Source organism: Tenrec ecaudatus, chromosome 5 (assembly GCF_050624435.1).
Source record: "Tenrec ecaudatus isolate mTenEca1 chromosome 5, mTenEca1.hap1, whole genome shotgun sequence".
Classification (NCBI taxonomy): Eukaryota; Metazoa; Chordata; class Mammalia; order Afrosoricida; family Tenrecidae; genus Tenrec; species Tenrec ecaudatus.
Window position 1 is genome coordinate 18,322,045 of NC_134534.1, and position 484,413 is coordinate 18,806,457.

The 484,413-nt window shown below is 45.4% G+C and overlaps 3 protein-coding genes and 1 non-coding gene across 6 annotated transcripts; 3 read left to right on the forward strand and 1 right to left on the reverse strand.

Moving 5' to 3' along the window:
- The first annotated feature begins 101,530 nt into the window (after positions 1-101,530).
- On the forward strand, positions 101,531-375,154 carry SNTB1 (syntrophin beta 1). Its single transcript, XM_075549317.1, has 7 exons — positions 101,531-102,101; positions 230,659-230,875; positions 285,634-285,841; positions 339,227-339,366; positions 357,607-357,803; positions 364,719-364,909; positions 371,926-375,154. Exons 1-7 carry the CDS (start codon positions 101,531-101,533, stop codon positions 372,016-372,018), a joined length of 1,617 nt encoding a protein of 538 aa, XP_075405432.1. The 3' UTR covers positions 372,019-375,154.
- Positions 361,895-361,999, forward strand: LOC142449534 (U6 spliceosomal RNA). Its single transcript, XR_012784686.1, has one exon. It is a non-coding gene; the product is annotated as a U6 spliceosomal RNA (small nuclear RNA).
- Positions 375,155-378,727: 3,573 nt separating the features above from the next.
- On the reverse strand, positions 378,728-443,669 carry MTBP (MDM2 binding protein). 3 transcript variants are annotated; one of them, XM_075549320.1, is made up of 22 exons: positions 443,503-443,669; positions 442,607-442,690; positions 437,943-438,016; positions 437,697-437,848; positions 435,268-435,326; positions 433,214-433,358; positions 432,114-432,231; positions 430,630-430,764; positions 428,953-429,047; positions 422,623-422,695; positions 417,576-417,693; positions 412,835-413,008; positions 410,781-410,888; positions 407,241-407,387; positions 405,594-405,711; positions 400,334-400,489; positions 398,414-398,509; positions 387,624-387,890; positions 382,499-382,730; positions 381,834-381,947; positions 380,099-380,164; positions 378,728-379,071 (listed from the first exon to the last, which is right to left on the reverse strand). In XM_075549320.1, the coding sequence occupies exons 1-22, from the start codon at positions 443,618-443,620 to the stop codon at positions 379,033-379,035; spliced, it is 2,688 nt and encodes an 895-aa protein (XP_075405435.1). In that variant the 5' UTR covers positions 443,621-443,669; the 3' UTR covers positions 378,728-379,032. The 3 variants fall into 3 exon arrangements, with proteins under 3 accessions (XP_075405435.1, XP_075405434.1, XP_075405433.1); XM_075549319.1 differs by having other exon boundaries at positions 407,229-407,387; XM_075549318.1 differs by lacking the exon at positions 378,728-379,071 and having other exon boundaries at positions 380,018-380,164; positions 407,229-407,387.
- A 106-nt stretch (positions 443,670-443,775) lies between these two features.
- On the forward strand, positions 443,776-474,894 carry MRPL13 (mitochondrial ribosomal protein L13). Its single transcript, XM_075549321.1, has 7 exons — positions 443,776-444,022; positions 446,979-447,102; positions 456,397-456,490; positions 459,074-459,134; positions 465,397-465,483; positions 466,850-466,971; positions 474,613-474,894. Exons 1-7 carry the CDS (start codon positions 443,996-443,998, stop codon positions 474,632-474,634), a joined length of 537 nt encoding a protein of 178 aa, XP_075405436.1. The 5' UTR covers positions 443,776-443,995; the 3' UTR covers positions 474,635-474,894.
- The last annotated feature ends 9,519 nt before the right edge of the window (positions 474,895-484,413 follow it).

Genomic DNA, 484,413 nt, shown 5'->3' on the forward strand with positions numbered 1-484,413 from the left:
CTTCCTGACTCGAAGAAAGGCATCGACCCAAACTGAGAAGGAACCCATTTGAAATGTCCTGCTCAAAACCCACACGAAACTCACGGCCGTCGAGGGGATTCCGACTCACACCAACCCTAGGGGACAGGGGAGAACTGCCCCTGTGGTTTGTAAGACTGTGACTCTTTATGAGAGTAGAATGTCTACTCTTTCCCCTGGGAGCACCTGGTGGTTCTGAACTACTGACCTTATGATTAGCCATCCATTGCCACCCTGTAAAGTGGAAAACAGCAGGAGGTAAAGGACAAGCATGTGTTAAATCCCTGTGATGCATGAGATATCACTGAGTAAGCTAACAACTTTCCCCATTTTGCAACAAGGAAAGGTGCAGAAGCTAGGCTATGATGCATGGATGCATATTGGATGGCCCATCTACCTTCCATCTCTTTCTACCTGCACTGTCAATGGGGGCAAGTTGCTGGCCAGTCAGTTGGTGGGTCCTCACAGCATAGCATAGGAGACCCATAGAAATATGCTGAATTAAAGAATTAGCAAATAAACTTTTTTCTGATTTCAAAGTCCAGGATTATTCCATTCTGCCTTGCTGAGGCCAGGAAAACAAAATCCAAACAGAAGATGTTCTCAGATTTTGTGATGTCTATTCTGCAGTTTACCAGCAGCAGGAAAAAATTTCTTATGTCTTAAACCCATTGTCCTTTACCATCGGAAAGTGCCATGCCATCCAATTAGATGTGACACCACAATTCCTCTCCGCAATAAACCATTGCCCTTGATGATCATGTGACTCACAACTTCTCTTCTTGGCCCACAGTTCACTTTTGGAGCAAATTGGGAAACCGAAAGAGAGCCCCTTCTTATTCCTTTATAATGAACCTGCCACGAAGGCCTCATGCTCTCTCGAGTTTCCTTTGGTGGTCTGTGCAGGCCAAACCCAGTCATGCAACCAATTGTTGGTGCTACGCTACACCAGCATGAGTGGTTTGTCTGAGTCTTTCCTTTGGAAGAAATGCTCTGGCATTTCAACTGGGAGAGCCACTCCGCTGTGTGGTACTGTTTAGCACCAGCACAGCATAAGTGGTACCATTCGCAAGTTGATAAAAGGCTCTGAGAGGCCCAGAGGTCCGCAAGCATAAGTCTGATCTGTAAACACAATCAAATCACACCATTAACCAGGGGACTAGATCGCGCTTGCTCAGCCTTCTTTGTCGTTTCAGCTCCTTGGGGAAAAATCCTCCTTCCTTCATCAGCCCGGGGAAATTGAGCGGGCATTCTTCTGTCTTGGGTGGCACCGGAAGGAGTGTCAAATAGTTCCCTCAGTTATGAAGGGAAGTTTTCACCTGGAGTAAACCACATCAAGGCCAACAATTTCATAAGAAATTGGAGCACCTTCAAAAGAGGCCCATTTCAAAATGCTAGAGAGTACCTGAGGAATGGAGTACCTGAGGAATGGAGTACCTGAGGAATAGAGCACCTGAGGAATAGAGTACCTGAGGAATAGAGTACCTGAGGACTGGAGTACCTGAGGAATAAAGTACCCGAGGAATAAAGTACCTGAGGAATGGAGGACCTGAGGAATGGAGTACCTGAGGAATGGAGTACCCGAGGAATAAAGTACCCGAGGAATGGAGTACCTGAGGAATGGAGTACCTGAGGAATAAAGTACTTGAGGAATAGAGTACCTGAGGAATAAAGTACCTGAGGAATAAAGTACCCGAGGAATGGAGTACCTGAGGAATAGAGTACCTGAGGAATAGAGTACCTGAGGAATAAAGTACCCGAGGAATAAAGTACCCGAGGAATGGAGTATCTGAGGAACAAAGTACCTGAGGAATAGAGTACCTGAGGAATAAAGTACCCGAGGAATAAAGTACCCGAGGAATGGAGTACCTGAGGAATGGAGTACCTGAGGAATAAAGTACCCGAGGAATGGAGTACCTGAGGAATGGAGTACCTGAGGAATAGAGTACCTGAGGAATAAAGTGCCTGAGGAATAAAGTACCTGAGGAATGGAGTACCTGAGGAATGGAGTACCTGAGGAATGGAGTACCTGAGGAATAAAGTACCCGAGGAATGGAGTACCTGAGGAATGGAGTACCTGAGGAATAAAGTGCCTGAGGAATAAAGTACCTGAGGAATGGAGTACCTGAGGAATGGAGTACCTGAGGAATGGAGTACCTGAGGAATAAAGTGCCTGAGGAATAAAGTACCTGAGGAATGGAGTACCTGAGGAATGGAATACCTGAGAAATGGAGAGGAAGAGATCACTTCCTGCCACCTTACTCCACACCAAAGCTTGGGAAACCTGTAAATTCCAGGGAGTACACACTGGGGCTGGAAATCTCAAGGTCTCTCACACACACACACACACACACACACACACGACAACTAAAGGGTAAAGTGATTTAATTTAGTCCTTGCCAAGAACTCCACAATAGATAATAACATCCTCTCTGTTTTAAACATTATGCAACTGAAGGTGAAAGATTAGACAACTCACTGTGGGTCACATATTTGCGAAGTGCCAGAGACAACATTACAAGGCAACTGCACCGTTGGCCAAGTCTTAACTGTGACACTGCGCTGCCTCATCTTGCTAGTATTCCTGAAACCTGTCCTTCACTCCCTTACCTCAACCGAGCCCAGTCATGGCCACCTTCCTTGCAATTTTCTCCTCTATGACAGCAATTGAAAGTTGTTTCCCTACTCTTGATCTTATGTTTGGCCTGGAGACTTACTGGTAAGTGCCATCGAGTTGGTTCTGATCCACGGAGAACCTGCTCACAATAGAACCAAAGATTGAGTGGTCCTGTGTCATCCTAGCAACGGTCCCCTGCCCGAGCCCATGGTGGCAGCCACTGCGGCCATCCACCTTGTTGGGGCCTTCCTCTGCATTGCTGTTACTCCATGCCAGCAAGCATGATGTCCTTCTCCACAGACTGCCTCTCCTGACAACACATCCAAAGCATATAAGGTGAAGGTGAACTGCCTTCCAGGATTCTGAGGCTGTAAATCTCTCTACAGGAAAATAAATCCTCATTTCCTCCCATTGAGAGGCCGGTGATTCAAACTGCTGACCTTGTGGTTAGCAGCCCGATGCATAACCCACTAGGCCACACGGGCTCCTGGGGGTTTACTAAACAAGCGTAATTCCTCTTCCCTTGGCAATAGTCCTGAATATTGAAAGATAATCATACCATTTGAAATTTTCTTTGTGAGGAAATATTCCTAGGTTCCCCCGTGACTTTTCACTTAACACCATTCCACTCTAATGAGTGTTTTCTGTGTACCTCTTAAAATGTGGCACAGAACAAACGAAAGTATTTCCCCTATCATCCAACTTGATAGAGTAGGCCAGATAGTCCATTATCATCCATATAATAAAGGAGAAAAGAACACATTTCAATGCCTGCATTCACCCATTCAGTTCAAAACTCACTGCCACCGATGCCGACTCTTAACAACCCGACGGGACAGGGCAGAACTGCCCCCTCGAGTGTCTGAGACTGTAACTCTTTACGGGAGAGAAAGGCTCATCTGAAACAACAAAGAAGTACTGGTACTCTCCGTTCCTCCGGGAAACCCTCCTGACTCCCATCCATCCTCTGGCTGGGCACTCGTCTTTGACGCACACACCATGCCAGATCGCTGTAAAAGTTCTTCTAAAATGCGAAGCAGACAGTATATGCAACTGTTGTCCTCAGCTTGGTTCTGACCCACAGTGGCCCTGTGCACACAGAGTGAAACCCTGCACAGCCCGGCACCACCATCATAGTTGCTCCTGGTTGAGCCCATTGCTGCAGCCACTAGGTCAACCCGTATCATTGAGGGCCTTCCTCTCTCACCGCCCCTCCTCGTTACCGAGAAGGATGTCCTTCTCCGGACCAGGGACTGGTCTTCCCTGACAACACTTCTTCCAAGACAGATTTGTTTGTCCTTCTAGCAGTCCGTGGTACTGTCAGTATCCTTCACCAGCGCCGCAATTCAAATGCAGAGCACGCAGTTGGAGTCTGTCTTTAGAAATGGAACGCACTTAAATGGCCTCTCTTCCCAAAGTCACACAGCCCTCTATCTGTGTGGGATCAAGTTGAAAAGAGCCCTCAGAAAGTTACACAAGAAGCCAGTGGGGGCAGTAGCTTTGTATCCATGGTAGCAGAATAATTTGGGAAAGCGTAGCCAATTTGAAGAATATCATAGAGTTGAACACACTGAGTTTGTTGAAACAGTTTGTTGTACATATTTTCTTCATTGTATAATATTTTCACCAAAAAATATATTAAAAAACAAACAACATGGCTCAAGGGTCTCCTGTCCTTAAGAAGCCCAGACATCCTTCCCTGACTGCTACATACACAGAGACGTGCTCACAGCCACCCAGCAAATCTCAGCTCCTTGGTTTGTACTGTATCAGTGTTCTCTCTCTCTCTCTCTCTCTCTCTCTCTCTCTCTCTCTCTCTCTCTCTCTCTCTCTCTCTCTCACACACACACACACACACACACACACATACACTATATATATATATAATTTACATATGAATTATGTATAAAATTATTTTTAAAATATATTTTATTTCATGTGAAAAAATGAGACCATCAGAGTGGCTGATGTGTTTGAACTGCCGACCTTGCAGTCAGCAACCCGATCCATAAGCCACCACACCACCATCACTCCTTTACTTACTACTTTCCCACGCTTGTCCTTGGAAACACTACGGTAAGGAACAAAGCTCAGACATATTTGTCAAAGGGACACACTGCTTCAAGAGCCAAGGACTGCAGGGCTGCTTAGCCCTGGAGGTAGACTCTAGGAGGACCATTGCATCGTGGCTGGTAACCACTGGGACAGCTTTGAGGCAGCCTCTGAGCACTGCTTAGCTAGCGTCCCGGCAAGCCGCTGGTTAAATGACACGTGATCTTTTAATATATCCTGATAGCCTAACCCAGACTTGACCTGGTCATTTAATAAAATGATGGGGGTGGGGAGATGGCTCCTAGCACATCAGACTAATGCCATTCCACATCTTAAGCCATTCTTCTCTGCCCTAATGAACGCCTGTTACAAAACACAGTAATAAGAGGATCTCCTTGCCAATCTGCATGTTCCTTCGGGTTATCTGATGGCCCAGAGGGGGTGGATGCCTCATGCTGGTAAAATTGGGCACTCGCCGTCTTTGCACTGGCACGTTCATGGTCTGGGTTTGAGAGGAGATACTGCAGCCTGTGCTAGACACACATTTCACAGGTCCACAAATTGTATAAAATAATAAGTGCCTTGGTCAATGAGACACGACAGGTATAGGCTAAGCCCAGGTACTTTAACACCTCCAGTAAATTAACCTCACCTGTGCCAGCTCATCTTGTTATCCTAAGGAGTTTATTCTGGCCTCTCCCAGACTCTGTCTCACTTGAGAGCACTCTCCAATGCAAACACGTAATCTTGGTTGTCCAGAGAGAAAAGCTAATGAATTCTAGCAGAGGCCACATTTTTTGGTCAGTGCTCTTGCAGCTGTGCCAGCCTCGGGGTGAAAGTCATCTGGCCACTTTGGTGTAATCACTACCAAAGCATCCTTCTCTGCCATCCTGAGCCCCCAAACTGCCAAATCTATGAGGCCACTGAATCGGAAGGAAGGGCCCATGTCAGCACAGCTGGTCAGCTTGGAAGCTATCTCTTCAGTATTCTAAAAGACACTCTGTGGACACAAGACATCTCCCTCCCCTGGAGATTACTCTGCTATGAAAATTGCATCTCCTTCTTTTGTGGGCTCCGTTATGAATAGTATGGGTTTTCAAGTTTCCCAGTTCCATTGACTGATACACACACACACACACACACACAGCCATCTCCCCCCACCCCCCAACACACCGTGGGTTTCCCAGGGCTGAGCTGAACCATTCTCTCTGAAGGGCCTTAAATGCCCACAGTCTACTGATGGGGCAACAGGGTCCCTCCTTCCCTCTCACATGCCCAAGGAAGAAAAGAACACTTTTTTTCCCTGAAAATGAAAAAAGATATAGAAAGAACCCATATCCATATTTATGGCACCTGGGCAAAGTTCCAACATGTAATAGTTTCCTCGAGCTCTCTGAACTTCTGTTTTCTTGATTGCAAGAGGGAGAATATTACTTATTTCAATGGACTGGTTTCAAGAATGACCGAGTGAGTGTCTATAAGGTGTCTGGCATACATGCAAGAAGCCCTCAATATGTGTTAGTTAGAGGGACAGGTAAGGTATGCTGGTTAAATGATCTATGTCCTGCCAATTGTCGTGTTAATGGAAGGATTCACTGGACTCCAGCCCAGGCTGGGGAACCCTGAAAGGAACTCAGAAGCATGAATTAGGTCCATAGCACTGCCTCCGGACGGTAGAATTTCATCTGGGGATACTATATCGAATCTACATGTGTGGGATCGGTCTGATCTATCTTCCTGTGGGCAGGGCAGCACCTGGGCACCCACGCACTCACGGTTACACTGCAGCGTCCATTGTGTCGTGCAGCGGCATTGTTGTCCATGGTCTGTTATGATCCACACAGCTGAATGCCTTTGCCTCGCCCATTAAAGCCAGGTAAACATCTTTCAGGTATTCTCTATTTCTGGCCACAAACCATCAAACATCAGTAAAGATGTTCCTTGGTCCATGTCCTCTTCTGAATTTGGCTCGATTTTTCTGGCCTTCCCTGTTGATGTACTGATGCTACTATTTTTTTAATTTATCTTCAGCAAATGTGATGAAGCTGTAGTATTGACAATAACTTCCACCTTCTGTTGGATCATCTGACCTTGGGAGAAACATAAACGCAGAGCTCTTAGTGTCACTTGGCCAGTTAGCTGTCTTCCAAAATTCTTGGCCTAGATAGTAAGTGGTTCCCCTGTCACCTTTGTGTCTAGAAACATCTTGATTGAGATTCTGTCAATTCTTGGAGCCTCGTTTTTTACCAATGACGTTTTCCACAGCTTGGACTTCTTCCTTGCATACCATCAGCGTGGGCTCATATGACAGCTCCCGACGTGGTTTAACACTGGCCAATCCTTTGGGTACAGGGACTCTGCGTCTTCATCCCTTCCATCTTTTTTGTTGTTGTTGTTCTTTCTGCATCATTCAATAGTTTGTCCACAGAATCCTTCTAGATACAAACTCACAGCTTGGATTTTTGTCTTCAGTCCTCTCGGCTTGAGAGATGCTTATAGCGCTCTTTGCTTTGGCTTTTCCAGCTCCAGGTCCTTTCCGGTTTCACGATCCTACTTCATTTGTCGTCCTCAAGTCTCCCTTGGGAATCTTCCTTTCAGCTCTTTTGCAGCATCATTTCCTCCCTTTACTTTCATCACTCTACATTTAAGAACAGGGTTTAGAGTCTTTTCTTTCATCCGTATTCCATGTGTCAAATCTGCCATGGGGTGGTTTCTAAATCCTGGTGGGATAGACTCAAGGACATTGGCTTTCATGTCTTAATTTTCCTCAGCTTCAACTTGAACTTGCATACGAGTAATTGATAGTCTGTGTCACAGTTGCCTTGACCTTGCTCTGACCCATGAGATGAGAGAGGAAAAGGTACGATTGTGAAATAGGCACCTACATTTTTATGTTTGTTTCCCTCTGGAAACTGGCTTGATTGGAAGCCAAAGCGCCTCAATACTCTGTGTTACCTTCAAGGCGTCCAGGGATGTGACTCCCAGCAATCTTTTCAAGAAGGAAGTTGTGTATAACCTCCTGCAGGAAAGCAATTATTTTGCTGTCCTTGAATTCTGACCAGGCATAACTCTGACACATAGCAGGTAGACATTATCTGATAAAAGAGGGTATATATAGTGTTATAAATATATGTATGCTATTGCTAAGGCACATAGTGTCTCACTAAACCTATAATCCACGTGGCAAACTGTCTGAAGCAGAACTAGTTTAATCCCATTTGGACTCAATGTCCAGTATATTTTTAGCCCTCGACCTGGGCTGGAAGACATTGACTGTGACCCATTTCTGAGTCACCACAGCCTATTGGCTAATGTCAGACAGCAACTGTTCTGTTCTTAAAAAGTGGATTAACCTGGAATTTGCTGTCTCTGCTATGATCCCTTAAAGGGGTTGCAATTACGGAGCCAAGGAGGCAGGTGCTCCATGCCACTCCATCCGCACGTGGCAGTTTTCTCCGAGCAGTTCCTCAGCACTGCGTCTCTAAGGGTATCCCCCTGGGGCCCAGCCAAGAAATGTCAGTCTGTGCCAGTCATCGGTGCATCCACGGCCAATGCCACACAAAACTCTTCAGCTGTCCCTTGGGTCAGTTCTCAATCCCACAGAGAGAAGAGTCAGCTAAGAGAAGCTTCAGGTTCCATTGTCAGTGTGAATTTGTGTTGAAAGAGATTTTCTTTTTTTTTTTGTCTTAATTTTAATAAATCATTTTATTGGGGGCTCCTAAAGCTCATTACCATCCATGCATCAATTGTATCAAGCATATTTGTATATATGTTGCCATCATCATTTCCAAAACGTTTTCTTTCAACTTGAGCCCTTGGTATAAGTTTCTCTTTTCCCCTCCCTCCCACCCACCCACTCTCATGAACCCTTGATAATTTATACATTATTTTTATTTTCATATTTTACATTGTCCGCTTTTTCCCTTCACCTACATTTCTGTTGTTCATCCTGAGAGGTCCATCTGTCGTGGACTCCGTGTGCCAAGAGCTCTTTCCTGTACCTGTGTAATATGCTCTGGTCCAGCCAGATTTGTAAGATATGACTGGGGTCATGGTTGTAGGGGTGAAAGAAGCATTAAAGAACTAGAGGAATATTGTGTGTTTCGTCAGAGCTATGCTACACGTGGGCTGGCTTGTCCCTTCCTTGTGACCTTTCTGCAAGGGGATGTCCAATTGTCTAGAAATGGGCTTTGGATCTCCAATCCAACTGCCCTCATTTGCATAGAAATGGCTGGCTGTTTTGGATCTTCTGATGCCTGATACCTGATCCTGTGGACACCTTTTGATCACCCAGGCTTCTTCCATGTGGGTTTTTTTTTTCCATCTGGGCTTTGGGGTTTTTTTTGTTTTGTTTTTTTCCACGTGGGCTTTGTTGCTTTCCTGCTAGATGGCTGCTTGTTTGACTTCAAGCCTTACGACTCCAGATGCTATATCTTTTAATAGCCAGGCACCATCAGCTTTCTTCACCACATTAATTTATGCACCCATTTTGTCTTCAGTGATCGTGTTGGAAAGGTGAGCATCACAGAATGCCAGATTATTAGAACAAAGTGTTCTTGCTTTGAGGAAGAACTTGAGTAGAGACCCAATGTCCACCTGCTCCCTTAATACTTAACCTATAAATCCGTGTAAATAGACCTATACCCCTATTATTATATATTAATATGTTTACATATGTTTATGCCTCAATAAATGTCCTTTGCCTCCTAGTTCTTTCTTCTATTTCCTTTTACTTTCTTCCTCTCCCACTACCATGTTCAACCTTCACGTGGCTCTCGGTACTTCCTCTCTGCTATATTGCACTTAATCCAGCCCCACCAGGCATTCTATGTCCTCCTTGCCATCAATTTTAGATCTCTTGTTGTTCCCTTGTCCTTGAGTTTGTTGGTTCCTCCTTTCTTTTTCTCCACCTCCTCCTCTCCCCTGCGCCCCTGGAACTGTTGGTCCCCATGTTTTCTCCTCGGGATTGTTTTGCCTTTCTATCTTAAATAGACAGACATAAAAAAGGAGAAAAATAGTCTGAATAGTTCCAGGTTTGTCTGCTGCCCCATATGAATGTTTTCTGGTCAGGTCTGATGTAGTGCCAAGCCCTGCCCCCTGATCTGAAAGTCTATTTTCAGGATTCCTTGGGAAATTTGTTGTCCTTGCTGCTCTGTTGCACTACCTTTATGTTACTCCTTGATGTGTGTTTGTGGTGGGGGGCAGGGGTACAGCCAGAGCACAATTCCCACACTGTGTCTCTGGTGCTGTCTCCAAAGCGCTGCGGGTCAGTAAGGGGATATCATGTCTTGTGGTGAGGCTGACCCTACGGTCCTCTCTGTGCATTGGCTACTCCAAGCGGTCCTCTCTGTGCATTGGCTACTCCAAGTCCTTGAAACTTGGTGGGCAAGGATGCTGTTTCTTTATCTCTAGCTCTCTCTCTTTCCCTCTTAGCTTGTTCCTGTGTGGTCTGGGCAGACCTGCCACTCTCCCCAGGCTTTATCTTCAATGATGTCCTGCATAGTACATTGTTCTGAGGAGGGGGGTTGACATAATGGGATAGGAGCCAGCCCAGCCCGCAGACCTCTCTGTAGTTCATGGTTTCATGCCGGTATGCTGCCTCCAGGCTTGGCCCACCAGGTTGAGGTCTGCTTCAGATTTTCTTTCTCTTAGGTAGAAATGGAGAGAGCCTATTCAGTTCATTAGTCAATCTAGAACTTCTAGTTTTGGCCAAGATGTTTCTGAGTACAGGGCCTTGGAGCCCCTTGGAAGTGCAGTGTGTGGTAACACAGACATCAGAATCAGAACCACGTGGGACCAAGTACTGGCTCTGTCCAATATTTGAGGTCGGACCACACAATAATCCCATCATTTAATGATTCTGACATGTGACTTTAGGCAGTGAAGAGGCATGTTCTCTCCCAGCGTAGCAAAACTAGATGACTAGTTTATATGAAATGGGCTCAATGTTATGTTGTTTTGTTGTTGTTGTTAGCTGCCAACTCTAGCAATCCTATGGACAATACAACAAAACTCACCCCTGCCTGTGCCCTTCTCACAATCGGTCTTAAGTGTTTGAGCCCATGGTTGCAGGCACTGTGTTGATCCATCTTGTCAAGGGTCTTGCTCTGTTTTCCCCTATGAGTGATAAGTAAATTTTGTATGTGTGAAAGTTATACTTAAGATATAGAAGAGTGATATTGTACAGTATTAGTTCTTTTTGCCTGGCCAGTACATTTGAAGTCCTACACACAGATGCTGTCAGGAACCAGGCTCTTTCTATCCTCTTGTACCACCATCCTTAACACGTGGCTTTCATCGTCATGGTGGCAAGAAAGCTGCCACACGACCAGCCATGACACCCTGCTTTCCAAGTAGGAAGAACTCTGGAGAGTTGATGTTCTCAACCTAACGATAATACTACACTCAAACTCATGTATCCCTGGGTCAGACCTGTGTCACATGGTCACCGCTGGCTTGACTAGAAGATTGGACGCCAAGTTCTCTAGCTTCTTTGTTTGGAAGAAAACAAATGAGACAGTATTTGAGAATCAGTGTTCAAGAATCCAATCCTTGACCAGGACAAAGGCAGGAGAAAAGGTAACAGTTATTTAACAGAGTATTTCCACATAATATTTTTATCTCCACATGAAGATGAAGAACTAGGAGTTGAGGAAGTTATAACTGCCCAAGACATAGAAGTAGGATTCATGCCATAGTTAATTTATCTCCAAATTTGAACTCTTAACAAAAACTTTGCTTGTTTGTGACAAGCATCTGGTCTTCCTTTAAGTGTCTGAGACCAGAGCGGTGTTCTCTAATAAGATGTAGGAGGAAAAATTACATCTGCAGTTGGCAAGATGCCTCCTTCACAGGGTTGGGGACCCACTGGGATTAACAATTCAGTTGGTTATTCAAGGTAGAGCAGAACAACCCCTAGCAGGTCACCGCAGTTATAGCTCTCTCAATGCAACAGGTAAAAATACATCTATTCTCGGGCCCATGACAAGGTCTCCAACTGGATTCTAGAAATAGTAATAGTCTCTAGTAATGGTTTGAATCGACAAGTTAATACACCTTTTATAGTCATTTTCTTTTAAGCCCTAATGCTGCATAATGTCTGAACCCCTTTCCTCAAAGAGAGAAAGAAGCCATAAAATAATACAGTTCTCAGAACTTGTACAAACAAGTGATCAGCAAGGCACTTATAAACTAATGGCTAAATGCCTGGGCGGTGGCAGGGGGCAGTGTGAGCTGGCTTCATGAGTCTTTCAACTGAGTAAATTGGAGCGCAAAGACTGAAGAGGAGAAGGTCAACAACAGCCACAGAGCCCATGTGTCATTCAGGAGACCAAATCTTCTGCTGGCTCTTTAGATGGATGGCTTATCTTCACAGGGTGTTGCCTGATGGTTAGGTCTATACTTAGTGGAATATAGAAATGCATCATTTTAAGATAATGTCTGCCTTCAGAAGCCTCTGTGCCACGACACAGTGAGTCATTACAAAAGCCCAGCACTTGTGTGCTTGAAAAATGAAACTCAACTGCCTGGTGTGCAACTGTGGCACTGGTAATAAAGGTAACAGAATGAGGGGCCAATTTTGAAACTGCGTCACAGTGAATTCATTCATTCCATACCTCCTGATTGATCACTTACTGAGCTTATCACTGGGGGTGATGCTTGCTCTACTTATACTTGATTACAGGTTAAAAGAGCCTGCTTCCAAGGGAGGGCCCAGTAAAACCAGGCACATGTCACTTATTCAGAACTTCCTAGAGGTAAGGGATGAGATAAACCCACTATGACTGACAACATGAATAACCAATTCTTATGATTAGTTATTGAGGGGATTGGAAACCTTAACATGCAGGGACCTTTGTTTAATAATCAAGTGATTAAGAGATTTCTAAAACGCCTAGTAAGCTTAGCCCTATGTAAGTAAAAAGCTATAGTCACCTGCTGGGTTATCCAATTGTTTATCCAACAAGGTCTTTGAAACCATCTACAGCATGCAAATTAAACGTTGAGAGATATTAATAATCATGAAGTGTGAACTGAATTAGTTTTCTGAATGAAGCACTTGACCCAGGCCCTACATCTGCTCCTTCTTCATGTGCCTCCACAATCAACTCACTTAAGAGCAAATTCCATGTGCACTGAGATTGGCTCAGACACTAAATAAGTTACCTAAAACCTAAGTCAAGCTTCTGAGTGATGCCAATGGTTAAGCATTTGACCAAATGTAGCAGGTCTGACCACACCCAGAAATGCCTAGAAAGCGAGGCCTAGCTATTGGTTTCCAAAAGGTCACAGCCTTGACCACCTTTTGGGAGAATTCTACTTTGCGCCAAGGGGATTGGCTCAACAGGAACTAATAATAACAACCAAGCTCTGAGAAGGTTGCTCATTTGTTTATGTGTACTCATCAGTTACCGCAGAGCATGGTACGTGATAGAATCTCAATAATTCATCTCTTACTATAGGTATACATAAGCTAAGCAGGCATGGTGGTCCGTGGGTGAGCAGGAGGCTGGTCACTGAAAGGCTGAGCATTTGGACCCATTAATTGTTCCACAGGAGAAAGATGTGGCAGTCCACTTCCTGAAAGATCACTGTTAGTGGTTGTGGATAGTACCATCGAGTCAATTCTGACTTATAACGGCCCTGTGTACTACAGAAGGACACACCGCGTGGTCTGTGCCAACCTCACAATCACCTCTGTGTTTCCGACCATTGCTCCGTTCACTGCGTCAATCCATCTCATAGAAGGCTTCCTTTTATTTTTTTTCAGACCCTCTACAGTATCAAACATGATGTCTCTCTCCAGGAATTGATCACCCTGACAACATGTATGTCCTCAGTATAAGAGAGCATGTCTCACTATGCTCACTTCTAAGGAGCATTCTGGCTGCACTGCTTCCAAGACAGATCGGTCCGTTCTCCTGGCAGTATATCTTGCTGCTGATTTCTCACAGCGCCAGACCATCAAGATTACTTACAGCTTTGGACACCCTAGGGGGGGTGGTGCTCTGCTGTCCTGGAGAGTCACTGTGAGTTGAAATTGATATAAGATCTAATTTCTCTCAAAAGTTTAAAATATATAATTGGTCAGGGGGGGGAAATCACTTAGATCAGAGATATATAATCAAATAATATTGAATTGCTTTAATAAGAAATCTTCGTATTTGCAATACACTGGTTTATTCATATTGAGGAAACCCCTCCCCCTTCCCAATCACTCCAAACGGTCACATGGAAAGGAAAAAGACACCATTCTCCAAGAGGACTTTTGAGAGCTGTTGTTATTTCCCTCCCCTGGGTACCTTAGCCATGATTTACATCTCACCAATACAAAACACTTGGTTTCTTCACTTGATCACTTATTTATTAGAATTTATACAGGCTCTCACCAAGACAGGCAGGCATTCTGAGTAGCTAGTATTTGGTGCAGTTTCAAGCTAATGGTTAATGTTTATTTAGTTGGGCATGGATGAACGATTGTTCTCTAAAGAAAATATATTCTGAAATAGAACCACTTATTAATTCAAATCCATTTCCCAAAGCACAGACATAATTGGGCAAAATCATTTTTGCATCTCTACAATTCATGCGTTTACATTTTTTGCTTTGCTTTTTTGTCTCTGTGTGTGTGTGATACTTAATGAACAAGGCACCTTCTTGGGAGTCATATTGAAGTGTGAAAATTTAAATAATAAGAAAATTCTAGTCATAGCACTACATAATGCATTATTCACTTTTAGAATTTCAACAGACTTTCAGCCAAGGACATAAGAGTCACAATAACTCTCATCAGAGATGGGTGTATGCGAACAAGGAGGGCCTGTACTGCTTTCCCACTTGTGAAATATCTCTATTTTGACAAGGAAGGACTAATTAAACCTCGGACGCTGTTTTTGGTGGAAATCTGAGACACTGTAAGTATGATTTGTTATACAGGATATCTTAACTGTCGCTAGATTCTGGGGTGCTGCTTATCTAGCATGTCCCTGTAGTTTGGGTTGAGCCTCAGAACAAGCTAAAGCGATGTCTCAAAAAATAAACCAACCAAACAAACAACAACAGTCAAACAAAAGAGCTTCTAAAAAGTTTAAGAGTTCCGTGCATCAATACCTAAGCAGAACTCACAAAGAGAAAATATGTTAGCACACAGATATTTATAGGTGTGACTTTTATCTAAAAGAGTGAACCCACGGTTTTTGAGACCAGCTATAGGCTTGGCGGTCATCACTAGAAAGGATCTTGCTGTAGCCATTATGAAGCCTAATCCTGTCTATAATCGGATTATAGCTATCTACCTTCAAGGAAATCCAATCAATACAACTATTATTCAAACTTATACAATAACCACAAAAGCCAGTGATGAAAGACACTGAAGAATTCTACTAGCAACTTCAGTTGGAAATTGATCAAACATGCAAGCAAGAAGCATTGATAGTTTTTGGTGATTGGAAACAAAAGGAAAGAACAGAAGTTAGAACAGATGGACTTGGTGAGAGAAATTCAGCTGGAGACCACATGATAGAATTTTGTAAAACCAACACCTTGTTCATAGCAAGTATTGTTTTCAACATGGACTTCCTCAGATGGCATACACAGAAATCAAACGGACTACATCTATGGAAGACACTCTGGAGAAGCGCAATATCAGCAGCTAAAACCAGACCAGGGGCTGCCTATGGAGCAGGCCATCAATTGTTTAGATGTAAGTTAAGGATAAAGCTGAAAAACATGACAGCAAATCAACAGAAGCTCAGATACAACATTGAGTCTATCTCGCCTGAAGTTTGAGAACATCTCAAGGAGAGATGTGATGTATCAAACACTAATGACAGTTCTGATGAGCTATGAGAAGATATATCAAGATCACCATTCATGAAGAAAGCAAAAGGTCCTTAAAAAGAGAGGGGCGAGGGAGAGAAGGTCAAGGTGGATGTAAGAAGAGACTCTGAAACTTGCTCTTGAACCTAGAGTAGCTAAAGTTAATGGAAGAAAGGACAAAGTCAAGGAGCTAAATAGAAAATTTCAAAGGTCTGCTGGAGAAGACAAAGCCAAATATTACAACAAAATGTGTAAAGGCCAAGAATTAGAATGCCCAAAGGGTAAAACATAGTCACCATAATCTGAAAATGAAAGAACTCAAGAAAATAATCAAACCTGGAAATACAATTCTCAACGATTCTATAAGCAAAATATTGAATGATGCAGAAAGCATCAAGAGAAGATGGAAAGAATGCACAGAGCACTGTACCAGAAAGAACTGGTCGACAGCCCACAATTCCAGGGGGTAGCATAAGAGCAAGAACTAATGGTGTTGAAGGAAGATGTTCAAACTGCACTGACTGCATTAGCCAAAAACAAGGCTCTAGGACCTGATGGAATACCTATTGCAATGTGTCAGAAAGCTGAAGAAGTACTGGCAGCACCCACTCATCTATGCCAGGAGATTTGCGAGGAGATTTTCCAGGGGCTACCTGGGCAAGTGACTGGAAGAGATCGATATTTGTGCCCATTCCAAAGAAAGGTGACCCCACAAGGACATCATTGATATCTCACACAAGTAAATTTTTTCTTAAAATCATTATAAAATGGTAGCAACAGTACATTGACTGGGAACTACCAGAAATTCAGCCCTGATTCATAAGAGGATGTGGAATGAAAAATATCATTGCTGATATTAGGTAGATCTTGGCTCAAAGCAGAGACTACCAGAAAGATGTTTACTTGTGCTTCATCGATTATTCAAAGATATTCGATTGTGGGGGGCATAATAAATTGTAGATAACCTTGAGAAAAATGGAGATTCAAGAACACTTCACAGTGCTCATTTGGAACTTACGCATAGATCAAGTGGCAGTTGCGAACAGAATAAGGGGATACTGCATGGTTTAAACAAAGGAGATGTGTGCATCCAGATTCTATCGTCTCAAAATACTTGTTCAAACTATATGCTGAGAAAATTACTGGATAAGTTGGATTATAAGAAGAAGAGTGCAGGATCAGGATTCGAGGATGATTTATTATTAATCTGTGTTATGCATATGACACAACCTTGATGAAAGTGAGAAAGATTTGAAGCACTGGCTGATGAAGATCAATGATTACAGACTTTCATATGGATTACAACTCAATGTAAGGAAGACCAAAATCCACACAACTGGACTAATAGATACCCTCATGATAAATGGAGAAAAGGTTGAAATTGTCAAGGATTTTTGTCTTGCTTGGATCCACAGTCAATGCTCATGGAAGCAGCAGTCAAGAGATCAAAAGATACATTGCATTGGGTAAATATGCTGCACAAGACCTCTTTAGAGTATTGAAGGGCAAGGATGTTACTTTGAGGACTAAGGTGCGCCTGACGCAAGCCCTGGTATTCTCCATTGCATCATTTCATGTGACAGTTGGAGTTGGACATTGAATAAGGAAGACCATAGAAGAATCGATGCATTTGAATTGTGGTGCTGGAGAACAATATTGAAAGTACCATGGACTGCTAACAAGGACAAAGTGATCTGTATTAGAAGAATCAGGCCAGAGTGCTCCTTAAAGGCAAGGATGGCAATATTTCCTCGTACATACTTTGGAGAGAGACCAGTCCCTGAAGAAGGACATTGTGTTTGGTAAAATGTAGGGATGGCGAAAAAGAGGGAGACCCTCAAGAACATGGACTGCCCAGTGGCTGCATCAATGGGCTCCGGCATAGGAACAATTGTGAAGACGACGCAGAACAGTGCAATGTTTCATTCCGCTGTGCTGGGTCACTATGGGTCAGAGCAGACTTGCTGGCTCCCAACAACAAGAGCACCTTAGGCTTCTTTTTCTAAGTATCCCCTTCAATTGACTCAATCTTTCTGTTCAAACCTTAAAAAAAATAAAATGAAACCCAGTAAGATTCACAAGGGATGCATGACATTGTTAAGAAAAGGAATTGGCAGAAATAATACCTGTTTAAGGTGAAAGAAACAGATACAGACAAAATAAGAGGTCTTAGAGTCTGTGTTCGACTGGGTTGACTAGAATAACAGATCTACAGACACTCATATATGTGTAAGAAAGAGCTCTATATCAAAGAGTAATTGCATATTAAGAAAACATCCCAGCTTAGTCCAGATCAAGTGCATAAGTCTAATATTAGCCCATGTGTATGATACTACTCCATCAATTCTGCTTCAGACTCATGCAACATGTGCAACGATGCCAAATGCAAGAAGATCACAGGCTGGTGGGTGAAAAGTCTTGTGGGTCCGTTGGTGGTGGAAGCATCTAAGCTCTGGCGCAGGTCTCCATCTGGCTCCTCCAGCTCTGTCTCTTCAGCAGGAAGGTGAAGCAGAGAGAGAGGGGACGTTCCCAGAATCCTCATGAGAAGGTCACACCCACAAGGAAGCATCATCAGGCTGTGACCTGATTGACAGGCTAGACTCCACCCCTACACTTATTTATTAGGTTGACATGAAAATTATGCAACTACCCCAGACCCCATGAGAAAATTACAAAACTGGAACCACAGCTACATTTCATGAAAATTGAAGGACAATTCAGAAGGTAGAAACAAAAGGTAGAGCAAAGAGCCCTAAGGAATTATTCCCAAGTCTATTTCTGTTTTGAACAACTGCATTTCTCTGTCCTTCTGGGTTTTAGAACTGCTATGGACTAGTGACTCCCATTCCCCACAGGCTTACCTCCTTTTTAATTGGAGTGTATATAGTAATTATCCTATGGAGTCTAATCATTGAATGTGAATGAGTTCAGGGAATTATAATTTGTCATTTTAGTTCACAGGTTTTCAGCTTGATAAAAAGTGGACTCAATAACCTATTCTTAAGGGACACCTTAAAATCCCGTTTTATACCTGGACCTGATTTAGATGGCAAGTTTCTGGACATTGGGCTGATGCTGAAATAGATGAGACTTTTATGGGCCTTGGAAGGGGTTGGCGATATTTTGTACATAAGAGTATGAATCATTAGAAACCAGAAGGAGGTTGTAGTTATCAGCACAAATGAGTCTCATTTTCTGGTATGTGTGCCTCGATGCAATCCTTCCTCCTATAGAGAGCTAACTTGGCTAACCAACAGAATATTGCAGAAAAGATAGAATGTGATTTATGTGCCTTCTTCTATACTCTTTCTTGAATCAGTCACCCTGGAAGTAACCAGCTACCCTGTTGGGAAGACACAAAAGGAGCCCTGTGGAGAGATCCACATGACAAAATATTGCTAACCAACAGATCCGCTTACCAGCCGTGTGAAAGACAGACATCAGAGAAGTGGGCCGTCTATTTTGTCAAGCTGTTAAATGACTGTATGTCTTGGATGCACCCTCAGCAGAGGCTGCGCGTCAGAATCACCCAGATAATCTGCTCCCACATTGTCAGCCAACAAACACTGTGTGCGATTAGTTTTTAAAAGGCTTTTCTCTGCACCTAAGTTTCAAGGCAGTTGTTGTACAGCAATAATGAGCTACGGCTGATTTTAGTGTGCACAAATAGCGTGTTCTATGTCTATCGCAACGTAGAAAAGCCAACTGGCAATAGTCACCAGACGTGTCGTCTGAATTGCTTCAGGAGGCATTTTCTTCTTTTGAAGAATTAAGAATTTCCCCCAACACGGGATTAGTTTGTGAAGATTATAAACTTGGCATTTATATCTATAATTTACCATGATGAATGATAAAATTAGAAATCGTGAAGTATGCGAACCCTTACAACATAGTTGCTCCTACCTAAATGGTTGGTGAATTTACTAATCAAATTAATTACTGAATGGCTGTCAACTTTAGCATATTTAATTTAAAAATACACTCAACACTTAGAGATGAATAAAAGTTAAGAAACACACCTGACATATATGTAAGTCACCAGGTTTTCAAGGTATTCCAGAAGCACTATTCATTGGTCTTTGTAACAACCTTACAGCACTGAAAGATAGGTACCTTACTTACCTAGATTTTGCTTAAGTTAAAAAAAAAATCCCCAATCACGGTGAAAACAAACAAGTAAGCCTTCGTGCTCTCTTATACAAAGTCAACCATGAGACCCAGCGATTTTCCTCCAGGGAATGGCTCCATATTGTGGGTCTCTTCCTACTCAGTTCACTGACTCAGTTCTCTAGGGCTGCAGTGTCCAGGAGAGAAGGAACACCGGGAATCTGGTGCCTTATCTTACAGACCTTTTCCTAAAGTGAACCATACGGCGTCTGTAGGCATTTATGTGGACAAAGCAAGTCACCTAGGCAGTCTTTTAACACTAGCGCCAACCACTTCCTGTCTCCACCACCGCTTCGTAAACTGGAGCCTCAGCATAGCTGTTATGTACGTAAGGATTTTGCAATGGAGATTTCTATCTCCAAGCTCATATAAAGAGAAAATAAAAATGATTAGAGAGAGAGAAAAAATAAACAAAAGTTGGGCATCTTACAGATGCATTTCACTTTTTAAATGAGTGCCAGATCTAGCCAAGGTCCCTGCGACATCAGCGAAGTAAACTCAACAGAAAGAGTGACGTCAGCAAAAATGGTGGAGCAGGAAGCCCAAAGGCACCGTTACACAAAAGCAATGGATCCGCTGGCAAAAACCGTCAGAATCGACTTGAGCGGTACTCGAGAAAAGCAGTCTCAAGCTGAATTATTAAAAAGGAAATGTTTAATCAAGAACAAACAGCTCAATCTCCCTCAGAGGGCTTTCTGTCATTTTACTTTACCTGGCTGCATACACCAGAACTCAACTCTGCAGCAACCTTGACATCCGCAGCCGGCATTCCTAATGTGGGTACCCAGAGCGGTACCCTCTAAAGAAGTACCCCTGTTTGTTTGGAGCCTTCTAATGGCTCCATGAGGAACGGGCTCAAAGTCCTCACCGGTCTTTCCTCCAGGTCAGAACTTCCCCCAAGCAGCTACTCAGCATATGTTTTTCAGAGCATTTAAAGTCAGATACATTGGTCACTGCCATCTAGGGCAAGGGATAATAATTGAGGCAAACAATAAGCAAAAAACCATGGGAAAAAACAGAGAAGTGAGATGTATTAGGAAATAGCTATGAAAACTTTCCGGCACATTCCTGGGAATCCAGAAGACTGTGTCCCATGGCTGGGACATACTCAGACAAATCTGAGAAAGCCAAAAGTCCTCCACTGTGCCTAGTTAGTCCTCAGACTCTGTGCAAGCAAGAGTGAAGGCCAAGGTAGAGTTGGACATTGCCAAGCCGGGAGTTGAACGGGTCACATGAGAAGCATACAGAACCCATCAGCAATGACTCAACATTTGTTGTTGTTTTGGGCGTGTAAATAAATCTCTGTTAAACCACTATCTAACCACTAAGTCGATCAAACGCCATCTTCATGGGCACATACACAATATTACAACCTTAAACTTACTTCAAACCAGTTACCGAATAAAAACAAGAAAATGATAACTACAATAAGTCGTGATCAATTCAGAAGCAGAGGGAGAATATGATTTTCTAGAGTAACCCCATCATAATATTCAAAAGTCTAGCTTTCCAATGCAATTGTAAGGCAAAAAAGTCTGGTCATCCATGAGACAAGATAAAATTAATAGAAATTTTTCCAGAGAGAGAGTAGACATTGGACTAATACTTTAACTATTTTTAATTATGCAAAGAGAACCATAGGCAATGAATTAAAACAAACAAACAAACATGAGAGTGAGGTTTCACTAAATAGATACTATAAATAGAAATCATAAAAGGAACAAAATAGAAATTCTGGACTTGAAACTAACATAACTGTAATCGGTGGATTGCTACAGGTCCCTGAAAGCACCTGATCTCACCTGGTCTCTGACCCTGATGGGGGCGGACCTGGTTAGCGTCTGGACAGCAGGCCCCTCCCCGCAGTCAGGTCAGCGTGGAACCACTGACTGCCAAGCCGTCAGGCTATGGGAGAAGATGAAGCTGTCTGCTCCTCTGCATACTTACAGCCTCAGAAACCCATGTGGGCGTCCCCTAAGTTGGAATTGACTTCATGACAGTGGGTTCCGGTGTTATGTTGTTGTTTATTGCTTAACCTGAGGTAATTAATTTACCCTCATTGATTTTATTCTTTTCTGGTAAAAGAGGCTTGGTATTATCACATGCTCCACACAATTCTTAGGTCAGGGCCATAGACACAAACTTGAGTGCAGAATTTCTCCAGCTCAGCTTCACTGGCTTCTTGGATCAGATCATTCTCGGTCGTTGTGACTCTTCTGTGCATTGTCAGGTGCTTAGTCATCTCTGACCTCCAGACACTCGACACCATTATCCATTCTTCCCTTCACCAATTGTAACAACCCAAAAAGGAATTCGTTATACCGTGGTGTTGAGTAGTTCATGACTTGATGGAACCATGGTGAACCAGGTCTGCGTTAGACAGCAAGGAACGGTGACCCAAATCACCTCATAGAACCAGCTTGGGGAGGAAGCTACTTCTGCCCCTGGCAAACACTGCCCACTACAGCTTTTACAACCAATACTGCTGGCTCTGGGCAGTTTCCTACCCGCTCACTCCCTGTCTATGTCATTCAGGAACAATTTCGCTTCCGTCACTGATACTTACTAAAAGAATTTCGATCGCCCTCACGTCTTTGGTTTTGGAAACCCATCACAAACCCACAGAGAATACAGATGATCAGAGAAGACTGGGATCAGGTCTACCAACCAGGGGCACAGCAGGCTGGGGAAATCAGTGTCTGTAATCCTCCTGAATCTCGTCACTGATGAATTCCACACATAGGTTTTTTTGGGCTTGTTTTGCTTTATAATCTGAAGAGCCCAGAAGAAGGATAATATCCATTAGACATATCATGCTGATGGACCTGAGGACTGGCTGCGATGAAAGATGTGAAAGAGTTAGCAAGCACCTAGCTGTGACTGTGGGGTGTCTACTGCATGCCTAGCAGGATGTCGACCATTGTTATAGCTTCAAAGAGGTCAGGCGTCCTGATCCCCGAGAGATTACAGTCAAGCCCATCAATCAATGACCAATATTTGACTTTACCATACAGTCAAGGACTTGAACACTGCCCCATGTCATGGGAGAACAATTTCTTCCCCATGGTTCGGGAAGAACTCAGACTCTTGTTGAAAAGAAGATCTGCTGCCAAAGAGAGACAATGGAATATTTCCACTTACTGATTTGCAAGGAGCAAGTGAACGAGCAGGGATGTGATCACCATGTGATGGATGGTAACCCTCTTACCACGTCGCAACAACCCAGACGAGGCAACAAGCACACACGTAATGTTCGTTACTGCTAATCGGAGCTAGGCTCTGGCATACAGAGCAGAAAGTGCCCTTGGAGTTGGGCTTCCCAATGGACAAATTGACATTGTGGGAAACTTCGCCATAAATAAACCCTGTCTTTTAAGAGAACATTAGCACATTGCTGTAGAAGGAAGACAAAAGAGTCAATGAAGTTTTCAGAAGCAACTCACAGACTCTGAGAGCTCCACTTAGGAAGACGAGCAAAGGCAGGACAGCTGGAGCCAAGGCAAAGAGGGATGAAGGAAGAGGATGGTGCAGGGGCGCTGAGGCATCTGATCAGGTGATGCTTGTGGTATGTGCACAATGACAACTATCCAGGCACCAAAAGGAAAAGTCTGTGACTAGGCCCAAAATAAGTCGAATATTTCATGTGGCTTAAAGGGGAAAAAAAAACACAACAACAAAAAAATACAGACTCAAGATCATAGCGAGGTCAACTGAGGAGCCTGTCTATGACAGAGCGCTTAAAGGGCTTTTTCAAGGTTGGCCCATGTTATAAATATATACACAACAGTCTCCATGAGTCTCTTTGATCCTCACCCACCCACAAGAATCTTTGGATTCAAAACAAATCCCCAAACCTCCTACCACTGGGTAACTTCTGACTCAGAGTGTCCCTACAGGACAGAGTCGGACTGCCTGTGAGTTTCTGAGACTCCAACTATCTTTATGGGAGTATAGAATCTCATCTTTCTCTCAAGTCACTGCTGGTAGTTTCAAACCACAGACCTTGTGGTTAGCGGTCCAATTCATAATTCACTACTTCACCAAGGCTCCCTAAAAATTTTCCAGGAAGTTCATTTTAGGGTCTTCTACAAAAGAGCCGAGGTGGCATAATGGGTTACATGTTGAATATCCTCCAAAGAAGTCAATACGCCCTCCTAGTTCATAGAGAAAATAAAAACCATCCCATTTCCTTTACGTGATTATTCACCAAACATTCCAAGTCACCTGCATTGAGTGTCAATCTTGCCTTTCCTCCATTTGGTTACACTGAATGAGTGATTTCACTCGTCTTGTCTAAGACTAATTTCCTCCCCTGTGTGGTCAATGCTCCCCTCCAGGGTCCTCTCGCACCTGTGGGATTATAAATGTTTCCTGTCATTCTCCTCATCTTCAATCTCTTCTTCCCAGGGGCGTTCAGACACGCCCAGGTCTAAGGATTTAAGAGTAATCTAAAGTACTTATGCCTCCCTGCATCCTATTCCAACCCTACTCATTGCCTCCCTTTAGAGAAAACATTCTTCATTTTTCACTGGTTTTGTTTATTTATTGATTTATTGTTATAGAGATTCTTTATTCTCTCATGCCATTCCCGATCCCTAAGACGTCTATCCAACCCCTTTTGATTTGGTGAACCTTTTTTTCTCTTTCCATTTGTTGTTGAGCACATATACAGAGCGTGTACAAGCACACACGGCGCGCACAAAGGCACCAGTTCAGTCATTGCTGCATAAACAATTCAGGGACACGGAGGCCATTCTTCTGGGTGTGTCATTCTCACCCTCCTCCTGAGGAGGTCCCACACTTCCTCAATTCCACTCTCAGCAGTTCTGTAATCTAACTTCCTTCTTCTCCACTTGAAAACAATAACAAAACAAACAATTCTACTTCTAGCTGGGTGCCATGGATTGAATATTATCCCTTCAAAATGTATCTCAACTTGGCTGGGCCATGATCCTCGGTGGACTGGCAGTTATGTAATAATGTCATTGGGCAGCTATAAAGTCAGTCACTCATCCCCCACAATGTGATCTCCTGGGACCAATCAATCAGTTGTAAGGGGACTTAGGTAGGATGCAGCACCCATGCCCAGGCCATATCCCTGGTCCAATAGAAGGGGAGTGACGCTGAACTGGGACTTGTATCACCTTTTATCACACACAAAAAAGCTGAGTGAAGCTTGCACTCTAAACCCAAGACTTGCATGGTGAGAGCCTTCTAAACTCCACAGAAGATCGATAACAAGACACAAGGAGATCTTCAAGGGACAGCAGGCCCACAGATGTTGAAAGAAAACAAGGAATATCTCCCAGAGCCACCAAAGGGACAAGACCTTCTCCTAGAGCTGACTCCCCGAAATTCAGATTTCCAGCTTTTAAACCGTGAGAGACAGGAGCTCTGACACCACAATGGACTGTGGGTTGGGCTGCTAACTTCGAGGTCTGCAGTTTGACATCACCAGCCACTCTTGAGGGGACGATGGGGCAAAGAGCCCACTTTGGAAACCCACAGAAGGGCTTTTACTCTGTTCTCTAAGGTCGCTATGAGGTGAAATTGACTTGATGGCAGTGAGTTTGGTTTTTGGGTTTTGAAACTGTAAGAAACTTATTTCTGATTGCTAATGTTACTCATTTGGGATACTTGTTATAATCCAAAACCCAACCACAATGACCCAAAAATAGCACGAGATAATGAAGACATCTATTAATGAAGATTAATACACTCAAAATGTTTAAATGAAGCTAATTCAGTGAAAAGAACAATTGTCATGGCATGGGCAAGGTTGAAGGAATCCAGTAAGTTAGGGTGGGGACCCAGGACTAGCAGCACTTTAGGGCAAGTAGTGTACTAAAGGGCAAGTTGCAGGGGCAAAGAGCCTTGTGAAAGACTAACACACTGGTCATATTCTCCCAGTAAATAACTTTAGGGTTGGAAACATCATACGAGAGGGAATCAATTGGTATTTGTTCCAAAAGGAGGCCAAATTTAAAGCAGAATGAGCTGATTGTGCTGGATTTGGGTGGGGACTGAAACACACCCTCTGATTTGCCCAGGGAAGATGGAATCTATGTAAATAAATATGGTCAAAAGAAAAATGATGTGGAAGTACAATCTGCAGTGGCTGGAAAGAATCATTAGGCAGAAACATCTTTGAGACTGGCTTTTCAGAAGATGTCAGGGAAGCACAGGCAGAATGGATGAGAGACTGAACTGAGATCTTCCTGGTGATAAGGTGATTACATGTGGGGCTCTTACCACAAAGTCAGAAGTTTGAAACCACCAGCTGCTCCAGGGTATAAAGAAGAGTCTTTCTACTCCAGTAGAGAGTTAGTTACAGTTTTGAAAACCCACGGGGGCAGCTCTACCTTGCCCCATGCGTCAGAATTGACTTGATGACAGCAAGTTTGGTTTTAATTGAGTTTTGACCACAATTTCTCATTTGACAGAAGGAAAAGCTTAGGCCCAAGGAAACAACACATTCTCCCATGAAACTGCTGCAAAACATCCTGTTAGCCAGCCCACTGGCTTCCTTAGGACATCACACTGTCATGGCTTCCAGGAGTCGTGTGACCATAGTTAAGGAATCGCATGTCCTTTGAACTATTTTCAAACACACATATTGCAATGAGCAAGAAGGGGACCCATACAGACACAATCCTTACGTTTCCCTCACTACCATCTGAAACTTAAATGTCATGTCTTTAACCATGATTGAGTTGCATATCCTGGAAATATTAAACATGAACTTCTAAGCAGCGGTTTTTATTTTAAAGGTTGTGTCCGGGGTTTTTTTTTTTTGTTTTCAATTAATTGAGATTTCTGTTTTTACCTACAGTCATTTTTAAAATGTCATAACCAATAAAATCAGAAACCCTAGCGATTTAGTGAGCTATTTTTCTGTTTTTTGTTTGTAATGTTTTCTTAACCCATAAAATAAGTAATTGCATAAATAAATGGTGGAGACGAGACTATTTTTCCTTATACTCAAAATCCAAATTACAAAGGTGGAGTTGGTAGGGGTTGGGGTTGGGACAGGGTCATTAAAAACTCACCATTAGACCACCAGAGATTTAACTGGTGCAGGCAGGATGCCAAAACTGGCTGAGTGCTTGAAGACGAATGCTATTTGGCCTGGTCTCAAAGTATAGCCCCTACGTTATTGGTTAATGATACAGGGATAAGAGCTGGAAACACAGGAAATCCAGGTCATATAAACCCCTCAGGACCTATAATGAGAGTAGCCATACTGGAGGGGAAGGGGAAGTTGGGGGCAGAAAGGGGAAATCGATCACAATGAGCTACCTATAACTCCCTCCCAGGGGGATGCGCAACAGAAAAATGGGTAAAGGGAAACATTGGTCAGTGTAAGACATGGACAAATAATAATAATTTATAAATTATCAAGGGTTCATGAGGGAGGGAGTTGGGGGGAGGGAGGGGAAAATGAGAAGCTGATACCAAGGGCTCAAGTAGAAAGAAACTGTTTTGAAAATGATGATGGCAGCACATGTACAAACGTGCTTGACAGGATGGATGGATGGATGGATGGATGGATGGATGGATGGATGGATGGATGGATGGATGGACGGACTGTGATAAGAGTTGTACGAGCCCCTACTATTTTTTTTTAATTTTTAAAAAGATAGAGGGAAAGCTAGCCACTTTTCAGGGGATGAGTGCAGCAGACTCCACCTTGATTTACACAGCCAATAGAGGACAGGGCCAGGTGCAGGAGCTCTTGATAGGAGGAAGTGAGGAGGTCATCTCATTTTAGTGATTTTCTTCTGAAGAATGCATACATAGTCCCTCACTATAAGCACATTAGGCAACCCCAATGAGGAGCGTGCTACAAAATAACAAATCAGAATTCTTTAATACTATCCAAATCATCCCAAGAAAAAGCCGCCTGAGACTGAGAAACTCACAGATTGGTGTGGCTCAGAAGACAGGAGAAGCTCCCTGGAGAATGCCGGACCGTGTGCTGGAACAAAGAAAGAACCCACACAGAAACTCACAAAAAAGATGCTATTTCATTCATAGCATTATACCAAGGTTAACATGCTGGGTTTTACTACTGCCCTAAGGTTACTTCCTAAAACACACTGTCAATCTTAGTCCCGTGGTTCTCGACTTTCTTAAGGCCGTGACCCTTTAAAACAGTGCCTCATATGGTGGTGACCCCCAACCATAAAATTATTTTTGTTGCTACTTCATAACTGTAATTTTGCTACTCTTATGAATCGTCATGGAAATATTTGATATGCAGGTGTATTTTCATTGTTACAAATGGAAAATAAAGCATAGTGATGAATCACAAAACAAGATGTAATTATATATTATGAAATATTTATTGCTAATTACAAATAAATGGTATTTTGTCTTGAAGCATGGGGTAGCCTGGATAACAGTCTTCACGCCGTGTATCATATGTGGGTGTATCTGCCTGTGGGCGGACCCACCTGGAGACAGAGGAGCAGTGTTTCGATTCCAAATAGATGTATTCCGATGGTCTTAGGTGACCCCTGTGAAAGGGTTGTTCAACTCCTAAAAGGGTTGTGACCCACAGGTTGAGAACCGCTGTCTAGTCAGACCCTAGAATTTCTGCTCTTCACAGTTGGCTGCACTTAGATTATTGTCCAAAAGAAGCCAAAGCCTAAGGCCCAAGTGCCTCTGATGGGCTGCTTCCTGGACTATTGTTCGATCTGAAGGTGCTCTGGGGAACAGTTCCTTTAAGGTTCAAAAGTCCCCCAGGGATGAATAGCCAGGGTGGGGCACCCCAATTCCATGAACTCAAAATCTGAGTACCAGAAGAATTAAAATGAAGTTGTCACAGCTTTTTTTTAATAGCAGCCAACATGCTGTTCATTTTACAATAATTGTTATAGCTATTATTCATCATTATTACATATTTCTTGGGGAAAGGTGGGCGCTGGCACGGTTTAGCTACTTGTTGATCTGCTCGCATTTCCAAAGTCTTCTTATAAGACTTGGCGAGTTCTGCAGAACCAGTTTAGCCCTTCTCATAGGACACACATCGCTTGTCTCCACGGGCAAGTAGGGGTGGCTCAGAACCTCAGTGAGTGCCCCTCTCTCGGTTTGATCAAAACTCAGACAGCTCCGAGCCCTGGCATGCTGTAGGAATTCTTCAGTTCACAGTTCGTTTGACCAGTGTTCATGGCGTCTCGCTCTTCAGCACTGTGGTTTAGTTTTCAGTGCAATACTCACGAAGAGCTTCATGTAAGGATTAGGGCTCTTTCTCTCGCCTGCTCCCATGTCCCCTCTACTCAGTCCTTCCAACTCCAGGTGCTTTGTCCATCTCTGAATCTACTGCATCCTACTGGGTTCTTGATACCCACTTACTTCCCTGTGCTGCACCCAGGAAGGTGCTTCAGACGGGAAGCCAGAAGGAACACGCAGTTTGCTGTATCTGTTCCTCTTCTCTGGTGAATTATGGCCCTGAACTACCTAGTTTATGCCCCCAAAGCAGTTGTCTCAAACATTGAAAACCATTTTCTAATTGTTCTTTGTGAGAGCTAAATTCCATCCCAGTTACTCTGTCCTAATCAGAGCAGAATAAGTCTATCTGAAACATTCAATGTGTAATACAGCAAGGCTTTATTTTTCTAAAGAACAAGTGAATTCCAAGGGCATTGCATCATGAGAAAGGTCTCCTCTGGTACAAAGAGTTCCAAACTTGGTTGTGCGTTGAAATAACCTTGAGTCACTCTCTCAAAAGTTTCCGATGTACATGGTCTGCAATGTTGCTTGGACATCAATGCCTTGAAGACTCCCTCGTCGTTCTACTCCACAGTCAAGCTCCAGGGTCGCTGGCTTGGATCCTCAATTGCTCGCCATGTCACTCCCCAGGGGTGGAGGTCATGTGTGCCTGCTGCAGTGGTTTGGATGCACACACAATGAGGGACACACATATGCATGAAATCCAGGCAATTTCCTAGAGTAGTTGTTCTCAAGCATGCCTATTGGGAAGGCCTGGCTCAAGATGAAGGCTGAACAAAGGCTGTTTTTCCAGCTCGGTGTGCCTCACCAGCTCTAAGAAAAGAACAGGGAATTCTGTTCAAGTGGCTCAAGGCGGTAGGAGCAGCTGTTTGCAAATAGCCAAGGGCTTACATGCCAGAGACTAACCGTTTGACCATCTGCTTCTTAAATTGAGTTTGAATGACTAAACTGACTCCTATCAGAAATGCGTATGATTGACATCCCAGGGCTTGGAGGAGAGCTCATCCCCTCTATTGTGCCTACCAGTTGCTGCGGGTTTTTAATCAAAACCATGGATCGTTGATTATTCATACGTCTCCATGTCTCTATTAAATCGTAAACTGACCTGAAAGATTTGACAGATCAAACTGAATTTTCTTCTCTGAATGAACTAAAATGGACAATAAAATGAGAAAATCCAGTATATATTCAATACCACTGATAGCAGCAACATGTCTGTGGAAGAAACTAAGTAAAAGAAAAATAAGTAACACAACCCCCCCCCAATAAAAGTGGGTGAAGGGAGACACGTGGGGTATAAGATATGAAAATAATAATAATTTATCATTTATCAAGGAATCACGAGAGTGGGAGGGTGAGGTAGGGAGAGAAAAAAGAGGAGCTGATACAAAAGGCTCAAGTAGAAAGAAAATGTTTTGAAAGGATGATGGCAACATACGTACAATTAACTGTTATAAAAGCTGTGAGAGCCCCCAATAAAATGATTGATCTTTTTAAAAAAGAAAGAAAACTAAGTAAAGAAGAAGAAACTAAGTAAAATCTTAGGACATTTATTCTCATGCTTTTGTTGAATAATCACAGGGGAAAAGGGACAATATGGCTGATTAAAGTAGACATTCTCTCCCCAAACCAGAGAAGGAGGGATAAGGTCACCGAAACTTCCCCTTTGTTTCTTCTCCCTGTGGCGCCCAGAGACTTCTCTGTGAGACTTAAAACTCCACTAAGGACAACTTGAAAAAGAACCGTACCTGCTCTAGTGTCTCAGGACACTATCAACCGAGCATCTTGCCTACCGCAGTTAGGCCCTTTAACTTTTCCTTTGCCCCCCCCTGGAGAGTTCTTCTCAGCTAAAATCATACATCTCCGAAGTTCCCCTGACTACCTTTCAGGCTGGTGCTCTACAAAGGATATGGGTATTGGACAGATCTGAGTTCAAATGTCAGCAACAGCTGTCACCGGCTATGTGAACATGACGGAGTGAAATTGATCTTTAAGACCTCTGAAACTCAAGACCCCATCCGTGATGCAAGGGGCCTTCCAAGAGGTCATGGAAAAATGGATTCAGAAAAAGAAGAATTCAAACTTAATATCGCAACATAAGCTTCAGGAGGATCAAGACCCTTCTTTAAGTAATTCTATAAGCAAAAAAGAACTGAGGATCCTGGGGATTTAACCATTCTGATGCAATGTGGTTTTTTATTATTAACTGAAAACAGAAGTGTCTCTTAAAGGTGTTTTTAAGATTGGGGGTGGGAGGGTAGTAATACTGACCCAAATCAGGACTGTAATATGGATACCTAATGATTTTGTACCAAATCCCTATAAACCTGCCCATCTGGCCATGGCCCGGGGATGTGAACAGCCTTGCTAAGGTGCAGAATGCATTAGAAAGTGGATTGTTGCCAATACAGTTAGGTTAACATATAGCACCTTATCCTTTGATCTGCTTTATGGTCCCTTTACATTTGTTCTAACATTTAATACTTTCTACTTCTTTTCCATTGAGGCTTTTATCAGTTTTACTTTGTTCTTCTTTTCAGTTAGTTTTGTAAATGTTTTTATGTATATGAAACCCAGGAAAGGTCAATCTATAGAAACAGTAACTGGATTAATACTACCTTGGGGGTATTGCAGAGGAGGCTGGGGGGAAATGGAGAGCTAATAACAATGAGTACAAGAATGCAGAAAATCTTCTAAAACTAACTGTGGTGATAATTGTACAACTCCTTGATGTAATTAAACTGTTGAATTGTATGACATGTGAATTACATGCCAATAAAACTGTTGGGGGTGGGGGGATTTGACAGAAGGAAGAGCAGGAGTGTTGTCGTGGTGGAGAAACGTTCTGGAGAAGCTTTTCAGGGATTTTTTTCTACTAAACCTTTTGTTGATTTTTCTCAAAACATTCTCAAAATAAGCAGAAGTTATTCTCTAGCCCACGGGAGGTTAACTAAGCAAAATGCCTTGAGCAGCCTCAAAATCTGTGATTGGACCACTTCCATCTCTTGGCAGCCATTGCTTTGGTTATTATTTCATTATCTTTTCTACATATCTCCTGTTACCCACTGTTACAATTCTTCTAAAAAATACTTCAGGGTCTTAATCCCAACTAGTCAAAAAGTCCACTGAAGCTCCCATCTTGTCTGCAGCTGATGTGCGTACAGCAATTTGGGCAGCTATCCCTGCGCAAACTTTTTTGAACTTCTCGGTCAGAATTGTGTATGCTGAAGCGATTGAGATGCCTGACTAAGGTTTCTCCTATTAATTGTAGGTCCTGTCACACTTCACACACTAGAGTCATTGTTTCCTCACAAATTGATGAGAATGGGCTGCCACTATGGGCTTCATCTTCAGTGTCATTTAGTCCCTTTTGTAAAACCAGTTATCCATTTGCAAACTGATGATTTCTTGAAGCACTGTAACAATAAATGTTTCATAAAGCATAGGTAATTCCACCACTGTGTCACTCGAGCTTCACAGTAAATTTGTCCTTATTTCAGTTTTAGCAGAATTCATGTTTTACTGATAGGGGCTCTTTTCAACCTTTCCATTTTTTTTATTAATCATTTTATTAGGAGCTCATACAAACCTTACCACAATCCATAAACACATCCATTGTCTCAAGCACATTTGTACATAGGTTGCCATCATCATTTTCAAAGCATTTTCTTTCTACTTGAGCCCTTGGTATCAGCTCCTCTTTTTTTCCCTCTCCCTCTCCCTCCCTCCCTCCCTCATGAATTCTTGATAATTTATAAATTATTATTTTTTCATGTTTTGCACTGTCTGATGACTCCCTTTACCCCCTTGAGATAGTTAAGTGCTATGGTGCCAACCTGGCCGATAAACACATGTGTGATTAATTGAAAGGCAGAGAAATAAATGGCTTGGTGAGCCTCGCCTTTCTAGTTCTCGGGTCTCTTGCTTTCTGATGGTCGGACCAGGGTGCAGGTGCCTTAGCCAGTTCCCTTTTTCAGCTGGCAAGGCTCACTTCCTGCAAGACATCCCTGAGGAGAAGCCACATAAACCTACCCTGATGCAGCCTGGATGCTGGAGCAGCCGCATGGAGACCCCTACCAGCGCTGAGATGCTTACAATCTGAGATGCTTACATGCTCACTGATTCGGCTTTCCTCCTGCAGTCTGCATCATTGCATGTGTTTTGTGAGATTGCGGAGGACTTTCTAGATTGGTGTTGGACATATGGGATAATGTTGGACTTATGGGCTTGGAGAGCCCTACCAGACCTTCTATACCCTTTTCACCATAGATTTCTGGTCACTTGTTCTTCCCTTGTCTCTGGGTTTGTTAACACTCACTTCCTTTCCCCACCTCCCCCTCTCCCATGTCCCCAGAACTGTTATCCCATTGTTCTCTCTTCCGGCTTGCTTATCCCATCCAGATAGACATGCAGCAACCATATGCACAAACACAATATTGAGCTCAACAAAGCAACAATAGAAAATAAACCGATAGCTACAACAAAAAGGCAATGACCAAAAAGAAGCCTATAAATATTTCAAGGTCTATTTGTTGTCCTTTATGGGAGTTTACCAGTCAAGTCTAATGGGGCACCACACCCTGGCCCCACAGTATATTTTTGGTGTTCCCTGGGGACTTCATTGCTCTGCTCCCATTGCTGCTCTGTTGCACGTCCCCAGCATCTCGCCTCAGTGTGGTGGGTCAGGGCGGGCACAATTCCAACACAGTGTCTCCAAGGCTTTCCCCCGTGATGCTGTGGGTCAGGAAGGAACATCATGTCTCATGGTGGGGCTGGCCCTATGGTCCTTTCGATGCACTGGCTGCTCTGAGCAGAAATATTATCCTCAGGGCTTGGTGGCCCAGGATGTGTTCCACTCTTTTTATCTCCCCCCTCATTTGCTCCTGTGTGCTCTGTTCGGACGCGACCCTCTCCTTGATCTGCCACTTCAGTGCTTTCCTCTGAAATGAATTCTTCTGTGGGAAGTGGGGATCTGTCCACTTAGTTGGTAATGGGGCTGGCCCCTCAGGACTCTATATTTGTTTTTCCCTTCTTAACGTCTCAAACTAGATCCCATTCATATATAGTGCAACAAGTAATCAAGAATTTACTTCATTCAAAAAAGCTTCAAAACATAGTTGTTTCACAATGCCCATTTCTTCCATGATACTTTGAAAGACCCTCGGTGTAGTTAGTGCCAGTCAATCAATGGAGTAACAAGATATGCATGCCACTCCTACCTTTGAAAATTTAATATGAGGAGTGTTTACAAGGTGTAGTCAGCACGCAGGAGAAACAACAGTGCACGATGATTACTATGCCTAAAGCTGAATGAGCGAGGAAGGCGCCGTTATTGGAACATAGCTGGAGTGAGTGAACGTCTGTCAGGAAGTGAAGATTTCGGGAGGAGGGATACAGGAAACTCATATGGACTCCTAGAAATACATCATCTGCCTGCATTCTGCTCTCACCTCCCTTTCTCCACCCATTGGCCAAACACATCGGTAGCTAGAGCACAAAGCTGAAGACATGAAGCACGTCAGAGAGTCCAAATTCGTTGGGGAGGAGTATAAATAGCCACTTGCCTACATGCAGTTGCTATGAAGATGAAATTAAATAACCGGATTTAGTGCCAGCCTTTCAGGATACTTTAAAAGCCAAAACCGAAGCAATGGCCTTTGCGTCGGTTCTGACTCATGGCATTCCCATGCGTATCAGAATAGAACCGTTTCAGAGGGTTTCCAATGGCTGACATTTTGGAAGCGGATCACCAAAACTTCCTTCCAGAGTCCTCACATTACCAACCTTCTGTTTAGCCTATGAAAACGGAATTGTTTACACAACCCATGGCTTAGGACTCTATGTTGTTGTGAGTTGCCATCAACCCCAACTCAGACTCTGTAGCATACTATAGGCAGTACTCTGTAGTGGATGTGTATGATATAGTAGCTCATTTCCCTTTCTTTTCTAACATCTGAAATTCATTCTTACGAACTAAGTTGCAAATTCACATCCCCGCACATCATTCCATTAAATATATGACGCAAATCAATCTTATCAACAGCTAGCCAATATATGCATCTACTCACCGCTTCCTCAATTACTTTATGCAGCTGCTACTTTCTACCTCACGCTTTTTCCCCCCAGCCAAAACACAAAAGTTCTTGAATTGAAACCTAATGGTCACATATTCTAAATACTTCAGGTGGCCTAAGTAAGATAAACAAACAAACAAAAAACCCACCCCATGGAGTCATCGGTGGCTCGGAACATCCTTCCATACATGTATGTGTAGGTCGTTGTCTTTTGCATTGGGAGTTGTGCCAACTTGCTCTTCTTTCTTTAATGACATATAGAGGGAAGTCATCAACAGTTGTTGCTCTTTTTTCTTTTCTGTTTGGCAATTGGTTTCCTGACTTCCCCCTGACTCCATTATGTTCTCCCGCTTGAGTGTCTCCCCAGCAACTATTTTGAACGAGGCAGGACCACCTGTTGTGGTAAAGAGAATGAAAGCGAATCCGTTGACACTTTAATCTTTGCTTCAGTTTCTCAAAGGAATGTGACACATGTGCGATTTCCTTTTTTAGAAGTTCAGGTTTATTGGCTACTGCGACTCTCCAGTCTTACCATTGTTTCATACTGACAATAATATAGAAAGTTGTTTAAAGCTTTTTCACATCATTTATAAAACGTTGTTTGATGACATAGAGATGTTATTGCTATCCAAACTAGGTCTATATATTTCATTCACTTTATAAACATGTGGCATATTGGGAGCTGAAGCCCTAGGAGCTAAGCTTTTCCTAGTGATAGGCAGGTGGCATTTAGAGAGCACTTGGTTTCTCACAGGCACTGCATGGACTTCTGATACATCTTGTTCTTTATCACAGTGAAAAGGAAGTTCACATCTCCTTTATTTCCGAAGTCTCTGAAAACTGGAGTTAACTAGAAAACTAGTAACTCATGAAAGGGCTGGCTAGGCATAATGTCTTTCAACAACTGACTTTTTTGCTAATGAGAGCAAGCCTTGGAAGGCTTGTTAAATGACACATGAGTCGTCTACGGTAAACAGAGATCTCATCTGCCCATCATGATAAGATGAAGTGGAAATGAAATCTTAAAGATTAAGTAGGCCAGGTACATTGCCAACAACTAGGAACCACTGCAGAGATGTTAGCTGTCTAAATTTTTACTTTGCCAATGAGGCCCTTCAGAAGAAATGCAATGAACTATTACCCAGATCTCATATTCAAAACAACAGTTTAACCCCAATATGAAGGTAATTATCAAAGAATTCTGAAAATTCAGTAATCGAATTGCCTATTTTTTTTAAAAAAACTTCATTAAATAGTCTTATTTTCCTTATCACACTATGGACCCCAAGAAACTTCCTGATGGTTTGGTCCTAAATCGGGAATAAAAGCTGGCAGAAGTCAGGAGTCCTTAATAATGCGCACTTTGAAATCTATATATCACTCCCTTCTAAATGGTGCTTCATATTTACTCTCTTTATTGTCCTATCAGAATATTAACTCCATAAAAGCCTAAAATGGCACCTGCCACTTTTGTCTTCAATCATTAATATCATAGTCATGTTTTAAAGGTTGCATAATTGGCAGGTAAGACACACAAATATACATAGATATACCTTATCTATGCATTATATATACATTTGTGTGTATATGCTATATACCTATATCTATATACACCCATGAGAGCTGCAAAATGTTCCTGGGAAAAGGAATATAAAAGAATGGAATGTAGACACTCGAAATTACCAAGACATCCCGGTGGGGCATTGTGTAAAGTGGAAAGATGGAGCATGGGAAGAAGCAATGGAAAAGGTGTGGTAGAGTGGAGATAATGGGGGCTGAAAGCAAGGTCCCTATCAGTCAGTAGGGGGTGACTCTGCACTGCTTCTTCCCTGGGGCTGTGACTGTCCCCCTCAGGCAAACCTAGAGGAACAACATGAACTCTCCTGATGGATAATACAACCGGGTTTAGCACCCTAACTTAATGCATGAACCAAACTTTCTGCAAAACTAGGGGATACAAGAAAGATTGTGTCTGAGGAACTCAATGGTGAGTGCCAATGCTGGCAGGAGTCAGAGGTCCTCAGTTACTGTGCTACGGGAGACGATCGAAGGAGTAGCCGACACAAAGCGGTTCTATCAAAGGAAGAACTTTGTCATTGTTGCTGACCGGTGGCTCAGTGGATCCCTACCCAAAGACTGAGGCCTGAGGGGCGGACCCCCCACCTACATAGCAACGGGACCCTTAGGCACTCCAGGGGTGGGTAGATGTGCAGGCTTAGGGTTGGCTGATCAAAATGTGTGGCGGGAAGGAGCAAGTGGGTAAGTAAAGTGGGTAAGTTTACGGAAACGGAGGTGTTAAGTATTACCCTGCGGTTTTAGCATTAACCCTATGACTTCGTTGTCTCTTAGACACGAGGTAGCAGCAGGATGTTAGCTGAACCAGTAGCACGGGACTGGGGAGGCCTGGGTGCTCCTTCTCCCAGAATGGTTCCCGTCTAAGTTCAGTAATACACTGACTGGTCTGATCTCTGCGCTGCTGGCAGAAGCCAGAGCTCTCCAGGTACTCTCCGAATTTTCCAAAGGTTAAAAGCATGGGTCACATATGAAATAATCAATTTACTTATCTCTATGTTGGATTAAGGAGTGAATCTGAGAATCATAAACATAGCAAAGCGTTTGAGAAACTGAGGGTGTACAAGAATTAAAGAAAGAGTCTTGGGATCAAACTATTAAGTTAGGTAGGAAACTAGTTAGTTTTCTTCTGCAGTTAAATTTTCTACCAGATAGAAATTATTCACACCTTTCAGGGACAAAGATTTCCATATTCTAACATCACAGAGACAGAGCCATGATGAGTAGTAAAGAGGATATGTAACACGGGCTTATTTCCCTGTTAGTCACTAATCCTAGGGTGGAATCCTTAGCCCAAACTCCAAAATGATTCTGAAAAACGACATGCAGTCCTCCTTGCCTAAATGCAAGCTCTGGTTCCTGAACCGCGCTTGAGTTAAGAACGAGAAGTAGGCCCTATGGATTCATCTGTTGCTTCTCTGGTCCAAGGGAAGGAAGAAAAAAACCAAAGAGAATTAGCACAAACCCTCCGTGTAACATACACCCAGAACGGAACACATGACGCTTCATCCTCATTTGGGTGAACAGATGGCCATTAGTAGCGCACTTCCAAAAATGAAAAAGATGATACTGAATGTAGTTAAGATCACACAATAAGAGAAGGGTCTACGTCTGTGTCCATGATTCTCTACATATGCATTGAGTCAACCTTGTGTATGCGAAGAGTTAGGTAGACAGAACCAGGGCCAGAGGGGAAAGGCTGACAATGGAAGGAATTTTCCAGCACAAAAGAGAGGTGAAAGCACACTTCCTCTTAGCTTCCCAGCACAGAGGCAGGTGGATGGCAGTGAAGACCCAATGGAAGAGAAAGATGGGGGGTCCACACTGATCTCACAATGGTGGAACGGCCCCCTATTCGAGGCTGGTGTTAGGAACACAGCATGAAGTCTGGGCCACAGGTCCCAGGCTAAGGGAGGTAAGCTATGGAAAACCAGCCAATAACCCAAGATCTGTTCAAAAGCCAGCCACTGACAGAAGGTCTGCTAATAGTTGGACAAAAAGTTGACTGTCCATCACATGGCCCTTTGGTGTTTCACAATGAAGTACCTTCTTAATGGACTCGGCCTGATTGAGTCAGAATGCTGTCCTTCATTTGAAAATGGGCTAACAAGCCAGGGAGAGGAGCTTTCTTCTGGTAACAAACCCAAGATTTTATCCGTCTCTAGCATCAAGCAGCGAATTAAACAGTGTCTGCAATCAAACCCTCCAGCTACCCCCGGGAGGAAAGGTCTGGGTGATCTGGTTCTGTTAAGATCACAGCCAAGAAAACACTAAGGAACAGTTCTCTGCAAGACATGGACTTGCCTTGAACCAGAGGCGCTTACAGCACAGCCCTACCAGAGCCCACCGTCTCCAGGGCTCCAGGCCTTCCTTTTAGCCATTCATCTCCCCAACCAAACATTTCTCCCAGACACACGTTTCTGAAAAAGCACAGGAAAGCTCCTTAAAGCGGTTCCCCTTTTTTGTTGTGAAACTGCATGCCTCTTCCTGTCGTCTCAGCCCAGAGCTGCTTGCCCTTTCACTCAGTGGCTTCTGTCACTGCTTGCTTCTTCAAGTTTTTCCCTTCCAAAGCCACATCACCCCCACCCCCACCCCGAGTTCAGAACAGAGAGTGCCCAGTAAGTCACACAGACATCTCGGAGGCTCTAGGCAAAGGTTAACCCCCTGTCTTCTGGTGGATTCCAACAGATGCCTAAATGACTAGCAGCCCGCTGTTGGAAAACTCCAGCCAGGAGCCCTTCCACACAGAGGGTTCTTTGAAGGCCCTCCGCTCTGAGGACCTGGGCCGCCTGGGCTGAGCTCGACGGAGATTTAGTCAGATTGCACTGATATCTCAGACACGTGTTTGAGGAAGCTGCCCTGCAGTACAGAATGTCACTGCTGCGAGCTGTGTGAGCCTGACTTGGGCGGGCCCTCTCGTGTTTATTCCTACTAGATCCCATCGCTGGTCCAACAGAACCCAAAGTCCTCCGCTCCCCTGCTGGGCTCCAGGTGCGGAAGAGGTCCCTTGGGCGTCCAGCAAGAATGCGAAACAGCAAGGGCGCAGCCCCTGACGACTCAGGCAGAGCATTTCCTTACTTGCTGGTAAGTTGTGGTCAAGCTCATTTCCTGCCTTTCCGCTGCTGCGGCGAGGTGTGATTGTGCAATGCTGAAGCAGCAGACCAGAGAACCCTAAACAGTGAGAGCCTTAAAGCTAAACAAAATCATAGACACCAATCTCCTGACCTCAGACTAGACCATACTTGGACCCAAACACTCAAACCAAACTCACAGGCATTGAGTCCATCCTGATTCACAGTGACCCTACAGAGCAGCATAGACCTGCCCCCCGAGACTTTCCAAGATGATCACTGTTTCTGGGAGTAGAAAGCTTCCTCTGTCTCCCTTGGAGCTGCTGGGCATTCCAAAATGCTGACCTTGCAGTTAGCAGCCCAATGAACAACTACGACATCACCATGGCTCCTGCGCACTCGAACCAGTGCAACCAAATCAGGGCTATCTAAGCAAAACCGAAGGGAGGGGGGACGGTGCCTCTGCCACTTCCTTTATCAGTCATTCCAAGGCTGAAGATGACTCCATTTCCAAACACATTCGTTTTTCTTTGGGCATCTGTGAAATTCTTCGAGCCGCAGCTTAATTGTTTCTCCTTCCTCCTGGTCTTTAATCACGGAGGTAGCACAAGAGGGCTCAATTTCCGCTGAAGGATGACCCTCTATGGACACGTAAACATCAGTTTGCCTTCTCTAACAATGTTCTCAGTCCCTGAATGTCGGGGATTATGTGACTAGTTGAGCCAGGAGATGGTTCTTAAATCACACGTATTTGTTTGTCTCCGTGACTCACTGGGAATCAGAAACAGCAACTTCCTCCATCCAGCAGGACAGAAGGGGTCAAGTCCTCTCTTAACATTTGTAGAACCTAAAGGGCAAGGACAAATGGAGTACCACAGACCATGTGAGAATGTATTATAGTTATAAATCAAGCTCATGAACTGCTTGCTAATTCTGTCCTTCCTTGAACAAGTATAACTTCATAAATACTACATTTAAAAGTGTTTCTAATGTTATTTGTTTATTTAAAATAACTGAACATCTGCATAATATCCAAAATAATGGGGTTTAATTCAAGTTGGGTGTATGCTGTTGGTAGGTTGGCAATGTTGGAATCAGTCATAACATATATTAATTAACCAATTATTATATATTTCTTCCAAAAATAGTCATTTTCTTGATTTATTATTAAAGATTTTCACATCATTTATGTTTTTTGACAAAAGGAAATTGGATAAACATTTTTTAAAATTAATCATTTTATTGGGGGTTCTTACATATAACAATCCATACATCTATTATATGAAGTGGACATGGACAAATGTTGCCATCAACAACTTCAAAATATTATCTTTCTTCTTGATCCCTTTGATATCAGCTCCTCTTTATTCCCTCCCTCCCCCACCTTGCCACCCTGGAGAACCCTTATTATGTATTGTCATTATTGTTTTTACATATCTTACACCACTTGTTCTATCCCTATACCTACTATCCTGGTGTTGGTCCCCTCAAGGGGTGTTATTCTGCCATCATTACTATCCGTTCCCCTTCCCCTACCCTCCTGGAATCATTACTCCCATTACTATTTCTGAGGGGTTTGACGATCCTGACATCCTAATATTGAAAGTTCCCATCCGTCTAGCAAGATTTGCAGATAGGCTGAGATCATAATAGTGGGTGGGGGGGGGAGAGAAAGATTAAAGAGCTAGAGGAGTGTTGTTTTGTCAGTGCTAAACTTCTCCCTGGATATATTTTCTATTCCTGTGGCCCCTCTTGAGGGATGTACACAAACTTTTCTGGGTCATAGTCGTTCCTAGCAATTGGAATTCTCAAAGCATCCTTTAAACAATACTTAGGTTTAGAAACTAACCATTAATGCTATATATCATGTTAAAACATTTCAATGTGGTCACATGAAATAAGTGATCATCGGAGAAATGTCATAAAACCTCTAAATGGTATCACATAAATCATAATTACACTGTACTTTTGTCATTTCTTTATAAAATATTCAAGTTTCAGACAGTACATTAAAAACCTGTTTTATTGATCTCAATGCTAACTCACAAGGAAGCTACAGAGCAGAGTTGAACTGTCCGACAGGGTTTCCTAGGCTGCCATCTTCAGGGAGGGAGCCTGGTGGTATTGTCAGGTAAGTGTTGGCTCGCTAACCTCAGGTCTATGACTCAAACCCACCAGCTGCCCAGAGAGAGAAAATGAGGCTACCTGCTCCACTAAAGAGCTACAGCCTCAGGAATCCTCAACTCAATAATGGTGACTTTGGATTTTTAATACTTCAGAATCTTTAGGCAAGCAGAATTGCTTGGTGTTTTCACCTGTGGAGCCACTGACCTGTCAGTCAGCAACAGAGCAATTAGCACTGTGTCTCTGAGACTCTGTAAGCCTTCTTTCCTAGCCCGTTTGAACTTTATCCTTGGTTAAATGCTACCCTTTTACTTCAAATGGTTGACTCTTCTAAGGTATATGGACCTTCCTAGTGCCTACTGAGGGGCCCAATAATTTAACGCATTAATTATAGTCCTGAGCAGCCTTTGGTAAAATACGTCCCCTCCTTGGGATTCAGGGTCAACCACAAAATCAAGAAGTCCACGTTTTAAAATGTTCTATCTTCTTAATAATCTTTACAAAAATATGATGCCCATTGTCTGCACTTCTGCTGCATGAGACGATGATTCAAATAGAACATCTAGACATTGAGGCAAGATTCTTCACAGAAACATCATTTCAGGGATACATTTCAGACTTGTTTTCAAACCCTTCCATGTTTTCCAGAAGGAACATGTATTATTTTCATTTTGTAGATGAAATAAGAGGAGCAAAATATTGCATTCTTAAGTTTGTGTGGCTGTTTTCAGCATTCACTTTCTAATATCCTGGTTTCTAGGCCAGTGATTTTACTCCCAAAATAAGATATTGCCTCTTCTTAATAGATGATTCATTTTATAAAAGCTTCCTTGATTTCCATTGTTTTAACTTCCATTCCAAAGCACGCAATCTTGTCAATTCTTTGCGCACATTCTCATCTGATCATTTGTTGCTGTGTGTGGTCTGAAGAACAAGATGAACTTTCATAGAGCTTGACACTGGGTTTGGGGTTTTCCTGGAGGCTAATCAGCTGGTTCATGACCCTGAATCTCAAGGCAAGCCTGGGATTCTCAAGTCACAATAGTTTCCTGTTAGCTGGCTCATGGAATCACTGCATTTCCGCAAGGACACATGAGAAAAGTGGTCAAGAAATCTGAGTATTAGAAGTCAGACAGAGCACACTTAAGGTTCCACTATGCCCACTTGTATCTGTGTGACCTTGGATGATGATAAAACATCTCAGAATTTAATGGCTTACCCCAAGAGAATGAAACTCATCAAAATGTATATAAAACATATTTGAAATCATATGCAAAAGCTAGCTCTTTGTAGCAGATACATTCTACCACTGTCCCACTATGTACTTGAACTAGTTCTTCTGACCACACGATGGTACGGGATGAGGTTGCATTCTTTCCACCCCCATGCCCAACATTGTAGGCACTCAAACAAGCCATTCTCTCCCTTAGCCTTTTGACTATGAAACTATTTTGTCCACCTGGGTCAGAAGGGGGATAGGAATACATGAGACATTGTGTGCTAGACACTTATTGGAGGGCCATCTTATTAGGAGGGACCAGTTTTAAGGAAGGATATCAAGGGTCAGCAAAAAAGATGGTCAATGAGATGGATTGACATAGTGGCTTCAACGGTGGATTCGAACACAGCAATGATTGTGAGGATGGCATGGGACTTAGTTGTGCTTTAGTCTCTTGTGCATAGTGCCACTGTGCATTGGAACGGACTCAAGAATAGCCAACAACAATAACAACTAGATAACCCAGCATAATTTCTGTGATGGTTAGGGATGATGTCAACTGGACAGTCCTGGGTAAGGGTGTGTGATGGAGCCAAACCTACAAAAACATCACAGCCTTATGATACCTCTTTGTTCTCATAATCGTTTAGGTTTGAGTGAGATACTGAGCCCAGTCAACTCCTTTTGGGCCCTTTTCCTTCTGCTGGAGGTGGATCTTGGGTCTGGTTCTTCAGTTTCCTGTCACAACACCTGCTCATCCCAAGTAATCTACTGGTGTCAGTAGATTACCAATGGTGGATTCATTCAGCCGACTTCAGACCTTGGCATTCACCAGCCTGTGCCTCCTGCTATCTCTGCTTTGTCTTCCTGCTTCCTGTTCATTAGCTTCCACAAGTCAGGTGAAGCATGATTGAACCCAACTGGATTTGCCTATTTCTACAACCACGTAAGCCATTTCTTGATACAAATCTCTTTCAATAGAAAACACATAAACGTGTCATTAGTTTTGCTTCTCTAAAGAACCCAATTTAACACAATCTCCTTGTATCAAGCTCCTTGTATTTAATCATCTTTGAAAAGGCTTTCCTCCCTCTTTTTCTCCCCCGAAATAGGTAACATTTACAGGTTCCAAAGATTAGAACCTGAAAATTTGGGAGGCCATTCTTCAGGCTACTAATGATGTTCAGGGACCAGCTATAGATATCTTAGCTGATTTTAGCAGCACATGTTGATACACCGGTTCCAAGACTGTACTGGAAGCTTCTTCAATGACTTTTATATTCCTTGACCTTCACAGAGTGAGTTTGACCCTGTGATTTTGCCTTATAATGGGACAGAGGAATCTCCAATATGAATAAGGTATTGATCAGCTCACTAGATTATAATAATATTTTAAAGCACTATCAAATATGATTCCTCTAGTCCACTTTGCTTGAGCTTGAGATCAGAGGCCATTCTTGTCAAGCATATGAACATGTTATCTGTTCACTCAGGGAATGTTATTGGAGAGGATCCGAGAAAAAAATATTCCTGACTCTTTAGTTTTGAAAAATTCAAAAAGTAGTGGAAGATGATTTGGTCCAATCTCCTTCTGTAGACCAGGCCGAGGTCCTTGTCTACCTCTGGGGTCATGAAAACGGGAGGACGTTGCATTGTATGTGGGGAGAGAAAGACCCACGGGAGAGTTATGTATGCAAAGTGGAAGAGGGCAAGGGAGAGAGTCACGGACAGCTATCTGGTTTCAGAGCTTTCTATGTAAAGAGAAAAGCAAACACCGATGGTCACTTTTTCAGTACATCTAGCAAATCCTCTCTTTTCAGAACTTGATTAAGTGCTTAAAGAATCGCTGCTTTCTCTTCAGTTTCCCTCTATTTCAGCAGGATTTTGAAATGGAAAAGATGAGCGTCTAACACTATGCAAAGCCCAAGTGGGAGTGGACACTGCTCTGGGACAGGATTGGACTTTATAAATAGCATTCTTCTTTATCCTTTCTAGCAATAAAGAGAACGAAGAGAACCCTTTGCCCCAAAGTGAAAGTGGAGTCATGGCGTGGCTTCAATCTGTCCAAAGGGCAAATTCCTGGACAAGCAGCTCAATGGAGGAGAGTGACCGAGACGGCAGGAGCCGAGTTGGACGCTGAGTCCCGGTGCTGCAAAGGGATTTGCCTTGTATCATTTTTGGACCAGTCCCCTTTCCAATTAGGGACCACAGCTGCTGAGAAGAAAGCGGTATCTGTTTCACTGGCAGAAGGCACAATGGCCCACTCATGCCATCAATGGGAGTCATTGTTCAGGAAATATTGCCATTGAGATTTTTTAAAAAGCTAATGAAATTCATTTCTCTTTCCAAGCTGATTGCCACTCTGTTTCCGTTTTTTGTTTTTTTGTTTTTTAATGGAGGAGGGTTTCTTTTCTCATTGGTTTGTTTTCTGTTGTGTTATTAAAATTGGAGTGGACCAAAAACATTTCTCATGAAAATTTAGACTCAGAATTGTAAAACTGTCAGAGCCCATCGCCACCCCCTAGTTTAACGGACTCGTGTATCGAGGAGACTGTAGCCCAGGAAGACTAAGCGACTTGCCTGAAGTGGCATTGCTAAGTGATGGCAGGATGTGAACGAGAAAACAGTGTCTTCAGTCCGTACCCAGCCTCCTGTTCACTCTCTCAGGTTGGGCCATCCGGAATCTTTCTGGGAGGGAGCTCTGTCACGCACCAGCACATTTCTTGGTTATCAGATCAATTCTCGTTAAGTTGACACTAACTCATGGATCCTCTATGTGAGTCAAAGCAGAACTGGACTCCACAGGATTTCCGATGTAGAATTTGTCAGAATTGATGACAAACTCGTTCTTCTAGATGGATGTCAACCACCAGCCGATTAGGTAGCAGCAGAGCATGGCAAATAAGCATCCGTATCATCCAGAGTCTCCTCTTTGCCATGTACCAAAATGCCAAGGCAAGATTCTTGCCCCAGCCATTTTTCTTAGCACTTAAATTATGAAGTCCAGTAAGTTTTCTCATTGTCTTCTTGCTAGGTCAATGCTGTATTTCCCATTCAAGGGAAAGAAATCCTTGCGCACACTACCAACTTAAGACACCAACGAAATGTCTTCTTTCAGGGAGAGGCGTGGTTCTTCCTGTGGCATGTTCTGTTGCTTCGGATCATCACACTGAAAGAGTGCTTTTGCTCCAGGTCAGCGGTTCTCAAGCCGAGGGTCACAATTTGCAAAGTTAACGCTCAAACTTATAGAGACCCTGTAGGGCAGCAGCTCTCAACCTGTGGGTTGCGACCCCATGGGGGGGGTGTCGAATGACCCTTTCACAGGGGTCGCTTGATTCATAATTACAATTATGAAATAGCAATGAAATAATTTTATGCTTGGGGTCACTACAACATAAGGAACTGTATGAAAAGGTGGCACCATTAGGAAGGCTGAGAACCACTGCTCCAGATGGCCTGATCAGTGGTTTGCTGCAGGTAAATCACTCCTTCCAGATAGCTGAGGGGACTTTAGCCAACTGAATGTCATGTTCATGCCCTGGAGACTGCAGGCCCCATAAGCCACCTAAACAAGAGCAGTGTGATTCAGCTCACACTTGGGTGAAACCGGTTCTGTTACGTATGGCTACCACCCATCTGTCCGTCAGCTCTGGTGTGGTTTGTTTATTGGGAGATGTGCCACCAGCATTTCAAGTACCATCAAGGCCACCGTCTGTAGAAAAATGTCAGCAGAGCTTCCAGACTATGGCACGCTATTTGTTCCTGAAGATTAGCCAATGAAAATCCCATGGGCCAATACAAAGCACTACTGGATACAATGCTGAAAGAGGAGCTTCCTGCACTGAACAATACTCGAAGGACACAGTAGCCGACCCAAGAGACTCGAGCACACCAATGATCATGAAGACGGTGCAGGACTAGCTCCATCTCATTGTTGGCCATGAAACCGCATGAGCCAGAGCCCACTCAATGTCAACCAACCGTAAAGATAATACTCCATAATTTCACTTTGACGATCAGTAAACACTACCCTGGTTTAGATATACGGCATTGTAACAACAGCACTGATAGTACCAGCGTTTCAGTTGTGAACACCTGGTTTGCAGAAGACTACGGATGGCTGCCAAAGCCGCAAATCCATTTGCAAGGTCCCCATGTGGATTAAGGCTCCGGTAAGTTCTCGCTGCCCATAGTCTAGGCATGTGAAGAGCCATGCTGCCAGACAGAAAAAGCGCTCTAAAGTCGATTATGGTGGATGTAGTTAGTTAAAATGTTATACCTTCCCTTTCAGTTCGCAGCCCAGTGCAGAACCACGATACCACAGAGCCCAGTAAAACACGACACCTTATTATCATTTGCTCTCCTTTTGACCCATTTTTAAATTGTTTGAGGGTTTGTTTTTTCCTGTTTTTATTGAGGTTTCTCTGTTTTGTGTAGTCATGATTGTCCTTTTCTTTGGTATTGTTTTGCTTTGTTTGGTTAGCTTTCCTTCCTGCTCGTGTTTTATATGATTTTCTGTATTATGAATCCAGGGCAGGTAGATCTATAGAGACAGATTGGTAATTGAGTAGTCAGTGGAGCGGGGAAAAGGGGAGCTAGCAATGAGTATGAGAAGGGAATGCTGTAAATCAATTGTAGTGACAATTGCATCAATCCTCTCAATATGATTAAATTGTATGACGTGTGAGGTATATGCCAATAAGACTAATGTTTTAAAATAGCAAAGATTTTAGAATTCAGAGAATCTTGGTTCGAGTTGCTTAATTCACTCATTTATTCCTGAAGAGTTCTATGAAGACCTACTAAAAGTCATGCAGTGAGAAAAATGTTGAGCTAAAATGGGTAGCTTGCTCTTCCACAACTTGTTTGTAAAATGGGAATTCTTATACTGAGCTTGAACTCTGTACAAACTGTGTATCATGTACAAACTGTGAATCATGTCTAAATGTCAACAAATATTGAAAATCCAGTCCCTCTGAGGCGTGCTAGTCTGTACTAGTGACCTAGCAGGCACCAGTGGAATTGTTTAAGGCACCGAACACCTCTCCAGGCAGGAAGTAGGACTTCATCCCCACCAGGAGTAAGTGGTTGAGACCAAGAAAGCTGCAGGGTGTGAATACATTAGCAAGGTCACATCTGTTCAGGCCTAAACTCAGAAATGAAGGTCATGCAACAATGTCTTCCACAAAGCACCCTTCATTTCAATTTAGCAAAAGAAAACAATTGGCTATAAACTCACGGAGTAAACTGACCCGACCGGTTTGTAAACTGGCAGGCATTTACAGTGACACACACCATCCCCCGCAAGCAACAGAGATGATGTCCCAGTGCCAAATGCCTTCTCTCCTGATACAAATTCCAAAACGATCAAAAGGAATCATTGGAGTTATATCTTTACATCAGTCAGTCTACAAGTTCAATAGTATAATGAAGGTAGTCTAATGGTCTCTACTGTCAGGTTTGGGGTATTTTTTAATCATTTTATCAGGGCTCGTACAGCTCTTATCACAATCCATACATACATCCATGTGTCAAGCGCATTTGTACATATGCTGCCATCATCATTTTCAAAACATTTGCTTTCTAAGTGAGCCCTTGGTATCCGCTCCTCATTTTTCCCTCTTGTTACCCAACCTCCTTCTCTCATGAACCCTGGCTAATTTTTAAGTTATTAATTTTTCATGTCATACACTGACCAATGTCTCCCTTCACCCACTTCTCTGTCAGGTGTTGTTTTCTTTCTGTTTTGGTGTCTGTGGTCAGGCAATTTCAGTATGATAAACTCAGATGTGGAAAATTTGGGGCAAATCGAAAGAATTTCAGAAACTGGCCTTCTTTACAGGTTGAGATGTGCAGCATTTTTGTTTGTTCCTAAGAAGAAAAAAGACTGAAGACAAAAACCCTGCAGGTAAGAACTGGTCTTTAGCACCTTATATGTCGTATCAGAGTTAGCAGGCAGTTGCTCTAAGCATTACCCGAAGGATTCTCAAGTCTGTCTTATGAATCTGTTCACATCCCTTTAAGAGGTCACTGATGGGCATGTGTGCCAAAGCTGACTGAAGTCAGCCTTTCAGACAAGCAGCCTTGACTTAAATCTGGGAGACAGGCGGTTCACGTTGCCTGGCAAATTTGAGCCTCACACACTACTGTTCCCAAGCACTAAGCCAATTCCTGACACGGCATCCTTGACATGCCAGTTCCTTTCTGTCTTAGATAGAAGATGTCTGCTAGAGGAACTGACCTGATTACCTGCAAGGGGCTTTCTCTAAGGGCCTGGCCTAAGTCAATCAAACACAGAAGAAAGAGAGATACAGGAAGCAAAGGTCAAGGCTGAGGTGCAAGACCACAGAGCAATTAGTGTAGAGTTGCCAATGTTCGGAGTGACCAAGTAGAAACTTCCCACAGGGTTTTCTTGGTGGAATCCCTAGCGGAACGGCAGCTCTTTCTCCTTCGGAGCCCGGCGTGGGTTCGAACCGACAAACTTTCCGTTAGCAGCCAAGTCCTATGCCTGGCTTAACCACCAGGGCTCATTTTAGGGTTTAAGAGGACTGGGTTCCAATGACCATCTAGAGCCAAAATGTTTTCAAATCACTCCAACTCTGAAAATGACTTTTATTTAACTCGTTCAAATAATTCAATCATAGCATTTTTTTTAATCAATTCCTGTTTTTAAGATGATTGTTTTCTGTGCTCTGAGAGGACCATCTTTCTGTCCAACTGGCAGGGAGCTCACACTCGGCTGGGCATCTACCCTCACTTGGGCCTTCTACGCAGCATGTGCCTTAGTCTTATTCTGCCACACCGCCAAAATTGGGATCGAATGGGTTCATAACGAGGTCGGAGGGCTTTAAGCCCAAAGTAGCAAGAACAAAAAATGAAGTTTTCAGTCGATTCTAAAGAATGTCCTGTGGATTACATATTGCTCATCATTTGTTTTTTTAAAAATTGAAGAAATAAAAACCTCAGTTACAGTGTAGGTGACATTCTCACATGCACATAGTAATTTACAGTGCATGAAATACTTAACTGGCATTATCTCGTTACAGGATGATTTTGTTCTCACCGACCTTTGAATTTTATCTACTTCTATTATGGGCTTAGTTGAAATAGCTCATGATTTATGTAAATAACATCAGAACCTTTTTTCTATCACCTTCCTATTTCTCTAATTTTTGTAACTCCCATTTTTCTCTGAAATTTGGCTCCAGAGTCAAAGGAGAAGCTACCAAGACATCAACTCCAACATTGTCCTGTCTTCTAGTAGGCTTCCAGAGAGAAAGGGACTTCTAGGAACTCAGATAGCTATTACTGCAGCCTATAGGCCCGGTGTACACAGTTCTGGGAAATGTTGGGGGAGGGGGATAACAAAGCAGGATAGCCTAGAAATAAAGATAATTTTTAATTAGATCAATATTCTATCTCCACTGCTGCTGTTGACCAAGACAGGAAGACAATATGGGACTTTGTTTTTGTTTTGTTTTTATGCCACTTTATATTGTAGATATTGCTATTCCTTGTGTTCTCCAATGGAGGATAAAGCAGACAAATGTCATTCTCCGGAAACCTCTGTTGTTTTTCCTAAGGTGGCCTCTGAGGAAACAGCAGATACTTTTAAGCCTCTTCGTGGCTAAACGTCATGTCTCACCATGCTCCCTCCAGTTGACAGCCCATGTCATTTGGAAAGCATGGACTCTGTCCCCTGCTCTAGAGGTGGCCAGATGGCTGGAGAAGCCCACCCTCTGGTCAAGGTGTCTCTAAAGGATGAGTCTGTACCAGTAGCCAGGTCACAGAGTGGTAATCCTTAGGACTGTAGCCGAAACTCAGCTCTCAGGACGCCTTTGTCTCCGGGGCTGCGAGCTCTGAGAATGATACAAGCCTGCCACGTCTCTCAACCGTGTCAGCTTCCATGGACGAGTGCTTTCCAGCTTGTGGTGAACACACAGCTGAGGACCGCGGGCAGAGAGAAAGGTAATGCACCAATGACATCATTTGCGCTCCTAGAACCTGTCCTCCAGAAGACGGACGCACTTCAGAAGCTCCAAAATGCACGAGCCAATGGATCCTTTGTTTAGGATGCTCACTGTAGGTCAGTAGTTTGAAACAACCAGCCACCCCCACAAGAGAAAGATGAGGCTTTCCCTCAGAACCTACAGGGGCAGTTCTAACCTGTCCCAGAGGGTTACTCTGGGTTGGGATAAAAAAGTTCAATTTGGGATTGTAATTAAAGGGATTTTGAGCAATAGAGTTTAGAATTTTAAATCTTTCTAAAGAAACCACAGTATGCACCATTTCATCCCCTACTAAACATGATTAATCGAGAAACCTATAGATGAGCGTTCTTTATAAACTTAATAAAGAATAATATTTTTATTGAAATGGTTGCTTTGGAAAAATAATTAGACTGTCATGATAGAAGGTGTTTGTTTCCTTGTGTAGTACAATGTACTGATCTGATAGGAACCTTAGGGGGCAGTGAACTTATGTTATTGGAGAGAAACAACTCAGAAAAAGAGCGTGATGGACGTTACTGAATTGCACCTGTAGAACGTTTGGAATGGTGTCTGCTTCGCAATAGTTCAGCTTAATTAGTCAAGACTATCTCTCTGCCTTGAGTATTTCATTCTTTTCAGATCTGTCTGCATGGGATCAACTTCAAGGTAACAACTCAAAGGATTAAATAGGAACTTTAGTAGGCTCGGCGATCTGCGTAATAGAAGAGGAACCAGTCAGCAAAGGAAGGTGAGCGTAGTTGCACAACTTGAAAAGTGTCATCAATGTCACTTGGTTGTGCTTGCAGAGACCGTGCTGGTGAGTCATTTTGCTGGGCATATTCTCAATAACAAAAAATAAAGAAAATGAGCTTGTTTGAAAAATTACGAATCTAAATATTCATGGCTTGAATGTGCATGAAATCTACTCAGCTTTATGCATACTGTAGGCTCTATTCTTTGACGCAGCCACCGGCTTAGAATGCTTCATGTCCTGGGTCAGTTGCTCTTTTGATCATCGCTTTGTGACACCGTCTCTAAATCCTGCTTCCATTTTTATTGACCAGAGAGTATTCTTTTTCAAAGAAGCATTCTCAGGTACTCCTTTTCTATGTCTATTATATTACCTCTCATGAAAAGAATTCAACTGAAGCATTCAATGCAATCGGAGCCTACTATCAGTTAGCCTTTGATTGTGCCCCACAGACAGTTGGTGTGATGACCGTATGGTTTAGCTTCCTTTCCACCATCTAACTTTGTGCTTTCCATTTGCTTAGCGTTTTTATTTTTCTTATTCTTAAGTTTCCCCCATGTTCTGATCTTAAACTTATCAAATATCCATTAGTTCTCTCTTGTCTCTTTACTGGCCAGCAATATGGATGTGTTTTATTTTCAGTTGTTAGCCTGATGTTTTAAACATGCATTCCTTTCTCATCATAGTCTAAAGCTAGAATCTCTTCCTTCATTCCATAACACAAAAAGCCTTGACCGCATTCTTATTGATCATCCTTCACCTTTTGATATGTTCATTTTTTAACCGATTTTCTCCCCACCTTGTTTTAAACCCACGAACGAGGCATAGTTATTTTTATTGTTTTTACAGCCATCTCCACTTAGATCTAACCATAATTTCATCTTTTGGGGTGGGCAGAGGGGAGCTGCTTAACTTCTTGGCCTCCCCTCCTTTCTTTTGTATCAATTTTGTTTCATCAAAGTGTATTACATCAGCTAAAAATGGTAATAGTGTTTTACTTGGTGAAACTGTACACAGCAAAACAGAATTCCACTCAGCAATTTCTACGCACATTGTTTACTGACATAGGCTACATTCTTCACATTGTGTCAACGTTCTCCTGATTTCCATCCCAGGTGTTCTATAACTCTCAACTTGATTTCACCGCTCGGCTCCCAACATTCTTACCTATGCTTGAGAGTAAGTGTTCACTACGTGGGCTCTTATAGGTGATGGGGTTGGGTCGGGTTGGGTTTGGTTTTTTTTTGTTGTTGTTTTTTTGACGCTTGACATATTGCCTATTTATTCCTAATTATCCACTGCTGTTGGACCGATTCCAACTCTTTTATTTTTATATTCTTTTTTTGTTTTGTTTTAAACGTTTTATTAGGGGCTCATACAACTCTTATCACAGTCCATACATATACATACATCAATTGTATAAAGCACATCTGTACATTCTTTGCCCTAATCATTTTTTTTCTCCTCTTTTCTTTTTTTTTACATTTTATTAGGGACTCATACAACTCTTATCACAATCCATACATATACATACATCAATTGTATAAAGCACATCCATACATTCTCCGCCCCAATCATTCTCAAAGCATTTGCTCTCCACTTAAGCCCCTTGCATCAAGTCTAGAATTTTTGAGCATGTGAAGTTTTGTCCTGCATTTTTTCTCCTTTAGATCAGGGTTCATCTACCGTGGTAGGGTTTCTGACAGTGTAAATCTTCCTGGCAACAGCGTGCCTCTTCCTCTAGAAGTGTGGCTGGAGAATTCCAAACACAGCCCGGCACTTAGCCTGCCACACCACCAGGGTCCTTGTATAAAACACCCAATTGGATTATATTTATGGAAGTAAGTCCTATTGGATTAATTTTCAGATTTGCCTATTTATTTTGAAACTTCATTCTGTTATTAAGTATTTTTATAGTTCTCTAATCATTTTAACCATACTTATTCTATACATCGATGCAACAATTCTATCCTTTGAAGTTTCTGCTCTTCATTGTGTTGGTTGATTTTCATAGTTATTTCCTCAATGATTTTTTTCATTTTAAGTTTGTCCTCAGAGGAGCTCGCCTGTAAAAATCATACAGCTACAGATGTGCTTTATACAATTGATGTATGTATATATATATGGATTGTGATAAGAGTTGTAAGAGCCCCTAATAAAATGTTTTTTTAAAAATCATACAGCAGCTCCTCAGTGGGGAAATAAATAGTGGCACATACACGCAACAGAATGAACGATTACAGAAAATGAGTTCCTGGAACATCTTGGGACATAGATGAACCTGGAGGACATTACGCTGAACAAAATAAATCAATTATACATACAAATTGTATGTTCTCACTTTTATGACATGACAGAAATGAATTAACACAGTGAAACTAATACTCATTCATGGTTACCAAGGAGGGATGGGGGAGGCGAGTCACTCTTGCTATTTTTGGCCTTGGGAAAGGTGACACAGATGCAATGTCACACAGCTGTATACACAGCTGGACAAATGTAAATGATTTCACCAAACTGTACACCCAAAAAAGTACCTATTGGTAACGGCTATAATGGCATATATACGAAGAAGAAAAATGCAATAACAACCAAAAAGGTATGTATAAGTACATATGTATGTGTGCATTTTTGTGTTTAGGTATATGTATAATAAACCTCTTAGAAGGTGCAGTTTCAAATGCTCCTTAGATATAGCCAGACATATCACAGGACTGGTTTTCTGGCTTTTAAGGATTAGGACCATATTCCTGTGGTATCTTGATCAATTGGCATTATATAGTTCATAATGATATATTCTACATTTTAGTTGGTGAATTGTGTCTGGGATCTTAAAAGCTTGTGAGAAACCATTTAAGATACAATGATTAGTCTCTACTCCTCTGGAGAAGAAGAAAAACAGGAAATCAAAGTCTCAAAGAAGAAACTAGTCTATAGGACAAATGGTCTATATGAACCATGACCTCCTCTACTGAAACTTGCAGAACTAAAACCCAGCTACAAATGTGAACCGTTTTAATCAGGGCCACAACAGATGCACTCTAATCAAACAAGAGGCAAGTGTAAAACATTGCCTTAAATTCCTTAAAAACAAAACAGAGCAAAAATCCCCCTGGGCTGGCTGATACTGAAGGACTCTCCAAGCCTATTGCCCTAAGTTACTCTTCAAACCTTGGACTGAAACTAACCCCTACAGTTGCCTGGTAGCTCAATAGAGAGTGGCTCACAAAATAATTAATGTCCCCTATAATATTATCTATAAAGACTAAGTTCTGTGATCCTTTTGAAAATCATCTGAGATTAGCCAAGTGTGTGAGGTTATCTGAGTGAGGTTAGCAAGCACAAAAGGTCAAGTACAACATGAGTCCACTGAGATAAGTTCAAACAGCAGAGCAGGCATGAGGAAAAACGCACACAACACACAGTTCGTGGGCTGAGGACCAGATATTCTGGCATGAGCTAGACCAAACCCAATGAGTCATAAGCTATCAAAATATAGATGCAGGTAGCACCTGTGTCGACAGGCACCCTTGCCCTCCCTCGCATATGCCTTTAAGGCCCCCACAGGGGTGGGGGAAGAAAAACAACAACAATGGGGGTTCAGGGTACAAACCAACCCAAGGTGAGGATATTGTTTATATTCCCACAGGAAAGGGAGAGCAGACCTCATTCCGGTATGCCAATCCTTGAGGGAGATGTTCCTGCTCAGAGCATCTTGTTCCCAGAGAGGACAGCAGGGCCAGTTTCATCTCCAGACTTGTTGTCCTCTCCCAGTGACAGCACGACAGAGGACAGCCCTGAAGGTACAGCTGGGGAGAGCGGCTGCTCTGACCTGCCTACCTGGGGGCAAAGCAAAAGGGGAGCTAACAGACCCGTGATGGGAGTGAGACCATGAAGTCCCTGGAGAATCTCGATCATCGACTTCTGACTTGGGGGCAGTACTTGGCACCCCATCTGAACTGGTTGAGGGCTACTCTCAAGGGGGTCACACTGAAAGTCTAAAGGCATAACTGGGGGGGGGGGTCACTCAACGGCTTCATCCCTGACTGCAGGTATAGCAATGGGGACTTCTAGGGTGCTCTCCTTTGGGACATGAAGACTAAAAGGGTTCATGTGATAACACACACACACCCCGTCTACCTGGGGGACGGACAACAGAAAGAGGGTGAAGGGAAACATCAGATAGTGTAAGACATGACAAAATAATAATTTATAAATTATCAAGAGTTCATGAGTGGGGGGTTGAGAGGGAGGGGAAAAATGAGGAGCTGATACCAAGGGCTCATGTAGAAAGAAAATGTTTTGAGAATGATGGTGGCAACAAATGTACAAATGTGCTTGACACAATGGATGGATGGATGGATGGATGGATGGATGGATGGATGGATGGATGGATGGATTGTGATAAGAGTTGCAAGAGCCCCCAATAAAATGAGTTTTAAAAGGAAAATAGATAGATAGATAGATAGATAGATAGATAGATAGATAGATAGATAGATAGATAAATGGGTACATGTGTTGTTGGGTAAACAGGACCTGGGATATGTAGTCCTGAAAGAAATGGGGAGTGGATTGATGGTTCATACCATGTCCTCTCTATTTAACATAAATATATTCATCTGCTCTATGTCAGGATCCTTGTTAGACTTGTGACTCTGTATGGGTTTTTTGGGGGGGTGGGTGGGAGGGGGGTGTTTATCTATACAAAATAGGGAGGATAGGCAATCTTACAGAGACAGTGATGGGACCAATGGTTCCGGGGGGCATGGGAGGGGAAGGAGGAGAGGAGGGAGCCAAACATGATGGGTAGAGGGGAATAGTACGGTTTCTAAAATTGATGGCCAGGAGGGTGTAGTTTTTCTGGTCATGTTTGATCAATTGAAGTGTATCTGAGAGGAATTACTGAGAGGCGAATGATGGGTAAACATAATAGTGGGGAAGGAGCAGGGAAAAAGAGGAAAGAAGAAAAATAAATATATATATAATATATGTGTATTTGTTTATATATATACATGCAAATACAAAAAGGAAGCATAAACTTTGGGCCTCTACTTAGACCTTACCTAAGTACAACCATTCATTCTAATATTGTGACATTGTATGATACACACCTTCCTGACACAATTGCTGAAGATTAAATGGGTGTGGTGCCCAGCTATTAAAAGATATAGCATCTGGGCTCTTAAAGGCTTATAGTTAAACAAGCAGCCATCTAGCAGGGAAGCAACAAAGCCCACATGGAAGAAGCACACCAGCCTGTGTGATCATGAGGTGTCGATGAGAAGAGGTATCAGAATTTCAAAAACAAGGAAGCAAATCTATGTGCAGGACATGGATATAGTGGAACCCCAAAACCCACCTTTAAAATAGTTGGACAGTCCCTCTCAGAAGGGCCACGTGGAAGGATGATAAATCCAGGACATGGATGGCACTGAGGAAGCACATAACTATCCTTTAGACCTTTAATACTTTCTCCCCTTGTTATGGTTTTCATTTGTTTTACTTCATTAATCATGTTAGATTTGCATATGTTCATGTGTATATTGAAGATTGTTCAGTAAAGCAACATCAGAATAGATAACGCATCAGAAACAGTAACAAGAGTAATGAGTCCCAAGGGAATGGGAAGAGGGGGGACAGTCGGAGAATGGGGAGCTGATAGCACTTATGACGATCTCACCTCACTTGAGAGGATCACACAACAGAATTGGGTGTGAATGGATCTATTAGATTATATAAGATATGGGGGAGGGGAAATTCTATTATAGAAAAATAACCAGAAAAGGGTTCCTGGGGGCTACAGTGGGGGAGGGAGGGGATAAAGAAGAGCTGTTTTCAAGGAGCTCAAGAAGAAAGAACATGCTTTGAAACTGATGGTGGTAGCAACTGTACAACACTGCTTGATGGGACTGAACTCTGGAATGTCATGATCTCTGTAAGAGCTCCCAATAAAATTATTTTTAAAAGGTTCTAAAATTGATTATGGTGATGATTGTTCAACTCTTTAATATATTCAAACCATTGAATTGTATGATATGTGAATTATATGTCGATAAAACTTAAATTAAGCTCTGCCTTCCCTTTCCTGCTGTTGAGACACTCAGAGAGCGGGAGGAAACACAGAGACTCACACCAGCCCTGAGATGCTTCCTCTGTCACTGGATCCATAAGACTTTCTACCGACTGCCCTGTGATCTTCGATTGCATGTGCTGCGTGAGTCTAAAGAGAAATGTATGTACTAGTATTAGACATACGGGCTAATATCAAACTTATGAACTTGATCTGGACTGAGCTGGGATGTTTTCTCAATATACAATTGCTATTTAATGTAAAGCTCTTTCTTAGACACATGAGTGTCTATGAATCTGTTTCTCTAGTCAGTCCAGACTAACACAAAATGGTACCTTGGGATTTGGATACCAGAGAGACAAATAGGGAAAATGGAGTGGATGCTTGTTTGACCTCTGCCTCATGCTGGGTTTTCTACTTTGGCTAGCCAGAGGTCAGATAAGGCCATGCAGTTTCCTGGGTTGTAAAGAAAGAAAAAAAACAATTAAAAGTAAATAAAAATTCACTATCGACACAATAAAATACAAAGTGGTTTCAAACAGTCCATGGGGCAAATGGAACTCAAAGACAAGTGGAATTTGACCACAAATGTTCTGAAGCTCCCTTGTTATTTAAAAACAAACAAATAAACTTCTGTGTTTGGCCTTTGCGTCCATCAGAACAAGTTTGTGTACATTTGTTTTCATGAAATTCTCAGACCACGCAGCTAGTAAAACTTACAACCTCTTATCCAACTGAGACCCTGTCAATGGTTAAACTTCACAGGCACAAGCACCTAAATCCTTTGCTGCTAAAACAATAGGCAACTCAAACTTACTCCGCAGAGCGCTGCTTCCATAAATACAGCCCAGGAAAGGCTCTGGGGCCGACCCACTCTGTCACAGGAGGTTACTGCAAGTAAAAATCCACTCGAAGGCACCTGACGACGATGACAAACTGTTTGGAAAGAACATTTTTCCCACTCAAAGCCCAACAATGCAATCTTCCTTGGTGTCGTAGGCTGCTCATTGGGCATCAGTTTGAAGCCACCAGCTGATCCACCAGAGGAAGATGATGCTCTCTACCCCGGTGTACAGAAATCAGTCTCAGAATCCCACCAGGGTACATCGACTGTCCGCTAGGGTTACTATCAGTCGGGATCAACCTGGTGGCAGTGCATTTCGTTTTGTGTCTGGGTCCTTCCATGAACCATTTAACTCTTGAAGGTAGCAGACTTTATACAATGACCCCAGTTTGCAATCCTTGTCTCGCAGGGGCTCATTTTCCCTTAAACCTATGGAGCCCTGGTAGGCAGTGATTACATGTTGACTGCTAGCCCCAAGGTCAGCAGTTCGAAACCGTCAGTGCTCTGCAGGAAAAAGACATGGCTTTCTACTCTGGTAAATAGTTATTGTCTCACAGAAAGAACCACCGTTTTAATCCATCCTACAGAGTGCTGACGAGTCGGCATCGCCTCAGTGGGAGTTATCGGGTATGATGTGACCCACCTCCATGACATGCAGAGTTCCACACTGTCTGTGTGCTTTCCACAGCTCTTTGGTCGCCACTGTTTTCCTTCCCTTCCTTGTCATCTCAGTGGTTCATGCAGAAGGACCCTGTCCACATTTTCACCTGCATTAGAAGGTGTTTTTGTGAGGAGCGTGTCAAGTTCTCTCTCTCTCCATGTTTCCATGTGTAAAGCATGATTATTATTTTGAAATACACTTTCCACCGTAAAACACAAGTTGCCATCACTCTGCCACTTGGTCTTTTAAAAGCTGTATTGTGACTGGCCCGGCAACTAGCAAAGGAGACGTGTAACTGTCGTACTTCCCGAAGTGTCCCGTTACATGACACGAATCCAAAAGCAGCGAGCATGTTTTTATCAGCGTTTCCTGAGTCATATTAATTGGGCGATGTTTTCAAAGTGCCTTTTGAGATGTAATCGTTATTCATCAGCGCACCCCGGATTTTTGTTACCACGATGGTTCCCCTTAACGATGCTAATTGGCCCACCTGCCATAAAAGAATCGTCTTACCTTCCCTTTATGGACTGGAAACAACATAAAGAGGCATCCTATTTATGAATTCACGAGTTAACACTTAAAAGCACCTACTTTTTCTCTTACAATGGCTATGAAAATGCACTGTGATGAAAGAGAACATTTTGGCAATGATGTGCACCTTCTGAAAATAGAATATTGCTTTTGTGGGAGCCCCAGGAGAAAACCCATTATTCCCATTGTTTCCATAGCATTGTTTCTATATATATGAGAAACGTTCCCATCTTTCTCAGCAGAGTAGACCTTATTGAAGTAGTCCATTCTCAACACCTGTCTTATGAATAATGTTTTATGCTATTTCTATTCTGTTGCTCCATAGAAGGAAGAATGATTCGGTTATATCATCAGCGTTTAATTAAGGATTCAATCTGTGAGACTATAAATCAAAAAGAATGCTAAAAGCTAGCCTTAAAGAACCCGAAAAACGTTTATCCGTCTGAAGAGTAATGAGAAGAAGGCTTTTTCTGACAGGCAGACCAAGAATATTAAGGTCTCTATGCAGATAACCAATTCTTGCTTGGCTTTTTTTCCTAAATTGTATTTTTATCTATACCATATTTCATTAGATATCAACTCTTTATTATTATATTTAATGTGACTTAATTTCCCCCCACACCAAGGGCTACAATGATTTTTAAAAAATAATTCTTCCTTACAGAATGAAAACTGGAAGGCACATGAAGAGGCAACTCAACTGACAAAGTGAGGGGCCTCTAACGAACATGCCCAGCCAAGTAGCCTCCAACTCTTAAATCCAAAAATGTTTCTACCCCCTCCCCTCCGTGGCAGTTGTTCAAAAAGAGAGTAGTTCTAAAAGAGTATTCTAGAAATGTCTCTTTTTAAACAATCACGTTGGAAGGCTTTGCTCCGCAATCACACAGCCTAGTCTGTGAGCGATTCCCTAAGAGACCCTGGTGGTACCTTTGTCGGGACTCCACAGAACCTAAACCAAGGTGAGGAATTCAGTAGTTATGAAGTAGGGATCTAGTGATGCTGGATAACCTTTTTGTGAATCTGGAGTCATCGCTGGGTGCCGAGTAAGGGGTTTGTGAATCTAAGGACGACGCTTCAATGGACTGTTTATTCGAACGGCAGCTTCGGGGCAGAAGAGCCGTGGAGCACTGAAAGAACCCGAACCATGAGCAGCAACCTGATACCATCCGGGAACCATGTATCTGGTTCGCAGATAGAAAGAGTCCAAATGCTTTTTTTTTAAAAAAACCTGGTGTGACTCTAGGCTGAGAATCTGTTGTCTGAAAAGTAATCTCACTTCTTAATTTTGCAAATTTCTCAGGTTGCTTTCTGAGGTCTCCTGCGGGGTGTGGCTGACACACCTGAGCTGAGCGAAGAACTCCCAGCCATCAGGAAAGCCACTCAGGTGCATTTGAGTGGCTGGCCAGGGTGTTTGTAATGAGTCTTGTGTGTATATGTATTGCATTAGGTGATGGTTACACATCAAATGTAATATATAGGTATCTATCTTCACAATTATTCTGAATCTAGAGGGTTGGACCACCATATCAACCCACAGTTATAAGACAGTGTAGTATGCACAATCACAAAACACACTCTTAAGTGCCTTGGTGAAAGGCAGACTAGTAACCTACTCCTCTTTAATGGCTCCAGTGGTGCTGCTTATATCCATGTTGCAAAATGAGTGAGAATTTTTCAGATGGACAAGAGCAACAAAGGGAATCCCAGCAGAAGTATGAAAAATGAGTATCGTGGTATATTTGGGAAACTGTACAAGGACAGTATAAATATAATGTGAAATATCCACCAAAACAGTAAAGATCAAGGTTTCAAAGACATGTCAATAACTAAACCCATTGCCAAGGAGTGACATGGTGATCCCATGGGACAGAGTAGACCTGCAACCCCGGATTTCTGAGATGGTGACTCTTTCCAGGGCTAAACAGCTTCATCTTTCTTCCGTGTAGTTACTGTGAGTTGGAACTGGTAACCTTGCAGTTAGTAGTCCAATGCATAGCACACTCTGCCACCTGGGCTCCCAACAACATACAAAGTATAAATATTCACTTGTGCTTGCTTACACTAGATCTTTTAGACATTTAAAAAAAATTCCTCTATGGTCAGAATGTAAGAGGGCTTCTAAAAGTTCACGAAAATTCCATTAACTTTTCATTTCATTTTTGACACCTACCTCATAATAAGAAGTGTAAGTTTGTTTTTAATGACTGTGTAACAAACTACCACTAAAAGCTGGAAGCTTAAACAACATACAACTGTTCTCAACCCGATTTCACAGGTCAAGAGCCTGATGCAGTTCCCTGGGCCCTCTCCTCGGTGTCTCACGATACAACAAAGTGCAGACAGGGCTGTGTTCTCCCTTGAAGGTTTGCATGGGGAAGGCTTAATTGATGAGCTCATTTAGTTTGTGGGTGGAATTAAGTTCCTTCTGACTGTATGGGCGAGGGTCCCAGCTTGGTGGTTGTCACTAGTGCACACCCTCGTCCTAGAGTCTGCTTAGAGTGTCCGCTGTAGGGCTTTCTTCAGAGTGAGCTCACGAGCTAACAGCTCGATATTGTGGGACTAGAAGAGAGTGGAAGATGGAGTCTTATATAGTGTAGACTAGGTATTTCGGTTAGGCATTAACAGCTAACCTAAATGCTGGGGGTCCTATTCCAGTGGCTCTGCAGGAGAGCAGACCTAACAATATGCTTCTATAAAGATTCAGCCTAGAAAACTGGGCTAGTTCTGCTCTCTCACATGGATCCTGAGTTGGAAATGATTTGATGGCTCCTAACAAAAACAAGGTAGTGACCGCCATGTTCTTCTGGTTATAATAAAGTCATATGTCTGCCTTTACTCAAAGGGTGGGATTATTAAAAAATGCAGCTTATTGCGGGTTCACTTTAGGGTTTGTGCATCTCAAAGGACTTTATGGACGGTTTCAGTGAAATCAGATAAAAATCAAGTATATAAAATATGTATTCTTTTGATTATTATTTTTAAATCCTAGGTTTCCAGTAACTAGGTAGCATAATGGGTTAAGCACTGGGTTCCTAATCACAAGGTCGCGGTTCAAATCTATCAGTTGTTCTGTGAGAGAAATTTGAAGCTGTCTGCTCCCCTACAAATTTGCAGCTCAGACATTCTACTCTGTCCTATTGGGTTGCTGTGAGTTGGCAGTGTGTGAGTGAGTGAGTGAGTGTGTGTGTGTGTTACACAATCAGTGGCATGTTCCTTTGTACAAATGATTGGCCCTAAGATACGATAGCATGCCATGTGGAGACACAGCAAACATTTTTGAGTCAAAATGATAGAGAAAAAAATGATGAACAAATAAAACTCAAAAAAGTCATAACCCCCCATACACAAAAACAGTATTAAGCCTGTGTTTGAGGCAGCAGTGCCATGCTGAAGTCCATGACCCCACACTTCATCCCCCAGTCCACAAGAAAGTCACAAGTGTTGGACACTGTACAGGAATTTCTGGCAACTATGTGGGTTCTGCTGTGGGAAACAGAACTCTGAAGAGAGCGCAGGTGGACAAATTAGCTAGGCTCACTTTTTAAGGCGGCTGGGAGGCTGAGACTCTCGTGGAGAGAAGCCTTCGTGCTTGTGAGTTGGAGATGTATCCCAGTCCCATTCTCCGGAGTAAAAGTTATCCCCCACAGTGCTCCTCCACCCCCACCCCCACCCCCACCCCCACCATAACAATGGCAATCTCACCGATCTGCTTGCAAGTCCCTGGTCGCTACTGTGTGTACTGGAAGGTTAACTGCTTGAGGGCTATCTGCCTGAAGGTTAGGTGGCATAAAAAGCACTCCCTCTAACCCTCAGTACAGCCCCGCCCTTCTGATGAGGATCATATACCGTTAGCCTGGAGAAGAGCTCAGGTACACCGGAGTCAAGCTGGCTCAGAGACAAGCAAGGTTAGAGACCACTGTCTTGACTCTAATACCCGCCCAGTCTGTTACATATGTACCTTCCCGTCACGTGTTCTCCCCTAGCACATGCTCTGTCAGTCTATGCCTCTAAGACAACCCCCTCCTGTTACATATGTGTATGACGTGGCTTGTCTGCCCAAGATTATATAAGCTTGTGAGAGAGAACATTACTCACTCTCTGGCTCCGGTCATCATAGAAAACACAAGCCTTTGCATGCCTTTAATTTAATGTCCCTGTAATTTACCCTTAAATTACTCGACCACCCTTGGACCCACTCAGTTGTGGAGGCTGGCCCCCACATTCTGCTAATTATCAAGATTGAAAGGGGCTTGAAATAAAACGAACGACCATTCCAAGTGCAAGAAAGGATGTGTGGGATGAATTACTTGCTACAATGAAGAGAGAAGAGAAGGCAGACATTTGTGTGCGTTCATCCGGCAAATATTGACACTTCCTTCATGCCAGGAGCTTTCTTAAGCACTGAGGACGTGGTGACAACCAAATCAACTCAGGCTTTGCCCTCAGGGACACTGGCCCTTCAGCTCTGCACTGGCCAGAATGGTGGCCATTCTGCCGCTCAATATTGAAATGTAAGCCATCGCTCAACGTCAAAGATTTACTACATAAAAAGATAACGTAATTTCATTAACAATTTTTAAAAGGATTGCATACTGAAATTATATTTTGAACTATTGCACTAAATTGTATATGCAGACAAGCCCCAGATTATAAACAACTTCTGTTACTAAAATTGTCCTTAAGCCAAATTTGTATGTAAATAGAAACAGGTATGGTTCATATCTAATGAGAGTCACATGTTTGTCTTGCTACTTTTCTATCCATAAAAACATTAAAGAAACATTTTCAGACCATCAGAGTATCTATAACACAATAATACAGTAATAATCGCAATAGCAGTGTTTTGTTGTGTCTCAAACGAACACCTGTTTCTTATTATGAATCACTATGTAAACTTCAAAAACGTAACGCAATAGGTTTTACAGGAGCTGGTTTATAACCATAGGTTGGACGTTAAGCGATGTTTCTAACCTGAGGACTGCCAGAACATAAATAAGCAAAATAGAGTTCAAGTTAATTTCACTAACTGTTTACTATGCCTACTAGAATGTTGAAAGATTCAGGTGACTCACATTGATGCCTGGCATTATATTTGCACTTATCTCTGGAGGGCAGCGTATTCGGCTGGTGCTTCTCATTCTGTCTACTTCCTGTAGAGAAAGAAAGTAGAAGGACCCCCTGGAGCCATGTGATGCCCTAAAAGTTCTAATCAAATCATTTCTCTCTGAACACCAAGTATTCCAGGTGTTCTTGGAAGTGACCTCGTGAAAAACCACTTTGGTTGTTGTTGCTGGGTACCGCTGAGCCCATTCCAACTCCCAGCAACCCTGTGGGACAAAGTATAACCACCCCCAAGGGATTGTATTGGTTAAAATATTTACGGAAAGGAATTGCTAGATCTTTCTCTCACAGATCTCTCACAGAGCACCAACCTTTAGGTTAGCAGCCAAGCCGTTATCCATTACATCATCTGGGTTTCTGATCCACCACACTAAAACAATGGTCTTTCTCAGTTCTCAGAGAAGAAAATGTTGAATGTTTAACAACGATTTTTTTTCTTCATTAGCTGTCATTCCGCCTTTGCCATTAGTTACCACTCTCAAGCTATAAAGTAAATAAGAACTTAGTGTAATAAATGAAAAATTCCCATCTCCCAAACACGGAGAGCTTTCCCTGACAACAGTTTCGTGTGTTTTTCTAACACTTGTTTCCAACTTTCGTCCAATTTAGCCCAGTGACCTCTTGGATTCTGCCCTTTGGTTTCATGACTTGTTTTGCAACTTTATCTGCCCTTTGGCCAAAAGTCAATATTTGATTTTCCTAGCTTGGAATTTTGGGGCTCCGATGAGGTAGAATTTTGGTCTGCCTTCCACCACGGCCCTTGGGAAAAGGCAGAATTGGGATCTCTCACTTAGTCTCTCTAGAAAATTCTATGTAGCATGAAGAACAAATTCAGAAACAAAGTGTCCAACTGTGGAGACATCATTGTTTTGAGATCTCTACCTGGGACAGCAATATGAATCGTTTTTTTTTCTTCTAAAATAACGTATAATTTATTCACGTTATCTATTAATACCTTATGCTTCCACATTTTAAATTGTAGTTTTAAGAGACTAATTTAGCATCACAGTCTATATTGTTTAATTTTTCTGTATTGTCAATTTAATATTATTGACAAACAAGCTCCTTTTGTCCCTTACTTGGAAAACTCTGGCTTTAGCTTTGCAAAATAGCTTTATTTGTTGTTTTTTTTCTGTTTTTTTTTAACGTTTTATTAGGGGCTCATACAACTCTTATCACAATCCATACATATACATACATCAATTGTATAAAGCACATCTGTACCAATTGTATAAAGCGCATCAGCCCAATAGTACATTTGATGTCAGTGACAATATGTTCTGACTTTATACAAGAGAGAAAATAAAGTTCTGCCCAGATATCCAAGGTGAAACACTGGTTAGAAGCTTTGGAGGTCATGAAAACTAACCTGCTTGTCAGATTGCTGTTCAGCAGAATGGGATGCTGAGAATGAGGAACTATACAGTGTGGAATGCAGACGCTAAGACAGTAAGAAATACTGTTCCGTTTATTTTCTTTCCATTATATACTGTGTCCCAACACAACAGACTGGCCAAGTATTTAATCTTGGCCATCAAAGTCCATTTTCTGTCCTACGTTTGCATCAGAGTACGGAATATATTAACAAGATCTCCAATAACAGAGAAGGAGTCTATATAGTGATTCAGATGTCTCAGGGTTCAAGTCTAGTAGTCCTCCTGGCATCTGATGGTTGTTGAATTCTGTGCTATTCTTGGCATCTAGGAACTTTTTTCTAAGACTAAGAATGTTTATAACTTGAGTCGTATCTCCCTAGGCATTCACCACACCAAGAACGTCTACGTTCCTTTCTCTACCCCAGGAACTATGTCATAGCAGTATAGCATATTGTGGGGACACACAAATCTCTCTCCCTTTCCTAGCTCTCAAAGGCCTTTACCCTGTCACCTTTCCTTTTGGAGAATGGTCTTTTTAAATGCCTTTGTCTTATTGTTGCTAGTTGCTATCCCATAGGACCCACTTATAGCAACTCCATTCACAATGGAGTAGAATTTTGCAATTTGTAGTGTTTTCATTGACCACGTGCTGAGAGTAGATCATTGGATTTCCTTCAGAGTTCATTTTAGCTTGGGCGTTCTACTGAAATGTGTTTAGCATCGTAATACCACTGTAAATCTCCACTGAGAGACCATGGAGCTGAGCAGGAGATGTGTGGGCACTGGGTACCACAACACTTCATTCAGTGTGAGAGTTCATGGAAAGTTCAGGCAGCAAGTTCAGTTCTAAATGAGAAGTGACTTTAGCCACCCAAACTATCAATAATTAAAACTACCACGTACTGACTACTTGACCATGTTCCAAGAAGTATGTTAAAGTCCTTTATGCAAATCATCTCATTTAATTTCTCCTCATAAGAGTCTATGAAGTAGATTGGTGTTATCCCCATATGAAGAATGTGGGAATCGAAGCTCCAAGTCACTTAAAAAACTTGGACACGTAGCTTGTCATGACCGTGGAGGTACTCAATTTTGCTCTTTGAGTCATGGGTTGGGACGTGTTGTTTTGTTTTTTCCTGTGCAGAATGAGATAGCAAATACTTTGAGCCTTGTCACCTTGCAGTGTCTGTGGCAACAACCCAGCTACATTGTTGGAAGAGGAAAACATCCATAAAACCAGAGCCCAACTTGTTACCGTGAAGTCAACTCCCACTCAGTGACCGCAGGACCAAGTAGAGCTACTCCGTCAAGGTTCGGAGATTGCGGCTCACTGTGGGAGCGAGCAGCCTCATCCTTCTCTAGCAGAGCAGCTGATGAGTTTGAATCTCCAACCCTGCAGTTAGCAGCCCCACACCTCCCCCACGTTGCCACCAGAGCTCCTTGAAAACATCCGTAGACACACGTACATGAATGAGCAGAGCTGCGTTGCAACAACTTGATTCGTAAACATTGAAAATTAGATTTTCTGCATCATAAAATATTTTCTTATGTGGGTGTGTTCATATATTGATATAAATGCCAATGTTGTGGTGGTTGTTGTTGTTGTTAGCTGCCATCAAGCCAGTTCTGACTCATAGCAACCCTTTGTGAGAACAAAATACTCCCTGGTCCTGCACCATCCTCACAATCCTGATGCTTGAGTCCACTGTTGTAGTCACTCCATCCATCTCTTCCAGGGACTTCCTCTTTTTCGCTGCCCTTCCACTCTAACAAGCATGATGTCCTTCTCCAGGGATGGGTCTCTCTTGATAAATGAGATGATAGCATGTCCAAACTAAGTGAGATCAAGTCTGACCATCCTTACCTCTTTGGAGCATTTGGGCAGCACTTCTTCCAAGACAGATTGTTTGTTCTTTTAGAAGTCCATGGTACTTTCAATATTTTTCACGAACACCATAGTTCAATTGCATCGATTTTTCATGTGTCTTCCTTATTCAATGCTTGACTTTCATTAGGAGGTGGTTCAAAGTAACCATGGCTTGGGTCAGGTGTATCTCATTGTTAGTCCTGCAAAAGCAAACTGAACAAGTGGGGGACCAGATTTGGCCTGCAGGCAATAGATGGCTGAGACCTGCTTTAAAGTATCCCATGCCCTAATTCCTCACAAAATCTTGCTTGCGTATTTCCACTTCCCTTGTGATTGCTGGGATGGGTGTCGACATTATTTCCTTTTTAATAAACATGGCTCTGGTGAACAGGGAGGGGGGGGTTCTCTACCTGAGTCTTCATCTTCGACAGCCAAGGGCAGGTACAGGTCCTTGAAGGGACAGGTCTACATATTAGACTAAAACATATATTGGTGTGCCTAGAGGGCCAGCTGGCCAGATGTGCGTTGACTTTTAGATTCTTGGAATTAGACACTCCAGGAAGTGAGCTGTCCACGTCCCCACCCAAACCAGTAAAATCAGGGTAAGCTGACATCTTCCAAGCTCTGTAGACACTTGAACCCAGACCGCCAGATGAATTTTTCTTCAAACATGGTATGATCTACATTACTGATCTGAGCGATACCATTTGGTGGAGAGCGACCTGCAAAGACAGAACTGGGTAATTCCAAACAGCTACGTGAGTGAGGAGGCAAAAATCGATTGACAACCCAATCAGGCAAGCTGCCAAAAGGGGCACCTTGAGCTCCTTTGAGAGTGCTTGAACAACAGAGTTAGTGTTGCTGGAAGAGACATCCCTTCGAACACTGCCTTTCACTGCCTTGCCAACAGAGCAAGTGGAAGAACACAGCCTTGTCGGCTGCCATCTGGAAGGGTGAGGCACCAACTGCCCGGCTGCTTCCGACCAAAGAATCTACAACAGACTTAAGAAACAGTGAGAGGACTCCAGCCTTGGGCAGGGCTACGGACGCTGTCTGTATGATTCTCCTTAAGAAGCAAGCAGAACCAGATGGGGTTTGGACATGAAACAATACTGAGGAATATCTTGATATTGAAGACTGTGTTAGTCTGGGTAGGCTAGAGAACCAAATTCATAGGCACTCATAGGTTTATAACAAAGAGTTTTATATGCAAGAGCAATTGAATATTGAGAGAACATCCCAGCCCAGTCCAGATCAAGTCCATAAGACCAATATTAGCACATAAGTCTGACACCAAAGTGTAAAGTCCTCTTCAGACTCAAAATACATGCAATGATGCCGAATGCAGGAGGATCACAGGCCAGTGGGTTGGAAGTCTTGTGGATCCAGTGGCATTGTAAGCAATGGCAGGGGTCTCTACATGGCTTCTCTGACTCCAGAGGTCTGGGTGAATGTGTGTAGGTTCATGTGGCTTCTCCAGCAACCAGGGCATAATACCATGTGCCTTGTCAGTAGAGCGTCTCTCAGGGAGTGAGCAGAAAGAGAGAGGTGTCCCCCACCTCCAAGGACAAAATACAAGGATTCCCAGGAGTCTCAGGAGAAGGCCATGCCCACACAGACGCCTCATTGGTTATATATTTATTAACAGGGCAGACTTTACCCCTTCACTCTTAATCCTCAACATTTCTGTCACCCAACCTCTTCACTGGAAGAGTGTTGATGAAGGAGGAGAGGAGAGAGCATGATCAGAAAGGGGCAGTATTGCACTGTGTTTGAGTAGGATGTGGACAAGAGAAATTCTCACCTTTCATATGTTCGTTTGTGCTGGATACTTGGCTGGATAAAGTATTTTTACTTCTATTTACCGGAGGAGACAAGAAGAGATTATTTCCAATTGTCAAGGAATTTTAAACTTTTTAATCTTTTAAATAATCAGCCTTTAAATGTTGTCTTATGAACTTTATCTCACGAATCAGGATATGTTGAATGAATTTTTCAAGGAGGTGAACGGAAATGCTTATGGTGACAATACACCAACATTCTTATAGAAAAATCATCAGCCCTTCTGACAGAAATATATAGATTATAAGATACTTTTTTAAGGGAGTGACTGAATTGTCTTTGATGTTTTCTAAAGTAGAAAATAATTTCTCACCTTCCCTGAGTGCTACTAACTGAAAGTAAAAATGTTACCGTTTATGGGGTGGCAATTGGAACCAATTATGGCCTGTCTGCCCTGCTATGACTCTGAACTATTTGTAAGAACTTGACTTCTCATTCTTTCAGCCAGTTTGGCTTTTCCCTCCCAATTCCCTGGCATCTCCCAATGGGATCCCATCTCTGTGGGTTCAGCAGTTCCTCCCACAAGAAGTCTGAACGGGGACACTGAGGACAAGCAAAAGCAGTGACATTAGAAAATGAACCTCATCCTTCACTACATGAAGATGGTGGCGCCCCAGGATGACCCGCATCTTGAAGACGAGAAACTTCAGGCTCTCGTGGACACGTTGGCATGGACTCCTTCTTTGTAGCAAAGGGCCAAAAAAGGTGATGATGCTGAGGTGCAAGTCTGGTTCTTATACAAATTAGGCAAGAAGTAGAACTTAGATTCTGAGCACTTCCAATATGGTCACTTAGCGTCTCCTTACGAGCGCTTGCTAGCTCCCAGGGTCCTAAAACACCCCCCATTCAGCAACTCAGAGCAAAGTCATAAGCAGAATGAGCTTCAACATTCAGCTGCTGTAGGATGAGAAGAGTACCCCTGATGCCCAAGAAATGGGTAATCTTTGGCAGTGCCGTCTAGTTGCCCACCTTGAAACCCATCTCCTTCCTCTTCCTTAGTAAAAGCACCTTAAATAGCTACCCAGGCAAATGATGATCTAGGTCAATGGTTCTCAAACTTCCTAATGCCACGACCCTTTAATACAGTTCCTCATGTGGTGGTGACCAGCCAACCATAAAAGTATTTTTGTTGCTACTTCATAACTATCATTTTGCTACTGTTATGAATCGGACAGCCCCTGTGAAAGGACTGTTCGACCCCCAAAGGGGTCGTGACTCCAGGTTGAGGATCCCTGATGTAGGATAAAACCGTTTTCCCAGCTTCCTTTCAGGAGCTGTGAACACATGACTAACTTCTGAACAACAACATGCGAGTGGAAATGCTCTCAAGGAGCATTTAAGAGACATCCTTAAGCAGCTGGCATGTACTTCCGGAGTCCTTTCTATTTGCCTCGTTCTCCTTGAAATAAAGATGTATTATGTGATGACTGAGGGTCCCCTACCCAACTTGACCAGGAATACAAAGGCCCCACATTATGGGTAGCAGACAAAGACCTGAGAGGAACTTTTGATGCTTGGAGTCATACACCCACTAAGTTAAATCCTCAATTTCTTTGGATTTCTTTCTACAGACAGAAAAATCAATGAACTTTTATCTTACTTAATCAATTACTTTATAGGGCTCCTCTTATGTCCACCTGCAACTTACTCTAGCTGATCCAACAATGCTGGTAACAAAACTGATAGAGGCAGTTTACTCATCCACCGCCCGCCTACTAATGGTGATCAGTTGTAAGTTGCAGCCATCACCGGGCTCTGACTGGTCAGTTATCGAGCAGCGTTGAGCTCAGGAGTCTACCATCAGACCCAGGCAAGCGCTGTTAGACGGAATGCAAGCACCCAAACTCTCAACTGTCTGGGTTTGGGCCTGCCCACCCACTGACGAGCTGTGAGTCCCTGAGTAAGTTACGTCTCTGCCCCTCCCTTCCTCATCACTACAATAGTGGCACCAAAAGTGACGCCCTCGGGGGTTATGTTACACGTCCAATGAGCTAATTAATGTTTGTGGAGTCCTTAAAATGCTGCCCAGCACCAAGAATCGTGATCTAAGTCTTTCCTATCATTCTTTTATCACTAAAACTATTAATGATTTGGACTTGTTGATTACTTGTTGTGCCTAATCTTGTTTATTTTTGCCCTTCTGGTTGTTTTGAATTATTGTCTTAAGTATAAGAGAAATACAATCCACTAATAAAATGTTCAAATTGGCACCGAAGTAGCAACTCGAAGAGCCCTTGGCCACACAGAAAGCAGCTGCTGCCAATGGTAGAAGCTACTTGCAGGCCTTTTGTTGGCCCTGCTTTTTGAGGGGAAGGACCGATTCCAAGTGTGTGAACTATTTCATGTACTCCGGATCACCGGGTCCAGCCCAGTGTCTTTCTCAGAACCAATGCTCTGCATTTGATAGGTAGAATAAGTGACAGAAGAAACGAATACATGAGACGTGTCCTGGTGATCTCTGACTTCCTGGGGCACCCCTAAGATTCCTTAACAGTAAAACCATGAAGAATTCTCCTGCATCCCTATCTTCAGAACCGAGGGGACCATGGGTTCCGCAGTGGGAGGAGAAGCAAGCAATCTCTGGCCAGTTTTCAAGGGTGCACGGTCAACATAAAGCAAGTTAGCTCAGTTGCAAATTGTCACGAAAAGCAGCGCAGCTCTGGACTCGTGCTTGGACTTCAGGGCCATCGCGGGTTCAAATTCCAGCTCTTTCTCTTCTCTCGAGTGGCATCACCCTCTCCTTGTGAGTCCGTGACTCTATTGGAAGAAATGAGGATAACTACAATTCCCACCTCACCTGCAAACTACCAAGTGTTCCACCATGCGCCCAAATCTATACTATTGGCTAATTCATAATACTATCAAGAGCATTACGTTATGCACCCGGGGGATGACTTATAATGTTCCCTATCATAAAATGATAATGATATCTCAATAGCAGTGGTTCTCAACCTGTGGGTTGCGACCCTTTTGGGGGATGGAATGACCCTTTCACAGGGGTTGCCTGATTCATAACAGTAGCAAAATCACAGTTATGAGGTAGCAACAATCATAATTTTATGGTTGGGCGGTCACCACAACATGAGGAACTGTATGAAAGGGTCGCGGCATCAGGAAGGTTGAGGACCACTGCTCTATAGTGAACCAGATATATATATGAAACTACTTAGGCCTCACACATAATTCCAGCCTCAATCTAAGAACAGTTCATTCTTACCACATGGTCCGACTAGATACTCGTTCTCAAAACGAGATCACTGAAGGCAGAAGTGGGTAGCAAACTGCGGTGAAGAAGCCCAATGAGACCCAGCCATCAGAAAAATTGCCTCTGGGCTCTAAAAGCTTGACTTAAAACAAGCAGCCTTCGAACAGAGTCATCAACTAAATGCATAGAGATGAAGCAAACCAGCCTGTGTGACTCGGGGAGTGTAAATAATATCATCCAACTCTGAAGGAGGGTATGCTATCAGAGCTTAAGCTCTTGAATGCCCAGTTTGCAGGAGACCATGGATAAGAACAGGAGCCCATAATCTATGTGCAGTGTCCCCACATCAATAATGCCTCTCATGAATCTCCTCTAACAGCGTAGAACAGGAACGTGAATACCTTTGCCATCAGACAGAAAACACTGTAAAGTCAGTTATGGCAGATAGATAGAGTTAAATTAAAATGTAGTATCATTGGATTACCGCTTTGACCAATATTAACATTGTTTCAGCTGTTACTATTTTCTGCTTCCTTTTCGATGGAGGTTTTTGACCTCAATCATGGTTTTGACTCATCATTACTGTTGTTTGTATTTATTTGTTTGTTTGTTTGTGTATTATTTTGGCTTCATGTTTGTGTTTTGTAGGATTCTCTGTATGCTAAAGCCAGGAGAGGCAGGGGAAGCCAGAGGGAAATGAGGAGCTAACAACAATGAATATTCTGAATGAAAATTCTGAATGACAATGAAAATTCTAAATGTTCTGAAATTGATTGTGATGACTGGACAACTCTTAATATGAGTGAATGATTAAATTGTATGATATGTGAAGTATATGCTAATAAAACTATTGAAAGGGGACTTTAAGTTTAATATGAGAATTACTTTCTCCTTTATTGTAACAAAGTAAATCATATGTATTTTGAATTTTGATAGTCTCCGTATTGTAAACATCAATGGTTCTCAACCCCGTAACTGAAGAGAAAGCATTTGAGTCTGAATTAGAAAATCCGGGTGATAGGGAAGTTGGTAAGAGGACATGACTTTGCTAAGCATGTGTATCCTCATCAGTACACACCTGACCTGCCTAGCTTTCCTGAATGTTGGACAACCAATTGTCATGGTGTATACAAAAGCATTTAGAAACAGTAACATAATATAAAAATGAATGACCTGAAATGGTTGGATAACTGAGATTTCTTGTAATTACCCAAGAAAGAAGCAGATCAGTTCCCTTGGAGTTTTGTTAGAATCTGAAACTGTGGCTTGTGTGCATAACTTGAAACTCCCCTGGGGTAACTGATGGATGACCAAGGGTCAGGCTGTTGCTCACAACCAGATCCGCTTGCTTCCTAAACTCTAGCCCCGGTCAGGGCTGACCCTGTTGTGACTAAAGCTAATGTCTGTGCTGTTGGAAGCATAACAACATAGTGATGATATAGGACTGGGCAATGCTTCCTTTGGTTATCAATTGGACAGCTAAGAATTGGAACTGAAAAATGACACCTAATCACACTAACAATGATAAAGCAGCAAAGCTCGGGCTCTTATTCAGGAATATTCTCCTCTGGGTTGACTGTATTTACAGAAGACGCAAAGAAAGGAGACTTCTGAAACCGCTATAGAATAATTAACTTGAACTTCACCTCTATACAAGTTCCAATTCTTAGAGAATTTTGGAGAGTTTGTTCGGTTGCTTTAGTTTTGTTTCATGTTGTTTCCATTGATAGTCTCTGGAAGGTTTTGTATCCTCCAGTTGGGCATTTAAAAGGAGGTGGAAAATTACTCTGTTATAATTGTTTCTTTCATTTTTCAAATAAGCTGATATGAAAATTAGTTAGTCTGCTAATGTAGTGGAACACAAAAGGTCTACCCTCTTATTTCTACTAAGAGTATGAGTCCTGGGGCAGGCCAAAAGAGAGCATGCAGAAGAAGAAGGTCAGCTGTCTACTTTCCAATAAAACTCTTCCCTGCTCGTCACCTCCATTGTGAGGTGTGCCACTGGCTTGGAGACTTGATTCTTTCAGAACATTGAGCTTGGACTAGGCCTGAAGATAGATTTCCTATATGCCAACTCTCAAGAGATTGATGCATAAAACCAGATTTGTAATTAAATTGCCTACTTTGGGGTAGTGTATTTTCAAATTTGCTTGCATTTTTATTTTTTATTGTTTGGTTGGGGTTTTTTTAGATTTTATTTAGTCATGGAGGCCAAATAATATTTTACACAATGTTAGACAGGCTTGTTTAATTATGTAAGAATGTGTTTCTTTATGTCTTGGAAAATTGGAAAATCTGTCCCCAACGTTTCCCCAAATAGCAACAATGTGCTGGGCAGAGCTGAGCTGGGCTGTCACTTTGCACAGGTATGCTCTACAGATTTATATATTCTGCACCACTTTTGAATATTGCCCAGTACTAGAGTTATCATATTATTTGCTCTTTATCACATCATTTTCACTTTTTTCTTGCAATAGAGAACTGTTGTTGTTATTGTTCGATGTGTTGAGTCAGCTCTGATGCAGAGTGACTTGTACAACAGGACAAACCGTTGGCCAGTTTGATACCATCTCAAATATCCACCAAAATTTGGAGAACTGAACAGAAAGCTAGAGGGCACAGCAGTTCCGAGTTTGAGAGAGACCAGTTAAATGCAGAATAAACAAACAGGTCAGAGGTAGCAGGCATACAAGATATAAAACCGATACAGTTGTCGTCCTCCAACAACAATCGCAATAACTCTAGCTTTGAAATCGTCTCAGAGCTACCTGATTATGATGGAGTTTCTATCACAGAACTGAAATCCATTCCAAGAAGACCCTATTTGGAAAAGTAAAATGCAATATGTATGTCGAACATTGGGTCATCTGAACACATAAAGCAAATACTAACAGAATTGAAAAGAGAAATTTGTATCAATAAAACAATAGTTTGAGACTTCAACACACCATTTTCAATACTCTAGAAAGATCAGGAAGGAAACACCCAAGTAACACTATAAACTAAGCTTAATAAAAATTTATACAAAACTCCACCTCTGAACAGCAAACTACCAGCTTGATAGATACACAGAGAGCTGATATTTTATCCCCTTCCCATGCACACGGGTTACTCTGCATTTAGGTCACAAGGAAAGTCTGGATAAAGTTTAAATGACTGAAGGTGTTTTCTGTGACTGTTACAGAGTGAAACAAGACAGCGTAAACCCCAGACCAGAGAGAAATCAAACAACTCATGGGTCAATGTTAAAATGCCAAGGCCTCAAAGTAGAACTCACAAATTTCTCAAAACCAAGTGAGAACTACTTCAGAGCCTATTAACATTTATGGGGTGCAGTGCTCCATACACAAGGAGAGCCTATACAGAAAAAGAAGAAGAATCCCAAATCAAAAGCTTGAGTGACTAGAAATAAAAGAATAAACTAAGCCTACATCTATCAGAATAAAGAAAAGAGTAAAAAGCAGAGCAGAAATAAATTAATCAAAACCAGAAAAATGAGAGAACAAATAAAACCAAGTGTTTTTAAAGATAATTAAAAATGACAAACTTTTAACTGGACTGTAAAAGATGCAAATAACTAAAATAAGATATAAACTGACAGAAATAAAAATAATTATGACTGCATATTATGAATAGCTGCATGGAAACACCTGGATAATCTAGATGAGATGGGCAGATCTGTAGAAGCGCACAATCGCTTCAAACTGGCTCAAGAAGAAATAGAAAGTCTCAGCAGGCCCATTGCAAGTAATGAGATCAAAAGCCTCCCCTACCAAACATTTAGAGCTGAAATGGCACCATGACTGTTTACAATCTTCCACAATATAGAGATGGAAGCGACATCCCTAATTGATTCTATAAGGAAAAATAATCCTGATACACAAGCCAGAACTAGACACCACAAGAAAACTACAGGCTAATATCTCATGAATACAGATGAAAGAAATCTCCAACAAAATCCTAGTGAGCATAATTCAACAGCATATTAAAGGAATCATATACCATGACCAACTGGGGTTTAGTCCATCAGTGCAGGGATGGCTTAAAAAGTAGACCATCTAATGATGCACCACATCAATAGAACAAAGGAAAAGAACTATATGGTCCTCTCTATAAATGTGAAAAAATGCATGTGATAAAATCCAACACTTTTTCTTCATGGAAATCCTAAAGAATGGAATAGTGGAAAAATCCTTCTTACTGTGCAGGGTATATATGAAAATCCAATGGACAACATTTTGCTTAATGGAGAATGACTGGAACATTTCACCCTTAGCGCAGCAGGAGAAAGTTGAGCACTTCTACCTTCACTACTTTTAATTAACATTTTATTGGAAGACACAGCCAGAATAAAAGATGAGAAAAAATAGAAAGTATTCAGATTGGACATTAAGAAGTGAACTTATCTCTATTTGTACACAAGATGATACCAAAGAGTTCACAGAAAACGACTCCCAGAATTAAGAGAGAAATGTAGCTAAGTTGCAAGATGCCAGAAATCTATCCAACAGCAATCAGAAATCTGAAAGGGAAATTAGGGAAACAATCCCATTTATAACAGCATCTAAGATAACTAAACACCGAGGGATAGATCTAAACAGGAATGTGAAGGACTTATATAATGACATTTATAAGACATTGCCAAAAGAGATGAAGGAAAAATTAAATAACTAGAACATCATAAAAATTTGAAACTTTTGCTCATCAAAAACTTTACCAATAAAGAAGAAAGCCAGGCCATCAACTGGGAGAAATATCTTGGGGAACTATAGACTCAACAAAAATCTAATAACTAAAACACACATAAAACTTTGACAACTTCACAAAAGGACAAATAACCTAATAATAAAATGGGCTTGAATAGCTATTTCACCAAAAAGGACATTCAAATGGTCACCAAATATAGGAAAAGATGTTTGGCGTCACAAGTCATCAGAGATCCAAATGAAAACTACAGTGAGCTGCCATTTCACTCCCACTAGGAGGATATAGATCAAATAACAGCAACAACAACAACAGAGTATTGTCAGTGTTGGGAGAGTATGGAGAAATTTGAAGCCTCATTAAAAAATAGTTTTATTGATATAAAATTCACATGATATACTTCTGTAGTTGAGTCACTTTTAAAAAGAGGTGGATATAGATCATCACAATCAGTTCTAGTGCACCCTCCCTCATCCTGGATTCAAGATTGCCTCCCCAATTCGCCTCATCCTCCCCATCCCCCACCCCTATGCATCCACTCCTCATCTGTTTCATAAACTGGGAAACCTAACTGAAACAATAAAAAATGAAACAGAAAGAAAATAAGAAGAGAAAGAAAAAACACCAGCATCATTAAAGAAGCCAGAGAATTAATTTCGTCATAGAACAAGCGAGAAATATTTAAGCGCAGAGCAAATTCAGGTTGGGTCAAGCAGGTCAACTGACCAAGTATCATATTGTACCATAGTTCCATCCACCACAATCAAGCTTACAATAACCTCTATCTGATAAAGCTGCCCACATCCCTCACCTGTGGCGAGAGGGGATCTACCTGCACTTAGTCTCACTAGACACTTTCCATATGGTACTCTGCATTTGGGCTCCCACGTTCCTCCTTAGCCTTCTATAAATTAGGTGTTCACAATTTAAGTGCTGATACTTTTCCTTTCATTATATTTGGATTTTGTTATGGTCATCTTTAGATCACACAGGCTGGCATGCTTCTTCCGTATGGACTTAGTTGATACCTCACTCAGATGGCCGCTTGCTTGAATTCAAGCCTTTAAGACCCCAGACACTGTTCCACTTGATAGCCCGTCACCCTCTCCAACATTTGTTGTGTTGTTTTTTGCATTGGGCTAACATTGTGGTTTTAATTCGCATCTCCCAGAAGCCTAGTGATCATGAGCATTGTGTGTGTGTGTGTGTGTGTGTTAGCCATTTGTACTTTATATTTGGTGAATGGTCTGTTCATGTCTTCTTCCCATTTCTTAATTGGGTCATTTGGTATTTTCTTATTGAACTGTTTTAGATTTCTGTAGATTTTGGCAATTAGACCCTTGTCTGATGTGCCATTGGTAAAAACAAAAAAAATTCCCAATCTGTGGGCTCTTATTTTACTCTTTTGATGAAGCCTTTTGTGTGCCCGAGTGATGTGATTTCAGCCTGCCCATTCATCTAGTTTGTCTTCTGTGTGTGCCTCTTGTTATACGTGGTAGTCTATGTATGCCCTCTAATAGGGCCCTTAAGTTTTGAACCCTCAATAATTACTAATGAGAATGAAAAATGATACAGTTATTGTGGAAAACGATGTGATATGTCCTCTAAAGACTAAAAATAAATCTGCCATAGGACCAAGAAATTCTACTCCTAGGTAAATACCAAAAATTTTGGAAATCAGAGACTCAAAAAGAAACAAGTACACTAGTCACCTTGCAGTAGCGCTCACAGTAGCTAACCGGGAAGACCTGAATGCTCATTAGCAGATGAATCAGTAAAAGAAAATGTGTCACATACTGTAAATACTCATGTATAAGCCAACCCGAGTATCCGCCCTTAATTTCACCACAAAAGCTGCATTAAAATGTGCTGGAAAACTTGGCTTCTACACGAGTACACATGGTACATGCAATGGACTCCTACTCAGTCAGTAGGGTACATGCCATCTTAATGCATGCTTCATTGGGAAGCATGAAGGCGTTATTCGGGGTGAAATTGATCAACCAGAAAGGACAAATGTTGCATATTCTTACAGATCATATTTTCATACAAACTCTAGGTGGTTTTTGTTGTTGTTTTTGTAAATCATGCAACCCCTTCATGCTTTAGCTTTCTGTAAGTACTAGCGGGTGAACTCTTGGTTATTAAACCAAAGGTCGGTGGTTTGGCCCCACCCAGTCGCTCCATAGGAGAAAGACCCTGATGACCTACTCCCTTTCCGATTGTTGTTAGGGGCCATCGAGTCAGTTCTGACTAATGTAAACTACTCTCTGCAAACTAGGCTAAAACACCACCAGCCCTGTCCATCCTCACAGTCATTTCTCTGGTGGTGCCACTGTTGCAGCCGGTGCGACAAACCATCCAGTTGAAGGTCTCCCTCTGTTTCACGGCCCTTCTTTAACAAGCAAGATGTCCTACTCCACGGACTGGGCTCTCCTGACAACACGTCAAAGCAAGTGGGATGAAGTCTCTCCTGCATCACAGGATCATTCTAACTGCACTGTTCCAGGACACACTTGGAAGTTCATGGTGCTTTCAAAATTCTTCACTAGCAACAGAATTCAAATGCATAGGCTCCCATTTGGTCTTTGTGGAGGGAGGTTACATAAGCTGGTGTCAATTTGACGAGTAAGAGTGTAGGGGTGGAGTTTAGCCTGCCAATTGGATATAGCCAATAAGGCTCCTGAGGATTCTGAGAACTCCTGTATTCCTCCCTGGAGGCTCTCTCTCTCTCAGCTCACTTCGTGTGAGACATCCCTGTGCAGAAGACACATGGAGAGAGGCTGATAGAACAAGGCCTCTGGAGCTAGAGAAGCCATGTGGAGACCGCTGGCAGCGCTGAGATGCTTACAACACCACTGGATCCATAAGACTTCCCACACACTCACCTGTGATCTTTCTGCTTTTGGTGTCATTGCATTGCCTGTGTTTTGTGAGTCTGAAGAGGACTTTTATAGATTGGTATTGAACCAATGGGCTAATATTGTGGAGTTTATGGACTTGATCTGGACTGGGCTGGAATGTTTTCTCAACATTCAATTGCTTTTGTATATAAAGCTCTTTCATATATGCATGAGTGTCTATGAATTTGTTTCTCTAGACCACCTGGACTAACACAGTATTCCTTATTCAATGTCTATCTTTTATGTGCATACAATGTGTTTGAAAATTTCATGGCTTGGGTCAAGTACACCATAGGCCTCAAAGTAACAACCTTGCTTTCCAACATTTTATAGCAGTGTCATTCAGCAGATTTACCTAAAGCAGTGCATAATTTGATTTCTTGAATGTTTCTTCTATGAGCCTTGATTGTGAATTCAAGCAAGACAAAATCCTTGACAGCAGCAATCTTTTGTTTATCATGATGTTACTTGTTGGTCCAGTTGTGAGGACTTGGGTTTTCTTGAAATTGAGTTGTAATCCATACTGAAGGTTGTAACCCTGCATCTTCATCAGCAAGTGCTTTTAGTCTTCCTCTCGTTCAGCAGGAAAGCCTGTGCCATTTGCAGATCTACAGTTTTTAAAAGCATTCCTCCAATCCTGATGTCACATTCTTCTACAGATTATCCAGCTTCTCTGATGATTTACTCATCATACAGATTGAATAAGTATGGTGAGACTGTTAAATACCGTTCTTAATTTTAAACCATGTAGCATTCCCATGTTCTGTTAGCACTACTGATCCATGTACAAATTCTGCATGAGTTTATTATGGTCCACACAGTCAAATGCCTTTGCGTTGTAAATAAAACATAGGTAAATATATTTATGATATTCTATGATTTCAGCCCAAATCTATCTGAAACCCCACAGAAGCAGTTCTACCCTCTCCTGTAGGGTTGCTGGGTGTCGGTATTGACTCCATGGCAGTGAGTTTGCGTTGATGGTCAGAAAGAACTCAATGGCAACTGAAAGCAAACAATTGTCTCCATTAACTGGTAAAGAAAGTCTGTCTTGAGTAGTAGTCTCTCTGAATATCTGATTTGGTTTTCAACATTTTCTGTATTTTTGTTTTGTTTGTTCATATTAGGGTGTATCTCAGAGGTGTTATATCATTGAAGGTCATCCTCTTGAAGTTGTGTTATATGTTTTCATGTGTTTCATTATATGATGAATCTATAGGGACAACAAATTGAATAAGGGTTTCAGGGGATGGGTACAGTGTTAGGGGGAGGGTGGTAAAGAAGGGATATGTCAAGGAGTCCAGGAAGAAATAGGATGTTTGGAAACTTATTGTGGGTAGCGATTAAACAATTCTGCTTGATGTGATTGAACTATGAAATGATATATGTATTAGCTCCCCATTAATACATTTTTAAAAAAAAAAGTCACGTAAAATTATTTAAAACAAAGAATTAATGTGGACCTGTATTTGCAGTGAGGAAAAACTGTAATAAATATTTGTTTAAAGCTAAACAAAAAACTGGCATATACCACAAATAAAAAGGTTCATGTACACCTCAAATTTTTTTAAAGAGCTATCTGTAAGGGATGAAATGGAAAACAACAACTTAGACCTTACAGTTAGCAGCCTGACATGTAACCCACTACGCCACGGAGGCTCCCACTTAGAATATGAGCTAGAAACCTTAGGGACTCACAAGTTCATGTGAATGAGGAAAAACAACCCGGAAAAGAAGGGTGAGAATGGAGGTGCAACGTGCATGGCACCAGTGTCACGACATTGTACTTGGAGAAATTGAACTGGTGTGTGCTTGGCAGCGTTTGTTCTCAACAGCAGCAACAAAACAAGTGTTAGGAAAGATGGGAGAATGGAAGGAAAGGTCTCCAACAATTGCCGAATTTTTCAGTTACTTGACTTTCTAGAAAGAAAAGAAGAGGCAGCCGAGGGTTGTGCACGCTTCTTGGTTTTTATAGACAAACAAGGCCGCCTTGCTCTGACGGTAATCTAAAACTGCTCTTAGGTGGGGACATCCGTGTGAGTGACACTGAGGAACAGCACACGGTTTAACCTTTTGGAAGGCCTGTGGGACAGAGTTGAAAACAGCAATATTAGGGCTGCCAAAGACTCACTGTCTCCCAAGAAAGGTTGGTCCTCTTGGGAGTTTCCCTTTGAAAAAATGATTTTAAAAGACCTCACTCAAAGGACCATGCGCCTGAGATCTGAGGTTCAATCAGATGAAGGGTAAAGAGTGGTGAGGGTGGCCCAAAGGGAAGGCAGTCTAAATTCCAATCCTTCAACCCACAAGTGATGTGGCTGTGAGGCTGGGTTGCTTGGAGAAGTAAATCCAGGGATGCACCTATATGTAGAAGAAAGAGCCTCATATCAAAGACCAATTTGATATCAAGAAGTCATCCCAGCTCAGTCCAACTCAAGCCCATGGGTCCCCTGTTAGCTGAAGCCTTGTGCAGATTCACATAGCTGCAGGGAGATGGTGCATAGGGGTGAAGCGGGAAGCATGGAGGTCACTGGCCAGAGGGTGCAGTAACGTGAATCTAAGTTTCATGGGAACATGGCAGGGCATGGACAGATCCCAGCATGGCTCCCAGAGTCCATGGCCCACATAGGGCCACCCTGGAGGCAGACACAGAGTCCAAAACAGCAGAAGGATGAAAGGTGAGAGAGGAGAATGTCTTTCTCTCTCTCTTATAACACGGCTGTAACCCCCAAAGGGGCATCATCCAGATGTGACCTGACTGATAGATTGACTTCCTTACACTTTCACATAGGTTCAAGCTGACATAAAACCTAACCACCAAAGTGACCTGAAATGGGTTTCTTTGTTTCTCTATGTTCCCAAAGTTCTTTATTTATGAAACTTGGGGTATTTTCTGCTTCACGGGGTTGATGTGAAGATTGTATGAGAAAAACCCATAAATTGAAGGTGCCATTGAAGGCACTTTCAATGATTGTTGTGTTTCTTTTGTGCTTGATATGATAAGCTGGACTCTGTGAGGGAGAATATGGCATCAAGGTTGGAGGAAGGCTCATTAAGAATCTGTTCTGTGTAGAAAATGCAGTATTGTCTGCTGAAAGTGAAGAGGGCTGGAATCATCTACTTGTGAAGATCAGTCTATAGCCTTCAGTATTGACTACGCTTCAACATAAAGGAAACGAAAATCCTCCAATGATACCCATAGCGATATGTTGATAAACAAAGATACAAGTTGTCCAGCATTTCACTTTCCTTGGACTCACAATTAACTGCTTCCCTTGGAAGAAGAACCAGTGATGCAAAGAACAGTCTGGGTCCCACGCTCCCTTTCAGCCTCTCAGGGCGCTCTTTCGGAACTTCCTCTTCTTGGCTCCTGCAATTCCCTGTGAATACCTGAAACTTCCCTTTTCCTCATTAAAGGTCACATAGATTTACAAAACATGCTTCTGCTGCAAGAATTCTTGCAGCGTTGCGAAGCAAGAACCAAGTTAGGGACCACTCCAGAAACCTAATGAATGCACACTTCCTGCTGGTTTCAAACTCTTTTCCTTTCAGTTTGTTGTAGGAAGGAGGGAGGGAGGGAGAAAGATCGGAAAGAAATACCGAGAGAACTCGAAGGGACATTATATGTTAGCATTACGTGACTGTGCCACCAATTTGATTCTGACTAACAAAACCCAATCCAACAGAGTAGAACTGCCTCACGGGGTGTCCTGGGTGGAATCCACACGGGAACGACTGCCAGGCTGTTTCTACCACGGAGCTGCTGGTGTTGACCTTTTGCCTTGCTCTTAACCACTGCACCAGCACGGCCCCTTCCAGGAGTCCTCAAACTTTATAAACAGGGGCCAGTTCAGTGTCCCTCAGACCACTGGAGGGCCACACTATAGTTATAACAATAAACTATGAACAAATTCCTATGCACACTGCACATATATTATTTTGAAGTAAAAAAAACGGGCAAAAACACCTGGTGTGCTGGATAAATGTCCTTGGCGGGCCGCATGTGGCCCGCGGGCCGTCGTCTGAGGACCCCTGCTTGCAGCTATGCATCGCATACTATTATATTGACCTACATGTCGAGAAGAATCTCTTCACACGTGTCTTAAGCTACTCACCTTAACTAGGATGATTACACGTCTAAGCTCTGCGACCTCAAACATAGTATGCCTAGCTAACATCTTTTGATCACTTACTCTGTGTTGGTTTGTGTTAAGTGCCTTGCCTTTACTATTTTAATCCTTACAACAATTCTGAGAGATGAAAATAATTTGTGAACATATGTTTTGAATTGGTGAGTGAATCGAAACATACAAAGGCCCCGTTTTCCCCCCAGTAGCACACAGCCAGTACGCTGGAGAGCAGAACTTAATTTTCTCAACTTTAGCTTCTGTGTATAAAAAAATGGTCTTGATTCTATACCTGGCTGATTGCTTAGAAATATTAAAACAGCACGTGAAAGTGCCTGCTTAGAATCAGAGGACAGTAGTTCTTTTTCTTTCTTTGCCATACTGAGGGTTTGCAATTATCCAGCAAGTATCAAGCACGTACTGGATACTTCACGAATTCTGGGGTTTGACAGATCTAGAACCAGTAGCTGGTAGGAGGAAGATGTTTTAGGCCTAACTCTACTGCCACTCCACCCCACCATGTGACCTTAGGAAGTCTTAGACCCTGGGTTTCCATGTCTGGGAGATGAGGTGCAGTGGCCCTTTTTAACGGTCCTGACTTATCTGTATCAGATTACTGAATAAAATACATGCTTTCTGACCCCATCAAAAGCCAGCAATATTCAAATAAATCTCTTTGGGTGGGGCTTAGGTATTTGCAGTATTTTCCCTAATTCTGCATTGAGAAAATGACAAGCCTACAAAATAATGTTAAATCCTGAGAGTATCGTACAATGAATATTCATTTATCCTTCACTAGATGTGTCTGTTCCTTCGGAGAAAGCTGAGGCTTTTCATTCCCCTAAGAAGGTATGGTCTCAGAAACCCACAGGAGCGGTTTTACCCTGTTCTGGAGGGTTGCTATAACTTGGAATTGACGTGAATGAGTAAGAGGCATCTGCTGGTAATTTTGCCACATTTGTGGCACCAGTCTCTTTTCCTTTGTCTTATCCTCTTTCGGTTAGGAGCTAGAGGCAGAAACCAAGGGTTGTCCTGATGCATGCCAAGGCCTTCTCTGGTGCCCCCACCCCTGCCCCCCCGCCCCCTGTCTCCAGTCCCTTACAGGAAGTTGGTAGCTGCTCAAGGATAGAGAGCATGCTCACACTCAGGCCTTTGAGACAGGAAACCCGTACATTTGGGAAGACCCCAATCTAGACCAGAGGTAACCTTAATTCAGCCAGGGGGGTCAATCACACCTCCCAGAACCCTGAGAAGCCAGAACTGTGGAGACCTCTGTCCTTTTTCCAGCTGCTCCTGGGCCGCACTGTGGTTTCTCCGGCCTCAGGTTTCCACTGTGTGGGTGTGGAGTGCCCTGAGGGTGCCTGTGTAAACCCTGAACCTCCTTCGATCCTTCATAAAAACCCCTTGGATCACAAACCAGGCTTCAGAGTGGATGCTTTCTCCTGCGAAACCAAGGACTGGGGTATTTCTAAGCTGAGAAACCTAACATTTCTGTCCCTGTATTGTTGAATCCATGTAGATCCTGCCATGCTGCCTTGATAGCTCTTTCTTCGTGGGAAACTCATTTACAGGCATCAATTTACCCTCAAAAACATTAGTCTTCATTTGTACCAAGAAAACAATAAAACATTACTACAGTGGATTAGAACTTTAATTCTGAGCACCGTTTATAGAAAGTTAAGGTTAACTGCAGAGCAATAGCCCAAAATCCATTTTCAGAGTCCCCGCATAAATTAATCCTTCACTGAATTCCTTCTGACTCTTAGTCAGGGATCTAGATAACCTTGCCCTCAGGCATTGTGACTTAGAAAATTTTATTACCTCCACCCCCCTCTAGCAAACCCAGGGAGTGGCAATCTCTCTAAGTGACTTGCCTGGGTGTCTCCTTGATGCAGGTCACTCTGCAGGGGACATTACTAGAGCTCACAAAGTCATGGCTCATGCCCTATCAGTCAAGGCCTGACTGGCTAGGTCTGAAGGCCCTGGATTAATTTTACAAACTCTTCTACCTAACAATATACATGTCTCAATTGTGGTCCTGTTCCCACTTGTGTAGTCCTCCACAGAACTGAGATGTTTGGATCTGCTACCAATCATGAATTTATGACTGTTTCCTCTGTTTTATGCCTTATTTAACTAGGGCCCTGGCTATGAATCCTGGGATGTCATTTGACCTTTTGCTAAGGGCCTCTCTCATCCAGAGGGTATGTCTGAATCTTTGTGTTGTTTTTTATCCCTTTTAAGACTTCATAAATGTTCTCCATGAATTACACGTGAGATTTGAGTCTCTTTTGTGTCCTAAAACATAATGAACTAGGAGACCTCTGTAGATTGAAGAACATTCTATATTCATGGCTGGGAAAACAATACTGTGAAGATGTCCTTCATACTGAAAACAATCTATAAATATAGTCCCAGTCCAGAGCCCAGCATCATTCTTCCCAGAAATGTAAAACCTAATCACCAACTTTATCTGGAAAGGAAAGAAACCCAGGATAAGCAAGCCCCCAACCACAGAAACAAACTCACTGTCAATCAGTCAGTGCTGACTCATATTAAACGCCCCTTGAGTTGCCCAGACAGTAACTGCTTAGAATAGAAACCCAGTCTTTTCCCCACACGAACTGCTGACCATGCATAAGCCCAAAGCATAAGCACCAGAGCTCCTACTCATTAACAAACAAACAGTAACAACAACAATAACAACAAAGTAGGAGGTCTCTCACTCCCTGGAGTCTAACCTGCTCCATAACCATGATACTCAAAGCAGATTGCTATTGATACAAAGACAGATGTGTAGACCAATGGAACCCAACAGAGACCCCAGGGATAATTCCATGCGCCCACAGACAACTGATTTTTGATGAAAGGTCAAAACATATTATATGGGGAAGATAGTCGAACAAATGACACAGACAAGATTGGATTTTCATCTACAAAATAATAAATACAAATGTTAGGTTATTGGGTTGGTTTACCTTAGTTCTTGCTTCTCAATGCTTGAAGAATCCACGTGGCAGAGGCACTTTTGTAAATCCAAGTAACTTTTAGGAGGGAAAGAGAAGTTTCAGGTATGGCAGACTGAGAAAGCACACACTAGCCCAGGAAAGTATGCAAGGCCGCATGCCGGGGGCCGTGGGAAAGTTCACGACTGAAAATGACCAGCCACGTCAGCAGGGCGTGAAAAACACGCGAAAGACATGCAGGAACTGGACCACGAATGTGGAGTGTGGATACAAGGGAGAGAGGCCAAGGAGGCAGCTTGAGGGTGCATGGGAGTCCAACACGGGGCCCCATGGGCGCCCCTACCCTCTGACCTGCCAGAAAGCTCACGAACAAGAGGGCGTCCTGCCCCCAGCCTGTGTTATTTATCCCCTCCAATCCCCACTTGGGGAGGAGTGGTTGAGGGGATGGCCAGTGTGATTGACTGAGCTTAAGTGCACCTGTGTGATGTCATGTGCCTAGGTTTGGCCAGGTTTAGTTTCACCTGTGCTTAGGTGGCCTTAGTCTGCGCATGTTCTGTTCTGGGTTTTCCCATAGGTGTCTAATTAGTGTCCTGATCCCTTTCCAACCCGGTGATCGTGGCAGCACCAGCTGAGTTTCGGTTGGGTAGATATTTGTGGAGTCAACCCCTTTTGTCCCTAATCTAGCGACCTGTCACACTTATGAACTCAAGATGGATTGAGGACTTAAAAACCAACCCTAGACTAGAAAGATTATCCATGAGAAAAATAGAGACAAATGGAAGCGCTTTAAGATGAGGCGTGAACACACTATCAAGCATAATGAGAAATACCCAACAGAAAACAAAATGGAGGACTGGGGCTGCCTACAAAGACATTGACGTGCATCAGAAAGCTTCGTTAAAAAGTAAAAAGAGCTCAGCGCTGCCCTTTCCTTGAAGTTATTCCCTTGTACAACTATTTTGAAGGGCCCCAGAGGTGCCCTGTGTGAGGGCTTCAACTATGTCAGCGTAGAACTGAGGCTTCTTGGAAAGCATGGAAGAGGCTTTGTGCTGACAGATGATGGGGAAAGATCAAGGAACAGGCGACAGTCCCCACTCGCTGTAGTCATGACTAGAACATGGTCCGGCATATTACACTGGGCTTTCCATACAAGATGAGGTCTGTGTATGCCCACTGCCTCGTCAACGTGATTATTCAGGAGAATGGGTCTCTTGTTAAAATGCATCACTTCTTGGGTGAAAAATACATCCGGAGGGACTGCATGAGGACAGGTGTTGCTTGTTCCGTTTCGCAAGCCTCGAAAGAGGAGTGAATGCTGGAAGGAAACGCCATTGAGGTGGATCAAATTCAGCTGTGTAAGTGCAGCTGGCCATGACAGTTAAAAACAAGGCTCTCTAAACATTTCGCGATGGTGTCTCTGTTTCTGAAAAAGGAAGAGTTCATCAGACAGATGAGGATGATGTGAGAGGTGTCCAGCTACCGTCGAGATGATTCTTCAGACTTGTCTGGGAGGCTGTGATGCCAGAAAGTTTATCCAATTGGGGATGGGGATGTGAAAAGACAACTCACAGAGGGGGAAAACAGTTTTGGCACTGATACGTTGGATAAAGGGCTGACCTCCCAAATCTAGAGAAAACAACACGTCAATAAGAAAAAGACAAACCATCCTGCTAAACATGGCCAGAAGACGTGGATAGACAATTCACCAAAGATGCTATCCAGGTGGCAAACAAACATAAAGAAATGTTGGCATTCTCTAGCCAGATGAGAAATGCAAATGAAGAAAACAACAGTGAGCTACAGTCTCATGCAAGCCCAGATAGTGGAGTTAAACAACGCAGAAAACAACCAGTGCTGGAGAGGATGTGCGGAGAATGGAACCCGCAGACCCGGCTGGTGGAATCGCAAAGCTGTGCGACCACCGTGCGAATCGGCCGGTGCTTCCTCAAGCAAACGAGAAGAGCAAAGAGCCACAGGAATGAGCAGCCTCTGCCCTGGTACCTGCCCTAGAGAGATCAGGAACAGCACGCGAGCAGATGCACGCACACCATGCTTTCTACAGCACTGGCCATTAGAGGAAAGGATGGAAACACAAAACATCCTTTGGGGAAGGAACGGTGAATAAACCATGGTACGTACATACAGTGGAATAGTATGCATCCCTAAGAAATAGTGGTGAAACTATCAAACACCTCATGACGGGGTGAATTTGTAAGCTATTGTGCTCAGTACAGTTATCCAATCCCGTAAACACAAACACCAGGAGAGCATGCTCATAAAAGAAGACAATCAAGAACAAAATGGTTTTCACATCCAAACAAGCAGGCTCTGATGGCTACAGAGAAGCTGGGATGAGGGAAGGGGGAAAAAGAGAAAGAGAAGAAAGAAAATAAATAAACAAAATGTATTGTCAAAAATGATATAGATGGTAATGCAGATAATATACACATGGAACATAGCACAGATAAATACACAGAATAATAAAAAAGAAATAATAAATAAAATAAACAATAAAAAATGAAAACTGATTTTACTAAGTGTCAGTATGAGCAGTCAAATTTTCAACAACAAAAAAAGTGTCCTTGGCAAGTTACTGGCTGCAATGTTCACCCAAATGTCTACACAACGCTTGCTTAAACTAATCTTAACAACAATTTGCTCTGATTTGGTGCCTTGTTGTTTTAACATTCATGGCCCATATTATAGCAAGTGGTGATATTTTATAATACATTGTATTTTTAAAAAAAAATCTTCAAGGATATTTTCCCAATCATATAATCACACACAAGAAATTTAATTAATATGATATGATTCCGTGTTCAAAGATAGGGAGGGTCTATAGTGAAAGTATTTTATTTGCCACCCAAAAAGTCCGTACATTTTGCTTTTACCCACGATTTAAATCGCCATCCCTAGGTGGCTCACACAGTTGGACCCAACTGCTGAGCTAAAAGCTGCTGAAGAAAGGCCTGGCAATCTGCTTGTGGCTCACACAGTTGGACCCAACTGCTGAGCTAAAAGCTGCCAAAGAAAGGCCTGGCAATCTGCTTCCACGCAGATGGCAGCCAAGAAAACTCTATGGGCCGTTCCAGTGTGTGACGTGAGATCACCAGGAGTCAAAATTGGCTTGTTAACAATGGGTCCGGCTTTTTTGTTTCTTGAAATTATCTAACCCGAGAGCTTCCATGATAAATTTTTCCTAATAAATTTGGCTTTAATGCATTTTTAATGTTCTTTCTTCTAGGACAATCCAATTAAAAATGGGCGAAGATATAAATTGACAATTCACCCACAGTGATACCCAGACGGCACACAAACGTGAAGAAATGCTCGCAATCACAAGGCATTTGAGAAAAGCAAACAAAGCAAGAATGAGATTCCACCTCACGCCAGCGTGGATAGTAATTTCAAACAATAACAAAGACAGAAAACAACCAAGGCCCGAGAGGCTATGGAGAGACAGGAATCCTCACACACTGGATTTTTGTCTTCTTGACCTTGACATTCTGGAACTGACCAGGCCACTTGCTTTGAAGAATATGGAAGAAGAAAAGATGAGGAGTACTTATGTGTTGGGGTTTCATTCAGAAACATAAGAATGAATTCTACCTGTCCCTCTAGCTATCCCCCTCCCTTCTCAGATACCTACCCTCCTTAGCAATAGGCACTTGGTCTCCACAGATGCTAATTTTAACTACCACTCCGCACTGAACGCAGCCAGAGCTTCTTAAAGGAATGTCTGATGCCAGGGCAGATTAAATACCAGTTGGTCTTTAAAGAGCTGCTTGTGCCAAAAAGCAAACAAAACACAACAGCAACAAAAACAGTGTTCAAAGATAATAGGAACCTGGAAAAGAAAACACAACAAACCACAAGAGGTAATCTGAAGGCATTCTTACTGTGTGAGAATTTGGATCTCTGAAGGCACTGTGGGTTAGGTGTTGTGCAACCCTAAGGTTGGCAGTTCAAGTCCGCCAGCCCCTCTATGGAAGAAAAATGAGTTATTCTTCTCCAGGAAAGATATATAGTCCTGGAAACCCCATATGGAGTCCCCTCTGAGTCAGAATCAACTCACGCAATGTTAGTTTGGTGGGTAAGCAACGCACAGAGTACTCATGATAAGGAGGATAGGACATCAAATGAAAATCTGGAAGTCATCGTGAGATGAAAAACAATAGCTCCCAAAGTAGCTGTGAATGAGACCCCCATTTGAGAAGTATCCCCGTTAGCAAGCACCGAGGGGATCCTTGATTCAGAGCTCTGTGCTTAGAACACGCACTCCAGGGGGGTCTAATTCCCTCCAAAGTTTGAGACCCACTGCTGAATACTCCCATGCACCTGCTAATTCTTTAATAGCTTTAATAGAGTAAGAACACCCCTCACCGTGGAGAAGCTAGTACTTGATTCACCTTCATAATATATAAACATTCTAATTAGCCTTGAGGCAATTTGTCTTCACCTTGGAAACACTTCTGAAAGTGTGGTTTACTAAGGTTTTCTAAACTTGCTGTTCTCTCTGTAACCCGGAGGGAATCCCTCTTCCTTACTTCCAGCCCAGTTCCTCTTCCCTGTAAAGCTTGTAAGGGACAAGGCCGCCGCTGCCTGGGGCTATCACAGCTCAGGTTTTGCTTGTTCCCTTTTCTTCGTTCATCAGGAGACCAGAGCTACGGGGCAATCCCTTTGCCCCCTCAGAGTTCAGTCCAGTGGACATGATATGTAAATGCAGTGTTTGGGGACTTCATGGAGGACCCGGCTTTTCATTTCAGAAGTAGGACAATAGCCGTTGGCCATTAAATGTGTCATCTGCCTTGACGCCTCCAAGTGTCATGGTTATTGACCACTATTTTCATGGAGTTCTCCTTTATTTATGCACTAAATAAATTCAAAAATTAGCCCCCACTGAGAAATGTTCCTCCCCATGGCCTCTCATTTTCTCTGCTACCCAGGACCAGACTCTGTCCTTTCAGCTTTTAACATCTCCCAAGCACCGCCCTTCACTGCTCATTTTCCGTTCAGCGTGACCCGAGTCACTGCTGCTGTCTCCTTAACGTTCCTCCCTTGATCTCTTTAGCCTCTGTTGTGTGCGCACTTGGATAAATTCGGACCCATAGCAACTCTATGGGCCAAAGTGGAGCTGCCCTCTAGAGTTCCTGAGACTGCAGTCTTTGAGGGAACCTCATCGTTTGACCTTGGACTGCTGGTCGGTTTGAATCTCCAACTTTGACAGTTAAGTCAAGTACTTAATGTTTGTGCTAATAAGACAACCACATTAGTCTCCAGTTGATGAAAACGGCTCTATACCTTATCTTGGTTCTCTAATCAGACACTACGTGCTACGCGTTCTACCACTGTGGTAGGCCGGGTTGACTAGAGAAACAAATCCGGAGACGCTCATATGTGTATAAAAAAGAAATATTATACATATATATGTATATATGTATAGATCAAGAAGCAAATGTAAATAAGGAAAACATCCCAGCCCAGTTCAACTCAAGTCCATAAGTCCTTTAGAATCATGAATGATGCAGAATGCCGGAATACCACAGTCCAGTGGGTCCAAAGTCTCATGGATCCAATGGTGGTAGACACATCTCCAGGGCTCTGGCAGGTCCCAGTGTGGCTGACCAGCAGGAAGGTGAACATTTCCAGGACCCTTCCACAAGGATCTGACTGACAGGCTAGACTCCACCCCTACACTTTTATATCTTCAAATTGACATGAAATTATGTACCTACCACAACCACATTCCCTCAACAAATCTAAAATGAATCCATGCCACCCCTTAGCCAGTTCTCCAATCATCCCGGCCACCTAAAGCCCATGCGCAGTATCTATTGTTATTAGGCTCCGAGTCTTAACAACCATCTGTACAACCGAACACACCACTACTCTGCCCTGCATCATCCTCGTGATTGTAATCCTTCCAGTCCACTGACAGACTGACTGCACTGTCGGCTGTCCCACAATCTGGATCCCTTTTTAGAGGGAGTTGGATGGTAGATCTAGATCTGACCTCTCTGAAGCATCAATAAACTGTTATGGAAAGAGATTCTAAGGCTGAAAGCAACTGCCAAGAAACTTTGAATGTGGCACATTTGGTTTTGATATTGTCATTAGATAGCATTCGTGAATCTGTTGAAAAAGGATGAATGAGTATAACCTTAGTCCAGCGGTTCTCAACCTGTGGGTCGTGACCCCTTTGGAAGTCAAACAACCCTTTCAGAGGGGTCGCCTGATTCATAACAATAGAAAAATGACAGTGATAAAGTAGCAACAAAAATTAATTTTATGGTTGGGGGGGTCACCACATGAGGAACTGTGTGAAAGGGTCGTGACATTAGGAAGGTTGAGAACCACTGCTTAGTCTATCTCCTCAAAGCCTTTTCTCTTTTGTGCTGATGCTCTATTTTACCAAGTCTGATGTCCTTCCCCAGGGACGGATCTCGCCTCACATTGTGTCCATAGTACAGTACACGGATTCTTAATCTCCCTTGCTTCTAAGGAGCATTCAGGCTACACTTCTGCCAGAAGAAAGTCCATAGTACTTTCAATATTCTCCTCTGATACTGTAATTCAAATGCATCCATTCTTTTCCTGTCTTCCTCATTTCATTGCTCACCTGCCACAGGCATAGAAAATCCATTTTGGGGTCAGGCACACTTTAATCCGCAAAGTAACCTTTTTGCTTTATTAGTATTTTAAGAAGGCCCTGCGCAGTGGAGTCACCCAGTGCAACGTGTTCTTTGATTTCTTACCCCTGTTGCCGTGAGCATTGATTGTGAATACAAATAAAGCGAAATCCTTCACAATGTCAATCTTTTCTCTATCACAATGCTGTGGTTCAATTGCGTGTGTGTTCTATTGCAGTATAATCCATACTGAAAGTTACCATTTTTAACCTTTACCTATAAACGTCCATTCAAGTCCTCTTGGTTTTCAGCAAGCAAGATTGTGTTGTAAAAGCAAAAAAAACAAACTCACTGCCATTTGATCAATTTCTACTCAGTGACCCAGTAGGACAGGTCAGAACTGCCCGCTTTGGATTACCAAGCCACATTTTTCTCCCGAGGAGGAGCCGTGGATTCACACTGCTGACTTTGTGGTTAGCAACCAGACAGGTAAGGTACTATATGCCGCATGAGCCCTGGCGTGGAACAGACCTAAGTTAGAACTAGGTTTGAATTTCAACTCAAACATTCCTAAGAAGTGGGACCTTGTTGAGCTCCCGATTCTCATTCATTGAAAGTAGGCAGTCAGCTCTGAGTCAGAGTGAACTCATGATAGTCACTGTTTGGAATCAAGATCTAGCGTCGTGTAAAACTTTCATAAAGACAAATTATTATTTCACCGGTATTTGCTCTTCTTTGATCTGTCTCTGGATAAATTACTGGAACCTGTTCAATATTTATTGATATCATTTCTCTTATTTCCACGCAGATCCAAATTCTTATCTGTCCTCTCCTGGGCTATTAGACAACCTTGCCTTCTGTTCTCCAAATATTTTATTTGCATTGTGTGCAAGGAATCATGCTCACACGCCCAGTCTTTCCTAGTTAATTCATTCCTCATTCTGTCACTAAATTAATCTTTCCCAGTGTTTGCTATCATTTCTGCTCTGCCTAAATTCAGTGGAATCAAAGGCTTCCTTGTTACTCTCCAATAAGCGTCACAGTAAGGTCCCAATAGATCTGTAGGGAACAGTCACCATGTGGACCAGCCCAGCCCTGTCATTTGCTGTTTCCTGGTGAACAGCTCTTCAGTCTCACTCCAGCCATTGGCCTCTGGTGGGGGCTGTTATGGTATCTCTCTGTGGCTGCCAGTGTGGACCTGTGACCCAAGTTGAGCTAGCTTAGTTCTCTGTTTTGTTTTGTTTTGTTTCCCTAAGGGAAACAAAAGCATTCTTTCCTTATCTAGTCTGAAAGAATGAGGTGCACCTGTGTCAAGTTCCAGGTGTGCTTGAAGGTAGCTATCCCCTTGCCCTTTAGCATATTGACTATGTGAGCCCATTCGTTTCCCTGTGCTATCTGGTGGCAGCAGGGTTTCTACTATTTGGGTGCTCGGCTAAGCATCCCGGCACTGTCTGTGTTAGTCCAGGTAGACTAGAGAAGCAAATTCATAGATACTCATATGTATATATGAAAGAGTTTTATATAAAAGAGCAACTAGTCTATAAGTTCCTCATCAGACTCACAACACATGCAATGATGCTGACTTCAGAAAGGTCGCAGGCCAGTGGGTTGAAAGCCCTGTGAGTCCAGTGGTGGTGGAAGCATCTCAGTGCTGGCCTGGATCTCCACAGGGCTCCTCCAGCTGCAAGGCTCTGGCGCCATCAGCCTGTTTCCATGTGGCTTGTCAACAGGAAGACTAAGCAGAGAGTGTGTATCTGGTCTCCAGTGAGCTATTTATGTCCTTAGTGCCTCCAAATGAGGTCATCAAGCTGTGACCTGATTGACAGGCTAAACTCCACCCCTTCACTCTTAATGGTCTCAAGTGGACAACAGCCTATGTAACTTCCACACCATCTTTCCCCTGTTCCTTGTATTACGTCTTCCCTAAACTTGCCTCCCTTTAGGAAATCTGCACATCTTCTTTCTTCCTGCCTTTAATTGAGGTTAGCCCTTGCATACCTTGTCTGTTGTTTCTTTAATTTACCTTTCAATCACACAACTGCCCCCAAGGACCCGTTCAGTTGTGGATGCTGGTCCCCACCACAGTTTCATGGGGAAACTGCTGAGGGATGGCAAAGGAGGCAGCAGAACTCAATGAGGGATGACAGCCAAAATCTGTTTCACTGTTTGAGACGACCAAGAGTTGAAATCTACTCAATGCCAATGATCAATAACAACTCGACAATTCTGCATTGGGGTATCCCTGCTCCCATGGAAGTCCCCACTGTACAATTCCAAACACAATGACAGGCTTGTAGATGTCTAGGTCATGGTCTATCTGGTTTATTGGGGACCCACCCAGGGAGTGGCAATGGAGTGTGTTTCCCAACCATTTAAAAATTGATGATAGGCCTGTTGACCATCGGGGCACATCCGAGAAGTACTTAACCGCTGGGTCTTATCTTCTGACACTCTCCTTCAATCTCAGTGCTTCATCTGCACAACAAGAAACAGTAGGACAGCTTCATGACAGAACCTGGAAGGGGCAGGGCTTCTTCCACACACCTTTCACATTCAACCCACTCTTTGCAAACATGCCTGTATTGCTCTCCATCCCTGAGGGCATCTACTGTCCACACCTACCTTAGTTCTTGGCAAGAGGAATTTGTTGCCATCAAGTTGATTCTGACTCATAGAACCCTATAGGGGAGAGTAAAACTGCCCCGTGGGAATTGCAAGCCTGGAAGCAGATCGACCCATCTTCCTGCTATTCTTGCAGTGCGCAGTGCAGTGCTTACCCATGGTGCCAACAGGGCTCCTTGTAAATACTTTTCCAATGGGTATTTACACAGAGCTGATGTTGTGGTTAAGCACTGGGCTGCGATCTGCATGGTCCTCAGTTCAAAACCACCAGCAGCTCTGTGGGACAAAGACTGGGCTATCTTGTCCCTCAACCAGCGACTATCTCAGAAACCCACAGGGGGTCTCTATGAATCTGCATTGACTCGACTCGGTGGCTGGAAGTTTGGATTGACCTTGACTTAGGAGTTGTGCATGTCCAGCACCCCATCTAGTTCTCTCCCGGGCTGTTCTCTGAAGTACACCTGAATGTCCCCGAGCATACCCTCACCTTGTATCCTCTCACTCCCTGTACTTCAGACTTGATGGAGCTCCCCTGAAGGTGCTCAATGGACTATTTGGTTTAAAAAAAAAAACCCTCCAAAAATACACTGATTATATTGTGAAAATTTAAAAACATATGTCCAGACCCATGGAAGCTGACTTAGAGGCAAGAAGGAACAATGTTTGCAACGGAGACTGTCCCTGTAGGTCCAGAGAGTAGTTGCTGATCCCAGAAGGGAACCAGTGGGAAGAGGGGTGTGATTACCCACCTTATCTACGCAATCTTACCCAGCCCATTCCTCTCATCTTCTTCCTCCCTGCATGCCTGGATCCTCCTCTCCAGGTCAGTCCACCCAGCCACCATGACCTCCTTTCCGTCCTCTGGACCAGACGTGCTTGGTTCTGGCTCCCTGGAACCCTGTCCTCAGGAGTTCTCTCCGGCAGCACTCTGCTCGTGGTGCATGTCTCAGTCCACGGTCTCATTCCCGACAGTCACCACCTCTTGTCTCCAGTCATTCTCAATCCTCCTACCCGGCTTCGTCTTCCTAGCAGTTGACTTCTCTCTGAAGGTCTTTTATGTATGCGTTCACGGGCTGCTGCAGCTCTGCTCTCCCGCCCGCTACAGGGTGAGCTTCACATACAGCAGATCATGGCCCCTGTGTTTGTGGCTGGACTCCAGCACCTCCAAGCATGCCGGGGACATGGAGGGTGTCCAATCAGAGTTTCTGCAACGAATGAATGTGCTCCTCTCAGATGCTGCTGCCCTCTCGTGTACCCTTGGCTCCTAGGAAGCCTGTGTGACTGACTCTCGCAAGACCAGCTCAAAAACGCCCAGTTGGATGTCCAATAGGACAGGGTAGAACTGCCCCTTCTAGGAAGGCTTGTCTTTCTCCGGTGGAGGGGCTGATGGTTTCAAACTGCTGACCTTGCCGATCACAGCCCAACTCATAACCCTATGCCGCCAGGGCTCCTCTTGCAAGACTAAGTCCACCTAAAATCTGTAAGAAAAGATTCGTCCAAGAGGAGAGGACCACGATTTGGGCTGGCTAAGAAAAGAAAGTCCAACCTTTAGGACATGCGCATACGCTTTCTCTTCCTCCCATCCCTAATTAGCTGGTGTGTCTGTCTCAGGATTGGTTTGTTGAGCCCCAGTATTGCACAAACTATTAAATATGAAACTCATTATATGCTCGGTGAGCTTTCACCTAACTACCATACAATGCTACACACACATCAGTTTTAGGGTTAGAAGAGACGCAGGATACAGAATAGGAGACTGTAGAGGCTGGAGCTAACAGAGTCTGAGTTTTGCAAGAAACAGTGTAGGCCAATGGAGTCAGAAGAACGGCTCAAGTTATGAAATCTCTCAGTCTCTTCCTCTGTGAAAGGAAGGCTTGGGTGCGCTTCCCAGAGTCACAGAGAGGATCAGGCAAGTTCAGCTGTATAAAGCATGATGTACAGGCACTGTCATGATGATTTGACTGGTAAAAGCATTTCCGGTTATGGTGTGTGCCTTGGGCTTAATCCTATTAAACAATGCATTCCTCTCCTCTCCTCCCCATCCTTCTTTCAACACGCAACCTGCCCCTTACCAGGTAGGTTTGTTTCAGAGGGGGTGGGGGCAGGGACTGGTGAGGGTTAATCACAGAGATGCGGAGAACTTCCCATCCCAGAGCCTGTACTTTTTTACTACACATCGATAAATTACCTCTGGTTTTGCCGGGGCCTCCTACGCTGCATGACCACAGGGACAGGATGTGGGGATGATGCTAACGGAGGATTGTGGGTCCAGGGTAATTTTCTCTTCTGATTTCTAAATCAACACGATGCATTCTGCTGCCTGCCTCCATCTTGGAGGTCTTTGCTTAGAGGACAGATGCTCAGGCACTGATTTCCCTGAACAGGGATGTGCGTGGTTCCTAGGCTTCTGTAGCAGGCCACCAGCCCTAGCTGTCTGTCCCTCCCCACAGGCTCCTGCCTACATGAGCTCCCTGCTGGCCCTGCACACAGAGGGCAGAAGAATTCTCGCACTTGCTATCCCTGCCATACGTGGCTGCTTCTGCATGAAGGGATGGAGGGCTTTGGAGATGAGGAAGTGCACAAGTACAGGAAACTATTGCAGGGAGCTGCAAGCAGACGTAGAAGCAGTCACCCAAGGTTCCCTCCAGGTTAGTGTGCAGTGAGTCTCCCAACACACACACACACACACACACACACACACATTTGCATTTTCTTCCATGAACTTGTCTGGGTTGCCACTCTTCTGAGATCCATCCCAGTTAAGCAGCCTTGGTTAAAAGCACAAGATAAACTTTGATGATGGTGGTGGTGGTGATGGTGATGATACATCTCGGTTGCATGTGTTGGAGATTTCTTTCCTCTGGACACTTTATTACATTGGGTTTAACCTTGACCGGGCCCACAGATTTGTGAGCTTGGTTCTGTGTTCAGAGAGGGAGAACAGTGCAGGAAGAGGAGGCAAATAGGAAGGGTGAGATAGTTTGGAGAGGCCCACAGGCCGACTTTGCACATATAGCGGACTCAAGCCCCCAAACACCAAGCTCATCACCGAGTGGAGGCCCACTCATGGACAGGGGAGAAGAACTGCCCCGGTGAGTTTCTGAGACTAACTGGTAAGTCGATTAGAAAGCCCATTTCACCTGCAGAGTGGCTAGTGGTTTCAAACTTCTAACCTTGTGGATTGCAGGCCAACTGTAACCACGGGGCCATCAGGGACAAAGAGAGACAGTCAAGGTCCTGTGGCTTCCCAGGACTCTGGGAGACTGGCTATGACCCAGCTTTCTCGACTGGCCTGGGAAGGGACCCAGTCATTCCAATAATATCATTGCCCTGGAAAGATGAAGCTGAGCCCCAAACAAGTCACCTGTAAAGGTACAAGCCCCTCCGACTGAGTTCTTCAGTCAGGGGTGGGGGTGGGGTGGGGGTTCTGGTATGGGATCCGGGAACGAAAGAGAACAGCCCAGTAAGCACTCGCAGGGGCCCGGGAAAACGCTGGTCAGCAGAAGACATACAACGTGCGAAGTGCCGGAACTGGAAGAGCAGCTGTCCCTGGAGCGTGGGGCAGGCAGTGACCTGTTGGAGCCCCGGGCCAGCAGGGACGCTCCCCACCACCCACCACCCACCACCCCTAGAGAACCAGCAGGAAAGATGTCCGACGTCTAAGGACACCACCCCTAGGCGCCCGCTTGCTCTCCTGGGGCTCTCTGCACAGTTTCCCTCTAGACTGGCGAGGCCAGAGCGGGTCAGGGTCGGCCTTCCTCCGCAGTCGGGAGAAGCCGGCTCGAACTCAGCGGAGGTAGCTCAGCCTGGGTTTGCGGGAATCCGCGGAGACTTGGGTCTAGAACACACTTGGCAGAAGGACCAGGGGGCAATCACGCCAGGAGATGCGACAGGGGAGGGGAAGCAGGACACACCGGCCCAGCTGGGTGGGGGTTGGGGGGGGGCTACTGAGCAGAGAGAGTTGAGCCGGGGACTGGGCAGACGCCGGGGCTGCGGGTCCCGCGCGCGGGGCGCGCTCCGAGGCGGCCGCGGCCGGGAGCGCGGGGCTGCGACGCGGCAGGAACAGGTGAGCGGCCACCGGCCGTCCCCGCCCTCCGGCGAGCGCGCCTCCCCCTGCCACTCCCCCGGCCGCCGCGCGCGCCCCTCGCCTCCGGGGAGGGTTGGCTCCGGGCAGCGGCCGGCTGGTGCCGCTCGCCTGTCGCCGGCTCGGGCTCGGCTCCCAGGTGGCTGCCCCCGCCCCGGACGCGGCGGCCCCGGAGCGAGCGCCGCGCGCCTGCAGCGCCGCCGGCGGGGCCCGCGCCCCACCCTGCCCACTTTCCGCGGCGCAATCACATGGCGGGCTGAGAATGCCGGAAAGATGGCGCTAGCGGCGGCGGCGGCGGTGGCGGCCGGGCCGGCGGGCGCGGCGGCGGCGGGCCGGGCGCCCCGGAGCGGGCTGCTGGAAGTTTTAGTGCGGGAGCGCTGGCACAAAGTTCTGGTGAACTTGAGCGAGGACGCCCTGGTGCTGAGCTGCGAGGAGGGCGCGGCGGCGTACAACGGCCTGGGGACCGCCACCAATGGCTCGTTCTGCAGGGGCGCCGGGTCCCCGGGCGCGGGCGGCGCGCAGCCCCCGGACTCGCCCCCGAGGGTCCGCACCGCCTTCACCGACCTGCCCGAGCAGGTGCCCGAGACGATCTCGAACCAGAAGCGCGGCGTGAAGGTGCTGAAGCAGGAGCTGGGCGGGCTGGGGATCAGCATCAAGGGGGGCAAGGAGAACAAGATGCCCATCCTCATCAGCAAGATCTTCAAGGGGCTGGCGGCCGACCAGACCCAGGCCCTGTACGTGGGCGACGCCATCCTGTCCGTGAACGGCGCGGACCTGAGGGATGCCACCCACGACGAGGCGGTGCAGGCGCTGAAGCGCGCGGGCAAGGAGGTGCTGCTGGAAGGTAAGGGGTTAACGCGGCGCGGGGCGCGCGGGACACGCACGACACGCACCCGCTCACCCACCCGGCACTCCCGCGCCACCCGCGTGCCAGCCGGGCCTGGGAGCCTGTGGACAAGAGGTGGTGCTGGAGTTTTGATAACTTTTACCCACCCGGGGGCAACTTCTCCCGCGCCTCCAGGGTAACAGCTTGTGTCCCTGGAGGTGTGTGCGAAAGCGGCGAAGCCAGCGCAGGTGACTGCGCCCTGACTGCAGGTCACACACCTTCCTCCCCGAGGGCTGCCTCGCGTTGCCTGGGGCTGATCGAGGTAGCGCAAGGGTTGGGCACTGGAAGGGGACGTAAGGAGGGGACTGGGACCCAGTCACCTGTCCGGAGAGCCCATCAGGCCCAACTTGCCTCTTGGACACAAGCTCCACGCCAAAGGTCTGAGTGACCCAAACGGAAACTGTGGATTCTCAAAGGGGCGCCCTCGGGCACCCTCCCTCGCACCCCCCCCCCCCCCCCCCGTAGCAACACTTGAAGTTGGCAACCGCGACCACCCTGCGCCACCACGTGTCGCCTGTAAATTGGACACTGGGGTTTTGCTGAGGGAGAGAATTGATCCAATGACTGGGGCATATGTTAGTTTTCTGCACCGGTTGACTTGTCCTGCCCAGGCCTGGCCGGTCAGTCAGGTTTCCAGGTGGCTCTGGCTGCAAGGCTGGAGAAGTAGGTTTAAAAATATATATCTATGCCCCCCCCCCCCCCACGGTCTGCATTTTCCCTGGCTGGTTTTGGAGTGGTATGGAAATTACTTGACATTTGTAAGCCATATCCCCTGTCTGTGAAACATCTAAGAATCTTTTTCTCTTTAGAGCTGAGCCTACCCCCACCCCCACCCCCACCCCCTAATGACTCAATATGGGTAGAACAGGTTCAACCAATTTATCTGTTTGTGGACACATAGTGGGGTGGGCAGGAGGGTCCTGAGACCGGTAATTCATTCCCCTTCCCCTTGGAGAGAGTTATTCCCTGGGAGTCAGCTACCCTGTGCTCCCCAGCATTCTCCCTAACTTGACATTGAGCTATCTGGGTCTTTGATCTGCCCTGGGCCTCCCCTGAGCCCACAGGCTGATTGCCATGCTTTCTGGGCTGGTGAATGAATAGATGAATCCCTAACCACAAAGACACGGAGTGTTTCCACACAGACTTGGGGAACTGGTGCTTGGCTGAAGCCGGTGGCATAAATCAATGTCCTGTTCACCTAGTGGCAGTGCTGCTGTGTCACACCGAGAAAGTTCAAAGTTGGAAAACCAACTTTGCTTACGTGCGACTGCTGATGTAACACCCGGGTACACCGCGGCCCACCTCCCGGCCTAGAACACAGGGTTCCTTGGTTTGTGAAGTTTTTTTGGAGTTTTGTTTTCTTATTTATCTAGCGGATTTGTGTTGTCTTCATATTGAATTCCCACCCGGATGCAGAAGGCTGTTTGCTATGGCTTGATGATTAACGGACGTAAACAGAGTCAGGGAAATAGTGTTCAGGGCTCAAATGTGTGTTGGTTGGTGGGGCAAGGGGCAGGTGGGATGTGGGGCTAATGTTGACCGGACTACAAGCTTCCAGGTGCCCTGGCTCAGTTTGAGGTACTCACTATAAGATGTCAGGGAGACAAAGAAACAAACAAAAAACTGGTCATCTTTATCTCAGCCACGGTCCTCAATGCTGTCCCTTCTCTCCTTCCTGTTTGCACTGTTAGAAATAATGACTTAGCAAAGAGGTAACAGAAAAGATCTCCCCTCCCAAAGAGTGGCCCAGGGTGTTTTGGTGGGAGCCCTGGTGGTGTAGTAGTTATGCGTTGGGCTGCTAACTGCAAGGTCAGCAGTTCAAAACCACCAGCCACTCTGAAGGAGCAAGCCAAAGCTTCCTATCCCCTTAAAGAGTTACCCTCTCGGGAACTCAGAGGGCAGTTCTACCCTGTCCTAAAGGGTTGCCGCGAGTCAACATTGCGTTTTTTGGAAGGGAAACAATGAAAAAGTCGAACATGATATTCTTAGACCATGTGCTGCAGGCAGGAGCTCTCCGGAAGACCTGGGCCTCGTCCGACATAACTGCATTGGCTCAGTGTGATCTGCTCGCCAGCCCTTATTTGCGAGAGCCACCGGAGGCCTGGCTCAAAACAAGGTTCCTTATTCTGAGTTAGGTATGGGCCATTCCTGCCGTGGGAGAGATCTTATGCCATCAGTCCCTTGTCCGCTCTTTTGTCGTTTAAAGTAGGGTAGGGAGTCCCAACTAGAGGGACTTCCAGAATCAATGTAAGGTCTCTGCTCTTCACGCTCTTTACAGTGTGGATTCCAGAATTTCCACGCAGGAGGGACTTTGGGGACATAGTTATAGTCCTGTGGCAAATACACTATTTTTACTTAGATTTTTTGGGGGGGGTTATTTTATTTTTTTGGAAGGAGATTGATTAGTCTGGGAACAGCTGCAGAGGTGCATCCATGCGATGATGTGCGCCCCCTTGTGGACAGCTACTGACACTTCTAGTGGAACACCAAACCCAACACCCAGACTCACAGAGAACCCCTGTGGGGTTTCCGAGATGGTAACTATGTACTGGCACAGAAAACCTACCCTTTCTCCTGTGGAGCTGCTGGTGGTTCCCAGCTGCTGACTATGAGGATCACAGCCCAACGCATAACCATTACACCACCATGGCTCCAGATGGAATGGCATCCTGGGGGACACAAGAAGTCCCCTGTCTGCATGGCCGTGGCAGCTTCTATCATAGGACTTATCGTATCTGAACTTTAATGTCTTCCTCAACCAAATGGGAACAAGGAAACATGCTGGACCTGCTTCCTCTACAGGCTGCTGAGAGCAAAGCTCACGCATCCACTTCCTGTGGTGATTCGTTTTTCTTGCACTCAAATGAAATGAAAATTGTGTTGTGCTCTTAAGAGACAGCATGGCCCTCTTCCTCGACAAGAGTTTATATTTTTATTTAGATTCTTTAAAAGCTTTGTATTTTAAAGCTAATATTAGGAGGCTGTTTCTTTGGGAGACTCAGCAGTTACTCAGTTGAATCCGGTAAAAGAGAATCTTAACCCTCGCTAACACTTCTTGGACACTTACTACACACCAGGCTCTACTTGCATGAGTTCAGGCCACACAATGGTAATTCCAAGATTCTAGGACTATTTTTGTTGTTCGTTTTCCTGGGGAGGTGTGGTAGTTACACATCTGTTGCCAGTTTGAGAGAGACTTAGGAGTGAAGGGGTGGAGGTGAGCCTGTCAATCATACCACAGCTTGATGGCCTCATTTGGAGGAACTCAGGAGATAAATAGCTTGCTGGAGGTGGGACACAAGCTCACTCCCTGGGAGACATTCCACCTAAAGAACTAGAAGATAATAAATAGGTGCTCCTTTAAGTCTCCATTTTTTTAAATAAATCATTACAATAGCAATATAAAATGAACACACCAGATAAGAAAGTAGACCTCATCAGATCATTCTACCTCTTGAAGCTTCACCTTCCTAATCAACTAATTGGGGGAAAGCATCCTCAACCTATGCATTCTGGTGGCATAGTGGTTAAGCAGCCAGCTGCTAGACCTGGTGTTCAACTCCCATAAATATCAGAGTTTGGAAAATTATATGGGGCAGCTCTGTGTTGGAAGCAACTCTTGAACAAACCACAACAACTTTACCCTGTTTATAAAACACAATACCATCCTTAACGTGTTTGTAGTATAGGATTGTTTATGTGGCACAAGAGTAATAGGGCAGGTGCTTGAATCTCAGCCTCAAATCCTTGGGTCCCTTTGAGGAATGACTTCAAACCTCTGTGCCTCAGCTTTCTCATCTCTAAGGGTGCTTATGGTATGGAGTGGCCTGCAGGTGAAAGGTAGCCAGTGATTAAGAAAGAGCAGAGGAGAAGATGATGCACTTGGACCATGGTGCCAGCAGAGACTATTGAAAGGGCCATGGACAGCATGAAGAACCACCCGCTCCGTCTCGGAGGGAGGACAAGCCGAATACCCATTAGGGAGGACAACGGGGAGAACTCATTTCATGTACTTTGGAGATGTCATCAGTAGGGACCAGTCCCTAGAGAAGGACATCACACTTGGTAAAAGAAGAGGGTCAAGACATGAGATGGATTGACACAGGCGTTACAGGAAGATGATGAAGAAATGGGCTTGTTGTGTTCTGTTCTGTGCCAGGTTGCCCCAAACTGGAATCTACGCAACATCACCTAGCAGCACCATCAATAACCCAACACTCAACCTCCCCGATAACAAGTCCACGCGGACTCACAGCAGCCCTGCAGGAGAGGGCAGAACCGGCCCTGTGGGTTTCCCAGACTGTAATTCTTGATGGGAGTATAAAGCCTCCTCTGTCTGCCACAGAGCCGCTGGTGTTTCAAACTGCTGACCTTGCAGTTAGCAACCTGATAGCAGTCTCTGGCACGAAGTATTACATAAACAATAGCTATGATTATAAAAGTTTTACAAACACATGAAATATTGGGTACTGCAAAGTGGTTAGGTAGAATTATCATTTTTTAAAATAAAACACCGATCCTCAAAAGAGTAAAAGCTCAAATTCCCATCCCCAGTGGAGGTTCAGAAATGTATGGGGCATTTTAGAGACAAGAAACATAGATGGCACACGACCAGCATTTAGTGACAGGAGCCTGGATCCTAGGCATTCTGCACCCCCTGGGGGTGGTCATTCACGAGACAAGACTTTTCTAGGTCCCAAATGATACCATGCACCCCCACCCCACGCCACAAGTTGATAGAGATTTTACAGACAACAGTGCTACCTTCTGACTCCTTCGTCATGACCACTGCTGCAATTGTGTTCATGCACCTATCAACCTAAACACTTAGAAATATAGAATTTACTGCCATTTTCCTCTGTATTACTGTTGGGGCAGTCTGCTGATTTTAAAATTTAATGTTTAAGAATCCCACTTCCACCGAGCAGTTCTAAGCCAGCAATCCTGTGTAGGCTCATCTGTTCAAACAGCCTCCTCTCTCTCACAGGAGTGGCTAGTGGGTTTGAACTGCAGACCTTTCAGTTAGCAGTCCAATGTCAGGCAGTGTTATTATTTATCACATTTGTTTTCTGATCATAAGAGGGGTGTGTCAAGCTGTGTGTTAGGAAAAGTGAGTGTTACATGGTACTCAGTAGTGTCGGGTCGCCCATGCATACTTACTAGCTTGTAATAAAGCGGTCCCTTTTGTCACCACATCAAAGCTTCTGCTTGTCGTCTCTCTCTCTCTCTCTCTCTCTCTCTCTCTCTCTCTCTCTCTCTCTCTCTCTCTCTCTCTCCTAACCTCACAGCACCTTCCCGCAGAATCAATTGAGGCTTCTTTTCCAATCGACAGTCTCTGGCAAGGACAGAGTACCAAGTGAATATGAAACTGTTCAGTACAGATTAGTAAGGACAAGTATTGTTGGGCTTGCCTTGCTTGCTAGGTGATCTGCCTATGATGCCAGGCTACCAACACTGGATGTGTTGGTCAAATATTCTACAGAAGAATCCTGATTAAAAGGGTGAACGTACAGATGAGAATTTCAAATTCTCATGGAATCCAGACTTTCTGGGGCCATTCAGGGTAGATGAAACCTGGAGCAATTTCCCTGAGAGGGTCTTTAAAGCTGAAACCAAAAATCTCGTAAGGTCTTCCTGAAACTGAACAATACCAAACACCAAACTCACTGCCAGCGAGTCCAGGCTGACTCCTGGTGACCTGAAAGAGCAGGGAGAACTGCCCTGCTGGGTTTCCAAGATTGCAGCTTTCTCCCGAGGAGTAGCTAGTGGTTTCGAACTGCCAACCTCTACATGACTGCATAACCACGACACCACTAGGGCTCCTAAACTGAGCAACAGTTTAGCCTAATAAGTACGGAGTGCCGGCCCTGAGCGTGGACCTCTTTTAAACTCTGTATGGGATCAAATGGGCAACTGCAGCTTGAAAGACTCGACGGGAAATGTAAGTTGCAGTGAGTTTATGTCAACGGAGGAGGAACAACTTAGAAAAAGGAAGCCCGATGCTGCAGCTGGACAATACTGCTTGATGTGATTGAACTGTGGAATGCTATGATACGCTTAAGAGCCCCAATAAAATGATTTAAAAAAAATAAGAAAGGCAGAATGGTTGCGTAACTTAAAGATCAAAGCCAACGCCCCAGAATCATGGATGTCAAAACCATTGAATTGGTGTGTGCTGTGCTGTGTTTATGGCAACAACAATAAAATAATTTTTTTTCAGTTAGTGTTGGAAATGAGCCAAGCACTTGGGTAGAAGTAGTATTATAGAAAACATTTTAATGATGGGAAGCAAACATTTAAGAAAAGACATGCTCTCATTTTTAAAGAATTCAATAAATAGAGCAATCTAGTTTTTAAAACAAAGCAAGGGTTGGATCCCGAATCATAAGACTTTGCGGGGCAATAGGTTTAGTGATGGCTTAATGTAGCTGCCTAGCTTTCCAGGGAAGAAAGCCAAGGGCCAAGGAAGTTAAGTGTGTAGTACCAAGTGAAACTACCAAGTCGTTAAACGGAATCCGGGTTTCAAGGTTTGCATCCCATGATTCTTTGGGATGAATCTGGAATTTGAGATAAACTGAGATTCCGTAAAGTGCAAATCCTCTTCCAGTCCTGAGATTTTAAGCCAGCAAAAGGCTTACCTTGGCCTTGGCCCTCCTTGCTTTGCCTCATCATCCTCCCCTCCACCACAGACATGGATTATGCAAGTAACCTTCGGATGATCTCAACAGCCAAGCATTCTTGGGTACAGCGCTGGGAGAAAGGCTTTGATGAGCAGGGGGAATGTCAACAACTGTCCTTGACATTCTGCTTTCAGTTGTCAACGTTTTCTGGCCCAGTTCCCAGGGAGACGTTGGGATCCTGAACCAGTTCTGTCTGCTGCCTTCACCACCTCACCCCCACATGAGTCTTCCAAAAGGTCTGGAGCTCCTCCGTCCAGATGGTTACAGAGAGATCCATTCTCTTCAAGCGTCAGGTCCAAAAATGTAGACATATTTCAAAGTATGATGATTTGTTTACGACTGATCAGAAGGCGCATACTCCTCCTTCCTAGAGACCTGCCAAGGATATCCAGGCAGGTGTGGCAGACCCAACTCCAGCAATCGGTGCTTCACTTGTACCACCATCTACTTGGATGGTGCTTCTCAGCCTTATAGGGACACTGCTTCTGTTTTCTAAAATGAAAATGTATCCACAATGTAGAGCTGCCAAATCTTTTCTTTGAATGAAAATAAACAATGTATCCACACACCCCTTCCACGGATATACAGATCAAAGCCATTGGTTACATTCATCACATTGGACCATCGTTCTCGTGATCTCTGCCCATATTGTTTCAACACCAACATTTTCTCTCTATTCCCCCGAAAGTTCTCATGCCGGCCTTAGCACGACTGTTGTCAACTTCGCCGCCTATAGACAATCCTTTAAAAGAGTGAAATATTTGTGGCTATCTTCATTATCCATGGCTGCTATACCACAAATACCACATGTGGATGACTCCAACCAACAGGAAGGTATTTTCTTACCGGGTAGAAGGCTCGAAGTCCAAGTGCAGGGCGCTCGTGCAAGGGAAAGGCGTGATTTCCCTCCTAAGAAAGTCCTACGTCTTGGAGTCAATACTCCTGGATGATCTTCATCCGGTTTGGCATCTCCCTTCCCCACCTCGGCTTCTTACTTGATTATTTAATGTCTCTTATATTACTTAAGTGACCTTAAAACACACCCTATACTAATCATCTCTTTAATATAAAGCCGACAACCTATCCCTAATACTCATAACTTTGAGTTTGCAGAATAGGATTCACGACACATATTTTTTTGTAGTCTGTAACACTAGCACGATTCCTCAGTGGAGTTAAACTCTTGTGTTATTTACAGATGACTTCGTAAGACAGTTCTGGCTCCGAGACAAGATTATTGCAGGATTTGGGGCTTATGCCAGCCTCAAAGGTTCCAGTAAATCTGGATTCCATAGGAATTGTGTGTTCTGTACTGCATGTTTTTCTCCTTTTGATCAGAATCCATCTATTGGGTCCTTGATTAACATGTTTAGTATTTGTGCTGGGCACCACCCATGTCATCTCATCTCTGGGCAAAAGAGGTTCATGGGCAATCTCTGATCTCAACTTTCATCAGTGGGTAAACAGGGACTTAGGGGGCACGGTTTATTTATGATTTGTCTTTCATATGAATCACAGGTTAGTCTCCTCCATGGTCATTTGCCCAATGGTAGATGTCCTGTGCTTTTGTAGAGTTGGACCATGGCCCACCAGATCCTTCTCAATAGCTAGTGCTCTACCTATTTATGACTCGAATCTGATCACAGTCCCTGGCCCGCAGCCCCTTCGACCGTTAAAGCCAGCAGGGGCAGGTTATGTCCTCATAGCCTTCTACTGAGATCTTCTAGCGACCCCTTTTACATTGGGCCCGTGCCAAGAACCCAGGACAATCGTCCAATTGTACGACTGAGGTCAACTTGTAAAGGACACAGCTGGAGCTGGAATCGGAGTCTCTGACACACCATCCAGTGCTCCTTCTGCTGCCTGAGACCCCCACACCCGAGACCCTGTGCCGCAGACGAAAGGAGGGCGAAGAAGTCTGCGGGTGGTGGTCTAGGTTCTTGGAAGCACGAAGCATTTGAGAAGGCAGACATTTGAGTCTGTTCAGGAAGGACTCACAGTTAGTGAGACAGATGAGGAGGCTTCTAGTAGGTTGCAGAAAAATTCCCAAAATTCATTTTTTGAGGAACTTTTGGAAGCGTTCTCACACTTCCATCATTCCTGCCCGCCCCCCCCCCCGCCCCCCAGTTCAGTGCGTGACAGAGTGCTTGCCACCCCGGCTCCTCCATGTGCGGCAAAGGAAGGAAGGGATAGGGGGATTTAGCTAACCTCTTTTATGACTCCTGTCATTCACCATTGCCGGTGCTGAGCTGGCATAGTCACCATGTGGCAAAAGGAGTCCTGGTGGCAAAATGCTGAAGAACTTGACCGCTAACCACACGGTCGACAGGCAGATCCACCCTGCGGTTCCTGGGAGAAACGCCTAGTGATTCGTGTCCGAACAGATGCCCACTTCAATAACCTTATAGGACAGGGAAGAACTGCCCTTGTGGGTTCCCCAGCGGTAGCTCTTTATTTTTAATGAGTTTTATTGGCATATAACCCACATATCATGCGATGCAATCGTCCGGTCACATCAAGAAGAGTTGTATAATTATCACCATAATCAGTTTTAGAACATTTTCTTCATTCTTGTATTCATCGTTATACTAGATGCCCATCCCCCAACCCTTCCATGCATACCCCCAAGGAACCATGAATCCAGCTACTGATGTAATAGATTCCCCCATCCTGGATGTCCTTCATACACAGGAAACATTACAGAGCAAACAAAAACAGAAAGCCTCATCTTTCTCCTGCCTGAGGACCGCCTGGTGGTTTCAAACTGCTGACCTTTCAGTGAGCAGTCCCATGCACAGTCACTGTGTGATCAGTTACAGTTGGAAAACCCAAGGGGGCAGCTCTACTCTATCACCTGAGGTCTCTCTGAACCGGAAATCCACACACCACAATCACAATACAAAGTAGACCTTGCTCTATTAGAGAAGAGGATAGATGTGTGTGTGTGTGTGTGTGTACATATATATGAATATTACTTTTCCACCTACAAAACCCTTGCTTAAATTAACATGGGCCAATCTTGAAAGGTGTGAAAGAGAAGCCCACTGCAATTTTACAAGTTACAGGAAGATGGACTGACCCTTTGACTGATGTAGGTATATCCAACATCCTCTTGCCCCCAAGTGGCTCAGAGCCCTACATGCCTCAACCGGCCAGGACTCTTTCCACCAGAGGAGATGAAAATGTTATCCCAGCTGAGATGTTCTAATCGCAGCTTTTCTGAGCATCTGAGCGTGTGCTATAAGGGGTGCTGATCAGCTCCGTCTTCCTGCGGTGGTGGTGGGGTGCTGCTCGCCATGGTCAGTGGTGCATTTCAGCCGTCACCCCGTGGAGCGTGGATTAAAAATAACTCACTGCATAGGGCGCGGTGTTTGTGAAAGGCATCTAGCCGAGGCTACCAGTGGTCTGCTTGTGAGGGAAAATTATGCTCCGGGAGCCAGTGGCCTACTAAGAATTCCATTTCAAATGATGCATTTCAAAGCAGTTTAATGTTCAAGAAAGCCCATATTCAGCCCCCACGTTCATACCAAGTGTTTTAGACATACCACACCTCATTATCCACTTCACTGGCCTTGATCTACAATAATGCTTGCCTCCGGCCCTGGCCTGCAGAGTGAGATTTGAGTGCAAATATGTAAAATGCACCATAGAATAGAAGCCAGGTGAATGAGCCCCATTCCCAAACTCGAATAGACAAAATCAAAAGTTTGTGATGCACGGTGAATTCAAGGGAAACGGAAATGACGAGGGGACCTGATAGAATGTGAGAAACGGGCAACAGAACCTCAAATTAAGAACAAACAAAGGAATCAACCAACAGAAAAACCAACCGGGCCTATCGACCTGGTTGAGACCGGAAGGCTCCCTGAGACCATTGTCCTGAGATGCTCTGCTGACCTTGAACCTAAACCTACCCCAGAGGTCACCCTGTGGCTAGATGACAAATGTGAAAGCAAAAAAAAAAAAAAAAAAATCCCCAAACCAAAACCTCACTGCCATCCAATCGATGTCAACTCCTAGCCACCCTTTAGGATAGGATAGAACCGCCCTGTGCATTTTCAAGATGATAACTCTCTGCAGGAGTAGAAAGCCCTATCTTTCGCCCTAGGACTGGTTGGTGGTTTTGAACTGCTGACCTGGAGTTTCAAAGTCCAACATATAACCACTATGCCACTAGGGCTCCTTTTTAATCGGTTAGCTGGCACTTTAAAACAAAGATGAAGAGGCAGAGGAACAAGATGAATGGAAGCAGAAGCGCACAAACAAATCATGAGGGTGTTCACATGTTGCCATGGGACATCTTGTGTAGAAATTATTGAGCAGGACCTTAACGGCTGTGTCCACCTTCCCTGAAAACACAACCCACAACCGCCTTTTTTTTTTTCTTATGGTGAGCCATTCTTTAGCACAGCGAGTGGGAATTGACTCAGCAGCAACCTCAGCCCCCAGCCTTAAGCTGTTTCTTGCTGTGATTGGGACTGCCGTGCTTTGTGTGTTGAGAAGTAAGTGTGGGGAGATGGATCGAAAGTTTGACTGGCTAAGAGAATTATTGTAGTGGAGACTGCCGGTTCATTCATTCATCCATTCATTCATTCATCCATTCATTCATTCATTTGACATCGTCGGTTTATTTGCACTGCTAGTCAAGTTGTCATTATCGTTCCTTCGACTGTCCACTTCTATTTTGATGTTTCCCCTCAAAGCAGTGTAGCGTACTGGTGTAGAGGGTGGACCCTAGGTTGCTCTGTCAGGGGTTGAATCCCTATTCCACCTCTGTGTGATCTTTGGCAAGTTACTTCCTTTCAAGTCTCCATTTCTTCATCAATAAAGTCACTCAACTTTTTCTTAGTATATGAAAATAATAATCTATAACTTATCAAGGGTTCCTAAAGGAGGGCGGGCAGGGGAGGGAGGAGCTGATATCAAGGGCTCATGTAGGCGAATTTTGAGAATGATGAGGGCAATGAATGTATAGGGTGCTTTTCTCAATTGATGTATGTATGGATTGTGATAAGAGTTGTATGAGCCCCAATAAAATGATTTATAAAAGAAAGAAAATGCTTTGAGAATGATGATGGCAACAAATGTACAAATGTTCTTGACACAATGGATGGATGTATAGATTGTGATAAGAGCTGTAAGAGCCCCCAATAAAAGTATTAAAAAAAAAAACCTTTTCCTTAGTGTTTTTTCTTAGTGTGAGGATGAAAGTGATTCTTTTTGTAAACTAATTTGTTCATGGCTCGCAACTTGCTGTTAGGTACTGTTGAGTCGGGGTCATTCATGGCGAACTTATATGCAATAGAACACAACTCTGCCTGGGCTTTCGGCACCCTCGCAACTGATGCGATGTCGCCGTTGCTGCAGCCATGGCATCATTCCCTCTCATGAGGACCTTCCTCTTTATTGCTGACATTCTTCGGGACGAAGCATGCTGTCTTTCACCAGGGCTCATCTTCCCTGGTACATTGTCTTAGGTATCTCAGATGGAGTCTCGCCACTCTCCCTTCTAAGAAGCATCATGGCAAGCTCCTTCAAGACGAATGTGTAGTTCTTCTGCTGATTCAAGAGAGTTTGAGTATTCTAAGCCAACTCCTTAATTCAAATCTATCGATTCCCCCCAACCCCCCAGTTTCCCGTGTGCATTTTCTAACTTTCACATGTGCATGACTTCATTGAAAATACTGTGGTTTTAGTGCAGATACATCTCCATCCTCAAAGTGGCATCTTGCTTTTAAGAGGTTTTGTGCATCTGCTTTGCCTTTCTCTCTCTTGAGTGCATTGTCCTTAGATCAAAACTAATTACTGTTTGTGCCAGATCCCATGCTGAGCTAAATATAATTTCATGTAGAGGGTCTGATCGGATAAGGCTAATAAAAGTTGGCCTCCTATCCATTTCGTCAAGTCTCTGGGGAGCACAGAGCTACACTTGGAAGTGAATCACGTGGTTAATGTGCTTGGCCACTAACATAAAGGTTGGAGGTTCTAGTCTAGCCCGAGTTCCTTGGGAGAAAGGCCTGGATGAGCACCTGAAAGATTAGCCATGGAAACACTACGGAGCACAGTTCTACTCTGACCCCTAGGGGGCCACCAGGAATCGGCATCCATTCCATGGCAACGGGACCAAAAGGAAGAGTCGTGAGCCATTTGCCATGGCTTAGGAGTGCGCCCGGTGACCCATGTGATGCCGGGGGAGCTCATTTGCTTGCCATAGTTGGGAGCTCCAATCTTACAAAGGTGTGTCCATTGAGGGTTTTTAGACGCTGCAAACGTTTTTAATCAAACAAGGACACAGTGTGGATGGCTGTGGGCCTTGATGGGTAAGTGTGAAATATGTCTTCAAATGCTCATCCTGCAGGGACATGCAGGGAATTGCCTTGTGAAGAGAAAGTGGACAAGTTGAGGATTTCACCCACGCAGCAAAATTCGGAATTCTTTGACACATTTTCAAGTAATTCTAAGCATATGTTGATCCTGTTTGACAAAAACAACTAAACTGTTTCCTTTATGGAAAATGTAACATTTACATAATTGATACCTTACCAAAATTACACTTTAGTCTATTTTTTGCTATATTGTATGACACTGAATTTCATGCAATCCCATAGTTTTATTTCTCCATCATTGTCTTTCTCCCTGTAAGGAAGTTAAGGCAAAAATGTCTAAAGTAGGTAATCCAATAGGCAACTTCTGTAACGTTACAGTGCCTTCCAGACAGCGATAAAGGAAAACCCATCAAGCAGAAAGGTACAATAAAGAAGCTCCGAAGTCTTCAACCTTGAAACTTAGAGGAAGGAAAAAGTATGCCCCTGAAATTTTGAGTCCTCGGATGCTTCTACTTAATACTTATGTCTGGATATGTGATAAGCCAAACCCTCTGCTCTCAAGCCCATTTGTACTCATCACAGCCCTGGCAGGGGTTCTGAGACCACGCCCTCTATGGGAGCAGCGGGCCTCCTCTTTCTCCCTCTCAGTGGCTGATGGGTTTCAACCGCCAAACTTGGGGCTAGCCGCCCGACGCCTGTCCCACAGTGCCGCTAGGGCTTCTGGGATTGATGGTAGCATGGTGATTGAAGCAAAAAAGCTCACATCGAATACTTCGCTTAAAGTACTCTTAGCTCGCTGTGGGCTTCCCTGATGAATGACAAGCCGAGGTATATTTTCTGGGGAAGAACACTTCCATCCAAGCCCCCAGACATTTTAAGTCAGCAGTATTTTAAGGCTCATTCCTAAATTCAGAGATGATGCAATGTGAAGAAAATGAGCAGCATGATTGGAAAAATTAAATAACTCATTTATCTCTTACTGTTTGGAAGGTCATATGCTATTGGGAAATCAAAGCTAAGGTCTCGAGAGAAACAAGATGGAATCCCTGATAGTCTGAGCTAGAACAATCTAGAAAGGAGATACATTTATGCCAACCAATTATTTTGTGTAAATTACGAGTAGATGTGTGATGATGATGCATGTTGAAGGAGGGGATGCTGTACGAGAGTTTGGGGAATGGCTACAGAAGATGCTACCAGGGGACCTTCCAAAAGTTCGTGGAAAAATGCCATTATCTTTTTTTTATATATAAATCATTTTATCGGGGGCGCCGACAGCTCTTATAGCAATCCATGTCATTTATAGCAAGCACATTCGTGCATGTGTTGCCGTCATCATTCTCAAAACATGTTCTTTCTATTTGAGCCCTTGGTTTCAGCTCCTTTTTTCCCCCTCCCTCATCCTCTCACCAACATGAACCCTTGATAAATTATAATTTTTTTCCATATCTTACACAGTCCCTCTCTCCCTTCACCCATGTTTATGTTCTCCCTTCACCCACGTTTTTGTGTTATATTTTGGGTAGTGGTGGTGGTGGTTATATGTCAATCATTGTGATCCGCTCCCCCTACCTCCCCCTACACTCATGGTATCACTACTACCAATGCTGTACTTGAGGGTTTTATGTGTCCTGGATTCTGTGTGTTGAGAGCTATTATCTGTACCAGTGTACATGCTCCGGTCTAGCCACATTTGTCAGGTAGAACTGGGGCCATGATAGTGGGGGAGAAGAAGCATTAAGGAGCTAGAGGAATGTTGTATGTTTCATTGTTGCTATACTGCTTCCTGGCTGGCTCGTCCCATCCTTGTGACCCTTCTGTGAGGGGATGTCCAACTGTCTATAAGATGGGCTTTGGGTCTCCACTCCAACCCCCTGGTTCACATAGAAATGGTTGGTTGTTTAGAGTCTTCTAATGCTTGATACCTGATCCTGTTCACACCTTGTGATCACACAGGCTAGCGTGCTTCTTCCATGTGGGCTTTGTTGCTTCCCTTCTAGATGGCTGCTTATTTAACTTCAAGCCTTAAGACTACAGATGCTGTATCTTTTAATAGCCAGGCACCATCAGCTTGCTTCACCACATTTGTTTATGCACCCATGTTGTCCTCAGTGATCATGTCGGGCAGGTGAGCATCACAGAATGCCAGGTTATTAGAACAAAGTGTTCTTGCATGGAGGGAGGACTTGAGGCCCAATGTCTGTCTGCTACTTTAATACTTACATATAAATATATGTACATAGACCTATATCCCTATCATTATATATTAATATAATTACATATGTTTATACCTCTATAAATGCCTTACCTCCTAGTTCTTTCCTATATTTCCTTTTACTTTTCTCCTGTCCCACTGTCATGTTTGATCTTCATTAGGCTCGCAGTAATCCCTCTCAGCTACATTGCTCTTGATCAAACCTCACTAGACATTCTATGCTTTCCTCTTCATTGATTTTAGATCTCTTGCTGTTTCCCTGTCCCTGGGTTTACTGACTCCCTCCTCCTTTCCCCCCACTTCTTCCCATTACAACCCCCTCCCAGGAACCATTGGTCCCCTTGTATTCTCCTCGGGACTGTAAGCAATCCTACCTATCTTATATAGATAGACTTGGGCAACAACAACAACCCTATAAACAATTACAGGGGCAATTGGACATCCTTTTACAGAAGCGTCATGGGGAGGAAACGAGCCAGTCAGGGTGCAGTGTAGCAATGATGAAACATACAATTTTCCTCTAGTTTCTAAATGCTCCTCCCCCCTCCTCCTCCATCATGATCCCAAACCTACCTTACAAATCTGGGTAGATCAGAGGATGTACACTGGTACAGATAGGAACTGGAAACACAGGTAATCCAGAGCAGATGATCCCTTCAGGACCAGTGGTGTGAGTGGTGATGCCGGGAGGGTGGAAGGAGAGTGGGGTGGAAAGAGGGAACTGATTACAAGGATCTACATATAACCTCCTCCCTGGGGGAATGGACAATGGAAATATGGGTGAAGAGAGACATTGGACAGTGTAAGATATGACAAAATAATAATTTATAAATTATCAAGGGTTCATGAGGGAGGGGGAGGGGGGAAGGAGGGGGAAAATGAGGAGCTGATGCCAGGGGCTTAAGGGGAGAGCAAATGTTTTGAGAATGATGATGGCAACAAATGTTCAAATGTGCTTTACACAACTGATGTATGTATGGATTGTGATAAGAGTTGTATGAGCCCCCAGTAATATGATTTTTTAAATAAATAAATAAACAGTTCCAGGTCTGTCTGCTGGTCCTTATGAATGGTTTCTCTGTTCAGGTCTGATGAGGTGCCAAGCCCTGCTTCCCGAGTCAGAAGTCTATTTTCAGGATTCCTCAGGGACTTCATTGCTTTGCTCCCTTCCTGTTTCACCCCGGTGTGTGTGTTTTGGGGGAGTCAGACCGGGCACAATTCCTGCACTGTGTCTCCAGTGATGACTCTTTATCACTGTGGTCAGTTGGGCGACATGGTGCCTTGTGGTGGGGTCAGCCCTACAGTCCTCTCTGTCCATTGGCTGCTCTTAGCAGGAATGTTGTCCTAGAGGCTTGGTGGGCCAGGATGAGGCTAGTGCTCTCTCTTCTCTCTCTCTCTCTCCCCCTCTCTCCCTCCCCCTGCCCCTCCCTCTTAGTTTGCTTCTGTGTGGTCTGGGCAGAGGCATCATTCTCACCAGGCTATATCTCCAGTGCTGTCCTCTGGGGTGGATTCTTCTGGGGAGGTGGGGGTCACTGTGCTCCATGCCAGTATGTTGTCTCCAAGGTGTGGTGCACCAGGTGAGGTCTGGTCCCTCTTTCCCTTTCCTGGAAGACGTAAACAGTACTCTCCCTGTGGCTTGGGTTACTGCCCAGTTCCCCCCACTACCCTCCTCTTTTTTGTTTCTTTTCCCTCCCATAATCTTTTAATTCCATTTTCATATGAACTCTCAGAAGCCTCTTTGTGTCTAAAGTCACAGGAAAGGTGACTCATGTTAGTAGGATCATATGAAGTGAATTTAAAATCTGGATGATCATGTGCCTATTTGGGGCTAAGTATTTTTACCTGTGACACCATATGCAGGGAAAATCAAGATCATTGGCTTTTCATGTTTGTTTGCAATCCCTATATCTTTCCCTTGCTCCGAATTTCATTTCTAGAATTTCCCCCTAAATCAAACTAATAGATGCTCATCGTTCATTGCCCATCCTTCTCTGAGCTCCTGTCCCCAGGGAGAAACCACTTTGAATACTGGTGGTCTTACCATTTTTGATGTGGTAAGATTATCCTGCCGTGTCTTGCTGTGTACATTTTCGGCACTGTCGGTTAAAGCTGCCTCTGCTTAGAGAAAGAGCCCTGGTGGCACTCTGGTTTAGCTGCTGACAGAAAGTTTCGCGGTCGAAACACACTGTAAGAGCCAGACCGGGCGATCTCGTGTGAAAGAAACAAGCCTAAAGGACAACGCTACTCTGTCAAATTATGAGTAAAAATTGCCGGTGCCTAAGACCTACAACATGCCTATAAAATTATGATCATTCACTTTCCAGCTAAGTATCCGATGAGTAGGTCTCCTGGAGTGACTATTATCCCATCCACTCTAATTTTGTTAATTTCCTATATGTAAATTAATATCTTTCCCTCAAATAGAATAATAAATGTATCAAATTCCTAGAAATTGCTGTTGTTTTTCTTTTCCAAGGGCTCACATTTCAAATCAGTGGTTCTCAACCTTCCGAATGCTGTGACCCTTGAATACGGTTCATGGTGTGGTGACGCCCCAACCATGGAATTGTTTTTGTTGCTACTTCGTAACTGTCATTTTGCTACTGTTAGGAATCAGGTAACCCTTGTGAAAGGGTCATTCGACCCCCAAAAGGGATCACGACCCACAGGTTGAGAGCCGCTGTTTCATATCGTGCCCCTATTCCATTGATTCCTTTTTGGTCTGGACCTGCCACTGCTGACTTGGTGTCTGGCCGTGTCCCTTGGCTTTTCCAAGGCTGTCCCTGGATCCACAGTAACCTTCACTCTTGGTTTACTCCCAAGGCTGTCCCCGGATCCATGGTAACCTTCACTCCCTGGTGTTGCTGGAGCACATTCTCCCATAGCCTTCTGAGAACGAATGCTTGAGAGGCCAGTGCCTGAAAACATTGTCAGTCTATCCTTTCACTAGACTGACAAGCTGAGTACCATATTCTCCACATAGTCTTTCCTCAGGTTCCGGGGTTTCTGATGAGATGTCTCTTGCTGTTCTCGGTCTCGTTCCTTTTGGGGTTGCCTGTTTCTTCCTTATGGAAGCTCTGAATAATTTATTTTTACACGTATTTTCTCTGGTGTATACAGTGTTTGGTGTGGGTCTCTTATTAGTCAGTTTTCTGATAACAAGATGGCTACAACCCGGGTTTGCAAACCTAACCCCCTTAGAGGTGCTATGGAGAACTTTGATTTGTTTAAGTTGCTGAGAAAGACACGGTAACATCTGTCAGACACCAGGCAAATTGGTAACAATGCTAGATGGCTAGGGTCTTCTCCATGGCGTCACATTTTCAAAGTTGGGTTTTCTGAGTTTAATAACTATTGTGATTTATAAGAGGAGCCCTGGTAGAGTAGTGGGTGAAGCCCTGGGCTGTTAACTGTGAGGTCAGCAGTTTGAAACCAGCAGCCGCTCCGAGGGAGCAAATGAGGCTTTCTCGTTCCCACAGATTTACAGTCTTTGAGCCCACAGGGCCAGCTGTACCCCGTCCTAGAAAGTGGCTATGAAGCAGAATAGACTTGATGGCAGGGAGTTTGTTTCTTGGTGATTGAAAAAAAAAAACACAAAAAACCCAATCCTCCTTAAAAATCCATGTGGAAGAGGAAATGAGAATCTCTTGTTTAACAGTAGTGTTCCAGACGGTGTCTAGTGCCCATAGTTCTCAAGGTTTAACCCATAATTTCTTAATTACACCCTTTGATCGAATTTTTCATCGATGGCACTGTTAGTATGTCTTCGAGCCCGGAGGAAACAACTCAGACCCTCTGGGGATATCATTTGCTGAGAAGGTGTGCGACCTCTGTGCTCACACTCCTCCAGTTCTGGGACATGCTCGCTCATTATTTCTGTAACAACTCTTCCCTTCCACTGCCTTTGCTCTCTGCGTGTGGGGATTGTTTTCCGAAGATGCTGGATCCCTCTGTTCTGACACACTCATAAACGGCCTTCTTGTTTTGCCTCTCGTTTCCTTTTCGCTGTCTTTTTGTTCGTTGTCCTGGAGAATGACTCGATCCTGATCTACAGCGCTGGAGGTGATGTTGTCTTCCTTTCCCTTGTCATCTCTCAAAGGCCCCAGAACATTGCCTTGTCCTCCATGGCTCTGTTTGCTTGCTTGTGTTCTGTTTTAGTCTGTGTTTGCTTTTTTGTTTGTTGCTTTAGTTGTCTCCTCTTGTTGTTATGCAGATGTAATATCTGTACTCTCTCTGAGCATATGACTAGCCATTTTCTAAAGTTGATTCCCCACCACCACCACCAGGATTGACTCAGGTCTCCCCACGTTCCTTTCTCTTCACTCCCATTTTGAATGTGCTACCGGTAGCTGATCATCTCACTTGTCTTGAGATGTGCTCCATGTTTGTGTGCCCCCAGAAAAAGAACCCGAGGAAGCTTCTCCATGCAAGGAATTTAGTTGGGAGGTAGCCCCAAGAAATGTTGGCAATGGGCTAGGAAGGGGTGGGGAAAGCAAAAAGAGTGCACTAATGTGGCGCAGTGGTTAAGTGCTCAAGGGCTAACAGGAAGATCGGAGTTTTGAACCCACCCAGGAGCTCCTCCAGGAGGAAGACCTTTGGTGATTTGCTTCCCTCAAAATTACCAGAAACTGAAATGGATTGTCCTCAGACCATTCCAACTCTGCTACCCTATAGGACGGAACACCACTGCCCCACAGGGGTGTGAAGCATGTAAATCTTTAGAGAACCATCTTTTTGTACTGCTGGTAGGTTGGAACCACCAATCTTTTGGTTAGTAGCTGAGTGCTTTGGGGTGGGAGTCACTGGTCAACATGATCTGGTCAATTAACTGCAAAGTAATGAAACTACACAGGTGTAAGACGGTTGGGAGTGGTGGGGTCTATGGAAAATTGGAACAATCAGGGCCACTGAAAGAGAGGCAACAGAAGGTACTTGTTGCCAGACAAACGTCATGTTTGTATTTGCCTACAGCCTTGGGGTCTTGTGACTGGTTTTACCTTCTCTTGTGCTTTGGCCTGCACCCTTCTCTTTCGATGGTACTGCTTATGGTATTACAACAAGGGAACTTTTGAGTCTGGGAGTGACCGCCCAAAGCAAGAACTAGCCATAGAGCAAAGTGGGCAAACTAGCTTGGTGACCTTGGGAGAACAATAGTACATTTTGATAGGGCTTTACAGGCCTGATGGGAGAGTTAAAAGGCGATGTATGTGAAGGATTTAGAACAGTTATAGCAGGTGGAGCTCAAAGTATGTTAGATACTATACAGCTGTCGCCCTCCAGTAAGAGGAAGGGACCCTCAAGAGCAGGGCTCTGTCCTCGTCCACCTTAAATCTCCAGGGAGCTGGACAGAACCAGCCTGTTGACAATTGTCTGTTGGTCACTTTCCACGGCCTTTACACAACAGGACTGAGGCAAAAGGGAGGCTCTGACTGGTGTGGTTTGTTTAATATGAAATTACATACATGGCTGTGGACCAAGAGCTCCACTCAGGAATGTCTCCAGGCCAAGGGCTTTGAGTTATGTTGATACCTGGTTAGCATGGGGCCTCAATTAGCAAAGATACCCCAATCCTTACTTGGACAACTTGGAAAATAAAAGTTTCAAATGGATTGACAGGTTATCAATTATTTCACACACTTAAAGATATTCCTAGCGGTAGATTTTAATCTGAGTGATCATTTGTGCTACAGAATCGGTTTCGCCATTTTACCAGAAAAAATGCTCTCCACAGATTCAGCGTTCCCTCAAGAACAATGAAATGATGAGAGAGACAGGTTCCAAGTAAGAGGTGCTAAAATAGCGATCATCAGGGCAAGGAAATCGATGCTTTGTGACTGTGCCAAGGCACCTCGTGGACTTGTTCCTGGGCTGAAAACCCCACAAGGTCTGGAGGAACTGAGAGGAGCAACTCTTTAAAGGGGGTCATCTCAAAGAATGCTTTTAAGACCCCATTGTCAACTTTATCGCTCCTTTGGAAGTATGCATACTTACATAAGTATGTCGTGTCAGTCACATGTAAAAAGATACATTCGGGAAATTGAAAGCCTCCTGATATCATGATAATGACAAACATCTATCTAAGACTATCAAACCTCTCTATAAGACTATCAAACCTCTCTATCAGACTATCAAACCTCTATATAGGACTATAAAACAAGAAAAGAAATCAAATGCAGTGCCATCAGTGGATTCTGATGTTTAACAACCCTGTCTGAGATGTCTGGGGTCTTAAAGGCTTGAAGGTGAACGAATGACCATCTAGCTCAGAAGCAACAAAGCCCACACAGAAGAAGCACACCAGCCTGTCAAAGGGATCAGGTATCAGGCATCATCAGAACAAAAAGTCATATCATTGTGAATGAGGGGGGAGTGCAGAGTAGAGACCCAAAGCCCATCTGTAGGCAACTGGACATCCTGTTACAGAAGGGTCGCGGGGAGGAGACGAGCCAGTCAGGAGGCAGTGTAGCAATGATGAAACATACAACTTTCCTCTAGTTCTTTAATGCCTCCCCTCCCCCACCACCACCACCATCATGATCCCAATTCTACCTTACAAATCTGGCTAGACCCCAGTAAATCCTGTAAGGGTAAAGGGGGAAATCCTGCTGGAAGTTAGGAGGTAATAAGAAATGTTCTTTCCAAACCAGAGCCCCTTTATGTCTTGACCATGCCTCTTGCACAGTACATGTCTTTGTGTAATACTGAAGTATACATCATTCGGAAGCCCCTGAGTGGTGCAGCTCTGTAACATGCTTGGCGGTGAACACAAAGGTTGGGGGTTTGAGTCCATCCTGAGGCACCTGTGAAGAAAGGTCTGATTATCTCCTTCTGGGAAACCAGCCTGTAAAACACTGCGAAGCACAGTTTGGCTGGGATACGCATAGCATTGGCATGTCTCAGAGTCAGCTCAACAGTTACTGGAGAACCACTGCATCAAAGACAACTCTGTGTTACTTATTGGTGTCTAGCTCTTCTCCCAATGCCCAGAAGAGTACTGGGCACTTAGTAGGCTCGTAATAAATGTTTGCCAGATAAATGAACGGGTTCCTCTTTAAGCAGGTAGTCGAAGGCTTTGCAGGAAACCCTCTAGTCGGTCCATCTGCAGGAAAACATATCCTCTGTGTTGCCTTTGTGAAGGCCTGAGATCGTTTCAGCTGCTTTGTGGCGGATGAAGGTGGTGTCAGAAGAAGAGTGGAAAGGGAAAATTCTTTCCTTCTGAAATGCGCAGGATCCCATTCTAAAGTGTGTCATGCTTCGGGGTAGCACATGCTCCAGGTGACTTCTCAAAGTCTTTGCAGTTTCTCACCAACCGTTGGTGGCATTGACCTTCTTAATATCAGGGCTGCAAATGGATCCATCCCGCTTCACTCATGCCTCATGAATCAAAACTGGGCCAGCCCTGAAGGTGTAAAATATGGGTGTATCATAATGATCACCGGAACGGGGAAAGGTGGGTCAATATCCTGCTAGAAATGTGTTCTCCCTCTTAGAGAGCAAGGGCGGTGTCCACCCTGCATAGCAGTCAAATCTCTTGACTGGGTGAGTTGAGAAGATTGATGTCCAAGTCACAGATGGCAGCCACTTTGAACGTGTGTGCTTCTTCAGACTCCCGGCAATGGTCCCTCTCCCACAGCAGGACACACTGTGTCTTCTCTGAGTTTCCCGCTCTACCACTTCCACCGGGAACTTTGCTGTCCCGGTTATCATTCTAGTACACCCACCTTTTGCAAATTTGTCTGTTTCAACGTCATTGCCTCTGCGTTGACTGAACTGGTTCACACCACTTGGAAGCCCAGCTTAATACTGAACTCACTGGCTGGTTCCATTCCCTCAGTGGGATTGATAATGGGGGAAGAGGACACGAAGAAAGAGGGCCTCGTCTCCCGCCTCTCGCCATATTGCCTGACGCCTTAAATAACCCAATTGCAAGGGACGTGCTTTCCATGGCATAGTGAATAATCCCGCCTGACCTATATCACAAGTCAGCTGAAGTACGCATTGATTATGAGAAAGGACCACGGGCCAGTCGCACTTGCAAAAGTTCTTTCATGTGCTTCAGATGGCAAGTCTCTGCAGTGACAAGCAAAGCAAACCCAACCCCCAGACTTTAATCAGTTTTTTGTTCTTTGGCAGCAGCATTAAAATTCAGACTCGACCTTTGATTGTTAATGTGCTCTAGAATGGCGGAACTAGGGTTTTATGTTTTTTAATCACCTTAGAAAAGCCTGCCTTTGAGTAGCTAAAACAATGTAGGGCTTGAGGTGAACTAGGCTGATGGGTGGTTGTGTAACTCTTGGCTGCTCACCTCCCAGGTCTTCTTAATTCCATTTAACTCTGGAAGGAGGGGGGGAGCAGGGGAGCGAGGTTTGAACAAGAGTTAGTCCCTTGCGTGGACCCCTCGGGAGGTGGTCTGCTGGCAGGTTAAGCTGGGAAACAGCCTTTCTGCAAGGGCAGCCTGCGTCCACTCGCCACTCTCCACTGGCCTTATCTCTTCAGCAGCGTGATTAGAAGTGCTTGAGGCAGTTGCTGTGGAAAAATTCACCAGGAGGTTATCCTATTTAATGTTTCAGAAAACTTCCTTTGGAAGGCGATAACACTCTTTCTTAATCACTGTGCTGTTGGGCAAACGCAGGGGTGCTGCCTACTGCTAAATCACTTTGTCCTGAGGACAAACTGTTAGTCTTTGAAAGGAGTTGGCTCTCTTTCCCTCATTCTTTTCTCCCACCCCCCTGGATACCAGAGAAGGCACAGTTCCCGGACTGAGTCGCCCCGCACCCAACGATGTATGCTTTCAGAAATCCCGGCTGACTTTCTTTTAACTCCTTCCACCCCAGTTGCATCTCTGAGCTCGTGTTCAGATCATCCGCCTTGCAGGTGCTTACTGGGAGGCTCCTATGCGGTGTGAGCCACTGGGTCCCAGGCCTAGAAACCTAAAACCAAGCACCTGCCCTCAAGGTGCGTGCAATCAGCTGGGGGAAGCAGGCCTTCTTCCCTTTTCTTCTGCTAGAGTTCGAGTCTGATGAAGCTATGTTATAATAACCAGCTCAAACCCTACAATTCTTTTTTAAAAGGTGGGTTTGGATGGCATTCTTTTACTGTTGCTGATATTCAGAGTGATCCTTGAAAGGCAGGTGGTAGAGAAGAAGAAGAAGAAGAAGAGATTTTGATGTGAATCAACCAGGACATGTTTTGTAAACCCAGCTACATTTTGTGCTAGGCTGGGTTCCCAAGAGAAACAAAACCAGGACATTCATATATGTGCTTATATAGAAAGAGATTTATATCAAGAAAAGTCTCTCACAGGTGTAGAGGTGGGTAAGTCCAGGCTGGTTCAAGTCCATAGATCAGATGTGAGCTGCAGGTTTCTCCTAACCCCTGGAGCTACCTACATAAACTAATGAACAGGGAGCAGAAAGACGAAGCTTGAAGACCACAGACTGGTGACTGCTGAACTGAACGGATCTGAGATCGGCTCGGCTCAATGAATCCATCTTTGGTAGTCTGCGATCAGCAGGAGATATACAGACGGGCACTGAAACCCATTCAGATGCAAATCCCGCAGTAGAAGTGAGCTAGCTTCTGCACAGTGTCAGTCTACACTAAGAGAGGCCATACCTTGAATGAAAGCTCCCTCCATTTACCGAGACGGTGACCAGATTCAGGATGTGGTTCTTCACCCCATTCCTCCCACAGCGGCTTGACTGCTTCACAGAAGATCCCATTATGCACTTGGCCACACGTTGTTAGACCCTATCATGGAAGAATTCCGGCCCACCCAAGTTGACATAAAATCTATCACACATTTCAATTTTAATTACACGAACAAAGCTCGAAAGTTTTTGGTCGACTATCAGAACCTGCTACAGTCTTAGCCTCCACCTACTTTTGCAACTTCCCATGTGAACTGCATGTTTTAGCCACATGACTCCTTATTTACCTCCTGAAGACACGGTGCCTTACAGGCCTGGACAATGCTTGGGTAGCCTGGCGCAACCAGTCAGTCTCTGGGGGATGAATGAATGGATCAATGACTAAATGGATGAAAATGAATGACTGAATGTATTGCTTATCCCATACTGGTTTTTACATTTTTGGTATATATATAAATATATATTTAGTAGGATTTTCCATTTTAACCATTTTAGAGTGTACGCTTCAGTGACATTAATCACATCAAAAATATTGTGCAATCTTCCCCATTATCTGTTTCCAGGGATATGTTGTCATCCCAAATAGAAATCTGGTGCATCCTGAGCAATAACTCCCATGCCTCTCGCCCTCTAGTACGCTTGTGCCTCAATGCACTTGCCTTGGCTAGATCTTTCAGATAAGTGGGATCAGACCTTTCATGCTCTTTTCGACACTATTTTGGACAGCACTCTATACCCAGGATATGACCTATTAACTAGAGACTGTGGCTGGGGTCACGTGTCTCTCTTTTTCCCAAGAGGCTATATGCTACAGGTAGGAAATCAGTTCCCTGGCCAGGTGTTCTCATAGCAAGGATTCTGTACACACTCTCTGAGAAGGGCATTATGGGTAAAGTATGGCTGCCTCACCATGGAGTAGCTTCAGGTCCTGAAGCTCTGAGAGATTATAGGGGTTAGGATATCCCAAAGAGGCTATAGAGAGCAAGATGCTTGCTGTTATTTTCCTTGGTGCCCTTGAAGTTGGATGAAGGTTGAAGAAGAGTGGCCAGATTGGAAAGGGGTTTCAAAAGAAGCAGCATTTCCGGGAAAAGCCAGATTCTCACCAGGACAAATAGGAGGGAGTAGAGGAGGAAGTGTTTTCTCAAAAAAAAAAAATTTAAAGATGAGAACAAACCATTTTTTTCATAAGAAAATATCATTTACTTTCTAGTTGGCTCTAACTACTGGTATTAACTACTGGTAAAAAAATGTATGGATGTGCTTTATACAATTGATGTATGTATATGTATGGATTGTGGTAAGAGTTGTTTGAGTCCCTAATAAAATGTAAAAGAAGAAAAGAGAAAAATATGATTAGGGCAAAGACTGTACAGATGTGCTTTATACAATTGATGTATGTATATGTATGAACTGTGAAAAGAATTGTATCAGCCCCAATAAATTGTTAAAATAAAAAAGAAGAAGTATAACAGGGAGCATAGTGGAAATTTAGTCTTGATAGATGGGTGCAGGGGAAGAATTTTACCAGTCTACTAGCTCTTCATTCAGTTTGAAATCTGATAAAAAACAAACTTTAAAAAAAATGTATGTTTTTCTCATGGCCTCATTACAATTAAATGTACCTGTACTGAACCCATGAGGCCAAGTCTGCAGGTATAACATGGCTTTTCTTTCTAACCAGGTAGCCCAGTCCCAAACAGCAATAGAGATTTAAGGATAACAGGCCATTTCTAGGTGGGGATCTACCCATGATTGAATGAAAAGTAAGAGTGAGTTTCTGAAAAGAGATGAACTAAGAGTGAGAGGGAGATATTGGAAAATCATCAGCTCTATATAATTAACTACTTCGAGAAATATTTTCTTTCCCCTGCTAGTGTGCTGGCAGGATTTGCATTCCAAATTAGCCTGGGATAGTTCTCCTAAGTTAGAGAACAACATTTGTGAAGGCTTTTTAGGTTAATATGTAATTGCATTTTACAGGAGGATTGTGGACTAGATAGACTTGATAAGAGGGGCATTGTTCCCGTTCCGACGCCTTGCGAGGGGAAGCATCCTTGTGGGGACATGTGCAAGAGGAGGTGACTGGAAACCCCAGGCAAACTTTTTATCCTTGTTTTCATTTCTGAGTGAAAAGCCAAAAAAAAAAAAAAGGTAAATATCATGGTTGGATGGAAAAGGAAATTGGATTTTAAATGTTTATGCTTATTTCCCCAGTTTGAGGTGCTCAGACCTTGTTCGGATGTACAGTTAAAATTGACAAGACCCCTTAAGATGTGGCAGACCCATTGGGGAGCTCAGTCCGTTAGTGGAGCTATTGAGTGAATGCTTCTGTGGGATTGCATGGCGACTTGCTTGTCTCATATTGAACTGTGTAGATAACATACTTTTGATGTGTGTGTGTGTGTGTGTGTGTGTGTGATGTATGGGTGCACCTTCTTTTATTGCCCTTGCATTACTGGGTTCTGCAGAGGCAGTGTCTTTTGCAAACTGAAGGTTTGGGGCAACCCTGTGGGGAGCTGGTATATTGGTGTCATTTTTCCAATATAATTTGCTCATTCGTGTCTCCCTGCCACAATGTGGTCATTCTCACAAGTTTTCTTAACATCATTGCCCACTTAGACTATAGTCTAAAGAAAACATAACTTTCATATACATGGGGAGACCACAAACGCATGTGACTACTTTTATTGTGATACTTTATTGTAGTGCTGTGTAACCAAACCCACCATGTTTCCAAGGCATGCTTGTGCGATTGTGTTGGTGTGTATTTAAGTAGGTTTATGTGTGTATAAGCTCTGGTGGCGCTGTCTGGTCAGTGTTGCAATGATATCCAGTAGGTTGATGGTTCAAACCCACCGGACACTCACAAGAGAAAGATGAGTCTCTGCATCTGTTAAGATTTACAAAGCCCTGGAAACCTTTCGTGGGTTCCCTATGGGCGAATCCACTGCACAAGACCCTTTCAAGGTCTTGAAGAGCAAGGCTGTCACTCTGAGGACTTAAGGGGTGCCTACTCTAAGCCAAGGTATTTTTCGTCACCTCATAAACACGTGAAAGGTGAATATTGAATAAGAAAGACCAAAGAATCATGGATGCGTTTGAACTATCGTGCTGGTGAAGCACACTGAAAATACTATGGAGTGCCAAAAGAACAAGCAAATCTGCCTTGTAACAAGTGCAGCCGGAATGCTCCTTAGAAGCGAGGGAAAGCTGTTGTCTCACGTGCCTTGGACATGTTATCGGGAGAGACCAGTCCTTGGAGCAGGACGCTATGCTTGACAAAGTAGAAGGGCATTCCAAAAGAGGAAGACCACCGATGGGATGGGTTGAGGGCATGGCTGCAGTAACGGCTCAAACATGACAACAGTTGTGAGGCTGGCACAAGAGCGGGCCGAGTTTCATTCCGGTTCGCATCGGTTGCTATGGATCAGCACCGACTCGATGACACCTAACAGCAACCACAAACAAACGGCAACACGAGTCAGAATCGACTTGATGGGTAGATATGTAAATTTGCAATGACATATAGATACAACTTATTGTTGATATTCATTACTGTCCGTTCAGCTCATCGTGACCCCAGGTGTGCAGGACAGAGCTGCTCCATAGAGTTTTTACGCTATGATTGCGGGCGTGGGATGCCAAACCCTTCTCCCCAGGTGGATTTGAACCACCATCCTTTTAATTGGTGGAAAACTCCAACTCACCCTCAAGGCCACTGAGTCCATTCGGACTCATAAAGGTTCTGTAGGCCCCCTGGTGGCATAGTGGATCAGGCATTGAAGTTCAAGCCCACTGGGAACTCCACAAGAGAAAGATGAGGCTCCGGCTCCTGTACAGAATTGCAGCCATAGAAACACACACGAGTAGTTCTTCTCTGTCCTACCGTGGCACTGTGAGCCTTTAATATTAGGCACGTACACTGTCCCATAAAGTTCAACCGTGATACAGCAGTTCGATAGGATGTCCTGTACAATCACCTGAAACTTCCTGGTTCAGCATGAATCCATTTCCTGGTTTGTCAAATGCATACATTGTGGGGCTCCATGCCAAAAACAGGGGTCTAGCAGCACCATGGAGTCCTTGCTGGTCTCTCTACCCAGGGAGCACAGTCAGCTTTTCTGAGTCTCAGTTTTGCTAGTTGTAAGATAGAAGATAATCTGCGGTTTTGTGACTTCCTGAGTCCGTTTAGTTCATTTGTTTTGTAAACTTTTCACTGTAGAGTTGGCGGAGGTTTGCAATGCAGATTTTTCAGTTTTACATTCAACTCCTTCAAGAAATTGGTTCGACTCATTCAGTGCAACCCCTTCAATGTCCCCCCTCTCCCCCTGTTGTTTCATTCCTTCTACTTTGCTCTGTTCTTTCTCTTTAGGGCACTACCGCCCTTCTCATCGTGATTGGTTGCCTATTCGAAGGTGGGAGGGTGTGGGGGTGTTCAGTGTCGAGTCTGAAGGATGACTCCGGGTTATATTCTTGGGGTCCATCAGTCTCTACCCTATTGGCAAGCCTGCTCTCTTTTAGGATTTAGAGTTTTCTTCCTCATTTTTCTCTCACTTTGTCCAGGACCTTCTAATCTGAATATAAATTTAAAACTCTGTTATCACTTTTGATAAAGAGTCTACACACGTCAATTACATTTATTAGGAGTCACCTCCCCCCACTTTCATAATTAACCAAGTAAAAATGCACTTGATCGGGGGGTGGGGGAAGCAAAGCTCAGGACATCTTAGGATGAAAAACACAGTCTCTTGCTTCAACCTCCTCCACTCTCCTCCACCCCCAGCTCACTTCCCAGAGGAAACCACTTTTAACAGTTTCCATATTTAGCTCCTCTAGTGGGTACCACCCTGACGTTAATAATATGCTTATGCTGCATTTCCCTGATGATCCGCCCAGACTGTATCTCTGTGCTCCCCACCACTTGCTAGTTACAACGTGAAGAATCGCTGATTCAGCAGGCGCTCCTGTTAGCCTGTAGGCCAATGGGCCTCTCTCGTTAGGATGCTCTCTCTCTTGTGGATCTAATTTGAGCAGAGCTTTACTTCAGTCTAAGGAAAAACCATGAGCTCCATGAATTCCATGGGGCATAACACAGGGTAAGAAGGGGTTTTGTTTGATCGGTCAAGTTCAAGTTGGGCTTGAATCTTTATGCTTTGAGTCTTTGATATTCTTGTCTGTATATAAATATATGTTACATGTATTTAAATGAAAGGAAATATGACAAATAAGTGAACCTAAACTATCACCTTTCTCTTAGGAGATGAGTCAGTTCAGACTCACAGTGACCTTACAAACAACAGAAAGAAACAGCCCAGTTCTGCCTCAGCTCCACAATTGTTCCTATTTTTGAGCCCATTGCTGCAGCATCTATGTCAATCCATCTGGTTAAGGGCCTTTCTTTTTTGTTTTTTTCTCTGCCCTTCCACATTACCAAGTGTGGCAGTTACATAATCTACGTTCAACTTGAGGAAGGGGTGGAGTCTAGCCTGTCAATCAGGTCACAGCTTGATGACCTCATTTGGAGGCATGATGGAGATGAATAGCTCATTGGAGGCCAGACACACTCTCTCCCTGCTACACATTCCTGTTGACAAGCCACGTGGAGCTACGCTGATGGAGCCAGACCCTGGAGCTGGAGGAGCTACGTGGAGACCCACGCTAAAGCTGAGATGCTTCCCACCCACTGGCCTGTGATCTTCCCCATCATTGCATGTGGTGTGTGTGTCTGAAGAGGACTTTATAGACTGATATCAGACATATCGGCTAATATCAGATTTACAGACTTGTTCTAAACTGGGCTGGGATGTTTTCTCAATATACAATTGCTCCTTGATATAAATTCTCTCTTCTACACATATGCGTGTCAGTGAATTTGTGTCTGTAGTCTACCCGGACGAACGCACCAAGCATGAGGTTATTCTCCAGTGACTGGGCTCTCCTGAAAGCATGTCTAAAGTATGTGATGATGAAGTCTCACTATCCTTGCCATCATATGCCCCTTAGAAAGAGAAAACACGCCTTTCCTGAGTGTTGCTACGTAAAAGAAGTAACTATGAAAAGATGCTTAATGGAAAAGGTGCTTTTTTCTTCAATCTTAAACACTAAACATGCTGTGAAGGTGTCCATTTGAGTGTGTGTGTGATAATAGATCGATTTGATTTTTCAACTCTCTCTTGCCAGGAAATTGCCACTAGTTATTCAAAGAGGAAGACATAACCAACTTTGAAGAAACCATTAACGGTTCTTGGAAATGCATCTTATCTACAATTTCAGGGTGGATTTTTATATTTATTTTTGAAAGGCTGTTAAATAAATGACTTTGACTTATAATTTAGAAAGGCTCCTTCTCATCCATGAGAACTACTTTCCTGAATAGAAGTTCTGGTCATCTATTTGCCTGATTTGGGGGGAAAAAATCCTCAGGTAAATGACAATGAGGGATAAACCTAGGCCCCCTCCCTCCACACCACCTGCTTCTTTTCCATCTGTGCCCCAGAACTTACTTTGGTATGGTATTTCCAGGGGGACACAGGGAACCCAGCACATAGGTTCCAAATACCCATTGCCATTGAGTTGGCTCTGATTCATAGCAACTCCAGAGAACAGAGGAGAACGGTCGCATGGGCCTTCAAGGCAGCAATCTTCATGGACGCAGAATGCCACATCTTTCTCCTGTGGAGTGACTTAACATCTGAACACTTAACCACTGAGCCACCAGGGCTCCTTTGGGATATGGTTCCATGGCCACCAAATCTATTCTGACTCATCAGGGAACTGTCAGCCTTATGTTACCAGCTCCACACCTGAGCCACAGTGCCACCAGGGGTCCCTTTGGCGTAAAGCAGAGGCTTGATCAATATTTTACAAATGAATAAATGATGAATCAATCATCATGTATCAATATTTTATAACCAAATAAATTAATGAATGTCTCAACAGGTATCCCATCTACCCACCTCACCCACCTCGCCCATGTCTTATATTGTTTGTGTGATAATAGTTTGATGTGGATTTGCAACTCTTTCTTGCCAGGAAATTGCCCTCTGTCTGAAATGGGTATGTGGTGGTTAGAGATTGTGTCAACTAGCCTGTCCTGGGTAAGGGTAGGGGCTATCGCGGTATTGAACATGTGACTCTTGTGTGGTGTTGTTAGTCCCCATTGAAATAGCTCCAATTCATGACAACCCCACATGGAGCAGCGAAGCCACTCTCTGTTCCTGTGCCATCTTCATGACCATGGGTAAGGTTGCACCCATTGTTGGTGCAACTGTGTCACAGCTACTGTGTCATGCTGTCCAGTCTAGGAGACAGACAAGGGACCCATCAGGCTCTCAGTGGCAATATTTGGAAGCTCTTCTGAAACTGTGCTCCGTGACTATGGGAAATACCGGAGGCCTGGCTTCTAGCACCTTAGCAACACACAAGCCACCACAGTGCGGCAAACTGAGAGATGGGCAGTGCAGGGTACTATCCCATGGTCATTTATGTGTGAGCTGCATGTCCTCAGACATGAGCATCCTTGAAGACAAGGAAGACCAGCACCTAACAAGGCTGGCCCAGAGTAGAAAACCCATCCCTGTTTGATGAAACCCTACCACCTCCATTTTCTTTCAGAGCCGCCCTATTCCTCTGAAGGCCTACAATAGCTTTTCCTACCAAGTGTTTTCCTCGCCTCCACCGTTTCATCTTAAAATCTGTTCCCCAGATCTTTGCTGTTGCTTTGATAAGAAATATTTAGCAAAAATGCCAATTGCTGATGAAATGGGGCCCCGGACTCTTGATGTAAGGACAGTTTCTGGTTAAGTGCTTAGCTGCTCTGTGCAAGATTGGCAGTTCAAAGCCACCCAGTCGCTTTCGTGGGGTGGAGGTGGATAACTTAGTCGCCTGCTCTTGTGTACAGTACAGCCCCCAAAATCTCTGAGCCCATTCTACTCTATCTGTTGTGTGTGTCACTTGAAGTTGAATTTGACCCTCTGGCTGCTACCATCACCATGTGCCTTCACAAAAGTACCCGAAATTTTGGTGCCCTTGATCGCCTTCGAGTTTTAGGCATCTTAGTGTACAAAGTGATGTAGTGGTTATGCGTTGGGCTGAGAACCACATGGTCAGCAGTTTGAAACCACCAGCAGCTCCACAGGAGAAAGACTGGGCTTTCTACTCCGTAAACAGTTGCCATTTCGGAAAGCCATGGGGGTCACGGTGAGTGAGCAGTGAGCTTGGCTTTGAGTGCACACAGTAAGGAGAGTAGCCTGCTACGGGCTAGGAGAGCTCTTTTAATACATGTTCGCTGCCTGGCCATTTCACAGTAACTTGTCCCCAGACAGTAAGGCTAAATTCAGGAAGAAACACTCCTTGGGAGCAGGAAGACTTCTCAGACAGATGTGTGCTTATCACTCTGCCCTGCTCACAGGAATCCTGGAAACTGCCTACGCTGGAGCAAAGATAAACTCAGAGAACCAAACTCACTGCCATCGCGTCGATTCCAACTCTTCGTGACCGATAGGACAGGGTGGAGCTGCCCCTGGTGGGTTTCTGAGACTGTAACTCCGTACTAAAGTAGAAAGCCCCGACTTTCTCCTGAGGAGCTAGCTGGTGGTTTTGAACTACTGACCTTGCAGTTAGCCCCCAACACATCATCCGCTACACCACCAGGGCTCCTTGGCGCAAGTATAAGAGCACTCCGAATTATTCAGAGAAAACATTTCTCTTTCATTTTAAATCCCTTTCCCCTGTGAATTTTCCCTTGTCCATGCAGCTGTCCTCTTGCAAACAATGTTTCACCTGGTGGAGATCCAAGAGCTGACATGTTTAGCAGACCTGCCGTTTGCAAAGCAGCCTCCATACGTTTGAAACCTGAGAGCCAGCGAGGACAGAGAGGCATCCATCTCACCTGGGCATTTCTGCTGCCAAGGCAGATGCCACTGTTAATTGGAATTGCTTATTTCTTCGGCTTCTTTGAATCATGCTTTGGGGGACACGGGTGCCTTCTCATCGTCTAAATCTGCCCCTGCAGTGGCTGGACAGCCAAGGGTGTTTGAGCTGGCATCCTATTACCTGACAGTCGGCATCTAGTTTCCTGTATTAGAAAGTAGACATTTCTCCTGGGATTAAAGCTTTCTGTTCCAAGAGCGATCCACTTTGGTAGGGAGAAAAAAAGTGGTGCTAATAATGTTTGCCAGTCACCTGTGGCTTGCATAGTACTTAATGCTTATTAACTCATTAATCCTTCCATGAAGCCTGTTATGGAGTCCCGTGTGCCCTGGGCTGTGCACTGGGAGCCCAAGCTTTACACAGGCTGCTTGGGGCACATCCCTGGCGAATCTTGGGACGGGGACCCTATGCGACCATTTGAGGTTTTTCATACCAACATTGAGCAGATGACACCCCCCCCTCCCCTGGGAGGCAGCTCTCCACTCTGTAGCCGTCCATCAGACGTCCTTACTGGGTCCGCAGAGCAGAGGCATTGGCTGGAGGACAGACTATCAGAGCAAACAGCACCTGCTCAGCATGGATACGGGCGACTCATGATCTTGGGGTTTGTCCAAAGTCAACAAGTTGGTCAGTATTTTTTGAGTCTCACCATGGGTTTCGAGTTGAGCTGCTCCTCACAAAGTCAGCAGTTTGAAACCACCCTCTGCTCCATGGGAGAAAGATGAGGCTTCCCAATCCCACGCCGAGCTACGGTCTTGGAAACCCACAGAGGCAGCTCCCCATCCTTCTCGTGCCACTATGTATGGGTGCCACCTTGAAGGCCGTGAGTGAGACATTTGCCTATGGGGCACGAGTTCACATAATCGCTGGGTTCCTCTGTCCCTCCGAAAGGATTTACAGAGCACACCCTGCAGATAAAAACCAGGGCAGGTTCTCTTTCGGGAGCCCAGTCTCCGTGTTCTGGAAAGCTTTGTCATTCATAATGGTAGAAATGCAACTTATCTGAAAAGTGGTTTTACCTACTTGTGGCTGCAAACTACAAAACCAAACATTGACGTCAAGTTGATTCGGACTTGTCGTGACCCTCTAGGACAGAGATCAAATTGCCCCCATGGGTTTCTGATTGCTATGCTATACAGGAACAGAAAGCCTCATCTTTCTCCTGAGGAGTGTCTAGTGGATTTGAACTGCTGACCTTGTGGTTAGCAGCCCAATGTGGTAACGCTTTACACCACCAGTGGCCCTGTCTGGAACTGAGGTATTATTCCTAATTCTAATCAAGAGCTTCATCTCTGTCCCTTAAGCTCTGTGGATTCATGGTGATTTGGGGGGAACTGTGAGTTCCTGAGGGGTTCTGTGGTCCAGTGACTAGGTACTCCTCTACTGTATATAAGGTTGTCATTTGAAATCCAGTAGTCATTGTGCATGAGAATTCTGCTTCCGTGAAGAGGTACGGCGATGGGAAACCCTTGGGAAGGCGCGGTGGCTCTTAGACTCATGTTGTGTAGGGTTGAGTCAGTCTTTATGATGCAGTAGCAATGGGATTGTGGGTCCCCAGGAGGTACAAACAGTTAACATACTTAGCTGCTAACTGAAAGGTTGGCAGTTCAAGTCTACCCAGAGGTGCTTTAGAAAACTGTCCTGGTGATCTCTGTGTGAAGAAACCAGCCTACGGGAACCGTGTGAAGCACAGTTCTTCGGTGACGTGCCATGCACCCGAATAGACCCAGTGGCAACTGGCCCAGCCTGACTGTAATCACAGACTTCTCAGCTAATCATATTGCCACCATATCATTTTCCTAATGAAGTCTGCAGGGCCCAAGGGCATGTAGACTTTCTGTTCTGCCACGTGTGTTTATTCAGTTAGCAAGTACGTCTTCATTAGCGACAGCGTGGCAATGCTGTGCTCAGCCCTGGGCCTCCTGCTGTGATCAGACTTGGTGGAGGGGTGGTGGGAGGTGGGGGAGTAGGGGAAAGGGCTGGTGATTCACGTGGATACAGATGACAGCCAAGAAAGCCCAATGGAGCAGTTCTCCTGTGACCCTTAGGGGTGTCATGAGTCAGAATGAACTCCACAACACTGGTTTTGTTGTTGTCATTGTTGAGGAGAGAAGGCAGGTGTGTCATATACCCTTTGCCTTGTTTCATAAAAGGCCCAAAGTTTGGAGACAGGTGGCCTTGTCCCCAAGCACAGCATGCCTGGTGTGTGTCTGTGTCTGTGGGTGTTTGGGTTGTAAACAAAGGTGGATTTCGAGATCTGACCTTTTCCCATTCTCTGTGAGTGTTGGTAATCTTGCTTTCAGCTTGGGTCAACTCGGAACATGCTCGCAGTTCTAAATCGCAGCATGAACCTAGACCCCTCCCACCTATGAGGATGCGTAGAAAGGGCTCAGCCAGCCACCTCCTGCTCAATAACCCAGATGAGATCAGACACCCCGTCCCCCCACTGCCCCCCCACCCGCCCCAGAATGAAAGATAAGAGACCAGATCTTTGACGCATCCTGGGATATAATGTTGAGAAAGCTGGGAGGGGCCCCCAGTGCTGCCCCTCCTGTGTCAGCTCATGGTCCAGACCTGGAGAGGTGTGGAGACATCCAGTGTCCCAGGGGCTTCAGCAAGACGAGAATAGAGGTTTCCTTGGTCTGACATGACCAGCTCTTTCTGCACCCAAGGGGCAGTGCACCCGATCCTGTGCTCTGCCTCCAGGGGGGACTCCTGGGGCCCAGGCTGCTTTCAGCTTCTGTCCTGCCAGCCCTCTGTCTTTGAGTCCACCCCGGTGTGGTGTCCGGTGTATCACAGTGTCTGTCTGCTATCTTAGTCCATTGTGCCTGACAACAATAGAGGCTGGCTTACATCAAAAGCAGAGAATCTGGTTTTGTTCGGAACAATATTTACTCAGGGAACTTTGATCTCACACACCTGCCCCAGGCCAGAGAAGGAATTGTACCACCACAGTGAGCCAATCTCTCCTCTCCTGCCCCAGGTCAGAGCTGGGCTGCCCCCAAACTGACCTGTCCTCTCTTCTCTCCTCTCTCAAGCTGTGAACCCAAGAATTGGGGAGCCAGATGTAGTCTGGCCATCACCTGTGTTAAGGAGGTGCACTCCCAAGTGGGAATAGCAATACCAGAAGGGAAGGGGAAGGGGGGGGGGAGGAAGGGAGGGAGAACCGATTGCAATGATTGATACATTACCATAAACCCCTCTCCAGGGAGAAGAACAACAGAAAACATGGGGGAAGGGAGACAGAGGTCAGTGTAAAATATGAAAATAATAATGATAATTTATAATCTATCAAGGAGGTGTGAGGGTGGTGTGGGAGAAGGGAAAAAAGATACCAAGGGCTCAATAGAAAGTAAATGTCTAGAAAAGAAAGGAGGCAACATATGTGCAAACATGCCCGATGCAGTCAATGAATGGATGGTAACACGAGTTGTAAGAGTCCACAATAAAATGATCTTTTAATAATTTTTTTTAAAGTGCACTCCAAACACAAAGACAACAGCTGAGGTCAGGGTCTCTAGTTCTAGGCTTCCTTCCGGTTTTCAGCATGCATATAGATTTCCTTTGATTTCTAGACAAGTGTAAGAAGGCAGAAATTGCATTGTGCTCTTTCCCGGGGCGCCTGCTTCTTGCCTTAGCATTCTGGGGATCTCTTGCTCAGCTGGGCCAAACCTGCGCCTAATGCAGTGTGCTGAGACTGAAGTGGCCCTTTCCCTCCTAGAAACCTGCTCGTTTCTTTGCAGTGCCAGGAGGCTGGGACTCGTCCTACAAGCCCTCCCCTCCCCTCACGCTCCGTGGTCTGTTGGTTCCACCAGCTGGAGTCTGGGAATCCAGTCCCTGCCTCCACTGGCCTCCTCGCTCCTCCCTATGCCCGCCCCGCAGCTGCCGTGGGGAGCTGGGAGCTGTCTGCACTGCACCCAGGACTGGGCCTTGCTCCTGCTGAGAGAGGCAGGATCCCAGGTTCAGGCAGGGCCCGCAAGACCCCAAACCTCCCAGAGCCACGCGCTCCTGCACTGTCTACGTGGTGACCATGCCGGATGTCTGGCTGTGCCTGGTTACATCCAGGTTTGGGCTCCTGTCCGGTGCTCCACCTGGACTAGGCTTCCCCTTTTGTCCCAGCACATCCCATCCTGCTCGTTCTTTCAGATTCTGCTCAACATCGTCCACTTCCATGGAGCCTTCCTGGGGCCCCCAGGGGGTGAGAGGCTCTAGCCTCTTCCCTGGAAAGACCATGGGCTTCCGAGTTAGGCCAAAGGGACCCGCACACCCTGCTTCCCGGCAAGTGACACTTGCCTGCCCCAGAGCACAGGTACAGCATCTGCTTCAGGGTGTTACTGAGAGATTGGAGTTAATTGTACTCTTTTCCCGATAAATAAGGGTTTTCTTCCCACAGTACCTTTCTGCCCTCCAGCAGAACGGCTACAGCCATTCAGTGCTTGGTGGCTAAGGAAAGGTTAGAGGATTGAACCCAGCCCTGGGCTTCTTCCCTGGGATCCTCTGTGCTCAAAAGCCACAGCCAAGAAAAGCCCGGGGCATTTCTATTCGGTCGGTCACCTGGGATCCCAAGGAGATGGAAGGGACAGCTTAGTGGTTGGACATCTGATTGTTTCTCATGGTTGTCCAGTTGATTCTGACTTTCATCCGGGCCCCACCGCCTACGCACACGGTGGCCTTGAGTAACTGCACTGGCTTGAGCACATTGCTCTCCCATTCGGGGTCCGCCTCTGCGTGGCAAGTCGGAGCGCTCAGGGAGATAAATGTCACTAGGCTGCCACCGTGCTTGGCATGGGTGGTGACCACTTGTCCTGCTCTTGCCATATTGGATCATCTTTCTTTGCTTACTTGGTTCTTTCCCTCGTAGCTCAAAAAATCACAACATGACCAGAGTGTGTCTTCTTGGTGTTGTTGGGTGCCCTTGAGTTGGCATGTGACAGAGAAGCGCCTTGGCGGGTGTCTTTACTGGGCTGTATTCTTGACTTGCAGGGGTCCTGGTGGTGCAGTCGGTTAGAATTGGGCTGCTAACCTCAAGGTTGGCAGTTCAAAACCATCACCGAGACCTTTCTATCTCATAAGGAGATACAGTCTTGGGGGAAACCCCCAGGTGCAGTTCTGCTCTGTCCTCTGGGGTCCATGTGAGTCAGCATTACCTGGACGGCACTAGCTTGGTTTTGAGACTCTTGACTGGAGCAGTTAGCCAGATCTTTCTCACCTGGAGCCGCTGAACGGATTCAAACCAGCAGCAGCTTCTCAGCAGCAGCCAAGCACCCGACTCATGCTTAGATTCTCAGCTGCGACCACGCAACACAGTGTCAGCAGCTCAGAAGCCATGACTTCTCCTGGATGATCCCAGGAGCATTTTGTCTGACATATTCTTGTACTGCGGTTAAGTGCACAACTTGAACTTCTTCCAGGATCCTGCCCATTCTATATCCAGGCCAGTCGCACATTCCGATCCATTTCAGATAGTCTTCTTGTGGCAGCACCTTCTTTTCCCTTGCTCTCTGTTCTCTCCCTTTTCCCTTCCCTTCAACAGGGCACCTGGTGACATAGTGGGTTACATGTGGTAAGGACAGTAGTTCAAAATCACCAGCTGCTCCATCAGAGAAAGGCAGACTTTCTACTCCCATCCTTACTGTCTTGGAAACTCACAGGGAAGTTCTACCTGCCCTGTAGGGTCCCTCTAAGTCGGGATTGACACTAAGGCAGCTTTGTTTTCTTCTCTTCCATTTTCCTTCAGGGACTCCAGCAGCCTTGGATGAATATTGTCAGTCTCTGTTTTAGACTGAGTCAGCCCTGGACCCCTGCTCTCTCCTCCTTCCTGTCTGTGGGGGTACCCTCATCACATCAGCTTAGTGCACTTCATTACTCTCAGATGCCAGGAGACACGTACCTGCCTCCTTCCCTCTATGGCATATTAAAAATAAAAACGTGTGCCCACAGCCTTGTCTCTGTGAGGCATTCCAGAGGGTTCTGAGCAAGACGTAAATAGAGCAGAGATAAAGCGTGTGTTGAAATATCATTACCCAAAGGAACTCCGGAGAGCAGCATCCTTCGGAAAAGTTCTGTGAGCATGGCTAAACCTTAATGAAAAAAAATGCTCGGAGGACGCGATATAAAGAAAAACTCTTTGGGGTCAAATTCCAAAGAAAATAATGTGGGTTGGTTTGGCTTGAAGCACGTTTTCCCATTGCTTCCAAGTCATGCCTCTCTGTTGAAAATAATACTCGACAAAGAAGAAAACTGAAGCCAATTAAAGGCTTCTCCAACTGACGACGAGGACAAACAAGCTCCACACGCTTTTACACACTCTTCATGGCCTATGCCTGCTTGTTAGTAAAGAAGTGTAAACACTTGTAATTCGGTGCAACAGATTAAGTTAGGGTTCTAAATTTGACCTTTTAAAAAGTTGCTTTGATCAAGAAAGGTTTAGACGAGGCTTTCTAATCCCATAAGGAATCAGTCTTGGAAATCCACAGGTTGGGAGCAGTTCTATCAAAAGTGTGTGCAGTGTTTCGCAGAGAGTTACTACTTTTTAGAAAAATATCCCTGTAGAGAGTTAGAACAAAAGCATTTTCCTCAGCCCACCTGCCCCAAACCCAAACCCAGCAGCATCCAGCTGATTCTCAGGCCAAAGCACCCTGTAGGGCAGAGGTTCTCAACCTGTGGGTCACGACCCCTTTGGGGGTCAAACAACCCTTTCACAGGGGCCACCCGATTCATAACAGTAGCAAAATGACAGCGATGAAGTAGCAACGAAAATAATTTTTTGGTTGAGGGATCCCCAGAACATGAGGAACTGAATGAACGGGTCTCGGCATGAGGAAGGTTGAGAACCACCGCCCTAGAGAAAGACTTCAAACTAAGGAAAGTGGAAGATCCAGGCAAAAGAGGAAGAGCTCTTTCGCAGTTCGAATTTAAGCACACTTCTACGGGAGTCTTGTTTGCCCATTTTATGTGAACCCCCGGAATGCTGCTGACATGTATCGGTTGGGACCAAGGAGAACTGCGCCACAGGGTGAGCAAGGCTGTCCTCGTGACTGGAGCCCATGGCCATGGCTCTCTCCGTGGTGAATTTGGACTTCCGGCCTTTGGGGGAGAACCAAGTGCTTTGCCACAGTGCCTCCAGCGCTCCTTCAGCCGGTTTGCTTGTGTCCCTGCGCCGCAGCAGCGAGAACAGTAAGCTGGTTTGCTTGTTGAACCTTGTGATACAGCCTGGCCCAAAGTGTCCTGAGCACCCAGTTACAGTAGCTCTTTGAATCCCGTGGTGGTTTCCTGGACAAGTGTGACCCGCACACAATGGTGTCTTTGTGGCCGCTTGTGTTGCCGTAGTCGCTGATTGTGTAAAGTTATGGGGGTTTGCGCTACAATATTGTGGGGACCAGGATCTATGAACCTCTATCCGTAATGCTGGAGAGGGAAGTAGTAATTGAGGGAAAAGAGGGAGCAAGAGAAAGGCTTCCACGAGGTGACTAATTATGTTGCAAGCAACCATGCGTCAATGCAGCCTAGATTTGAGCAAACAGTATTGTTGCTCGCGTTCATATGATCTTTAAACAATGTGCCACTCTGCCTGTCACTCTTCTGTGGCTGATGAGCATGTTGCTATATCGCTTCATAATTGGTCTTGAAAAATGTTGAAAGAGAAACTTTTCTCATTCTTTAAGCAATGTAAACTATATTTATCACAGGCTTATGATTAAAATGATTCATCAACATTAGTAAAGATTCTATATGGACTGATATGGGAAGAGGCCCGTGGGGAAAGGGGTGTGACACTATGCGTCACCTCTGGGTGTGACACTATGCGTCACCAACCCATGTGACTTCAGAATGGCAGTCGCACCCCCCTCCCCAATTGTGGCTGTGTGTGTTTTATTTAAATTAGATGACTCCATGGTTAGGGTTTGGCTATTTAAAGGGCCATCTTGCTAACAGCACATGTATCTTCTTTTCTTAAGTTTCAAAGCAAAAGTGCGTAAAGTCTAATTTTCAACTAAACACCTGAGCAGGCAAAGACATGCCCTCTGTTTGGGTTGCACCCACATCACAAAGATGGGAATGGATACGGCCTGGAGGGACGGCGGTGAGGAACGTCGAGGAAAGTCTCCACACGGCGCCTTGTCTTCTGCAACGCACATGGTGGCGGCTTCTCTGTGTCAATGATGATGGGGAGGCAAAAGCACATGGGCATGCGGGCTGCAGAGGAGAAAGCCTCCCCCCAGTGGATCGCTCTGCAGTAAAATGCTCAAACATCTGTACGCATGCGTAGGCTTTGGGATCAGACGACCAGATCTATACAAGTGCTGCTCACAGAATACAGGCTGACTCTAGCCTCGCGCTCACTCGCTGGTGAGGACAGCTTCGTGGAGTGAGAGAGCCACAGTTTAGGCGTGCGCCCGCCTGTGGACATAGGTGTTGACTCCAGCAGATTTGCTACGTGAATTTAAGTAAGTCCTAATATAGTCACACCACATTTTAGGTGCATCCTGTTAAACACATTTGATCGATTCTGGTCACCTATTTTGTGTAACAAACAATCCAAAGCTTCCAAAACATGAAAAAATCCCTGGCATCCAGTCCCTTCTGAGTCATTAATGACCCTATAGGACTGAGTAGAACTGCCCCATTGCATTTTCAGGCTGGTGGTTGGTTTTGAACTGCTGGCCTATGCCTTCCCACCGGCGCCCCTCCAATCCAAACTTAGTAGCTTAAAATATATATATTACCTTTTCTTTTGTTTCTGGGGAGTGAGGTTTGAAATAGTCATCAGAGAAGTTCTTTCATGGGGTCCCCTTAGGGATCCGTGGTGACTTGTAATCAACTGAAGGACAGTGGGCTTTGCGCTCGCTTGGGGTACATAGAGTTGATTACCACTGTTCAGCTTGTCATACTGTGGGGCTTACATGTTCGCTAGCATGCTGAAGGCTATCCACTGGCATGTCAAATACCTGCAGGGTCACTGGAGAAACAGTGTGGGGGCCACAGCCTGCCCTCTGCGTCCTGTGCCGATTGCCACGGGGCAGATTTCTATGAGGCTGAGCTTAAACCTGCTGCCACCCTTCATTGGTTCTTACAATTGCCTCTCCAGTTACGCTCTGCTTCCCTGCAGGGATCCATCACTCATTGCAGTGGCCACACGGAGCCCACTCATCATTGTGGGGTTGGCTAGGGCAGTTCACAGGTTACAATTCAGGTGAGTTCGCAGGTTACAATGCAGGTGAGAAGTGTTTGGGAGCCAGTACAGTTTCTTCTTTGCTGTGCCCGCAGGCAGGCCTCTCTCTGACCCTCAACCTCTTGGCAATGTTCTAAAGGCCTTTCAGGGCTGCCAGTAAATGTACAAAGGGCATGCCACTCTGCTATAAGCCTCTACCCAAAGACACTCAGCTCCTAGCTTCCCCAAGTAAGTACCCAGAGGTACCCTGTGCCACAAACCAGTCTCCTGCCCCCAAAGCACTCAGCTTCATTGCTCTGTAGGCTGGGAAGTCCACTGCTCTGCCTCATGCTCTAGGCTGCTGGTCCTGCTGCTGCTGTTCCGCTCCTGCTCCCCGGGCATCAAAGCTGTCTTGTGGACACAGTTGGTTCAGGGCACAGGGAGGGATCAGTGGGTCCAAACAATCATGCTGTTCCAGGCTCTTCTCCTTGCTGTATATATGGCTCACTGTACACCCAGCAGGAAGGCAATCCCAATGAACCCTGCTAGCAGTTACTCCGAGCTGAATCACACAATCCTAATGAGTATCTTCCTCTACCTTCTTGCCCAGACTCATCCAGCAAAGGATGGTCATTTGGTGCGAGTAACAATGACTATGGATAAAAGAACCACATTAATTAACCAGCTGCATGGGAGTTACCCAAGGTGCACACATGTCAGCTGAGCTTCCAGAGTAAACTGGAGCAGGAAGAAGGGCCTGAAGAGCTACTTATGAAAAGCGACCAATGAAAGGCCTATTTAGAAAACATCCCAGTCCCGTTCAGATCAAGTCCATAAGTCTGATATTAACCCATATGGCTGAGACCAGGCTATAAATTCCTCTTCAAACTCACCCAACACATGCAATGATGCTGAATGCAGGAAGATCACAGGTCTGTGGGTGTAAAGTCTTGTGGATCCAGTGGTGGTGGAACCATCTCAGCGCTGGCGTGGGTTTCCACTTGGCTCCTCCAGCTTGAGGGCACTGTCTGGGATCAGTGTGGCTCCATGTGTCTTCTTAGCAGGAAGACTAAGCAGAGAGTTTTGTGTGTCCTGCCTCTAGGGAGGAAGACAGGAGTTCCCAGAATTTTGAGGAGAAGACCATGCCTACACAGAGGCATTATTGGTTATGACTTGATTGACAGGCTAGACTCCACCCCTTATCTCAAGTTGACAGACTATGTAACTGCCACAGGGAGATATCTGGGCTGCAACCACGTTGCAGGGGCAACCCCCCAGGACTTGGGGAACTAGCATCTCCTCTTTCACTCACGGGAATTGTCATGTCCCAGTCCATCATCAAAGAGAGCTGGGTAGTATCGGAACTGTTGGGATGCCTGGAAGGCCATAGACTGCATTAGGGGTTTTTGTCAGCGGCTGCTGGTTCAATTTCTGACACACAGTGGCGTTGTGCCACCGAGTAGTGCGTATGGCAGCCGTCGGTACTCGAGCTGTCATCTTTGTGCAAGGAAGCTGGTCGTTCAGTGGTTAAACACTAGGCTGCTAAACAGAAGCTTGACAGGTCAAACTCACCCACCACTCTCCAGGGAGAATGATGAGGCAGTCTGTGGCCATAAAGAGTTGTAGCCTGGGGAACCCCTCTGTGCCCAGAGTGTCACTATGGATCAATATCCAATTATGGGAGCAGATCTCCACATGGATTCAAACTGCCAACCTCACAGTTAGTGGTCGGGCACGTAACCATTGCACCACTTTGCTAGTATATTAATAACAGTGCCATTATGGTAAACAAATGACAATGCTGAGGAATAGAAGCCATTTTACTGAGGCACTATTGTAAGGGCTTGTATACCACAAGCTCTGGTGGTATAGTGTTTGCGTGTTGGGCTGCTAACCACGTGGTAACCAGTTCGAAACCACCAGCCACTCCATGAGAGAAAGACAAGGTTTTCTGTTCCCATAAAGAGTGACAGTCTCAGAAACTCACAGGGGAGGTTCTACCCTGACTTATGTGGTTGCTATGGGTCGGCACCAACTCGATGGCAGTGAGTGTGATCGCAAGGGCTCTGTGTGTATTATCTCTTTAAAGCTGCCCATAACCCTGTGAGGTATTACTACCCAATCACAGATCAGGAGGCTGAGGCACAGAGAGGCTAAGTGACTCATCTAAGCTCACATAGCAATGTGTCGACGCCTAGATGCGACCCAACATTGTCCGACTCTAGAGCCCTTGTTCTAATTGACTAAACCAAATAGATCCTGTGCACTTTCTTTTTTTTTCCTTTCTCTTTTTGAAAGCATTTTCAAGGTGCAAAAATATGTACAAGCTACGCAAGAACCCCATTTAGCACGACAGTCCTCTCTATTAGTGAAATGCATGTTTGGTGTGTCCTTGACAGCTCTGTGGACATGGCGTGCAGTTATGACGTAGTTGGGGTGGGAAGGGCACATTTTCGAAGCTGATATTCCAGTTCCCTACCTTATGCAGGACCCCCAGGGAGTCGCCATTTGGCTTTGCTTGAACTTTAAGGTCAGGCAAATAAAAATACTTAATAAGAGCCCAGGAGTAAATGCTAATAAAAATACTTATCAGGAGCCCAGGAGTGAATGTTAATAATTGCTGTCACTATGGCAACAAAGCTAGAATACAAAGGGGGTCTTTTTAAAATAGAGTTAAAACAACAAGGGAAATGAAATAAATGAAGATGGTCTGGGGAATGGAGGAGAAGGGCTGAGAAAAACCCAAGCACTGACTTCCTGGTCATCTATTAAATGCTGCCAGATACTTTCTTGTTTGCATTATTTTCTTGTGCTTAAAGATCACTATATTTTTGGGGAAACCATGATAACCATCGGTATCATTTAAAACAGGTCGCCTGTCTTATAAGTTGGGCTAGAATATAAAACACAGCCCATGCAAAGCACTGGTGGCCTACTGGGTAAGTCATTGGCTGCTCGCTCAAAGTCAGCAGTTTGAAACCATCGCCTGTCCTAGGAAGGAAGTTGGGGTTTTCTATATCTAAAGAATTGCAGTCTGAAAAACCCAAAGGAGCAATGCGATGCTGTCCTCTAGGACAGAATTGACAGGATGGCAGTGAGGGGGTTATTTTGGTTTATAGAGAAAACAAGAATAAATATGTTGACAAGTACACATTTACATTTTCTATTACAACACCAAGTGTCTCAAAGTAGATCTATCCAAAAACACAGTGCACGCCTTTGCATTCATTACCCAGTGAAACAACATCCCAGCCAATCATTCCATTGCATGGTACTCTACCGGTCAACAGCATCTTTTCATTTCTTGAGTGTCATGAAGTCAAAACTTGGTACTGTGAGTATGGAATAGAGTTGGCGTGTAGTTGACAAGCAACAATTTGTTAAATGTTCTAATGAATAAAAAAAATCACCAGCGGATAAAAGTAGAGAGCAAACAATATTTATCCACAAGGTATTATATGCCAGAGGATGGGTGATTATACATTGACAAATGGAGTAACGAATAGTGAAGCTATACTAGACTTGAAACATTGTGTGCTAAAAAAAAATATCATGATGAAATATGGAGTGAGAACGACTGGAAACACAGAGATAAATTGGTGGAAAGAAGATTGGCTTTGTAATCAGTCATACCTGGATTTGAATCATAGCAGTTCTGTTATTTATTAACTTGAGCAGATTGTTCATCCTTCCTCTCTTGGCCTCATTTCCATCATCTGCAAAATAAAAGCCCGGGGGTGAGGGAGGGGCCTAACTATTGCTGTGAGCATGAAGTAAGAGACCCAAACCCAAACTCAGTGCATCGAGTGGACACTGACTCATCGCAACACTATAGGACAGGGTAGAACTACTCTTTTGTGTTTCCGAGATAATAACTGTTTAAAGGAGTAGAAAGCTCCATCCGTCCATTAAGGAGTGGGTGGTGGGGTTGTACTGCTGACCTTGTGGTTAGCAACTCAACATGTACCCATTATGCTACCAGAACTCCCCTGGAGTGAGAGAAGATGGATAAAAATCCTGGACTACTTTGTCAGTTTCCTTCCATATCAGGTCCTTTAAGTTGTCTTCAAAAAGGGAGGGCAGGAGGGAGAGGGAGAGGGGGCGGGGGAGAATGAAGGAGAGCCAAGCAAGCAGGTCTCCAATTCCCCCTAAAATGCCCTGATAAAGAAGATGGATATTCAGCTATTGACTGAAGAGTGAATAAAACATGAGTATTTATCCCAAACTCTATTTGCCTGCATTGTAACTGAGATAGTTAGTTTATTGTGCCAACCTGGCCGATGAACACATTTGGGGTTAATTGAAGAGTGGAGGGATAAATGGCTCAGTGAGCCTTGCCTTTTGAGTTCTCAGGTCTCTTGCTTTGTGACTGTCGCAGCAGGGTGCAGCTGCCTTAGCAGTTCCCTGCTTCAGCTGGCAAGGCTCACTTCCTGCAAGACATCCCCAAGGAGAAGCCACATGGACCTACCCCGATACAGCCCTGGATGCTGGAGCAGCCGTGTGGAGACCCCTGATAGCGCTGAGATGCTTACATATTCACTGCCTCTGCTTTCCTCCTGCAGTTGGTGTCATAGTGTGTGTTTTGTGAGATGGAGGAGGACTTTGTGGATTGGTATCAGACATGTGGGTTAATGTTGGATGCGTGGGCTTGGGCAGCACTGTTTTGGCATCTTTTCTTGATGTGCATTTAACCTTTATATAAAACTCTTATACATGAGTTTCTGTGGATTTGTTTCTCTAAAGTACCCAGACGAATACAGTAACAAAGAACTGCTCATAGTAGCTTAAGGAATTAAAGGATTATTTTCTTGCACACAACTCCACACATAAGCACTCTAGGAGTGGCTCTGGGAAACTAGCGAGGATTCAAGCTCTTTCTTTCGTTTCCACCAATGTTTGACTTCCAACCTCAAGCTTACAGAATGGCTGCTGAAGGCCAGCCATCATGTCCACAGTCCAAGTCAGAGAGGAAAAGGGAACCATCAAAGATCGTTCTCCCACCGAAGCCATTTCCCCATCACCTACATCCTCTCCTAGAATCTCACTTGACAAAGTCTGTCTGTGTCACATCCCATCTACTGCTCCCTACCGAGAAGGCAGAGAATATGGGGATGTTTTTAAAGTTTGGTTCATTGTCACTCCAAATAAAATGGCAGTCTTCCTGTTAGTGGCACAAATGGCTAAGCATTTAACTACTAACCCCAAACATGGGCAGTTCAAATCCACCCAGGGATGCTTCAGAAGACAGACCTGGTGCTGTACCACTAAAGGGTTAATAGCCTGGAAAACTCTGTGGAACAACTCAAACAGGAAAGAAATGGAGAGCTAGTAGCAGGGAGGTGCCCCACAGTTTCTGGAGATCGGTTTTCAGAGGACACTGCATGCATCACTTCTGACATCCTGCCCTTAGATGTTTCATCGGTTTGTCTTTACATGACTTTACTACAATGAGCTCAGGATGAGCCCCAGAGGGGGTCCCAGGTGCTTTCCTCTTTGGGTTCCACCCAAGATGTATTCTCAAAAGAGACTGGATCTAGAAGCCACAGAAGAATTCAAGATAGCCAAGAACTATTATCGTGATCAGTAGAGACTGGTCCCTGGAGAAAGACACCAGGGTTGGTATTGGGGAGGGCAGGCAAAAAGAGGAAGGCCCTTGATGATGGGTTGACACAGGCTGCAATAATGGGCTTCTGGTAGTTACACAATTTCATGCCAACTTGATATATAAGAATGAAGAGATAGAATCTAACCTGTCAATCAGGTCATAGCCTGGTAATCCCTCCTTGTGGGTGTGGCCTTCTCATGAGGTTCTAGGATTCTTCTCTTCCTCCGCATTCTCTCAGCTACACCTTCCTGTGGACAATCCACGTGGAGCCACACTGATGGCAGCCAGAGCCCTGGAGATGCTTCCACTGCTACTGGAGCCACAAGACTTTCCACCCACTGGCCTGTGATCGTTCTGCATTCAGCATCATTGCATGTGTTGCGTGAGTCTGAAGAGGAATTCGTAGACTGGTATCGGACAAATGGGTTAATAATGGACTGGTGGAATTAACTGGACTGGGCTAGGATGTCCTATTGATACATAATTACTTCTTGATATAAAGTCCTCTGTTACACACACATGAGTGTCTCTGAATTTGTTTCTCTAGTCAACCCGGACGAACACAGGGCTCAAACACAAAAATGATTGTGAGGAGGATGGTGCAGGACCGGGAGGTGTTTCAGTTTGTTGTGCAAAGGGTCGATCTGAGAGAGAAGCAATGGCACCCAGCCACAACAAAAACAGGGACTATATTTTTAAGCCCTAGTGCGTTGGGCTGCGAAATCACAAGTTGGTGGTTCAAACAGCTGCTTTTCCAGTGACAGATAAGGCCATTTTCCCCTGGAAAGATTCGCAGCTTCAGAAACCCTAAGAAGCCATTTTACTACTGCATCACCCAGGCACTTTCAAAATCAGTCCCTAAATCTAAAAACCCAGACCCACTGCCATCAAGTAGATTCCAGCATTACACAGGACAGAATAGAACTGCTAGGATTCCCATTTCACTATTTTGCAGGAAGTTGAGCATCATCTTCTACATACCCACTCCTTACTCATCAACTATCTCGTTACCGCACATTTGCAATTGATGGCAAGACAAAACTTCTCCTATCGGACTATTCTGCATGCAAACGAGTTGGGTCTGGCAGTAATGAATGCTGAGTGTGAGGGGAGAGTAATGTGGCTGTGACGGCTAACGTTATGGGTCTCTTGGTTGGGGCACGATTCTCAGTTGTTTGGTATTTATGCACTGCTCTAGTTTTCACATAATGACCCAGTCTTTATTCCCACCCTTACCCTACCTACTTCCCTTGGGCATTTGATTGTGTGTGGGGCTGAAAGTTTACAGAGTACTTTGATTTCCCATTTAACAACTCATACATGCTTTGTTTCATGACATTGATTGCAATCCCCACAGTGCAACAGTATCTTCCCACCACCTTGGGTGGACTCAAGCCTCTTTCCCGCCTCTGAGCTTTGTTTTCAGACACATGCTGCTCTCTTGGTCTCGTGTGGCTGGTTGTTGTTAGCAGTGTGTGCCTCTTGGATATTATTGTTCACTTTATAGGTCTGTCTGTCATTTGGCTAAAAGGTAATCCCCTTGGGGGTGGGTTCAGTTCCAGGTTTAAGAGCCACAGTCTCCAGGGTCCCACCAGTCTCTATCAGACCAGGAAGTCTGACCTTTGGTATGACCTTGACTTTGGTCTACATTTTCCTCCTCCTCCTCCATCCGAGACCTTTTACTGTGATCCTGATGAGAGTGATAACCTGGTCTTTGAACCCAGTCATGTTGCTGAGAGAGGAGTGGGGCTAATTAAGAGCCTGTACATTCCTTTTCCTATTTGATATTCTTGGTCTTTCATCTGTTAGGCAAATTGACTTTTTCTAATTACAGTTATTCTTTATAGTTTAGCCTCATTAACTACGGATACTTTCTCATTTGTCGCTTGACTTTATTGATGGTATTTTTATGAAGAAAAAGAATTTAAGTCTACATATTCAAGTGTATTGATCTCTTTTTAAATGGCTTTCAGGTTTTATGTCATACAGAGAAAGGTGCACCTCACCTCAAGATTATTTTTGAAGGCCAATTTTCTTCTAATATTTTCAGCTCCTGTTACTTAAGTTTGCATCTTGAGTCATCTGTAATTTATTCTTGTGGAAGGTACAGTGTTTCAAAATAACACACAAACTTTCATGTCCTAAACAGACATGGGACGATTAATACGATACCCGTAGCTGTCTCAAAGCAGTGTGAGGGGGTCAGGAAACACCTCCGGTTCCAGCAGTGTGGTTGTCAAAAAGGAAAACAGTCAGATCTTTGTCTTGACAGGAAGAACAGGTTCCGGGGAGGCTGGTCATCTCCACGCAGCTCCTTCCGGAAAAAAGGAAGTTGGAACAATTGGGGAAGCTAACAGGGAGATTGACTCCCTAATTGCAGGTTACTTAATGACTTTTTCAGCTAAGCATTGTTCTTTATCCCGAGTATTCCAGGAAGCCTGCATTCCCTACATTGACCGTCCCCTGTCTGGTTTTAAGGGGTATGTGTCTCACAATGGAAGGCATTACCTCGTGGTTTTGGGGAAAGGAGCACACCAGGTCAAGGGCTATGGAGAACACATGCTCTCAAGGTTTCCAAGGAAATGTTGTGGCCTCCCTGTGAATTGTGCTAGAGCAGCGGTTCTCAGCCTGCAGGTCGTGACCCCTTTGGGGGGGGGGGTCAAATGACCCTTTCACAGGGGTCACCCGATTTACAATAGTAGCAAAATTATAGTTATGAAGTAGCAACAAAAATAATGGGGAGGGGTCACCACCATATGAGGAACTGTACTAAAGGGTGGTGGCATGAGGAAGGCTGAGAACCACTGTGCGAGTGGACAGTGTTTCTTAGGTCATCTGAAGCAGTGATGTAAGACACTGAGCTTCTCGTCCCAGCGGAGCTGTGTCTGCCCCATCTCTGTGCTGAACTTGGAACCTCTGTTTCCTCCTGTGGAAAATGGGGTAGGCGGGGCAGTGGGTTGTGTGTTAGGCTGCCAATCACAAGGTCAGCAGTTCAAAACCACCAGCTAAGGCTTTCTACTCCCATAAAGAGTCACAGTCTCAGGAAGCAGCAGGGGCCATTCTACCCTGTCCTACAGAGTCACTGTGAGTCGGAAGCGACTCATGGCAGTGAGTTTGGAGAGTTCAGACCATATAGGATTAGGAACCCTGGCAAATCAATGGGAAAAGACTCAGCCTCTAACCGAAAGGGCAGCAATTCAAACCCAACAGGGTCTCCCAAGGGAGAAAAGGCCTGGCCATGGGCTACCACAAAGATCACAATTTGGGAAACTCCGTGGGGCAGTTCCACTCAGTATGTTAGAGTATCCGTGAGCCAGAATCGACTGATGACTTATAACTACCACAGTAGTGTAAGATTGCCATCAGGCACCTTTAAGTTTGACACAATCGGTCTGTGTGTTATTAGTCTGCTTTGGAAATATTTCATTATCTAGTATTATTCTGTTTCTTTCAGCACACATTTATTGGGCATTCACAATTGACTTTACGCTGTACCCCAAACCCAAAGACCACAGGCCTATCTTGTAGAGAAACACTTGAGGGATGGGGGTGGGGTGGGGTGGGGGAGAAGAACCTTAATAAAATCCATGATGAGATCCATAAAGTCAAAGCACAACACATGATCAAATAAACCGGTGATGAATGGTGTGTCCATGGCAAAGAAGCTTATGTGGGCAACGGGCCTATGAATGCAGCTGGTTTAGAAAGTCAAATGGTGGACTTCCCTCCACCTTCCAGACTCCAAAACAATCCCCTCCTTTCATGCAGGTAACAGGAGACAGCATAGCATCAGGTCCCAATGAGCAGCCTTTCACGGCCCCAGGCCCAAGTTTCTTCCTGATCAGGGGATAAAGGCAAGGCGCTTCCTGACCGGTGTCATCCCGGTAAACATTGTGCCTGCCTGGCAGAACCGGCACCTTAGTTAAGTGCAATTTGCTGGGCCTGCAGTTGAGCACAGCAGGGCCTTTGTTGCAGCGAGCAAAGCCGTAGTGACAGGGAGGACATTTATAAAAAGGGCTGGTGTGTCCCATGCCCTGTGGCAGCTGGTGCGGTTAATGCTCCTTTGTGTAATTCTTGAAACTCACTCCAATCTCTCCTCACAGTAAACCCGGGGCACAATGAACAGGTCACCAAACCCAGGGCTCCGGACTCCATTGTAGTGGTAACTTCTCAAAGTGGAAAACGCCTGAGAACTTGAGAAAAATGGGTTTTTCTTGGGGGAAAGAAAGCATCAGAGACAGTTTTGGGGAAAAGAATCATTTGGGGTCTTTTCTATTCACTTGATTTTTATTAAGGACCAGCAATCCCTGAGCTGAAGGTCTTGAATAGCTGAGACCAGCCTTTGTGTGACTCCTGCCCGGCGGTTACCCCTTTGAGAGGCGCAAACACGGGGATCATGGCTGCCCCATGGCCTGCGCTCTTCCTCCTCAACATGGCCATTTAAGACTGGATGGCATGCAGCAAGGGGTGAGAAGGAAGGGCACCACAGACTGATTTCACCGACGTCCACGTATGGTGCCCACCGTGTGCACATGGACAAGACTGGAAAAGTCCCCAATTGAAAATATTTCCTAACTTTGGGTAATGGAAACTTCCAGTGCTATTTGCTATAAAAATAATATACACTGATGAATAGATCTATTGGTCTATGTCAGCGGTTCTCAACCTATAGGTCGTGACCCCTTTGGGGGTCGAATGACCCTTTCCCAGGGGTCGCCCAATTCATAACAGTAGCAAAATGCAGTGATGAAGTAGCAACGAAAATAATTTCATGGCTGGGGGGTCACTACAACATGAGGAACTGTACGAAAGGGTCGCGGCATGAGGAAGGTTGAGGACCACTGGTCTATGTCTACAAGCTACCCGTTACTCTCCCTCTGGGCAGGACCCAGATCTGGTTTCCCAAATGGGCCTGAGCTTCCGCTTTACTGCCATGGATACCCATTGTCCTCAAGTGAATTCTGACTCACGGTGACCTGATTTCGCTGCCATGGAGAGTGGTGTGCACTTGCCGGAACTGCTGTTGGCCCGGCTTGGAGCTGAGTGGTGGTGAAAAGCAAAAGTGAAGTATCGAACCCAATGTGGAGTTTATCATGTTGCTGCTTTCCATTATTGCCTCTCGCTCGCAGTGACCTGGCATAAAACACAACAAGACATTGCCCAGTCCTGAGTCACCTCCGTGCCCTTTGATCCATCCGAGTCCATTGTGACAGCCAGCCTGTCATTGAGGGTTTTCCTCGTGTTCTCTGGCCCCCTACCCCATTCTAAAGGAATTTCTTCCAAGGTTGAGTTGTTTATTTTGTTGTTATTGTTGTTGTTAGGTGCCACCAATAGTAACCTTTTGCACAACAGAATGAAGCACTGGGTGGGCCCGCACCATCCTCACAAAGGTCCCGAGGCCGAGCCCAGTTGATCCAGCTCCTAGAGGGCCTTTCTCTTTTTTGCTGCCCCTCCACTGGACCACACATGATGCGCTTCTCCGGGGGCTGGTCTCTCCTGACAATATGTCCAAAGTATGTAAGACAAAGTCTCGCGACTCTTGCCGCTAAGGAGCACTCTTGCCTGACTTCTTCCAAGACAGATTGGTGTCTTTGTAACAACCCATGGTACTTTCAGCATTCTTCTCCAGCACCACAATTCAAACGCATCTATTCTTCTAAGACCTTCCTTAGTCAGTGCCCAGTTTTCACATGCATGTGATGCAGTGGAGAATACCATCACTTGGGTCAGGCACACCTTAGTTCTCAAAGTAACATCCTTGCTCTAAATGATAAAGTAACATCCAATACTCTGAAGAGGTCTTGTGCAGCAGATGTACACAATGCAATGTGTCTTTTCATCTCTTGACTGTCGATTCCATGAGCATCGGATCCAAGTAAAACAAAATCCTTGACGACTTCAACCTTTTCTTCGTTTATCATGATGCCACCTATTGGTCCAGTTGTGAGGATTTGGGTCTTCTTTACATTGAGTTGTAATCCATACTGGATGCTACAATCTTTGATCTTCAGCAGCAAGTGCTTCAGGTCCTCCTCACTTTTAGTAAGCAAGGTTATGTTATCTGCATATCACAGGTTGTTAATAAACTTTCCTCCAATCCTGGTGCTGCATTCTTCATGTCATTTTAGCTTCTCTGATTATTTGCTCAACATGAAGATTGAACAAGTAGGAGAGGATACAACCTGGATATATACGTTTCTTGATTTTAATCCATGCCGCATTCCCTTGTTCTTTTCCCACAACTTCCTCTTGTTCCATGTACAAGTTCCTCATGAGCACAGTGAAGGGTTCCGGAGCTCCAATTCTTCTCTAAGCAAGTCACAGTTTATTAAGTCTACATAGTCGAATGCCTATGTATAGTCAACAAATCACAAGTAAACATCTTTCTGGTATTCTCTGCTTTCAGCCAAGACCCATCTGACATCAGCAATGGTATCCATTGTTACACATCCTCCTCTGGATCTGGCCTGAACTTCTGACAGCTCCCTGTCAATGTGTTGCTGCACCTGTTATTAGATTATCGTCAGCAAGACTTTACTTGTGTGAGATACCAATGATATCATTCTATAGTTTGAGCATCCTGTTGGGTCACCTTCCTTTGAAATGGGCACAAATATGAATCACTTCACGTCAGTTGACCAGGTAGCTGTCTTCCAAATTTCCTGGTTATAGATGGGTAAGTGCTTCCAGTGCTTTCTCAGCATTCTAAAACATTTCAATAAGTATCCCATCAATTCCTGGAACCTTGTTTTTCGCTAATGTACTCAGTGCACCTTGAACGTCTTCCTTCAGCACCATTGGTTCCTGCTCAGGTGTTGCCTCCTGGAATGGTAGACTCTTGACTAGTTCTTTTTGGCCCAGTGACCATGTGTATTCTTCCCATCCTCTATTGATGCTTCCTGCATCATTCAGTATTGTGCCTATAGAATCTTATTTTTAGCAGCCTACAACATATTCAGTATTCTTCACCAACACCAAATTCTCATGCATCAATTCTTCTTCAGCCAATTGAAGAGTTTGGTCTAGGACTCAGCAAACTACATTTTATGGACCCAATTCCAGTCCACCCACTCTTTTTTAAATTCCCTTAAGTTAAAAAAATAGGTTTTGTTTTATTACAAGATTAGAAAAAAAATCAAGAGAAGAGGAATGTTTTGTGATATGTAAAAATAACAGAAAATTTGCAGTTCAATTCTATGGGAACACAATCACACACATTCATATACCCTTATTATTGTCTAGGGCTGCTTTTTGCTACAGTGGCAAAGCTGAACACTGTTAACAGGTTGTATGACTAACAAAAACCATAATATTTACCATCTGACAAACTGTAATTAATTTCTGGATGAGCATACCCTGGAGATAGGCCCTGGTGAAGTTCACATTTCCTTCACACAGTGAGCTTCCATTGAAAATCAGGTTAACCCAGCTCCTGTCAAATGCTGGAGCAATCGTTTCATTTAAACATTTGTGAAAACATAGGCCTTTCCTCCAGTTGCTTACAAGTTTATGGGAGGACACCGGTGGGACAAGTACATAAATATGTACTGGATAGGTTCTGTTGGAAAGAAATTGGGGTGAGCCTTGGGCCAGAAAGAGTCCCTGGACCTCAAAAGATTTGTTGGAGTTTCAAGTATTTGATGATGGCAAAAAGCTGATTTTTCTTAGGAACATCAAGGTCAGGAGGTCATCAGTATGCTGCAGTTTCCGGCTCAGCTCTGAGAATTCTTCAACATTAATGGACACCCACATGACTCTGGGTGGTTCAGTTGTATTAGGACTTTTGAGCATGAATATTGTGTTTATTGTAACTTTCACTTTACCAAGGAGTATATACATTTGGGAATCGAGTGGACTCATCAGAAAAGTGTTTCCAGAACACAGGGAATCCAGGACAGAGAAACCCCTCAGGACCAAGAGTGAGAGTGGTGATACCAGGAGGGGAAGGGAAGGGTGGGAGAGAAAGTGGGAACTGATCTACATATAACCCCCTTTCTGGGGGACAGTCAACAGAAAAGTGGGTAAAGGGAGACATCAGACAGTGTAAGACATGAAAAAATAATAGTGATTTATAAATTATCAAGGGTTTGTGAGGGAAGGAGGGAAAAAATAAGGACCTGATACCAAGGCCACAAGTAGAAGGAAAATGTTTTGAGTATGATGATGGCAACAAGTGTACCAGTGTGTTTGACATAATGGATGGATGTATGGATTGTGATAAGAGCTCGCAATAAAATGATTTTTTTAAAAAGTGTTTCAAGGAAATCAACAACCTAACCCCAACAAATAATGAGCAGGAACAACTTCCTAGACACTTCTAGGTGGGTGGGTACACTTACAAAGCCCCTGGGCATTGCACATGGTTAAAGACTTGACCAAAAGCGTGGAAGAGAGACCTGGCTTATGAAAGGACCTATCCTTAAAAACCCACGGGGCTGCTGTGAGTCATAAGTGATTCTGTAACCACTCACAACAGCAGATAGACTTGAAAGATTCTGTGTTGGCCATTAGCTCCGTTGGTAGTGTTTGCTTACTTGCTCTGTCCTCTGCATACTGCCCTGTGAAAAATGGAATCAAGTTGAGTTGAGCTTATGTAGTCTGGTAAGCAATGAATTGGTGGCCTCCATGTCTGAGGTTCAAAACCCCAACCACGTTGCAGAACGGTGAACCTATCTGCTCCTGTAAAGATGAACAGCCTCAAAACCCCATAGAGGGTCACTATGAGCCAAAATTGGATTTTGGTAAATCCTGCACTGTACAATGAGTCTATCATGACTCCTATAGAGAATAGGAACTTCAGAACACTTGACCTTAACCTTATGTATACTCTTTCTACCCTAATTGTTGTGTGTAGCACCTGTAAGATACCAGGAATACTTCTTATTTAATGTGGGTTCATGTTGTAGAAGGTCCATGAAGGCTCATATGAGAAGGTTTTTATAAGTACATGGAAAAATAGAATTAAAAGATAGAAATAAAATATATAACCTTTCCCTTTTCTACATAAACCAGCCATTCAGTTTATCCCTAAGGAACTGAGTATCCTGGGAGTTTATGTCAATATAGTCTCTTTTGTTAAACATTATTAATTAAAGAAAAGAAATGCCCTTTAAATATTTTTCTAGATTAGGAAGCAAAAAGAAGTCAGAGAAGCTAAAGCAGAACTGTAAGATGGCTATCTAATGACTTTCCACACAAAAATCTCCCCAAATTGCCTTGTTTGAGGTGATGATTAAGCAGGAGTATTGCTGAGGTGAAGAAGGACTCCCATGCAGGTGAAATTGTCCTGGGCCTTTTCTGCTGAAGTTTTGGCTAACTTTCTCAAAACACTCTCATAATAAGCAGATGTGATTATTCTTTGGCCCTCCAGAAAGTCAACAAGCAAAATGCCTTGAGAATACAAGCAAGCAAGCAAAAAAAACCCCAAAAAACAACTATTTCTACGGCCTTTGCTTTTTTGACTGGTCTACTTTTGAACTGATAGGACCACTTCCACTTATTGGTAGCCCCTGCTTTGATAGTGCTTCATCTTTAGGATCATATTGGTAAAGTCATGTTTTATCTCTTGTTATAATTCTCCCAATTAAGGCCTCAGACTCTTGATCCCACTAGTTTAAAATTTCCGTTGAAAGCTCTGCTCTCATCTGCAGCTAGTCCATCATGTGGAAAGTGAAGTTTGCTCAAATTCAGTTTTTCAGTCAGAGCTTTGTAAGCTGCACCAATGGATGTCTGTGGCATCGGCTGCTGCTTCCTCTGCTGTTAACCAGGGGTTCTATTTTATAAAGCAGTTTTATTGGCATATCATTTATCCACATACCATTCAATAGTTCAATAATATTACGAAGGGATGTGTAATCATCACCAAAATCAATTTTAGGACATTTTCTTTTATCTTGTAGTCATTGTTATTAGTTCCCCATTTCTAACCCCCCTCCTCTGTGCTAACCCTAAGAAACCATTAATCTAGTGACTGACTCTCTCGATTCACCGGTCCTGCATGTCATCTACAGAGAATATACCAAGGCAACAACAATAACAAAGTAGAACAGAGGAAAATCTTGATAGAAAAGTAAGCAGAAAATAATAAAATGTGAACGAATTTAAAATGGAGCAGAAGGTAGATCATATGATATGGTGCTGAATTTTAACTAACCGTACCTGCAGTCATCCCCTTTCCAACTCATTCTCCACAATAGCAAGGTAATTCATATCTCTGGCCTGTGGTCGGATGGGATTCACCAAAGACTTAATACACATGTATTGCCCCTTAACTTTTTAAAAATTTAACTGCAACAAATTTAAAATGGGTAGAAAAGGAGATCAAGATGAGATGTTACATTTTAACCTGGCTACGTCTGCCCAAATCACCTTTACAATGTTTTCGTTTGTAAAACAAGACTATTCACACCCCTCAAATATGGTCAGAGTGGATTAACTGGAGGCTCAATCCAAATGTGGACCTGCAAATGGATTTGGGGAGTCCACTGTCATCCGTAGCCTTCTGCAAAGCAGGTGTTCACAATTTAAGCTCTGATACCTTTCCCTCCTTCTGATTTGGATTTTATCATTTGCAATCCTTGGACTACACAGATGACTATGCTTCTTCCATGGGGACTCAGTTGACACCTCACTTAGACGTTTGCTGGTTTGAAGGCAAACCGTTAAAATCCCCAGCGAAATACTTTCTGATAGCCAGGCACCATCTAGTTTCTTCACCACACCTTGCTTTAGCCCCTAGATTGTCAGTGATCTCTTCATGGGGCGAACATCAAGCGGGCTCATAGTGTAAAGACCAATTGTTTTTAGATTGGGGCTAGAATTATTGTGGGCCCCAAAGCCGTTCAAATGTCTATGGTTTTTATATGTCTCCAGTTCACTTTAGAACCGTCGTTATCAGTGTATGGGAGAGAATGCCAGCCATCATTCCCCTGAGACATAAGGTAATCCTATTGATAGTGTCATCAATTTAACCACCGTATAGAATTTAAAATACTGTTGAGAAAAGGATACTCGTAAAGTATAGGCCAGCTATGAACTGTAATACATGAAGTTTTTACTTGTACAGATTAAACACTTAAGTGACTGGATACTATTTACACAAACAATGGGGATTGCTGAGAGGACAGAACTTTGAATAACACTCACAAAGGCAGACCCATGCCCACCATATTAATTTAATACATGTCATGATAAAGCAAGAAGGGCATTAAGATAGAAAGTATGTGGTAGCCCCAGGCCATCATTCACTGAGCATCCTCAAGGCAAGAGATCTGAAACAAAGTCCAAAGATTTCTAGGTCTGTAACCTTGGCATAGCAGTCACCTGCTTCGTCTCACACTAGGAAGTTTCAGCTTTAAGTCCAAGAGCTGTAGGCGAGTTTGAGGTAAAGCCAAGTTCACTTAGTGGGGTTTCTACATTGCCGCCTTTGAAAGATGCGGCGTATCACAAAAGAACAGAGTCCCAGTAGTCCATAGCACACAGCCTGGGTCACCAAGGGCTGGATAGAAACTATGTCAAAAGTGTCCAATTAGGAACATACTACCGGGCATATTCTCCACTTGTGTTCTTGATAAGTATTGTTAAGCATGTTTTCCCAGTGGTACGTTGCTCCTCCCTGTTCACTCACCAACAGAAATGCAGTCAGCTTTCTGAGACCATGCCCTCTTCCCCCGATCTTGACTTGAATTTCCAGTAAAGTGTGCTTATCACGCTGGTGATAACCCTTAAACTGGATTACCCATTTTAGACGGCTTATTTCTTTGAGACTTTGTCCCCATAAACTTTCTGTAGAGTGTCGGTGATTTCACCATCCTTCTATCTAAACTTCACCATCAGTTTGATGTTTGTTCTTGCTTCAATTTTAGCAAAAATCATTTTGCTCCAATAGGGTTTCTTTTCAAACCGTTGCCTTATCCTTCTTGGTGCCTCACACTAGATCCTGCTCAGACATGTCACAATAAATTAGTAAACATTTTTTGTTTCAAAAAAGGAAATCCATATATAGGTTTCCATAACAGCATTTCCATGAATCCGTGGAAGACCTCTCACACACAAAAAGGGATGATGCAGACAGCAGACCTATACAACCAGGATTCCTGTGCCTAGTAAAGATGAATTTTCTGAGGCTCAGAGCCTGTCGAAGGGCCGAGGGTTAGCCACGATAACTTTTCCTGGGCATCCCTCGGAGGCCACAGTGGTATGGTCACCTTAGGCCAGGAGGGAATCTCTTTGCCTCTGCCCTCAAACTGTGACCCTGACTCCAAGCTTGTACCTTGGCACGGAGACAAAGTCAACTCCCTTACCTCTCCTTATAGTCTGGATAGAAGTTCTTGTAGAAGTCCCCCAGGAGGTCTTGTAAGAGGATCATCAACAGATTACATTGTCGTTAATGGAGTTGAGGACATAATGCAGCAAATGACCCATGCTGAAGTGACTGAGGCAGAAATAGAGAACGCGTTCTCGACTAGGATTTAGCTCTCGTAGGATTTAGGCTTGATGAAGACCTCCAACTCAATGCAAAGTCGCCTTAATAAAGCCTGTGCCATATCTGTTATTACCCAGGCCCCTATTAAATATGATCAGAGGTAGGACCTCACATCTTCACCTGACAACCCATTTGCGTTAGGATGAACTGATAACAACATATCATTGTTCATGAAACTTATTCTTACTGTGAAAGAATCCGTCTCCAACTAGCTTAGGCAAAAAGCAAGCCTGATTAGCTCTCTGGACAAAATTTGAGAAGGACAGACTTCATGGATGAGTAGAACAGGATTTGAATATCTTTGCCTCCATTCCCTTCCAATGGGCCCTCTCTACTTCTTAGGAAACATGACCACCAAACTCACAGGTCCTAGCTTCACAATTATAAAGAGTTCTGGGATTTGCCTCTTTGGTTTCCATGTTCCTCTTGTGGGAGAGAGTTCCCTGTAGCTTAGCTTTCCTCAAGCTCAGCCTGTTTCATAAACAAGTGTTTATACTATACAGTCACAGGGGTAGAAAGGAGTACAATAGTTGGAAGAGAAAGAGAGTTTTTTTAGAAAAGAAGAGAATTTGTTTGGCAAAATTGGAGTAGAGATATTTTCACTCAGCCATTGAGTCATTTCTGATTCATAGCCACCACATAGGGAAGGGTAGAACTGCCCCTGTGAGTTTTCCAAACTTAAATCTTCATGGGGGTGGAAGCCCCATCTTTCTCCCACTGAGCTGCTGGTGGTTTCGAACTGCTAACCCTGTGGTCAGTAATCCAACACATAACTCACTACACCACCAGGGTTCCTTCAGAGACATCTTGGATGATTAAAAAGACTTTGATAAATGAAACTGAATGCTTGCACTTCCTGAGTTTGAAACAACGCATGCCGAATCAGCTCTCTCTACCTGGTGACCTTTCAGATACCCCAGTACAGCTGCACTGTCAGGCCACTTGGTCTGTTATCACTGTATCCTGACCTAGTGATCCACCATTTCTGGCTTTCAACCTCTCGCAGACCCTCTTGGACTTTGCCCCCTCTCTTCTTTAGCTGCCCCAGTCACCCTCCCACCCCATTACCCGGCTCCAGTCATCAGAGCTGCCTGTCCCTCCTTCCTTAGAGCTCAGCTGGTCTGGCAGCTGCAGACCTGTTACCCACATTGCTAAGGAATGCAGTCCTTTCAGTAGAAAACAGGTTTGGGAACTTGATAGATCTGTTTTGATTCCCTCTCTGCCTCTGAGTAAAAGCGTGACCTTGAGAAATGAATCTCACCCTTTTCATTTTTATCATAAGGACTAGGAGCTAACACGCTAATGGTGCAGTGTGAAGAAATGGGCGGGTCAGTAAAAGGTTGATGAATCGAGCCCACCAGCCACTCCACCGGACAAAAATGTGACAGTCCCCTTCCTTACAGATTTCCAGTCTTGGAAATCCCATCGGGAAGTTCTGTATCCTACAGGACCAATCAGGAAGAATTGACTCAATGAAACAGGCTTATACCTGAATGTAGCACTATTCCAGGAGTGTGTTGTTGTTGTTGTGGTTGTTAGCTGCCATCAAGTATGCTCTGACTCATAGCAATGATATATACAACTGAAGAAAAAAAAAAAAACACTGACCTTTCCTCTTCTATCCTGACAATTGCCGTTCTGTTTGGTCCCCTTTCCCAGCACCATAATTAAAACCCATCAAAGTTTCTTCAGTCTTCCCTATCTGTTGTCCAACTTTCATATGCATATGAGATGCTTGAACACACCATGGCTTGTGCCAGGCACACCTTAGCTTGCCATCTTTGCTCTTGGGCAGCAGATTTGCCTGATGTAGTATGTTCTTGACTGCTGCTTCCATGAACATTGATTGTGGAACCCAATCTTGACAATTTCCATCTTTTCTCTGTTGATTATGATGTTGTCTATGCGTCTAATTGTGAGGATTTTGATATTTCTTGCACTGTGTTGTAAACCATACCAGAGGCTGAAGTCTTTGATCTTCATTAAGAAGTATATCAAGTCCAAGAAGTTGGCTTTCAGCAAGCAATATTGTTCCAGCTGCATATCGAAGGTTGTTAACAAGATTTCCTCCCTACTGATGCTGTGTTCTTTGTCATATAATCCAGCTTCTCTGATTGTTTACCAAATATACAGACTGAATAAGTATGATGAAAGAACACAGTGTTGACACACACCTTTCCTGATTTTAACCTATATAGTTGCCCTTTGTTCTATGCAAATGGATGTTTCTGGGGTTTTGTGAAGGTCTCACAGGAGCACAATTCAGAAATTCCTATCTGTCATAATTTTAACCACAGTATGTTAGGGTCCGAAGAGTCGAAGGCCTTTGCATAGTCCATAAAACACAGCTAAGCATCTTTCTGGTACTCTGTACTTTCAGCCAAGATCCTTCTGACATTACTATTGATAGCTTGTGTACCATGCTGTCCAGTGAATCGGACTTGATTTTTTGTTATCTCTGTTGAAACACTGCTACAACCATTGTTGAATTTTCTTCACTAAAATTTTGCTTCCATGTGATAGGAATGATATTGTTAAACAATTCCACATTCTGCTGGGTTACCTTTCTTTGAGATAGGCAAGAACATGGGTATCTTCCAGTCAGTTGGCCATGTAGCCATCTTCCCAACTCTTGGCATAGACTGATGCGTGCTGCCAGTGCTGCAGTAGTTTTGAAAAAGATTTCCATTGATATCCCACCAATTTCTGGAGTCTTGCTTTTAATCCATACACACCTTCTGTGTAGGTTGGATTTCTTCCTTCAGTGATGATACACTGCCTCTGGAAATGACTGGGTTTTCCTGATTCTTTTTTGGTAAAGTGTCTCTGTATATTCCTTGTATCTTCTTTTGTTTCTTCTCACATCATTCAACATTTTGCCTATAATAAAACAAAACAAAATTGCTGTCATTGAGTCGATTCTGAAACCCACAGGGAGCAGTTCTATTCTGTCCTATAGGGTTTGTTTATAAAATCCATCAATATGGCTACTTGAGGCTTGATTTATTTTCCCCCTTCAATTTTTTTCAGCTTGAGATAATGCTCAGCATACACTTCTGTCATCAGTGTCCAATACAGCAAATCTGCTTTTGAGCTGTTCTCAAAATTTAGACCTTCAGCTATCTATCTATCTGTCTATCTATCTATCTATCTATCTATCTATCTATCTATCTATCATCTATCTTATCTTCTGTCTATCTATTCATATTTTGGCTCTCTTGGACTCATTTTATTTTTCTTAATCTTCATCCTGAACTCTGATATGAGCAATTGATAGTCTGTTCTATAGTCAGCCCCTGACCTCATTTTAGCTGTTGATATTGAGCTTCTCCATCACCTCATCCCACAGATGTAGTCAGCTTGATTCCTGTGTATGCCACCTGGTGAGGTCCATGCTTATGATTTACTTGTTGAAAAAAGATATTTTCACGAAATCGTTGGTCTGGCAAAATTCAATCGTGCTTTCCAGCTTCATGTCTATCATCAAGGGCATATTTTCCAGCTACCCATCTTTCTTCTGTTTCCAATTTTTTTCATTCCAATCACCAATAATTATCAATGCATCTTGATCAATCTAAGACCGAAGGCATGGCTAGAATTCTTCCATTTCTTTATTCCTGGAGTTAGTGATTGGTGCTTAAGAGTGAATAGTGGCTGCATTTACTGATCTTCTGTGTAGGCACATGACCATTACCTGACCGTGGAGGCACATGACCATTACCTGTAGGCACATGATCATTACCTGACCACAGACAGCATTGCACTTAAGGTAGATTTTTCCAAATGTCCCTTTTGATCATGAATGTGATGCCATTCCTCTTGAATTTGTCATGCCCAACTTCAAATTATTATTCATATACTTGTAATAATTCTAATAAGACTTTATATTATTATTCACATTATTTCTAATAAAAATGTACAATACCAGTTCATTTCAGTTCACTAATCCCTAGGCTACCAATCCTTATGGATTCTCTTTCATGTCTGATGACTTTCGATTTCCATTGATTCATACTTTGTATGCTTTATATTCTGAATTTTAATGGATGCTTATAGCTTTTTCTTCTCATTTTGAGTCATGCACCATCAGCAAGGGAAGGTCCTGAAAGTTTGGCTCCATCCGGGCCATTCAGGTCAATTTGACTGGAGGTCTCAGCTCTTCTTTAGCTGAATTTTGGGTACCTTTCCACCCGAAAGGCTCATCTTTCAGCACTGTATCAGACAATGTTCTGCTGCTATTTGTAAGCTTCTCGGGGTCTAAAATCTTGGACGTGACCTGCCTCGTTCTTTTTCCAAATCTGTTCTTAGTCTAGAAGCTCTACTGACCCTGTTGGTATTTGAGATGGCAGCGGCATAGCTGGTAGTCTCACAGCGACATTCGAGCCACCACAGTTTGGCAAGCTGATTCATAGAAGGGGGAGGTCTGGGATCTATTAGACACTTTGTAACAGTAGCTGTCGTCCTTGTCATCATCACTGTTATCCAAGTTCCTGACATTGCACAGGAAAGGCATATGTGGTTAGAGTTCGGAGACTACATTATACGCACAGGGAGAAACAGACGAGGTTCTTCCTGCCTGAGAATAGACACAGCCGGTAGCAGTGATCTGAACATTCAAGCAAAACTTGGACTTTGGGACTTTAATTCTTTTTCTCTCAGACCTTAGATTTAATCAGGTCGTCAGTAATGTATCGGTTGCTTTGCTGTTGTTTTCTACCTTAGGTCTTAAGCCAGTTATCTTGAGGGAAATAAAAGCCTCATTATTCCAGACTTGGGAATTGGACAGAACATGAATTCCATCCAGGTCAGCCATTAGCGAGGCCCCAAAGGTAGAGAGGATCTTTCTTGGAGGTCGGGGGGTGGGGTGGGCTGTCAGAGTGCCAGCTCAATTCATTCAACCTAATTTAGGAAAGATGGTTTTTATTTTTTATGTTATCACTCTTGGCAAATGTTTATGCATAGGAGGCTTTCCAAATTTTGGTTCGAACCTGTTCGTTGTTAACTTCCCTGCTCTCTTATACATCCCTTTAGCCATTTATCCACTGTGTTGAGGGAATTCCTAGTCATTACAACTCAATAACCAGACTAGGAATGCTCCCTACTGTTTCCATGGCTATAATCTTTATGAGACCAGATAGCCTTGTCTTTCTCTCATAGAGTGGTGGGTGGATTCAAACCCCATACCTTGCTGTAAACAGCTCAATGCAAAACCCACTGTGCCATCTACCCATCTCTAAAACAAAACAAAACTCACTGCTGTCAAGCCAATCCTGACTCATAGTGACCTTGTAAGACAGAGTAGAACTGCCCTCGTGGACTTCCGAGACTGTAAATCTTTACAGGAGTAGAAAGCCTCTTCTTCCTCCTGTGGAGTGGCTGGTAAGTGATGACCTGTGTGTATCAGCCCAATTCAAAGCCCATTGTGCCCCCAGGTCTCCTTCTTCCTATCTGAAAAACCACCAACCCACCACACTCACTGCCATCGGTCAATGTCGACTCGTAGCAACCCTATAGGGCATGGTGGAAGTGCCTGTTGTAGTTCCCAAAGCTGTAATTTTTCCTGGAGTAGCAAGCCTTGTCTTTCTCCTGAGGAGTGGCTGGTGATTTTGAGCTGTTGACCTTGAGGTTAAAAGCCCAACAGGTAATCACTATAGCATCAGGGCTCCATGTAGGTCATGGTAGTTCATTGTCCACAAAGCTTTGTGAATAAACAGCTCACAACATTTTCTCACAGTGAGTGTCCTGCACCAAACGAGATCATACCCATATTTGTGACCTTGGCCATCCATCCGTACATACATACATACACTGAGCAAACATTACTGTAGACACTGGGAAAACAGATGTGAACAAGATTAAGTCCGCGCTCTTATGCAGTTCATATTATAATCAAAGGAACTGAAAGCAAAGGCTTATGTAGACCATTTAGTGCCAGGTGTGTTGAGTACCCTGTTGACTATTAAAGCATCGTAAGGAAGCAGAAGATGATGTTGTGGTTGGAAGGATAGGGATTGACTAGGTTAGACAAGCTCATTGTGGATTGTAGCATTTGAATAATTTGAAGGAATGGCAAATGAGTCATTTGATCCATAATACGACCTACTTTAGGCATCTCTACGGTGACATCTCTGGAAAATAGACTACAGAAGAAATGTACTACTGCTCTTAAGAACATGGCCATTGGAGTTGGATCGACCTGGGCTTGAACTCCAGTGCAAACCACTTGACCGTGGAATGCTGGTTGTGTCCCTCCCGTCTCAGCGACTGGATGTTCTTTAACTATAAAGTAGGGAACAATCATAGGGCGATTGTATAGGACTGTTGTGAGGATTAAGTAAAGTTGCAGATGCAAAGCTGTAAAACAAAATATGGCCCAGGGCTCACTCTGTGACTTGTTACTATCTTTCTGACCTCATCAGGTGATCATGCATGCTAAAGGAGATCATTGTGTGATGCCTGGCCCCACCATCACTTCTTCTTATAATTAATATCATCATCATTAGTGACAGAATACTTTTATTTGGGGAGTTTATTGTCATATAAGTAAGTTCATTTCCTCTTTTGACAGTGTGCTCACTAAAAAGGCTCGTTTTCGTGTTGAGCTCAAATATACACACCTCTCACTTGTAGCTAGAGGTCCCAGGCTGACCTCTGGACCATCACCTCCAGAGCCAAATGTTGAGAGCCCAACATAACTGCCGTTCCCTGGTCAGCCTAGCACAGTGCTTGAACCGCTTCCCTCCTCTGTACCCCTTACGCTATGTTTCTTAATACCACCCACTTGGCACTTAGCATCGACAGCCCTGGCACTATGGTTGCCTTATTCTATACAGCCAACAGCAAAGAAGTGTGTATTTAATTCAAATCCAGTTCACATACGTGCTTTGGGGTTGGGCTGTTGTCCTGCCTTGAAAAAATAATCATTCTAAGCCCCCAGTTCATGCCGCAGAACCAGCATTTGCCCACCTGGCATTATTGGGCATGTCCAGGGCCACAGACAACAGCAACTGAAGCTGGTTGAATGGGGAACCCACTCTATTGCCTCTCGTGTGTTACACAAGCATCTTTTATGATGTCAGCTTCCTCCCATCACACTCCTTGCTTGATATGTGTTCCCTGCGCATCTGCAATTCTGAACGCCGCAATCTCTTACACAGTGAAGGTTTCTGATCCAGTGCTAGGGAAGAAACATCATGATTGAATCTTCCAACTTGTACAGTCTTCTTTAGTCTTTGTTTGTGGTGGTGTTTACAGCGCAGCCACAGAAGGTATCGTGAAGAACAGGCTTTCAAACCAGCTCGCTACCAACTTTTTCTTAATAACAAGTAACATCCATGGACCATTTGCTGTGGCCTTTATACATAATGCCACTTAATTTTTAGGTGAAACAACTAAACTATTCTCATTTTACAGAAAGGAAACAAAGGTTTAGGTTAAGGATATCAATTCCCTTATCCAGTGCTAGAAAGACCTGTGTTTCAATAAGATTTTGTTTGTTTGATTGATTTTTTTATTAATCATTTTCTTGGGGGCTCATACAACTCTTATCACAATCCACACATACAAAAGTTGTGTAAACCACATTTGTACGTTTGTTATCAATACATTTTTTTAAGGCTTGTTTCTTTTCCTGTAATGCAGTCTCCAAACACATCTGTAGTGTCCACAGGAAATGGATAGTGGCTGTCAGGCTGAGAGCAGATGGATTTGGGAAATATTTGCCATCTATATTGACTTAACACATTTTCGTTTTAGACATCACGGCTTTCAGTAACTAGACTTCCACATTTATGTTTATCAGACAAATTACGATCGATCTGCTATCGAAGGATTAATCATAGGGTTTCCTTAAAACATAACTCCTCACTCTCTTTAATAGTTGATTTTGATTTATGAAACTTCACTAGACACCCTAATATTTAGGTATCAATCTAGTGCATAAAAAGATACACCTACACTTCCACTGGGGAAACGTATAATGTGCACAGCTGATTTCATCCCTCGGTTCTTCTGCTAGGCACTGTTATTTGCTCTCCAGGGTCATGGTCAGCCAAATACTCTCTAACCCGAGCTCTGCTACTCTGCCCCTTGCTTATTCCTCTGCATCCACAAGCGCCCAGCATTTGTGGCAAAGAGGGGTGCCGAGCAATGCCAGACTCAAGTATTGTCTTGGCCCTCCATGAGCTTCTTACCTCATTGGGTTGGCAAGACTGTGCATACTGGATTGTTGGACGATTAGAATCTGAACTTTGGCCCTGTTAATGAACGGGGCAGATCTTTAGCAAGAATAACTTGGAGAAGGGTTTTCACAGGAGACCCAGGGTTGGAGCTGAGCTTGCATTTGATGCATCGAGAGAATGGGTGGGAGTTTGGGTTGGAAAGATGGAAGTAGTTGGAGAAGAAGCTTGAACAGGATCAAGGAATAGTTGTGTAAAGCCACTCCAGTGTACTCTTCCATGTGTCAAACGTTTTGAAGGTACTGGAAGGAACCTCGCCCGTGAGCGGGCTGGTCTGATACACTTGAGTATCTTCCCTTTGGGGCATATGAGATGCGGAGGGGGCTCATGTGTTCCTTGGTGATTTATGCAGGCACTTTCTCTCCCCACACTGCCAGTCACTGCCAGCATGGGGTATCCTTGCAGTGGCCTCTGACACCCCTGTGTCACCAGCCTCAGTGACCCCAAGCACGATGTGGGGGAGGAGACTTTATTGCTCCCGTTTCTGTAAAATAGCAACAACTCTTTAAAAATGGCCAGGCCCTTTGCAGAACATTTTTCAGTCTTTTAAAAATGGATTAGCCTGAAAGAAACGGCTTAAAATTATGTAGCTACTTCTGAGTGTTTGTGCTCTGAGACTGTTGTGCAGTTGTTTATCGTCATAGCAAAAAATATTGAAAGGGAAAACCCAGGCAATGAATGACCTTATAAACTGTTAGAAATGAGCATTTGACCTTCTCATCAGTGGTGCCCTCCTTGAACAAAAGTCTTGCCTTGTGGTTGGGTTAGAATGGTAGATAGGAGTCTACCGTGAATTTTCCTCTCAAATGTAAGAGGCATCTATTTGGAGTTCCACTTTTAACTCCCCTTCCCCTAACAAATTGCCCTTTTGTAATATATGATTAGACACCCCCTTTAAAGAGTGTACTGTAGAAAAAAACTTTTATGGATATAAAGTCTTTCTAAAGCAAAACATACATTTAATATATATATATATATAACTTTTACCTCCAGATGATGATTTAAATTAGAAAAAATACATTGCATATTTTCTTTATTAATAATTAAGTTTTTATTTTATAATGTGTGTGCTTGTGAATTGATTTGTTGATTTTATAGTGTGTATGTGCTTCTGAACATATATGTGCATAAATATCTATATCTATATATCTATATATATATATCTATGTATACATAGTATATTGTACTGGCCCCACTGTTTCTGGCTGTTCATATGGGTCACTTAGCCAAGTTACCTTTTCTGAGATTGAAAGGGAGTTTTCATTGCCTTTCGATCTAACAAATTAGGCAAACCTGCCCTTATATTAGTCTTGGCCTTTGTTAATTATATCTTTCAATTTGACATTCTTGTTTGAATATTTCATGTCATTTTTAATGAGACAAAAACCAAACTACCTTTGAGTCAATTCTGACTCACAGTGACCCCATCAGCGAATGGAACTCGCTGTGGGTTCCTGGGATGGTAAGTCTTTATCAGACTAGAAAGCCTCATCTTTCTCCCGTGGAGTGGCTGGTGGTTTCAAACCACTGATCTTGGGGTTAGCAGATCAGTATGTATCCCACTATGCTATGGGGACTCCTTGGGACAAAGAGGTGGTATTTCGGGGAGAATTATGAGTAAGGAAAAAAGACCATCATCCATGACCAGGGGCAGGCTAGAATAGGACGATTCACTAACGTGTTTTAAAGAACATGCTGAACTGTGTGCTGGGCTGCATCACCGACGTTGGCTGCTTTGTGCTATAAGGGGACACATGAACATCGGATGAAAAGGCCACTGTCCCATCATTAGGTGACACTCACTAATCAGTCACTGTGTACAAACACTGCAGGAGTCAGCGCTACATGAGTTTCCACTTTCAGTTGTTGTACAGCCTTGTGAAATAGGCTCTATAGGGATGCTTCCCATTTTACAAAACTGACTTTGAAATTTGCAGAAATTTAGTAGGCATGATCAGTAAATGATGAAACAGTTTGGGGGGCAGGGGTGGGATTTTTTGGTTAGTAGTTGGCCTATAAGGGGATCAAGAACTAAGCTCATTGCCATCGATGGGGTCAGTGCTGACTCTTAGGGACCCTGTGGAACAGTCAGGCCTGCTCCCCAGGGATTCTGCGGCTGCGCATCTTGACGGGAACAGCACGCCTTATCTAGCCCATCCTCAGCCCGCCACTTAGTCCACAGCGCCGCCAGGACTCCTGCCGCCAAAGAAATCAAGCTTCAATACAGGCAGACTACTCAATAAGCAAGGGACGCACAGACCCCCCTGTGAGCACCGACTCATCTATAATGGACAGTGCCCCAAGTTTGCACCCCACCCAAGATTCTGCATCTGGGCGGCCTGGCATCTGTCTCTCTCCCAACCCCACCATACCTTCCCACAGGATCAAAGCCTCTTTTCCAGTCCATAATCCCCGATAGAGACTGAGCGAGAACCCAAATAAACAAGGGAAATACAGGCGTACTTGTGCTTCTTTCCTAATCTCTAGGGAACTATTTCACCTGGTTCATGGTAAAACTGTTCGCCAACGGTTAGTTAGTAAGCATGTTATGAGCCCATGCTTAACTTATTTATTGGTTTGCTCACGACCGACCTCAGTGATGTGCTAAATACATGATGGCTGTGTGAAAATAGAGGCTCAGGCCTAAGAGCAGATGCTGCTTCCCAGGGCCAATCACAGCATTTCCGCAACTGCATGATGACAGCCCAACTGCTAGTACCTGTACCTCGCCTGTAAGGCTCATGTTCTATGACAGCTGAGGATACTAGAGAAAGAAGCAGGGGAAGTAGACAAAAATGGATGCCTGGAAGAGCTTCATCAAACCCTCCTGTCCTAAACCATCTATCCCGTTATCTGCCTCTCCTTCATCAATGATTGATTCATGTCCTCAGATGGTTTTTCTCAGCCTCATCCTGATATGGACAATGCATTCATAGCTTACTGGGTTTCCTCCCAATTCACTGCCCTACTCTTCCTACCCCCAGAGAGAGCCCTGTCCTCACTTGGCCTGGTGCTTAGCCAGCCTCCCACTTCAAGACGTCCCTGAAACAGACCCCCTCCCCCATTCTGTGACGCTGTCCCTCATTGCCTTCTGCTCGACAGCAGGCAGGGGAGTGGTAATGGGCCAGTTATTGAATGGAATCCATTAGCCGCAACTGAAGTGAATCTGCTCCTTCTGAGAAAACAGCTGTAACTGTTCTATGAATGAACCACCGCTGACTGGCTGGTGGTATACTGGGCTGGGAGGAGGGTCCCAGAAGGGAGTAGAAAACCCAAACCAAAGCCACTGCCATCAGTCCGTTCTGACTCATCGCGGTCCTCGGGGACAGGGTAGAACATGCTGGGAGTCGCTGAGACCGTAACTGTTTCCGGGCGTAGAAAGCTCTGTCCTGAAGACGGGGACAGAGTTTACATTCCCCAGGAGCCTTTCTGTGTCCTGGATCTCAGTGCCCTTTGCTTATGCACAAGCTGACTCTGCTCTTTATTTTCCTCTGGAGCTGGGTGACAGATGGGACTGTCCCTCTTCCTTCTCACCACCCTTCTCTCGGAACACATGGGCCTCTGTGACCCTGGGTGAGTCAGTTTCACGGAAGCAGAAGGCCAGGTCCAGCCTGGTACATTCAGTTATTTTATCATCAACTCCCGTTCCAGAAGCACCATTCTCCCAAGGGGCAGTGAGCGCTTCACTGATGGACTTGGCAGATGTATCGCAACTGTGAGCATAGCGAACAATGTACAAGGACAGTGACTCAGGAGGCACTGATAACAAAAAGACAGATTCTAGACTTAATTAATGAGTGATCATCACTTTGTGGGCCTAATCACACAAGGCGGCACCTTGTGATGATGTCTATACAACTCCTTTTACGAGGAATTTAACTGTGGATGTGTATGATATATGAATATTATATCAACAAAACAACTAAAAAAGAAAGAAAGAAACCAAACTTGACCAGTGGTTACCCTGGGTGAAGGAGAAAGTTTTGCTTAGGTGTTGTGGTAGTAACATAATCTAGTGTCAACTATTAAAAGTGAAGGGGTGGAGTTTAGCCTGTACATCAGGTCACAGCTTGACCTCATTTGAAGGCATTCAGGAGATAAGTAGCTCACCGGAGGACAGACCCACACTCTCTGCTACACATTCCTGTTGAGGAGCTCCATGGAGCTACACTGACAGAGCCAGAGCCATGGAGCTGGAGAAGCCACATGGATACCCACACCCCACATTACTGCTGAGATGCTCCAAGCACCACTGGATCCAAAAGATTTTCCACCCACTGGCCTGTGATCTTCCTGCATCATTGCATGACTGCATGAGTCTAAAGAGGAATTTTTGCAATAGTATCGACATATGGGGTAATATCGGATGTATGGACTAGGCTGACATGTTTTCTTAATGTACAATTTGCTCTTTGATAAAAAGTTCTCTCTTAAACACATGTGTATTTCTATGAATTTGTTTCTCTGGTAAATCCAGACATTATTCTCCAGTCACCCCAGCAGACAATGCCCAGACAGGGGGCATTGAGTTTATGTTAATGGTGGTAGAATAATTTGGATAAGGATATCAATAATAGTTGGACAACATGAAGAGTATAATCAATGACACTGAATTATACATTTAGAAGTTGTTGAATGTTTTGTTATGCATATTTTTGCCACAATTTAAAAAATTAAGTATATAAATAATGAATACAAGGATGAAGAAAATGTTCTAAAATTGATTGTGATAATGATGGTACCACTCTTCTCGATATGATTTAATTATATGACATGGGGATGAAGTGCCAATAAAGCTGTTTGTTTTTTTAAAAAAGAAAGAAACCCCACAATAAATAAATCACCGCTAAAGGAATTTGAGGCACGCCAGACCTGGTGGCACACTGGGTAAGCTGCTTCTTGAAAAGTTGGCCCATTAAACCCACCCACATCCCTGAGGGAGAAAGGACGGGTGATTTGCTCCAGTAGGTTTTGCAGCTCCGGAAACCCTCTGAGCAGCTAAGCTCCGTCACCTAGGTAGCACACAACAATTGTTGCCACAGGCAATTAGGAGCCCAGCAAGTCCTGCCTCAATTGGACGATCAGCACTGAATGATTAATTACACCACTGCATCCATTCAAACTCTTTGTTGAGCTCCTGCTTGGCCCTGGGAATATCGAGAGGCTTGAGGATTTTCTGTTGATGCAGGGAGAGTGAATACAGCCCAGTCCTGTCTTCAAAAAAGCTTCTGTGAAGACCAGAAACTCAGACCAGACCCCCTGCCACAGAAATGATTCCAACTCAAGGCCACAATAAGTGACAGGGAGTAGAAAGCCTTGTTGGATTCCTCAGGTGGGAAATACCTTGGTTCTTGGCTTCACACAGAGAAAGAATTCGCACCTAAGCCTGGTTTGTGATCTAGGATAGAAGGATAGAAGCAGTGTCAGGTTATATGGGGGGCGAGCACCCTCAGGGCACTTCACACCCACAGGTGGCGACTGAGGCCAGAGAAGCCCCCCCACGGTGAAGGAGCAGTTGGAAAAGAGGGTGGTGGGCTCCTGATTCTGGATTTCTCAGGACCCTTGACTGGGAGGCGTGGTTGATGGTACTGGTTGACCCCATTGGCTGAATTAAGCCCACCTGGCCTAGGTTGGGGCCCTTCCAAGTGTCCTGGCTTCCTGTGTCAAAGTTCTGAATGTGTGCATACCCTCTCGCCTTGATGGGCTTCTAACTTCTTATAACGAGGGAGGGAGGCGTTAGCATGGAGAGGGGCAACCCCTGGTTCCTGCCTCTAATTACCTAACAGCCTCAACTTCCTCTCTAAGGTACGTTTGTGCTTTCAAACTGTTGACCTTGAGGTTAGCAGCCCAACACATAACCACTCTCTCACCAGGGCATCTCCCTGAAGACACGCGAGACATAAGCATTAGGAGGATTGTTAGGGTAGACGAGAAGACAGATGAGCCCCACGTAGATTTCTAATGTGCTGCTCGGAGCGTTAAGAGCAAATACGGTATTCTTTGGGGCCAGCCAACATTAACATGTTGGGAAAGTGCACACACGCACAGGTGCGTACATACAGAGCCCCAGCACACGTGCCTCCCACACACCGTGCCAGGCCTCGAGCTTCTCATCAGATCGGGTCTAATAATATCAGACCCCTAATCTCATGCCAACAGCCGGCTGGAGCAGGGTGGCCCTTTTCGTCAGGCAGTGGCCACAGCTGCGCCATCTGAGCTGCAGAACAAGCCGGCCTCTGGTAGAGGGCTCCTTACCGCTGTCGGCATGTCCTCCAATTGAAAAAAGTAACTGCTCTAGTCTAGGGTGTAGTGGGAACCCGAAGAAGGGAGTTGTCAGCCCTATTTTGAGAAGGGTTGGGAGGGCCTGACACTCTTGAGTATTGTTCAAAACTGCAGTGTTCATTAGGTAGGAAATGGGAAGTAGCCCTTCGGGAGAGGAGGGGTTAAACAGGGAAGGCCAACACACCAAGTCTGAGGGGACCCCTGCCGGAAGCCTCCTGTTGAGAAGGATTCGGAGAGCTAGGGAAAAGCCAGATTTGGGGATACTTTCCTCAGTCAACTTGGAACTGTGTACACGTGTGTAGCTACATCTCACAACCCAAAGACCCGCGTACAGTGAATTAAACGTCTCAAAAAAAGGAATGTGAGATGAAGCCACAGCATTAGTGAGGCCAGAACTGTGAACCCACCGTGGATTCTTCAGCCTCTGCCTCGTCATCATTTTATCACAAAGCTCTGCCAAGTTCACTCTCTAAATAGCCCTAGAATTCTCTCCTCTCTTCTTTGTTTCACGCCTATCTCTCTCCCCCTCCTCCTCCTCTCACCGCATCCCTCCCAAGGCCTTTCACAATCCCTAGGCATGTTTCTGTTCACCTCAGGCCCTTCCCCTACTCCCTGCCCCTGCCTGCGTCTTAAGTTTCCTTGGCCAGCACTTTACCCGTCTCAGATCCCAGCAGCGTTGTTGTCTCATACTCAGGATACCTTGCCCTGACCCATCCCTTCTCCCTACTTCTTCCTGAAGAGGGCTGCAGTGTCCAGTCAGCTCTGGGGGACTTCATGCATCACTGATGGGAATGGTGACAGGTTCTGCGGTGTCTTCATGATAGCTGTGTGTTTGACAAAAGTGTGTTGTGATAGCTGTGTGTTCGACAAAAGTGTGTTCGACAAAAGTATGTTGTGATGCTTAGGGGTTTTCTGACTAGTTTGGAAGAAGAGACCACCAGACCTTTCTTCTTAGTTCATCTTACTCAGTCTGAAACTGGTTCACTATGGATCACCAGTTGGTGTTTGCAATACCAGGGGCTCAATGGTGCTCCCCATTACTCAACTGTAAGTTCCAAGAGGGCAGGGAAGCAACCTGTTCTATCATCCACTGCACCTGTACCCCAATGTCAAGCATGGAGGCTGCCACATTGCAGGCTGTGATCCGAACAGAGGAAGTGGCTGTGGGATCCAAGGAACCTTGTCTATTTCCTCATTCCAACTGCACACGCTGGTGCATCACTTTGAGTTTGGTGTGGCTGTGGGAGCCAGGAGCGAGGCAGTCTGGGCCTTTGTGGAATGTCCATTGATGGATGCATAAACTAGGAGGCAAGAGAGGATGGAAGGGAAGGGAGGGAGGAAGGGAAGGAGGAGATGAAAGAGGGAAAGGAGGAGAGGAGGAGGAGAGATATGGAGGGTGGGTGAGTGAGGGAAGAAAAAAGGGAGGAGAGATAAGGAGGGAACAATTATGATTTGTTTTAGCAATGAAATTGTTAGCGAGAACTGTTTTATTGAAAATGATCATGGTAACGTATGGACAAGAGTGCTTGATATAGTTGATGTATGGATTGCTATAAGAGCTAGAAGAGCACCCAATAAAGTGATTTAACATATATATTTATATATATAATGAATATTAAATCATGTTAGATGTCTATAAATATATATAAATGGTGAAATCATTGTCTTTTATGATTAGGAAAAGCAGAGGGAAATGTATTGGTTCACATCCCTTCATGGCTGCTGTGAGGTGTCATTGCGTTGGTTCTGGCTCAGAGAGACCCCGTGTGCAACAGAAGAAACATCTGCTCGGCTCTGCCCCATCTTCACAACTGCTCTTTTGTTTGAGCCTATTGTGGTAGCCTCCGTGTCACTTCATCTATTTGAGCTTCTTGCTCTGTTTCGCTGCCCCTCTGCTGCACTGAGCGTGAAGCCCTTCTCCACCGCCTAGTCCCTCCTGAGAATGTGTCCATAGGATGTGAGACAACATCTCACCATCTTGGCCTCTAAGGATCCTTCTGTTGTACTTCTTCCAAATCAGACTGGTGTGGCCAGAAGTTTTTTAAGTGAAAAATTTTTAACATGGGTAAGAGCCACATCAGAGCTTTAATTCAGAGTTTTGGAGAACCCCTTTACCGGAAGAAGAACCAGAATCTAGAATCTTGACCCTGTAGTGAATCCGTAAGGATGGAATCCAACCAAAGCCACACTCATTGCCATAAAGTCAATGCCGACTCATGGCAGCTCTATAGGACAGGGGAGAACTGCTTATGGGGGAGTCTCTGAGACTGTAACTCTTTACAGGAGTAGAAAGCCTTGTTTTTCTCCTGAGGAGTGGCTGGTGGTTTCAAACTTCTGACCCTGTGGTTAGCAGCCCAATGTTTAACCACTACTTGACCAGAGCTCCTTCAAGGACAGGATAGAACTGCTCTATATAATTTCCAAGGCTATAAATCCATCCAGAAGCAGATTGCCTCATTTTTCTCCTTTGCAGTGACTGGTGGGTTCAACCCACCATCCTTTTGATTAGCAGGAGGAGCAAGGTATGTTCACAAATGGGCGTTTGGCAAGTGGAGATTCCAAGACCAGCACAGACCTTTCCTCCTCAAGTTTCAAGCCAGCCCAAGTTTTGAGTTAGCCAAGTCCCCCTTAGACGTTCAGTGGGAATGGAAAGGCAAGCAAGAGTTTCAACTCTGAACTTTCCCGGGGTAGAGTTCAGCTTCCTTCTTTGCAAATCTTGGTCAACATTTATTCATAGGATTTTAAAAATAGCCACAGAAACTGCACAGGCAACCACCAGAGAAGACCTCTTTGCAGTGCACACACGGCAACAAGATACAACCGGGAAAAGTGCTAGGTAGATACATAGGACTGTAGCGATTTATGAAGAGTGTATTGATCCAGCTTCGAGACATGGAAAAATCAATACAGCAACGTAGGTTTTTAAGAAGATATTTAACTTCTCAATAAGCACTGGGAACATCGGACCAGCACAAAATGAAAGGAATCATTTAAGGCTTACCTTCAGTCACAACTGGATTCTGCAAACATGTCAGAAGAAAGGGAGTGATTTTTCCTTTCTCTTTCTATTATGGTTGCGTGTGGAAGGTTTACCTAAGCAAGTAATTCGCGAAAACAGGAAAACAGGATAGTGGGAGACCTGACTAGAAATCAACTACTACCCCAGATGTCCTAACTAGTTCCCAGAGCTCTCGCGACTTATCTGTCTTGGGTCTTTTTCTGATCTTACTTTGAATCTGAGTTTGAAAACTGAGACCAATAAGATGATCATTCTTATAACCAGTGTTATAAAGACTGATAGGGTTTTAAAAATAAGTATTTCTACACTGCCCTGCCCTTGCATATATCATTTTTAACAATGACAAGATCACTGCTGTGGGTGCTGTTACTGTTAGCTGCCTTCAAGTCGGTTCCCAACTCACAGTGACTCCATGCAGAGAAGAAGAAACTTCCCAGTACTGAGTTGTCCTCGTGATCAGACTTGTGATCCATCGGCTTTTACATTGGCTGAAATTTGGAAATAGAGTACCAGGCCTTTTTTCCTAGGCTTAGTCTAGTGCTCCACCGAAGCGTGTTTGGTATCAGAGCAACACACAGACCTCCACTGACAGGTGGGGTGGTAGCTGCGCATGTGGTGCGTTGGCTGGGACCTGACTCCACATCTCCTGCTTGGGGGTGATGGAGAAGCTAAGGTTGTCAGGAGAGACCAGGCCCTGAAGAAGGACGCAGTGGCTGCACCCATGGACTCCGCTGAAGAGCAATGTGGAGAATGGTGCTGGGCCAGGCAGTGTCTCTTTCAGTTGTGCATCTGCTCACTATGAGTCGGAACCGACTTGATGTCACATAACAATAAGAGCAACTTTTGCTTGGAATGTGAGAATTCTACCAACCAACCAACCCATATGCCACCAAACAAAATCACTACCAAGTTGGTAATGGTTAAGTTGGTAGGAAAAGTAATTGAAGCCTCAACCCGTTGCCATTGAGTCAATTTCCCTCATAGAGACCCATGAGGATAGGACAGAACTGTTCTATATAGTTTCCAGGGGGGGGGGGGGCTGATGGTGTAGAGGTTATGCATTGGTCAGCAGTTCAAAACCACCAGGCACTCCATGGGAGAAAGAAAAGGCTATCTACCCCCACATAGAGTTACTGTCTTGGAAACCCACAGGGGCAGTTCTATGGTGCCCTATAGGGACACTATGAATTGGCATTGACTCAATGGCAGTGAGATATAGTGTCCAAAGTTATAAATCCTTGCAGAGGTGGATTACTATACCTTCCTCCCATGGAGTGGCGGGTGATCATTCTAACAGCCAGTCTGAATAAGAATCATAGCTGGTTTGTGTTCATTCCTTCATAGGTTAGCAGCTAAGCACGATAAGGACTATGCCATATGGGGTCTTCACTGAGGCCCAAAGAAGCACAGGCTTGCAGCCTTAAAACTGCACAGCTGGGGATTTAAACGCCTCAGTCTGTCTGGCCGCAGAGCCTGGACTATTTCTACTAGACCTTGCTTCATGACACCAGAACACTGTCCCACACAAAGACATTACCATATGTTCTCGGCTCCATTCTCGCCTTCTGCAGGGCACCAACGTGGTTACCGCTGGAAGAAATTTTCCTATCTTAGTTTCCTTTAGAATGCTCTGGCTTGGAGTTGCCTAATGTGACCTGCTCCCCATTCGCTGGGCAGCTCCAAAGAGCCCCTATGGAGTCAAAGAGAGCCCCCATCTACCCACCCCCAGATGCCTGGGATGTGGCTTTTCCCAGAGGAACAATCTCTTTCCCATCCCCCTTCCTCCTTGGCCCGTCCAGTTCCTCCATGTACCACATGCTCCAGCAAGCAGGTCCTTTGTATTGAATTTCCAGCCCACATTTCCCAGGCCACGGAAGGATGAGGACCAAATTTAATGTATTCCGTCATCTCTATTTTGGTGGATAGATATATTTTTAGAGCGAGTTAAAAAGGAGAAAAATAAACCCCACTCCAAACAAACAAGCCCCTGAGCTAATACAGAGGATGCGGGCGTCTTCACATTCACGAGACAGACAGGATGTCCGCGGTTGCCACAACAGAGCTTGTTGGAGCAGAGTGGGCTGCAGTTTATCTGAGCGGAATCACTGGTGCATGTCAGCAAGGCAAGAGGTTGCAGGAGTCCTGGTGGCGTAGTGGTTACTCACTGGGCTGCTGGCTGCAAAGTCAGCAGTTCGAAACCACCAGCCACTCCTAGGGAGGAAGGTGCGTTTTCTTCTATTCCCATAAAGTGTTAGAGTCTCAGAGCTTCCTGGGGGCAGTTTTACTCTGTTGGCATTGGCTTGAAGGGGTGAGTGTTGGTTTGAAGGGGCGAGGTTGGCGAGGGAAGCCAGTCGTTACTCTTCAGCAAGCAGCCAACAGTCAAACTCTGGCAAACATAGCCATTCAGGATCTCATCAAATAGACAAGCGGTGGTAATATGTAAAGTATGTTCATATTTTCTAAACAAAAATGGAATGGAATACATATTCTAACACCAGTTCTCATGTTGTGGTTTGAGAGTTGCCATAAGGCTGGAAACTGTCCCGCCAGTATTTCAAAGACCTACAGAGTTAATCATGGTGGAAAGCGTTCAGTGGAGCTTGCACATATAGTAAAACTTGGAATAAAGGCCTGGTGTCATATTTTGGAAAATGGCTGTTGGTAGGACCATCAAGTCAGTTCCAATTTTCTTAATTACGATAGTGCCTGGGCCCCTAGTTGCTGGTAGGTTCTGTGGAGTCAGCTCTGAGCCATCATGACCTGGGGTGCAACAGAACAAAATACTACCAAGGCCTCTACCGTCGCCACCACTATTACTATGTTTGCTCCCACTGTTGTAGCCACTCTGTCCATCTATCTAATTGGGGGGGGGTCTTCCTCATTTTCACTGCCCCTTCACTTTACACACACGATCGATCGCCTTTCCAGGGACTGATGTCCCTGAGGACAGGTCAAAAGTATGGAAGAGGAAACCTGTTGATCCAAATAGGAGCCGGCACACTTTAGTCCCTGGAATGCCATTGCTGCTTTCAAACTCTGTAAAGAACTCCTTCACAGCAGATTTTCCCAATGCAAAAGCACATCAGTTGCTCCTTGGGGGAAAAGATGAGACAGTCTATTCCTCAAGTGATTTACCATCTCAGAAGCCCCAAGGAGCAGTCCCACTCTATCCTACAGAGTGGCTGTGCGTCAGAATGGATTCACTGACGCCAGTGGGGTCTGGGATTTTCCCGTGAGGACAGCACAGTCAAGAGTCCTCTGCCTCTAAAGCAGCCTCATTTGGTGACCTGCTGCTTATTTCATGTTTGATTTGTATATGACCAGGTGGTCTTACTTTATCAGTGGGGCGGGCATTACTCACTCTAGCTTTACCGGGAATCAAACTCCATCAGATTCACAGCTTCCTTCGGTGCTGCGCAGCCCTGTACAAGGAAGTCTTCAATTGACCCCTCATTCAACTCTTGAGCTTTGGCTTCCCATTAATGTGGTCTGGCTGCTCCTGTCTGCCTCACTGATGTCAGTTAACCAGGATGATGCTGTCCAGGCATCAGGCGCCTCGGTAGAGAAGCCAAGGAGAGCCTGCTCTTGGTGTTTCTGGAGGTATCTCTTGTTCCAGACAGTTCCCCCAAACTCCAAACGATAATGAGTCTGATGCTGAAGAGGAAGCTTCCTCGAACTTGCCTGTACATAGCATGGCTCCGCCCTCAGAGGTTCCCTTGTGGGACCACTGAGTGGAAATACCCACATAAAAGGATGTCTGTAGTACAATCCCCACCTGCGAACCACGGGTTCAGAATAAGATACCAACTCCAAGCCTTCTTAAATACCCACACTAGAAAAGCAAGTGTGTTCCTTTGGATTAGGGTTAGGTCGATGGAATGGCCGGAATCCCAGCAGGCAAGTAAGAACATTTTCAACTCCACCTCTCCTCCAAGTTTTGATAGTTATCCCCAAAGAAGAACGACGGCATTGTCCAGGCGTCTGCCGAGAGAATTTTCGTTTGGCCCCTCTCCCACCTCTTCGGAAGGAGTCCTGTTCTTTTTGCAGCTTGAGGATGTGTGACAGTTCCCCACCACCTGTCCATTTTAATAATTGTTTTCCCTCAAACAAGGGACCCCGGTGACATAGGGGCCAGGTCTTGGGCTGCTAGCTGCAAGGTTACCCGTTGGGAACGACGAGCTGCTCCTCAGGGGAAAGATGAGGCATCTCAGAAACCCCACAGGGGCCCTTCTCCTCTGTGAGTCAGGATCCACTTGATGGCTTTGAGTTTGGTTTGGGGTTTTACCTCAAATAACCAATCCTGTTGCCTTCAAATTGATTTGGGCATAAAGCCACATCACTGGATAGTGTAGACCTGCCCCATCGAGTTTCCAAGGCAATACAGAAGCAGGTTGCTCCATCTTTTCTCCCATGATGTGGGAGAACCCCCGAGCTATCAGTTAGCAGCCAAGTGCTTAACCGCTGTACTAGTTGGACTCCTTCATATTGTCCTATAGCACGATCAAATGATGAAATCATGGAGCTCATTGTTAGCAGAACAAAGGGATTGATTTATGTTTCTGTGGCATTAGAACACTCTTTCCCCTTTCTTGGCTTACTCTTGGGCTTGTGGCATTGAAAGATATTTCATTGACAGCTAGAGAAATTAAATGGAACCCATTCATGCAAGCCATTGAAAACCTAATCGAAAAGTTCGACTCTGCACACATAGGGTGACCGTGAATTGGAATCCACTCAGAAGCTTCCTGGGTAAATGAGTCGAGTCAGGATAGAGGAAGGACATTTCCTACGCTGGGAGGCAAACCCACGATGAGGGTGGCGTGGAAACCTCCAGAGAGGAACAGCTCAATGAAATGTTGACCTCATAGCCTGAAGGAGTTAAGAATGTCCCAAAGTAAAAGCGCGTCTCCCTCCGCAGTGGGAGGCAGCTTGGTTGAAGAAACACACAGCCAAGGCAGGGATGCTGACAGGCAGCCTCCTCTGCTGATGCTCTCCGTTTGTCAAGTCCTTCAGGACAGGTGGACCAGTCGCCTCCCTCAGTAACTTACTCAGACATTTATAATGCACCTGGAGTTAAGACAGGTTTCTTTGTATGCCATGAATACCCTTCTATTGCTCTTCAAACCAAAGTAGTACAATGCCCAGCTGAGGAAGGCACCTGTTTTTAAAGGGATGGGTTTCCTCCTCAGAATCCTTTCACTTAAGCCAAGGGCCAACAACCTGGCACATAGCATTTTGTTTGGCTGGTGGAAGGCATGATTTTGTTTTGACTTTGTATGTCTTTGGTTTGATTCTCTTGTCTGCTCTCCTCTTGTTTTCTTCCACCCCTTCCTGTCGGTTTTTCCTTGCCTAGCTTCTACCGATATTTGGGCCGTGACTCTTACATTCAACTTCTCCTTTCTCCACTTCGTTTATAAAAGACAACATCCGTAGGATAATCGCTGCAACCCGGTTCCTGTGCTGCCTCTGTATTGATACTGGCTGGAAATCTTGTGAAGAATGAGGGATTAAGAGGAGATTTTCTTCTCTCATCTGTGTGGGTCCACTGTGTTTGCCCATTTCCATGGTGCAAATTCTCCCGCCCCGGCCTAACCCAGCCTACCACTGTGAAGTGGACAGTGCTGACTCGGAAGGAGATGTGCGTGCATGGTTGGTCTGACTGGCTCTCGCACACCATGCGTGGTTACTGACATCGTAGCTGTAATCTCTTACCTCTTAATTATCTCAGGTCTTGACCATTGAGAGGAAAAGGACGTTACTCTGATTACGGCTAAAAGATCGGGAAGGATGACTGAAGAAGCCAGTCTTGCGGGTGCACTTTGGGTAAAGCACAGAAGAAGGATCAGCAAAGACCAAGTAGTAAATATGTCTGGTCACGTTCCGTCTTTCTTTCTCCTTAATCCTCTTTTTCTTCTGCATTTTCCTTTCCTCCTCCTTCTTCTCAGTGGTTGTTCTGGGCCATCTAGCCAATTTCCTCTCACGGTAGCCCTCCGATTCGGAGCAGCATGGCTCCCTAAGGTTTCCTGGGCTGTAAGAGCTACAGGAGCAGCTCTCTGGATCTCCCTGCGACCACTGACCCTTTGACTCGAAACTCAGCTCTTTTTTTTTTCTTTAATCGTTTTATTAGGGGCTCATACAACTCTTATCACAATCCATACATACATCGATTGTGTAAAGCACATTGGTGCATTCATTGCCCTCATCCTTCTCACAACATTTGCCCTCCACTGAAGCCCTTGGCATCAGCTCCTCATTTTTGAAGTTGAGCTCTTAACTGTTGCATGATCAGGCCTCCTTTCTTCTTTGTGCCGCCCTTTAAAAAATGTGAAAATTATTCTTGGCTTGCATATCCTATAAAAATAGAGCCAGGCCAGATTTAGCCCGTGGGCAATACTTTACTGGCCTCTGATATAGAAAAATGAAAATGGAAACCATGTCCCAATCTGTGTTTTTGTTTAAAAAAAATCAGGAGTGAGTAACTGACTACATTTTAACCATATTCATCTTTCTTAGTGTGCAAAATATGAATCAGAGTAACTTAGAGATGTTCATCAAGGATGTAAAATCAAGGTGTTCGCACTGAATAGAGTTGTTCCAACTCACTGTGACCCTATCTAGGATTACTGAGGCTGGACATCTTTAGAGGTCGCCTCAACTGGCTCCAGTGGGTAAGCTGGAGGGTTTGAACCACCGCCCTTTCAAATGGCAGTCCAACGCCTACTTGACAGTGCCATCAATTAGTAGCTGTCACTAAGACTTAGTAAGTGCTATGATACCTCTGGAATGTGACCCTTAAGGAATAACACCTTGACCCAAGGGAAATGCCCTACACAGAGTCGACGGAGGAGCCCTCTGAGCACCAGGAAGATGCACCATCTTTAGTCACCTCCCTGCTCAGCATCAGAGTGTGGGACAGAGGCGGATGAGAAGTTATTGTGATGGTACCACAGAAGCACTGCCTTCTAATTCTTGCTTCACGATTGACTAAGTTATGGTGCAACCAGGCTTAAACTCTCCGACACGCCACGTATGAGTGGACATCAAGAAAAGTGTGGGAAAATTCCGTGATCTATTGGTTCTATTTTTCCACAAACGTTTTGAAGGGCATAAAATGGCAATCCGAACTGTCACCATGTCACAGTGCTGCTGAGCACATTGAATGAATGGAAGGCTTTGCATGGGACTGATGCATGGTCAGGGATCTCCGAATATTAGATACTATTATTGTGATGAAACTAAACTGCCCCCCTGACACCTATTTGATTCCAACTCACTGTGACCATGAATAGGGCTTCCAGGAGCTGTCGATTATTGGGGTGACTACTATTACTAGTTTACTTCCGAAGGAAATGGAGGGAGGGTCTTCCTGCAGGATCATTCGCTGTGTGGAAGATAGATGTGGTGATGATTTAGGACCTGCACCTGGATGCTTCGTTGTCTATCAAACACAATGTAACCCATGCTGAGTTCTCTAGACTGACAGCTTCGTGACCCAGGAAAGAGACCAGGACCCCAGGTACCCCGGGCTCCAGCTTGTCTTCATTTAGAAGGGGTGCATCATTTCCCTCCCCTTCCTGCCCTCCTCTTGCCACTGCAATGACAGAATCGAGCCTCCTACCTGTGGCAAATGCAGATCACGGGCAGGAAGCAAGCCACTGATTTCCTATTGGATTTCAGACCATTAAGTTATGTCCCTGGGCCCGGATTGGGAAGATGGCAGTCCCAACCCTTCCATTAACATGGCAATTTTCAATAAGTCACATGGCATTTATGAGCCTTCACTTGCTCGCCAATAAAACAAGAGAAGTAGCAACACTTCCCCATCTGGGTTGAAGGCAAAAAGTTAAAGAAGAATTAGCAAGCACTCTACCAGCTCAAGTGCTTTGTAAATATTTAATACTTAGTAGCTGAGGTAAATGTCAGGAGAGTATAGCGCACCCAGCCTCCACCCTTTACGTTATGACAGCTCTTTAGATGTGTTTAATTCCCATTCCAAACACTGGGGACCCTGAACTTTCTTGACCCTTCGCGTTTCTTGTCTTGCTTCAACTGTTGTGCCTCAAACCTTTCCTTCCGGACATCAAGCAGCAGGGCCTGCGAACCCCCTCCCCCTCCCCGGAAAGATCAGTGGATTTGGTAGGAGCCCCCTGGGGGCTGCTCCCCCTTCTAGGTCCGACATGGCTCCACAGGAGCCCTGCTGGTGGAGTGTCAGCTGCTGACTGCAAGTCAAGCAATTCAAAACCGCCAACCACTCTGAGGGAGAAAGATGGAGCTTTCTAACCCCCTAGAGACAGACTCAGAACCGCACAAGGGCAGTTCTACTCCTTCCCACGAGGTCACTGTGAGTTGGCATCGGCTCGATGGCAGCGAGTTTAGAAGTGCCTGCCTGCGTAGAAGCAGGCTTCACTGGGAAACCCCCCCCCCCTTTTTTTTTTTTACAAAAGTTCCCCTTTGTGTTCACACCAGACTGACTGGCTTTGTCCCAAAACAATCCACACTGATGGAAGACCTTCTTCCTGGAAGGTGAGCTTTTTTCCCATAGAGGAGCAAAGTCCCTGCCCTTCGATGCCACCGCCCTCCTAGTCCTCTTGGCCAAGGAGACCCTGTGTCTGCTGCAGGCAGCAGGGCTTTCTCAGTGAGGGCAGTGGGGCTGGTGGTACCCTGGGGTGGAAAAGGAATTTTTAAAAAATTTTCTAAATAACGCAGAGAATTTTTTCGCAATTAACACGGTTCCTTCTTTTGAAACTAGAAGCATTTTGTAGTAGACACCTGTCTGGACACAATTTTGTAGGGTAGATTTGCTACACTCTAGGGAGAGCTTAGGAATCCTGGCGGCATACTCGTTAAACACTGAGCTCCTTACAGCAAGGTCAGCAGTTCGAAACCACCAACCTCTCTGAAGGAGAAAGAAAAGGCTTTCTACTCCCTTAAGGAGTTAAAGGCAGAAACACCGGGGTAGCTCTACTCCATCCCACAGGTTGCTATGATTTGCCATTAACGGCGGCGAGTCTAGTTTTGGGGGGGATAGCTTAGGAGGCTTGGTAGCACTGTTGGGTAAGTGTTGGACAGCTAATTTCAAGGTCAACCGTTCAAATCTACTAGCTGCTGCACAGGAGGAAGTCGACGCTGTCTGCTCCTGTAAGGATTTACAGCCTTGGACACCCTCGGGCAGTCCTACTCTGTCCTACAGGGCCGCAACAAGTCGGAACGAGGTTTGGTTTGGGGCGTAAGGATAGTTTATGGAGACCCGGTTGTGTAACAGTTAAGCACTCGGCTGCCAACTCGAAAGTAAGCGATTCGAAGTCACCAGAGGCTCCAGGGAGAAGTGACTTGGTGGTCACTTCCTGGAACGATCAGAGCAGCCCTATGAGGCAGTTCCCCTCTGTCCTCCACAGGTCACTACCAGCCTGAAACAACCTGACGACCCACACCAGCAATCACTCTCAGACCAACAGCAAGGATAGCCTTGGCTTCCACGGTCTCTTGTCATTCCATGTCTCACCCACCTTAGACACCCCTCAGAAGAACAATCTTTCTGAGCGGCGATTTTCTCGGCAACTTTAGTTTGTTTCTAAGTTGCAGGCATGGTTGGTGAGTGACGTCTCTGGCCACCTTTTAGTGGAGACAGAGTAGAACATAGATTTGGGGATTCCTGGGGCTTCCAAGTGTCCAGTGAAAATAATAGCACATTATTTAAAACAAGAGTCGAGCTAGGGTTTCAATGGCTGATTTTTAGAAATACCGGTAGATCACCATCCTTTCTTCCAAAATGCCTCTGCATCGAAGCCCACCCTTTGGGGTAACAGCTGAGCGTATTTGTGCCACCCAGAGACCCAAATCTTGGAGTGTTGCACATCATTAGATTTTTTTTCCACTTTGCTCTCTATTTTTTTATTCCTCCCATAAAGCTTTGCGACTTTATTGGAGAGCGTCAGGTTTGGACTTAAGTTATCATCCATTTCCCTTGTAGAGAGTACCAATGACAGGAACCACCTCAATGCAAGTCGTGGGATCTGTTGGCACAGAGTATGAATGTATAGCTAAGTAGCACTTCTTTGGTGTTTCATCGCTGGAAAAAGTATTTTCAAATAGATTACAGGATCAACTCTGTGAAGAAGAGTTCCTTAGCACTGGGTAGTAATGAAGATAATAATACGCATGAACATCACAAAATTGAGAGGATTGAGTGAGACAGGATTTGTAAAGAATTTAGCCTATATTCCCCCGGGTATATAGAAAACATTCATTTCTAATATCTCTCTTGTATGGCAGAGCCTTAAGAATCACAAAGGTCTGCACTGTAACTGGTAGTTAGGATTGAGCAGAACCAGGCATCAGTGTTCCCTTCCATTGTGCTTGAGGTCTTTGTGAGTCGGGTGGTCCACTCAAGGGCAGCTAGCAGCCACCACAACAATGCTCAAGGTCATAGGATCCACTGAAGTTGTGCCCATCACTCCGCTGTCTCTCCACCCTGCTTACTAAAATGTCTGCCAATAGTCAAATCTTGTCATATTTCCACTTTGGGCTCCATGATGCAGAGAGACGGTGAGAAGGAGAGATTTTAAAATGTTGACGTGTGAAAAACACAGGTTAGAGAAAATAAGAACCTCACCAGGTGCGATTGGGATATCGTGTTATTGAAAAGAAAAAAAGCGTGTGCTGGTGACTTCAGTATGGTAATGTAATCAGAAGGGTGGATGGGAAGGAAATCCACTTAATTCTCCTCCAGCTTCCTGCTTCCAAGGCTTCTAGGCTTCAGCTCTACCACATCGGCCTTTGCATCTTAATAGCCAGTTGCCAGTCCCTGGGAACCCCGGGTGGCGGGAAGGTCCTCCGATAAAATGCAAGCTGGTTCTGTTTTGAATCATGTGTGAGCCTTTCTCTATATCTGTCTTGCTTCTTGGCCTTCCAAGCGCGCATCATGAAAATATCATTTCCCACTGGGGAAATGTTGTTCTTGAACGAAATTAGCTCTTGATAGAATTCTGAGAGAGGCGGGGTCATGTACATTGGCTCCCTTTCCTTTTTTAAAAAGGCTTCCCCCACCATACTTTTGGAGTTCCTGGCTGGTGCTCAGCTGCTAACTGAAAGGTTGGAGGTTCAAATCTACCCAGACATGCTTTGGAAGAAAGGCCTGGCGGTTTCCTTCTGAACAGGCAGCCATTGAAAACCTGGTTCTACTCCACCACATCCAGGGGGCCCAGGGAGTGGAGTTGATTCGGCAGCAACTGTTAGTCATGGTTGTTTTATTTCAAGCCGACTTTTGCTTCTTCTCTGACCCATGTCTGTCTGCTGCAAATCCTCTAGTCATTTAAGATCTCTTCAGAGTATCATCTTTTATCCCATGCCTTTGCTGTTATAGCTCCAGTTGCCCATCATCCACCAAGCGGCGGACTACTTTCAAAAAAACAAACCCCAAACTCGCCGCCACTGAGTTGATGCTGACTCATAGCAACCCTATGGGACAGGGTAGGACTGCCCCTGTGAGATTCCAAAACTCCGTTTATGGCAGTAGAAGACTGTCTTTCAAAAAGCCATGAACATTTTCAGGGAAATGTGGAGAACCACTGTCCTTTGGCCTTCTCCCAGTTTTCCTGATTCTTAGAAAAATCCACTGTTTGGGGCTCATTTGTTCCCAGGTAACCCTTCAAGCTTCGTGCTCGTTGCTTCGGTTTTCTGTTCTCTGCTGTCTGTGGTTTCCGTCCTTCTGGCATTACCTGGAGGCTCTAATAGGCCGCCTCATAGAGGTCACGCCTCGTGTCTTCCCAAACCCTCCTCCGTGGTCTGGCTTCTGTGGTGACTTTCAAAGCTGATTTTGGGGTCAGTGGACAGTTGATGTCACATTGTCACCACGGTCACAAGCATAACTGCTGAGTTAGATGGCAGCTGTCCGCCAGTAGAGGAGCTCTTTTTTATACGTCGTGAAAGTGTGTGTGTGCGGGGGGGGGGGGGGGCGGCTATAGTCTGTGTCTTAAATGTCCCCCAAGTACTGGGACTGCTTTTCTTGACTCTTCCCGTTTTATGTTCTCTCTTTCATCAAGCTTCACAAGTTCTCTCACAGGCTATGTTGAAATGCAATTGGAATGTGCTTGGCTTCAAAACTTCCACCCAACCAAACTCTACCCCTGATCCTGAAAACTCAGAAAATGTCTGCTGGTGTGTTAGTTTGGGAGGACTAGAGAAACAAAATCCACAGACTCTCATATTTTATAAGACAGTGTTTTCTATAAAGGGTAATTGTACATTAAGAAAGCATCCCAAACCAGTCCAGTCTAAGCCCATAATTCTGACATTAGCCCATAGGTCTGACACCGATCTACAAAATCCTCCTCAAACTCACAAAACACTCACCATGACACTGACTGCAGGAGGAAAGCTGAATCAGTGAGTGTGTAAGCATCTCAGCACTGGCAGGGGTCTCCACACGGCTGCTCCAGCACCCAGGGCTGCATCAGGGTAAATCCAGGTGGCTTCTCCTCAGGGGTGTCTTGCAGAAAGTGAGCCTGCCAGCTAAAGCAGCCACACTCTGGTCCGACCATCAGAGAACAAGGGAGAAGAAAGGCAAGGCTCGCCGAGCCATTTATCTCTCCGCCCTTCAATTAATCACACATGTGTTCATTGGCCAGCTTGGCACAATAAACCTACCTATCACAGATGGGCAGCTCTTTTCTCTGCTAGGTCTTCCAGAGAGTTAACTGGTGGCCATTGCTCAGTCACAGTGTCTGACTGCCGGTGTCATATTCTTTGGCCATTCTCCCAAGCTCTAGTAGAGCATGCGGCATAAGGATTTACCCCGGCCTTCGAGGGAAACCAAGTGTGAATCCTAGGATTGCCATGTAATAATTTGGTGATGAAGAACCCCTAGTGGCTCAGTGGTTACGCCCTCAGATGCTAACTGAAAGGTCTGTGATTAGAACTCTCCAGTTGATCAACAGGAGAAAGATGTAGTTGTCTGCTTCTATAAAGACTGCAGCCTTAGACACTCGCTGGGGGCAGCCCTACTCAGTTCTCTAGCGTCACTGAGAATCAGAACTGACTCAGTGGTCGACAGCAACAGTCACAGTTTGATAACCAGCTGTTAGTAGACCCCATCAAGTCGATTCTTATCCATAGTGACCCTGTGCGACAGAGCGAACCACTACCCCGTCCTTTGAGCCCGTTGTTGCAGCGACTGTGTCCCTCCTTCTCCAAAAGAGGTTTCCTTCTTTTGTCTCTGACCCTCTGCTTTCCTAGCATCATGTCCTTGTTAGTAGCTCTGGGGTTGCAGTGGGCTGTGCACTCAGCGGTTCACTCCAAGGTCAGTGTTTTGAACCCGCCCACTCCTCCTGGGGAGAAAAATGAAGCTTTCGGCTCCCATAAAGATTTAAAGCCTCGGAAACACAAAGGGGAAATTAGTCTCTGCTCCCTGGCCCCTGTGCGTCAGACTCAACTTGATGGCTGTGAGTCCAATGCCCTTTTCCAAGAACTGGTCCCTTTAGTAACAGGCCTAAATTGCACAAGATGAAGTCTTGCCACGTCTTTTCTTCTAAGCAAACTGGTTGTCCGTATTCTAAAATAGATTTGACTTCTTATGGCAATCCATGGTATCATCAATGTTCTCCTGCACCGTAATCCAAGTGCATCAACTCATCTTTATTCTTTCTTATGTCTCATTGCACATGAGCTGTTTGAGAAGACCATGGTTTACCTTGGTCCTCAAAGTGACGTCTCTACATGGGACCACTCTAAAGAGGTCTTTGGCAGCAGATCTGCTCAGTGCAATCAGTCCTTTGGGTTTTTGACTACTGCTTCTGTGGACCTTGATTAGATATCCAAGAAGAACAAAATCATCAACCACATCAGTAGTGTCTTTGTTTATCATAGTGTTGCATATTAGTCCAGGTGTCAGGATTTTTCTTCTCTTTGTATTAATGTATAATCCACACTGAACACTGTAATCTTCAGTCTTCCGTAGTAAGTCCTCTTTCAGTAAACCAGAATGAGTAATTTGTAGAGTGCATATTGTTAATGAGTCTCTTCCCTGTCCCCATGTTCTGGAATCCCCCATTCTTGTGATGAACTAGAGAATGTTATTTTCCCTAGATCCCAGCTTTGTTACCTATAAAATGGGAATAATGATAATATCCAATTCTTAATGGTGCTGTCAGAGGGTACTGGTGGGTCAAGGGTAGACTATTCAGCTTCTATGAGGGAGATCTGGATTTGATTCCTGGCCCGTGCACTGCAGGCACAGCAGCCTATCAGTGGGGACTGCCACGGTGCTATGATGTTGAACAAGTTCCAGAAGAGCTTCCAAACTAAGATAGACTTGGTAAAAAGGCCTGGAGCTCCACTTCTGCAAACCATCCCATGAGTTCTGTGTGGATCCCAGTGGTCAGCTCTGCCATTGGTCAGGATGATGATACAGGTTGGGGCAGCATTTCCTTCCATGATGCTTCCATTTCCACGAGTTAGAAAGCAACTTGAGAGCAGCTAACGATGGCAAGAGCTGGTGGCAGTCACTAAATATGGCAGTAGGCTGCCTGGTGTCTGGCAAGTGCTCAATAAATGTTAGCTTTCGCAATTACTGTGTAGACAGAATTTGGTGACCCGATTGAACTCCTTCCTCTTCCTCTTTAAGCACCTCTACTATTTTATTCCACCAAAGTTGATTGAGGATCAGTTTGTTCGAGGCACTGCGCTAAGGCCCTTGTGCTCATTGTTCTTATTTAATTCTTCCTAATAAGCCTCCAGGTTGGTGATATTGCTTACAGATCTCTACCATCCTGGGGACACAATCTGAACAAGACAGATATTGTCCCCTCCTGCCAGGCAGATCTTTCAGTGTAGCGGGAAAGTCAGATGTTCAACTAGTAATTACAATAAAGTAATTACACCAGCCTCCTTCTCCTGGGGGCAGTGCCTACCACTCCATATCGATGACTGGATCCTGGATTTTAGACAGAGTCTGCATTTGCTTTCCTATTGACAAGTGCACTGAGGAGTGGAACGATGCCCCCAACGGCTTGCATCCCTTAGGCACCTTATTTATGGTAATCCTGAAGGCTGAGGGCTGGAAGGGAGTAGGGGAGATGTGGTGTTCGCATTTGCTAGGTTAGAAGGGCGCATTTGTCTTTACCTAGTTCACACGAGGTGCAGGCTCATACTCTATTTGTTCCCTTTTTAAAGGAACAATATGGCTCCGGAGTCCAGCCACTAATTGCTTTCTGAAAGGCCGTTGGAGGGACAGAAGAAGATTATTTGGTTGGTGAGACAAGACAAGACAAGTATTTGGTTGGTGAGACAAGAGCCACTGTTTTGAGAGTCTGGACTTATGGTTCAGTGGTGCCATGGGCTGAACAGAAAACCAAGGTTAGGGAGGAAAATGGTACAGACAGACAGCTAGGCATGAATCACTGGCTACCAGCCAATGCTAGTTACCAACCAACAACCCCTTGCCCATTACTCAACTAAAAACCATAGTCCAGAATTTTAACACAGACAAGCTCAGCCTGATCACATGACCCTCAAGCCAAACGAGTCACTCTGAGAAGGAAAGAAGGAAGAAGAAGAAGAGGGCCATCAATAATTCTCATGTAATCAAGCACACACTGTTACCATCCTGTAGGCGAATCTCAGGGCATCTGCCTCCGGAGCCCTCTGTGTGCATGTCTGTCTCACTTCCAGCACGGGCCTGTGGGAGAAGCTTGGCTTTCTCCGCCACCCGGTGAGGTTTGGGCATGTGCACTTGCGTTCTCGACGCTGCCTACTAGCTCTTGCGCTCATGAACTCGCTCCAGTCACGTTGCTCTTCTGGCAGCAGATGGGTTTGCCCCGAGTATCCGCTCTGGCAAACAGAGCCGGGCAAAGCGACTCCTGCTCGCTCATAAGCCAGTGCGCCCTTTCTCCGCTCCCACACGGCCCGTGCCACAAAGACACGTTCTATGGCTTCCCTCTTGGTGAATCAGCCCGTGGTTCAAAGTATAAACGGGCAACTCAGAGCTGAAGGAAATGTTATAATGATCTGAAGAGCTACAGGAAATCCTTTTATACGCAAGAACCTAGAACCCACAGTCTCAGAACGAGATCCATTCCACCCACCACCACCACTTTCCTCTGGTTAAACACAAGAGAGAAATAGGAAAGTCGACTTTAAAGTGCCAGCTCTGTTGAAGACATAGGCAGTAGTTTGGGGGTACCCCCCCTTTTCTTTTCAAAGCCATATGCTCTCTTGCTGGCTTCCTCTTGATGGCTCGGGTGTCACAGATGAGGGACGCTAACCTACAAGTGGGACAGAGATGGTTTTAGAAACAGGACATGCTGGGAAAAGGAGCCACTTCCCCACCCAGTCCTCTCAGCCCTTTGAAGCTGAGAGCACTGGCCTCTGGACCTTATGGGCAGGGTCAGTCATGAACCACTTTCCCGAGGTCCTGACATGTCATAATTTTCATTTCCATCCGAGAGAGCATCATCTTGTAAATGTGTGAAAAGAGCCACGGTCGCTTCAGGCAACTCTCTGCGGATACTCTGGTTTCAAAGCCCTGTTCATGGCACGTCCAGTCCCCACCCGACCCCCAATTCACCAATTAAAATTGTCACCCCCGCCCCTTGTGCGGAAACTGTACACGCTGGAGAGGGCACAGTGCTATCGTTGAAGTTCATTGTGGAGGCATTTAAACATTCAGCAAGTCAGAATCGGAACCCAGGATGAGCAAGGCCGGTGGTGGAGCCTGGCCGTGGCCACCTAGGGGGCTGGCTTCTGGCTCCCTGAGCAATCCAGGGGCAGCTCCTGTCGGTGGGTCCCACGCCCCCCCTGAGCCCGACGTGTGCCTGGTCGCTGAGTTCTTTCTCTGCCTTAACAGTCTGTGTCTCTTGGCAGAGGAAGGGAGCTAACCCTTTCTGATGAAATATTAAGCAATCAGGCCCAGGAGTCTCAGAATTCCACTCTTCCAGTCCCTCCAGGATTTCATCAGGCGCCCCTGAGGGATAAGATTGGTCTTCTGAAGCTCTGCCTCAGGCCACCTTTCACTGCCTGCGCCCGCCCCCACCCGCCCCAACCAGGGTGAGAGAAGAGGAGGGGTCGGTTCAAATTAAGGAGCTGTGTTCTCTCTCTTTCTATCACCCTGTGTGCCTCCTGAATATCGTGGAAGGACAAAAGAGAGACCTGCATGTATCTTTCCCCCTAAGCAGATTCCGATAGCTATCATTTGACTTGGAATACTAAAAATGCAGTTTATTCATTTAATAAAAACACTTTTACTTCTTTGCTATTGTTTATTAAGTCCCTACATGACAGGTGCTGGACTAAGAGCATTGGCCCTCACACTCTCTCCCTCCCCACACACACACTCACACTCTCTATATACACATCCGCACACTCCCCCAACACACAATCTCTCCCCACACACTCACACTCTCGCTATATACACACACTCACACCCCCTACCATCTCTCTCCACACACACACTTACAGTCTTTTTACACAAATAACACATACAATGTATATTTATTTGCTGCCTCCCTTTCCCTTGAAGATATTTTCTTAAGTGCCACTATGCCAATTTTTTTTCATGGAAAAGCTATAAAAATTAGCATATCACATTTACAAAAAGAACTCCCTGGGGGAACAAGTGATTGACACACCAAAGTAGAAGGTGAGTGATATAGTTTGTAAAGAATGTGGCCTCTACCATTAAACATCTTCAAATACCGTCAAGGCAGGTGCCCTGATTCCCCCTGTACAGAAGGTAAAATTGAAGTTCAGAGATACGAATCCCCTTGTCTAGGGTCACCCAGTTTGCCATGGAATGGAGAATCTAATTCATCCGAGTGATCAGAACTCCAATGTACTACTCCTGCACACACGATTGTGTGTGTGTGTGTTTGACATTAAAGAAACATTAGCAGGGGTACCATTTGAAAAACCGTTTGTAAAATCAAAAGACACATCTTGGAGTCTCTTTCAAGTCCACCCCTGTGGTCGGACGGATGCTGTGCTTGGTTTATGACCTGGAATTCACAACTGACAGGTCACTGTGAGGTCGGTGGTACTGTGGGTAGTGGGTTTGCTGTGTGTTGCTGGAACACAATTGCTTCCACAGCTTCTGCTGTTGGCATGGTGGCTGATGGGATAAAACTGTCGCAAGATGCCAAGTCACATTCTTTAAAAAATGTATTAGTGGAATAAATTGTATCTCAGGGGCCAAATTTCACTTTAGATTTTTTTTTTCAATCGTCCAGCTTATTTTGTGAGACTGATCCTGGCTGGCATGGCCTGTCTGGCTCTTCAACCTGCTCCAAGGGCAACAGGACTTCCAATTAGGGCCTTTCTGATGAGCCCGATTCATGCAGACAAAGCACAAAGATAGCAAGCACATGGAGGCATGATTATTACAGTAGTTACATAGCGCCATGTGACATTTAAGAGGAACTGCAGTGTTTGCCAGGTGTACACAATGGAATAAGTACCCCAAGTCTCCCCCTCCCAGGCCCTCTCTTTCAGTTACCTAGTTCCAGAAGCACTCAAGATTGCCAGCAGCTTCTGTGTCCTTATGTAATGGAAGTGTATGCAAACACTTACACACATAGGCATTTCCCCCCACAAAGTAAGCACGCTACACAACTCTGCACCTTACCTGGAAGATTGGATTTTCTTCTTGGAAAAGTGTGTAGCATATAAAACCAGAACAAAGAAACGTTCCTGCGGCCTTGGTTCATGGAGGTCAGTTAGTCAATATTTTCAGTAGGAAATTAATCCACAGAGGAAAGAGGGAGGTATGGGAGAGTGATTCAGAATGGCAATGCCACTGCTCGCTAAAGTGTTTGCCCCGGAAGCTGGGGTTCTAATCCCATGTACTCCTCGGTGCTGCAGTAGGTAGCTATCTGTGAGAGCCGAAAGAGCACAGGGCTTAGAACCAAATACACATAAACTGTGTTTATTAGCCCACGTTCAGCTATAGCTTCTATCATCTATCGCCCAGTCATAAAAGGGCTCTACATGGCAGTGATTGAAACGTCTGGTCTGTCCTTTGTCTGAATCTCCTACACTAAAAGCGGTTGCTAGGTGCTGTTGAGTCATTGCCAACTCACGGTGACCTTGTGTACAACAGAAGGAAGCTCTCCCCTGTCCTGCACCCTCCTCACCAACATTGCTACGTTCGAGCCCATTGTTGCAGCCACTGTATCAATCCATCTCTTAGAGTATCCTCCTCTTTTTGCTGACCCTGAACTGGATGATGTTCTTCTCCGGGGACCAGACCCTTCTGATCACATGCCCAAAGTACTTGAGAAAAGCCTCCGTCCTTGCTTCTAAGGAGCATGCTGGCTGCACTTTGCCCAACACACATGTGTTCCTTCTTCTGGAAGTTCTGCCATCCAGTATTCTGTGCCAAGATCACAACTCAAATGTATCCATTTTCATTCTGTCTTCCCGATTCATTGTCCAGGTTTTGCGTACACAAAATCCAAACCCTCCCCTGGCATTGTGTCAGTGCTGCGTCATAGTGACCCTGGAGGACGGAGTAGCACTGTTCTTGGGAGTTTCTGAAACTGTCATCCATGAAGGCGTAGAAAGCCTGCTCCTTCTCCTTTTACCTGCAGATGCGGTGAAAATGCCATGGCTCAGATCAAGTGCAACTGAGCCCTCAGAGTGACATGTGCTTCTGAACACTTGAAAGATTTTTTTCCCCAGGAGATTTGTCAAGTGAAATAAACCCCCTTGATTTCTTGGATCCAATGCAAACAAAATCTATGACGACTCCAATTTTTTCTTCGTTTATCACCATGTTCCCTGTTGGTCCAGTCAGGAGGATTTTCACTTTCCTTGTGGGGTGTCAGAGTCCATAGCAAAGGCTACAGACTGTCTTGTAAAACTCTGGCAATAGGTTTCCTCTTCTCAAAAGGCAGCAGCATTTAGTGACCACTATTTTATGCCAGGCACTGTGCCTGAAACATTGCGCACATGACCACAGTTACAAATGTGTTTCAGGCAGGAAATGGAGCAGAACGGAAAAGTAACGTAGTCTCAGTGTCTCCCCAGAAACATGGCGGCTCCGGGACTTGAACCCTAGCCCCTCGGACACCATCACACATTCGCTGAACACCTCCTCTCGTCTTGGTCAGACAGTCACACATTCTGTGGACACAGCCTGTAGACACCATGGGAGGACAATGAGCTGGTTACCACCCCAGCCTGGTTTTCAGAGTACATCCCTGAAGCTGCATATAACTTTGCTCAACTTTTGATTTACGATGACGAGACAGAGCGAGGGCAGAGTCTCTCTCTCTCTCTCTCTCTCGGCCCCCACCTGTCAGAGGTCTCCCGTTATGCGAGACTGCCGGGGACCGTGTTCCTTATGGCATGTGTTTGGGTCTCTCCTCCTCCGGTCTTCCCACCCCCTAGTCTGGGAGATCCTCCCTGCATTTTCCCTCTGTGTCCCAGCAGGCGCCCCTACAATTCCTGCAGCAGCGTGCAAAAAGACGGGGAGCAAAGTGGGGCCGGAGACTGGCAAACGTTACTTAAGCTGAAGAGGAGCGCTGCAGATTGCCTATTAGACTGTTAGCACTGCATGCGCCCTCGGTCACATCCCTGTCTCAGATGGTTACGGCTGTCTAATTACCACCGCCGTTCCACCCAGCCAGGCTGCGCGCAGGCAAGTTCACTGCGGAGGACCGCGGGCTACATGCCTCGCCTGCATGGGGCATCTCTAATAGCTTGCTTCCTTCCCTGCCATTCTCAGAAACGGCCCAGATAATGGCTCCAATTCCCCTTCTAGCACCCATCTATTTTCCTTATGTTCCAGGAAAACACAAATTCCGATAGGACTCTTCTCTTTCTGCTGAAGAGTGCTTTTCCTTGTGGATGATTATTTTTAAAGGAGTCTGCTTCCAAATAGTCACCTTCATCTGTCATGGTATCCTGGAATCCCTCCTCAAAGTGAATTCTCACCCCCAACTCGCTGCCATCGAGCCATCGTGACTCCTAGCCGCCCTATAGGACAGAGTAGAACTGTCCTGGTGGGTTTCTGAGACGGTAAATCTTTCTGGGAGTAGAAGGCCTCATCTTTCTCCTGTGGAGCAACTGGTGGTTTCAAACTGCTGACCTTCCGATTGTGTAACCACTAGGGCACCAGGGCATCTGAAACCTCCTTAACCTGGTGAAGGATTTGGAGAATTGCACTGATGCCATCGAGGCAGAACAGGATTTTAATCCTTGGAGGATGAATTTATTTTGTTCTAGAAATTTCCTGTCTTTATGAAACATAAAACCAAATCCTCATCCAGTATAATTTGTACCTACTGGTCCATGTTGAAGGGAACCCTGGTGGCACAGTAGTTATGAGTTGGGCTGCAGTCCTCAAGGTCTTCAGTTCAAAACCACTAGCCACTCCTCGGGAGAACGATGGGGCTTTCTACTCCAGTAAACAGTTACAGTCTTGGAAACTAACAGGGGTGATTCTGCCCTGTCCTGTAGGGTCACTATGAGTCAGAATTGACTTGAAGGCAGTGAGGCTTTTTTTGAGGTCCATGATTGAAAGGACTCCTAGTGGTGTCGTGGGTTACACATCCCAGCTGCTCTCTGGGACAAAGATGAGACTTTCTGCTCCTGTTAAGATGTAGAGCCTCGGAGACCCACAGGGCAGTTCTACTCTGTCAGAATTAGCTTGACAAGAGTGAGTCAGCTTACTCTTTGTTGAGGAGACCTGGTGGCAGTTCGAGCCCAGCCCCACATTAGTGGGAGAAAGATGAGGCTGTCTGCTCCCGGGGAAGACTTACAGCCTAGGGAACGCAAAGGGGCGGTTCTACTCTCCGATTGGCTCATTATGAATCTGAATCCACTCAGTGGCTATGGGTGGGATCCATGAGGTCTCTGGGAATATTTAGAGAACTAGAGGAGAAAAGACCACTTGAGACTAGAATCAGATTCATGTATTTAAAGGGCGCCTACAGATTTTTTAGAATGTAGGTGTTCAAAAATAGATTTTGCAAACTGAACAAACACAGGGTCCTTAAACAAGGGTGGGCAAAATAGTTTAGCTTCTACAGCAGCAGTGAGTCAGGGGAAGCTTGATTTTCTGCCGAGTACACAGAACAGACACTCCTACTGGGATGGGAAGGGGGAGAGAGGCCGTAGATTCGGTGTAATGAGTAATGGTCTTCAAATCTGGCACACCGACCTCGCACATGGTTATCAGATGGATCAGATAGGTTTCTCATAACCCAATAGTGATATCATTTTTTTAAACAATGCTTTTGGCACCGGCGATCTCATTTACTATCAGCAACAATGGTAATTAGTAACAACAGATATGGTTAATGAGATTAAGGAATTTTCCCATTGCAATATCTAAGAAAGGCTCTCCAGTGTGGCATGATGAAGTAGCTGCCTCAAGGTAAGAAGACAGAGGAGATAACAGCTTATCTAGCTGTGGGCTACTGTGATTAATACCAGGTGTGTAGGACTGTGACCTGGGCCACCAGCTTCCTTCCTTCTGTCCTCTCTCAGTAACATAGAGTCTAAGCCATGGACTTGGGTACAGACTGTTTACCTGAAAGGGGATCTCAAGAAACTAGAATTAGGGACAGAGGATTGATGCGTAGCAAATGGCCAGTCCATACAGAGTACACTCCTGAGCTGGTGCCGTGGCAACGGACCCCGGTACTTCAATGATCATGACAGGAAGACAGGACTGAGCACGTTTAGTTCTAATCCACAGAAGGTCACTATGGGTCAGAGTCCATTTGATTCCTACTAAGAACAACAATGGAGCTGGTGACCACTTCTAGCCACGGGGGCTGAGTGTTACAGGAGGCCTTGGGGGTGGGCAGAGGGGAGTGTCTGCTAGAATAAGTCTTCTCCACAAGGGTGAAGGCCGGGTCGTTATCCACTAACTCCTGACCCCTCCACTCAGGCGAGGCTCCACAACTCGATATTTGGCTGGATGAGTTCCATAGCTTTGGAGAAAATTCTGCAGCAGAGGAGCCAAGAAACCTCTCAGTGTGGAAAGGATCTGTCCACAACAGCTGCCTCTGAAGCTAGAGGTGGCTCAGGCCAGAGGTGGTTGGAGGGCTGTGGCTTGAATCCCTATCAGCTGCTGTCACATCACTCTAAGCCCTTTGACACTGCTGCCCGTCATCTCTTCCACCTCCCTTGCTTTGCTGCTGTTCACATTCTGCCTTGAACTTTCTATTCCATTAGCTCCAGGGACCCCAACTATCATCTCTTACTATTTACTTCATCCCTATCTCTAGACTCCTAGTTCCACAGGGTCGTCCTGTACTCAGCTTCTCGGCCTCTCCTGGACAGCGTCATATTTCCCGCACTGGATCCCACTCACCTGTTTTCCATTCGTTCCACACAGGAACAACCACAAAGTGGATTATACCCCTTAAATTCTGACGTGGGTTAGAGAGTGTGCAAGATAAGCCAGCTCATCTAGAGCTGTATCTTTAAGAACCTACTGCTTCCTTTTCCATGAAATCACTCAGAGGTCTTCTTCACTGTGCCCCGCTCCCAAGACGGGAATCTACTAAAAATACCTCTGCGAGGTTGAAGGCTGGAATGTGGTGTGGGAGGAGGAGCTCCTCTTGGCGTACGTGCTGGCACAAGTGTGTGTGTGTGTGTGTGTGTGTGTGTGTGTGTGTGTGTAAAGAGAACTTTATTCTTTCTTTTATAAATCAATTTACGGGGGACTCTTACAGCCCTTAAAACAATCCATACATCTATTGCGTCAAGCGCATTTGTACATACGTTACCATCATCGTTTTCAAAAATATTTTCTTTCTCCTTGAGCCCTTGGTATCTGCTCCTCTTTTTCCCCTCCCTCTCCTCCCCTCCCATCCTCGTGATCCCTTTTTAAATGATAACGTATTATTATTTTCATATCTTACCATCCGCTGTCTCCCTTCACCCACGAGAGAACTTTATTCTTAGGGTTGTGGGAGATACATCTTCCTGCTTAACAGGCGGCACGAGATGATGGGGCTTCGTGTACTGTAGCAGCCCTGAAGAAATGTCCTCCTACCTCAGCTCATTATAGCAGGCAGACCCAAGCTCCTGGCTGTCACTCTCCCAGAGTGACCATGTCACCCGTATGTCATTCAGCATCCCTAACACAGGGCGCCTGTGCAGGGTGTCTATGATGATCCTACCTAGGAGAACCTGAAGGATTTCCAAAGCCTTCTCTCTGCTGTCTTCTGTCTTGGTGGGTTTCTTCTCCAGCTGCAGGGACCCAAAGGCTCTTGACAGGCAGGGCCTGATGGTACCTCTGACCTTCATGGTAAATGAGTCTGTGTTTTAGACTCCTCGGCTCCATCATGCTGCCTATTTGGAGCACCTAAAACTTATTGTGCGTGTTCTGTGGCAGCACTAACTAGGTGGCAGTATCATCTGTCTGTTCCCTCCTGGGTCAAGAGCAGCGTGTAGCCGAACCATTCCTAGTACTAATCTATTGCTGTTGTGGTTTTTACCATTGAATCGGCTCCTCCTCTTGGCTCCCTCATGTCCAGCATAACACAAGGGAACGCTGCCCAGTTCCTGTGCCATCTTGATCTTTAGTCCGTTTGAGACCGTTGTTGGGCCTGCCTGATGGTTTAACTCCATCTCGTTGAGTGTTCCTCTCGTGTGTGTGTGTGTGTGTGTGTGTGCACTCTATTCTCCCAAATAGGATATCCTGTTCCTGTGATTGATCTTTCCTGATGACATATCCAAAGTAAGCAAGCCAACGTCTCCGCATCCTTGCTTCTAAGGAACATTCTGTTTGTCTTTCTTCTAAGACCCATTCGTACATCTAGTGGACATTCAGAATGTGTTAAGTATGGCCTGGAGGTTTGACACACATTTTGTTTCCTTATTTGTATTTCTTTGTGGAGATGCACTAGTATTTCTAAGTGGTAAGTGAGGAAGCTTTGCATGTGAGAGAGATCATCTCTCTTGCCTAAGATAACACAACGTCTGGGGGCCAGATGGAATGTGAACCCAGTACTTACGCATGTAAAGGGCAGCAATGGTACAGTCATTAAGCCCCGGCTGGCAACTGAAAGGTCGGTGTCCTGAACCCACCAGCCACGCCACTGGACACAAGAGGTGGCCGTTGGCTCCTTAAACTTTGGAAACCCTGTGGGGCAGTGGATTTGGTGTTTGTTTGGGGCCTCCTTGACTAAGGAGCCCTGGTGGTACAGTGGTCAGATACTGAAAGATGATCAATTTGAAAGCCCTCCCACCCCCACCCACAGAGGCTCTGCTTCTATAACATTACAGACAAGGAAAAAACAGGGTGCCGTTCTGTTCTTATCGCATCAGGTTTCTTGAAGTCAGAATCAACTCAACAGGACCCAACAACAAGAGGCGCACTGGTTAAGTTGGGCCACGTAACCAGTAAACTGTGTGGTCGCTCCACTGTTGTGAGTCTGTGTCTCGTTGCCAGGCAACCAGGAGCTGTGAATGGAAGAATGCACAGAGCACACACTGCAAGCCCCAGGATCCTCTCAGCCACCACTTACTCTGCAGTGAATTCACAATGGATGTCAGATGCACCCATCCTTCCACACTGGGGTCTTGTCATGAACCTTTGTTTATTTTCTGAAAGTAACTTTAAATGGCTTTTTGCCTCTGTTGTAGCATTGACATATGCACTTTCAGTCCTGTCTAAAAGCATGGGGGGGGGGTTGTGATATATCTGTGCGTGTGTGTTTCCAGCAGTATTCTCAATATAGCTGTTTTGAAAGTGCTTTTCCATGGCAATCTAGTACCGAGAGTGCTTTTCCACATGAAAGTATTATTCCTCCAATATATTTGGGATAACATGTGATAAAAAATAATCAGATCAGAAGCCACCACCCATCCTTAATGGCGCCCTGGTGATATCATGGGTTGTGCATTGAGCTGCTATGGAGTAAAGTTGGCAGTTCAAACCCACCAGCTGCTCCTCAGAATAAAGATGAGGCAGTCTTCTCGTTTAGAGATTTGTGGTCTCAGAAACCCACAGGGGCAATTCTACTCTGTTCTATAGGGTCAGAATCAACTCGATGGCAATGAGTTTGGTTTTATTATCCATTTTTTTTAAAACCAATGGTTTCAAACTCATTTTAACCACAACTCATTTACTTTCATCTATTATATCAATAAATAACCCACGTAACAACGGCACAAAAGTTATATATGGATGGATTTCTTTTATAAGCACAACTTTATCACACTTACTAATTAAAAAGTCAGCCAATTAGAGTAGCGGCCTGTTTTGATTACACAACAATTTTTAATTGGAAGTTGGGGGTGACAGTTGCAGTTTTATGTAGCCTCAGCATCTTGTTTTGATTAGATAGTAATGGGAGGACGCTGGTCCACACAGGTAAGTGTTTGTAAGTGGTCATCATTATTGAACAGATGCCCCTGTAATTAACCAAATACGTGCTTCCAAAGACACTTTATTTCATCTTCTGCAAAGCAGCAATTAGCCTGGTAGCAGTAGTGGCTACCTCAGAGTGCTACAGCATGGCAAAGATTCGTGTAAGGCACTTTAAAACACCTATGTGCTGCTCTTTATGAAGGTTGAAAAGAGAGAAGCTCATTTTCCTTTTAAAAATTTAATCTTAACCAAACATCCTTTAAGGCGCATGTTCTAGAAATCTTGGTTTCCACAAAACCCTAGGGTTTTCTAGAATTCAGTGAGGCAGCCATGGATGTGACTTGCTCTGAAAATCCAGTCTATTTAGAAGAGCTGCCAAAGAGCGGCTGTCTCAGAAACCCGCAGGCGCCCTTCGCTCCTGTCCTGGAGGGTCACTGTGAATGGGACTCGACTTTGGGTTTCGGGCTGTAAAAGTTAATAGGAGCAGCGTCTACTCAGTTTCTAGGGTTTGGGCTCAAAGGCGGTCGGTTTGGTTTGCGTTTTTAGTCTAGTTAGCCTAATGCGGTTGTAACAAAAATACCGCAACTGCGTGCCTTCAAAGATCGGAACTTTATTTTCTTACAGTTTCAAGATGTGGGACTCCAGGGGTCAACACGGCTGTGCTCTCTAAGCCCGCCTGGTGGCTCTGGAGCAGAGGTTCTCAGCCTGTGGGTCACGACCCCTTTGGGGGTCAAACGACCCTTTCGCAGGAGTCACCCGATGTACAATAGTAGGAAAGTGAGTGATGAAGTGGCAACGAAAATCATTTTATGGTTGGGGGTGGAGAGTCACCACCACATGAGGAACTGTATGAAAGGGTCACAGCACTAGGAAGGTTGAGATCCACTGCTCTAGAGAGAGAGAGCCTTCTGTGCCTCTGTTCAGCTTCAGACGGCCCAGTTGCTTCTGGGAATTTCTTGACGTGTCTCTTTTCCATGAGTGTGTGTCTCTCCATGCCTCTTCTCTAGATTGGTAAGATACTCCTGAGAAGGGACGTAGGGTTAGGACGCCTTTATTTACTTCATGAGCCCAACCTGAGAAATGGCTGTTTACAAAGAAGGCCCTATTCATGAAGAGGTTCTATTTGTTCATGTTGTAGGCACCTCAACCCTCCCAGCTTTGTGTAGCCACCTGCCCTCCTGAGCCTGTGTCCTTTTGATGCCCGTGAGGCTAGGATACAGCCCTCCATCAGGAGATGGGAAACTCATGCCTTGGGGTCAGACTTGGGACTATTTGGACAGGAAATTCCAGGTCCCGCGGGGGAAACAGACTCTCGTTGGGGACGTCCCTCCATCAGCTGTCAGGTAGGATGCAGCTGGAGAAGAGGCAGGGAAAACAAAACTTCACTGCCATTGAGTTGATTCTGACTCTCAGTGACACTATGGGACAGAGTAGAGCTGGCCCTTGAGTTTTCTGAGACAGGAACCTTCTAGGGGAGTAGAATGCCTGGTCTTTCTCTTGTGGACAAGCTGGTGGTATTGAACTGCTGACCTTTTGGTGAGCAGCCCAGTGCGTAGCCACTACATCTGTCACCAGGGCCCCGAGGGAAGGGGTGGGGGGAAGTGCCTTCTCGTTGCAGAGCCGGGCCATGGCCTCCTTGCCGCGTGCAGAGGCCAGGAAAGCCCAGGGTGGGGGATGGGAATATGTCCAGTGTCACGCTTCTTCTACCTCAAGCCTGCCCTTCCTCGGGCACTTTTTAACAGCACTCTCCTTTGGGCCCTTTGAGGGCTGGTGACCCTGTTTTACTTTTGCAAATGACCTGGGGCACCCTGGGAGCCCCACAGGTTCCCAGCACGAACCCCACTTTGAGGCACCTCAGGAGACAGTTCTGGGGACTTGCTTCCAAAAGGTCCCAGCTTTGCAAACCCAGTGGAGCACAGCATTGCTCTGCACACAGCGGGTCACTGTGAATGGAAGTCGACTCCATAGGAACGGATACCACCCAGTGGCCCTGAACCTCGTCCTTTTCCACGCGGGGATTGAGTAAGCCTCTTCTGCTGCCTTGGCCCTGTTTCTGAATCTGGGGCGAGACAACAGAACTCCCATCGTGCCCCAAGCTCCCTCTCACTTCCATTTACCCTGTGTGCCCCGGGAGGGACCAATCAAGTGTTTACACTCTTCCGCCTGGGCAGCAAATGGAAACGTCCTCACTTGGAGAAAGGCAGCCCGGCATAGCATGCTCCCTGCCTGAGCACAACCCCCAGGAAAGCAGACATGGGAGAGACTGTTGTGGCAAGATGGAAGGAGAAAGCAGCCTGGGAGCAGGAGGCTCAGCCCCAGTTCCCTGGGCTTTGGCACCACCCAAGCACCCCTGTGCTTGGGCTGCCTCTCCCCCAGGCCTGGGTGCCGTCGCTCTCAATGTGTACAGTGGGAGGACAGCCGTCTGAGAGGGGCTCAATGGGCTGAAGTCCTGTCTCGGTGAGATGATAGCAGGTGATATTTCATATCGTCCAGGCAGAACTGAAAGCAACATTAACCTGCATTTCCATTATCAGCGAGGTCCTTACTGGCCCGAGGATCAGAATGGGGCCTTCCAATCAGTCTGCCTGGTACTTTCCTGGGCAGCCTCCACCGGGCCTGTGATTAGTTTGCACAGAGAGGCTGAACCCCTTTCACGGGAGGGGGAAGCAATTGTGTTGAACGCCTGAGCAGGGGTGGGGAGGCGGGTGGCAGGCTGGAGAACCTTGATTTGCAGGGAAACGATGGGATTCCGGGGAGAAGCAGTGTCTCCCTGGCTGGAATACTGAAACCCTCGAAGGCTGCAGTGAGCTGATGAATTCACACGTTGGCATCAGAGAAGCGCGGGCTCCGGTCCCCTTGGCATTTGTCCTCATATGAATTACGCGGGCAGCCACCCAGCTACCTGTGAGCAGTAGTGACAGCCACTCTCCCCAATTCTAAATCCTCACATTGTAGAATATCTGGTTGAAGAAAGGGTGCAGGGCATGGACACTGAGCACCAGTCTGATGCCCTGCTCCTGTAGGAGGCGCTGCCCAGCATACAGCCAGCCCACGGCTCACCACTGTGGACATTTCTGAGTGTGCCGCCTTCTTAGTACTTGCTGAACGCCGGCACAGTCACTGCCCGGAAACAGAGACCTATATCTTGACCTTCAGCATCCGCCCCAAGTCGGGGAGGATGTACCTTTTGCAGAGTCAGCGGCCACCCTAGAAGGAAAAACAACAAGCATTGGCCTTTAGAAAACAGAAGCTTTTTCCTAAAAATGTTGACGAAGGAATCAGCGTTGTTTTGTGTGCATGGGCAAAGAAAATCATACTTATATATGAATAGCTTCAGTAGAATTTTAAAAAGTCACCAGGAGGTAACAAATGAGCCCTGGTGACGTAGTGGTTAGGCGTTGGGCTACTGATCACAAGGTCAGCAGTTTGAAACCACCAGCTGCTCCACAAGAGAAAGATGAGGCTTCTAGTCTTGCAAGAGTTAGTCTAGGAAAGCCACAGGGCATTTTCCCCTGTCCTTGGGCGGTCGACTCCAGGGCAGTAAGAGTTTGAGTTGAGTACATGAGAACACACAGAAGTACAGGCTGAGTGAAAATGGTCAACAATTAATAATAGTCATGATGCTAACCAAATCCCACGGAGAGTATTGGATTTTTCATTCTGAGGTAGGCAGTCTGTGACCGACTGTGCTTGAGGTCGGCAAAAGTATTCTTTCCTTCATTCCTTCATTTTGCAATGTTCCTTGGGAACCATGCATGGACTCCACAGGGATGGGATGCTCAGGTTTCTTCCCCTGTAAAAGGAGCCCTGAGGGGATGAGCCAGCCTTTCCCACTCCCTGAGGAAAGTATCCTGATTCTGCGGGGACCGCAGTGCTCACCTGGGTTTAATCGCAAGGAAGTTCCCAGAGTCACCGTGAACCGGTTCCATCATGGCTCCCCTTGGAAACCTCAGCTCCCAGATAAATGAAAGCTTGACTTTTCGATTAGACAGACCTTGGTGACATTTGTGAAAAGTATGTTTTGACATTGCTGTGCCAGCTGAACAGGTATCATAAGGAACTGCCCAAACCCACTACACCAAGTTAATGGTGAATCCCAGTGGCCCTGGAGAGGGTTTCTCAGGCTGAGGAGACATTCAACAAATAAGGAAAGGCTCCCCACCTCTCTCACCCATCATCCCTGCCTCTGACGCTGAGCCCCTCTGGTCCCAGCCAGGTAATTGCACGTCAGTCTTGCCATCCCAAGCATTCTTGCCTAGAAATGTCATCAGGTCTCATTCACCCTCCTCATTTATCTATTGTGCCTCCTAGACATCGTCTTTCATTGATCACCCCTTTAAAAGAGACACCTTTTTAATCATGAGACTCAAGTTTTGCTGTTTCTCTTTTTAACCACTTTTCTCTCCTAGATACACAACCCATGAGATGCAGAATCATTTGCTCGTGTGTGTGTGTGAGTGTGTGTATGAGTGTATGTGGGTGTGTGTGTATGAGTGTGTGTGTCTGGGTGTTGTGTGTGTGGGGGGGTCTGTGTATGTGAGTGTGTATGTGTGAGTGGGTGTTATCTATATTTGACTCAGTTGTGTTTTAGCTTTAATTTTTCTCATAAGAACCAAGAATCTTAAAGATTGTGTGAAAATCAAATGTGGAACCTACTAAGCTATAAGCAACTGGTTCCTTACCAAGAGTTAAAAGGGTAAACCAAATACGCATCAGATTGCCCAAATATGCCAAAAAACGAACCCCAGACAAATCACTTGATGTCAAGTCCATTCCGTGGACCCGCCTTCCCTGGGAGTTTCATGGGTGGCCTCTCTGAAGGACATCCTCGGGGATTTCCCCCCTCAACCCCTCTGGTGGGCTTAAACTCCTACCGTCTACACTACAACCGCGCTCAACAATTCACACCATCCAGGGACTCTGCCCAGAAGAGCCTGTGTTTAACGCAACCCAACGAGCAGATGTTTTTTGGTTCCCAGGCATGTAGACTGTTTGATTTGAGGAGTGAATGGGTTACAAATAAAAACTGAGTGATCTCGAAGGCTCTCGAGGAGGTAATAGGCAGGTAGAAGAAAACGTAAAGAAGAGAAAGTGGTAAGATTAAGGTTAAACATGTTTTCCATAACATTCGGAGGTGTGTGTGTGTTGAAAGAGAATTCCACTGTGATGGCTCTATGTCTTGGGGGCACGTTAAATTTCCCCAATTTGTGCTATGTGGCGGCTCATCTTTTCACAGAAACCCCAGACTGCTGACCGATCCGGAGGTTTAACAATTCAGATCCTTTCAGCAGCCGGCAAATTCAATAAGTATCAGAGGTCGCTTGCGTTGAACCTAAGACCAGATGTTGCCTCTGTGGCAGCGGAATGGACCCTCGAACCCACAGTGCTGCAGTACCATCGAGAGTTTCTTTTCTTCTCTGCTCCAGATGTGACTTGGCCATGTCCTCGATATAGCTCCCTGGAGGCGTCATTCTTGTGGACCAGGGGTCCTTCCCAAAGCTCCTCTGTCAGTTCTATTAGCTGAGTTAGTTCCATTAATATTTTACCTGAGGGTTCAGAATAGATGTTTACACCTCACCCTCTGAGGTTGAACCTCGAGCATCATCTGTGGCCTTGCTGCCTGCCCACTGCCTACAGGTGTAGCCCCCGATTTTAACGAACCGTGCTTTTGCCAGAAAGAAAGCGCTCAGCACTGCCCCATGAGAATGTTCATTCCCTCTGACTGTGGCTGGATGTCCTGTGGCCGAGTTGCCTCCCATGCACTGCAGTATTCATATTGTATTTGTGAGGGCCAGGCTCCAGTTCCTTTGGAAAAATTAAATTACACAGTTGGCCAGCATTGCCAGCGAGCCCTTGGCCCGCTGTGGGAGGCAAGCAGTAGGGACGGGACTTTTGACTTGCTGGTCTCGCACAGGCATCTTCTCACTTGGCGGGGCTCCATATCTACCAGGGTGAAAGGGGATGCGTCGAAAATGCACTGAGAAGATGGATACTTTTCTGGGCTCAATCACACCTCCCCCAACCTGTGTTGTAAAGCCGAACGCCTATCCCTGTGGCTAAAACTTCACTTGGTTTTCTGGGGTAGGTTCATGAGAGAGTATAACACCCCCCATCCCCAAGTGGATTCCTACCCATAAGGACCCTGTAGGAGGGAGGAGAGATGCTCCTTGGATTTCCATGGAAGCAGATGGACACATTTCCCTCATCTTTCTCTCCCCTGGAGGAGCGAGGGTGGGTTTGAGCGCTCCATCTCTCGGCCACGGCACCACCAAAGAAGGTGATGGTGTGAGATAGAAAAGAGGCGTGTGTGTAAGTGCTTCTGCTACAGTGGGTGCTAAGTCCCAAGACGGTCATCCAGAGGCAGAAGCTCAGAGGCAGGGACCTTCGTCCACAGCTGACACGGAGAGAAAGCCTTCCTGTGACCGGCATCTCAGGTTCGTCCTTCTAGCCTCGTAACCTGCGAGAAAGTACATCACTGATGGGCAAAGCCAGCCAGGTGCATTTCTGTACTAGCAGCACTAGATAACTCAGACAAATCCTCCTGTCTTCTCTGCATAGCAACAGTTCATTTCTGGCCTGGTAAGGTGACGTCAACCCAATTTAACCAAAAATGTCAAGTATATCTATTTTGGGCATGAGATGACCTTAAACCGATAAAGAATGTCATATGGGAGACACCACTAGTGAACCCCTTTCTCCAAATACTGTCTAGCTTCGGATAGATTTATATAATCCTCCTGATTTTATCACTGCTCTGCTTTGGGTTTTCCATGGTTGGAAATATATATGTTATGTGGTGATGCGATGCGATGCGATGAGCCCTGGTGGGGTAGTGGTTTCACTTGCATGTTGGACTGCTAACCTCAAGGTCAGCAGTTTGAAAACACCAGGCAGTCTGAGAGAGAAAGATGAGGTTTCTGCTCCTGTAAAGGGTTACAGTCTCAGGAACCCCTGGGGGGCAGTTCTAGCCTGTCCAGAATCGACCCGATGGCAGTGAGTTTAGTTTTTCTGATTTTTTGAGCAGTAGCATGCCTAGCTTCCTGTCATGCTCACTTCGCATTGCTATCAGTAGTAAGGGACTGTGATTCCATGCTAGAATGTGAGCGAATCTCAAAATTATTCCTCTGAGTGAAAGAAGCCAGACAGCAAAGTACAAGACTGTCTGATTCCATTTAAAGAAAGTTCTGGAATAGGCAAATCAAATCAGAAATCATATTAGCGGCTGCTTTTCAGGCCAGACTTCTGAGAGGCATTATGTGCTAATGTGCATTGTGAAACTCCAAGAGAGAACATAAAATAAAGGATCTGCCCAATTTATTTGAACATTTATGGAGCACCTTTGGGGAAACAAGAGATTTGTTCATTTCTGGTTCCAAAAGGCAGTGTTTTTTGTTTAAGATTCTGCCGATCTAATCTACATTTTGAAGGATGATATCTCAGTGTGATGGGATCTGATGCTTCTTTCCAAGGGGTGGGGATGGACATGATGGAATGTGAAGGAAATGTCTAGACTGCTGGGAATGCTCTGTGTCTCCACATACAGCCAGTCATACTGACTGAATGATACGCTCCTGACCTGAAGATTTCATGCTGGGTAAATTATACCTCAACGTAACGATCAATATTTCTGTTGGGTATATAATAGATAAGGGGATTGGGCCTTTGAAAGATTATCTGACTGGTCTGTTGCCATACAGCTGAAAGAGAACGCTGTACCAGTCCAGGTGATCCTAAACTCGGAAGTTCAGGCTTCTTCATTCTGAAAACAATTCCAAGAATGATAATAGTTACAGTTGACGATCCTGTCAAGCAAATCCATTTTCATATGCTTTTCTTCCTGTCACTAGGAAGAAATGAGTGTCTGAATGCACTAATGGGTCCTGGGAAGAGCAACAAGGAGAGGTCAGACTCTTAGGACAGCTACTCCACAGTGGGTAGTGCTGGGATCCTAAAGCCATGGGCTGAATTCCCACTCTGCAGTTTACTATGCACGTGATGCTGGGCAAGAAAGCCTTCGGAATCGAGTTGGCAGAGGCATAAATGCGATCTTTCATGGACCCGTTGGGGATGTCTATGCATTATCAGTGGATGCTGCCTATTATTCCTGAGGAGACGTGCCCCTGTGGCAATAGCCTATGTACTGTGCCATAACCGTGTCTTTGCCTTGATGTGAAGTCTTGGTCTCTGCAGTAACTTTACAAGTGGCCAAGTTGTGAATTGATCCTCACATGAGAAACATGCACAGAAAGCCCAGGCTCCATAGCTCCACAGCTTCTCTCCCTGACCCTACCTTGGCAGCATGCACTGATGAGCCATTTAAGAGGGCATTTACCCAATTTATGGAATGAGTAATGTCATGTATCAAAGGCGCGGTAGCAAAATTCACTCCCAGGGTAATTCACTTGTAAATCTACAGTTCCATGAATTCTGAGTAGAATTCATTGAAATGTGCCGTAATGCTTAGAAATGGTTGCGAAACTGGAAGGGACAGTTTCTTGGAAGTAATTAGTATGTTAGGCAGTTTGGCATGGGTAAACTTTCTTTTTTTTTTTTTCACAATATAGTATTTGTTTTAATTTTTTTTTCTCTTTTCTTCTTTTACATTTTATTAGGGACTCATACAACTCTTACCACAATCCATACATATACATACATCAATTGTATAAAGCACATCCATACATTCCCTGCCCCAATCATTCTCAAGGCATTTGCTCTCCACTTAAGCCCCTTGCATCAGGTCCTCTTTTTTTTCCCCTCCTCCCTCCCCCTTCCCCCCTCCCTCATATGCCCTTGGTAATTTATACATCGTTGTTTTGTCATATCTTGCCCTATCCGGAGTCTCCCTTCCCCCCTTCTCTGCTGTCCCTCTCCCAGGGAAGAGGTCACATGTGGATCCTTGTAATCAGTTCCCCCTTTCCAACCAACTCACCCTCCACTCTCCCAGCATCGTCCCTCACACCCTTGGTCCTGAAGGTATCATCCACCCTGGATTCCCTGTACCTCCAACCCTCATATGCACCAGTGTACAGCCTCTGTCCTATCCAGCCCTGCAAGGTAGAATTCAGATCATGGTAGTTGGGGGGAGGAAGCATCCAGGATCCGGGGGAAAGCTGTGTTCTTCATCGATACTACCTCACACCCTAATTAACCCATCTCCTCTCCTAAACCCCTCTATGAGGGGATCTCCATTGGTCGACACTTGGGCCTTGGGTCTCCACTCTGCACTTCCCCCTACATTTAATATGATATATATATACATATACATACATACATATACACATATATACACATACATACACACACTTATATCTTTTTTTTTTTTTGCATGATGCCTTATACCTGGTCCCTTGGGCACCTCGTGATAGCACTGGCCGGTGTGCTTCTTCCATGTGGGCTTATTTGCTTCTCAGCTAGATGGCCGCTTGTTCACCTTCAAGCCTTTAAGACCCCAGACACTATCTCTTTTGATAGCCGGGCACCATCAGCTTTCTTCACCACATTTGTTTATGCACCCATTTGTCTTCAGCGATCCTATCATGGAGGTGTGCAGTCAATGATATGATTTTTTGTTCTTTGATGCCTGGTAACTGATCCCTTTGGGACCACTCGCTCACTCAGGCTGGTGTGTTCTTCCATGTGGACTTTGTTGCTTCTGAGCTAGATGGCCGCTTGTTTATCTTCAAGCCTTTAAGACCCCAGTCACTATCTCTTTTGATAGTCGGGCACCATCAGCTTTCTTCACCACATTTACTTGTTCACACACTTTGGCTCCAGCCGTTGTGTCGGGAGAGTGAGCATCATAGAGTTCCAATTTAATAAAAGAAGGTATTCATGCATTGAGGGAGTGTTTGAGTAGAGGCCCAAGGTCCTTCCGCCACCTTAATACTTGACCTATAAATATAGACACATAGATCTATTTCCCCACCCTCCTATATATATTTGCATGTACATGTCTTTGTCTAGACCTCCATGAATGCCCTTTGATTCCTAGCTCTTTCCTCCATCTCCCTTGACTTTCCTCCTGCCCTACTACCATGCTTCATCGCCACCTGGGCTAGAGTATACCTCTTCTCTAAGCAACCTTACCCTTGATCATTTCCCAGCAGGCCTGCCACTCCCACTTCTCTACCATTTGGGGTCCCATGTTTTTCCCTTGTCCCTGGGTTTGTTAACACCACTTCCTTACACCCCCCCACCCCAAGTCCCCCCAAAACTGTCGGTCCCGTTGTTTTTCCTCCAGATAGTTCATCCAGCCTGTCCTATTCAGACAGACCTGTGGAGTCACTAACATGCACGAAAACTAGACAGAGGAAAACAAAGCAACAGTATACAACCAGACAACAAAACAACAAAAACAAACCACTGGTAAACTTTCTTAAAGGCGGAAAAGACTCTTGGAAATGACTTGAAAAAGAAAGAAGAATCGCTTCTCGGCCTTTTGGCTAAGATCAAGTGAAAAAGAAAGAAGAAAGGAGTTAATTTTTATATGTGGTAATAACTTGCTTAGGGATCAAAGTTCTTTTCTCGGGTTCTGCCTCTGTTATTATAGAGCGCATGCCTGGTATATTAGACTAGAGCGATTTGATGGCCCGTCAGGGAAAATCAACGCGGTGTCCCCTTGACTCAGTTCAGGTCATAAGTATAGGCTTGTCCAACAAGGCTTGGAGAAGCGTTATTGAAGAACCTGGAGCCTGGTAGACAGTGAAGCGGTTTTAGAGTCATAGCTCCCATCTAGACATACTTTTAACTCTGGTTCAAGGTTGCAGTGCAGCTACTGTGAGGGTGGCTTGGAGGGACATCGGCATGCGCAGATGGACCAGGAGCGTCCAGACTGGAGTCCTCAGCCAGGGCTTCCCATTAGCCACCTTGGATCTTTGGTCTGTGTGGAGTGGGGAGGCAGGCCTCAGAGATGTTGGGTGAACTTTGTCACGCAGCAATGAACATGTGCACGTTGAAAGACTTTAAGCCATGCTTCTAAAATGATGCAATACTTGAGAGTGTTCCTGTCAGTCCCCTTTCACCTGGAAAGACTGGGGAGTGGCAGGCAGCAGACACTCCACCCCATCGCTGTCTTCATGCGCACGCACGAGCAGCACCAGGAATCACCACATCGCTTTGGGATGTTTTGTGGACCCCTGAAACTCGGATTTGAGTCTCTCCAAATGCCTCTCTGGGCCCCAGTGGTTTGTTTCTTCCATCAGCCCAATACAGTCTTATACAGTTTTTCCTTGGGTTTGTCTCAAACATATTTGCAGGTGATTCCTTTGAGATTCATCCTGGTACCTGGGTAAAGGTGGCTTATAGATCATTGCTAAATCTGGGTTAAACAGTCTGTCATTTTTCAGCTTATCAACAATGCCTGAGCTTTGTGTTAGGAGCCCCCATTTTACTGTTGCTGACACTGAGGCTTAGGGTGGCCAGAAAAGGCCCATGTTCCCCTTTGTAGATGAATCAGGAGCATGAACCTGGTCGGTTAGACAAGGAAGTGTGCGATCTTTTATCTAAACGGCATTGGCTCTTGAGTAACCCAATCAGCTCCCTGTTGCTCAGCGTTAGCTTTCCCTTCCGACTCCCTCACGCTCTCTCACCTCTTGGGGTCTCCAAAGTTAGATCCTTGAGAGTGGCTGGCATCAGAAATCAGGAAGGGGGGTTAAGTTCTCTATCTGTTGAGTTCAACTTGATTGCTCTTTCCAGCTTTATCCTTTTGTCTTTTGTTGGTTCCAGGCTGTCTGCAAGGAAGGTGGGAAGATGGTGGGGACATGGATAGTTTGGAATATAAGAAATGACCGGTGATTGATTGATTGATTGATTAGTGCCCTGGTGGTGTCGAGGTTACACGCTGGGATGCGATTCCCCTGGTCGACAGTTAACCACCACCAGCAGCTCCAAGGGAGAAAGACTGACCTTCTCTCGTAAATAGTTCCCATCTCGGAAACCACAGGGAGCAGTAGGAGTCAGCGTCGACTCAATGGCAACGAGAGAAACAAAAACCAAACCACTGTCTGTCCGCTTGCCGTACTGTGGAGGCTGTGTGCTGCTGCAATGTTGGAAGTTATGTCACAAGTGTTTCAGACACCGGCAGGGACCCCCAAAAGGAACAGGTGTCAGCAGAGCTTCCAGACCCAGAGCAGACGATGAGGAAGGAAGATGCTGTCCACTTCGGAGAAATTAGACACTGAAACCCTATGGATACTATATGGAAAAGGATATCATGCTTGATACGGTAGAGGGGCAGCAAACACAAGGAAAACCTTCCACCAGATCAATGGACAGTGGCCGCAGCAATGGGCTCAGGCATAGCAATTGTGGGGATGGGCAGGGCCGGGCGGTGGTTTGTCTATGGCACACAGGACTGCTATGAATCAGAACTGACTGGACAGGGACAGCACCTAACCACCAGATCAACAACAGCAAACCAAAGCCATGGCTGCTGCGATAATAAGACTCAGAGGGACCCTATAAGGCAGAGTAGAACTGCCCCATAATTTTTCCAACCAGGTATGCACTCTTTACCTCCTCCCACGCGGACTGGTGGGTTTGATCTAGGACCTTTCAGTAGCAGCTGATCACTTAACCACTGTGCCACCAGGGTTCCTTTCACTAAGATTAGGACCCTTAAACTGGCTTTAAGATGTCCCACACCTGCCAGGTAGATCTCTGCCCTCATTCTCCAAGTCTGTCCCTAGTGGATTTGCTTTGGACCAAAAGGATGAAGGAAATGAACGTGGATGGTGCACGTTGTTGTCCTTGTTGTTGTTTGTAAGACCGTATGTTATCCATACAAAGAGCAACTCATCGGCCACTGTTAACCAAGGGTTGGGTTGCTCAAAACTCAGTGGCTTTGTGGAAAGAACAGCTTCCTTCCCTAAAGATTACAGCCAAGAAAATGCGATGGAGACGTTCTACACTATAAAACATGAGGTTACCGTGGGCCAGTGCCAGCTAGCTCAAAGGCAGCTAATCACAAGTAGAGAAGCAATCTGAAATTTAGAGGGCCAGAGCCAGGTTTTGCTGCTCACAAGGGAGAGAAGCTTCTAAGTCTGATCTGATTCCAAAAGTCAGGTGACCTAAGGCCCTTGGTTTGAAACCACTGTGATTTTGAGGTGAGCGGATCTTAGGTAAGTTATGTGACTCTGTACACGTGGAGTAGTAAGAGCATTCATTAGACAAGGTTGTCGTAAGAATCCAAAGAGGCAACATGCAGTTGGTCAATTGGTGTTTGCTGTTACTCACATGTTAGCCTTCCACGGGGACCAAGGTCAGCGTCGGAACACTCTGCAGTGCTTCACACTCATCGTTCTACTGCCTGCTTGCCTGTGTCTCTTCATGGACATCCTGTCCAAGCTCAACCCTTCCATCTCCAAGACTGCCTTAGTTCACTCACATCCTCTAAACCTGTCCGTTTCCCCGTATCCTACGTCCTTTGAATGGCATTACTGCCTACTAATTAACCAAGGGAGTTAGAACCCCTAGCTAACCTTGGGTGCTGTTAGGTTGGAAGTAGGATCCCCTGGAGGATGAGAATTCAGAAACGAGCTGTACGTACTTTATCCTGATCTTTTTATCTTTCTGTCATCAATTCATCCATTCCCTCTTACCTATCCATACATATATTAATTTGCCTTCTTTTTTAACCTCAAAAACATTGTATCTTTAGTTGTTTCTTCTTGTCTGTTAGCATTGCCTAGCGCCCTGGCCTCGTGTTGAATAGGAGCAACACTGGGCAGCATCCCCTGGTACCCAGTGTTCCAGACGCTCTCAGCATCCTCCGGTAAGGATGCTTCACGTCAGTTGTTTTAGTTCATAAATGGATGCTCTTTTTCCAATTAATGAGGTTACCTTCTATTGCTGGGCTGCTAAAGCCTTTTTTATTTCATTATAAATGCCGGCTAGAGTTTAGAAAATGAAATTTTCTTCTTGATTGAAGTAATTATTAATTGTCTCAATTTGATCAAATTATTATATAGATTGTCTAGTGTTCAGCCACCCCTTGTGTTTTTCAAATCACCAGACTTGATGATCCCGTACAGCCTCCTGCATACATTACTGAACTTAGTGTACAGATTTTGTTTAGGAGTTTTGCTTTTAAATTTATGAGTGAAATAAATGGTCAGCAATTTTCCTTTCTGAAATTTTCCTTACCTGGTTTTATTTAGGACATACTAGTACCATAATCTATATTGGGGAAGTTCTTTCTTTTTCTGTTCTCTGAAATAGTTGAAATGCATTTTGAATATCTTTTTTTTTTTGCATATCTGGAAGAATTCACTAGCTCTAGTTGTGAGTTTTGGTTGTGGTGTTGTCTTTGTAGGAAGAATTTTAACACATACTTTCATTATTTTCTGGTTTTTTTTTTCTTGTTCTCATCCTTCGAATTCTAGGATTAACCAGGCTTGCTAGTTCCGCGTGGGTCGGCGTTAATAAATGTGTTCATAGATATTTGTGCATTTCATGTGAGTCATCAAGTTTACTATCACAAAGCTGTCAAAGGTAGAATTTCTTTTTCATCACTTTTTTTCTGTAAGGGCCAGAACTCACTAGGAACGCCTTGTCTGTCTTGCTCTTGTAAATCTTTCTCCTTTGACAGGGTGCCGTGACCACTTTTTTCTTGCTCTCGTATTGTTCTTAGGGGCAACTGAGTAAGTTCTAACCCATAGCAACACCTATGCACAACGAAACCCAATGTCCAGTCCTGCAGCATCCTCACAACCGTGCCTCAGCCCACTGTTGCAGCCACTGCGCCACTTCATCGCCTCGAGGGCCTTCCTCTTTTGTGCTGCCCCTCCACCCTCCCAAACGGGATGAGTTTCTCCAAGGACTGGTCTCCACTACTACATGCAAATGAAAATACCATGGCTTGGGTCAAGCACACCTTAGGTGGTAGAAAATATTTGATAATTCCCTTCTCTGACAAATTTCCACCTTATGGAAGTTCTGGATTTCATGGGTATGTTAGCATCTGTAGTCATCCCCGCCCCCCTTGCATTTCTAATCCTGTGTTTCTGTTACTTCTTTTTACTCCATGAAACTTATCAGAAGTGGCTGGCTGTTGTTGGTAGTCTATTATTTCTATCTTTTTTCTTTTATAGTCTACAGTTAGGTTTGCCTCTTAGGACGAATATTGAATATTTTGATCATGTAAATTCTGAAGCAGTTTCAGAGTACGTCTACCAGTTCAATATTTGTCAATACATTTGCTTGACACTAGCAGCAAACTACTGATCATCAACCAGAACAATCCAGCCCACGTTTCCCTGTCTTTGGAGCCAATTGCATTGTTACAGCTTTGGTTTTGATAAAAGAGGCATGCAAATTAGATTTACTAACCGTGGGATCAATTTCTAGGTCTCTTACTTACTTGAGGTAAGATGCTTAAACTCTTTGGACATCAGTTTCTAGCATCTTTTAAAAATTGCTAACCTTTACTATGAGCATATTTATTGCGAACATGTTAACACATTCGCCCCTGCAGTCACCATCATCCCCTGCCTACGTCCTTTAAAAACAAAACCATAAACGTCTTCTATTGACTGCTCAGAGTCAAGCGCAGCTAATGAACTTCCAGAGGCATACTTGGAAGACACTTCTGGCTTCTTGACTTAAAGGCCCGTTCACATGCAATCATCTGTCTGGGACGGAAATTAAAAAACATAAGAAGCTGAGTATTTAAACATCCTTTGTGCCTATGACTCACTTCCTGCCTTGAGGGGCGAGGATGTAGCTGTTAAAATAATTGTTGTTTCCCAAGGAAGAGAAATTGTGGTTCCTTGCCACCGTGAGAAGGCTGCTAGGCCATTATTGAGGGACTGAGTCTGAAGGTTTGCTCGTGGAGTGGTCAGCACAGTGCCCGACATGGGATGAACCGTCCGCCAGGTCCTGGTGCTGATAGGGGCAGCTATCTGCACAGAGCACGGGTAGGGCTGAAGGGAGGCGCATGTGAGCAGTCAGGAGCAGCTTCCAGAAGGGGGTCTCACCTGCACTGGAAGGTAAAGGGTGCTGAGCATAACAATGAGCTGATTGCGGTGCTCTTTCTACGACTCTTCTCCAGATCATCGAACTATTGAATTTATGACTCGTGGATTACGTGCCAACAAAACTGTTAAAACAATTTAAAAAATAAAGTGTGTAGAGAAATGTTTGCCATACATGGCAGAGTAACCACGTGTGCAAAGAGAGAGAGAACATGCCTGTCTAGTGAGTGAATCTTGGGGACCAAGAGGTAGTTTGGTAATGAGGACAGGAGTGGACAGGGGTCAGAGAATGGATGGTTCTTTGCCAACTGGAAGCACCTCAGCCCTGTCGTGTGTCTCTCCTTCAGGGCAATGCCTTTATTTAACCATTAGCTACGTAGACAACTTACCTCCTGAAACACATAGGTTCAATGCAATCTAAGCTCTGCAAGAGCTGTAAGAGGCCTAAATGATGATGCCGTGTTCGTGGTGACGACTCCAGGGCTGGGCCAGACCTGTCGTCAAACCAGTGGCTGTCAGCTTCGTTCCAAAGTACGTGACTCCTTGTGAGCCAGACTAGAAGTGTGCTCCACTGGTTTCACTGGCTGAGTTTTCAGGAGATCTCCAGGCCTTTCTGCTGAGCTTTCTCTCCGTGGCCCAGAACCCCCACCCTCTCAGTGAGCAGCCTAGCATGTGAACCATTTGCATCTCCCAGAAACTCCATGGCCATGGCAGGAGCTCTTTGGACACGTGCTAAATGAATGAGTAACTGATCATTGCGCTCTTGGGTAACTGTAGGACGGCCTGACGGACAGGGCTGCTTACCCTCGGCCCAGTGGTTTACTCGGGAGCAATACCCTAGCCTGCTGAAGAATTGAGGTGGGCCTCATGGAATGGCCAAACTTTTGAAATTGAAATAATTTTGCCATAGGCTACCTGGAGGCAAAAGAGAATCCACACAGAAAAATAAATCAACATCTCATTTATCCTGCTCCTGACCCAGTCACTGAGGCTCCACCCTGTCTCCCAGAATGCACTGTGACCTCCCTAGACCCTCCTGGCCACCCTTCAAAGCCTTCTTACAACCCTACCTTCAAGGGCCCAGCTGACAGGATGGAAGTGAAATAAATATTGCTAAGTGTAGAAAAACAATTCTTCTTCTAGCCAACTCCGCCAAACCAGAGAACAACTAACTTGAGTACATAATCTCAACATAGGCGCAATTTCAAGTTGGCAAGTGCCTGTAGGGCTTGGTTAAAACAACAGAACACAATCATGAGACACACTTGCTAGAGGCCTTTGTCTAGAATTCCGCATTCATTTCATGGGGCGGTTTGTTGGTGATAAGGTGAGCAATACCTTAATTTGATTTTTAATACAGCCACAAGAGGAACGATTGAGTGTTTGAAGCGTAGGGTCTGTATTCCCCTCACTTGTCAGGTGAGAACAAGGAGGTCCGGGCAGTGAGGTGGCTTGCCCAGGGCTGGAGCGCTAGTCAGTGGCAGAGCTGGTCCCCGATTCCCAAAGCCAATTCTCTTTCCCCCACATTCTTCAACCTCCTGAGCCATGAGCTACAGCTTCCCAGGAAAAGAATATTACCTCTTTCATTATTTCTCCGTCTGCTTGGAAACATTGATGATCTTCCTCTGCGCCCGCCCTCGCGAAGATGACCTAGGCAAACGCAGTGAAGGCAAGGCCCGGCGTGCATTCTGCAGCTCACTTTGGGCGAGTGTTCTAACCTGTTCCCCACTGTTGGAGGTTCTAACGAATGCCTAGATTTATGAGCTTCCCGAGTCATGTGTGAAAAATCCATCTGCGATGTCCATCCATTAAGACACTTTGCCACCAAGTCCTTTCCGCTACCGAGTAGGACTGCCCTGTGCTGTGCCCAAGGGTGGGTGTCTTTATGGAAGCAGGCTGCTCCTGTAGTATGGCTGGTGGGTTTGAACTGCCAACCTTTCAGTGAGCAGCCCCATGCTTAACCCACAGTACAGCTAGGGCTTATTCACATCCTCTACAGCCCGGGTTTTGTTTTCCTTCTTGTCGTTGGGAAATGCGCTTGTGTCGTTGCCCTTGCTGCTGCTGCCACAATGGTTTTTAAGGAGAGAACTTGAGAGCGTAGTTCAGAAACTGGCCTGGTAGGATGTTGATTGAATTTGCCTTAAGCATGTCCTCATTAGTGGTGCAAGCCGGTGCACCCTTTCCCTTTCAAATGCCATCTAGCCGGCGCCTCGGCATGGATTTAATTATGGCGACTTGAGGCCTTAGAAACTTTGGGCTCGGCTGAAAGTTCTTTGGAAAGTGTCGTAAGCGCCTGTCCTGCAGACGGAAGAACACGGACGGACTGAAAGCCACTGGGCAGGCCGGGGTTTGAAGACGCGTCTCAGCGCTCTCCTCCTCCTCCCCGTGGCCCCCCCTCCTTATTATTATTTTTTTTTTGGCATCTGAAGATTGGAATTTTAATTGCACAGCCAGTTTGTAATTCATGAAGCCCAGAAAGGGCATGGTTTATTAATGAGTTCAGATTATTAGGTGCCCTGAACCTGGGCCCGGCGGCGGCTTGATCAGCTTCCACAGCTCTTTGCTTACAACTGCCATCCGTGGGTGCATGGAGGCGCAATTATGCTGAGTTCTGCCAGGTTAAGGCCTCTATTGTGAAGACATCTTACGGTGTCTTAAGAAGGCATTTATTGAAATGCCATCATTTAATACTTCAGGCTCCCACAATCGAGCTCTCTAAGGTTACAGGCAGCAGTCTCTTAATTGGATGTTTTCCCCCAGTACATAAAATCCTTGGCTTAAACACACACACTCACCCCCAATTAAGGGAAAAGCCCACGAAGTGCAAGAAACAATATTGCTTCATGGTTAAGAGCCCAGGCTCTGGGCCAGACAGGCTGGATTTGAATCACGTTTCTGGGATTCTCTAGCTCCGTTAACGATGGGCATTTGTCTGACCCTCGTTCTATTGCAGTGTCTATCGGTAAAGTGAGGGCAATGCATGTGCCAGTGTGTCACTGTGAGGGCCGAGCACCTAGTGAAGAATGGGAACCTGAGTATTATTACAATCCTTGTGCCAAGGGAGCCAAGGAATTTATTTTTATTTTTTGTGCTATAAAGCATAGTTGCATTAAGCCTTGACATAAGCAGGGATGCCTCCTTGTAGAAAAAAAACAAACAACAACTGTAAGTTGTCCTCTGGTATCATCTCTCTCCTCTAGTCTTATTAATAGCTCTCTTCCCCACCAACTTTTCGTTTGGTTCATGACTGTCCAGAGTAGAGCGCAATTTATATTTTTGGCATTAACTATTTGAGATCAAAAGGGCAGCATTTACCCAAAGACAGAGTTCAGGAGGGTTAGGCCAAAAAGGACGAATGGAAACAGGAAACAGAGGGAGGAAGTGGGATCAGTGATGTCACATGGAAGGGGAGGCAACCTCTGAGATGTGTGTGTGTGTGTGTGTGTGTGTGTGTGTGTGAGGTGTTAAATGTGAAGCTGAGGCTCTGTTCTGGAAACCCAGGCACAATAAAAAAGTTAAGGAAGAAGAAAACGGCACACGTGACTAATCATGGCCAATGGCTGCAAAGTAGAAATGGATGGTTAATGTCTGCAAAGGAGTCTCATCGGAAGAAGAGTTGGGGGCCCTTCAGAGCATCCTCCCCTCCTCTTAACAGGGGTTTGGTAGCTGGGAGTCCAGCAGAAATAATGGTTCATTAAATGCTAAGTTACAAGTAAAAAGCAACAAGGGAGCAGAAACCCAAATTCCTGGTAGTCTAAGGATCTCAGCTGGCCTCAGCTGTTATTCTAGCGGTGGGTGAAAAAAAAAAAGCAATCTGCCGTTTACAGTATTGAAAAGCAAGGATGGTACTTGGAGGTCTAGTGTGTGTCTGACTCAAGCCATGGCACTTTCCATTGCCTCATGTGCCTGGGAAAGTTGGTCATTGCATCCAAGCAACAAGCCCACATGGAAGAAGCACACCAGCCTGTGTGATCATGAGGTGTCAATGGGATCAGGGATCAGGCATCAAAGACCCAGAACAAAAATCATATCGATATGACTGAGGGAGAGGATGGAGTGGAGACCCAAAGCCAATCTATAGAAAATTGAACATCCACATACAAAAGGGTCACAAGGAAGAAATGAGCCAGTCAGGGTGCAGCATAGCATCGACAAAACATACAACTTTCCTCTGTTCTTTAATGCTTCCTCCCCCCACCCCCCACTGCTGTCATGACCTTACAATTCCAGCTAGACCAGAATATGTACACTGGTACAGATAAGAACTCACAACACAGGGAATCCAGGACAGATAACCCCTCAGGACCAATAATGAGAGTAGCAATACCAGGAGGGTAAAGGGGAGGTGGGAGAGAAAGGGGAAACCAATCACAAGGATCTACATATAACCCCCCTCCCAGGAGTACAGACAACAAAAAGTAGGTGAGTGGAGACAGTGGTTGGTGTAAGACATGAAAAAGAAATGATAAATTCTCAAGGGTTCATGAGGGAGGGAGGATGGGGAAGGAAGAAAAGGGGCAGATACCAAAGGCTCAAGTAGAAAGAAAATGTTTTGAAAATGATGATGGCAACATGTGCACACAGGTGCTTGACACAATGGATGGAGGTATGGATGTGATAAGGGCTGTAAAAGCACCGAATAAAATGATTTTTTTAAAAAAAGAAAGTTAGCCATTGAATACGGAAGGTGATGCATTTGCATTGTGGTGCTGGGGAAGAATATTGAAAGTTCCCTGGACTGCCAGGAGGACAAACCAATCTGTCTCGGAAGAAGCATGGCCAAAGTGCTCCTTGGAGGCAAAGATGGAGAGACTTCCTCCCAAGTACTTTGAATATGTTGTCAGGTGAGACCAGTCCCTGGAGAAGGACTTCATGATTGGCAAAGTAGAGAGGCAGTGAAAAAGATGAAGGTCTTCTAGCTCAGAAGCAACAAAGCCCACATGGAAGAAGCACACCAGTCTGTGTGATCACAAGGTGTCGAAGGGATCAAACACCAAAGAACAAAAAGTCAAATAATTGTGAATGAGGAGAAGTGCAGATTGGGGACCCAAGACCCATCTGGAGGCAACTGAACATTCCCTATGGAGGGGTCGCAGAAAAGAGACACGCCAGTCAGGGTGTAGTGTAGTGACGATAAAACATACAACTTTCCTCTAGTTGCTAAATGCTTCCTCCCCCACCCCCACCCCCCGCCAACTATCATGATGCAAATTCTACCTTACAAATCTGGTTACAGCAGAGGATGTACACTGGTACAGATAGGAACTGGAAAAACAGGGAGTCCAGGAAAAATGATCCCTTTAGGACCAGTAGTGAGAGTGGCGATGCCGGGGGATGGAAGGATGGTGGAGTGGAAAGGGGGAGCCAATTACAGGGATCTACATATAGCCTCCTCCCTGGGGAATAGACAACGGAAAAGTGGGTGAAGGGAGTGGGTAAAATATGACAAAATAATAATTATTATAACTTATCAAGGGTTCATGGGGAGCGGACGGGAAGGGAGTGGAAAAAATGAGGAGCTGATACCAAGGGCTCAAGCAGAAAGCAAATGTTTTGAGAATGATGATGGCAAAAAATGTACGAATGTGCTTGACACAATGGATGGATGTATGGATTGTGATAAGGGTTTTAAGAGCCCCAAATAAAATGAATTTTTTAAAAAAATGAAGGTCGTCAAGGAGATGGATGACATACAGTGACTGTATCAATGGGGTCAGGCATAGGAGCGATTGTGAGAATGGTGCAGGACCAGACAGTGTTTTATTCTATTGGGCATAGGGTTGCTATGGGTCGGAGCACCTTATAACCACAGAGTTCCCTAGATGGAGAGTCTCCCTCTGAAGGGGTCAAGCAGTAGCCATGTCGCTCCCAGGATTGATTACTTCTCTTGGGCCAAGAGCAGTTCTAAAGCAGGAGGCACCCAGGAGTGGTTCTTAGCCAAGACACCAAAGTGGGGATACAACACCATGGATGGTAAAAGGGATGTGGATGAGACTCAACAGAATCCATGACGGTTGTACATTATGTGGTAACTCTTGAGTGTGGGAACTATGTATCGTTCACCTTGGCAGTCATCATCAACCTAGCTCATGTCAGGCAGGCGAAAGCTCTAGTTTGTAGAACAGTCATCCAAGATATGTAGGAAATGCCCGCTGGCTGGCACTTTTCTAACCTGCTGCCATGTGTAATCACAGATACCTGTGAAGGACTTAGTCACATCTCCCAAGCAGCAGAGAACCAGGCCGTGTGGGTAATAGGAGGATATGGAAATGTGGATTGCCTGTTCCCAGAACCTGGTTGCCCTGTCAACTCAACTGTCTGAGGACTGAATGCTTAAATTAAGAAATGGGAAATAACTTCCTCGGAGGGAGCAGAGCATCTCAAAGGAGAGAACTTCAATCTGTTTAGCTCAGCTCTAAATTACATTTTCAAATTTTATCAAAGTAATAACCACATCTGGCTAAGCATGCAAATGGAATAAAAAGGAGATAAATGAATGGTAAGGTCTCCTTCTCCATCTTCTTGTCTCTTAGTTCCCCTCCCTAGAGCCAACGACTGTTAGCATGTCCATGTGTTTCTATTCAGAAATTAGTTGCGCACCTACCAACCAATGCATTTATGAGGAAATTATAGTGTATATGAGGGGGCGTCGTAAAATACAAGAGGAAATACCTTTTCATTCCAGCTTCCCCATGAACTTTATGAAGCCCTTGTATACGCTGCAAGGAGACCTGTGGCGTAACGAGTTCTTCATTAGGCTGCTCACCACAAAGTCAGCAGTTTGAAACCACCAGTCACTTCAAGGGAGAAAGATGAGGCTTTCTGCTCCTGTAAAGACTTATAGCCTTGGAAACCAATGGGGGCAGTTCCACTCTGTCCTGTGGGGCCACTGTGAATCAGAGTTGACTCAGGGTAGTGACTTTGGGTCCATAGATCCTGTTCTCTCCTGCTTTGTTTTTCAATAATAACAGACCTCGCCAATCTTCCCTGATCAGCACATCCATCTCTACCCAGTTTGGTTCAATGACAGCATAGGGTCGCTATGCATCAGAATGGACTCGATGGTAGTGAGTTTGGTTTGGTGACAATAGATGTCTCCCAATTTATTCGATCTGACCTTGTTTGTTTTCTAATGGGCATTTACGTTTTTATCCCTTTGCTCTGACAAAGAACGCGATCCCAAATTGTGTCTAGTTTATGTATTTATCTGCAGCTGTGCTTTCAGCATTTTTAAACAGAAAAGCTTTCTGTTGCTCAACAGGAACGAGTGAATGGGGTTACATCTCTATTGAAAAGGTATCTGTCTGCCCTCCTGAGTAACGATTATTCAGGCTCTGTCCATTTGTTCTTTTAGTCCCTCTCCCAGAATATCAGAAATTTATGATCAGAAAAGAGAGATGCTGTCGCAGATGGACCAAAGCAGAAAGCAATTTTTCACTGAGGTGTGTCATAGCAGATTCTCAGACTCACATTTGGTACATCTTTCAGAAACGGGATAACGAGGTTGAGAGCAACCTTACTAAGAACCTAAGAGGGTCAAGATTGACTGTGTCCGATGCGAGTTTCACCAACACGGTCAGATCTGCGGGACGGGAGGCAGGGTGGACTTCCAAGCGCTCACGGTTGTCTCTTTGCTTGCAGTGAAGTACATGCGAGAAGCCACCCCCTATGTGAAGAAGGGCTCCCCGGTCTCCGAGATTGGGTGGGAAACGCCCCCACCGGAATCCCCTCGGCTTGGGGCCGCCTCCTCAGACCCTGTGACGCCGCAGTCCTTCTCCTTCCACAGAGACCGGAAAAGCATCCCCCTCAAGAGGTGCTACGTCACTCGGAGTCTCGCCTTGGCTGACCCTGAGAACAGGTAATGGGGCCCACAGCTCCAATCCGCGTCTCCTCTGCTCTTGGGCCTTTGGGGTTCTGAGGGGGCCTTGATGGGCAGTTCTAGGATCCTGAACACACGTGATGGTGTCCAAAGAAGGGCACCAAAGAGTCACATGGAGAGAATGAGCAGGCCCAGGCCTGGGTTTCCTCCTCTTTCCCTACTTCCTTCTCAGCCTCCCTCCTTCGCCTACCTGCCCGTCAGCCAGATGAGTCGTGATTGCGGGGAGCTGAGCTCTGCTTAGGGAAAGCCTGTGGAATTGGAGTAGGGATCCTGAGTTTGTTCCCGGCTCTGCCATAGCCAGTCTGTGTGACTTCAGGCAAGTTACTTAAACCCCCACCACAGTGTTGTCATCTGTAAACGGGGAGTAGTTAAAATAGAGACCTCACTGGGCTGTTAGGTTTCTAGGCAAATACATGGAAAGTGCTTCGCACTGGGAAACTGCCTAAGAAGGCAAACCCTAATGGTATTTACAATCAGCATTAGGTGGTAAGAAGCAAATCACCCCCTCTGGGTCTCAAGAAGAGCCCCTGGCTGGTACAAGCTGTTCATATTCTTGTCTGATCACCAGAAGATTGGCAGTTTAAGCCCACCCAGAAGCACCTTGGAATAAAGGCCTGGCAATCTATTTCAGAAAATCAGTCCCTGGCAACCCTGAAGAAAATACAAGACTCTGGGAAACAGTCAGTCCAAAGGACAAGCAGGTCACACACCCCCTGAGACCAGAAGAACTAATTGGTGCCCTGTTGCCACAGCTGACTACTCTGATGGGGACCCCAGGAGAAGGGGCTAGACAGAGGGGGAGAAAAATGAAGAACAGCATTCATGGTCCTGGAAAACAGACTTACTGGTCTGACAGAGGCTTGTGGGACCCCCAAGACTAAGGCTCTTAGGAACCCTTCAAATCTCAAACTGCACCCACCCCGGGGAGTCCCTTTCAGCCTGTGCGTTGGAAGACAGCCCTAGAAAGCGAGAAGCCCTCTCCCCGAGGAAGATCATCCTCTGAACAACCTGCCCGCGGAGACCAGGTCAGCCGCATGCATATGCCACTGACAAGGCTCTCAGAAGGGAGGAGGAGGCAGGAGTGGCCCAGGGAGGAAGTCAGAGAGTGCTTTCACACTGAGATTTCTGCAACTGGTGTCACAAGGTGAACCGTAGATCAGTTGTCCAAATGGGGAATGAATGCGCTCTGTAAACTCACACACAAACCACGATTCACTTATTTTTACAAAGGAAACAGGCTAGAGCAGTAGATGCTGACTCCCCTGGACAGCAATGGGTTTGGTTTGGGGGTCTGTTTTCAGGCCTCAGTGCCCTTGACTGGGTACTGGGTGGGGTCATGAGATGATCCTGGGAGCCGTTTTTCACTCTAAACCTGCCTTGCGCCCAGGAGAGAAAACAGCATGGCTCGGGTCCAAGCATGCAGTGCTGCTTCCCAACGTCTGTGCCTGCCTTCACCTGCCGCTGCTCCGATAGCTCTCCCTGCCTGGTGGCGGTTATTGGGAGTCTGGCCAAGAGTAGGCAGTTCTCTGGGGGTCCCTCTCCCTCATCAGTCTTACTTGAATTCACCGAAAGTCAAAAGCCTACAACTTGGCAAGAGAGGAAAATAAGAGAAGGAGGAAGAGCAGGGAAAGAAATCGAGCCAGCCATAGGGGACTCTCGGTGACCTTTGCGTCCACATTACAATGCTAAAAATAGGACGCCTTATTGATAGCATGTGTGGAGCAGCTGCAACCGGCCCCAGTGGAGAGAAGTTGGCTGGGATCGGGGTTGCCGATGAGGAAAAGCCAAAGGGCAGAGGTGCAGGGAGAAAGTTGCGTCCTTGGCTCCCAGCTCAGTGCTGTTTTGGTTTGCTGCTCAGAAGCCAACTCTTCGGAAGTTGCTGGGGTCCCTCTGACACTTGCCAACTGCATCTTTACTCCCGTGCTCCCCTACCCTGCATCTTTTTGGGGTGGTGTCTGCACAGGGATGGGTTGGGTGGGCCTGAGTTCCAGAGCGGACCAGCGGGGCAGTCCTGGGAGAGATGGGCAGGCGAGGAGGCGAGGGGATCAGGGAGATGATCCCCGCCTACTTGCTGCGATGTCCCCTCCACCTCTGCGAGTTTTCCTGGCCGGCTGTTGATGTCCTGGTTATCCTCAGTCTCCTCCTCCCAGGCATTTTCCTGATCCTCCAACCAAGCAAGTCCTTTCCACCCCGAATCCGAGGCCTACGGTTTCAGAGCTGATGGATGCATAATTGACTGCGCTGCCTCTCCGAGGTTAGGCATGATGTGACATGCTTGCAGAGTCAAAGGCTTCCAGGTGCCACCAGTCCACGGATGGGCCTTTCTGTGGTTTATCTAGTAGTTTTAAAATCTTGGAATGCATCAATGCATTGACTGCTGGGGACATTTCACATAGAGACCTTGCTGCTTTTCCAGGAAAATCGCGGCATCTGGCAATATCGGGCCCTCGTGGGGCCCATGGGCAGACCTAGAATCTACAGAAGCCCAGGAAAGCCTTCCCCTCTAACCCACTGGGGGCAGGCAATGAATCGCCCTCCTGGGCCTTGACATGACCTGCGCCACTCTTCTCACCGTTTGAAGTAGTTCCACTTCCAGCATCGTGGCCGTTGTGCATCTTAAAGAAGAGCACCCGCTGCGGCTTAGAGAGCATGTGAGTTTCCAAGGTCGTAGAAGGCCACGAAGAGTCCTCAACAAGCATGCATTTAAAAGAGAAGGGGATTTTCCCACCAACTTTTGAAACCCACCAGCCCATGGTGTCGTGGGGGCCAGACCCCGGCCTGTAGCGTATAGGGGACACGCAGCGTCTGGCAAATGCCCTGGGGTACCGTGGAAACCACGAATGTTGGAGGGAGAGAGCGTGACTACCGTTCTTGCCACCCCCAACCCGGGAGAGAAAATGTGTTTGGAGGTGTTTGAAGGCCTTGCTGCTCGTGCCCGCCGCTGACCAGTGTCTGCCAGGCCCCGCCCCAACGTGGGAGAGGGACAGCCTGTCTTACGAGGGTGTGGGACCCGGTGAGGCAGAACTGAAAAATGCAAACAAGTTACCGGAAGGGCTGCACATCTGGGCGTGACTCAAAGTACTGCAGGCAGGGGGGGTCCAGGCACCCGAGACACGCAGGGGGCTACAGGTCTGAGCTGAGCCGGCTCCCAGATGAAGAGGAGGAGAAAAGAAAAAGAAACGCATGTTTTCTATGCGGGGCCCAAGTGGGGAAGGAGCAGAGTCCCCAAACCATATCAGTTAGGCAGATCTGGCTGTCATAAACGCAGTAGCTGGTTAGCAGAGACTAGAGGAGACTCTCTGTTCAGATGCACATAGAGCGATCACAGAGTGCACCAGGTATCAGTTTCACAAAGGCAACACTGTAATTTCCACGAGGCAGAAACAATACAAACATCCCTCTCTGAGGCTGCTGAGATAAAACGAGAAAATCAATAACAAAACCAAAGCACAGAAAAGCTGGCTCCCTGGGTTTTTAAAAGCACTCAATAAAATCACTCTTAAGTCATAGGGGAAATACAAAGTGCAACCATAAAAGTGTTTTTTTAAGAAAAAAAAAGAATATATTGGCTATAACAGGGAAAGCCTGTAAAGAGAGAGTTTGGGTCCTGGAACCGTCTAGATCGTCCCTCTTTGGCATGGATCTAAGCAAGCGCAAGTGTCTTATTCAATTCAAATAGCAAGGCCGTAGGTGCGCCGATGCCCATATTACAGACGGCGAAACGAAACTCAAAAATGGGAGTTGATGGTAACGACAGGTCTGGGACTCAAACCCAGACCTGGCTGACTCCGAGCCAAGTTCAACATCTTAATTATCCACTGCACTGGCTCCACCCTCAGCGCCCAGGCCAACAGCTCTCCTGCCCTATAAGCTCCAGGCTCAGGAGCTGATGGTCTCTGGGTGCTAAATCCTGAGGGCTTGTGGCTGTCGCTGCCGCATCTCGGGACGGATCCCCTCGGCTGGTGACACAGGGCTGCTTATAGTTTGCGTGAAAAATGCTAATGGTCTGTCTCTCCAGTAGAAACATACGTAGAACAGCAGGCAGCTCGGCTGTTTGTTCTCCAAAAAAGGTCACTCAGCAGGCCCTGAATCTACAGGAATATGTCACAGCTAGTGACTGGTAATGATTACAGCAGTTTTGAATTACTTGCATGTGTGTGTGTGTGTGTGTGTGTTACATTCCGCCCTTCTGTATAACAACTGCTAGAGTTTAGAGCCACATTTTCCGTCCTTCAGAGTGTGTAAAGACAGTACCTACCCAGAGTTTTGGACCTGCTCGGCTCCCTCTCCAAGTCCCCTTCCCCATCATCCATCCATCTGATAACCCTTTGTGCTAGTCTGGGTACTTTAGAGAAACAAATCCACAGAAACTCATGTATAAAAGAGAGTTTTATATAAAGGGTAAGTGCGCATCAAGAAAACATCCCAACCCAGTGCTGCCCAAGCCCACAAGTTCAACATTAACCCATATGTCCAACATCAATCCACAAAGTCCTCCTCCATCTCACAAAACACACACTATGATACCGACTGCAGGAGGAAAGCTGAGTCAGTGAGCGTGTAAGCATCTCAGCGCTGGCAGGGGTCTCCACACGGCTGCTCCAGCACCCAGGGCTGCATCGGGGTAGGTCCATGTGGCTTCTCCTTGGGGATGTCTTGCAGGAAGTGAGCCTTGCCAGCTGAAGCAGGGAACTGGCTAAGGCAGCTGCACCTGGTCCGACCATCACAAAGCAGGAGACCGGAGAACTCGAAAGGCGAGGCTCACCGAGCCATTTATCCCTCCGCCTTTCAATCAACCCCACATGTGTTTATTAGCCAGGTTGGCACAATAAACTAACTCCCTCACCCCGGTAGCCATGAGGATGTGAAACACGCAGCATTGGTCCACTGGATGTGTGAGAGAAGCATTTGGGGAAAGAGACCAGTGCTGGCTGCACGACATGATAGATGTAATTAATGCCAATGAATGGTGCAGGTAAAGAAGTTCAAGTGGAAATGGCAACCAGCTGGCTGCCTGTGTTCTTACCACAAGTAAACAAAAAATAAATAAAAAGGGAGGGAAAAGACTACTCACTTGATCAAAATGGCTTCCTTGTCACGTGTTCTCATATCTGAACCCCTCTGCACTACATTACAATGGCACTAGGTTTCAGACCTTCTCTAACGATCTAGCTGCTCCTCTCCTACAAAGACGCTGCACCAGCAACTCTTCCTCCGGCATCTCCTGCACTTGCCTCCTGACAGCCCCCTCGGCCAGTTGCCATTGGGTCAATTCTGGCTCAAGGTCAACCCGTGTGTGTCAGCATAGGACCACGTGCCATAGGGTTTTCAAAGGCTGACTTGGGGTTGCCAGGCATCACCAAACTCTGAGCTCCTACAAGTCACACACAGCCAATGGGCTCACGCCTTTCTGCTCTCCCCTTCGTAGGTGCTTCAGGCTGACACTTGCTCCATGACCCGGCTTCATCGCTGCCGTTCAAGCTTGTCCTGCGCTCTGTTCGCTCTGATTCCGGGGTAGATCTGTACCCACTTTTAATGTCTGTGCTTTGGAAATCTTGCAAGGCAGGGAAGATTACCATGAATGGCCAACCAATTATGTTTTCCCCAATGAGGACCTTTGCATAATTTGCATCTCTGGCTACACAAGAGTGCACAAACGGGTTCATTTTAATGAGCTTTGAAAACCTTTGCCTTGTTATTTTTAAGAAAATCTATTTCCCCTAGATAAACCTGAGCGTTCCTAATTAGTGCACATTTTTAATCAGTGGGTGGTATGAATTCGTAAGGGTTCATGGATGACAGCTTATTTTTTTAAAGAAAATTAATGTTTGATTAGCTTGAGCAATGAGAACCTGGAGGAGACGGCTTCCCGTGCAGGGGGCTGTGGCTTCAGCTGGGCCAGGCTCCTTGCAAGTTCATTTGAGGTCATCGTGGTGCCTCTCAGCATACTTCTGGGAAAAGGCCAGCTCCCTCTCCTCAGAGCACTTCAAGAGGTTGAACTTGGCCATCTTCTTGCTGAGCGATTTGTTGCAAACATTGACTTTCAATATGCAGGCCTTGATCCTTGGCTCCCAGTCCATTTATTGAACTCCATTTGGTGTGCATAAAGCCACCCTGGATTTTCCAGCTGACCTAATGAAGCCACTGGAAATAAGCCCAATGCGGCCACTGCAGGGATCTTCTATTCAGTAGACATTGCCTACCCTGGGGATGATGGCTCAGAGCCCCTTTTCAGCCCTTTTATTTGTGTTTTAAAATTTTTTATTGGGGACTCATAGAGCTTTTTTTGTTTTGTTTTGTTTTTAATCATTTTATCGGGGGCTCATACAACTCTCATCACAATACATACATCAATTGTGTAAAGTACATTTGTACATTAGTTGCCCTCATCATTCTCAAAACGTTTGCTCTCCACTTAAGCCTTTGGTATCAGCTCCTTATTTTTCCCCTTCCTTCCCCGCGCCCCCCTCCCTCTGAATCCTTGATAATTTATAAATTATTACTATGCCATATCTTTCCCTGTCCAACATCTCCCTTCACCCACTTTTCTGTTGTCCGTCCCCCAGGGAGGAGGTTATATGTAGATCCCTGTAATCAGTTCCCCCTTTCCACCCTACCCTCCCAGTATCACCACTCTCACCACTAGTCCTGAAGAGATCATCCGTCCTAGATTCCCTGTGTTTCCAGTTCCTATCTGTACAAGTGTACACCCTCTGGTCTAGCCAGATTTGTAAGGTAGAATTGGGGTCATGATAGTGGGCGGCGGGGTGGGGTGGCGGTAAGGGAGAACTAGAGGAAAATTGTATGTTTCATCGTTGCTACACTGCACCCTGACTGGCTCGTCTCCTCCCCGCGACCCTTTTTAAAGAGGATTTCCAGTTTCCTACAGATGGGCTTTGGGTCCCTACTCTGCACTCCCTCTCATTCACAATGATATGATATTTTGTTCTGATGATGCCTGATACCTGATCCCTTTGACACCTCGTGATCATACAGACTGGCGTGCTTTTTCCATGTGGGCTTTGTTGCTTCTGAGCTAGATGGCACTTGTTTACCTTCAAGCCTTTAAGACCCCAGATGCTATATCTTTTGGTGGCCAGGCACCATCAGCTTTCTCCACCACATTTGCTTATGCACCCATTTGTCTTCAGCAATTGGGTTGGGATGGTGAGCATCATGGAATGCCAGTTTAATATAACAAAGTATTGTTGCACTGAGGGAGTACTTGAGTGGAGGCCCAATGCCCATCTGCTAACCTTAATACTAAACCTATAAATATGTGCACATAGATCTATTTCCCCACCCTCATATATTAATATATTTACATATGTGCATGCCTTTATTTAGACCTCTACAAATGTCCTTTGCCTCTTAGTTTTTTCCTCTATTTCCTTTTACCTTCCTCTTGTCCCACTATCATGCTCAGGCTTCATTTGGGTTTCAGTAATTCCTCTTGTTTATGTTACCCCCATCACACCCTACCAGGCCTCCTGCACCCTCCTCACCACCGATTTGTTTCACGTGTTGTTCCCTTGTCCTTAGGTTTGTTGACATCACTTCCTTACCCCCCACCTCCCCCTCTCCCATGGCCCCCAAAACTGCCGGTCCCGTTGTTTTCTCTTCCAGATTGTTCATCCAGCATATCTTATTTGGTCAGAGATGCGGAGATAATAACATGCACAAAAACAAGATAGAGCAAAAGAAAAGAAAACAACAACAAAAAGCTAATGACAAAAATGAAACAAAATACCACCACAACAACAAAAAAGAAAAGCTTGCAGTTAGATCAAGGACTGTTTGTTGGCCTTTAGGAGTCTGATGGGCACCAGGCTCTGGCCCCAAAGTCTATTTTTGGTATTCCCTGGGGACTTCGTTGCTCTGTTCCCCTTGCTGTTCTGTTCCATGCTCTTAGTGTTTTGCCTCGGTGTGGTGGGATCAGATCGAGCAGAATTCCCACACTGTGTGTCCAGAATTGTCCCCTGTAGGGCTATGGGTCAGTGAGGGATGTCGTGTCTCAGAGTAGGGGTAGCCATGTGGTCTTCTCTGTGGATTGGCTGCTCTGAGTGGGAATATTGTCTTCAAGGCTTGGTTGGCCAGGATGTGCTCCACTCTTACCCCCTCCCCCTGCCACCTTCATTTGCTCTCATTTGCTCTGATCAGACATGTCCCTCTCCCAGAGCTGCAGCTTCAGTGCTGCCCTCTGAAATAAATTCTTCTGTGGGGGACGGGCAGGTGTCCACATAGTTGGGGTTGGGGCCGGCCCAGCACAGCCCTCCACTGCTTCCCTACTCTATGCCGGCATGTTGCATTCCCATCTTGGAGCACTGGGTTGAAGTCTGGTCCCTCTTTCTCCCTTGTCCGCCCGTTTTGCTGCACCTGTGGAATTTAGTCTTCCTAAGTGGAGGGTGGTTTGGGATTGCAGAAAGATGCCAACCTTTAGAAAACCAGCTGGCCTATGCATGGGGCATTGACTCCATAGTGAAGTTCTTGCCAGCGCACCTCTCACCTCAATACCTACAGTCCTTCGTGGAGGCTTGCTTGTTGTTATGATGCCAAATAGGTTTAAGCAGAGCTTTGAGACTAAGACAGAATTGGGAGAAAGGCCTGCGTATCTACGTCTAAACATCAGCCAACGAAAACACCGTGGCTAAGTAACCAGCCCGGGGGAGATACCAGGAACAGGCAGAGTTTTGTTCCACCATTGAAGATGGGGTTGCCATGAAGCTGCAGCAGCTTGTCACGTCAACAACAACAACAGCACAGAAAACAACTTTGGTTTGCAGGCCTTCTCCCTGCCCACAGACCTTCCTTCCTTTATTCCTAATTTATTCTCAAATTCCAATAGGGACGCTGACAATGCCAGTACTTGAAGCCTAACTGGACATTTCTTTTTCTTTTTTTTTTTAACAATTTATTGGGGCTCATACAATTCTTAACACAGTTCATACTAATACATACATCAATTTTATAAAGCACATCTGTACAGTCTTTGCCCTAATCATGTTTTTCTCCTCTTTTCTTTTTTTACATTTTATTAGGGACTCATACAACTCTTATCACCATCCATACATATACATACATCAATTGTATAAAGCACATCCATACATTCCCTGCCCCAATCATTCTCAAGGCATTTGCTCTCCACTTAAGCCCCTTGCATCAGGTCCTTTTTTTTTTTTCCCCTCCCTCCCCTTTCCCCCGCTCCCTCATGTGCCCTTGGTAATTTATACATCGTTATTTTGTCATATCTTGCCCTATCCGGAGTCTCCCTTCCCCCCTTCTCTGCTGTCCCTCTCCCAGGGAAGAGGTCACATGTGGATCCTTGTAATCAGTTCCCCCTTTCCAACCCACTCACCCTCCACTCTCCCAGCATCGTCCCTCACACCCTTGGTCCTGAAGGTATCATCCACCCTGGATTCCCTGTACCTCCAACCCTCATATGCACCAGTGTACAGCCTCTGTCCTATCCAGGCCTGCAAGGTAGAATTCGGATCATGGTAGTTGGGGGGAGGAAGCATCCAGGATCTGGGGGAAAGCTGTGTTCTTCATCAGTACTACCTCGCACCCTAATTAACCCATCTCCTCTCCTAAACCCCTCTATGAGGGGATCTCCATTGGCCGACACTTGGGCCTTGGGTCTCCACTCTGCACTTCCCCCTTCATTTAATATGGTATATATATATATACATATACATATACACATACATACACACACTTATATTCAACTTTGAAATCGCGTGTAGTAATGACTCAGGTTCTTTGCCAGGTGCTAGATGAGCCCTGGTGGCACACTGAATTAAGCACTGGGCTGCAAACCGAAAGGTCAGTGGAGAGATATGGGGCTGCTTGTTTGTATAAAGAGATTAGAGTCTCAGAACCTTCTGGGGACAATTCTCTGTTCCGTAGGGCCACAGGGGAGATCGCATGGGGCCACATCTGACCTCCTCTGAATTCGAACTTCCAACATCTTGGTTAGTAACCAAGCACAGCCAAGGAACCCCCAAGCAGTACCCAGGAAACCAGTCGCATGGATGAGGTGCCCAAGGTTTAAGGACAGAGGAAGCTGCTGCTGCCCCAAGATCTGAGGTGTCAAAGGTGGAAGAGATAGCAACCCACAAGGCCTCTGGTCCTGGAGGGGGACAGTTGAGCAGCTGGGGTTGTTCTCTCCCGCCCTGCAAGCTCCTGTCACAGCCTCTGACCGGCTGCACACACCAGAGGCTCGGGTCCTGTGGGATGCTGGTCATTCCATTGCGTGGGACCCGTTGGAGCAGAGATCAGGGCAGAGAATGAAGCTGGAGGCAACCAGGCTGAGAAAAATCACAAAACACGGATGAGACGGGTTCATAATGTTCACGGAAGAATTCCATTATCTTTTCATTCCATTCTTACCTGAACGTCCTGGAGGCCCCTGTGGATTAACATTCTCTCTCTTTGAAAAGAGATTGTGTGTGTGTAACACAAGTGGCAGCTCACTCTAAGACAATACGGTTAACCCAGTCACTTTATGTCCTTCCTGATCTTGTTGTCCAAATACATCTCAGTCTCAAATTAGTGTTTAGAAAGGCCTGTTTGATACGAGGTGGTATGACCCACCCACCGAGAGTTTTAGTAAGGAAGCCCGGTGGTGAAAGTGATCCGTGCTACCCCAAAGCCCACCAGCCGGTCAGGCTGTGGGACAAAGAAATGGCCGTGTGCTTCCCTAAAGACTTACAGCCTTGTTCACCTGGTCAAGCAAGGTTCTCCTCTGTCCAATAAGGTTGCTGTGCATAAGAACTGACTTGACAGCACTGATTTGACTGGGTTTAGAGTTTTTGTTCGTTTGTTATTAAAGGATCATTTTATTCGGGGCTCTTAAAGCTCTTATAACAATCCATGTATCAATTGTATCCAGCATATTTGTACATATGTTACCATTATTATTTTCTAAACATTTACTTTCAGTTGAGCCCTTGATATCAACCCCTCTTTCCCCCCGCCCCACCCTCATGGCCCCCTTGATAAATGATAAATTATTATTGTTTTTATATCTTACACTGACCAGTCTCCCTTCTGGTTTGGAGTTTTATTAAAGATTTAATTTAGCTGCTCATGGAATCCAGAGTTTCTGGATCTGTGGAGGCTTGATTAAGTCCATAACTATTGCCCTGAGATCATCTTGACCTTGACCATCTTTAAACCTTGAACCAAAAATATTCACTCGAGTCTTCTTTACAGCTAGTGTAGCTTAACAAGTAAAGAAAACTTTCCTCGAGCATTATCTTTTAAAGAACGCTATATCAAATTAACCGCAGCAGTGAGGCAGTTGGGTAGGAATATGGGCAGCCAGGAGTTTGCATTAGCAGGAGAGGAACAATTTGCCAAAGGAGGGTGAGCCTGGGTTATACAACTTGAAGAAAGCGGTGTCATTGAATAATCCATGTAGATGTTGTATCAGTATATGTTTTGCTGTTAATCTTCTCAACAACAAGTTTTTTTAAAGAGAGATTTCTTGTCATCAAACATACTCCCCTCCCTTTCTTGTGACTTAGGCTGCAGAGAAAAGAAACCATTGAAAGACCCAGGAAGAAAGCCAGGGGATTTTGCTAAAGAGGAAACTTGCAGCCGGGCAGTGTCCTGGGAAGGGCAGGACTTCTTAGTGTGGGCATGGGTTTGGAAAGCAGCAGCGATTGGTGGGGAGGGGTCCCAGGAGGGGTGTCCCCCTCTATCCTAACAAACCTGGGGGCTCCAGAAGGCACAGGGAAGGTTGCTCCTGTCGCCATAGCAAACCAGCCTGGCATGGGAGCCTTCAAGAAAGGCAGCACAGAGGTAGGAGGCGATGTGAGAAAACGAGGGGAGTCTGTTCGCTCAGGAGCCAGTAATTAATGGGAATCAGAACGATAGGCGGCCTGATCTTTTTCTCGTCCATTTGCTTTCATCTGAAATGCCAAATCATTTACCCTCTCTGCGCACCTTCACTTATAATGCAGCACCTTTTGATTTCCTAGAATCAAACCCTCTCCCCCGCCTCAGTTATGAAACACGCAGTAAAGGCCAAGTGGAGCAATTTGTTTTAGTTCCTGTATTATTAAACATCCAGACAACTGGAAAATGTTTCCTCATGTTACCTGGAAACCAAACACTGGGTCCAGCATCAGAATCCATGGAGCTATTTTCTCAAGCTCCCTGGCACTCTTTTTTTTTTTTTCTTCCTTTTTACAAGATGCGTGGTGCAGCCTTAGGAAAAGAATGACGGGCTCTCAGACCAGGCCAACCTGGGGTTTGCACTTATCAGTGGGGTGACGTTAGACAATGTACTTCACTTCTTGGAACTGTGTTAAATAAAATGAGGGTCAGACTATCACCGTATGAGACCTAAGCAAGTTGGCATTTACCTGATGCCAAGACACGTTGTTGTTAGTGGCCTTGAGTGGATGATGACTCATCGTGACCTCAGGTGTGCAGGGTAGGACTGCTCCATCATGCTTTCAGGGCGGTGACTTTTCAGAGGCAGATGGTCAGGTCTGCCTGCCGAGGCTCTTGTGGGTGGGCTCAAACTGCTAATCAGCTGGTTCCTCCCTGGGACATCTTTAGTTGCTGTGGAGCTGATCTTGAGGACTGACAACCCAACCCCGTATATATCACAATAGGATTATAGGCAGCTGATCTTCAACCAAAGACCAAAATCCATAAACCCTAAAGAAATAAGAAACATAACACAAACAAACATATGCCCTCCCACGTTCGTCACAGCACTGTTGACAATAGCGAGACTCCACACGCCCATCAGTGAGAGAATGGATAAAGAATCTTGGGTATATGCGCACAGTGGAATACTACGCATAGCTGAAAAATGATGAAACCACAAATGACCTCATCACATGGATGGGCCCGGAGCTCATGATAATGAGTGAATTTGGTCAATTGCAAAAGAACAAATATTGTATGAGACCATGACTATGCAGATAAAAACCAAGACAGAGACTTACATACCAATGGGAACAGACTGGAAGCTATCTAGCCGGGGAAGGCCCGGGAGGGAAGATAAAACAGTGGGCTAGAAGGTTGGCAGGTGTTGACTTGGGTGAAAGGGAGGATGGAGGTCCACAAGAGGGAGAAGAGAAACCAGAGGAGGGGCGATGGGGAAGCATACTGGGTAGGAGGGGTGCAGTTGATGAATGCTTTGAGGCTTGAACTGTGTGATTGCAGAACCGATGGTTTGAATTAAAAAACACAATTGAAAAAACACAAAACATGGTGCTTTAAAAGAAGAAGACTAGAACTGTATTCCATGGGGTTGTCAGTGGTTGTTTTTCCAGAAGTTTATCACCAGGCCTGTCTTCTGAGGCACCTCTTAGTGGACACATGATGCTTTGCAGCTGAGCACATTAACTTAGAACCCAGTGCTCCTGGTGGTACTGGGAGTTGCACATTGGGCTGCTAATTGGCTGCATGTTTGGTGGTTCAAACCCATGAGCTACTCTGTGGAAGAAGGAGGCTGTCTGTTTCCATAAAAGATTTACAGTCTCAGAAACTGAAATTGGGTCGCTATGAGTTGAAATTGAATTGGTGGCAGTGGGGTTTTAAGAAGGGCGCCTACTAGAAGTTCTGTTTAGCAAATCTGATCTTGTCCCTGATGTCTCTTCTTTGGAAATTACCCAGCCCTATTATGATTGTGAAAGGCTTTCTTCAGTGTCATATGGCATTTTTAAGTTGTTTTATTAAACTCTAGGATAAAGATGGGGGAGGCTTTCGACTCCTGTTAAACCGTTATTGTCTCAGAACCCCACAGGGGCAGTTCTACCCCATCCTATAGGGTCACTTTGTGTCAGCATTGACTCGATGGCAGTGATCTTGGGTTTGAGTTTGAGGAGACCTGTGTGCTCCTCAGACTGTCCTTGGGTAGATGAAGTTCACATTCTGACGTAAACACCCCTGGCTGGGCCTGCATCAGTGGTACCTGACAGCTTGAGGAACGGGATTGATTTGCATTTACCACCTTGGGGTGGATTTCTCCAGGACACACCAAGATAGGGGTTGAATCCCTAACAAGTGACACCAAGGTCACAGATGGTTTTATAGAAATATTCCATCAATGTTGATGGAGGTTCTCTCTGGCCTGTCAAGGTGAAGGACCCGGCATGTGGTGGATGAAAGAACACGTGAGAGCCACTGCAGAAATTTGAACCAAAACCTTCCTGCTGATACCCTAGTAATCCCAGGATCCATTTTCAGGATGGGGGCTTGCATCTCCTTCCCAGGCTCCACAAATCCCTCATCGTGCGACCTCTGGACAAAGCCACCCCAGTGCTGGTCGCCTCCAAACACCACTGCAGAATGGGCATTCTGCTCTCTTTTGGGTTTTGTATTTTCTGTTTTCTGGAGATGTTTGCATTGTGCTCCAACTCTTTCTGTTGTGGCGTGAAAACCCAGACTCTTCTGAGACAGCTACTTCAAGCTTTTGGTGACTGAAAGAGGGCAGAAGCGGTGTATACCCTCATTGAACGGAATGAACTCACCCAAACACCACTAAAAACCATTGCCGATCACATCTGAGACCTAAGGAACCGTTTCAACTCCAAACTCACTGCCATCGAGTCCATGCTGACTCCTCTCGACCCCCGGGGGTGTCTGAGACCGACTGCTGCAGGGAGTGGAAAGACTATTCTTAGAACTGTTGTTGACCATGGTTGGTTCGAACTACCAACCATGTGGATCGCAGCCCAACTCATAACCACTACCCCACCAGGAGTCCTAAGGAACCATTGCTGTCTTGCATCTGTGGGAGTAGAAAAAACCTGTGACAGGAAACAGAAGGACTTGTGGGTGAGTCTTAACCCTTTATTATCATGGACACTTTGTTTGACCTCTCTACGCCTCCATAAATCCACGTGAAAGGGACATAATAGGACCAGCTTTTCAGAATTAATTCCAGATTAAATGATTCTCAAAGTAACGTTTGTGTAACCTCTGAGTGAAATGGGTTTTACCGGGAAATATGTAAAGATATTAGATGTACCGGCTGACCTCCTAGAAATTCAAATCTTACTTTGAATTTGAGAATAGAATTTTATTCACATGAGTTTTAAAGCGAAAACGTTAGCTTGTAAGTATTTCAGATCAAACCCAGATTCCTCAGTTTCCAATTCACTCACTTTAGCAACTCAAGAGTCCTCGGATAGAGGCCCTTGGTCTGGAGGGGCTTTCTAGACTGCCTGGGAGGGCCTGTCTGTCCCCAGACCTGTGTCTGGCCCCAGCTGCTGCTGTGTCACATGCTCCCAGAGTCCGAACGAGAAGCAGAGCAAAGCCATCCCCACCACTCGGTGCTACCCCAGCCAAAAGTGTGGAAACAGGCTGCTCTCCTTTGTCTCATCCAACTGGAGATGTGACCCTCCCTGCTCTCAGACGTGACCAGGCAGGAGTTCCAACCCTTCATGACACATGCCACTCTCACTGAGCATTCTTGTGCATTAGGTCTACGCCGAAGGTGATTTAGCGTATGCTTGCAGAAGCCCTCTCCACGGGCATCAGAGAGCTGGGGTACCCTGCCACCTCACACACACACACACACACACACACACATACACAGCCCCCTGTGTAGGTTGAATGGTGCTTCCCTCCAGTAATGCCCCATAACACTGCTCTCAAACTCAGACTGAATTTCACCTCCCTGCCCTTTGGCCCGACTGGCTTACCAGATGGAGGCCCTCGGGCCTGCTGGGCCTCCTACCCTGAGGTGTGGGGCCCTGGTGGCCTAGTGGGTTACGTGTTGGGCCCCTAACTACAAAGTCAGCACTTGGAAGCCATTGGCTGCTCTGCAGGAGAAAGATGAGGCTTTCTACTTCCGCAGAGTTACCATTTCAGAAATCCCCGGGGGAAGATCTGCTCTATCCTACAGGTTTGCTATGAGTCAGATTGACTCAATGGCAGTGAGTTTGGTTTGGGGAGCTGTTGCCAAGCCCCGACTCACCCACCTTGCAGTAGTCTGTCTCAATTGGACTCTGCAGCCCTGTGTGTAACTTCAGACACCCCTCTCGCTGCCTTGGACTGCTGAGGTCAGGCTGCCCAGCGCTCATCCTGTGCCCTATGGGCTCCTGAACTGCCCAGCCCACCCAGACCTGGGAGGGAGGACCATGCTGTGGCCACACAGTTGGTGGAGGTGGGTGGACAGGTGGGTTAGAGGCTGTGAAATTAAACCTGTTCTAAGAGTGCTTCTGCAGTGCAGTGTTTCATTCTGCTGTACATCGATTCACTATAGGTTTTAGCCATTTCAGTGTCACCTAGCAACAACAAGAAGTAGACTTGTTTGAATTCATTGTATTGCAATGTTTGTTGAATGTAGTAGCTAGCTATTTAATTTCTGACAGCATCCCTCCAAAACAAAATCGTCCTAAAACTTTGTGTTAAAAAGAGAATTCCAACAACATGGCTGGCCCTACTATGAGACATGATGCCCCTCAGTGACTAAGGGCGATACAGGGGACAGCACTGGAGACACAGTGTGGGAATTGCACCTGACCTGATCCCACCACACCGAGGCAAATCACTGGGGGAGTGCAGCGGAACAGCAAGGGAATGGAGTGGCAAGGTCCCCAAGGAATGCTGAAAGTGGACTTTGGGGCCAGGGCGTGGTGCCCCAAAAGACTGGACTTGAAAACGCTCCTAAGGGCCAGCAAACGATCCCTGAACTAACTACAAGCTTTTCTCTTGTGAACTGTTTTGTTCTGTTCTTTGTCAGTGGTTTATTTTTGTTGTTTTGTTGTCTGGTTGTATACTGTTGCTTTGTTTTCCTCTGTCTTGTTTTTGTGCATGTTAGTGACTCCACAGGTCTGTCTGAATAGGACAGGCTGAATGAACTATCTGGAGGAAAAACAACGGGACCGACAGTTCTGGGGGCACTTGGGGTGGGGGGGGGGGAGGGAGGGTAAGGAAGTGGTGTTAACAAACCCAGGGACAAGGGAAAAACATGGGACCCCAAATGGTAGAGAAGGGGGAGTGGCAGACATGGTGGGAAATGATCAAGGGTAAGGTTGCTTAGAGAAGAGGTATACACTAGCCCAGGTGGCGATGAAGCATGGTAGTAGGGCAGGAGGAAAGTCAAGGGAGATGGAGGAAAGAGCTAGGAGTCAAAGGGCATTCATGGAGGTCTAGACAAAGACATGTACATGCAAATATATATAGGAGGATGGGGAAATAGATCTATGTGTCTATATTTATAGGTCAAGTGTTAAGGTGGCGGAAGGACCTTGGGCCTCTACTCAAACACTCCCTCAATGTATGAATACCTTCTTTTATTAAATTGGAACTCTATGATGCTCACTCTCCCGACACAACGGCTGGAGCCAAAGTGGGTGAACAAGTAAATGTGGTGAAGAAAGCTGATGGTGCCCGGCTATCAAAAGAGATAGTGACTGGGGTCTTAAAGGCTTGAAGATAAACAAGCGGCCATCTAGCTCAGAAGCAACAAAGTCCACATGGAAGAACACACCAGCCTGTGTGATCGAGTGGTCCCAAAGGGATCAGTTACCAGGCATCAAAGAACAAAAAATCATATCATTGACTGCACACCTCCATGATAGGATTGCTGAAGACAAATGGGTGCATAAGCAAATGTGGTGAAGAAAGCTGATGGTGCCCTGCTATCAAAAGAGATAGTGTCTGGGGTCTTAAAGGCGTGAAGGTGAACAAGCGGCCATCAAGCTCAGAAGCAAAAAAGCTCACATGGAAGAAGCACACCGGCCAGTGCGATCACGAGGTGCCAAGGGACCAGGTATAAGGCATCATGCAAAAAAACAAACAAACAAAAAAACAATGATATAAGTGTGTGTATGTATGTGTATATATGTGTATATGTATATGTATATATATACCATATTAAATGAAGGGGGAAGTGCAGAGTGGAGACCCAAGGCCCAAGTGTCGGCCAATGGCGATCCCCTCATAGAGGCGTTTAGGAGAGGAGATGGGTTAATTAGGGTGCGAGGTAGTACCGATGAAGAACACAGCTTTCCCCCAGATCCTGGATGCTTCCTCCCCCCAACTACCATGATCCGAATTCTACCTTGTAGGCCTGGATAGGACAGAGGCTGTACACTGGTACATATGAGGGCTGGAGGTACAGGGAATCCAGGGTGGATGATACCTTCAGGACCAAGGGTGTGAGGGACGATGCTGGGAGAGTGGAGGGTGAGTGGGTTGGAAAGGGGGAACTGATTACAAGGATCCACATGTGACCTCTTCCCTGGGAGAGGGACAGCAGAGAAGGGGGGAAGGGAGACTCCGGATAGGGCAAGATATGACAAAATAACGATGTATAAATTACCAAGGGCACATGAGGGAGGGGGGAAAGGGGAGGGAGGGGAAGAAAAAAAAAAGAGGACCTGATGCAAGGGGCTTAAGTGGAGAGCAAATGCCTTGAGAATGATTGGGGCAGGGAATGTATGGATGTGCTTTATGCAATTGATGTATGTATATGTATGGATGGTGATAAGAGTTGTATGAGTCCCTAATAAAATGTAAAAAAAGAAAAGGGGAGAAAAAAATGATTAGGGCAAAGACTGTACAGATGTGCTTTATACAATTGATGTATGTATATGTATGAACTGTGATAAGAATTGTATGAGCCCCTAATAAATTGTTAAAATTAAAAAAAAAAGAGAGAATTCCCAGATAGAAGATAAAGCATTTATATGTATGAAAGTATTTGGCAAGTAAATCTTAGCAGTGAGGTTGTTGGTGGTGGTTGCTGTTGAGTTGGCTCCCAACTTATGGTGAGCCCGTGCCCAAAAGAACAAAATGTTGCCCAGTCTTGTACTAAGCCAAATCTCCCACGGGAAAGCAGAGACTCAACCTTTGAATCACCAGTGCCACCTAGCAGTGAGATTGTGGTGAAGAAAATAGAAAGCAATTGAGAGAAGCGGGGAAGGATTTCAAATAATTACTTAAATCTTACTTCAGTACAAAAACAGTTTGTTTTAATAATGTGGCATTGTATGCTACTTACCTTCCTGACATAATCGCTGAAGATAAAATGGGTGCATAAGCAAATGTGGTGAAGAAAGCCCAAGGTGCCCAGCTACTAATAGCATCTGGGGTCTCAAAGACTTGAAGTTAAACAAGCGGCCATCTAGCAGGGAAGCAACAAAGCCCACATGGAATAAGCCCACCAGCCTGTGTGATCATGACGTGTCAACCAGAATAGATATCAGAAGTTCAAAAATAAGCAAGCAAATTGATGTGAAGGAACATAGACAAAGTGGACACCCAAAACCCACCTGTAAGAAGGGCCAAATGGAAGGGATGATATATCCAGGGTGCAGTATATCACTGATGAAATGCATAACTATCCCCTAGTTCTTTAATATTTCCTCTCATTATTATGCTCTTAGTTTTACCTCATTAATCCTATTAGACCTGTGTTTGTTTATCTGTTTGATTCTGATTGTTCAATACTGGAAATCCAGGAGATACAAACCCTTCAGAAATAGTAGGAGTAGTGATTCCCTGAGTATGGGAAGAATGGGGGGCTAGAAGGGGGAGCTGGTAGCAATGCTGACTGCATCTCCCCACTCGAGGGCAACGAATAACAGAATTGTGGGTGAACGGATACTTTGGATGGTGTAAGATATGGGAAAATAATAATAGACGATATAATAATAAGACTTCCTCCACAGTAGGGTGGAGATAAAGGGGAACTGATATCAAAGAGTTCAAGAAGAAAGAAAATATTCTGAAACTGATGGTGGCAGCAATTGTACAATTATGCTTGATCTAATTAAATTATGGGTTGTTATAATATCTGTAAGAGCTCCCAATAGAATGATTCAAAATAAAATAATTAACCACCTACCATATGGAAATGGGAGTGACGAGGACTTGAAAATGCACTTACTGATGAAAATCAAAGACTATGCCTTCCACGAGGAAACAAGATCCTCACAACTGGACGAATTCACAACACCATGATCAACATAAAAGAGGAAGTTGTCCAGGGCTTCATTTTACTTGAATCTACCACCATCCGTGTCCATGGGCAGCAGTCAGGAAGTCCAACGGCCGTTTGCACTGGGCAGCTCTGCTGCAGAAGGCCTCTTGAAGGCGTTCGAATGCAAAGATAACACCCTGAGGGCCAACGCGTGTCTGATCCACATCAGGCTGTTTTCTGCTATGCTCACATGCCTGCTAACGCCGGACAATAAATAATACAGAAGAATCGATGCGTTTGAATTATGGTGTTGTGGAAGAATATTTAATATATTGCGGACTCTGAGAAGAATAAATAAATCTTTCTTAGAGGAAGTATGGTCAGAATGTGCCTTAGAAACATGGTTGGTGAGACTTCCTCTCACTTATTAGGAACATGTTATCAAGTTGACCAACCAGTCTTTGGGGAGGGACATTCTGCTTGAGGGTCAGCACAGGAAAGGTCCTCGATTAGATGGATTGACACAGTGGCGGCAACAATGGGTTCAAGCAAAGCAAGATTTGTGAGGACAGCATAGAACTAGCCGGTGTCTCTTTCTACAGGACATAGTGTCACTGTGAATGGGAACTGACTCAATGGCCCCTAACAGCAGCAATGAATTGCTTATGAAATATTTGGAAGGGAAACAGATTTATATTGTTGGTAGGTGCCATCAAATTGATTCGGACCCAAAGGCACCCTCAACACACACAATGAAACACTACCTGGTTCTGCGCCGGATTCACCCTTGTTATGTCTGAGCCCATTGGTTCAGCCACGGTGTCAGTTCGTCTTGTTGCTGACCTTCCTCTTTTTCTATGCCCCTCTGCTTTACCAAGCGTGCTGTCCTTCTCCAGAGCCTGGTCTCTCTAGACAGCATGTCCAAAGTACATGAGACGAAGTCTTACCATCCTTGCCTCTAAGGAGCACTCTTGCTGGACTTTTTCCAGTAGAGTTTGGTTGTCCATAATTGGACAGTCCCTAGTACTTTGAACATTCCTCACCGGCACCATAATTCAAATTCATAGATTCTTATTTGCACTGATTTATATTAGGTCTCTATTAATGATGACCACGACTCTCCCAAACCAAGTCCACTACTATCAAATCAGTTCTGACCCATAGACCCTGCATGGCCCCGTGCAGAACCATCCCAGAGAGTTTCCAAGGCTTCACGGAGTTTCTTTATGGAGACAGACTCCCTCAGAGCTTCTGCTGATTTCAAATCACTAACCCAGTGCTTAACCCACTCTGCCATCCGGGCTTCTCAGAATTCAACTCAAAACAAAAAAACCCACCCTTTCATCGAATGGATTCCCATTCACAGTGGCCAGGGTTTCTGAGGCTGAGAAGGTGTGACAGGTGCCGGCAAGCTCGTCTTCCTCCCAAGAGGGGTGAGTGGGTACGAATTACTGGCCTTTATAGTTAGCAGTCCAGCCCCAAGTCTCCCAGAACTTGACAGAACTGATAAAATAAGGAAAGTGGGAAACCAGGAGGTTGCCATGGGAACCATCGAAATGAACAACACTAAGGCTATGGTCCAGGATTTGGAGAACAGGCTCGAGGGAGCCAGTATCTGGTGCAAACTGCCTCTTGACATCCAGGAAGCTGGTGACTACACATTGAAGATCTGAATTCTGGTGCCATTTGTCACTACTGTCAGCGCTCAAAGTCATACTCGCTAGCAGAGGCAGTCAAAAATATCAGCAATATGGCCTCTTTTTCACTTTGACTGCCCAAAGCTTTTGCTGTTTGTTGTTGTTGTTGTTAGGTGCTGTTGAGTTGCTTCCAACCCAGAGGGACCCTGTGTGCAACAGAATGAAACACTGCCTGGTCCTGGGCCTTTCTCACAAATCTTCCTATATTTGAGCCCCTTGTTGCAGCCACTGGGTCAATCCCATATGTATTTGAACATTAAAAAGGAAAAGAAAGGGATATCTTGTACCATTGAATTGATCTTTAACTCATGGTAAATACATGTGTGGATATAGACTGAAAATGCCTCATGGGATTCTCTTGGCTGGAATCTTTACCAAAATAGATCACCAGGCAGGGTTGGTTTGAACTACAAACATTTCATTTACTGGCCAGGGACCACCATTCGCACCAAGCAGGGGCCTCTGTGGTTCTTCTCATAAGGAAGGCGCACCGAAGTTGAGCAAACGAAGATCCAGTGGCCGTCACACCAAGTGCTTGCTGCATGGTTCGAACTTTGAGAAAGCAAATTCTCTTCCTTTTCCTGCGTAACCATTAAAAATAAGGCTTCAAGGAAACTCGACTCCTTGATTGTAGTTTTGGAATTGTGACAACTGAAGCAGATTTGTAGCATTGTGGAAATAGGACCATGACAGTATTAATCACCGAAGAATCCTTTGGGTTTCAAAATAGGACCTGAGATAATAACGTGTGCCCTTCTGGACTGAAGCAGTGGGCGTGCATATCTTCCTGGAAGTCCCCCTACAAAATGATGGAGCTTCCTGAAGTGTGACCTCCTGGGTGACATAGGAACAGAGTGCCACCCCACCCACCCTAGACCCTTCTCAGACATGTGACATGTCATTCACATCGATGTTAATTCTGCCAGGTGATTTCAGGACAGTGGTGACTGTTGGGCTGCAATGCAAAGTCTGGAAGCACCAGGAGCAACTTGGGAGAAAGACGGGGCTTTCCACTCCCATGGAGTTAGAGTCTCGAAAACTCACAAGGGTAGTTCTACCTTATCTTATCAGGTCACTAGGATTCAGCATTGACTTGATGGCAGTAAGTTTGGTTTTTCAGTATCCTAACCAATACCAAACCAAAATCAAACTTACTGCCATTGATCCAATGCTATCGAGTCAATACTGACTCACATTGACTCAGTGGGACAGGGTAAAATTTCCCCTGTGAATTCCCAAGACTAAATATTTGTGGGAGTAGAAAGACTCATCTTTCTCCCTCAGAGAGGCTGGTGGTTTTGAACTGCTGACATTGCAAATCATAGCTCAACTCATAACCATTATGCTACCAGGGCTCCTCCTTGACCAATGCTGCTATTATTAAATATCTAATAGCTTATTTAAACTCATCGATATTTACTTAGAGATGCCAGTAATGCTTTTGAATCAAGGAGTATGCAGTGAATGAATTCTTCCCCTCTCCTCATTACTTCCTACAGTTCTAATCTGGAATCCAGAGAACATCCACAGTGCGAACTTTATTTTTTTAAATAAATAATTACTTATTTTTTAAAGATAATTTTATTAGGGGCTCTTACAGCTCTTATACCAATCCATACAGAGGCGGCATAGAGATCCTGGGGGTGTTGAAGCAACAGCAATTTAGTTGAGAGGAATCACTAAAAGGCAGAAGAAAGGCGAGTGTGGTGGTGGGGCAGGAGGAAGATGAAAAGAAACAGAGCAAAGACCTAAGAATCAAAGCTATGGATAAAGGTATAAACATAGGTGTGTACATATGTAAGTACATTAATTCATAAAAAGAGAGGGAACCAATTGCAATGATTGACACATAATCAAACACACCCATCCAGGGGGATGAACAACAGAAACCATGGGGGAAGGGAGACAGCAGTCAGTGTAAGATATGAAAAAAAGAATTTATACTTTATCAAGGGGTCATGAGGGTGGGGATGGGGAAGGAAGGGTAAAAAGAGGAGCTGATATCAAGGGCTCAATAGAAATTAAATGTTTAGAAAATAATGATAGCAACATATGTACAAATAGGTTTGATATAATTAATGTCATTGAGATTGGTTCCCCCTTCTTTCCCTCCTCTCACCCTCTTACCCCTCCCCTCCTGGTATCAATAATCCCATTTCTGTTCCTAAAGGGTTTATCTGACTTTGATTCCATGAGCTTTTATCTGTACCAGTGTGCAGGCTCCCATCTAGGCAGAAGTGGAAGGCAGGACTGGGGTCATGATAGTGGGGGGTGAGGAAGCCTCAAGACACCAGAGGAATATTGTGTGTTTCATCGGTGCTATACTGCATCCTCATTGACTCATCCCTTCCTTGTGACCCTTCTGTGAGGGGATTTCCCATTGTCTACAGATGGATTTTGGGTCTCTGCTCAGATCCCCCTGGCTCTCAACAATATGGTTGTGTTTGTTTGGGGTCTTCTGATGCCTGTTTCCTGATCCCATCAACACCTCATGATTGCACAGGTTGGTGTGCTTCTTCCATGTGGACTTGTTGCTTCTCTGCTAGATTGCTGCTTGTTTAACCCTAATCCTTTAATAACTCAGACATGATATCTTTTGATAGCTGGGCACCATAAGCTTTCTTTACTGTATTTGCTTGTGCACCCATCTTGTCTTCGGTGATTGATCATGCCGGGAGGGTGAGCATTACAGAATGCCAGGTTGTTAGAATGATGTGTTCTTGCTTTGAGGGAGGGCTTGAGCAGAGTCCCAAAGTCCATGCACTACCTCAGTGTATTGCCATATAAATATATGTACACAGGCTGATACCTCTATTTTTATGAATTATATATTTACATATGTACACAGCTATGTGTATACCTCGATCTATGGCTTTGCTTTTTATTGGAAGTTGTCCAAGTGAATGAGCATAGCCCAAAGGCTGGATCGAGGGCAATGGGCCTTTTTCCCTTCAGCACATGTGAACCTTTGTGATTGCGGTGATCTCTGTTGCTTTCAGAGACTCTCACTATTTGTGGCTGAACCCCTTTCCTTCGGATCCAAAGGAAACTGCTTCAGGAGAAGCTTCGCTTCCATTTCCTCAGCAGAGCTAAGGGTGAAGCTCAAGTAGCCACTTTTTGCCACCGAGGAAGGGCAAGAATCTCAATGGCATTTCTTTTGCTCTCCTATCTTACCAAACCAAACCAAACCCACTGCCATTGAGTCCATGCCAGCACATCTCGACCCATTTCCAAGACAGAATGGAGCCGCCCTCGTGGGCGTAACTCTTTATGGGAGTAGAAAGCCTCTTCCTTCTCCCAGGGAGAAGCCGGTGGTTTCTGACTGCTGACCTTGCAGTTTGGAGCCCAGGACGCACCCACGACACCACCTGGGCTTCTCTTCTTCTTTGATAGTTGCCCGCATTTGAAGAGAAGAGCGCCAATAAATATCTGTCATGAAATGGGCAGGCTGGAAAACATGGACTCTCCAACTGGCCTGTTCACCTTTGCTGTTTTCATCTATCTTTTTCTCCCTCTCTTGCTACTTCCTATATTGATCGAATGACTATATATGTATCATATGTACCCACCCCTATAGAGTTCCCTTAGTGTCACTTTCTTTCACTTCCACTTGAACTCTTGATTGTGAATCAGATGAAGGTTTTCAAAACAGATCATCCAAATAACTAGAGGGAATAGTGTAGTTGGAGAAAGGTCAGATGGTGAGGAAGTCAAGTAGATTTCAAGGTAGAAGAGATGCTTTTAAACCTGGGAAGAAATTAATAAGTTGTAGGTTAACCTCAAAGAAACTTAATAAGCCTCATTAAAGCGGAAAACCTTAATCACTAAAATGATAGCAATAAAGAATGTGACAGGAAAACCCATGTACAAAGTGAACTCTGCCCAGGAAATTATATGGAATAGAAAAATGAAAAAAAGCACAACAAAATGAAAGTAGTAACTTCATGCCTTTTAAATGAGATACTGTGTGTTGACATACTTTATGAGCCATGACGTTACAAAAACAAAAAAAATCCTGCATTAACGATGCGTAGACCTCATTCTCACTGTTCACCAGGATGCACCAAAAAGCCACAGGTGTGGGCTTCTCAATAATGTGTTAAGTGAGCATCCCCCACTCGGTTCCCCAAGTGTCTCTTCCTTTGCAGGTGTCACATGTCACATTTACTTGTGTGTTTATTGAGTGTTGAGTTGCTTAGCATCTGTTCCTCTTTCCCTGGCTCCATGCAGGAAGTAGATTTTTGCTTTTGTTCGACATTCCACCCTCTGCCTCCAGGCTGCTAATGGTTGGGAGTAAGTGTGAAGAAATATTTGCTGGATGAATGTATGTGTGATAAATGGCCTGCTGAGTCAGTGAGGGCAAACAAGCCCCCAGGAGCCCCAGAGAGGGAGATGCACATCTCTGCTTTCCCATTCATGTTCTCTCCTGTGCATGTGACCACTGGCAGAACCAAGCAGATGTTTAGAATTCCCTTACCCATGATCCCTGGGGTATCTTGGAAGTTCTTCAAAGTCCTCCTGGTCTCCAGAGGGAAATAGCCTTCTCTCCAGTGATCACCTGCAGAGCATGTTAAGTCATGAAAACGGTGAGGCTTCGTGGAAGGAAAATGACTCTCCCACTGACAGCTACAGTGCCACATATTCGATTGGGTTCGTTTCTGTTTTCCTCAAGTGGACCTGAAGTGGGTCCAAGCAGCCTCCACACTCCTCTGTGAGCAGGGTTCTAACAACACTTACAGCCCTTGGTGTAGCGTTGCCCGTCCTGAAAAGCTGTGAACCCCACGCCGGAGGGATGGATGCAAAGGAGGGATAACATGAAGATGGCATCTTGTGCAGCCCTGGAACTTGCTGTAGCCTCTGTGTCCTAGGAGAACCAACCAGTCATAATACAGCTAGAGGGTCTTGGTCCAAGGAACTCCTGTGAATGAGATGGTTTAGGTTGCTGGGCTATTCCTGCACTGCCCTATGAGGAAATCAAAGGGCATCCTGGGAAGGTAGTTCTGTCGAGGTCTAACCAGGAGACAAGCCTCAGAAGGGAGTGAATTTCAAGAATCGCTGTTACACTGGTGAAGGAAGAGCTGAGACTCCAACCAGAGATGATGAGGCTGCTGAGAGATTAGTGATAGCAAGAAGTACCCATGTCTGCTAGACTAGAGACACCGAGTAGAAAGGGTGCTACCAGCAGTCAGCATCCCTCTGAACATGCTGGGACCAAAGTGGCCTGCCCAGCGAGCTGGAGCCATGGAGGAGGTGCATGTTCTGTTAGAGATGCTAGAAGAGGTTGTATTAGTCTCCACAGAAATTCATGTATGAGAGAGTTTTATATAAAGGTTAAGTGCACATCATGAAAACATCCCAACCCAGTGCTGCCCAAGCCCTCAAGTCCAACATTAACCCATATGTTCCACACCAATCCACAAAGTCCTCCGGCAGCTCACAAAACACACACTATGACGCCGATGGCAGGAGGAAAGCCGAATCAGTGAATGTGTAAGCTTCTCAGCTCTGGCAGGGGTCTCCACACGGCTGCTCCCGCACCCAGGGCTGCATCGGGGTAAGTCCACACGGCTTCTCCTCAGGAATGTCTTACAGGAAATGAGCCTTGCCAGCTGACGCAGGGAACTGGCTAAAGCAGCTGGTCCAACCATCACAAAGCAAGGGACCCGAGAACTAGAAAGGCTAGGTTCACCAAGCCATTTATCCCTCCACCCTTCAATTAACCCACGTGTTTATCGGCCAGTTTGGCACAATAAACTAACTACCTTAGAGGTGGACAGGTTGGAAGGCCCCTGGTTTGCCCCTTTCTCCTGTCTTTCAGTATCTCTAGGTCCTCCTGTTGAGGAAATATTCATGATTGAAACCATGCAAGTTTTCTTTCCTCATATCAAACAAAATCACAGACAGTGCAAAGGATCGAGCTGTGTGCAGTGTGATGAGCTGGGGCTGGGGTGGGCGCATGGGCCAGGAGAACAGTTGAGCTCAGGGTGGTAGGTGGTATCTTTCACCAGTGGCCATCTTGCCAATTCTGAGTCATAGCAACTCCATGAGGCAGAGTCAAAATTCCAACGCTGCACATCTTTACAGAAGTAGCCTATGACATCCTTCTCCCATGGAGAGACTGGGGGATTCAAACTGCCTGCTTTCAGTTAAGAGCCCAGGTTTAACCACCGCACTTCCGGGACTTCGTTGGAGCACCTTGCATCTTCAGAACTCAAACTCACTGCCATCCAGGCGATTCTGACTCATCCTGACCCAGTGGGGCAGGGCCAAACTCTAGCTCCAAGACTCCAACTCTGTATGGAATTTCAAAGTCTAATTTTGTTCCTTGCGAGTGGTTGGTTTTGTTTTGGTTTTTCTTGGTTGGTTGGTGTTTTTTTTTTTTTCCTTCCAACTGCTGACCTTGTGGTTAGCAACTCAACTCACAGTCACCACTCTACCAGGACTCCCAATAAATACGACATTCAATGCTATGAATTTGGGGACTCTGTTACTAGAAACAACTCATTTTACCTCTAAGTGTATTCTAAGACTTAAAATGATAAAATTTCTAAGACCTAAAATCATTGAATATTATATAATTATAATATTAGCCAGTTCTGCTTATCCTGGGAGCCCTGGTGCCGTAGTGGATTTCACATTGGATTTTGAATCGCTGTGCCAGCATTTCAAATCCACAAGCTGCTCCTTGAGAGAAAGATGAGGCTATCTGTTCCCATAACGATCCACAGCTTTATTCCCTGGTGCTCATCTTCCCGACACGATCACTGAAGACAAAGCAGGTGCATAAGCAAATGTGGTGAAGAAAGCTGATGATGCCTGGATATCAAAAGATATAGCATCTGGGGTAAAGGCTTGGAAATAAACAAGCAGCCATCTAGCTCAGAAGCAACAAAACCCACATGGAAGAAGCACACCAGCCTGTGTGATCACAAGGTTTAGAAGGAATCTGGTATCAGGCATCAAAGAACAAAAAAATCATATCATTGTGAATGGGGGGGAGTTCCGGTTAGAGACCCAAAGCCCATCTGTAGGCAACACGACATTCCCTTAGAGAAGGGTAGTGGGGAGGAGACAGGGCAGTCAGGATGCAGTGTAGCAATGAGGAAACATACAACTTTCCTCTAGTTCTTTAATGCCATCCCATCACTATCATGATCCCAATCTACCTTACAAATCCGGCTAGACCAGAGGATGTACACTGGTACAGATAGGAACTGGTAACACAGGGAATCCAGGACAGATAAACCCCTCAGGACCAATAATGAGTAATGATACCAGGATGGGAAGAGGAAGGTGGGGTAGAAAGGGGGACTTGATCACAAGGATCTACATATAACCTCCTCCCTGGGGGATGGACAACAGAAAAGTGGGTGAAGGGAGACGTCAGACAGTGTAAGACATGACAAAATAATAATTTACAAATTATTGAGGGTACATGAGGGAGGGGGAGGGAGGGGGAAATGAGCAGCTGATATTAAGGGCTCAAGTAGAAAGCCAATGCTTTGAGAATGATGATGTCAACAAATGTACAAATGTGCTTGACACAATGGATATAGGTATGGATTATGGTAAGAGTTGTATAAGCCCGCAATAAAATCAGTAAAAAAAAAAAAAGAAAAAAAGATTCACAGCATTGAAAAGCCCTAAGGAGCAGGCTCATCATGAGTTGAAATCCACTCCATGGCAGTGTGTTTCCTTGTCCTAAGAAGTAGAGGCTTCTGCTGCTTGGTATCAGACATAGGGACTCTGGGTCATCTCACAGAGCTTCCATACGCCTTGTCCAGGACCCTTCGATCAATAGCTTAGATCACCCTCATCCTCCGGAGAGACTCTAGAAATTACTCTTTAGAATGAAAATTTAATGCTCAATGGCTTTAATATGATAAGCTTATGTCATGGAGGAGAGTAAACGAAACCCAAATAGTCCTGATTGATAGCTCGGACCCCAAACCACCAGCATGTCACACTGTGATTTCACTTTAGAATATTTAATTATTCATTTAATCACCAATTCCCTTATTTTTCAATAAACAGTGCTCACACTGCACAGAAAATGCGTGTCCTTTGACACCTGGGTGACATCTTCTTCCGAGAACTCTCCTGTCTCCCCAAACTCCAAGTCACCCTCCCATGGTGGCACCTCGTGGGGGCGGCAGTCTTCTCTGCCTTTGGCCCTCAAGACAGACTCCGTTATTAACAATTCTGAGAAACCTCAGCTATCGTTTTCTGAGCATTTTCAGTGTAAGCATTAGGCTGAGCTTGGACCCAGCCCTTCCTGATCGACAAGAGGTGTAGATGCACCAGGTTAGACTCTCTCCTTCTCATCCAAACCACAGTGCATGGGAGGGGAAGGGAGAGGAATCCCTTCACTAAACTATGCTTTCTCCCAGGCATCCATCCCAAACTGTAGCCCCGCGGTCTATTCGGTCTATTCGTTGTTGTGTCTTGAAGGTCAGATTGACCTAAAAGGGAACAGCGTTTCTGGAAACCTGGGTTCTGGGCGAGCAGCAGCAGCACCTGGGAAATTTTTTAGAAATGCCAATGACCAGGCCCCACCTCGCACCTCCTGAATCAGAACATCCAGGGGTGGGGTTCAGCCATCCGTTTCAACAGCCGATTCTGAAAGATGCTTACGCCTAAGAAATAACTTAGAGATGATGCGCCTTCCTCCTACCATCCAACCCACCCAACAACTTACTCCGCTTCCTCAAAGCCCTGACGAGGGCTTCTGAGGCTCGACCTTCATGGGAAGAGCCAGCCTCATCTTTCTTCAGTGGCTTTAGACCCTCCAGTCTTTCCGGACAGTCCCACCTGGGCTCCTTCTACCATCCGACGACAGAGCTAAATTCTCAGTCCCCTGCGCTCTGACAACCCTGCTTCCCTGGCTATATAACACCTGTGGCGTGATCGGCACTCTCCTGCTGAGTTGATTTTTTGGATGTAGAGTTTGGTGTAATCCATACTCCTTGATCCCATACATTATTAAGTGCCTGGTATGTGGTAGGTGCTCAAGAAACATTTGCTAATAAAATGGAACGGCAGACCTAGACTTTCTAAAACAGGATATACCTTTGCGAGCTGGAGAGCACCTGAGGGCGTTTTACATCAGGGTGAGTTGTAGAGGAGCCCTTCCTCCCTGGGCTTGCCCACCAGATTGCCGCCCTGAGGCATGGCGGCCTTCCAGCTTCTTCCCTCTCCGCCGGCTGCAGGGGCAGCAGCAGCTGCACAGCACAGCTGCACGCGGGTGCTTGTGAGAGGGGCAGAGTCTCAGGCCCAGGACGCAAGACTATTACACCGGGAATCTGCATCTTGGTGAGATGATTCACCTTGTTACAGTCTGAGAAGCATTTTCATTTGGATCAATCACCGATCGAATCCCTGGTCCTTCAATGTAATGCTCACTCGCACTTTTGTGGTTGGACTTTGAGGCGAAAGTCTACACCCTAGTGAACCCACAAATGTGCAGCGCTGAGCCAGGAGGGGACGACTGAGGTGAAATTGATTAGTTTCATTCAAGACCACCAAAATCAAACTTTCTGCCATCGGGTCAACTGGGACTCCTAGTGACCTGATAGGACAGAGACAAACTGCCCAGGGGGGTTCCAAGGTGGTAATCTTTATGGAAACAGGCTGCCCACCTCTCGCTCTCCGACAAAGTGGCTGCCCCTTTGGAACCATGGGCTTGGGTGCAGATGGGTGAACGATCTGGCTTCTAGAAAAGAACGCACCCCGGCTCACACTCCGGGGGGTGTTCGTCCTCCAGCTCTTGAAAGGTCAGCCCCTGGCCTCCAGTGGTTTCGTATGCAGTGCCCCTCTTGAAGTAGGCAGCAACCTGCAGATGGCGATGGGCAGCCCGACCCGCGATGTTAGCAACCTCCTATCCTCGCCCCCAACTGCTTCATGCCCTGTGGTTTCAGGGTGGAGCCATTTGAATCTTAATGTGTCTATCTGAAGTACAGCCAACTTTCCATTATAGTTATGGGAGTCGAGTAATAGCATGAAGCAGAAAGTCAGCAGCTAATCAGCATGAAGGATTTCCCCCTCGAGTTTCCCCTTTGCCCCGAAGTCTTTTCCTGGAGCTGCTGATAATTAGTAAAATCATGCGGTTTGAGGGCCTTGTTTCCTCCAGCTGTCCTTGCTGCAGTGTTAGTGAAGGTGCTGGCAGGCACGCGAAGGAAGTGGGCGTATTGAAGTGCCCCAGGTTTGCTGTGTCTGGAAATTGATGCCAGAAAGGTATTGGTTCATCTTTCTAAACACAGTACCTGGTATCCAGTAGCTGCTCCACTGATGCCGTTTGTTAGTCCCGGTTGACTAGAGAAACAAATCCAGAGATTTGTGTATAAGAAAGAGCTTTGTTTAAAAAGTAATTGTATATCAAGAAAACAGACCAGCCCAGTCCAGATGTCCAGATAGAGTCTGTAAGTCCAATATTAGCCCATATGTCTGGAACCAATCTATAAATTCCTCTTCAGACTCAGGCAACACATACAATGACACCGAATGCAGGAAGATGATAGGCCAGTGAGTGAAAGGTCTTTGGATCCAGTGGCAGTGGAAGCATCTCAGCGCTGGCATGGATCTCAACGTGGCTTCTCCAGCTTCAGGCCTCTACCTCCCTCAGCGCAGCTCCATGTGCCTTGTCAGCAGGAAGAGGAAGCAGAGAGTGATGGGGTGGCCCCAGTGAGCTATTTATCTCCACAGTGCCTCCAAATAAGGTCATCGAGCTGCAACTTGATTGGCATGCTAAACTCCACCTCTTCACTCTTATTAGTCGCAAGTTGATACCAGATTATGTAACTACCACACCTTTGAACTGAACGGAATAGAATCAAGACAGAGTAGAAATCATGGAAGTTAACCCAGACGACTTCCTTAGGAGAGTTTTCAGAGCATGGCCCGGGAAAGGGCAATCCATACAGTGCTCAACACGGTCTGTGAGTTAGAGAGACAGCTGGGACTTCTGGGTGACCAGAGCAGCTAGTGTTCACCGGCAGAGGACCAGAGAGGACAGAGCTGCGGAGAGGGTGAATTCTGGACACTTGAAGGAGTTTTCGTTGAGTTTAGCTGAGCCAGGCTATTGTCACATGTATGTGAGGAAACTGCCCAAGCTGGAGTGAATCTGCCCAGAAGGATTAGCAGAAACCATGCTCAGTGCTCACATCACTTTGGGGACCATCCCTGTTCTCCCAGTGAGACTGGAAGACCTCCTGATTCTGGGACATTGATGGTGGGAGCCAAAGGACCTGACCTTAGCAGGGGGGATAGACGAAGGAGCACGGCCCCTTGTCTGAGTGACACATCTCCCAAGCAAGCTCTGAAAAGATCCACAGTAACTGAACTGGGTCCCAGAAAGGGGGAAAAATGCTGAAGATGACTTGGGGGAACATAAAAATATCCACATGCCACAAGGTAAAAAAAAATCAAAATATCTGGAATCTAATTAAAAAATTACCAGGCAGACAGAGAAGCAGGGTCATTAGACACTTGATGAACGGTCATTAAGTCAAACAACTGAAACAGACCCCTATGGATGGAAATTTTAGCATTGTTAAATGTGGAAGTTAAAATAATTTTTATTTCTTCTGTATGCTTAAAAAAGGCGTGTAGATATGTAGAAGTTATTAAAAAGACCAAATTTCTAGGAGCAAAACCTATGATGCATAAGGTGAATACACAGAATAGAATGAACAGAAAACAAAAACAGTACAGGTGGACAGATGAGTGAACTTGAAGTGAGCCTGATAGAAACTATCCAATGAGACACTACTACACATATATCAATATTACTCAAGTGAGAGAGCTTGATGGTACCCAATATTGGCACCCAATTTTCAGGAAGACCTGAAAGCTTCCTAAAGCTTCGCTCGTGAGAATGAGCAACAGTGCAACCCCTTTGAGAAACAGTCCAGCAGCTACTTAAAATATTAACCTTTCATCTACCAGATGGACGAGAAATTCCACTCAAGTGTTTCCCCAACAGAAATGCAAGCATGTGTCCATACAGAAACACAAATGTCCCTAATGACTCTATTTATATTAGCGCCAAATGAGATACCAGCCATTCATCAAAACCCAAGGGCTAAATAAAGAGAGGGACCTCGAGACAATGGTGTTCTGCTCCGCAATGAAAAGACTGATTGGCACACGCTACAACAGGATGAGCCTCACAGGCATGATCCTCTTTGAAGGAAGTTAGATAGAGGGATTCTCGCTATACTATTTCGTGTATTAAAATACTGCCACCTGTAAGCTTTTCTTTAGTGACAGAAAACAGATTAATTGTTGCCTGGAAATGGAAGGGGTTATGGGAGATGTTTATAAAGGGTCCCCAGGAAGCATCGTGGGGTGATGGATATGATCATTAACTTCATTGTGATCTCACAGATGTTAATTGGTGTAAATTTAATAGGCACTTTTAGGAGAGACAATTTGCTGTAAATCATTTTTGTGCCTTCGTATATCAGCACAAGTTAAAGGTGGAGGTACAAAAAATTATTTCGAGATAAACCGGCCTCTTTGCTATCTCCTGGACATTCTATGCTCTCCTGTCTCTTTGTACCTGGTCGTGGCATCTCTGTGGACAAAATGTCCTCCTGCCGTTCCCCACCTGCCAAAATCCTCATCCCATCAGGCGTTTTTCACATGCCATTGTCATCAGGAAGCATGTTCTAATCCCTGTACTCCAGCAGAAGGCGCCCTGGTGGCAACATGGGTTAGATTAGCACGGTGCTGCCGAGAGGCTAGTGATTCAAACACACCAACTGTGCCACGAGAGAAAGATTGACCGTCTGCTTCTGTGAAGAATATAGCCTTGGAAACCCCACTGAGAAGCTCTCTTCTGTTCTCTAGGGCGGCGATAAGTCTGCGTGGAAGTGCCAGCAGTGGGTTTGATGCTTAGTGCTTGAGCAAGCCTTTCCTGCCTTCCTTGCATGCTGTGTCTCTGCAATGGCACTTGGTCTGACACATACTATTATTATTTGGGGACCATCAACCTCCTGAGGATCTAAGAGGCTTGGACTGAATGCAACTAATCTTTGTAGCCCCCAACCCCATGCCTTGAAGAGCCCCACTACCTGTGGATGGGCATTTCAAGATCTGGAGGACACAGTCGTCCAAAGATAGAAACCCAAAAGTCAACTGGCCATGAGAGAAGGCTCTCCTTATTCTGCTAGAGTCAAACCCTTTGCCTTTCGACTGCTGCTGGCTGAGTCATTGCAGAGATGTCCTAGCTGGTCCCCTGCGTCCATCCCTTCTGACACGATCTCCCTAAGGCCAGGCTTAGTCATGTCACTCTACATACATTCGATCGGCATGTCCCCTTCAGGCTCAGTTTCCACGGTGCTCAATGCTATTTGTTTAACTTTTCCGTGTCTTGTTCTGGCATCTCTTAGCTTAGAATTCCACGCCATGCCTCTGTGGTTTAGCCAACTTCTAATCGTTCAGAACAAGGTTACGGCCATCACTCCTCCCGCCATGGCACCTGCTGTAACTCAGTTCACAGCTAGTTGCAGACCAGGAAAGTGAGATGCTGAGAACTCAAGGTATTTGCTCAAGACGATTCAGCGTTAGGCAGTGCATAAACCCAAGTCACCTACGTCCAGTCTGAACTGCTTTCCAGCCATGTCCTGGGAAGCATCGGCAGTGCCATGGTTCATTGCTCACCTTCCAGGTGGGAAACGTGGAAGCAATGGACCATGACTCCAGACCAGCCCCCTTCCCTCGGTGGAGACTTGTGCATTGCTGTGGTGTTAAGCAGGTTTCAAGGAAGCTTCCAGAATGAGATGGACCAAGGAGAGAGGCCTGGTGGTCTTTTTATGAGGGGGAAATGTAGCCAATGAAACCCACGTAAATCACAGTGGCCCTGTGCGCAGTCATGGGAGTGGCACAGGACTCGGGCATCATGTATTCCATAGTTCCTGGGTCGTCATCTCTTAGGGCCCAGCACTCAGGCAGCTAACAACAGTACAAGGTGGTGTATGTGGCCTCTCCTGGGCAACAATAAGTTCTTTTTCCTCGTTGTTACCCACACCTAGACTGCCTAGCACAGAGCAGGCATTCAATAGACAGAGGTGAACGGATTATTCGAGAGTGGTTTGTGCTACTTTGACTTGCCCCCCCCACCCCTCCACATTGGCTTCTTGCCTTTTCGTTCTTGGAAACGGTGTTCTTCGTCTTGGTGAAAGCAGTCTGTGCGGCTTGATAGGCAGCCCTCCCACAGACTGCCCAAGGACACCAAACGGCGTGTGACGCTTAATCAGCTGACTCACACATCGGCAGGGAACCAATGTTTGCCATGTTCTGAGGTAGAAGCAGACGCTGGCCTCCCCAGGAGCCCAGAGGAGCCCCCAGGTGTCAACCACAGAAATCCCAGCCCCTCCCTGCCCTCTCCATGGCTTGCCCCCCACCCTTATGTACCACCACGTCAAAGAGCAGAAGGTTTTGAAATCATGTGCAACCGTTTTCCAGCTTCTACTTTTTAAAAAATGTGTTTCTTTAAAACAAACAAAGAAAAGAAAAAGCACATGAGTGAAGTCAAAAACTAGCCCTCTGCGTGGCTGTTTCACGGAGACACGGATGCTCCCCGCAATGTGTCTGACACCTTGGTATTTACTATAAGAAGGAGCAAATCTGAAATTCATGTCGCATGACCTTTTAAAACTTGGGATGAACATTTGCATTATTCTGATTTTCGCCCTCCCTTGTGACCGGTACGGAATTGCATGCCAACTTAAAACTTGTCGAGATGGTTCAGATAGGGACTTAAAAAGAAATAGCAATTTGTGGAGAGCAGATTTATTTGTTTGTGCTTGTCTAAATCTTTCAGGTAATGAAAATGATTACTGTTATCTCCAAGAGAGGGGAAAGGGTGTTTGAGTAAAGGCTTCCAAAGAGAATATAATTATGAAGCTGCCAGCTCCAGAAACACCCTGACAATGGTGTGGCGACGAAGTACATCGCGAGGGCTGCAAACACAGAAGAGTGACCAAAGCCACGACCTCGCTCTGGAGGAAATGGGAAGAAGTGAGGTAGCTTTGCCTGGAGCGGCTCAGAGTTCTCCCCCTATTTCCAGGTCTCTGGAAGTAGGCAAACCTGTACTCTTAGTTGCCTAGAAATCTGCGTTCAGCCTCAACAATACTGCTGTCTGCAAATGTGGCCTTGGGGAACCAGCTCTCCCTTCTGGAAGTTAGCTGTTCACCTCTAGAATGACGGGTTGGGTTGAAGGACCTCTGAAGTCTCACCTCCCTTTGAGGCGAGAGACATGGGTTCAATTCTCAGCCACTGCCTCGCAAGCGTAACCACTACCTGTCTTATCAGCGGCACCTTATGTGTTGTGATGATGATGGACGCGTTTCAGAGGGGCGTCCAGACTCAAACAGACTTGGGTGGGGATGGGGGATGATGTATCCTATGCACCTTCACCTGATTCACAATAAACAGTTTTTCTTACAAAAACATAGAGGCAAAAAAGTACTGCTGATGAAAGTTATCAGCATCCTTTTTGACATTATCAACCAGGAAAGAAAAGGAATATTGCTTAACACAGTGGTGGCAGAGAATCTCATCACAGAATGGACCGGCGCGTAACTATCGGGAAGATTGCCCAGGACCAGGCAGCATGTCATTCTGTTGCACACTGCGGTCCCTATGAGTCAGACTCGATGACAAAGAACAGCGACCTCAGCATATCAGCATGCTTCAGAAATATCCCATAGGCAACGTGGACTCTGCCACTCCCACCCTCATGGCAGATTTCAAGAAAGGCTTATGCAGGCGCCCCGGAGGGGGAGGGTGGGACTGCCAACGCAGAAAGCGACTCATGGCCCTTTTTCTAGATGAGGCGTCAGCATGCTCCTTCAAGGAGTCGCATGAGGCAGCCCCTTCCATTTGATCAAAGTTGGGTCTGAAAAGAGAATTGCCTTCTCGGCTCCTTGGAGAAAATGTTGCAACGTTGAGTCTGGCGCTTCTCAACAGGAGAAACCATCAGTCTTCAAAAAGACAACATGTGGGAGCTGCCGGGGTCCAGTAGCAGGGGATGGAGAGGCATCATGGATGGCAGGGTCAATGAATAGAAAAGCAGATGTAACAGCGCCCTGGCTGTGGCGAGCACACGCATGGATGCACGGACTCCACATGGGCGTACACTCCACCGTAACACGACATTGCCACAAATCTGTGGCCGTCGGCCAAACTGCAAGGATGTCCGTGAAACATCCTCTTCATTACTTTTTATTTCCATTTTACTGGGGGCTCTTAGAACATTCCATACATCGATTGTATCAAGCATATTGATACATAATGTTGCCACCATTGTTTTCTAAACATGTACTGTCTGTTTGAGCCCTTGGTATCAGCTCCTCTTGTTCCTTCCCTCCCCCCTCCCATCCTCATGTCTCTGTGATAAATTATGATTATTATTTTCATATCTTACACTGACCGCTGTCTCCCTTCCCCCATGCTTCTGTTGTTCATCCCCCTCAAGGGTTATGCATAGATCATTTCGATCAGTTCCTACTTCCTCCCCTCCTCTCCCTACCTTCCGCCTACCCTCCTGGTATCCCTACTCACATTTCTGTTCCTGAGGGGGTTATCTGACCTGGATTCCATGTGTCATGAGCTCTTATCTGTACTAGTGTGTGTATATGTTCCGGTCTAGCCAGAACTGACAGGTAGGACTGGGGTCATGATAGTGGGGGCATGAGAAATCCTCAAAGAACCAGAAGAATGGAGGGAGGGGGGAAAATGAGGAGCTGATACCAAGGGCTCAAGTAGAAAGCAAATGTTTTGAGAATGATGATGGCAACAAATGTACAAATGTTCTTGACACAATGGATGGATGGATTGTGATAAGAGTTGTACTAGCCCCCAATAAAATGTTTTGGTTTTTTTTTAAGAGCCAGAGGAGTATTGTGTGTTTCATGGGCCCTATATTGCACCCTGGTTGACTCATCCCTTCCTTGTGACCCTGTGCAATCACAAGGGGTGGCAGAGACCCCAAATCCTTTCCGTTTAATTTTACATTTTTCCAATTCATGTACTTCCCATCCTCTCCATGGCTAGATATTGCACAGAACACACTTAAACTAAAAAATTTCCCATGGTGTATATGGAATTCAATTTTAACCAGGCTTTGGGTAGGGGGGGGTGAGGGGGCAGGGGTTGCTAAGTCTGGTAGCTGTTTCCCAGGGTCATACATGCTCAGACTCCTTTATGTTCCGGATGTCGTCTCTGTGGGGTGGACAGTCTATTCCATTACTGGGAGGTATGAACGATCTAGAGACAAAGGCCTAGTCAGTGAACCTGCATAGCACCTTGGATACCTACATCCCTTATTAATTTATTTTTTAATCAGCTGAGCAAGGTCAACCTACAGAGTGTTTTGTGAATTGAGGCTGAGATGGGCTGTGGAGAAACACAACACTTCTTCTCGCTCTGCCGTCTGCTGACTCCACCTCTAAAGCTAGGATAACAATAGGATTCCCCCAGGAAAGGACAAAGTGCTGAAATCCTTCCCGTCTTTGTAAATGTGTGCATTCTGGCAAAACTGAAACTCGGCCAATGTGAGATAGATACTCTGCCGGGTTTCCTCAGAGCTTAGCCCAACAAGAATATATCACACATGACCTGCTTTTGCCATGGGAGGATGTACAACCAGGAGATCTTTTCTGTTGTTTCTTTCATTTAACTATTCATACAAGACGCATTGCTGAGGTGATCTCCTGGTGCCCATTATGGCCACTAGATCCCCAAGTCTACATTCTTTAAAATCATTTTATCGGGGGCTCATACAACTCTTATCAACAAGCCTGCGAGCCCCATCCATTGCCTAGCTTCCCGAGTGTGCTTTCTCTTGCTCCACATGCTGAGAAAAGGTCACTTGTATCCTTTGTTCTCCAGGTTGCAAGATTTGTTTTATTTTATTAATTTATGGTAGGAGACTTCAAGTTTTGTGTGTCAGCCTCGTGCCTTCTAAACAGGGGACGGGGAGAATGCTGGGAAATATTACTTGGCTCACTGCAAGCCTTTGAGAGAGTGAGAGGGGAAGAAAATTACTCTTTTATTGTGAGGTTGGCCAAATGATCTCTGAGAAGCTGTGATATCATTCACAGGCCGTGCCAAGCTGGATCGAAACTGCTCATCTTGGCAGACACCTCGAATGAGCATCTAATTCCTCGGGGTTGGTATGGGCCTTTATCAGAAATAGTTCCATAGGCAGTATTTACATAACTGTGGTGGAGTGTGAGAATAAACACAGCTGTGAGATTGCCCTAAATATTTCTATTCAGCAGGGAATTAGAAGAGAACTTTATCGCTGAACTACAGATAAACACAATTCATCAAGCAGTGGTCAGCTCAACTGGGGAACAAAGTAGGAGTCATAAAAGACTGGGCTGCTGAAAATAGCTCCCATCAGCCATCCCGACTTTATTGCTCCGCACTCCTCCCCGCCCTCCCTCCCTCCTCGTCACCAGTCCCAGAAATGGAGGATTCATCAGCTAGCCAGAAAGTTGTCCCGATTTTTTCCCCCCTAGCCCAAGAGGGAAGTCAAAGGCTCCCTCCTTTCCTGAGTTCGGGCCTAATAGGGTTAGCTGGTTTTTCAGTGCATTACGTTTGTCATTTTAGCAAGGTTCTTCTTCATTTCTTTCTAGACTATAGAATTAATTGTTGGTAGGAATAAGTTGGTCTTTTAGTTTTGTGTTTTTGTTCTGTTTTTGCTTTGTCAAGAAGACTTGCTCTTAGCTCTTTAAAGTGTTTAAAAGCTAAGTGATCTGCACTGTATAGTTACTTTAAGCCTCCGTACATTGTAGACAGGACTGTGGTTCCCGTTCAGCTGTGGACCAGAAGATAGTTACCCAGTGCCCTGGAGTCAAGCTCTCAGACTTTGTGGACTGAAACACTGTGAGTTACAGAAACATTTACAGCGGAGACATTAAGTGAGGACCAAGGAATCCAACGGGTAGCTGCTTCCAAGGCACAGATTTAGGGTGGAAACCAAGAATTCGGTGCCACAAAAGCACAATATTCTGTTTGGATATTGCAAAATTGGAAGGCAGAATTACTTGAGATGGGGTAGATTGACATTGATTGGTTGGCAAACCAGTGATGGGATGTTTGCATTGAACACTTGGAATATACCTCTAAGGAGATTTTGCTGACAGTTGGCCGTTTGTTGGGGTCCATTGAGTCGGTTCTGAGTTAAAAGGGCTCTGTAGACAATAGAACAAAACACTGCTACCCCGTACCACCCCCCACTCACTACTTTGTTCGAGCCCATGGTGGAAGCCATTGGGTGAGCCTATTTCACAAAGGGTTTTTCTCATTTCTGCTGGCCATCTTGGCCCTCTACTTTACCAAGCAGGATAGCCTAACAGGGGACAGAGTCCCTAGGAGGCAGAATTGACTAGATGGCAGTGAGTTTTGTTTCTGGTGTGGCCTCTCCTCATAACATGTCCTAAGTACATGAGACAGCCTCTCGTCATCCTTGGTTCTAAAGAGCATTCTGGCTAGACTTCTTCTGAGATCTACTTGCTCTTCTTCAGGAAGTCCAGGGTACATGCCCTATTCTTAAACAGCACAATGAGTCCAAGGCATCCGTTCTTCCTCAGTCTTCCTTAGTCATTCTACAGCTGTCACGTGCACGTGTAGGATTGAAAATGCCATGGTTTGGGCTAGGCATGCCTGAGTCCTCAAAGTAACATCTTCGATTTTTAATGCTTCATAGAAAACTTTGGCTGTCTATTTGCGCAAAACAACATTCTGTTTGATTTCTTGACTGCTGATTATGGATGCAAGCAAAATAATATCCTTCACATTGTCCATCCTTCCCCCCCCCCCCCATCTGTTAATCATGATGCTACTTATTGATCCAGTTGTGGGGATTTTTTTCTTTATGTTGAGGTACAATCCATACTGAAGGCTGTAGACTTCAGTCTTCATTAATAAGTGTTTCAAGACCTCTTCACTCTCAGTAGGCAGGACTGTATCTTTATCCAATCCCGATGCTGCATTCTTCCTCACTTAGCCCAATTTCTTGGATTATTTTCTCAGCAATCAGAAAGAATAAGAATGTGGTGAAAGGTTACAACCCATTTTAAACCACATGCTATCCTCATGTTCTATTCAAAATATTACCTCTTGGTCTAGATACAAGTTCCTCTTGAGCATAATAAACAAACACACAAAAAACTTCACTACTATCAAGTTGATTAAAAGACATGTTGCATTAGACAAATCTGCTGCACAAGACCTCTTTCGGGTGCCGAAAAGCAAGGATGTTCCTTTGAGGATTAACGTGAACCTGACCCAAACCATGCTATTTTCAAAAGAGGCAAGGATTGCAAGATTTCGTCTGATATGCTTTGAACATGTTGTCAGAGACATCAGCCCCTGGAGAAGGACGTTGGACTTGGTAAAGTGGAGGGGCAACAAAAAAGAGGAAGGTCCTCAACGGGGTGTACTGACACAGTGACTTCAATAATGGGCTTGGACCTGGGAGGGATTGTGTGGCTGGTACAGGACCGTTGCTGTTTCATGCTGGTGTTTGTTTATACGCAGTGTTGTGCACAGGATTGCTATGGGTAGGACTGACTCAATTGCACCTAACAACAACATCAAGTTGATTTCATTTGGGATGACCCTATAGGACAGGGTAGAATGGCCCCTGTGGGCATCCGAGAGTGTAACTCTTGTGGGAGTAGAAAGCTTCATCTCTCCATGCAGTGACTGGTGGTTTCAAACTGCTGACTTTGTAGTTATCAGCCCAAATTGTAACCACTACACCACCAGTACTCCTTGATCACAATGAAGTATTCCGGAATTCCCATTATCTGAAATTTGCTTTAGTCCATGCAGATGGATGTCTTTACATAGTGAAGAAAACATAGAATACCTTTCTACGACTCTTTGCATTCAGGCAAGATCTGTTTGATGTCAACAATATTCCTCATTCTATGCCCTCTTTTTCATCTGGTTGAATGCCTGGCAGTTCCCTCTGGTTGTACTACTGCAATTGTTTTTAAAGATTACCTTTGATAAAAACTTACTGGCATGTGATAGTAATGATATTACTTGATAATATCTTCATTCTGTTGTGTCACTTGCCTTTGGGATAGGCACAGATACGGATGTCTTCCAGTGGGTTGGCCAACTCTTCCAAATTGCTTGCCCCAGTGAGAATCTCCATCATGGATGGCATCTGCCTATTGAAGCATCTCCATTGGTATGCTGTCAATTCCTTGAGCTTTGTTTTTCACCAGTGCCCTCGGTGTACTTTCCCCTCCGGGATAGTCGGTTCTTGGTCATATATTGCCTCCTGACATGGTTGAGTGTTGACCACTGGATTTTGATGCAGTGACTGTGTGCATTCCTTCTCCCGTCATTGGAAGGTTCTCGCATCATTCAGTATGTTCCCATGGACCTAACTGCAACCCAAGGCTTGGATGGTTTGTTTCCTTCAGTTCGTTCAGCTCTCGGCATGCTGAATGCGCTCTTCCCTTTGGGCTTTCTAACCCCATGTCTTTGGACATTTCATTATAATACCTTTGCTTCTCCAGCTGCCCTTTAAAGTCTCTGTTCAGCTGTTGTACCTTATGATGCCTTGTTTTAAAATGTTCTTATTGTGAATTGGATGACGGTTTTACCTAAGGCAGATCATCATTTTGACAATCAACAGTTCGTAGCATTTTGTGTCAGCTCATCTCCTGCGATTTCCTCAATGCTCCATCACTCGTGCCCTCTCCCACCTGTGCTTCCTGGGTCCATTCCTCCCCCTCTCCTGACTCTCAGAACGTTGTTCTTGGGGAAGTGCTGCCCTGTGGTGAAGTGGTAGGCTATTCTAACCCAAGGGTGAATTGAGTCCAAGAAGGGTGGCTGAGCACCTCAGTTTTAAGAGTCCTCCCCATCTCTATCTGACCAGTTAGCTTTATGATTTGGGGTTTGTTCCACATTTTCTCTTACTCTATCCAGGGCTGTCTAATGGAATCCTTTTCAGAGCAGTTGGTAGTAATAGCCGGGCACCACCTACTTATGGACTCGGGGTTGTGGCATCTGATGTTTGTGTGGTTCATTAACTTACTGGGCATATTGTCTCAGTGTGTGATTTTTAATTTTTTGAATGAAATGGGGATTTACATTTCACATTGTCAACTTTGGATTCAACCGTTTAAACTTCTAATTTAACCCCCTGTAGCTTACCCTTCACCCACTCCTTAATTTCTGGTCTCCGTCTCATGAGCTCAGATCTTCCTTTACCCCCAAGCTAACGTTCATGTGATTTTTTTTATTTGCTTCAGCTGCTCTGGGTTCAGGAGCAACTTTGAGTCTCTCTTGGCATCCATTTTGGTCATTTCTTTATTCCTGTCTTTTTAATGACTTTTTCTTTTCTTCATGTATGATGATCTGGATATCATCTTATGTCTGCTGGGGTCCCTTGGCCTTTGTGCTCGATGTTTCAAATCTGTTCTTGAGTCATCTCTAAATCAAGTGAGACTTTCTCGTGTTACAGTTTGGCTCTCCTGGATTTGTGTGCATTTTCTTTAGCTTCCACTTTAACTTGCGTATGCACAATTGACGGTCTGTTCCACTGTCAACTCGTGGCCTTCTTCTCATTGACGATATAGAGCTTCTTTCTCAATTATCTCTTCTCAGAGATGTAATTTATTTGAATGCTGTGTATTCCATACAGTGAGGTCCATGTGTATAGTTACCATGTATACTGTTGAAAAGAATATTTGCAATGCGTAAATTGTTGATCTTGCAATTATCTATTCTGTTCTTGAAAACCTCTATGCTGTGTTGTCTAGCATTGTTTCTATCACCAAGACCATCTTTTCCAGCTACGAATATTCTTTTGCTTTTTTTCCAACTTCTGCATTCAAATCACCAGTGGTTATCAATGAACCTCCCCTCTCTACACCTGTCTCTTTTTTGGTTTCTTTTGGGACACTCTAGTTGGATTCCAGACCTCCTCTAACTCACCATCACTTTATCTCAATTCTTACCCTAGTTATATTTGCAAAACCCTATTTCTAAAGAAGTTCACATTCTGAGGTTCTAGGTTGACAGGAAATGTATTAGAGGGAAACTGTGCAACGAATCATAGCTAGTGAACTACTTGGGATAGGGATCACATACTTCACTTGCCCCTAAAGCACCGACACCACGCTGGATACCATGTAAGTATGCCGGAATACTTGTCAATTGGCTGTCATGTCTGTCCACATATGTGAAGAAATAGCCGCGTGTTTCTAGTCCTGTGTTATAGCAAAGAGATTGACTCGGACCTTTGGTTTGATGTACATGCCTTGCGTCATTGCTAACAGTATATGAAAGAATACTTGTGTCCTGAACCAGTACAGCCGGATCCTTCCCGTTTGCTCCCGATGAAGGAGCCCATTGCTATTAACAGAGGAAGTCCACCCCTCTTTCCTTTCTACTGGCCTTTTGAGTTTTGCTGGGGAAATCAAGGACAGTCTAGATCACTCTTTATTCAGTCCACAAATAATTGACATTTTCCCGGGCCAAATCCTTGCCAGGGCCAGCCAACAGTCATGAATGGATCATCGTTTCTGGTGGCTCAGATGCTAGTTCCACAGCCTGTCAACAAATCCTGCTACACACACTCGTGGTTGGCATTTTTCCTCATCTCTTTTAGAGTACATCGTCTGTCTCTTTTTGTAATCTGAAGCTCCACCTCTTCACCCAAACCTGGGAATTCCCCATCATCTTCTGGTTCTCAGCCTTCAAAACTCCCTGTCTACCATTGGAAATACAGCACAATCTCCGGGGAGCTTTCAAACCATAGACCCTGGGAAGACTAAACCAGGTGTGGCTGGCTGCCTACCTCCCCAAATTAGCCAATGGAAACACATGGATCACGATAGAATACTGCCCAATACAAGGCTGAAAGATGAAATTCATAGGTTGTAAGGCACTAAAAATACTGAGTAACCACACAAATGGACTTATTCCAATTCCCTATCGTCCCAATGACCATGAAGACAGTGCAGGTCTGGCAAGCTTTCATTCTCTTTTATGTGGGGGACCGTGAGGCAGGATTGCTCACTCTCCTAACAACAGTGACTACAAACAGCTTTCAACACCCCAGCTCCCCATCTCTGTCCATCTCAGACCTCGCTAGGACGGCTTTAGGAAATGTGTTTGATATTCTTCTCAAGAGATGGACACTAGGTTTAGTGACTCACTTCTTATTGAAAAAAGAATTGAAGTGAGCTCACATGACTGCAGAGACAAGCCCAAAAAGACATCGAGCTTCTTGCTCGCGCTGAGGGAAGCCAGCTGCCACGTCAGGAGGACACGCAGCCAGCCTGTGGAGCACCCCAGGCAGAGAGGAGCGGAGGCCTCTTGCCAACAGCCAGGAGACTTGCCATCTTAAAAGTGGTCTTTCAGTCTATCAAGCTCTCATATGACCACAGTACATGCTGACCCCCTCACCAGAGACGCGGAGCCAAAACCACCCAGCAAAGTCACTCGCAAAGTCCTGACCCACAGAAATTGTGAGATGATAGATGCTTGTCGTTTCCACCCTTTAATTCTGAGAGAATCTCTTCAGCCACGTCAAGTACACATACTCCCCAGAGCCTTGTGACCTTACTGCTTCCCTGGGTGTCAACCACCCAGAGCTGCAGCTCAGTGGGGGGTCCAGGCTGGGTCTCAGAGAGGTTTGCTCTGCTCCTTCATCTATATAATTTGTGGGACATTTAAGCATATACCGAGCGCTCAAACCATGCCGATTCTTGCTCAATAGGTCTGGGATGAGATCCAGCACCTGCTTTTAATTAAATGATTTAAAAAACAAAAACCTATTCAAGGGTTCCTGAAGAATACTTTTGGTAGAGAATTTCTGCTAGTTGCTTTTTACAAATTTTTCTTCAACTGCAGGAAGCCACAGGCCTCCCTTCTCTGTGGTCTCCACGAGCATTCTTTGAAGACTGAGTGGGGAAGCAGGCAGAGAGCTTCTAGCAGGCCTCCTTTAGCCTGGGGAGGTAGGGGGCGGGGACTGGAAAATGCCCAAGCTCAGTGCTTTTTCTCCTGGGTTTATAGTAGTCTTGCCATCCCTGCCGCTACGAACCACTCTGGCTGTGTTTCTTCCAGGACAGATTGGTTTGCCCTTATGGCAGTCCCTGCTACTTTCAATATACTTTGTCCAAAACCTGGGTTTTAAACTTTACCTTAGAATTCCACAGGAGCCCTGGTGATTTAGTGTTTACAAGCTGGGTTGCAATCTGCATGGTCGGCAGTTCAAAAACACCAGCAGCTATGCAGGAGAAAGACTGGGCTTTCTACTCCTGTAAACAGTTACAGTCTCAGAAACCTGAAGAGGGTCGCTATAAGTCAGCATTGACTTGATGGCAGTAAGTTTGGTATTTTTTTCTGGGTTGGTTAGAATTCCATATCAGATGATTCAACCAAATGGGGATGGAAAATATGAGAGAGAGAACTCTAACAACCAACCAACCAGCAAGCAATTAGTGGTCAAAGCAGTCCCCTCAATGATTGAAGAGCTATTTAAATACCATTTACAGTATAGTAGACATTAAGTACTCTGGAGATGATATGAAGAAGAAAGGAGGATATGTATAGGCTATGTGCAAATATTACACTATTTAATACTAGGGCCTTAGCATCTGCACACTTTGCTATAAAGGAGGGGCAACCCTGGGACCAATCTCCTGCAGATACCAAGGGACAAAAAATGTAGTTTCAAACATCACCTCCATCACAGGCAACAGCAGCAGTATTCAAAAGCCTCACTTGTTTGACCAAAACCAAACCAGATTTACTGCTATTGAGTCGAGTCTGACTCACAGTGACCCTATAGGACAGAACAGAACTGCCTTGGTGGGTTTCTGAGACTGTAGGTCTTTACGGGATTAGAAAGTCCCGTCTTTCTCCCTCCGAGTGGCTGGTAGTAACCCTCTATGCCACCAGGACAGAACTAATTCATGGGGATCAAAACCCCAATAGCGGTTATCCGGATAGATAGTAACTGGATATTAGACTACCACTGGAGCTTCTGGGAGACTTGTGTTCAGAAAAAAAAATCATATTAAGGTAGTAGCAGAAATTGATTTGTTAAAAAAAAAAAGTTTTCCTTGCATGGATCCACAATCAGTGCTCATGTAAGAAGCAGTCAGACATCAAAAGATGTGTTGCATTAGGTAGATCTGCTGCACAAGATCTTTGTAGAGTATTGAAAAGCTAAGGTGTTATTTTGGGGAGTAAAGTGTGCCTGGTCCAAGCCATGGTGTTTTCAGTTGCCTCATATGCATCTGAAAGTTGACCATTGAATAAGAAAGACCGAAGAAGAATCGATGCCTTTGATTTGTAATGCTGACAAAGAATTTCGAAAGTACCATGGACTGCTAGAAGGACAAACAGATCTGGTCTTGGACGAAGTCGGGCCAGAGGAGTCTTAGACGCGAGGATCAGGAGGCTTCAACTTCCATGCTTTGCACTTGTCAGGAGAGACCGTCCCTGGAGAAGGACCTCGCGTTGGGGGAAGTGGAGGGCGGTAAAAAAGGGGAAGCCACTAGAGGAGGTGGGCTGACACAGGGGCTGCAACAGTGGCCTGGGGAAGGAACCGTTATGAGGATGCCACAGGACGAGCAGTGCTTCCTTCTGTCGTTCACCTGGTCCCCACGGTTCAGACCCACCTTGAAGACACTGACCAACAACAACGGCAACAAGCCATGGATCGAAGTTTATTTACTAGATGATGTGAGCACCAAAGTAACATTACACCTCAAAAGTAAAATAATAACAATTAAGTCCCGAAGATAAGAAGCACTTCCAAAGGGAACTGACACCGTGTGGTCAGAAAGAGCCCCCGCATGTCATCCCCCATGGCCGTGAAGAACACGCACAGTCATTCCTGAATAACTCCGCCAGGCTCCCAGGCTGACCTCTGGGGTCTGTTTCTGAAACTGACAGTTCTTTGAAAGAGCCCAGTGTCCAAGGCACAAACATTTTACTCGTTCATCTAGAACAGGGGTCCTCAAACTTTTTAAACAGGGGGCCAGCTCACTGTCTCTCAGACCGTTGGAGGGTCGGACTATAGTTTAAAAAAAAAACTATGAACAAATTCCTATGCACACTGGACGAGTCGGCTGCTAAGCAGGAAGGCAGCGGTGGTAAAAACACCCGGCAGGCCAGATAAATGTCCTTGGTGGGCCCATGTGGCCCGCGGGCCGTAGTTTGAGGACCCCTGATCTAGAATCTAGATCACTGACACAGGTGACCCGCTAGCTTCAAACTCAAGGTCCAAAAGGACACCGAAAGGCACATGGCCTGCGTGGGTCACCCCAGCACCGCAACCTGGTCATCTGGATGACAGGAGAATCTAAACAGTTCCGCACTTGAAATATGGGTCCCTGGGGGTGCTGTGTGTCAGGCTCTGGGCTACCAATCTCAAGGTCTTTGATACAAGCCCACCCACTGCTGCTCAGGAGAAGGATGAGATTGTCTGCTCCCACAAAGATTTGTAGTCTTGGGACCCCTATGACGGGTCCCTGTGAGTCAGAAATGACTACATAGCAACGAATGTACTTACTTAAAATCATTGTTTCTTCTTTGACTGTTAGCTACATGCTACCATGAAGTCCATTCTAATGCATTGCTACCCTCTATAAGGTCTGGAGACTTTACATCTGTACAGGAGAAGACAGCCTCATGTGGTAGGTGTCAGCCGTTCACTTCACAGTTAGTAGCTCATTGCTTTACCCACAGTCCCACCAGGCCCCTCAAAGGGCTGGTTCCACAAGTAATTTCTGTCCCTGTAAATATTTTCAAGCAGTGCTACCTGTGCACTTGTCTGTGTGTATGTTATATTTCAATAAAGAGTTCACTTAGAAACTCATAACCATTATAAAGCTTCCTGCCATCAAGGCAGTTCTGACTCATAGTGTCCCTGTCAGTTTCCCAGACTGTAAATCACTTTTTCCCCCTAGAGCATTGGGTGGTTTTGAACTGCTGACTTTGGGGTTTACAGCCCAACACACAAGCACTATGCTACCAAGACTCCTGAATAACCACGATAAATGGGTTTAAAACCTGAGAGAGCCAGCCACCACACCACCACTAGCCTGGTCCTCAGTTTACAAGTCCACTTTTGCAGCACGCTGCAGCTAAAAATATATATATTCTTTTTTTCTGATGGATACAGTTTTTTGTTGCTACCTTGGGGATGACTGCTTCCCAACTTTTCATTTCTTTAAAAACAACTTAAGGTTTTCAAAGGAAACTATCATAAATGAAATGCTTGCATGCGCTGCATTTCTAGAACCACAGATCTTGATAGAACCATTTTAAAAGCGAGCTGAACCCTTCCTAGTGAGTGATTTTCAAGAATCTGAGTTTGTTTTCTGGTATTAAACTTTAGTGGCTAATGTGTTGGCCAACTAACTGCAAATTCACCAATTCAAATCCACCAGTGACTACATGAAAGAAGGAGAGGCTTTCTGAGCCCTAAAGGTGTACAGGCTTTGAAATGCTCAGGGCAGTTCTACTTTGTTCTGTAACTGCCCTATGAGTGGGAACAGACTCCTTGACAGTGAATTGGGTTTTGTTTGGGTTTGTTTTTCAAGAGTAAGAATTCCAAGAGGGAAGGAACACTAACCCCCCATTGACTAGATTCACTGGCCCTTTCTCTGAGAAGTGCAGGAAAGACATGCAGATTTTTTCCTTCTGGATGAGGACAAAGGTCCTAAAAACAAAATCCCTATTTCATCCCTTAAAACCTTGGGAGGCTTCCTGAGAATCCTTGTTTTGCAAATTTCCTAAAGAGAAGGCAAATTATTTGCTAAAACAACCCCAGAGGCAACCCACTTTCTAAATCATTCCTTTGCTACAATTCAAGTGCCTGAATAGAAAGGGTTCCTTGATCTAAAAAGTGTTCTCCAGCATTAAGGATGCTGAGTGTATCAGGAGCTCGGGGCCTTGGGTGGTCTGCAAAACTGGCCTTCTGAACTCCAAGAGCTGAGGTAGGGCTTTGCCAGGCAGATTTGGTGAAGCTGAGTGCCCAGATCACGCAGCTGCATCCTAATTGGATACTGTGGTGGCCTTTTTTTAAAAACCCAGTCTAAAGGAGAGAATTGTAATACAGCCCTGAAATTCATGGACTTATGAACATGACTAATCTGGTTTTGAATCGCAGCCATGCGGCCTTGGGCAAGTTATGTGTCTCTCCTTTCCTACGTGGTTTTCTTGGACTCTGGAGCAGGGTTGATAATATCGGTCACTGGATTTCTCTTGCTGTGCATTGCCATCAAGTCTGTGGGATGCATGGCTACCCCCCCCCACCCCCACCCCGTGTGCCTGCCAAAAGAACTCCTCGCGGGGCTTCAAAGTTGTGCCCTTCCGGAAGCAGTTAGGGTGCTTCTGCCAACTTTGGGGCTTGAAGTCAAGTTCATCACCATATTTGCCACCAAAGGGTCCTTCCAACTGCTAAAAAACTTACCGTATATACTTGTGTACGAGCCGAGTTTTTCAGCACATTTTTAAGACAGTTTTTGTGGGAAAATCAGGTGCCTCAGCTGATATTTGGGTCCACTTTTACTCAAGTATATAGGGTATATAAAAATAAAGTTAAATGACATAAAGCTTTGTCCAGCACATAATAAGTTCTCGGTGCATGGTACCGTAATTCAGTAGTAAAGGGTGAGAGGAAATGACAAGATGAATATCTCCTCTATCTTTCTAATGCATGGGTGATATGTATTGTATGTATACATGAACGATTGTGTGTGCACATAAAAAACTGATGTCTTTGGCTTATGGTGGAGGCAAACAATGTTGAATTCACCCTGGACTGCCTGAATGGTGGTACTGTCAGGTAACCTGAGGGGGGGCTGCTCAATGTAAGGTTGGTGGTTCAAACCCATCAGCCACTGCAGGGGAGGAAAACAAGGCTACCCATCCCAGCAGCTCCGAGGGAGAAAGAGTGGGAAATCCACAAAGTCTCGGAAACCCTGTGCCACTGTGTGTCACCACTGACTCCGTGGCAATGGGTTTTGTCTCATTGGCCGGAAAGACGAACACATTTATTTCAAAAGAAGTTCAGCTTGCATGCTCCTTAGACACGAGCACGGTAAGACTTCCTCTCCCATACTTTGGATCTCAGGAAGGACCAGTCCCTGAAGAAAAATCTTACGGTTGGTAAACTGGAAAGTCATTGCAAAAAGAGAGAGCCCACGCTCGGAGGGATTGCCACAGGGGCTGCTGTACTGGGCGCCAGCGGAGCCACGGTGAGCGTGGCTCGGAGCGGACAGTGTTTCCGTCTCTTGTGCGCTGGGAGCGATGAGCTGGAATCAACGCCAAGGCACCTGTCACCACCGCAACCTCGTTCATGAACATAAGGGCATCCCCCCCTTGAAATAAAGAACATCTGTCACGAAGCAATCGAGATGGAGACCTGCGTAGAAGCCAGGGATCCTCAGGGAGGGGGTGGAGGTGCATATGACTCTACAAACACAATGTAAGAACTGTCCTGGTGTGATTGTGGTGTTGGTTACACAAGTCAGTCACACTCTCCTTAGTGGTCAGTGACTTGGCTCTGACTCGTGGCGACCTCGTGTGCAACAGAGCAACATGCTCCTTGGTCCTGCGACATCTTCATGATTGCTGCCAGGATTTACCAGTCCAGTCTTCCAGCTATTGTGCTGACCCATCTCTCTGGGGTTCCCTTGTTTTCACCGATTCTCTGCCAGCCAGCATTTCCCTTGTCAGCGATTGGTCTTTTCCGATGACCTAGCCCAAGTAAATGAGCCCAAATCTTACCATCCCCACTTCTAAGGAACATTCTGGTTGTATTTCTTCTAATACTTATTTGTGTGTTTTTCTGGCAACACAAACAGGGTATACTCAGTATTCTTGGCCAACACGGCAGATCAAAGGCATTGATTCCTCTATCTTCTTGGTTCAATGCCCAGCTTTTCCACACACATGAAGTACTTGAAAACAATGGGGCTTGGGTCAGAAACACCGTGCTCATGAAAGGGATATCATCCTGCCCATGACAATGTCATGGTTTTGGCATCATCCCACTACAGATAAGTCAACAATAAGTCATCCTACAGATGATTTCAGGAAAGTGGGTACACAGTGCCTTCATACTGTTTTGTTTTGCTGTAGTCTATGGATCTATAATTTCTTCCAAAGTACTTTAAAACAAAAAATGGCTGCCTGGAATTGCTCCAGCCTCCATCATGTGCAGTGCAGGAGACTCACCCTCTGTACCTCTGGTAATCCAATATGAGTTCTGGCTAAAGCTTTGGTTTTTAATGTAAATGTAGAACACAATGCATCTTTCTTCCCAACAGTACCCATTCCTAGGCCAATTGACTTCATACCAATATGACTCCAAAGATTAAATGGTAGTTAAGGGGGCCACAGACATGGGTTCCTAAATGAGGGGGGAAATGGTATTTTTTATTCTAAAATATTCTCTGTTGATTAACATGGAACAGTCGGATTAAACGTGGGGCTAGATACGTCCTACCAGAAGCAACAAGGACATGAGTGTATGATGAACACCCTCTGTCGGCCCGAGAGGTAGGGCAAATTAGAGCCAACTCATGATGTAGATGTCTGTGATCTGAGATCAAGGATAAGTCAATCTCCTGAATAGCAGGAAAGCCAGGTATCGTTCCTTCAGATGCATCTGTGTTGCATTTCTTGCTTCTTTATATGGACTTACAGAAATCCATCGTATGCCTCTCTACATTAAATTATATTCCCAAGCTGACCTTGTTCCCTCTGTGCCAACACATCGCACTAACCCGCTCCTCCCATCATCTCTCTCATCAGACTACTTACTCCGTTTGCCTTTCGGCAGGGTCTGCACTCTCTGTATGTCCCCAGACACTGTCTTTTCCACATGGGAGAAATACAAAATTAGATGAAATTGAAGCCACCCTCTGGTGACTGTCCTAAGCCATTTATCACAATCAAATCCACGTTCTTAACCATGACCTTCAAGGCCTTCTTGAGCTGGCTCCTGCCATCTCTTCAGCCTGGTCCTTTGCCACTTGTCCCTTTAGACATCAGGATCCAGTCACCGAGCTTGTCTCCTGTGAAATGCCAGACCCTCCATGCTTTCTCCTGCCTTCTTTTAAAAAAAAAATAAATCATTTTACTGGGGCTCTGATAGCTCTTATAACAATCCATACATCAGTTGTATCAAGCACATTTGTATAAGCAGCCCTGCATGATTAATTGTCCCTGCTGTGGACCATAAGGTTGGCACTGAGACCCACTCTCTTCAGGAAAGGCCCAGCCATTTGCTCCTGTCAAGACCACAGCCTACAAACACTTGATGGAACAGGTCTACTGTGTTGCCAAGAGTCAGTACAAGTTGATGCTGAGCTGAAAGCTCCTAACAAGGCTTTCACCCACTGCTCTCGGCCTGAGTTGCTCTTCCAGATCTTAGTTGCGGAGTTCAATCCTCCAAATCTTTCTCTTCTCCGCTTCCTGGTCACTTCCTCAGTGTAGTCTTCCCAACTGTGTCGCCCCTCCCCCATCCTCCCATGCCCGCTCCTTCCCTTGCTTGTCTTCTGTTGCTTCATAGATTATACGTTCTGAAATGATATCATCCTTTGCGAATTCATTTGCTTACTTTTTCATTCTCTCTAGACTGCATGGTGTGTGAGAATAGAGGTGCTGCTGTCTTCTTCACAACGGCATCCCCACCGCCTAGACCAGCGCCTAGGGATCCAACCCAACCAGCAAGCCAAGCACACTGCCTTCGCGTCAACGCCAACCCATAGTCCCCCCGTAGGACAGTGTTGAATTCTCCCTATGACTTCCCAAGACTGTAACTCTTTTCTGGAGTAGAAAGTCGTGTATGTCTACTGCAGAGCTGCTAGTGGTCTCAAACTGTTAACCTTGCAGATGACAGCCCAATGTCTAACTCCTATACCACAGGGGCTCCTGGGTATCCAAGGAGCACTAAGTAAATGTTTTGGAATGGATGAATGAATGATGGTACCCTTAACCTAAAGCATGTGAAATGGGCAAGATTATAAAGAAAGGATACAAAATTGGTTCATCTTTGTGACACCGCATCTTGGTGACACAAGATCAGGCAGAGAACTTTCTAACCCTTCCCTCTTCACTTACTTCTCTAGGCAGCTTGAGATCCACTCTCCAGATGCCAAGCACACGGTGATCCTAAGAAGTAAGGATTCAGCCACCGCCCAGGCCTGGTTCAGTGCCATCCATTCTAACGTCAGTGACCTGCTGACCCAAGTGGTTGCTGAGGTCAGACAGCAACTGGTGAAAACAGGCATTGCTGGGAGCCGAGAGATCAGGCATCTTGGCTGGCTTGCAGAAAAGGTAAGGAAAATCTCTTCCCATCCCAGTTTATCCCCAGAGGTCATCCAGCTCCGATTGCCCCTACTGAAGTCATTTGCCTCATTGCTTAGGCTGATCTTCTCATTTCGTCTATTTTGTCTTTCATCTCCAACAGAACACATGCAATTTGTACTGTAATAGGACCTGCGTCTTAATCAATTTGCTTCCCACCTCCTATGGCCAAAGAGAGGTGCTCAGCTGTTGCTTGTGGAATGGATGAAAGCCAGAGGGAGAGGGTGAGGAGGTGAATTCTCACATCTCCGATGCACAGCAGGGCAAATAACTCAGAGGCGCAACTCACCTGTTGCCTTGGGAAATGAGGAAGCTGAAATCAGTCCTTAAAAACAAGCAGAGTCCGTGGTGGTTTTGAAAGGAGCCCTGGTGGTGCGATGGGTTAAGCATCTGGTGTGCTAACCACAAGACCATTTCTTTGAACCCACCGGCTGCTCCATGGGACAAAGATTTGGCCATCTGCTCCCACGCCGATTTCCAGCATGGGAAGCTCTGAGGGGCAGCCCCACTCTGTCCTGCAGGGGCCCTCAGAGTCAGGGTTGACGCAAAGGCAGTGAGTTGAGTGGTGAATAGTTACTTGAGGGATGATTGAATTTTGAGAGTGGAAAGGAGTGCATGAAGATGAACAACGACTTGATCTGTGCCCTCGGGAGGACCGTTGTTGGATTCATGTTAGCCTGGTCATTCTGACTTCTCTTCCTGAGTTGTGTGACAGGCTCGAGAGGGTAGACTCCCATTGCAGCCATCTCCTGGGAGTTAGGCCTTCTCTTCAAAGAGTTGAGCCTTTGCCATTGCCTTTATACCTGATCGCTGTTCCTTGAACTTGACCTTGTGTACTCAGCAACACTGGGCTTTGGGGACAGCCTGACCTCCCAGTGACTCCCATTTTAATAGATGGTAAGTGGGAATAATGAGCAGGGCAATAATAGCCTTCTTGCCAATGAACCATGTCATGTGAGAAGACCTCGTCAAACGGCACCTGAAAATTACACTTGAATCCATCTGTTCTTCCCCATTGTTCTTTATTTGCACTGGTTCAGACATGGGACTCAGCCACAGAGGTCAACACAGAATGGATTGTTGGCTGGCTTTTGTCCCTCCTCTCAATGATTTGAACAGACTAAAAGGACAGTGTAGGACCAAAGTCAACGTAAAGTAAGTCACAGCTTGCCCCTTGACTTTCTGTGTCTGAATTCTTAACAAAAACAGCCCTCAATCTTGGTGATTGAGAGAACTTTATGAATTTGTTCCACATGGCGGAACAGTAGCACAAGCACATAAAAGGTTTTATTTGGGGACTATCATTGCCACTTGGTGAAATTTCACCTAACCATTCGGGAAGCCTGTTTAAGTTGGGTTATGCATCGTATCCTGCAGGGTGATACTGGCTTCTCATGGACAGTTGTTGGCAGCAATGATGTCTTTTATTGTCTTCATGTTCAAAACGTCCCCAAACATGATCATAGACTAAGTCCAGGAAAACAAATCCAAACTGGATTTTTTTAAAATAAATAAATGAAAATTTAATACTGAGCCCTCATGAGTAGACCTATGAATGATTTTTGGCAAAAAATGTTACACTGAATGACAAATCCTCAATACACTGCTTTCTCATAATATCACAAACACCAGTGACTTCCCTTGGTATTTGTAAAGCGACCAAATCTGTTGATACCCTGTCTATTCAGCCGTGATTTACCTTCAATGGAGGTCTGTTGTCTTTTCCTAAGCTTTAACTTGTGTGTTAACCACTGATACTCTCTGGGACACGATTATCCGGATTCGGTTTCACTTCAACCAGCACTATCGTGATCCAGATTACAGGAAGAGCAAAGAGGTCTTTCTTGCGGGGAACAAAGAAACACAGAGATGCTGCTCACAGACAGGAGGGTGCATGACAAAAAGTTACTCTATGAAAAACAACAAAACCACTACCACCAAACTCACCGGCCTCATAGTTCGTCCCAGAAACAGCAGGTGGGTTTAAACTGTGGACCTCTTAGCAGCTCAGCTCATCCCACCACGAGGGCGCCATCAGATCCTTACAGGAGCAGATGGCTTTGTCTTCCTCCTGTGGAGCTTTGGGCATGGGGTTAGGGACCCAGCACTTGCCCAACAGAACCACCAGGGCTGCTAAAAGTTACAAAGAGGGCTGCTGCATTCTACTGCTTCTTCACGTGACCATTTCTATTTCCTATCCTCCTGGGACATTGTGGTGAAGCCATCCTTCTTGGATCGGGTCGCACAAACACTCTTGAGAAACCTCTTTTGACAAGCCATTCCACACCCGAATTGATATCGTCACCCTTGTTCCTTTGGTTGGTGAGCAGCTCAACTCCTACAAGACGCTGAATCGTCTCTCCAGAGCAGACTCAGAGATGCTAGGTCCTGATGCAGCCTTGGGATCCAAAATGGAATTTCATTTCCATCTGTGGGCAGCCGTGTGGGTCACGCCAAGTGCCTCGGCTTGGGGCTCGCTTACTGGGGCGACACTGTGCAGCTGGATTAGCAGGCTCTCTAAGTGCACCACAAGCAGCCCAGGCCACAGTGAAGCAGGCTGCTGCAAGTTAAGACCTTGACAGGGTAATTAATGGATTGATATTTCTGGAGCCTCTAAATATATCGCCCCCACCATCTGCCTGAAAAAAATCACCTCGGTGGGAATTTCCCACTCCTTCTTCTAGGCAGAAAATCATCTCTGACCGGAGCGAACTCCCATCTGATCAGAAATGGAAACCGTCCTGGCCAGGCTACCCCGGCTCGCGTCATCCTTAAATCAAGACTGTTTGCTCTGCCAGGAGACACAGACGGTTAATGCGATTAAGTGCTAATAGGCCTGTTATGCTGCGTTCAAAGGCAGTCATGCAGTTCCTGAGCCAATCAGCTGTGGAGCAGGACAGAGGAAAACCTGGCAATGGCTTGGTTGTCTTCCTGTTAGACTCTGGCTGCAAGTGTTTAGCCTAAATGTTCCTGTGGATTTCATTCAAATTGCCCCTGCCTTCCAGTCTCTGCATGACCATAGAGAGCCTTTCCGCTGCAATGGGAGGGTGGGTGCCTGGCATAGGTGGCCATGATGAAAGCTTGAAAATACACCAATTTCCCTGCATGGTTTCACAGCGCTGGTTAGGAATATGAGTCAGTCTCACCAAAGAGCCGTCGGCATGAGAGAGAGGGAGCCACGTACACTGTCGTCTGTGCTGGCTGCAACTTGAGAGAGAGTTCTCTGTGCCTGATGATATGGATTCAGACTGTGGGCCTTTTCTTTTATCTCATGGCAAATTGGAGATGTTGTTGCTGTGTCCTCTTGAGTCCCTTTTGATCCATAGTGACTCCATATGACCCAGAACTGCCCCAATGAGTTTGTCACACACTCAATCACTCGCTGCCACTGAGTCAGAATTCATAGTAACCCAAGAGGACAAGGTAGAACTGTCCCTGTGAATTTCCTTAGACTGCAACTCTTTATGTTAATAGAAAGCCTCATCTTTCTGCCTTGGAAGATCTAGTGGTTTCAAACTGCTGACCTTATGGTTTGCAGCCCAATTCTTAACGCACTACACCACCAGGGCTTTAAAAGCTGTAGTATTCATGGAAACAGATCAACAGAGCTTTCTCCTGCGTGGGTTGGAACAGCAAACCTTTCAGTTAGTACCAGTGAGCTTAACCATGCTACTACCAAGCATCCTTCCACTGGCGATAGATAGTCCTTGCTTTAGGAAGCAGGAGACTCCAGACACATGGCTTGCCTTTCAAAAAGAAGAAATTATTTCCCATGGATTTCCTTTGTTGATCATGTCTTAGGGTTCGTTAGAACAGAGCCTGAGTTGGAGAGACTCGGGGAGGGTGTACTGTGGAGAGAAACATGTGAGGACGTGAGAAACAGGAGACGGGAGCAAGCAATGACACTATTGGCTGAAAGCGAGCCTCAGCTGATCCCACAGCGATCTTGAGAATCCCCAGGCCTCTTCCATCCTAATCCAATGGGCCAGGATTTCACATCCTCCATGGAAACCGACTGATGGATATGGATATAAGCTACCGTGGAGGTGAAGAGAGGTCATTTCTATGAGCCAAAAGCTGTTCTCTAGAGGTGGGAAAGGGGTCAAGGTGAGCAGACAGTACAGCAGGAGAGGCCGTGTGCACCATTCCGACCTATAGGGACCCCGTAGGAAAGAGTGGAATGCCCCCCACAAGGTGTCATCTGAATGGAACCACCTCTGCCCGCATTAGTGGGTTCGAACCCCCAACCTTTCAGTTACCAGCACAACGCTTCACCTTTTGCACCGCGAGGACACCCTGTTGCATTCATCCAAGAGGTTGACTTTCCTGGACCCTCTGCTACCGCTGCTCACCCTGGCATTGAGTCACCCCTCACTCGCTCACACCACGGGAACAATATGTAATGATTTAGAGTCCCTAAATGTCACTGGCAGAGTCCTTCTGCATCCTTACATTGTTGGTTCATGCTCTTTATTGTTTCTAATAAGACGAGGCTGTGGTATTTTTTTAATGCAACGCCAACTAGATGATTTCATTTTCCACGCTGGGTATGCATGGTGCCCCGGCTCTCTCCTGCCTTAACTTAAGATTTTCAGGTTTTGAGAGCAGAAAAATATTCTCCATTAAATCAGTACATCTGAAATTCCGTATATGAGTTTTAATTAGAATTGGGGGACGCGGTAACGGTTTACCTTGAGCTGTCTACTCTGATGGAAGCACGCTCCTCATCTAATGTTGCCCGAAGGTGAGGCTCTCTCCTGAGCCTCCGAGGTCTGGTAGGGATCTCAGAATCACCGCTCTCACGTCTCTGTTACAATGATTCAGAAAGATAACCCAGACTGCCTTCGGATCTGTCCTTACCCTCTGGCTTGCACCTCCCCGAACAGAGAGGCTGTTCCTTACTTCTGTCTGTAGCTCCAGAGCTCAGTTTTGAGGAAACAGCAAGCAGTTTAGGAGCCCCGCTGGCATAATGGGTGATGTGTAGTGCTAACTACAAGACACTAGTTCAAAACCACCAGGCGCTCCATAGAAATATGAGGTTTTCTTCTCCAGTAAAGATTTATAGCCTCGGACACCCAAAGGGACAGTGCTCCTCTGTCTGAAAAGGTTACTAATAGTCAGAAAAGACTCAGTGGCAGTGAGATTGGTTTTTTGGTTAATTTGTGCTTGTCAGGTGAATTAGTGGACTGGTGGTAGCCACGAAAATATGGATTCCTAATTGCCAGTTGATGCCACAACACATCTTCTTGGGAAATGACCCAAGATTTCCCATTTTGTATTCAGAGTACTGGCTTGCACGTTGGGCTGGGAACCACAAGGTCAGGTTTAAAAGCACCTGGAGAATGTGGAGGCCTTCGACTCCTGTAAAGAGCTAACAGTCGCAGAAGCCCACAGGGCGTGTCTCCTCTGCCCTAAAGAGTCACTAGGATTCAGAAATGACTGGATGACAGGCGAGTTTTTTGAGACTGTAGAAGGCTGGGGAAGACACGGACACCCCCATGTAGCACTCCAACACGAGCATACACATTAGAATGGGACCTGCCTGGGTTGTTACCCTCACTTTGGTACTTATTGCTTTGGCTGTTGTAGGCCAAGGTCCTAAAGTTATTTATCTTCAGTTCCTGCATCATTAAAACAAAGAGAGAGATTAATACTTACCTCATAGTGGGCCTCGAATTCAACTCACTGCCATCAAGTTAATTCTAACTTATAGCGACTCTGTAAGATGGGTTGAGCTGCTCTGTGGGTCTCTGAAACGCTAACTATTTACTGGAGTAGAAAGCCTCATCCTTCTTGCTTGGAGCTGCTAGTAGTTTTGAACTGATAACCTAGCAGTTAGCCCAACTGGTCCTTGAGTCTGAATGCCAGGCTTCAGTAGCTGGTCTATAGGGTTTAAACTATGCCTAGTGACTCATCCATTTGATGCAACGTGACTTGGCCTCTGCGAGAGTAAATACCTATTGCACACATACCATTCGCTGGGGAGACCAGAGTACTGGGAAGATGGTGGTGAACAAGACAGACAGGTTCCTGGCCACGTGGGCCCATATACTGCAGCAGCACAGGTGGATAATTTATAAGGAGTGAGTCATTTCAGGTAGTGGAAAGTACTATAATAAAACTGGGTGTTGGGAAGGTGAGAAACCAAGGAATTGATTTGGGGTCATTGTTTACATTAGGCAAGGTAGTGAGTGGGAGATATAAAGATATCCTTAAGAAACCCCAAAGCATGGGTAGGATAGACGTGGAAACTAAGAATAACAAACACAGACTGCACACTACAATTTGCTTCTGCATTGAACTCTGCGAGGGTTCATAGGAAGCAATTAGCTAACTTGACCTTGGTGGTGTGAAAGGTCTGAAGCTCTATCTTAAAGATGAGGTGGAGAAAGACTTTCAGGATAGCCGGAATAAGAGGTGCAAAGGCTTAAAGGTATGAAATGCCTGGCCGCATTTAAGAATAGTCATTAATCATGGGTGGCTGGAACAATGACTATATATATATTCAGGTGATACTGCCTCTCTTAGAAGCGCCCCTAGGCAGTTGGGCATTCAGTATGTTGCTGCTATTGCAATTTTGGAATTCTTTGGTATTGTATTCTGAGACAATTTCTTGACAATGTCTGAAAATCTACTTTAGAATCCCATGATCATCCCACTGGTCCAAATGAGTCCTCTTTCTCGCCTCTTTTCACCCCTTGCCTCTTGGCTCAGCTCTGCACTCTCCATACCATTTAGACCAGCAGTTCTCAACCTGTGGGTTATGACCCCTTTGGGGATTGAATGTATACTTCACAGTTGTCAGGGTACAAAGTGCTCACTGGGATTCCACCAAAAATGGTGTGAAAATGGAGAACAATTCAGATTGTTCTGAGAAGAAAGCAGATCCTCAGTGGTATCCTGATTAAGTTGACCTTTCCATTTTTAGAGTTTTTAGGAATATGCTAAACTGCAATTTTAAGCCTGGAGATTTTTTTTTTCCTTCTTCAAACTGAGGCTACCAGTACCAAAATAGTTGAAACACCCCTGTTCGGCTAGGAGCAGGCCCTGTTGGTGCAGTGGTTAAAGTATGATGGGGTTGTTCTCCCCTGCCCTAGAGGGCCCTGTGAGTTGAAATGGCCCCTGTGCGAGTTGGTTGGTTGAGTTAGGTGATCCCTAAAATCACCAACTACTGGTACTTTCTACCTTCTTCTTCAGAGAGGTAAACAGTTAGTAATAATAGAAAGGCAGGCATATCCTAAATGTCCTATTACATAATTACTTTGAAACATGACCGCCCCTAAAGATCTAAAGATTTTCTTCTCTCCTACCAGGGTTTGTTGTCCCCCAAGGCAAGGTGAGAGTAGGCAGGCTGACAATGTTGGTGTGCCTGTGATGCATTATGGGGGAGGATGTGGGAAGAACAGTTCATTTATTAAGAGCTGTTTGTTGCTATGTCCAATGATGGAAGACCTTGACAGGACGAAAAGGAGAAGAGAGAGAGGAATGGGAGGAGAGGATGAAAGACAAATGCACACTGTAACCATTTTCTTCCTTAGATTCAAACCAGCCTGGCGGCATCGGGGCTACATATTGGGTTATTCACTGCCAGGTCAGCAGTTCAAACCTACCCACTATTCCATGGGAGAAAGATGAGACTGCCTGCTCCCAGAATGATTTACAGCATTGGAAACTTAACAGAGGCAGCTTTGCCCGGCCCCATGGGGTTGGCATTGACTCGATGGCGGTGGGTTAGGTTGGTTTGGGTCTAGGATCACCACAAGTCAGAATTGGCTCAACGGCAGCGAGTTTCATTTGGTTTGTATATATTCACTTGATAAAAGAAGAGCATTTGGATTTTAAGAGACATGTTTCAAAGCGGTCTGCCCTGACATGGGAGCGGCTCACTTGGCTCGGGAATGCAAAGCATTTCGTTCTTGAAAGCCGGAGCAGGCCCTTTGGTGGCCCCCTTCCTTATTTGGGTGATAACCCCAAAACATGCTCCGGGAACATCGGTCACCATGGGGCACCGTGCGTCATGCACAGGGATCTTCCCCCCCATGTTCAATGAGCCCCCCGCCCTCCTCCCAGTGGCTCCTTTTGTGTCTGTTGTGCTCCATGTGGGCTGCAGAGCTGGAGCCAAGCTGCTGACCTTGGCATTCAGCGCGTCTTCAGCACAAACATATTGTTGGATCCATCATGTTGATTCTTGGCTTCGGTGCTAATGAGTTGCACGGCGTACATATTAACTCTGGTGTTGGTGAAGCTAAAGCCAGGGAGTGTGATGGCGCAGTGGACGGGGATGGGGCATGGAGAGCCAGTCCCCCAGAGCACTGGTGTCTGAATAGGCCTGAGCCCTTAGAAGAGCCATGTTGCAGAATGACCGCTTCATAGCTTATGGGAAATAAATAAGCCATCAAGAAGTAGGGGAAAGAATAGAGTCTTCTGTCACCCTTTAAATTAAAAATTAAAAAATCCTTCCACATCATAGAGGTGCTTTATGGACTGTGAAATATGGGGGTGGGGAGTCAAAATGTTTACAGAATCAGATCATGTCTTTTATTATCAAAGGGACCCTGACTTCCAGCGCCACTGTTGGGCAATGATAGATTTAAGACTTATATGCCTGGCCTTGTGGCGCTGACCACAAGGACTCTGGTGACATTTTGAGGGAGGCTGTGCTGTCTGTTTTTTAGGAGGTGGCAGGCCAGAGCCAGCACACAAAAGGTCATCCAACTCTGGCCTTCAAAGCGACTGTTCAGAAGTTGTTGCATAAAAAACCTCTCTGGGCGCATTCTGGGAGATAGGATCTGCTGAAGAAGAAAGGGGCTCTGGTTGTGTACAGCACCCCGAGCACCTAGCACGGGCCCTGGGCCTTGATGCTTATTCAAAGCAGGTTGGAGAAACTGGTTACAGAGTAAGAAAATTGATGTGATCCTCAGCCATGCTATAAAAGTTGCTGGTGGGCTCTGGTCATGGTACCCCTCTTAAATTCGTTTCAAAACACCCCATTTTACAGATGAAGTCACTGAAGCCCAAAGGAGAAATGGTTTAGCACTGGTCTTGGAAATGGTATTTCATAACCTCCCCTAGGCACTGGAGCTTGGATGGGGAAGAAGGCTACCTGTTGTGAGATCCAAGAGATCCAGCCCTGAACCCTATCCACTGCCAGTCTCCTGGGCTTCCAAATTCTCCCCGTAAGTGGTAATAGCAATACTTGTGAGTGTGGTGTTTCTTTTTATTGAAAAGATGACTGTGAATTGGCTGAAAGCCTACAGAGTAAATGCGTCTTCCGTTTCACTTATTCATACGAGGCTCTGTCAAACATATTGCTGCTGAGGCTCTGCTTCATAGATGCGCAGGTTTAAGCAAAACATCCTTAAACTTGTCCCTGCAATTGGTGAATGGCTGCAGACAAGTTCTCTCTCTCAGTCATATGCATGTCTTCATCTCATAGGGTGCCTTTAATAAAAGAACATTTTTATGCCGTGGGCAGGGAGGGGGGATGCTCATGAGGGCAAGGGCTAACATGAAATTTTTAATAAAACTCAAGGGGCCATTTCCCCACATGATTGAAGCTTTCCAACAAATTTACAGGAGTTCTGTCCTACATAAAACATCTTTAAATGGATCAGTGGTTTAAGGAAAATCAGGAATACCTCACAGATCAGCCAAGACATGATTACTGAAGACAAATGTGTGCATAAGCAAAAGTGGTGAAGAAAGCTGATGGTAACAGGCTATCAAAAGATAAAGCCTTTGGGGTCTTAGCGGCTTGAAGATAAACAAGCTACCATCTAGCTCAGAAGCAACAAAGTCCACATGGAAGAAGCACAACAGCCTGTGTGATCATGAGGTGTCAATGGGATGAGGTATCAGGCATCAAAGAACAAAAAATCATATTATTGTGAATGAGGGGGTGTCCAAAATGGGGACCCAAAGCCCATCTGGAGGCAACTGGACATCCCCTTACAGAAGGGTCATAGGGAGGAGACAAGCCAGCCAGGGTTCGGGGTAGCAACGATGAAACATACAACTTTCCTTAATTGTTTCCTCTTCCCCCCCTCTCCACTATCATGATCCCAATTCGACTTTACAAGTCCGGCTAGACCAGAGGATGTACACTGGTACAGATAGAAACTGGAAACATAGATAATCCAGAATAGATGATCCCTTCAGGACCAGTGGTGAGAGTGGAGGGAAGGTAGGGTAGAAAGGGGGAACCAATTACAAGGACCTACATATAACCTCCTCCCTGGGGGGTAGACAACAGAAAAGTGGGGGAATGGAGACATCGGCCAGTGTAAGATATGACCAAGTAAAAATAATTTATAAATTATCAAGGGTTCGTTCATGAGGTAGTGGGGATCAGGAAGGGAAGGGAAAAAATGAGCTGATGCCAAGGGCTCAAGTAGAAAGCAAATGTTTTGAGAATGATGATGGCAACAAATGTACAAATGTGTTTGACACACAATGGATGGATGGGTGGATTGTGATAAGAGTTGTACGAGCCCCCAGTAAAATGATTTTATAAAATTCTAAAAAAAATAGAATAAAAGTTTATTTAAAAAATTGTTTTAAAAAAAGATGCGTTAAGAAAGGATTTAGAGCATCAACCTCGACAACTGGAAAAGCCACAGCTGCTTTCCTGAAATGGATGAGAGCACCGTAGCTGTGCCACTGACGAGAAAACGCACGTTGTGGTCACATGGCTGGCTTTTTTCGGTTTTAAGCAAAGTTTACAATCTCAGCAAGCTGTAGGCTCGATGAGCACGAGAGGCTTGGTGAAAACCAGCTTATAAAAAAAGCAGCTACTATCTTCATCTTTTAAGCACGATTGGACCTAATGAAGGTGATTTTGTGGAGCACGTTACCACCAAGGACCAGTCTTGAATTTACCAATCCGATCCACAGAGTTAGGCCACGAGATCCCTGTTGTTCTCAATTGCTCTGAACCCTCCCTTGGGTTTTGGAAGCCAGTTCCCCGACCTGCCCTCTGCCTCAACCCTTCTGTCCCAGCGTGGCCACACCATCAGCCTACCCTCAGCTCCCTCCTTTGCCCCCTCCTTTTCCTGCCATCTGGGGCCTTCAGCTCTACATTTAAAGGGGGTTGTGTTAGATTGGATAAGTCAGCATTTGTAAGTGTTTATAATACAAGTGTTCTCCAGCTAGTCAGTGGGTATACAGCGGTCGAAAGAGAAATAAATAGTGGCTTCCAAGAAAGACAGTTGCCTTAAAATTTTGGATTAAGGAAGGGAGGGTTTATATCTTTATGTAACTTTTTAAATTTCTTATGCAAATTAGTTATTTAGTTGTGTGTGTGTACCTCCATTGGTTTTAAAAGTTTCTTTATAAATATATATCCTCGCGAAGGCCCGCGGCGGGTGTTGACGCAATGTGATTTCTGCCCAGTGCTCTGAATGTCAAAGTGAAGAAATTCAATGAAGCGCGGGTAAACGGCGGGAGTAACTATGACTCTCTTAAGGTAGCCAAATGCCTCCTCATCTAATTAGTGACGCACATGGATGGATGAACGAGATTCCCACTGTCCCTACCTACTATCCAGCGAAAGCACAGCCATGGGAACGGGCTTGGCGGACTCAGCGGGGAAAGAAGATCCTGTTGAGCTTGACTCTAGTCTGGCACGGTGAAGAGACATGAGAGGTGTAGAATAAGTGGGAGGCCCCCGGCGTCCGTCCGTTTCCCTGCGAGGGGGGTGGGCGGGGCCGCCGGTGAAATATCACTACTCTGATCATTAAAAAAAAATGATAAATATATATCCATGCTTCTTTTCCTTTCACTGGCTTTTAGCTATTAAAGATAAGCCCTTTCCTTCCATTTTAACTACTGATTATTGATGTTGGGTGTGGGGGCTGTGCTTTCTGCATATTCATTTTTTACCAAGCTACCTCTTTGAATTCTTTTGTGGTTTATAATAGTTTCCAATTGCCTTTCTTGGGTTGTCCAGGTATACAATCATCTCACCCACAAATTATGATATAATTTTACCTCTCTCTTTGCAACTTTTTAGACCTCTATTTTATTTCTCTGGCTGGATTAATAGCACTTTCTTAAACAGTGCTCCGCAATGGTGGGGATGAGAGGGAATTCTCCTGTTTTCCCTGACTTCCCCAGGACTGCTTCTCATGGGTTCCTGCTAAGCATGGCACTGGCTGACTTACAGTGGAGCATCTACAATCACGCAGTTTGCAGAAGGTACCGAATACATTTCTGCACATCGTCATCTTGAACTCTTGCCACCACCAGCCTTTTGAGACATGGGAAATGCCTAATTTTCACAGGTTTAGGGGTAACATTGAAACCTTGGTTTCAGTAGTCAATAACCTCCATAATACTTCCACATGGAAATATTATCCAGTTTGGGTTGCCAGATACAGGGATAAGCTCATCCAAGGCCATTGCGGTCGAGTCTGTTCCGATCTGTAATTACCCTGTAGGACAGAGTAGACTATCCCGTAGGGTCTCCAGGACTGTAAATCTTTACAGAAGCAGCCTGCCCCAGCTCTCCCTCGGAGAGGATTGAAGGCTCAAACCACCAATCATGTGGTTAATAGCCAAGCACTCAATCCACCAGGGCTCTTTCAGAGAGGGACCATTCAACTACACTCACAGCCGCCAGCTCATACAACCCTATAGGACAGGGGAGAACTGTCCCATCGCGTCCAAGACTAACTCTTTACAGGAGTAGAAAGCCTCAGCTTTCTTCTGCAGAGCAGCTGGTGGTTTTGAACTGCTATCTCCTTTTAGAAATGACAAAGAGAGAGAAACTCCAGTGGTCCTTCTTCTTCCCAAAGTTCACACCATACCCGGAGTCTGAACTCCCCAGAACAAAGGACCCTTTATTTTCAACACAAATGACCAGACTGTCACCTTTGTGTCTGCATAACTGTGGGACCTACAGGGCTCCTGGGGGAGTAGGAATGGTTGATGCCCTCAGGTGCTAAGCAGAAGTGTAGATGTTCAGGCAAGCAGAGACCTTCAAAGCTCTCGGCTCCTGGACATAGCTCCCGACCATGTGGCTGAGTGGTCACCTCACCTGACCTCTTCTTTTCACAAAGGAGTAAACAACAACTTAGAGAGACAAAATCCTCAGACCAACACGTTTCTTCGGCTTCTAGTTTTTATTTTTGCTCTTTTGGCCTGGAAGCAAAAGACAGGAGCTACAAGCAGATTAAAAACGGGCTGACTTTGGCCTTCGGGCTGTCTCCAGGGGCAGCCTTGGGGGAGCAGAACCGTTCACTCATCACTTGCTGCTTTTCCACGTGTCCAAGAAGGGGACGTGCTGAGTCAACACGCTGACTAGCACATACGATCCTGTGGTTCCATGCCATCAGGTTGGTTCCGACCGAAAGTGACTTTGCGCACAACAGAATGGAACACCGCACGGCCCTGCGCCATCCTCACAGTTGTTCCTATACGTGAGCTCACAGTTGTAGCCGCCGTGTCCATCCATCATCTCCTCGAGGGCCTTCCTCTCGCCCACTGCTCCTCCGCTGGACCGAACATGATGACCTCTCCAGGGACAATACGTCCAGTGTATGGAAGACAAAGCCTTGTCATCCTTGCCCCTTTTACCCACACGACAGCATTATCCGGAAGTGTTGTTGCTGTTCAGAGCGCTGGGCCCCACCTCCAGAGTGCTTGCTTCTGGACGCAGGTGCATTTCTAACAAGCCCACAGGCAAGGCTGATGATGCCTGCTCGGGATCCCATCTGGAGAGCCGGAGCTTTCAGAGGAGTGCTTTTCAGAACACAAGTGATGGCTGGGGAGTGACTGCTGATGGGCCTGCAGTTTCACGGGGGTTGATGAACCGATTCTCCAATCGTATTACAATGAGGATGGCATAACTGCGCATACGCTAACAATACCGCCACGTTGTGCCCTTGAAACAGATGAGCTCTGTGGGATGTAAATGGTATCTCAGTGCAGCTGTTTTAAAAGGAGCCCTGCATTCACTTCGTTCACAAACAGCATTTTTCTCTTCATTCAACAGAATGAACAGAAACTAGCACAGTGCAGGACCGAATAGAAAACAGCGAGTTGATTTGGATTCCTAGGGACTGTGTGGGACAAGCAGAGCTGCTCCTTAGGGTTTCTGAGACTGTAAATATTTATAGGCACAGACAACCTCATCTCTCCCCAGAGGGTTTGAACTGCTAACCTTTCGCTTAGTGGGTGAGCCAATGCTTAATTCACTGAGTTACTAGCTTCCTTCCACATTGGGACAAATGACATTGAAACCCTAATGTCTAAAGCCCCCATCCTTGGGTACATAATGAGTCCACATGTTGACCCAACCCCAACAGACACCCCCTCCCCCTGCTCCTCCCAGACCAGCCTACTGTGGAAAGCAGGAAGGAGACACCATTCTTCCTGAGATTTGGGGCCTCAGAGAGGAAGACCCAGCATGCCAGACCCCTGTGTTCCCAACAGTACCCAGGGGAAACTTCTCATGACTGAGCCTTGCAGGAAGTCAGCGTGTCAGATCATAATGCTCTTGGACAGGTTGCCCCTGTCACACAGGGCTGCTGTGGATCCAAGGTGACTTGACAGTCCCCAGGAACATCCCAGGTGCCAAGAATCGGCAGCAGGCTTTGGACCGCCCTCTGACTTGTCCCTCTTTCTCGGGCTGTGCTTAGCTGTGTTGCGCTCACATTCTCCATCCCGCCCCCCTCCCCCGCGACACTCCGATTTACCAGGGCAGCCCTGGTCTGAGTCCGGTACATCTGCCACCTTCACACCAGCCAGGAAGTTGGGCCCCATCCCACTTCCTCGGACCAAGCCCATTCGTCTTCCTTCATTCCTTTGCCAGGCCCATCTCATGGGGAGTCTGCATGTGGGCTGCAAGACCCTGAAGTCAGTCTTTCAAACCACATTGTGCTGCCCAGGGCAGAGCTTCGGTTCATTAAGGACACATGGATACAGTAGCAGGCAACCAGAGTCTTCAGCTATTGATTGCTAAGCAGTATCCATCTCAATTCAGTGTGTTGTGATTAATGCTGTCCCAGTGGGTTTCCACTCAGAGACCCTATGGGCACACTGGAACTGCGCTAGGATTCCTAGGCTGTCATCCTGATGGGGGCAGACGCCATGTTTTTCTCCCATGGAGCCACCGGGTGGGGCTTTTCTTTGAAAGCGGAGCTTTAACTTTTGCACCTCCAAGACCACGTGTGGTTGGGTCAGTGGTATAAAAACAATTGCCAGGCTGTTCTCTGTGAAACAGCTGCTTCTCCGTGTGGGGGGAGCTGGGGCTGCATCTTCCAGAGACTGAATGCCCAACAGTCTCCAGGATGGCGGCCGAAGAGTGCTGGCCATGGTGCTGGTAGTCAGCCGAGTGCTCAATGGCTTGTCCATGGGGACACCTGGGTTCTCCTTCAGGAGTCCTTCCTTTATGGCTTGGCCTTCTCCCAGGATGGCGACCGGGTCCCTAAGGTACAGAAGTCACAGATCTGTTCGCCCTTATACACCGTTACCTCCACTGAATTCTGTTAAGTCAAGAGCCAGCCTAGAAGAAGCAAACAGGCTGCATCTGTTCGGGAGTGGGGGGTCACAGCGAGAAAGAGTTCATGGCCCTTTGAATCTACTCCTGGTGATCCTGCGGGCATGGGGCAGAGTTACACGGGCTTTTCAATTGCAGATTTTGCAGAAGCGGATGATCAGGCCTTTCTTCCAGGGCGCTTATGGGTAAACCCAGCCCTCCAACATTTGGGTCTGCAGCCCAGGCATCCACCATTTGCAGCACCCAGGGAAGACAGAGCAGAATCATCCCATAGTGGTTCCCAGCCGTCAGTGTTGATGGAAGCAGTCTGCCGTATCCCTCTCCCATAGAGCAACTGGTGGGCTCAAACTGCTGACCTTTCTCTGCCTAGAAGCTGAGCACTGAACCAGCGTGCCACTTGACCAGTGTGCCTTCAGGAGATGGATGAAAAATTATAGGAGACAGATTAGATCATGGTGTTCTCTTAAAAGTTTTTTGTTGTGGTTGTTCTATTTGTTTTTACTCCTTGTTTGTTTGTTCTACCCACACATCAAATGCTTCTTTTAACTGGAGGAAGTCAAATAGATTATGTTGCTATGAGATGTCTTCGGAAGGGTGGCAACACATAGCAGCTCGATGTACAATAGAGCGGAGAGCTGAGAGTAGATGGCATGCGCTTGTATCGCTAGAGCTGCTTATGGAGGGTAACAAACTGAATCTACCCATGGCAATTGTCTGACAGGCAGATCAAGAAAGGGAATATTAACAGCACCGTGGAGGTCTTCCTCAGCAACTATGACTTTTGCAGAAAGAAAAGCACTTAATCCCCCCCACCCACCCAAATTCAGAGTGCCAGTTCCAGGCAAAGGCTTTCTCTCTGTATGTGCTCTGGAAAAGGTACTGTCTCCTTTCAGCATCTGTGGGGCCAGCATTCCCCGGAGATCCACGTGTTTCTTGATATCAGTCTTCCTCTGAGTCTAAGAGGTTTTCAGCACAGGGACCCCACACCCCAAGGATGAACTCCATTCAGCTCTTCTTTCTTGATGGCAGCTGTGTCCCTCTATCACTTTGTTTGTTTCATCTCTCTCTTTAAAAAAACCAAACTTTTATTGGGGACTCTTATCACACGCCATACATATATCCATTGTGTCAAGCACATTTGTGCATATGTTGCCATCATCAGTTTCAAAATATTTTCTTTCTACTTGAGTCCTTGGTATCAGCTCATTTTCCCCCTCTCCCACTTTCCCTCCCTCATGAACCCTTGGTAATTTATAAATTATTATTGTTTTCATGTCTTACACTGACCGCTCTCTTCCTTCACCCATCTTTCTGTTGGCCATCCCCCTGGGAAGGGGTTACATGTCAATCATTGTGATCAGTTCACAATCTCACCCACACCCACCCACACCTTCCCTTACCCTCCTAGCATTGCTACTCTCATTATATGTCCTGAGGCTTTTATCTGTGCTGGATTCCCTGTATTGGGAGCTCTTAACTGTACCAATGTCCATGCTCTGATCTAGCTGGATTTGTATAGTAGAATTGGGGTCATGGTAGTGGTGGTGGGAGTGAGGGAGGGGCGGGAAGCATTAAAGAACTAGAGGAAAGTTGTGTGTTTTGTTGGTGCTACACTGCACCCTGACTGGCTGGTCTCTTCCTTGTGGCCCTTCTGAAAAGAGATGTCCAATTGAAAAGCACTTAATTTTTAAAGACAAACATCTTGGAAAACCTGTACAGATACACACATGCACACATACACACCCAAACCATTCTTTGATCCTTGCTGTGCAAAGCACAATCTTAGACACACTACCAAGCAACCACAAACGCTTAACAATTCTCCAAGCCAATGATTCTATTGCTGTACTGGCTAATCGGCAGCGGCCGGCAGCAGGTGAGTAGTGGCTGACTGGTGAATGGACTGAGGACCTATGTTTTTCTCAAAGCTTTTGCCGTTGTCAAAATGGTATCTAATTCTTCAAACCTGTTTGGAAAGGAGGCATAAATGAATAGGATCTGTACGCAAAAGCATCCGCTGGCCTTCGCTTCTGAAATAAACAAAAAAACAGCAACAATAAACCTAATCTGTATGTTTACAGTGTTGCCCGCCTATTTCAAGCAGAAATAGTTGGATTCCAATGCAGATACACATTCTACCTCTATACGGCTCTAGTTTAACCTCAAGCCCAGGTTTGGATGAACTTTTAAAGTGGGATTTATATATACTAAGGTGGGCATTGATGAAGCATCAAGAACCAAGGCCTGGTCTCATTCCTTAGAACTTGGATTAAACAGTCCCATGCCACTTCTACCTTCCCTGCCCACCGTAAGGAGCCCTGGTGGCCTGTGGTTTAAGTGCCGGACTTCCACCCACAGAGTCGGGGATTCAATCTTACCAGCCGCTCCTTGGGACAAAGATGAGGCCGCCTGATTCTGTAAAGACTGACAGTCTCAGGGACCCTATGGAACAGTCCCCTCTGTCCTTTCGGGTCACCGTGAGTAGGAATTGACTTGATGGCCAGGGTAGATTGTCATGGTGGCCACCTTCTTGCCGGCCACCTCTTCTTCCCTTCTGCATTGTTTTCTACACACCACCTGGAACTGCTAAAATAATGGTCCCAAAGTAGCCAGGCTCTAAGGCCCTAGAACCAGCGGATGGTCATTTATATGGCAAAGGGTCTCTGTACACGGGATTCCCTGATGTGTAAACGACTTTCAATTGCTTGTAGCAATCCTATAGAACAGAATGGAACGGCCCTGTGTTGTTGTTTTTTTTATGATTTCAAATCTTGTTCTATATGTTTCTTTCGCCGTGTCCTGGACCGTCCTACAATACTGACATCGGCCAGATGCAGGAGGACTTGGAAAGGCACACGGAGAGTTGACAGGGTCTCAGTGAAAGCTGGACGTGGTATTTTGGGCAGGATGGCTTTGGATTGGTGTCCAGTGCTGGTTTAGCCAATGGCCAGTACGTTGGTGTTGGTGGTTGGTGTCTCTGAGTCGGTTCCTTCTCCTAGTAATGGAACAAACCGCTGCCCAGTCCTGCATCATCCCATAATTACGATGCCTGTGCCTTCTTCAGGGACTCGCCCCTCCGGATATCATATCCAGAGTACATCAGCCGGGGTCTCGCTAGTCTTGCTTCTAAGGAGAATCGGACTGTACTTCTTCCAAGACAGATTGGCTTGTTCTCCTGGCAGTCCATCGCTACCTCAGTATTCTTTGCCAGCAGTGCCGTTCAAATGAACCAGTGCTTCTGTTCTATATCCGTTGTCCAACTTTCACGCGCTTATGCATAGGACACCCATCTTTCCTGATGTTTCAGTGGACAGTGTAAGTCCTAGCAAAACAGGCCCATCTGCTCCCCCTGAAAGAGAAAGGCTTGTCTTTGAGAAGTTAGTGAAGAATTCAACTAACTGGAGATCATTTCAGCAGACAATGGAAACTCTGTGTTCGAAAGCTGTCTTATTTTTAGTCGGAGTTGTATAGAAAGAAGCAGACTTCTCAGGACTGCAGGCCGGGGCAGGTCTGAAGCTATCCGGTCTGCACGATGGGCCAGACGCACAGCCTTCATCAGGCCAAGAGCTGGGTCCTGCCGCGGGCCAAGGGGCTGCCCTCCAGCAGACAGATCCTGATTTGCAGAGGTCAGCACGTTAGTGGGCTCAGCCTCCTCTTGCGCTGATGCTCCCAAACGCTTGAATTATATCATTAACTGATGACTTACCTCCTCATTAACATCTTACCTGTCAAAATGGTAGCCAATCAGCAAACTCAATAACTAGAATCCTTCTTTGTGGTTCCGTGGTGAAAGGTGCTCATATACACACTTAAGTGAGGCCCTGATGCTTGTGCCGGCTGATCTAAAACCCAGGCAGTGTTATGGCTAACCTCACAGTAATGTGTTCGTCTGCACTGTCCAAGAGGGTGAGGAGAAGAGAGGGTGGGCGGGGGGACCCAGCCTGCTCTGAGAATGGATGCTTTTGCACAAGTTGCCCCAGTCCTTGAAAGGTAAGTGGAGCCATGTTCACAAATGGCGTGCACTGACTGGCTCCAGGAGGTGTGGAGATGAACTGGTGGAGGACATATGGGTACACATGTGTGACCAGTGCTTGCGGCTTTCCTCCTCATTTTCTAAACCTGGAACACTGAGTCCTCTCCCCCGGTGCTGCCCAGCTGCAGCTGCGGAAATGCCTCTTCTTTCACACCCAACAGAGTGTGAGCTCTGGGCATTTGGCATGCTCCTGAAAAGAGCCTTCCTGTGAACGTGCCACGCTAGCAAGAAGGAGCCCTGTGAAACAGGGATGCTCACACCACACTGGGAAATCCGTGACATGACTGGGAAGCCCTGATAGACTTCTAACAGTGAAGGCCTGGTGATGCGCTCCTGAAACAATGCTTTCTTGGTCAGATGTGGTTGAGTCTGTTCTGACTCCTCATGGCCCTCCCTATGTCCAACAGAATGAAACACTGCCCAGTGCTGCGCCATCCTCAGAGTCTTTCCTATGTCAATCCATCCCATTGATGAACTCCGTGTCTTTCATGACTCTTTACTGTCCTTACCAGGATGCCGTTCCCCAAAGGCTGGTCCCTCCTCATAGCACATCCAGTGTAATTGAGACCCGATCCTCACTTCTAAGGAGCGTTCTGCCGGGACTTTCTCCAAGTCGGTGTTGTTTTCTCCTGACAGTCCATGATGCTCTCAGTGGTCTTCACCCAGACCACCATTCAAGCGCATCAACTGTGGTCCAGGCTTCCCCAGGCACTGTGCCATGCTGCGAGCCTCTGAGGAACGTGAAGGAACCACGGAGTGGTCTTCCAAGAGATCTCTTTGACTCTCAACCTTTTGAAGAGGTCGCTTGCAGCATGGTTGCCCAAGGTGATACATGCTTGGCTTTCTTGACGTCCATGGATATTGATGGATATAAGCAAATGAAATCCTGGATGACGTCAACCTTTTCATCATTTGGCATGATGTCGCTTACTGCAGTTGAAAGGATTTCTGTTTTCATTATATTGAGTTGTAATTCCTACTGACGATTATAGTCGTTGATATTCATCAGTGGGTGGCTTCAAATCCTCTTCCCTTTCAGCAAGCAAGACGGTATCATTTCATAGAACAGATTATTAACGAGTCTTCCTCCAATCCTGATGCTCTGGTCATCATCTGATCCAATTTCTCGGATTCTTTCCTTAGCGTAAAGATTGAAGATAGAGAACGGACAGAACTGCGACACACACCGTGCTTGATTTTAAACCAGGCAGTATCCTCTTGCTCTGTGCACAGGTTCCGCACGAGCAGTTAATTAAATACTCTTGGTTTTTCTGTTCTTCCCAATGTTATTCATAACCTGTTGGATGCTTTTCCACATTCAATAAAATACAGGTAAAAATCTTTTTGGTATTCTTTGCCCAAAAAGATCCATTTGATGACAGCAATGATAGTTCTCATTCCGTATCCTCTTCTGAATCCACCTTGAATTTCCAGCAGTTTCCTCTCCGTGTAATGCCGTAACTTGTTTTGTGTCATCTCCAACCAAACTTCACTTGTGTCTAATGTTAATTATTCATATTGCTCAATGATTTCCACATTCCGTTGGATCACCTCTCTTTGGAGTAGCCAGCTGCTTGGGCAGGGCGTCCTCTCCAGATTTCTGGGCATCAGTGAGTGAGAATTTCCAGAGTAGCAGCACTGGCAGCCTGTGAGGTCATTACCTGGAAAACTCAAAGGGCCAGTTATGCTCTGCTACATGGGATGCATATGAGTCAGAATTGACTTGTCAGTCTCTCACACCTGGGTGTAGATTAATGACCTCCCCCCACAATGATGTCACTTGAAAGAAGCCCCGGTGGTACTGCTGGATTAAGTGTTGGCCTGCTTACCTGAATGATCAGTGGTTCAAACCCACCACCTACACCACTGGAGAACAATGAGGCTGCCTGCTCCCAGAAAGCTTTACGGTCTTAGAAGCCCTATGAAATGCGAGGAGTTGTTTTTTGTTTGTTTGTTTGTTTTCAAGATAAATGCATTAGTCTCCTGGGGTTTCTGTAACAAATTACCACCAATGTGTGAATTAAAATAACAGAAATGTATTCCCGTATAGTCCTGGAAGCCAGAACACTGAAAATGGTTTAGCTGGGTGAAATCCAGATGTAGGTGGGGCTGTGTTCCCCTAAGAGGATCCAGGAAGGCTCCATTTGTTGCTTCTCGGCCTTCGCTGGCTACCAACGTTCCTAGGTTTGTGGCTGTAGCATTCCATCTCTGTCTCTGTGGTTACATCAGCTTTCTGTTTCTGAAGTCTCCTTCTGCCTCCCCCTTAAAGGCACACTTGTGATCACATTTGGGACTCACCCAGAAAATCCAGGGCCGTCTCCCATTCCAAGATCCTTATTAACATCACATCTACTCTTTGCCAGATGGGGCACCATTCCAGGGTCCAGGTGGAGGAGGGATGGACGAAGCAGTGCAGAAAGCCTCTAAAAGCCAGGAAGAGATCTCAGCCGACAGCCAGCCAACATCCCCCGCCCCTCACCCCACAGGCCCTTCACCCCATCAGCCCTGCAACCAGGAGGAGCTAAATTCTAACAGCCTCCTGACTGTGTAAGAATGACATCGTGGATTTAGTTCGGGGAGACTCACATCAGACTCATGCTCTATAGACAAATAAGATCGCAGACCTCTTTTGCGCTCCACTGTATGATTCTTTTCTTCACGTTTACATTTGAGGCACAAAGAAGCAGACATCCCCCTCTGAGGTTCTAGAAGGGCACAGGAGGAGAATTCAACTTTCAAATAATTCAGAATAAGTACCAAAAGCATTTGAGGGGTCTACTCTAAGGTCTGAGTTATTCAGAAGAGCTATTTCTCCTGTGTCAATGAGAAGAGTAATCAAGGGTCTGAGGAATGTAAATTGGAGTACAAATTCCCGCTGGAGAGCCCTCCTACTGCCTGGTCCAATCTTCACCCAAGCAGCCCCAGGAACAGTTGGGCTGTCCTCTGCCTGACAAGGACTTTGTACCTGAGAATTTGGGCCAGCTTTAAAAATAGGCTCCCCAGATGGCTTCTTAGAAGAGGTGATTTATGAGACTAGGAAAACGCCCTGCCCGGTGTGCCATCTCCCAAATAATTTTCTCATCAAGCCATTTTATGGCTGAAATCCCATCATTATCAATTCATTTCTGTGGCTTAATGGTTTGTCCCTTCTTAAGATGAAAAGACCTCTTAGAAGACTACCTCTTTACACCTGAACAGTCTTCTAAGGACAGCTTGATTTAAATGAAGACGTTGGCTTTGTTATCACATCACTTTGTTGTTGTTGTTTTAAGTATGCTTACTGGCATATAATTCACATATCATGCAGTCCCAATTTGTGGTAATTGCCTTATTTATTTACTTGCTCTATTACCTGTGGTCACTGTTAGACTGTAAGTCAGCGGTTCTTAACCTTCCTCATGCCGCAACCCTTTCATACACTTCCTTGTGTTGTGGTGACCCCCCCTACCATAAAATTTACATTGCTACTTCATCGCTGTCATTGTGCTACTGTTATGAATCGGGCGGCCCCTGTGAAAGGGTTGTTTGACCCCCAAAGGGGTCGAGACTCACAGGTTGAGAACACTGCTCTAAATCCTATGAAGGGAGGAACTAACAAAAACAATACTGAGAACAACAAAAACATAACACAACACAACACACACACACAAGTCAACTCCTGACTACACTTGCCCTAGTAGAACTGCTCTTCATGGGACTGTGGATGGCTGGTTTCCAGGCTTTTCTTCGTAACATCTCTGGGTGGACTTGAACCTCCAATCTTTGGGTTAATAGTCCAATTTTTCAGTAACCATTTGCATCCAGGGGAAGGACAGCTTGTGCCAGATTTACCAACTTTTCCTAGAGGCAGTCAGAGAAGATGTGCATAATAAATATTTGATTGGAGAAAAGACTGAAGACAGTGTCATCAGCCGTGAGACTCAGAGGTGCTAGCACGTAATGGGAGGCAGAGGAAGCCTGGCGTGAGAGGACGAGGCTGCCTGCAGGACACAGTCACCCTCTCTTTCCTCCCTGACCAGTGTCCCCTTCGGAGTGTTCAACAGATTAACTACCAGCCCTGTGCCACACTGGCGCTTCAATGGCCACACGGCTCTCTGTTGTCCACTATGTGTTTGAACACCCTCTGGGCCGGGTTTCTGCAGGTTTGAGCAGATGAGAAGCCAGCACAGCAGAGGGGGCCTGGTGGCGGTGGTGGTTTTTCAAAGGAAGTCCCAAAGTTGCCCTTTTCTTTTTTTATTTAACAGTTGTCTAAACATTTGCCCCCCCCACACACACACACCTGAGAACAGGGTGTGGGTAAAGGATCATATGCAAAGTCATCTGTTGTTTGCAGAAATATTAACAGAGAGCCAGCAACGTGACCACAAGACTGTGCACCTGCCATTCCAGGTGTGCGCATCACACCCACTGAGTCGATGAGCGCCATTACTGGCACTTAATTCAGGGAATCATCTCAGAATCGAGAACAGCAAAGCCTCTGCAGTGGGAGAAGCTGGACCGGGCTCCAGAGTGTGCGTGCACCTGCTGAGGAGCAGCAGGTTTACAATGGTCTATGGATCACTTGTTGGATGATCGGTTGATTCCTTGCTCCTTCTCCCTGCCTGTGAGCTTCATCCAGCATGGGCCTTATTGGTTCTCCTTGTGCGGTACAATGGATTACTTTTCTATGGTCTTTTTCCAGTAAATGACTGGTTGGGACTATGCAAATTAGTGACGTGTCATTCACCACGGGTTTGGGCACCTTAACCAAGAACACTTCCCTGACAGCAACACCAGGGTACCAGGTCCAGATTGGTTCCTAATACTTCCTTTAAAATGAAGTGGTAATATTACAGTGGTCCTTTTCCTCCTGTGTGTGCAGAGGAACACCGTGCTTGGTAGTGCAGAGAACCAGTGAATAGGAGGCTAGCCCTCTAGGAGGCAGGTGGACGGCGTGATTTCAACAATGGACTCCGGCAGAGTTAGGATCGGGAGGAAGGAGCAGGATGGGGCAGGGATTCACTCTCTTCCTTCTGGGATCTCCATCACCCACAACTGACACAAGAGCACCTAACAACAGTACAACGAGAACGATTCTGTTTGTATGTCATTATCATTGTCATTTTCATCTCCTTCAACTGAACCCATTCGGGTTTTTTCTTCATTTCATTTAATGAGAACTCTTTAGCAGTGAGATCAAAGTGCTTGGATATTCAAGACATCATTTCCTTTAACCCACATTACACTCCTATGCACACAGTGGGGAAGAGACAACTGAGCTTTTTTATGAGTTTGCCGGAAAAGGGGATGGAGACAAACTGCATAGGAAAGGGGCAAGGCTGGAATGACCCCCAGGTGTGTTCAAATGGGGTTAACATGCAATTGGACGAGGAGGTACAGAATGAGTAAGAGTGGAGAATGTACAATCTCCTCAAGTGGAGCCATTGTTGATGCCAACTGCAGTACCTCTATCCATAGAGCTGTCGGCATACTGTGTTTTCTACCCAAAACCTTATGCTCCCACATCGTGAAGTATAGAACTGGAGTTATTCTTAGACAATGCTTCGTAGCAGAGAGCAAGGAGGTCCCGGGCTTGCTGTGACTCTCTGGTGAATCATCTAGACTATACTGAATGCCTTTGATCCTTAAGTCTTAAGGTGGATCGGGGAATGTTGCGAATAAAATGAGAAAGGTCACCAATTCTGCTAGGGTCAAAAGGCAGAGATGAAGTGGTCTGACTGTAACAGAGTTTGATAATGAAAAGCAAATACGCAGATCCTGGAGGGGGACATAACTTGTTGGAAGCAAAGGGTGAAGAGTCGTGAGGAGTTTAGGAGGATTCATTTTCAGAATTGAGGGATGATCCAAGGACAGAGGAAAATTCCAGGGTGCGATGTCAATGAATGGGTGCTGCTGAGTTTCAGGACAGCTTCAATGCAGGTTTTGTGTGTTGCCCGTGCCTGCAGATGCTTTCTCTCAAAAAAACCAAAACAAAAACAAAAAAAAAACACAACAACACTGAGTCAATTCTGACTCATAGCGACCCAAGAGGACAGGGTGGAACTGCCCGTGTGGGTTTCCGAGCGTGTCACTCTTTAAGGGAGTAGAGAGCCCCGTCCTTTTCCCGGTGCTTTCCCTAGGGAAGGTTAATGGCTCACAGACATCCCATCCCATGCCAGAGAATCAAGAACCATGGCCTTGTGTTCGATTGAAACCTACGATCAGGGAAAGGGCAACAGGTCCAGGATACCAGACAACACCAAAAAGATATTTACCTGTGTTTTATTGGCTATGAAAAGGCATTTGACTGGGTGGATCAAAGCACATCGTGGACCATTCTAAGAATTGGAGTTGCAGAATACTTTATTGTGTTCAGATGATGCCCTGGCGGGGCTGTTGGTGAGTGTTGGACTGCCGCCAACTGCAAAGGTGGTCAGTGGTCACCAGCCACTCCGCTAGAGAAAGATGAGGCTTTCTGCTCCCAAAATGATGTACAGCCTTGGAAACCCGAAACAGGTAAGTTAGAATTAACCACTACTGGCTGTGGGTGAATGTTGCTCATAGGAAATATGATACGGCCATTCAAACAGAACAAGGGGGATACTGCCTGGTTTAAAACCAGGAGCGTGTGCATCGGGGTTAGGGCCACCCTTCCTGCATCGATAAGCTGAGCAAACAGTCCAAGAAGCTGGACTCGGTGAGGGAGAGCATGGCACGTGGGTGGGAAGTGCACTGATGGGCAAGCTGTCCGTGTAGATGACACTACCTTGTTGGCTGAAAATGAAGAGGATTTGAAGCACTTACAGGTAAGTATCAAAGGGGACGGCTTCAGGATGCTCTCAACATGGAGACCGCAAATTTCCCCACAACTGGACCAATAAGCAGCACCACAATGAACAGAGGAAAGACTGACGCTGTTAAGGAATTCATTGTACCCGGATCTGCAGTCCACACCATGCGAGCAGCTACGAGAAGTCAAAGGACGTTTTACATGGAGGAAATCTGCTGCTAACACCGCCTTTAAAGTGTTCAAAGGCAAAGAGGTCACAGTGAGGACTAAGGTGCACCTGGCCCCAAGTCATGGCATGTGCAACAGCTTCCTGTACCGGGGAAAGCTGGACTGGAACATGGAGAGCCGAAGAAGAACTGATGCCTTTGCATAACAGTGTTGGCCGAAATATTGGCTATGTCTTGGGCTGTCAGAAGAAGGTACAAATCGTTCTTAGAAGAAGTACAACCTGATTGCACAGAGAGGGGACATGGCAAAGCTTTATCTCATGTCCTTCGGACATGGTATTAGGGGAAACCAGACCCTGAAAAATAGCACTATGCTTGGTAGAAGTGGAGGCTCCAAAGAAAAGAGGAAACCCCTTCCTGAGACCTGTTGACACAGTGGCTGCAGCGTCGCTGCATTTGTGAGGACGGCAGGAGAGTGCGGTGTTTTCTGCTTGGGCATTGAGGGTCGCTGTGAGATGGACCCTACTCCGTGAGACCTAACAACAGCAGCGGCAGCTTCAGAGACCCGGGCTAATGGTGTGCCCGTACGACCTAACCAAAAAACAAACCCAGTGCCATCGGGACGATTCCGACTGACACACAGTGAGCCTACAGAACAGGGCAGAACCGCCTCGGTAGGTTTCTGAGACTGTCACGCCGTAAGTGAGTAAAAAGCCTCATCTTTGTCCAGCAGAGTGTCTGGTGGTTTTGAACTGCTGACCTTGCAGTTAGCAGCCCAACAGTAACCCCTAGGCCCCCTGGCTCCTTGATGTTGTGTCGGTGGGCATCAGTTCATGTCGTGTGGGCTTGCCAGGCACTCGGGGCATGTGGCACCTCCAGAAAACTTTGTCAATACTGTGCACCCCTTTGCAATACTGAGTGCCGCAAATGGGGCTCCTGGGGGTGTACGCATGTAGCACATTCAGATGCTAACCGAAAGACTGAACGTTGAAGTCCACCCAGAGGGGCCTCCGCAGAAGGTCCTGCCAGTATGCTTCCCCCAAAAGTCTGCAATTGATGGAGAAAAACATGCAGGGAAACCCTTGTGTAGCTACCATCTTCTTCCCATGTCAAGGGTTTTCCTGATGCTCAAAGACCACGTGGTCTTGATTTAACCATGGGAAGAGGAATGTTTTTAAAACAACATTGGCGTGGGGGTAATTGTACAATTCTCTTTGATATGATCGAGTGATTGGACTATTGGATTTTACAGTATGTAAATTACTTGCCAATAAAACGTTTGGGGAAAAGAAGAAGAATGTGTGGTCTTCCATACATCAAACCCATATGGAGCGTCTTCTATATGCTAAGCACCTTATTGTAGTGGTGGTTGGGGGCCAGTGAGTCAGTCCCAACTCCCGCTTAATTGCACAAAGAGGATACTAATCCATACCTTATAGGATGGTTTTAAAGATTAAATGGGAGAATGTCTATAAGACAATGCCTAGTTTTTTGGTAAATAGTATTTTTAAGTGTAGGTCGTATAATAAAATAGGCAGTATTAATAAAAAGCAACCCTAGACTCGGGTCTGGGGGCACAGGACGTGGCAGTGTTGGCTGCTAACCATAAGTTCTATGTTTCAAAGCCACCAGCTCCGGGGGAGGAAAATGAGGCATAAAGACCGGCGACCTTGGACACCCTGGGGAGTCGCTCTGCTCTATGCTCTGAGTCAGTATGACTCAGAAGGTGATCAACTGCAGTGGGTAGGTTTCAGAACCCAGTTTTATAAACGCATCCTCAGATCTGTTGTGGCAATCGTTTACCACATGTCTGAGTTAAAACCCAGGAAAACTTCTTATCAGGGACGCGCCCTTTATCTCTGTGCTGAAATGTGCCTGTGAGAGCACTTGGGTGTCCTCACAGAATGAAGCGGAGCTAAATAATTACACACAGTGCCTTATGGTTGGAACCATGCCAAACCAGCAGGCACGACGGCTTAGTTTGAGTGTTGGCAGTAGGGTTAGTCTTACGGGGTGGGGTGGGGTGGTGGTGGAAATATATTTCTTATGCCAAGAAAAGGAAAAGGGAATGAGCTACACACTAAGAGTGTTGGTGGTGTTTTTTTAATGTACAAGATGCTGCCTTACTGGGAACACTAGCTAAGCACAAAGAAAGGTGCTCAGAGAGGGAGATGAGGGCCGGAGAAGGTAGAGTCGACACCATGAATCCGAATGAGTAAGAGGTGTTGGTTGTACGTTAGTGAAGGGAACAGATAGGGAGGGAAGGTCGTAAAGGAGGGAAAAGTAAGAATTGAACCTCCTGTAAGGGGCTTCCAGCCACACAGCCAAATCACTCCCAACCTCTCAGCCAATATCGTAGACAATTTGCCTTCCCACTGTTAATGTCCTGTTCGTGGTTGTCACAGCTAAGTGCCATCAAGTCAGCTCTGACTCATAGCGACCGAGCGCCCCATAAGACAAAATACTGCCCTGTCCTGCGCTGTATTCACGCTTGTTTCTGTGTTTGAGCCCATTGTCGCAGCCACTGCGTTTATCCCTGTCATTGAGGAGCTGCTGCGTTTTCAATGACTGTCCACTGTATTAAGCATGAGACCCTTCCCTCAGATCCGGTCCCTTCTGACAAGATGTCCAGAGCAAGGGAGGCAGAGTTTCACCATCTTTGCTTTTCGGGAAGATTCTGGCTGTACCTCTCCCCGGACAGATCTGTTCAGTTTCCTGGCACTCCATGGTTCATTCAGTGTTCTTCACTAACACCATCCTGCAAACCCATCAGCGGTTCTCCCGTCTGCCTTATGCGCTGTCCAGCTTCAGCGTGCATATCAGGAAACTGGGGGGGGGGGGCACCTATTGTTGGGGGGAGCACACCTTTGCCTTCAAAGTCTTATCTTTGAAGTGTTTGAGCACCCAAAGGAGGGCTTTTGCAGCACGTTAGCCCAGTGCGCTACATTATTTGATTTCTTGTCTGCCGCTTCCATGGGTGTTGATTGGGAATACAAGTCAAATGAAATCCTTGGCGACTTTGATCTTTTCTTCATTTATTTATCACAATGTTGCTAATTGGTGCACTTGAACCTTGAGCTGACTCTGTGTTGTGAAGCACGATTTTTCCTGGGACTTGTCTCTCCTGATCATACGGCCACAGGGCAGGGGTTGAAGTCTTGCCACCCTTGTATGTAGGGAGCATTGTGGCCATACGTCCTTCAAAACCGTGTTTGTTTTTCTGATAGTCACTGGAGCCTCCCAGATGCCTCTGCAACACCACAATGCAAATGCATCGATTCTTCTTGAGGTTTCTTCCTTGTGTCCCGCTTTCACGTGCATGTGACAACACTGAAAAGGCCCGGGCTTACATCAGGTGAACGTTAGGCCGAAGTGGTATCTTTGTTCTCTGACACTTTACATAGGTTTTCTGCAACAGATCTGCCCAGTGCTCTGTATCATTTCATTTATTAACTGCTGCCTCCATCAACATGGGCCGTGGATGCAAGTAAAATAAGATCCTTGATAACTTCCATATTGTCTTCAGCTACCATGATGTGGACCGAGGGAATGAGGATTTCAGTTCTCTTTGTATGGAGTTGCAGTCCACACTGAAGGAGGTCGTCCTTGATTTTCGATTCTAAGAGCTGCAGGTCCTGACTTGTAGCAAGCAAGGCTGTATCACCTACATATCCCAAAGTGTTAATGAGATTTGTTCCAGTTCCTCTTTACTTTTTCCAAATGGGCAAAATAAATACAGACATCAAATTATACCATGAAAGCCAATTCAGTAAGATGTATGTACTTATGGCCTTGTTATGGAAAACATTTCGGGTGCTTCCCATAGACACATAATACCAAACCAAAAACTCAGACCATTGGATCGATTCCAACCCATAGAAACCCTATAGCACTAGATAGAACTGTCCCAGTGGCTTTCCAAGACAGTAACTCTTTATGGGAGTAGAAAGCCATGTCTTTCCCCACAGAGCAGCTGGTGGGTTTGAACTGCTACCCTTGCGGTTAGCAGCCCAAGTGTAACCACTACACCACCAGTACATATAACCAGTACATATAACTCAGGGTAACAGAATTTTAAATACTTGAGGTCAGGAAGATTCAATATCAGTTCTAATGAGCTACAATGATATGCACTTGTTGGAGAGAAATGGATGAATTCAGCTGTCCAGCTGTTAGTCTGGTCTGTGTCCTCCAAGCAGGATGGACAACTCATATCAAAACTCTTCTGTAGAACTAAAAAACTATCTGGTTTGAAAGGAGAGAAGCGATGTAGGTTTCAGCAAAATAAGTCACTTTTCTTTAAGAAGCTTCACCACCCAATTCCTGGTGACACCATGCAAAGGGAAACAAAAGGCTGCCCAGTCCTGCACCACCAGTCGCCACCAAGTTGGCTCTGCTAGTGCTAAGGAGCCATGGTGGTGCAGTGGTTAAGTGCTTGGCTGCAAGGTGACAGGCTGGTGGTTTGAGCCTACCCACCACTCTGTGGAATGTGAGAGTCTGCTTCTATAAAGCTTATAGCCCCGGAGACTATGGGATAGTCCTGCTCTGCCTTATAGCGCATTGTGAACTAGAATGGACTGTTCATCCTCCAAGCCAGATATGTTCCTCCTTCCAGCTGACCGGGGTGTATTCGATGTTCTTCACCAACACTGTAACACAAAGGCTACGATTCTTCTTCAGTCTTCCTGGTCCTGCCTGAGTTTTCCTGCCAATGTATTGCTGTCACCGTTTTAAAATTACCTTCAGAATTTCTTAGTAGTGGTATTTTTCAGTAAATCCTGCAATCACCTTTCTCAGGAATCAGCACAAATATAGATCTCTTCCAGTCTGGTGACCAGCTAACCGTCTTCCAAATAGACAAATGAGCCCTTTCCATGCCCATGCAGCGTTGGCTGCTCCATGGGAGAACGATGAGGTTGTTTGCTCCATTGAGTCCTGGCCTCAGGAATCCTATGAAGGATGGGGTGGTAGTGACATCATCTGGTGTCAATTTGGGACTTGAGAGGATTAAGAGTGAAGGGGTGGAGTCTAGTCTGTCAATCAGGTCACAACCAATGAGGCCTCTGTGTGGGCATGGCCTTCTCCTCAGAATTCATGTATTAACTCCTTGGAGGTGGAAGACACTCCTCTCTCTCTCTGCTCACTCCCCAAGAGATGCTCTGCTGACAAAATACATGATACTACGCTGATAGACCCCATAGCTTGAGAACTGGATGAGCCACATGGAGACCTCTGCAAACACTGAGATGCTTACAACATCACCGGATCCACAAGACTTCCCACCCACTGGCCTGTGATCCTCCTGCATTCGGCATCATTGCATGTGTTGCGTGAATCTGAAGAGGACTTTATAGATTGGTATCGGACATATGTGCTAATATTGGACTTATGGACTTGATCTCGACTGGGCTGGGATGTTTTCTTTATGTACAGTTTGCTCTAGTATAGAAAGCTAGTTCTTATACCCACATGAGTTTCTATGGATTTGTTTCTAGTCTATCTGGACTGACAGAGATGGCCTGGAGCCAGAATGGACTCAATGGCAGTTGGTTTGTGTTCCTCATCTGCTCTCAGTTGCTACACCATGAGTTGTGTATGTTTTATCCCAAAACTGCACAGCACCCTCGGGCCGACTTCACTTTCTTTATATTTGTAAATATTTGTTCTGAGGGGAGCACCCAGAGCAAAGAAAGAGGGGATGCTAAAATAACAATAACATGCAAATTAAATGGATGGTGTAATGGGATGCTTCACCTCCTTGGAGATCAAATCATGCTCCATTGACTAGCCCTTCCACTGTGCAGTGAAGAGTAAACATCAGAGACTAATTTTGTCCCAGCTACTTGTTATAAATAGAAATAGCCCATAGTGGAGCAGCATATTAAGGGTTATGACTCATTTATACCTTAGTCTTGAATTACTTTAATCAGATGTAAGGCTTTGGGAAGAAAGGGCTTTGATTACACAGAGGGGAATTGAAGAACTTGGACCAAACTTTTTGATGTCCGAGTGTGTGAGTCTGGGTCCTTTAGAGAAACAAATCCATGGAAACTCATGTATAAGAGAGTTTTATGTAAAAGTTAAGTGCACATCAAGAAAACATCCCAACCCAGTACTGCCCAAACCCACAAGTCCAACATTAACCCATATGTCTAACACCAATCCATAAAGTCCTACTGCATCTCACAAAACACACTATGATGCCGACTGCGGGAGGAAAGCTGAATCAATGAACGTGTAAGCATCTCAGCGCTGGCAGAGGTCTCCACATGGCTGCTCCAGCACCCAGGGCTGCATCGGGGTAGGTCCATGCAGCTTCTCCTCAGGGATGTCTTGCAGGAAATGAGCCTTGCCAGCTGACACAGGGAACTGGCTAAGGCAGCTGGTCCAACCATCAGAAAGCAAAAGACCTGAAAACTCGAAAGGCGAGGTTCCCGAGCCATTTATCCCTCTACCCTTCAATTAACCCCATATGTTTATCAGCCAGGTTGGCACAATAAACGTTAACTAGAGGAGTTGGACAAGAATGGCAATGAGGCAGGGGCCCTGGAGGAAACAGCATCCACGGTGTGAGGGCACAGAGCCAGGCCTGCTGTACCGCAGCCAGCAGGGGACGTGACTGCTGCCTTCCCAGCTGTCTTCTCTCCCACAGCTTGCCTCGTTTTCCTTTCTTAGGAGAGGCAACTTTGGGTCCTGCAGGCTTTGAAATCAGGAAGGCGCGTATGAGTTTGTGGCTTTCTCACTCGACAAAATAACCCTGTGCAGTAGGTGGAGTAACGTGAAATCAAGGTCACTGTCATCTAGTCAGTTCCAACTCACAGCAACCCTAGAGGACAGCGGAGAACTGCTTTGGGGTTCCACCACTGTACCGCTTGTCGAGAGCACGCATCTTTGGCATTCCTCTCCCAGTGAGCAGCGGATGGTATCCGGCCAGCGATCTTTCAGCTGACAGTCCAGTACTTAGCGCCCCGTGCCAGTAAGCTGAACAGTGTCGCCAAAGACGCAAGTCCACCCAAAACGTCAGCAGATACAATGTTCAGTTCAGTTGAAATCGTGCCATGTTGGTGTGGGCCCCAAATCCAGTTAGGCTTGCATGTTGCTGTGATGTTGACGAGGTGTCCGCAGAGCTTATAGAGTGAGACAGACTAGAAAGAAAGGATGGTGGTCTCCTTCTGAAAACCAGACAATGGAAACCATAGGGATCGCCACAGTTTGATCCCTTGTTCATGGTGTCATCATGAGTTAGGGCTAATGTGTAAGCATCGGACAGCAGCCAATCCAGTATGGCTGGTGTCCTGGTGATAGAAATGTGGACACAGAGACACAGAGTGAGAGGGAGGGCCTCCCGAGGAAGAGGGAGGCAGTGGCTGGAGTTGGCCACAAGCCAAGGAACGCCTGGAACTACTGAAAGCTGGAGGAGGCAAGAAAAGATTCCCTCTTAGAACGTTCAGAGGGAGCACATCCCTGCTGAGTAGAGCTTGACTTTCAGACTTCCTGCCTCTGGAGCCCTGGTAGCACAGTGGCTATGCATTGGGCTGTTAACTGTAGGGTCAGCAGTTTGAAACCACCAGCTGTTCTGTGGGAGAAAGAGAAGGGGTAATTCTACCCTGCCCTGTAGAGTTGCTATGGGTTGGAATTGCCACCTGTGCCTTAGGACGGAAATGAGATTTTCTATTCCCATAAGTCATTATCATCTCAGAAACCCACCCAGACAGTCCTAGCCTGTCCTAAAGGGTTGCTAAGAGTCAGACTGACTTGGTGGCAAAGAGGGAGCTTGAAGTGTGATTGGCAGCACTGGGCTGCTAAGGTTGGCTAAATAGTTGAGCACGTGACCATGTATACCACCCAGGGAATGCTATCCCAATAAACAAGCCATCCCCAAACAATTCCGATTTTGTTCATGTATGATATGGTATCATTTGGGCAGGGCATAGAGTTGAAATTTGTGTTTAGGCTTTTCTTGAGCACACAAGTAAACAAGATGAAATGGGGGGTGTGTTTTCAAACCCTGCTCCCCAGGTTTAAAAGAGCCAACCACAAGTAAACACCCCGAGGACCTTGTTGTCATTACAAACAACAGGTCTCCATTTCAACAGCTGGTGTTTGGGAGCTGCCGCCTGAAGGAAGTGGCCAGGTCCGGGGGAGGGTCCAGGATGTTCCCAACGGGGACACAGAGGGTGGGTCACATACAAGGCAGAGGACTGGCTGGTGGGCCAGGCTCCGGGGAGTCGAGGTTCAGTGATGGTGGAAGGGACAGATGGATAGGCAGATATAGATCCAGAAGGTGGTGCAGGCAGGGGAAGCAGCTTCCAGAGCAAGGAAGCAGAGTGTCTCAGGAGGGAGGGAGACTAGGCAGGCTGGTGAAAACCAATGCAGGCAGGGAAGAAATCAGGCAGCAATAGTCAACATGGAGAAGAAGGACAAGGGGGGCATAGTGGACCAAGCTAGTATCCAAGTTCATGGCCACGATCTCTCCCAGAATGCTAAATAGTGGAGGTTCAGAGGGGGTGGTTTGGGCCTGTAGCCACTCATACTTTCTACCTTCTGGGGTCCCCCAACCAGAACCAGAGAGAATGTTATACTCAGGGGGAACAACACAAAACAGTTATTAATAGCCTAGATTCACTCTACCATCAGCATCATACAGCATCCATCATCATTTTATATGGCATCCCTTGGCGCCTGTAGCCTCTGCTGAACCTGGGATGCCCAGAGCTACAGACAGAGTCAACCATAGGGACTCAAAGGACCAGCCTGTTCTGGGAGTCAGCCTATTAGATGTGACCTTGACTCAGAAATTTGAAATGTAGATAAAAGGCTTTAACATTTGAAATATAGGCATGCCTCATCTTACTTCCTTGGAGCATCTGGTGGGTTCGAACCACTAACCTTTTGATGACCACCCCATACAATAGAATATCAATCCGTCTGTCATAAGAAAAGGTCTGATAGATTCCTAAGGTGTGTATGAACCTTGGGACCACTCTAAAATGAAGTAAGTCAGGTACATGCAGACACATCTTGAATAATACCACTGATATGATATATCTAGAATAGATATAGAAAACAAGGAGGTTCCCAGGGGCTGGACCAAGGAGAACAGGGACAGTCAATGCACAGGGATCCTGCCTTCCTGTTGGGGGGATGAAATTCCTTTGGAAAGGGATAGTGTTGAGGGCTGTGCAACATTGTGAGTGAAAATGATGTCACTGAATTGTACCCTTGAAATGGTTAAAAGGGAAAATGTTATGTGATATAGTCAGTAACTAGATTAATGTTTCCTTGGAGATATGGCAAGAGAGGTTGAGGGGAAACGGGGATGTAAAAACAGTGAGTACAAGAACAAAAAAAATGTTACAAAATTGATGGTGTTGATGGTTGTATCACTCTTTAGTGTGTGATTGAATGGTTGGATTGTACATGTTAATTAAATGGCAATAAAACTGTTTTTTAAAAAAGCTTCAATTCAGTCAGTTCTGACTCATGATGATTTTAGCACTAGAAAATAAATTTTTAGATAAGGAAAAAGAGATCAAATGCTAAGTGTTTAAACCCAGAACAACCAAATCATTCTCTTTCCTTGGGAAGGGCAGTCAGTAGACTGAAGGGGACCAAAGGGCAGAGGTGGATGGGATGCCCTCCAGTAGTCAGGGACGTCACCAAGGCAGGTGTTCTGCTTTTCAAAAGACAGGGAAGGGAATCTGGTAGAAGACCCAAAGGTTAAAAAAGAACAGGTTGCCCGGTGATGGGTCAGGTCTTCCAATTGATGGGTCCCACTGCTTTCCCTAAATTCTCAGTTAAACAAGGATTCTAAGGAACCTAAATAGAGCCCAAGACCTTCTTCAAGCAAGGAGACACTTGGAATCACAAGTAGAAGTGTCTTAGAGAGTTGTTGGGGTGAAGTGCTTGTTCATTCGCAGGAAGCAAATGAGGTGATGAGACATTTGTAAAGTCTTCTAGTGATGTGGTCTGAGCAGAGAGCACTGCTACATTGCCCTTGATTAAGCCCCACTAGGCATCCTACATCCTTCTCTCCATTGAATTTAGTTGACTTGTTGCTCCCTTGTCCCTGGGTTGGTCCCCCACTCCTCTTCCTTTCTCCCACCTCCCCTTCTCCTGTATCCCCCAGAATAATTGTTCCCATTCATTTCATATCCAAATTATTTATCCTGCCTATCTTATCTAGATTGACATGCATATACATTAATAAGTTCAAAAACCTGGCAAAGCCAAATAAAACAACAAAGAAAGTCAAGACCAATAAAACAATAAAACAACAACAAAACACAAAAAAAGAAAGCCACTGACAAAAATGAAAACGCCTATAAATACTTCTAGGTCTGTTTGTTGGTCTTTACAAGTGTTTTCCAGTTGAGTCTGATGGGGTGCCATACTCTGTCTCCAAAGTCTATTTTTGGTATTCCCTGGAGATTTCATCACTCTACTCCCATTGCTGCTCTGTTGCATGCCCTTAGTACTTTGCCCCTGCATGATAGGGTCAGATTGTGCAAAATTCCCACACTGTGTCTCCAGTGTTGTCCCCCGCAGTGCCATGGTTTAGTGAGGGATGTTGTGTCTCGTGGTAGGGCCGGCCCTATGGTCTTCTCTGTGCGTTGTCTGCTCCAAGCAGGAATATCATCCTTAGGGCGTGGTGGGCCAGGATATTTGCCTTGCCCTGATAATGTTACACCTCTTTCAGTGTGCCTATTTGGTATCTATATGTCAGAAGGCTTCAAAAAGTTCAGACAGTCCATTATTTTTTAATTTCCCAGTGAGCTTCTTTAATCCCCTTCATATATCTTCTTTGAGAAGTGTCCACTTAAATAACTGGCCCTTTTGTGTTCAGTTGTTTCCCTAATACTACTGAGTTTTAGGGGGTACTTTATAGATTCTAAGAGCCCTGGTGACATAGTGAATTATGCTTTGGGCTGCTAATCTCCAGGTCAGCAGTTCAAAACCGCCAACGAGTCAACAGGAGAAAGATGAGACTTTCTAATCCCTTAAAACATTTTTACAATCTAAGAAACCCATAAGGGCAGTTCTACTCGATCCTATAGGGTCACTCTGCGTCAAAATTAACAGGATGGCAGTAAGTTTGTTCTTCACTTTAAAAAATATTTTCTAACAAGCCCTGGTGGCCCAGCGGGATAAACTTTGAGCTGCTAAACCCCAAGGCGTCTTCAAACCTACCAGCCATTCCAAAAAAGAAAGATGATATTTTCTGCTCCCCTAAAGACTGGTTGTATCAGAAATCTCTGTGTGTGTGTATGTATCTCTTTTATTGTTCTTATTTAAGTACTAACTATATCAAATAATAATCTACCTTTTTGCATAGTGGGGGTTTTATCTTAGTTTGGTTTTTGTTTTCAAGGTCATTATATTAGGAGCTCTTACAGCTCTTATAACAATCTATACATCAATTTAATAAGCATATTTGTACATACGTTGCCATCATTATTTTCTAAACATTTAATTTCTATTTGAGCCCTTGGGATCGACTCCTATTTTTGCCCTCCCATACCCACTCCCACTCTGTGACCCCTTGATAAATTATAATTATTTTCATATCTTACACTGACCACTGTCTCCCTTCATCCACATTTCTGTTGTTTCTTCCCTTGGGGGGAGTGGGCTATGCATCAGACATTGGAATCAGTTCCCCCTTCCTCCCCTCATCTCTCTCCCTACCTTCCATCCACCCTCCTGGTATCACTACCCCCATTTATGTTCCTGAAAGGTTTATCTGATCGGGATCCCATGTGTCATGAGCTCTTATCTGTACCAGTGCACATGCTATGGCCTAACCAGAACTGAAAGACAGGATTGGGGTCATGATAGTGGAGGCTGAGGAAGCCTCAAAGAACCAGAGGAATATTGTGTGTTTCATCGGTGCTATACTGTGACCTGGTTGAGTCATACCTTCCTGTGACCCTTCTGTGAGGGATGTCCTACTGTCTACAGATGGGTTTGGGGGTCTCTGCTCCGATCCCTCTCGTTCTCACCAATATGCTTGGGGGTTTTGAGTTTTGGGTCTTTTGGTGCCCGTTACCTGATTCCATTAACAAAGCGTGATCTCACAGGCTGGTGTGCTTCTTCCATATGGGCTTGTTGCTTCTTTGCTAGATAGCCACTTGTTTAACTTCCAGACTTTAAGACCCCAGATGCTATAACTTTTGATAGCCAGACACCATAAACTTCCTTCACCACATTAGGTTATGCACCCATTTTGTCTTCAGTGATCATGTCAGGAGGATGAGTTCCACAGAATGCCAGGTTGTTGGAACGTCTTCTTGTGTCGAGGGAGGTCTTGAGCTGAAGCCCAAATCCATCTACTTCCTCAATGTATTGCCATATAAATATATGTATATAGTGCAATACCTCTATTTTTATGAATTAATATATTCACAGAAGTGCACACCTGTTTTAGTCAGGGTAGACTAGAGAAACAAATTAATGGCCACTCATATATTTATAAGAAAGAGCTTTATATGCAAGGGCAATTGCATATTAAAAAAACATCCCAACCCATCCAGTTCAAGTCCATAAGTCTAATATTAGCCCATATACACAATACTAGTCCATATATCCCTCTTTAGACTCATGCAACCTTTCAGTGATGCCAAATGTAGGAAGGTCACAGGTCAGTGGGTGGAAAGTCTTGTGGATCCAGTGGCAGCAGAAGCATTTCAGTGCTAGTGTGGGTCTCCACATGGCTCCTCCAACTCCAGGGCTCTAGCTTCATCTGTGTGAGTCCATGTGGCTTGTCATCAGGAAGGTCTGGCAGGGAGATGAAGCAGAGAGTGTCCTCCATGGAGCTATTTATCTCCTTCGTGCCTCCAAATGAGGTTGTCAAGCTGTGACCTGATTGATAGGCTAGACTCTACCCCTCCGCAAGTTGACACCAGATTATGTAACTACCACAACACCTATGTTTATACCTCTCTCCATAGCTTTGCTTCCTAGATCTTTCCTCTGTTTTCTTTTACCTTCTTCCTGCCCCATCATCAGTCTTGCCCTTCTTCTGCCTCCTAGTAATTCCTCTCAGCTAGATTGCTCCTCCTCGTTGTTGATTTTAATTCCCTAGTTGTTCCTCTGTCTTTGGTGTTGTTTGCTCACAGCTCCCTTCCCCCACCTTCTCCTCCTCCAGGTCCCTCCGTAACCCTCAGTCCCGTTGCTTTCTCCTCAGGTTTGCTTCCCAAGCCTATCTCATATAGGATTAAGGGAAATATGTCCAATGAAAAAGCATACATAACCCCAGCTCTGTACACTGACCTTTATGACTATCTCCCCACTGGTCCTGGGGGATTCCAGGCTGCTCCTCCTAAACTGAAGTCAATTTTGGGGGCTCCTCAGGCTCTTTGTGGCTTGGATTTGCTCCTATTGCTGATCTGTTATGCTCCCTTCTTGGTTTGCTCCACTGTGTGTATAGTGTAGGTGTGTGTGTGTGTGGGGGGGGGGGCTGTCAGATCAGACTCACTCCTCACCATGTGTCCCCAGTATTGTCCTCTGCCCTGGTATGCTCCAGTGTCTTAAAGGGACACTCTAAGTCCAAATCGACCCAATGGCAAACAACTGAACTCCCTACCATTGAGTTAATATAAGACAGAGCAAAACTGCCCTGTGAGTTTCTGAGTCTTTTAATATCTTTATGGGAATAAACAACCTGCCTCTGCTTGTTCCCCACCTGCCTCTGCTTGTTCCCCACAGAGAAGCTGGTGGACTCAAACTGCCAGCCTTGAGTTTACCAGCCCAGTGCATAGAACATTAAGCTATCAGGGCTTCCACCACAATGGTAATGGGAGGTTGTGTCCGAGACACAAGTCCTCAACCAGATATACGCTGGACAAGTGTGTTCCTCCGGCCTGAGATTTCTCTCTTCGTTCTCTCAACAGCTTCCACAAAGTGGAAATTACTAACGCTTATTCAAGCCTGGTGTCTTTTTGTTTTGTCACTTGTGGAGCGTGCTTTCACCGTTTTACTCTAAAATTAATCTTTGCCTCGCCCAAGGCCACAAAAATCTTCTCTTCCATTCGTCCAGAAGTCCTGTAGCTTTATGATTGATCATCAAGCTGATGGTCCCTTTGGAATTCATTTTTGTCTGTGATGTCACATACAGAATGGATGGCCTTCTTCTCTTGAACGACTAGAGGCCTGATGTCACCACCACCATTGGTTAAAAGACTACTCTCTCTCCAAGGAAATGGCCTTCGTTGTTTCGTTTTCCCGTTTTAGTTGTCCATTAGCAGTGAATCTGTTTCTGTTCTAGTCTCTAGTCTGTTCCATCCGTCTAGTTGTCTGCTGCTGTGCCAGTCTCACACTCTGGATCACTGTCGCCGCACAATAACCCTTGAAATCAAGTAGCGCCAGTTCTCCCAGTTGCTTCTTTGCTCTGCAAACTTGTTTTGTCTACTCTATGTTCTTTGTATTTCCTTGTGAATTTTAGAATCGGATCATCAATTTCTACAAAAAACCTGCTGGGAGGGTTACTATGATTATGAGCAATCTACAGATCGGTTTGGGGTAAATTAAGGTCTTAACAGTATTGATCTTGCCACCTAGGGGCACACTGTATTTTCCCTTTAGGTTGTCTTCTTTCACTGTTTGCAGAAATGTCTTGTAGTTTTAATGGACTGGCCTTGCAACTTGTTTATTACACTTATCCATAGGAAATTCATATTTTTTCTGCCAGTGTAAAGAACTTTCCTTTTCCCTTTTTTCCCCCTAATTCCTGCTGCTTGGTTGCCAGGATATAAATATGCATTTGTTTTTGATACATTGATTTTGTGTCCTGCAACCTTGCGCAACTGACTTATTCCTGACAAATTCCATCACATTATTGCCATCTGTGAATAAACACAGTTCTTCCTTCCCTTCTCAATGCCCTTTCTCTCTCTCCTGCGGCTTATTCAGTCCCGTTGTCTTGGAATTAATATTGGGCACATTGCCTGATTAATTTTCCACCCAAGCACCAACGTCTCCACAAGGCCAGCTTTCACTTTTAATTGAAATTACCTTCCAGTTTCAACCCCCAGCATCTAAGCTCTACTGGGTAACCTAGGTCTAGAATCTGCTGTGGGTTTTTTGTTGTGTTTTTGTTTTTCTGGGGGGTGGGCAGGGGAGTGGATCAAACGAAACGGAGACTGCAACTGTTGGATGCGTGGAAGAGCTGACATACAGAAGTAATCGCACACTCGGATTACCTATGTTTCTGTTAGCTCTCTCCGGAGATAGAGTTACACCTCAGTCCTTGGCTCCGCACGAGAAAGAATTCATGCCGAAGCCTGGCTCGTGATCCAAGTGAGTTTAATGAGAGTTAGAAGAAGTTTCAGGTTTTACGGGGCACTCACAGGATTCCTCCCGACCATGCAGCCTGGCAGAGACTGCTCAGCGTCACGCAAAGATCTCTTTTCCTGCGACTCTCTGTTATATCTCTCCCAAGTTCTCTTCCAAGTTCCCTCCCCGACTCTAGGCTTCTGCCTTTTCAAGGATTCCACGGGGAGGCGTGGTGGACGACCCCAGATCGACCCCATTGGCTGAACTGAATTCACCTGGCCCAGGTCGGCCGATCCAGGTTTAACACCCACCCATGCCCACCGGCGGGAAACCCTAGGCCTCTGAGCATGCGCAGTGCGCCGCCCTTGGTTCTCGTGCTTGGCTCTCTGGGCATGCGTGAATGGACATTACCGTCCCTGCACTATCTGCCTAACGTTTCCGTTGCCTAAGATATTGAAGTCCCATGGACTGCCAGAAGAACGCACACATCTGCCTGGGACAAGGCCCGTGTGGGTGGGAAGGAAGGCTTTGACAAAGAGAAAGGCCCTCAGGAAGATGTATGGAACGGTCCAGGTAGCAGCCAGACACTGCTAACAAACACAAGCAGTCAAACACCCCATCTGCTCCCCACGCTAAGCCACCCCTGAACTCAACAGGTGATCAGACAACTTGGGATTTGTGAGATGAGGGACACTCTTGTCCCGTGAGCCTGAGCAGTCACAGAATCTTGTTTGGCGCATTCTCTTCCCACCCTCCTTCCCTTCCTCCCTCTCACCCTCCTCCACTGCGCCCCTGGGTTGATGTCCTGTCTGGCTCGTCTTGGGGGTCCTGCGGGGCTGACTCTGAGAGCTGGGAGTTTGAGTGGCTTCCCTGTGGCCTTCCTTGTGGTCTTCCCTGTGGCCTTCCCTGTGGCCTTCCTTCCAGGTGGTTCCTCTTCTTTCAGCAAAGTGGAGGCGCACTTTATCTACCTTCCTGAGTGTGGTGCAGAGATCCATTATCTAATGTCTGGAAAGCCCTTAGAGTTGATAAATGCTAATTATTGTTACACTGATACCTTGTCCTTTGTTCTAAAAACCTAGGCAGCGGGAGGTAAACCGACTTAAATTAAAAAGTTATCGAGATAACCATGATTTCCAACACAAAAGAGTCTGACTGACCTTCCTTGGTGAACCCTCCCACTCAGCTGTGAGTCACTCCCCTTCCATCTTCATCTTCGTCCCTGAGCCAAGTCCAGACACACCTGTTGTGCTGCTAAAAGACAGTGTCCTTGGGGTACATGAGGGGCCAGTTTAACATTTTTGAGTGACTACCTTGCTGGGAAGGAACAGTCATGTGCTGTTCTAAAATTCTTTCTTGCCGTAGGGGAGACCCTGGTTGAAGCCCCATCCAGTATACCCCGTGCCCAGCTGTGCCCTCTGCCAGGGGAGCTGTCCTGCTACTGTACTGCAGACAGGTTTCAGTGGGGCATTCAGACTAAGACTCACTAGGTGTAAAGGTCTGGTGAACTACGTCAGAACAGCCAGTGAAAGCTGTAGGGACCACAGTTGTCCCACGTGCGACTGAGAGGCGTTTCGCATGGTACGTGGGGTCACCAGGAGTCAGGCGCTGGTCTCATTAGATTATCAACTTAATGGCAGTTCCCAGTCGCCACGTTGGAGTGGCTTTGTACATGGTGTTTCACTGAAAGCTCCTGTTATTGATACTTCAGTCCCATTTGATGGATGAGGAAAAGCAGGCTCAGCAAAGATAGCATGTAGCCAAGTTTACTCAGCTATTTAATTTGATATTCATTTCCACTCCCTTAATGTGACTGGGACCCCCACTCCCACCCAGCACACACACAAACCTAAATTCAGTGCCACCAAAACAATTCAGACTCACGGTGACGCGAAAAGACAGGGGAGAATAGCTCTTGAGGCTTTCTGAGAATAGAAATCTTGACCGGAGCAGACTGCCTTGTCTTTCTCCTTGAGAGCCAAGGGACTGGCGGGTTTGGGTGGCCAACCTTGGGGTTAGCAGCACGGTGCTTAAGCCACTGTGCCACCAGGGTCCCTGCAACAAGGAGAATTACTAGGTTATTGCCTAGTAATTTAATTACTAAACGTTAATTTTAAGACTTGCCTGCTGTGTGCAAAGTTTCTGTCTGGGCTCTCTGCTCATATGGTATCATTCTAACCCCTACAACATTCTGATCCTTACAGAAACGCTGCCCAAGAGACACCAGTTATGTTCTTCTCTTTGGACATGCCCACAGGAAAGGCTCTGAAATGTTTCAAGACAACAGTCTCGTTGGAAGTAATCTGCAGATTGTCGGTCCTTCAGAAGAGACTAGATTCCAAATTCCCAATGGGTGTTCTGTGGACAGAGTCCCAAGAATTCTAGTCAGACACACAAGTGGTGACAGGGAAAGAAGATACTGTGCCTGAGGCCACAGCACGGGTGTAACTCCAACACAGCTGTACTTCCCCTACTTACAGAGTGTGTTAGTCTGGTTTAACTAGAGAAACTAATGTATAGATACTCATAGTTATGTATGTAAGAGAGAGCTTTCTATAAAGAGTAATTGTATATTTAAAAACATCCCAAGTAGAGAGTAAATGTTTTGAGAATGATGAGGGCAATGAATGTACAGATGTGCTTTACACAATTGATGTATGTATAGATTGTGATAAGAGTTGTATGAGCCCCTAAGTAAACGTTTAAAAAAAAAAAAAGAAAGAAAACATCCCAGCCCAGTTCAGATCAAGTCCATAAGTCTGCTATTAGCCCATATGCCCGATACCAGTCCATAAATTCCTCTTCAAATTCATGCAGCCATGCAATAATGCTGAAGGCAGGAAGATCTAAGGCCAGTTGGTGGAAAGTCTTGTGGATCCAGTGGCAGTGGTAGCATCTCAGTACTGATGTGATTCTCTATGTGACTCCTCCAGCTCCAGGGTTCTGGCTCCGTCATCAGGAATGTGAAGCAGAGAGTGTGTGCGTCTAGCCCCCAGTGACGTATTTATCTCCGTAGCAACTCCAAATGAGGCCATCAAGCTGCGATCTATACTCCACCCCTTCACTCTTAATAGTCTCAAGTTGACACCAGAGGGTGTGACTACCACACATAGCATTCCGCTGCTGGCGGTGTAATTGGAACCAAGGGTTCAGCGCCTTTGAGTTTGAGAGCAGCCACACTCCATGATTTGTGAGACCTGTTGGGGATTATTCCCTGCCTTCTGTGTTTAACCCTTTCATAGCCAACTTACGGTTGTGAGAGTTGGCTGTGCAAAAGGTTTTTGGTCGTGAAAATGCGTGCTGGGTAATAGGTTAGGATCTTGTGATGGAATAAATATCATGTGGGAGACAGATGTGATGAAGCATGAGGAAAAGAGGTGTCTTCCTAGCACACATATTTTATGGTGTGACGCTTTTTGGAAGCACTGAGTAACACTGAGAGGCATCCCGCAGTGGCTGCACCTGCTTTTTAGTCAAGCCTCGTTCTCCTTAGTACTGTTTCCTTCTCACAAATCTTTGACAGGTATAAGTGCCTCTCAGCCCGTCAGAGCACACACACCCCCAAACTCCACCCCTCACTCTGGGCTTATTCTTCACAAGAAAGGAAGTCTCCCTAGTCTTTTGATTTCCCTGCCCACAGTTGCCTAATGAGAGCCAGCCCAAAGGAAGACTAGTCACATCTGCCCGCACTGTTTCATGACATTGTAGACAAAAATAAGCAGAACATGCTTACAAAAACACCTTCGGTGGCAGGGTGGGGCCAGGCAGCTGGAAAAGACACACACAGAGTGCTCCCGACTGACATAAAAATATCAAATTGTACCTGAAAATAAGTAATTCACTTGAAAATGGCATCATTGGCCAAAGCACAACTTCCAGATGATCCACGGGGTGTACCCAGACATGACAAGACTCACCTTGCTGTACTGAAGCAACAATGATGGCACAGTTGCACAGACTCAGCCCTCTGGGATGCGGCCCCTCACTTAGTACTCCACATTTGGTGAGACTGAGCATGGCTTCTGTTAGAGAGTTACGCAGAGCCCTGCCGGATGCCACTCGTGTTATCGCTGGAGCATTAGCCACCCAAGCCACAGGAGAGGCAGCACACCTACGTGCCCATCCATGTTCCTGCAATCCTGAGAGGGAGCTGATGGATTGTGGTGCACATGTTGTATTGCCAACCACAAGGCCAGCAGTTTAAAACTCTAGCCAATCCACAGGAACAAGCCGTGGCAGTCTCAAAAACACAGACACGGCCCTACTCTGTCCTATACGGTCAGTAAACATTGGAATCGACTCAATGGCTCTGAGTTTCATGGTTTGGGAGGGTAGAAATAACATTTTTGCCTTCCTATTAATTTGATTCCATTCACCACAATCATGCTTCAGGATAGTCTTAGAAGTGAAGGCTAATTTCTCTGTTTCTTTTTTTTTTTTATCCTCATTGGAAACAGCTTGGTTGTTGTTACTCCCATCTAGTCAGTTTCTACTTTTCAGAACCCTCCATAAGGTTTCTGAGCTTTTAAATCTTTACAGGAGCAAATGACTACAGCTTTCTCCTGAAGAGTAGCTGGTGGAATTGAACTACCAACCTTGCCATAACCATTCCAATGCTTACCCAGGGGACTACCACCATTGCTCTTGTTCTAGTTGTGTGCCATCAAATCACGCTCAGCTCATAGTGACCCTGTGGGCAACGGAACAGAAACATGACAGGTTCGGGCCATCTCCCAATGGCTGGGTGAGCCTGTGGTTCCAGTCACTTTGCCAATCTGTCATATTCAGGATCTTCCTCTCATTTAATGACCAAGCGCTTTACCAAGCACGATCTCCTTCTCCGCTGTTCCCTTCTGTCCACATTTCTAAACTTCACCATACTTAGTTCTAAGGAGCATGCCAACTGTAGTTCTAGGTCATCCAAGCCATATTTGTTGGTTCTTCTGACAGTATGCTTCACAAACATCACAATTCAAATGCATCAGTTCTTCCCTGCATCACTTATTTCCCTGTCCAGCTTTCGTGTGCTTATGAAGTGACTGAAAAAAATCCTGGCTTGGATCATCTGTACCTTATTCCTCAAAGTGACACATTTGCCATTTAACACGTTTAAAAGGTCTTGTGCAGATGTAGTATTTGATCTTCCTCAACAAATGCTTCAAGTCTTCTTCACCTTCAGAAGTCAAGGCTGTATCATCTGCATATAAAAGGTTACAGATGAATCATCCTCCAATCCTGATGGTGAATTCTTCATACAACCCGGCTTCTCGGATTATTTGCCCAACAGATAGATTAAATAAGCATGTGGGAGGGTACAACAATGAGGCACATCTTTCCTGATTTCCATATTATCCACTTGCTCTACTTGCACAAGCTTCTTCATCTCTATACAGGTTCTACATGTGCACCACCAAGTGTTCTAGAACCCCTGCACTTCCAAGGGCATCCATAAATTGCTGTGAACCACACCGTTGAATGTGCTCGATAGCGAACAAAACACCAGTAAACATCTTTCTGTGGTTCTCTGCTTTTGACCAAGATTCATCTGATGTCAGCGGTGATCAGTTGCCCTCTTTTGAATCTGGCTTGTATTTCTGACAGTTTCCTGTGGGTATACTGCTGCAGATATGTCTGCATGTTAACTTTTAAACATGTACTTTTGCATGATATTGTTCAATAATTTATGCATTCTCTTGGATCACCTTTCTTTGGAATATCACAAATTCACAGATAGCTGCCTTCTAAATTCCTTGGCATCGAGCGTTGTATCTGTTCAAATGTCTCCACTGGTATTCCATCATGGCTAATCTGAAGAAGGTGACAGTTAAAGTGCCCAATGCAGGAAACTTGGATTGAGATGAAAGTCATGACATCTGTTTCATACCTCACATTTTATGAAAATGTAGACACTTCCCCCAAATGGTTATACATCGAGTTCCAGGAAAAGGGGTTTGTCGTGCAAGTTGTCAGTGGGACACTGATATTTTAACCAAAAGATGTTTCTCTGAGCAATTGAAAAGGCTTTGAAACGTGAGGCATCGATGGCACTAGATACGATTTAAACCCCTCCTCTTCCACAAAAGAGCTCTAGTGGCATTGTAGGCTCAGCCCTGGGTTGACCACCGTGAACTTACCAGCTGGTGTGCAAGAGACAGACGAGGCTCTCTGGCCCCACAGAGATGTACATATAGTGTTGCTAGGAGTCACAATGGCAATAGGTTTAGATTTGTGGTTTGGATGCTTCCATCGGTGATGTTTTTCCTTGGACGGTCAGTGGTGATCATTTGTACTTCTACCCTCAAACACTGTCAAGGGAAGAAAATGGCAGCTTCGCACACCGAATTGCTGAAAAATGCCACCCCAAGGTGTTCTTCGAACAGAAATAACATATCCACTCTAGACTAGACTCAAATACACTGCAGAATACTACGTTGTTTTTGCTGCTGCTGTTGTTAAATGGCATCGAGTTGGTTCCAACTCATGCTGATCTATTTCTCTACAACAGAACAAAACATGGTATTCCCCGACCAGTTTCACAATTGTTCTGTCTGAGCCTCTGTGCCAGTCCAGCGTGTTGAGGGTAATTTTCTTCTTCCCGGACCATCTCCTTTGTATAAGGAAAACTTGAAGTACTTATTAGTCAAGATCAAGGATTGCAGCCTTCAATGTAGATTATAACTCAAGGTAAAGAAATCAAAATCCACACAACTGGACCAATAGGCATCATCATTGATAATCAAAGTAAAGATTGAAATTGTCGTGGATTTCACCTTGTTTGGATCTACCATCAATGCTCACTGAAGCACCAGTCAAGAGAGTTCAAACTATTCGTTGCATTGGGTAAATCTGCCCAAGACCTCTTTAAAGAATTGAAAAAAAGGAGGTTCCTTTGAAGACTACACTGTACCTGCCCCAAGCCATGTACTTGGGTCCCCTCATATGCATATGAAAATTGGGCATAGGATAAGGAAGACCAAAGAAAAGTTATTGCACTTGAATTATGGCGTTGGAGAATATTGAAAATACTATGAACTGCCAAAAGAACAAACACATTTGTTTTGGAATAAGTACAGCCAGAAAATGCTCCTTAGAAGCAAAGATGGTGAGATTTTACTTCATGTACTTTGGACATGTTGTCAGGAGAGGCCAGCCCCTGGAAAAGGACATTAAGCAGAGGGGAAGCAAGAAAAAGCGAGACCCTAACAAGGTAGATTGCCACAGTGGTTCTGTGTTAGTCTGGGTAAACTAGGGAAACAAATCCACAGAAACTCATATATAAAGAGTTTTATATAAAGGGTAAGTGTACATTCAGAAAGCATCCCAACCTTGTCCAGTCCAAGTCCTTAAGTCCGACGCTGATCTACAAAGCCCTCCTCAAACTCACAAAACACGCAATGACACTGAATGCAGGAGGATCACAGGCCAGTGTGTAGGAAGTCATTTAATCCAGGGGCAATGTAAGCATCTCGGTGCTGGCAGGAGTCTCCATGCGGCTGCTCCAGCACCCTGGGCTACATCAGGGTAAGTCCTTGTGGCTTCTCTTCAGGGATGTGTCGCAGGAAGTGAGCCTTGCAAGCTGAAGCAGGGAACTGGCTAAGGCAGCTGCACCTTGGTCTGACCATCAGAGAGCAAGATACTCGAGAACTAAAAAGACGAGGCTCACCAAGCCATTTCTCTTTCCACCCTTCAATTAACCCCACATGTGTTTATTGGCCAAGTGGGCACAATAAACCTTAACGATCTCAGGTGCCAACAGTGAGCTCCAACGTAACGACCATTGAGAGGATGGTACAGGACCAGGTAGTGTGCGTTCTTTGTATATGGAGTTACTATGAATTGGAACCAACTCAGCACAACACAACCACGTGGCCAAGCATGATCTCCTTTCTAAGGACTGTTCTCTCATGGTTGCATGTCCAAAGTACACCAGACAAAAGCTCACCATCTTCACTTCTAACGAACACTAGCTAGCTGTATTCCCTGGTGTTTTCAGTATTCTTCATCAGCGCTCTCATTCCAGTGCATCGATTCTTTCACAGTCCTCCTTATTCATGGTCCAGCTTTCACACGCAGATGAGGAGGTTGAAAATGTGGTGGTCTGCATGGGCCACACCTTAGTCCTCAAAGTGACTCAAAGCCCTCTTTCCTCCTGAAAGAGGTCCGCGGCAGCAGATATGCCCAGTGCACTAAGGCTTTGGAATTACTCCGACAACCCAGGCCACACGCTACGTGAGTGCCTTTAGGAGCGCACCAGTAGATAATTCTGCATTTCACTGTTAGGATTTATCATTGTGGCTTATTTTGCAAACTTAATATTGTTTTTGAAGAATGAGGCTTCATCTTGCTTGCATTTAAATGACTGGTTCCCGTCGAAGTTAATGGATCAGATCTGACTAGGTAAGTAACAAAGTCACTTTGGGAGGATCATTTGTAGCTTTTTCAGTCCCATTTAATGAGGTGGAAAAGTAATTTACAAAGTTTAATGTAGAGGCTGGAAAAAAATTATTCCGAACCCCCCAAACACTTTATGCCTTGAGACTATAGCTTATTCACCTTGTGAGTTCTGGTCCATTGTCCTCTCTAATAATCCATTCTGATCTCATGAAGCTGCTATTGGAGAAAAATCTTCATATAAAAACAATAAGCTCAAGCTAGGTTTTTTTGCTTCTTTTCCTCCTAAACCCATAATGGAGGAGATTAAGCCAGGGAGTCATTCACATGCTAGTCTAAATAGCTTTGTAGCGGCTTTCTTCCACCCAGAAAAGTAGAATGTTGGCAAGGGTCATTAACAATTCATGGTTCATCCATGTGCAATGACTTGTTCCTGGGCGAGCTCTCAAGAAGATGGGAACAAAGGGCATGGCAATGGTCATGGTCAGCAATATAATGGGCTGGCTATAAAATGTTTTCTGAAGGATATTGGTGAGGGTTTTGCATCACTGATGTCATCGATGTCACTAGGTTGTAATGTGGAAAACATTGAATTGACTAATGTTCTGTTATGCATGAGGTGTATCTGGTGGTGTAGTGGGTTATGAGTTGGGCTGTTAACTGCAAGGTTAGCAGTTTGAAACCACCAGCTGCTTCTCAGGTGAAAGATGAGGCTTCCTATTCCAGTAAAGAGTTAGAGCCTCAGAAACCCATATGGCAGTTTCACCCTGCCCTATGGGGTTGTTATGTGTGAACCTGACCTGGCTGCAGTGAGCTTGGATTTGGTTTTGTTTGGGGGAAGCAGGGTGGGTTGGTAGCATCATGGGCTAAGGGCTAAATATCAGGCACATATTGCAAATGTGATGCTTCCTCATTAGTGTGCTAAACACTTTATAATTACTCATTTGCTAAATCCTCAGAGCAACCTTCTATCATAGGCACTATTATTTTCCCATTTACAGATTAAAAAAAACCTGAGACACAAAAAGATGAACTAGCTGGCCCACAACTAGTAAACTGTGGAGCTGGGATTGGACTGTAGGCACGCTTTGGTCCTGGGTCAGCATGGTTTGTCTGAGACGCTGCCTGTCTCAGCCAGGGAACCAAAGCATAGAGATCAATGTCAAGTCTCAAGTCACACAGACCCTCGGGCACAGCTGGCACTGCGACTCAGATCATCAGGATGTGTCACTTATAAGACGCAGCCCAATCGGCACATCTTCTTACCAATGATCATGCATTCCTACTATATTGGTCGAGGGAGTTAACTTAAAGCAAAAACCTGCTTTATATGACTTGGAACAGACACAATATGTGACACACATTATTTCCTAGCCACCCTGGAGTCAATACATGGTACTTAGAGGATTCCCACCCACCATGACACCAATTAACCGATGTTTTGCTTCTAACCCCTGCCAGTTTGTCAAAGGGAAGAATTTGCTTACCAGAGGACACAATAATGAATTAATAAAATGAACATTGAAACCACTCCCTGACAATTTGAGACTTTTCATGACTCAGAATTAGTAAGCATAGAAGAGTTTATAGCCTTTGCAGAGATACTGCCCAAAATTAAGATTAAGAAACACTGCGTTGGGAATTCAAGGCATCCCCCGAGGAACATCAGACAGCTTTCCTGCCAACCTAATAAAATTAAGACCATTAAGAATGCAGACATTTCTGGTATCAAAGTTTGAGTTAATCATTAATGGGAAGAATCTTGGCTAGTGAACTGGAGAGCAAGAATAACATGGAATGGTAGATGGGAAAAAAAGTGATAAATAACAATGACAATCTCACAATTACCCAAGAACAGAAGAGTGTACAACTGTGCGTGTTTGGTTATATATACGTGTATGTGTGTTAATAAATTATTTCCCCTTAAAAAAAAAAAAGCAAAAGTCACTCACGTCTGCTCCCACGTACGTCAATGTGGCTTTCATCCGGCTTGCTAGCTCTGTGCATTTTGGAGAAGATTCCGCCGGGTGGCCTGTGATGAAATGATTAAATCATGGCTTAATTGCTTGTCAGTGTCAAAGACAATGTTAGCTTCATGGAGAGCAGACCTCTTAAATCTTCCATGGGCACATGGCTCACTCATCAAAAGCTCCTGTTTAAATGCAAATTCGGATCCCCTAGCTCTCTAAGCCACAAAACGTACAGGTATCCAGTCAATTCTGGCTCCTAGGGCCCCGACAGGATGGAACAGAACTGCCCTTTGGGTTTCCCAGGCTGTGCGTTTTACAGGAGCAGGAAACCTCATCTTTCCCCCAAAGCAGCTGGCGGGTTCAAACTGCTGGCCTTGTGGTTGGGAGGCCAACTCGTAACCGCCTCTACCACCAGGGCTCCTTTCGGTGGGTCTGGCTGCACCTGAGTCTACATTCCTCGCCGCTGCGCCGGTGCGCCGGTGCTCCAGATGCTCCTGGACCATGGTCCATGCCTACGGCAGCGACACTGCAGCACAGAACTCTTTGCAAATCACGTGTCAGCCTTTATCACAAGGGCCCAAGGTTCACGTGTGTGGAAGTACACCCACGTGCGCTAAGGGCCGAGTACACTGGACCTTATTGGTCACGTGGTGCGACCGTTCAACGGAAGGTGGAATCTGCTCCCATACTTGCCAGGTCATCTCCGTTCCAAATGGCCTGCAGTGAGTGGAACCCCACAGTCAGATCCCACAGGAGTGGACTGAGTCACAGTCTCAGAGAAAAAGGTGCGGTGACGTCTCACACCCGCTTGGATAGGCACTTGCCTGGAGAGGACATTTTTCAGAGCCTTTGGATGTTTATTCAAAGCCTACCTTTTTCATTTTGGAAAAGAAACCAAAATTCCCTCTGCCAGAGAGCCAGCTGGGGGTGCTTATCCCCCCCACCCCCATCCCCACCCGACCTTGACCTCCCACAATGGAATAAAGACTGGCAGGTGAGAGAGGAGGACAGCTGTTGAGCAGCTGAGCAGCTTCGTGGCTGTACTTGTGAAACGTGCCAGGGCTCCTGAGACCATGACATCGTCAAGGATCAGGGATCCCCCAGACCCTGGGGTGCTTCCGCCCACCCTGATCTGGCAAGCTGAGCTGGAGACACGCCCATTGCTGTGTCTGGTGATTGGGGGTGCCGACCTGACCTCGTCCTCCTGGCCTCCCGTTGCTCAGCGCGTATGTGACCATTCCTGTTTTCTCTTGCAGGTGCCAGGGGAGAGTGAGCAGCAGTGGAGGCCAGCCCTGGTTGTGCTGACTGAGAAGGACCTTTTGATCTATAACAGCATGCCCCGGGGGAAGGAGGGCTGGTCCAGCCCCGTTCACACATACCCACTTCTTGCCACCAGGTAGCAATGGCCTTGTGTTTGCAGTTGGTTTGAAGCGATTGCAGTTACTTCCGTGCCTTATGCTCTTTCTTTTTCTCCTTTAAAAAAATCATTTTATTGGGGGTTCGCACAACTCATTACAACCCATACGTACATCCATTGTGTCAAGTACTTTTGTACATTTGTTGCCATCATCATTCTCAAAATATTTGCTTTCTACTTGAGCCCTTAATATCAGCTCTTCATCTTTCCCCTCCCTCCCCGGCCCTCCAGCCCTCATGAACCCTTGATCGTTTATAAATTAATATGATTTTGTCATATCTTACACTGTCCGATGTCTCCCTTCACCCACTTTTCTGTTGTACATCCCCCAGGGAGGAGGTTATATGTAGATGCTTGTAATCAGTTTCCCCTTTCTACCCCCACCTTCCCTCCACACTCCCATTATTGCCACTGGTCCTGAAGGGATCATCTGCCCTGGATTCCCTGTGTTTCCAGTTCCTGTCTGTACCAGTGTATATCCTCTGGTCTAGCCAGATTTGTAAGGTAGAATTGAGATCATGATAGTGGATGTGGAGGAAGCATTTAGGAACTGGAGGAACGTTGTATGTTTCATCATTGCTACCCTGCACCCTTACTGACTCGTCTCCTCCCACAACCCTTCCATAAGGGGTGTCCAATTACTGTTCATAGTTACACTGAAGTCAGAGGATTCGTGTCACTCTAAGCCGCTGTGGAGGTGGAGATGGCCTCTGGCTGAGGGTGACGATGCCCAGCCCTGCACCACCCCTGCCATCCCGTGCAGGTCAGACTGGTGTGAAGCAGAGAGCCCTCCCTGGCTGGCTTTCAGAAGGAGATCGCAGGCTGGTCTGGGTTCTTCTTCCCCTGGCTGAAGTTGGAGGAGACCGGAGGCCACCACCTCCTCACCATTCTTTCAGGTTTCCTGGGCTGTGAGCTTCACGGAAGCCCATCACTGGGCCTTCCCTGAGCTGCTATGAGAATTCAAACGGAGCTACACCCTTTCGGTTAGCAGTCAGGCGCTTAGCTGCTATGTCACCAGACCTCCTTGGTGTCTTTAGAACCAAGGAAATGGAATAAAAGCTCAAGGTTCATAGTTTAAACATAACGAAGGCACAGCAATACTAATTCCTTTCCAGGTCATTGCCTGCACCCCAAATGACCCAGCCTGACCCCTGAACTGCAGGATGAAAACTTGTTATATGGGGGTATCAGCTATGTGAGCATCGATAACATTATTACCCATGACCATTACCTTGGTCTCCAGCTAGCAGCCTGAGAGACACAGTTTGTTCACGGTGTTAAGCTGCCGTGGACACTCATTCTTGCTTCAGCCCCTGAACCAGAAGGTCAGTTGCTGCTTGCTCTAAGCAACTGCCTGGAAAGCCAGGAGTGTGGGGTCCCATCCCGTGTCCCTCCAACCAGATGGCTTATAACCCAGGCTCATTGCTCGTCCCCTCTCCTTTCGAGCCCTCTTCTGGTAAAAGGACTCAGCCCAGTGCTGTCTTGAATCCTCACAGAGATAGACTTGGGTAGCATTCATCTGAACCGACCCTTTGGCTTGTCCAGCAGCCACCCTGGTTTGCTTACCCTGCCCGTGGTCAGCCTCCCTCCCAGTATAGCAGGTGCACTGAGTAAAAGACAATTTGGAAAGCAAGCACAACGGGAGAGGAAAAACCAGGGCCCTTCCTTCTGCAATGCGGTTGGGGAGATGGAATCCCTCTCTACCTGTAGGCTGGGCTTCTAAAGAGTGGTTATGGAAGGCAAGGTTCCTCTACTGAAGACTTAAGCTATTCTGTCTTTGTAGATGGTGCAGTGGTTCTCAACTTTCCTAATCCTGCGACCTTAAATACACTTCCTGTAATACATTTCTTTTCATTACTACTTCATCACTGTAATGTTGCTACTGGTATGAATTGGGCAACCCCTGTGAAAGGGTCATTCGACCCCCAAAGGGGTGGCGACCCACAGAACGCTGGTGTAGGGGTTCCACATTGGTCTGTGATCCGTCTGCTTAGCAGTTCAAAACCACCAGCCGCTCCCTGGGACTCGGGCACTCCCATGGTTGTGAAGATGGCCCAGGACTAGACATCCTTTCATGTTCTTCTCCATGGGTTTTCCAAAACCTGGAGCCAACTCTGGCAACTAATTAAAGATAGTAATTTTGTGTAGACTTGCTTATAACAGCTTCCTCCAAATAGTTTTCTTACTTATCCTCAACCTTAAGATAGAAAATATTACAAGCAGGGAATGAATGAGTTGCTGGACACCAAGGTCAGTTGGCATGCTGTTATTCACAGAGACAGTGTTCTACATCTAACTTTGGTGAACTATGACCAGCATCTTACGAGCTTGTTGTTGGGTGCCATCTGACTCATAGCTACCCTATGTAAAACAGAACAGAACATTTCCAGGCCTTTCGCCATCCTTTCCATTGGTTTTATGTTTGAGCTCATTGTTGTAGCCAACGGGCTGCTCCATCCTGCTGAGAGCATTCCTCTTTCTCCCGGCCCCTCTACTTGACTAAGCATGTTGTCCTTCTCGAGGATGGGCCTTTCTTGACAACATGTCCAAAATATGTAAGACGAAGTCTCACCATCCTTGCTTCTAAGGAGCATTCTGGCTATACTTCTCCCAAGATAGATTTGTTTGTTCTTTTGGTAGTCTACGATACTTTCAATATTCTAAAAGCTCATTGCAGATATCTAAGGTAAAACTATTGGTGTCTACCCATCTCGAGATAAGAAAAGTGATGAAAATTGAAAATCACATGTAAACAATTTATCCAATAGACTGCTATTGGGGTCTCTACCATCCAAACATCAGTCATCACACCCCTGAGACCTGAAGAGTTAGATAGTGCCCAGCTACCACTACCAACTACCCTGAGGGAGAGCACATTAGAAGATCCTGGACAGAGGGAAGAAAAATGTGGAACAAAACTCATAAAGGAAGCCAGTCTTATTGGTCAAGTAGAGACTGGTGGAGCCTTTTAGGTCCGGAAATGAACTCACCCAAGTGGCTCAGTTTTCAGCCAAACAACAAACAAAACAAAGATATTCACTGTAATGGGGCCAATTCCAACTCACAGCCATTCTGTAGGACAGGTTAGGACTGTCTTGTGAGTTTCCAATGCTGTATCTCTTTACAAGAATAGAAAGTCTAATGTTTCTACATGGCTGATGGTTTCAAACTGATGACCTTGCAGTTAGTGGCCCAACTCGTCACCACTAGACCAACAGGGCTCCTAGCTACACAACAGACAGGTTTATGAGAGAAACAATAACGCTAGGAAAGGTATGCACACCGTAGAATCATCAACCAATTAACATCAAATGGATAGCATTTACCCAAGGACAAAGTTCAGAATGGTTTGGAAAGCAGGAGAAATGGGAACCAGAAACAGAGGACGTGGAATGAAAGATGGTACCAGGGAGGAATTGCAATGAGTGAGATGAAAGCAACGTCTGTGAATTACTGAATGCAAAATTGAGGCTGTGTTCTGGGAACCATCACCCAATGCACAATAAAAAGTTAAAGCAGAAAAAAGATTAAACTACTAAAAAAAATATATTTTGCCCCAAGCATTGCCAATTCCATTTAGGAAAGTGGTAAGAATCATGAGCCTGATAACTCTCCCACTCAAAGCAAAGCCTGATTAGACATATGCAAAAATCCAGTGAATGTGCAAATTAACTGTGGGCTGATTATTTAGATTTCAAATAATTCTTTGAGGAAGAATCTACCACCCGATTTTTTTTAAAAATAGCAAAATGGATATCTTAACACAGTTAAAATAGGATTGAATTTTAGATCAGACTTATAATACAGATTCAAAGCTTAGAGGGCCCTGTCTTGCGGCACCATGATTTCTTTCAACACCACTCAGTGTCTTTGTAGTTCGGGGCCCAGCTGTGTCTGGTGGGCCACACATGGCCCACTCTCTGCTTTGGTACAGCCGGTGAGCTAAGAATGGTTTTGCTATTTTTAAATGTTTTTAAATAAGAAGGAATCACTTGAAACCCAGAAATGATGAGAAATGTTAACGTCAGTTTCATTAATAACATTTTATGGAAACATAGCCATACCTTCATTCACATAGGACTGATGCTGCGTTAGCGTGCAATGCGGAGTTGAATCGGTGCAACAGAGACTGAGTAGTTCTCTTGGGTAAAATATTTGAATTGTGACCCTTGCGGGGAAAAACTCTGCCAACTCGTGATCCAGTCCAATGGGGAACAGACGAGGCTGTTTGCTCCATAAAGGTTCAAGACCTGGAAACTTGTGTGGGGTCGCTATGAGTGGGATTTGACGAGCGGGCAGTGGGTTCCGTGTCTGCGTCTTTATTTAGTTTAAAGGAGTTCTGGTCACACAGTGGCTAAGCACTCAGCCGCTAACCCAAAAGCCCAGGGTTCAGATCCGCCTGCCATTCCACAGGAGGAAGGTGTGGCCACCGGCTTCCAGAAATGGCCTCCACCTGCCGCACTCCCGTAGGGACAGTTCTGCTCTGCCCTGTGGGTCGCCATGCGTGCGAAACGACTCGATGGCAGTGACTTGGGTTTGTTTCTTGGAGGGCAGCAACTCCTAATTTGTGGTCTTGCTGCTTTTCTGGTCATTGCTGTGTTTATAAAAGCATGTTGACTAAATTTTAAAAAACAACTTCATCACACTGGAAACTATGACCAAGTAAAATCTATCGGTCATGAAAAAACCTTCAGAACAACTGTTGTGAGAGAAAAAACAACCTCCAAATTAGGAAGCAAGCAACAAAAAATGTCAAAGAGCATCATCTCCTTTAAAAGAAAAAATGGGTTTGGGGCTGGGGACCAACTTTAATGACAGATGGTGGATTTGTTGTCAGGTGCGGTCATGTTGACTCTCCACTCCCAGTCACCCTGTGTGACAAGAGTAGAACTGCCCAATCGGGTTTCCTGGGCTGTTCTATACCAGAGCAACTCACCAGTCTTCCTCCCAGAGGGCTTAGCTGGAAGGTGGTGGGTGGGCTTGAACTGCTGGCCTTGGGGCTAGCAGCTTAACTCGTACCCACTACCACAGGAGGATGTGCAAATCTGAAGACACTTCTCTCTGACCCTCAGTTTTCTCATCTGAAAATTAGGATCATGCTATCTGCTATAGGGTAGGTATGAAACGCACACCCTGGGACAGAAGTCCAGTGTATTTAACATGATGCCTGGCACACAGCAGGGACTGGGTCACCGTCTGTCCCCAGATCACAGGAAGGAAGCTTTCTTTAGAAGGCTAAAGACAGCCATTTCCCTGCACGCAACAAGCCATCAGGGAACAGGTTTCTTCTAAGTGCAGTCACTTCCTCAGATCATTCAGTGTGTGTGTGTGTGTGTGTGTGTGTGTGTGTGTGTGTGTGTGTGTGTGTGTGTTCCCAGTCCAGTCCAGTCCCGTTCACTGTGGGGTTGATTCAGTATCTGCCTCCTCACCACCCTGTAGGGCAGAGTGGCATTTCCCCCACAGGCTTTCCCAGCCTAGTAATCTTTAAGGAAGCAGACTGACTCATCTTTCTTGACCCACCATCCTGGCCTGTGGGTTGAGTGCTTAACCATTGTACCGATGCTATTTTAGGGCCAGGCACACCAAATTCCTGCTTATCTGGAAGATAGAAATTTGATTGTGCTTTACAACCGTGGCCCCAGACACTCTAGTGACAGGGCTCGGGGTGAAGCACCACAGAGCGGTGTGCCCACAGGCCTTTCTCCCGCCGACACTTTGAGAGAGCTCCTGCGTGCCCACTGTGCCATTTACAGCAGCGTCTCTGCGAAGTTCACAAACGTTTTGTGATTTTAGTCTTCTCATCCACCAGCTTTTTATAAATCCTTGGGAATACTTTTATTTATTATTATTTTGCATAGCAAACACTTCTTTCATGGTGCTTGACCGTTTAAGAAGTACATTTTCCCAGAGGCAGTGAGAGTATTAGTTTTTGCCTTTGTAGTCATAATTGGCAAGAAAGGTGGGCTTAACGAGGGCAAAGATTAAGATCATAATCTTTCTGGGCATCTCAAAAAATGAATGAAAGAAAGAAAAAGCCAAAACCAAATTCATTACCATCGAATCGATTCTGGCTTCTCTCGACCTTAGAGGATGGAGCAGAACTGTCCAGTGGGGTTTTGAGGCTGACTTTTTATGGGATCAGAGCTTCATCTTTCTCCCGTGGACCCACTGGTGGTTTGGAACGGCTGACATCAGCCCAACACATAACCCACTACCCCACAAGGGCTCCTTAACCCAGAAATTCAGCACACCCAGGGGTTGTTTGGAAACACGGAGCTTGTAAAAAGTGTCACCGCTCTGAGCCCAGCTCTCTGACCCATAGATCTGAGAGAAGAGTACAGTGGTTGGGAAGAGCAACTGATGAATATGCATGTCTTTCCTTACCCTCCCTACCCCCACTTGGAATTGGAGAACACTGAGCATTTCCACTAAACAAACAAGAGGAGCAATCTTTGGTGCCTAAGGAACTAACCTGCTTCTAAGTGCTAAAAGTAGTTGCTGCCTCAGGCCAGCCTCAGAAATTTTAGGAACTTTTTCCTTCAGGGAAATGTGACCAGTTGCCTTTTCCGAGTCATCCATTACAACCAGCCTGTGGTTTGCAGGCTAAGCTGAGAGGGACCCTCATTCCTAGGGGATGCAGGAACCTCTTACAGGGCAAGGCTTCTGAAGACATGAGGAATCTACACATCAGGAATCTGTACCATGTGCCGCCGGAAAGTTAAGGCTTGCCTCCCACACCCACCATCTCCCCAGCACCCCAGTACTTAGTACTCATACCAGATGCTAGTCTGCTGCGCCCCAACCCTCTCAGACTAATCAAGCATCCCTCAGGGTTGGAGGGTGAAAGGTTAGCAATGGAGGGAGCAGGGCATTGGAATCAACCAAGGCGGGAGTTGAATCCTGAGACTTCATTGTGATCTTGGGCAGGCTATTAATTTCTCTGAATCCAAGACTCATGTCTGTATGAAGAAGGTAATACTTTTTTGTAGCTCACTCAGCTTTTCAATTGGACCATTTGGGTTCATCTGTGTTAAGTGCCAGCATATGGCTATGACATCATAGGTGGTTCATAAATGTTAGCAATTGTGAGAATCAGAGAAAATGACTGAAATTCAATTATGAAGGACTGGGAAGTATCTTAATATTTAAGACCCTCCCTATAAAACTGCATTCTCTCAGGGACAGCTAGTTTCTTAATTTGAAATCATTGAGATGAAAGGGCTATAGGTAAGGCAACCAGATTTTAACATTGGTAAAGCAGAACACCATTGATAAAACTCATATCCTGGCGAAATGAGCAGAAATGTCTGGTTCAATTTGCTTTGGTTCAATCTACACATCAGGAATCTGTACCATATCCAACTGGGAAGTTAAGGTTTGCCTTTCACAGCCACCCATCTCCCTGGTACTCAAATGCTTAGTACTCACACCAGATGCTGGTGTCCTGCTCCCCGGCCCACTCAGACCAATCAAGAGACCCTCTGGGTTGGAGGGTCAAAGGTTGGCAAAGGAGAGAGCTGGGCTTTGGAATCAGCCAAGCCAGGAGTTAAATCCCAAGACTTCATTGTGATCTTGGGCAGGATATTAATTTCTCTGAGTCCAAAACTCCTTGTCTGTATGAAGAAGGTAATACTTCTTTTTGTAGTAGGAGCTAGTGGTGAGAGAATAAGTAAAAGTAAGAAATGTGAGAGGGATAAACGCCAAGTGTTTCCAGAGCTGATGATCTATGCCAGTTCTTCACCCATACTTTGCTTTTCCTAGGAAAATAAGACTGTCTCTAATTGTTACCACATCACCCGGGGAAGTTCCTGAATATCGTTTTACAATCTGCTGAACTCAGAGCAGTGGGTCTCAACCTTCCTAAAGCCATGGCCCTTTCATACAGTTTCTCATGTGGTTGTGACCCCCAAACCATAAAATTATTTTCATTGCTACTTCATCACTGTAATTTTGCCACTGTTATGAACTAGGAGAACCCGGTGAATGGCTCATTCGACCCCCAAAGGGATTGTGACCTACAGGCTGAGAACACTGCATTAGAGCAGAGATGGAATAAGAGCATAAATAGATCATCAGAGTCCAAGATTGATGAGAAAGTAGAGAAATGCCTATTTAACATCTCCTCGTTCCCAGCCACTCCAGACCCCTCTCTCGGTGTGCTAAATTACCCCTCATTGATAAATAATAAAAATAATAATACTTTTAGATGTTCACTGCCAACAAGTCCATCATGACTCTGCAAAAAAAACCCTAAAAACCAAACTCACTGCTATCAAGTCAATTCTAACTCATGGCAACCCTGTAGGACAGGGTAAAGTTGCCCCTGTGGATTTCCAAGACTGTAACTCTTTACAGGAATAAAAAGCTTCATCATTTTCCTGGGGAGTGGTTGGTGGTTTCGAACTGCGGATCTCTCGGAGACTGTAAAGCTCTACAAGAGCAGCCAGCCTCATCTCCCTTCCAAGGAAGCATTGGTGGGTGGGTTTGAGCCACCAACCTTGAAGTTAGCAGAACAACACTCAATCACTTGATAGCACCACTGAGGCTAAGTGATAAAGAGAATCTGACTTTAAAAAAACCCAACTCAAGACTAACATGATGTGTGAGTCTCCATTAGTTGTATGGCTTGGCTGTCCACAGAGAATGCAAGCACATGGGCAAATCAAAGCTATGGAAGATCTGGAGTCTTCAGGACGGTCTTCCCTTCAGTCCCCCTCACACAGGGAGCTGGCGTTGACCACCTGTTCAGATGTGATGTAGTCATGTGAACGCAGGTTCAAATTCTGAACGTTGACAACGGGATCATGCCAGGTGCTTTACCACAGACCCATGGATTGCTGGTTTACAGAATGGAGATCATAATACTGCCTTTAAAGACTCGCCTGGAGACAAAATGAGCTCATGTATCAATGGAGTCTTCCACATAGTGAGGATTTCCTCCCTCCATAATACTATTGGGGGTTGACTATGAAAGGCAGAGAGGGTGATGAAGAAAACTATTGGAGAAAGGTTGTTGTCTTTGGAAATCCACCTGGGTAATGCCATTAAAGAGCCAAGGTCTGGTTCCAATCTCTTTTGCCACTTAGTCTGTGTAATAAGTTGGTCTTTGGAGCCCTGATGGTGTCGTGGTTATGCGTTGGGCTACTCCCCATAGTTGGCAGTTCTAATCCACCAGAATCTCTGAGAGACAAAGACTGAGCTTTCTATTCCATAATCAGTGAGTCTCGGAAACCCACCGAGGGGTCGCCATGAGTCAGGGTTGACCCGTTGGCAGCGATTTTAGTTTGGGGGCTTGGCTTAGAATCAGTATCCATCAATCTTACCAGCTTTCTGAGAGGAGAACCCTTTGACCTGACTCCTTCACTGCCACATCCAGATAAAAGAAATTGAGGGGAGAGAACTGAAGTGGCTTCTCAGCTCCTCCAGCCTGGAGGGAGAGAGTGGTGCCCAGGCAGCCCCTCCCACCCATCAAGGGGTACTTGTTATTGAGTGTTTGGTCCCCAACTTCTTTCTGGAGAGTCCATTAACTGTGGGCTCCTTTAAGGTGGCCAACGAATGAACATACTTAGGGGATCTGACTAGTAGCTTTCTCTGTCCCTCTTTCTTTGCTTTCTTTCCTCCCTCTGTTTTTCTCCCTCCCTCCCTATGGATGTGTGTGTGCGTGTGTGTGTCTTGCATTGTGGCATCTGCTGGGAGATGCTAATTACAGCAATTAAGTAAAATGAGGATGGAGGCTGTAATATTGCTTAGCAACCCAGTTACCTAATATGTAATTTTACTAATTTGGCTGAATCTGTGTGCTCCAACTGTTTTTGTTTTAATTAAGGATATTAATAATAATATTTTTATGGAACTTTTTTGCAACATGCTCTAAAACTATCCAGAATTAAATCAATACTCCACTATGTCTTATGAGACATATTCCTTTTGTTTTCCTTTTGCTCAGAACCAGTCAGTAAAAGAGGCACATTTCAGGACCCAGAAAGAGGCAGGCAGCCCTATTCCTCAGCTGGTGATAGGAAGGGGACACTCGATTTGATCTTCCATAGCATTGAACATCTCCACAGGCAAGCTCCCGGCGTCTCAGGCAAAGACCTGACCACAATCATGCCTTTCCTGCCACCTCGCTCAGCCTCCCTCGTAGAAGCCACCTCTTGGGGTGTTTGAAGTGACTGAAAGACACTTTCTCTTTTCTTTTTATCTCGAGGAACCAGTAACCAACTCCTGTTGAGTCCATTCTAACTCATGGCTACCCTTGACGTGCTTCAGAGTCAAACTTTGCTCCCTCGAGTCCTCAATGGCTGATTGTTGACAAGTAGAGCTGACGAAGCTTTTCTTCTGGAGACTCTGGGTGATTTGAACCATGAGCATTGAGCTGTCAGAGATCTTTAGTAACCAAGGACATATTGATTTGCAGTACATCAAGCTGATAATAGGACTCAAAACCAAACTCACTGCCATTGAGGCTATCCAACTCAGAGTGACCCCGTAGTACAGGCTACAACTGCCCCCTGTGGATTCCGAGATTGTAAATCTTTACTGAAATAGAAAGCCTCCCCTTTCTCTCAAGGAAGAGCTGGTAGTTTCGAACTGCGGACCTTGCGGTTAGCAATCCAACACATAATCCAGGCCCCTGTGATGATAATAGCTGTGACCAAAGACCCTCTGCTAAATGCCGACCTACTCAGTGTTCACACGTTTCCTTACGTTACCCTCGCAAGTGCCAGGAGGCAGGCCTTCTGTAATTCCCGATTTGCAGTTGAGAAAAAGAGGCATGGAGAGCTTAAGAAACTTGTCAGTGTCACGTAAGTGGTAAATGACAGAGCTATGATTTTGACCCGGGCATCTGACTCTTGCTGATGCTGCATTCTCGTGGCCCCACTCGCTAATATTATGTGATCCCATTTATATTTTTCACTTATTTGCAGTCCAGCCCTAGCTAATAGGAGATGAAAATCTTGCTTGGGGTTGTGCATTGCCTGCAGTCCTGTGAGTGAGGGTCTGATGTGTTTCGACCCATGGGCCAAAGCACATCCTTCAGCCACTCAGGTCATTTCAGAAACAATTGGGGAATTGGGTGTGATTGCTGCTTGAAGGTCTGCTCCTGGTGCCAGTGTCTTTCTGGCTGGGCACCAAAGTCGTCTTCTCTTGGGAGGCAGCCTTGTCTTGGTTACTGTGTTTAGTCCTTGCCAAAAATAAGAGACAGCTGGTCATATTTTTCAGGATACACAAATAGCTAAAAATGTAAAATAATTGGAAGATAAATAATAGCTATTTCAGATTCCCCCAGAGTTGGTGGCTCAAGAGAAGTTTGGGGGAAGAATTTGGGGGAAGAATATACAAACATGTTCATGGTGACAGGAGAAGCCTCGGGCAAGCACATTCTGTCCTTAACCCTACTTTTCAGATGTCCCAAACACTGACTTTTTCCATCTCAGTGCCCACTCCATGTGGACTTGTCACTGGTGCTCAGCATCAGGTGACTGTAATGAGTTCCTGAGTGTCACCTGCAAATGAAGAGCCCTTAGGGGACCTTTTCACTGGCTCCAAATTTCAAAGCACTTCAAAATAGGTCAGGTGTGGGTGTGGTGAGTGGGGGGGGTGGGAGGGGGGTAGACAGATACATTCATGTGTGGATTTTTCACTGCAAAAATGGAACTGCTATTCTTAAAAATGTTTTTTAGTGTGCGTCCATGTTTTGCTCAACACCAAGCATGTCCCCGCCTTCCCCGTCAACCTTGACACATGGGCAGCAAGAGTGGGCTAGACGTGTTGGCTATCAGCTCTGGACTACTGGGATCATTCCACAGCATAGCCCTCGTGGGTCCTGGTCTACTTAACTCAGAGCACAGGTATCGGATTCTTCATCTCTTAACAACTTATGGACTATCCATCCATTTGCATCAGACATGTCTGTGAGTCATGAGTGAAGGTGCTCAGTGAGTCATTGCTTGTATTTCCAGCATTCAATAAATCTAGTTAAAAAATGTATCCAATATTATTTTCTGGCATTGGTAATATGCCATTGCAAATTCATCCCGAGCTCAACCTCACAGAGCATTGACAAAGCCACGTAGTCCACTATTTCTCTCTCAGTCGTCATAGCCGCCAATCTGATCCCCATTGTGGCGCATGTACGGACAAGAAGAGGAAAGCTCTTGGCCACAGCCAGTGAGTGGTCTCGTGCCATCTGTGCAGGGCTGTGATTTCTAAAACAACCAAGTCCCTGTTTGGCCTCCTTCTCATCCCGTTTTCTCTCTCTGTGCACTAGCACACCTGCTGAGAAGTGGGCAGGTCTTTCTTTTCCCGGTGATGGCGTCCCCTGCTTTCTCATCCCCGTTTTCTCTTTCTGTGCTAGAACTGCTTTTCTTGGTGGTCTAGACCCGCCTCTGGGGAAAGGAGCTTCCTAAAGCAGGGCTTGCCTCCAATAAGGAGGAATTATTCTCCACACAGTGCCGCATCCTGACTCCCTCCTGTGCTTGTCATGGTGGGAAACTGACTCTCATGTTCTTCCAGGTTTCCCAGGGCCTGCCAGAGCTTGTGCTGAACCTGGAGGACGAGACTGTGGAAATGAGGAAAGGGAGAGAATTTCTCCTCCTAAACAGAATCCCCTCAGGTCTTGGGGAGCCACGTCTTCTCTGCTCACTCTCTGCCTAGTCTTGAGTCTGGCATAGACTAGGGGCTCAGTAAATATCGGGTGGGTTCATCATCTGGTGAATGGTCAACTCTTCAGTAATTCAATGAATAAATTAGTGACTGTTCACGTTCAAATTGGAAACAGGGAAGAAGGAACTTTATCTGATTGGTTCAAGCTCCTCAAAGGCTCCTGAGCACCCTGTGTCCACAGGACTCCTGTTGCTTCAGTTCGAGGCTCTCAGCATCGCTCCTGTCTTACTTGCTGGCTAGAAGGGGATAATGGGCCACCGGCGTAGATTCACCCCCCACGGATCAGTTGACTTCATTCTGAGAAGACTGTTCCACAGCCGTAGCCTGCAGGTCTTAGGAGCAAAGTATGGACAATTCAGTCACATGGACCCAGACATAAATAGGTGGGCATCAAGAAGCACATCTAGCTTATCAATACTGAATTGTCCCAGGGCAACAGAAGCCCTGCTTCAAAAGAGCCAAGTGAAAGATTTAGATATATACTTTTCTTCTCACTTCCGCAGAGTATTATAAAAAGATTTCCAGGGTCTGGTAGCACTTCATTGACAGACTATACCCCCATAAGCCTAAGGTACCATCTGCCGGTGTTTACTTATTTTAATGTGGACACTCGAAATCCTTTTGTTACCAGGACTCCCACGCGTTCTAAGTTGCCTCTGAGTCAGCTCCAACCCCTGGTAGCTTTATGTATAACAGAATGCAACGGGTGCCCGGGCCTAAACCGTCTCCATGATCCTTGACAGGTGTGAGCACCTTCCAAAGGTGGGGCTCATCTTCTAACCCGACGGCAGGGCGGGGCAGCAGATAATTGGTTGCGATCTTTATGTTTCCACTGAGTGTTTTTCAGGTGTAGATTTCCAAGGCTTTCTTCCTAGTCGCTCTTAGTGTGGAAGCTCCACGGAAGCCCATCCCCATAGGTTGCCCTACTGGTATCTGAAACCTTCCTGGCACCACAGCAACCTGCACGTCATCACAGTACGACACACTGACACACGGGTGGTGGAAGGCACACGCGGAGTAGTGGAGGACAATGGGTCTTATCTCAGAGTTTCCAGATAGCCCTGTACGTTTCATGAAACCAATACTGACATCTACGAAAGAACACATAAATCAGGGCGCCTGCTAATTCTGAGATAGCAAATCGAATTGTTTTTTCATATAAATACGAGATGTTTCACACCTGGTTAGTTGAGAAATCAATTTTTCCCCCTTTTCTTTCCTCTTTCAGTCAATGAGCACTTAGTGAGGAAACTTAACAAAATACAGAGAGAGGACTTTCTCCCGAGGTGCTTGTCTTTGTCGCCATCACTGCCTGTGGCTCTCGGGTTTTCCCAGCCAGTCCTCTCGGCGTGCAGGGCGCTGGTCAGCTTCATTCACGGCTCCCACATCCCAGGCTGCTTTGTTAGTCACCCGTTCTCCATGCTCTGAACTGCCAAAGGAGCATTTCCTATCCAATTGCATTTCCTGGTCATTTTTAGTTTGAATGATGTAGTCTCTCCGAAGAAAGGGGGAAAGCAGAAGGCAGTCCACACACAACGGGCCCACAGCGCTCTCCTTGCCTCTTCAGCACACTCATGCTGCCTCCCGGGTGGCAGCGGCGCTGTCGTCGGCAGCGGTGTTTAAGGGACCAAAGTAAGAACACCGGGGTGGCCACCAAATGCACGGCCACCGAGTTGATTCTGACTCCCGGCCACTCTAGATGACAGAGTAGAAGTGGCCCTTAGCGTTTCTGAGACTGCAGCTGTGTATGCGAGTAGAAAGCAGCATCTTTGTCCTGTGGAGCAGCAGGTGGTTGCCCTGGGTTAGCAGCCCAGCCAGACCGCAGGGCCCCTGCAGAGAGTGCAGAGAGTGGAAGTTCATTGAATCAACACCAGGATTCACTCTCCCTTTATTGTAGATCTGCCCCAAATAGCAGTTGCCGTGGAGTTGAGTGCACTCTGTGGGAGTGGAACTGGGCTCTGTGGGGCTGCCAAGGGGTATTGTTTGAGGGGGAATTAGATCACCAGGCCCTCCGTGCCCCTGCCCCAAAGCGCCTCCGCACGGATTTGAGTCTCCAGCCTTTTACTCAGCGTGGACTGCCTCGCTCGCTCTTTGGACTGCCCTTAAGCAGACACCTAAGTCACTGCCATCCCGGGTATTCTGACTCACAGCCACCCTGCATGGCACTTCGGAAAGTACAGAGTTTAACGGAAACAGACCGCCTCGTCGTTCTCCCCAGGAGCAGCTGGTGGCTTTGAACCCCCAACCTTGTGGTTAACAGCCCAAAGCCTGAGCCCCAGTGACACCACGGTTCTTTGGGGCACTGTTCAAGGACTGAAAAGCGAAGAGGTCTGCAAACCCATCTTTCGTGCGTTAGCGGTCGGGATCCCCACCCCACTACAGAAACAGCGTTCCATCCTGTTTAACGACCCAAGTCCTTTGAAAGAGCAATTGTATTTTTAAAATGAGAAAACCCAGGGGAGAGGGACAGGATGCAGTTGGATGGAGGACAACCATGCCGTGTTTTATGCTACGTCTGGGAGATAGGGGATTCCGTACCACTCTCACGAGGCCATTGGTTCTCACCATGAACGGTTGGGCTCAGTCTCTCTGTGTGTGTGTGTGTGTGTGTGTGTGTGTGTGTGTAGGGGGGGGGGGGCAAGCAGACATTTCCCTTCAGACCTTTCTAGACTCTTCTCTCAACAAGAGTCATGGCACTTCTCTTCCTTTCCAGAATTTTACAAGCAAAACATTTTCCCTTCTTTTCATTTTTGAACTGGGTGAAGATTGATGGAGCGGATTCCTTTTCCATTCAATAATTCATTGAATAATAGAACATTGTGTTTCATCTTACTGATTGGAATCCCATTCATGTTACATCACTTAACCCATTTCCTCTCTGTTTCCTGTTTCCATTCCTCCGGCTTGCCTAACCCTTCTGAGCGTGGCTTTTGGGTAAAAGCTGCCCTGGTGATCTCAAATGGTTGATTATTCTCAGGCGTGTGCGCCTCTCTACTGCTGTTGTTCCCCTTCGCTTGCTGTCAGGTGCCATCAAGTCGGTTCTGACCCATGGCAAACTCTGGACAACAGAACAGAGTGCAACCACTGCCCAGTGCTGTGCCAGTCTCACAGCTGTTCTTATGATTGGGTCCGTTGATGCAGCCACTGTGTCAGCCCATCTTGTTGAAGGCCCTCCTCCTTTTTTTAGCTGCCCCTGTACTTCACCAATCATGGTTCCCTGCTCCAGGGATTGGTCTCTCCTGACAACATGTCCAAAGTCTCGCCATCTGGGCAAACTAAGAATTGGGAAGAGAATATGCGGCCAAATTCTCTATGCTCATAATTAAGAGTCTGGAAGGTCAACTGTGGTGGGAGAAGGTCTGTCTTCACATTTGTGAGTTAGAGATGACTCCCAGTCACATTCTCTGACTAAAAATCATCCCCACACTATCCCCCCTCCCCATCATGGTGGTACTTTAAGGATGTTCTTACAAGCACATGGCTGCTCACTCTGCACTGAAAGCTATCTATCTCTAAGAACAAACAAGTGCTATTGTTCTCCCCACTCAAAGGGCAGTTGACTCCGCTCTGCTTGCCCCTTATACTGGTCATGGCTCACTCCCCACTGAGCTCAGGGGCATCTAAGGTTAAGACACTGCCCACCTTGTTATGTGTGGTTAACAGAGCCTGCATGCCCTGAGACTACATAAACCTGCTGGAGAATATATTCCCTCTTTCTCGTTCCTGACTTCTGGAGAGGTGAGCACCCTGCACGCTTTGTCTGTCTCTTTATTTTCCCTCAATTTCACAGCTGCTGCTCAGGACCCTGTGGGTCATGAGGCTGGACCTCATAGCCATCCTTGCGTGTAAGGAGCATTCTGTCCATACTTCTTCCAAGACATGTCTGTGTGTTCTTTTGGCAGTTCATGGTAGTTTCACTATTCTTTGCCAGCACCATAATTCAAACGCATTGATTCGTCTTTGGTCTTCTTAATTCAGGGTCCAACTTTCATATGCCTATTAGGTGACTGGAAATACCATAGCTTGGGTTGGGCAGACCTCAGTCCTCAAAGCAACCTCCTTGCTTTTCAACATACTAAGGGGGTCTAGTGCAGCAGAGTACCCAATGTGTGGAGTCCTTTGATCTTTCGGTTCTCTTCATAGACGTGTCTCTTGTCTGCTGAAAATTGAGCCACAGGGTTGAGTTTATCTCCAGACCTGAAGGGAGTCTAAGACTCACCGTCCCGGGAGTCCACCAGTGTCTATCCAATCATTAAAGTTGTGTTTGCGATTTTAAGTTTAAATAACGGATTTTGCAGCTACGCTTTTCGTCAGGTGGCCCTTGAAAACCAGCATCCACTGCACTCCAACCCTGTAAGGTAAAGGAGCCACTTGCAAGTTCCCCAACAAGCTTGTCGCTGGAGACTCAACAGGCTGGATGATAGGTTTTGTTCCACGATTAGCGGTGGCTTACAATATCACATTTAGAAGAGAAAATAAGCTTCTCTTTATTCCCTTTGTGTCACTTTTTAATCTAGCGGCGCTGAGCCTTTTGCGTAATCCCTCTCTCAACCCACCATGCGGAGCGGCACCTGGCACTTCTCTGAGAAAGGCTACTGTGTTTCTTTCTGTGGTAAAAGATAAGACTGTAAATGCAAACATCCCAGAGAGAAGTAACATTAGCGAAATTATACATCTGCAACCCTGCAGATTAGTGATAGGAGAGTCTCTCTCAAAGGTAAGTTGGGATGGTGGGGAGCTGGCAAGATAGGCAAGGATCTGATAGGGCCAGTGTGTGCCCAGTCAGCTCAGAAGCGACACTCGCACCACTTTGAGTCCCGTTTTGTGAAGCCTGCCCTTTTCAGGAACTCTTTACTATGGGAGTCACATTTTATGCTGAGAATAGGGTGTTTCAGGCAGTGTGAACTTTGTGTATGCTTAAAAATGACTCTAGAAAAGCCCTTAATTCTCCCATAAAGTGCTGGCCACTGCCATTTTGCAAAATGTCCAATTCCCCAGTCCTCTCTCATGCTTTAATCCAGATTGATGTTGCTTGTGTTGAGTCTCCATTAGTTGGCTTGCATTTGGGGGCTGTGTGCATGAAAAACACACACTTAAAAGTGCCTTCGACGCAGCCAGGTGGTCCAGCGACAAGAGACACAGGGGAACTAAGTCTATCCAGGAAATAATCGATGCCCAGTATCACACTCACCCTGGGACCACTCTGTTCAGGGATGAATGGGGGAGGATTTTAATGCATGCTTAAAATTGTTCTCTCTCATGTACTGATTTCTTCTTCATTATCTTTCTGGCTATGTGAGAATAATTGAATTTGCATAAGCTACAGTCGTATTGTTGAGCTCCTCTGAGCTTTCGACCAGATGCACAGTTCTTGGGCACAGTCTGACTCATCCCCAGGGAAGAGCTGGGCAGGGGACTTGGCAGGAAACCATTGGTTCTGAAAAACGAGAGCACATGATCCTGTCTAGCTGAAGGTGGTATGCCAGGTGGATAAAAGCACCCCCATTTTGATGGTTATGTTTGTTTTTTTCTCACTCTCTCCTTCAATTCCAGGCTGGTCCATTCAGGTCCTGGAAAGGGGTCACCCCAGGCGGGTGTGGATCTGTCCTTTGCAACCCGAACTGGTACCAGGCAAGGGATTGAAACACACCTCTTCAGGGCAGAGATCAGCAGGGACCTGTCCCATTGGACCAGGAGCATAGTTCAGGGTTGCCACCACGCTGCTGAAGTCATCACTGAAATTAGCACTGGTGAGTACCCGATGCCATCTACTTACGGTAAGGAAGCGCCCTCTCCATCATCCCAGCCTCGAAGGAGTTCCCAGGACTGGTCTTTGGGGTTCTTTGTAAATTCCCACGGTCAACTTTGTAGATTCTCCTAAATCTAAAGCAGTGTGCATATTATTAACATGAGGTTTAAGTTTTGAGTGTCTTATCCCATTTTGACTGCAGGAAAGACGGTAGCATGGATAGTCACACAGCATTATCCCACGTACAATGAGGTGCCTTCCTGGGGGGGTGGTCTCGGCGGCATGTACAGGTGGAGTTCTTGGTATAAGGGACAAGAACAGATTCGGGGCATTTTGTCACCTACTGAGTCTTTCGGAGAGATATTACATAGTTCCCAGAATTGAACGGAAGCCTGAAGACCTACATGTGGAAAAGGGCAGGAAACAGATGCATCTGGGCAGGGATATGGAGTAAAGGCTGTGAAGGGAGCCCCGCTGTGGAGTGACCGGAGCAGTAGAAGCAGGACAGAAGGATGGCCATGTGTGTGGGGGCCACGTTCATGTAGATCTATCAGGAAGTGTTAGCGAGTGGTAGAAATAGAATGTGTAAAACCCCCAGGAACAGTAGTGGGAGTAGCGATATCATGAGGGAAGGGGAATGGTGTGAGGGGAGAACCCATCACCAGGTTGGCTATAGAGCCACCACCCTCCCAAGGGGGACAAGTAACAGAAATGTGGGTGAGGGAGACAGTGGACTATGTATGATATGAAATAACAACAATCATATATAATTGATAAGGATTCATGAAGGGGGGAGGGCAGGGATGGGAGAGCAGGGGCTAAAGAGGAGCTGATTCCAAGGGCTCAAGTCGAAAGAACATGTTTTGGAAATGTTGATGGCAACATATGTACAAGTGTGCTTCATACAGTTGAATGGTGGACAGCTTTAAGATTTGTAAGAGCCCACCAAGAAAATGATTCACATAAACCAACCAACCAAAAAATACATAAATAAATGGAATATCTATGAAGGAGGGAAAACGACTATTCATTGAGCACCTGCTATATGCCAGGCATTTTACATAGCGTGGTCTAGGGATGAAAAAGCTTGGCTGCTGAAGCCAAACATTGGCCCTTCGAAGCCAGCAGCCACGCCACGAGAGAAAGGTGTGGCAGTCTGATCTGTAAAGATATAGAGTGTCACCCCAGAGCCCACTCCCTACTATGGGGAATGGTGACTTAAAAGCGTCAATGGTGATCTGTGAAGCGGCCATTGGTACCTCCTCCTCCAGAGCCATGCGGCGTCAGAAAACCACACGCGGGCAGTCAGTTCATCTAAAGGACTCCTGCACCCGGCCTGCCAGCCTCGGAGACCAGAAGGTTGTCCAGTGAGCACTGTTGGCCACGCTAGAGAGGGTGGTGAGCCTAGGTCCTAGAGAGAGTAAGAGGAAAAGGTGGACACAAACTCAGAATAACTTCTCAAGGGAGGTCTACTGCTCAGAGAGGGGCCGGTCCTTGATTATCATTTAACCCCTAAGCCACCCTCCTGGCTCAACATGCAGCCACACTGTAGAGGGGCCTGTAAGTGAACGAGACACCAGGAAGGTTCAAAAATTGTCTACAACAACCAGCTGCCTGAGAGCAAGGGCGACATTTGCCGCTGGCCAGCAATGAAGATGCTCAGAAAGCAAGAGGAGGTTAGAAGGAAGCACCTGGAATGGTCAATCCAGGGAAGCAGTGGGCAGAGAGCACCTTACACTGTGGTGTGGGGATGGCCGTCAATGTCATGAATGAGAACGTGTGAGGATCGGTGGATGGAACACCAATGTGGTCGGTCAACGTTCACTCAAATCACAATAAAACGCGAAAACCAAGACGCAAAAAGAAAGCTGACAGCAGTGGAAATCCCATGGAGCCGGTCTACTCTGTTCTCTTGAGTGACGCTAATAGAGGACAGTGTGCTGTTGTTACAGCATGTCTCTCGGTGCTTTTCAGATGGTGCATAATAACTCTTTTGTGGATCCTGAGATCACAGAAATGAAGAATGACCAAAATTTGAAAAGTAAAATGAAACCGAACAGAAATAATTAGCCTAAATGTGGCTTTGTGGGAATTGCGATCGTGTGTGTGTGCGCTGCATGCCCTGTGCCGCCATCTGAAGTGACTATCTTAGCATGGCTCATCTTCAAAACAGTTTGAATAAAAATTTCATATAAACTTGATCTTGCAAATTAGGGAGCACATTCTTATGGCCAAACAACTCTCCAAAGGTCACGCAATTGATAAATGGCAGTGTTGACTGTAGGGGATATTGGAAAGTCTGTTCTCTGTCCACCACAGGATCTATGGAGACCTGGGATTTCCCACTGTTAGTCCAGTGATCTGGCAAACAACTGTCCTGTCCAGGACTCTGTACATGCAATTTTCACATCACTCCCCAACACAGACAGAAGGGAGAGGAGATGATAGATAATAAATCTAGCAATACCAGGATAGATGGATATAATTTTTTAAATGAGAAAAGGTGGGATTAAGGAAAATAAGATATAGTAAAAGTAACATAAATCTACAATCATTATAAGGCCTTGTATGTTCACTGAAACAGACTCCATATTTAGCCGTAGTAGCATTGTAGATTATGCATTGGGCTGTTAACCATGTGGCCAGCAGTTCAAAACCACCAGCCACTCCTCAAGAGAAAGTTGAGGCTTTCAATTCCCATAACGAATTAGTCTCAGAAAACCACATGGGCAGTTCTACTCTGTGCTATCAGGTTGCTATGAGTCAGAATCCACTCTATGTCAGTGAGTGATTTCTAAAATATATTCAGCCCATGTTTTCCACTGGCCAACACAATACACAGTGACTTGTGCATGTAATGCAGTTGTTACTAGTTCTGTGGCCTATCACAAACTTTGCTCAGGTCTTCGGTTGACATTCATAAAGAGGGCATTCTGTGCGTAAGCCCTGGGTGCTAACCAAAACGTTGGCAATGTGAGCCCACCAGCGGTTTCATTGCAGTCTGCCTCTGCCAAGGTTACTGCCTCGGATTATGGGCCAATTCTGCTCTGTCCTAGAAGGTCATTCTGAGTCACAATTAACTGGACATCAACAGGCTGTGACGTAATACTTCGTATGCTCAACAGTTTTCTAGAAAACACAACTTTGGGTTTCTTAGAACTGTTTCTTAGGATCGTTTCTGCCCTCGTGCTTCGTGTCTGTCCTTCCGTTCTCTCTGTCGCTGAGGACGCAGTTCCAGGTGGAAATCAAGCCGGCCTTCCAAGCCAAGGAGCACGTGATGGAGGTCAAGCAGATCCAAAGATCATGCAATTGATCGACGGGGCTGGAACTCAAATTCCAGCTCCTCTATTTCGTGTTCTCTGTATGATGTGAGCAAATTAGCTAATCTCTTTAAGCCTTCTCGCCATTCATTATGTGCAGAAGGTGATGGGGGAAGGGGAGCAGGTATTAGTCCCCATGTCATTGGGTTGTTTATCAGAATTAAGAAAAATAATCCATGTAAAACACCTAGCGCAGAGGCTGGTGCACAGAAGGAACTCCATGAATGTTGTAAGTCATAGTTGTTTTTAATCATCATTTTCAGGTGTGTATTACCCAGGAGGGTGGTCTCTGGTCACATGTGGGTATTGAAATTAAAATTAAATCAAAATACCAGTTCCTCAGACCCACTCTCTAGCCACACGCCAAGTGTTCAATAGCCCAGTGTGGCTAAAAGCTACCGGGCTGGACAATGCAGATCTAGGTGTCCATGTCGGCCGTTCTGCTCCAGAGGAACCAAGTGTCCCCAGGGAGGGACAGTGCTTCTTGGAAAGGCAAGCTGCGTCTCAGACAAACAAGCAAAACCCCTCCAGAGCTTCAAACCGCTGGATCCCCTCCGACAGACTCTGATTCAGTTAGGCTGTGGTGGGGACTAAACTTGTGCATGTTTTACAGAATTGTATGCAATTTTGCTGCTGGTCCATGGACCACTGTGAATCGGATTCCTTGAGCAAGGGTGCAAGTTCTTCAGTCCACCAGCAACGTTCTACACTTGAACTCATCCAGTGTCCAAGAAGGGATTCCCCAGTCATATTCTAAAATATAGGGAACGGGTTGCTTTGGGCAGCACATATACTGACATCGGATGCTGTACAGAGAAAGTTAGCATGGTCCCTGCACATTGATGACATACAGATGTGTGACGCAGTCCATGTATTAAAAAATACATAAACAGAAGTCATGGGACGCATTGATATAGTGTCCCTCTACGTTTCCTCTATTTGTATTGTTTTCCTGAAATTTTTTGGTGCCCCAAATGTTGCCCACTGCTGTTGGGGAAATGATGGGACACACTTGGAAGCACTTTGGAGACTCTTACGGGAAGGTTTGATGTTTGAGGCATGTTCTATATGCAAAGAGGGGCTAGGGTGTTGAACTTGAAGAATGGAAAAGACCTTCCTGACGGATAGAGTTCTATGTGCAAGGCCAGAAAAGCTCAGGTTCTCTGCAGCTTCCAGAGTGCTCTAGGAAAGAAAAAGGTGACTGAAAGGATTGTTTGCCTCAACAAATATTTATAAAATAGTTCTCTTTCAATAAGCTGAGCTTTCTTTGGACAGGGAAATGATGAGGCTGTTGGTAGAAGAACAAACAAACCCAAACAGCAGTGTGGCTCCGCATGGGCTTGGTGGTGAGAGATAAAACATGGAAATGACCAAGGGGGCGGCCCCATTCCAAGTGGAAAGAGGCCTGCTGAGAGGTCCTGGGAGGGGCTTGAGTTTTAATCAGAGTTTCATTTACTTGATAATGTGTTCAATTTATCCCGAGCTGATTGAGAACATCTTCAGATAGCTGATCCCATTAAACAAGGCCAGGCCTCCCATCTGAAGGCAACTAGAATGAAATCAAGGAGTTTGTTATCTGGCAGCATGTTGAAGTTCAAGCACTGGGCAGCTGATGGGAGTGAAAGGCGTCAAGGAGCGCAGGTGGGCGGGGTGGCTGCCTCTGGGCCTGTGTCTTTGGCCATCCTCGGCTAAGAACTATAGTCTAATGAGGAGATAACTTAGAGTTTACCAAGGGGCTCTGTTGGAAAACGCAGAGGCTGTCTGCTTCCGTAAAGATTCACTGTCTCAAAAATCCTAACAAACAGTTCTGCTCTCTCCTACAGGGTCACTAGGGGTTGGCACCAAGCTGGGGGCAGATGGGTAATGGTCCAGAAGGAGAAGGGTCAGAGGTTTTCATCAGGGCTTCGATGGAAAGCCATCTCATTCTGCGACTAGATGGAGACTATATTACTTATTCATACACGAGTGTCCTGAAAAGTAGAAACGGACCCAGAGCAGAACAGCCCCATAGGCTCTCCTAGACTGTAATCTGTTGGAAGCAGACTGCCCCGACCTTGAGTTAGCAACTCAGTGCTCAACCAGGGTGTCACCAAAGATTTTTATACACACACACTTATTCCAAATCAAATGATGTACTGACTCCAAACCAACAGGCTCCTGCCTTCTTCACCCATATTCTGGATGCTCCCCACACCCCCACTATCGTGTTCATGAGGAACAAACGCCAAGAGACCCTTTACCAAGGTCGTTCTACATACCCGTCCAGATCCGAGGGCCAGGGAGTGAGGGCGGTGCACAGGCCACGGTGGGCAGAAGCTGCATCCTGAATCCTGAACAACCTGGGCAGGAACACGTTCATTTCCCAGGGCTTGGCTGTCACCTCCATTCTGTTCTTCCCCGGGAGCATGGTTGTAAATCAGCGTAAAGGTGGTTTGTAAAGCTACGCTGAGCAATGGAGGCTAGAGAGGAAATTCTCAATCAATAATACCTTCGCTCGGGTGTTCCTCCTTCCTGCTCCTCCCTAGCCCAGTGTCAGCTAAAAAGTATCCTGGTTTGACTAAAGATCTCCTGGATGGAGATCAAGACTAGAGCCAATTTACATGTCAGGAACAGGGTAGTTTTTAATGAGGCAAAAAAGTAATTCAATTTAATTTTTATAATACTCTTTTCCAGAACTCTTTGATGAAGGGTTTTTAAATCTTCACAAGTCTTCCTAAGCAGGAGCGAGGATTCTTATGGCAGCCCTCCTGTCCAGCTCAGGCATTTAAAGCACAGGGCTCTATTTTTCTGAACACCAGAAGGATCTTAGGAAAGAGCTGACTCCTGACAGATGCAGAGACACCTTTGGATTGGACGACATCGCCTGAGGGTCTGGGATGCCAGCATGGGTCACAGGGAAGAGGCAGCAGCTTCACACAGCTGAGATCCGTCTGCACCAGCAGCTTCTCCAGCAGTCAGGCTCACCAGGGAAATTAAATGGGAACCCCTCTCCATTCAGAAAAAGAGCTTGGTCCAACTTACCCACCAGATTATTTTAAAGCTCCTCACTGTAGATTTCCTAGGGAGGAAGCATTTGTTGACTTTGGTAATGAGAGGAGGGAAGGCTCACTTCTATCCCCAGGTGGCAGGCATGACACTGAGAAAGAGAGAGAGAAGAGGAGAGGGGAGGAGAGAGGAGAGGGGAGGGGAGAGGAGAGAGAGAGGATGCTAATGCTTCCTCGGAAGTGGTTTCTTGCAAAGCAAATGTCAAGTTAATTGTTTCCTGACTTGAGGCGAGGCCCCTCTGATGATGGGAAGGCAGTCAGTAGACCTGCCTACTCATTGTCAGAGGGCCAGGTCAGCCTGGGAATCCACATGCAAGTTAGTAGATCCTCACAGAGGTGTTTTCAAAAGAATGTGATTTCATGTATTTTTTGGAGTTCCATGGGGACACAAACGCTCCATGATCAAAATAAACTGAAAAAGAAAGTGCGCATGAACGATTGTGATGCTTTACCTTTAGTCAGAGATGTGTGGTCAGCCCCAGGGCTTTGAATATTGGAAGTATGGTCTGACTCTGAACATCTTGCTTGTCTCCCTGTCTGTCTGTCTCTCAGCCTGCACCTATAAGAACCAGGAGTGCCGCCTGACCGTGCATTATGAGAATGGGTTTTCTGTCACCACTGAACCGCAGGAGGGTGCCTTTACTAAAACCATCATACAGTCGCCTTATGAGAAGCTCAAGATGTCTTCAGATGATGGCATCAGGATGCTGTATCTAGATTTTGGAGGCAAAGATGGAGAGATTGTAAGTGAGCATGCTTTCCAGGCCACGGGATTTTGCAGCTTTCATTTTGGCGACACAGCTGGGAGGACTGACAAGCATGGTGCATTCTTAATTTATGGAGCTACTGGCTAGTCACCAAGTCCTCCCAGACCTATGCCTTACCTGAGCCAAGAAAAACCGTGATTGAATCTGGGGGTGTCAAAGTTCTTGACTTTGGTCTCATTTCCCACGAGAAGTCTTCATAAATATTTGAATTAACAGAAAAAAATCCCTCACGGTATTAAATCCTTATCAAATAGCCCCACCCTCCAACCCCACGAGCTCCAGAACATACCTTTCACTTGTTCAAAGCATGGAGCCCCTATGCTCACGTCGGTAATGTGCTGCTAGGGATGCAGCTGCTGTGCCAATTGTGGAGGATGTAAAAGACACCAAGGAGCCATCACAGCATCAGAGCAGATCGAGAGCAAGGCGCTGAGAGTGGGGGGAAGGGCAGAGCAGAAGATGCTCAAGGGAAGCTATCAACTCTATCCTCATAGGAGCAGAGAGGAGCAGTCAGGATGCAGAGAGGAGCAGACAGGATGTAGATGTTCTGGGAGACTATCAAAGGATAGCCAGAAAAATTAGCACACTTACCACGTCAGGTGAGATTTTAGTCTCTGTGAGTGGTGCAAACGGTTACCATGCTCATCTGCTGAGAGGTTGGAGACTTGGGGCCACTCAGAGGTGCCTCAGAAGAAAGGCCCGGTGACACTCTCAACATCCCTAGTGACTTTCCCCAAAAGGCAGCCATTCAGAAGCCTATGGGGCACAATTCTACTCTGACACGCCAAGACTCTGGTCACCAAGATTTGGAGTCAACAAGTTGATCACTGGATGTCTAGTAAGATACTATCTATGTATGCTTTCTTTATCAAGGAAAATAGCCCCTCGGTTTAAATTCACAACTTCTGGTGATCACCACTGCCTGTCAGAATAGAAAAGTATCACAAACGCTTGAAAACGGCACCTGCTTCTACTCTGAGCAAGTGTGGTGGTGGTTACTGCTGTCAGTTGTCAGGAGGTCAAGTTCGGACGCGCAGCGACCCGATGTGCAGCACTGCCCAGGCCTGTGCCATCCTCAGTCACTGCTGTTTCCAATGTGTAGCAACCACTGAATCGATCCCTTACCCAGGGCCTCCCTCTTTCTCTCTGACCCGCTACTGGACCGAGCTTGAAGGCCTTTCCCCGGGACCAGTCAGAAGTGAAGCAGAGTTTTGCCATCCTCATTTCGAAGGAATATCCCAGCTGTACTTTTTCCGTTCAGATTTGTTGATTCTTAGGAGAGTGCATGTCATGTGCTCAATATTTATTTTCTCTATAATTCAAAAGTATCCGTTTTTCTTCAGACTTCCTCATTGTCTAGCTTTCCCATGCATATGACAAGATTGAAAATACCCTGGCACTGTAATCTTCAAAGTGACAGCTATCCTTTTTAAATATGTCTAAGAGATCTTTTGCAGTAAATTTGTTCAGTACAACATACTGCTTGATTTCTTAACGGTTCCCTCCATGGGCATTGATTATGGATCCAAGTAAAAATAACCCTTGACAACTTCACTCTTTTCGTCATTTAAGCGGATGTCGTCTGTCAGTCCCTTAGTGAGGATTTTTGTTTTCTCTGCGTGGAGGTGTGGTCCATCGCGGGGCGGTAGTCTTGACTCTTCATCCACTTCGGACTCTTCATCCACTTCGTCGAGTGTTAACCAGTCTTCCTCCAATCCTGATGCTGTGTTCCACAGATAGTCCAGCCTCTTGGATTCCCACTACATAACTTGCCTGATTTTAAATCAGGCACTCTCCCCCCCAGCTGCTTGGTAAATGTACAGAGTCTGCATGAGCAAGGTCAAGTGCTCTGGAATGTAACCCATGATTTGCTGGGAGCCACACAGAAACATCTCATTTGGTATTCCATCAACTCCAGGGGCCTTGGTTTGCATCATTTCCTTGAGTGCAAACTGAATTTTCTCTGTCAATACCATCAGTTCTTAACCATATTATATCGACTAAAATGATTGAATGTCATTTAGTAGTGACTGTGTGACCCTTCCATCTTTGTTTGATGCTTCCTTCACTGGTCAATGCCTTGCCCATAGAATCCCTTAATACTATGACTCAAGATTTTGTTTTTAATTCCGTTCTTTAAGCTTGAGAAATGACAACCCCCGTCTTCTCTGTGGGTTTTCTAACCCCACGTCTTTGTGCTTTTCATCAAAATGGTTTGATTTGTCTTTTATAGCCACTTTAAACCATCTTCTTGTTGGCTCTTTGGTTTCATCCTGTCTTTCACTCACTTTAGCTAGTCTAGGTGCAAGATCCAGTTTCGGTGTCTTATTTGGTGTCTACTGCGGTCATGTCTTCCTTTCCTAATTAAGGACCCTTTGTTTTCTTCACGCACGATGCCCTCAACATCAACATGCCCTCAGCTAGTCTTCCATTACTAATTACTAATGTGTCCAATCTGTTCTTGAGATGGTGTCTAAATTCAGGTGGGATAGAATCAAGGTCATACTTTGTACCCTAGCCATCATCCTCTTAACTTTGTTTGGACTGGTGGTATTGAGCCTACCCATCATCTCTCCCCACGGATGTACTAGATTTCATTCTCATGTATTCCATCCACTGATGTCCATATGTATAGTCAACATTTATATTGTTGGAAAAAATATATTTGTGATGAATGAATTGTTGCAAAAAATCCATCACTGGATCTCCGGCATCATTCCCCGAGGCCACATTCTCTAGCTACTGGTCATCTTTGTTTCCAGCTCCCATGTGTCAGTCACCAGGAATCATCCGTGCCTCGTGATTCCATGTGTGAGCACTTTCAGACTGCTGACGTTGGTGAAAGCTTTGGTTCCTTCAACTTTGGTTGGGGTGTGAATCTGAATGATAATTGAACTGGCCTTGAGAATGTTTTAAGGTTGTGGCTCTTTGGAAGTAGATCATCATGCCTTCCTCAGTGGTGTCTGTGGGTAGATTTGAACCACGCACCTTCTCAGCTAGCAGCATGCTCCCCACTGCTTGTGAAATGCACCGTTTCTGCACTGCTCTTCTGGGTCATGCTGAGAGCATGCATCGCTGCAGTCCCAGCATTGTTCCCGTAACATGGCTTCCCCAGGCTCTCCAGTGGGCTGTATGCACTTCCTGAGAAATATTTCCAGGTATATAGAGAGATATGTGGATCAGCACATCTATATCTGTATATATATAATCTCCATCTATCTATCTATGGATACCTTTAAAGTGGATTCATGGGATTTTACTAGATTGTCTTTCCATCCGAGCTCAGCCTGAAGCTGAGTTTGGAGATGAGGTAACTCGAAAGTACATTTCAGGAGGAAGACGTCTAACTTGGCTGTTGCTCTATCAATCACACGACTGTGTACATTTTTCTTTTCCCTTAAAGGTGACGACCGACTCCCTAGCAAAATACCAAAGACCAAGAATCAATGTCCTATTTTACCCTTGACTTCCACATTCAAGGTGATTTCTGCCCATGAGGAAAGTCCACATGTCTCAAATTTCAGCTTTTCTACCTGTAGTTGCACTTTGACTTGAAGATTTAGGGATTCTTTTTTGCTGCCTGTACATTAGGTTGATAAGCCCAATGTCAGACACCCCACCCCTGGCCATAAGGTCATTCTGACTCATAGTGACCCTCTAGGACCGAGAAGAACTGCCCCTTGGCGTGTCCAAGGCTGTAACTCTCTGCTGGAGTAGAAAGCCACAGCTTTCTCCGGACGTGGGTTTGAACTGCTGGCCTTGTGGTTCACAGACCAGTTAGTAACGAACTGTACCACAAAGGTAACCTCAATATTTCCGGAAGTGGAAGAGGGCAGAGATGAGATAGGGGAAACAATAAACTGAGCAGCAGGGTAGTCGTGCGTCTGAGTCTCATTAACTCATTGCCCAGATCTAGCCCTTTCATTTCTTTGGATCGGAGGGTCCACCCATCTTTAAACAAAGGGGCTGCAGGTGGTCCTTATTTTATTTCTGTGGGAGTAAATCTATAGGTAGGAAGACATCTGACAATTCATGTTTTTCAACTATCACCTTTATCTATTTGCCAATTGGTTGACCTCGGACATGGAGGCAAGAAGCAGAGAGAAAACGACCAAGTCGCATCTTAGTGCTGGTCCACCCACCACCTGCAGCTGGTGGGGTGGCCTCCGGGGTACCGGGTGAGGCCAGTGAGAAGGGTCGGGGGTGGCAAGCGTGGTCCCTAACAGCTTGGTGCCCTTTCTCTAAATAGATCATCTTTAAGGTTACTTCCCAAAGTCACCCTCTGTGTTAGTGAACCGTAATGTTCTGCTCCATGTTAGTGACATGGTTTAAGTGCCTGGTTTTGGCATCACCTACAGATCTGTGTTTGAGTACATATTTCCTGTTTACTAGAAGATCCACGATCTCAGAAAAGTTTTTAATTCTCCAAATCCTACTTCCCCCTTAATAAAAACAAAACAGAAGTCATGGCTTAGCTACCTTACAGGACTTGGGTGAAAATTGTATTAGATAATGCATTAAAAATATTTAGCACTGTGTATCGTGAGCACAGGCTTAACTTTGATGCCGTTGGCTGCTACCAAGTCAATCCCAGCTCCAAGTGACCTCGCTTGACTGATCAGAACAGAGCTTGTCTGTGATCTTTGCTGGAGCCGTGTGCCATATCTTTCTCCCTCGGCACCGTTGGGCGGAATTGAACTGCCGACCTTTCTGTTAGCAGCCAAGTCTTCAACTCTTTGCACCACCTGGATAGAACTGGGGACAGACAGCGTGTGAACATGAGGGACAGTGCCCTGCTGGTGTCGTGTAACAAAGAGGAGTCGTGCTCTGAGGGACAAAATGAAGGCTCTCAATGCCACGAAGAGTCTCAGAACCCCAGCACAGTTCTGCACTGCTCTACAGGGCGCTGGGAGTCACACACAGTCAACCCCACAGCAGTGGGTTTGATGGTTCGGGTTGGTTGTTTGTATTTGAGTTTAATTCAGAGGATAAAATTCAGCTTCTCAAGGCAAGTCTCGCTCCAGCTATATGTCCATAGGGGTTCACAAAGTTCGTGGAAAATGGAATTACAAGATAACAAAATTTTTTCATTAACTTTTGAAGCTTCCTCACACAGGAGGGGTTTATAAGAACACACAGAGGATAAGACTTCAGATGCTGCCTTAACAGCTGAGACATCCAGCCTTACAATTCAAGAGCAGAGGGCCGTGAGGGCAGGGACTTAATGCCGGGGCTAGATTTTACAGCTCACAAGGCAGGCATCGTTGGCGTTTCTGACCCTGTTATAAGGAACTCTGGTGGTGCTGTGGGTCAGGCCTTTGGCTCCTAACCATGAAATCTGTGGTTCAAAACTCATCACCCCCATCTCAGGAGGAAGACGAGGTTATCTTCTTCCGGAAAGATGTGCAGCCTGGGAAACCCTACACAGGGCAGCTAGGCCTCAGAACAGACTCCGTGGCAATGATTTGGGTTGGGATCCCTTTTAAGTTAATGACCCTGTGAGTTTGGTAGTCCTGGTGTGTTAGACAGGATTCTCTAGAGAAACAAAACCAAGACACCTATAAGAATATATATATATGAGAGAGAGAGATTTTATAGCAAGAAGGAATATAACAGCTAGTTAGTCCACAGAGGGCTCAGTTCAACTCACTTTTGTGGAATAGTTGATATTCTGAAGGTACTTCAACTCTTGGGGAGGGGGATGAGGCTTTGGCCCAAGGTCAAGGAAGCGGACAGAGGAGTCTACCCTCAGGCAGCAGATAGAAGGTGGATCAGCAAGTCAGTAGCACGGGAACTTAGGGAAGCAGGCCCGGATGGGATGTCAAACTCAAGCAATGCAAGGCGACAGGATCCACCAGCCTCAGGCTCAAGCAATGTTGTACCAACAGTGCGGTGAGTCAGGTATTAAGAGCTTCAAGCTCTAGCAACACGGTCCATGGGTTGGCTTGACCCACAGGTAGTGTAACACACAGATTGAGGCAGAGAACTAGCTACAGCAGAAGCACACTGGTCAGATCACCAGAGAGCAAGAGACAGGGGCGGGCCTTGCATAGCTACTGATCTCTTTGCCCTGCCCTCCAATTAAACTGGTACCTGATTCATCTCTGCCCACATGTTCCTCTAGTCCATGTTGGCACAATAAACCTAACTATCACACCTGGGAACAGTTTCAAGTGACTGGTCCATAGTCATGCATCTAGAGCAGCGGTTCCCAATCTGTGGGTAGCAGCCCCTTTGGGGGTTGAATGATCCTTTCACAGGGGTCGCCCAATTCATAATAGTAGCAAAATTACAGTTACGAATTAGCAACGAAAATGTTATGGTTGGGGGGGGTCACCACCACATGAGGAAATGTATGAAAGGGTCACAGCATGAGGAAGGTTGAGCACCACTGCTCTAGTGTCATGGTCAGGATGTGTCAGAATCCAAATACACAGATGTGAGATGCAGTCCTGCCTCATGCTGTGGCAAACCCTACTGTGGGACCAAAAAGCAATGCTCTAGACCAGGGGTCTTCAAACTATGGCCCGCAGGCCACATGCGGCCCGCTGAGGAAATTTATCTGGCCCGCCGGGGGTTTCTGCCCTGTTTTGTTTTTTTAATTCAAAATAAGATATGTGCAGTGTGCATAGGAATTTGTTCAGTTTTTTTTTTTAACTATAGTCCGGCCCTCCAACGGGTATGAGGGACAGTGAACTGGCCCCATTTAAAGTTTGAGGACCCCTGCTCTAGACCCTAAAGGGCAGCATCAGTACGGACAGCATTGCTCTGTAACAATTTCACAGAACTATTTAGATAAGATGTGGGAGATGTAAAGAATTAGTTCAGAGAGTCTTCCTGTATCTCAGTGGTGAGCAAGGAATTGAAAACATCATTGATCCAGTTGACACTTAAGCCGAGAGCACTCATCTGTTGGATGTGTCCATCACTGTTTCGTATCAAGCAATCATTGAGGAGCTCTCCCCCTCTCTCCCTTTCTTTTTCAATTTCAGCAACTAGACCTTCATTCATGCCCCAAACCGATTGTTTTCATCATTCATTCCTTCCTGTCGGCGAAGATTACAAGACTGGGCTTGGTGGCTTGAACAGAGGGGCGGCTTGCCTTTGAAGACAGGACGCTGGGTTGACGCCAGAAACGTGAGCCGTTTGTATGGGAACAGTGCAGACATCAAAACGAGCCATGGGCAGCTTCCGGTCTCGGGTGTTGGGTGCAACCGTCCCAGATGCCTCTGTGGGTTCCAGCAACTCCAGCAGGTGCCCCAAGGAGCCACCCCAACGGCCTTCAGAGCAAAGCTGTCTATCTAGAACAATCGATGGTTAAAGGGATGAGGGTGACTGGAAACACACCGCATAGCTTTCAAAGACGCCCAAGGACATGACCATGAGAACAGCAGGCACAGATCTTAATCATAGCAGTTTCTAGGCAACTGGCTCACCCAGGTGAGCAAGGGCTGGATAGATGAGAACTCGGTATTCCACCTCGCCCCTGCCCCACACCTCCCCGAAACATTCATCCCTTGTTTATTGTGATTTATCACCTGCTTTTAAATCAGTCCTTTGCCTGGGAGGGAGAGAAGGGTGCTCCTCTCAAATGGACACTCACCTTTCGTTAGAGTATGAAGCAGCGGTGATGGTTATTACTGCTAATTTTACTGAATTGACTTTCAGAGATGTGGAATAGTTGGGAAGTGCTCCCGGTAGCGCATGCCGAGCAGGACTGAAACCAAGCAGCAGGTACTAGCCTGAGCCGAGCTCTGGGGGAAGAGTCCCAGCCAAGGGGGCAGGTGCCCGGAATACGATGAGTCCTGGGACTGCACTCACACCAAGGTCTGCCGGCCGATATCAAGACCAATACCTTTATTTCTAGTAAGCCAGCGATGGGTATTGTTCTTAAGATGGTCATCTGATATCTCTATATAAATACACAACACGGTGCACACAGCTGGGTAAACGAATTACCTCTGCCTTGCTGTGGAAGCACCGAGCAGCTTCTTGAGCCTGTCTGCCTGTGCTTGTCTGCATGCGTCTTCTAACACGTCACAGGGCAGCCTTGCTTCCTCCTGCTCGGAGCTGGGCTGTCTCATGCGCCCAGCACTGCACGTGCACCAATCGGTAGAATCCACGGTACATTCAAGATTCCGGGGAAAGTATATAGTGGCCGGATATTTTTCTACCAGAATATTTTTGGACAGCACACGGCACATTATTGATTTGAGGCATTTGCTTGTTCACAATTCACTGGGTGGGGGCGGGGGGCTGTAAAAAAAAGATGGCACCCATCTTTTTATTTCAGAATCACTTTTCTCAAACCTTTAAAGTCAGTTCTCGAATTTCTGCAGTTTTTGTTTTTCTTTTACAGAATCATATTTTAGCAAAACCCTATGCACGCAAAGAGCTTTCCCACAGGGACAGTGTCCTCAAGGAGCGTGGCTTTGCTCATTGATATAGACAGGCTTCTTGACTTGCTCTTAGGTCAGCTCTTCTCCAGTCGTTTCTCCTGGGACACTATTCCCAGGGGCACTAACTGAGTGTGTTTGGGGAAAAGTGGAAAAAAACAAGTGTTTGGTAATAAGGAAAGGTTTGTTAACTCCTCTGTGAAAACGTGTTGAAGGGGTCTCATGATCACAGGCCCCCTCAAGGATTTTCATCTCGACATTGTGATTTTTCAAAGGCAGAATGCCTTCCTAATGGGCCATCTTGTTAAGCTAGTGTTTGATTATAAAAAAGAAGAAATTGGGGAGGGAGGGGGGATAATGCCATTTCAGGACATGATTTTTCTTTATTTCCTGTATTAAAATGGTGAAGACTAAAGTCCCGGCCTGAACATTAAAGAAAGCTTCGGTGCATTTGGAAACTACACTGCACTCTTCATTCTCTATTTTCAAAGTCACTGGGATGTTGTTATAGCGATTACTATACTTATGTATTATAAATAACATTTTAAAATGCATATATTAATGCCAATAGTTTAATTCAAGAGTATGTACTCTGAGGTGCTCAGTACTATATGAAGTGTGAGTTAATGACTCATCATTAAGTTGCAAACACCCTATTATATATTTATAGACAGATTAAAGTGATCCTAATTATGATTATTTCTTCATCACTTACATTTTGGGCTGATTAATATCTGGGTGAGAGTCCACAGGAATGGCATTCTCTGCATTTAAAAAAATTTAATTTAAATATTTATATTTCAGACAAATATATTTGAATAAAATGAATGCATTTTCTGCAGTAAACTAAGATGTGTGATTAGCAAGAAATAGAACATTTTACTAAGAGAACTGTGTATATGCATAATTTTTTTCCTATTCTTCTTCCAAGGAAAACTGTCCCATAACATCGTGGCTATGGTGAATCAAGTTCACATACTCTTTGTGTGGGGTCTCATTTCAAAGCCCACAGGTTGCTTTACCTGGTGGAGTTTGAGCTTGTCTTTGTGTATGTTAGGGGGACGACACCAACACGTTGGTGTGACCCATGCCTGGGCACAGTCAGCTGGGTCTTTTGGGCGGAGAGGCTTTTGTGCCCCATTCGCTCTTTGTCCAGTCCATTTTCCGTTTGAGTTGGTAAATTATTAAATCCACAATGTTTGTCTTTAAACAAAAACCAACAGAAAGGAACGATGCCTTCACCTAGCCTTTGTGAGCAGCTGCCCAATTGCCAGTGGATGGGATTCGCTGGGCCTGGAGTGATGGAGTCTCTTGAACCCATCTCCTAGGAAGGATCCGTGGTGGTGTAGTAGTTATCAGTTGGGCTGCTAGCTGCAAGGTCAGCAGTTTGAAACCACCAGCTGCTCCACATCAGGAAGACAAGACTTTCTACTTCTGTAAACAGTTGAGTTTTTCAAAACCCATACAGCAGTTCTGCCCTGTCCGATGGGTCACTGAATCCACAACGACTCAGTGCCAAGAATCTGTGGGCTTTACAGAAGGTGAGCACAGCACACAGGTACCAACTTTTTGACTTGAACCAAGTAGGAGAAACAAAGCCATAGGCAGATTGAAAAGTATCCAGGAAGAGGCCTTGAACCAAGCCCATCCATTGATGAAATTGCGACTATGTTCTTGTGCTCATGGGTTCTTGACCATCCTTGATTGAGGGTCAGAAAGAATGGTCCCGTGGTCACAAGGCTTTCTCCTAGACCGAATGGTGGGGCCTCTGTAGCTCCTCTTATATGAGACAGACCGCCGTGAAGGGACTGGAATGGGTTGGAAGGAGTGGGTAATTTTTGAATGTATCTTGAGTTTTCAAAAATGTGCCTATGACTATCATGTAAAATTGATATATGAATTAAATGAATATTCACCTGTGAGTCCCAGTGGCGTTTGTCTTCCATTACAAAGAGAAGATGACAGACCGATTGGTGGCTTCATGAGAGTTGCGGGGGGGGGGGGGGGGGGAGGGGGCGGTGCTACGGGAGTCTGGAGAAAGCAAAACAAACTCACTGCCATCGAGTTGATTCCCGCTGTCCTTTATCTTCTTAGGAAGAACCTTTCACAACATTGCTTATTCTCTGAGAAACACTAAATGGTCATGGAGCTGGTGCCATGGAGAGGCCTCCCTAGGGGTCCGGAGATGGGAGCCTGCTTCCATGGAGGCATGGGCGTCGAGCTGTTGGGTGTGCGGGGTAGGAATTAGGGCCGTGGTCAGGTCTATGGCTCAAAGAGGCAAAGTCAAAGACAAGGAGTCGCCACAGGCACATTGGGCTGTTTGATCGAGGACATGAACATCATGTACGTATGTTTGTCCCTGCTCAAGGAGTCTGAGGCACTTCCTTCCCAGGGCTGTAACCCAGTGATGAGGGTTAGAGCAGAAGCAGATCCCCTGCCCATCTGCTCTGCTTGGAGCCCGGAGCAGCCCCTGCCAGTGAGAGCAGCCACACTCCGTCCTGCCTCAGGCTTTGGTTTCTAGGGACACGGGCTGTCGACAGTATGTAGCAGATATGTTCATATCCGAAAACGTGGGCATGCAAACTTACAAAGAAGGGGCACTGGAATGCTTAATCGGGGGCTGGGTGCACAGTGGACACATATGTCTAACATACTTGCAGATAATAACATCTGACTGGAAACATTTTCTGAAGCAGGAGTCATGGGCAATGGGAATGTGCTACCGCAATAAGCTTCTATGTTACATGGACTTCTTAAATAGGCATTTAAACAAATTTTTTTTTTTTTTGCAGGGGACAGGGAGGTTACAAAATTTGTCTTTTTATGGATCACGTTCTGATCGGGGTTAATCAAAAATGTCCAACTCTTCATAAATCTTGAGCTAGTTGAGAGTGTGACCAGAAGTTGATTACCATGTCACCTCTGGCCCTCAGTTACTCTAGATCTGACCTCATGAGGGGAAGCGAGCCTACTGGCTCATCACGACTGGCTTAGCCACATCCCACGATGGTCTGCCATCCCATCTGTAGGCGATGACAGAAAGCACTGGGGACCTTTCTGTTGGCCTCTGATTCGTGATCCATTGTCAGTCCTTGGACAGGACTAGAGCTTTTGATTGGAAGAGTCTTAAGTCCCTGCACAGAGAGCATGGGTTCTACAGCATCACAGCAGGAGAGGGGGCAGAGACGAGGCTGGGGAAGAAGGGGAGAGCCGAGGAGAGTGAGAGGCAGGAGGAGGAACTGCTGACAGCAGACCAGCCCCTGGCAAAGTCCACCATGGGGCTGAGCACCAGCTCACAGGGCGAAGGCAATCCATCAGGCTCTCACACTTGGCCTGCTGGCTCCCATTCTCCCTGGGCCTGGACCAGGCCTGGTTGGTTCTTCTCAACAAAGCCAGTTACCCTTCCAACAATAATTCTCTCCACAATCTTGGTATGGATCCAGCCTCTTTTCTTCTAGGAACTCCGAGGCAGTGCCCAGGGAAACTTTGTAAATGCCTCCTTAGTGCCTGCTTCCTTATTCTCCTCTGAGGACAAGGGGTAAACAACTTCCTCGGCACGTTTTCTGAGTCCCCTGAGGAAAGGAAACCTAGTGTCATATATAAAAAGAATTGTGTAGAGAGTAAGTGTATTCAAACAATGATCTTCAGAAATGAAGGGTTTTGAAACTTTCAAGAACCTTCCTTCTTGCTGGTTGTGAACGGACTCTAACGTGTAGGCAAAACAAAACCAAAGCCCCTGCCAGCTAGTCGATTCTGACCCTGCACGATCCTACAGGGCAGAGGACGCTCCACCTTTCTGCCAGCTGACCCGCACAGCACCACACTGTCACTGTCACCTGGCACGGCCAGCCGAGACGAGAGCTGCGGAAAGAGCCACTCTTGATGGGAGGAGCTCAAAGTGATGTGCCTGCGTTTCACCCAGGATACCCCCACCGTTGACTGCCACGCTTTCCACCTCTCCCCGGCCTCCCTGAACCACCAGAACTGCAAGGCAAAGTGAACCGCGTCCTCACGGTTCTGTGGGGTGGCCGGGCCGTTTCCCGCTGGTTTTGAGGAGGCTCACTGCTGGCCTACCTTCAGCTGGAGCGTCTGCTAGCCTGGAAGTGTCAAGAAGCTCCTGTCCATGGTGGCGGTCAGGAGGGGACCTCAGTTCTCTTGCAGGCGGTCACCCTTCTTCAGGGAAGCTGAACTGCTTCTTGCCTGCGGCAGATCCGGGGGCGCTGGCATGATCTGGGGGCGGCGGGGGGAGGGGGGTGTTGCAAAATCAGACCGCTACCCTTTATCTTGGATTATGGGCCGTAGTACCAAACGTTTTAATTGCCAGAGGGGCACGGTATAACTTTTTTTTTTCCCCCTGAAAAGGAGACTGTAGGTCAATTAAGTTTGAGAACCTAAGCCTACAAGGGTGGGCCTTTTTCCTGCCCGGGGACATTCGGATATTTATAATGCCATCATTCTCGGCCATACCTGGTCCAACATTGAATTAACTCAGCCCTAGCGTGCTGGCTGGAGCTGCTTTTCTTAGAGGTGTGTGATGCTTGCTGGTGTCAATTCCATGGGACGTTATGCGCCTGTCCCACAGACACCAAGCCGAAGCTTCCAGACCCTCAGAACCCGACTTCCAGCGTCTCCGGTGTCACTATGCCACATTCTACTGGTCAGAGCACATGGCATGGCCAGCTGAAATAAAGACCTGGCTCTCTCTCGATGGGAGGAGCACAAAGCGCTCTCTGTATTTCACCCACAATACCCTGCCTGCTGGCCACCATGATTTCCATCAGCTCAAAGATCAGTAGCCCAGGATAATGCTCTGGGTCAGTCAGGGATGAGCCTGCCAAGGTGGGCACATTTTCTCAGTGCAGAAGGCTGTGATTGATGAAGACAGTTAACATGCAGCCAGACATTCTGCAGAGTGATGTGCAGGCCAACAGTCACACATTCCCCCGCACAGTGGATGAGAGTTAAGGTTTACTGTGCCAACCTGGCCGAAAAACACATGTAGATTAATCCAAGGGCGGAGAGATAAATGGCTAAGCGAGCTTCGCCTTTCTAGTTCTCTGATGGTCGGACCAGTGTGCAGCTATCTGAGCTGGAAAGGATCATTTCCTGCAAGACATTCCTGAGGAGAAGTTACATGGACTTACCCTGATGCTGGAGAAGCTGTGTGGAGACCCATCAGCGCTGAGATGCTTACACGGCCACTGGTGGCAGAGTGGTTACACGTTGGGCTGATTAACCATAAGGTCAGCAGTTCAAAACCTTTAGCCACTCCTTGAGAGACAGATTAGGCTTTCTACTCCCATAAAGACTTAGTCTCAGACACCCACAGGGCAGTTCTACTCTGTCCTACAGTGGGTCGCTATGAGCTGGAATCGAACAATGACAGTTGAGTAATGGCAAAGAGAATTACCCCAAGAAATATTTATTGTAAGAATTAAATAGGCAAAATAAAAGCATAAAACATACGTAAAATATTAACTTTAAAAATTAAAATATAGGAAAACTATATAAAATAAGTATACATGAAAAGTACATTAACAGAGCATCTCAGCATCGATATTAAATACTGAGTAGTTATAAAACTTCAGAAATGTAGCATCTACTTGTTGAGTAGTCTGACATTTCCCACTTCCATATGGAGGAAGAAAAGTGTACGTGATTGTTCCGACCACTTTCTGGTTGTCCAGGGAGAAGGAATCCGCGTCACTTCTTGCTCGTCTTTTCGAATACCCAATCAATCACCTGGGGGAGAAGAGAAAGCTGGTTGTGGGTGTTGCTATGGAAAACGCTGTACAAGACAAACCGCATGTGAGCCGGGAGAAAGAGCTGTACGCTGACACACTAAGGTGTACGCCGACACACTAGGGCACAAACACAGTGAAAAGTGGCAGGTCCCAAAGCTTCGCCCTGAGCTGTGTCCCGAGCTTCTAGGGCAATAATGCAAAGTCCAGTAATGTTCCGGGGGATAAACCACAGTCTGCTTCATTTTCCCACTTTCACTTGAAAATGTGGCTAACACATACTGGTTGAAAGAAACAGCAAAAACAGCTTACCAAAAGTGAATTAAAAATTAACTTTAGTCTTTGGATTATTTATCCATTTTCTTTCTTAATATCATTCTAGGAACTCTTGTTAGCCTAGCGCAGGGGTCCTCGAACTTTTTTAACAGGGGCCAGTTCACTGTCCCTCAGACTCGTTGGAGGGCCGGACTATAGTTTAACAAAATATATGAACAAATTCCTATGCACACTGCACATATCTTGTTTTGAAGTAAAAAAAACAAACAGGGCAAAAACACCTGACGGCCTGGATAAATGTCCTCCGCAGGCCGCACGTGGCCCGCGGGCTGCAGTTTGAAGACGCCTAGTACTAAAGACTATTAGATAATCTGAACAAGTTCATTGTTAACTATCGTAAATCAAGTTTGTATAGTGGCAGAGTTGATAACACTCACTGCGATTTTACGAAGGACACAGTTCATCATGCAAACCAACAACAATAATGTTCCTCATTCCCATCAAGTCCAGCCCAGCCCATAGCAACTCTACAGGACAGGGAAGAACCGCCCCTGTCGGCTCCAAACGGTAACTCTTTATAGGAGTAGAATGCCCCTCCTTCTCCCACGGAGCAGGGGATGGTTTTGAACTGCTGACCTCGTGGTTAGCAGTCCAATGCATAACCACTAATGTCGAAAGGGCCCCCATCATAGCTGCCCTGAAATAAAACACTGATTTAATTTAAGACAGTTTCTTGGGAATAAGTCTCTTGCCTGTACAACATTGTTGTTTGCAGTTTTCTTCATTTCTTCAAATAGACCCCTTGAAGTTTTAAGATCCTAAATATAAAAAAAAGCATTTTATACTGTGCACATTACATTACATAGACTGACCCATTATTATGAGTATCACATGGCCTAAGTATCAGTACTACAGAAAGCAAAGCAGTCAGAGAGCATACATGACCTAGACCTCAGCCCCCATAGCTCTCAGCTGAGAGACTCCACGACACTGGTACGAATCCTCCTCTTAGAAATGGACATAAAAGTTCACGGGTATTTGTCAAAAGAAGCATCTTCCTGACCCCTGCCTCTATTTTATTATTTTTTTTGGGGGGGGGGAGGTTGAGCAGCAATGTTTATATTTATTTATTAAATTAGATACACAAACACACACACATTCTAATAAAATCACATCTACAGCCATCAAGCTAACGATGACTCATCACAACCCTTTAGAGGGGTTCCAAAGTGACAGTCTCATCGCTTTCCTATGAGGTGGCTGGTGGGTCTGAACTACCCACCTTGTAGTTAGTGGTCCAACGCTGACCCACAGCGCCACGAGGGCCCTTTGAGAGGCTTGCATTGTAGGGAACAAATACAAGCAGCCGTCTACTGCATCTCCAAGTTGTGCTCCACCTCAGGCAGCGACTCACAGTTCCCTGAGCCCCCGCTCCTGTTGATATTTTCCTACCTCCAGTGGACATGACTAGACCGCTAATTTGCGAGGAAGCATTTGAGGCAGCTGCTACTGTATCAGTTAGAGGCTCTGACGACCCACACCATGTCTCTTCTCAGTCTCGGTCCCGGGCACAAGTGTTGGTGAGTGAACCATTGGCATCTGAGATCCAAGATCTAAACACTGATCAATCCTGAGCTAATCAATGTATCAGTTGCATGTGTACTTCTTTCACCCTTTTATTTTTTCATTTGTTTAGTTTCCCATGGCCTGGGGAGCTTCAATGAGTTCATGGAATCACTCCACTGTCTTTTGACTACAGCGATCCATGAACTCACTGAAGCTCCGGCACATGCCATTCTGGGAAGTTGTTTTTGATTTTCCTCTCTTAGATGCTCAGATTACACAGACAGTGAGAGTTGTTCGCCCGTCCACTGCCCACCGTCTGTCTGCCCTGCCCCTCCCCTCCCCTCCCCTCTCCCCCCACACATTCAAGTACACTAGATAACCTCGGTGCCGTTTCTTCCCACTTTTGGTTGAAGGCTATTTCTTTTCAGGGAAGTGCACCCGCAGGTTGGGGTCCCATCCGACAGTCTCTGCAGCAGCGGCTGAGGGACCAGCTACCTTCCCCAGTGTGGGCGTATTCTCGGCATCCCCATCCCTTGTTGGGTGGTTCTAAGCTGCCACTTCACGCAGCCACCCACACAGAGAGCTGGCACAAACACCAACACTGTCCCCTGAGAGAATGCCTGCCCTGGTACCTCGCACTACCTGGGCACAGGTCCAGAATGACAAAGGAGTCCAGAAGCATTTCACTATGTTCTCCCAGTACTAAACATGTCCTGACACTATTACCAACCCAAGTCAAAACAGTTTGGCGGTGGAAATATACTATCCTCTTCTAGAGTCGAGCGCTAAGAACAGTCAAACAGAAGAGACGTGGCTTCGGCTTTTCCGTCGCAGGAATCGGACCACAAGTTAGACGCTTTCCGCCTACGAAACGCTCCCTTTGCAAACCGCACACGGACGTTAGCAGAGAAAACACTGTACCTTTAGATAGACCTTGGAGATGTCGAAGAGACGCTGGCTGCAGGCAGGGAAGCATTCGTGAGTCTCAGTCACACTGTGTCTCTTCAGAGTCTCAGTAACCACTTCTTTCAGTATCTTGAACAGAACAGAAGAGATGACTGATGCATCTTGGGAAATGCGCACGCTCAAGTTATCCCAGCTGTTTGAGTTCAATCCCTGAACTACCCATCATTTCACCGTACTCCGGGAGATAAGCACAGCGGGGAAGAACGGGGCTATGGGTGACGTTTACAGGGTCACGCATGCCACGCCGGAACGCATGCTAGCAGGAAATGACTGGGTATCTGGCCGTAGGAACTCCAGTCAGGGTGTCCAAACTGAAATTGGTATCAAAGTGACACAGGGCAGGGAGACAGAGGTGCGCGTTGATTTTTTACTATAGGACATTTCAGACAAACAAAATAATGGCGGATATTGTAAAGCAAATCCCCACAGCTTCCACACTGATCAACTCGCAGCTGCTGCTGTTGCATTTAAGCCTCGTTCCCACCACACCTCCATCGCCCTAGGTTATGGTCAAGGCCACTCCTCTCATTCCTAAGACCCCGAGGCACACAGTTTAAAGGCACCCCATGCGGGAACTGCTGCCCAGGGAGAACACAGAGAGACGGCAAGTGACTCCTTACCCGGTTGTGTTTCTGCGATCTGGATTCCTTAGCTCGCCTGGATGCTCTGGACTCTGTGGCCCGTCTTTGACTGGCTCTGGCCTTGGTTTCTGCCCTGGGGAGCGGGGCAGGTGGGCAGGTCGATGCCGACTGCTTTGCTGGTGGCCGCCTAGTAGTCACTACGTGATGGGGAAGACCGCTACTGCCACTTGTCTGAGAAAGAGGAGAATCTGAACTTTCGGATTTCACCAGTCTACGGTGGGGAGGAAAACAAAGAGTCAACAACAGACCACGCTCTGTCCTGAGTGTGGCAAGCATGTCCACCCGAGCATCAACTCAAGAAGAGCCAATAAAACGTTGTGCTACACTGCTGTGCCTTCGATTCTTCCAATGAGGGACTCACCTGGGGAACCCAGGAAACAGTGAGCTAGAACTGCAGGGAATAGGGAGAAATGAGCAATATTACCACATTTTTCTCTCTCCTTTACAATTCACCACAGGAATCAACTATGATCTGCATTATCCTTTTTTTTTCCTTTTTAACTTTTATTATTTTAAGCGTAATTTATTCCCGAGCCAGGAGTTTTTGCTTCTTCAGTTTCTTCTGGGAGATCTTTTTCTTCTGTGCAACCTCCTCCTTTTCTGGTTTGGGAACAACGTGTTCCTTCTCAGTCAGGATCCTGTCAGTGTGGCAGGGGGAGCTCATGGAAGGATGGATCCGACCATGAGCTCTCTAAGTCCGGCGGCGCATCTTGGAGGCTTTGTTCACCTGGGTGTGCTCAGCAACCAGAGAATCCACATCTAACCCTTCGGTTCTGTATTACTTTCTGAATTTTTAAGCATGTGGAACAAAAAATCAGCACTCTTTTGGGGCCACCGACCTTGGGTCCAACCCCACTGTTTGGCCTGGGCACACCTGCCCCTGCCATCATTGTAACGTCGGAAGGGCACACGGAGTGGTGGCTTTCCAGATGTGCATGCCTTTGATGGCCTGGGCAGTTTCACGGGCGTTCTTGAAGTGGACCCGGACATTCGACCCTCTTGATTTGCAGGGTTTTGTAGGGTTTTCTGGTTCAAGTGAGTAGCGAGCCATTTGGGCTGATCACCTCAGGCCACCACGGGAAGAGCGATCTGCATTATCTTATGTAAAAGTATAAGTCCTTACACGTTTTGGTTAAGATCACTGTAACAAGAAATGCCTTTTGTTATTGTACCTAGCCGCCTGCACAAAATAAAACGGGCTCTTGAATCTTTTAAAAGGTCTACATGTGCTTCTGCCAAGACAAACTGCTTCACTTTAGAAGACTGGACCTCAGAGCCTCACGGTGCTAAGTTGCAGGTGTACTTTCTTTCCTGGAAGGCCTGCACATTCTTATTAGTCGCAAGTCAGAAATGAAGAATACAGTCGCAAAATAAACACAGAACGCTGCCCTCAAGTAGATTGACTCGATTATCCCAAATGTTAAGAAGTAAAACCCCTTCAGATTCAGCAGGCGCAAACCCCAAACTTAAGTTCTTTGCTATCGAGTCGGTGCTGACTCACAGCGAAAGCCTCCTCTTTCCCCCGCAGAGTGCCTGTTGGTTTCGATCTGTAGTCCTTATGGCTAGCATCAGTCAGGTCCTAATTACTACACCACCAAAGCACCCCAAATTTATCATTATCAGCAAAAATGTATGCTTTTTTTTAACTGTTTGGAGGGGGAAAGAAAGATGATTTGAATCTTTAATTTCACTTATTTCACACTCTTTTATAAGTTTAAAGTAATGCAGTAAGAATTTAAGCGCTGCTTTAGAAGGGCAGGAACTAAACTTGAAGGAGCTTTGAAAGATACACGAATTCAGGGGTGAAGGGTTCAATTCAGTGCTGACTTCGTAGAGTATTTGGACGTTTTATTTACCTAGTCAAGAAGAGTATCTAGAAAATAGTCACACAACGATACCTAGGCTTTAAAACGATATCCTATGTACAACAAGTGGACTTTAAATGGTGCTCAATGAACCCCCTGAAGTGGCCAGTGCAAATAGTAAGCTGTGAGAGAAGAAAGATGACAGAGCCAGCAGAGCTCCCATCCCCACGCAGCCTCTAGAGGCAACACAGCACCCGAGGCCTACGTGCACTGGCTAGTGCTCTGCTGCCCCCAGCTTCCACCTCCGCCTGGCTGTGAGACGCGACTGTGCGTGAGCAGAAACAGCAAGAGACCAGTGGTTCCAGCCCCCAGTCATTTGTTTTTGATAACTTAGGGGGGGGGAATCACCAGCTGTGTATAATAAAAGTACAACTCCTAATATGTATGGAATGTAAAATGTAAAATCTATCCAAAGCCTGGGGGACCAGGACCATGGTCTCAGGGGAGAGACCGTGTTCAATGATGCCAGTCCACCATGTCAGTGTTCTACGCCCCACTTTTGTAAGTAGTGACTGGGGTCTACTATTGGTCTCTCCTTGTCAGGAGACGAAGAGTGAGGAAATGTGAAGATGTATGGAACTTTACCAGTCTAGTGGACTAATGGGCCACACGGACACCAGGCGCCAAAACCCCGAGACCAGAAGAACTAGATGATCCCCAGCTGTCACTACCAACTGCTCTGAAAGGGACCAAACTCAATGGTCCCCAATCGAGTAAGAGAAAAAAGTGGAACAAACTTCAAAATCAGTGCTCATGAAAGCAGAAGTCAAGAGATCAAAGAGTGAATGGCATTGGGTAATCGGCCGCACAGACCTCTTGAAAGTGTTGAAAAGCAAGGGCTTTCCTTTGAGAATTAAGCTGTGCTTGACTCAAGCCACAGTATTTGCAATCACCTCCTACGCAGGTGAAAGTTGGACACTGAATAAAGAGGACCGAAGAAGAATCGACGCATTAGCATTCTGGTGCTGGTGAAGAATATTCAAAATACCACGCATTGCCAAAAGAACAAACAAATTTCCCTCGGTTAAAGTACAACCAGAACGCGCCTGAGAAGCAACGATGGTGAAACTTCACCACACACACCAAGGAGATGTTATCAGGTCACACTTGCTGTCATTGTGTCAGGGCTCACTGCTCGCTGCTCCCTATGGGTTGGCAGGACTGTAGCGGTTTACAGAGAGAAGCATGCCGACCATCCCGACCGCAGCCCAAGCTGTCACCACTATGCCGCCATGGCTCCTATGTTCATCGAGGGCGGCCCTCCACGAGATGGACTGAGGTGGCTGCAACAACAGGCTCAAGCACAACACGGGGAGCAGGGCGCAGAACGGGGCCGCTTCCTTCTGTTCTAAGTCGGGCGCTAGGAAGAGGAACGACCGGATAGCACCTAGCAGCAACGACAAAGTTTACACGTCCCGAGAGGCCCATGGGGAGGGCTATGGAGAGACGTGTGTGAGCAGAACTATGGAGGTCGAAAACAATTCAGCGGGGGAAGTGAGGAGTGGCATGGCGAAAGTTTCCAGCTTCTCAGAGAAGACACACGGCATCGGAAGCAGAATGCCGCTAGACGTGTGAACGCTGATGTGCTTGCGCTGAGGCTTTAAAAGAAAACGATGAGCAGGTGAATGGGCACCAGAGGTGTGGTGCGTGGGACAGTTACGCAGTGGCAAGGAACATGCTTGAGAGTGATGTTCAAATGTTACATGGAAGGTGGGGTCACATGGTTTTTCCTTGCCACTTATGAAAAATGTCAGAGGAATGAGAGAAATGAACTATGTAAAATGAAAAGAGCTTGAAATTTTGAGAAATTCTGTGGTACTTATATAAACAAAGACACGTGTCCTACAATGTCCCCTGGGGATTTGGCTACACATTTTTTATAAAAGAGATTAATTGGATGGATCTTGATGATCTAACAACCAAAGCAGAAAACCCATCCCATCAACGTGGCCCGAAGGGACTGAGAAAAGAACACGAGGAGAGAAAGCCATCTGCATGTGAAATTCTACAGGGAGGGATCTGGCCAAAGGAGCTGCACCCGCTGCCGTCCAGTAAAAGGCCCGTCCCTGGAACAGCTCGGAGATCAGCACAACTGCTGGACGAAAACGGAAGCAGGGGGCGTCAGGGGGAGCCACAGCCTCCCAGGTTTCAGACTTGAATCTTGGCCACTCAGCTGGAGTGGGGCTGCCATCGTGAGTGTCAAGCGAATGGGGCTGGTGAGTAGGGCTGAGGGGATGAGGGTGCCCTGCCCAAGACACAGAAGAACGGGAGCTGCCAGGGCCTAGGGTTAGAGATGCCAATCAGATGGGCTGGGAGAGTAACTCCCAAGAGTGCCATCCTAGGAGGCTTAGAAGACAGAGCTAAAGCTCAAGGTCAAGTGGCTTCCACCTCAAGTCTAACGGTGTGGCCCAAACCCAGTGTCCAGGTGGCAGGCCATTGCCCGATGGCCTCAGAACAGAGGGTGGTTTTCAAGCCTCGAGAACTAACCCCAGTCGTGTGGGTGGGTGTGAGAGTGGCTTGGTGCCTGAGATCCCTTCTTGCCCTCCAACTGCTGCCATGTACACTGGGCACGCCGATGTTGTACTCACACTACCAGTGTACTCTAATGGCTGAAAACCAGCATTCTAATTCTACAGGTCCGTACACGAAGAGGGACGTTAAACTCCGGGGTGATATACCACAACTTTCACCCATATTTCATTTACAAACTTTAGAAAGTGAGATTTTAGGGTTGGGAGCTGATTTAAGACTTTGCTAGACTAACAGTGAATGGCTGTGTTCTGCACGTGGCAAGAACTTGAACTGTGGGTACTGACGGGTGGAACGTCTTGGACTGAATTATGTCCTTAAAATAAGTCCTCGCTCATCTGGCTGCGGTCGCAGTGCCCTTTGGCAATGTGCTGTCTTTGTTACATGGACGAGATAGAATCGATAGAGGATGCGACTTGAGCCAAACTCCTGTAAACTTCAAAGGCGATTAAAGAAGTGAGCAGAGAGAGATGGAGGGCAGAAACCCCAAGCCCTCTGAAGACGGAACAGGAGCAAAAGCTACAAGAAGGAGTCAAGGCCGTCCTTCAGGGCCAACGGGCAAAGCCTGACGTCAGACTTCTAGATGCCTAAACCGTGAGAAAATCAGTTTGTCTCACAGAACTGAGACAAAGGTTCACGTGGAAAAGACATCACCGTGGAGACGAACACGCTCTCCATCTGGACGCTACCCTGTGCATTTAATACGTCACCTTTTGGGGGGATAAAGGCAATTCGGGTCCCTGGACCGTCGCTTCAATCTGGGGGCTTCGGTGCGGAGTTCACTCTGCACGGCTTCGCCATCAGGAATGCTTCCCGGCTCGGACAGAACGGCAGGCGACGGCAGAGGGCTCAGCACGGTCGGCATCGGAAAACCTTCTCGGGTGCAGGTCGTCTGAGTCTCGTAACGAATAAGACGAGACTGCAGTTCAGAAAATCCCCCATCTCTTTCCAGAGCTTTTCGGCCATCCAAGCAATACCTAAAATGGAGAAAAGGTTACAACCAAAGCTCCCATTGAGTGCAAAGGACCTTCCCCGCCAGTTAGACAACAGTCAAGCCGCGACTTGGAAGGAAAGGTGTCGCCGGCCCCTAAGTTCCTAATGACTCGGCAGGTTCCCCAAGCAATCGGCCTGTTTCCCTCTGGGTTCAGCTTGGCCTGGCCTGCTACATGGCATGGCAGATTTCAAACCGAAGGTACAATCTGCTTCCCCTCGGACTGTGTTTCTGGGCAACAGATTAAGTTAATCCTCTGGTTTATTTTCTAAATAACACGGTTGCTGTTTGGAGACTTTTTAAAGCTCTACTCCCTCCGATTTTCCAGCAGGGCCCACAGTAACCACTGAGCAATGCTGACATACCTTACAAAGAGCAAGTTTCAGCACACGGATTAAAAGGGCTCACTAAGCTCAGCTCAGAACATCTTTTTTTTTTTTTTGAAATTCACTTTCCATCCTATAGACTTGATTGACAGATTTCCCTTCAGACTTTTCAGCCCCACTGTGAGGTTCCTCGCTAGCTAAATCCCATACAGGGGAGCCCATGTTGTTAGGACCACAAATGAGCTTGCGAAGAAAATGAATTAGCTACAGGCTGTGACCTTGAGAAGATCTTCACTGTTTTCTACAGGTGCCTCCTCGGTGGTTTCACACACGTGACGCTGTGGTGGTGGTGCGCTGTGGGCTTGGTCTAACTCAGGGATCCGGTACGACGGCACTGTCTCAGTCCACGGGGATGGTGTACGACAGAAGGAAGCCCCCTCCCCCCGCCCCGCACCAGCCTCACAACTGGGTCGATCTAGCTCAGGGATCAACCTACTTTTCCAACCACGACGGCCCTCTCTCTCCAGGGATTGGTCCCTCTTGATAGCATATCCGAAACACGGATTCCATCTATTCTTGATCCTAAGGAGAATTTTGCCTGCACATTTTACAAGAAAGAGTTGTTCATTATTCCTCAATATTCTACTGCAACACCACATGATTCAAATGCATCCTTTCTTCTGCAGTTTTTGGTTGCATATGAGGGGCTGAAATCGCTAGGGCATGGCTCAGCTGCACCCTAGTCCTCGAAGTGACACCTTCGATTTAGAATACTCGAAAGCCATCTTCCGCAACACACTTCTCCAGTGAGTTTGACTTCCTAGCTACTCCTTCCATGGGTGCAGATCATGGAACCAAATCAAGTGAAAGCCTTCACGTTTTTTATCATTGTGTTACTTATTGGTCCCACTGTGAGGATTTTTGTCCCCTTTACGTTGCGGTGTAGTCCGCACTGAAGGCACGGGTCTTCATCAGCTAGTCCTTCATGGTCTCCTGGGTGTCAGTGGTAAGCTTGTGCCATCTGCACATGGCAAGCTGTTTACGAGGCTGCCTTCATTCCTGATGCTGTGTTCTTCATGATATCACAGTAGGATGTAAAAATTACAACTTTTCTCTCTTGCCTATTCTTTTTACCTATAAAACTTTAAGATGCTCCCCAAAATCAGATTAGGCAAGCCATGAACTCTTGGTTCAACTTTAAAGGGCATCACTGATACCTGAGAGCATGGTAGAGGCTCTCAGAACTTCATCTCTTATGTTAGTGTACACTGAGATACCCTATTTTCACACATAACACGCCCATGCCAGTAATGTGCACACACAGTGGGCACAGGAAACCACTGCACCCTGAAAGAAACCCCATAATGCACATGCTATTGGGATTTAAATCTGAGCCCCTTCACTTACTAGCTAAGTGAACTTGGCCAAAATACTTCACTTTATCTATACGGTTTCCTTTATCTGTAAAATGAGAACTATAGTTGCTATCCCCAAGAGCTACTATGAAGACTCCTTGAATTGGTACATATAAAACATCCAGGCTTGAATAGAGTGAGCAACATGGTCAATAAATATAAGCTGCTATTATCATTATTATGACTATCATCATCATCATTTGCATTATACTCTTATAAAGCTGACCCGAGCCAGGGCATTGTCAATTACCTCATATGCATACCAAAGCTGAAAAATGAATAAGAAGGAAATTTGATGATCTAAATTATATAGGAGGAATGGGAGGGAAGGACTTAGAGACGTGGGGAGAACTTGTAAGAAGTTTGTGGGGGAAATTCTATTATCTTGAAATTCCATTTCTCCCCTGAACTTTTTCAAAGCCTTCACATAGTGTTGGCAAAAAATAATCAAATATGCCATGATCGGCCAAAAGCATGAATAAATCTCTCATGCAAGTACAGCCAGATGCTTCTTAGAAACAAAGATGACCAGACTTCACTTGATGAACTTTGGACTTTTTGTCAGTGTGCATCAGTCCCTAGAAACGGTCACTGTTACTTGTAGAAGGTCATTGAAAACCATAGGAAGATTCTCAGTGATTGGCTGTGAGGAGGGTGCAGAAATGGGCTGACCAACCTGCAGGAAGTGCTTCAGAGTAAAGCGTATTTCAATACTAACATGCATGTGCTTGCTTGCTCGAAGACTTCGACATGCATTACTTTCCGTCCGGTTGAACACCTTCACCCGAGCTCTTCCTAAGGTCAGCCCTTTAACCGAAGGATGCACTGTGCGTGCTGACTTCAATGGTCACTAAGCATGTCTTCAGAAGCACCACGCTGCGATTTGGCATTGAAACCACACGTTAATTCTTGAAACAGAAGGGAACGGAAAGAAAGCAACAGGGTAGAGCGTGGATGCTGGTGAAGCAAATAGGCTCGTAGGCTGAACGACGGCAACGTCATAGTTTCTGGGCAAACAATAACTAATGGTTTACAGGTCCCAAGAGAAAAAGGAACAGCCAGCAGAAGAGGAGGCTATTTTTAATTTTGTAACTGAGGGAGAGGAGAAAAGACTGCATCTCACTCACACACCAAGCAATGGCGGTGCAGGCAGGAGAAGTTGCCAACCCTTCTGGCACAGATGAAAGAAATGTCAGCGCACCAGGGGCTGCCGCGACCAACTGCCTGCCACGGCTTCCTGGCAGCAAAATCCAATTTGTTCCTTTAAAAATACACTGAATCTTTCAACCCATGCATCTTACACTTTAGAATAGGGCAGATAAGTGGTGGAGAGAGCTGAATTCCACTGTGCTGTAAGAAACAATGATTTGCACATGAGCAATTTGTCTAATTTATCCAAATAGTCCTTGATGTGAGTGTAGAGGGAAAGTCCGGGGGCTCTAGGGAAGAACCTTCTTAATAGTTTCATTATTTATTTTAAAATATCTTTTGAACTTTGTTTATACTTCATTACCTATCTCTACTATAACAGGCCCCCATGCTGGACATGAAAATCTTGAAAAAACAGGACAAAAACACAAGCTCCTGCTTTCACTGCACTGACCGACTGCAACGTGGTCCACTGGAGCTTGGTGACTCAAAAAGAGTGTGTAGGCATCACTGTACAAGAACACATTCGATTGTTTGTTTATGGGAGCAGGTGGCAGTGGAGAAAACTTCTCCATAACAACGGATCAGCAAGACAAAAAGTCTTGCTACAAAGTCACAGTGTTTCGGAGCTATCCAGTCATTACCAACCCACACTGGCCCGATGTACAGCAGAAGGAAGCACTGCCCGGTCCTGCATTGTGCTCACAGCTGTTACGTTTGAACCCTGCGTGGCTGTTCCATTTTGCTCCAGCTGGCTGCAGGGCTTCTTTCTCACCAACCTTCTACTTCTCCAAGCCTGGAGTCCTCTGTCAGGGTCTAGCTGCTCCTAGTTCAACGTACGCAAGATCAAGTCTCTCCATCACCAATCCAAAGAGCACGCTGGTTGTACTTTTTCCAAAACAAGTTTGTTTGTTCTTCTAGCAGTCCAAGGTACTTAACAATCCTCTTTGGCAACACCATAATTCAAATGCACCAGTCCTTCTGCAGTCTCATTTGCTGTCCGACTTTCACAAGCCTATGGGGCAGTTGAAAATACCATGGCTTGGATCAGGCATCCCTCAGTCCTGAAAGTGACATACTTGTTCTGCCACACTAGATTATTTATTTGCAAATGATCCATACAATAAGTGACTATACTATATAATATGTACAGAACTCCTCAAAGACATCAAAAGAAAAAATAATTCCTTGGCACAACTGTGGTAGTTACATAATCTGGTGTCAGTCTGGGACTTGAGAGAGGAATAAGAGTGAAGAGGTGGAGTCTAGTATGTCAATCAGTTCACAGCCAGAGGCCCCTATGTGTGGGCATGGCCTTCCCCCGAGGATTCTGGGAATGCCTGCATTTCCTCCTTGGACGTGGAGAACACATTCTCTCTCTGCTCATACCCTGGGAGACATACAGCTAACAAGACACATGGAACTACTCTAGTGCCCTGAGCTGGAGAAGCCACGTGGAGACCCCTGCCAGCACTGAGATGCTTAAAACACCACTGGATCTACAAGACTTCCCACCCACTGGCCTGTGATCCTCCTGCATTCAGCATCATGCATGTGTTTCGTGAGTCTGAAGAGAACTTTATAGACTGGTATCAGACACATGGGCTAATATAGGACTTATGGACTTGATCTGGACTGGGCTGGTATGGTTTCTCAATATCCAACTGCATATATATATATATACCTCTTTCTTAAACACAAGTGAGTGTCTATGAATTTGTTTCTCTAGTCTACCCAGACTAACACAATTCTCCTGGGTTTTTTCTCACCAGAATAGTTTTCAATTTTCTTAAAACATCTTCACAATCGGCCCCATGACTGTACTGTGTCCTTTGAGAAAATCTATCAGGATCACCTCTGAGGGCACCAAACTACATTGAACATGACCTTCTCAGTTGACTCTCGGCCTGGACTGTTAGGCTCGAAGATCCCCTAGAACACCACTACTTTGATTGGACTTTTTAAAGGCCCCCTACCAAGACTAAACAAAACCTACTGCCAACAAGTCACTCCTGACTCATAGTGACCTTACAAAGGATTCCAAGACTTTATAAAACTCTATGGGAGCAGTTAGCTCCATCTTTCTCCTGAGAATGGCTGGCCGGTTTGAACCACAGAACTATGGACAGAAGTCCATGCCTGAACCATCTGTGCCAACAAGGATCCCAGCCTGAGACTGAGACAACATGTCTGCAGCCACGGACAGGTCACAGAGGCCTGTGTAAGCACACCTTGTTTGGTGGAGAAACTGGAACCCTACAATCAATGCTTTTTTCACTTCCCCTTAGATATGTGCACACATTAAAAAACAGAGCTGTGTTCCCATAGGTCCATCAGGCAACAGTGCAGCCATAAGTCTTAATCCATCATAATACATTAACATAAAGAATGTACACGTTTCTCAAGTAGAAAGAAAATGTTTTGAGAAGGATGACAGTAACATGCTCAAATATGCTTGACACAATGGATGTAAAGATTGTTACAAGTGCTGTAAGAGCCCAATAAAATGATTTTTAAAAAGCATGTATATGCTTTATCAATTCTATCAATGTATGTGTACCATTAAGACTTTCTGATAGTAAAATGAAAATAATAGAAGAAAAAGGTTGAGAAATGAGATTTTGAACGAACAAAAGCAAACCATAACATTTGGGGGAAATAATCTAAAATAAGTTTATGTGAGTAGACCTTTAGGCATCAGTTAAAATGGAATTACTGTGGCTGTTGTGGGGTAAGCAGTGGACTGTTAACCACAAGGTTCGAGGTTCAAACATACCAGCAGCCCCATGAGAGAGAAATGAAGCCATCTACTCCCATAAGGCTTTACTGCTTACGAAACCCTATATGGAGTCACTATGAGTCATAAGCAACTTGATGGCAGTGGGATTCTATTAAATAGATGGCCTGGTGGTGCTGTGTATTAAGCAATGGGCTGCTAACCTGGAGGAAGGTGGTTCAAGTCCATCCACCATTCTGCAGAAGATGAGACTGCTTGCTACCATAAAAATGTAAAGTTTCAGAAACCCTATATATGGTTGCTAGGAGCCTGGTAGTGTGGTGGGTCGTGAGGTGGTGTGTTGCTGACTACAAGGTAAGCCGTTGAAAACTACCAGCCACTCCATGGGAGAAAGATGAGCTATCTGGTCCCATAAAGCTTTACAGTCTCAGGAACCTATTCTACCCTGTTCTGTAAGATCCACATGAGTTGGAATCAACTTCACATTACTTGGCTTTATTATTATTATTAATATTTTTAATTTCTATTGAAACCAATGCTTCTGTGAGTTTCTGAGGCAGAATGGAAGAAAAACACGTGGCATGAGGTCAATGTTTTGGCTGTGCAGCAAAGAAAATGTTAATACTGCTTCACTTTCTAAAAGTCAACACGATCATAATCACGTAAACACAAGTTACATATCACTTACATGATAAATATTTAAACACGGTTAGTAGGTTTCACTCTCAGGCACCTTGGTGGTACAGTGTTGATGTGTTGGACTGGGATCTACGAGGTCAGCAGTTTTGGAGAAAGACGGGGCTTTCTTGTCCCCTAAAGAGTTACAGTCTCGAACACTACAGAGGCAGTCCTACCCTGTCCTCTGGGGTCACTGTGAGTCAGCATGGCCTGGATTGCCGTGTTAAACAAAATGCTTGAGCTACTGCCTACAGTTCAGATGAAATATTTTAATTAAAAACATGAAAATTAACAAATAAAGAGTTGATTCCCTTTTGTGTTGTTCATCTTCACAACTCACACGAGGGGGTCAGTAATGTATGGAGACATTACGAAATATCAATGTAAGGAGACCCTTTGGAATAAAGCCGCAGTCACCAGGGAACCCCAAAAAAATCAAACAAAGCAGTTACTTCTGGGGACTGGAAGCAGACAGTAATAAGGAAAGAAATTGTTGGTTTTCATTATGAACTTTTCGGTACTGTTTAATATCTAGGCCTTTAATAAAATTAAAAGGGCCCAGAAAAAATATATCCTATCATCAAATGTTTATACACCAGAACAAAGAAGCTTTCACTTAAATGTGATTAAGGTAAATGTAGTTCAAATAAAAAGTATAATTTATCATCCTTGACACAAAAGAGTGCAGAGCTAAAAATATGAATTGGAAGGCTCAGTGAAATTAAAGCCTACTTCAAAGACGACTCCTAACCTTTTGATGATAGAAGGAAAACAAGAGGCTTCTCAAATACGGAACCCTTCGTCAAATAGCACCTAGAAGGGGGACCAGTGATATTTCTGGATTCATTATTGGATGCTGTCCTTCTTATTGCTCGTTTCAAAAGGTTCCTCACATTCCTACTGCAGCTGCGATTATTTTTTATTCGATACCTAGATGTTTAAGGTCCAGTGACTATATGATTTCGATACTACAGAGAACACAAATAAAGACTTAAAAAAGATCCAAGCAAACCTATAGATGGACAGAAGCATCTAGGCCTAGGCAGTGGACGTGCCAGAGGAAGGCCGTGTAACTTCTTTGCAGTTTTAAAGGCAGCCCTTCAAAACATGTAAGATGTCAGTAGTGATTTTTGAGCCTAAAACGTTCAACTTTAATAAAAATATTTTCTTTTACAAAAACAATAGTGAACTAAATGGCACTGTGAAATGATTACTGTGAGAGAAAGCTATGAGAATATGTTAAAAGAACCCAACTGAATGGAGAACAGGTTTAATGTAACCCCCCCCCACACACACACACACACACTCTCTCTCTCTCTCTCTCTCTCTCCTATCACACCAGATATTCCCTAAAGAAAATCAAAAAATTATAAAACCAAAACCCACAGGCACTGAGTCAATCTGACTCAGGAAAACCTCATGTAGGTCTTCTGAGGCTGTCAGTCTTCATGGGGACAGAAAGCCTTCTCTTGAACGCCAAATAAAAATCTCTATACCCATTCCTCACAGAAAAATATGCTAATATTTCAGTGACTAATGAACAGAGTTTGAAGGTTTTCTTACAGGACATACAATTTTATCGCTCGATTATTATTATGCAGTGAGCATCTCTCCCCTCATCAACGCTTGGTTTTCAATGGCTGCATAGAATTTCCTATCCAACATTTTGTTATGAACACCTTTTGGAAGGATTTTACAAGGTAAATCTCTCTACTCAGCACCTAGATGTTCACATTAGCATTTTCTATGCAGGCATTATCATCTATGATTTATCCCTCTATCCAGCCAACAGGGAGCTCTGGGGTGCAACAGTTAAGCACCTGGCAGGTAATGGAAAGGTTGATGGTTTGAAGCCACCCCGCAGCTGGCTGCTTGGGAGAAAAGCCCGGGCCATCTGCTCCCCTTAAAGACAGCGGTGACCAGAACACGCTCCCTGGAGTTCCTTTCTCCCACAGGTCACGCTGAGGAGTTCACCTTATGCTTCAGAGATACACCAATGGCAGTTTTCCTGTACTCTTTCAGGGAGCTGTGGAGGTCAGCACAGTGGTGAAACACTCAGCTGCTGACCTGAGGTTGGCAGTTCCAATCCACGTATCAGCGGTTGCTTTCTACCTGCACTGGTGGTCCCAGGATGGCTTTGTTTACCCTTTCTCCTGTGGGAGTAAGTTGTGGCTCTGTCCAGTTTGGGACTGGTGTGAATAAAAGCACTGTGAGTTACACAAGTCTGCTTATCTTATGTCTTGTCATTTCTCTTGAGAACGTCCCTCGTCTTGGAATTGCTGGGCCATAGGGCACGGTCTGTTTGGTCTGAGAAGTACCTGCCACATCCTTTCCTGAAGGGCAGTTGTCATCGCACACTGCCATCCGCTCTGGATGAAAGTCCCACTCTTCCACAGCGGTGCCAACAGCCTTTCCATTGTCAGCTGGCAGCACAGGTTATTTTATGGATGTGCCGACATGTATTTAAGCAAGCCCTTCAGGGTGGACAGTCAGACTGTTGTCAAGGTTCCGCATGTTCAACAGCACTGTGATGAATGTCACTCCACCTCTCGTTCTCTTACTCTGCTCCATCGGCGACAGCATGCAGGACTGTGGCTTAAACGCAAATAAATAAAAGCAGTAACAGTGGCATTTTTTCTTGCTGCTGACTACACAGAACTTCATTCTAACGCCAGGAAATAACATCATTCCATACGCTGACCCTCCTATCTAACTTCCCCTCGCATAGTCTTCAAAGGAGCCAAGTTCGATGTGAGCGGGCAAAAAGCTACCGACTGCTGGCATGACGTGTGCGTCCGTCCGTCCATCCTTCTCAATCCCGGCCCCCCTCGCCCTCTGCATCCATCCATGCTGGAAACCCCAATTCCAGCAGCATCGCTCATCAACATCAGTCAGGGTCCTCTCTCCTTCCAGGCAGCACCTTGTCCTTGTCGACCTCTGTTCACTGTCCAGAGAGGTTTTATGCCCTCAACGTCTCAGAATATCCCCATTTAACGATTTAATTCACCAAGTCACCAATGAGGTCTCTTGCAGTGACACCAGACCAAGCTTCGAAAAAGAAAAAGCATGGTATCAAGAATAGCACAGGTTTTTACCCTCAAATACAAAGAGTGGCATCCGTGCCGTGCCAGCCCCGACCACCGTGGGCCACACTCCAGTCGTGCTGTCCCATAATGTGGGGGAAGGAGCCCTGGTGGGGCAGTGGTTCCGCGCTCAGCTGCTAACCGAAGGAGGGCGATTCTGCTCTCTTTTGCCAGGTAAACTCGTTTTATTATTTGAAGCCTAGTCCACAGGTGCTCTGGGAAATTCCGTCAGATAGTTTCTGCGCTTGCTGCTCCCGCCCAGGGGTTTCCCAGTGCAGTATCTCCGGCAGGGCAACACCGTGAAGGCTGGACCGAGCACGCCCAGGGGGCACAGGCTCCTTCAGGGCAACACCAGCTGCCAGACACGCAGCCCTTGCTCCCTCTCAGATCTGCCGTGAATAACCATCAGGGCGCGTGGTTTTTAAAGTCTGTACAAATTAGAAATTAAGTTTACCAACCAGTCAAAACAGAACTTTTCCTTTGTTCACTAATAAAGCTGCTGCTTCCAGATTAAGGCAAAATCAACTCCCTCCTAAGTAGATCCAGGCAAAATTCACATAAAAATCACGTGCAAACTCCTACAAAATGGATCACCAGGGACTTCGAAAGGTGCCTTAAAATGTGTCAGCTCCATTTAATTTCTTGATGTTTCTGGAAATGGTAGACGTTCTACATAACCTCACAGAAGCCTCTGAAATATTTTTGTCTGGCTAGTCCACTGAAATTCTGTACATCTATTCACGTGGTCAACAAAGTTACACAATAGGAACGAATTTTATCTAGGTTCGTTACTGAGCATGTGCACTGGAACCTCAGTAAGCAGAGGACAAGGACAGGCCCACAGTGCGCACGCGCAGTTGAGGCGCCGGTGCACGGGGCTCTGAAGGAAATACCTCGTGACTCCTGGGTCACACTCAACCTCCAGCCACCAAGCGCTCAGAGAACGCGTTGCTGGCCCGCGCCCGCTGCTGCTCCACCGTTGGATGTATGATCGCTTTGACTCCGTGCCAGTTCGTACTGCGGCATGGCAGCCCTGCTGCACTCCCCCCCCCCCCCAACCACCACCACACAGTCCTAGGAAAGAAGTGGCACGGCAGAGCGGGGAGTCCACAGAAACATACTCAATTCCATGGTAGTGGCATCCCGACGCTTTCTCAAAAGGCAGGACCTGGAGTTTCCTGGGACTAAGCTCGGGCGTCAGAACAAACGTCTTCTCCCTGAAACAAAAAGGAGCCATCTATAGTTAAGCCTAAGGGTCAAGAAAGTGCCCGAACAAGCAAATCTGACTTCCTCTTCTACAGCCACCTCTTCTGTTCTCTACATCTATGAGCTGTCACACCAGAAGCCGGGTTCGGGAGGCCGGGGAGCTTTGCTTCTTGCAGGGGCTGTGCACCGAGTTTCCGAAGTTACCATGCTGTTTTGAGTTTAGGGATACATCAACATACGAAAACCGTTTGCAACAGAAATTCTGGAAGCAGCATTTTTCCCTGGAGGATTTTCTTCTTTCTCCTGTGAAGGAGTGTGCTAATGTTTCTACGTTTAGTCAAAGCTTTTTGTGGCAAGGAAGGGAGGGAGGGAGGGAGAGAGGGAGGGAGGGAGGGAGGGAGGGAGGGAAGGAATAAAGTCAGTTTGAATTTATGGTAACAAGAGAAGGATTTGCTTCCTATTATACCATGTAAGAAGGAGCCCTGGTGGTGTAGTGGTTCCATGTTGGGCTGCGATCTGCATGGTCAGCAGTTCGAAACCACCAGCAGCTCCTCGGGTCAAAGACTGGGCTTTCTCCTCTCATAAACAGTGATGAGTCTCAGAAACCCACAAGGGATCAGGCACTATGACTCAGTATTGGCGTGGTGGCAGGGAGTTTGGTTTTGGATACGTGTAAGACCCCAAGCTTCTTTGGTCAGATGTAATCAGCTTTACACCTGTTTAAGAGTCAGCACTGTATGATTATCAGAGGGACAGGAAGTAACCGCTAATCTCAGTTCTTCTTTTGCAACAGGTTTTCTGCCCGCAGAATAGTCAGGTGGGAAGGTGCTGAAAATATTTATGCTTCAACCCTGCCACCCCGAGACCTGCCAGTTACATCAAACGTTGGGTGAGTGCATTTAGATAAAGCTCTCTGGGTTGTGTGAGGCTGCCATCTCTTGCCCCACTGCAAACGCTGTTTCAGTACAGTGAGTTGTGCTACTGAAGCTCAGAAGGGGCTAGGAGGAATTTAGAGAATTATAAACTGAGTGGCTTTTCCGAGTTCATGACCAATTTCCTGCCCTGAAGTTGATTCCGGCTCAAAACAGGCTATAAATCTTGTGGAAGCAGAGTTCTCCCACAGAGCAACTGGGTGGAACCACTAACCTCTCAGTTAGCACCCCGACGCCACCCGTCTCCTTACATGGCTAACGAGCAGAGAACACCATCAGCGTGGGTTTAGAGGTCTCGGGGTGCCACCAGGGCTGAGAAATGATGTGTGGAAAGGGGGAAAGTGCTGTCACATTTTCCCTACAGCAACCGGGATGAGCAGTCCATCGGCCCCTGCAGATGCTTGGCAGTAAGCATGTAGACCGAATCGCAGAATAGTTCCCTTCCAACCACTATTCTGTCCGTGGTACGCTGGTTCTGACATAAGTCTGATCCCTCATTTTTTCAAAAACCATTTTCACTATTATGCCTTCTAATATCTGTATCTAGAAATCCAATCTTTATTTGTCTTTAGGGATGGCAAACATTCCATATATCCTTATAGATACCCTGAAGAGTTATGATGCTGTCCTGAAACATTGTACGTAGCACATTATTACTAATAATGCTACACAAAACCAAAGCATACAGGGGGCAGTCCTCTCTAAGCCAAACACTTTGGGGCCTTCACTTCCAGAGTGGCTAAGGTTAAAGGTGAAGATCACAGTCAGCCGACAAACTTGGAATCAAACTTAGAAATTTTGCCTCAGCACTGGGCATCAATTAACACGGAGGATTGGATACAATTTTATTTTTGCATAATTAGGAGGGGGAAAAGGCAGTCTAAAAGTAAGGTTGTAGCTTACCCCTTCTGAATTGGTAAAGGCTGAAGATGTCCAGCGGGTAAGCCGTCTGAGGTAAAGTGCTTAAGCAGCTCTTTAGCATCCAATAATGCGAGGGCGTCCCGTGGGCCCTCCTTGTGACCCAGCAACTGTCCCGACGGATGAGACAGTGCGCCCGTTCTGTGAAATAATGACACGAGTTTCATTACGAAGAGGATTCGAGCTCTCTGCCGTCAGGAAGAGGGGATGTCATCAGGGAGCAGGCTACCCAGGAAAATGGAAACAACCCACTCAGTGAAAGATGAAGCAACAAAGGAAAGCCTCTGCCAAGCACGCAGTGTCAGGTTATCTCCCCAGTCTCTAAGTGACCGTGCAGCCCCGGGTCACGCCAACGGCACCACCGTGACAGGAAGCAAACACGACGATGAGTTGTTCAGTCCTCTGAGGCCCCCATTCCGTAAAACTTCCTCTGAATCTTCTTGTCTTTTCTGAAAACCCCACATTACTGCAAATTTTTGAGGTGAGGTACTGAATGCTCTATTTTTTTTTATAAACCTGAAAGATTACTTAGAGCCCAACCATGAACTGAGACAATAAACAGAAATATCTCTGAGGTCTCTTGTAAGCATGCTTATGACATCATGAACAATTGCAGAATCAGCAGGACTTTCTTCTTTCTCAACACACACACACACACACACACACACACACACACACACACACCTCACTTGTCACAAACACCCTTGGAAAGGACAGAAGAGACCTTACCTGAGAGTGGAGCAGCATCTGAAGACGCAGCACGGTGAAATCAGCATCCCCAGCACACGGAAAACGAGTATCACATGTACGTGTCAGGTAGAGACGCTACTACACAACGAGTAGGATTTCAGACCCCGAGACAGCCATGTGAAATGACAGAACCAGTATCTAGACTTTCTGACCCAGAGGTACGCACCACTCCCATTCTACGAACTACAAAGCTCACCAAAAGTTTCCAAAAGTAGAATGGAGAAAATCCTCTAGTCTCAGGAAGGCGAATGAACTATCAACCACTTAGTTTGTCAACCGGGCACAACATAAAGTCTTTATCTACAACACAGAACACAAGTTAATTTCTTGACTTGACTTTGATTACTTTATTTCCTGACTACTTTCTTACGCCATCACTGTCCCTTAGTGTCGTCCAGTTTAGTGGCTTGCATGTTGTCTTGACCCTAGACGCAAATACCAGCAGGTCACCTGTGATGGGCAGAGTGCAATGGCACTCCAGATTTTAAAAAACAACTAGGAAGGCCTGGCAGTCCACCCCTGGAAATCCTGGCCAGTGGAACCGCTATAAACGGTAGCAGGACTACCTGAAATGGTGCCAGCCGATGAGTTCCTCAGGCCTTTGGGTGGACACTCAACATACAACTGGGGCCAATCGGCCTCCCCCAAGCACAGTCCACCTCAAGGACGCGGACAGACAGGGGCTTGGGGGCCTGCATTTGCTGATGCAGCCTAACTCAAGTGGAGATGAAATCGCGGTAAACAGCCATGGATAACCAGGACATGGAATGTGCAAACGATGGATTTAAGAAAATTAGAGAATGTCAACGTGGGAGGGAATGCTTGGACAACTACACCTGCACCCAAGTGAACTGCAATGGACTGGTATTGGCGGCGCTGAAACACGTGCTCTACTATGTCAGAAACAGCCAATAGAAGATGACTATCATCACATTCACGGCCAAAACAGCACTCCAAGAGCCATTCTAAACTACAATGATGCCACTGGGAGAATAATATGCATACGCCTACAAAGAAGCCCAGTCAATAGAATGAATATTCAAACTTATGCACTAACCCTTCATGTCAAAGGAGAAGAAACTGATTCACTGAAAATCACCTTTTCAACTTCAATGTGGACTGTCCATGTGGACCATGCCAGATAGACTACACAAGAATGAAATCAACCACAATACTCAAACTATGGACAAAGAAGCTCAATATCATCAGCAAGACAAGGCCACGCAAGGGCTAACTGTGGAACACAATAAAATCAAAACAAGTCCATGAGAGTTGAAATATGATGCTGAGCATATCCTACCTGAATTTAAGAGATAGGCAGATTGAATATTATTGACCATAAAATCATGAACAGTGTATTGACACGAGGGCAGTTTACATAAAGAAAGAAAATTATTAGGAAGACAAGAGAGAAAAGCAAAAACGGATGACAGAAGACACTTTGAAACGTAGCCATAGAGTAGCCAGAGAAAATGGGAGACATGAAAAGAGCTGAACAGAAGCTCTCAAAGGGCAGCTTTGGAGACAAAACAAAGTACTACAAGGAAACGTGGAAAGACCAGCCCTAGAAAAAGCACATTCAGCACTTCTCAAGCGGGAAGAACTGGAGGAAAACTCAAGGCTCGAGCTGCCACATTGAAGGACTCTATGGACAAAGACGGAACAACCTAACAGACATCAAAAGAAGATGAAAGAGAGGCATGGCTGTTGACACAAAGAAATGTCAACATTCAACCATTTCAGGTTGATCAAGAATTAACGGTACTGAGGAAAGAACCGCAAGGTACACCGAAGGCATTAATGAAAATCATGGCTCCAGGAATTGATGGGGTGCCAATTGCAATGTTTTACCAAATGATTGCAATGCAGAGAATGCTGAGTAATTTTTAGCAGGGGATTTGGAGGATAGCTACCTGGCCATCTGATCCTCTGAGGTCTGTATTTGCGCTAATTTTCAAGAGAGGTGACCCAGTAGAATGTGGAAATTATTGAAAAGTATCATTAACATCAACACAAGTTAAATCTTGTTGAAAACAACTCAAAAAGGATTACAGCAGTTCATCAACAAGGAACTGCCAGAAACTAAAAAAATTCAAAAGAGGGTGTGAAATGAAAGATATCATGACTGAAGTTGGTTGGATATTGGCTGAAAGCAGAAAGCACCAGAAAGATGATTCTCTGGCTTTTGCTGATTATGCAAAGGTATTCGACTAGGTGGATCATCACAAGTTACACATACCATCACAAAGAATGAGAATTCCCAAATATGCTCATGAGGGACATAAGAACAGGGCAATGGTAGTCATTCAAGTAGAACAGGGAATATTGTGTGATTCAAATTCAGGAAAGGTATGCATCAGATCTGTGTGTTCTTTCACCAATCTGTAAGCAGGGCAAATAACCAAAAATGGTGGACTAGACGGCACAGCCATCGGGATTGAAGGAAATCTCATTAACAACATGGGCACAATCCTGCTGGCTTTCCGTGAAGAGGCTATAAAGTATTTACTGATGCAAATCAACGACTGCATTCTTCAATAGGCATGCACGCAACTCGAGGTTATCGGGCCGATTCTGACTCACAGCAACCTTATAGGGCGGGGCAGAATAGCTCCTCTGGGTTTCTGAGAGTTCTAAATACTGAAATCTGGAGTTATACTTGCTAATGTCAAATTCCAAAGTTTTCTTCCCCTTTTATCGCAGCCAAGTCCTTTATAAATGATTTTCTCCATTTTGTTTCCATCTTCTTTGTAACAATTGATATGAACATCTCTCTAGATTAATAATGATTTTAGAAAGCTAGATGATGAACGAGGAAACTGAAGTAGAGTCGATGCCTTGGAGAATGGTGCTGCGGAAGAACAGAGAGTGACAGGGGCTGCCAGAAGCATGCACGAGCCTGTCTTGGCAAAAGTACAGCCAGACTGCTTCTTCCAAGTGAGGAAGGCAAGATTCGTCTCATGTACTCTGAAATGTTATTAGGAGGGACATTGTGCTTGGAAATGGGGAGGGCCAGCAAAGAAAGAGAAAGCTCCTCAATGAGATGGATGGACAAAGTGGCTATAGCAATGGACCGAAACTCAACAGCAACTGTAAGCATGGCAGCGTTTTCTACTGGTGCTTACGTAGGATCACTACAATTCAGAACTCACGCAAAACCTAACAAGAACAACGGATAAGCATATGCTTTAACGGTTGCCATGACGGTTTTAGAAGGACATCTCTCTACATCAGTATGCTGAGCAGAGTCCCTTTCACCTTTCTTTCACTCTATTGTAAACGTGAAAATAGAAACCTAATAAAAATAACCACAGCAAACACTCAAACTATTTTCTTCTGAACGTTATGTTAGGAGGGCAGAACTTCAATTTAAGTCCTCTAAAGCTACCCACTAATAGTGACTCACATACATTCCATAATGACTATCACACTCAATCATTTTATAAGCTAGATACAATAGGGAAATACATCATTTGCATTTATATAGAATCTTGGACATGAGAATATCAAAGCAATTTACAATCCCAGTTTGTGATAAATTACACTACAAAGATATGTCTGGAGTTAAAAAAATAATAATAGCACTGATAAAACCTTATATATCTTTCTGTGTTTGCAAGCCTACAAAATAGTTTTCATATTTAATCTCATATTTTTAATACAAGAAGCATAAATGAGATTGCTATCACCATCTCAAAGATGAGGCAAAAAACTCACACCACAGGTGATTGCCTTTGTCTAAAAGCACCTTCTTATTTTGTTAGCAGACATTTCAGGCTTCTGACAACAGTGGGAAACTCTGCCATCTGACTGTTCTGTGAATTAACCTGCAGAGGCCCCACGTCTGTCAGGTTCCTGGCTGAAGCAGCCAGCTTTCTCAAAGACCACCTCCAGGTGCCATCCCGGCTACGGGAGCCATTGCTACAGCTTGTCCTGATTCTCAGGGATCCCTTCTGGGCGGAGTCTGTGAGTGGCCATAGGGGCTCGCTCAGCAGGCGGCAGGACAAGAGAGGTTGCTGCTCCTGCTCCCTTTTACGCAGGTGCCCTGAAGGGACCGAGCCTGGGGCTGCAGCAGAACCGCTGCCCTCTTCCTACTCCGTGGCTGGCTGCTGAGCAGCTCTTCTGAGCAGCGGTTAGTCTCTGGGTTCAGTCTCAGATTCCACACCCTCCCAAACCAGCCATGCACTGCTCCGCCATGCATCTAAATGCACCAAAGTTCAGCGTGTCAGTTCACAAACTGTGGGAAAGAATCTCAAAAGCTGTATCACAAAATGCTCCCTGCGAGTAGCCCTGGACGGCTGGAGGCGAGTCCAGGGGAAGGAGAAGAGCACCCCCCTCTCACGGTACTTATGCGTCCACAGTGCGCACGCGTGCATTTCAGTCAGCAGAAGGCTATCTATCAGGCAGCATTTCATAAAGACGATTTTAAAGATTAAGAAAAGCTCATCAGAAATTTCTGAACTGTAAGAAGTCTTACAGCAGATTCAAAGATTACCTCAATTTTTGTTTAGCTTTTTCAAAAGTTTCCAGGTTTTGAAGAACATGTTTTTCTGGCCACTCGAGATGATTGGCTTCTGTCAGGCCCGAGGAGTCAGGTTCCGCTGGGATGGTGTCTGAGGCAGACAAATACACAGGCGTAAGTGCTGAGAAGCAGACATGTGAGAGCTGGCTAATAACCCACAGATGGCAGTGTGTGTGTATTTATCTGCACATCTATAAGGGCCCCCGGGACTAGTTGCACGGCACTTATTTTAAGTGTGTAGCAAGGCCTCGTTGATGGCGTAGACCGAAAAATGACATCGAAAAGTACTCTGGAAACGAAAAAGAAAAATTGGCGCTTTCACTATGTTCCCATAATAAAATACACAAGCTAGAAGTCAGAACACCGCATTAAAAACTGTTAGGACTCAAGTCAAAGAAAAGTGTAATTTTGCTATTTTTAGGGAAATTTGTTCTAAATGAAAGAGGCCAAACACAGAAAAGGCATTCAACAGATACAACCATGAATTATAATCTATGGTCACTTTCTCACTTAACTCTGGGTTAAACAAAGTAAAAACTGTATTCTCACGGAATACAAATGAAAAATTGTCCCCGACATTTGAAGATGTGTCAGGCAGTCCTTGAATTTGTCTGAAGAATTTAACACGGTTCACTCTATTCAGATTCATTATAATAAAAATCTTACAATTGAGGAGGCATGCAAGTAGATAAAAACAAACAAGTCCCTGCTTCCCAGTGAAGTTCCAGCCATAATAAACAACAGATATGGAACATCTAAACATAGTCATTTCAGCTACACTAAGTTTACCAGGCAGGTCCTACTTTTCTCATTTTATGACAATCTAGCTTCACAGAAACACACTAACTTCAGCAGCTTAGGAGTAGTATAACAAGACCTCTTAAAATGCTCTCCCCTCTGCTCAGAAACACCACCACCAAACATACTTCATGAAGAAGTTAACAGAACATTTAAACGATAGAAATAGGGCACATTATGTGTACACGCCCCCCCCCCCCCACCCTTTAAGGAGAAAGAGGGGCTTCTACTCCTGCAAAGTTTAGTCTTGGAGTCTCACAGGGGCAGTTCTGCCTTGTCCTACAGGGTCGCTGTGAGTCACAATAACCTCAACACAGTGCGGGACTTGGGGACTCCTCACGTCCCGACTCGCTCCTTATGCCACACTGTGCATGTACAACAGAGTGAAGCAGCTACTATCTGACAACGCGCGCTAGTGACGCATCCTGGCAGCAGTGAACGCCAAGGCGAGGTGAAAGGAGCTCAGGGAACAGTGGTTCTCAGTGGTCCAGCAGCCATAGAACGACGGTTTGGCAGCTGTGTAAGGAGCTCGGTTAGCTGTGTAGCGAGATGACTTGGCGGTGAAATTGGCAGTTTGTAATGAAGCCATCCTCCGTATTTTGTGAGCCGACATGGTCATCTATCTCTATTTTTTCACAATACCAATTTTGGCATGACGGCTTGGTTTCTGGAATCTCACCATATTTAGCGAGTAATGGGTGGAACACATGTTATCTAAAAATATATCACTATTCTACTTTGTACAATGTTTGGATTTGACCAATACACTCTATAACTACCCTCCACCCCCCGCAAAAAAATATACCTTACCATTTAACTTACTGGAGATGGTTTTTCCTGTCTTTAATAGACTTGTGCTAGGGATAACAGCATTAAACTGACGCAAAAAGTGTTCCCTCGTGAGTAGTAACAGAGTTTTGAGCTCATCCACAGACACAGCTTCAGGCTGCTCTGCCAACACTCTCCTTTCTGTAAGACAACAAATCAATACAATTAGCCCCATGACTGTTATTTTAAAGTCTTTCCAGAGCTCACGTTCTACTCTTTTATAGAAAATATTTTTCAAAAGTGAAACAAGTAAATTTCTGGAGCAAATTAACAGTTTTGTGTAGTCCACTTTGATCTTGATCTCATTCGCAGGGGCTTGTAAAAATTTCCAGTGAGGTGAATTAAACAGATTGAAAGTAATATATCAATGCCCAAAGGCAGATCAACAGTAATGGTGAATCTGTGGAAGTTTTAAAAGGTATAATGTCGAGCATTAAAAGTGGCTTTATATTAATAGTTTCCAGAAAAAATAAATAAATGCAGCTAAGAGTTTCAGTTTCAGGGTGCAGCCTGGCCATTTCTATAAATTTATTCTTCCCCCATCTAAAACCATGAGGAACACAAAATAAAGGAAGAACAAAAAGGGATATGATAAATACTGATGGCGTTCAACACATTTTGGAAGACAGAGGATGATGGCAAAGGGTAGCGAAGTCAGCAGAGCAGAGGCAAAGCCAACTCCGTGCCCGCTGAGGATGGCGGCAGGGACGCACTGGACAGTGAGCAGGCCTGCGTCAATCAGGAGCAGTGAGAATTCCAGTCCCGCCCCCCTCTGGCCTTTACAGTCAGGCAGCTCTGTTCTGATTTTTTGGTTGAAATTGAGTCCTAGACCCTGAACCATCAAGCACGATGGAAGATGGCGAGGCTGGGGTAAAACTTAAAGGATCAAGTAAAAGCCTTTATACTGAAAGACGGAGCAGGGGACGTTTACAGCAAAACTTGCCAGATGATAAATTTAGAGATGGTCATATAAAACATCTAATTTAAAATAGAACTTCCAGAAAGACTCACTAGTTGTTTTTTTTTGAAAGGTTGTTGGAGGGGCTGGGTGAGGTCTTATGACTCTAGCCTTCAGGGACTTTGACTTCCACAGCATCATGCTCTGAACTCGGGAGTCTGGAGAAGGAACTAGTCGTACTCTGACCAGCCCTGCCTGTAACCAGGATGTAAGCTCTCTGCAATGTGCTAAGTGTTCTGCTCCATAGGCTTGGGCTGCTGATGTCTACCTCTGACTCCCCGAGAAACTTTAATTCTGGATGTAAGGATGAAGTCATAAATCTAAAACACGACGGGCTTCGGATCTTTCTTTGGCAATTTACCTCCATATGGTTATAATAAAGTGAAAACTAACAACCGCCTTAACCTAAAGCAGCGAGCCTATCCTGTAAGCAGTAAGCACAAGAACGTAACGGTGAAGGGGCAAAGCTGATGCTTCATCCTTCACGGTGGAAAGTTTAGAGGGTCTGAAGTGGTCAAATCAGGAAACAGCAGCAGCATTTGTTAGAGACTCTCTCTTCCCCATTTACTGGATCCCATCGCTTTGTCAGTTGTTACTGCACCAGGCTGCCCTCCCAGGCTGTGTTCATGACTATGGCTGTAGAGCAGGTTTGGAAATCCAGGAGTGTGAGGCACCTGGCTTTGTTCCTCTACAGCAGTGCTTTGCTTAGGCAGGTCTCGTTCCATATAAAACTGGATTTTAATTTTTCCATCTCTTTAAAGAATGTCGATTATTTAGAGATCACTTTGGGCAGTCCGGACATTTTCACAATGTTATTGTCCCTGTCCTTGAGTATGGTACGTTCCTCCATGTATGCCAGCCTCTTTGGGCTTCCGGCAGCAGCGTTTTGTAGGTTTCTGTAAGTCTTTTACACATACTTTGTTAGGTTTATTCCTAAGTATTTCATCTAAATGGCTATTAAAAATGGTATTGTTCTCTTGGTTTCTTTTCCCAAGTTCTCTTTTTCATTGTAGAGGAATTCAAATAATTTTTGTATGAATCTAATTTCATATCCAAGCAATTCTGATATCTTATCACTTTGCTGAAACTTTCAATTAGTTTATTAGTTTTCTTGCTGAGTATCTGGCATTTTCTATATATAAGATTGTATTATCCACAAATAGGAAGTGTTTTGCTTTTTCTTTACTAATTTAGATGCCTTTTATTTATCATTCCTGCCTGACTGTCCTGGCCAGGCCTTCTAACACAACTTGTAGATAGGAGTGGTAATGGAAGGCATCACTGTCCGGCTTCTGTTTGCAGAAGGGGTGCTTCCAGTCGCTCTCCATTGAGAATTGGGTGGACTCCTGGCTCTGCATGGAGCCCTGGGGCGTAGGAGTTACACTTGGGGCTGTGATCCGCACAGTCGCAGTTGGAAGAGGATGGGGCACAGGGGTTATGAAGCTCTCCCAAAGAAAAGAAGCTAAAAAGAGCAGGTAGAGAAAAAAAGTCTTTTTCCTAGGGCCGGCACCCTGAATTTACAAGTCTAGCATCCTAACCTCTAGGAAATACATTTGTTTGTTAAAGTCATCACATGCATTATTTGTTATAACAGCCTAGATAGCTCAGAGGATGTTGAGATTAAACAATTATCAACTTTTTACTGCTGAAATATTTTATAATCCCTACATAAATAACGGAATCAAGTGTTATGAAATTATCCTCCATTACATAAAGGCTACTGAACTCAAAATATTTTTCATTGCTTAAAAAAAAGTCTTGCTGTTTTTTACTGCACACCTACTTTTTTATGCAACTATTCAAGTTCTTACAATTTGAATTAATTTTTTTATATTCTATATCAATTAATTGCTTGAATTTTAAGTTCACATTAGGTAACAAAGAACATTTAGTACTTAAAAAAATTAAAACTGGGACCCAATATTTAATAACAGAGTAAGAATATGTTCTTTAATGTTAAATAATAGAGAGGGAAAAATTCTTAAAACATGACCTTTGAATAAGTCTTAATTTCCTAATTAAAAAAAGAAAAAACCCTCCATACCAATGGCACTCAGAGTCCACAAAGTTCTTAATTATTACTGATAGTTATAATTAAATTCTAAGAATCAATGTTTGACCTAATATTTTAATATCTCTGGACTTTCACAGTCTTCTATTTTCAGTTTCTATCTATCTGCTGTCAAAATTTACCTGTAAAGAGAAATTTTATCAAGAGATCTAACTAGCTAGTCCAAATTAATCATAAGAAAACTTAGGGATCTCTCTAGAATAAAGAACAATGAAACACAAAATTTTCCAGGATAATCATTTTTGTAGATCTAAAGAGTAGCATACAGATAAAAACGCATATTCTGAACCTGGCAAAAACAAACAAGCAAACAAAGTGGGGGTTCCCGCTCCTCTCATCCCCTCTGAGCAGAGAAAGAAAGCTGAAGAAACGAGGGCCACACGTAAGGCACAGTGGAGGGCGGAGGAAGCCGCACGAGGGTTAGAACCGTAGGTGAGAAGGATGATGTCTTACTTCTGAAGTCAGCATTCTCACAGTAGGATGAAACATGCAAATTGTTACTTACTGAGACATTCTTTCAAAGCCAAAGCTTGAGCTCTGGCTAACTGCTTCTCTCTCTGTACAATCTGTTCCCCAGAAAAACGTGGAAGGGACAGGAAGTCAAAAGGAAGGCCTGAAAAGCAGGAAAAGTCGTTATTATACCTCAGTACAGAGTTCCCAGAAAACTGGTTTTAACCTAAAGAAGGGGGAAGGAAGCCAGTCACCGGTGCACTGCTTAGTTCAAAATAAAACAACGACGAGGCAGCCGAGCATGCACTCGCCAACTTTGTGAACTTGGACCTGCTTCTGCAATCCAGGGAAGGTATGTAGCAGAGTAGAAGTTCCTGTAGCTTCCAGCTGTTCAAACCCCTTCAGTGAGCACAGAGGGGACCCAGTAGGCTAGACGCTCAGGGGGCCTCCCAGGGAGCCATGTGTCCTGCTACTCGTTCCTTGTGTAGGCCCTTCCACTATGCTTCTGGGCTTGTGACAGGGACACGGCATGACAACTGAGGCTGTATCACACAACACCAGGCAGCTGGAACAGGTGGCCTGCATGGAAGAAGCCTCAGACTCCTGTGAGTCCAGAGTGGGAGGATGCCAACAGTCGCCTGAGAAAGGGGCTCGTGAAGAGGAAGTCCAAGTCTTCGGTGCCGCCACCTTAGCTCAGGAGCCAAGCAGGCGAGTCATGAAGACCTTGTGGACAACAAACCCAGGTGAGCCTTCCCAGGGCATGAACCCCAGGTGCCACATGGTTGGAATCATCTGAGAGACCTCAAAATAGAGCCACCCACTGAGCTACTTCAACCCACAGGACAATGAGCAACACAAATGCACTGGTGTTTTCAGCCACTAAACCTAGATGGCTTGTCCTACAGCAGCAGGTGATTAGCACAGCACGGGTAGAAAAGGAAAAGGCAGGCAGTGAAATAGAACAAGAGGCTTGATTAATAGACATGAAAACAGAGAAAAATAGGTGCTTAAAGAAACACTAACATTTTCATCTTTGGGAACGCTGGCTTCTCTAGATATTAGTAAGAAGAATGAAATAGTTGCACCCTAAAATCGTAAAAATGTGTTACAATGTGTTCAGAATACAAGGTGAATTTACTGAGGGCACAGTCTGAGAAAACAATGTAATTAAACATCTAGGATTTCTCCCACTTGACACCTGCCAGGCGGTGAATGATATGATATAGTGTTTCGAGCCATAACCCTTGTTAACTCCCACTACAAGGGCCTGGGTTTTCTTGAGGGGTCTGGGTAAGAAGGTAGGGGAAGATCGTGATTGGCTTAGAGGATTCAACTGTGAGTGACTGTTAACAAAAGCAGAAAGGGAGGTGAGCCAGGGTTATGGTGTGTCTTTCAGACCCCCTGAACACAGACCCTCTTAGACCCGGGAGACAGCTCTGACACAAAAGGACCCACAGCAGAGTAGAAGCAGCAGAACCAGGAGCCCAAGTATGAGACTGAGCAGTTGACTCCCCAGCCCACGGAGCAAGTAAAGCCGAGAAATTTTTGGTAGGAAGCTGCTTTGGGGAGTGGGTTTCCTCTGGACACCTAATTGGAGAGCTTGTGTGCTTATCCATGGTGCTGGAGCTGAGTGTCTTGAGGTTGTGGCTTACAGTAGAGCAACATTCCTTTGAGTTTTTATTAGCAGCCCTAACGGGGTTTGCTAATACTACCTGAGCAGAGCAGAGCAGAGACCGAGTCAGACAGGCCTGCCTGCAGGAAGGACACTGCTCTGCTTATCATGTGTGTTTCTGACTTGAATTGTAACCGGTGTAACTTCCCCACGAAACCCCATAACCATGAGCATCATCTGTGAGTTCTGTGTGACCATGGTAACGCATTATTCAGCCCAGCAGAGAAGGAATGTGTGGAGAATGTAGAGTGCTGTGGGAGGAAAACGGTGGGTGTCAGGAATCGGTTGAGAAGGATGGAGAAGTGAAGGCCTGTCTGACCTGTGCTTTTCGCCAGAGGGGTCAGCGATAGCCCCACGTCATCGTTTCCTCCACATGTAAATTCACCACGAGTACAACAAACATAAAAACATCGTTCCTACCTACAGTTGACACTTACTCAGCTTAGCTTCTTCCGTCTTTGCTTTCATCTTTCCATAAATTAAATTGAGTGCGAACGAGCCGTTGATCTGGTTGGCTGAGTGAATCAGGGTTGCTTTACATCTTCCACTGCCATCACCTCGTACCAAGAAATAATAGCTGCAACACTCTCCTTTCACGTCAACATCTGGAACTACACAAAAGCAGCCAATTATGTCACTAACTAAAAACGCAGCACAGGTGGAAAAATTAGCCATGTGAACCGAAGGATTCAGGGATGGTCCTGTTAGCAAACTCACCACACAGACTTTGATGTGTGTCTGCATACATGTATATTTGATATGCGCATAGATATATAAACTATCATTAGTGATACTTTTTTTGAAAGCCTACCTGAAGGCTCTTTAACCTCTCCTCACTGCCCCATCCCCCGTTAGTGATTCTCACCACCACACCAAAGTGTTTCTGAGTCCAAGCCACCTGATGCCACGTGAGAGCAAGATGGCCATGAAGAGCCGAAAGCTAGTCTTAGGGGAGTCTCTGCACTTCTGTCCCTCCCCACCTGTCGGGTGGATTCTGCCTTTTGCCAGAAGACTGTTTATTGCCCTTTGAGGACATGGAGGCTGGAAATAGGGTTGGTGCACAGTGAGTACGGCTCTGCAGCTGCAGCGATCCACATCAAACGTGAGTGCATGAATGCATAGCAATGTTAATTTCACATGCGGTATTCACACTGTGTGAGTATTGTTTTCCTTATGATTTCTGCCTTAACAGCTTTCTCATTGAACCAAATAACCCCTTTCCCCTGAATGTTTTGGCTGCTGGCTAGGGAATAATCAAGGGTAAGGTTACATAAAGAAGAGGTATAGCTGTAACCCAGGTGGGGACGGAGCATGGTATTAGGGCAGGAGGAAAGTCAAGGGAGATGGAGGAAAGAGCTAGGAGTCAAAGGGCATTTATAGAGGTCTAGACAAAGACATGTACATGCAAATATATATATGAGGATGGGGAAATAGATCTATGTGTCTATATTTATAGGTTTAGTATTAAGGTGGCGGAAGGACCTTGGGCCTCTACTCAAGCACTCCCTCAATGCATGAATACTTTCTTTTATTAAATTGGCACTCAACGATGCTCACCCTCCCGACAAAACTGCTGAAGTCAAAGCAGGTGAACAAGTAAATGTGGTGAAAAAAGCTGATGGTGCCCGGCTATCAAGAGATATAGTGACTGGGGTCTTAAAGGCTTGAAGATAAACAAGCAGCCATCTAGCTCAGAAGCAACAAAGCCCACATGGAAGAAGTACACCAGCCTGTGTGATCACGTAGTCCCGAAGGGATCAGTTATCAGGCATCAAAGAACAAAAAATCATATCATTGGCTGCACACCTCCATGATAAGATCGCCGAAGACAAACAGGTGCATAAGCAAATGTGGTGAAGAAAGCTGATGGTGCCCGGCTATCAAAAGAGATAGTGTCTAGTGTCTTAAAGGCTTGAAGGTGAACAAACGCCCGTCTAGCTCAGAAGCAAAAAGCCCACATGGAAGAAGCACACCAGCCTGTGCAATCACCAGGTGCCAAAGAGACCAGGTATAAGGCATCATGCAAAAAAAAATATATATATATAGACTATATATACCATAGTGAATGAAGGGGGAAGTGCAGAGTGGAGACCCAAAGCCCATTTGTTGGCCACTGGAGATCCCCTCACAGAGGGGTTTAGGAGAGGAGATGGGTCAGTCAGGGTGCGATGTAGTACCGATGAGGAACACTACATCAGAGCTCCCAGCCTGTGGTTCTCGGTGGCTGGTTTTTCAAAAGCAGATGTCGGAGCTTTCTTCTGCGGCACCCCTGGGTGAACTTAAACCACCAAACCTTACAGTGAGCAGCTGAGTGTGTTAACTGTTGGTGGTGCGTTTCAAAGAGCACATGTTTACAAATTTGGTGACTCTAGTGAATCCCTAGAGAAAGACTTCAAACTTAGGAAAGTAGAAGACTGTGAAAAAGAGGAAGAGCTCTTTCGCAGTTCGAATTTAAGCACACTTCTAGCGGAGCTGTTTGCCCATTTTATGTGAACCCCCGGAATGTTGGTGATACGTATCGGTTTAGAAGTATGAAAACTATTGTCATATGGTTCGACCTAATACATATGTACACAGCATTCTATTTCATGGGTAAATATGTTCAGCTTGTTGTTGTCAGCAGCCATTGAGCCAGTTTCTAATCGCAGGGACCCTTTGTAGAATAGAAGGAAACTCTTGTCCCCAGTCCTGGGCATCCTGAGCATGGTCATGCTGGCCCACTGTCGCTGCCCCTCGTCAACCCCTCTTGGTGAGTCTTCCTCTTTCTCATTGCATCTCCACTTTACCAAGCTCTACCTTCTCCTGGGACAGGTCAAAGGACTTGAGACGAAATCTAGCAATCCTTGCTTCTAAAGGAGCACTCTGACGGTACTTCTTCCACGATGGATTGGTTCGTCTGTTTGGCAGCCCATTGTACTTTTAAGATTTTGGGCCAGCACCACAATTCAAATGCATGGATTATTCATCAATCTTCCTTATTCAGTGCCCAACTTTCACCTGCATATGAGATGACTGAAGAGACCAGGGCTAGGATCAGGCACATTCCAGTCCTCAAAGTAACATCTTTGCTTTTCAGTAGTTGCAAGAGGTCTTGTGCGGCAGATTTACACAATGGGATGTGTTGTTTCATCTTTTGACAGCTGCTTCCATGCGCAGATTGTGGATCCAAGTATCTTGCTTGGACATTCGATGTTCAGCTTCGGGAACTGAAGAAAACAGGGGCACCAGCTTTGGTGCGCGCGGCATGGATGGCATCCGTCTCACAAGCTCGCTTTACTTTCTCGAACAGCAGGTACCACGACAGCTGCATGTGGCACACCTGTGAGACAGGCTGCACACCAGCAGAACGGAACCCACGTCACTGAACTCTACTGCTTGAAACTGCTAAGTGTGACAAGTGGCACATCTTCTGCCAGGTGTTTTCTCAACAATAAAAAGCACTACAGTCTACACAGAGAGAAAGGTGAAGATTTAAGGAAAGTAAATACAGGTGCATGGCCACACGCACCTTGAGCCGTTCTCAACACAAAGGCATGACTACTGCGTACTCTACTTTTCCCACCCCGTCTCTCTCGAGGATGACGTCTGCCTGGTGCCAGTCAGTGCTATGTCACAGTAAAGAAAACTGAGCGTGACTTCTCAGGATCTACGTTCTGCATTGCAGCAAATGGTTTCATGAACCAAGTTCATCTTGCTCACCACTTGCCCCAGAGCAAGCACGCTAGCAGGCCTGATCCACAGCCTCTCTCCAATTCTCAATAAAGAAGAGAAAGGTGAGACTACACGAATGGCCGAATGAACCCAGGGAATCAAAGCAGGTAATCGTTTGAGAAAGGAGTGTGAAGTGTACTTCAGGGGTGGGAGACTGCGGGACACCAGGAGCAACAGCCGGACATGTAATCCGGGAGGCTCTACGGAAGGAAAGACACGGGTTAGAAGGATGAGCTGAAAGCTGACGTATGATGTGGGGACTGAAAGAGGCTGTTCACTTGGGCACTGGAAAACAGATAGAGCATTTTCTTGATCCAAGAGTAATTCCATCTTTTACACCAGCTGAGACTTGGCTCTTCTTTTCACACCAGCTCTGGCAATGGGAGAGTTCCACGTACATACATGCCATGGGCAGAACGCACCTTAATAACTGGCTGTAGAATTTGATTTTGCTTCTATTTCTACAATACATATACTCATCATTTTGAAATATACATGTTTATTATATATGGAAAAGTATTAAGTATCGACATGATTAGTCCTTAATGGCATAGTCTAATTGGTAATCGAAAATCTGGCTTCTAAGATTGTTATGTGATACACATCTTAGTATTTTTCAGATGTTACCAATAATAATCCCCAAATTTCAAGAGGTGGTCATTTAAAAAGAAATCTAATCAAAGCCACACGATAAGGTATTTCTAATAGCTACCGACAAAATGCAAAAATATCCCAAGAATATATTCTAAATCAGTGGTTCTCAAAGGCGTAGGGACCCCTTTGGGGGTCAAACGTCCCTTTCACAGGGGTCACCCAATTCATAACAGTAGCAAAATGATGGCTATGAAGTAAAAATGATAATAATTTTATGGTTGGGGGGTGGTCATCACAACATGAGGAACTGTATTAAAGGGTCGCAGCATTAGGAAGGTAAAGAACCACTGTTCTAAATCAATAAATTACCTTAAAATAAGAACCTCTCATAGAGCAAGCCACTTAAAGTTAGAAAAAGTCACAATCAGAAAAATATACTGGACAAGCTGTCCAGTATAGACTGATGTTTCATTAGACGTCAAAAGACTTAATTCCTACTAGTCAGTCTTAAATATAAATGCATATGTAGTGTTGCTTTCAAGAACTTTCAACTTGTATATTAAGATATACTACTGTCGTTTTATAAGATTCACTTGGATAGTATATTTTCATAGCATGATTTCATGTAGGATAAGTGCCATGGACTCGATTTCCACCGCATAAATCGGTTTCTGATTTTGTTAGCATCTGCCATAAGCACACAGTACAGTCGCCCTGTGAGGGGCGCCCAGCAGGGTTCCCGCCACACTTCCTCACGTGCTTAGTGAGCGCAACAAGCTGCGGAACAGTCCCTGAAAACAGCATCTACTTCAAATTCCAGACGCTCATCACGAGAGCTGCACCTCTGAAACCAATGAAAGAGCGACTACTTACCATGGACTGTCCTGGGCTTTTTAGCAATGTAGTCTTTCCACTTTCTTGACTGGAGTGGGTTGGGTGGTGGAATGAGTATCTTGCTGACAGTGCAAGGCAATACAAACAGAGCTCCAACCTGGAGAAGAGAGAGCCGGTGTCAGGGGGCTGTGCCGAGGATCACTCTGGAAGAGTGCTATAGGATGCCTGTCCCCTTAAAGCACACTACTGAACATGTAGAGAGTAATGCACGCTTACGCAACAGCTCAGAAACAACACGCCCTCCACCTCCTCCGCAAACAGAGGTAGACAGCTAAAACACACAGAGAAAGGCAGTCTACGCAGTCTTCTCTTCACCATTGAGAGCTACAGCAATGGCCTCAAGTTAAGGGTCTGGGTATAATCTGTTTCTCTGCAAACGAGAGACTGGGAGATTCACCAGACTTTGCCATCACCAGCCATCATTTTAAACCCCTTTAACCCGATGAATTATTGTCTTGATTCCAAAATAAGAATACATCTGAAGGAAACACAGGCACTTCTGTTCCTAAAAATCAGCAGCTTCATGGGACAAACTGTAGAGAGGACCATGAATTATGTGCCAGAGAACACACAGTCGCCTGATTCTTGAGCAAATGCAACATTCATTTTTGTAGTCCCTTGGCTGGCCATGTAGTTTATTAAATAAGCTTCTTAAAACTCACATCATATTCAGGTAAATGCTCAGCTGGATTAAGCACTGAGTAAGACTCCCGTGTAATTCTGAGAGTTGCACTTCACTGATGCGCCAGAGAAAGGCGCTGCTTCACTCCGCACCCCTCAGTAAATGCTTTAGCACCGAGGCCGGCGACCGCGGGGATGTGCAGGCAGGGCTTTGCAAAGATTTCAGATGCGATGCACAGTCACTTTCAGCTGTGTAATCCAGTTGACTGGCTAACATGAGATAAATGACACTCGGTACATTGGTATTTTAAAGTACGAATGTCATTGCTATTGCTTCTTAATGTATGTATTCTTTATGAACAGATATAAAAACAACCATGTTATTTAGGGAGCAAAATAAGGAAAAATAAAAGATGCTTACTTTTTCTTTATTGTACCATATCTTTTTAGTTAAATGTCTGTCATGTGATCGAGCATTAAATGTTAAAGAGTGAAAATATGTAGCAGTGGAAAATCATCAAGTATAAAAGATATATATCTTATTCTATAGATAGAAATATATGTTCTTCTTTCTCACATAACTATGATAAGACTGTCTGGTCCAAAACTTAGGCCGTCACCTCACTTTGCTAGATCAGGCCCTGTCTACCTTCCTTGACATACTGGGGCTGGTACGTGCAGCTCACTGACAGCGACAGCTTCACAGAATGCACGTGCCCCTGCACCTAAGGAAACAGCCAGTTTTGAGAAAGCCTACTTTTAATTTAACATGTGCTACAGAAATGAAACTAAATACATTAGAAGTCCACAGGCTGTATGTAACTTCCAACAAAATAAATGCGTTCTTAAATTGTTTCCTGCATTCAATAACAATAACAGATTTAGATTCTGATTCCTTGTCCGCACATATACACTAATCGTCCGATGGCCTCTGACTGTTTGGATGACCATCAGCTCAGGTGATCGCTCTACTCCCAGAATTTAAAGGCCAAATAAAATTTCAAACCCGAGTACCCATTCCACCTTCACCCATGGAAATAGAGTGGTAGCTATAGCAAACAAAATAGCAGTGAGTTCTGCTGTGGGAAAAGTATTTCCCAGGCACAAAATTCTCGGCTAAAAATGATTCTCTAAGAGGTCAACATTGGCTTATCCTGATCTAATAGAATGAACTTCACTCTTCAAAGGTTTTTATTTACTGCATATACTCGAGTATAAGCCGAAGTTTTTCAGCACATATTTTGTTGAAAAAGCCCCCAGTTCTTTGTGGTAAAATAAGGAGTCTCGACTTATACTCGAGTACACATGGGATATGCTGGGGTCACGCACACCCCGTTTGTTCATTCTTTACAGGTTGTGTCAGTTCTACCATTCCATAGCCGTGGCTCAATAACAAGAGAAATGGCCATCTACTGCCATGGAGCTAAAACAGAACAACTGAACTTATGATTTATTAATAAGACACGATAGCATAGGGTTAGCCTCTAGGGTCCGTGCTGTGCATTTCTGATAAATGGAAAGGTTAAAGCTGTAGTGAACTTTGTTACACTCATCAGGAGTATGTAGCTGATTTTGACTTGAAAAAGTCTCTATATCCAAGTTAGGCACATTTAATCAGATCTTCAAAGTATCTAGAGAATATTAAGTCTTCTATAAATTTCAGGAAAGTATTTCACATCTGTATGACTATGATTTGAGCGGCATAATCTCCAAGCACAACATTTTAATTAGCTAACAACGGAGCTACCAATTTTGGAACAATCAGGAGCCGGATAATGGTAATAGCTGCAGAGCGGGGTGAACACAGTGCCTGTCACTCAAGTGTACATGTGCAGAATGCAGACATGGCACGTACTCTGATACACACATATTGATCACAATTTTAAAAAATGAGGTAACCAGTCCTTATGTTCCACTCTTCAGATTATAAAAATTATTCCAACCTGGTTTGCAGTACAAGTCTTTGAAAAAGGTCAAAGGGGGTGATTTTTTACGCCCACTTTACAATTTAAGAGACTGAGAGCCAGCACTGACACAGCTGGGGCGTAACCCAAGTTTTTGCAGGTCTATGTTCTTCTGCTTGGGACTTTATACTACACTGCATTCCTTCCCCTCTGCCTTGTTTCGCCAGGAAACGTAAGATGATTGAGATGTGAATTATTCCCATTTCCCAGCATGAAGAGACCCCTGTCGAATCAATTCCAATTCACAGAGAGCCTTCAGAACAGTGCAGAACTGCCCCATCGGGTTTCCAAGGTGGAATCTTGTTGAAGACAGGCTGCAATACTTTTATCTGGCGGGGAGTTCAAACTACTGACTTTTCAGAAAGCAGCAAAATCCTTAACCACTAGACACCAGGAATCTGAAAGCTATTTAGGTTAAAATATGGATACAGGTTTTGTTTTTCGATTTTAGTTTTTTTTTTCTTTAAACAAACAATATACCATTTCATAAGATTTATATGCATATATTCCTAATCAATATATTATCGATATCAATATATTACTAATCGATATATTAATCTATATTATCATCAACAGGTCTCTTTCCTCTTATGCTCTACCACAGTCTACTTATTTACAGTTTTATTACACCTGCAGTTACTTTTTTCTATCGAAGTATCAGTTCCTTAAAAGTAAAGGTTAAAATCATCACTATCCAAACCCACTGCCATCCAGTAGATCCTGACTCCAAGCAGCTCCTTCCAAGAGTGTAATCTTTTCAGAAGCAGACGGTTTCATCTTTCTCCTGGACAGGGGCTGGTGGCTTTGGACACTGACCTTGCAGTGCACAGCCGGACACTTATCCCATACCACCATCAGAGCTGGGGAGCGACATAAGAGTCCCGAGTGCACGGTGGTACAGACGTTAGATGCAAAATGAAGGATACATTTCAAAATTCAAAATGTGACACATCTGATATTCTTTAGTGATAAAAACACAAGTTAGGAAGAAACAAGATCTCTCCTCCATGTAGATAAAAATGAAAAGTGAATTTAATGATTCGAGAAGATCACAGAGTATTTGCACCTCTAGAGACTCAGAAAAAATGAAAACTCTATAAATATGAATAAATATGTTTATGCACAGGTAAAAAAAAAACACAAGTTAGTGCTAAATTTTGGTTATTCTCTCAAAGGACATTTCAGCAGCTCCACACACTGGTGGGATATCCAAAAAGACCATCAATTTTTATGGGGGGAAAAAAAGAGGCTAAAACCTAAAGTTTTAGGTAATCAGACAACATCAAGAATCTTACAATCTAAGGGAATTATCAACAAGATTTGATCAGAGCGGCGTCATAAGCGTGGGAAAGTTGAACAAGGACTAAGCAAGACTGCAGAAGAGCTGAAGCATTTGAATTATGATGTTGGCAACACATCAGTCTTGGTCCAGATTTTAACGCTGGTAAAGTGGGACACCGTTGATAAAACTCATATCCTGGTGAAATAGCCACATGGCAGCCAAAAACCGTATACCCTAGCTTGTCATGCATTCTTTCCAAAAATCGGGACTTTTAAAAAATGCCACGGGATGCAGGAAAAATTGTTCAAAAGCGGGACGTCCGGTCACCTTAGTTCTTGGAGGAAGTACAGCTAGAAGGCTCCTTAGAAATGAGCTGGGCGGGACTTCATCTCACGTCTATTGGATATGTTATCAGGGAAGGGCAGTCCTGGAAAAGGACATCCCACTCGAGACGGGAAAAGGCCGGTGAAAAAGAGGAAGGCCCCTCAACAGGTTGAGGTGACCCCGGGTGCCACTAATGGGCTCAAACATGACAGCGGGGAAGATGGGCTGGGCCAGAAGGGGTTTTGTTCTGTTGTGCGTTCTCACACTGAGTTGGCACATGGAGGCACAATGACTCAATAGCACCTAACAATCAACAATATGGGAAAACGACTACAAGAATCATTTTCTTCCAGCAAGATCGGTTTGTGCTGTAATAATAAGGAAATGCTATAGAAACATTGCAACAAATATTTTATACATTTAATTTTTTCCATAAATACAGTAATTCAATAAACTGAAAAACAAAGCTGTTTATTTTTCCTCTTCACAACTATACTTAAAATGAGTCAATGATATCAATAACGACAAGCATATGACTGCTTCTGCAGCACTGAAATCAGATGCTGAACTAGTCTTTTAACCAGTGGTAAACGTGTTCAAACATTTGAAAACTTTAAAGCAGTCCTATGGGTTATCTGTAAAAGTCTCCTCTCAAAATATCAGTACATCTGCACAGTACTTGAGAATTACTTGCAGAATATACTTATGGCAAGTTCAAAATATCTTACTTTGAATCCGGTCCCAAATGATACGATATATGTCAAAGAAACCAGTTTACCATGTAAAATCAGATGAACGAGATGCACGCCTTTTCCCTCCCGTCCTTACACCGTACCTGGCCACACAGAGAAGAAATCTGATCCAACAGCAGCGCGGAATTTTGTTTGGTGTTATTTTTCGTCAATCCTCTGAATGATGGAGTCAAAGAATGTTTGGAATGGTAACTATGAATCAATTCTCCCTAAAAGGGTTTTTATTCTTCTGCTTTGTTGTTGCATCCACAAGTTTATTAATTCATTTTTAGTGGGGGGGGGGCTAACTGTAGGAATTTACCACTAATCTTTCCTTAGTGATAATTATTTTTCTGAGGATCGGCCGGATCCAAAGTATACAGTGAGTAGCATGAATACACAGGATCATAGTCACAGGCTGGTACCCGCTGGCCCCGCCTTATCGTGCCTTGCTTCACTGTGATGTGCAGACACAGCGATCTTTACCAAGGGAAGGTTGATGGCGCCAGTTTCCCAATAGACTGCGTTCTTTCTGCTTCTGAGCCGCCTGGTGGTACTGTTTGCAACAAGTCAAACTTTCCCAAAATCTGCTACTGCACACGGAATAGATGCCAGCAGAGTGTACACAGAGTGCCCTTTATCGCAACAGGCCCTCGACTGCCATGTCTGGAACGGAACTCAGGCTTTCTCTAAGGTCTGCCTGGAGTTTCCAAATGAAAATCCAAGGACAGTGTTGTGTTCTATTTCCAACCATGTTTTCAAGACAAAATATTGTTGATGGCATTTTAAAAAGAAAACATGGACTTCAAAACATCCTTACAAATAGAGGAAAAAACTGTAAGGCAAAAGACATTTATAGAAGTCTAATTACAGCTTGGTACATATGTAAATCTATTTATATATAATGATAGGGAAATAGATCGATGTACATATATTTATATGTTAAGTATTAAGGTAGCCGTCAGACATTGGGCCTCAACTCAAGTACTCCCTCAACACAAGACCCCTTTGTTCTAATAACCTGGCATTCCATGATGCTCACCTTCTTGACACAATGGGTGCATAAGCAAATGTGGTGAAGAAAGCTGATGGTGCCCGGCTATCAAAAGATATAGCATCTGGGGTCTTAAAGGCTTGAAGGTAAACAAGCGGCCATCTAGCTCAGAAGCAACAAAGTCCACATGGAAGAAGTACACCAGCCCACGTGATCACAGGTGTCGATGGGATGATCAGGTATCAGGCATCAAAGACCCAGAATCAAAAATCATATCAATGTGAATGAGGGGGAGTCTGGAGAAGAGTCCCAAAGCCCCTCTGTAGACAATTGGCCATCCCCTTACAGAAGGATCACAAGGAAGAGACAAGCCAGCCAGGGTGCAGTACAGCACCAATGAAACACACAACTTTCCTCTAGTTCTTTAATGCTTCCTCCCTCCCCCACCATGATTATCATAATTCTACCTTACAAATCTGGCTAGATCAGAGCATGTACACTGGTATAGGTAAGAGCTGGAAACACAGGGAATCCAGGACAGAGAATCCCTGAGGACCAACAGTGAAAGTAGTAGCGATACTTGGAGGGGAAGGGGAAGGTGGGGTGAGAAAGGGGGAACCAATCACAATGATCTACATATAACCCCTCCCAGGGGGATGGACAACAGAAACGTGGGTGAAGGGAGACATCCATCTGTGTAAGACATGAAAAAACAGTAATTTATAAATTCTCAAGGGTTCAGGAGAGAGGAAGGATGGGGAAAGGTGAGGAAAAATGAGGAGCGGACACTAAGGGCTCAAGCAGAAAGAAAACGTTTTGAAAATGATCATGGGAACTTATATATATATATATACATATACATATATGTGTGTGTGTGTTTGACACAATGGATGTACATATGGATTGTGATCAGAGCTGTAGGAACTGCCAATAAAAATGATTTTTTAAAAATCCTTAAATTTTCCCTAAGAAAATATTTTCATAAATTCAGGGGGATGCAATGCCTCGATCTTTCCTGAAGTCTACACAATCATACGTCAGCAAGTAGGCGCTCCTCCATCCACGGTGTCCCCGAGGGAGAAAGGCCTGAGCACTGTGGGAGCCAAATCACGCCTTTCCTCCAGCGTCCTCGGTCCTCCACTGCTCCACCCCACAGGTGGCGAGCAGCGCTGCCGGAAAGCCCTGATAATTCTATTCGTACCTGTACATACATTGGGAAGGACTACTTTTCAAGTTGTGGAACTGCTCTGAAAACCGGACAGTGAAAAGGGCACTAAGTACTAAATAAATAACAAACAAAACCAAAGTCATGGCCATCAAATAGATCCTGCCTCACAGTGAACTTATAGGACAGGGTAGACCTGTCCCTGTGGGTTTATGAAACTGTAATAAGTCAACAGGAGGAGAAAGCCTCAAATTTCTCCCATAGAAATAAGGAAGGGCCTAGCCAAACATCTCCGCACATGGTAATATCAGAAAGACCGTGCAAAGCATGTTTTGGGATTCAACTCACTATATGGAGTCAATTCCGACTCCCAGAGCCGTGCAGGGCAGGTAGAACTGTTTCTGTGGGCTCACAGGACTGCAACGTTTCAAGAGCATAGAAAGCCTCATCTTTCTCCCACATCAATAAATAAAGACCTGGAGCAGCTCCTCCAGATAGGATGAGAGCAGAGAAACAGGGAGAAGATTGTTTTTCAAACTGTTTTTAGACTCCACTCACTGCGGTCGTGTCCATTCCCCGCATGGTGAATCTATCAGACTGAGCAGAACCACCCCTGTGGGTTCCTGGGATGTTCCTCTTTTTGTTTTTAAAAATCATTTTATTGAAGGCCCGTACAACTCTTATCACAATCCACACATACATCCAGTGTCAAGCACATTTGTTGCCATAATTCTCAAAACATTTGCTTTCTACTTGAGTCCTTAATATCAGCTCATTTTCCCCCTCCCTCCCCACTCCCACCTCCCTCATGAACCCTTCATAATTCATAAATTATTATTTTTTATTTCTTACTGTTGAGTTCTGTTTTTTAATCATTGTCTTAGGGGTTCATACAACTCTTATCACAATCCAAACATTCATCAATTGTGAAAAGCACATTTGTACATTCATTGCCTTCATTCTTTCTGGGAACAGAAAACCTCATCTTTCTCTTGCAGAGTGGGTGGTGGGTTGGAACTGCTGGCTTTGTGGTTAGCAGCCCAACATACACCCTGCTACGCCACTGAGGCCCCTGTGCTTTGGTGGATACGCTACTTTTGTAGGGGAGATCTGACCTGGAAGCAGAATCCACACCACAGGAGCGGAGATGCTGCTCTGGCAGACTGACCGATAGGAGGGAGGCTGGAGCCACTCCGCTCTCTTCCAGTCCTGCTGCCCCAGAGGGCTATTGTTGAGCCCAGTGCTTTCTTTGGGAGAGAGTTTTAAAATGGCTTGTCTACAACGTGCCCTCAGTGACTACAGCGCTAAGGAGACAGCACTGAAGACACATGTGGGAACTGTGCCTGGTCTGACCCCTGCCCATGCGCGCACACACACACACACACACACACACACACACACACTCGGGGTGAAACACAAAGGAAGTACAACAGAGCAGCACAGGAAGCAAAGCAACTAAGTCCCTGAGGAATCCCCAAAACAGACTTCCGACTCAAGGGCAGGGCGGGCACCTCCTCAGACCCGATTGGAAAACATTCATAAGGGTCAGCACACAGAACTGAAACTATTTATAATTTTATTTTTACTTATTTTATTTTATTAACTCTATGTCTATCTAAATAAGCAGTTTTTCTCCTCCAATCCTGAGGAACGAACAATGGGACCGACAGTTCCGGGGAGGCATGAGAGAGGAGGATGTAGGGGAAAGGGAGGGGGCAACTAACAAACCCAGGGACAAGGGAACAGCAAGGGATCTAAAATGGATAGCAAAGAGGGCGTAGAGTGCCTGGTGGGGTTTGATCGAGTGCAATGTAGACAAGGGGAATTATTGAGGGCCGGATGAAGGGCGAAATGACAGGGGGACAGGGGGACATAAAAGGAAATAAAGAACTAAGAGGCAAAAGACACTTAGAGCTACAGAGACATGTCCATATGTAAACACACTAATATATAATGATAGGGGTATAGGCCTGTGTGCACATATTTATAGGTTAAGTGTTAAGGTAGCAGTCAGACACTGGGCCTCTCCTCCAGTACTCCTTCAGGGCAAGAACACTTTGTTCTAATAACCTGGCATTCCATGATGCTCACCTTCCCCATACGATCACTGAAAACAAAATGGGTGCATAAGCAAATATTGTGAAGAAAGCTGATGGTGCCCGGCTAATAAAAGATATTGCATCTAACCACTTGAAGATAAACTGCTTGAAGATAAACAAGCAGCCATCTAGCTGAGAAGCAACAAAGTCCACAGGAAGAAGCACAGCAGCCTGTGTGATCACGAGGTGGCGGCATGCTCAGAAGACCCAAAACAATCATATGATGCAAACAGGGGGGTCAGAGTAGAGACCCAAAGCCCATCGCAGACAATTGGACATCCCCTTAGGGAAGGGCCACAAGGGATAAGTCAGCCAAGGACAGTACAGCATCGAGAAAACACCCAGCATTCCTCTAGTTCTTTTATGCTTCCTCCCCCACTATCATGACCCCAGTTCTACCTTATAAATCTGTCTACACCAGTGCATGTACACTAGCACAGAGCTCTCGACACATGGAATTCAGGACAGCTAAACCCCTCAAGAAGAGTAATGGGAGTAGTGATCCCATGAAGGTGAGGGAAAGGGGAAAAAGGTGGAACCGATCGCAAGGATCAATGTGTAATGTACCCCAACCCCCCCAAGGGTGACAAACACAGAAACGTGGGTGAAGGGAGACAGCAGACAGTGTAAGATATGAAAACAATAATTTATAAGTTATCAAGGGTTCCTGAGGAAGGGAGGGGAGGGAGAGGGGGGAAAAGAAGAGCTGATATCAAGGACTCAAAGTGAAAGACAACGTTTTGAAAGTGAGGATGGCAGCCTCTGTTCAAATGTGCTTGCTACAACTGATGTATGGATTGTTATAAGAGCTGTAAGAGTCCCAATAAAATGATTTGTATTTAAAAATGGCTTGTCTAAAACAGATTTAATAGGGCATAATATGGCTAAGTGTTATCTAGCTTCTCCTAGAAACTAATGGATGAAGTGAGAGAAAATTACATGCTCTGTAAATAACCCCTAGAGTTACATGGCTCCAAATATTAAGTTTCAAATATTATGGCATTATAAGGGATAAAAATAAGAGCAATGTTCTTTATAAATACACCCGCTCCATACCTTAACTCTTCTGTCCCATGAGGCCTGCCTGCTCTACCTCCTGTGCTGACTCATGGGCACTGATTGCCAACAAACAAGGGCACTGCCCTGCCTCTCTGGCCTTCTCATTCCCCATTCCCCTGCACGTAGCAGATTGTGAGGTTCTCCTGATTTCCGTTCCTGGCACATCGTGCACCCTTACCTGACCTACCATAGCAATACTACTTCTTTCATTCAAGGCCACCAAGCTTTCCATAAAGCTGTCAGGATCACCTGAAATTTACTTCTGACAGAGTGTTTGTCTGGCTTCCAGTCCTACATTCCTCGTTATCTTTAGAGGAGTTTATTCCCCAAGCAAGGTATATCAGAAATCTTTTAAGATCTGAGTCCTCAGATTGACCGAGTCTCAGATCTCATCTTAGAAACCTACCTGCCCCACACCGCAAACAAAGCCCCCACTGCGTGTTTGTGTGTTTGTGATGCTACACTTTGAATAGTTCCCCCTGGTGGAGGCACACTTAGGGCTTTGTAAACACGGTTCCTTCTAAAGAAAGGCAATTTTGAGAACACAATAATAAGTGCTTTGGTTTGGGCTGACATGGTACATGATATTTATTGAGTGTCTACTATACCCTATGACATAGTTCAGTTATGAATTTCTTGACCTCAAACATCACTTCAAAAAAATACCCACTGGATTTCAGTAGATGAAAACAGAGCAACAGCAATGGTAAAGAGAAAATACATCCAATATTCAATAGGTTTGTGGGGCCCTCGGGGCGGAGCAGAAGGAACAGAGGACAGAGAGTGGATCGGACCTGTACTCAGGCAGAGAAAATTGTAACTGTATTAGTGACCACAGTCTCAATTGCTTCTATATTACTTCCACATCCATCCCCGGAGCACACACTCCAGAAATATGGAGGAAAACAAAGACCCATGTGTACGCAGAAATACCTGCATCCCTGCAGCTCCAACGAGGATTCTGCCAGTCCACCCACCTGCACATCAGCATAAAATAATGAGTGTCATTAAATAAAAATAAACGGACTCTTCACAAGTACCTTGACCACACAGCACCACAACTTTCTACCTGACTCCGAAAAGGCAGTCGACAGTAAACAAGCAAGCGGAAGGATACAACTCAAACTCCATGTGCGACATGTAACAGGAGGGTAGATCCGATAATCTTATCATCTGCACAAACTCTAAGGCAGGACCGTAATAATGGAAGACCTAGAAAACAAATTTAAATTATATGGCATTTGGAATATGATAAAAAAGATGACACGAATATATTAGTGATTAAAACTTTAAAGCCTTAAAATCAATCTTAAAAAACGTTTTGCACATACCAGGGAAACCAAACGTTTGATACTCTGGAACTGATAAGAACATTTTCTGGTTTGATTCTACCTTTCAGAGAAGAGAGCCAAGCACGGAGACTTCTCAGTAACTGGAAGGAGGTTTGCGAAGAGAGAAATGAGGACAGAGGAAGGCAGGACTGAGGAAGAGTTCTCCCCTTTCCTGCTTACCTTCTGCAAGATGGCTAACTCAGGGGCTAGAGAGCTGATTCAACAAAGTGCCCAGGCTGTTGGGGTAAGAGAGAAAGAAAAGATTCTAGGATGAAGCTAGGTTGAGTGTCATGCTGTGAATTTAAAGTTTTTTAAAAGAAATCCTTGGAGGAAAGATGAAATTAGAGAAACAGATGTGATAATTAATCTAGGAAGTGCCACTCAAAGATAGAAAGCTGTGGCGTTTCCTTACACGGAGTCCAAAACTCAATTAAGCATGAGCTACTGAGAAACCACAAGCATCTCAAGAGTTATGGCCGAGTGCCCACTGGTGGAGCAGAGCAAAGAGAACTCTTCTGGAGGAAACCACACAGTGTGTTAAGCTGGCAGGAGTCGCATTGGACCATATATGGTTTTATGCACGCGTGGATGTGTGAGCTGGTGCACACCAGAAATAAACTTCCTATAGCAATGAGTTGAAAGTGACTCCACAACAATAGTGGTTTGGGATTTACTGTTTGTTTCGATTAATCACCCATTGATCAGAAAACGTTATTTATCAATTTGACAGTTTTATAACTTCAGGATCATGTTTGACTGGTCTTGAATTAGATCTTTTACATTGAACTTCTACATTGCTTCTCCATAAAAACGTCATGAAATTCTTTCACTAACTTTTACAATGTTAAAAAATAAAGGCAATGGAAACCTTCTGATTATTACATTTTATAATCACAAGCCATTTAAGAATAAATCTACAGTTGGCAGGGGCAGAGAGCTCTCATTGATCAAATAGTTAACTGGGCATCTACAACCCCTGTGTCAGAGGATAATCTCTTACCCCATTTTCTTTAATAATGTGGCAAGATAAGGGTATTATCATTGGGCCCATTTCACAAATAAGCTAATCAAGTACTCCAGGTTGCCATTAACCACAACACCACACAGGGACAAAGTCATGTTTCCAACTCAAGTCTGCCTAACAAAAGTCTATCCTCTTTCCACTGTATCACATTGGAGTCTTGCAAAGGTCACAGAGTCAAGGTCAAAACAAGAGCAGCTTCAGGCCCACAGGGGTCTAAAATCAGGGTAATTCCATTATAAACACAAAGCTTGACTAGCCAATAAGAACATTTCAAATCTGACAACATAGAATAACAAGTTCATAACTGTAGACAAAAAAATTACATAACTGGACACACCAGGGCGCATATATTAGTAACACTAATCCAAGGCGTACGCCTATTTGATGAGGATGACATAAGCACAGACACATTGCTGCAAAAACGATCAGGCATACATACCTTTGGCAGGATATTCCTATCCTTTGATGGTAGTAGCTTCTTGGTAAGAGGGCAGGTATATAATTGAGATATGCTAAACGTCTTAGGGGTGACTCCCTTTAATGAAAAATCAGGAAAACTTATTTCAGATCCAAACTGGGGAGGAAAGAAGAAAAACCAGAAGAGCACCGTTAGAGACGCCACAAAGCCGTGACAGGCCGACGGCGCCTTGTCAGGAAGTAGCGCTCCAGGCAGACCCCGGTGAGTTTACGGTTGATTCCTCAGCTCAGCGGGCTTGTTCTCACATTTATGTGCCCATCCTTCCCTGATTTAACTTAGACCAGGGGTTCTCAACCTTGCTAACGCCACGACCCTGTAATACAGTTCCTCATGTGGTGGGGACCCCCAATCATACAATTATTTTCATTGCTACTTCATAACTATACTGTTAGGAATTAGGTGACCCCTGTCAAAGGGTCGTTAAGCCCCCACCCCAAGGGTCACGACCCACAGGCTGAGAACCGCTGACTTAGACATTGACTTGCCATCAAAGCCCCTCGGTGGCCCTTCAGCAGCCCACCAAAAACCTGCTCAGCTCATTCCATGTGAGCACGTACACAGCTGTTACAGCACATCTTGTTCAATCTCTGGCTTCCCACCAGTCTGTGAATTCTGCAAAGACAGAACCTGCGGGGCTTACTCACTGCTAGATCCGTAACACAATGTGTCACGCTGGAGTAACGTTCAGTATGTGCTGTTGATGTAAAGATTATTTCCGGCTGAAGTTGTGATGGTAGTAGTCTCAATAGTCAAACCATGCCGGGTAGGTAAGCACTTACTGAGTGGTCACGTTGTGCTTTAAATAGCCTCACTTCACAAGAATCTATGAGACCTGAAGTCTCCTGGTCCCCATTTTACTGATGAGGACAGCACCTGTGGCATCAAAACCTTAGCGATTACTCAGGTTTTCCACTTCACTTAGATCGGAGGCTCTGGTTAACCACACAGCTAACTCTATGACTCGAAGGCTCACAAAAACAGCAAGAAATGAGGTAGGACTGAATGCGGGCAAGGTGGCCCAGAATCTTTGTCTTCCATCCACTAATGCCACTAGGTGGTAAATCACTCTCCACCAGAGAGAAGGAAGAAGAAAAGGCGATTTCACGTTTTGACTGTATTCTGGGGTGTTTCCTATCTTAGGCAGGAAGAATCTGCCACTACCTGTTCATTGTCAAACAATGGATACAAAAGCCATTTCTTGTTACTAATCACACTGCCCGATGCTCCCCGTGGTTATTTGGTTGGTGAAGGTTAAGATCGCTGGCAGAGGCAGTTCACTCACCTGTAGGTCGCCTCAGTCCAGCAGGGCCCACCACTGCAGACTGAGCTGAGCCAGCACACCAAGGACAAAGAGGTGACACCACATGCAATCGGGGTGTCTTATTTGCTTTGTCAGTCGAGCTGAAAGGTATACTTTATAATCCAAAAATTCAGAACCTGCGTACCTTTCTCTCCCAGATCTGGATCTTTCCCCTCCACAACTCTTTGGGGTCAATAGCACTTCTGAAGTCTTCTAAAGACACCACATCTGCAGAAAGGTATTCTGCAATTTTCTGGCAATTTCTACAAAACAAAAGATGATTATCATTCAATACAGGGCTTCATAGTTTACTTAGATTGGATGGTGGTCATTAAGCATAAAGCTAAGAGGCAGAAGAGCAGAGTTTATATCACGTCACTTTCTTTCCCCTTCTGGTATTACAATACAATCACTGTAAAGCTGTTAGCCACTGGGAGCTGCTGTCACGCGTTCATTCCACCCCGCCAGCCCCGTGAAATAAAAGGAATTATTCCGAGGATTACACACGGAAATAGACTTGCCCCTTAATCCTGGCTTAAAGCTGTCATATGTACACACACCTATAGTCAGAGTCAGCTCCTTATCTTCCGTCAGAGAGCTGCTCTTCTGAGCATCCCTGGACAGCCTTGCCCACAATGCAGTGCTTATCACAGAATGAGATGACTCCCGCTCCTTCGGAACTGAGAGGCCAAGCTAGACACCGTTGCACTTTCTAACTGCACTAGCGGCTCCCGCTCTGGCTGGGCTAAAGGTGATGCTCAAATACTGACTCACTGAAAAATCCCCAAGTTTTCTTATTTAAATACTTACTGATCAAAACTGATCACGGACCCTTTAGTAAAATGTCAGAAAGCACAACGGCATGTACTTCTTTCTACAATGACACCGCAGTGGAACAAGTGAGGCATCAGAAAGCCGGGTAATCAAGAGCCCTCGGTGTTCCTGGTTCTGTGTACTGGACAAGCCACGGCCCTGAAACATCACCGTGGGTGAGAGAGGTGATGCTTGGACACTGCCACCAGTCTGCAGCCACCGCACAGCCCAACCACTGCCAGCTCTCAGAAACAGAGTCTGGAACTAAGAAAAATCTAGATTCTTCTCCAGCGGTATGGCTCTTGGATCTCGGTATGATATTTCTACTTGCCACATTACAATCATTTTCCCAAGGCAGCGGTCTATGGCAGGCAAGGTTCCTTGTGAGAAGACATCATGGCCAACGGTCTCCTTATGAACAAAGGCACTCACACTTCCCTACGATTTCCTGCCAGAGTGACTTTTGCTGCATGCCATTCGCGCAGGTGTTTCAGTGCCCCGACGGCAGGTAAACAGTCTTTCAGTTTGGGGGGGTCTCTGTCAGCGGGCAGCAGCAGGATATCGATCATTGCTCTACCTGGAAAGATGTTTTGGTAAATTTTCAAAAGATGTTAGATCTGAAATGTCCCAGAAAAGTGCCCTTATGATTGGCTTTTCAGTTTCTTTATAAGACAGTGGATGAAGTGAACTCTGACTTTCTGAAATTCTTCAAAATAATGCACATCTGTAGCTCAAAACCCTTTCAAAGTTCATCATCTGACTTAAAGCCACATGATCCTGAAGGACCCAGAATAAGACAGAAAACAATGAGCCACATCACGATGACTCGCCAACCCCACAGCAGTGGTTCATTATACACAGCTCCTGAGATGCTCAATGCATTGTTGTACCAAACAGAAAACATTTTTTTAAAAACTGTGTAATTTCATTTTATTTCTCTCTACTTAATTTTGTTGCCCAAAAGAGAATGAATTAGTATAAAATTATAATGTATAATTAAATTACTTCTCTTTTTAGAAGAAAATAAAACAGTCAAAAAGCCCAATTATAATGGCCATGACTGGGTTCTTAGAAAGTAGAATAAGTACATAAACTTGGTTTTATAAAACTATCATGTTTACTGAATGGGCAGGAAAAGCAAAGGTACAGAAACAAAGCCACATTTTGAACATCAATTACGCTTATTAGTGAAAACTGCAATTCAGTGATATTTCAGGGCATCTTTTGAACTTGACATGTAGCATTAAGAAGTTGATGTGGATGTTTCTGATGTGACTTTCCACGTGGTACATTTCACACTACGATGTGATGCCTGAGCATCAGGGGAGCCAGGAGTCCTTTCCTGGTAACCGCATAGCTTCTTTCACCCCATCTACTGACATACACACTGGACGCACAGCACACAGCAGACCCAGCAAATATGTGCAAAATAGAGGGCCTTCAATCATGGAAACACGCAAAAACGGAAAGCTCTTCAAAAGTTCCTGTGGATGCTAAATTGTACTGCATTTTAGAAAGGTTAGCTGAAGTCAAAAAACCAGGTTTCAGGGTAATACAATGCTATGCGTTGCACTGGGGGTGGGAGCGGGGAGCAGGGAGAGACTCAGGAAAGGATCCGAGTAAACCAACCCCACTGCTATTAAGTCAGTTCGAATTCATAGGGCCCCTGTGTGCAGTCTCCAAGACTAAGGTTTTGCGGAGCAAATAGCCCCATCTTCCCCCAATGGAGTGACTGGTGGGTTTGAACTGCCAACCCTACACTAGCAGTCCAACCCTTATGTGACAGAAGCACCAGGGCTTCTTTAACTGTTCAGCTTTCCATTTGAGGATGTGTAGGAGGCTTCAGAAGGTTTTTGGAAAAATAGAATTGAAAGAGAATGGCCGTTCCCCACAACTGCTTCCCTCACTGCACAGCAACTAAGAATACTGACAGCCCTGCGGTTGTTGAGTGTACAACTGCTAACCAGAAGGTCGGCGGTTTGAACTCCCTAGCGGGAGACACATGTGGCAAACTGGTCCGGTGAAGCTTACAGAACCGGGAGATTCTCTGAGGCAGTTCTACTCTGCCCTGCAGAGAACCCACTTGATGGCAGCAGGTTTGGTTTTTACAGTGATACCACCAGAGGATGTACCCATCATCTAACATCAAGAACCTCTTTTTTCCAGGAGCGGTCCAAAGAGCTGGTATTCTACAGACGCACCCTGGAGGGCGACGGCACACAGGGAGGAGTCCCCTGCAGTGCCCACCACGTGAGGAAACATGCACGGTCCCTAAGTTTGAAGGGCTGGCTGCTGCCTTCCTAAGTGGAAACAATTAGAATTCTGTCTCAATGATGATTTTATTACAGTGATGGCTAGTATTTATACTTTCAACTTCAATTAAGAAATCATGCTGCATAAAGATCAGAAGCGAGCAGTAAGACCAGCTCTATCGTTGACTCTTACACATGTAGGGTCAGTCATTGGAAGCAGTTATAAAATATTACCGGGCGCCGGAAGCTTGTCAGACAATTGATGCAAGTTTTCGGCAGATTCTTCATACAGGCTAAAATTAAAAGATAGAAGAAAATAAAAGTGCACATATATATATGTTTAACAAATCATATCACTCATGATTATAACTATATGAAATGTTTCTATGTATCAAGCACTGTTAAGTATGTTATTTTTTTTTGCCCTAATCATTTTTTTCTCTTTTCTTCTTTTACATTTTATTAGGGACTCAAACAACTCTTACCACAATCCATACATATACATACAACAATTGTATAAAGCACATCCATACATTCCCTGCCCCAATCATTCTCAAGGCATTTGCTCTCCACTTAAGCCCCTTGCATCAGGTCCTCTTTTTTTTTTCCCCCTCCCTCCCCATTCCCCCCTCCCTCATATGCCCTTGGTAATTTATACATCGTTATTTTGTCATATCTTGCCCTATCCGGAGTCTCCCTTCCCCCCCTTCTCTGCTGTCCCTCTCCCAGGGAAGAGGTCACATGTGGATCCTTGTACTTTAGACACATTGTCTTATTTGTCCCTGCTGGCAATCTTATAACTGTATGACTACTATTATTCTCCCTTTCAGTAACTTGCCTAAAATCACCTAACTGGTACCTGTGAACAGTACGATTCAAGTCCAGAGCCCAAGTTCTTAGCTATGCCTGACAACCCAACAAAACAACAAATAAACACACAAAACAGAACATCTTAAATTATATATGGAGTATTAGCAGAGCTGAGGATGCAAATCTTTTCTAGACACTGAAACGGAAGGTTTACTAAGAGTCCACTAAAGCAGGGCGTTGCTTTCTTTTTCCCCTGAATATAAATTAGACTAATTCATGTAAGAGTACAGCCCCAGGGCTCACTGATTATACGATCTCCTTTTCCTCGGATTCGTCACTTTTTTCATTTTATCCACACAAAGACTCCTTTCTGTTCCAAGCTGATTTACAGCTTTTTAAAAGAACGTAAATCCTTTATTATAAATTCACCATCATCTAAAAGACGACATCTTAAGCTAAACTATAGGCCTTCGGCTCCCTCTGGTGGAAGTAATTATTAGGTCACTTTTCGGATATATTTGCTTTGCCACCCTCATCATCTAAGAGTGACTGGGGAGGGGACAGTAAGAGGCCTGGTCTAAGAGGACTGGCACTTGACGAATGGGAAAGCAAAAGACCCGAGCAGCTCAGTGGTGTCCTAGAGGGACTAGAGACTCCCTTCCCGGAGCCCGGGCTCAATTTTCTCCTGACTTGACGATGTTTCCCGTCATTACTTGGCATGAAGAAATATAAGTTGAAAAAAGGATAAGAGGGATTACGCAAATGCTGGAATAAAAGCAAGTATCTTTCTATGGGAGACTGCATATAAGATTAACCATGAAACATAGTTTAAAAGGGTTCAAAAGCTCATAGAAAAAAATCTGTTATCTTTTCACTCCATGTTTTTGAAGTGGAGGGATAGCCCAGAGAGAAACTGCTATAAAATATGTCGATTTATATATGTAACTGTAACTCAAAAGAGCTAAATCTCAACTGAATTATATGTATAGTTCTTAAAAACCCTGTAGATTTAGAAAGATAACTGAAATGCCAAAAATATATAAATTAAAGAAATCAGTAATTCTTCCTCAAATAGAAGTGTCCTTTGTTTGGAAGGCCAGGTGAAGAAAGTTTCTATACAAGTTCTTAAAATCCGTTGTCATACAAAAATCTGTCTTCAAGAAAGTGGAATGTTAATAATCACTTTTTGTGATTCCTACAAGTATATATCTTTGAAAAGGTACATAATTTTCAGAACCAAATTCTTATCTTTTAAATGATCTTATTCAAATACAAAGCCTTAAGTGAAATTTTCAAGTTATCAGAATTCCCTTACTATAGGGAGTCCGTGGCTCAGTATTACACGTCCCAATGCCAACTGCAGGTCCAATTTGAAACGACCAGCCGCTCTGCAGGGGAAACTGGGCTCTACACTCTGGTCACGAGTTCTAGCCTTGGAAACGCACAGGCAGTTCGACCCTGTCCTAAGGGCTGCTGCGTCGGCACTGACTGACGGCAGCGAGCTAGGTTGTGGTTTGGTCCTTACTGTCACCAAGAGGACCACGCTGAGTTGCCCACCGGGTCAGTGGTTCGAGTTGGTCAGATGATGAAAGAGGAGGAGGCTGTCTACTCAGGCGGAGGTTTAAAGTCCCAGAGGCCCACAAGGGGCGGATTTACTCTGTCTCAGAGCGCCACTGTGAGCTGGATCAAACTCAGCGGCAATGGGTGAGCTCCCACAACAAAAGCCCACTGTCGCAGTCGATTCTGAACAGAGGAAATGCTAGGGCGGAAGAAAACGGCCCCGTGGGTTTCTGACGCCTCACGCAAATGTCCAGTGTTAGACGCTTTGCCCGTGTGAGAGCCTAGGAGCATACTCAGCCAAGGACAAGGACTCTCTGCTGTTGCTGTCTTCCTCCTCCAAGCACTCGGCGGCGCTCAGACACTCCTCGATGTTTGTTTTAAGAACATCTTCGATTTCATCGTGCTCCGTATCAAACTGCATCTCTTCCCAGTCAGAACTACAAAACTAATACATCAAAGCAAGACATTAACTGAGGGGTTCATAAAATTACTTATAATAACAAAGACAATTGGCAATAATGACTTTTTTGTTCCTTTACCTGATAAAATCCGCATATCGCCTGCACTGCAAAGAACCACTTCTTGGAACCAGGTGTGCCACCCACTGAGCAGGCTGGAAAAACAAAGCCATTCGCATTAGAAGACAGGCGTGTTGGGAACCAGCTTCTGTCCGGGCACCTAGGCCCAGGCTTGTGCGCATCCCAGTACCACCTATCACCTATCACAGAGTCCCCCAGGTTGAGGATATTATGGGGCTATTTTTGAAATCTCTACAAAAAAATCCAAAAAGGATTACCTAAACCACAGTAAAAGCCTGCACTCACAGTGAATACTTTCTAGTTCACTACAGTCCAAAATCCACATGTACTATTTGCTTCATTTCAAACACATCGGAAAATCCACCATAAAAATGTTGGAAAATGCACCTACTGAATGATGGCTGAATACACACTGAAAAACCATGGATGTCACTGCAGCAAAAGCTCCAACGACCCTGCAGAAATCAGGGCTTGCTTTAGCTGGCTGCAGACAGAGGGGTGAAAGAGCAACTATGGCTAAACAGAAAGAGTTGTGGTGGCACAATGGTTACACATCGGGCTGGAACTGCAAGGTCAGCAGTTCAAAACCACCATCCAGCTCTGCAAGAGAAAGATGAGGCTGTTAGCGCCCTTAAAGAGTTACTGTTTCAGAAACTCGCAGAGGCAGTTCTACCCACCCTCTCGGGCCACTCGGAATCAGAACCCACTGGACAGAGTCAGTTTGGTTTTGGAGGCTGAAAGACCAGAATGACGCTCCCCTTGAAGGATGGGAGAACATACGGGGAAGCCAGGATGACCAGGGTGCCGGGCAGAGGTGTCAAGAAGAATTTAGAATATGCACAGAAATAGGAATCCAAGGAGCACCAGGAAGTGTGGGATCGATTCATGGAAACCACAAAAGAGGAAGCTGTTTGAAAGAGATGTGAACGGTCTCTTCATGTCGTGTGCTCACTAACCTGCAGCTGGCACCCTTCCGAAGCAGAGAGGGTCAGGTCTCCGACTCCCCGGAGCCCACGGCTGGTTTCTGATTGCCACGAGGAAGAACCCCCTCCATGACATGGTTTTTAGAACCCCTCCACACAGCTGTGCCATCTGTCTGGCTCTATCTCAATTCCAGTGTGATGTGCTTTCAGCCCCTCCCCCTCGCCATTTAAAAGAAGCAAGGGTCCTAGCAGGAGAGGAGAGGAAATGCACTACGGGCCACTCTCGCTTCGCCCGACTCCACCACGCCCAGATTTCAGTTACCATCACTTATACAGGAACCCCGGTGATATGGCAGTTACACTAACTGACCTTGCTGCTAACTGCAAGGTCAGCAGTTCAAAATCGCCACTCCACAAGAGAAAGGCGAGGCTTTCTACTGATACAGAGTTACTGTCTCAGAAACTCCCCCTGTTCTACAGGGTCACTAAGGGTCAACACTGACTTGATGGCAGTAGTTTGACCAGCAGGATTTGAATTTCAGTTCCCCTGGTACCTGAACCAAAAGTCCACACTAGAACACCACTGCAAGCTTCTCAGTCCACAAATCATGACATACATTGACCCTTCCTAAGTAAAAGCCGCACATCACGATCGGCGATGAATTATGGTCCTGCTGCAGACCCGAGATTCCATTCACACGCAGATGGCAAAACTGAGCAGAGCACCGCCATCCTCTCCCAGGGCGCAACCCAATGGAACATTCTTCCAAAAAGGGTAAGAGGAAGGGGAAATTGGCCAAAAAGGAGGAAAGCACTCAATGAAACTACAGGGAAGGTTCTGGAAGAGGCTCCAGGGATGCAGTCAGAGGAGCTATGGGAATGAGAACAACGGTGTGAAGACAGGAGGAAGAGTCTCAGAGAAAAAGATGCTGCAAAAAAGCTGCCCAGGAAGCAACTGAGAGAGGCTTCAGAGCCCTGAAAGGGCACGGGGACCACACTGGGAGCTGGTCCCAGCTCCCCAAGGTCTGGCAAGTGAGCGAGGATCAGTCTGCATCACTGGACGTGGGGTGGCAAAAGTAAGGTGGCAAGCACTGCGCGCAAGCTGCTTTCCCTATGATTTCAGCAAGGAAACCGACCACCAATTCTCCAGGTTCCTGTGTTCACCACACAGTATAGGAAAGAAATCAGGCTTTCCTTGGGTCATCTCATATCCTGTGTATTTATAACCAACAGCGACAGAATCTAATGTTTCGACAGACATTTACCTTTTTCATTAATCATTTTATTGGGGGGGCTCTTACAAATCTTATGACAATCCAGCATTAAATGTATTAAGCACACTTGTATATGTGTTGCCATCAACATTTCCAAAATATTTCTTTCTACTTGAGTCCTTGGGTATCAGCTCTTCCCCATCTCCACCCCCCTCCCACCATGACCAATCCTTGATCAAGTATACATTATTGTTGTTACTTCATGTCGTACACCATCCATTTGGACATTTAAAGGCATTCAGAGAATTGTGACTCCCCCATCGATTACCCTGTTAAAATTGTGGAACACACTCCCAGTCTGCACACCATTGCACGGCCCCCCAGCTGCTGTCATGGAGCAGCTGCTGCCCGAGGGGAACTGCTCCCCAAGCCCCGAGCTTGCAATTGTTTACAGACGTGGGCGGTCTTGTCTCCGAGGTCAGCACCTTTTTCTCTTCATCCTTTTGTCACAGCTGTCCTTCTGCTCACCAAAGGGTGAGACCATCAGCCTGTTGGTGAGCCGGCTAATGCTTGACCCCCTGAGCCCCAAGAGTCCTTGAACCTGCTGCCAGGGAGTCAATTCTGACCCACAGCTTTGCCTAGAACACTTCAAACCACACCCCCACCAATGGAAAATTAAACATCAGTATTCATAGACTGTTTTATATATAAGGGGGCTTCAAAAAATTAAAGGGGCAAAATCCACTGTTTTAAAGTTCCATTTTCCCATAAACTTTCTGAAGCCCCCACATATACATATGAGCATAAGTCAAATATGTCATATAGAAGAGTGGCACTGATTTCAATGAGAGCAACTTGAAACGTTGCAGCACATCCAAGAATAGATGAGAAACCACTGCTCAAAGGTGAGAGTTGAAACGGAGAAACAAGAGGTGCCCTGATGAAAGAACCATAGAGAAAGCACCCAAAGGTGTGGTCAGGAGAATTGTCAATATGAGGACCCCCTCCTGGACATTTCTAGAATCTTCCTTTAGCTTTCAGAGTGCTTTGTTTGGGTGTCTCTATTTCGGACGCTCTCAGCTACAGGACAGGAAGAGGAAATGAGACAGAACAACCAGAGAAGTAGATGGATTTGTCTACTGCCAGCAGAGACCAAAGAGAGGCAGCTGCGGCGGGGTGGCCGAAAAGTCACCTATTTCAAAAGTGCCGGAGCGATCAAGGCTCCAGTCGACTCTGTTCCAGCTGCCAACGGTTTTGTGATGGAATATCGACCCTAAGTCGCTCTTCCTTCTTCATGTGCTTTGATTGCTATCAGATAGTGTGTGACATGGCAAACATACATACATATCTATATACACACATACACACAAATAATAAGTGTTCGCGGGCTTAGGAGGGGGAGGGAGGGTATAAAGGGGAGCAGATATCATGAAGGTCAAAAAGAGGAGAATGTTTGAAACAGATTGTGGTAACAAGTATACAATGCTAGTAGCTTGATGTGAATGAACTCAGTAAAAGCTCCCAATAAAATGATTTTTAAAAAAAGAAAAATAATTGAGTCAAGGCCACTGCATTTAACAATTACGGAATCTTTTCACAAGATGAGTAAGGGACATAAAATGGGGGGGGAGTGATAAAGAGTGTAGTAGCAATACCAAAAAGCAAACATAAAACCTCCCTGTCAGCAAATCAATTATGACTCATAGTGACCGGATAGGACAGGTTTAGGTCTGTCCCTGTGGGTTTCCATGACTGTAACTCTTTACAGGAGTAGAAAGCCTCATCTTTCTCCATGGTGATTTTGAACTCCTGACCTTGCAGTTAGCAGTCCAATGCCTAACGACTAAGCCCCCAGGCTCCTGTCGGAGCAACAGTAATGGTATTTAGGATGGGATTATAAATCTTCCCCATAATGCCATACTACTCATTTTGATGGGGCAGGGAATTGTCGTATTGGGGGAAAAAAAAAATCCTCAGGATGAGAATCTAGAATAATTTCCCTGACAACTTATGATATTCAATCATCAGTAGGTGAGGGGTAAAGACTGTTTTCCTCTTATATTCTCTACCTCCCTCGCCCAGTGACTCAAGGTCTCTTTGTTATCATAAATGAAGAAATTAATTTAGTCTCCAACACAAATACTGGGACAGAGAAAACATGTTAGACTCTCACAGTACCAATCGTCATGAAGATGGCACCAAAAAACAACCACAAGGCCACTCTATCACTTTTACTGTGGCTCCTAATGACCTTGTGGGACAGAGGACAGAGCACAACTGTCCGTAGGATTTCCACGGCTGTAATCTTTATGGAAGCAGACTGCCACATCTGCCGTATCTTTCTCCATCAGAGCAGTTGGTGGGCTAGACAACCTGTCAGTTGGCAGCCAAGCTCTTTATAACCACTGAGCCCCCAGGACTCCTGAAAGACAGCACAGAGTGAGGCCATGTTTTCTTCTGCCATGCACCATGCCGCCCTGAGTGGGAATCAACCTGATGGCACCCAACAACAAAACAGTCCACTCACCGGGAAAGGTGCTATCCTCTGCATTTATTGACAAACTAATGCTTCTTTTCAGGAGATGATAAATATTTGCAGCTGCTGTTAGGTCTGAAAAAGGAAGGGCACACTAATTGAATAAGTTGATCACCTTGGCCTACTCCAATGTCACTATCTCTGAGACTCGGGACCCTTTGTGGCACAGGAAAGAACTACACGCTATTCCAGATCTGTTTCATACAGCAAACGTAAAGCATGCAGGGGAAAAAGGATCCTGATTTGCCCATGCCAGCCAGTTAACACAAATCCAAACGTACTCCAAAGGGGCAGTGCTAACGAGAAGGAAGGAAAACTTCTAGCCAAGAGACGTCCTCCACAAAAAGCCTGCTTGCTCAAAACACCAATAAAATGTTACCCAGGGTGAAGTCTCCGCAGGATCACCAACGAGCAGTGCAATAATAGTAAATGGCTTAAATTTGTTTTCAGTGGATTTTTCTTTGAACGAACTTCATTTGTGGGGCCCCTCTCCTCCCGTTAGCACGTAAACTCCGTGGGCGGGCAAGCTCCTTTCCTGTGTTTCCGGCATTTGGAACATATACAATGCGTATATTACCAGCGGGCAGAACTCCCTTTTCTAAAGGGCAAGGAATTTATTCAGCTAAATTTGTAATTATATGCATGGGTTTTCTCTCATCATTAAAGCACAGGGAATTTAACCAGAGTCGCATTTATCAAGCCGGTAACGTTCTGAATACTAGAGTTTTGCATCCGCGTCTTCCATGCAGGTAATGGCACTCCTTCAGACCCAGTTACAGCGATTCAAACTGACACGGACCTCTCAAGAACAACTCAAAACAGTACTGGGCCCACCAACGCCACCTGCCCCGCCCGCCCTTCCCGCCCTTCCCCAGCCCAGCGCTCACCCGGCTGCTTCTGGGTGCCGTCCGCCCCCGGCGCCCCCGGCCCGAGCTCCGCCTCCCCATCGGTCGCCGGGTGGACCTTTCCTTCCCCCCAGATGACCAGCAGCAGGTACCGGTCCATCTGCCCAGAGCCGGCCGCCAGCGGCAGGTCTTGGCTGGCAAGTCGAAACTGCCGCGCACTCGTGACGCACTTCCGGTCCGCAGCCCTTCCGGTCGGCTGGAAACCGGGCGCCGGGCGCGGGCTTTACGCGCCTTGTGAGGAAGCGGGGACGTGAGCGGGCGTTGTGCGCTCCGCCGCTGCGTGACTGCTTCTTCTTCGGACCAAGCGCTGCCGTGAGAAGAGGCAGGGGGACGCGAAAAAGGTGGAGAAGCGGCCGGTCGCGGGCCGGACTGGGAACCGTTAGGCTCCAGTACGGGCGTTTCCTGCCGGGCCCGCGCGGCTGCTGGACCAGCCCTGGGTCCGGGGGAAGAAGGTCGGTGCTACTCGTGGAAAAACATGTCGAGCTTCTCCAAGGCGCCCCAGGTGAGCGCGTGGCGTGAGGAGGCTAATTGCACTCGCGGAAGGAGGCTGATGGGTCTGGTGCATTTAGTCAGAGAGCTGAGCCTCCCAGGAACCAAAAGGTGTCTCGCGAAAACACAGGCCAAGGTTCTTGGCTGGCCGCCGCTGGCTCGGTTTGGTTCTAGCCTAGAAGGAGAGGCGAACACTCGGAGGAGTAGCCTGGCGATCTGCTTTGTTGTCGTGTGTGTTAGGTGCCGTCCAGTCGGTTTCGGCTCATGGCAACTCTGTGTACAACAGCCCAGTCCTACTCCACACCCTCGCTGTTGTTTTTGAGCCTATTGTCGCAGCTACTGTGCCGTCCCATCTCCCTTGGACAAGCGCAGCTTTTTCTCTGACCTTCTTTACTGAGCCTGGCTGCCATTTCAAGGGGCAGTCTCCTGATAACGTGTCCAAAGTACATGGGATGGAGTCTCACCGTCCTCCCGTCGAAAGAGCATTCTGGCTGTACTTCCTCAAGACACATCTGTTTCTTCTTCTGCCAATCCATCATTTCCATATTTCTCACTAACGCTACAATTCACTTGAATCAGTTCGTTATCGTTTTTATTCACTGTCTAGCTTTCACACGCACGTGGGAACTATCAGAAAAACCATGGCTTGCGTCAAGCACACCATTGCCCTCAAAGTGACATCTTTTCGGCAATGCTCTCAAGAGTTGGGGATGGAGCACATTAGCCCAGTGCCCTGTGTCATTTGATTTCTTGATTGCTCTTTCTGTCGCCATTGATTGTGAATGAAATCCTTGACAACTACTGAAAATTAGCCAATTAAAACTCGATGGATCACAACAGAATATTATCTGATAGGATGCTAGGAGATGAGTCCCCTAGTGTTGTACGAGCCCCTAATAACATGATAAAAAGCAAACCCAAACACAGTGACTGCAGCAATACCGGAGTGTAATTAGCTCCGTGAATCTGGCGCAGGATCGACCAAAAATTTCATTCTGTGATTTAAAACCAACTCAAAGACAGCAACAAGAAGACAGGAGCTTGCCTAATATGCTTGAGGTTCAGCAAGAAAGCTAATTAAAATGCCTTCCAAAGAGGAATGGAGTAGTATGTTAGCATGTAAGGCATTATAAGGAGTCATGATTTACTCTGAAAAGAAAACAAATCCTCACACAAGTGTACCAATACGCAATATCATGGTAAGTGAAGAAAACATCGACAGTGTCAAAGAATTCACTTAACTTGGGTCCACAATTCATGTTCACAGAAGTCGCAATCCAGAATCACATGACATTGGATTAGGCAATGCAGCTACCAAAGATCTCTTTTAGATGTTTAAAGAAAATATATCATTTTGAAGACTACGATACATGTGAGCAAGGTTGGTATTTTCAATCTCAAACTAGGGAACTTCAAAAAGTTTGTGGGAGAGTGGAATTAATAGAGTTTCTTCCACAAACTTTTTTGAAACCCCATTATAGGCATGCAAAACCTAGACATTCCGTAAGAAAAAAAAAACAAGAATTGATGCCTTTGAATGATCGTGCTGGTGAAGAATATTGAATATACCATGGACTACCAGAAAGCAAACCCGTTTTGAAAGAAGTACAGCCAGAAAACTCTGTAGAAGTGAGGATGGTAAGATCCTGTCTCACAAACTATCAGGAGGACCAGTTTCTAGAGAAGGCATCATGCTCGGTAGAGTAGAAAAGATCAGAGAAAAGGAGGAAGATCTTCAACAACAGGAAGTGACATGGTGGCTGCCAGCAATAGACTCTTCCATCGCCATGACTGTGAGGATGGGGCAGGACCAGGCAGTGTTTTCTATTGTTGGACCTGCGGTGACTGAGTTGAAACCAACTCAAGATCACCTAAAATAACATACCTATTCATGCACCCGTTTTTTTCTCCACACAAATTGCTATCTATGTTTTATTCAATTCCTGGGTTCTGTTTTGTGACCTTTGTTATATTTATCTGATCCATTCAACGATTTCTTTGCCCCAATAATAATGCTCTTTTGATTTACTGTGGCTGCCAAGTAATTTAAGTCTTGTATGGAAAGATACCCCTCTTCCTAACCAATTGTCTTTATTATAGATTCTTGGGCTATCTTAAGACAGTTCATACATTTATTTTTCCATATGATTTCCGACTTCCACTGGACTCCAGTCTGATGGAAGGAATGTTTTGGTACTTAGATGGTAATTACGAGAAGAGGGTGAGGCCCATCAAGACTAGAAATAAAGATGGAAGTTAGGACTAGGACACTGTTGAACAATAGGACTTGAGAGGAAATGTCAGATGTTGCTGATAAGTCAAGAGGTTTTGTCAAAAAAAGTAACCAGGAGTTGAAGCAGGGTAAAGAGTCAAAAATGCTAGATTTATTATTTGGATGAGAATATGAGTTCTTATTTTCAGTTTTTCTTTTTTAAAAAATAATAAGTTTTGATTAAGTTCAATCATGAATTGATCATGACTGGGAACAGGGGTGAACTAGAAGCTGTCTATCCGTAGGTGCCATTGTTTATTAGAGAAAATGGTAAGGAATCTATAAAAAGCTCTGAGAACGTATGCATGAGTTCAGCCAGGTTGCAGGATACGAGAACAATATACAAGAATGAAGTGCATTCTTTGGCAGCAGACAGATGAAGGACATTACTATCTATAACGGCATCACAATATTTGAAATATGGAGGGGTAAATCTGCTAAAAGATGCGTGGGCAGAATGAAGTTGATGTCAAGAAAGAGAAATATAATCGCTGAGCCATTTTATAGAAAAGCGTTCTTTCCAGTAACAGAAAAAGACAAAACCAACCAGAGCAAAAGCTTCTTCAGAGATAGCTTCTTTTCATAAAGTAAGTACTGACGTTAGTTGTCAAATACATGTGATAGTATAATAATAGATTCATTCTTTCTATAATCATTAGACTTTCGGTTTTCCTCCTCTCCTCCCACCCTCCCCCAGCAATGGGCCACTTTTGCTCGGATCTGGTATCTCTTAGACGGGAAGATGCAGCCCCCCGGCAAACTGGCTGCAGTGGCTTCAGTAAAGCTTCAGGGATTGCACAAGCCCATGTACCATGCACTGAGTGAGTATCCTTTGACACCTGCTTGTCACTGACTGGCAGCCATCATTCCCATGAAGACATTTGTCTGGGCCCCCCTTTTTTTCCCTGGGTACCCGTTATTTTGCTTTTGTTAAAAGCTTATTTAGGAAAAAAAATGCCACTGCTAACTTACTCGACATTGAAGAATTTCACTTGTTCTTAGGATAGCCTCACTGACTCGTTGACAGGTAATGCCGGTTCACGCCGTCATCCCAGCAAAACTGTCAGCAGCGCCTCTTGTCACTCCGAGTAGGATCATAAATTAAATGGTCACTGTCTACAAGTCGCTTTACATGGTGGTGTGTGCATTTTTGTTTTTCAATGAGGAATTGTGCTTGCCTGCTTCTGTAAAAGCCATTTCCCTCAGAAAGTTGTCATCAGTACCCCTATCTACTTCTCTCCATCCCTTAGTACGCGGAAAATCCCAGATATTTCACCGATTCATGTTCAACATGCTCAATAAAGACAAATTCTTTAGAAAGCATGTTTTAAATTCTATTTATCAAAACTAAAACAAAAAAATAACTGTTTCCGTAATAGCACCAAATATTAGTGAGTTTTAATTTCGCATTGCTCTGTATTTGTGTGTGTTTTTAAAAGCGTGAAAGTTTACTTTCCACTCCTTTGAGAGAATAGCTGTACTTTTTGTATCCTTTTCTCAAGACAAAGCAGAGTGGTTTTTGTGCTAGAAATGTTCTTCTCATCAGTGTGTGCGTGTTGTTGTTGTTTTGCCATCAGTGTTCTAATTGTTTTGATTAACTTCGCCCACCAGGCGCTAAAGTAACCAGGTGGCCAGGTTCTGCTATCCATCCTTAGGCCTCATCCTGACGGCCTGTCAGCACCATTTGCTGCCATCGATGAAATAGTTTGCTTAGCTTTTTTGTTGTGAAGTCTATCAAACATACAAAGGTGTACGTAAACAAGGGGAGGCTTCAAAAATCGCTTTAAAAGACAATGTGATTTCTCGACAAGCTTCTTAAAGCACCCTCCTGTGAATAGATGTCTATTTTAAAGTAAACTAATAATAATATTTATAAACATTAGAGCTGTTTTGTTCATTAGTATTGTAGGTATCTCCCGTGTCCTGTTTTACTCCCTGGACTCCCCGCCTCCATCCCCTAAGAAAACTGACCCCCACCGTCACTCAGCTGTACCATACTTGAACGGAGACTAGAACCCAGGCCCTGATTCCCTTTCTAGGGCCCCATTCCACTTCCTTACAGTGACTTTTGGCTGAGTTACACTGTGTTTGGCTGCCTGCTTGTTTGTTTGTTTTTTCCGTAGCAGTATTAACAGTAATGTAATAAGCAAGGGTCCTTCGATGGTCTTCATAGAAATGCAAATTGCTCAGAATTTGGATTGAGTAAAATTAGTCCCCTAATTTCTCTTTACAAATAGAGCACTTACCTGCCCATTAAAGTTCTCTAAAAGTTAGACTTGTTAGAAAACATGGTTTTAGTTCTGCCTCCTTATAAGTAAACTATTTTTCAAGTTCCCTTAAGAGATTATGTAGCTGCCTGTCAAGTTGTTCTCTTGTCTAGTAGTGGAAATAGCGATATTATAAAATAACTAATTAACATAATAAAGCCCAAGTTCTGTTTTGGCTCCACTATAACATGGTGGAGTCCTGGTGGTGCAGTGCGTAAAGCTCTCAGCTGCTAACCGTCTGCTCAGTAGCTAGAGCCCACCAGGCACGGGAGGAAGATGTGGAAGTCAGCCTCCTTACAGGTCACAGCCTTGGGGCTCTGGGACAGTTCCATTCTGACCCACAAGGCCACTTTGAGTAAGAGCAACTCAATGCCACTGGATTTGGTGATGTGGATGCTATTTCCCCCCCTTTAATTTAATATGTAACTTATAGTAGCGAAACTTCTCAAGTACATGAGGTCTCGGCAAAATTAGACTCAAAATTGAAAGCAATATTCACTTTACAAATATGGGGTGTTTTAAGAACTTATTTCACACAGTTATTAGTTTTAGAAGCCTGTTTAACTAGTATGTGTTCATAATCATTGTAAACATAATGTATTTGAAAATTGGCTTAATACTTTTCTGGAAATTAGTATTATTATTATTGGTGGCTCTATTTCCTTCTATTGTATTAATACTCATCATTAAGTCGTGCAGGGGCTGAAGAAACATCCAGAATGTATGAACTCTGTGACATGTTCAGTGGGCCTGTGTGGACTGTTCTGGGAAAGCGCCCCAACCACTCCGTCAGAGGACATGTGGGCAGGTCAAGCGGGAAATGATTTGGAAGTGCAAACAGTCCTTGCCACCACCGTGGAGCCCCCGGCCAGCATTTGTCCTAGGGAGCTCTCTGAGCATGATTTTAATTCATGGACAGCAAGAAAGGGCACATGGTGATCTCAGGAGTAGGACACGCGCTGCTTTCACTGCTGGAATGAGTGAACTGAATGAATGAGCTGTGAGCGTACGTTAAAGAGGCTGGGAACTTCTTAGCCTAGCTAAAGGGTTTTAGAAAAGGATCGATTACATTAATATAATTGCATTACATTTAATTCTGATAAGGTCAGAATTACCTTAGAATTACAGAGCTGTTGCTACTAATTTCTGCTTTTTACGCACAACTGTTAGCTATGAGTAAGTTCACACAGTTTACCCAGTGAGAGCTGCTTCCTATGAGCTGTAAAACACCTGACAATGATAGAATCTAGGGAACGGAAAAGACTCAACAGCCTGAAACAAATGTTTCTACCAAAATGCTTCTTTGATGGTCCAGAAACCAAATTCACTCTGTACACTAAGCTCTTTGAAAATTCTTAATTTTAACCATTTGACATTTTTCAGGTTGAAAGTGTTCAATGATTTTTTTTTTAGGTTAAGCTAAAGTATTACATTAAACCAACTTTCTAGTACTTGAAACAGTCTGATAGCAATAAGATGTCCCAAACTTTTACCGTGTCCACTGTGCATACAGAGCCACACTGGTTTTACCGTGTCCACTGTGCATAGAGCCACACTGATTTTACCGTGTCCACTATGCACAGAGCCACACTGGTTTTACTGTGTCCACTGTGCATAGAGCCACACTGGTTTTACTGTGTCCACTATGCATAGAGCCACACTGGTTTTACCGTGTCCACTGTGCATAGAGCCACACTGGTTTTACTGTGTCCACTGTGCATAGAGCCACACTGGTTTTACCGTGTCCACTGTGCATAGAGCCACACTGGTTTTACCGTGTCCACTATGCATACAGAGCCACACTGGTCTTACCGTGTCCACTGTGCACAGAGCCACACTGGTTTTACCGTGTCCACTATGCACAGAGCCACACTGGTTTTACCGTGTCCACTATGCACAGAGCCACACTGGTTTTACTGTGTCCACTATGCATAGAGCCACACGGGTTTTACCGTGTCCACTGCATAGAGCCACACTGGTTTTACCGTGTCCACTGTGCATAGAGCCACACTGGTTTTACCGTGTCCACTATGCATACAGAGCCACACTGGTCTTACCGTGTCCACTATGCATAGAGCCACACTGGTCTTACCGTGTTCACTATGCATAGAGCCACACTGGTTTTATTGTGTCCACTGTGCATAGAGCCACACTGGTTTTACCATGTCCACTATGCATAGAGCCACACTGGTTTTACCGTGTCCACTGTGCATAGAGCCACACTGGTTTTACCGTGTCCACTGCATAGAGCCACACTGGTCTTACCATGTCCACTATGCATACAGAGCCACACTGGTCTTACCGTGTCCACTGTGCATAGAGCCACACTGGTTTTACCGTGTCCACTGTGCATAGAGCCACACTGGTTTTACCGTGTCCACTATGCATACAGAGCCACACTGGTCTTACCGTGTCCACTATGCATAGAGCCACACTGGTCTTACCATGTTCACTATGCATAGAGCCACACTGGTTTTATTGTGTCCACTGTGCATAGAGCCACACTGGTTTTACCATGTCCACTATGCATAGAGCCACACTGGTTTTACCGTGTCCACTGTGCATAGAGCCACACTGGTTTTACCGTGTCCACTGCATAGAGCCACACTGGTCTTACCATGTCCACTATGCATACAGAGCCACACTGGTCTTACCGTGTCCACTGTGCATAGAGCCACACTGGTTTTACCGTGTCCACTATGCATAAAGAGCCACACTGGTTTTACTGTGTCCACTATGCACAGAGCCACACTGGTTTTACTGTGTCCACTGTGCATAGAGCCACACTGGTTTTACCGTGTCCACTGTGCATAGAGCCACACTGGTTTTCCTGTGTCCACTGTGCATAGAGCCACACTGACCATCAGAGAGTTGCAAAGATGCTCGGCACCATTGGTCATCAGAGGAATGCAGATTAAACCCACAATGAGATACCACTGCGTTTCCACTAGAATGGCTACTGTATCAGAAAGACAGATCAGTAAATCACACATGTTGGAGAGGCTCTGGGGTAATTGGGACCCTTAGCCATTGCTCAGGAGGCGTGGTGCTCAGTGGTCAAAGGTACTCAGCTGCCAACCAAAACGTTGGGTCAAACCCACCAGCCACTCCACCAGAGAAAGAGGTAGCTGCCGACTGCAATGAAGATTACAGTCTTGGAAACACTATATTGCAATTATATCCTGTCCAACAGGGTCACTCTTCAGATATATTTATGAGGGGTCTTGTTCTGTTTCATCTATTACTGGTGGAGATGCAAAATAATACAGATGTTGTGGAAAACAACGTTTATTAGTGGTTACCAGGAGCAAGGGGGAGTGGAAAAGAGGAATTCTTGTTTATGGAGTACTGAGTTTTGGTTTATAGCCAATTCCAAAAATTGTGTCAATAAGTTTTACACCTGTGAAGGTTGTGTTATATAGTTCACAGCAATGACGAGAGAGAAAAGCTCAATTTACAACCAGTCACCTCATCTGACTTGGTTCCGTGGAGGCTAGGGTCACGTTTTCCCGGGCTAGCCCAGGTAACTGGCCTAGGAGCGTGCTTGGTGCTCTGCTTCCTTTTTCCTTGTGTTGTACCTGGGCTCTCCACTGCATGAGGAGGTATCCCCCCAAAACTGGAATTTTCTTTTCAAAACTATGTACTTAAATATTTTACAAAACAACCTTATCACTTTCAGAGTACTTTCCATTGCACATAATACAGTTGTCAAATCTGGGATTCTATTCTTAGAAACATTCTCAAACTCATCTGTTTGAATCGCTGACAGCGCCTCCCTGGCTTTTTCGTCGCCTCTTCTACGTCATCAAAGCACTATCCTTTCATGCCCCCCATCACTTGTGGAAACAAAAAGAAGTCACATAGAGTGAGGTCAGGTGAGTCAGGGGCATGGGGGAAGAGAGGTATGGGGCCTTGGGGTTTGTTTTGGGGGCCCAAAAGTGGCACACTTAGAAGGCTGCATGAACAGGTGCATTGTTGTGGTGGCAAAACCAGTTCCCCATTGCCACAAACCAGGCCTTTCTTGTAGGGCACAGTTAGGCGATCTTTTCAGAACCTTTAAATAGAAAGCTTGATTAACAGTCTGACCTGGCACAGTGAATTCCAAATGCACTACAAATCAACGCTTTTGTCCTTTAGGGAAATTGGCAGATATCCAGAATGAGGTTTGTCATCAATCGACATTTCACCTTTCTTGAAACGAGAAAATCACTCGTACACTTGACTTTTTCCCATAGCGCTGTCCTTGAAAGCTGTGTTCAACCTCACAAGTTTCTGTGGCCTTTTTCCCGAGTTGGAAGCAGAATTGCGCTGTTCTTTTAAATTGGACATCACAAAAAATGATGTTCGAGCAAAACTACTTTTATGAAAAAATTCACTGAGACCAGAGAGAAACTTCCTATGTGATGCTACTGGGCGCACTAACTCAGAGCCAGTTGCTCTGTGCTCACCTAGTGGGGAAATGCGTGCTATGAAAGCGCCGCCCAGCAGATATCTTTTTCGGTTTTGGGGGGTACTCTCTCACATAATTAGTATTCACCCAGAGCAGTGGATACGGGAGAGTCAAGTATAGGAGGAGACTATGCAATGCGTGGCCTTTGCTACGAGAGCAGCAGAGCTGAATAGTGCCCCGCTCCCCTGACTGGATGTTTTGATCACGATTCTGTAGAAGAATCCTGATCAAAGGGCTGGGAGGAATAAAGAAGAAAAGACCTTTTCCTGCGTGGGTCTGGTAAAGTGCGGAAAGATACTGAGAAGATTCATCTGTGAGCCATTGTGAACAGGATTCCCTGAAGTGCCATCCTGCTGTGTGTAAAGGGACTCCCACTCCAGGGAGAGACGGGCATGGAGCATGTACCCCAGACCCGAGATTACTGCACAGTTATCCGCTGGTTCAGAAGAGAGCTGTAACATAAGAGCATCAACAGAGCCGGGAGCCAGAACATGAAACAGTGTGGTGGACTTCCCAACCCATGGAGCAAGGAAAGCTGAGTGCTTTTGTGCAGGAAGGCTTATGGAATGGATGCCTCTGAGCACTGAGTTGGGGAAGTTGGGTTTTCTGACCCACAGAAGCGGAGCTGCATGCCTTGAGGCTCAAGCTTACCAGGGTGGGGTGCCTTTGAGCACTTAATGCAGAGGGTTGAGTTCCCCGACCCATGGAGCATAAGCTGAATACCTTCAAGTTGAGGCTTCCAGCAGACTGGCGTGCCCATTTGCATATTTATTAGCCAAGCTAAAAGAACTTTGTGACGTGTCCTGATAAATAGCTCTACCCTGAGCACTGCCCACGAGCATTACAACCTGTTCACTTCCTTAATAAAGCCATTAGTCATGAATTGTGTCTGTGGGTCCTATGTTGCTGTTGCAATGGATATTAGATCCTAAAGAATAAAGCCATTGAGTAGATTCCGACTCATAGCCCCCCTTTAGGTCGTGGTAGAACTGATCCTCTGTGTTTCCAAGGCTCTAGCCTTTATAGGAATAGAAAACATCGTTCTCCTGAGGAGCACCTGGTAGTTTTGAACTGCCAATCTTGTGGTTAGCAACCCAACAAATAAAATAGAGAATGTTAATTAAGACAACACCATATACATTCACCTGTCCAATCGCACATGATCAGAGTGGAGATGTTTAGTGAGTGCAAGCACTTATTTTTTAGTGGGTTTTAAAATTGTGACACCTTCCTAGTCTTCAGTCTAATCCCATATGTCAAGGACTCGGACTTCTGGTTTTTATGTGATTGCCTATCTAAGAATCTCTCCTGCAGGTCCCCAAGCCTAGCTGCGCATTATAACAGGCCTAAAAGGATGGCGTGGTGACATTTTGATAATGGGCTATTTTTTTTAAAACCTGTTCATTTGAATAGCATACTTAAAGTACGATGGATATGGGATGGCGTGTTTTAACTTTACATTTTTGCATGGTATCTGATAATGAGGAACGTTTTTATTAAAGATTTACATTAAAGAAGGCAACTAAATTTGATGTTTCTAAGTGATATATGTTGATAAAAATGCTTTATTATACACAGTCATTAGACTTTTACATGTAAAATATGCTGTTTACGTAATAGGCTGCAGCCAGTGACTTGTCTTTTTCTTCTGTATTCCCTAAATGTAGCGCAGGACATCACTGAATATATCATTGCAGTTAGTTGATCATGATGCTCTGTGGATACATGACTTCAGAGACTTCCATCCTTATTAAACTGAGGTGGTGATGTGGACATTTATACTTCTAATTTATCCCCACAAAATGTGAAGAACTCCCAAATAGTGCTTACTTATCAAAGACTTCAGGTCTTCATGAAATAAGATAAAAGATGCATACAGTTCTTAGTATGCCAAACAATGCAACAAAGATTAGAAGGATAGTCTCATCCAAGCTCTGTTCTTCTGCTTTCTGGTTCTTGGACAAGGGGGCTTCAAAAAGTTGATGGAAAAATAGAATAAAAAATAATGGAATTCCCCCAATTAAAAACAATAATAATAATGGAGCTTTCCCTCACACTTTTTTATGCTCCGTCATATACATTTATAAGTACCCTTAGTTACATATTGATGTTGTCATCCTTCATTCTGCAATAGGATGTGGTCATCCTCTATTGTTTGCATAATGGCTTGGTCTTAGGAAGCTAACCATGTCAGCAGGTAAGGAGTGCGTGTGTACATTATGAACCTCTGTCTTCAAATTGTGCTGGTTATAGTCTAAGCTCTGCATAGGATCCTGTAATGTAATTTCATTTTCATACCTTGTACTTATTTATAGTTCATTTAAAATTATTGTATTGTTTAATTATTGTTTATTACATTATTTAATTACAAAATTTTGGGTTATTTTTTCTTAATTTCTAGAGTATTCTAAAGCTTTTTTTTAATGACTTTATTGGGGGCTCTTGCAGCTCTTACCACAATTGATACATACATCCCATTGTGTCAAGCACATTGGTACAAATGTTGCCATCATTTTCAAAACATTTTATTCCTACTTGAGCCCTTGGTGCCACCTCATTTCCCCCTCCCCTACTCTCCCTCCCTCATGAACACTTGATCATTTATCTCTTTTTTTTTTCATGTGGTAAAGCTTGTTTTTAAGACATGGACTACATGCTTCTGATTATCTGACAGTGGTAGGTTAAAATTAACTAGCTAAGTATGGTTGGTAAAAACCTTGGCCATAGTTTCATGTGTGACCGGAGTGTTTGTTGTTCTCAAGTTTGAGAAGAATAACCAATTGTGATGTTTCACGTTTGTCTTCAATTACCTATGGCAGAACATGCCTGCTTACATCTGTGTCATGTTGTTTCCATTTTCTCTTCTATTTTTAAAGGACATTTTTATCCATTACTTAAAAGTATGTCATCGAAATATTTCTAGTAATAGAAACCTTAACAAGAAGCGATACTTGAAATAACAGAAGTTTGCCTTTATAAAATGTATTGTTGTTATTGGCACCTTTTGCAATTCTCTTTTTACCGTGCTGTAAGAGACTCTTTAAATGGGCAGCCAACGTTTTCTTTACTTACTTAGCTGTTAAATTAAAAAGTACCGAAAGCGGCAGGGGAAAAGAGGAGCTGATACAATTGATACAAAAGATGTGCTTGATGTGATTAATGTATGGATTATTACACGACTTGTCAGATCCCCCCAAAATTATATATTTTTAAAGTTTTTCAAAAAGTAACAGGAATCTGTTCAAAGACTTTGGTTCCGTGCTGTGATTTGCTTTGTACGTTACAATGTCTTCTTTGGCCTCTGAGTTGCTTGCTAAATACCCAAGGCCCCTCTTTCTACAGATCATGATTTCTCCTACAAAGTCTCTCACTCCTTCCTTCCCTTTTTTTTTTCCTAGGTGACTGCGGGGATCACGTTGTCATAATGAACACAAGACACATCGCATTTTCTGGGAACAAATGGGAACAAAAAGTATATTCCTCTCATACTGGGTAAGGAAAATAATCCCATTTAAAGATATTAATTTAGCTGTAGTAATTAGCTAATTTAAAAAGGGAAAGCATGTATTTTCAAAAATTGTTTTCTCTACACCGTTGCTCTCTTTTCTTGAGGGCCAGATCGTGTCCTCATTAGTCTGTATGGCCCCAGCTCCCGGCATAATTAACAAACACACCAACGAACTTGCAGCCATCAAAGAGAATCCAACTCAGAGCAATCCTATAGGACAGAGCAGAACTGCCCCTGTAGATTTCTGAGCCTGGCAATCTGGACCAGAGTAAAAAGCCTCATCTTTTTCCCATGGAGCTGCTGGTGGTTTAGAACTGCTGGCCTTGCAGTTAGCCGCCCAGTGTGTACCCCCTATACCACCAGGACTCCTAGGAACTGTTGATTGAATTCATTTGAATTGAAAAACTCTTGGCAAGCATTTAGAACACATTTTCTCCTCCTCCGTCCAAGCTACCCACCCTGGTGGGAGACGTGTCATTAGTCTTCATCAATAAAAACCAACTGAGCTTTGCATTATTCAAGTCATTCCCCAGTTCTGAATTTGTCATTAGCACTCTGTCTTCCAGGATAAATTCCAGACTCCTGACATATAGTGCAAATGGTAGTGTGCTTTTAGGATTTGCCCTGTCAGTGTTAAAATAGAGGATTTTTAGTATAGAAGTTGGAGAGTCATTTTTTCTGGCCTGGAAGTCTAGACAAGTGTTACTTTGTCTGAACTGAAATTCTACCAAATGAATCAGACTATACGATTTGAGAACTAGTCCCTCTTTCTTGGAAAACTTTAGATTTAATTCTTAAAGATCTTTTTATTTCTAAAGCATCGTTCTTCCATCATGTTCCGAATGCTTGGAAGTGTAACATGCAGAAACCTGTGGCAGGAGGCACAGAAACCCGTGGCAGGAAGTGTAACGCGCAGAGACCTGTGGCAGGAAGTGTAACGCGCAGAGACCTGTGGCAGGAGGTGTAACGTGCAGAGACCCGTGGCAGGAAGTGTAACGCGCAGAGACCTGTGGCAGGAGGTGTAACGCGCAGAGACCTGTGGCAGGAGGTGTAACGCGCAGAAGCCTGTGGCAGGAGGTGTAACGCGCAGAGACCTGTGGCAGGAGGTGTAACGCGCAGAGACCTGTGGCAGGAGGTGTAACGCGCAGAGACTTGTGGCAGGAAGTGTAACGCGCAGAGACCTGTGGCAGGAGGTGTAACGCGCAGAAGCCTGTGGCAGGAAGTGTAACGCGCAGAGACCTGTGGCAGGAAGTGTAACGCGCAGAAGCCTGTGGCAGGAAGTGTAACGCGCAGAGACCTGTGGCAGGAAGTGTAACGCGCAGAAGCCTGTGGCAGGAGGTGTAACGCGCAGAGACCTGTGGCAGGAGGTGTAACGTGCAGAAGCCTGTGGCAGGAGGTGTAACGCGCAGAGACCTGTGGCAGGAGGTGTAACGCGCAGAGACCTGTGGCAGGAAGTGTAACGTGCAGAGACCCGTGGCAGGAGGTGTAACGCGCAGAGACCCGTGGCAGGAGGTGTAACGCGCAGAAGCCTGTGGCAGGAGGTGTAACGCGCAGAGACCCGTGGCAGGAAGTGTAATGTGCAGAGACCCGTGGCAGGAAGTGTAACATGCAGAGACCCGTGGCAGGAAGTGTAACGTGCAGAGACCTGTGGCAGGAGGCGCAGTTGGAGCCTCTAAGGCTGTGGCAGCCATCATCTTTTCAAAAAGACTTTCCCGTCCTCAAAGGTTGTTTGGTTTGTTGTTTTTCCATCTTTCAGGGTAAAATTTGTATTTGTGTATTGAGTTTGTTTTAATTTTTCTTGGCACTTTTATATTTTCTCACTTGACCGCCATTCAAGCCCTTTGGGGTGGATGGACCAGATGCATTGTCTTCCTGATGAATACTTAGAAGGGAAAATGAGTTGCCTGGTTTTATACAGGGGCCTCTGGTATGTAGATATTCTAGACCTGAGTCTGGTGTACCCAAGTTACTAAGATGCGCCCTATATTACCCCAATCTCTTTTTTTAATCTCCAATTTGCCGTCTGTGTTTGATACGAACACAGAGCATTCATATTTTACAACTTAGATCCAGAATGATCTTCTTCACCTCTGTGGCCTTTCACCACCTGGAACTGAAAAATCGTCATCTGTTTGAATTTGAGCTTGACATCAAGACCACGTGGGATAACCGACATGGTGTCCACACCTTCTACCCAGCTCAAAAAGATACTTTGGCAAGAATTGCAAAATATCCTAGCTTTTTGTTCTTTTAATTGCAAGCCATTAAAAAAGCCGCCCTGAAAATAAAATGAGAGAATGTGTGGCGAACAACTTAAAGTCCCCATGGAAATACAGATCTGCAAAAAACGTTTCAAGACCTAAAGCTTTATGGAACAGTTGTTGACCAATGACGGGGATCTTTCCAGTAGCCTTCTTACAATACTTAATGAACGGCACACGGTTGTAGGAACAATTAGGATGTTACAGTGAAAATAACTTGAATAAACAGTCATTGAAGCAATGTTCGGTGTGCGAAGACTGTACCGTGGCCGCCTCCACCTTTACCATTTGTGCTGCTTTTCACAGGTACCCGGGAGGATTTACACAAGTCACGGCTGCGCAACTGCACCGGAAGGATCCAGTGGCTGTAAGTCGAGCGTGCCTTTTATCATTTATTGACCGTAGGCGGATTCAGATGCAGTTTTTCTCAGTCTTCCGGCGCTTCCGTTGTAGCTGCCATCCAGAGTTACAAACTCTCCGTCCAGGCTGCACTGCGCGCGCTACTACATCAGTTGCCTTCTCTTTCATTTCTGTGCATTTTCTAGTTGCTTTTATTTGCTTCCCATCTTAGTCAAAGGATGACGCCCTTTGGATTTTTGAAACCTTGAATATGGTAAGCTGCCTTTGAAGGTGTGACGGGGTCTTTTTAATTTTATGGGAAAACAATTAAAAGGAAACAGGACTTTCCTATAACATTTTTGAGATTTTTCTTCTTTCTTTTTTTTAATCATTTTATTGGGGGTTCATACATGAGGTTCCTTCTTAAATAGATAATGTGCTCCTAATATTTGTGTTTTCTGTGGACGTGTAGTTGATTGTTTCTCCTTGGGATATTTAATAAACCTATAATATATATCTTGAGCTTTCGTTAGTGGAAATTCTTTGAGACCTGTGCTTTTATAAAAAGAAAAAATTTTGGTGAATACCTTCAGTAGAGATTTACTTAGCTTTTGGAAGGCTGGAAGGTACATGGTGCTATACTAACCTAAGATGGATACAGAGTCCGAGCCCCAAAAGAAAGGTAAATTTGGGGTTAGCAGCCCATGCAGAACCCACTTCGCCATTAGGGCTCCTTTAGATCCATAAAGTGGTGAGTGAAAAATTAGCCATGTGTTGTCAGGACACAGCCAATTGATTAGTGTACTGCCTGAAATTTTCTTGGTAAAGGAGGTTGTAAATAGTTTATTATACTAACACTGGAGATACATTTAAGTTTCATGCTTTGCTATTTCTGTTTTATTTTTTACATCATACCTATTTTATAAAAACATGCTCAGAAATTGTTTCACAGAAAAATGTTTAATGGTCTGCTATACAACTAGTATATTTTTCAACTATTAAAGATCAAATAAGTATCATATTTTGAATATCTAGATGTGCATACACTGGTATTAAAATGTAGCAGCCTGAGGTGATCTGCCAAACTGGTTCACTCCTGAGCAGACCCAGAAAACCCCACAAAATCATGCAGCTCAAGACGGTCCAATCTCTGAGTCCACTTAGGAAAGCCACCGAGTATTTGAAAGACGTCACTTGGCCGAAGCAGTGTGTGCCCTTCTGGTGGTACAGTAGTGGGGTTGGCAGGTGTACCTAGGCCAGTAAACCAGGCCCCAAAAGAGTGCTGGTTTTTTGCTCATATGCTTAAAATTGCTGAGAATCATATTGAATTGAAGGGTTTAGATGTGGATTCTTTGTTCATTGAGCACATCCAGGTGAACAAAGCCCCCAAGATGCGCCTCCGGACTTACAGAGCTCCTGGCTGGATTAACCCATGAGCTCCCCCTGCCACGTTGAGAGCATCCTCACTGAAAAGGAACAGGTTGCTCCTAGACCAGTAGAGGAGGTGGCGCAGAAGAAAAAGACGTCCTAAAAGAAACTTTGGAAGCAGAAAACCTAGAACTCAGGAGTAAATTAAGCTTAAAATATAAGCTAATAAAAGTAAAAGCAAGGAAAACAAAGTATGCAGACTTCTAATAGTATACACCATGACTGTACTACAGCACTCTCTAACTACCTTGAAGTGAGTTCCATGTGATTGAAGCGTGCTAAATGAACACTAGGGGGCAGTCTGGTTCCACTTTCTAATAAGACTGGCACAGGATAACAACATCTGTTCAGATTATTTTATTTTATGAGCAAGGATTTCAAGGCATTATAAAATGTTTGATAAGAAATTTCATTCTGGAATCCATTTGAATGATTATCACATTAAAGGATTTTAATGTTCTTAAAGTCTTTATTTCATATTTTCAAAAAGGGTGGATTATTGTGGCAGAAGGTCAGTTAGCTTCTGATTTAAACACTGTTGTTGGGAGCAGACGGTAACCAGGACTTGGGTTGATGTCTTTGGGAGGATTCGTTTCATAATGCGACTTCCTGATATCAGTATGGTCTTGATTATCATTTGTAAAAGGCAGTGTGTTTAAACCGTTTGTTATTAAGTACTTCCGGTTGGTAGATACTTCCTTTTCCCCCCAAGTGCACAGCAGTCGGTTCATTCTCATCTCAAATGAAAGTGTGGAGCTGGCCTTCCCGTGTGCCCGTGACCTGCTCTGTCTGCACTTGGTTTGAGTTTCCTCGTCATACTTTGCTCCTGAAGTGTAGTAACATTATTTCGTGTGACACAAATACACTTGTCCTGCTACAGATACACGAGGAGGGGCTGGAGCATTTTTTAGCCTTCCCTTATTCTGTCTTTGAGGAGCTCTAGTGGAGTAGTGGTTATATATTCGGCTGCTGTCCGAGGTTCAATCCCACCGGCTGCTCTGAGGGAGAGAGACGAGGCAGCCTGCCTTGTACAGATGACCGCCTCGAAGCCCCGTGGTGGAGCAGCTCTGCTCGGCCTGTCGGGACCCACGCGGCAGCCGAACATGTGGATGTTTCTTCTTTCGTTCTGCTTGGCCAGGCTCCGGGTTCTTTAGAACATATGCTTAGTTCTGTGCAGCTAAAATAGTTTGTAAATTTATGTCACATTTATTTACTTACTGTGAATGTATTTATATGCCCCTTTCCCCTTCCCTTATTAGCTTATAACCTTTTCACATCCCCCAGCTTTCCTTTCTTTGAGTTTTGTGGTTGTGTTTTGTAATAGGGGACATTTTTTTTAATATTAACTTTGTGGTTTAAGTAAATACAATTAAGACGTTTTAAGAACATGAAACCCCAATGCTGTGTTACCTGCTATTGTAGTTCACTTGATAGCGCAGAGGTCTGCAGGGAGTTTAATGACCAACTTACCCAGAAAAGATGCTGAGCAGGCTTAGGTCAGCCTAGACTTGGACTTTTAACCAAGTCTAAAGAGGAATCTCTAAATCAGTGTTTGCACATCTGTTGAACTGTTGATTATGAATTGGGAGCAGGTTTGCAGAGTAGATAAGCTTTCTGTTCAACAGTTCAGACGCATGATTGCCGTTCCCACTGAAGAAATGGCCTGGGGGCCACGTCTGGCTTCCTCCAGCGATGGGGAAGGAAAAGTCACCTCCTTGCTGCCCCCAGGGTGACTCCTGTGGTGCCACGGCCGGACCGCCTCTGCTCTCTCCTTGCTCGCCGCATTCTGACACCAGCCACCCTTCCCACCGTCCTCCATTCCTCGGCTTCCTTCAGTCATCTGTTGCCTTGACCACACAGGACCCACTGACAATACTGAACACTGCGCCATTTAGTAGAGAAACCGCACTGGTTGCAAGATGTTAAGGCTGCATTTCTTTTGCCTGTGGTACCACTTCTCAGCCATGCGAATAGGCCTGTCTCACTGGTCGTTGGCCTCAGACACATTTTCCCTTGGTCTCTGCCTCGCTGGGGCAGGTTAAAAGCTTCATTAAAAAAAAAAAAATCTCACCCCCATCAAGTCAGTTCTGACTCACGGTACATCGATGGGACACTCCTTTGCGTTTCTGAGGCTATAAACCTTTACAGGAATAGAAAGCCTCATCTGTCATCGATATGTAGACAGAGGTGGTTATGAACTGCTAATCTCGAGGTTAGCAGCCCAATGCATGTCCAGTTACACCAGCAGGGTCCCTTCAAGACTGCGTTGGGGCTGATAAATGCCCAGGGGGCACAGCGCTCTGCAGGACCCTCCTGCCACAGGCACCCGCTGGCCCATTCTGTGGGCCACAAAGCCTGGCTCTTCTGCTGTGTCTCAGGGGTTGATGCTGCTGCTCTGCTGGTGCTCCACGGAGGGTTCTTGGTCATGTTTCACTCCTGCTTCTTTCTGCTCCTGCTTCTGCAATGACTCACCCAGTGGCCACGCTGACTTACTAGACTTCCTGCCCCTGGTTTGCCTGCTCTCACCTCGCCGTTTGGTGGGAGTTACCACAACACGGCATTGATTTCACCACACCCACACACAGTCGCGTATCCTCTTTCTTCCCTTTGCTTCCTGTTTGCATTCCTCCTTTCCTGATCCTTCTGGAGTGTGTCCTTGGGTCAGTGCTGCCCGTTTGACCTCAGTGAGGTGACTGTGTAAGATGTTCCTATCTCACTAGTGTTTTTGGTCTCCTTGTAGACCTACTGTTTGGCTGAAATGAAGCCGTGGGGTGAGTTCTTTTCTAGACGTGAAGGGTGACCACGGCCATCGTCTTGAGGGTTTACCTATGGCTGTTGGACCAGCAGCCTGGCCTCTTTGCTGTTCTCTCCCACTTTGTCCAGGATGGTCTAAAGCCCTTTTCGGAGCCCTTGGTAGGGGTAGCTGGGTCCCATCTGGTTTTTCTGGCCTCAGGTTCATGGAAACTGGTGTCTGCATGATCCACTGGTCGGTGGATGGATTGCTTCCATGCAACTTCAGTTTCCTTCTTACTCAGTGTGTTCAATAGAAACTTCTGTGATCATGGAAATATTGTTCTATGTCTGTACTGGCCACACGTAACTATTAGTGCTTGAAAAGCATTGCAGGAATGAAGAATTGAGTTTTGCCTTGTAACTCTCCAGCGCATGGTGTTTTAGACCATAGATGGAAAAGAAATACTATGCACCATTAGCTTTTGTAGGCAGTGAAAGGTTGTATGCTCTAAAAACGGGTCCTCACGCTTTTAAACGGGGGCCGGTGCATTGTTTAAAAAACTATGAACAAATTCCTGTGCACACTGCAGATATCTTCTTTTGAAGTCAAAAAACAAAACGGGGCAGAAACACCCAGCGGGCCGGATAAGTGTCCTCGGCGGGCCGCAGTTTGAGGACGCCTGCTCTACAGGAACTAGAAATGCTCCTAGGGTAGCCACCTCTTCTCACTTAAATTATGTGAGTGCACTTCACTTTAGTGTGCAGCACATGATACCCCTGGAATATGAGGGCAGACAATAAAATTGATTTAACTTTCCGAGAGTCTCTACCAGTGGTTTATGTTCATGAAGAGTCTGTGGTCTGTTTGTAGACATTCGCTGCTGAACAGCTGCTGGGAGACTGGAGCGAGGGTGATACCCTGTAGGCTCCTCTTGAGATAGAGATGGAATCTCCTGCACGTCTACAGTGAGGATGACCTAAAGGGGAAAGTGAATTGTGGGAAGGGCAGTGTGCTGTGTGGGAGACCGTTATCTTCGCCATGACTCCGAGAGAGGAGCTCGGTGGACTTGTCAGTCAGACCCTGTGTCTGGCAATAAGGCCCTGCTTTGAATGCCAGCATCACCGCTTACGGAATTTGGGAAGTAACCTTACTAAATCTGTTTATCCATCAGCGCAGTTACTACATTACTGCTTTATAGCTTCACACACAAGACAGCCATGGTGCAATAGCATTTTCAATAAGTTTTCACCATTACTGTTGTTGGACATTTGTAATTTATAGAGTAGCCAATCTGATGACTGTGTGGCCAAGCTTAGTGTATGAATTGGGAATCTCTTGATCTCCCACCTGGAGAAAACAGAATGAAGTCCACTGACCCCTACCCCATCACACCCCACCCCGTTACCACCCCTGCCAAAATCAGCTAGAGCCACGAGGAGCCACAGGTGGCTATCCAAGCTTCGGCTCTCCCTACTACTGTCCAGTGCACGGTGACCTTTCACCTCTGCCTTTCCCAGTTGTTCTAAATAAACCCTAAAGTCCACAGGAAGAGCCTGGCAATCAATGTACTGTATGAGTCTAGTGTGCAAATACAAAACCGCCTGTTCTGTTGCTACCATAAATTCGGTTGGGTCTCAGTTTCATGCCTTTCATGTTCCTATTTAGCCCACACATGCTTGTCGCTGATCCTCATTATGTTTGCCGTCTACATCCAGCTCATGTGTTTCTTTTTTTGAACTTTTACATTTTATTGTTTTTAATCATTTCATTGGGGACTCATGCAACTTATCACAATCCATACATCCATCCACTGTGTGAAGCACATTTGTACATTTGTTGACATCATCATTCTCAAAACATTTTCTTTCCACTTCAGCCCTTGGTATCAGCTCACTTTTTCCCCTCCCTGCCCCACCTCCCCTCTCTCCTTCCCTCCCTCACACACCCTTGATAATGTATAAATTATTATTATTTTTTCATGTCTTACACTGACCGATGATGTCTCCCTTCACCCACTTTTCCATTCTCCGTCCCCCTGGGAGGGGGGTTGTAGGTAGATTACTGTGATCGGTTCCCCCTTTCTCACGTGTTTCTTATCGAGTCCTATGTCTACATGCACCTCTTCCAGATCGTGAAACTAGCTATCTATGGAATGCTGCCCAAAAACCTCCACAGAAGAACGGCAATGCAGAGGCTGCACCTCTTTCCCGATGAGGTGAGTGCCGTTGGTCATGGTGCCAGGCCGTCTCCCAGATCCCAGTTAAATGTTTCCTTGTGCTCTAAGTCATTGCCATAGAATTATTTTCAATGGCTCGTAATTCAACATCTGAAATCTAGTTTCAATTTTTTAAATGGGTGAACTATAATTATAATTAATCATTTGCGTCTTTACTCTATGAAAGGAGCTGTCACTAGGCTAAAACCCCAAAGCCCGGAATTTCTATTCCTTATTTTGATAATTACTTTTTTGAACAGGGAGCCAGGAGCAGCTGCTCGCTAATTAAGGGGACTCATTAGTAGTTTCATCAACTACAAGGAAAGCTTACTTTCTTAGGTGACGAGTAGCGGAACTTGTGTGCTTCATGAATTGCTAACTTAACTTTGGACTGTGGATTATTTTCCCTGATTTAGCTTTAGCTGTAGAATACGCGTTCCTACGCCAAATGTATCCAGCTATAGAAAAGTTGGTAAAGATATCTTTATTAATTATTGTTCTACTGTTTTGAAGGCTTAATCTTTCTTCTTAGGTAAAATACAATGTATCCCAGGGCCTCTTTAACAAAAACGATTGGGTCCACAGTAAAGAATTAGTCTCCCTGGATTTGAATCCCTGCCCTACATTTGCTCCAGGACCCTGGTAGCGTAGTAGTTACACATTGGGCTGCTAACCACAAGGTCTGCAGTTTGAAACCCCCAGCTACTCCTTGGGGAAAAAAATAGTGTTTTCTACTCCCATCCTGACCCAGTCTCAGGAGCTCTCAGGGACTTTTCTGCCCTGCGCTGTCACAGGGTTCCTATGGATTGGCATCGACTCAATGGCAGTGAGTTGAGTTGATGGACATGGGCTTATTATGTCTGTTTCTCTGGATATCTTCTTCCTCGTCTGTGAAACGGACATGCAGCCATAGGTCCTCGCTCTGTCCTTAGAGAATCTCTGCTGTACTCCCCAATACTGGCAGATGCACACTTTGCTGTTCTAGAAGGTGTATAGGGTTGGTGAGATCACATAGAGTGCTTTGGCAGGGCTGGACAATCAGTGTTAGCTGCTGTCGTTCCCCGGATTTTTGAGTGATCCCCAGGGCTTGCTGAAGCCTTAGAGTCTGAGCGGGAGGCCAGCAGTTTGGCTGAAGAGATGCAGCCTTTAGAGGTTGTAAACTTTTTACTTGCCCTTATGTACTGGGTACCCTTATGTATCCAGCTCGACGTAACAGCCTCACATACTGGTGGAAAGGGGTTGGCCCTGGAAGCAGTCGAGCCAGTGCATATGCTCGTCCAGGTGAAAAGCCATGAGCCTTTTTGACACTGACTCACTGAAAAAGACACGCAAGAAAGTTAAAACCCACTTGTTTGTTTTAATGTAGGACATTCCAGAGGATATTCTAAAAAATATAGTAGAAGAGCTTCCTCAACCGCGCAGAGTGCCCCGGCGTCTCGATGAGTACACACAGGAAGAAATAGACGCTTTCCCCAGAGTGTGGTCACCGTAAGTCTGTCCTTGCTCCTTCTTCCTGTGTGTGTGTGCGCGCGTGCGCTTTACCTGGATATTGTGTGTGTGTATGTGTGTGTGTGTCCGTGTGTGTGTGTGTGTGTACTTTACCTGGATACTCAACCATGTCATCGGGTTCGTGTGTGTGTGTGTGTGTGTGTGCTTTACCTAGATACTCAACAATGTCATCGGGTTCTTGATGTGGGGAACGTATACTCCCTCCACCACCCCCCACCTTGGGAACTTTGCAGCCCCTCCCTGCAAATGCTCAATTTTAAGATTTTGAAAACCTGTAAGTTAAAGACCTTGCTAAGTGGGTGTAATGCCACCCCTAGATGCCTATGATTATCAGGCATCGTGTATGGACTGGCGGCACCTGGGCTGACTAAAGACTGTTGCGGTGATCAATGAATTGACATTGATCTAAACCACATGAGTGGGTGTTTTACCAGACGCTAAAAGCCCCTCCTCTGTGATGCTTGTAGTCTTGGTGCAAATAGAGAAACAGTTCGGCAGGGTGATGTCTGTCTGGCACATCACTCCCTCTTCCACAGGTCCATGAAGTGGACTGGACTGCCCATGCTGTCTCCCGTCTAAATTTGCATGGCCTCTTGCAAAGCTCTCGTGTTTGGGGGTTGCCCTAACTTACATCTTCAGCCTAGAGATTTCCCACTCCCCTGCACAATTCTAGAGATAGCGGGTTTGAGACGGACTCAACTAGTCACGCCGCTGAACTCTCCCCTGCTCTTGGTCTGCTACTGTCGGGTGCCAGCCCAGTGGCCCGGCTGACAGCAGAGCTGTGCTGGAGGGTTTCTGAGGCTGCGGTGTCGGGAGCAGAAGCCCATGGTTGTTTCTCCTGCAGAGCCGCTGAGGGGTTTGACCTCCTGGCCAGCACCTGGCACGTAGGCTATCCTTCACGGATGTGCCGCCGGGGCTTCTGTTCTTCTCTGGCCCTTACATTTCAGGCCGTAGAGCTGGTTCCAAGTCTTAGCTCCCTTACGTACCACAGGGAGGAAGACGGCCCCGTCCTGTGCCGGCTGCACAGTTGTTACGTTCGAGCCCAGTGTTGCAGCCTCTGTATCCGTGCATGTGGCTGTGTTATTATTTCCTTCGTTCCTGTTTACATGTGTGCTTCTTCTTGATTCAGCACTTATATAGGAGGGTCCCGGCTTCTCCAAAGCCATCTAACCTAAAGGACTTCTTTCAGCGTTTCTTGTAGTGCAGTTCTGCTAGTAATAAACTCTTGGTTTTCTTCCCCTTGAAAATGGCTTTGGTTCACTTCATCCTTGGCACTAGATGGAGAATAGCGGGTTGTCAGTGTGTTGAAGCAGACTTGGAGAAGCTTAGAGTCACTTGAAGCCTTTTGGAGTGACTACTCAGGGAATGGATTTCCCTGCCCTTCTGTTTCATTTGAGTCCCGGTGGCAGGAAAATGCATTAGATGCCCAGCCTGGCCTTTCTGCTCCATTAAAGTGGGTTTCCCTCAAATACTGCCGTGCTTGATGCCGACTGGACTGTAAGGCTACCAGCCTGCGCTGCGGGTTCCCGTCACTCAGCATACATCCCTGACACTGCACCCGTCCAGGCAGTCTCTATCACCGGGGCGCACAGGGCCTGCAACAGTGGATTTGGATTCACCAGAAGCTTGGTGTCTGACAAAGAGGTGACCTCTGAGTTCAGGGCTGGCCAGGAAACTTCCTGCCGTGAAGAGAAAGGTCTCCATCTGTGTGCTCTGCAGCAGTAGCCAGGGCCCCCGACGGCCTTGAGCACTTGCACCATTTCCAGCCTAAGGAATGGAAGTCTGGATTTGAATTAATCGCATTCAAATAGCCTCACTGTTCATGCGCCCCTTATTGGACCACCCCGTTTTACTTGTTTGCCTCTTCAGATACTTCTAATATGAAATGTGATGTACCTGAGCACTGATTACAATAGGTGACAAACCATACAAGGCCATCGTTAAAAATGGCATCCCTCATTGTTGCCTCTCCGAGAGAATCTTCCTTTTGGAGCAGGAACCTGCTTGAAATCCACTTCTGTTCCGCCCAGCTAGCAGTACCAAGAATGCGGTCTTCCTGTAGAACGGGCTGGCTGGAATCCAGGTCGATGGGGCGCTGGTGAGTCTGCAGAGACAGGACTTACACAGACGGGCCTGGATGTCCTGTGCATAAGCACACACGCAGCCTGCTCCGGGTCTCCTGTCGCCTCAGCAACAGAAGTAAACGATCGTTTTCCTGTTAAAATGCCCATCTGCTCATTGGAGCTGTTAATACCTTGGCCTAATATAAGTCCAATAGCTTTGCATGACAGGCCGGGGCTTTTGACAGACCACACTGTGTTGTTGTCTGACTGAACTTTAAACGTGGGAGATCACCAACAGTACTGTTTATATAATAATTAAGTGCTATACTTGTTGAGAGTCTGCTTGTTAATTTCAATCTCTTAACAAAGGTTAATATTCTTTTCTTTTTTAAGATTATTTTATTGGGGGCTCTTACAGCTCTTATTGACATCATCATTTTCTGAACATTTTCTATTTTGAGCCCTTGGTATCAGCTCCCCTTTTTTTCCCCCTCCCCACCTCCCACCCTTGTGACCCCTTGATAAATTATAAATTATTATTATTTTCATGTCTTACACCAACCACTGTCTCCCTTCACCCACGTTTCTGTTGTTCACCCCCCCTAGTGGGTGGGGGGGTATGTGTTGATCATTGCAGTTGGTTCCTTCCCTCTTCCCCCTACCCTCCTGATCTCACTACTCCCATTTTTGTTCCTGAGGGGTTTATGTGACCTGAATTCTGTGTGACTTGAGCTCTTATCTGTGCCTGTGTACGCACTCCAGTCTAGCCCGCAGTGAAAGGCAGGACTGGAGTCATTGCGTGTATACCCCTATGTCATCCCCCGCCTATTGCTTGTATTGCCTACGTTACAACCCCTTCTTCCTGTGACGTAGGTCATTATCTGTAATCAGGAGGCTTGCATGCCCCCAAAGATATACAAGCTTTGGTTAGAAATAAAACCTCACAAAAGCTTTAAAAAAAAAAGGGTGGGTGGGGGGTGGTGAGGAAGTCTCAAAGAGCCAGAGGAATATTGTACGTTTCGTCGGTGCTATACTGCTCCCTGGTTGACTCATCCCTTCCCTGTGACCCTTCTGTGAGGGGATGTTCTGTGGTCTACAGATGGGCTTTGGGACTCTGCTCTGACCCCCCTCATTCTCAACATGTTTTTTGTTTTGTTTTGGGTCTTCTGATAAAATGTTAAACTATCAATAATTATTTCCATGATTATTAACATTTTTGCCAACACATTGCGAAACCAGAATAATCAGAAAAATATAAAATGCCCTCTCTCATGGTAATGGAATTTCTTATTTAATTTTCATTGTTACAAAATTCTATAGGAGAATTTTTCTTAGAAACAAAGTCCAAGTGTTTGGGGCAATTTCGACTGTAATCACGTTGCATTATCCCAGGGCTGAGGCGTTCATCAAACTGGCCCTCCCTCCCCCACGATCCCAGGATCGGCTTTTCACGTCTCACTGGTCCCCATAGTTGTTGATTATTTTAAGCAAAACGCACACCTTCTTAGAGAAATTCCGTATGAGAAGTGTAAGCATCAGTGGCTGCCTGGAGGCAGGTGTTTGTAATGGGAGCCCACACTCCTGGGCTGTGGTGCCCCTTTCAGACCCTGTGATTGATATCACAGTAGGCCTGCGGGGAGGGGGAGGGCGGAGGGGAGGGGCGCCCAGTGAGAAAACACAAGGGCCACCTTCTTGTCCCCGGAATGGTCTGTCCTGAAAGGAGGAATCAATTCAAGCTGCTTGTAAAAGGCACACGGATTCCTGATGTGGGAACCGTAGCACCTGCAGAGAGAGCACAGATGTAATCCTGCGCATCCTGAAGATCCACCCTGTCTCTGGTGTAGTAGATCACTGCCTGGGGCGGGTATTTTTATCTTAAATCTATGCGTTAGGTCAGTGTGAATTGAATTAAACCTAGTAGAGACGTATGTTTACCTTTTCAAATCATTAGGCGGCCATGTGACATTTTGCCAACAAGATCTTAACTTAATTTGCTGCTTTTCAGTCAAGTTTTTAGCTGGACTTGGGGAGCAAGGTTACTTTCCAACTTTCCAAACCCATTTAAATCAGCTCAGCATTGGCTTAAACCAAGACCTCAACTTTTCCAGGGCAGCATTTCACTCAAATTAGTCGTCGTAAGCAGTACTGTTTTTTTGGAGATAAATTGGTGGTCCAAATAAAAAGCAATCTCTATTTAAACAACCAAAGCCAAATTAGTTACCATTGTAGCCAACACACATTAGAACTTAAAAGGAATATTGGAATATACAACAGTAATTTCTGCTCGTTTTAAGTTAAAAAAATGATAAGTTAAAAAAAATTTTAACAGTCCTGTGAATATAGTTTTTAGAAAGGGACTGTGGGCATCTTCTGGTGATGTGGGTGTATAGTACCTACAGAAGTGAGTGTTAGTCACCTGCATCTGCCTCCCCTGTACATCTCACATGTTTCATTCAGGAAATACGTGGGGCCAGCCGATCTCCTCCAAGGGCATATTCAAAATAACCCCACGTATAGAATGGATAGAATTGAGATGCAACTCAATCAAACTAAGCTTTTATTTGTACAATTAACTCACTATCCAGATTTTAATTTATTTTGGGTCTTTTAAATGCCTCATTGGGTTGTGCAGAGAAAAGTTATTCAGGAGTGGGCAAAAGTTCAGACCTAAGGAAGATTTATTACATTAATATACAATTTCATGGATTCATGACTTGATCTTGAATGTTCTCCTTCTTGAAACATCAAGGTGCCCACTGACCCAGCTGGTCTGAATGTCTCCAGTGGACCATGACCATGAGTGTGGACCATGAGCTTTTTCTCTTCCGTCTCACTCACAAACCAAATGGTTTCTTGCCACCATTTTCCAAGGAAAACACAAACCTCCAAGATTTTTCCTGAAGCGAAATGTTGAATTCTGTTGTAGGAATGGCTCCATATTCTAGATCTTTCTTAAAAATGCATCATTAATTAGCAGTCTCCTGCTAGTGGCAAGTATTTGTGAAAGAGATCGTTGCTACCAAGTATCCCATTGCTGCGAAAGTTTAGCTCCATCTAGAACATGAAAGAATTGTGTCTCCTGCCGACTAATCCTCTGGAGATTCACTGATCCCTCATTTTTCTCTGACGCGCCTTATAGAAGCTCAAGATTTTCAGTTTTAAATTCATAGGTTGAGAGTGGGTGTGTGTGTATGTGTGTTTGTCCCTATTAGTACTCCCTGAAGACTCGTACTCTGTCGTACACACACACACACACACACACACACACACGTGCACACCGCTCCTGGCGTCCCCTGCAGGCCCTGCACCTCAGAGGCTGTTGAATGCACCACCAGATGAGCGGCACACACTTTTCCCTACAAGTAGACTTGGCACAGCATGCGGAAATTGTGGCGACCTCACCTGCCGACCTGGCCGCATCGTTGACGGCTGCTGCCCGTAGCTTCTCCTGTGCTGAGTGCCCCTCTGCTCACTCTGGGACTTGGACACACGCTTGGACTTCACGAACCCTGTAACCTTAGTTTGCGTCCACATTTCTCCCAGGACGGACTGCGCCTTCGCGCACGCTTCCGGTTGTATTTCTGAGCGTCAGAAGGCGGGACGGGCATGTCACATGTTCTGGAGGCGCCCGCCTTTGGTGTGGGAGACAGCGAGCTCTGGACTGAACACGCTTCCTTGTACCGAATAGCGTTGCCACGGCTTCTTATCTTAGCACGCTGCTGTCCGGCCCTTTCACGGCTACGTGAACCAGCTGCTCAAGCAAGTCGGCTCTCTCTTCCCCGGAGCAGCGTTCATCGCACTCAGTCACACACCGAACGGGTAGACGTGGGAGCCACTCGCCGCCGTCACATCAAACGGTCGCTTCCAAATTTGCATGCCAGCTTCCTTTCTGGGACCAGGTTTCACAAACCCAGGGGGCAGCCCCTGCTGTGTCCCTTCTGGCTGTGACAGCCGCTGCTACGGGAAGCCCATCGGCGGTGTCCCAGGGCAGGCATCGGGACATAGACTGTCACCTTTGAAGCTGTCGTCTGGAGCTCCCCTGCTCAGCCACTGTGGGCTCCACCGCTGGGGGTGCCGCCCCGACGCTCTGCTCACAGCGCACACTGCGGCTGCAGCCAGCCGCCAGAGAAGAGGCCTCAGCGAAACAGTTCACCTGCTTCCGCAAGGAACTCAAACCTCGAATCTTTTCACGACTGTTTTTTAAAAAGCTATTTAAATGACTTGGTTTCTAAGCTCCTTCAGAAAATCCGAAATCAGACCAGCACCTACCAATGACCCATGTACGAGGTGTTGCTGCTCCGCGCTGTTGTCGGTCAGTTCTGACCCCGCAGCCTGTGCGCACGGAGCAGACACCGCCGGGCCACGGCTCCTGGGTCAGGCCGCCCTGTGGGAGGTCCACTTTCCCTGCTGCCCTGTATGCGACTGAGGATGGATGATACCCTTCTCCAGGCCGCTCCTGATAACATGTGGGATGAAGTCTCCCCATCCGTGCTGGGCTGCATTCTGGCTGGACTTCCGAGGCAGACTTGTGGGGCCATTTTGATCGTCTGTGGGCCTTTGATTCTTCCTCACCAGTACCATCGTTCCAATGCATCCATCTTTCCTCTGAAGACAGCAGAATCACCTCCGCTGTTGGCCTTGTGCCCTTCCCTGCCTACATGATTCTGCTTTAACGCTTCCCTGGAAATGCTGCATTGATTGGTTTATCTTAACTACAGGCCAATTTCCAGTGCAGTTAATCCTATGCATCCATGTAAATGAAGAAAAGGCCAGTTATATGCATGTAAAAATGTAGATGAAAGAGCTGGTGTCTCTCTACTTAAAGTTGTGTATGTCACAGAGAACATTAAATGTAGCACAATAAAATAACAACGTAGAAAACGATGCCTCCAAAATTTACCTTTAAAAGTAAATCCCTTTAAAAAAAATAAATCCCTTTCTTTGGATGGATTTTAAACTCTTAAGGATCCTGTCTCTAAGAAGGGCTTGGTGAAATCCTGCCTGAAGCTAGAACGGCCCACTGCCATTAGTCGAATCTGACTCGTAGCAACCCTACAGACCGTTTCCACGGCTGGCGTCCTTACAGGAGCAGACAGCCTCGTCTTTCTGCCCTGGGGCAGCTGCGGGGTCTGAACTGTCCACCTTGTGTTTAGCAGTCCAACAGTTCCCCTACAGCAGCACCACGACTCACAGTGACCCTGCAGGACAGAGTAGTCCTGCCCATGTGTGTCTCCGAGACCGCAGCTCTCTGGGAGTAGGAAGTGTAACCACGGTGCCGCCAGGGCTCCGACAGCACCACAGGGCGCCGTAAGTGAATCACAGACTTAGACGCAGCAGAGGAAGTGACTGCCCCGAGTCTCACAGGGACACCAGCAGCTGACATCTGTACTCAAAGGATCTGCGAAGATGTCTTTACCTGGTCCAGTTGGTGGTGGTTTGGCTTGAGAGAGTTTATTAACTTGCTCAGCGAAAAGTTACTTTCCTTCTAAATTGTACGGCTAATCTCCCTTTGTCAGGTACCAAAATGACAGTTGATGACGCTGGTTTTGTTTTACAGGCCTGAAGACTACAGGCTGTAGGAGGACCCAGACTGCCGAGAGCAGAGACACGGTTGGAGCGTCTTCCCAAGGAGCTTCTCCAAACCTGCAGCACCGAGTGAACCCAGGCTGCGTTTGACACGTGACCTGTGACTGCTGATGTCAGCTGGGGGACAGGTCCGGAAGAGAGGCTCCTTCAGCAGGAATTGCAGTGAAATAAGATGACTTTATAAATGTACTTTCTTATACCGCCTGGTTGGCACCTCTTAAGTGATCACAATAAAATTGCCGACTGGCTGGATTATTCCGTGTGGCCTCCGCAAAACAATGCTGGCTACAGTTGCAAGTCCCGTCAATGTAGAGTGTCTCCTGTCCAGCCTCACTGTCCTTGTCCCCTGGGCCAACAGCCCACTGTCACTTTACCTTTCAGTGACTGAGGCATGTAACCTCCCACTGTCTGAGGTTTTTCCACCTCGGTCAGCTCTCTCGGTGTCCAGTACAGCCTCTTTTTAGTCTCCCGTACACAGTGAAGTAACAAAAGAATGCTGGTCTACCCCCTAAGAAATCAGAGCTGCTGGTTAGCATCCCCATGACCTCTGCTTTCCCAGGAACCGACAGCACCCACCCAAGGCGGCCTGAGAAGCACAATGGCATCCAGTCCCATTTGGACCCATACAAACAGCTTCCTCGGGAGAGGAGGCAGTTCACAAAGCTAGATGTCCAGCGTGAGCCAGGTCAGGGGAAGGGACAAAAGGAGAAGCACAGCCGTCCACCTGTGACAGCCCAAGGCCTTCAACACCACCTGCCTCCTGGTCCCCAATAGCTCAAAAGTCATGATCCTTTGATATAAACACCCCCACCAAGCACATTGCATGGCTTGTCACAGTAAGGTTCTCTGTTAACTTAATATGCTTAAAGGAGTGGAATTCATATTAAAATGATGGTAGCTTAGAAAAATACAAGACCCCTATTGAATTTTCTGCCTCAACTCTATTTTCCCCATTAACCCAGGCATTTTGGGAGTACAGAATTCCAATACGCAAGGCTGGTTTGTAGGAAGGCATGTGCCACGTTACAGAAGAGATGTATGCAGGCCGTGAGCCGCAGCAGAGCAGCTGCACAGGAGATACCTTGCAGCACGACTGGCGGCATCCCCTTAAGCCCAGGTTGGAGTTGACAGCACCGCCTGCAGGCATGGAGGTGTACCAGCGCCTGCCCTGGGCTCAGAGCCTGCAGAACCTCGCCGACGCCCGGCCACAGGCATGCTGAGTTCCAAAGCAGATCCATCCACGCTCCCTTCACCCACACCGCCGCCCTTGCCTGTCTTCCTGCCTGCCCCAGATGATCCAGAGGAGTGATGACGCACTCATAAGACTTCAACCCCAAGGGGTGGGATTGATACCCACCTTCTCTTTCTTTAGACCTGCGGTTCTCAACCTTCCTAATGCCAAGACCATTTGATACAGTTCCTCATAAGATTATTTTCATGCTACTTCATAACTGTCAATTTGCTACTTTTACAAATCGTAATGTATCTGATATGCAGGATGAATTTTCATTGTTACAAATTGAACATAATTGAAGCATAGTAATTAATCACAAAAGCAATATATAATTATATGTTGTGAAATACGTATTTCTAATGACAAATGAAATTTTGTCTAGAAGCATGGTGTAGCATGGGTAACAGTCTTCTGCATGTGGGCGGAGCCAGCGACCCCGGTAAAAGGGTCATTCGATCCTGAAAGGGGTCATGACCCACAGATTGAGAACCGCTGGTGTAGACAAACCAAGTCGTGCTGACCCAGAGACTTGAGTTGGTGGCAAGGAAGGGCGTGCTGCTCCCTTGACAATGAGGGGAGTTTGTTTTACTTATAAGGCCTGACCCAGCTTAAACCCCTCCCCGCCCCCCAACCCACTCTATTCCAACTCACAGCGACCTGGCATGACAGGGGAACTGCCCCATGGGAATCCCCAGCCTGCAGACCTTGAACTCTCACTGCTTTCTCAAGCCAAGCTGCATTGCAACGGCTAGCGGACCTTGTGTTACCAGCCAAGCATGTTCACCACTGCGATCCCACAGCTCTCATCTAAATAAAGCAAGTTTGTTTTTTAATCTCAGGCTGAGTATGCAGTTTTCTATTAGATTCACCCAAATTCCCTCCCTGGTGGTTCTAACCATTCACTGTGCACGTCTGCGGTCCCGCTTCCATGCTGCAGCTCTGCCTTGCTTTCCCACTACTGCCTTCTGGGCCAGGACCAACATTTGCGGTCCAGGACGCTCCTGGCTTACGAGTTATCCCGTGGAACAGGTAGCAAGGTCTGAGTCTGAAAAGCCCAGAAACCCCAAGAGGCCACCTGCTGCCAGCAGCCACAGCACGGAGTCGGAATTGGAGAGAACCCTATTTAAGAATGTATGAGCTTTCCAAGACAGACATGAGGGCTCTGTTTCAACGTAAATATAGGCTCCTGCAGAGAAAATGCTATTTCTTCCCCGTCGGCCAAGAAAAAACCCCAAAATCGACATGAAGAGAATTGAGTAGTTTTGCAGCAATGCTACTGCTCGGGGCTTCACCTTGGAAGGATGTAAATCTGGTCTGGCTTGGCTACCGGTAAGACAGACGGTACCTGAAGGCCAGCTTTTATTAGCTTGGCTGCCAAGAAGGCTTAGGATATATTTTCCACACAAAGACAGCATAGCAGGACCTCGCAAAGAGACACCCGTCTGTATCAGTGCCACCTGGGCCCCGAGAAATGCTTTGATCTCAAACAAACCTGTATTTCAAGACCCGAACTCAGCCTTCGCTGCCCCCACTCTTCAATTCCAAAGTTAATATCTAGTAAAAACCTTGCAAACAGTGGCTGCTAGAAGGCTGTGCTCTTTCGGGCAGGACACCTGTGCTTTACAGGGTGATGTTCCCGAGCTCCGGCTCATCAGCCTTTGGATGACATTGCTTAGAATCAACACTTGGAAGTCATGGTGCCACCTGGCACCTTCGGGGCTCCCAAGACTGAAAGGGGGAATTCAGACTATAGAACGACTGTCTTTTAGTCTTTGGCAAATCTGCACAGTTCAAATAAAATATTTTCATAACTTGTCAGAAGCACTCTATTCTTAGTGAACTAAGCTAACTTGCTCTGTGCAGAGGCAGTGGATCTTGGAGAACTGAATTTGGGTCCTCCGGCAAATATGATCTAGAAAAGTCTAAAACTTGAAAGTAATGTCTCCAGCCGACACAAGAGTCAGCTTCACTATTTCATTTATTCATTCATTCAACCGCTATTTAAGTCCTAGAACTTACTCTAGGGGTTGCACTTTCGTGCCTGAATAAAACGAGGTTTCCTGGAATCACAGGGCCTGCATCCTGTTGAGGGGAGAGAGGCGCCTGTACTCAGGCGCAGCAGCCCTGAGAAGGTCCCTCTAGACTGGCTTCTCCCTCCCCATCTCTCCTCACTCTCACTACTGCTTCCTTGGATCACCTCCCAGATGAACTACCTTCACACCTACCTGCTTCGTGGTCTGCTTTCAGGACTACTCACGTGAACGCATGCTTTGGGCCATCCTCACACTGAAGCCAAGGAGCTGTTTCTAACAGACGTGCCATCCTTTCACCACCAAACCAACCTGCAGTGCGTCTCCAGCCAAACCTGTTGTCAATTTAGCCCCAAAGTCACTCCTGTAAAGCGAGGCTCTAAGACTTTTCTGATCTCACCTTTCTAGCCTCATTATCATCCACTCCTGTTTGGGGGAAAGACATCTCAACTTGCCACGCCCACTGCATTGAGTTGTTTCTATCTCCCAGTGATCTCCTAGGACAGAGGAGAACCACTTCTTAAGCTTTCTGAGACAGTAAAGGGAGCAGACTGTCTGCCGGCACAGCCAGCCTCATCTTTCTCTTGGGAAGCATCAAGCAGTTAGCAACTCAACACATCACCCACTGAGTCATGCAGGCGCCTGCTTTACATCTGCAGCATTGATGGTTCTGAAATAACCTTGCCCTCATGCCTTGTTCATGCTTACAGCATCTCCCTCCAGCTCTCCTTCCCCGACCCCCTTTCCACCATGTCTCGACCATCTCAGTTCTTTCCCATACACACGTTGGTACTTTTTTTCTTGTTGAGGAAATGATGTGGATGGCATGTCTGACCTATGGCTTCACAAGGGGGAAGAAGAATCTAATTCCACATCTGCCGAGCATGATCCCTATGAAGCTGAAGTCAGAAATTCTTCACCTTCGAATGTTCTCTACCTTTTCTCTACACTGTCTCTCCCAAGACGCTCTACTTCTCTGCTGGGTTTGGTAGTCTGTTGCAATGATCACACCCAACCCACAGCTAGTATGCATGATTATGGAGTTTATTAGGGAAGTTAACTGATTACAAGTCAAGATCAGAAAGGTAAGGATACAGTTCTTTTGTCCAAAGTGTCTCTCGTCAGCCATGCCTGCAGGCACATCTCTCTAGTCTTCAGACTATCAAATGTTACAAAGTACCTTTAGTGTTCCCTGAGCCAAGAAAGCCACTACACTGCTCTGCTCTGTGATGTGCTCTGGTTACCTCAGCTGTCTAACCTTGTAGAGAATGTCCAATGTTCTCTGCTGGTGACTCTTCTTTCTTGATGGTGATGGGATTCTTCTTTCCTGCTTCTAGGATGACCCACTTTCCATCCAGAAGAATAGCAAAACGGACCAAACCCTTCATATGATCCTATGTGTATGCTGCCACCCAATTACTTGATAGAAATTACAAAGACTATGGATAGAAGAGTCATACCAAGTAATTCAGCCATGCCCCATCTGCCGTGTCTCTTCCCCGCATATGCATCCATTATAACATTCTCTTAGGGTGTTCGAATTGCTGATGTGTGTATAATCTCTTGATCTGTTGATCTTACTGAGGACAGAGGGTGTCTTTTCTTTTGTATATCCCCAGCCCCTAGTAAGTGCCTGGCATCTCAAAGAGTGTCTATAACATCTCACTCACTGCCTGTCATCGAGTCAGTGCTGACTTACTATGACCTAGAATTGCCCCGTTGGGTTTTCAATACTGTAACTTTCTCCTGTGGATCAGCTGGGGGTTTCACTCTGCTGACCTTGAAGTCAAGCAATGCAATGCATAACCACGTCACCATCAGGGCTACTGTCCAGACTATAATAGGTCCATAATTAAAGTCTGTCACGTGGATATGTTTGTTAGGACAGTAAAACAAATCTACACATTTCTGGACTGTTATAAAAGTTCATTTCTTGTTCATGAAACTACACAACACAGGTATTACTGATTACTCAGTGGCCTCCAACAAAGTCATTCCAGAACCCAAGCATTTTCTATTTTATGACTCTACACTCTACTAAAACGATGGAGCTCTGCAATCAGATGATCAATGAAAAAGTAGCAGGTAGAAAAGACATACAAGATTCGTAACCATCTTGACTCAGAAATCTTGTATATATCCCTTTGATGAGAACACGTATGTAGCCTTATTGAGGGCATCTGAGAAGTGAGAATCTCATTTATACCCAAGAAACTATTTTCAAATTGTTTTGATTATACCTAGGTAAATTCCCAACTATACACTGATTGAGTGTCCAGATGATGCAGAGTTAAGGAGTTAACACACACACACACACACACACACACACAGAAAACCATCTTGAATTAAATCAATGAAGGAAAGCATTTGTTGACAACTCCAACAGGACACTTATGATGATATGTATATATGGATAGATAGAGATATATATAGCATGAAGGAATATTGCAGCTTAGTCCACCAGCGGTACAGAGGGCTCAGTTCAACTCACTTCTTTGGAACAGTTAATATACTGGAAGTCCTTCAACTCACAAGGGTTGCTGGGTCCAAGGTCAAGGAAGCAGACAGCTGAGTCTTCCGTAGAGCAATGCAAGCAGTCTGGCTACAGGCAACAAATAGCAGACTAGGTCACCAACAGTCAGCAAGGCAAGAGGATCCAACAGCCCCCAAGCTCAAGCAATGTATACACCAGCAGCAGCGTGGCAAAGCAGGTTTGGAAGAACCTCTAGCTCTAGCCACACAATCCACGTGTTAGCTGTCCCACAGGTGGTGTAGCTCACAAGTTGAGGAAGAGAACTAGCACGCTGGTCCAATCACCAGAGAGCAAGAGAGAGAGGCAGGGCTTGCTGAGCCATTTATCTCTTCGCCCTCCAAAGGGACTTCGAACTTATTACTTCCACATGTTTCTATTGGCCAGGTTGGCACAATTAACCTACCACATCAAGTTAACCTAGGTGCCCTCCGTGCTTTTGCCAGGTTGCTGCACTATGGTGGTTCGCATGTTGCTTGGATAATTGGAACTACGACTAGCATGCTGCTAGCATGTCAAGCACCAACAGAGTCATCCATGGCGGGCACTTTTCAGTGAGCCCTCCAGACTAAGACTCAGGAGAAAGGGCTGATGATCACCTTTCCAATGATGGTCAGCCAATGAAAACACTATAGATCACAGCAGGATGCAGTTTGATAATGTGCTGGAGGAGAAGGCCTGCTGGTGACACTCCAGCAACATGGGAAGCTAGCCAGTGGCCAAGGAGATTGCTGGCTGCTACTTGGGGGCGTCCAAATCTGTTAACTGAAATGTTGTTTAAAAGAACTTTCATTTGTGAGCTTCAATCCTTCCCATCTCCAAACTGTCTAGCCCATAAGTAAAATGCAGGCACATGTTTGAGGAAAAGACAGGAAATTTTGAATAATCAAGTTCTCTTTAGTACCTATAGTCAGTAACTGAGCACATTCAAGCAATGATTTCTTAGCGGGAAACCTGAGTTACATGACTTTTTTTAGACTAACCAGAGCCTTCCCAGTATTCATTGAGTTCCCGCCAGACTCCAAAACGTGGAAAAATGGAGAGGAATGTCTTCGGTAGTTCAACTTCTCTTGCTGGTCTTACTCAAGTTATTTTTGTTTTGTGATCATACAGATTCATTTTAAATCTGAAAAGGATATATTTACTTCCCTGGATTTCATTAGAAAACTCCCTTTAATCTAGGTTATTAAAATTGAATTCTACGACATTCGTCATGGATTTTAAAATATATAAGATGTAATTCAATTAAGATAAACAAACAACAAAATATGATGATTCATGCATGCCAGCATATGTTTTTTACTATGCTGTATGGAAAATAAAAAAGCCATTACTGACATTTAGGCATTTAGAAATACCTACCCAAACAAGCAGGTCTTCCCACTAATCCTGGCAATATAGAGGCCTATTGAACCTCTCATTCGCCTTTTAAAATGACCATTATCTGTCATTTCAGTCAACACCAATGACTTACTTCTGATTTCCTCGCTTGATGTCAGTATTTATCAGGGTGATATTGAAAAGGCAGTGTATTTTTGTTTAAGGAGAAATTTGCTTTAAGTTATGTTGTGTGTGTGCAATATTTCCTATGAAATCGTATGCTTCCGAGGGAAGAGGCTTATTGCAAAATGTTTCTCAAACAGTATCAATAACTTAGGTGCTAACTCTGAAATGAAATGTGTGAAAGTATACAAGGAGACTTTTATCAAGTTCATGGGGGAAATGGAATTTGAAAGATAATGCAAGAGTTTTTAATTATTTATCCAACTGGATGGTTTGGAAATTCGGCTGACACATGTAGTCAAATCGATTGTTCAGTGAAAGTAACAAATGATGGACTAGTCCGTGCATCTGTCCCTTTGATTAAAATAGTTACCTATTATCCTGTGCCTCTGCCCATATTGAAAATTTGGAAAGAACTGCCCCTGATTAAATGTGGCTACCTCCTAGGGATCTGGAGAACTTTCTGTTTTTAAAGCAAGATGCTCACCTTGCTTCAGTGTTGTCCATTTCTGTCGAGCTAGAGTTCTTCGAAGGAGTAGCATAAAGAATAACCAAGACTCTGTGGCGAAGGGCTTCTCTCAATGCTGAGCCTGTCTAGCACAAACGTCGCCTTTACCTCAATGTTTCCAGCTCCACATCAAACCAGAATGAAAAGTAATTTTTTAAAACTAAATATTTTGATTCACACCTTGAAAACATCCCTTCTGCATTAAACTACCCTTATTGGGAGCAGGCCAAATACATCAAGCCTTGCCTGGCTCTCACAGGCTGACTTAGTCATCCCAAATCATTCCATCCCATTTCATCTTTTTTAAAAAATTCATATTGTAATTACTCTGGAAAAAGCAGAAGAATCTCAGAACCAATCCGCCATTCTAAAATCGTCTTTTCCTCTTTCAATTGTCTGCCGCACTGAGGGAATTTGCCATCCACCCAAGCTCTCGTGATGGGGATCTTGGAGCCATCCTTCCCTCTTGTCTGTCACCACCCGCATCTCATCGGTCATCAAGTCCTGTCCACACTACTCACACATCCTCAGCAGTTCTCCAGGGTGGCTCCGCCTCTTCTCCTCCCTGCGCTGCTGAGGTCCAGGCCCCATCTTCTGGCCAGCTGCCACAGGCAGCACGGGGCCTCTACGGAAGGGGTCCTGAGCTGTGAGGACAAGCCAATCAGAGTAATAATCTCTGCTTTGCCACTGCAGTGTATGTGCATGGCCTCAGAAATGTTACTTAACCCGTGAACATTCCATCAGTTATAAGACTTGACTACCAGCCTCAGCTGGTTCTAAAAATCAATATAATGTAAAGTGCTTGCAACTGAAGCCACCACCTGGGACAGGTCCTGTAACTGTCTATTGGTTTTCTCAACTTTCCCCTGCACTACTTCATCCTATACACTAGAGCAAAATTGTGTCCCCAAAGTTCCACGTCTGATCAAGTCACCCTTCTTCTTCAGTATACCCCTCTCTTCCTGCACCATGAGCAGTCTGAACCTTCCTAGATGGGATATAAAATTGTCCCCATTCTGGTCCACATTACCTTCCCGGAATCAACCAGAGAGAAAGTTAGGGAACACCTCTCTGTTCTAGTCTTTCTTTGCATCACATGGCTAAGCACAAGGTGGGTGCTAATTAAAAGCTTGTTGAATGAATGCATGTTGGATGTAAGGAGAGATGGACGAAGAATGAATAAATTAAAGGAAGACAAAATGAAAATGCCTCCATTACCTGTCTCCCAAATTTTCTGACATCTGTCTAGGGAAAATTCCCCACTCAATAGCAGAGTGTGTGATTTGGCTCAAATGAAACTGGTCAGTATCTATTAAGAAGCATAACTATCCTCTGGTTCTTTAATATTTCCTACCCTTATTATTAAGGCTTATGTTTCATCGCATTAATACTGTTAGATCTACGTAAGTTCAGGCATATAATTAAGCTCACTCAATGCAGGAATGCTAGGATGGATGACCTACATGGGTGACCCTACAGAAACAGCAATGGGAGCAAGGATTCCCTGAAGATACGGGAAGACGGTGGGGGGGGGTGGGAGGGGATGATAGCAATGATGAATATATAACCCCACTCAAGGGGAGCAAATAACAGAATTGTAGGTAAAAATATTATTATAGAATAATAACATATAACAATAACAACAAGGGTTCCTGGGCGGGAGGGAGGGGAAAAGGGGGAGCTGACATCAAAGAGTTCAGGAAGAAAGAAAATGTTTTGAAATGGATTGCAGTAGCAACTGTACAATTACGCTAGCACTGTTTGATATGGAATGCTATGACATCTGTAAGAGCTCCCAGTAAAACGATGAATTAAAAAATAAAATAAAACAAAGGAAAAAATGGAAAAAGAAGCATTTCCTCCTAGTTCATCAAGCATACACTCTACAAGTGGTCGGGTACCAAGCACCCAATGAGCACTCTGAGGCTCCTTCAGCCAAGCACCCGGGGGATATGGGAACATGGGGG

Coding starts and splice junctions, on each gene's coding strand:
- MRPL13 (XM_075549321.1), top strand. CDS start 443,996: ATGTCGAGCTTCTCCAAGGCGCCCCAG. Junction 444,023..446,978: donor GCTTCTCCAAGGCGCCCCAG/GTGAGCGCGTGG, acceptor ACCCTCCCCCAG/CAATGGGCCACTTTTGCTCG. Junction 466,972..474,612: donor TTCCCCAGAGTGTGGTCACC/GTAAGTCTGTCC, acceptor TTTGTTTTACAG/GCCTGAAGACTACAGGCTGT.
- SNTB1 (XM_075549317.1), top strand. CDS start 101,531: ATGGCGCTAGCGGCGGCGGCGGCGGTGGCGGCCGGGCCGGCGGGCGCG. Junction 339,367..357,606: donor TACCCACTTCTTGCCACCAG/GTAGCAATGGCC, acceptor CTTCAATTCCAG/GCTGGTCCATTCAGGTCCTG. Junction 357,804..364,718: donor CATCACTGAAATTAGCACTG/GTGAGTACCCGA, acceptor TCTGTCTCTCAG/CCTGCACCTATAAGAACCAG.
- MTBP (XM_075549318.1), bottom strand. CDS start 443,620: ATGGACCGGTACCTGCTGCTGGTCATCTGGGGGGAAGGAAAGGTCCAC. Junction 417,694..422,622: donor TTTCTTCTCTGTGTGGCCAG/GTACGGTGTAAG, acceptor TCTCTTCTCCAG/GTTGGAGCTCTGTTTGTATT. Junction 400,490..405,593: donor AAAGCTAAACAAAAATTGAG/GTAATCTTTGAA, acceptor ATTATTTCACAG/AACGGGCGCACTGTCTCATC.